Source organism: Schistocerca gregaria, chromosome 2 (genome assembly GCF_023897955.1).
Source record: "Schistocerca gregaria isolate iqSchGreg1 chromosome 2, iqSchGreg1.2, whole genome shotgun sequence".
NCBI classification, from domain to species: domain Eukaryota; kingdom Metazoa; phylum Arthropoda; class Insecta; order Orthoptera; family Acrididae; genus Schistocerca; species Schistocerca gregaria.
Window position 1 is genome coordinate 1,004,625,973 of NC_064921.1, and position 576,716 is coordinate 1,005,202,688.

At 41.4% G+C, this 576,716-nt stretch overlaps 1 protein-coding gene across 1 annotated transcript; it reads left to right on the forward strand.

The window, feature by feature from the left end:
• The first annotated feature begins 63,970 nt into the window (after nucleotides 1-63,970).
• Nucleotides 63,971-313,457, forward strand: LOC126335507 (UTP--glucose-1-phosphate uridylyltransferase-like). The gene is made up of 12 exons (XM_049998861.1): nucleotides 63,971-64,064; nucleotides 65,451-65,581; nucleotides 88,935-89,165; nucleotides 126,929-127,111; nucleotides 183,012-183,217; nucleotides 183,291-183,366; nucleotides 203,252-203,404; nucleotides 255,179-255,317; nucleotides 263,698-263,835; nucleotides 303,034-303,200; nucleotides 303,305-303,409; nucleotides 313,002-313,457. The coding sequence occupies exons 2-12, from the start codon at nucleotides 65,477-65,479 to the stop codon at nucleotides 313,107-313,109; spliced, it is 1,611 nt and encodes a 536-aa protein (XP_049854818.1). The 5' UTR covers nucleotides 63,971-64,064; nucleotides 65,451-65,476; the 3' UTR covers nucleotides 313,110-313,457.
• The last annotated feature ends 263,259 nt before the right edge of the window (nucleotides 313,458-576,716 follow it).

Below are 576,716 nucleotides of genomic sequence, written 5' to 3' on the forward strand. Positions count from 1 at the left end.
GGAGTTTTGGATATTTTCCTCATTCATGTTTCTAATGGTTTTCCTCTGTGTACCAGCTTTGCTCTGATTTGTATTAAAGTTGTCAATTGTGAGTATTTGCTCATCATGATCAGAAAGACCATTTATGACTTTTTCAACTTTGAAGCGATGAGTTCTACTCATATCTACAAAGATATGGTTTATTAGAGTGTTGGAAGTGGCAGTAGTTCTTGTGGGAAAACTGACAGTGGAGACAAATTGTAAGTTTGCACTAAATTTGCAAACTCTGTCTTAGAACATGAGCTTTCTAGGAAATCTGTATTAAAATCTCCAATCACTATAATGTTCTTATTTTTCCTTTTGAGATACAATAGCGCAGAATCTAATTGTTTCATAAATAATTTTAAATTACCAGATGGAGCCCTGTATACTGCTACGATTGCCAGTTTCTTGTTAGCTTCTACTATTTCTGTGACACATGCCTCGAAGTGCTTCTCTACACAATATTTCTCTACGTCTGTTGTATTAAAGGACAGGCTGTTTTTCACATAAATATATGCCCCACCTTTGCACATATGCTTCCTACAAAATGAGGTAGCTACTACATAGTTGGGAATATTGAGCATTTCAATGCCAACAGTGACATGGTGTTCTGTTAGATGGAGAATATGAGCACAATTTGTGCCTGTTTGTTCATCAATATTTACAATAAATTGGTCTAACTTACAGAGCAGGCTTTGAATATTTTGGTAAAAAATTTTGAGCTTATTTTTAATCACATGCTTGGTTGTGGTGCTGCCACTGTTGTGACTGAGTTTTATTTCTTTTGACATACCAGTATTACAGGAACAGTTTACTGTAGGGAAGGGGGAGCTGTTTTGTTGGTAACACCCACTTTTGTTGTAATTAACTGCATTCCTTACATTCTGATTGGAATCTTCCCTCTTCAGCCCCAGTACCATAAAAATCCCCATTTGCAGCTGAGGACTTTCTTGATCTCAGGCATGTCCTATATGGAGCAGCTTGTAATGTAACGGACTACTGAAGAGTGCGATATCACCCTTAAAGTCGCATCTGCCCTTGCAGGGTCAGTGCTCCAATTTCATTTCTATGATTTTTTTTATTTAATATTATTGTATGTAGTATTTAATTTTGCCCAAATCTTTTTTATTATATTATTCTATTATGTGAACTTTATTTGTTTATTTCTGGAGAATATGTTGGCACCAGTGTGAGCCAAAGACATTCGTGTGTGAAAGGTAGAGAGTCGGACATTGGAGTGAGTTAGTTGGACGGTTGTGGGGAGAGCGTGTTTTTTTGTGAGGTGGACTGTTGTTGGGAGTACGGAAGGAAGTCTGTCGTCTTATATAGAGAGTATCTATAAATAGTATGTGATATGAAGATGGAAATTATTGTGAAAAAGTTAAATTAATAAAAATGAAGAATCAATAGTAAAACAAAAAGCGAGTACCAGTTTTCATTAACACACAAAGACCCGGACCTAATATTAACAATGTTAGATGGATGGAATGCACCATGGCGAGAATCAAGACAATGAGACCAAATTCAGCATCTAAAGGTAAGGTATTTTAATTAGTTTTAGTATTCTGTGATGTATCATTCTTTTGTCTAAATATTAAGCTTAACATCGTCTGTTGTAGATACAGACCACCCAAGCTGGCACGGTGTCGTCAATTGATCATCATAATCTCAGGGTTTGAAATAGCATTTAAATGAATTGAAATTTTGTCACTTGATATTTGATTTTCACCCCGGATGAAAGAGGGTACATTACAACTGGGGGCTCTTGTCCAGGATCCATTGCATTATTGGACTGATACTCGTTTTATGTTAACAGGTATGGACTAATAATGTATTAGAAAGAAGAGGAGAATGATCTAAATGAAAGAAAATATAATCTACTGACAAATGGAAGTAACAACCCAACAAGAATAAGAAAAATAAATAATAACGGACGTGAGACCACGCGGAAAAACGAGATAAGTACACCTATTAAGTTATTTGTATTGTTGACATTTTGGACCTTTTGTCAGAGCAAGAGTTTCTTAATTCGATTAAAAATGACCGTGACAGACGAGTTGGAACAAAATCAGCAGGGGGATAAAAAGTCTATCGAAAGTGTTCAAGCAAGTGCTAGTACAGAAATGGCAGGTAAAAAATCGGAAGGAAAGGTTGAAGAATTAGATATGTCTGCTATGTTGCAATTACTGTTAACACAGAATGCTGAACAATTCGATACTTTGAACAAACGGTTTAGTTGTTTGAATAAGCAATGTTCTGAACAATTTACTTTCTTGAATAATGTAATTGCAGAAAACGCAAAAAGTATGGAAAAGAAAGTGTCTGATTCAGAAGAGAAGCTTTTAAAAGAAAATAGCCAATTGGCTAAGGAATTCTTTAATGAATGTTCAACTATCAGATCGGAAATGAAAGAGACGAAAACCAGTTTGGAGGAGCGAACAGACGAAATTGAAGATAGGGTAGACAATGTGGAAGATAAACTCAATAAAGTCGAATTAACAATCAAACGGGAAGTGGAAGAAACCGCAAAGTATTTTGAATCATTTTCGAGTGAGAGAAAAATTAAAGATAGGGAAATGATTACGAGAATTGACTTACATACGAAAAATGTCAATGACAAATTGTCATTGTTCAAAAACAAGGTAACAGAAAAAGTGAAAATTATTGAACATAATATAGATTCTTGTAACAATGTAATTAAAGACAATGAGCATGACGTAGTTTGACTACAGAAACAATTAAATGAAATTCGGGATAATTTAGCTATGAAATCGGTAGCGACTTCATTTAACGGATTTTGGCCAGGTACAAACGTGCGTAATTTTCCGGGAGACAGAAAATTACACCCAGTTTATTTCATTATGAACTGTCGTGACAATTTTTTGTTCGAAATGAGTGACACTGTAAAGATCAAATTTGTTAAAAAATTCTTAGATAGAGAAGCATTGTCGTGGGCTAATCTGATTTAACCTATAGTCAATTCAAAAAAAGTTTTTTGAACAAATTTTTCTCAGCATCTGTTCAGGCCAAAATCAAAAGCGATTTTCTTAATGGGGCTAATTATAAAGAATGTGATGGTACAATGAGGGAATTTTGCGAGAAACAGCTAAGAAAGTTGGCACATTTAGACAGACCTTTTGATGAACTAACGCAAATAGACGCTCTAAAAAGGAGGTTACCAAATAGAGTTCAGTGGGACTTGGTACATGGGCCAGATGATTCAGTTGAACAATTTTTGAATTACGTGGAGAAATTGGATCGTGCATTAGAAAGAAGCAAAAGATTTAATGGGCATCATTATGAACAAAATCATGGAGGGTGGAACCAAAATTCTAATAATGGTAATAATGGTAGGCGAAATAATCATAATGGGAATAATCAGCAGAATCGTCAAGGTAATTTTCAGGGAGATTTCAATAGAGGAGAGAATAGCAACTGGCGTCAACATGAGAATAAGGGAGGTAATTATTATGGTGGGAACAGAAATAGACAATGGGAAAATCCAGATAGAAGACAAGATGGGAATGGGCAAGGCTGGTTAAACTAAGAGCCGTCCCAATGAGGGCCGGTCAGTTTGGGACGAAAAGATATAATGCTAGAAATCAGGCTAAGTGGAATCAGAATAGGTATGGGCAAAATGATTACAGAAAAAGACATAGTAATAACATGACAAGAACACCGGAAATTGATAAGAGACCATTTGATAAACAGTTTTGGCAGCAAGTCAGTGAGAAGGCTATGAGCACAGATAATTCTAGACACATTAGTAATGAAGCTTCAGAGGTTAGTGGGGAGATAATGAATAATTTGTTTAGGCAGGAAGAAAGTGATGTGAGGGGGGATGTAGGTGGGTGTTCCTATGTTAATAATAGTTCTGATACCTTCAGAATAAATGCATTAATGTATTCTGATGAAATTGCAGTAAATCGAGATCTGAGTGATGTAAAAACTTCTGTGGGTGAGAATGTCAATCAAGTACTGAATAATAAGGTTGTAGAATTAGAAGAAGTAGAGTGTGATGTTGATGTGAGAAGTCGTGCTGAAGTAGCTAAGGTTAGGGAAGTTGAGTCAAATGGTGAGATGTTAAATGATGCTGAGGAAGAGGCAGTTGATGATAGTGATGATATGGAATATAGAAGCGAGATAAGAGTATTTGTTGTGATTAAGAATGATGCAGATGTAGTTATGAAGGAGGAGGGTAATAGTGTTAGAGAAAATAATCATTCAGTACAAGAGGATAAGGCTGCAGTCACGTGGGTTAATACATCACTAGTAATCGAGGGGATAGACAGGGATGACATTAATATTGCGAATGAAGAGAAGGTAATTATTAACTTAGGAAACCAGGGACAAGAGTTCATTTGTAGATTGTGGGACAGCCTTAATGAGGCTAATAAACATAATATGTTTTGGATACAATGTTATCCATCTGCGAGAAGGTATATCCTATTTGGTGGGAAAAAAGCAAAAACAGGTATAAAATGTAAAGAATTGCCTATGATTACTGATAATAATAATGTGTCTAATTATGTTTGTGTTGAGAATCCTAGCTGGCTTCTGCACAATGTGCAGACTGAAAATAGTTTAGCTTATGTCAAACAAAATGAAGATCTGAATTTTAAAAGCGTAGAAGATGAATTGATGCATGAAGATGTTGGTGAGCAGGAGAGTGAAATTGTAGGAAGCCCATACATGCAAATTTGTATTAATGATTGGACAGATTATTGTTTGATTGATACTGGAAGCCCGATATCAGGAATCAGTGAAAAATTGAGGGATAGGATAAATAAAAACCATGAATTTGCAGAATTACCAGTAGTTGGGGTTAAAATTAGGGGAGCGACAGGAAGATTCAGTAAAACAATAAAATGTCAAATTCTTTTGTCTTTCAAAGTTGGAGATGTGGTCTTTGATCAGGGTTGTCTTGTCATTCTGGACCTGAGTGAGGACATAATTCTAGGTATGGATTGGATAGTAAAAGTGGATATGGGATTTAATTGGAAAAACAAAACTGTCAAATTTAGGGAACCAACAGATAAAAATAAGTTGTATACAGAGAGCTTCATTGAGAAGAATAGTAATAGTCATAATCAGATCAGGGGGGGGTGGATTATTTAGATGATGGGAGATGCACTGATCCTTTTGATAAACAGACTTCTATTGATGACAAAGATTATCAAAGCATAGTAGAAAATAAGATTGCTGAAGCAGAGAGTTTAACTAGGGAACAACAATCTGATCTCATGGAACTTTTATGGGAATATTCTGATGTATTTAGTGACAGACCAGGCAGAGTGAAAGGGTATGAATGTAAACTTGTACTCAAACCGCATGATCCATTTTTCATTAAACCTTATGGGATTCCATTAAGCAGGAGGAAAGCTGTAGAGAGGGAGTTGGAAAAGATGCAGACTTGGGGGTTATTCAAGGTGTAATAGCGAATATAATAATCCTATCATAGCCATTGCCAAGAAGGATAATAGTGTAAGACTTGTACTAGATTCTAGGTTCCTCAATAAATTATTATGTAGGGAAACTGATCATCCTGAAAACATTGATGAATTACTACACAAGTTTGAACATGTAAAGTTTATGTCTAGCCTTGATCTGACCTATGGATTTCATCAAATACCATTAGCAAGGGAATCTCAGAAATACACAGCATTCTTATATAATGGAAAATGTTATACCTTTAGTGTAGTACCATTTGGGCTGAATGTATCTGTTGCAGAGTTTATCAGAGCTTTAGATTATGTGTTGGGAAAGGAATTGTTACATAAATTAACTATATATGTAGATGATATTTTGGTATCCAGTAAAAGTTGGGAAGAACACATAGGGTTACTTAAGGAAATCTGTGAGGAGTTTAGAAAAGGAGGAATGTCACTGAAGTTATCGAAATGTAAATTTGCAGTGAAATAATTAAAGTTTTTGGGGCACATTATATCTGACAATGGAATTATGCCAGATGATGAGAAAATTGAAGCAATTGCAAAGTTTCCACCACCTAGGAATAAGAAACAGCTAAAGTCATTTCTCGGACTGTGTGGATTCTATAGGAAGTATCGTGCTACTCAGGCTCTTAATGCACCTTGTTTAGGGAATTTGCTTAAAAAGAATACTATATGGGATTGGAATAAAGATTGTCGGATTGCTTTTGAAGAGATTAAACACCAGTTGGTAAATAGTAAAATCTTATGTAGGCCAGATTTTGGGTTGCCTTTCTGTATTATGACTGACAGTAGTAAATATGGTTTAGGGTCACACCTTTTCCAAGTGAGAAGTCAGAATGGGGTGGAAGAACATAGATCTATTGCTTTTGCCAGCAGGACATTGCAGAAACACGAGAGGCAGTACACCATTACAGAAAAGGAACTATTAGCCGTTCATTGGGCTTTCTCCAAATTTAAGAATTATTTATTGGGTCACGAGGTGATAGTCTTTTCAGATCATAAAGCACTATCCTACTTACAAGAATGTAAATTATACCATAGTAGAATCACAAGATGGTCACTTTTTCTTCAGCAGTTTAACTACACCATCAAATATATTAAAGGTGATGAAAATTGCATAGCAGATGCTCTTTCAAGGCATCCTTTGGGAGAATCTATTGGTGACAATGGTGATGAAGGAGGGAATAAATTTAAAATTATGTATTTAAAAGGGATAAATGAGGAGAAAGATGTCATGAAAATCTGCAGTGACATTAGACGGTTTCAGAATCATGATAAAGAGTGGAAACTGGTGAAAAGTTATATTGGAAAGAAGGGAAAAGAAAAAGTAGGGCAGTATTACAAAGTTCATAGGGGAATATTATTTCGGAGGATGAAGGAAGATAGTGAGGTATGGAAGTTACGTTGGCCATATGAATTTGTCAAATTACTTGTAAAATATACCCATGAAAGTTATGGTCATTGTGGGGCAGCAAAATGTATACAAAAGATTCAAGAAAACATTTACTTTTACAATATAGCGAGGACTGTGAGGAAAATCTTGTCTACTTGTGACTTGTGTCAGAGAGTCAAGGTAACCAATCAAATGAGTAGAGGTCAGATGCAAAATATACTTCCGAAACAGCAGCTTGATGTTGTAGCAATTGACTTGTATGGGTGACTGCCAACCACTAGAGGAGGGTTTATGTATGTTTTTGTAGTGGTGGACTTATTTTCCAAATTTATTAAGTTGTACCCATTGAGGAATGCTACTAGCAAAAACATTATTTCATGTTTAACCTGTGACTATTTTAAATGTGTAGGTGTACCCAAGGCAATTCTCAGTGTCAACGGATCACAGTTTACATCCAAAAGTTGGGAAACATTTATATATAGAGAGGAGATCAACCACATACTTATTTAAGCTTATCACCCATCCAGCAACCCAGCCGAAAGATACATGCGTGAAATTGGGAGATTATTTAGGACTTACTGTCATACTGACCACAACACTTGGATACATTACATTAGCAAACTTGAAGATGTGATGAATAGCTTACAGCACAGTTCAACAGGATTCTCTCCACATGAGATACTTTATGATAAAAAGCCACCAAATCTTATTAGTGAATTGATTGAGTTTCCAGCATGTAACAGTTTGTCAAAAGAAGAAAGAGATGAGATTGTAAGGAACAACATGAAAAAGCAAGGGGAAATTAGTAAAAGTAGACATGATAAGAGGGGGAAAATGTGCGAGTTTAATGTGGGAGATTTAGTCCTAGTGAAAACCGTAGAAAAGTCAAAATCATTGTGTGGGGAACTTAAGAAATTCTTTGATATTTATATAGGACCATTTGTGATATCTGAGAACCCACATCCAAATGCCTATAGGTTGATCTATCCTGAATCTAGAAAACGTTTTGGTCTACATAACATCACGGAGTTGAAGCATTATAAAAGTCCAAGCTAAGTTTACAGTGTCACAATTTTGAAAACTTGGGACTCTGTCTTGATCTGTATCTTTGCTGTTTAATCTTGCATTTTGCTTTGTATATATTTATGGTTATTACAATGAATATCTTATGCTCTCGCCTTGCATGATGAGTGCAAACTTAAATGTTTCTTTATATTCATGTGATTTGAAAATATAGATTTTTAATCTTAGTATCATTGTGTTAGTGTAAGTTGATGAGGCCATACTTCATCTGTTTGAATATGGCTATGTTGTGCTCAAAAGAGCTTATTCATTTAGATGTTATGCTTAATATCTTTGTTATTGATATTTATTATACACAGTGTAAAGTGTTTGTAACATTTTGTTCCTTTATGAACCAGACTTTATGAGTAACTGACCAACACACTCTTATGCTAAGTATTTGTGTTGAGGAGAGAAGTTTTCATGTTTCTATTCTTGTTTATGCTTATGGAGTTTTAACTTTTGTATTATCATTTTTATTGCATAACTTTGTCTTGTCCAATAACTATGGACTTTTAACGCAGTATTGGGCCATGTTGCTTCAAGACAGATCACTAGTCTTATCTTGTTTGAAAACATGTGCAATATGCACATAAGTAGATACCTGGATAGGCATTTACTCTTGAACCAGTGAAACAATTATCATTTCTGTGAGAAACTTACCTGAACTATAGTTTGAGAACACTTATATATGCTATACATTGTTTTTCTTGTTGAGGCATAACTCACAAAATATGAGTACTTAAGTATAATAATTTGTACCATTGCCTGTTGTGAGGCTTATCTACTATTACCTCAAGTATATATGGATTTAATAGGATACCATACCCTTTAGAAATGTACATTTTGATTTACTGATACCTAACATAAAAACACAATGATAGGACTGGAGAGAAATAACAGTAGATGAGATTTTTCAGTGGTAAACTTTTATTCGTGAATCCTTTTTATGTAATATTTAAATTTCTTTATGCCTTGCGTTATAGTTTGTTCTATACCACTGAGACATCTCATTCGAAACTTACCTTGCCACTGACAATGTTGTGTCTGTAATACACAAACACTTAGGTAATTCTGTCAAGATTTGATTCTGAGATCTATGAAATAACTGTGAAAGCAGTCTATATATGATAAAACTGTACACTCTAAATGACATTAGAAATCTGGAATTAATCACTTACTGAAGATATACATTGAAGCTGCAGATATCAAAATGCTGACTACTTCACTTACTTATGCACAAAGCTATGAAACTTTGGTTTTGTTGTGTGGTCAGCTCAGTAGGGGTTAATGAAATGGAGAGTAGACGTCATGTCTTATGACATAGGCAACTACACTAACCACAAATTTACACTTGTGAAGTGACTTATATGCTACGATATGGATATGTGGCTGCGAGAAGTTATGACCAGAGTAACCTATCTTTACTACAAACTATGTGAGTTGAAGTATGAGGATGAAAAACTGCAATTAATCTTGAGTGAACCAGCGTTCATACTCTAATAGTGATGGTGATCCTGTTTTGCCACAGTTGTGTATACTATGTGGTTCTCATGGAGACACATAGACACTGTGTGCCTTGGCACTGGTTGGACTTCTGCATACTGTTTAGTCTTGCGTCCTGTGCATATGGCCAAGATTGATTGAAGGCTGAGTATTGGTGGCAGAAGGTGGATGATTCTGCAATATAATTAACTAATCTACATGTTTTATGTGAAAAAGGAACTGGGTATGGAGAGTGGACTACACATTGTACATAGATGTACACTTTACATGATTCCACATTGCCTATGCCATGAGTATAGGGAATTTTCATATATATGTATTTATATTTTCTTTAAATTTTAGGATTAGAAATGTGTTTGCTATTTTATTATCTTATATTGAAAAACTGACCTGACCAAGCAATTGCTAGCTGCTGTTCTGATCAGTTGAGAAAACAACAACACTTTTATGTGGATGGAGCTCTGTATCTCCGCAAATTTATGTTTTACTGACTAACTCTGAAAGAAATTGATCTTGTATAGACACAGAATATGAGATAAGGGTAGGTTGGATGAGTGTCAGCATGGAGTGGATTAGGATTAGAGGATAAAGTACATGCAGGAACTGATAAACACAAAACTTTGTGTAGTATTTACATGTATTCACTTTATTACTATTTAATTTATATTTGTGAGAAAAGTATTTTCCAACTACATTTGACGGGGTTTACAGGTTCCCATTGCAATGCCACCTCTGAATTTGTACATTTGAATTATTTTATACATATGTACAAGTGAAGCACGATACCACTGATGATAGCTGGGTTAACATGATCCCATTGCACTGCCATTTCTAAACTCTCACTTTTTAGCTATTTTACATTACATTATGGAAAACTTATTGATATGAGGACGCTGAGATGCTTATTTAATTGAGATTGTTCAAATGATACTCTTTACATAAAAAAAATATTACCCACATATTTCTCAGTAGATGTCTGAACTAAATTGAAAATAACCTTTTTAGCTGATGTTAAAACCAAGTCGATATAAGACCACATTTATCTCTTTTATGTCTTACTTTTAGTGTCTAATATATTTGTACAGTCATTATATAAATATGTAAGTGAAATCTTCTAATCAAACCCAGTATGGTAGGGAAGCGTCATCCAAGGTGAGATACCAATGTATTTATATGTGACTAATTAAGTGTTGTATGATTTCAGGAAAATTACCATGATATAATTTGACAGATGAGGCGATTAAGAGAACAAATTCAAGAGGAGAAGACCAGCAGAAAGAGAATAGAAGACAGCTATTGAAGATTTAAAAAAAAAAAAAAAAAGGGCGGTGGTTCGTTGCTTTGCATATCTGTCGAGATCACTTGCAAAATAATTTGCATGAAATCTCGAGGGGTGTGTGTAATGTAACGGACTACTGAAGAGTGCGATACCACCCTTATAGTCGCATCTGCCCTTGCAGGGTCAGTGCTCCAATTTCATTTCTATGATTTTTTTTATTTAATATTATTGTATGTAGTATTTAATTTTGCCCAAATCTTTTTTATTATATTATTCTATTATGTGAACTTTATTTGTTTATTTCTGGAGAATATGTTGGCACCAGTGTGAGCCAAAGACATTCGTGTGTGAAAGGTAGAGAGTCGGACATTGGAGTGAGTTAGTTGGACGGTTGTGGGGAGAGCGTGTTTTTTTGTGAGGTGGACTGTTGATGGGAGTACGGAAGGAAGTCTGTCGTCTTATATAGAGAGTATCTATAAATAGTATGTGATATGAAGATGGAAATTATTGTGAAAAAGTTAAATTAATAAAAATGAAGAATCAATAGTAAAACAAAAAGCGAGTACCAGTTTTCATTAGCACACAAAGACCCGGACCTAATATTAACAATGTTAGATGGATGGAATGCACCATGGCGAGAATCAAGACAATGAGACCAAATTCAGCATCTAAAGGTAAGGTATTTTAATTAGTTTTAGTATTCTGTGATGTATCATTCTTTTGTCTAAATATTAAGCTTAACATCGTCTGTTGTAGATACAGACCACCCAAGCTGGCACGGTGTCGTCAATTGATCATCATAATCTCAGGGTTTGAAATAGCATTTAAATGAATTGAAATTTTGTCACTTGATATTTGATTTTCATCCCGGACGAAAGAGGGTACATTACAAGCTGCAGTCACTTCTGTGCTCCTTTTTGCCGTAGAGGGTGGATCTCCTGTTGGTGAGGTTCCTATGCTGTCAGCTTGTACAATTGATCCTGTGGGGGTTGGTGTTGCTGTTTCTGCTATTGATGACCATTCTTCCTCCTTAAATGCTGCTTCTGCTTCGCAAGTTGGTAGTGGACTAACAATTCCATTTGAATTTTAACTGCTGGTGCTGTCTTCCTTTTATATAGAAGACCTGTTTGTGTTGATTCACATACAGGTGCTACTGCATATGAAGTCTTCCCTTCAGCTGTTTCATTAATTTTGAACGAGTATTTTGATGACACTGTCTGTATTTCTTCCAACGGTATAGTTTCGATGGCCACAGATGCTTTTAGTGTGATTGGAGACGTGGTGTTTACAAATAGTTAGAATGTTTCTGCTAATAGTGCTTTAGCGAGTACTTGTTTTCCTAGCTGGTTCCTGTGCATTCCATGTCGAGTAAACTGGTTTCTCTCTTCGGAATTACTGTCCAAAAGCTTCACGTCCTTGAATGCTTTGCATACCTTTTGAAACATTCTGTTTGTGAATTTGATTTCATTATTTACACACGAACCGTTTATTAGGTTATGTCCGTGTGGGATGCTAATGATGATTGTTTTTCTTGGCGTGATTCTTTCAAGTGCATTATGCAATGGTGAGATGGCATTTTTCGACTCATTTTTATTAACGTCATTAGCTGCAGCAATAATTACACAAACATTGTTTGGTTGAGAGTTTAAATCTTTAATTATTTGCATATTCATAAGAATAGTGGCTAAATACACTCCTGGAAATTGAAATATGAACATCGTGAATTCATTGTCCCAGGAAGGGGAAACTTTATTGACACATTCCTGGGGTCAGATACATCGCATGATCACACTGACAGAACCACAGGCACATAGACACAGGCAACAGAGCATGCACAATGTCAGCACTAGTACAGTGTATATCCACCTTTCGCAGCAATGCAGGCTGCTATTCTCCCATGGAGACGATGGTAGAGATGCTGGATGTAGTCCTGTGGAACGGCTTGCCATGCCATTTCCACCTGGCGCCTCAGTTGGACCAGCGTTCGTGCTGGAGGTGCAGACCGCGTGAGACGATGCTTCATCCAGTCCCAAACATGCTCAATGGGGGACAGATCCGGAGATCTTGCTGGCCAGGGTAGTTGACTTACACCTTCTAGAGCACGTTGAGTGGCACGGGATACATGCGGACGTGCATTGTCCTGTTGGAACAGCAAGTTCCCTTGCCGGTCTAGGAATGGTAGAACGATGGGTTCGATGACGGTTTGGATGTACCGTGCACTATTCAGTGTCCCCTCGACGATCACCAGAGGTGTACGGCCAGTGTAGGAGATCACTCCCCACACCATGATGCCGGGTGTTGGCCCTGTGTGCCTCGGTCATATGGAGTCCTGATTGTGGCGCTCACCTGCACGACGCCAAACACGCATACGACCATCATTGGCACCAAGGCAGAAGCGACTCTCATCGCTGAAGACGACACGTCTCCATTCGTCCCTCCATTCACGCCTGTCGCGACACCACTGGAGGCGGGCTGCACGATGTTGGGGCGTGAGTGGAAGATGGCCTAATGGTATGCGGGACCGTAGCCCAGCTTCATGGAGATGGTTGCGAATGGTCCTCGCCGATACCCCAGGAGCAACAGTGTCCCTAATTTGCTGGGAAGTGGCGGTGCGGTTCCCTACGGCACTGTGTAGGATCCTACAGACTTGGCGTGCATCTGTGCGTCGCTGCGGCCCGGTCCCAGGTCGACGTGCACGTACACCTTCCGCTGACCACTGGCGACAACATCGATGTACTGTGGAGACCTCGCACCCCACGTGTTGAGCAATTCGGCGGTACGTCCACCCGGCCTCCCGCATGCCCACTATATGCCCTCGCTCAAAGTCCGTCAACTGCACATACGGTTCACGTCCACGCTGTCGCGGCATGCTACCAGTGTTAAAGACTGCGATGGAGCTCCGTATGCCATGGCAAACTGGCTGACACTGACGGCGGCGGTGCACAAATGCTGCGCAGCTAGCGCCATTCGACGGCCAACACCGCGGTTCCTGGTGTGCCCGCTGTGCCGTGCGTGTAATCATTGCTTGTACAGCCCTCTCGCAGTGTCCGGAGCAAGTATGGTGGGTCTGACACACCGGTGTCAATGTGTTCTTTTTTCCATTTCCAGGAGTGTATCATCCATGGCTGTCTGCAAAGATACAAACTTTTGGTTTTGTTTCGTCTTCTCTCAGTAATTTCATTTGTCGGAGTTTCTCTTATGCAATGGCTTCAAATGAGTTTCTCGTAACTATAGCAGGTTTTGGAGCACTTTGACTTTCATTAACGGTTTCTTTGAGAGTGTTGTAGGTTTCACTTTGTACGTTTTTCACACAAGGATTAAAATCAACATTCAAAGAATTAATTAATGATTCAATGTCATTGATATATTTTTTAGCTATTGAGAGTTCTTCTTTCAGCACATTAGAGATGAGATCTTCAGTACCAGCATTATACTTCTTGATTGCACTTTTTCAACCACTGCACTGAACAAAGCCACATTCACAATTTGGATTTATCAGTTTTCTGTTCTTCATACATGGTAGATGGAATCATTGATGTGAGAAAGAGCACAAATGGATACTGCTGTGAACACTGTATTGGCAGACTATGCACTTTAAACTTGTGGCATCGATAGTTCGTGTTGACCACGAAACTTAATATCTGTGAACTCTAAGTGCTCTGTCAAGCCTCCATCTTAACTTTATTTTAGTCAGTTATTTGCTATACTTTTTTCTGTATGAATGCAGTGTCAAGTGTAAATATCTACAAGCAATGACATATATGGGAATTAAGTTTTCTATATCCTGATTACTGATCCCATTCCCGTAGTGGTGACCCCGCAGTTCATTTGTGTTTCGCATCTTTTGCGCCGGTGTTTATGCAATAGGTTATATGCACTATGCAATGACCATACCAATGGCTTGTTCAAAGATGTGAAAGCACAACTCACTCACAGAGTTTCATCGTTTCTTCGCCAACGGCATATTCATCATTTACGCACAATGATCCGCGTTCTCAACCAACGTCGGGTGCTAATCTCAGTAGTTTTCAATGGTCAACAGCTATGCCATTAGAGTGAACAATGGACTCAGGCTTCACATCACCAGATTATGGCCATCTGACAGTGAAATGTGAACTGAACAATATTTCGAATTGTGTCTCTTCAAATCGAGTGTTTCAAGAACAAAATGATCTCCATTCGAAAACATGTTTAGCCACCCACCAACATGCTACATCAGTTACTGTCAGGCCATGTGCAATGCCATCATTACTACAAATCACGCCGGATCCATTCCTCTTACATGGTGTTCCGATTGTGTCTAATTTACATGCACAGTTCAGTGTTTTGCGTAACATGGACCCCTTACCTCGCCTGAGTGGCCCATCACATGCACTACTGGCATGTTATGCATCAGATAGTTTCCATGCAGGTGGTGTTCTAAACCACTCCCCCTCCCCCTCCTCCCCAACCCTGGCCTCCCCCTCACTTGCGGGGGTCCCCGTTTCTGGTCGCTCAACCACCTGCCACTCTCACAGCACTGCCTGTGTCTGCCGTGCCACTCTCTCTCCCTGTTCCTGAAGCAGGTTGTTTCCATCCAGCTCTTGTCACTCTGGCCCCCCTCGTGTGCCATCCATCCTCCCATTTCCATGGAACCAGCTGTGCCTGCTGTGCCATGTTTTCATGACACACAGTCAACTATGCCAGCTGCCGCTACTACGGATTCACTTGTCTGGTTTAAATCCGGGCCTATCGCGCCAGCCTCTGACATAACCTCAGTTCAGCCGCTACCCCAGGAGACACCAAAGCCGCTGTCGTCACCCCCTCCTGGCCGCCTGCCAAAGCTACCGCGCTTATATGAGGACAACCCGGCATCGTGGTTTGCGCTTGTCGAGCATCTGTTCAAGTTACATTGTGTGTCTGACAACACCTCAAAGTTTCTCTGCCTTGTCACACACCTCCACGAACACTCGGATTTGATTTGTAACCTGCTCCTTTCGCTGCCACCTACACCAAAATACGAGTTTGCAAAGAAGACTATAATGGAACAACTTGCCTGTTCGCCATAAGAGTTAATAATCAAGATTCTCTACTAGGAGGACCTGGGGGAGCACAGCCCTTCACAACTGTGGCGCTGCCTTTGATTTCTCTTGAATGAACATACCATGCCTGACGCCATGCTACGGGCTGTGTGGTCTGCCAAACTACCTACCGATATACAGATCCATCTGTTACCACACTCGTTCGAGTCCATAGGCTGCAGCCTATGCATCGCTGACCAGTTGTATTCCCTGCTGCGACAACATCAGCTGGTTCATTCCACACCGTTTGTCAGCACAGCCGCCCCTGCATACTGACCTTCAGCCAGCAGAGGCAGGGCTTGCTCCGCTGTCACTTCGTCTACTTCTCCTGGCAGTGTCGTCTCACTCTCTCCACAGTCCAAGCACTCCAGCATCGCCAACGCACCTCATGTACCAGTCTATTTACCGGAAGAAATCAACGAGGACAAGCTGCCCTCACTGTCGCAGTCTCCACCTCCTCCTCACCCTGCTCACCCTTTCAGCAGGTACCACAAAGTGTTCAGCAATGACGCCAAAAAGTGCATGTTGCCATGCCAACACCCAAACGCCAATTGCAGGAACTAAGAGATGCTGAGTCCTGCAGGGAACCTAACAGGTGTCCTCTTATATTACACTCCGTTCACTCGTCCGCCCGGCCAAGTGGTCATCTCTATGTGACTGACATTGCATCAGGTCTAGCTTTTCTGGTTGACACTGGTGCTGATTTGTTGATCATACCTACTTTGATGGCTCCACCTGCTTCTTCACACATGACGTTACTTCTACGAGCTGCCAACGTGTGGACGTTACCTTCCTCAGGCTCAGTAAAGGTTACACTGACACCATGTCCTTCTATACATTTTCTGTGCACATTCTACATCGCCGACATCGATGAACTGATCCTCGGTATGGATTTTTTGTTTTATTACGAACTATCTCTGAACTTTTGTACAGGGTTCAGTGCTCCACCATCCTATGAACACTCACATGCCGTGCACCTGCTGCACCTATGTCCAACACTCTTTTTTGACTATAACATACGATATCATATACAAGTGTTCCGCCCTCGCGTACAACATTGTGACCTGCGTTACCGACCTACTGTCAGAATATGACTCAGCAAGACAACTCCGCCAGGACAATGAGGAGCTGAAACAACGCATCACATCCACTTACAGTGATTTCATCGCAGCTTGTACCTCACTTCTGCAACTGCAGTCCACAGTGCCGCCACGTAAACAGGATGGCTCGCCTGAGCCTAGCTCGAACTCTCACCAGTTTAGTCCACAAACTTTACTTCCGTTTGAAGTTCCAACCCCCCCATTACACTCGTCTCATCTAGTGACGTGTGTTTCAAACAGTGCTGCTAATGACAGTTGCGAGCACGTTGCGACCACACCCACCTCTCGGACATCTACCACATGTGTTGATAAGCATTCTCCCTCTCTCACTCATTGGCCACATGACCCAGTGGCCACTGTGGCCCCATGTGCGAAGCCAGCGCTGCTTTCGCCTGCGCCAGTTGTCCAGTGCAAGATTAACAGTGGACAGTCGCCACCCACTCCCGTTCACTCGGTGCTGCGCACGCACCTACCCCCTCGACACAAGCATGTGCTGCGCTCCCGTAAGAGACATGTAACTTTCGTGCTATCTTTCCCCACTCGCGCTAATGGCTATGCCTTGTTGTGCTCTACTCGTCCGAGGACTCAGTGCCACGACATTAACCAATCTCATGGGCATTTCTCAGTTTCTTCCATCACTGATGGAACAACACACAAGATAGTTACCACTACCGGCCCTCCTATTAGGCATAAGGTCCGACGCCTCAACTCTATCAAGTTGCGTGCAGTGTAGTACTAGAGTAATGAACTTTTGGCGGCAGGTGTTCTGCAACCTTCAGACAGCAACTGGTCTTCAACAACCCACCTCGTCCCCAAACACAACGGATCTTTTCGAGTGTGTGGCGATTTCAGACACTTAAACGCTCATACTGTCATGGACAATTACCCAATGCCGAACATCAGTGACTTCACTCATATGTTATCTGGCGCCACAATTTTCAGTTTTATTTACTATAAACGCGCCTACCACTGGAAGACATTCCTAAGATGGCTGTTATCACTCTGCTTGGTTTATTCCAATACCACTTCATTCTGTTCGGCCTAAAGAATGCGGCACAAACATGGCAACGTTTCATTGACTCTGCCTTGCGACAGTTCGAGTTTTGCTTTGCTTATCTGGACGACATTCTCGTTTTCAGCAGCTCAGCGGAGGAACATGAAAATCATCTGTCTACAGTCTTCCAGACCTTGAACTCCAACGGTGTTGAGGTCAACAAAGACAAGTTTCAGTTGCGCCAGGCGTCAGTCTCCTTCCTAGGTTAAACCGTCTCTGCTGCTGGAATACAGCCTCCCAAATCTTGTGTGCAAGCTATCATGTCTCTGACACCCTCGGCTACTTACAAAGAGCTACGCCACTTCCTCAGCACCATCAATTACTATCTCACCATCTGCCTTCCACCACTGCTGTTCAGGCACCCCTGACGGATGCGCAAACAAACTTCTGGAATCAAAACTGTTTCTTGGACTGCTCCAATGCTAGAGGCCTTCAATGCTCTGAAGACTTCTTTAGCTCACACTCTGACACTCACCCATCCTGACCCCTTGGCCGAGTTATTCATCACTACCAATGCCAGCAACATCACGGTGAGAGCAGCGTTGCAACAATGCAAGGGGGACATCATTTTTCCCCTTCATTTCTTCTCTAAGAAACTATCTATGGCTCAGAGAAAATATGCTGCATTCGATAGATAGCTCCTTGCTGTTTACAAGGCAATCAAACATTTCCTCCATTATGTCAAGGGACATTTGCTTTTTGTCCTCAACGATCACAAACCACTGGCAGAAGCGTTCTGCAACCCGCCTGAGGAACCACTCCCTCAACGTTACCGCCACTTTGACCTGGTTCCTCAATTCACAACGGACGTCCGTTATGTCAAGGGTGCAGATAGTATTTCTGCAGATTTCTTCTCGCAGATCAGTGCTGTTTACCACATCATTGATCTTGCTGATCTGGCCTCCCTCCAAGCTTCTGACAAAGATTCTCAGGCTCTCCTATGAGATCCACAAACATCACTTGTTTTCACAAAGGCTAAATTTCCTGGCGTTTCCGATGAGGTGTGGTGTGATTCTTCTCCCGGGACCCTGTGCTCTTTGCTTCCACCCGGGCTGTGCCGACAGGATTTTGACTCCCTGCATAACCTAGCCCACCCGGACATTTGAGTCACCACACATCTCGTGTCAGAACGTTTTGTTTGAAAAAATATCAAACACGACTGTCAAACCTGGGCATGTAGCTGCATCGCTTGACAGCACAGCGAGATCAGCTGCCACACCTCTCTGCCTTTGAGCAAGTTCGACATTTCCGCAGGACGATTCCATCACGTACATATTGATCTGATAGGGCCTCTTCCTCCTTCGGAGGGTCATAGATATATCTTACCATGACCTTGTGTCTTACTGGGTCGAGGATGTCCCTCTTCCTGACATTAATGTCTAGATGGTAGCCAAGGCTTTCATTGGCTCGTGGATCGCTCGATTTGGGTGCCCAACCACTATCACCACCGATCAGGGTCGACAGTTTGAATCCTCCCTTTTCACCATCCTCTGCAATATCTGCGGTATTAAAAAAATGCACACTACCACCTATCACCCACAAAGCAATGGGTTGGTGGAGAGATGGCACTGTACCATCAAGGCGGCCATTCAATGCCATGATTGTGTCTGGTCGGAAGCTCTCCCGTGGGTGTTACTTGGTCCACGCTCGACCTGTAAACCTGACCTACAGGGGACTATATATGAATTTGTTTTCAGTGAGAATCCGGTCCTACCAGGGGAACTTATTCTTCTCCAGTTTAAAGAGGATCTTCCCCCCTCACCAGATTTCATTAGCCAGATGTGCACACATTTTCAACAAATGTGTTTTCACCCAGCCATCAGTCACTCACCGTCCGAGACTTATGTTCCCACCACACTCTCTGACTGCTCCCACGTCATGTTGCATGATGATGCAGTTAGGCAGCCTCTTCATCCTCCTTGTCTTGGCCCCTACAAGATCCTGCGGTGGTGGGGACACGACTTTTGATATTATGATTAAAGACCACACACAGACAGATTTTCTGCATCGCCTAAAACCAGCTTTTGTCGACCCTGATGGTCTCGGGACTCTGAAGATGATCCATCCTTGATCGAGAATGAAGACGTACTACTATAAACCTCACCACAACACTTCTTCCGCCAAAGACTGTTCACCACCATTCTCTGGTTTCCTGACCTCAGCCCATGTTTCACCCTGTGCAGGTTTCGCGCCCTCACCTCCAACGTTAGAGACACTCACACACCTACTACCAGTTTGTCCTGCAGTGTGCTGCCGCACCGAGTGGACGACATTTCTATAGTGACGTTCGATCACCGAGTGCCCATTCTTTTGACAGATACTGAGGTCCTGCCAAAGCACGGTCCCTTACACGTCAACATTGCACACAACCTCACACTCCCGTGCAAGTGTGACTGAGCACCTCTACATGCTTACATTTCTATGGATGGCTTGATCCACTTAAGGGCCACACATGCCTCCACCATGCCATTGACCGCCCCGCCCGCTAACTCCTGGGCTGGCCGCCATCTCATCCAGCCACGGTGGCTGACTGACTTTGAAGTGGACCTGCCACCTGCACAACCCACCTTGCTTGAGATGGAAGTACATGTGGTGCGCCTGCCTACGTGCACGATTTCCATCGACGTTGACACTCGCACACCCTCACCCTTGGACATCTGCAGTACTCCATACTGTGGGGGATGTGGGATGTGTGGCGTTGATAGTTCGTATCAACCACGAAACTTAATATCTGGGCACTGCTGACCTCGACGTTGAGCAGCCGTAAGCCCCAACACACACACACACACACACACACACACACACACACACACACACACACTTAATATCTGTGAACTCTAAGTGCTCTGTCGAGCCTCTATCTTAACTTTATTTTAGTCAGTTCTTTGTTATACTTCATTCTGTACAGACGCCATGTCAAGTGTAAATATATACGAGCTATGACATATATGGGAATTAAGTTTTCTATATCCTTATTACTGATCCCATTCCCATAAACTGAATGTAATACGATTTTCTATGGCATGATTTACTACTGCTTGCATACATGACGCCATCCTGATGTGCAAACAAATATCTATTTTCCTAAATATTGTACTGTCACTGGAATAAATAAAAGAGGATTTGCAACTAAATTTGGTTATTTGTTTTACTCTGCCCCATGTTCCCCTACTTGCATACAATTGGTGGATTCTTTGTGACATCTGTTCTGTAGAAGATTACAACACAGCTATGTCAAATGAACCATTTGATAGCATTCATATCTTAGCAATGTTTCTTGATAATTGCAAAACTTATTTCCATTAAGGGAGTTTTCAGACTTATGATTTTTGTCAACTATCAATCGACGTTTCGTTTATCTTATTATGTTTTTTCCATTAAGTTTGGAAAATCTGTTTTTTTATATTTTCAATTTTTGTGTAAAAATGTCAATTATCCTAGGAAAGCAGTTTTGTTTCCCTGGCAGTTATTGGGAAATAAGTTTTGGCAATGCACAATTTATTAAAAACTGATTATAGAAATTATTTTTATGATTATGAAATTGTTCACTGTTTAGAAAACATGTTTGTATTTCAAATTACATTTTCTTCATAAAACTTACTGCAGTCTCACTGCATTGACATCTATGAAATTCTTTTTACTGTTGAAATGTAAAAACTTTGTTAACTTTATATTTTCTGGAAAGTTAGTTATAGGGGAGACTATGTGGCAAGGATTTGTGGAGAACAGATGTGGGGAATCAAAGCAGGGACTTGTCTGCATTATAACTATTAAAATATGTTAACATAATTTTGAAGATGTTTAAAAATGTTATAGTCAAGAACTGTTCCAATTTTGATCTAAGGGAAATACCCAAAATATTAAAATGTAATAAGTGTTTCATTCAAGGATATTACAAGTTTATTCAGTCTTATTATTTTGAAAGTGAACCCAAACCTCATAACTGACATAACTGCTCCATTAATGCTTTGCCTGTACATTAATCCATTGTTAACAGGAAAGATATTTTGTTCTGAAACTCACCTATTTTGCGGCCTCTGCAGAGAACAGAACTCAATTTTTTTTACAGGACAACAAGCTGAGCCACCATTGATGACATCAAGAATTCCAGGATGAGTATAATTTTTTTGACTTCTGAATGTTACAACAAAGAACACAGACACTGCCTATCTACAACTATTGATCGCAACTTGAATTGCACACATTTCTGTGTCTAATATTTCAGACAGAAAAATCATAAATAACTAATTTTGTGATTAAATAATTGTATTTCTGATTATAAGATAGTAGTGACAAGGTTGATCAGAATTTGATGCTGTTTACTATATGCACGTTACTAAACATGATACTTCTGACAATATGAGCATAGAAGATAAGTTGGTCTTCTGGATATTCTGCATAATTTACATTGCATTAAAGATACATATTTCCAGATTCTGACGTCAGTTCCTCAAAGACGAGCATAGTGCGTCACTCGTAACTGCCCCAGTTTAGCCATGATGGTGTATGATGGGTCAGAACTGTCATCACTGGCTCACCAGAAACACCTGTGTCAGAATGGTAAATGCTCCCTAACAGCTATTGAGCGCCTGTTGATGTCCTACGGTTTCACAATTACTGCACTGCATTATTTAAACAAATGAAACACTGTTGCTGCAAAGTGGAACTGGCCAACGTTAAAATGGGTGTTCTAATGGATTGAATACCTGAACAGCATTCTGTAGACCATTGCCTTCATGTATTATACATAAATGCCATATTACTAAAAGTTGTAGAAACACTGCTTTTGCTCATCACAGGGTGTTGTTCACTATAATACCACCACAAATATGGATATTAGGATTGGATCCTTTTGAGTACAGAACATAGATAGCACTACTGTCTTTCTGCAGTTTGTGCATTCTGGTAATTAGAACACATGATGGTGGTAAAGAAGTTTCTTTTTTATTTCCTGTGGCATCAAGGATATATTACTTAGATTGAACAGCAGTGGCGGTACTGGCAGAATTGAATCAGTGAGGATGGGTCGTGAGTCGTGCTTGGGTAGCTCAGTAAGTAGAGCACTTGCCTACAAAAGGTGAAGGTCCTGAGTTCGAGTATCAGTACAGCATATAGTTTTAATCCTCCAGGAAGATTCATACCCGTGCACACTCCACTGCAGACTGAAATTTCATTCTGAGTCAGTGGTTTTGTTGGTAATATAATATACTTAATGTACAGACAAAATAAATTACATTCATGCCTGATTAGGAACATCATAGATTTAGTCGATAAGGCAATATTATCCATGTGAACAGAATAAATTAGAAAACAAAGCTTGGATGAATTACACATGAAAGAAGAAAAGGTATTATAAAGAGAACAGATATTGTAAGTTTAAAATTGTAATAGATTGGAAAGTTCTTTAAATATTTGCAAGCAGTTGGTTATATGTGTGTGGTGTCAATAGGTCACATCATCCACGTAAAGCATGATCTTTAAACTCTAACTGCTCTGACGAGCCACCATGTTATTGTTCCAGTCAGCCTTTGTAGCTTGTACAGTGTACATGTGTATCTTTCTTTGTGCTGAAATATATGTATGTAAAAACATTTATGGGAACAGTTTGTTGCGTATACAGTTATCTGTATTCCTGTTTTCAATATTGGTGGCCCTGAACTTTCTATGTCTTCCACGACTCCCACACTGGTTGTGTGGAATCAACAGGTTTTACGTTCGATGCCATAGTTGCCTCACCCAATGTTTTATACGAGGATTTGGAGGCTCAGCTACTACTACCAGGCCACTCCAATCCCCTGCCAACAGTTGTTTCACTGCTAACAGACAGTGATTCGCGATATCCAACGAAGTTAATCTCAAACTTTGCAGCTCTACAACGGCTGAGTGTTACGCCATTACCTCAACAATAGACTCAAGTTTTGTGTCACTGCGCTGTGCACGCCAACATGTGATAGGCGAAGTGGACGATATCCAGAATTGTGTAACGATTGATCACTCGTGTAGTGTTCAAAGGGACTCAAATTCGCACACATGCTTTGATACTCTATGCGCCGCAACGTTGGTTACAGTAGTGCCGCGTGCAATGCCGCCATTCATGCAAAATGCATATGCAGTCAACTGCTATCAAGCTATGCCAGTTTTGCCTTCCTCACAATTTAATAATGGACATTTTTATATATCAAGTTCGCCAGGCTCAACCACAAGATCTGTCGCCAGTTTCTCGATCATGTGGGTTCGAGTACACCCGACAGCACTTCACCATCCAGGAGCATTGTACCATGACAATGTGACCGCCAGCAGGTTTCTTGCTGTTGCCAGACCAAGAACCTACATTGTTGACTCCTCCTGTTCTTTCACCGACGAAGTCGCTTCTATGTGCTGTCAACGAATCAACATTACAAACTGTTGGCTCTGCTGAAGTTATGGTGCATCTATCTCCTTCTCTACATTTCCTGTGGACTTTTTACATCACCGATGTTGATGAACCAATTATTGGTATGGAATTCTTGTCCCATTACAAACTCTCCCTGAACATAGTCCCAGGTTGAGTGCTACACCACCCTTCTGACACTCAGATACCGTGCTCAGGCACTTATGCTCGTCGTTCCGTTTCCGTCGTGACATGTAATTTGGTTCGCGAGTGGTCCACCCTCATGGAAAAAATTGTGACCTGCATCACTAATATACTGTCAGAGTATGACGCAACTGAGCTGTTGTAAAATTTGCTGTTTTGAAGAGTGCGTAGTGTAAAGCAGTTGCCCTCCGTTTCTGGCAGTGGCGCCACTGTGGCAATCACAGCTTTGGTGTCTCACTCTGGTAGAAAAGGGGAAAGGGTACCTGTTCACATGTATTTAACGGGCGCTATGAGATCGGCAGTTGGTCAGTCTGAGTCATCAAGTCTGGTTAGTTGGTCAGCCAAGTTAGTCCTGGGTCTGTCTCTTGTTCGCATTGGTGAGGCGGTTAGTGTCTGTCTGTTGTCCGCAGTGCTAGTATGTGTTAGGCCGCCAGTCTGCTTGAGTTGGCTCAGGCAATGAGCATTGGCTGTTGGATCGATCAGTTTGTCAGCACATGTGAGGTTTCCACGTGAATCCAGTGGCCGCACCGTATAGAGAGGCGTAGTGGCTTCGCAGCCGACATGAGAGCAACAGGAGTCAACCCATGACATCAGGCTGGCCGGGCTGAGCTGCAACACTGTGAGACGGGAGAAATGCACACCTTCTGGCAACTGTTGAAGCGACTGGCAGCGGACACTTTGGGAGAGCATTGGGGGGTGCTGCGCTAGGTCTTCGCCAGAAATCGCAGTTTATTAGAAGTTAAGTGATTTCTGATATGTTGTTTCATTTACTTGTTTTCTTGTTCAGCTTGCTCATCTGTCTCGCATCTGCATTTGTTGGGCAGTTAGTGTCTGTCTGTCTGTCGCTCTGCCGTATGTTAATAGCTGCCTCTGTCATGTTTGTCGGCTTTGGTGTTAACGAATTTATAGAATTAAGGTAGGGGCCGAATTCCTGAAATATGTTTTTATCTTGCCTATCATCATGCGAGGCGGTATATGTGTTATGTAGAGGATGTTGTACACTTTATGTAAGTCTGAATTTCATAGGTCTTATTTAAATAGTAATTTTTATGAAGTTGCCACCCTTCCACTGTAAGAGCCTTTTTAAAAACAAATTGCACTTTTGGTTGAAAATAAGTTCTTAGTGTGAGTGTTTGTACCATTTACATCCCTCTTATGGGGTGCATAGTTAATGTGTTTGTGTGAGTTGTTAAATATTTTAGTTTAAAGTAATCTGGCATGTTGCAGATTTGCTTTTCAGAAGTCGTTGTGAGTGAGTGGTCGTGACTACGGCTGTGTTGAAAGGGAGGGGAAGCTTCTCAGCCCGAAGGAAAAAAAGTCTGCCTCTGAATAATTGTAACTTGACATTTCGAGAGTGCTTTTTGCCTTGTAATTTTAAAACCGTTTTGTAAAGGCTTTTAGGAATAAAATTTCCATTGGTTGAAATTTAATTTGTTTCCATCAGTTACTCCTTGGCAACTACTTCCACACTTACATAGTGTGTTAATGTTGAATCGTTAGTAAATAAAGTAAATTCTTTAAGAAAAGATTTTGAAAGTAAATTTTAACAGCTCAGCAGTGGCACAACTCCATTGGCAAAACGACGAGTTGAAACCACGTATTGCTCACGCTTTCGATTAGCTCACCGCAGCTCATACCTTGCTGCTGCAACTGGAATCCACAGTTCCTTCATCTGATCAACCTTCATCAGCAGACACCAGCATGGACACTCATCAGGTTAGTTCAAAAACATTCATTGTGTGTGACAATTTACATTCAGTAATCTCTGCACCTGCCACACGCCTGCTATGTGCAGTGCCATATGTTTCAAACAGTGCTTCTAATGGCAGTTGCGCCTGCAATGCGAACACGTCCACCATGCAGACAGCCACACCATGTGTTGGTAAACATTCCCCCTCTCTCATGCGCCTACCACCTGATTCGGCGGCCATCGCCGTTCCCCATGCGATGCCAATGCCTCTCTAGCCCGTACCAGTTACTCAAGGCGAAGCTAACAACAGACAGTCACTGCGCCTACTGATCCGCTCTGTGCTGCACATGCAGCCAACCTCTCCAAACAAGCGCATGTCGTGCTCACATAATAGGCATGTAACTTTCGTGTTGCCTTTTCCCACAAGCGCTAACGGCTACGCCTCATCGTGCCCCATTCGTCCCAAAATTTCACGTCAGGACATTAGTCAGCCTCATATGCAGTTCTCAGTCTCTTCTGTCACTGATGGAATGAAACACAAGATAATTACCACAGCCAGCCCTCCTATTAGACACAAGGTTAGATGCCTCAACCCCATTAAGTTGCGCAGGCCTGGCAGCAAATCAATGAACTTCTGGATGCAGGAATTCTACAGCCATCAGACAGCAATTGGTCTTCACCAATTCACTTCATCAAGAACATGATGGTTCTTTTTGAATGTATGGTGATTACAGATGCTTAAATGCTCGTACTATCATGAACAATTACCCAGTGCCAAACATAAACGATTTCACCCACATGTTACTGGGCGCCACAATCTTCAGTGTGATTGACTGTAAATGTGCCTATCACCAGATTTCTGTAGCGCCGGAAGACATTCCAAAGACTGCTATCATCACGCCACTCAGTTTGTTCCAATACAACTTCATGCCATTTGGCTTAAAGAATGCGGCACAAATTTGGCAACGTTTCATTGACTCAATTTTATGACAGTTCCAGTTCTGCTTTGCATACCTGGATGACACCCTTATTTTCAGCAAGTCGACTGAGGACTATGAAGATAATTTATCTCAGGTCCTCCAGACCCTGAACTCCAATGGTGTCAAGATCAACAAAGATAAATTCCAATTGCGCCAGTGTTCTGTGACATTTTTGGGTTACACCGTCTCCACAGACAGAATGCAGCCTCCCAAAACCCACGTGCAGGCCATCACGTCTTTGCTAACCCTGGCTACGTACAAAGAACTCCGACATTTCCTGGGTACTATAAATTACTACTGCTAACATCTACCTTCTGCCATGACCGTGCAGGCCCTGCTGATGGACTTGCTGTCCTGCAAACAGACTTAGGGCCTTAAACCTATGATACAGGCCTTCAGGGCTCTAAACACAGCGTTAACCCATGAAGTCATAATCGTCCACACCGATCCATCTACTGAGTTGTTCATCACTACGGATGCCAGCAATATCACAGTCCAGGCAGTATTACAGCAATGCAAAGGAACACAGCTTCACCCCTTCATTTCTTCTCTAAAAAACTGTCTACAGCACAGGAGAAATATTCTGCTTTTGATAGAGAACTTCTGGCTGTCTATGAAGCCGTCAGCACTTTCGCCCTGACATCAAGGTCCGTTCTTTCTTCATCCTTGCTGACCACAAACCACTGGCGGATGCCTTTTACAACCCTTCTGAGGGCCCTCCACCTCGGTGTTTCTGCCACTTTGAGGTGGTCTCTCAACTTGCTATGGACGTACGCTACATCATAGGCATAGAAAATATCCCCGTTGATTTCTTTTTGCGGATCAATACTGTCTCACACAACATCAATTTATCCTACCTCGCCGCTCTCCAGGCCTCTGACAAGGAATCCTCAGACATCGCTTGTGTTTACCAAAGCCAAGTTCCCTGCATTTCGAATGAAGTGTGGCGTGACTCTTCTACCAGCACTCTGTGGCCATTGCTCCCTCCCACATTGCTCCGACAAGCCTTCAATGCATTGCATAACCTCACCTACCCAGGTGTCCACGCCACCACATGGCTCATCACTGAGCATTTTGTTTGGAAAAATGTTAAACAGAACTGTCAAACCTGGGCACTTAGCTGCATTTCCTGCCATTGCAACAAAATCGAATGCCACACCTCTCCCCCCTTTGGCAAATTTGACATTCTGCAAGGACGTTTTTGTCATGTACATATTGACCTTATCAGCCCTCTGCCACTATCAGAGGGCCACAGATATATCCTCTCCACAATCGACCGCATGTCTTGTTGGGTGGAAGCTGTTCCTTTACCAAACATCACAGCAGAAACCATAGCCAAGGGATTTGTCCCATCATGGATTGCTAGGTTCGGTTGCCCACCCACCATCACCACCGACCAGGGTCGACAATTAGAGTCTGCACTTTTCATGATTCCATGTAACCCTTGTGGTATTAAAAAAATTCATACAACAGCCTACCACCCACAAAGCAACAGTTCTGTGGAACAATGTCACCGCACCCTTAAAACAGCACTCAGGTGCCATGACTGCCTCTGGTCTGAGGCGCTTCCTTGGGTGTTACACAGTCTCTGTTCCACCTTTAAACCTGACTTACAGGGAACCATCTCTGAATTTGTTTTCAGCAAGAACCTGGTTCTACCTGCGGAACTTATCCAGCCTCAAGCACATGAGGATTTCCCCAACTCCCCAGACTTTATTAGTAGAATGTGCACCCAGTTTAGACATGCACGGGTACACCCACCTGTCAGTTATTCCCCACCGGACACTTATATGACACTTATATGACACTCAACACATGCTCCCACGTTATGTTCAGGGACAATTCCGTTAGACAGCCCCTGCAACCCCCATACCTCGGCCCCTTTGAAGTACCCTGGAGAGGTGAGATGACGCTCGACATTATGGTTAAAGATCGCCCACAGACCATTTTGCTACACAGGCTCAAGCCTGCTTTCATGGACTCCGAAGCCCCTCTGACATCCCAGTCGGACCATCTGGATGAATTTTCCATTGCCAAGCCTGATAATGAGTTAGCTCATCCCATGGTAGGGTCTTCTGATGATTCATCACTGCAGTTTGCGGGTTTCCCAAGCATATCATCATCAAACCCATGCACAAGTTTTGATGACATTTCATCTACTGGAGAGACCTGTTTCTCAACTTTCAACTCGGCACTGCGATGTACCACCTAATTGCATCAACAAAGTGTCGATTCTTGCTTTCGATGACCATGTGCTCATGTTACTTACAGACACTGCAGACTCGACACTCAATGAGGAACTGTCCCTCCCCGAGAGTGCGATCCATCAACAGTTCATGTGTTCATCTCCTCTGACGGCTTGATCTGCATTAAGGGCAGGCATGTTCACGGGCCGCACCCCTCCCCACATCTCTACTCCCGGGCCGGCCAACGCATTGTCCGCCCCCGCTGGCTGTCTGATTACGATGTGGACATGCTGCCTGTCACCGCGCCTTCGCACGCCACCCTGACTGAGATGGAGCTTCCAGTCACATGCCTGCCACCTCACACTACTCACTTCAATGCCCACACGACCTTCCATCAGGCCTCACAGACTGTACTCCATACTGTGGGGGGTCGCTGTGTAGTGACTCAGTGTAGTGTTGATAGGTCACATCAACCACGTAAAGCATGATCTTTGAACTCTAACTGCTCTGACGAGCCACCATGTTAATGTGCCAGTCAGCCTTTGTACCTTGTATGGTGTCCACGTGTATCTTTCTTCGTGCTGAAATATATGTATGTATAAACATTTATGGGAACAGTTTGTTTCATATACAGTTACCCATATTCCCATTTCCCATATGTGGATATCTTAAGTTTCCATCCAGGAGATTGCATCCTGAGAGACCTCATGTATGCTGGACAGAGTCAGGATTGTTTGTGAACCACTCATCCCGCCATGCTGTTTCTGGTTGGAATCCTCCAGAAGTGTGCTTTTTGCCAAGTCTCCAGGAAGGTTTCCTAGACATAAATCATTGGATTTGAGTAGCATCACAATCCTGGGATAGTATCAGCTCAGGATTTGTGGAGCATTTCTCCCATTCCCTTTTCAGTGCTGTTTGACATCTTATCTTTGGTGGCTTGCTGTCAGACAGAACAGGTAGCCATTCTGTAGGTGTGAATTTTATTTTGCCGGATATACTTCTCATAGCCACATTCAGATGTGTATCAACCATGTCTTTGTGAGCACTGTTCAACCACAGTGAGCAGCAATATTCATCAGCAGAACACACAAGTGAGAGGGCAGTTGTTTTCAGAACTGACACCATAGCTCCCCAACTTGTTCCAGCAAGTTTGTGTAGTATGTTCTTTCAATTAGGTGTTTTCTATATGTTAAGGGGTGATCGTAGGTCATGCAAAGATATTTTGGGAATGGATTATGTAACATCAAGTGACTTCTGAATGCAATTTGTGGTTTATAACCAGCATCCCTCTTACTCAGAAGGAAGGTGGAACACTCAGTTTTGTTTTCATTCACTTTGAGTTGCCATACATTAAAAAATGATCCAGAGTTTGCAAATCCTGAGTGAGAATCATTTATGAAACTGTAAAATCATTAGACTGCAATACCAAGGCTATGTCATCAGCATAGATATATGTGTGTTCTTGCTTTCATTTTTTGTAAGTCGGCAACCTATAAATTGAAAAATAGTGGGACCAATATGGATCTTTGCCGTACTCTGTCATTTAAAATGTAAACTATGCTCCCTTAGGTGAACTTCAGATTTCCTGTTGGACAGCATGTTATTGAATAGCTGTGCAATTCTTTTACACGAAATTGTTCTTAAGAATTTTAGAAGCATGTGTTTCCACCACACTGTGTCATATGCTGATGTTAAGTCAATAAACATGGCCATTGTTTTCTTCTGATCTTTAAAGCCCTTCTCTGCACCAAGATGATTGTTGCACCTGTGGTCTGGTCTAAGGCCAGTCTGTTCTGAAGAAATATGTTTCAAGACAGTTGATGCAATTCTATTGAAGATTACCTTTCCAGTTTGTAGCAGACACTAAGAAGTGTAATAGGTCTATAATCTTTGGGATTGTTACCCGATTTTTATGGTTTCAGGGTGGCAGTTATCTTCAATCTCTTAAAAAGCTTCAGCAGTTTGTTTATTATTAGGAGCAGCTGACCACTGCACTGCACCTTGACCAGGAACTCTTCGTATATGCTGTCAAAACCAGCTGCTTTACCAGGTTTCAAGGTGTCTAAGGCTGAAACAACTTCAGCTGTAGAGATTTTTGTGCACATTCAGAAGTCTGTGCTTGAGGCATTTTAGGCTCATTCATTCCTTTGACTTTCTATTTTTTGTTGTTGCTTGTAGTTCTTGTTAGACAAACAGACCTAGCTGCTATTTTTTTAGGATTTATTTTGGCTGGTAAGGTGTTATTAGTTTTTGTGGTACTACCGAGCTTTCTTAATAGACTCCAAGCTTTTGTAGTCAAGAGTTGGGAGACATGTTTTTGGTTAGATCCCTCTATTTCTTTTGCATAGCTGAGTCTAGAGCCGAGATCAGCTCATCTACTACCCTGGTGTTGAGTTGTTTTAAAATCTTCATACAATTCCTGGCATCTGGAACTCCATCCAGGGATGTAGTTCTCCCTATGGCCCCTTGGAATATGTTTTCTGGTACTGGAATGAATTAGTCTGACAAAGAGGTTATAATGCCTATCTTCAGGTGGAATAAACTGGATAATATAGTTAACTTCTTCAGAGAACGTTTCCTACTAAACTTTTCGAAAGTTCATTTGTGGCTTTGGTACAGATTTCACTATTGGGATTTGGAGTCCAGTATCCACCCTGATAGGTTAGTGTTGGCTTCTAGCAAAATCTATTTCTTTTGCATAGCTGAGTCTAGAGCCGAGATGAGCTCATCTACTACCCTGGTGTTGAGTTGTACTGGAATGAATTAGTCTGACAAAGAGGTCATAATGCCTAACTTCAGGTGGAATAAACTGGATAATATAGTTAACTTCTTCAGAGAACGTTTCCTAGTAAACTTTTCGAAAGTTCATTTGTGGCTTTGGTGCAGATTTCACTATTGGGATTTGGAGTCCAGTATCCACCCTGATAGGTTGGTGTTGGCTTTTAGCAAAATCACTGAACACCTTCCTGCTGCTCTGCAGGGATAATCCTTTGTTTTCAGTAACAAGGAAACAGAGGTTTGGGTTGTAGTCTTGAGCCCATGTCTCTGAGTGGAATGTCCATTTGTTCCCCTCCTTGAATAATAAGAAAATATATGCCATTTCAGCTCATCCCAATACCTTCACAGCATCTTCATTCATGTGTGCTATGGCCGTTGAAGTTTCCAGTTGCTACTACCAGGTGTTTGACATTTTGAGCAGCTTCTTTTACCTGTGGTTGTACTGGGAACTTGTAGATGTTCACAGTCTCTGCAGTGGCAACTTTTGGCCCAATGGTATAGATGTTATTTTCTGATTTTGTTTTAGCATCTGTTACCTCTTGGTTGTCACTCTTGATGCAGATCTGTAGCTTGAGTGATACGTAGTAGCAGCTAATGTATAGCCAGAGATATTACATCGGTTATGTAGCTGATTTTCATCTGCGTAGTGAGTTTCCTACAGTAAAATGACAATCACCTTATTTTCAGTCAATATTTGAATGAGATAATAACTTTTTGCTCTGATTATTCCTTCTGTGTTCAGTTGTAAGAGCTGGAGGGTATTCCTTAAGTCCTTTGTCAAGTATTCTGGGGAGGACTATTTCAGGTCATTACTATGTACCCTCTAATAGCTGCATATCATGAAGTAATTATGAATTGCCAGAGGTCCAGCAGCCTGTATCTGTAGACTATTTACCTGTAACTTAGTTACATTGCCCAGGATACACTACTGAGAGGGAGTCTACTATTATACCGCAGTATAGAAGTAGATCTTCCACACAATCTGCCTAAAGTTTTTAATTATTTGCATGTAAACTATGTGCAAATCCAATGCCATTGCTCTGCAGAATACTGGGTACTTGTCGCAAACAAACTGCATTTCGAAATCAGGAGGATGGAAGTTGGGGGTGTATACGCCCTAGAAGACTAATTGTAATGGAATATTTGGTAGTGGCAGGGAAAAGATACCGCACAGTAGTACTCTACAAAAAGGAATGGGACTGACAGCAAAGCATAATATATCTTGTAGGATACTCTAGTAAAAAGTGTGGTTGGCGGGCACAGTGTAGACAAGCTTTAACACAACATTCCAGCACAGACAACATACATTATGTGATCAAAATTATCCAGACACCTGGCTAAAAATGCTTACAAGTTTGTGGCACCCTCCATCAGTAACGCTGGAATTGAATATGCTGTTGATGTGCCCTTAGCCTTGATGACAGCTTCCACTCTCACAGGCATAAATTCAGTTAGGCACTGGAAGAGTTTCTTGGTGAATGACAGATCGTTCTTTATGGAGTTCTTCACTGAGGAGAGGTATCGATGTTGATCAGTGAGACCTGGCATGAAGTAAGTGTTCCAAACATCCCAAAGGTGTTCTATAGGATTCAGGTAAGGACTCTGTGCAGTCCAGTCCATTACAGGAATGTTATTGTCATGTAACTACTCCACCACAGGCCGTGCATTACGAACAGGTGCTCGACTGTGTTGAAAGATGCAATCGCCATCCCCGAATTGCTCTTCAACAGTGGGAGCAAGAAGGTGCTTAACACATCAATGTAGGCCTGTGCTGTGATAGTGCCACACAAAACAACAAGGGGTGCAAGCCCCCTCCATGAAAAACATGACTGCCATAACACCACAGCCTCTGAATTTTACTGTTGGCACTACACGCACTTGCAGACAATGCTGACTGAGCATTTGCCATCCGCACACCCTGCCATCAGATTGCCACACTGTGTACCACGATTCATCATTCCACACAATGTTTTTCCACTGTTTAATCGTCCAATGCTTGCACTCCTCACACCAGGCAAGATGTCGTTTGGCATTTACCAACGTGATGTTTGGCTTATGAGCAACTGCTACTCTAAGTTTTCTCACCTCCCGCCTAACAGTCATAGTACTTGCAGTGGATCCTGATGCACTTTGGAATTCCTGTGTGATGGTCTGGATAGATGTCTGCCTATTACTCATTACGGCCCTCTCCAACTGTCAGTGGTCACTGTCAGTCAACAGGTGAGGTCAGCGTGTACACTTTTGTACTGTACATGTCCCTACATGTTTCCACTTCACTATCACATCAGAAACAGACATATGCCACAAGTTACACGTTCGAAGCCCGTGAGTTCCATGGAGCACCCCATTCTGCTCTCTCACAATGTCTAATGACTACTGAGGTTGCTGATATGGAGTACCTGGCAGTAGGTGGCAGCATACTGCACCTAATATGAAAAACATATGTTTTGGGGGCATCTGAATACTTTTGATCACATAGTGTAGGTATCACATAGTGTAGGTATTATACACAAGTGTTATATTAAATCCAAGGAAACATATTTTCTCCAGGACCTTGTTAAATAGATAAATCACACTTAAGAATTCTGCATGGAGGCAGATAATATAGAAAGAAACCAATGTGTCAAACAGACTTAAACCATTCCCTGTTAAAGATTTTATTCTGCAATTTGTTCACACAAAAGTTGACTGGTGTAGAATTACAACAGAAAATCATGACCGAGAAATGGTTAAACACTATTTTCTGTTTGGCTCTAGTTTTCATGACTGAAAGCTGTTACAGACTTGCAGCAAACACAGCTAGTTGAAATGCTTATATGTATCCTCGCAACTGTTGGTTTGTGATGTCATCAACCATTGCGCAAGATAGCAGAATAATTCCGATGTACACTTAGGAGCTTGTAGAGGGGAAGAATCAGAACTGTTCATTTTATTTAGCACTGGGCCCCACAATGTATCTAATTTGAACCCTTCTTCTTTTCTGTTGAAATTGTTTTTGTACTTTTGAATTTCTATGGCCTCTCTGTTCATCTTGTTATAGTAATTATTTGATCTTGCTAAAACTATGATGCCAGAAAAATGAATTTAGTGGTCTCCTAGTCCTAGTGTGTGATCTGCTACTGTCAGTTTATCCATCTTGCCCAGGTGTCAGTTGTTCTTGTGTTCCTTGGGGCAGTTGTTAATGTATATTTCTGTGGTTGCTGTGTATACATGGCAGCAATTGCAAGGGGTTTTATATAGTCCTACTGTGGCAAGAGGTTGGCATACATCCTTCGCGGTGTTCAAATATTCACACAACTTTCTCATTGTTTTAAACACCATACCAACAATGTATTTGCTTAGTATCTTGCTGATGCAATCTGTGGTAGTTTTAACAAATGGAAAGAAAAATATCCCTTTAGTTGGTTCTTTTTTATTAAACACTCTAGATCTTTTAGGATATAGCGCCCTGTTTATCTCTCTGTCAGAGTAGGCATTCCTTCTGAAAGTCATTCATAAATCATTGAGCTCGTCTGAGTCCTCTGGAATATTGTGGTTTTAAAGAACTCTTTCAGGTTGGTCTACTAAGATTTTTATCACTACTCTTTTCTGCTTGAGATGGTGATTGGAATTTTTGTGAGTGCATTTTCTGTAGGCTTTATGCCTTAAAGTTCCCTCAAATTTTCTTATTACTTGTACATTAAAATCTGAAATTTAACCATCTTCCACTTTTTCTGTAGCGAGCTTTATATTAGAACTAATATTGTTCAGAAGATTTAGAATAATTTTGTTATGTGGCCACATGGAAAAAATAACTCTCTGAATTTCTAAAGATGATACCATCATTTGTCTCGATTCCTTTTAGTCTCATTCTCTTTGCTGTGGGAATACAGAGTATAGCTCTTAGCATTTAGTGGTGAATGTAGGAGACTATGGTATAGGCATGTTGACAGTGTGACATATACATGTTTGGGTCAGTCGCAGAGGCATGCATGGTTAGTCTAATGGTTAAGGCTACGACTCACAATAAGCGGGAAATCTGGGTTTGAGTCCCAGTCCATCACAAATTTTCAGACATCACCAATAGGTAGTACATCTATACCAAACACAGCTGAAGCCAAGCTATTCACATTCAGTTAATTTATTTGGAAGTAACTTCAGACAGTTATCTACCAACAGCAATGTTTGTTCATTAAGACATGGAAGTAAGTAAAAGATATGTTTAGTCAACAAGAAAAGGCCCAGAAAGCATCTCTATTGGAGACACATGACTTAGAAAGAGATTGTTGCAGTCTGTATGTCATTACCAAACAGGAGTTTCAGGCTCTTAAAGTTTGTGACCAACTAATAGCAGTGTTATGAAGGATTATTAGAGTCTCTCCCTGTGGAGTGCTTGGTACTTAATCAAGCAGCACATTCAATCGACTATTGTACACCCACCTACACACATCCGCTGCTTCCTCTGGCTCATGTCCCATGGCAGGGGAGGGGGGGGGGGGTGTCTCTTTAGAAGCAAAGTGGCACTGGAGTGTGGTGTGGAGTTGGTGGCTGTGGCAGATGATATTGGGAAAAGGTGAGCACAACTTCTGCAATCTGCTAGTGTAACCTGCTACCTTTTATCTCGTGTCGTTCCCCACATGACAAAGTGTGCTAAAGAGTCCATCTCTCTCTCTCTCTCTCTCTCTCTCTCTCTCTCTCTCTCTCTCTCTTTCACTCTCCCTATCTTCAGTAGCAGTATCTATCAGGGTGGATAATTCTGACAGTTCCTGGCCAGTGTGTGATCACAGCTAAATAGGCTTGCCAGCTCTTATTGAGACTGCTACTTCTTTTGATATTTGGGTTTGTGGGTGTCTGGCGGCAGTGAGCTGTCACGGCAGTAGGTTCTGGCCAACGCCACCTACAGGTGATGTTCTGGCCCACCAACCAGTGGCATGTTATGGCGAGATTTGTAAAGACAGCAGAGATGATGACAAGTGAGTCTCCACATTTTTTAGTTTTTCTTTTCAGTAAAGCATATGTCCTCTACTATTCATATCCAGGGCCAGTAGTGACAGTAACAGCATAGGTAGGGGAAATACTTTACACTGCAACTTAATATGTTTTTTAATGTAAAATACTTACCTGCGGAAACGGTCCTACTTGGATTTTCCCAGCATTATTTACAAAGCCTACTACAACTTACGGTGTCCAATATCCTTAAGGCATCCTATTAGTGATGGAACAGGGTGTCTACAACCCAGGACGACTGGTAGATCAGGAAAAAACCCGGGAATTTTTTCATCTGTGAGAAAACTGGGAAAAACGTGGGAATTTTTTTGAATTCTGGGAATTTTTCATTGTTTTTGTTCTCAGTTAAATTTTTGTAATTTTGACTGGTAAGAACCAATACTCTAACAAAGGTTATTACTGCATCCTGCTACTGCAGAATAATACTGCAGCAATAAAACATGAATGAGAGAAAAAACTAAAATAAAACTTAAATTGCAAAGGAATGTGCCATATACAGCAACAAAACACAGTGATCATAGAAGCATCTGTCAACAGGAAAATGTGTCAAAGGCTTTAGGAAGACTATGCAATGCTTCGTTACAACAAATGGCGTCCGATGAGCATGACGACAGAACTGCTGACATTAGATTTGTTTTAGCAGTTACGAGTGGGATCATGCACATGTGCAGTTGAGTAGTATCTTCATCCACTTCTGGCTACAGAAACGTGGTTGTTGGTTGTGTAAGCAACCACAGAAGGGGGGGGAAATGGTCTGCCAGATTGCGCAGCAGCCATGGATCTAGGAGAGGGGGGGGGGGGGTGGGGGGGGGGGATTTGTATTCTTGAGGAAAAAACCTTGTTTCACAAAGCGCCTAGCATCCAGCGCACATTGGTCTATCGATTATTCGCATGACTTTGAAACGTGTCCCTGTCGGTTTTTGAACATTGTTGAACACGTTCTAAGTTGATTTCTGAATGAATCATAAGTTTATTTGTGAATGCATGCATAGTGTATGTGATGTCTCTGTCAGTGGAATCCATGCCACATCTAGAAATAAACTTTCCTGCGGACAAAAGTGGCTATACGAGCTGAGCAGAGTATAGCCGAATGAAAGAAAGACCACCGTTGTCTTATTATGTGGTTGATTGATTATGCGAATGGTGAGCATTGTTATGATTACCAGCGAAATACATAGATTCAAACTACCAGAGTGTGAATAAATCACGAAAAGGAATAACAGGTAAGAAAGATAACATATTATCTTCTCAGTGTAGTGAAGAAAATGAAATTTTGACAGAAAATTTTTGGCCAGATCGCTATACTAGCAAGGTCCAGTTGTACAGTCTCTGGCTAGCAGGCGCTTTAAGGTCTATTCTGGAAGTAGTGAGGAAAACGCGTTGTATGAACACGTAACGATGCCCAACTGGAGAATAATCGCGGGATAACTAAACTGGTGATTCTGGCAGAGTTAGTGAAGTTAACCGGCAAGTAAGCTTTGACATTGGCAGGAATAGATACAGAATTAGTGATGAGAACATTGTTTGTTAGAACGAGGAAGGAGAAGAAACGATGACATCACTTAAGTTATGGAAGAATATGACGATTCCATATTTATATAAAAATTTTGCACTACTACTTTTTGATCTTATGCTAGGGAAACTGGAGCGTATGAGTGAAGTGTAAAACTATTTCCTAACGTAAAGCTTTTTGCTTGTAGTAGCCCTAATAGGCATTTGATATTGGTACTTTGTGAATTATATTCTGCCGTGTTATAAAAATGACCATTTCTGCCAAAACAGTCTTGTTTATTTGGCGTGTGTTACAATTGCTGCAGTATTATAAAGGCCTATTTTGTTTTATCTCACAGACAGTGACAAAATACAGGTAATTAGGTCAAGAAACCAGACCAATCCTATTTGTAATTACAGCTTTTTCAATATTAGACTACAACATTTTGATTTTTCATGTAGCAAAATGTTTGATGAACTTTGATGAGGTAACAGATCCTTTCACAGAAAGGAAAGCATGCCATGTAAAGCTGTAGCACGATTAGAGAGAAAAAAATTCTAGGAGCTAAGGATTGAAGAAATGTGTACTGTCTTGCTCGTCTCTTCTCTTTACTGGTTTTATGTATCCTAAACTTAATTTTATGTCACACAAAGCAGGAAGTTGTTAGCTAATATGGAATAAAGAGTGCAAGTTTTCCGAAGAGTTTTCTTAAAGAAGAAGAAGAAGAAGGGCAGAATGTCAAACTGATGACTGGAAGCAGGTGAGGCACCACAGGACATTTTAATTTCCACTGTCCTGAATATAGTTTGATGGCATCCAATACTAAATATACATGTTTCAATTCCACAGACCGAAATACAGTGACGTGCGATAGAAGAATGCTGTGTGAAGAGGTGTGGCGCTGCACTTTGGCACACTTAAGACCAGATAACATATCTCACAATTCCTCGGACATTTATGTTTTGTGTATCAGTCTTCAGAAAGATGTGCACTACAAGATGAACATATTTCTGAAAATTTGATTTTTTTAAAATATTTGACGTCCTATCTCAAATGCTTGAGGTATGTCGCTGTCTACTATTGCCCTGGTTCAGAAATATCATAGATACGGGTCTGATGCACAGAGCAGTCTGAGTTATAATAGGGAAGTGGGTAGTCTCCATGTGACCCCTGTTTACATTTAGTGATTTTGCTGTTTCCTCTTTGTCTACTGCACTCACGTCAAATGAAAACAAAATTGATTTCTTTGGCAAGGAACTATCATGTGAATTAAAATACATTCACATAATTATGGAAGGCTAAAATACATTTTTAGTTTCAGATTTTATTTTATTTCCATCTTTCTGACTGTCAAGTATTACTTGCCATGCAGAACAATGAAGTTATTTTTATCAGTTTGCTGAAGAAATTTTCTTTTATTAATCTTTTCTGCTGAGGTAGTCAATATATTAGAAGCAAAGGGTTTAATTTCAAACTATTGGTTAGTTTAAACTGTTTGGTGCATTTCAAGTGTACGTTTTCATCTTCTAGCACGTATGGCATTATGCCATAACAAAGAACCAGACATAAGATAACATAGTACTGGTACCCAAGGAAATTCACATCCCAAAACCACATTGACAAGCTTAATATCAGGTTGATGCCTATTTCACTGGGAATCTGGGACTAATTTAAAAATCAGCTCTTTGACGATGAGCCATTTAGAAGAATTTGCAGCCCAGAAGATCACACTTTTATGCTGTTATTAAAAAATTTACTGGCACATTTGTGTGATACATCTTAAAATGTAATACGTGCGTAAAAGACCAACATTATATGTGAAAGCTTAGCTTCTCTTGCAGAGTATTGGCGTTAAAGACCAATATTATATGGAAAGCTTTGTTTTTCTTGTAGCAACATTATATATTTTAAATTAAACCATTAACTTTTCCTGTTCACACATCGCAATCTCGATTTCAATGCTTCGGAAAATAACATTCGGTGTTTGGTGGAATTCAAATTATACTTTTATAATACAACAATATGCAGTGTACATGTTACTGCACATCAAACATCCTTCCAAAAGGTGTTTTTTCCCCTGAGTTTCATTTTCTAAAGCACCGGGAAATTCTACGGCCATGTATAAAACCATAACCATCAAAGGACTGATAATTTATACAGTTCTGAGAGAAAATATACTGTCAATTAACAGGGAAAAAACTATGTTTCCACCTGGGTGAAAGTGTACTTTTAACTGGGAAATCTGGGATTTTTTTCCTTGTCTGCATATATACCCCGTGAAATCATGTTTAATCTACTAGTAAGTCATTTTTATGCTAGTTTTGGTGATTATCAGTACAGGAGGACTGGAGGTAATTGTTAGCAGCATGTAGTCTGCAGAAAGATTATTACTTGGATTTTCCACCAGTATTTACACATAACTGTAATCTCTAAGTGTCATTCTCCTCTAAGGCATCCTGATAGTGATGCCATTGTTTTTAACCAGCTAATACTGCAGGAATAAGTTCCTTGTAGACTTGGTATGTAGCAAGGGGATGTATGTTGCAGGATGCCAATTGTTTAATGTGAGATATTGCTGTATTTGTTAAAATATTGCCCTGTGATAATTGTTTAATGTCAGAGATTGATCAATTTTTTGTTCACATATTACCATGTGGAAATTGTCTAACATTTGAAGTCTCATATTCAGGTATGTCTTAGGACGATGATCTTGAAAGTTCGGAGACAATGAGTCAAAAATGTAACAGTTTATCCTAAAATTTTAATCACCTGTGGGAGGTGATGATACATTGAAGTGCTTACGAAAATGTCATTGTTTTTAACACACTATGACATCACACATTAATAATGCAGGGACAAGCTTCTCATAGATTTGGATCATAGCAATAGTTCATTTGATTAAATAATACACTATGGTAATTGTTAAACTTTTAAAGTCAAACATGTATGTGCATCTTTGATTGATGACTCTTAAAACTGGGAGAAAGTTGGTGACATTGCAATAAATTATTCTCAAATTCTAAATAGCAATGGGAGGCAATCAAATGTTGGAGCATCATTAATTATAGTAATTCAGCCAAACCCCTTCAAATTTCCAAGTCAAACACTGTAACATCAAAGTGTCTTATACAATATATTATTGTAGTATTTCCTCATTTTTAAGTAGTGTAACTCTACAGCTGATCACTCTCTGATAATCATTTCAGTTTGTGAATAGATGAAGATTGATGAGGCTCACACAGCTGGATTGGGAAAGTGGGAGAGTAAACTTAATTTTGGAATCAGAATGCACAAAGTGTATGGATGACCTTGGAGAGGGGGTTTATCTTGACAAATGACAGTTATCAGGTTACTTCCTAACTTATATGCTGACACTGAATATGCCACACTCAACTGCCCCAGAGGCATGGGTGAGGTATTAGGGTACACCATGACCTTTAATTTGGAGGTAGAATCCTCCCTGACCCACTACTGTGATTTGTAGTGTTTTCTCAGCATGGTTGGCTGATTGTGTGTTTTGAACTTCTGTACAAACAATGTCTGAATGAACAGACACCATGCAAGCATATAATTGATTAACCTTGATGGGCAATGAATCCACAACCTCCAGTGCAGATGCACATTAACATTCAACATCAGATGGGAAACTAAAATCAGTGAGCATGGAGGACATGGACAGGAATTGTGAACAGGTGATGCTGGTTGGGAATGTGAATCAACCTGGCAGAATGCTGAGATAGTCCATATGTTTGCAACAAATGATGTGGCCTGACAGTGCAGTGGTTAATGCAGCTGCCTATTATGCAGGAGATCCCAGGTTCGAGTCCTGGTCTGGCACACATTTTCACTCATCACCACAGATTCCACATGAAGTCCCGATGCAGCTGAAATCATTAGTTCTTTCCCTATCCTTTCTCCCCACTCCACTTTCAGTTTACATAACACCATATTAAATTCTGACATCATTTGACTGGGGAAATCTGACAACTGTGTAGACTGTATCTGTATTATCATGTCTTCCCTCTCGGATTCTGGTGTCACAGTGCTGTACTAGTATTCCCAGGTCCGGCATCTTGGATCACCATCTTGAATTTTTTGAATTCCACACCAACAGGACTTGCCCCATCTTAGATTTTTTGAATTTACCACCATGTTAGAACAACTGCCCCACTTCCACAGTGATGTCATAAGAGTGAGAGAAAACCATGTAGCAGAATTGGGCTATTGTGAATTTCCCACAATTGTTTCATTTTCTCACGAACTGGTCTGACGTCAGAATGTGGGGTGGAAGGAGAAAATCTGGCAACACTGCATGATATCATTGATCAATTTATGACAGGAGGAGATGAATATGGCAATAGTACAGACTGTTTGAATGTACACAGCCCCATTGCTAATACACTGTACTGAGCTCCACAATGATACGTAGGCAATGTCCCTCATTGAAATACAACTCACTTCTAAATCTATATGAATATTCTGCAAATTACTGTGTAGTGTATGGTAGAGGGTATTTCCCATTGTAACAGTTATTAGAGTTAATTCACATTCCATTCATGTATGGAGTACTGGAAGAATAAGTGTGCATTTGGCTTTATGCACACTGTAATGAATCTAATTTTGTCTTCAGGATCCTTACAGAAGTGACATGTAGGAGGTTCAAATATGATGTATATCCACAAAGTAAGTTCCATTTGGTTATACAAAACAAACATGTACAGACACAGAAAAAATATTTATTGTACAAAAGTCTACAACTGTTAAACTACTTTTCTACATAGCTTCTGAAATTTTGTAGGCACTTGTTATAACGTGGCACAGGTTTCTGTATGTCTTCTTCATAGAAGGTTGCCACCTGTGTATTCAACCATGTGTTAACATGTTCTTTCAGCTTGTCATCATCGTTGAAGTGTTGTCCATCAAGGACAGATTTTAGGTGTAAGAAGAGACGAACGTCACTAGGAGCGAGGTCCGGGCTGTACACAGGATGATCAAACAGGTCACAGTGAAATTCCCGTAAGAGTTTTTTGGTCACATGTGCCGTGTGAGGTTGGAAAGTATCATGGAAAAAAACAACACCTTTTGACAATAATCCTCATGGTAAGAAATCAATCAGCAAAATGCTTTTTCTGTCCCAAAAATGGTGCACATGACTTTTCCAGGTGTCAAGATTTGCTTATGCTTAACGTTCATTGGGGATGAAGTGTGCCCCCATTCCATTGATTGCTGTTTTGTTTCAGGGGTGTCACACAACACCCAAGTTTCATCCCCTGTGACTATCCGAGAAAGACAGCCATTGCCTTCTTCATTATAGTGTGTCAAAAACTGAAGTGCGCTGCCCATCCATTGTTTTTTGTGTTGTTCAGTAAGAATTTTGGATAGCCAGTGTGAGCAGAGTTTTCAAAATTTCAATTTTTCAGTAACAATTTCTTGAGATTTGCAGAACTTTCATTGCAAGGGCACTAAGTGTAAACTTAGGGTTGTGCTTAATCTTCTATTCAATTGTAAGAACCAGTTCATCAGTAACCAGAGATGGGCATCCACTTCATTCTTCATCGTGCACTTGATCATGTCCTTCATTGAACAATCTCACCCATCTTCTAACCATTGGATCACTCATAGCATTTTGTCCGTAAACCTTACAGATTTGCCAATGAATTTCCTTTGGTTTATGGCTTAACTTTCTTTTTTGCATTTAGAAAACGAATCACAGATCTGATTTCACACAGGGCGGCATTTTCAGTTACGGCTGAAATTATAAAGAAGCACTAAAAAGCACACATTGGCAGCAGCGACCTGAAAATGGTGTACGTGTATTCTCCTTGAGTCAGAGTAAATGCTGCGCATGCTCAGAACTGCAATCGTAGTGCTGCTGCAGATAAAAATAGAAATGGAACTTACTTTGTGGACGGCCCATGTATGTTCCTAGATTCATCTCACAATCACTCTGGTAAAGCCCTGATTTCAGCACAATCCTTGGATGAGACTGAAACATAATCTGAAAATCATTTGACCCCTTTGCTTGTTCATGCTGATTATGATACAGGTGTAGCTGCTACTTTTTTTGGAGCCTTGATATGCTTTCTCTTGGTCCAAAGATCTTGACAATGTTCACAGACTTAAACGAGCAAATGTCAGTGTTATGCGCTCTTCATAGCAACGGTCTGTCAGTGTGTCAGGAGATGATGAGCAGCCAATTAACTAAAGACCTGCTAGAAATGTATGTTTTGAAAATACTCTATCTGCATGGCATCCGTTGTTTTATTTTTTCTGTCACATTGCTGTTTAATAAACATGGTATCAACTTTTCTCTCCTCTCACCAATTGACTGGCCATGACTTTTCTTGGAGTGCCATTTAGTACTTCCATCCTATGGTGATGACCTGCCCTCATGATGATGATGATGATGATGATGTTTGGTTTGTGGGGTGCTCGACTGCACAGTCATCAGCACCTGTACGAAGCCCCAATTTTTACACAGCCCAGTTTTTTGTGCACAGTCCATTCTAACCACTGACACAAAAGATGATGATGATGAAGTGGTGAGAACAAAACAAACCCCCAGTCCCCAGGCAGAGAAAATCCACAATCTGGCCAGGAATCGAACCTGGGACCCTGTGATCCAGAGGCAGCAACACTAGCCACTAGACCACGAGCTGTGGACATCCTCCCCTTGTACCTGACCATTTGTTTGACCATTTGCATTGAGAAATAAAGGGCAAGTGACTTTTGCATTGGAATGCCACCTTTTAAGAAAACCTGGGCTTCTCAATCATATGGAATGAAGAGAATACTAATAGTTTATTACAGATATCATAAGTATTACAACCAGTTTATTGTACCCAAGATTTCTAAACAAATCAAAACTTAGCTTTAATGTTGTGTTAAAATAAAAATAAAAAATAAGGTCTTCTCCTTTTCATTCCTATTTGTAATGTATGGATTTACTATTTAAACATTAAATGAAGTTTTAAATGAACAATTACAGGCAATATAATAAGTTCAGATAAAAAAGAGGGGTAAAGAAATCTTGAAGAAAATGTCCAACAGTAATATGGTTTAAGTTTTGTATTTTTAAATGTATATTTTGCATTGCTCTTTGCTGCTTTTATTAGTCCTTCACTGTCCCCCCTCTCTTTCAGAAAATTCGAGAATACACCACAAATTTCACTTTTATTTGAAGGTCTCTTTTCACTAAGAACATGGACATTGGATTTCTTTCTTCTAACCACTGCTTCTTCAACATAATGAAAATGCTTTCAGCAAATGAGATATGGGTAGGAACTGAAAATATGTTTGATATAAGCCTAAGCAATTGGGAGATCTGAATCATTGTCTTCTGCTTCAACAAATCTGGTCTTCTGCTTCATTTTTATCAAGTCCAGCACATGCATTCCAGGTACCACATAATTCGCTGTATGAATGATTTTCATCCAGGTTGAGATTCAACTTGTTGGTAACTTTTAAAACGTACTACCACTGCAGGCAAACATTTTCCTGTTCTTTAAGCAAAAAATTTGTAGGCAGGTAGAACACTTTGCTTTAGAAAAGTCATATTTTTCAAACAAACAATCAATGCAACATGACAAGGAAGACTGTACACCATTTTCAAAACTCAACCTCTGTGTGTTTGGCATTTCTTCCAAGATTTGGTGAACTTTCTTATCCAAGATTATATTTGTTTCCTGCTTTACAGCTTGCTCTTAAGGTCCCTTATTATTCAGTCTGACTCAACAGAAATAATTGAGCTGTTCCCCAATTTTTGTACAGCAATTTCAAACAGAGGCGAAATATGCTGCAGAAATGTAGATAGCGTTCAGAAAGTGAATGCTCAGTTTCTTCAGCATCGTGTTCCCCATTTGATGTGGTAAACTACCAAATCAATTCAAGCAATTTTTCTTGCCCTTGAAATAAAATTTGACTTGTTGGCAGGCCAGCAGTATACAATTGTTTCAACAGCAGGAAATAGAGAGACTCACCTTATATGGACATGTCATAATATTTCCTTAACCTTTGTCTGCACAAACTGTGGCAATTCCTTCAGTAACTTAACATTTGATGCAGAGGAACTGAATTTACTGTAGATTTGCTAAACTAATGCCCCTACATCATGAAGACCCGTTTTAAAGCCATGTTTTGCAGTATTATTTATGACATGGCAGTTGCAATTAACTCTCAAAATGGATGGATCTTCATTTGTCAGTAAAACAAAAATGGATTGTCATGAGGGAACAGTGCTGAAATGGATGCTCATTCAAAACGTATTCCATTTGGATGTAAGGCCATTGATTTACTGATGTGTTTAGAATCATAATCAGAAGCTGTGAAAAGGTTACAGTACAATGAACACAAGAGAAATACAGTGGAGTTGGTTTATATACAAGCAAAGACAAAGAAAAGAAGAAATGCAAACTCAGGAGGTACAAGAATCATACAGCACTGCATGAGATGAAACTTCATATGTCCAGTGTGGAGTTGTGTGCATGTTACACATTCCAGAGGTTACTGGCTAGTACAAGGCATTACAAGACATCGAAGATAAGAAAATGGCCAACAGGTGGCACTCGTAGTGACCCGTCAATGTGTTAAACATAAATAAAAATGTTGATTCAAAATTAACTTGAATCAAAACATTATGAAAATAATTTTGCAACTCTTAAAAAATATCTTTCACAACTACACATCACATCTTGTAAAAACCGAATTGTTTTTGTCACAGTTCACTGGAGCATTGGCAGTGCTGTACACACTTTCTTGATTCAGATGAAAGCCAATGGATTTAGTAATGTTCCTTACTGCACAGAAAATGTCTTTGTGGGCTTCTTTGAAGTCTTCATAAAAATCTACCAATCTGTCACATATCCTGTGGTTAACATCAGAGTCATCATCATATGCATTTATTCATTGACAAGCATAAAAAGTCTTTTGGTAGCATTATCTGTGGATTCTTTAGTGGATAAATAGTCCTACTCTGGAGCCACAGATTCTCCCGCAGTAATGGCATACCCAGTTGGTGTTTACTGAATGGTGTTACAGGTTTATCCTCTCATAAGCTCTTGTTCTCTTCTGTGATCTCTCTTCCTATTCTCCTGCAATTGTCTCTGCTTTTCAAAATTAAGAGTTCCTTGGTGAACAATTTGTCACCATTTGGATATATTTAGGGCTGCCATTTCTCAATCATTTGCGTTTATTTGACATTTTGTCATATTTGACTTAATGACGTCTTTATATAATTTTGTTTGTTCTCCCTGATTGCATCAGCCATTCTTCAAGTGGGAGAATGTGAGTGGACCACAGTTGCAAATGATTTTGAAAAGAAGGTGGAATTTTCCACTCTGCCTTGGATTATTGATGGAAAGCATATAGAAATTATGCTTCCACCAGTAAGTGTGTCATTTTATTTTAATTCTAAGCATACATACAGTATGTGTGCCTACTTGGCACATAAAATGCCAGTTACAGATTTATTCTGTCTGATTTTGACACAAGAGGTGGAATATGAGATGGAGGTGTTCTTCAGAACACTGAATTTCTTAAGAAGATTACAAAATAACACACAGCACATTCTAAAAGAGGAAAAAGTAGCAAAGAGTACACAAAAACTGCCCTATGTATTTTCTTTGAGGACTAATATGCTGAAACCATTCCAACAAAGTGATATGGACTGCATGAAAAAAAATCTACAACTGCAGGGTACGAAGAGTTCAGTGCTTTATTATTGACAACATTTTTGGGATCTTAGCAGCACACTTTAGGACTTTACACACAGCTGTAAATTTGGAAGTCAGTTGTATTGATAGGGTGGTGAACACAACAGTTGCTTTACACAGTTATGTAATGACCATTATATCTATTTATTGCAATATGTATTCCCTAGATGCAGTTCTGCATGTTAATGCATGGATGTGGAACAAGTCAAAAACATTTAGTTCATTATCACATTAATTTCCATGAGGACAATAAACAAAGATTAATAGTACAAGTTGGAAACACAATCAGTAGGATAAAGTTACACTCACAAGCAGAGTTCCAGATACAATATTCTGATTTTGTCCAAACAATAGGTTACAACTATGCTCCATGTGATTCCTTTGATATTGAGAGTACAGAACATGGTATATTCCATGATGGCTTAACATCAGTGTATTCCAATATGCTACCACTGCAAAGATCTACTGCCGGGAATATTCCACTTGATGCTAAATATGTGGAAGAGCAGTTCATGAAATATTTTGTAAATGAAGGACAAGTTAATTGGCAACAAAAATTTGTGCATTAATGTTGTGAAAAATACACTCCTGGAAATGGAAAAAAGAACACATTGACACCGGTGTGTCAGACCCACCATACTTGCTCCGGACACTGCGAGAGGGCTGTACAAGCAATGATCACACTCACGGCACAGGGGACACACCAGGAACCGCGGTGTTGGCCGTCGAATGGCGCTAGCTGCGCAGCATTTGTGCACCGCCACCGTCAGTGTCAGCCAGTTTGCCATGGCATACGGAGCTCCATCGCAGTCTTTAACACTGGTAGCATGCCGCGACAGCGTGGACATGAAGTGTATGTGCAGTTGACGGACTTTGAGCGAGGGCGTATAGTGGGCATGCGGGAGGCCGGGTGGATGTACCACCGAATTGCTCAACACGTGGGGCGTGAGGTCTCCACAGTACATCGATGTTGTCGCCAGTGGTCGGCGGAAGGTGCACGTGCCCGTCGACCTGGGACCGGACCGCAACAACGCACAGATGCATGCCAAGACCGTAGGATCCTACGCAGTGCCGTAGGGGACCGCACCGCCACTTCCCAGCAAATTAGAGACACTGTTGCTCCTGGGGTATGGGCGAGGACCATTCACAACGGTCTCCATGAAGCTGGGCTACGGTCCCGCACACCGTTAGGCCGTCTTCCGCTCACGCCCCAACATCGTGCAGCCCGCCTCCAGGTGTGTTGCGACAGGCGTGAATGGAGGGACGAATGGAGACGTGTCGTCTTCAGCGATGAGAGTCGCTTCTGCCTTGATGCCAATGATGGTCGTATGCGTGTTTGGCGCCGTGCAGGTGAGCGCCACAATCAGGACTGCATACGACCGAGGCACACGGGGCCAACACCCGGCATCATGGTGTGGGGAGCGATCTTCTACACTGGCCGTACACCTCTGGTGATCGTCGAGGGGTCACTGAATAGTGCACGGTACATCCAAACCGTCATCGAACCCATCGTTCTACCATTCCTAGACCGGCAAGGGAACTTGCTGTTCCAACAGGACAATGCACGTCCGCATGTACCCCGTGCCACCCAACGTGCTCTAGAAGGTGTAAGTCAACTACCCTGGCCAGCAAGATCTCCGGATCTGTTCCCCAGTGAGCATGTTTGGGACTGGATGAAGTGTCGTCTCACGCAGTCTGCACCTCCAGCACGAACGCTGGTCCAACTGAGGCACCAGGTGGAAATGGCATGGCAAGCCGTTCCACAGGACTACATCCAGCATCTCTACGATCGTCTCCATGGGAGAATAGCAGCCTGCATTGCTGCGAAAGGTGGATATACACTGTACTAGTGCCGACATTGTGCATGCTCTGTTTCCTGTGTCTATGTGCCTGTGGTTCTGCCAGTGTGATCATGTGATGTATCTGACCCCAGGAATGTGTCAATAAAGTTTCCCCTTCCTGGGACAATGAATTCACGGTGTTCTTATTTCAATTTCCAGGAGTGTATATAAAAAAAACAGTGTATACTGAAATATTGCATAAGCAAGTAGAGGCAAATATTTTAATTCTAGCAGTGCTACTGTAAATAAATATTACTGACAACCTCTCATATTTTTTCCTTCTTAATTACTATAAGAGTATCTTTGAGTTTCCTGATAATTTAAAAAATAAAACAAATCAAAATACCACAAAACAGGTTTGTGGATCTCGTCAACACCAACCCCTGATTTAAAACTGCTTTTTCTTTTTTTCTTTTCCCTTCTGTTATTAGTTCTTAATGAATTTATCTTCTTCATGACAATATCTTTTGTTGCTGTCTAATCTAACTGCTTGTCCTTTGCAAGAAGTGCATCACAGGCACTATCCCTCTTCATTTTATCATGACAATCCTTGCATTTAAACATCCACAAACACAGATGGGTCAGGTGAAGCCTCATAAATTCCTGTAACACATCACAGTTAACATTCTTTATCTCCGCCATCATTACAGAATGAAAGAAAATGAAAACAAAAGACACTCACAGTGCACAGATTGATTTAGAACTGATGAATGCTTCTACAAGTCTTTATTGTTGGTACACACACTTAGGCAAACACACAGTCAAACACTATTGAAATTTAATGAAGCATCAAGCTGCTTGTACAACACGATGCTTGAGCACATTTATCCTACACATGCTCAAGCATGCTTATGCAGGTTGTGACATTCACCTGCTTTATTATCTCATTGATTGTTCTAGGTGTTGATGTACTGCACTGCCACACTGGCTGAAAAATGGGGGCTGGAAGTTTGATAGTGACTACATAAATGATGTAGCTGACAGTTGCACAGATGCCTTTCACTGTTCACCCCTCCCCTCCCCCCCCCCCCACACACACACACAAATAATACACAGTTATATGGCCAGTGCACTATTGTTTAACTTTCAATAAGCCTAATTAATAGTTTGCAGGCAAACATCAACATACTGCTATAATAGTTTACTGTTGAACATCTACGAGTAAAAACCTAACCACACATTTCATAGTCTTTCAAATAAATTGAACAGACACTATTGTTGCTTTAACACACAGCCTGTTGGTGTAACACTTATTTCACAGTTAAGTTGATGCATTGTTGTTGTTCTAACGAACACAGGTTTTTTGTCTGAAACTCAGCCGTAGACTGATTGTCTCAGGACCAAAACTCGAGCTCTTATATACCAGCACAATAATAGGCACTGAAACTATACATTGTTTGATGTTTAGTTTACAAAAATTGCAATAAAAACTTCACTCATTAATTTAGCTGAAAACATTGAAAAATTGTGTCTTTTTAATAGTTTCTTCTACTACAAGAGTTAGGCCAAATTATTTGCTTAAATGATGAAATTAACAGATATTGTTATGCAAACAATACTTTTTACAAAACTGTTAATTACTTTGGAACTAATTAAGGGCTGGCTTTGCTAACATGTTTTCGAATAGAGCCAAATAGACTCTTTAAGAATACTGTTAGTTTTTCCTCCAAATGTTTATAATTAGTACAGAATTTATATTTGTATATGTCAACAACAGAATTTAAGTTAAGAAACAATCACTTATTTCACCCTATAACGAAAGTATTAACTAGGAATAGTCAAAATAAATTAGGAAATCAATTACATGCATAAAACTAGGCACAAAACTAGATCTGGTGTTATATTCTTTACAAGTGAGTGCCGACCTTTCTCTTTTTATTCTTTTATGAAAATGCAGATTATACCCACGTATGTTAATAGTAATTAGTCAGACATGAAAAAATGAATTTTAATGAATCAGATGGCAAGACAAGAGGTGAAGTAAAAATATCCCAGCTTGCTTTGTCACATCACCCCCTCATTGGATTGACCAGATAGATATTGCAAATAGCTAACTGGTCAATTCAATAACCACAAGTGACCGCAGACAGTGAGTTCAAAATCTATGCTCAAAAAATATTAGATACGAAATCTTATCAAAACTACAGTACATTTATTTTTTTCAAATTTAAACTTATATGAACTGGCCATATGAAAATCCCCACACAAAATATTTACATACAGTTTATTATACATTTGCAGAAAATATCCACAAATTACATTTTTAATAAAAATTAGGCATCTTATTCATAAGTGATGTCCTTTTTGGGTAAACAAAGATTACATTCTAAGATCCATACCATTTTATACAAGCCCTGTCTTGCTTTTAAAAAAATCCTCATGGGTTTGCAAACAGTTAAATTACACTGCGCATTGCAGTTCACTTTTAGGCAGAAAATTTTGCTTGCTCAATGTTTAGTGTTTTTCACAAGCAATTTCACACTTTTAATGAGATTTTACACTTTTTCTCATGATGTTGTCCACGCCTTCAACAGGTCACAGTGACAGTTAACAAGGAAATGCACTGCGATCAGTTCCCTTGGAGGTGGTTCTCCTCCGCCACAGTACATGAGAAAATTAGACAAAATACCATACTTTTTCTTCTAACTTACGTCCAAGAAAAAGTGTTTAACCCAAATGGCAAATGATAGTCATTACATCATTACACAGTTCTCATAACGTCACAATAATTAGCCTTAAAATTGACTATAGTACGAATGGTGTTGACTAGAAAAAATTTTGAAATCAAGTGCACATTACACTATACAGCATTACTCTAAGTCAGAACTCTGTCTGAGACTGGATAAACTTGAAAGACTTTTGTTTCTTTCCCATTTGCAAAATATCGCCTTTGTGTTTAAAATATCTACATTTCCTCTAGTAAAGACTCAAGATGTACAGTAGCATAGACTTACTAATCATTACATTGATAAAAAGAATATAGTCACCATCACATAAATTAATCACTATTCAACTCAAAATTAAGGGGATTAAGAATAAGAATAAGAATCTTTATTAGCTGTTCAGTATTTTCCTATACAATGGGCTTCACCAATAGGTTCAATTACAGTATAAAGATGGTTATATTCTCATAACAATGTATATATAAAGCATATGAATGTAAGTGTTGTACAATAGCATACATTTGGTATTTCATATAGTGTTAATTTCACAATAAAAAAGAAAGCATTATACCAATTTATATTAAGCGGGGAGTATTCATGTTGATGACACTATGTTGTTATCATATACATGTTGATAACACTATGTCATTATCATAAGACTGATACAAATATAGGGCACTCGAAATAGTTCTATGCCTATATGTTAGATATTGTTTTTCCAAATTTAGGTCCCACTACAGGCAGAGGTACCTTTCTCTATGTTAAAACAGCAAGTCTGACATATTACAATCTTTATAGTCATCAACTGAGTAAAATGCTTTACCTTTGAGCCATTGACCCAATGTTGTCTTAAATTTATTTTTAGATACTGTTTTTACAATTTTAGGGAGCAGATTAAACAGTTCAAGGCCTACATATTTATAGCTATTATGTATCTTGGACAATGTTGAGTATGGCAGATCAATTGTGTGGTTTCGTCTTGTACACTACTGGCCATTAAAATTGCTACACCACAAAGATGATGTGCTACAGATGCGAAATTTAACTGACAGGAAGAAGATGCTGTGATATGCAAATAATTAGCTTTTCAGAGCATTCACACAAGGTTGGCGTCGGTGGCGACACTTACAACGTGCTGACATGAGGAAAGTTTCCAAACGATTTCTCATACACAAACAGCAGTTGACTGGCGTTGCCTGGTGAAATGTTGTTGTGATGCCTCATGTAATGAGGAGAAATGTGTACCATCACGTTTCCAACTTTGATAAAGGTCGGATTGTAGCCTATCGTTATTGCGGTTTATCGTATTGCGACATCGCTGCTCGCGTTGGTCGAGATCCAATTACTGTTAGCAGAATATGGAAACAGTGGGCTCAGGAGGGTAATACAGACCGCCGTGCTGGAGCCCAACGGCCTTGTATCACTAACAGTCGAGATGACAGGCCAGGCTGTAACAGATCGTGCAGCCATGTCTCGATCCCTGAGTCAACAGATGGGGATGTAAGCAAGATAACAACCATCTGCATGAACAGTTCAATGACTTTGGCAGCAGCATGGACTATCAGCTCGGAGACCATGGCTGCGTGGTTACCCTTGACGCTGCATCACAGACAGAGCACCTGCGATGGTGTACTCATCGATGAACCTGGGTGCGCGAATGGCAAACCGTCATTTTTTCGGATGAATCCAGGTTGTGTTTACAGCATCATGATGGTCGCTTCCGTGTTTGGCGACATCGCACATTGGAAGCGAGTATTCGTCATAGCCATAATGGCATATCACCTGGTGTGATGGTATGGGGTGCCAGTGGTTACACGTCTCGGTCACCTCTCGTTCGCACTGACGGCACTTTGAATAGTGGACATTACATTTCATATGTGTTACGACCCATGGCTCTGCCCTCCATTCGATCCCTGTGAAGCCCTACATTTCAGAAGGATAATGTATGACCACATTTGCAGGTCTTGTACGGGCCTTTCTGGATACAGAAAATGTCCAACTGCTGCCCTGGCCAGCACATTCTCCAGATCTCTCAGCAATTGAAAACTTCTGGTCAATGGTGGCCGAGCTACTGGCTCATCACAATATGCCAGTCACTACTCTTGATGAATTGTGGTATCGTGTTGAAGCTGCATGGGCAGCTGTACCTATACACGCCATCCAAGGTCTGTTTGACTCAATGCCCTGGCGTATCAAGGCCATTATTACAGCCAGAGGTGGTTGTTCTGGGTACTGATTGTTCAGGATCTATGTACCCAAATTGGGTGAAAATGTAATCACATGTCAGTTCTAGTATAATATATTTGTCCAATGGATACCTTTTTATCATCTCCATTTCTTCTTGGTGTAGCAATTTTAATGGCCAGTAGTGTAGTATGTCTTGACATTCTTATCCTTTGATGTTCCTCTCATAAGTCGGTGAACTAGTTATCAATCAGTGTAAATATATTTTTACGACCTCTACTACGATTATTATTATCATCATCATCTTATGATGCATCATCAGTACATATGTGGTGTCTGTTCTTTTGGACATCTTCGAAAGAACAGACACTGTTTTGATCCAGCAGCCGCTATGAATTAAGATCCGAATGGCCATTGCCCGCGAATGGCCATTGACTGGAATCAATGGGGAAATTTGAAATTTTGTACCAGAATAGATTCGGGTGTGGACCTCCTGGTTATTAAGCAGATGATGATGACTATGATGATGATGATGTTTGGTTTGTGGGGCACTCAACTGCGCCATTATCAGCACCTGTACAAATTCCCAACCTCTGCTCAGTCCAATGTCACCACTTTCAGGAGTGATGATGAAATGATTAGGACAACACAAACACCGTCATGTCTAGGCAGATGAAAATCCCTGATCCCACGGGGAATTGAACTCAGGATCCGTGCTCGGGATGCGAGAATGTGACCGCGAGACTATGAGCTGTGGACACTAGGCACATGCTCTGACCACTAATCCATCCAGACACAGTGATCTTTGCGACTGCATGGACTACCTTAGCACAGCACCTGTCAGACCCAAATTCTTGACTTATCCACACAATACTAGTGTAATGACCCTTGCCCATTATTCTCATTACTTGCGGCATTTTGATGATTCCCGTAAGAATTCGAGCCTGGTGTGCATCAACAATGAAGAGATCATTGGCCACCCTCGTCTTAATTGCACATAAGTGGTGTCTGTTCTTTCAAACATGTTCAAAAGATTAGACACCCTTTTCATCCAGCAGCCACTATTAATTAAGACACAAAGAAATTACAGATGTTATCTGCTAATGGGCCTTGATTTAAATCAGTGAGGAAAATTAAAAATTTGTTCAAGACTGGGATTCGAACCTGTGTCCGCTGCTTACTTGGCAGATGCTCTGACCACGAAGCCATTAGGATACAGTGGTTGCCACACTGCCTGTTCTTTGGACATGTATGCATGTCTGAAGAAACTCTGCATCATTCTTTTTAACAACACAGGCACTGGAATATCGTATTTTAATGGTTGCCTTCCAATGCTGACAACTCACGAGTGTGCAGAACTAGCTGCTATGGTATAAATGTCAAATGGAACTAACATAGATTCGTGAATGTGCAATATAAAGACAGTCATCTTCAAATGTAATACCTAATTGTAGGAAGTAATATGCAATCAAATTAAGGCTGTTGTAATACAATACAGAAAAAGTAAAAGTAAAATTACATTTAAAACATTATGTAAAGATTTGTGATTGTGTCTCATACTGCAATTACTGTTATTAATTGAAATAACATACTCATCTATGTAGATTACCAATCAACAGTAAGATTGGTAGGGGAAGGTGTGGTAAAGTGACTAGGAAGGGAAAAATGGTCATTGCTTGTTTTCTTGCCTTGAAAAGCACTGCTGCCTGGCAAAAAGTGATCAGTCTAGTTCTAATACACATAGCCATTGTTGTTGGTGAGTTTCAGAGAGGAAGCTTGTTTCCGTTACTTTTTTACAACAGACGTTTCTGTTTTTCAGTCGTGTGATGTAAGATGAGTAATTTATTTTTTGTTACCTCACTCGTATGGAGAGTAATGATTCTTTACGATATTATTTTTTAAAAGACGTCTCTTGGCATTCAAATGTAGGGACTTGTTGTTTATTTCAGTTTGATACTTTCTTCTGTGAATCAATAATGCTGATATGACATCCTGTTGAGAAATGTGACCACACTACTAGGGGGAAAAGTTTATCACCAACAAAATACGCATAACACAACAGATAAAACTGATATGTGATTCATTCATCTCACTATGTACAATTTTCAAATCATTTGATTTGATGTACAGGAGAAATGTCACATTTTTAAGAGAAATACAAAAGTTTGCATTAGATTTTACATTTCTAAGTTACAGCTACACATGTACATAAAATAATACATGTAATACAATCCCTGTGTTCAGTCTGTGAAGCTGTCCTCAATGAATTCATCGACAGAATAACAACACTTTTCCACCAGAAGAGTAAAGAGCAATCTTTTCAGTGAACTAATCTCCATTTTAAATATATTACTGCCTTTTATTTTATAGAAAATTTTTAACCCCATATACTCTGGCATTTGGGCATAAAGTTTTAAACGATGTGTTGGGAGTTTGAAGTTATTTCTGTGGCGAGTGTTGTAGTTGTGGTCAAAATGGAAAGTGTCTAGTGTATGTTGATTTTTATATAGGAACACCACCATCTCATATATGTAAATTGAGGGGATAGATAGTATTTTTAAAATTTTTACAGTGGTCAACAGGATTGCCGCTTCCCCTCCCCCCCCCCCCCCCCCCCCGCTCCCCCAACACACGTTTCTAATTACTTTCTTTTGTAATACTGAATCCTTTTATGTACAAAGCTGTCGTCCACCATTCTATGACTTTGTGACAATTTTGAATTAATTAAGTTACATTATTTAAAACCGACCCTGTTCTGTTATGTTTGTCCTAATACAAAAGTCCAACTGTAAATGATCTGCTGCATCCACTCGGTATTCCTTCAGTTATCAGAGTGTGAAGATGCCTAATAAACCTGCCAGAAACCGCTTTGGAATGGCAAATTAGTCACTATGTAAGCCTCCATGAAAATGTATTTAGTTCTAATATATTATAATTTTATTCACTTATATATATTTGGTGTGATATTTTACAATATATAGATTCAAAATATGTAAGAGGTAAGCTTTTATCAATAACCTACGTTCGGTGAAAGTTGAATTGGTCTTCAAGTGGTCGCTTTACCCTGACCACTCCCTTGCTATGCAGTCCAAAGTGTCGCCCTAAAGTGTCTCTTAGGCAAGAAAGTTTGACAACCTCTGCTTGTCAAACTGTGCCTGTGGGTTGCATACAGCCTAAATCAAATATTCATGCAGCCCACAGTTCTAAGTCCTATTTTATAATTATATGCCTTTTGCAACCAAAAGAGAAATTAAAAAACGTCAACTAACGTTAAGAGCTTCTTAAGAGTGTAGTTTTCCTGCTCAGTAACAAACAAAAATACTTTGACAGCATTATTTTGAGATGTAGGGGAGAATAATGCAGTATCGGCTGGCTTACAGTGCCGGCCAGTACTGTGATTTCTCTTTCCGTCTCCTAATTTCAGAAGTGCACAGTAAGCAGAAACAAGCTTTTGCATCAATGAACACTGGAGTTGGATATCTTCTTCCTCTCTTCAGTGCTTTGTCTGCTCTGAGTGCTTGATGATTTTGCTGTAGCTCTTAGCGTACAGAGAATATTTTGATGACTGTGGTACCCGTTTTTAAGGTAAGTGATTAATGTCGTTGCTATATTTTGATTTTCAATTAATGAATGTACAGTATGAATAGATCCTACTGCGTGTTTGTCATGCAGTACCTGGCCCACGTTTGTCTTTCAGTATCATCCAGAAGTAATTTCAATTTTTAAATTATATTTTCTTCCTCGTACTACTTTCTTGTCTGAAATGTTGGGAAATGAGAAAAAGTAAGAGAAAATGGGATAAATATTTGTGAAACTGCGTGTGAGCAAGATTATGTCTAACAAAATGATTGCGAGTGAGACAGCTGAAGCTTTTCAACAATTACAAAAGAAAAAGATGGCAGAAAAAAATAAGGTCTGTATGATAGCTGAAGGATCTGAAACCAAGTGTTCCAAAATAAAATAAACACGCAGAGGGTGACAATGGAAAGCCAATTACAAAGCGGCAAAAAAAAATTGGAATCTACTGGAAATATACTGGAAATAAGGGGTCAACAGAAGAGACTGAAGAGTGCATTATGTGTTTGGAGTCATTTGGAGAAGAGTGGTCGCTATGTACCGTGTGTACAGACTGGGCACAGGTTGTATGTGTGGAGCAGGAAAATATTTTGTATTTTATTTGCGATCTCTGTTAAACAGTGAACTAAACATTGGCGAACTGAGCTTGAATAGTAACAATAGGTCCCCATGACTAAATGTTCCATTATTATTCAACAAATATCAGTTCAGTGCATCATTGACAACCAATAATCTCACAGAAAAAGAGAATGGCCGATGCTCCACAAAACTTTCTACAATTCGTGTAATTGTATCTCTTTTGTTTTTGATGTAATTAAGCACTGAAATAAAAAATAAAATTCATTACACTGTGCTATGCATAGAACACGCCCTGAGGTAAGATGTTAGTATATTAATATACTAATTAACCGTCACAGTTACACAGCAAAGTCAAAAATCCTAAGCCGGCCATTACTGCGCAACTCTTCTCTACCTAATTTTAATTGGCATTGGTAAATTCGACTGCGAGCTACATAAAGTTGCTCAGTTGCTTCACGGGCAGAAGGATAAGCAGTGCGGCTACTGCAGGTTTAGAGGACGTTAGAGGGGCGAATGTTTTATTGTTTGTGTTCCAGTAATTATAACTTACGCGGTACGTGACTCGTAGCGATCAACTGCTATGGTATAAATTTTGACATATAAGTAACACAGACTCGTGAATTTGCGATACGGCGGCAGTCATCCTCAAATGCGGTACTTACTTTTAGCAAGGAATGTGACTTTATACGAGTATTAAGGCAGTTGTAATACGAAAAAATGAGTAGAAGAAAATAAGATTCAGAACGTTTAGTAAACATGTCTGATCGTTTCTCGTGTTGGATAAGGCATTTACATATAAGCACAATTATTTTCACTAATCAGGCAATGCAACACTTCGTCAACCAACCGCGTCGCCATATCTTCGGGGCTACTATGGCTGACGGACATCTGAAGTAGGAGAAATCGACATGAAGTGCGCCAAATGACGCCGACTTTCAACGATCGCTACTTAGGGGCAGGTGGCAAACTTACTGTGTCCTTACTATAGCTAGTCTATTGGTGGCTCACAGAATACTGATTTACATAGGTTGTCAGTCAATAATAAAATCGGTACATAGCCAGCCGTTGTGGCCGAGCGGTTCTAGGTGCTTCAGTCCAGAACCGCGCTGCTGCTACGGTCGCAGGTTCGAATCCTGCCTCAGGCATGGATGTGTGTGATGTCCTTAGGTTAGTTAGGTTTACGTAGTTCGAAGTCTAGGGATCTGATGGCCTCAGATGTTAAGTACCATAGTGCTTAGAGCCATTTTTGAAGATAGGTAGGCCTACATATGCTACCCGAGACCCTACCGCACATGTCAGTACTGGCTCTTCAGCAAACATGTTTGACGACCAATGCCGTAGTTACCGGCAGATCAGCTCGACAGCTGGTGCAAGGCGACATTTGCTCAAGACTTCAGCACCGGATGAAGAAGAATAAGAGATCGGACTCACTGATGATATTACAAGTTTCTACAGCGACCATTTCGTACAAATTTATATATGCAGTCACAGAGTACGAATATTTAGCTAACGCAAACCGAAACAGACATATAACATTGGTATGACGCTGTTGTTTATGTTTTGTGGTAAGAACGAAATTTTAATATCTCACTGTTTTCATACGTTTGTCTATCAGTAGCAGCAATGGTGTTGAATTATTGCTACTACGGATGCAGATCAAATTCTTCAAAGGAGGAAAAAATTACTGTTCGTAGCTAAGCTGTGCAAACGTCTAATTATACACACATCAAAATAAGTTTTGCATCACCCCGGTTCCAAGAACTGCAGAAGATAGACGTTGACTGTGGATATTGTATCACAGACACAGTCCCTTTGACTGTTCAAAGACGTCACTAAACCCGCCCAAAGATGTAAACATCCATGCATGAGCAGCGCCTATTAGACGGAGGGGATCCGATAGCCGATCAGTTCCAGTCATTCCGCCAGGGAGGAGGTACACTGCCCATGGTCTGTAGTTCAAACGTGCCTAGACGGTGAATACAAAATTTCAATCGCATCCGCATTGTTACTTTGGGCTACGAAGAACTTTCAACAAGGGAAGTATCCAGTCGTCTCAGAGTGAACCAAAGCAATATTGTTCGGACATGGAGGAGATACAGAGAGATAGGAGCTGTCGATGACATGCCTCGCTCAGGCCACCCAAGGGCTACTACTGCAGTGGATGGCCGCTACCTACGGATTATGGCTTGGAGAACCTTGACAGCAACGCCACCATTTGAACAATGCTTTTCGTACAGCCGTAGACGCCGTGTTATGACTCAAACTGTATGCAATAGGTTGCATGATGCGCAACTTCAGTCCCGACGTCCATGGCGAGGTCTCTCTTTGCAACCACGACACCATGCAGCACGGGATAGATGGGCCCAACAACATGCCGAATGAACGGCTTAGGACTGACATCACGTTCTCTTCACCGGTGAGTGTCTCATATACCTTCAACCAGACAATCGTCGGAGCTGTGTTTGGAGGCAACCCAGTCAGGCTGAACGCGTTAGAGACACCGTCCAGCGAGTGCAGCAAGGTGGAGGTTCCCTGCTGTTTTGGGGTGGCATTATCAGGGGCTGACGTACTCCGCTGTTGGTCATGGAAGGCGCCGTAAAGGCTTCATATTGGCGAGGCATTCGTATTAATGGACGACAATTCGCGTCCCCATCGTGCACATCTTGTGAATGACTTCCTTCAGGATAACGACATCGCTCAACTAGAATGGCCAGCATGTTCTCCAGACATGAACCCTATCGAACATGTCTGGGACAGAATGAGAAGGGCTGTTTATGGACAACATGACCCACCAACCACTCTGAGGGATCTACGCCGAGCCGCCGTTGAGGAGTAGGACAATCTGGACCAACAGTGCCTTGATGAACTTGTGGTTAGTATGCCGCGACGAATACAGGCACGCGACAATGCAAGAGGACGTGTTACTGGTTATTAGAGGTACCAAAGTGTACAGCAGTCTGGACCACCACATCTGAAGGTCTCTGTATGGTAGTACAACACGCAATGTGTGGTTTTCATAAACAATAAAAAGGGCGGAAATGATGTTTTTGTTGATCACTATTCAAGTTTTCTGTACAGTGTCTCGAACCGAGGTGATGCAAAACTTTTTTTCATGTGTGTAGTTACCTTACTAGAAAGAGGCATATTATTTATTGATCAATATTGAAACACATTGTGCCGAAGGCATATAACCATAGGACTTATTTCTGGGATGTATGGCCACATACTTAAGAGACAAGTGCGTAGTCTGAGAGTGTGGAACAATTCAGTCTGTTGGATGTGTACGAATTTCATACTGTTTTAGTCTGCAGATAAGATTTATATATGACAGTGTGAGTCATTAGGTCTGGATTACACAAATTCTAAACCGCTTTAAGCTAGTCACAATAGGAAATTATAATAGTAGTACCTACAACGTGGATAATGAGTACTACCTGTCTGGTATATCCAATTAATATTTTAGTTTCCCAAAATATGCTTGATGATTAAATGTATGCTACTAGAAACGAAAAACATAATCTTTTGCTTATAAATGTATTTCAAAATTGGCTAAATCGCTAATTTGCTGCATGTCGTAACCCTAAATTCGAAACACTTTCACTGTAGTGCACTAAAAATATTTCGCAATGCACTGCAGCATTACTTATTTAAACAGAGGTTTAGCAATACAGTCAAGGACAATAATAAATCTAGAAACCACAGTGGCTACCCATTCTTTTCCACACGAAAATAGCCAAGTGCTATGACACTTGTCACATAAGTGAAATGCCTTTTCATTGATTTGTTTTGTATTTTTATTTTTTTGTCTCATAACATACCTTTTACAGATCATCTGATCGTATAGTACAGTAGAGATGTCAATTTTGGACGTGTGATGTGCATAGTTAAATAATTTTATAGCATTAATTTTACCAGGGCAAGTTAATGTCGAACACAAAATTAAATACAATATTATACACAACACAACGATAGTAAATCCTTTAACTGTTCAAATGATCATCTATTCATTCATAAGTTTCTCAACTGACTAGTGGCACTTTTCCACCAGGAGACTATGTAATTTTCACTTCAGTGAGCCTATCTCCCCGCTTAGTACATTTCTACACTTGAGTTTATTGTAAACTCACATTTCCATGTACTCAGGTGTCTGTAGGCAAAGTGTTGTATTGGGAGCATGAAATTTCCTCTGTGTCTATTGTTTTACATATGTTTGAAATGGTTTCTTCAGTTAGCTCAGGATAACTGTGCAAAAATATGATAATCTCAAATATGTACAATGCAGAGATAGGTAACATTTTTGGATTCTTGAATAATGGGCGACGGGATGTTTTTGGAGGGGCAGCACACATTTTTCTCACAATTTTTTTTGAAGTAGCAGTATTCGTGACACGTGGCTTGAATTTCCCGAAGAATGAAACCAATTTAATTATGGATTCAAAGTAACTCTGATACATCTCTTGTGTGCTGTTTGTGTCTGTTACACTGAGTAGCATGTTCACTGCAGCAGGTAGTCTGTTTAATTTATTTTTTAAGTAATCTACATGTACTTGCTAGCTTAGATTTTTATCCAATTTTAGTCCCAAGAATTTGATGGACTGAGCTTCGCCGATTACTTGATTTTTATGTACTCCTCTGTTGACACCGATTTTTGATTGTTTGCTTTTAAACTGAGTAAACATGGTCTTTGAAATTTTCAAGCTGCATTCGTTGTAAATATCGAATGCAAATTATTGAGATACCTATGAAACGCCTGTACGATATCTATGGTACTTTAGAGCGAATCTCTCTGTACTAGTGACTAGTTCAAAATCTGCAGGGCTCCTGTGGCACACCAGCCACGTCACTTATGGAATCAGTGTCTGTTGGCGACAAAAATTCTTTTCTGCGCATTCTCCAGGTATTTCTACTCTGTAGTTGCAGTTTATGTTTGACTCAAACAAATCTATTGCCTGAAGGCGGCTACATTCATGAATACGTCCTTGATAAACTCGCGTACAAGCATCATGACTCTACACGCTCTTTGATTCTTGAAGGACTTTCTGTTACGTAAACTTGCACAAACATAAAATGTGCGCATGCTTGAGTGTGTGTAAAAACAACAGGGCGGCTTGTACAAGCATATGTTAGTTGTGCGGTGCTTCTCGTAGCGATAATTTCGAGCAATCTCAAACATATCAATCGCTAACTGCTGAAAGATTTTATTCGCGGTTGTGAAAGTCCACCTTTCTTTTGGAATCTCTCATCAGAGACGTACCATGATAAAGTTAAATTGGACACTGCAAACGATATCTATCTCGTTACAAATAAAGCAATTTATCCTGCAGTAGAAAGAGAAAAAAATGTCGTGTGGGTAGGGCCTCCCGTCGGGTAGACCGTTCGCCGAGTGCAAGTCTTTCGATTTGACGCCACTTCGGCGACTTGCGTGTCGATGATGATGAAATGATGTAAAACCGTAACAAGAAAAGGCAAATTCACGAAGAACAAATTACCGAAGGGAAAATAAAAAAAAAAGGTTTTAGTATGTCTGACCTTTAAGTAAAGCATAGTCTCTAATAAATATGCATGGCAATATTCATGAACTGTTTGCGACTTCAGTATCTTTCAAATGTTTAATGACTTGAAAAAATCTCCTTAATATGCCCCATCTGAAAAATAACTCGAACTGACTTTCCGTCATTTGTATCGAAATCGAACATAATAAATCCATAAGTTGCATCAGCTGTGGCAAGGAGAACGTTACTGTTCATTTGTAATTAAAATAAAACACACCACTTGCGGCTGAGGGAATTATCTCTGCAAGTTTATCATCAATGCAACCAGCATAGTGCGGAAAATTCTATGTCTTTGCAAAAATCATTCGCTGTGTCCTAGTCATGCGAATGCACTGCATCATCACCTGAGTTCGATGTATGGCACATACGAAATGTTGCTTGTGCATGCATGCTTGAGCCATGTGAATGCGATGAATTTATGCATGCTTGTGGAAACGCTTATCACGTGTGCTTGTCAAACATGTAGTTTGATTATCAGAGGAGGGCGTACATAGATATATCTTCCATGCTCATTAAAAATATTTCTGTCGTCTTCTGTTTGCACTGCGTAGTTAATATTGTATATTGTTGTTTCAGAGTTACGTGGAAGACCTTGGTTAAGTAGGTTTAGTCTTCGAAGTTCTAAAGCAACGCTGTTGACACCTAGTCGCTTTGATGGTGTATCGCTATCTGGAGTCAAATTGTTCTAGCTTGTTTCTTTCTACCACATTCACGCGTGTTTTTGTCTGCAGCAGCAATTATACTAGAAACAAGCACAATGCAAGTTGAGATGAGTTCCGCTACGGGAGACCGCTGCGACATATGTCTCACAGCAAACGAAAATCCTCGTTCTGTGATAATGGAAGATCCGAGGCATCCTCAGGTAAGAGATGTAGTTAAAGGTCATGAGGAAGTCGTGAGACCACCATCGCCTTTGACCATCGACGTGATGATAATGGCTGTCTCTCGTCTCATCTTCGGGCATATTTTTAATTTAATTTCCTTATAGCGTTGTTGGTTGTCATATGTTCGTTTGTTACAGTAGATAATTTCTGTAATCTCTGATTTTTATGAAAAACAAGATAGGCCTACTATCCCTAAGTCTGTACGAGAAGAACTGTGATACTTCGTTGGTTTAAGTCTTATTGTTTCATTTGTATTTTAACTGTAGCTGTAGATGTTACACCAGTTGCCTCGTCTGGCATACATCGCGAAAGTTCGGCTACGTCCATGCCCATAAAGGAAATCAGTATATGAATGGAAAGGTAGCTAGTAAAGAGCTTAACTCGGTCATAAATGCGTGAGTGTGTTTAAAAGTGCAGCTACAACATATTAAGCTGGCTTGAAATACAGTAGTAACTCGCACCTCGCTGGAGATGCTTGTTGCAATTCGTAAGGCCTGCAACGTCACGTACGCCACAGGGCCCGTTTACCTTGTTGGTCCCATCTCGTTGGCCTGGGCTCACGCCACACCACCGTATGAGGCATGGAGATAACGTCAGATCTTGTTGGTTTCGCTGGGGCAAGGGTCGAACGTGTATCTCTTGAGCCCCAGGTGACGCAAACGTGACGTTATTTTGACTTCACACGCAGTATCGAAGATGGCAAGCGTTGTCTAGCGACTTTCGTGGTAGTTCGATACACAACGCGTGAGGTTAATATGACGTTCGAAACAGTACTATCACCTCAAAGTGAACAAGAGATACGCATTTTCTTTACCGCAGGGAACGTTAAACGCGGATTTCGTTGTTTATAAATGTATAAGGTCCTGTATTCATGTGTAATGTCTATAGATAAAGCGTTTGCAAGAATTAATTCCGAAACTCACTAAAAATGTACTAATTGTTTTTCCTATTACGCCTTCATCAACGCCGAAAGTGCTCAGACGACTTGCTGATTTCCAAGCAAAAAGCAATTTGAAGCCCTCCAACACAGAATCCAATACCTTTCATATTCAACTGAGTTCATTAAGGTGCCTCGACAACAAAAGTTTATTTTTAGAAACAATCAAATTTTTTTCAGGTGTTGGTGTAATTATAAACATGAGAAGCCATTTTAGCACACGAATTTAAAAAGTAGCTCTTTTAGCTCACGTCCTATGAATACATACTGTTAAGAAACACCAGCACCATGAGAATCTTTCGAAAATGTGCAAGTGTTGGTACAGTCTGTCAACTCACATGCTTTGTGCAACCCTGGTGGCTGGACATACGTCTTAGGTCCAACTTTCACCACTAATGGCCGTTGTCACTTGAACTGCTTCCAAACCAGTGGACTCTGTTGTATTGCCAGGCATAGTCACAGCTGAATCCCCATTTCACTGTCTGTGAGGCCCAACTACCTGCAGTTCTCCAGCATTCCTCTATCTGGCCTGATTCTGCGGAGCCATGGGAGCATATGCACATAGATTTCACTGGCCTGTTTTAGAGATATGTGTGTTTTGTGTCCCACAAGTCACATCTGCTGCTACTGTTGTTATGTTGGAAATTACTAAATCTTTGCCTTTGAAGGTTCCCCACACTCTTTGATTTCAGGTAGAGTGAGGTTTTCACCTCCTATGACTTTGAACAATTTTGAGCCTGTAACAGATTTCAACACCTTCATACCAAGCCTTTTCACCTAGTTCTAACAGTAGTGGAGAAAACTTTAGCCACACCTTTCCAGACCCAGCTCTTAAAAGAAAAATTGTGTCCAGCATTGCACATAACGTCCTCTGTAGTTTTCAATTAACTTAATGGGCACCCTGGTTGAAGGACACACATTAGTGGAGTGGCTTCATGACCACCCACACCTCTCTCTTGGACATGCTGTGCCTGCTGCAGGTGCATTTCATCACCAAAGCTTCTCCCTTACAGGTGGGTGCCCTGGCATTGGTGAGTTAAGACACTACCCATCTTTGATCCATGGATGTTCTCTGTCCACTACAAGTCCATGACATATACTGTACTGTGACCTCTTTCCGTGATTTCTGGGACACCACCAAAATCACCTCCATCCCCACTACCCTGATTAGCTGTTGCCAGCCTCTCCATGTCCACTAGAACCTCCAGTCCCATGTTGCCTTGTTCTACCCCGGCCCATGACAGCAAAGCCCATGAACACTGATCCTTCATCTCACTCTGTGATGACTCTGTTGAATATAGTGATGCCACCTCGTGTCACTATGGAAACCAAGTAGCTGGCATAACATTGCTGTTGATTGCTGTGGTTCCATTAGCCTGAGAGCACTTATCACTCGGACTGCTACCTGCTGAATTCTGCATAGAAGTTGGACCAGGGCCAGTCGGAGCCAGAGTATGCTGATAATCTATTTGTTTGGTTTATGGTTCTAACAATTCATAATGTGTTTGTTATTCATGGAACTCTGATACTGCATGAACTGGACTTAGATTGGAATGATTACTTAAAATAGCTTGCACAGCTTTGAGAAACATTTTGTAGTCTCCATTAGCTCCATGTACTAAATGGTACTAAGTGCTCCTGTACTAAATGGTAGATTTATGGGGGAAAAATACTCCTTTGTCATTTTCTGTGGTCTGTGGCATAAATTATAAAATTCTACTTGTGAAACTAAAATAGAATGGCGCTAAAGCATTCTCCTTCCTTAAAATGAGTTGTATAGTAACAATAAACAACAGAGAGCAACGAGAGGAATATTCGGTACAAGCTGTCAGTTTTAACCAGTGACAAAGTGTTAATGACTACTGTCATGTCATCTTTTGATGCATGTATTCACAATTTTGTTGTTAGTTTGTGAAACGAATGCATGGAAAAAAAAAAAAAAAAAAACTGGCTGTGCTAACAAGTGACTCTGACTTTACCCAATACCTAGGTTAGATTGGAAGGTGATAGTTTGGTTGTAAGTTGGCAAAAGCAACAAACGTGAACCTAAAGAAAACCTGGTTGTGGTGACAGACTGATTTGTGAACAAATCACTACTGATATCATGTTATAGTTGCCATGTTGTTTACCTTGTTTATCTCATGTTCCCTATGTCACTAGTCAAAGCTGATTTTTCATGATGAATGTTCTTCTTTATCCAACAGAGGGACACATAAAGTAATGATACAACAAACTAACTTTGAAGTGGGGTTGAGATTTTGTCTTTGCCCCACTACTGTTCTTAGCCTAACATTCATTTATTATTTGCTCCAAGTAATCTGACATTACACTCCGCACTACAGATGTCAGACAAACAACGGCATATCAACCGGGTGGGCAGGAGGGGCTGTCACTCCCCCACTTTAAACTCTGGGGGAGGGTTACAGTTTCTGCCCCCCACCCCACCCCCCAAACTCACTTGGAGTTTTATTTGATCTATAGGCGGAGGCAGTGAATAAACTATGCTGCTGTCAAGAAATATGGGGGGCAGCATTTTTGTTTTTGCTTTTGACTGAAGCATCTAATAACACCTACCACATTCACCCTCTCCCTTCATTCCATTTTTTCAGTCTGTGACTCCTAATGAAGGACAGCCTCTGTATGCACATGCAAAAAATCTTGCATAGCACTTTTGAACGGTAGCTGAGACTGATTGGACCCTCAGGGCCAGCTATGTCATATAGGTGAACTATAAAGTGGCCAGTGTGCTGAATTTGGGAGAGGAGCACCAAAGTTAAGGCAGAAATCTTGACTGGAAAAACTGGTTTTGCTGTCCCTTCACGATGTTGACAGTTATCTTCTGCACCTGTGTAATAACATACTGTGCAAAACAAGTATTGCCACCACCCTCATTACTTACTGTTCGGTTCATCTTGAATCTAAGTCCGCACACTTTTGTAGATATACACGCAGTACAAAACTCTTTTGATCAGTGTTGTCTCGTGGTCATGCAGGCACAAGCCATATGCGGTCCTATCAGAAATGACAAATTCTGGCTAACAATGCCAAAACAGCAGTCGGTAGGCCTGACCAGGCACACCGCTACAGCAATGTCCGCCACACTCTGCAAACAATCCAACATTTAAGAAAATAAAAACAACATTATAACTCCCCCCTCTTTGCTCCCTTCATTACTGCCATGGCTTTATGCCATGACGACACTGATGTGTATTGTTGTTCTGGTAAAGAATGTGAAACAGTTACAATATAAAGACCCACATGTTTGATTTGCAGTTTCGAGGTGGTACGAGTGAACCTTTGTAGTGAAAGGTATGTAATTATTTTACATCAGTTATTTGTCATAAATCTTCAAGCTGAATATTGATTGTTCTCAGTAGTTCATTGAATATTACATAATGTAATACATGATGTACATAATATTGAATATTACATGCTACCATATGGTGTCGATGAGACAAATCAAAACCCAAAAACTCAATGACTTATTCCAATGTGTCATCCCCATGGGCTGTAAGAGCAGAATCTTTGACACATTTCAGGGAATTCTATGAGCAGGTCCAGACAACAGTGACTGAAATATTGAATGTACTGAGCACAGTTAGAGATGAAAGAAGGTCAGGCCCATGGGGATATGCAAAGCGGCTCAAAAAGTTTGAAACTAATTTTTATATAACAGAAGCAATTTTAGTGTTTGGACTGTGTGAGGAACTGACCAGATCCCTACAGAATCCATATTTTAATGCATCTGGTGTGAAACATTGTGTAGAGGTTCTAAAAGTAGCTCTTGCAAATTTTAGGGCTACGGACGCATTTGACATGCTGTTAAAGAAATCCAAAGATTATTCTAAAAACCTAAATATGAAAGACCCAATTATCTCGTGGCCTACAAAAGTACCAGCAAAATTGCAGAACATGGAAACACTGTTTCTCAAGGAATTGTCTCAAGAAAGAAAATTTAGGAAAGATTTGTTTGAAATTCTTGATCTCCTTCTGAATGAGGATGATTGAACATTCAATCAAGAGGACCTAAAGCGACTATCCCATCATGAAGAGATATTTATTACGTCCTCCCAACACATGCTCCATCTACATGATGTTTGAAAGAATTGCTTGGAGTACATACTGCAGACTTTAACCTGCACATGCTTCATGCATAGCTCGAAATGCTGTGAACAATTACAATTGGTATACAACGCTGTAATGTATCCTCTATTGGAGGAAAGCTTATTGCTGAACCTGTTGGGGTTAAAGAACTCTTTTAGCAAGTTATTCGCCTCACCATTCTGATTCTGACAGTTCCAGTATCGGTAGCATCCTCTGACAGGTCTTTCAGGACCTTCATATGACTTAAAACTTACTCACAGATCAACAATAACTCAGTTGAGACTCAACTGTCTACCCCTCTTCCACGTTCATCAAGACAGGGGTGGGAAAATTAACCTCATGGACATCATGAAAGAATTTGTTTCCCAAACTGTTGAAAGGAAACCTACATTTGGAAATTGTATGTAAATTTTTTTCAGTCTAAATGAAAACAATATAAATGCTCTCTTCTTTTTCAAACAAATTATGTTTTTCTTTTTTTCATTAAGATGTGATGCACAGTGTTTGTAAAACAGTAATAATAACAAAATGTTTCTCTCTGGCCGATCTATATTGCACTCTACAGTAAATATGAACTCCTTTTCGTAAATGGTCTAAAAAAAAAGCAGTACCAATGTCTTGCCAGATAAATGATGTGTTTTTAAAAATTAAAGCAATGAAACTGTTTTCAAGAGCATAACCTATAAAACTGGGCCATATTAGTATCAGTGACTTATTTCTCTTTGTAGAACGACATAGCACTGATGGCCCAACACGCCTTCCCACACAATTGGTATGCTTGCATTTTTAACGGTTGTACTGAAAGACGAAATCAGTAAATGGGTTTGCTTGCCCCCTCTCTAAAGAAGTGATAGGTATCCCATTGCAGAAAAATATGTTAATATTTACATTGGGTAGATTATGGTTTACAATTTGGAGAAACTGATTTTTTATGGTTTACTTCACTAAATTGTTCATGTGTTGCAGTTGATCATAACAAGTGCATTTATTGTTCTAGGTATTCTTTTATAGTATAAAAAAAAGTGACTTAGCACATAAGACTTCATGGCTTTACAAAATTGTTTATTGTCTTCCAGAGACTTTATGCTTGCGGTGTGCCTATTGAAAGCTGAAGGGCCTGTTGAATGCTTCCTTTTGAGAAAGCTGTATATTAGCATGTAATACATGCAGGTTTGATTATAGGTAGTTGTGTATTAGTGTGTAATACATGGCAGGTTTCAATATAGGTAGTACAATGTTTGCGAAAATCACTGTTTTTCTTAAGATCAAACAATGGAAAATCCAGGATGGAATGTAACAATACCAGAGAAGGAAAGTTGCTATTCACCGCATAGCGGAGATGCTGAGTCGTGAGAGGCACAACAAAAAGATCCACACTATTATAGTGTTCATGCTACCATATGGTGTCGATGAGACAAATCAAAACCCAAAGCCATTAAGCCCTTTGTCAGTAGTAGACATACATACACACACGCACAACCACACATTCACACAAACGCAACTTGCACACACCTCTGCAGTCTCAGAGAGCTGAAACCACACTGCGAGCAGCAGCACCAGTGCATGATGGGAGTGGCGACTGGGTGGGGGTAAGGAGGAGGCTGGGGTGGGGAGGGGGAGGGAAAGGGATCGTACGGTGGGAGTGGTGGACAGTGAAGTGTTGCAGTTTAGACGGAGGGCAGGAGAGAATGTGCAGAGGGGGAGGGGGTAATTAGAGGAAAGGAGAGGAATAAAAAGAAATTAAAACACAGGGTGTGGCGGTGAAATGACGGCTGTGTAGTGATGGAATGGGAACAGGGAGGGGGCTGGATGGGTGAGGGCAGTGACTAATGAATGCTGAGGCCAGGAGAGTTACGGGAACGTAGGATGTATTGCAGGGAAAGTTCCCACCTACGCTATTCGAAAAAGCTGGTGTTGGTGGGAAGGATCCATATGGCACAGACTGTGAAGCAGTCATTGAGATGAGGGATATCATGTTTCGCAGCATGTTCAGCAACGGGTGGTCCACTTGGTTTTCGGCCACAGTTCTTCGGTGGCCATTCATGCAGACAGACAGCTTGTTGGTTGTCATGCCTACATAGAATGCAGCACATTGCTTGCAGCTTAGCTTGTAGACCACATGACTGGTTTCACAGGTAGCCCTGCGTTTGATGAGATAGGTGATGTTAGTGACCGGACTGGAGTAGGTGGTGGTAGGAAGATGTATGGGACAGGTCTTGCATCTAGGTCTACTACAGGGGTATGAGCCATGAGGTAAGGGATTGGGAGCAGGGGTTGTGTAAGGATAGATGAGTATATTGTGTAGGTTTAGTGAACAGCAGAATACCTTGGTAGGAGGGGTGGGAAGGATAGTGGGCAGGACATTTCTCATTTCAGGGCACAACGAGAGGTAATCGAAACCCTGGCAGAGACCGTAATTCAGTTGCTCCAGTCCCGGATGTTACTGAGTTGCGAGGGGAATGCTCCTCTGTGGCCGGACTGTGGGACTTTGGGAGGTGGTGGGAGACTGGAAAGATAGACACAGGAGATTTGTTTTTGTACGAGGATGGGCGGATAATTATGGTCAGTGAAAGCTTCAGTGAGACCCTTGGTATATTTTGAGAGGAACTGCTCGTCACTGCAGATGTGACGACCACGGTTGGCTAGCCTGTACAGGAGGGTGTGGAATGGGTGGCAGCTGTCGAAGTGGACGTATTGCTGGTGGTTAGTAGGTTTAATATGGAGGGAGGTTCTGATTGTTGTGTTGGTAGTTCCTACTGCTGTCAACATTTTTTACTTCAATATCCACAGCATGTACTCTGTTTCACAGTTGAAGGATTAATGGAATTGCAGGCTGAAGGTACTTTATGCTGTTTGATGTTCAGAACTGTTTGAAAGCTATTACTTTAAATTTGAGCTCTTTGTCAGACACTATAGTTCAGGGAAACTCTTCATTTCCTGGAAGGTGGACTCATGTGTTTGGACTAGGTATCCACTGCTGTTAACCACACAGAGCCAGGTGTTATAGTTCAGGGACCCCTTCAATCCCTAGAGTCTGAACTAGGGTATTTATTGCGTCTTCTGTTGTGGATATCATGCTTAACATATAATGGGTAGTTGGAGTACATGTCCACTGCAAGAAGCCACATAGGGCCAGACACTAAAGCCTTTCAATCCCTAGAATGTAAATTAATGTACTTGTTGTGGCCTCTGTTATGCTGGATATCATGTTAACCATGTATTGGTATTTGTAGTAGGTGTCCACTGCTAGCAGCCACATAGAGATTAGTAATGGGCCTGCAACGTCCAGATTAATTCTGTCACAGGATTGGCAGGAGGTGGAACAGGGGTTGAAAGATTGGGGTTGTGCTGCCTGCTGCCAAGTGCAAGATGAGATTCTGTGTGCCATTGGCTACCATGTCCCTGTTCAAGCATGGGCAGTAAGATTGTCATCTCACTGGAGCTTTCATCTGTGATATTCCCCAGTGCCCATGATGAAGTAAATTTAGGACACGGGGCCCTAATGTAGCTGGCATAATGACAGGGTGCATGTCTGCCTCAGCATCTATTATGAGGGGATCATTAATGGCTGCTTGACATTGGTAGATAAGGGACTAGGTTTGGGGTCCTGGATTTTTGTTTTTGGAAATGTGTGTTGGGCATCTGTGTAGCTTGGTATGCACAACTTGTCATAGGATTAGATTCCAGCACATCTCTGCAGTGATTCTATCTGTTGCTATGAGAAATCCTTCCAAGGTTTGTCTTCTTTCAGCTGTCTCCTTTCTATTTCTATGTGAAACATCAGATTTCCTACTGGTCAAATGCTAGATGTAGCCTGATGGGAAGCTGCAATACGGCATCCATTTTCACATGTTGCGCTGTTGGCTTACAATTAATTGTAAGATCATAAGAGCTTAGCAAAAGGGTTGGTAGGTTTCAAGGCAGAGTTGTTGTTGTTGTGGTCTTCAGTCCTGAGACTGGTTTGATGCAGCTCTCCATGCTACTCTATCATGTGCAAACCTCTTCATTTCCCAGTACCTACTGCAGCCTACATCCTTCTGAATCTGCTTAGTGTGTTCATCTCTTGGTCTCCCTATACGATTTTTACCCTCCACTCTGCCCTCCAGCACTAAATTGGTGATCTCTTGATGCCTCAGGACATGTCCTACCAACCGATCCCTTCTTCTAGTCAAATTGTGCCACAGACTCCTCTTCTCCCCAATTCTATTCAATACCTCCTCATTACTTATGTGTTCTACCCATCTACTCTTCAGCATTCTTCTGTAGCACCACATTTCAAAAGCTTCTATTCTCTTCTTGTCTGAACTATTTATCGTCCATGTTTCACTTCCGTACATGGCTACACTCCATAAAAATACTTTCAGAAATGACTTCCTGACTCTTAAATCAATACCCGATATTAACAAATTAATCTTCTTCAGAAATGCTTTCCTTGCCATTTCCAGTCTACATTTTATATCCTCTCTACTTCGACCATCATCAGTTATTTTGCTTCCCAAATAGCAAAACTCCTTGCTACTTTAAGTGTCTCATTTCCTAATCTAATTTCCTCCACATCACCTGACTTAATTTGACTACATTCCATTATCCTCGTTTTGTTATTGTTGATGTACATCTTATACCCTCCTTTCAAGGCACTGTCCATTCCGTTCAACTGCTCTTCCAAGTCCTTTGCTGTCTCTGACAGAATTACAATGTCATCGGCGAACCTCAAAGTTTTTATTTCTTCTCCATGGATTTTAATACCTACTCCAAACTTTTCTTTCATTTCCTTTACTGCTTGCTCAATATACAGATTGAATAGCATCGGGGAGAGGCTACAACCTGTCTCACTCCCTTCCCAACCACTGCTTCCCTTTCATGTACCTCGACTCTTATAACTGCCATCTGGTTTCTGTACAAATTGTAAATAGCCTTTCGATCCCTGTATTTTACCCCTGTCACCTTCAGAATTTGAAAGAGAGTATTCCAATCAACATTGTCAAAAGCTTTCTCTAAGTCTACAAATGCTAGAAATGTAGGTTTGCCTTTCCTTAATCTTTCTTCTAAGATAAGTCGTAGGGTCAGTATTGCCTCACGTGTTCCAACATTTCTACAGAATCCAAACTGATCTTCCCCGGGGCTGCCTTCTACCAGTTTTTCCATTTGTCTGTAAAGAATTCGCATTAGTATTTTGCAGCTGTGACTTATTAAACTGATAGTTCAGTAATTTTAACACATGTCAACACCTGCTTTCTTTGGGATTGGAATTATTATATTCTTCTTGAAGTCTGAGGGAATTTTGTCTGCCTCATACATCTTGCTCACCAGATGGTAGAGTTTTGTCAGGATTGGCTTTCCCAAGGCTGTCAGTAGTTCTAATGGAAATTTGTCTACTCCTGGGGCCTTGTTTCGGTCTTTCAGTGCTCTGTCAAACTCTTCATGCAGTATCATATCTCTCATTTCATCTTCATCTACCTCCTCTTCCATATCCATAATATTGTCCTCAAGAACATAACCCCTGTGTAGACCCTCTATATACTCTTTCCACCTTTCTGCTTTCCCTTATTCGCTTAGAACTGGGATTCCATCTGAGGTCTTGATATTCATACAAGTGGTTCTCTTTTCCCCAAAGGTCTCTTTAATTTTCCTGTAGGCAGTATCTATCTTACCCCTAGTGAGATATGCCTCTACATCTTTACATTTGTCCTCTAGCCATCCTTGCTTAGCCATTCTGCACTTCCTGTCGATCTCATTTCTGAGACGTTTGTATTCCTTTTTGCCTGCTTCACTTGCTGCATTTTTGTATTTTCTCCTTTCATCAATTAAATTCAGTATGTCTTCTGTAACCCAAGGATTTCTTCTAGCTCTCATCTTTTTACCTACTTGATCCTCTGCTGCCTTCACTATTTCATTCCTCAAAGCTACCCATTCCTCTTCCACTGTATTTCTTTCCCCCATTCCTGTCAATTGTTCCCTTATGCTCTCTCTAAAACTCTGTACAACCTCTGGTTCTTTCAGTTTATCCATGTCCCATCTCCATAAATTCCCACCTTTTTGCAGTTTCTTCAGTTTTAATCTACAGGTCATAACCAATAGATTGTGGTCAGAGTCCACATCTGCCTCTGGAAATGTCTTACAATTTAAAATGTGGTTCCAGTCACCCATGACTATTAAATTTTCATCTCCATTCACTACCTGAATAATTTATTTTATCTCATCATACATTTCATCAATTTCTTCATCATCTGCAGAGCTAGTTGGCATATAAACTTGTACTACTGTAGTAGGCGTGCTCTTCGTGTCTATCTTGGACACAATAATGCGTTCACTATGCTGTTTGTAGTAGCTTACCCGCATTCCTATTTTCCTATTCATTATTAAAACTACTGCTGCATTACCCCTATTTGATTTTGTATATGTAACCCTGTATTCACCTGACCAAAAGTCTTGTTCCTCCTGCCACCGAACTTCACTAATGCCTGCTATATCTAACTTTAACCTATCCATTTCCCTTTTTAAATTTCCTAACCCACCTGCCCCATTAAGGGATCTAACATCTCACGCTCTGATCCGAAGAACGCCAGTTTTCTTTCTCCTGATTACGATGTCCTCTTGAGTAGTCGCTGCCCGGAGATCCAAATGGGGGACTTTTTTAGCTCCAGAATATTTTACCCAAGAGGATGCCATCATCATTTAATCATACAGTCAAGTTGCATGCCCTCAGGAAAAATTACAGCTGTAGTTTCCCCTTGCTTTCAGCCATTTGCAGTACCAGCACAGCAAGGCCGTTTTGGTTAGTGTTACAGGGCCAGATCAGTCAATCATCCAGACTGTTGCCCCTGCAACTACTGAAAAGGCTGTGCCCCTCTTCAGGAACCACACGTTTGTCTGGCCTCTCAAGAGATCCCCTCCATTGTGGTTGCACCTACGGTACGGCTATCTGTATCGTTGAGGCATGCAAGCCTCCCCGCCAATGGCAAGGTCCATGGTTCATGGGGGGCAAGGCAGAGTAGTACATTGCAATTGGTGGGCTGGGTCCCTTCTTTGTTTATCAAATGCCCGGTGTACTTCACTTGCTATTGGGTAGCCTGGCACTGGTCTAATTTGCAACTTAGCCCTTTGGGTTTAATTTACTAAACAGCATGAAAAATTTTGCAAATGGTGCTGGCTCATAGATCAATTGAGATGTCTAAATACTTTGTGTAAGTTGGTACAGAAATGTTAAGCTGTTCCAGGTAGCTCTAGAAGACTGCAGGGGCAGAACAGATTGCAAAGGCAATCCTTGTATTTGAACAAGCTGAACTGACATTGTTTTGTGCTCCTTCATTTAATGGCACTTGCAGGTGTGTCTATGAGGTCTATCTTGGAGAAGTATTCTCCTCTGAATAGTTTTATGAGCAGATCCATTTGTGGAGACGATATTATGATTTAATGCTGTCCTTTTATTGAACATGATGTTTCAAGCTTTAATGACTATTCCAGTATTACAAAAATTCAAGCATGACATTAGTATTTTAAAATTCCAATTTGAGACAAACTTTACATATTCAATATGTAAATTTTATCCTTTACCAACAGTTTTGACATAATCTAAAACACCTTTTTACTGAGATTTAAATTATCGAAAGGTAATAAATTTTTGAAAATATGTAAATTTTGAAGTTAAATGTTTTGTCAAATTATGTATGGGCATGGTACAGGGTAAGTTTTGACTTGTACATTGCCATTAAGTGTTGATTTGAAATCACCAAATAGCCCTACCAAGTCATTTTGTTTTTTCACTACTACCAAGGATGCGGCTAAAGTGTGCGTTTTAACTATTTCAATAACCCCAGCCTCTTAGATTTGATTGAGCTACTACTTGATGACTGCACATAAGGATACCAGAACAGGCAGTGTTCAGTAGAAATGAGGCACTGCATTTGGTCACAAGAAGATGTGTGCCTGGAAGTCTGTGGCACACCCTGGGTCAGTTTCGAATATACGTGTGATTGCTATCCAGAGATTGTCATATTCCTGACATGGATCATTCTTAGAGATGTCCTGAATTTAATTATTGATGGAGAATCCAAACAAAGCATCCTGGTTGAAAATGTCTCTGGCTGAGTGACTATCAGCACCAAAGAGAGTTATCAGTCATTTGACCATCATGTATGCTCTAGAAATTATGAAATGAGCTTGGGATTACAATGAACTGTCACCATATGCTACCAAATTATTGGGGTGTGGGGGTAACTTTGGGGAACCTAGAAATGTATGTTCTTGGAGGTAATTAAGAGAATTGTTGTCCTTTTTCCATTAGGAAATGTGTGTGTTCCTAAGTGTGAAGTTTATAAATAGAATGAAATTTTCACTCTGCAGTGGAGTGTATGCCAATATTAAACTTCCTGGCAGATTAAAACTGTGTGCTGGATGGAGACTTGATCTTGGGACTTTGCCTTTTGTAGCGGGTGCTCTACCAACTGAGCTACCCAACCATGACTCATGACCTATTTTCACAGCTTCACTTCTGCCAGTACCTTGCCTCCCGCGTTCCATATTTCCCAGAAGCTCTCCTGTGAAACTTGCAAGACTAGCACACTTGGAAGAAAGGATATTGTACAGACATGGCTTAGCTGCACCCTGGGGGATGTTTCGTGAAATTTTCACTGTGGATGGAGTGTGTGCTGATATGAAACATACTGGCAGATTAAAACTGTGTGCCAGACCAAGACTCAAATTGGGATATTTGCCTTTTACATGGATGTGCTGTACCAACTGATCCACCCAGGCATGACTCATGATCCATTGTCACAGCTTCTGGAAACATCCCCCAGGGTGTGGATAGGCTGTCTCTGCAGTATGCTTTCTTCCAGGAGTGCTATGTTTGCATCTTTTGCAGGACAGCTTCTGTGAAGTTTGGAAGGTAGGAGATGAGGTACTGGTGGATGTGGAGCTGTGAGGACAGGTTGTGAGTCATGCTTGGGTAGCTCAGTTGGTAGGGCGTATGCCCACAAAAGGCAAAGGTCCTGAGCTCGAGTCACTTTCTGGCATACAGTTTTAACCTGCCAGGAAGATTCAGGTTTATGCAGGGTGTTTATAAATGAATATCGGGGTTTTAATGCTTTATAATATTTATTACATTAAACTTACAGTTATAAATGATATGTCAAATGAAAGAGCACCTCAAATAGTTTTACCAAGAACCTTATAAATGTTCAATGTAAGCACCATTTGTCAAATGGTACACATCAAGTCTATAGCCCAAGTGCTGGATAGGCCACGAGGGGCCCAATGACAGGACTTGCTTTGCATGGTCTCCATGTTCACCCAACCTAACGCCATGCAATTTTTTCCTTTGGGACTTCATCAAGAATCATGTGTAAGTGCCTCTGCTACTAGCAGACCACCCTGAATAAAGAAACTGGATTGAAGCAGCTGTTGCTACAATCACTGAAGACACACTTATCAACGTTTGGGAAGAACTCGGATATACACTTATGTGTGCCGTGTGACAAATGGTGCTCACTTTGAACATTTATAAGGTTCTTGGTAAAACTGTTTGAGTTGCTCTTTCATTTGACATATCATTTATAACTGTTAAGTTTAATGTAATAAATATTACAAAGTGTTAAAACCTCGATATTCATTTATAAACACCCTGTACATAGCTTGTTAACTAAAGATAGCCCTGGGGAACTATTGCCTCAAGTTTAGGTGCTATTATTTGATAAATATGTGGTACTAGATTTAATTGTAGTGACAGTTTGTGGCAGACTGTTTGGAGATGACTGAGCTTCCCAGGAGTGTGGCATGCCCAGTTATCAGAACTCTCTACAAATGAATGAGTTTGAAGCTGTCTGGCTGTGACACCAGTTCCCATTGCATATGCTGAAGGGGCATGACTGCTGTTCAGTAATTGACACAGCTGATGTTAATGAATTGTGACACTAATCTCAAAACAGGTTTGCAGGTGTTTCTTGTTAGTGGAACACACTGTGGGGTTAGAAGCACTTATGCTTGCAACTGGGCCATGAAACACTCCTGCCTGTGTAATTTCGAAGGAGTGTATGGTTGTTGTAATATCTTCCAAAGGTGGATTGTCTAGTTTGAGCACTGATGCATGTATTTCCAGACTGGGGCCAACCGAACTACCACATCTCAAATTAAAGATGGCAGGCATATGATGTCTTGGTTGCTGGGTTTGTGAGCTGAAATGACGTCTGTGACTTAACCCTTGTAAATCAGTATCTTAGGAGAGATATGATTGACTGCCTGTTTCTGGTATTGCTGGAAATTGAGCTTTGACTAAATGGAATCTTTTGTGAATAATGATTCAAAAATAAAATGCACATTTCCTTGAATTTGTGGGTGACTAGATTGAGAATGGAGCCAACTTCTTGTGTAACAAAAATGTTCTCTGTTGAAGTCCCAGACAGGAAGAGCAACTGCTGGAGAATTTCATCAGTTATATAAAAGGTACCGTAAATGAATTTCCCTATCTTCTTTGGCATCATTTAAGGCCAGAACACTACAAAGATTTACCATCACCTTTATGGGGTGGGTACACTGTTACTGTAGTTGAGCTCTCAGAAGCTAAATTTCTTGATGAAGCAACTCATTTTGCTATTGCTGATGTTGCAACAGCTGCTGACACTGTTTTTGGAACCGCTGCTTCTGCTTTGAAGCTATTTTGGAACTGCTATTTCAAAAGCCTTGTCGCCAATTATAGTGACTGAGATAGAACAGAATACTGGAAGCAATGTGAGAAGCTGATGAGAATACACTGATCAGTCTAGGTCATTAAGCAGTGGACCACTGAAACTGTACAGGCAATGCAGAACAATGAGGAAATGTGCAAGTTTAGATGGCACAACTGATAAACACAATCCAATGAGTAAGTAAGATAGAGGAAACCAGAAACTGTAGCAAAGCCAAAAGCAATAATCAGTAGTGCATTACAATAGCAATGTAAAAACTGTGACTACTCATTGCGTTCTTGGTTGGAATTCTCATGTGGCTTCACACCTGACATAAGTTCAGAACTATGAACTCTGTTTCTGTCCTAGAAAATGAAAGAACACAATACATATAGCTTTTTTTCATGATCTTGTAGAAATGGAAACCATGTGCAAAAATTTGTATAATGGATTCTATCAATTGTAACAATATGAGAGAAGGAAAGTTGCTCCTCACCATATAACGGAGATACTGAGTCGTGATAGGCACAATAAAAAGATTCACAGAATCATAGCTTTCAGCCATTAAGGCCTTTGTCAGCAGTAGACACACACACACACACACACACACACACACACACACACACACACACACACACACACACACAAGTGCAACTTGCACATACTTCTGCAGTCTCAGAGACCTGAAACTACACTGCGAACAGCAGCACCAGTGCATGATGGGGGTGGTGACTGGGGAGGGGGGGGGCGTAAGGAGGAGGCTGTGGCTGGGAGGGGGAGGGTTAGTATGGTGGGAGTGGCGGTCAGTGAAGTGTTGCAGGAGAGAAGGTTTGAAGGGGGGAGAGGGTAAGTAGCAGAAAGGAGAGAAACAAAAATAAAAATAAATTAAAAGACTGGATGTGGCGGTGAAATGGCGGCTGTGTAGTGCTGGAATGGGAACAGGAAGTGGGCTGGATGTGTAAGGACAGTGACTAATGAAGGTTGAGGCGAAGAGGGTTACGGGAACATAGGATGTATTGCAGGGAAAGTTCCCACCTGCACTATTCAAAAAAGCTGGTGTTGGTGGGAAGGATCCATATGGCTGAAAGCTATGATTGTTTGAATCTTTTTATTGTGCCTATCATGACTCAGCATCTCTGCTATATGGTGAGTAGCAACTTTCATTCTCTCGTATTGTTACATTCCATCCTGGATTTTCCATTGTTGGATTCTATCAATTGTAACAAATAAAAAAAAACAGGTCATTAATTTCACCTAATTTTCATCATTTATTGGTGCTTCTGGTGCTCTATCTGTCTTCTAACACCTAACAACTGACTCCCTCCTCCATTTGCCTGTGACTAACATGTTGTACTTCTCCTAAGTCAACACAATTCTTACATACTGATTTCTCTAAGCAGGGCATGAATAATTGTTCATATTTAGGTTAAATATTAAACAGATGTCAGTTTTAAAGAAGCATCTCCACTAGTGCATTATAATCACCTGTGTGAACTAGTAAACCCAGTAATGCAAAACAGTACATTGTTGTACACACAAATTTTGTCTGAAATTACATATAAGGAGACTTAAGTGTACATGTCATTAACAATTTGTTTATTGGTTTGCATGCCTTGCTGTCATAGCTGAAACTACCTGCAAGGGGGTGGGGGGAACTGCACATTTTTGCAACACAGTAAAGCAATTTCTTCTTTGGGAACATTTTTAACAGAATACATTGTCACTGCCTCATGTGTCGCTTATCAATATTTTTCTTAGCAATGTTTCTCCTTTCTCCATTAAATACATATTTATATATTATATGGATTAAAGAATATGCAGCCAATATCCAAATTTTCATTAGAGTATCATGAAAAAATTGGAAGTAAATCAGTCAAGAACTTCCTGAGCTAATGGTAGTGGTGTTTACCTTTTATGTACACACAAATATTTATATGATAAATATATTATATATTACATATATATATATATTGTATATATTAAAAATAGATTGCGTATGATCTGTCTGAATGCTTATTAGAGTACTGTGTAAAAATCTGAAGTAAATCAGTCGAGCACTTTTTGTGTTTTTTGATAGCAATGTTAAACAATGGTGTACCTTTGTACATTAGTATAAATATAACGTAGTGTTCCTGTTATTAACAGCTCAAGGAACTTCACCATGGTGGTAGTTGTTGACACTCACAAAGACAAAATTACAGTTTAATGTTGTCCTTTTATTGATCATGATCTTCAAGTTTTAATGATTGTTCCAGTGTTTCAAAAATTGAGACATGACATTAGTATTTTAAAGTCCTTGGTAAACAATGTTGACATAATCTAAAACACCTTTTCAGTGAGATATAAATTATCAAAAGGAGATAAATTTTAGAAAGTATGTCAATTTTGAAGTTAAGTGTTTTGTCAAATTATCAATCCCTAGAATCTAGAAATAGTAAAGTCAGAATTTTCAGATATGATGCAGTGACCTGTAATGAAGCGCTGTCTGAAGAAAGCTGCACAAAAATATTGATAAGATTTCAAAATGGTGAGGAGATTTAAAATTGCTTCGAACCTTCAGAAATGTAAAATAGGGCACCTCATGGAACGGAAAGGCATGAAAATCCTATGACTTCAGTATCAGTGAGTCACAACTGGAACTGGTGACATCATACAAATAACAGAGGGTAACAATTTATCAAGAAACAGAATGAAATGATCACATAGGTGCCGTCATAAATAAAGAAAGTAGCAGGCTTATGAAGTTTCAAGAATCAGTTTTAAATGAGGAATGTATTGCAGCCTCAATGTATGGCTCTCATGGAGGCCACAGAGTCAAGATTAGACTAATTTCAGTGCACCTAGAGGCATTTAAATAGTCATTCAACAGTCATTGCCATCTGTGAAAGGAATGTTAAGAAGCCACAATAAGTGGTGCAATGGGAAATATCCTCCATTATGCATTTCACAGTAGTTTGCAGAGTATAGACATAAATATAGTTGTTTTCATAATTTTGGTATACAGAAACTATTCTTGGAGTTCCTTAACTAAACACAATTACTTCTTGTAGACTTAAAATACTGGAGAATGCTCTGCTGTATTTACTGAAAAATAAAGGAAATGTGCATAATGACTTCACTATCAATAGGTTTCAAATCACACCATATGACTAACTTAATAATCAAGCAGTATCAATTATTACACACATCAAAAAAAAAAAAAAAAAAAAAAATGCACTTGGCAAATGTGGAAGGTGATCCATCCATGTGCTGGGTAAGCCTGACAGCACTTAACTTCGGTGGTCTGATGGGAACTGTTGTTACCACTGTCACCACAGGGTCATTGGCACATAACATCCTATGACTGCCTCTAACATGTCACATAACTGAACCAAGAGTAAACTCATAAAGAACGTGTAAGATTCTGTGACATTACAGCTTTTGCAAATGAGTGTATGTAGACATATGCCTCTATTTTGGTATTATAAAATGTATGGGCAGTAGGGTACAAGTCAGGTGGCAGATCATTTATTTTTATGTAGATTAAATGCAAATGCACAAAATCATACTTGCTCATCATAAGATAATATGCTTTATGTAAATTTTATAACTGTTCCCTATCCACATTCCATTGACTCCTTCCTCCCCTCTGCCCCCCCTCCCCCCTCTTTTGCATGTTCATCACTTGAACCAATTGTTTTGTCCATATAAGAAAGTAGTCCATGCAAGTACTTACTTGTGTACTGTTTTGGTCTGTACACTTTTTATATTTTTAATCTTTAAGTGCAATGTAATATAAAGTTGACTTGTTCATAGTTTCTTTGTGTATTTCATTATGGTTGTGTTTCTGTATAGATATAAAGTAGTAAAAAGTCATATATATATATATATATATATATATATATATATATATATATATATATATATATATATATATATATATATATATATATATTTGGAAAAACTCTCTTTGTACAGCTAGAAACTCCATCTTTCTACACATACATTCGTTTATATTGTGGTTTTATTCGGTGTATGAAATAGTCAGTGAAGGTTTGAAGGAGACATGCACTTATTCCCCCCCATGAACCATGGACCTTGCCGTTGGTGGGGAGGCTTGCGTGCCTCAGCGATACAGATGGCCGTACCGTAGGTGCAACCACAATGGAGGGGTATCTGTTGAGAGGCCAGACAAACGTGTGGTTCCTGAAGAGGGGCAGCAGCCTTTTCAGTAGTTGCAGGGGCAACAGTCTGGATGATTGACTGATCTGGCCTTGCAACATTAACCAAAACGGCCTTGCTGTGCTGGTACTGCGAATGGCTGAAAGCAAGGGGAAACTACAGCCGTAATTTTTCCTGAGGACATGCAGCTTTACTGTATGATTAAATGATGATGGCATCCTCTTGGGTAAAATATTCCGGAGGTAAAATAGTCCCCCATTCGGATCTCCGGGCGCGGACTACTCAGGAGAAAGAAAACTGGTGTTCTACGGATCGGAGCGTGGAATGTCAGATCCCTTAATCGGGCAGGTAGGTTAGAAAATTTAAAAAGGGAAATGGATAGGTTAAAGTTAGATATAGTGGGAATTAGTGAAGTTCGGTGGCAGGAGGAACAAGACTTCTGGTCAGGTGACTACAGGGTTATAAACACAAAATCAAATAGGGGTAATGCAGGAGTATGTTTAATAATGAATAGGAAAATAGGAATGCGGGTAAGCTACTACAAACAGCATAGTGAACGCATTATTGTGGCCAAGATAGATACGAAGCCCACACCTACTACAGTAGTACAAGTTTATATGCCAACTAGCTCTGCAGATGATGAAGAAATTGAAGAAAAGTACGATGAAATAAAAGAAATTGTTCAGATAGTGAAGGGAGACGAAAATTTAATAGTAATGGGTGACTGGAATTCGAGTGTAGGAAAAGGGAGAGAAGGAAACATAGTAGGTGAATATGGATTGGGGCTAAGAAATGAAAGAGGAAGCCGCCTAGTAGAATTTTGCACGGAGCACAACTTAATCATAGCTAACACTTGGTTTAAGAATCATGAAAGAAGGTTGTATACGTGGAAGAACCCTGGAGATACTAAAAGGTATCAAATAGATTATATAATGGTAAGACAGAGATTTAGGAACCAGGTTTTAAGTTGTAAGACATTTCCAGGGGCAGATGTGGACTCGGACCACAATCTATTGGTTATGACCTGTAGATTAAAACTGAAGAAACTGCAAAAATGTGGGAAATTAAGGAGATGGGACCTGGATAAACTGAAAGAACCAGAGGTTGTACAGAGTTTTAGGGAGAGCATAAGGGGAAAATTGACAGGAATAGGGGAAAGAAATACAGTAGAAGAAGAATGGGTAGCTCTGAGGGATGAAGTAGTGAAGGCAGCAGAGGATAAAGTAGGTAAAAAGACGAGGGCTGCTAGAAATCCTTGGGTAACAGAAGAAATATTGAATTTAATTGATGAAAGGAGAAAATATAAAAATGCAGTAAATGAAGCAGGCAAAAAGGAATACAGACGTCTAAAAAATGAGATCGACAGGAAGTGCAAAATGGCTAACAGGGATTGCTAGAGGACAAATGTAAGGATGTAGAAGCTTATCTCACTAGGGGTAAGATAGATACTGCCTACAGGAAAATTAAAGAGACCTTTGGAGAGAAGAGAACCACGTGTATGAATATCAAGAGCTCAGATGGCAACCCAGTTCTAAGCAAAGAAGGGAAGGCAGAAAGGTGGAAGGAGTATATAGAAGGTTTATACAAGGGTGATGTACCTGAGGACAATATTATGGAAATGGAAGAGGATGTAGATGAAGACGAAATGGGAGATAAGATACTGCATGAAGAGTTTGACAGAGCACTGAAAGACCTGAGTCGAAACAAGGCCCCCGGAGTAGACAACATTCCATTAGAACTACTGACGGCCTTGGGAGAGCCAGTCATGACAAAACTCTACCAGCTGGTGAGCAAGATGTATGAGACAGGCGAAATACCCTCAGACTTCAAGAAGAATATAATAATTCCAATCCCAAAGAAAGCAGGTGCTGACAGATGTGAAAATTACCGAACTATCAGTTTAATAAGTCACAGCTGCAAAATACTAACGCGAATTCTTTACAGACGAATGGAAAAACTGGTAGATGCGGACCTCGAGGAGGATCAGTTTGGATTCCGTCGAAATGTCGGAACACGTGAGGCAATACTGACCTTACGACTTATCTTAGAAGAAAGATTAAGAAAAGGCAAACCTACGTTTCTAGCATTTGTAGACTTAGAGAAAGCTTTTGACAATGTTGACTGGAATACTCTTTTTCAAATTCTAAAGGTGGCAGGGGTAAAATACAGGGAGCGAAAAGCTATTTACAATTTGTACAGAAACCAGATGGCAGTCATAAAAGTCGAGGGGCATGAAAGGGAAGCAGTGGTTGGGAAAGGAGTGAGACAGGGTTGTAGCCTCTCCCCGATGTTATTCAATCTGTATATTGAGCAAGCAGTAAAGGAAACAAAAGAAAAATTTGGAGTAGGTATTAAAATTCATGGAGACAAAGTAAAAACTTTGAGGTTCGCCGATGACATTGTAATTCTGTCAGAGACGGCAAAGGACTTGGAAGAGCAGTTGAACGGAATGGACAGTGTCATGAAAGGAGGATATAAGATGAACATCAACAAAAGCAAAACGAGGATAATGGAATGTAGTCAAATTAAATCGGGTGATGCTGAGGGAATTAGATTAGGAAATGAGACACTTAAAGTAGTAAAGGAGTTTTGCTATTTAGGAAGTAAAATAACTGATGATGGTCGAAGTAGAGAGGATATAAAATGTAGACTGGCAATGGCAAGGAAAGCGTTTCTGAAGAAGAGAAATTTGTTAACATCGAATATAGATTTATGTATCAGGAAGTCGTTTCTGAAAGTATTTGTTTGGAGTGTAGCCATGTATGGAAGTGAAACATGGACGATTACTAGTTTGGACAAGAAGAGAATAGAAGCTTTTGAAATGTGGTGCTACAGAAGAATACTGAAGATAAGGTGGATAGATCACGTAACTGATGAGGAGGTATTGAATAGGATTGGGGAGAAGAGAAGTTTGTGGTACAACTTGACTAGAAGAAGGGATCGGTTGGTAGGACATGTTTTGAGGCATCAAGGGATCACAAACTTAGCGTTGGAGGGCAGCGTGGAGGGTAAAAATCGTAGAGGGAGACCGAGAGATGAGTACACTAAGCAGATTCAAAAGGATGTAGGTTGCAGTAGGTACTGGGAGATGAAGCAGCTTGCACAGGATAGAGTAGCATGGAGAGCTGCATCAAACCAGTCTCAGGACTGAAGACAGCAACAACAACATGCACTTATTGTCTAAGCTTGTCTAAATATTTTGTATCAGTAGGATGGTACATAAAAGTCCTTGTCCTTCAGTACAAATTATGTGTTTCCAAAAGTGCATGTCATTCAGCAAGTAGGAAAAAGATTAAGTAGTGCATACTCTTGCACAAACACCAATAAATCAATATCTATTGTTACCACAATATCTGATCACATGGATCTAATAAACCCAAAGTTTGCAGCTGATAGTATATTAAATATTTTGATAGTATTATTGTTATTTTTTACCACTTGTTGCCATAATTCTATATTTTTCAACAGAAACCATTGCCAAATTTAACACTATTTGAGGAGTTGAAACAATCTAGGAATCAAAAAGTGCTTTCTGATATGAAGAATGCCTTAAGCAGATTGACTCAAACAGCACCTGCCAGCAGAAGACATATAGTTCAGACGGAGCTTGATGGCTTCAGTCAGTTATTTGAACATTTCCTCTTTGAAGAAGCACAACACATAATCTGGGATCATATAAGTGTTCTACCTAAAGATGCTGTGAGTAATTATTGCTATTATAAATATTATTCCCAAAATTAGCAACATAAACTATTTATATTTCATTCTTTTAAATCTCCACATGTAGCTGAATATTGTTAAATAGAATATGAAATATCATTCATTAATAGCGCCGTTCTGGTTTGTTAAACAGTCACTACTGCATAGTATAATTATCATTGGGAAGTAATACTTACAAATGCTGATAAAGTTAGATATCTTCTTGCAATCTCGTAACATAACTGTAGATGACCATTGGCATTTGCAACTTTTGGAACAGGTCGTCATATATGTGGTTGAAACACTCCTTGTCACATTTCTTGTTGTTGTTTATTTTCTTTCATAATATTTACAAACTTGGATCATAACAAAACCCAAACTGAAATGAACTTTTGGCACGCATCTCTTCTATTTATAGGTTAGTGTTAGGTTCAAGATTTTTCTTGAACACTGTAATTCCTTACTTAGAACAATTTCACAATCAGAACCTGAATTTTAACAAAATGGGCCTAGTACATTTTCATAAACAGAAAAATATGGACCATTAAACTATAATAGAGCATTTTGAAATGAATTATATTTTGATATTAGAAAATTATAGTTGATTCGTTCCATGTCAGATCAACACAGATACCAACCTGGCTCTCTTTGATTTTCATAAAATTTGGTGTAGTCATTGTACATGATAATAGAATGAAAAATATGAAATTAAAGAATTTCAGTGCAAGTAAGTAAGTCATAAGTTATCTACAGCCACACAAAGTTCTAAACATGTGCAGAAAATTTGACAAACACTGCTGACAAAAACAACTGTAACTTCTGTTGTAATAAAGACAGAACTGTGAGCCAGGTAATTTTGGAAATGTCTTGAAATTGTTGTAGTTTAGATAACTGTCTTTTATGTAGTTTTTGGTGCTGATTTCAGAAATGATTTTTTTTCTAATGTGTAAGGTTTGTCTAAAAAAAGAGGTAAAACTTTTAGGACAAATCCTAAAAATGCCATTGTTTATATCAGTATCATTTGTGTACAATGTTATTAAACAAATTGCACATAGAGTAAGAAAAGTTGATGAGGATTTATTGCAACACTATTACAAAGCTTTGTAGTAATGTTTCCTTTGTCCTTTCAACTTCTTTTTGTACTTTTCCTGCTGTGGAGTTGAGAATTTTCATTTTTTGTCATCCAACAGTGGTCAGCCATCATGTTCACATCCCAGTATCCATGGAATCTTTGTTCCATTTATTTTATGTCTTGATGGAATGGTTCTCTTTGTTCTTCACTGACAGCTCCAAGATTTTCCAGAAAATAGTCCAGATGAGAATGAAGGAAATGAATGTGAATACTCATGTTTTAGGCCAATAGTTTGTAGTTAGTTAACAAACAAGCAACAATATGTTCTGGCATAACCATAAGCACCGGCATGAAGATGAAGAATGCAAGAGTAGAGAAAGCTGTGAGACGACATCAGCCAATAGCCCACTGACAAGGACCACACCATGACAGGAGTGGCCTCTAGCTGAAGAGAATATAAGCGCCACTCTTGCCAGCCTCAACTTGATAGTAGAAGATGGCACCAGCAGAGACACTAGCAGAGAGGCCTAGAAGAGCAGTGATATTAACAATAGCAGTGACTTATAGGCAGGACCCCACATTGGCGACAAGTTCTATGCCGAACCCAGTGCCTGACAGCCAAGGAATTTTGTGTTTTCTGGCACCTTTATTTTCTCTTACTTTGCAGAGCCATTTATTTGCTTTAACAGTTTCTTGTTGTTCTTGCTAATCAGTGTTTTCAGGTGGGTGTTGCAGAAATTTTCTTTGCTTTTGTCCTTATGTTGATTGCTTGCCTTGTCTCTTTGTTGCATTTGTCTGTTCCAAAATGCTGACCCCCACCCATCCCATTGTCTGCTGAGGTGCCACTGCAACAAGCATTCAGTGCCATACAGCTAATGCAGATGTTCCACTTCCAGATGCAGGAAATCTCCACCCTGCTCTGCACAGTGCTGCAACTACTGGCCAACACTGCATGCCTGACAGAATAAAGCACCACCTACTACAGCTGCTATGCTGCCTTTTTGACAGTTTCATCAACAAGAAGAGAAATGGATAGAGTGGTTGTCCAATTTGAAGCTCATGTAATCACTCACAACATACCAGGAACTGAGAAACTTCCATATCTCGTATCAACAGTAGGGAGTGCAGTGTTCCAGTTAATTCAGAAGTTGTTTCCTAATGCCTGTTTCCTAATGTCACCCCAAGTGAACTTGCTTACAAACAAGTGATACAGCCACTAACTAACTATTATGACCAACAAGTGAATGTGGTAGCAGCTACGCATCAATTCTTTAATTGCAAAAAATGGTGAAAACAAACTTATCGCACATAGGTTACAGATTTGCAGGGTATGACAATGAAATGTAAATTAAATTGTGCTTGCGGTGCTTAATATTCAGTTATTATGTTGCATGATGTGATCATATACAGTGTACCTTATGTCAAACTTAGAGAACTGATTTTGAAACAGTCTGATCCATCATTTCAGCAGGTAGTGCAAATCCTCACTCAGTACGATTTCGGTGCCCTGTTGGCTGATAAATTTGAGCAGCCAACTATTTGTCAAGTTGAGTCCCTTGGTTGTGATCAGCCCATTTCACGGCAGTTTGTACTAACCAAACAGAGTAAACAACACCTCTCCACACCACTTAAGCAGTTCACTAAACAGGTAGCTATGCAGGCAAACAGAATTAAGTCTTGCTCTTAGTGTTATTCACGACACAAATGCCAAGACTGCCCCTCCTGAGAAGCTCAGTGTAGGAAAAGACATGTACAATCCATATGTTTGCAACAGAACAAAAATTTCGTCACAAGGCCCATGTCATTAACACAGTATATTCAACGTCTGCAACAAGCATTCACATAACAGGCACACGAGCAGTTTCTTCAGTGATATGCCAGTCAAACAAACATTTTGTTCATTTACTTCTTAGTGGGAAATGTATGAAATTTCAGTTGGACACAGGTGCCTCTGTCACATTGCTAAATCGTCACGCGTATTATATGTTAGGCTCCCCATACCTGTCTGAAACACGCAACTGATGGCTTATAATGGACAAGACGTTCCTACTCTCAGAAAATATACATTGCCTGCCATGTATCGCTGGCATATGCAAACAGTGACTTGGTGCTACAATCACACGAGTGTGAGAACATGTTAGATTCTGATTCTTTTGATTTGTTTGGCTTTCGCATTCAGGACAATGTGTTGTCAATGTCTGCATTCAATGCAAAAGACAGTGTAGGTAGCTTGCTAAAAGAACTCCCAGAACTCTTTTCTGAAGCTTTAGGAAAGGCTAACAAATTGTTGCATATATTACTCTAAAAGACAATGCTTAGCTGAAAATTTTTCGGGGCCAGAACGGTTCCTAGTGCATGATGGGACAAAGTTGTGGCTGAACTTGAAGAATTGCAAGATAGCAGAGCTATTGTGCCCATACGAGCTAGCCAATTGGCAAGTCCACTGGTTTTACTTCCCAAACCTTTAGATCACTTTTGCCTCTGTGTTGACTTTAAGTCTACAGTCAGCCCACAAACTGTAATTATTATTATTATTCTCATGTCAGAAACACACAGGTACATGTAAAAACATTTTACACAGTTATGATTAAATTGATACTTATCCATTGCCATGTCCAGAAGATCTCATGGACAGAGTAGCTGCTGGACGCTCTTTTTCAAAAATTGATTTGCACGACGAATATCTTCAAAGACTGCTCGATGAAGAATCTCAAAAATTGTGTGTAGTAAATAATCATTCAGGCTTGTTTAAATATCTGTATTTGCCTTTTGGCAGTGCTTCCGCATCCACCATATTTAGAACAGCTGACTGCACAAGTGCCATACTGTTCAAACTATCTGGATGATATTGTTGTAGCAGATCATACACCTCAAGAACATATTGCAAATTTATGTGCTTTATTTCGTGTGCTGTCTGATGCAGTACTAAAGTGTAGACTGGACAAGTGTGATTTTTTAAAACCTGAGTTGCAGTATCTTGGTCATGTCATAAACAGTCAAGGTGTACATTCTCTTCAGTCACATTTATTAACCATATGCGATTTGCCAGTTCCTCACAATGTCACAAAACTGCAGTCCGTCTTAGGCAAAATGAACTGTTATATTGGATTCTTATTGAATGCTGTGTAAATCACAGCTCTATAGCATCACTTGCATCACAAGAATGTCCACTTTGTTTGGACAGATGAGTGCCAAGTAGCTTTTCAAAAACTTAAAGAAGTATTGCTCAGTGATCGATGCTTAGATCACTTTGATTCTGACAAACTAGTTGTATTGTAAGTTGATGCTTCCTTTTATGGAATTGGTGCAGTGCTTTCGCACAGAATTGGTGATAAAGACAGATTTATTGCTTTCACATCAAAAGTGTTGTCCAAAGCTCAGGGTAACTATGCACAAACTGAGAAAGAGGCTTTGGCTACTGTGTATGGTGTCACCAAATTTCACCACTATTTGTACGGCAGCAAATTTTGCTTAGTAATGAATCACAAGCCCTGGCAGTCCTTGTTCATCTGATGAAACTGGTTCTTGTAAGAATTGCACAAAAATTGCAAAGATGGGCTTTGTTGTTGTCTCAATACCAATTTGAGATTGTGTATCGTCCAATGGCTTAAAATGGTAATGTGGACACACTTTCACATCTTCCGATTGGCCCAGATACAGAGTTCGATGTTTCTGCTGCATCTTGTTGTCACATTGATGCTCAGGATTCTGGATTGTTAAATCATTTCTTCTGAAATACAGGAAAATTTCACAGGCCACAAAAGCTGATTCAGATCTGAAAATTTGCAAAAATACATTCGCACATCCTTGCATAGCATAAAGAATTCTGTAGTGCACTGATACTTTGCCTGTTGGCATAGCCTCGCTGTACAGAAAGGTGTGATTCTTGTACAAAATTACAGTGGACAGTCACGTGTGTTGATCTCTAAAGCTTTGCAAAAAGAAGTGTTGCAGTTATTTCATCAAGGACACTGGACGATTGTTCGTACAAAACAATTAGCACATCAGCACTGTACTTGGCAGTGTATGGACACCCAAATAGAACGTGACATCACAGTGTCATGCGTGTGCAGAAAATCAGTCTGCTCCACCACAATAATTCTCTGCTTGACCTAATAACCACGATAATATGTGCACATAGACTTTGCGGGACCTTTTCGGAACATTCGCTGGTTGATTGTGGTTGACTCAGATAGCAAGTTTCCTTTTTCTATGCCAATGAACTCAACAGTGCCTTGTAGTACAATTCAGGTATTGTCCTCTATTTTTTGCCTCAAAGGGCTACCTGAAGTAATAGTGTCAGACAACAGACCTCAGTTCACGTCAAATGAATTTGAAATGTTCTGTGAATGCAATGGCATAAAGCATCTAACTAGTGCACCATTCCATCCACATTCAAATGGCAAAGGGGAACGTTTTGTCAGAACTTTCAAGCAGCAGATGGCCAAACTCTGCTCTGCACACAATAGGGATCAAGCATTGCAATGGTCTTTTACAGGGTTTTTAGTGGCAGCAGACAGTGGGTATGAGGCGAGATCGTCTGTCGACTTGGCACTTGTGTGCATCTTATTTCAGGTCCAGATGGCTTGCAGCATCAACATCAAAATCAACTTCACCTCTGCCATGTGCACGATGATCTTTCAGTGTCTCTTCCCCAAGATTCACGCATCCATAGGAGAGTGCGGCCACAGCAGCCACAAGAGGGTGTCATCATGACACCGTGGAATAACCCCATGGAGATGGAGCCTTTGCCTCCTCTGCCTCCTCTTGTCCTACCGATGGAGCTGGATTCACCCACACCACAGCAGCCACTGCCTTCTTCATCTGGTTCATAGCATCAGGAGGTGGATGCATACCCTTCTGGTCATTTGCCTGGGGCCGTTTCCGCCAGAGCGAAGGCCGGATGGCAGTTTACGGCTGGAAGCTTGATGTCCCCTGCAGCCAAAGTTTCTGGCCCAGCAGTGTGCCCACACTCCTGCCTCCACTGCCATGATTGCACTCCCTACATGACGATGGTCCATCGCTTTGGGGGGAGGAATGTTCCAGTGTAGCCACAAGCACCAGCACTAAGATGAAGAATATGAGAGCAGAGAAGGCTGTGAGATGATGTCAGCCAATAACAAGCTGACAAGGACTGCACAACAACAGGAGCAGCCTCTAGCCAAATAGAATATAAACACTGCTTCTGCCAGCCTCAGCCCGAGAGTAGAAGATGGACACTAGCAGAGGCAGTAGCAGAGAGGCCTAGAAGAGCAATGATATTAACAATTGCAGTGACTTATGAGTGAGTGTGAATAACTTGCATGGACATTGTAATTAGTGAAGGATTTTGATTATTTGCATGTTGCCCATTGCTTGTGACACCATTGTAAACCAAAGTTAAGTATTGTCAATTTACTGTATTGTAATAAAAACCTTGAATGTGATTTGCTTGAATTGTTGTATAGCTATCTGAGAAGGCAGCATCCATTAGGCACTCTATAAGAGATGAGTGGGCAGGACCTCACACAGTATTCTTATAGTTCGAATCTTTTTTATTTCCTATAAAGCAGATTACTACTTGTTTAAAAGACTTCCACACTTTCCTTTCCCAGTTTTCCATTTTCAGCTTGAAGTTTCCATCTTTAGTAAGTTTTCTTATTATCATGTCCAACAAATACCCCTTCTTTAATATTGTCTCAGAGAGGTCAGGCAGACAATTGCTCACAAAGATAGCTAAAACACTCTACTTCTTTAGGCAATGCTTTGATGAACTGATTCATCAGTCCCAACTTGATGTGAAGTGCCAGAAGCAAAACCTTTTTAGGATCCACTAAACTCTCCTTCTCAGCATCCTTAACTCCAGGAACCAAAATTTTTCTTACTGGCGATTCTGTTTTAACATAATGTTGTTTATGTTCATGACTATACCATTCACAGAGGAAGCAGGGGAACTTTGTGTAGCAACTGTGTTCACCTAGTAGCATAGAGATCATTTTCACATCCCCACAAATGGTCCACTTATGCTCAGAGTACTTAAGCTTGTTAAGGACCAATTCAAGGTTCTCATAACATTCTTTAAAATGAGCTGAATGTCCTATTAGTACATATGCATATTGCTTGCCATTGTGCAGGAGAACAGCTTTTAGGCTTCTTTTGGACAAATCAATGAAAAGTCTCCATTAATCAGGTTTGTCTTTGATACTGAATGTCTGCATCAATGCAGGAACACGGTACAAAAAACGAGGTCACCCACTCAAGAGAAAAAAGGCACAAACTCTTTTTCTCTACTCCTGTACCAAGAAAAGGATGTTCCAGGAGACAATCCTTTTTCTTTCAACCTCAGCCCTAAAACCTTGGCCTCGGCTGTATCCTATTGAAAATCTAAGTCTCTTACCAAATCGCTTAGTTCTGACTGTGTGAAGAGTTTTGGATCATTGTGTGTGGGGGAGGCTCATAACTACCATCATTGTCATCATTATCGTTGCCTTGTGACACTTGATCAACATCATTTAAAATTTTTTCAAATGTAGCTGTGAGGAACAGGGTGCTTAGCTGAAGGAATGCTCAGATACAAAATCTCCTTTTAATTTTTCAGACGAAAATCCTGCATACAGGAAGAGCAAAAATAACAGCATTAACTGCAATTTTTCGGTTCTCTCCAAATCATAGGTATTGCAAAATGAAGTGATTTCTTTTTATCTTGTGTCTCAGTTCTTCTATGCACACAGAACATATTTTATGAGGGGCCTATGATTTGTCTTGATCATCCAGTTTTATACCAAAGTAGGCAAATATACATTTTTAACAAAATCAGTTATGTTTGTATGTTGCTTTTTAACAGTGTAAGTCCCACAGATATAGCAGAAACAGTCAGGAGAGTTCACACAACCTCTAGAAGCCATTGTAAACACAAAACTAAATTTCACTTCAACAAAGAAACAATGGAAGTGTGCTCAGCAGAGTGGTCACATCCATACTGACAGTAGCTTGACCTTGCAGTGGAGAGCTGACTTTGGGTGGAGTGGGAGGGAGGAAGATTGGAAGGGATACTGATGCAGACAGCATACTTGGTACCAAATCTGGTAGGAACCAGATTCTACCACATTTTGGAAAAATGGGACTCCTGCCAGATTTTCACATCGTTCTCGCATGATATTTTGATGGTATAAGTCACTGTCTTCTTCAGATGCTACCCAAGAATGACCCTTGGGAGGACTGAGTCCAGTATTTATGCCTGTAAGGTGCTGAGTACTCTCTAGTTGGTCCACGCCGCATCCTGCATCCGCAGTCCGTGCCTGCCAGATGTGGCTCCCATGGTCCTCTCTGATTGCTGTTGTTCCCACTGCCATCTGTGCCCAGCTTGGCAGCTCTCTGGGGTCACGGTCATCATATGTAGTGTCTTTTGCTCTGTATCCTGGCTGTTTCCTTAGTCTCCACTTCAATTTCTTGCTGGGCGCTCCGTAATGGTCCGCACCATGTCGAGTGTTTCGTCCGCTGTCCGCGCCTGTGAGATGTGGCTCCAATGGTTCCCTCTCATTGTTGGTGTTCCGGCACACGTGTGTGCCCAATTTGGCCATCCTCTAGAGTCGTGGTCATCATTTCAGGAGTGCCAGGACACATCTGTAGTGTCTGGTACTCTCCCTTGTGGCTGTTTTCTTGGTCCCCACTCCAGTTTCTTGTGAAGAATTTCATCAGATTCTGCCAGTTTTACTGAACAGCTTTTAACAAAATAAAGGATATCTCATGATGGAAACCTAAATTTAGACTGACCACATTTGCACGTTACCTTATTAGGCTGAAAATGTTATATTTTATAGTTATTATTTAGATTTTACTGAACAGTTACAGTTCGTACGTATCTTAAAAACACCTTAAAAGTAAAACTTATGCGTGTGATTTGTGGGTAAACAAAGGGTGATGGAATTTTTTCACTATTTTTTCTGTATTCAGCACAACAAATGCTATAAGAAGTACTACAAAAATTTGAAACAATTTTTTCATTGCAAACCTATGTTTTATCTGATAGTTGTAGATGGACTGCAGACTGGCATGGGCAGCAAGTCTATTGATGATGCTGGCAATACCATCAAATGGTCCTTTGCAATGTGATGTGACAAAGAAATGCCACTCTGCAGAGACACTGAAATCATCATGATGAAAAGTTATGTCAGCAGAATTCTTGATTCTTCTACCAGTCTGCAGCACATCTGAGAAATAGTGCACATACTTGTGTGTTCTGTGGAAATGGGATCTCATGAAGCTAACCAAGTGATGCTGAAAAAGATGAACACTCACAGTATCATGTTTAAGGCATTCTGGTATTATAACAAAGGAAATGTGATCAATTAGATGGTTTTCTGAATGTCTATAATGAACAACAAATGGATGAATGGTGGCCTGATCATTGTTCCAATGAAACCCTTTCACTTCATCCTGCAGGACAAATGGATCGTTTTCTGAAAAATCATATACTACAATGTATTCATTGTCACCGAGTGTCTCCTTCAGGTGTTGTAGAAATTCAGACTGTTGCGTGGCCATGAAGGAACACAACATAAGCTTTTTTTTTTTTTTTTTTAAATTTGTCTTCAGTGTTTTCTGAGAAGTCTTTCGCATATGATACACATATCTGGAGAGTTTGTCTGCCTGTAGATGTCCACAATTTATATGTTATTTCATCAGTTCCCTTTGCATCAAAAGCTCTTGCAGCTGTGTCATGATAGAATGTGGACATGACATTTTGGACCAGCAAAATTACAAATGCTCTGAGCAAGACAGTGTTTGTAGGTGCAAAGTTGACAGTTTGCATAATGTGTCAACTCTTTTAATTTGGAACCTTACAACATAAGCTTCATGACTTGGTGAATACTGCAAACACACACAGTATGGGTATTGGCTGCACCAGCCAAAATACAGTTCTTGGGTTGCAGCTGGCAGAATGTTGATAACTGTATTTTCAGTGTTATTTTGAACACTAGTCATCTTTAATAATGAATCCTGAAACCATTTTCCTTGACAGAAACAAAATCCTTATTCACAGGCAAACAGCAGCTTATATCATCTCTATTGTAGAATTCTATGACACTGTTCACCATTTGTTCACCTAAGTCATGTTAGGTCTTGGATTGGGAGTTGTAAAGAGACCACATTCTTTGACTAATTATTTTGGTTTTCTCTGTAAGTGGTTTGTGGCTCCAAATTCATTTTCAATCCTTTGAATGCTACAGTGTTTTGGAAGACGTGTCACAGTTGGGATCTTCTCACTGCTTGTGGTGCTGGTACTAAGTTTCTCTTTCAGCATATGTTTTATAATCTGCATTTTGTTCCACACTAGGTATGTGTGTGGGGACAGAGAACCACTGGCTCTACCCCCAGTAATATCGCTACCCTAACTCAGCAAGAACAACTGTATCTTTGCCAGATCAGTTTTCTGTAGTACGTGCTCTATGCTAAACACATTGTGTATACACTGTGAGAATAAAAGTGTTCATAGTAAGTTATGGACTGCGAGTGATTATTTATCATTGTGATTACCATGCCTGCTCCCCACTACCTACACTGGTGACCCCATTACATTCTTTTCATCTGCACTGTGAAATACCAAGTTACACTTGCGCTGGCACACTGCCGATCACCATGGGATACAAATTTCACACTGTGAAGAATGCACTCCACAATGATACTTCATCTTCTGGCATCACTACAGACGATTTATTTGTGTATCTGTTTAGTGTTCTTGCTAATTTCCAGACAATATAATCAGCACAAATGTGGCTCTTGAACAGTTGAGTGTTCCCATTGATTCAACAACTGGTGAACCAGGATATCGTTACCTCTCACCAAACGACAAACACATTAAATCGCAAATCAAGTACAATGTTATCGGAGGAGGTGGTGATTCAAGCCTGCCACTTCCTTAATTAACTGTGCTACATCAATAGTGATCATACACAGTTAGTAATGGCTGCAATATACCAATCAGTGACAGTGTTAATGAATTAAACCTCACTCATTTTCATTCTAATGACTTAGCACGTATCAATATTCCACGTGCAATGTACCAAATTATGGACACCCTCCAGAGTACCACAGTTGTTGACAAACAATCTCCGCCATATATTACCATCTTCCACTACAGAGAACCGATATTTATGGGTTACTGCAGACAAATCCGTTCTACGAGTGACCTTCCTATGCCAGACTATATTTTTCCATGTCCTACGCCTGAACTTTACATTCTGCACAATACCATATGTCACCTGGGTAATGCCACACTTGTTACGGCCATGTTGTGACCCGCATCACATCATCATGACGACGTCACACTGACAACAGCCGCACCATGTTCTGGGGCAGGCCTGCCATGTGATGTCACTCAACAAACCACAGCATATCAATGATGCAAGCCTGACTGTAACAATGACCCATGCAGTGTGGGAACACAGGGAGTGCCTACAAAAGTGGCCACACTGGGTGACCTACACAGATGCGCCATCAGCCACAATTGCCACCAACCAGGACCTGTCCACTGTGCTGTGTTCCTTGGTTTCCCACTACGACTCCATCCTCCACGAGATTGACGCACCAGCCACGACACCCGCACCGTGTCCCATGATAATTGGTCATGACACTCGATTTACTGACACTTTCTGTGACCACCATGCTGTGACACCAGATGCTACCTCTACCAGCACCACCAGATGGTGTTCATGAACCCACACCATGTACTTCACATGGTTACAACAACCTCATACAGGTCCCGGCCCCTTGCCACCAGGCAGATTACTGCCAGCCATCCATCAAGTTACATCTGCCACTGCTACAAGTTGATTCTCTGCAAGCATGTTTCACATTCTGTAAGTGCATGATGTAGTTGGCCAGGGTCACAGATGACCACGACAAGTTTTTGGTGCTTTTGAACCACCTCCACACAAACACCGATCTCATCAGCAACCTCCTTTCCAACCACTGACAGGTACAAGACAGCAAAGACATTCATACTACAGCAACTGTGCTCATCTGAACAACAACTCCTATCCATCGCTCAGACATCGCTGGGCCATGATATGCCGTCAGCGCTCTAGTGCAGGTTACACCTCCGAATCGACACAAACCTCTTACCAGATTGTGCTCTCTGGCCACTATGGCTTCTCAAGCTGCCTGAAAATGTATGGACAGCTTGATACCCATATGGATGCTTGCTGTCATGCAACATCACACCTAGATAAACACTCACATCGGCTCACGTCAACACCTGTCATGTCTACAGCCAGCACGGGCCAACCTGCACACTGGGTGTGCACATGGAGACTGCCATGCAGCACTCACTGTGGCCAACCGATAGTCGCTGATCTTCTCTGACCTCGGCTGAGCTCTTAGATGCCATGCCAACAGCAGCCTCGCAAGACTCAACTGCGACAAAGCAGCAACAATCAGATACTATGACAACCCAGGTGCTGTGTTGGTTGTGGAATGTAAACAACCACCCGCCACATTTTTGCCTGACTGTTGACCCATGCCTAACCATCACAACAACTCAACTGGTGGGGATGCTGCACCTACTCAGCTGCACCACTCCTGCTGGTTCCACCTATGCTTCTGTGCCAATACATACCGCTGTCGTCCACCCTGCAGCTACTCAAACTAGTACAGCAGCCTGACACAGGTGCATATCAGGTCGCTCCTGTGCTTCGAGCTGCCTTGCTATGAAGCAGGACAACACTCATCATATCCAATGTCTACATTCTAATGGGACATGGCTCTTCATCTAGTACAACTGTATTAGAGAGTACTTCCTAGTCCACAGGGGCACCGACTATAGCATGCTGTCACCTCAGCTGGCACCTGGAAAACATACACTATCCGCTATATAACTATGTGCTGTGAACAATTCAGTGATTTCCATGATAGGCACAGCCTCTATCACAGTTCAACTGGACAACCACATCCCTCACCCTTGGACATATTTCATGGCCGACACTGCAGAGCCAGTGTTGGGCGTAGATTTTTTGAGGCATTATAACCTTCTGCTGGACCTGGGTAGGGCCTTACTACTACATTTTGGTGGCCACACACCTATCAGTGGAGTAAACAGTGACCACCTATTGATGGATGAGACTCCGTTGCCTCCTCCTACTACCTCCGAAACAGTACTGGACATCATGCTGAAGTGCTAGGCATTGTTTGAGGAGCTTAAAACCATGACTACTGCATACATTGATCTCTGCCACACCAAAGCCAGTTCATGAGCAGCTAATGAACGCCACTGCTCCGAGCTCATGCCAAAACTGCACATCATGCAGCAACAGCTGTTATCGCACCAGCAACAATGAGAGCCATCCGCTGGAGATGCCGCTAGGCCTTCAGAACCACAGGTCAGTCCAGTGCCTCTTACATCTGGTGACAACATTTCTGCGAGCTGGCTGCACAAAAATAGTGATATTGCTCTCATGAGTGGGTCGAGTCTAAACAGTGATATCACCTCAGTGAGCGGATCATGTGCCTCATGTGCTATTCCACATCAGCCCTATAAAAAGATTAACATTGTATGTAATGGTACTGTACACAGAATCAATACTACCCTGGAGGTCAGTGTATGCAGTAGTCATGATTTTAAGCTCCTCAGTCAATGCCTAGCACTTTAGCGTAACGTCCAGTACTGTTTCAGAGGTAGGAGGAGGAGGCAGCAGAGTCTTGTCTATCAATAGGTGGTCACTGTTTACCGGCCCCAGTGCCTCACCCATCACAACTAAAAGCAGCCAAGGCTGCGATCGAGGAACAGTTACGATAGGGCACTATCAAACCATAAGACAGTGTGTGGGCCTGACCGATTAGTATGAGAATGAAAAAAGATAAAATGTGGCACTTGTGTGGGGACTACAGACATTTGAATGTGGGCACCATCATTGGTAGTTACCCTGTGACCAACATTCAGAAGTTCTCTACATCTACATCTACATCCATACTCCGCAAGCCACCTGACGGTGTGTGGCGAAGGGTACCCTGAGTAACTCTATCGGTTCTCCCTTCTATTCCAATCTTGTATTGTTCATGGAAAAAAGGATTGTCGGTATGCTTCTGTGTGGGCTCTATCTCTCTGATTTTATCCTCTTGGTCTCTTCGCGAGATATACGTAGGAGGGAGCAATATATTGCTTGACTCTTCGGTGAAGGTATGTTCTCGAATCTTTAACAAAAGCCCATACCGAGCTACTGAGCGTCTCTCCTGCAGAGTCTTCCACTGGAGTTTATCTATCATCTCCATAACGTTTTTACAATTACTAAATGATCCTGTAATGAAGCGCGCTGCTCTCCGTTGGATCATCTCTATCTCTTCTATCAACCCTATCTGGTACGGATCCCACACTGCTGAGCAGTATTCAAGTAGTGGGCAAACAAGTGTACTGTAACCTACTTCCTTTGTTTTTGGATTGCATTTCCTTAGGATTCTTCCAATGAATCTCAGTCTGGTATCTGCTTTACCCACGATCAACTTTATATGATCATTCCATTTTAAATCACACCTAATGCGTACTCCCAGATAATTTATGGAATTAACTGCTTCCAGTTGCTGACCTGCTATTTTGTAGCTAAATGATAAGGGATCTATCTTTCTATGTATTCGCAGCACATTACACTTGTCTACATTGAGATTCAATTGCCATTCCTTGCACCATGAGTGAATTCGCTGCAGATCCTCCTGCATTTCAGTACAATTTTCCATTGTTACAACCTCTCAATACACCACAGCATCATCTGCAAAAAGCCTCACTGAACTTCCGATGTCATCCACAAGGTCATTTATGTATATTGTGAATATGACACTCCCCTGCGGCACACCTGAAATCACTCTTACTTCGGAAGACTTCTCTCCATTGAGAATGACATGCTGCATTCTGTTATCTAGGAACTCTTCATTCCAATCACACAATTGGTCTGATAGTCCATATGCTCTTACTTTGTTCATTAAACGACTGTGGGGAACTGTATCTAACGCCTTGCGGAAGTCAAGAAACACGGCATCTATCTGTGAACACGTGTCTATGGCCCTCTGAGTCTCGTGGACGAATAGCGCGAGCTGGGTTTCACACGACCGTCTTTTTCGAAACCCATGCTGATTCCTACAGAGTAGATCTCTAGTCTCCAGAAAAGTCATTATACTCGAACATAATACGTGTTCCAAAATTCTACAACTGATCGATGTTACGAGATATAGTTCTGCACATCTGTTCGACGTCCCTTCTTGAAAACGGGGATGACCTGTGCCCTTTTCCAATCCTTTGGAATGCTACGCTCTTCTAGAGACCTACGGTACACCACTGCAAGAAGGGGGGCAAGTTCCTTCGCATACTCTTTGTAAAATCGAACTGATATCCCATCAGGTCCAGTGGCCTTTCCTCTTTTGAGCGATTTTAATTGTTTCTCTATCCCTCTGTTGTCTATTTTGATATCTACCATTTTGTCATCTGTACGACAATCTAGAGAAGGAACTACAGTGCAGTCTTCCTCTGTGGAACAACTTTGGAAAAAGACATTTAGTATTTCGGCCTTTAGTCTGTCATCCTCTGTTTCAGTACCACTTTGGTCACAGAGTGTATGGACATTTTGTTTTGATCCACCTACTGCTTTGACATAAGACCAAAATTTCTTAGGATTTTCTGCCAAGTCAGTTCATAGAACTTTACTTTCGAATTCATTGAACACCTCTCACATAGCCCTCCTCACACTACATTTCGCTTCACATAATTTTTGTTTATCTGCAAGGCTTTGGCTATGTTTATGTTTGCTGTGAAGTTCCCTTTGATTCCGCAGCAGTTTTCTAACTCGGTTGTTGTACCACGGTGGCTCTTTTCATCTCTTACGATCTTGCTTGGCACATACTCATCTAACGCATATTGTACGATGGTTTCGAACTTTGTTCACTGATCCTCAGCACTATCTGTACTTGAGACAAAACTTTTGTGTTGAGCCGTCAGGTACTCTGTAATCTCCCAGGAACTGGCTGGTGCAACCATCTTTAGCATGATCGACTGCAAAAGAGTTTATTCGCCGATCCCAATGGCCACGAAGGACATTCCAAAGACAGCAATTACACTGTTTGGTCTATTTGACTAACTCTTTATGCTGTTTAGACTGAAGAAAGCCACCCACACTTGGCAACAGTTCTTTGATAGCTTGTTTTTTGCCATGCCCATTTGCTATTGTTACTTGGATAATGTAATTATCTTCTCACAAAGAGCTCAAGATCATGAGAAACACCTTCAAGTGGGCAGGTAAAACACAGTAAGGTAGATGTAGAAATGGTCAGTATTCTAGTTGTAAATTGTCATATCTGTGTTGGAAAAGCATCAGAGCTCCAAGCCTTAATAGAAAGCAGTAAAGTTCAAATAATTATAGAGTTCAAATAATTATAGGTATGGAAATCTGGCTAAAGCCGGAAATAAATTGAGCCAAAATTTTTTCAGACTACCTAACAGTGTTCGGAAAGGATAGATTAAATGCAGTTGGTGGTGGAGTGTTTACTGCTTCTACATCTACATCTACATGACTACTCTGCAATTCACATTTAAGTGCTTGGCAGAGGGTTCATCGAACCACAATCATACTATCTCTCTACTATTCCACTCCCGAACAGCGAGCGGGAAAAACGAACACCTAAACCTTTCTGTTCGAGCTCTGATTTCTCATATTTTGTTTTGATGATTATTCCTACCTATGTAGGTTGGGCCCAACAAAATATTTTCGCATTCGGAAGAGAAAGTTGGTGACTGAAATTTCGTAAAAAGGTCTCGCCGCGACAAAAAACGTCTATGCTGTAATGACTTCCATTCCAACTCGTGTATCATATCTGCCACACTCTCTCCCCTATAACGTGATAATACAAAACGAGCTGCCCTTTTTTGCACCCTTTCGATGTCCTCCGTAAATCCCACCTGGTAAGGATCCCACACCGCGCAGCAATATTCTAACAGAGGACGAACGAGTGTAGTGTAAGCTGTCTCTTTAGTGGACTTGTTGCATCTTCTAAGTGTCCTGCCAATGAAACGCAACTTTTGGCTCGCCTTCCCGAAATATTATCTATGTGGTCCTTCCAACTGAAGTTGTTCGTAATTTTAACACCCAGGTACTTATTTGAATTGACAGCCTCGAGAATTGTACTATTTATCGAGTAATCGAATTCCAACGGATTTCTTTTGGAACTCATGTGGATCACCTCACACTTTTCATTATTTAGCGTCAACTGCCACCTGACACACCATACAGCAATCTTTTCTAAATCGCTTTGCAACTGATACTGGTCTTCGGATGACCTTACTAGACGGTAAATTACAGCATCATCTGCGAACAATCTAAGAGAACTGCTCAGATTGTCACCCAGGTCATTTATATAGATCAGGAACAGCAGAGGTCCCAGGACGCTTCCCTGGGGAACACCTGATATCACTTCAGTTTTACTCGATGATTTGCCGTCTATTACTACGAACTGCGACCTTCCTGACAGGAAATCACGAATCCAGTCGCACAACTGAGACAATACCCCATAGCTCCGCAGCTTGATTAGAAGTCGCTTGTGAGGAACAGTGTCAAAAGCTTTCCGTAAATCTAGAAATACGGAATCAACTTGAGATCCCCTGTCGATAGCGGCCATTACTTCGTGCGAATAAAGAGCTAGCTGCGTTGCACAAGAGCGATGTTTTCTGAAGCCATGCTGATTACGTGTCAATAGATCGTTCCCTTCGAGGTGATTCATAATGTTTGAATACAGTATATGCTCCAAAACCCTACTGCAAACCGACGTCAATGATATTATATGTCTGTAGTTAAATGGATTACTCCTACTAGCCTTCTTGAACACTGGTGCGACCTGCGCAATTTTCCAATCTGTAGGTACAGATCTATCGGTGAGCGAGCGGTTGTATATGAGTGCTAAGTAGGGAGCTATAGTATCAGCGTAATCTGAAAGGAACCTAATCGGTATACAATCTGGCCCTGAAGACTTGCCCGTGTCAAGCGATTTGAGTTGCTTCGCAACCCCTAAGGTATCTACTTCTAAGAAACTCATGCTAGCAGATGTTTGTGTTTCAAATTCTGGAATATTCCATTCGTCTTCCCTGGTGAAGGAATTTCGGAAAACTGCGTCCAATAACTCCCCTTAGCGGCACTGTTGTCGATAACAGTACCATCGGCACTGTGCAGCGAAGGTATTGACTGCGTCTTGCCGCTTCTGTACTTTACATACGACCAGAATTTCTTCGGATTTTCTACCAAATTTCGAGACAATGTTTCGTTGTGGAACCTATTAAAGGCATCTCGCATCGAAGTACGTGCCAAATTTCGCGCGTCTGTAAATTTTAGCCCATCTTCGGGATTTCGCGTTCTTCTGAACTTCGCATCCTTTTTCCGTTGCCTCTGCAACAGCGTTCGGACCTTTTTTGTGTACCACGGGGGATCTGTTCCATCTCTTACCAATTTATGAGGTATGAATATCTCAATTGCTGTTGCTACTATATCTTTGAATTTGAGCCACATCTCGTCTACATTCGCATAGTCAGTTCGGAAGGAATGGAAATTGTCTTTCAGGAAGGCTTCTAGTGACACTTTATCCGCTTTTTTAAATAAAATTATTTTGCGTTTGTTTCTGATGGATTTGGAAGAAATGGTATTGAGCCTAGCTACAACGACCTTGTGATCACTAATCCCTGTATCAGTCATGATGCTCTCTATCAGCTCTGGATTGTTTGTGGCTAAGAGGTCAAGTGTGTTTTCGGAACCATTTACAATTCGCGTGGGTTCGTGGACTAACTGCTCGAAATAATTTTCGGAGAAAGCATTTAGGACAATCTCGGAAGACGTTTTCTGCCTACCACCGGTTTTGAACAAGTATTTTTGCCAACATACCGAGGGTAGGTTGAAGTCCCCATCAACTATAACCGTATGAGTGGGGTATTTATTTGTTACGAGACTCAAACTTTCTCTGAACTGTTCCGCAACTGTATCATCGGAGTCTGGGGGTCGGTAGAAGGAGCCAATTATTAACTTAATTCGGCTGTTAAGTATAACCTCCACCCGTACCAATTCGCACGGAGTATCTACTTCGACTTCACTACAAGATAAACCACTACTGACAGACACAAACACTCCACCACCAATTCTGCCTAATCTATCTTTCCTGAACACCGTCAGAGACTTCGTAAAAATTTCTGCAGAACTTATTTCAGGCTTTAGCCAGCTTTCTGTACCTATAACGATATCAGCTTCTGTGCTTTCTATTAGCGCTTGAAGCTCAGGGACTTTTCCAGCGCAACTACAACAATTTACAACTATAATTCTGACTGTTCCTTGATCCAAGCACATCCTGTAATTGCCATGCACCCTTTGACATTGCAGCCCACCCTGTACTTTCCCGAGGCCTTCTAACCTAAAAAACCGCCCAGTCCATGCCACACAGCCTCCGCTACCCGTGTAGCCGCCAGCTGAGTGTAGTGAACTCCTGACCTATTCAGCGGCACCCGAAACCCCACCACCCTATGGCGCAAGTCAATACGGTCGCAAAACCGCCTGAGCCTCTGATTCAGACCCTCCACCCGGCTCTGCACCATAGGTCCGCAGTCGGTTCTGTCAACGATGCTGCAGATGGTGAGCTCTGCCTTCATCTCGTAAGCAAGACCGGCAGCCTTCACCAAATCAGATAGCCGCTGGAATCCAAAGCGACACACGTCATTAGTGCCGACATGTGCCACCACCTGCAGCTGGCTGCACCCTGTGCTCTTCATGGCATCCGGAAGGACCCTTTCCACATCAGGAATGACTCCTCCCGGAATGCACACGGAGTGCACACTGGATTTCTTCCCCTCCTTAGCCGCCGTATCCCTTAGGGGCCCCATTACGCGCCTAACATTGGAGCTCCCAACTACCAGAAAGCCCACCCTTTGCGATTGCCCGGACCTTGAAGGCTGAGAATGATCCTCTGAAACAGGGCAGGCAGCTGCATCTGGCTCAGCCAGAGACAGTGCCTGAAACCGGTTTGTCAGGCGTACCGGGGAGGCTTTCTGATCAGCCTCCGGGGACGCCTTTCGCTGCCTGCCACGCCTTGGAACGACCTCCGAATCAACCACAGGCGAGGGCTCAGCCCCACTGCGGGCAGCAACCGGGGCAACCACAGCGGCAGGCCGATCTGGGGACAGACGGGACGAGGTTGACATCCCCGTGATACCCAAGAATAAATAAGAATCTACCAAGTAAACACTAAAGCGCGATGCTACAACTGTCAAATACTATAATACGCCCGAAATATATGAATTAAACAATGCAAGTACCCAAAAACACGCAAAGAAATTAATTAAACTATCTAACAAATAAGTAAGCTAGGGTTATACGACTTGCTGCTGCAGCTGCTTATACAATGGCGGCAGGGAGCACAATGGCTGTGACCAACCGACATTGGCTGTTCAAAACAAAAACAGAAGACAGACGACTACGCGAATTTACACTATTCAGGTACTAAGGCGCGATGCTACAACCCTCAAATACTATAACACGCCCGAAAGATATGAATTAAACAGTGCAAGTACCCAAAAACACGCAAAGAAATTAATTATACTATCTAACAAATAAGTAAGCTAGGGTTATACGACTTGCTGCTGCAGCTGCTTATCCAGCGGCGGCAGGGAGCACAACTTTCAGAAATAGTTTACCTTGTAGTGAAATAGAAGTAGATAGTTCTTGCAAAATAGTATGGCTAGAGGTCGTACTTCACAGTTGGACTAAACTATTATTTGAATTCTTCATACATCCATATTTAAAATTGGATGAAGTTGGGACACAGCTGGTATAATTTTTATTGAAAATGAAAATCTTCCAGCGGTACTTGAGATTTTATATTTATTTGGCTACTAGTTTTGACGTTGTCTCAACGCCATCTTCAGGTCCATACACTTTGATGAAATTAATTGTGTGTGGCTCAGTACTAGAAGTCCGTGGTAAGACAAACACGTACTCCACATGATGGCGGGCAGTAACTAGTGGCTCTAGTTACTGCCAGCCATCCATGTGGAGCACGTGTTTGTCTCACAGCCGACTTCTAGTACTGAGCCACACACAACGGATTTCACCAAAGTGTACGGACCTGAAGATGGCGTTGACGCAACATTGAAACTAGTAACCAAATAAATATAAAATCTCAAGTACAGCTGGAGGAGTTTTATATTTAATAAAAATTAATTGAATTATTTTACTGATGTCCCAACTCAGAAGATATAGTTACTGAACAGTTCAAAGAAAACCTGAGTTTCATTTCAAATAGGTACTCCCTCATACAATTACCATCAGTGATGACTTCAATCTACCCTCGATATGCTGAAAAAATTATACATTTAAAGCTGGTGGCTGGCATAAAATGTCATCTAAAATTGTACTGAATGTTTTCTCAGAAAATTATTTTGAACAGTTAGTTCATGAGCCCACTCAAAGCATAAATGGTTGCAAAAGCGTACTTGATCTCTTAGCAACAAATAATCCTGGACAAATAGGGAGTACCATGACAAATGCAGGGATTAGTGACCACAAGGTAGTTGTTGCTAGACCACATTCTGTAACACCTACAACCATAAAAAAGAACTGCAAAGTACATCTATTTAAAAAAGCTGATAAAAATGCTGTTAATGCCTTTTTAAGAGAGAGTCTCCACTCCTTCCAATCCGACCACATAAACGTAGAAAAGATGTGGAATGATTCCAAAGAGTTAGTATCGACAGCAATTGAGAGATATATACCACATAAAGTAATAAGTGATGGTACTGATCCCCCATGGTACACAAAACAGGTCAGATCGCTGTTGCAGAAGCAATGAAAAAGCCATGCCAAATTTAGAAGAACACAAAATACCCAAGATTGCAGAAGTTTGAAATATAGCATATACTTCAATGCAAGATGCTTTTAATAATTTCCACAACAAAATTCTGTCTCGGAATGTGGCAGAAAACCCAAAGAAATTCTGGTCGTACATAAACCACACCAGTGGCAAGATGCATTCAATACCTTCACTGCACAATAACAACAGTGAAGTCACTGACGACATTGCCACTAAAGCATAATTATTAAACACAGTTTTCCGGAACTACTTCTAGAAGCAGATATTCTTGGTGTGGCAGAGCAGCTAAAATCACTTAATAAAGGCAAGTCCTCCAGTCCAGATTGTCTACCAGTCAGGTTCCTTTCAGAATATGCTGATACAGTAGCTCCATATTTAGCAATTATATACAACCGCTTGCTCACAGAAAGTTCCGTACCTAAAGACTTGAAAACTGCTCAGGTCACACCAATACCCAAAAAGGGAAATAGGTGTAATCCGCTGAATTACAGGCTGGTATAACTAACATCAATTTGCAGTAGGGGTTTGGAACATATACTATGTTCAAACATTATGAATTACCTCAGACAAAACGATTTATTGACACATAGTCAGCACGGATTCAGAAAACAGCATTCTTGTGAAACACAACTAGCTCTTTATACTCAGGAAGTTGTGGCGATCATTGACCACGAGTAACTGCCACCTACAAAGGGCAGAGTAAATGGTCTTTGGGAACTCATTGTTCTTTGGTCCGGTTTTGTGGACTTGGGTAGCGATGTGCGTGTTGTGATTTAATGTAGTGTGTTTTTCTTGTGTTTTGTGTAAGGACACGAACTTAATAAAAGTGCCTAGTCATAATTGGTTGGAGTTTTCCATGCGCTGTCAGTTGTTACAGCCAGAAAACCCAAATTGGTGACCCCAAGTCATGAAAATATGTTACATTTGCTCACTGTGTACGACCGGTTTCGTGCCAATAGGCAACCTACCGCAGAATGGACATTTGCCTGCGAAGCGCAACACTTTACCACGTGTGCCACTAATACACTGGGAATGTTCGTATTTCCGGTGTTTGCTTCAGACAGCTAGACAACCTTAACCCCTGCCAGCACACCAATCCGGGCGCTGTACACAATGGCGCGGACACCTTATATGGCATTCTACGCTCGACAGAATGCTCCTCCAGCACGAGATCCCAGAAACCCCTCACCCTAGTTTCTACCGCAAGACATGGACCATGCAGTTGTTCAGTTTTGGGGTACACACGCTTGGCTGCCCCCTCCTCAGAGCGGTCCACCATTTAATGTGTCCGCCTCTGTGCTGGTAGACGGGACACTCGCGTCAACCCAGTTGGGCCACGTATACACCTACCCGTTCTGCCGCCCCACGCACACCTTGGGCGACACACCTGCTGTGGTTCTGCCCTATCACTTGGCGCTAAATTGCAATCTCAAGCCTCTGCTCGAGATTTTGCCTGCATTGGTCATTGATCTTTCATGCCTCCCACGCCATGCTCATCGTGTGGCCGTACAGATTTACTGTCTACAAGGACTGGATATCACATCTTACCTGCAAAGCTAATGAACGTTCATTGCAACACATCGCCCATCACTGAGGCACAGTTCACATCAGTGAACACTGTGCAGAATCTTTGTACGACTAATGCCTTTCCTACACCTCTGTAAACACTGGTCCCTGGTCATTTTCTGAAGCTGCCGCCGTTACAACCGGACAACCCAGTGACATAGTTTACATTGGTGGACAACATGTTGGACATACACGGTATTCCAGATGACAGCACTCATTTTGTGTATTTAGTGAACCACCTGCATGACCACCCTGATCTCATCAGTGACTTTTTGCTGAACCCACCCAAGAGCAACATATATGCACTACTCATCAAATGCCTTTCTCGTCTGCCAGCCGATACAATTCACAAAATTATTTGTGATGAGACTTTACAGAACCCTCTCACAGCTATGATGATGCTTGTGTGTGTATTCCCGAACTCCAACCAAGATCTTACCAAACTTAGCACTCTGGGCATTGTGGTTGGTGACTCTGCTGCAAGAGCTACAATTACATTTGCTCCCGCATACTACAGCATCACTTGAGGATAAACTATGGCTGGCAGACCAGGCATACACCATTATTCAGCACCGCCATCTCCCTCTACACAGCAAAGTGCCTAATACCGCTGAGGGTGACAATCCTGTGAGTATACTTCCCCCATTGGGCGGTAGAGGCCGGGCGCGTGCGTATCGCGGACAGCACACAGATCAGCAGCCATCTACCGGCCAAGATCAGGAATTGCTAATGGGCTTGCACCAGCCTCTCTCCATCCCAACCGGGATAGTGCCTACCCACTCTGCCTTCCCCTCGCCTGTCACTTCAGCTGGCAGAATGAGTACAGCTGACTCACGCATATGCTGGTTCCACTCCACTTACAGGTATGCCACTCGCAACTGCTGCCCGCCCTGCGCATTCCCGAACTCCACACGTGGGCCGTGGTAGGCACCACGGCTCGCGGATGCATGTAAGGGTGCCCACAGACATTGCATTCTCTCAGATCGACCACCTCACAAGAACGTCTGTACACCTTGGATTTAGGTTCATGCCGGTATTTTCTCGTCGGTACCAGAGCAGATGTTAGTGTCATAACTCCCACATTTACCATAAAGGACATGACACAAGCCCAGCTGTTCTTTTGAGCAGCACGTAAATCACCACTTCGTGCTGATAGTATGGCTGAGTTACCTATTGAACTCATACCTGGCAAACAGTTCACTTGGTCCTTCTATGTGGCTGACATAGAAGACCCAGTATTAGACATTGACTTCCTTTTTCATTTTGGACTGTCTCCAGACCTCCAGTTGGGCACATTATTGCACCACACCTCGTCCACTCATTGTTTGTTCAGTTGTCTCCTCAGTACCCCTCCCCTTCAGCTTCCCAACAATTTCAACATGTCTCTCATTGAGTGCTCTTCACTGACAGACAGCCTTGCAACCTCCATTGCCCAGCTTCAATCCGAGTGCTCTGCAGTTGAAAATCCCCGCTCTCGCAATGGTGAAGTGAACCATGCCATATTGTCAGCTATGCAAGCCCTCGCCGAGGCACAATGCCTCGTACAATGCCGGTCAGTGCCACCAACCTCCGACACCAGGGACGCACCCCCCCCACCTCATGGAACTTTGTCACCGCCGACGTGGACAGCTTCCCTGGCATATCAGGTTAGTGACTCTCACATGCTACCGGTTCCATTTTGTGATGGCCCCCGGGCTAGAGTCCAGCCCAGTTGAATGCTATCACAAATGGCACAACCCACAAAATTGTCTCAACAGACGGGCCACCAATGTGTCATAAAGCGCGCCGAGTGCCACCACATAAACTATGCCCTGATAAGGCTACAGTGGAGGAACTTCTGTGGGCAGGTATTGTTCATCCTTTGGACAGTAACTGGTCATTGCCTGTACATTTATTTCCCAAAAAGGACGGCACTGTGCACCTCTGCATTGACTATCGCTGCCTCAATGTGCAGACCGTGTTAGACAATTACCCGATACCTCATACACAAGACTTTGTGCAAGTACTTAGCAGAGAACGCATCTTCAGTGTCTTGGACTGCTGCATTTCATGTTTACAGATACCCATGGAACAGAGTGGCATTCCTAAGACAGCGTTGATCACACCCTTTCAGCCTCTATGAATTTTGATACATGCCTTATGGCCTCAAAAACGCAGCCCAACTTGGAAACGTTTTATAGACTCACTTCTGTTTAACTGTCCATACCTTGACAACATAGCCATTTTTTCTCTTCTGATAGAGAACACAAAGTCCTCTTGGCCATGATACAGGACTTATTGACACGTAACAGAGTCGAGATCAATAACGACAACTCACAACTCCGCTGCATCACTGTCTCCTCGGAAGGTATAAGCCTCCCTCAGGAGTGGATTGACTGCATTCATGATCTGCCTCTCTCAGTGTCGTTTCATGAATTAGGTCAGTTTTTAAGAAATATCAATTTCTACTGGCGTAACGTGCCAATGACGGCAGCAATTCAAGCCCCTTCAACTGATGCATTCGCTGGGAAGCAAACCTTGGGCAACCGCTGAGTACAGTGGTCTGACAATATGGTGAGAGCTTTTGAAGACAAGTCAGTGTTGCACATGGTGTCACTCTTGTCCACTCTTTTCCAGATGCCTTCAACTCCGTTACAGCTGTTGCAAGTGATTTTGCAATTGGTGCAGTCTTCCAATAGCACATCGATGACACGACACAACCACTCCGTCTTTTTTTTTTTTGTTTTTTTTGTTTTTCAAAAAACTATTTTGCAATCAGTGCAGTCCTCCAACAGCACTTCAGTGGCATGATACAACCAATCTGTTTTTTTTTCCCCAAAAATCTATCTACGACTCAATTTAAATGGTCAGCATTTAACAGAGAATTGCTTGCGGTTTATGAAGCTGTAAAATATTTCTGCACAGACATCGAAGGAAGGAACGTAACGATTTTCACAGACCATCACCCCCTTGTGGAGGCTATTCGTAACCCCAATGTTGACCTTCCCGTATGTAGGTTTTGGCAGATGGACTTAATTTGCCAATACACAACAGAGATCTGAGGTTCAGAAAATGTGGTGGCTGACTACCTATAACGTATCACTGCAATTTCATCCCCCATTAATTTCGATGAATTGGCCCACTTACAGGACAATGATACCAAATTGCACAACCTCCCACAGGGCCCAGATACTTCCCTCCAGATCGTTTCCCGCAACCTACTGGGCTCCGTCAAGCCACTGTGGTGCAATACGTCCAAGGGCACCGCCCGGCTTATTGCTCCCCTTGCACTGTGCCTCACGTCCTGGTGCTAAGGCTACTATGTACATTGTTACAGAATGCTCTGTGTGGCTGGGTGTGAAGACGGATTGTCGTACTTAGGCTCGTGCTTGTTTACAGTGCCAGCGCAGCAAAGTTGTCATACACACACAACTTCGTCCAGGTAAATTCGACATCCCGAAATGCTGCTTCCAACATGCGCATCTGGGCCTCGTAGGACCGTTACATGTGTCTGATGGATGGTTTCAGGTATATCCTGTCTGTTACTGATCGCATTACACGTTGGGTGGAGGCGATACCTCTGCAGGACATCACAGCGGATTCCGTAGCATGCGCATTTGTATCCTCCTGGATGGCTCGAGTTGGCTGCCCTACATCCATCACCACCGACCAGGGAAGACGGTTTGAATACCTACCGTTTAACAAACTCCGTGTACTCTGGGGGGGAGGGGGGGGGGGGCGGATAGATTCTGTACTATGGCTTACCACCTGCAGAGCAACGGACTGGTTGAGAGGTGGCACAGGACTCTGAAAGCAGCCCTCATGTGCCACGGCAGTGAGTGGTCCGACCCCCTTCCCTAGGCTATGTTAGGAATACGCATGCCTTACAAGACAGACCTTCAGGCTTCACTTGCAGAGGTCCTGTTTGGCGAGACCCTAGTTCTCCCCACAGAGCTCGTCAATGACAAAGCAATCGTCAACCTGTCTGACCTCCCCGCTCTCGTTGAGCATGTCCAGACAGACATAGCAGCTGCTATCTGCATGCTCCCTCCATGACCACACACCCATCCTCTGGTTTTTCAGCATTCACCACTGGACTCTTGCGAGTTCGTTATGTAACGGGATGACACAGTCAAACCAGCATTACAGCCACCTTACTCTGGTCCACATTGAGTTGTGGCTCACACAGACAATACTATGGACATTCTCATCAGTGGCCATTGGCAGACAGTTTTCCTTCATCAGATGAAAGCAGCCTGAACAGTCGAGGAATCTGTACCACACCCTCGAGTCAAGTGTTCCTCTGTCAGGTGATGACTCTGATCTCACATGGACTGCCCACTCCCCTGTGCCCCACCATGATCTTACGTACACCAAGCCTACACATATGGGCAGCTCAGTTGTTGCATGTGACGATACTCTACTCTCATTTCACTCAGCCACTGCATGTGACAATCCACAACCTCATGCCCAACCACATGTTCTGTGTGAGATTACCCCATCACAAGTGTAGGCACCCAGTGCCCCCACAGAGTGTTCCAGTGTTTCCTCTGAACTACATTAGTTTTCCCCACCACCTGCCCTAGTGCCCTCTATGTCCACTGTCAACGAAATCTGCATCTCAGCCAGCACTTCTGAATGCCCACGCGACAAGCTTTCCTGGCAGCTCCACAAGGGATCCATCTTCGTCCTCCGCATAGGGGACACTTCATGTGAGTCCATTCCCACATCACATATCACAATCCTTTGCACAGTGCCCATCCAAAATGGGATGGATGCAGGTGGTATAGCTGCAATGTTAAGCACCGACGGGATGCTCAAGATTAGCATCCCCCTCTCCATCTGTACTGCAACACCGACATCTTCTGTGCCAGTCCAGTTCATGCATGCAGGTCGACTAGTCTGTCCCTCCCGTTGGATGGCAGACTATAGCAGCGCTATTCGACGCTGCACAGATAGCATGGACTCTTCGCACATGCGTCTATCAACCAGCGAGCACCCTACAATGCCACTACACAGGAAGACGCCCATGTCCTTCCCCCAGTGCTCTGCACTCCCATGGTTGGTTGGTTGGGGGGGGGGGGGGGGGTCGCACTGTGGTGACCATCAACCATGAGTAACTGCCACCTACAAATTGCAGAATAAATGGTCTTTGGGGACTCCTTGTTCTTTGGTTCGGTCTTGTGAACTTGGGTTGCGATGTGCGTTTTGTGATTTTCTGTAGTGTGTTTTTCTTGTGTTTTGTGTAATAACATGAACTTAAGAAAAGTGGCTAATCATAATTGGTTGGAGTTTTCTGTGTGTGATCAGTTGTTACAGCCAGAAAACCCAGGAAGTAATGAGTGCTATCGACAGGGGGTGTCAAAATGATTCCATATTTTTTGATTTTTAGAAGGCTTTCGACAGTGTTCCTCACAGGCATCTTAACCTGTGGTATATTACTTCAGTTGTGTGACTGCATTCATGATTTCCTGTCAGAAAGGTCACAGTTCCTGGTAATAGATGGAAAGTCATCAAGTAAAACAGCTGTAATATCTGGCGTTCCCCAAGAAAGTGTTCCTGATCTATATTAATGACATAGGAGACAAACTGAGTATCCCTATTAGATTGTTTGCAGATGATGCTGTCACTTACTGCCTTGTAAAATCATCAGATGACCAAAACAAATACCAAGATGATTTAGATAAGATATCTGTATGGTGCAAAAAGTGGCAATTGAGCCTGAGTGAAGGAAAGTGTGAAGTTATTCACTTGAGTACTAAAAGAAATCCGCTAAATTTTGATTCATAAATAACACAAATCTTAAGGCTGTAAATTCAACTAAGTACTTGTGGATTAAAATTACAAATAACCTAGATTGGAACGATCACATAGATAATGTTGTGGTAGAGCAAACCAAAGACTGCGTGCGATTCATTGGCAGAACACTGAGATGGTGTAACAGGTATACTAAAGAGAGTGCTTAGACCACGCTTGTCCACCCTTGGACCCTTGGCAGAACACTGAGATGGTGTAACAGGTATACTAAAGAGACTGCTTAGACCACGCTTGTCCACCCTGTTCTGGAGTACTGTTGTGCAGTGTGGGATCCGCATCAGGTGGGCCGTTTGAGAGTGGAGCGGTAGAGAGAAGCTTGAATATTGTTCATTGAATCCTCTGCCAGGCACTTTATTGTGAATAGCAGAGTAATCATGTAGATGTAGACGTAGATGAAGAGCTTATTCTCAGATCCCAATGGCCACGAGGTACATTCCAGAGACGGCAATAATTACACCATTTGGTCTATTTGAACTCCTCTTTATTCCCTTTGGACTAAAGAATGCAGCACAGACTTGGCAACAGTTTATTGACGGCTTGCTTCTTACCATGCCCTTTTGCTATTGTTCTTTGACAATGTAAATATCTTCTCACAAAGAGCTCAATATCGTGAGAAACACCTCCGAGGGGTATTTGACAAACTAGCAGAGCATGTGTTTGTGGTTAACGAGGACAAATGCCAACTCCAGCAAAAATGTGTTACATTCGTAGGCCACCTCATCAATGCTTCAGGCATCTGCCCTACCACGGAAAAGATTGACCAAATCTATAACCTACCACCCCCAATGGACTATCAAGAGTAGCGTCATTTTCTAGGGGTAATTAATTTTTACCAACACCTCCCCCATGCCGCAGAAACACTTCTGCCACTCACAGAGTCACTGTGTGCCAAGAACATGTCAGGCAAATGTTAGCTCACTTGGACTCCTGATATGCAAGCAGCTTTTGAGAATATCAAAATCGACCTAGCTCAGACCAACACCCTGGCACTCCCATCACCGGATGGCCATATGGTTATGACAACTAATGCCAGCAACCAAGCAATTGGGCCAGTACTACAACAGGAAGTCCAATGTGCAACCCATCCACTGAGGTTTTTCTTGAGGAAATTCACTGACTCCCAGAAAATGTGGCCAATCTTTTGACTCCCAGAAAATGTGGTCAATCTTTGTCCGTGGGCTTTTGGTAATATACGAAGCGGTTTGGTACTTCTGAGATGACATTGAGGGCCGGCTGCTTACTATCTACACAGACCACTGCCCACTGGCTGATGCTATTAAAAACCCACCAACCACAACCTCCCATCAATGATTCCACCATCTGAACTTGATTTACAAAACTACTATGAACATCTGCTGTGTACGGGGAGCAGAAAACATGGTGGCTGACTACCTCTCAGGACTCGTTGCCACATCGACACACTTTGACTTGGACCAACTAGCGGAGGCACATGCAAAGACACCGACCTTCAAAACCTGCTATATGGACACACAACAGGCCTCCGGCTCAAGCAGAGGGTAGGAAGTCATTCCAATCCCAGGAGCTAAGGTAAGTCTTTCCGCTCCCGGGATTGGAATGACTCCTTACCCTCTCCCTTAAAACCCACATCCTTTCGTCTTTCCCTCTCCTTCCCTCTTTCCTGATGAAGCAACCGTTGGTTGCGAAAGCTTGAATTTTGTGTGCGTGTTTGTGTTTGTTTGTGTGTCTATCAACATGCCAATGCTTTCGTTTGGTAAGTTACATCATCTTTGTTTTTAGATATGAATAAATATATATGGTTAAAAAAAGAAAAGAAAAAAAAAAGAGCTGTTGGCTGCCAAGCGTAAGGTTATGAGTTCAAACCTTGTGCAGTGGTTAATATTTTCTTTATTTAAAAACAATATTGAAGTGTCTTACTTCATGAATTTTATTCGTTTGAATGTAATTTTTTGAAATTTCTAGTTCTTTGTCTCTTTATTAAAACTTTCGCTGCTACAGAGACGTGCTCCCTGCATTCCACACTGTGCGCGATTTTGTCATCACTGCACTGCTCACCTGTGCAGACTCATGGTGTTCCGACTGCTTTGACACACTTATCATTCGATTTAACAAAAACTATTTGGCCTAAAATTTTGGTTTTTACACATCTTCTTGACCGATACCTTCCCCCATAATTGACTTAATTTTGTTTCAATGTTCAGCGACGTTATTGTGCAGCATTAAATGTAATAAGCCATTGCAAGAAATTTTGAAGAGTTTGCAGAGGTAAAAGTCCATAGCGTATACTTTCCGTATGGTCGATTTTAGTTGCCACAATGTTGAGAATGAAATGTAGACAAGATACCTCAATTTCATATAAAATTTACTGTAGAACAATATCTCATTTAATTTAAGTACCACATAGGTGTCTTATTTAATATTGAGTAATATTCCATCTTTCGCGACTGTAGTAAAAGTTTTATTTACACCAGGTGCGTTTGGCTTTGTTTTAAAGCACTTCAATCAATGAAAGGTATGGCACATACACAATGGTACTCTCTTTGTTGTTTTTGTTCCACAGTTGCAGTTTTACCAGTGGTATTGAAATATATTCCTCTTCTGCAACTGTAATAAGTGTCTTATTTAGACCAGATGCATTTTTTTCTTTTGAAGCATCAACAGTGGATAGTATTTTGTCTCCTCCAAGTCACCTTTCGTAGTTTTGTGCTGCGGTAACACTACATCAACGTTTGTGTCAGCTGATCAGTGTTTTAGCAAATAAATGCTGTTTGTGTGCGCCACACACAAAAATTATATTTGACATAGCTCAGAGCACTTCACTGATAGATGGTATATTAAAGTCCTAACGTTTTTGTAAGTCCACAGTTTTGTTTAATGTATTTTGTCTATTTCCTTTTGACTGATTGAAGTGCTTTAAAATAAAGCCAAACGCACCTGGTGTAAATAAAACTTTTGTTACAGTCACGAAACCTGGAATATTTCTCGATATTACATACGACACCTATGTGGTACTTAAATTAAATGAGATATTGTTATACAGTAAATTTTATATGAAATTTAGGTATCTTGTTCACATTTCATTCTCAACATTGTGGCAACTAAAAGCAACCATATGGAAAGTATACGCATGGACTTTTACCTCTGCAAATTCTTTAAAATTTTGTGCAATGGTTTACTACATTTAATGCTGCATAATAACTGCACTGAAAATCGAAACAAAATTAAGTCATTTATGGGGGAAGGTATCAGTCAAGAAGATGTGTAAAAATAAAATTTTTGGGCCAAATAGTTTTTGTGAAATCGAATGATAAGTGTGTCAAAGCAGTCAGAACACCATGTGTCTGCACAGGCAAGCAGTGCAGTGACAAAATTGCGCACAGTGCGGAATGCGAGGAGCACATCTTTGTAGCAGCGAAAGGGTTAATGCGGCCATGGTGGCTTTACCTCATGAACTGTGCGTTCCCCCCTAAACGTAAGTTTACGAACTATACTATACCATGGTGCAGCTTCTCTTGGCGTGTGCGTCATGTGCAACTGGTAACGCAGCAATCTCCCGCGTCTCGGCAGGCATGCGCGAGCTGCCAATATAAATGAATTGAACTGTACTTTGGTGCAACATATCCTATTGTAGGTAACAACCAGTCGTCCCTCCTCCACAACTTGTCTCATGCTGGCATACGCCTGACACTGAAACTCATAACTGAACATTTCATTTGGACTAAAAGTAAGCGCTCTGTGGACAAGAGCCTGTATCCAGTGCCAACAGACCAAGACAGGACATTACGCCCAACCACCTTTTGAGAAATTTCCTATCCCAAAGGGCCACTTCCAGCATGTCCACATAGACTTGGTGGGACCACGCCCAGATTCAAAAGGATACAAGTACATCTTGTAAGCCATAGACAGGACAACTCAATGGCCACACCTCTAACTGATATCTCAGCCAAAACTATCACCTGAGCTTTCATCACACTATGGATTGCATGCCCCAGCTACCCAGAGTCCCTGAAAATGGACCAGGGTTGGCACTTGTTGAACAGTGGCACTGCACCCTCAAGACAGCACTCATATGCCATGACCAGGAGAAGACGGAGGTTCTCACCTGGGTGCTGTTGGGTATATGAGCTGCCTGCAAAGGTGATCTGGATGCGTTGCTGGCAGAGGTGCTCTATGGGGAACTGATCACTCTCCCAGTAGAGTTCGTATCAGAAACCTCTGACTCCACGGATGTCAGGCTGCCAGACCTAGTAAAATTCATCAGGGATCACATCTGCCATGTCTGCATCCCACTGCCATCCCACCACTACAAAGCAACCATCATTGTGCACAAGGGTCTCTAACCATATACCCAAGTCATGCTCAGGACTGACACTGTCAAACCCGTCCTCCAGCTTGTGTACAGTGGCGCGTACAAGGTGTTGAAACAGGGGCCAAACATTTTTGATATCTTTCTTGCTGACACATCTGGTGTTTACCCTCCACTGACCCCAGCTCCAAGACCCTTAAGTGAATTTACAGTCAGCCTAGAACTGCGGGACTACCTCCCAGAAGACATTTCTGTAACACTGTAAGACTTGCTACTCATGGTTAGGGCCAAATTCGACAGTAGACAGTCGAGCTACAGCATGGACTTGAGATAATTAGAGCACTACATGCCCCTTCCACCTACAATCAACACAGCAGATCTGAAATCCATTCTTTCTTTGGATGGCTACTAGCTTGTGTTGGCCCCGGAGCACTTTATAATGATGACTGACACCCTGGACATCATTACCGGTGGACCAACAGCTTCATCAGACGATGTACCACCAGCCACATAATATGTCAACGGACACACCATCACCCCATTGGTGTCGCTGCTGATGTCACAGGGCAGCCGGTACAGGCACCTGGCAGACTATGATATGTTAGCCTTCACCATTGCCAGCAGGACAACGCACCATGACGTGCACCAGTCACCGTGCTTCACACTTGTGGGGTGGGAGTTGCTTTGTGGGAATGTAGAACAGATTAGTTTTCTGTAGTATATGCTCTGTGCTAAATGCACTTTGTGTACACTATGTGAATAAAAGTATTCATAGTAAGTGATGGGAGTGCAAGTGATTATTTATCAGCATAATTACTGTGCCTGCTCCCTACTACCTACATGTCTTTACTTCAGAATGCCTCAGATAGTTGCTCAAACTTCTTCTGTGCATTTGCATTCTCTCCCAGTGTCTTCTTTTTCACTAGGGACATGCCAAGAGATACCAAACTATCATTTAATCCATCTAAAGCTATTTTTTCAGCTACATGTGTGTCTGACTCATCTGAGGAGCTATATAGGTTTGTGGTTTCCACTTCTTTCAATGTTGTTGGGTCAGCCACAGGCCCCTGTCCGTGAGTTAATATTGTTTTACATTTATCACATATTCTGTAATCTTTCATTATGCCCCACCAATCATATCAACAATCTAAATGTGTTCTTTACGTAGATTTTTCTTGTATCTATTGTGTCCCTCTTCCCAGAATGGAGTACAGCAATACATGATCTTCTCAAACTCCATCTGCAAGGTAGATTTGTGTGATATCAACACACAACATCTTTAGCAACAACTATCTGTGTACATGTAGCAACCATACTGCTATTCAATATTTGATGGCTTCATATTGCCCTGCCTACATTGTCACCTTACTGTGCATTGTTATAACATCATCTTTATAACAATATACATGTTTTTCAGTGCATCCTGTCATATTGTCGGAGTCTGAATATGATTTATTTTGCATTAATGCAACACCTTGCTGTATGTATTGACTTATATCTGCTAATTGCATTTCATCCCAATTTGACTTTTTATTATGTTGTGTAGTGTATCATGAAGAAGCAAATATATATTTTTTTAGTTTTGACACTGGTATATTTTGAGATATCCAAGGTCAAAAGTCAGGCTCACTGACCTCAGTTGTGTATATTCTTTGAATAGGACAAAACTGCATATAATTGAAATGCTTGTTTCAATACCTTTGAGAAATTGCCTGGTTCACTGTTCTATATTTATTAAAACAGAAGTTACAATTGTTTTTGTCAGCAGTGTTTGTTAAATTTTCTACACATTTTTAGAACTTTGAGTGGCCATTACTCTCGTCTCACATGCACTAAAATTCTTCGATTTTGTATCTTTCATTCTATTGTCATGTGCAATGAAAACTGAAGATGGTCAGGTTGAAAATTGCAGTTTTCTGTGTTGATTTGACATGGAACAATTCAGAATATAAAAATTTTGAATACCAATAGCTTTTAAACTAATGAGGTTTCCGACAACATTTGCTTAAAAGAAGCTAATGTGAACTTCCAAACAATGTATGTTCATCGTAAATCATTTTTTGTTATATAGAAATTTTACATTATGTTTTTTATAGGATTCAATTTTTAGTTGTATTTATTTAAGAAAAGTGGTAACTAAGAACTGATTAATAAAGTTAATCTGTAATACTGTAAATAAAACTTTCATAATTTCAGAAATTTGTATATTACACATTGCTTATTTCATAGGTTGCATAATACAAAACTACAGTTTGAAACAGTTAAATAAACCTTGTCTTGCTTTTACGAACTACTTCTGTTTCAAATAAATGACGAGATGACAAACCTTTTGTGGAACATGATATACGTACATGTTATAATTAACAACAAATAAATAAATAAAAATAAATGAAATGGTGAATTCTTTTAGTTATAACCCATAATGAATGTGATTATCACCTCTGTGTGATCAATAGTATCACAGAATATGAGAAAAAGCACTTGTCAGAAAGTGAACATAACACTTGGCATTGAATACATTAATAAAATTTACTCTATGGAACAATAGTTAACAGCTAAAATGTTACTGCCATTGCAATTAAGATACAAGTAATGATATTACATAGAAATAACTATATAAACAAGTAATTTGAAGTCAGCAGGAAGTTACCTGCCATCCCTCAGTAGTTGCTGAAATGGTAGCATGTTTATTCATTTCTCAGGTTTCTTTTTATTTAAAAAAATTGGCTTTTTATAGTCACATTCCTAATAAAGTCTTCATGCTTTGGCTGATGGCCTGCATTTACTCTTCTGACATCAATTTCCAAGAGCGGTTTTTTTGTTTTTGATCATAAATGTCATACTAGTAATTAAAATGCTTCGTATTTGTTCATCCATAGACCATTTTCATGTCTGGGGAGTTTGGTGGCCAGCAGAGATGTTAAAACTCAGAAGAGTATTCCTGGAGCCACTCGGTAGCAATTCTGGACCTGTGAGTTGTTGCATTAATCTGCTGGAATTGCCCATGTTCATCGGAGTGCACACTGCACATGAATGAGTGCAGTTGATCAGACAGGGTGCTTACGTATATGTCACCTGTCATAGTCCTATCTAGGCATATCAGGAGTCCCATACCACTCCAACTGCACACACTCTACACCATTACAAAGCCTCCATGAACTTGAACATTCCCCTGCTGACAGGCAGGGTACATGGATTCATGAGGTTGTCTCCATACCCGTAAATATCCATCCACTCGACGCAGTTTGAAACGAGACTTGTCTGACCAGGCAACATGTTTCCAGTCATCAACAATCCAATGTTGGTGTTGACAGGCCCAGGTAAGGTATAAAGCTTTGTGTCATGCAGTCATCAAGGATACACAACTGGGTTGTTGGCTCTGAAAGCCCATGCCAATGATGTTTTGTTGAATGGTTCGCACACTGACACTTGTTGATGGTCCAGCATTGAAATCTGGAGCAATTTGTGGAAGGGTTGAATTTATGTCACACTGAACTATTCTCTTCAGCTGTCATTGGTGCCATTGTTGCAGGATCTTTTTCCGGTCCCAGTGATTTGATGTTATACCGGATTCCTGATATTCACAGTACGCTTATGAAAAATCCCCACTTCATCGCTACCTTGGAGGTGCTATGTCCCATCAATCACATGCCAGCTATAACACCATGTTCAGAATCACTTAAATTTTGATAAGCTGCCATCTAACAACTGCGCCAGACACTTGTTGTCTTGTATAGGCATTTCCGGCTGCAGTGCTGTATTCTGCCTCTTTACATACCTATGTATTTAAATACACAAGCTTATACCAATTTCTTTGTCACTTCACTGTAAATTGGCCATATTATTAATATAAATTCCCCTTTCTGATAAGTAAACATGAACAGGCACCTATTAAATCATATAAGATGAAGAAGAAGAAATTGTGATACAAATGAGATTAAATTTCCAGTCAATGTGACAAAATTGGCGTCACATGAAATTCAACAAATACTTTTTAATGACTAATAATCTCTTATGTTAGTACTCTTAGTTTAAGAAGACACATGTTGCAGCCTTAATTTACACAAGTTTCAGCAAGAAAGAAAGCAGTATCATAGTGAAATGTTTGTAAACGGTTGATATTTTCTTTCAATTAGAATTTATAAGAAACTGAGGACCAAAATTACAATATTTTTTTTTTTTTTGTTATTTCAGGTTCAAGATTACTCAACATTGCACTTACCATCATCAGAAAAAATACATCAGTTGCTCAGTAAACTGATTGTTGTAAAGCTGAATGGTGGACTTGGGACGTCAATGGGTTGTGAGGGACCAAAATCTGTTATTACAGTCAGAAATGACATGAACTTCCTTGATCTGACAGTGGAACAAATACTAGTATGGTGGAATAAGTGTCAAATTATGATACTGAAATTATGTTTATCTTTTCATTTAAGTGATAGAATTCACAGTCTTGCTCACACTTTATTTTAACAATGTTTCTAATGATCCCAATCCTTCCATCCAGACTGCACTGCATAAATTCCTTAAAACCTTAAGGTCTGAGACATGGGTACTTACAACTGCTTCCATAGAACTCTTACCTGCTCCTGATCCATATAGCATCAACTTCTACCTGCTTCCTAAAATAAACAAAAACAACCATCCTCGCTATTCCATAGCAGCTGGTTTTAAAGCCCCTGCCAAATGTATCTCAATTCTTACTGACAATCACCTCCGACCCTCCACAACAAAAGACACCAACCATTCAGTGGAGTGTCTCAGATCTGTTACCATCTCTCTCCTACATGGAATCCTACGTGTGATCATCAAAGCAACCTCATTGCAGATAAACATTCCACAAAACATGGCCTCACAACCCCAGAACACAATTTCTTTCCATGACCACATTATTGGTGAAAAGCTCTCAGGTTTCCAGCTGGATAGCAGTGTTTAAATACTGCAATGTTTTGATGAGTCTCATACTTATCTTCTGCCAAAGTCTTGAGATATGTGGATACTGTGATGTTTATACTAGTGGAGGAGCCCCCTCTACCTGGCTACAGGCAGCTGTATACTGTCTAGTTGGTGGGTGGGGACAGGGCGAGGCTGCAGTGGTGGAGTAGCGGGTGCTCCATTTGCTCTCTGTGGGCATTCTGGCTGCATCTTGTGAGTTGGACGGTGCTGGTCACACTCTTGTCATATTGCCATTAATGCCAAATTCCATGCCACATTTAGTTGGTGTCCTTTGTCTCTTTTGACAAGATGTTGTGAACCCAAATTACAGTGGACCCCTTACAGCGCTGTCCTAATAACTGGTTGCTCACCAAAGTACCTTGGTCTTCCTAGAGGCTATGCTCTGCTAGCACTGATTTTTCTGTTTGTTCCAGTCACATGCATCTGATCTCCTCCTCACAGTATTTTGAAATACAGTATTGTGTTCGCCCAATGTACTGTTGGCCATATTCATAAGCAATACTGTATATTCCCTATACTTTCATTTTTAGTGAGTCTTTTGCTGAGCCAAGCCACTCTTTTGTCTTTGGTGGTTGTCAGAAGATAGTTTTTGTGTTGGATTTTTCGAGAAGCCTTGCAATTTTGGCTGGGAGTAGTCCCAGGTGCAGAAGGAAAGCAAGTCTCTGGCTTCTTCTTTCTCTTCCTGTTTCCAGCATCTTGTCTCTTATTGAATGCTGTACTAAACTGCACTTCACTGTACCTATTTATGTGGAATCCTTCCCTCAGGCATTTTAGTTTATCCTGGAGGCTTTCTTTACCACATGTGACATGTGCCCTATGTACCAGTGTACTCAGCCTCAGCACTGTTTGCTGTTGTGTTGGATGGTGTTGGATCGTTGCATGCATGTACAGGTCTGTGAGTGTCTTCTTCCTATATAGTGAAAGGCCTAGCATACCAACTGTTTTCTTCCTTATTAGTAGGTCCAGGAAAGGGAGACAGCCATTCTCGTCTATTCCCATAGTGAAAGCAATGTTATGATGGATGCTGTTAAGGTAGTCCAGGAACTCTTCCAGTACCTGTCTACCATGCTCCCATACCACAAAGGTATCGTTGACATAGCAGAAGAAGTGCTTGGCTTTCTGGTGAGCAATTTGAAGAGCCACCTTCTCAAAGTGTGCCATACAACAGTTTGCAGTGGAGATCCATGGCCACATAATTGATCTGTTCATAAGACTAACTGTTGGACTTTAAGTAGGTGTTCATCAGTTCATGTCAAAGCTCACAAGCAGGTTATCACTTTGTAATCACATATCCTAAGTTTTATCGTCCAGGTTCTTAGATGATGACTACAGTGTCCCGCAAGGGGTTCTAGAAGTGTCTCCAGATATTTGGCCAGTCCATAATTGTATGAACTGATGGTGTCAAGTCTAACAAGGAGAGTCCCCTCAGGGGGCACACCATTCTTTGGTGAGTTTGTGCTTGGCTACCAAGGGACCCAGCCTTTGCAGCACCCTTTCCCTTTCCGCACTGCATGCCTATTCTCCTGCTGTTCTTTTTCACCTGCCTTGGGGATTATGTCCGGGATATTTTTGGGAATGTGTTCTGAAGTTTTAGCTTGACATCAGAATAGTCCATCAATTGTTTTTTCTTTCTTTCTCTGTTGTCCATCTACTAGCTTTCTCTGCTTTGGCGTTTGCTGACCCTCTTTGTTTCTCCTTCCTCCCTGTGTGCTCCCAAAAGCCAACCTATGCATTTGATAGTCACAGGTGACTAGATTAGATTAGATTACATGGGTAACATGTAATTCCCAACCCCAGGTCGACAGGTGGGGTTCGCACATACCCCCTGGTACAGGTCAGCCCCAGGGAGGAGTGATTGCCTGCCAATTGGTTCCTCTGCCAGGAGTACAGGAGATGTTACCAGAGGTGTGGACTGTCACCTAGGGTGGGTGAGCCCTTCAGCTGGAAGGAGTGGGCTGGCACTCTTAGGGGATTTTTTTGTCATGAGCCAATTACCACATCAATCTACATCTACTACATGTAAACACAATGTGGGTAAAGATTCAAAGAGTGTACTAGCTGCACTTCGGTTCCTCATGGTATCATGTGCAGAAAAAGGTCAGTCCTTTTTTATGGTTAATCCATTTATTTTTCAGTAAGGTGTTAATGCAATTTCAGACCCTGTGAAATCCTGCTCTCATTTATATAATGGCACTTTGCTTCTGGAGACCAATTGCGATTATCAAGCCCAACAACTACTTACAGCTTCACTCCTGTTCTTGTGTTGAGGCACATCGGAGGCTGGCTGAAGTCTTTGCATGGTGTTAATTATGTTCAGCTGCTTGATGGTCTGACAGAGAGGGGATTCAAACTTACTTCCCTGATCTGGGCACCACTGCAGTCCATTGGGAAATGAAAAAGGTTGATGCAACCTTAGTGCCCATACTCACTTAATTTCTGATGTTTGACACAGTGGTGCTTCCATTATAGATCAAAGTAGGCTCCAACCACACATTCCCAAACTGATTCATTGCTACCAGTGCCAAAGATACAACCACACAAATCGTGCAAAAACATGGCCATATGTTTTACTTGTGTAGGGATGATCACGAGGGCTACTGCATGCCTCCTCCTCCCTGCTGTATCAGTTAAAATGGTGACCTTTCTGCCTCATCCCATGATGTCACATGTATCTAATTGAGTGGGCCTTTCAAAAGATCTGGGTGAAGGAAACAGTACCTTACACTGTCACTTGCAAGTTGTTGGCTAGTTGAAAGCCCTGCACCTTACCACCCAGCACTTACAGTACTGTTCTTGTCATGCCTCACTCCATGAAGACCATAGCCACGAAGATTTGTGACCTCTAATTCTGCACTGCATTAGTAAAATCACCCATTATCACAGTAGCATCCCAGTCCCGTTCTCCTCCAGCTATGTGACAAGCCACAAAATCATCACCTGTGGCTGTGAAATCACCTACTACACAACCAGCAGTCCAGAAAGACAAAAAGAATATTCCTGCAAATACTTTTTACATCCCTCCAGCCAACAAACGTCTGAGTCTTCATCTGTTAACTGTACAGGCTCTAAGAAATCAAACAAGGGCAAACAGTGTTCTCTTTCCCCGACTCAGAGAATTTCTTCAATGGTGTCGCCATGTGACACCCTCACCTGACCAAACTCCATTTCACTGGTGCAACCTGCCTACCATTTTTCTGCCTCTGAATCTGCAGACTCACCTACTGAGATTTCTGATGTCTCTGTAGGTCTCAAGGAACAGGATCTTCCAGCCTCTGCACCCTGTGGCAATGGGTCTTCAAAGGCTTTCACTCAACAGTCACTGAAGTGACTACCCTTTGTTTGTTCCCTCCTCCTCAATTCCTCTTATTACTCTTCTACAATGGAACATTCATGGCATTAGATCCAACAAGGGGGATTTATGGCTGCTCTTGGAATCAAAGCATCCACTTGTTCCTGCTGTCAAGAAACAAAATTGTCTCCTCACAACTGCTTTGACCTCTTGCATTTCCTTCCAGTCGGCTTTGACCTCCCCCCCAAAGACAGCATTCCAGCACATGGGGGAGTCCTGCTGTTCATCCGTGATGATGTTCGTAGCCAAATAAACTCACAGGACACTTGGCTGCAAGCAGTTGCAGTCTGCATTATCCTTCCTTGCTTCACATTTTCTCTTTGCAACATCTACATCCCCCCGTCATTTGGTGTCACCAGGGCAGGCTTCCTCCAGCTTACTGATCAATTCTTTCACCTCTTTTTGCTTCTCAGTGACTTTAATGAACACCATATACTTTGGGGCTCTGCCAGAACCTGTCCGAGATGTGTCCTCTTGGCTGATCTTCTCAAACAACTCAACCTCATTTGTATTAACACTGGAGCAACCATGTTCCTTTAAGACTCCATGCTCACCTGTTCTCATTTGGATCTCTCATTCTGCACTGCCTAGCTTGCCTGTCATTCCAAGTGGTCCATTCTCTATGACATGTACTTGAGCAACCATTTCCCATGGGCTATCCATTTGCTGACTCCTACCCCACTTGCATGTAAACACAATTGGCAGCTTTATAAGGCTGATTCGAGGCTTTATTCCCTCCTGGCGACCTTTGATGAACAACATTTTCTCAGTTATGCTGACCAGGTAGTGTACCTCACAAATGTTATCCTTACTGCCACAGAGCATTCCATACCTTACACTTCATCTTTACCGTACCATGTTCTTGTCTCCTGTTCAAACACTTTCTCTTTCATATATACAATGGCATTTGGGCATATGGCACGTTTCTCAGATGCTGGTATGAAGACACTGTCATACCCATACGTAAACCCAGTATGGACAAATACCTTTCTTCTAGCTACCACTCCATTTCTCTCACCAGCTGTGTTTGCAAGGCAATGGAATGCATGATCCATGGCCAGTTGGTAAGATGACTCAGATCTAACCACTGCACAATGTGGATTTTGAGTGCACTGTTCTGCAGTTGACCATCTTGTTACTTTGTCAACCCATGCCATGAATGGTTTTCTGTGGAAATACTGGACTGTGCCCATAGCTTTTGATTTGGGAAAATAACACTTGCTGGAGGATGGTATCCTCTGTACTCTATACATGTGGATCTTCCAAGGCTGCATGCCCCATTTTCTTCAGTAATTTTTAAAAGACTGTGTTTTCAAGGTATGTTTTGGTTCGGCCCTGTCGGACACCTTCATCCAGACTAATGGGGTGCCTCAAGGTTCTGTTCTGAGTGTCGTCCTCTTTGCTATAGTCATTAACCCTTTTATGGCGTGTCTCCTGCCAGGCACCTCTGCCTCCTTTTCATTGATGACTTTGTGAAGTATTGCAGTTCTCCATGGACTTGTGTCTTTGAGCAGCAGCCTCAGAGATGTCTTAACCATCTTTACCTGTGAAGTATTGGCAATGGTTTTCACTTTTCCACTGACAAAACCATTTTTAGAATTTCTGGTGGCGCAGTTGGTTTCTCCCACCATCTTTACATCTTTGGGCATATTGCTCTTCCATTTACTGAAACTACCAAATTCCTGGGGCTCATGCTTGATAGAAAAAATTCTTGGTCCTCCCACATGTCTTACCTGGACACATACTGTGCTCAGTCTCTCAGTGTCCTATGTGTTCTAAGTAGTATTTCCTGGGAAGAGGATCGGACCATCCTCCTCCATTTGTACTGATCCTATGCCCACTCTAAACTAGACTATAGGTGTTTTGTTTATTCAACTGCACATCTGTCCATCTTATTCTGTCTTAATACAATCCACCATCAAGGAATCCATTTGGCCACTGGCACCTTTTACAGTAGCCTGGTTGAGAGCCTTATGCAGAAGCTGCTGAACTACTGCGAACATACCGGCATTATGATCTCCTCCATATATGCATGTTGTTTGCCTGCCATGCCTAGCCACCCATCCTAGGCCTTCTTTTTCGATGACTCCCTTGATCACCAGTAGGGAATGCGTCGCTCTTCTCTATTAGTCCACAGCTCGTGGTCTTGTGGTTGCGTTCTCACTTCCCGAGCTCAGGGTCCTGGGTTCAATTCCTGGTGGGGTCAGGGATTTTCACATGCCTCGAGATGGCAGGGTATTTGTGTTGTCCTCAACATTTCATCATCATTCATGAAAGTGGCGAGTTTGGACTGAGTAAAGGTTGGGAATTTGTACAGGTGCTGATAACCATGCACTTGAGTGCCCCACGAACCCAACATCATCGTCATCTTCTCTGTTATCTCCCACAATTCGCTTTTGGCTCCTACTCTGGCAGCTTATCTTCACGCTACCTGCCATGTTCCTGTTGGATGTGAACCCTTGACCACCTTGGCTTCCTACAGTGGCCTGCTTTCAAGTTGAACTTCATTCACTTCCTAAATAAACTACTCTGGATTTGATCTATTGCAGTAAGTATCTCGACCTCCGCATACAACTTAGTGACAGCATGTTCATGTACACTGATGGCTCTCAGACCGACTGTGTTATCAGGTGTGCCTTTGTCATTGGCACCAACCAGTTTTGGCTTTGGCTTCCAGAACACTGCTCAATATTGAGAGCAGAACTCTTTGTCCTCTATCAGGCCATCCAGTACATCCAGCGACACAGGCTTTTTAATTGTGTCATGTGCTCTGATTCTCTCAATGCCCTTCAGAAACTGTGTGTGGGCTACACAGTCCATCCCATAGTGCAATGGGTTAAAGAAAGCTTCCAGTTATTCACACTGTGATGTTCATGTGGGTCCCTGGTCACATCATTCTGATGGGAATGGGGCTGCTAATGCTGCTACCAAGACTGCAGTCCTCCTAATTCGCCCTGCTAGTTCTTCTAATCCATCTGATATCTCCATGTTGCTGTCCGTCAGCAGGTGGTGTCACTTTGGCATCACCACTATTCTTCCCTTCATGGAAACAAGCTCTGGGGAATTAAACATCTCTCAGATGCTCCTCATTGTCATCAAGCTTTGATTGCTCACCATTTCCTGACCAAATGCCCTTTTTTAACCACTTGTGTTCTCACGCATGTTTGCCATCTGAATTACCAGATGTTTTAGCAAATGACACATGGGCTGTCGACTGTGTTTTACTTTTCATCCATTGTAGCAATATGGCAAAGGACATTTAATCTTTGGTTCAGGACATCTTCTGTCTCTACAGCATATTTTGTGGACTCTTCTTCACCAGGAAGTCGTTGTACTCAGACCCCTTTTCTTCCATCAGTTGTGATTAACATATAGTCACTTTTAAGTTCTTTTCATTATTGATGGTCTAAGGTCATAAAATGGGTGCTTATTACCTTAGTTGCTTTTGCACAACAGTAGCATTAGACAAGTATCAGTAAATAGCCTGGTTGTTTGGTGCAGTGGATATGATAATAGTGTCACAAGCAGGATGTTGTGGGTTCAAATCTTACCTGGCGCTATATATATTTCTTTTTTATTTTTAAAACTTTATGACAATGACTTGACCATAATTTTTATTTCGTTAATGGATTTAAATGTAATTTTTTATTTGCATTCCTCTGTCATGTGATTTTAATCTAATATAAACTTCTTCATTTTCTCTCATTTCTATTTCTGTCATTCTTTTTCCACTTGAAATATTTGTTCATGCATTTTTAATTAATTTTATGTATTTTGATTTAATTGCATTTGTTTTATCAACCTCTTTTTCATGCTTGTAATTGTGTTTGTTGCATCCATTTCTCATTTTGCTTTAATTTCATTTCACTTTCACACCCTTCTTTCATTTAAATTTTCAGCTGCATTATTTTGTCCATAGTTCAATAGGTATTTAAGTTATCATTTAAATGTTTCCATGACAATTACTGTGCAAGAAAAATTGCACGTCTGGTAATGAAAAATACATTTTTCACATCATTGCACAGTCAACAGAAATAGATTATTTTGTCTTTTGTTTTTTAATTTATAGACTGGAATTTTCAAATTATTGAATATTATAATAGATAAATATAATTAAATTAATATTCACAAAAATTTCGATTGGAAACAGAATGACATAAGGAAAAAATGAAAAAGTTCATATGCTGATTAAAATTATGTTAAAAAGGGATAGAAATAAAAAGTTGCATCTAAAACAATTAAGTGAATAAAAATAATGATGAAACTCATTTCCATACAAATTTAAAAATAAAATAGTTTAATGGACCTGACGAGATTTGAATCCACACATTTGAAACTATTATCCTATCCATTACATCACACAACCACTCTAAGTAATAGGACTTTTTTAATTATGTTAAGCATCATGCAAAATTCCAAAAAAGTTTTTTTTCAGTTAGTCATAAAAAAAGACAAATCAGGGTGAATGGCTGCGAGGTGTGATACGTGGGATGTTAACCTACATAACCGTATATTTGTTTTCGAAAAGTTGATTCCACTGGTGGATGACCTCTCCTTGTGAATCAAAGAGGTACTTCTTCCTTGTGAATTTGTGGAAGTCCATACAGACGTGGTGACAATAGCAGCCTGGTATACAGCCACTTCTTCACTGCCTCTAGTAGATCTGAGTTCTTCAGCATATCTACAGTTTCCCTGGTCATGGTCAAGGTTGGATCCTTCTTGAGCTTGCCATAGACCAGACCCCGTAGCAGCAAGCCAATTTTATGATGGTAATCACTGATGCATGTCAGCATTACTGCATTCCCTTTGTGTGCTGGAAGAACCACAGTGACAAAAATTATCTCTCAGTGATGAGATACACTATGTGATCAAAAGTATCCAGATGCCCCCTAAAACATACATTTTTTATATTAGGTGCATCGTGCTGCCACCTACTGCCAGGTACTCCATATTAGCGACCTCGGTAGTTATTAGACAGCATGAGAGAACAGAATGGGGTGCTCTGTGGAACTCATGGACTTCAAATGTGGTCACATGATTGAATGGCAGTTGTGTCATATGCACATACATGATATTTCCATACTTCTAAACATCCTTAGGTCCACTGCTGTGATAGTGAAGTGGAAACATGAAGGGACATGTGAAGCATAAAAGTGTACAGGCTGACCTCATCTGCTGACTGACAGAGACCGCTGACAGTTGAAGGGAGTAGTAATGTGTAATAGGCAGACATCTATCCAGACAATCACACTGGAATTTCAAATTACATCAGGATCCACTGCAAGTACTATGACAGTTAGGCAGAAGGTGGGAAAACTTGGATTTCGTGGTCTAGTGGCTACTCATAAGCCACACATCATGCCAAACGACACCTCGCTTGGTGTAAGGAGGGTAAACATTGGATCATTAAACAGTGGAAAACATTGTGTGGAGCAACAAATCACGGTACACAATGTGACAATCCAATGGCAGGGTGTAGGTATCATGAAAGCCAGGTGAACGTCATCTGCCAGCATGTGTAGTGCCAACAGTAAAATTTGGAGCCAGTGGTGTTAGGTGTGGTCATGTTTTTCATGGAGGGGGCTTGCACCTCTTGTAGTTTTGTATGGCACTACTACAGCACTAGTCTACATTGATGGTTTAAGCACCTTATTGCTTCCCAATGTTGAAGAGCAATTTGGGGATGGCAACTGCACCTTTCAACACATTCGAACAACTGTTAATAATGCACAGCCCGTGGTGGAGTGATTGCATGACAATAATATCCCTGTAGTCGACTGGCCTGCACAGAGTCCTGACCTGAATCCTGTAGAACACCTGTGGGATGTTTTGGAACATTGGCTTCATGTCATGCCTCACCGACTGACATCAATACCTTTCCTCAGTACTGCACTCCATGAGGAATGGTCTGCCATTCCCAGCACCTGACTGAATGTATGCCTGCGAGAGTGGAAGCTGTCATCAAGGTTAAGGGTGGGCCAACACCATATTGAATTCCAGCATTACCGATGGAGGGTGCCACAAATTTGTAAGTCATTTTCAGCCAGGTGTCCAGATACTTTTGATCACATAGTGTAATCTCCATTTTTGCTGCCATCATGTTCAGTTAGAGATGCAGGGAGATATTGATGATGTTGCAATTTTCCCACTGGGTCTCCTTTGCATCTTCCTTTGGCAGTCATCAGATTGCTTCCTACATGGTGCTAATAATATTGTGTTTTGGTATGGTCCTTGGGATGGCTACAAAGTTCACTTCTTTCATGAGCACTGTAGTGGAGCTGAATCCAGTACTCTACCTGTCAACTTTACAATTGCTTTGGTGCTATTCACCTCCTTGTCGGTCATTTGAACTCTCAGCAGCAGGGTGGGGAGAAGCAATCTGAGGCCTGCAAAAGTAAGAATCTACAGATTATGGTGGAAAACCTGAGCATCATTGATGAGTCCCAACGTCCAAAAGTGAACATGATACCAGTAGAACAGGAGAATATCCAATCACTGAGAGATGATGCTAGATGATGCTGGCACTATGGTTCTTCCAGCAGACAAAGGGAATGCAATGGTGCTGACAGGCATGATTACCTTCATAAAAACTGACTCGCTGCTACAGGGCCCGGCCTACAGGAAGCTCAAGAAGGATTATAACACTAACACTTCTCCCTAATAACTGAACCTTTAGTCTTGTCATGGGAAAGGCACATATAACACTCTAACATGCCATAAAACATGCTAATGTTACCCTCTGAGAGGATTTCAAAGTTTGACCATTTGTACGTGTAATGGACAAAGATATCGGACTATAATTTTAATTTTGATGAAATAAACAGAAAAACCAAACAGACTTTAACCTTGGGAGTTAATGAAAGTGGTAAAATCATAAATGAATGAATAAAAATGAATGGTCGCTAGCCCAATTAAGCACACTAATTTGGAAATATATATTTGAGAAAATTGAATATTAGTTTCCAGAATGAGATTTTCACTCTGCAGTGGAGAGTGTGCTGATATGATGACCAGGAAAACAGTAGCAGTGCTGAAGGACTCAGATCGACCAGAGGCAGTGAGGAAGTGCCTGTATCCAAGGCTGCCATTGACACCAGACCTGTATGGACTTCCACAAATCCACAAGGAAGAAGTGCCTCTCTGCCCTAGACTTGACACCATCAATTCATACAATTATGGGCTGGAAATTCACACAATTATGGACTGATCAAATATCTAATAACACTTCTAAAATGCCTTGTGGGGCACTGCAGTCATCATGTTTAGAACTCAGACAATTTCATGAAAATATTTAAGGATATGCAATTACAAAGAGATTACCTGCCTGTGAGTTTTGAACTCTTTGAACATCCACTGATGAACACCTTATTCAAGTCCGATAGTCAGGGATTGAATGGCCATGGATCCTCATTGGCTTCAGGGATTGCAAATCTCTACACAGTGGTCTTTGATAAGGTGGCTCTTCAAACTGCTCACGAGAAACCCAGCACTTCTTCTACTATGTTGACAATAGTTTTGTGGTATGGGAGCATGGTAGACAGACACTGGAATTTCTGGACCATCTTAACAGCATTCATCATCACATTACTTTCACTATGGAAATAGATGAGAATGAATGTCTCTCTTTCCTGGACATACTAATAACAAAGAAAACAAATGGTAAGCCAGGCCATTCATTTTGTAGAAAGAAGACACACACAGATCTGTACATGTGTGTTAACAAACTGCCATCATCCAGCACAATAGCAGACAGTGCTGAGCACCCTGGTACATAGGGCGCACATCATATGTGATAAAGAAAGCCTCCCAGATGAACTGAAACACCTGAGGGAAGTATTCCACAAAATGGGTACAGTGCAGATAGTAGGGTATTCAGACAGGATGCTGAAAACCAGGAAGAGGAAGGAGAAGAAAGAGATTCGTTTTTTTTATATACCTGGAACTGATGCAACAAAAATTGTGATTATATACAAACTGTCTTCTGTGTAGTGCTGAAGACAAATGTGTATCTTACCTCTATGGAAGACCAACTACAAATGAACATACTGGAAATACAAGGCATTGCCGGCGAATGTGACCAACAGTACATTGGACAGATGCAGTGCTGTGTTTTGAAATGTTACGCGGAGCACATCGTGCATGTGTGATTGGGACAGATAGAAAAATCAGTGATGGCAGGGAATAGTCTCAAGGAAGGCCTCTCCTTTGACTTCCAGAACAGCACCATAAAGGAATCCATAGAAATGTAGGTTCATGACAGTCTTGTCAACAAAGATGAAGGATACAAACTAAATGTGGCATGGAATCTGTCATTAGCAGTAATATGACTAGAGTGTGGCCAGCATTGTCTGCCTTGCAAATCACAGCCGGAATGCCTACACAGAGAAGCACATGTGCATCCTCTACCCCCACTGAATCTTCACACTCCTTGCAGCCCTCTGGCCAATAGTACATGGCCATATGTAGCCAGGTTTAGGAGTACACTCCACTGGTATAAACATCACAGCATCCACCTATCTTGACATTTCATCAGAAGATGATGAGTGTGACTCTCGTTGAAATATCATGGTATTTTAACAATGCAACCCAACTAGATACGGAGAGCTTTTCATCAACAGTGCATGCCAGGAGAGCCTACTTTCAAATAGACAACCTTATTGCCTTTCTAAAACCTAATTTATTGTTCCCCTAGTGAACTTCAGCAATACCAAAAACTACACTCCTGGAAATTGAAATAACAACACCGTGAATTCATTGTCCCAGGAAGGGGAAACCTTATTGAGACATTCCTGGGGTCAGATACATCACATGATCACACTGACAGAACCACAGGCACATAGACACAGGCAACAGAGCATGCACAATGTCGGCACTATTACAGTGTATATCCACCTTTCACAGCAATGCAGGCTGCTATTCTCCCATGGAGACGATCGTAGAGATGCTGGATGTAGTCCTGTGGAACGGCTTGCCATGCCATTTCCACCTGGCGCCTCAGTTGGACCAGCGTTCGTGCTGGACGTGCAGACCGCGTGAGACGACGCTTCATCCAGTCCCAAACATGCTCAATGGGGGACAGATCCGGAGATCTTGCTGGCCAGGGTAGTTGACTTACACCTTCTAGAGCACGTTGGGTGGCACGGGATACATGCGGACGTGCATTGTCCTGTTGGAACAAGAAGTTCCCTTGCCGGTCTAGGAATGGTAGAACGATGGGTTCGATGACGGTTTGGATGTACCGTGCACTATTCAGTGTCCCCTCGACGATCACCAGAGGTGTACGGCCAGTGTAGGAGATCGCTCCCCACACCATGATGCCGGGTGTTGGCCCTGTGTGCCTTGGTCGTATGCAGTCCTGATTGTGGCGCTCACCTGCACGGCGCCAAACACGCATACGACCATCATTGGCACCAAGGCAGAAACGACTCTCATCGCTGAAGACGACACGTCTCCATTCGTCCCTCCATTCACGCCTGTCGCGACACCACTGGAGGCGGGCTGCACGATGTTGAGGCGTGAGCGGAAGACGGCCTAACGGTGTGCGGGACCGTAGCCCAGCTTCATGGAGACGGTTGCGAATGGTCCTTGCCGAGACCCCAGGAGCAACAGTGTCCCTAATTTGCTGGGAAGTGGCGGTGCGGTCCCCTACAGCACTGCATAGGATCCTACGGTCTTGGCGTGCATCCGTGCGTCGCTGCGGTCTGGTCCCAGGTCGACGGGCACGTGCACCTTCCGCCGACCACTGGCGACAACATCGATGTACTGTGGAGACCTCACGCCCCACGTGTTGAGCAATTCGGCGGTACGTCCACCTGGCCTCCTGCATGCCCACTATATGCCCTCGCTCAAAGTCCGTCAACTGCACATACGGTTCACATCCATGCTGTCGCGGCATGCTACCAGTGTTAAAGACTGCGATGGAGCTCCGTATGCCACGGCAAACTGGCTGACACTGACGGCGGTGGTGCACAAATGCTGCGCAGCTAGCGCCATTCGACGGCCAACACCGCGGTTCCTGGTGTGTCCGCTGTGCCGTGCGTGTGATCATTGCTTGTACAGCCCTCTCGCAGTGTCCGGAGCAAGTATGGTGGGTCTGACACACCGGTGTCAATGTGTTCTTTTTTCCATTTCCAGGAGTGTATTTTATCTTTGAATGCTAGACGTATAAACAAATCAGGTGGACTGCTGTGAACACCACGGTCACCTGGTGCTTTGCCCAACTTTTCATGGGCCACACGGAAGAGTTATTCATCAGGACCCAAAAGCTGAGCCCCCTAGTTTGGTAGACCAAATCTCTTTAAGGACCTCCACATTGAAACTAGTATCAGTGGTCTTGTGGCTGTTTCAGACACAATGGATACCAAAGTACAAAAGGCAAATAAAACTAGCATAAAATCACATTTTACCTCATGGTCAGTTTTGTATTGTGAATATCTTTAATACTACACGTGAGACTTGCATTTTCAATTTCTTAGTACTTCATAATTAACTGTGGCCTTTAGTTCCAAAAATCAGAACACAGTTATGTTTACACTGTAAGTGCCTCTCCAGGCCTGTTCAGGTCTGCTTTCAGCAAAGTGCTGTATGCATCATTTTGATGATTTACTGTGTAATGTATTCAAGTATGTATAGTTGCATATAGAAGTTAGTTTTATTTGAATTTTAGTTTTTGTTATTTTACTATATATCCCACCATTTTTCCCTTCCCTTTTTAAATAGACGGTATGATGATGACTTGGTTAAAAGTCAAATCTGTTAATAATAATAATAATAATAATAATAATGTTGAGTGACCTGAGACTGTAATATATAATAATTTTTTTCTCCGAGTTCTCTGAGACTACAGACGTGTGTGCAAGTTGCGTTTGCATGCGTGTGCATGTGCGCGCGCGCTCACGCACGTGTGTGTGTGTGTGTGTGTTTCTCAAGTCAAGCCCTGAAATTATATCATCTCTTCCAGAAGTACTCCATACCCACTATCCTTCAATTGCCCTCCTAATTTCTGTAATGTCCTGGTCAAACTGTACAACATTCTCAAACCATTACCTCTTCCCTATGATTCCTGCCCCTGCAATCATTCCATTCCAAAACATGCCCCTTGCTCTCAGTCACTGCCACCTAACCTCACCCCTCCAATGGTAAACGCTGCTATATCGAAGGCAGGGAAACTTATGAAACCACACAAAATGTGAACCATCTAGCACATGTCCACTGCACATAATTTTGAACAGATATGACAACCAGTGTGCTGGCAGAGCACATGAATTACTATATAAGAAATGTCTAAGGACATGACTGCTACACCACATGTTCTGTCTGGATCCTCCCATCTGATACTAATTTCTCTGAATCCCAGAGGTGGGAACTTCGCCTTCAGCAGCTTGGTAGACTGACTTTAGTAGCATTAACATCCATTCTTTCTTCGCTTTTTTCATTTTTATTATATTTTTTATTTTGTATATTTTCTTATTTCTTTATTGATCTATACTTTTTCATCTTTGTGCCCTTCTACCCTCCTCTTTGCCTTTGGTTTTTTTTTTTATCTCATGTTCCTCCTAGTTCTCAACTGCACCAATCATATCATTTCTCTTCCCCTTATCCATCTTCTCACTGTGTACCCATAATCTTTGGACTGAAGCTAGCTCAGTGCTTGCCATCGTACTACTCTCCGAAGACATCTCCCCTTTCACCTTTGTTACCCCTTGTTCTCAGAACAGGTGAGTTATCTTACCCTGGGGTCTAGTAACCTGCTCTTTCTGCCTAAACTTCCTTACCTGTCTCTCTTCCTTTCCTGAGAAAGAAAGTAATAGTTCCAGAAGCTAGGAGAGTTTCTTGTCCTTTCATGTGTGTCTATTGGCATTACTAATAAGTTTATCTCTTGAAGGTAAGCACTGGCCAGCCTTTGCATATTGTAATTTTATAATGTTGTTGATAAGTAATGTAAAATCTTCATACAAGTCCACAATCATTATAAGTGTAATTAATATATTTTTCCATTTGATTGCTTTTTATTTTCACCTAAGTTATGCAACTTCGCACTTTCAACACAAGCCATCATCAGATATCTGTCAGGTAAGAAAGAAAAAATTGAGAAGTAGTTTTATAAAACAAATTGTGTCCATTTGGTGATGTTACTTCAATATACTTTTCTTATAAAAACTGAACATAATGTCTCAAATATTAGTATGAGGCATAGTCATTGCATATAAATAAAATATCTAAAAATAGTAAAGTGTACTATGCACTAACACGACAATGGAATCACTTGTAACATTTCTTGTTATTTTTCATTTTTTCTTTTTTGAGTCATCTATGTTCTGGCTGGTTTGATGAGGCCCACACAAATTCCTCTCATGTACCAACCTCTTCAGCTCAGAGTAGCACCTGCAACCTGAAACCTCAGTTATTTGTAGTGTGAATTCCAGCCTCCCATTTTCCTCTACAGTTTTTACCGTTTACAGCCGTCTCTAGTGCCAAGGAAGTTATTTACACATGTCTTAACAAATGTCCTATCAGCCTGTCTCTTCTTCTTTCAGTGTTTTCCATGTGTTCCATTCTTTGCCAATTCTGCAGAGAGCCTCATCGTGCCTTGCCTCATCAGTCCACCTAATTTTCAAGGTTTGTCTGTAGAACCACATCTCAAATGATTTTATTTTCTTCTGTTCCAGTTTTCCCACAGTCTGTGTTTCACTGACATACAATGTTGTGCTCCAAATGTAGGTCCATTCTCAGAAATTTCTTCCTCCATCTTGCCTGTGCTAGTCTGCTTTTTATGTCCTCCTTGCTCCATCCATCATGGGCTATTTTGCTTCCCAGGTAGCAGATTTTCTTAGCTTCAACTACTTCATAATCAATAATTTTGATGTTAAGTTTCTCATTATTCTCATTTCTGTTACTTCTCATTACTTTTGTCTTTCTTTGGTTTTCTCTCAATCCTTATTCTGTACTCGTTAGAATGTTTATTCCATTCAAGAGATCTTGTAATTCTTCATCACCTTCACTGAGGATAGCAATGTCATCAGTGACTCTTCATCCTGAATTTAGTCCCATTTTCAAACCTTCCTTTTATGTGTGGCATTGCTTCATTGAAGTGTAGATTGAAGAGTTGAGGAAACAGACTGAATCCCTATCTTACACTCTTTTTAATTTGAGCACTTCCTTCTTAGTCTTCATTTGTTATTGTTATCTCTTGTTTCTTGCACACATTGCATACTAGCCTTTTCCATGTGGTTTGACTTGTGTATGCTTTCAGCGCATATATTGCACACATCTCCCCCTCCCCCCTCTCTGTGTCCACCTCTTCCTCCCCATCTTTCTGTCCACCTCTTCCACCCCATCTTTCATCCACCTTATCCTACCACCTCTATCTGTCCATCCCACTCTCCTCACCCTCGTGCATTTCCACCTCCTTCCCCCTCTCTCTTTGTCTATATCCTCTGCCCCCTCTCTCCGACTATATCTCCCTTCCCTTCCCTCTGCCTATTCACCTTCCACTTTCTCTGTCCATCACTTCCTTCACCCCCTCTGTCTGTGCATCTCCTTGTCTACCTTTCTTTGTCCATCTCATCCTCCCCTGTCTCACTCTATTCATCTCCTACATTCCTTTCTCTGCTCAGTGATGCTCTCTGCATTTGTAGCCCCTACAAGATTCACTGACACTACGTGCACAACAAACTTTAGCTCTCTCTCTCTCTAACACACACACACACACACACACACACACACACACACACACACACACACACGCACACACACACACACATTCACTCTCTCCTCTTCTCTCTCCCTCTCCCCCTCCTCCTCTTCCTCCACCATTCCATCCATAATGGTGACAAAGAGGTATGAAGAATTAAAAAAAGGAGACACTCAGGCTACACAATGAGAATTTCAAACTGAAAACTTGAGTATTTCATTAGGATGTGAAATAGATGCCATGCAATCTTACTTATGATAGCTACAGCATTAACAGTATCATTGTCTGCAAATACCCAGTGTGAATGGGACAGCACCCACTGCGATGTTGGTGGACGACACATGCAGAGTTGAGGCATACTGCACCACACAAACCACACAGATGCAGGTCAGTATAATGAACTACCCACATGAAATGTGCAACATATAAACGGAGAGGTATCAGATGTGACACAGTGCATGAAATTAACACCATACTGGCCCCACCGTCTTTTACTAAATGCCCCCAAACCTGTCTTAATTTTGCAAGGTATGCCCAGCACAGATGAGACAAGTGTCACTCAGACAGAACACAATGTGCGAGAAGAGGGAGTTGATAATGCACCTGCTCATTCATCGCCACCACAAGCAACTATCCCACCACTGCTACTAGAGGTCTTTGACACCAACTGACAATATTTCTGCGGATGTATCTGATGACTTCCCCCCTACCTTAGCTACTATCACATAAATCACTGTGCTCCTTTACTGAGAAATGGTACAGTGACACCCTGCCTTGCAGCCAGCCACAGCATGGCTGGTTATGTGCAACTGCATGAAGAACACATGAACAGTTGGCCCCTTAGTCCCCATCTTTCACTACTGGTCCGCACTGCAAATGGAGGGGGGGGGGGGGGGGGGGGGGGAGGGTGTTGTGTGCCAAATTATATCTTTTGATGTGTCCAACTGCTAAACTAACATATCCATAGATGATACTTCATCAGTAATTAATTAACTTGGGAATGCTTCACAATTGCTAAATATTTTTGGGAACTGGATATACATCCTGATCTACTTCTTCCTCCCATCTCTCTGTCCATCAGAGCCTCCCTCTACTCTGCTCGTTTCCTTCTCCCCTTATCTCTCTGCCCATTTCCTCTTTCCCTCTATGTCCACTTTCCCCCCATCCTCTCTCCATCCATCTCTTCTTCCCCCTTTTTCTATCCTTGAGACATGTTTATTATAATAACAATCAAAAACTTATTTGGGAATTTGTCACATGAAGTAAATGGTTACATCAGCTGGGGTCATTGGTATATGGGGTATGAGAGATATCTCCTGCTGTTGGATCTGTGAAGATAGTAGCTACAGTGATAGTAATTTGCATAGTTTTAATCTGCAGATGGGTAGGATTACAATGTTTCATGTGATACAGATTCTATAGTGGTTATAACATAAGGCGATAAGCCGCACACACACAATTTTCATGTTTTCTGTTAAAAACTGATTGTGATGAAGAAAACAAAACAGCATATAGTTGTGCATACAATTTTTGTTTAAAGTTATATATAAGGAAAAAGAATATATATGCAAGATACAATTTGTCTTATGATTTAAATGCCCTACTATCAAAGTTAAAGCTGTACAGCATTTACTTTCTGACAGTTAATTTTAATAGAAAACCTGCACACTGTTGCTGAAAAAAAAAACATGTAGTCTATGTCTCACTGAATGTTTATTAGGGTAATTAGAGTATATTGTAAAAATTTGAAGAAAAATTGAAGCAGATTGAGCAAGAACTTTTTGATATACTTGCAATTAATGTTTCCTATTTTTGGATGGATACAAACACACACACACACACACACACACACACACACACACACACACACACACATTATATCATAAAAATTGTTACCTCTGTCTGTCAGAATGTTTATTAGAATATCATGCAAAATTTTGAAGTAAATTTTCAAGATTTTTCACTGACATCTTTTCTTCTTTACATGGTATGTATTTATATACCATACACATTAAAAAATATAGTCTCTATCCATCTGAACATTTGTTAGAGTATTGTGTAAAAATATGAAGTACATCAGCCAAGATATTCTTGAGATTTTTGGTGACAAGCTATAGTACTGTAGGTTTTAAATATATAGGGTGAGTTTTTCCACTGTGTACAAATTCTAGCAGTTGATTGATGAGAGGATATGGAACAATAAAAAGGTCTAATGAACTTATTTCTGGAAATGCATACCGTATTTACTCCAATATAAGCTGCACTCGAATCTAAACCGTACCTGAAAAATGAGACTCGAAATCGAGGAAAACAAATTTTCTCAAATCTAAGCCGCACCTGAAATTTGAGACTTGAAATTCAAACTGAGATAAAAGTTTTATGCCGCACCTCCAAATCGAAACAAAGATGTTCCATTGTAATATGAGACATAATTTAGGTCGAATGAATGACGATACAGCTACAGTAGTTTGGTTCGAGTCGTAAGCTTAGCAGTGAAGCTTGACCAGATAGCCATTGCTATGCATCAGGCGCTCCGTCTGTATTTATAAGGGTACCCTATCTTTTTCACATGCTTCGTCTGGTTTGAATTGATTGCTTACTTTTTATTTGATCTGATGACTGCCGTTCTCTTTGTTATAGGTGTTTATGTCACTCGAAGCTGAAAATGCATTATTGTACTGTGTCATGCATTGTTTGTCGCATTTTGATAATGAGTGTGTACGACCTGTCGCCACTCGCGGCATGGCTTGCTTTTGTGTGCGCTACCGCCGCTTCCAGTAAAAAAAAAAGAAGAGAGGAATCGTCTCATTAGCGAAACAATGGCAAGAGACTGCTATTTGTTGTTACTTACACTGCTGCTTTCTTTGATAATAATCAACAAGAACCAAATAATAGACTACGTGTGATAGAAGGAGAGTTTACCGAAAATTTTTCTCTGTTTGAAAATCTTTGCAGACGCCTCTTTAGTACATTTACATTCTGCACAGAAATTAGAGTCATCTTAGATTTAAAAATCTAGTCAGTTGTCATGCTTCATTTCTGACTGTATCACTATTCGGCGTAAGAATAATATGAATGTAAACATGGCATGATATGTATATTCTTCCGCGTTTGCTGTTGTCTCACTCTAGTTTCGTAGTTTATTAGGCAGACAGGATTTAAATGAGATAGCAGCAAACACGAAAGAATACATGGAAAAATGTTTATATTCGTATTATTCATATGGCGAAGAGATACTGCATGTGATTCACAATTCATAGAAGTTCCTATCGGCAACCCTTTCTCGTCACAGGTAGGAAAAAATTCAGAACGTAGAGTTGGCCTTATTGACAAACATCCCAAACAGTCTTGCCAGTCGAATTTTCGTAGTACATTGAAAGGCTGCTACATTCGAAGATGAACAATATGGAATTTGTATTTACTTCATTGGATAATGTATGAAAACGCAGTGGTCGGAACTCGGGGCGGAGAAAAAAATCTCGTCTTCCACCTTTTTTTAAAAAATTTATTTACTGACGCAGAGGTTTCGGCGCCAGTATTTATCTTTGTGCCTGCAAAGTATGCCTCTGTAGCACTACATATATTCAATGGCAGAAGTTAGTTGTGGCGGCACCTACCAACATTTTACAGAACTTCCACTTACTTTGCACTCGACTGTAAGCCGCAGGCAGCTTTTTGGATTTCAAAAACCAGAAAAAGTGCGGCTTAGATTCGAGTAAATATGGTAGTTTCCATCCTAGAAACCATTTATTCAGTCATACATTGTTACAGAGACTGTACCTTCCAGCCACAGTTACAATATGCATCATTTCTTCCTAGAGGGTGGTTCTGTTCCTCATGTGTCATTCTCCAGCTCCCCCTCCTGCCATAGTAATTGGTAATGTTGTGTCCAATTCACTTCACTTGCTGACTCACCTTGGAGTGGATGTGATACAACATTGTGCACAGTGGTTCTGTTTTCGAATTGAGAGCTTGCTCACATAGTGTTTACTTACAGAAAGGCAAATGGCAATGAGCAGCAGGCAGCAAGGTTGTATCAGGAGACCTATCTCACAGCATTCAATGTTTGCAACAGTGTTTTGCCATTTGTCTGAGATTGGATCATTTCAGGAAGCAGGAAATTATGAATGATCTACCTGAAATTTTTGGACAGCAGGCTTGGAGGAAAATGTGATTAACGCCATGGAAGGCAACTACTGTGTCAGTACATGCAGTTGGCCTGCCAGTACAGGGTAAGCCATATGACCATGTGGAACATTCTCCCTGACAGTTATTACTACCCTTATCACTTAAGCATGTGCAGGGCTTACTAGTGACAGACTTTCCACTCAGGAGCAGTTTTGTCACTGGTTTCTTCACCAAGCAACCACAATTCTGGGATTTTTGTCATCCATCCTATTCATAAATGAGGCCACCTTTACACGGAGTGGTATCTTCAACTTTCATAGCAGTCTTCTGTGGCATAGCATGCAAAACCCCCATGGTATGATGATAGCGAATCATCAACATCAGTGCAGCCGGAAGGTGTGGGCTGAGATAATTGCTGTCGATATTTTGAGACCAGTCTTCCTTCCACATTGCCTAACAGGCCAGAACTATTGGTGTTCCCTATGGTTAACGTTGCTTACCCTGCTGGAAGAAGTGCCATTGATTATTCGAAGGGTAGTGTGGCTGCTACATGATGGTGATCCAGCCCATTCCAGGTGTGGAGACAATTCATGCTGCCTTTGACACTGTTCAGATACTCCTGACCAATGTGAACATGTGAGACAGAACATGCTACAGGACATACACACATGCATTAGGCACATGCAAACTATTTTCAACACATATTGTAACTGTGGCTGCATGGTACCAGACTGCAGTCTCTGTAACAATGTATGATTCAATAAATAGTCTCTAGCATGGAAACCATGCAGTTCTGAAGTTCATAAGTTCATTAGACTTTTTTGTTCTGTATCCACTCATTGATCAATCTCTAGATTTTGTACACAGTGGAAAAAATCACCCTGGATAATTATATGTCACAAATATTAAAAAAAAGTAGTCTGTTTCTCTCAGAAGGTTTATTAGAACATTGAGTAAAAATCAGTCAAGAATTTTTCAAAATTTTTGCTTCAGCATTTCCTATGTATATAGTAAATATATATTTATATACCATATATGTTAAAAAGATGTAGCCTATGTCCATCTGAACCTTTATTAGAATATCCTGTAAAAATTTAAAGTAAATTGGTCAAGTACTTAATAGTAGAGATAAAATCTAACTTGACAATAAGAAATAACAAACTGACCCAAGGAACTATTTTAGAACTAATAGATCTCCTGGAACTAGTTTTAAAATATATCTCTTTCAATAGTAACCAAGTAATATACAAATCAATCAAAGTAATACAGATATGGATTTATTCATGAACCTCAGAGCAATAATGGAAGTGATTCTCTCATAACTCCACACATAACAGGTCAAAATAAAAAAGATGCAACATAAGCGATACACATAACTACTGATGTGAGTGGTACAAATCAAACGAACATAGAGTGAGTCAGCACTTTACCATGCATATATAGGCACAAATCACCAGTAGACGGTGTTGTTGAGAATGTGCCATGTGCTCGCTTTCTACTTGTGGCCTCTAGTGGCTGGCCCACACTGGTACAGCTGGCAGTTGTAAGTATACATGCACAGCGGCACTACACTCAGTGTACTCACACTCACATGCACACCTCTCTCTTATGCAAAGATGCTGCCCAGGTGATGGAGAAGCTGGCAGCTTAATGAGAGACACATCCATCAGATTGGGAGTGGTGATAGTGCCACAGCAGGGGCAGGACAATGTGCAGGGTTGGCATGGGAGCATAGAGCAGAAAGCACTTAGAAGTGGGGATGTCCGAGGACAGTGGGCCCATATGGTGCCGCACTGTGGAGGAGGGTGCCATCACTATCTCTTCATCATCAGCAAGCACGTCCTACAGCAGAGGAAATATTGCTGGACCCACTGGCGATGACAGCTGAGGCAGTGATGGCCAGTGGATTGGTGGAGGCGAGCCGACTAGAACAGCAGGCTGGGGCAACAGACCCAAAGCTGGAGACAAACCAGTTCCTGGCGCTGTGAAGCTGTAACCCCATGGTTCCCCATGTGCAGGGGGCAGCCAATGGAATGGGGTGGATCCACAGAAGGGGATGACGGGCTCGAGGTGAAGGTTGCGGGCTGTGGAAGAGGGAGCCAATCAGTGAACCAGTAGCTTCCAGCGGCAAGTGGGGGGCAGAGGTACTTAAAGTGGTGTGTCACTAGCCCATTGGCCATACAGATGTGACAAAGACAGCGTTCCTGGTGGCAGATAACAGTGGCCAGTATCCAGTTGGGCCAGTGGCCAAACCCGTCCACTGACATTGGCGAGACCGGTGCCAAGTGGCCAGACATACCTGACCCACACTGCAGAAGGTGGAGAAGTGTGCACAGCTGTCAGCCATGAAGCAGCTCAGCCAGGCTTTGCTTTCTTGTAGGCATAAAGTGGTAGGTGCGGAGAAGGGCATTGTCCGGCGAAGAATCCACAACAAACTTTTTCATTTGGGACTTGAATGTATGCACTAGCTGTCCCAGCACCCATTTGGTTGGGGGAGGAATGGTGGGTCAGGAACATGAGGAATGCTTGATGGGAACAAAACGACTGAAATGTTTGAGAAATGAACTGTGGCCCATTATCAGAAACAAAGGTTCAAGGAAACACCTCAGAAGAAAAAATCCCTCAAAAGCATATGAATTGTGACCTCAGCTGACATTGACACACACTGATGAATATAAGGAAACGGGGAAAATGCATCCACAACCAAGAGCTAATAGGAATTCAAGTAGGGACCCACACAGTCTATATGAATGTATTCCTTTGGCTGGCATGGATTGGGTCAGGGGCCAGAATACCCTGGGAACTGCCTGTTGTGGGCACACTGCTCACAAGCCACGAGGAAGTGGACAATTTTGCCATCAGTCCCTGCCCAAAAACATGTCTCCTAGGTAACAGTTTAGTGTGTGAAACTCTCTAGTGCCCCTAATGGAGAAGGTGGAGTACCTCGTGGCATTACACAGTGGGAATGACTTTTCTTGGAGAGAAGTCTTCCTGGGCAACAGCAAAACACAGTCAAAAACAGAGATGTGATACTGTAAGGAAAAAGAGTTGTGCACGGGTTCTGAAGCCTGACCTTGTTTCATCTGGGCAGTCCTGTTAAGCTAACTGAACTACCAGGCAGAGAACTGGCTCAGCAACAGTGGCAGCTGCTATGTGCAAGCTTGTAAGTGGGAAGCCTCAACTGTGGCCTGTGTTTCAGTATGAAGATAGAAGCTAAGCAATTCTTCATGCTCAAAGTCAGAATCAGGACCAACAGGAATGTGGAACAAGGCACCCACATTGGAATTTAGACCTAGCTCAAAAATGAATTTCGTAATTGTAGCAAGACAAGAACAGCGCCCGGATATGCTTCCTTGCCAGGCAAGGAAATGTGAGGGTTAAACAAGGAAATTAAGGGTTTACTGTCAGTAACAAGTCAAAACTTGCAGTCATAAAAACAATGACATTTGTGGAGAACACAGACTATGGCAAGAGCCTCTTTTTCCACCTGAGAGTAACTCTGCTTGGACAGAGAGAGAGATTTAGAGGCAAAAGCAACAGGTCAATCAGAGTCATTGGCATACTGCTGCACTGGGACTGCACTGAGGCTGTAGTGTAATGCATCAGGCACCAAAAATATGTGCTGATCCAGAGAGTAGTTTGGATGTCAACATTTGCAATCCGATCTGTGGCAAAAAGGTACTTTCTTGTGTAACAAGACATGCAATGGGTGAACCAATGTGTTGCCCCTGGCAGAAATTTGTGATAGAAGCTATCCTCCCTAGGAAAGCCTGAAGCTCCTTTATTGACGAAGGGCAAGGCATAGACATAAAAGTGGAGATGCGGTCTGGTAAAAGGTGAACCCCTTCCTGTGAGACCTCAAACCCCAAATCAACAATAAAAAGTTGAAATACCTGGGATTTTGTGAGATTACATAGTAAGCCTGCAGACTGTAAGACAGAAAACAAAGTGCACAAATTTTTCAAGTGATCAACCTTGGAGGAGCCCATGCCAACAATATCATACAAAAAATTAATGCAATCCGGGACAGGTATAGTCAATTGAATAGCAGGGGTGTTAGCCACACCAAAAAGGAAGGCACAACTGTTTATGAAGATCAAAAGGATTATTCAGAACCAGAAATTACCAAGAATCATTATACACGGGAACCTGCAGATATGCTTCAGACAAATCGATTTTAGAAAAGTACTGGCCACATGATATTTTTGTCAATAGTTCCTCCTGGTGTGGGAGAGGATACGCATCCACAATCAATTGCGCATTGCCAATAGTACTGAAGTCACCACAGAGGTGAAGTTTTCCTGATGGCTTCCAAGCTATAACTAGCAGAGACCACCATTCACTAGCTGTAAGAGGTTGCATCAATCCCAGAGATTGAAGTCTGTCCAATTCTGCTTTCACTTGATCTTTCGGGGTGACAGGAATAGGACATGCACAACAAAAATTCATAGTCATGAAAAAAAGTCCAAGAACTCCTCACTGAATGTTTTCAATTGAAAATATGGTACCTGATCAGGCAGAAGGTGAACTACATTGGTGATAGAAAATACAAGTGCCTGAAATTCTTCCATCATGAACAAGTTTTTAGTACTGGCATCAGCAGCCACCAAAAATGTAGTGGAATGAGCCACTGACTTTTAAGAGGCAAATGCCATAAATTGTTCCAACAGCACAATGTTATGTGTATTATAGCTAACCAGTTTCCACGTGACCTGTCTCAAAGGCAGCAGGCCTACATGCATATAAGTTTGAGAACTCAGTAATGTCACTGCAGCATCTGTGTCAACCTGCAGACAGAGAACTTGGTGAAAAACACTTAACTTTATAAACAACATGGGAGAAGTCACAATCATTGGATTCATGCAATTTACATCCAAGTCCATATTTATTTATTTATTCTTTGCCCATGGACTGAGGGTATTGGGTGTGTCATACAATAGGCTATTAACATCAAACTTGATTTCATTATATATAAATGAATCAAATAATTAAACATAAATAGTCCATAAGCATACAAAGGTATTACATGTTTCATATTATATATACACATATTAAAAACAAAGATTCCAAGACTTACCAAGTGGGAAAGCACCGTCTTTCCCTCTCCTTCCCTCTTTCCTGAAGAAGCAATTGTTGGTTGCGAAAGCTAGAAATTTTGTGTGTGTGTTTGTGTGTTATTTTATTGTGCCTGTCCACTGGCACTTTCCTGCTTGGTAAGTCTTGAAATCTTTGTTTTTAATTTATTTTTCCCATGTGGTAGTTTCTTTCTATTTTAATTATATATACACACAAATCCAAACAACATACAGAAATGATAATTTTTAAAGGTACATTTCAGTAATGATATAACATATTTAACCACCATCTTAGTATTCACTCAAACTGTATATACATTTCTCTGTGAGATATAGTTTCAAATGATTTTTAAAACATTTTAGGTCTGTTTCTTTTTTTAATGATTTTGGGGAGCTTATTAAAAAAAGCCTGCTTCCTCAGGGGCAGTCATAGACAGTTTTAGATTTCTGTTTATCATGTAGTAATTTTCATTTCCTCTTGTACCGTGTTTATGTACATCTTTATTTAGGAGGTGTTTATCACTTGACCTTACTGCCATTATGCTTTGGTATATGTACAGTGAATATACTGTCATAATATTATAGTGTACAAAGCTTGCCTACAGGTCTCTCTTGGTGGTATTTTTGCAATGCATCTCACTGCCCTTTCCTGAATTGTGAATATTCTTTTTAAGTAGCCAGCTTGTGCGCTTCCCAATATATGAACTGAATAAGGCAAATGTGGGAAGACAAGTCCATAATACATTGATCTGAGGACTTTATCATCCACAGTCTTAGCTGTTTTATGCATGATGAAGATCTGTTTGTTTATCTTTTTACACAGTGCATCTATGTGCTCCCCCCATGCCAAATGTTTGTCTATTATAGTTCCTAGAAAATTTGTGCTGGTTACTTCTTTAATAGTCTTTCCATTTGTATTAACATTTATGTTATAATTTTCACTATGCTTGGTCTGAAATACTACATTCATTGTTTTAGACTGATGATTCATAAACAGGTTGTTTTGTGTTAAATATTTATTTGTATTTTCAACATTCAGGAGTGCTTCCTTCTCAAGCTTCTCCTTTGTGTCAGCTGTGCAAATGCTTGTTGTGTCATCAGTGTACATTATAAGTTTCTGATTTATATAGCTAGGGAAGTCATTTATATAGAGTATAAATAGTTTTGGCCCAAGCACAGCCCTTGCGGCATACCGTGTTTAACTGTTTGCAATTCTGATCTGTAGTTTGTTATATTTCCCCCACTAGTATGTGAGGGAATTGGGTGATAGTTGTAGGTAAACAACTAGTATTCTCTCATATGACAATTTATTAGCACTTCACGTCTACACCGATACAAGTCCATGAGGCTAACTAACTCGTTAGCGGAAAACATCCTCCAAAACTCTCCATCTCAAAGATAGCACACTTACACTCTTTACAAATATCGATATTTACGGCGCTGCACGCCACATAGCCCCCCCCCCCCCCCCCCCCCCGCTCAGTATGGAGTACGTCCCTGTGAATGGGGGGAGGGGGGGTGAGAAGTTAGGAAGGTAACATACAGTTCTTCAGCGTCAGGCGGAAGCGGTCGACTGGTAGGAGACCGGGGGGTGAAATCCGGTACGTCGATGGCAAAATCAGCAAGCGAAGCCGGCGGCCGAAGACGACGTCCTGTCCTGGAGTGGAGGTGTAGCACTTCGTCTGCAGGCAGGCGGAGAATCACCTTGCCAGAAGGCCTAACAAAGGCACGCAAATTGCCACACGCAGCACTTGTGCTTAATTTAAAGCGACGCACCACACGAGTTTCTGCACTTCCTCCCTCAATTTTGTCACACGAGAGTAACACACACGCCTTATCACCATCAACAACAACAGATAATTTATGTATGTCATCAGGATATACATGTGTTGTGAATTCTTGGGTGGCACCTGTACGAGCCAGGGGGGGGGGGCGGCAGGGAGGTGTGGGGAAGCCATGGCAGGGAGAAGCATTTGCGGAGAGGGGTGTGGCAGGTGCACTGGACTGCGCAGGCGACAACCTCGGGTGATCAACTGACGGCCGAGGGAGTGTGCCCGAAGGCAACGAGGAGCCCACATGGATTGAACGGCGTGACCAAGAGCTGTCACACGAAGATGGTGACACAATGGTAGAATCCAAGTGGTTGGCAGCTCGACTGCGAGGGCTGGGAGGAGTGAAGCCTCGAAAAGTTTGGCCACTCGAATTAGATGAGAGCGAAGAAGAAGCAGTGCTCGGCAAAGAAGCCCGCTGTGGAGAATCAGTACCCGAATGTATGGTATGAGAAGATGAGTGGCCACTTGAAGTAGGACTGGAAGAGATAGGGGCCGAATCAGGGGGGTCCACCTGAGGCTCAATGAAAGCTGGTTTCACTCGGTTGAGTGAGACCGTGGTTACAGAGTTTTATGAGGAGGTCCATGTTATTCCTGGAGCGTTTGACAACCTTGTAAGGACCTGTGTAGGGTGACTGAAGTGGGGCTTTGATTGAGTCATCTCTGAGAAACACATACCCACAAGAGTCTAGAGTGCGCGGTATGTACACGCGCGGAGGTGTATGATTAGCCGGAAGTGGCGGCTGAAGTTTGCTGCAGTGCAAGCGCACTCGCTCGAGAAGTGAAGGGAGTTCGGAGGGCCGAGGAAGTGGGGTGGGAGTGACTAATTCTCCAGGCAAAACCACCGGTTGGCCATACACAAACTCGGCTACGGAACCCTTGAGATCTTCCTTGAAAGTCGCACGAAGGCCAAGAAGCACCAAGGGCAGTGCTTCTGTCCATAGTGAGTCATGACAATGCAAGGCAGACTTTAAGGTACGATGCCATCGCTCGACAAGCCCATTGCTTTGGGGGTGGTATGCAGAAGTATGAATTTTGACAATACCACACATTTTACATAAATCGGAGAAAACTGAAGACTCAAATTGCCGTCCCTGGTCAGTAGTGAGGTAAACAGGTGAGCCAAATCTAGAGATGCACGAATCTAAGAATGCTCGGCTTATTGTCTCAGAGGTAATGTTTGGAATAGGCGCGGCCTCAGCCCACCGAGTCATCCTGTCAATGACTGTAAACAAGTAACGGAAACCCTCGGAGGGGGGCAAAGGTCCTACGAGGTCCACATGAACATGATGAAACCGGCCTGGCGGTTGGGCAAAACAGCCAAGGGATGGGGAAGTGTGCCTGGAAACTTTGTTCTGTTGACACAACAAGCATGTCCGGGCCCAAGACTGACAGTTGCGGTGTATGTCTCTCCAAACAAACCGTTCAGATACCAGACGGGTGGAAGCTTTGACACCGGGGTGTGCTAATGTGTGTAATTTGTCAAAGACCTGGCGCTGAAGGGGCTTAGGAATGAACGGCCGCAACGTACCAGTCGATTCATCACACCACACTAATTCAGGTATGCCGGGGAAAGTAGAGCGTACCGGTTTGAGAGAGGAGCTGTGGTCCGAAATCAACTGCATGGTATCAGGGTCCGCCGATTGCAACCGAGGTAGGTCTGTTAAGTCAATTAAGGTTGTGACAGCACCTACACGCGAGAGAAAATCAGCAACTACATTGTCCGCTCCTCGGATGTAGCGAATGTCATTTGTAAATTGCAAGATGTAGTCGATGTGACGAAAGCGTCGTGGGGGCGGATCAGACGAAGGATTTTTTATCGCAGGAACCAACGGCTTGTGATCAGTGAGCACATAGAAATCTCGTCCCTCAACATCAGTTCTGAAGTGTTTTATGGCCTCGTACACTGCAAGTAATTCTCTGTCGAATGCTGAGTATTTCTTCTGTGCAGTGTTTAACTTTTTTGAGGAAAACTGCAGTGGTGTCGTAACGTCATTGTATGTCTGACTCAGTACTGCGCCTACAGCACTGTCACTAGCGTCAGTAGTGATAAACATTGTCGCGTCCACACGTGGGTGAGCAATAGTGACAGCGGAGGCCAACAGCTGTTTGAGTTCGTTAAATGCCTTGTCCATGTCTGGTGTCCATGGGACCTGGCGGGTGCCGGAAGTTTGTGAGCCTGCGAGTGCATCTGTGAGAGGTGCCTGCACCGCAGAAGCAGCTGGAAAATGTTTACGGTAATAATTAACTGTTCCGATGAACCTGTGTAATTCCCTATAGGTCTGGGGGCGTGGCATCTCAAGAACAGGCTTGATCTTGTCCTGCGGTGGTGTCAGACCGTCCGACGACACAACATAACTTAGGAATGTGACGGATGACTGGTGCAATTGAGTCTTTTTATTGTTCAGTTCTATACCAGCGGCTGCTAACGTGTCTGTCACGACTTGAACACGCTCCTTACTCTGTTCCAAAGTATGAGCAAAAACCAATATGTCGTCCATGTATACGAAACAAAAGTCTAAATTGGATAAGGTTTGATTGATGAAACGCTGCCATGTTTGGGGGGCGTTTTTCAACCCAAACGGCATAAATTTGTATTGAAACAACCCGAAGGGAGTGGTTATGGCAGTCTTTTCAATATCCTCCGGGGATCTGATGAAATGCGTGCTTGCAGTCCAAAACAGAGAAGTACTCTGCACCTGCGAGCGCATGATTAAAGTCCGCAATGTGTGGGACCGGGTATTTATCAATGGTGGTGCGGGCATTTAAACGCCTATAGTCCCCGACCATACGCCAAGTACCGTCTTTCTTTTGATCAAACAAGATAGGACTAGCCCAGCAACCGGAAGAAGGTTCAATTATTCCCTTTTGTAATAAATCATCTAATTTTTCTTTTGCAATTTTCATAAATTCCGGCTTGAGGCGGCGTGGGCGTTGCGATATGGGCGGCCCAGCGGTTAGACGTAACCTGTGAACTGTGCCATTAGTGACTACTGCAATACGTGGCGCGGCAAAACAGTCAGATGTCCGTGAAGCGGAGCAGGCGGTGGCAGGCTAGCAAAGCTGTGGAGCTGAGGCGTGCCAATCGCTCGAAGGCTGCGTAGCGAACGCACGCATGTTAACCTGGGCGAGGTTGGTACACTGGTTTTTGGTAGCGGGCCGTGCCGCTACGTGCGCTGTAGGCCCGAGTGGGTGTGGCCTAACAGCAGACGGCTGTATTTCATTGCCACGGGCTTGGGAGGTTAATTGTTCATTCGAAACGCATGGAACATGAGCACACAGGCATACACTGTCATTACAAGGGGGAATGCTGACACAGTTTGCAGAGTTCACAACATTGTCATTAATGTGTGCGGGCACGGGAACACCAGATTGGCACGGACTAACCTTGTCTGTAGCCGACGAGTCGTCCGCTTGTAGTGACTCGAGGAGTTGTTGTGTGGAGGTCAACTCGTGATGTATGTCGCGGGGATGCAACAGCATTTCCCTACATTCAATCCGCAAGTTCGGAGACTCGGCGCGCTCCGCTAGCCACTCGTTTGTCCAAGATAGGTCTGGGCACTTCTTAGCCCAGCGTACATGTTTGGTGTTAGCCGAACTGTCACTCGGCGGAGCGAAAGGAATATGTTTGTTCAGTGGGGGGTAAAACACAGTATTTTTCACAAAATCTAGTGACAACTGATAGTGCCTGAGGAAATCAATTCCGAGAATAGGTTCTTCAACTGTTGACTCTAAAAACGTCCACTTCAGCTTGCATTCGGGCGAAAGTTTCACTGTATACAGTGTAGAACCCGAACACTGTAAGGTAGACAAGTTCACTGCACGAAGTACTGTTTTGTGCGGTTGCACTTTATTGGTCGCTAGGCGAGCCGGTAGCAAAGAGACATCTGCGCAAGTGTCTACCAGAAACCGTACACCCGATTGTAAATCTCGGACATAGACTCGACCACACTTACTGTTGTTGTCCAAAACGGAATGCAACGTTGGATGGTGCACGTTGTTTATGTCGCAGGAGGTGGCACCGCTGCCTACCTGCGGTTGGAGTTTGGGTAAGAGCACGGCGACTGGCATTTGCGTGCTTGCTCCCCGAATCTCGCGTGGAAGAAACAGTAAGATTGAGCGGACCTGTGCTCCTGTGGGTAGTAACTAGGTGACGGAGTATGCGACCCAGAATCTTCCACCGAGGCCGGTGCGCTGTCGTTGGGCGGAGCTGGAGGTGCAGGTAGGGCGGCTAGTTTAACAAACTTGTTATTAGCAGCACCAGACAAGGGCGTGGTGTTGGACAGCTTCATAGTGCGGTCACGTCCAGAATGCAGTGCGTGGAGCTCACGCTGCCTGGTGGAGTAAGCTCTATCGGCGGCACGTAAACGTTCATTTACTGGCCTATCCTCATACGCAGAGATTGCAGTCTGGACAGGCAGAGGCAGCTTTTCTGTCCAGATTTCTGCGAGTGTGTCATCAGGCATAACTTGCTCGTCGACGAGAAGACGGATGCACCGCCACAGCTGGGACGGAGACCTGTCGCCGAGACGCTCTTCGTAAATTAGCTGTCGCACGTTTTCTCTCCTGGTTTTTGAGACGCGCTCCAGTATCGTCTGTTTCGCCATAGCATACTTCTCTGCTAGGGGCGGTGCTTTGACCAGATCGTAAATTAAATCGACGCGGTCGTGAAGGTGGTTCATGAGGCACACGAAGCACTCGTCGTCGTCCAAAGCACAGACATTGAATGTTTGCTCAACCAGGTTGAACCAAAATTCCGGGTGAGCGGGTTTGAAGTCTGGTAGTTTCGGCAGATTCGGCACAGCAGTCACTGTGGAGGTGCACCTATTTCTTCGGATGGGAGTAGAGCACGAAGAGGATAGAGTATCCGAATTATTGGCGTCCTGTAATGCGGGTATCGCAAAGTTCACTTGACGCCGGGGGGGGCGGCTGAGAAGCGACGGACGCACGAACAGTGTGAGAATCGTAGTCACAATGTGCATTCTCATTGACTAGATAGCTCGGAGAGAAGCCGCTAGTACTTACGTACGCCGGTGAATGTCCGTTATGCACTCTGTATTCATTCGGCCGTGAATGGTGGGGGTGGTTGTAAATGTCCGGGTAATTACTGTCCAGCACAGAATTGTTGACTTGATTATGAGCAACACAAGGATCCCACACATGTCCACAAGGATGCACACTCGATGTGATATTGTCTGTTTGGCGAGCATTGAGCACATGTTGACTAACCGGCGCGGAAGGATACACACGTGGCGGGAACTGGCTCGGGATTGAATTTACTGCTGGATTTTCCAAAGTGGCAAGATTCCGCTCGACACCACGAACTGTATTGAATTGTGCGTTCGACACAGGAGTAGGAATGTTCCGAACAACACTCTGTGGAGAACACGTGGAAAAGTCTAGGCTAACAAAGCCAGAGTCCGCGACCGTTGGTGGTTGGCAGAAACTGGCTGCACTCGATGAATTCCACTGCATGTTCGGGCTGAAAGATTCCGAAGGATCTCGCGGCATATCCACTACGACGGCAGGGATGCTGGAGAGATGTTGCTGAGATCCGGGCGGCGGTGAGTGCTGAAAGGCCATTGTCTGAAGCTAAAACACCGGCCCTCGCAATCGCGAAAAGAAAACCGACGCGGTAGGCGCGTAAATAACACTTCGTGCCGTAACTTGAACGCGTATTACACAAAACGGGGTCACCAGTGAGGGAATTGGGTGATAGTTGTAAACAACTAGTATTCTCTCATATGACAATTTATTAGCACTTCACGTCTACACCGATACAAGTCCATGAGGCTAACTAACTCGTTAGCGGAAAACATCCTCCAAAACTCTCCATCTCAAAGATAGCACACTTACACTCTTTACAAATATCGATATTTACGGCGCTGCACGCCACATATGTCTGATTTCTGTGCATTGTTTCCTATTTGTAATGTATGATTTAAGTGTGTCATAGCATTTTCCTCTAATTCCATACTGATATAATTTCGTCATTAATTTTGAGTGGTTTACACAATCAAATGCCTTAGATAGGTCCATAAAAATCCGACAAGTCTTTTGTTGCCTGTCAAGTAAATTAAGAATGTGCTCAATTATATCTGTTGATACTGTTTTTGTTGACTTCCCTTCTCTGAAACCATGTTGTGATGAATGCAGTATACTGTACTTTGTTATAAAACTTACAATTCTATTCTTTATTATCATTTCATAGATTTTAGCAAATGTTGAGATCAATGATATTGACCTGTAATTTCCTAATTCATCCCTGTTCTCTTTCTTAAATGTTGGCTTCACTTTACTTACTTTCAGTGAATCTGGAAATATACCTTCTTCTATTGCAGCATTCAGCATGTGTGTCAATGGTTTTAATATACATTCTCTACATTCCTTTATGAGATGTGATGTGACATCATCCAAGCCAGATGAATGTTTAATTCTAAGTTGTTTTATTAGGTTTGACGCTTCTGTATCTGTTGTAGGTATGAAAACCATAGTATGATTCGTATGTGGGGGATTAACAATTTACGTACTGCATTTGTTTTATTTTGTCTTATTAATTTGTCTGCTACAGTAATATAATATCTGTTAAACGTATTGGCTATTTCTAGAGGGTTTGCGTTGCTTTTCCCACTCATCAGTGGACAGATGTCCTCTGCCCAATTTGTTACTTTTCCTTTCTCTTCATTAATGAAAGACCTTAAACCTTTTGAGTAATTCTTTCCCTTATCTATAGATATCCTGAGCAACCTCCAGTGAACAACATATGGAAACAATGTGGCCTTTCTTTGAGCATTCATTATGTAGCCTATTGCATAGGACATGCTGAATGTTCGTGCTGGACAAAACAGAAAGGACAAGATGGAAGCAGAGAATTCTTACACTGGCACTGTGGTGGTTGCGGCTGCTGGTGCTGGCCCTGGTCTGCTCAGTGCTGGGTATGCATGTTTACTGCTGCCAATGGTGCTACGCCGTACAGGCCATATGTTATCGTAGCAGCCACATTTTGTGACACTACTGCCACATCACCTTACACTTGAATTTGGCCACCTGCTGCCCAAGAAACGTCTAAAGTTTGTGGTATTTATAAGACTTCTGCCAGAGGGTTTTTTTCACAGAGTAAAGCCTTATGGCCCACTTCCTTGTCTGGAGCTAAACAGATCATTGTGCTGTGCACCATAGAGTCTGCATAAAAGTCATTATGGTCATCAGTAATGAACAGACACTTATGGCTAAGGTCATGAAGTTAGGGTGCTCAGATCCTGTATGACTGGCTTGATCTCTTTCGGCATTGGTAGAATTTTACTGACACCATGGTGACATGTTCATTTGTGATTGTAGTTGGCAATAAACTGCACATGTGATCAAAAGTAAGAGCTGACAGTTCCTGTAAAGGGGCAAGCTGACATAATAATTGATACATCTCAAGGTATGTTCACACTGAGGGATTTATCACGGAGATTTGTGCCCGTCACGTGTAGCCGATGCAATGTGGCACAAGTTGCAAATCCCTGTGACTTGTACCTCATGTACCTGCAACATGAGCACTAGAATTCTGAGAAATACTTTGTTCTTGCACATGTGCCTGTATCTGCTCACTCATCAAAAACATGGCTCAGATCCAGGTACGTTTTCTACTGCGCATGCACGGTTCCCGGGCTGGCTGATGCTGCATCATGGAAACAAGTGAGCAGCTGTGTACAAAAAAGTTAGAGTGGTTGTGGTAGGAGGCTAGCAGTCCTTTCAGCAGCAGTTTGTGAAGATGGAGTGGTTGAAAAATAACAACATGAAATTAGCTGAAGAATTTCGTGATAGGCATTTATTGTGGAATCACACTTTCCCTGATTATGAAAACCGGAAAATGAAATGGGATGCATTTCAATCAGCTACATCATTTATGCAGCGTCTCTGATAAAGAATTTGACAGCAAACTGCATAACCTAAGGATGCAATTCCTCCATGGATTCAATATATGTGTTTCGTCAAAGACAAGGATCATGAAAAGATGTGTGCATTTCTAAATTGTATGCCTTTGAGTTGTTGCTCTTCCTGTGAGTATATCCACATTTGAGGTAAATTACAGCTTATTTATTTTACATGATTTTTAACAGAAATATTTACTTACTTAACAATGAAGAATGTAAATGTGTTGTTTACAGTACCACATGAAAAAGAAAGCATTTTTTATGAACTATCTTTGACACTAAGCAAACAAATATTGCCACTCCACTTGTCCTTCAGAAGTGTCAAAATATGCTGCAAATTCATGTCTCATTTATTTAGCACCTGTGGCAGCATTTCTGCTGATTACTGATAGCAATGGAAGTGGTGGGTGTTCTCTGCATCTCCCAAACTCTACAGTCCCTCTTTCTATGTTTTCGAAAACAAAACTGCCTGGTGTTGAATAAATTAGATGAGCTTCTCTATTTCTTTGTAGGAAATTCTGAAGGTAAATGAAGTGCAGATTCACAATAGTTGCTTTATGCAGATCAAGGTAAATAGGTTTCCATAGAACATGGAAAACATACGATATTATGCCAAAATGATTTTCAACAATTTGTCAGGCTCTACTGATCTGTAATTAAATATTCTTTCTCTGCTGCCTTTGTTGTGATTACCTGGAAATAGTTTCATGGTATGTTCTTATAGTGCAAAGGCATCATCAGCAACAGTTACATAGGGGGTGGACACATCTCTTCCAGACAGATGCACCAGTTCTGGTATGTGCAACTCGCTTTGCCTTCTTGAAAGAATTTTTTTGAAGATTGTACAATTAAATACACTTCCATCTGAAATACATCCCAGATTTGCATATAGAAATACTTATATTTACTCTAATCTAAGCTGCTCCTGAAAAATGAGACTTGAAATCAAGGAAAACAATTTTCCCGAATCCAAGCCGCATCTGAAATTTGGGACTCGAAATTCAAGGGAGAGAAAAGTTTTAGGCCGCACCTCCAAATCAAAACAAAGTGGTCCATTGCAATTTTTTTTTTTTTTTTTTTTTTTTTTTTCTCATCAGTCTACTGACTGGTTTGATGCGTCCTGCCACGAATTCCTTTCCTGTGCTAACCTCTTCATCTCAGAGTAGCACTTGCAACCTACGCCCTCAATTATTTGCTTGACGTATTCCAATCTCTGTCTTCCTCTACAGTTTTTGCCCTCTACAGCTCCCTCTAGTAGCATGGAAGTCATTTCCTCATGTCTTAGCAGATGTCCTATCATCCTGTCCCTTCTCCTTATCAGTGTTTTCCACATATTCCTTTCCTCTCCTATTCTGCGTAGAACCTGCTCATTCCTTACCTTATCAGTCCACCTAATTTTCAACATTCGTCTATAGCACCACATCTCAAATGCTTCGATTCTCTTCTGTTCCGGTTTTCCCACAGTCCATGTTTCACTACCATACAATGCTGTACTCCAGACGTACATCCTCAGAAATTTCTTCCTCAAATTAAGGCCGGTATTTGATATTAGTAGACTTCTCTTGGCCAGAAATGCCTTTTTTGCCAATAGCGAGTCTGCTTTTGATGTCCTCCTTGCTCCATCCGTCATTGGTTATTTTACTGCCTAGGTAGCAGAATTCCTTAACTTCACTGACTTGGTGACCATCAATCCTGATGTTAAGTTTCTCACTGTTCTCATTTCTACTACTTCTCATTACCTTTGTCTTTCTCCGATTTACCCTTAAACAATACTGTGTACTCATTAGACTGTTCATTCCGTTCAGCAGATCATTTAATTCTTCTTCACTTCCACTCAGGATAGCAATGTCATCAGCGAATCGTATCATTGATATCCTTTCACCTTGTATTTTAATTCCACTCCTGAACCTTTCTTTTATATCCATCATTGCTTCCTCGATGTACAGACTGAAGAGTAGGGGCGAAAGGCTACAGCCTTGTCTTACTCCCTTCTTAATACGAGCACTTCGTTCTTGATCTTCCACTCTTATTATTCCCTCTTGGTTGTTGTACATATTGCATATGACCCGTCTTTCCCTATAGCTTACCCCTACTTTTTTCCGAATCTTGAACAGCTTGCACCATTTTATATTGTCGAACGCTTTTTCCATGTCGACAAATCCTATGAGCGTGTCTTGATTTTTCTTTATCCTTGCTTCCATTATTAGCCGTAATGTCAGAATTGCCTCTCTCGTGCCTTTACTTTTCCTAAAGCCAAACTGATCGTCACCTAGCGCATTCTCAATTTTCTTTTCCATTCTTCTGTATATTATTCTTGTAAGCAGCTTCGATGCATGAGCCGTCAAGCTGATTGTGCGATAATTCTCGCACTTGTCAGCTCTTGCCGTCTTCGGAATTGTGTGGATGATGCTTTTCCGAAAGTCAGATGGTATGTTGCCAGACTCATATATTCTACACACCAACATGAATAGTCGTTTTGTTGCCACTTCCCCTAATGATTTTAGAAATTCTGATGGAATGTTATCTATCCCTTCTGCCTTATTTGACCGTACGTCCTCCAAAGCTCTTTTAAATTCCGATTCTAATACTGGATCCCCTATCTCTTCTAAATCGACTCCTGTTTCTTCTTCTATCACATCAGACTAATCTTCACCCTCATAGAGGCTTTCAGTGTATTCTTTCCACCTATCTGCTCTCTCCTCTGCATTTAATAGGGAATACCCGTTGCACTCTTAATGTTACCACCGTTGCTTTTAATGTCACCAAAGGTTGTTTTGACTTTCCTGTATGCTGAGTCTGTCCTTCCGACAATCATATCTTTTTCGATGTCTTCATATTTTTCCTGCAGCCATTTCGTCTTAGCTTCCCTGCACTTCCTATTTATTTCATTCCTCAGCGATATGTATTTCTGTATTCCTGATTTTCCCGGAACATGTTTGTACTTCCTCCTTTCATCAATCAACTGAAGTATTTCTTCTGTTACCCATGGTTTCTTCGCAGCTACCTTCTTTGTACCTATGTTTTCCTTCCCAACGTCTGTGATGGCCCTTTTTAGAGACGTCCTTTCCTCTTTGACTGTGTTGCCTTCTGCACTATTCCTTATTGCTGTATCTATAGCTTTAGAGAACTTCAAACTATCTCGTCATTCCTTAGAACTTCCGTATCCCACTTCTTAGCATATTGATTCTTCCTGACTAATATCTTGAACTTCAGCCTACTCTTCATCACTACTGTATTGTGATCTGAGTCTATATCTGCTCCTGGGTACGCCTTACAATCCAGTATCTGATTTCAGAATCTCTGTCTGACCATGATGTAATCTAATTGAAATCTTCCCGTATGTCCCGACCTTTTCCAAGTATACCTTCTCCTCTTGTGATTCTTGAGCAGGGTATTCGCTATTACTACCTGAAACTTGTTACAGAACTCAATTAGTCTTTCTCCTCTTTCATTCCTTGTCCCAAGCCCATATTCTCCTGTAACCATTTCTTCTACTCCTTCCCCTACAACTGCATTCCAGTCGCCCATGACTATTAGATTTTCGTCCCCCTTTACATATTGCATTACCCTTTCAATATCCTCATACACTTTCTCTATCTGCTCATCTTCAGCTTGCGACGTCGGCATGTATACCTGAACTATCGTTGTCGTTGTTGGTCTGCTGTCGATTCTGATTAGAACAACCCGGTCACTGAACTGTTCACAGTAACACACCCTCTGCCCTACCTTCCTATTCATAACTAATCCTACACCTGTTATACCATTTTCTGCTGCTGTTGATGTTACCCGATACTCATCTGACCAGAAATCCTTGTCTTTCTTCCACTTCAACTTCACTGACCCCTACTATATCTAGATTGAGCCTTTGCATTTCCCTTTTCAGATTTTCTAGTTTCCCTACCACGTTCAAGCTTCTGACATTCCACGCCCCGACTCGTAGAACATTATCCTTTCGTTGGTTATTCAATCTGTTTCTCATGGTAACCTCCCCCTTGACAGTCCCCTCCTGGAGATCCGAATGGGGAAGTATTCCGAAATCTTTTGCCAATGGAGAGATCATCATGACAGTTCTTCAACTACAGGCCACATGTCCTGTGGATACACGTTACGTGTCTTTAATGCAGTGGTTTCCACTGCCTTCTGCATCCTCATGTCGTTGATCATTGCTGATTCTTACGCCTTTAGGGGCAATTTCCCACCCCTAGAACAAGAGAGGGCCCTGAACCTCTATCCGCTCCTCCGCCCTCTTTGACAAGGCCGTTGGCAGAGTGAGGCTGACTTCTTATGCCGGAAGTCTACGGCCGCCAATGCTAATTATTTATCAAAATTTAGGCAGTGGTGGGACCGAAAACGTTTTGATTATGAAACAAAGATGCTACCCCTAGACCACAGGTGTAATCTCCAGTGTAAAATGAGATACAGAGTAGGTCGAATAAATGACGATACAGCTATAGTAGTTTGGTTCGAGTTGTAAGCTTAGCAGTTAAGCTTTACCAGCTAGCCATTGCTATGCGTCAGGCGCTCCGTCCGTATTTATAAGGGTACCCTTCCTTTTTCACGTGCTTCGTCAGGTTTGAATCGATTGCTTATTTTTCTTTGCTCTGATAAGTGCTATTCTCTTAGTTATAGATGTTTACGTCACTGTAAGCTTAAAATGCGTTATTGTGATGTGTCATTCATTGATTGTCGCAATCTGATAATGTGTGTTTACGACCTGTTGCCGCACGCGGCATGGCTTGCTTTCGTGCGCGCTACTGCCGCTTACGACAAAAAATAAAAAGAGAGAGGAATTGTCTCATTAGCGAAACAATGGCAAGAGACTGCTATTTGTTGTTACTTACACTGCTGCTTTCTTTGATAATGATCAACATGAACCAAATAATAAACTGCGTATGACAGAAGGTGTTCTGAACGAGAGTTTAGCCAAAATTTTTCGCCGTTCGAAAATCTTTGGACACGCTTCTTTTGTATATTACATTCTGCACAAAAATTAGAGTCATCTTAGATTTAAAAATCTAGTCGATTGCCGTGTTTCGTTTCTGACTGGATCGCTGTTAGGCATAAGAATAATACGAATATAAACATGACATGATATATATATTCTCCTGCGTTTGCTGTTGTCTCACTCTAGTTTCGTAGTTTATTAGGCAGACAGGATTTAAATGAGATAGCAGCAAACACGAAAGAATACGTGGCAAAATGTTTATATTCGTATTATTCTTATGGTGAAGAAAATACTGCAAGTGATTCACAATTCAGAAAAGTTCCTATTAGCAACCATCTCTTCTCACAGGCAGGAAAAAATTAAGAACGTAGAGTTGGCCATGTTGACAAACATCCCAAACAGTCTTGCCAGTCGGATTTTCATAGTACATTCGATGCTGAACAATACGGAATTTGTATGTACTTCGTTGGATAATGTATGAAAATGCAGTGGTCGAAACTCGGGGTGGAGAAAAAAGCTCGTCTTCCACCTTTTTTTAAATTTATTTACTGACTCAGAGGTTTTGGCGCCAGTATTTATCTTTGTGCCAGCAAAGCATGCCTGTGTAGTGCTACATAATACATATATTCGATGGCAGAAGTTAGTTGTGGCAGCAGCTACCAACATTTTTCACAACTGCCACTTAGGGGCTTACTTTGCACTCGATTCTAAGCCGCATGCGTTCTGAATTACAAAAACCGGAAAAAAGTGCTGCTTAGATTCGAGTAAATATGGTAGGGAGTCTGACTCCAGTAATGCCATTAACACAATGCTGAAAGTGTCTTTATACTTCCAATAAGTGCTCAGGATTAACAGCCGGCCTGGGTGGCCGAGCGGTTCTAGGCACTACAGTCTGGTCGCAGGTTCGAATCCTGCCTTGGGCATGGATGTGTGTGATGTACTTAGGTTAGTTACTTTTAAGTAGTTCTAAGTTCTAGGAGACTGATGACCTCAGAAGTTAAGTCCCATAGTGCTCATAGCTGGGATTAACAATTTGCACTTTTTTCCATCGAAAGCCCCTATGTTGTAAAGAAAGTTCCACTGAATCTCAAATTTTCATGCAAGTTCCTCCCATTGTCCTTGAGAACTCGGTACCTAGGGGGGGGGGGGTATCTGAGGAATGTTTTCTCTTTTTTTTTTTTAGTGTACATTGGAAGAGAGATGAAAAGACACATCAACACCACTGGAAGAGGAGCAAAGTACTTTAAATACTAATTCAGAGCCTTCGGTCAATCTGCCACAGAAGAAGGCTAAAGTTAAAAACCAAAATTCAGCAGATGATGCATTATAAGTTTTGAAATGTACTTTATTTTATTTATTTTTTATTTATTGTGTTTTTCTTTTTGCATGGTGGCACCAACTGGTGTCTTTTGCAAACGTCATAGCATTTTTTACAAGTTTAGTACAGTCATATATACATATGTGATTACATATACATGATACAAATGTACCATTGTACCTAATAAGGCACAATATAGTCTGTGGGTTTTAAGGGAGAGGATGGTAAGGAGCCATTCCAATCCTGGGAGCGGAAAGACTTACCTAAAGGGGAAAAAAGGACCGGCACACACACACACACACACACACACACACACACACACACACACACACACACACACACACACACAAGCAGACATTTGTAAAGGCAAAGAGTTTCGGCAGAGATGTCCGTCGAGGCGGAAGTACAGAGGCAAAGATGTTGTTGAAATACAGGTGAGGTATGAGCGGCGGCAACTTGAAATTAGCGGAGGTTGAGGCCTGGCGGATAACGAGAAGAGAGGATATACTGAAGGGCAAGTTCTCATCTCTGGAGTTCTGACAGGTTGGTGTTAGTGGGAAGTATCCAGATAATCCGGACCGTGTAACACTGTGCCAAGATGTGCTGGTAGGTTAGAATTGCTGGAGATCTTGTGGAATTCTCTCATAAGGGCAATACATCTCTGCATAGAACAGGAGGCATTATACCAGTTAACAATGGAAGCCAATAAACTAGAGTAGATCTGATTGCGCCGGATATTATGCACATTGTCGTATTCAGCTGGTTATCAACAAGCCTTGTATGATGACTGTTCGTCCAAACAGGTGCACAGTACTCAGCACTTGAGTACACCAAGCCCAGAGCTGAAGATCGCAGGGTGGTTGCTGAAGATCCCCAGGTAGTTCCGCATAGCTTATGGAGGATGTTGTTTCGAGTCCTCAACTTTTGAGCTAAGTTAAGAAGGTGTTGTTTGAAGCATAGTGTAAGATCCACGATGATACCAAGATATTTTGGGTTCCAATTATGATGAAGAATGCCTCTGAAACTTACTACCAGTTTTATGCTCGCCAACCTGTTATTTAGATAGAGGATAAAACTATTGTAAATTATGCTCAGATTTCTGCATTTTTTCTGAATTTTTTATAAATGTAACCAAATGAAACATCAGTGTAGAAGATTACCCAGAAAAGCTAAATTTCTTAACAGTGATCAATTTTTAAGTGAACTTTTCAGTACATTTACCAAATCTACTCTGAGAGATACAAAAAATGTGATACTATCACTATGAATGATGGGATCAGATATCAACAGTGTTAAAAACAGTCTCTACAATAATTGCATGGCCGCTATTACAACATTTAACCAGTCCCTTCTAGAAGGTTATTTTCCAGACGCATTGAAGTACACAGCAGTTAAGCCACTATTCAAAAAAGGCACCAAAAAATATGATAAACTATTTCCCAATTTATCTTCTTCCATCACTATAAAAAATATTTGAAAAGGTAGTCACCATACAAACTCAAAATTTCATCAAAAAATTTAAAGTAATCTCAAAAAATTGGTATGGATTTCAATAAGGCTAAACCACAGTATCTGCTAATAACCATGTTGTGGATAAAATTAGCTCCTCTCCAGACAACTCACTGCATGCCACACGAATTTTTTGTGATCTTTCAAAAGTTTGTAAAGTGGAAGAGTATGGAAGTAAGGGTGTGGTATTAGAATGGTTTAAGTTCTATTTAACCAACCAAAGACAAAGAGTGCTTATGTCATCATAAGCATAGATGAGGAAAACAAATATTCTTTAATATTTTTTATTTTAATCTGTAGTCACATTTGTGTTAATTATTATAAACACAAATGTAATCACAGACTGAAAAAAGACTATAAAATTAATAGTTATCACTGATATATGTCTGCACTTAGCATTATGTCAAGCTTTAATAAAACATTCTGCAAACTTTCAACAAAATTCACAATGATATTCATTTCACCAGTGTGGATGAAGTAGAGAGCACAATATGTTTCCTTGATTTGCATTATGCAGACAAAATCACAAACATTAGAACATAATCTTCTCAGGCTCTTAATCATGTCAAGTTTTTATATATCCATGAGGTTTCAGTTGAGTCGTCGTAGGCCATTGTCCAAGTTAGAACTGACTGCTGTGTAGTTGTTGGCCAATTGGGGTGCCAAGCTGAGAGGACACTGGGGGCACCCAAGCACAAAATTTGTATAGAGTGTAGGAGGAAAAAGGTTAAGGAAGGTGAGGGGATGGGGTGGGGTATTGTCAAATGATTTTGTGAGACCTCTACTTCTGGCAAAGGGTTTCAGGTACATATTTCTGGCAGTCAGCCACTGCACATGCAGAGCAGAAGCCATACCTGCTGCTGACACATGAGCTAAAACAGTGGCACAAACTTTTCTGATTACTTGGATTTCTTGTTTTGGATGTCCTATCAACATCACTAATGATCAAGGTAGGCAGTTTGAATCAGTTTTGTTCCATGAATTTGCTAACCTCTGTTATTTCAAACACCATCACATTACCAGCTACCATCTGGCCAGTAACAGGATGAGTGAATGGTGACATCATACACTGAAATCTTCATTAATGTGTAGCAATACTTTGTGGATTTCAGCTCTACCTCTAGTGCTTTTGGGCCAATGTTGGGCCCTCAAATCAGACAATGTGGTCTCAGCTGTGCAATTTTTTTTTAATGGCAAAACTCTCTGACTTCCACTGGAGGCTATCAACCAACACCTAAACACCTACACTGGAAGACATGAGTGATCCGGAGACTATGCCATCACCTCAACAGCTTTCACCAGAGTGATATGCTGCATGGGTTTTACAGGAACAGTAGCCAATTCATACAAGTGCTGACAGAATGTTACAATACAAATAGCCCTTTATACCTGGAGCTTGACTCTGTCATGGATGGATGGGGGTGGAGGTTGGGGGAGGGGGGGGGGGGGGGGGCTGTGTGGTGACAGTCAGTCAGAAAACTAAAAATAAAAAGTTTTTCCATTTGTCTTAGTTCAGCTTTGTTCATTTCTTACCATGTGTCAGTAGTGATCAGATTGTTCTTGTGTTGTATGTTCTTGCAGGTGTGCAAAATAGATTGCCTTTACTCACTTTTATCAGCCATTTAATTTTCTTTGGGGGAGGGGGGGGGGGGGGTAGTGTTCCCACATGTTAATAGCCAAACATTTATGGTCATTGAGGATTCATTGGGGAATCTGTCAAGCACTTCAAGTTAAATGTCATATTTCCAAAGATTGTGCTATGAAGAGAGATAATATGCAGTTTCTCAAGCATTATGACTAAAGTTGAACAAACATTGACAGATATGAACATTTTTGAAACTACTGTTTATAGGTGTGAATAGCTTCTTTTTTATTTGCTCTAGCCTATCAATAAAACACTTATCATATCAGGCAAATCAAAGATGTGTCCACTTTAACAATGGTTATTTGCAAATTCTGAGATATGTCTAACAGAAATCTTGGTGGAGCAATGGTTATAACTTTAAAATTAAAGATTAAGGTTAAAATCTACATCCAGATATCCACATTTAGATTTTTCATGCTTTTTGTAAATTGCTTAATGCAAATACCAGGGATGTTTTATTTTTTAAAGAATATAGCCAATTTTCTTCTCCATCCTTATCCAGTTCAACTCCTGCTCCTTCATTAATGACCTGGACACGAAACACTAAACTTCCTTATGTACATTACTTCTGGTAGGAATGAATATCTCTAATATCATGAATAAAATTAAATAGATTTATTGATAAGAAATGAGCTTCTCTGTGAGCATTATTTCTGAGATAGTTGCCCAATCTCTTGGAACATGAAACTTCCTGGCAGATTAAAACTGTGCGCAAGAACGAGACTCGAACTCGAGACCTTTACCTTTCACAGGCAAGTGCTCTACCAACTGAGCTACCAAAGCATGACTCATGACCCATCCCCACAGCTTCAATTCTGCCAGTACCTCATCTCCTACTTTCCAAACTTCACAGAAGTTCTTCTGTGAACCTTTCAGAACTAGCACTCCTGGAAGAAAGGATAATGCAGAGACATGGCTTAGCCACAGCCTGGGTGATGTTTCCAGAATGATATTTCCTCTCTGCAGCGGAATGTGCACTGATATGAAACTTCCTGGCAGATTAAAACTGTGTGCCAAACTGAGACTTGAATGCGGGACCTTTGCCTTTTCCTAGCAAGTGCGCTACCAACTGAGCTACCCAAGCACGACTCACGACCCGTCCCCACAGTTTCAATTCTGTCAGTGCCTCATCTAGATGTCTCATTCTCATTGTCAATTATTGCATTAATGGGCACTTAAGGCATACAGCAGAAAAACAAAATAAAATGTCACACTACAGAAAGAAAATATAAAAGATGCACACTATAAAAAACAGTAAAGGAATGTATTGTTATATACACAATAAAAAACAGAAGTCAGCCAGTCACAGTGGTTGAGATGTCTACTGCAGATGATAATCCATCATTGCCAGGCTCTAGCTTCATCTTACATTGTTGTCAGCTTCACATGTTTAAAAATTGTTAGTAATTGATCTTGTATCAAGTCTTTGGATGTCCCACTGGGTGTTTATGAGCAGGTTGAGAATGGAGGACTCAGTTATGGAGGAATCTGCCAGCCCAAAAGATGTGGTCAAAGCACTGTAGCCTCTTCTGCATCAATATTTCGCCATTGTGTGGCTTTCCAAAACAATGCTACAGGTCTTCTTTTGTTCTTTGTGCCATTTTATCTTCAATGTTATTGTAGCCGTGTCCATAGATCTTTACAAGTGCTTTCCTCTTGAAGGCACAGATTGCTTCTTCAGTTGCTTCCTAAAGTCATCCAGGATTCACCGCTATATAAAAGTAATAGCTGTACTAGTATTGTGTACAGCTGAATATTCTTCTTCTGTGATATTAGATGTGACTTGAATAAACTGTTCAAACTAAAGAACATGTGAGTGGTGCTTATTATTTGTCGGTGTACTTTTTTTGTCACTTCACTTTTATTAGTCAGTATGCGCACCAGGTACTTGAATTCTTAATTTATACAATATAAATGTACATCTACATCTGGACCTATACTCTGCAAACCACCATGAAGTGCATGGCAGAGTGTATGCCCCATTGTACCAGTTATTAGGGTTTCTTTCAATTCCATTCACACATGAAGTGTGGAAAGAATGATTGTCTGAATGCCTCTGTGCATGTAGTAATTATTCTAATCTCATTGTCACGAACCCTTTGTGAGCGATATGTAGGTGGTTTTAGTATATTCCTATAGTCATCATATAAACCTAGTTTTTTTAAACTTTGTTAACAGACTTTTTCAGGATAGTTTACATCTGTCTTCAAGAGTCTTCTAGTTTAATTTCTTCATATCTCTGCAACACTCTCCCACAGATCAAACTAACTGTGACCATTTGTGTTGCCCTTTTCTGTATACATTCAGCATCCTCTGTTAGTTTATTTTGTAAAGGTCCCACATACTTGAGCAATTTTCTAGAACTAGTCACATGAGTCATTTGTAAGCAGTCTCATTTGTAGACTGATTGCACTTTCCCAGTACTCTACCAACAAATGAAGTCTACAACCTGCTTTACCAACCACTGTGTCTATGTGATCATTCCATTTCTATCGCTACAAAGTATTACACCCAGGCATTTGTATGAGTTGGTCAATTCAGTGACTCATTGAAATTACAGTTTGCTGTATGAATAATTGGTGCATTTGTCTCAAGACAGTTTTCAGTCTATGACCACTTCAAGTAATTTCACTGTTTTATTTTTAGTTACCTTGAGATTAAAAATTATATCCTCTCTTTCTGTCTGGTTTATGCACAGCTGATTGGCCTGACACCAAGATTAGATTAGATTAGATTAGATTAATACTTGTTCCATAGATCATGAATACGACACTTCATAATGATGTGGAACGTGTCAGGTTAATGAAAGATGTCTCTACAAGATATTACATTACACAAAATATTGCATGACACTAATGCTTAAGTTAGTTTTTTTCCCTCCCTTAATATTATATCTAAAAATTCAGCCAATGAGTAGGAGTTGTCATCTAGAAATTCTTTTAATTATTTTTAAATGTTGGTTGACTATCTGTCAGGCTTTTGATGCTGTTTGGTAAGTGACCAAGGACTTTTGTGGCAGCATAATTTACCCCCTTCTGTGCCAAAGTCAGATTTAACCCTGCCTGAAACAATACAAATGACTAGTCATTTGTATTGTTTCTCTGTTGTTACCTAGTAAACTCTGTTAATTCTCCCCTATGATTGTCAGTGCCGTATCATAAGCATATAGTATATTGTTACATGATATTTGATATTTAAAAGTCATTAACACAGACAGTGAACAGGAATGTCCAAGAAGAAATTCTTGGGATATTTCTGTTTTTATTGGGAGTATTGCTTTTCTCTGCTTATTTGCATAAACAGGCCGTAACCTGTTACTTAAATAAGATTTGGATAAACTGAGTGAAACATTTTCAGTGCCTTAATATTCTAACTTTTTATGACTGTCATATGGGACTGAGTCAGATGGTTTGCTTACATCAATAAATGTTCCAGACTTAGCATTTCTTTGCACACTTCATAAATATTGTTCACCAAAGCTTCATTTGCTTTCACAGTTGATTGGCAAGACCTGGATCCAAACTGCTGTTCATTTCAAATTTTATTATTCTCAAAATAGCTGTATATCCACTTATGCATACAGTTTTCTATTCTATTTTGGATGTGACTGGTACTATTGAAATGAGTCTGTAGTTATTTGGGAGGCTTTTCTCACCTTTATTCATGATTATGCAATATAACTGTGATCTTAAGATGTTCTGGAAAATTTCTTCATCTAGCACTTTGACAGCGAGAGAAGTGGCATTTTGATTTCCTTTGCTATACACTTTGTGATGAAATACTGAATGTAAAAATAATCTTCTATTTTGGAATTGCTTAGCTTGTTTATTGATATCATTTAAAACAATTGGGATTCTAGTAAATTTTCTCACTGCTTGTCTGTTTTGTGGGAGTGAGTATGGCTTCTGCATCTACAGCAGAATTATTGAATGGAGGTATGATGGTAGCACTATCTATGAGGCTGATCCATAAATTAAGGTTACAATAATTTTTTGAAGTACAAAAAATCAATTTATTGTAACAAAATGTACATGCATTGTAGTACAGATCTTGCATTATTTGTCCACATAATCACCATTCACCCCAATACTTTTTGTCATCTGTGGGAGACGTTTTTCGATTCTTGTGTCATAGATGTCTCCCACCATCTTTTTCAAACAGTTATTCACTTTGGTATTCACCTCGTCATCGTCAGAAAGTGTTTTCCATGAAGGTGTTCCTTCAATGTAGTAAACAGATGATATTCACTAGGTGCGAGGTCAGGACTATGAGAGGGGTGGCTTAAAACATCCCTACCAAAGAAACTCAACAACTCTTGTGTTGCACGAGCAGTGTGTGGACGTGCATTGTCTTGAAGGAGACAGACTCCCATTGTCAGCATTCTGTGATGTTTGTTTTGTATGGCTCTGCAAAGTTTCTTCATGGTCTCACAGTATGTTACAGCATGTATTTGTTTACCTCTTTCAAAAATATCAACAAGCAAAACCACTTTTCTGTCCCAAAACACTGACATCATGATTTTCCTCATTGTTTGCTGAGTTTTGAATTATTTGGCTGATGGAGAATGGTTATGATACCACTGCATTGATTGTCATTTGCTCCCTGGAGTACAACGATAGCCCCAAGTTTCATCTCCTGTCACTATAGAGCTGAGAAAAGACTCACATTCAGTCTCAAAGCAGTCAAGAAATTCACAATTCGCACTGACTATGTTCATTTTGTGTGCTTCGTTAAGCATCCTGGGCACCCACTATGCTCACAACTTGTGATAATTTAATTGATCAATTACAATTTCATGAACAACATTTCATGAAATGTTTGGACAAACTGCATGCAGCTCGATCAGAGAGAAGATGTTCTTCAATTTGCTGCACCACATCATCAGTCACAACAGAGCCTTCTGCTTCTGTCTTCATCGTGAATTTAGGTTCTTCCAAAATTGAAATTCGGTACTCATTTCATCTCATGCTTCCTTGACATTATGTCCTCTCCAAAAACTGAAACAATTTTTTGACGAATTGCAGTGGTGTTCATGTCCTTATCATTTAGGTAGCAAATTATAGCATGCACTTCATACTGAAGAAACTGCAAAAATGTGGGAAATTAAGGAGATGGGACCTGGATAAACTGAAAGAACCAGAGGTTGTACAGAGTTTCAAAGAGAGCATAAGGGAACAATTGACAGGAATAGGGGAAAGAAATACAGTAGAAGAAGAATGGGTAGCTCTGAGGGATGTAGTAGTGAAGGCAGCAGAGGATAAAGTAGGTACAAAGACGAGGGCTGCTAGAAATCCTTGGGTAACAGAAGAAATATTGAATTTAATTGATGAAAGGAGAAAATATAAAAATGCAGTAAATGAAGCAGGCAAAAAGGAATACAAACGTCTCAAAAATGAGATCGACAGGAAGTGCAAAATGGCTAAACAGGGATGGCTAGAGGACAAATGTAAGGATGTAGAAGCTTATCTCACTAGGGGTAAGATAGATACGGCCTACAGGAAAATTAAAGAGACCTTTGGAGAGAAGAGGACCACGTGTATGAATATCAAGAGCTCAGATGGCAGCCCAGTTCTAAGCAAAGAAGGGAAGGCAGAAAGGTGGAAGGAGTATATAGAAGGTTTATACAAGGGCGATGTACTTGAGGACAATATTATGGAAATAGAAGAGGATGTAGATGAAGACGAAATGGGAGATACGATACTGCGTGAAGAGTTTGACAGAGCACTGAAAGACCTGAGTCGAAACAAGGCCCCCGGAGTATACAACATTCCATTAGAACTACTGACGGCCTTGGGAGAGCCAGTCATGACAAAACTCTACCAGCTGGTGAGCAAGATGTATGAGACAGGCGAAATACCCTCAGACTTCAAGAAGAATATAATAATTCCAATCCCAAAGAAAGCAGGTGCTGACAGATGTGAAAATTACCGAACTATCAGTTTAATAAGCCACGGCTGCAAAATACTAACGCGAATTCTTTACAGACGAATGGAAAAACTGGTAGAAGCCAACCTTGGGGAACATCAGTTTGGATTCCGTCGAAATGTTGGAACACGTGAGGCAATACTGACCTTACGACTTATCTTAGAAGAAAGATTAAGAAAAGGCAAACCTACGTTTCTAGCATTTGTAGACTTAGAGAAAGCTTTTGACAATGTTGACTGGAATACTCTTTTTCAAATTCTAAAGGTGGCAGGGGTAAAATACAGGGAGCGAAAGGCTATTTATAATTTGTACAGAAACCAGATGGCAGTAATAAGAGTCGAGGGGCATGAAAGGGAAGCAGTGGTTGGGAAAGGAGTGAGACAGGGTTGTAGCCTCTCCCCGATGTTATTCAATCTGTATATTGAGCAAGCAGTAAAGGAAACAAAAGAAAAATTTGGAGTAGGTATTAAAATTCATGGAGACGAAGTAAAAACTTTGAGGTTCGCCGATGACATTGTAATTCTGTCAGAGACGGCAAAGGACTTGGAAGAGCAGTTGAACGGAATGGACAGTGTCTTGAAAGGAGGATATAAGATGAACATTAACAAAAGCAAAATGAGGATAATGGAATGTAGTCAAATTAAATCGGGTGATGCTGAGGGAATTAGATTAGGAAATGAGACACTTAAAGTAGTAAAGGAGTTTTGCTATTTGGGGAGCAAAATAACTGATGATGGTCGAAGTAGAGAGGATATAAAATGTAGACTGGCAATGGCAAGGAAAGCGTTTCTGAAGAAGAGAAATTTGTTAACATTGAGTATAGATTTAAGTGTCAGGAAGTCTTTTCTGAAAGTATTTGTTTGGAGTGTAGCCATGTATGGAAGTGAAACATGGACGATAACTAGTTTGGACAAGAAGAGAATAGAAGCTTTCGAAATGTGGTGCTACAGAAGAATACTGAAGATAAGGTGGATAGATCACGTAACTAATGAGGAGGTATTGAATAGGATTGGGGAGAAGAGAAGTTTGTGGCACAACTTGACTAGAAGAAGGGATCGGTTGGTAGGACATGTTTTGAGGCATCAAGGGATCACAAATTTAGCATTGGAGGGCAGCGTGGAGGGTAAAAATCGTAGAGGGAGACCGAGAGATGAGTACACTAAGCAGATTCAGAAGGATGTAGGTTGCAGTAGGTACTGGGAGATGAAGCAGCTTGCACAGGATAGAGTAGCATGGAGAGCTGCATCAAACCAGTCTCAGGACTGAAGACAACAACAACAACTTCATACTTGGCAGAAGCTGGAATGAGAATGCTCATTTCTAACAGTTCCCACAACACTAATCAATGAGCTACTGATCGTTGGGAAAGCTCACTCCTTCCCCTGGCTTCCCACTACATGGCAATGGTGCCAACTTCCCCCATCGACATTCCATGCTAAAGCTACATGCCTTGTAACCTTAGTTTCCAGATAACCATCATACAAAAGATTCATTTGGAGTATTGCATTCAGATTGTAACTGTTTTCATTATTGATACTAATTTTATTTTTAATGACATTCCTTGCTATTTTATACTTATTTCTATACTCTGAAATAAACTCATCATTTGCAGTGTACACAGCATTTTTAATTTTGGGTTTGTAGAGTTTTCTCATATTTATGTACTTTTTCTTGTCTCTACCATTCTTATGAGACTTATCTTTCAGAACGAGTAGTAGTATCTGAAGTTTGTTAAGTAGTGGCATATAGCACTCATTGGTATGATGCTGCTTATGTGTAATATTAGTATGATCTCTTTTGATTACAGTGGGGCATGTCTTTTCTACTATGCACTTAACCTCTGACAGGACAGTGGAAAAGTGTTTATAAATGTTTTATTGTTACCCATCACATGGTAGCAATCCATTTTCTTTTTACATTAGAAATTCTATATGTTGCTTGTCTTCGTGCAATATTGCGAACTGAATGTTCTATTTTAAACCATAGCCCCCTGCCCCCTCCCCCCTTTCCACTGTAAGCTAATATTCCTAATTCTATAACATCATATTCTGTGTACATTACTAACTATGTTATCAAGACATGCATTCAGACTAGTTGGTTTTTCATTGAGACAATAATGACAGTTTAGAGAGTGAACCATGTGACTCATATTTTTTTACTTTCGCCTTACATCTATGTTAATGTCACCTAAAATAATAATTTCATGCTATTTATATTTGGACAGTTGCAATATTAAAGTATTAACTTTTGTATAAATACAATCTCATCAGATCTTGGAGCTCAATAAACTGAGATAATTACAATTTTTCATGTGTATTACCATACCGGCTACTTCAAAAGTGCATTCAAGGCACTGTCTGCTAAGGTCTGTGACTGAATAATGTAAACCAAGCTTACTTTTAATGTAGATTGAGGCACCACCATGTGAAATGCTGCTTCTGCAATAGTTAGTAACTAGTATGTACCCTAGATGAACACAAAAGTCTATTTCAGAGTCTTTTACCTTTTGTTCATTGATACATGAAACAGTGCTGTTAATTTTATCAATCTGCTATTGTAATGCACTGATTTTACCTCTAAGAGATTATGCATTTAAATGGCAGGGAAGAATATTGTTATTGATACAGAAAGATGTTTTTATGTCCCTGGGTCTTGCATGTTTATTTATTTTCACTAGATCATTGGAAACACATACAGTGGTTTGCTTTGTGCTGATATGTTCAGTGCAGTGACGGGTTTACATTTTGATAGTGGCTGGATCTTCCTGGGGTAGGCCATAAACATCATCAGGATGCCAGAATGAGATTTTCACTCTGCAGCAGAGTGTGCGCTGATATGAAACTTCCTGGCAGATTAAAACTGTGTGTCGGACCGAGATTCGAACTCGGGACCTTTGCCTTTCACGGGCAAGTGCTCTACCATCTGAGCTACCGAAGCACGACTCACGCCCAGTACTCACAGCTATACTTCTGCCAGTATCTCGTCTCCTACCTTCCAAACTTTACAGAAGTTCTTCTGCGAACCTTGCAGAACTAGCACTCCTGAAAGAAAGGATATAGCGGAGACATGGCTTAGCCATAGCCTGGGGGATGTTTCCAGAATGAGAATTTTCACTCTGCAGCGGAGTGTGCGCTGATATGACTCTTCCTGGCACATTAAACAGTTTTAATCTGCCAGGAAGTTTCATATCAGCGCACACTCCACTGCAGAGTGAAAATCTCATTCTGGAAACATCCCCCAGGTTGTGGCTAAGCCATGTCTCCGCTATATTCTTTCTTTCAGGAGTGCTAGTTCTGCAAGGTTCGCAGAAGAACTTCTGTAAAGTTTGGAAGGTAGGAGACGAGATACTGGCAGAAGTAAAGCTGTGAGTACCGGGCATGAGTCGTGCTTCGGTAGCTCAGATGGTAGAGCACTTGTCCGCGAAAGGCAAAGGTCCCGAGTTCGAGTCTCGGTCGGGCACACAGTTTTAATCTGCCAGGAAGTATCGTCAAGATGGCTGATTTGCTGCAATTGACAGCTCATTTTAAAAACTTTCTTTATTCTTTTTATGTTTTGGACATTATATGCAATTTGTGTGTTTCACTGTGTTGTATCATGTGATTTTTGAAGCCAGACCAATTTTCAGGGTGGATGTGCCATACAACTAGTGATTAGGTCCAGACATAAAAATATTAGCATTTTCTTGAATTCATGGTTTCTGACAGATGTGCTTAATAAGAGAATTGATGATAATTAAAAATCAGTAAATAAATAAGAGAGATTTTTATTTCCCTTGTCGACATAACTGTGAATTACATTTATGTTGTCATCCACTGTGTAGATGATAGCCTACTTCCCTCTTTCCTTAAGTTAATCTTCTTGAAATGGGTTTATTATTTGAAGTATCTATAATTTTATATTCAAATATACATGCTGCATTATACAGTACCACTAATAACAATGTAGTGAATGCCACTCATATTTATTCCTAATTAATTTTACAGTACCTGAATTCAACATATGGCACAAATGTTCCATTGGTGTTAATGAACTCTTTTAACACTGAAAGTGAAACTCAAAAAATGATAGAAAAGTACAAAGGTTTGAATGTGCAAATACATTGCTTTAATCAGAGCTGTTACCCTCGAATAAATGAAAGCTCATTCCTTCCAGTTACAGCAGACTGTGATATCAAAAGTAACAAGGAAGCGTAAGTGATATGATTAAATGTGATCCTTCATGAGATGCTCAGTATAAAATTTCTTATCTGTCCTGTTTTATAGGTGGTACCCCCCTGGTCATGGAGATTTTTATGAAAGTTTCAGCAATTCGGGGCTTCTTAATCAATTCATTGAAGAGGTATGTGCATGTTGTACATAATTTGATTAATCTGATTTCTTTTTGAGTAATGATGATTGTAATGATGCTATTTTATGAGATTCACAACTAGTTTATTTATTTATTTATTTTATTTTATTTATCCATCTGCTGACAATAAATATTGTATGGATGTTGTCAAGGGTACATTAAGCCATTTCAAAGAAATGGGACACAAACAATATGTACGTAAAAAAGTACAAAACAAAATAATACAATGAAGTTAATAATAATACAATGAAATTAATATAGCCTATATACATCCCTGCTTGTTATTTTAAATGCGTAGTCTGTTTTTCATAAGGCTTTAGTTTTGTCCTCCCTAAACGGCAAGTCCTTATATACACAACACTGCTTAAGTATATATTTACATCACACAAGAGCTGTCCTTTAAGTATGTAAATGTAATGAATGGTTAGGTAATGAAGGATTAGGTACAGATAGAGTATTTTCCATTTGCCTTTATAAATATCATCAGAAAAAATTTATTGACCTACATAGTCATTTACAGAATAAAAACATTGTTCTATTAGAAATTTTTTAAATTTGTTATCATCTTCTAACTGCCTGATGTTGACTGGCAGTGCGTTGTACAGTTTCGCACCGATATGGCTCACATGCCTTTGTGTATTCGTTCTTTTTGTTCGCTGAGTATGGAGTATTGCGCTATTACGGGTATTGTAGTTATGAAAGTTGGCATTTGTCTGAAAATCTGCAATGTGGGTCCTGACATACAATACACATTTGTATATGTATAATGATGGTATAGTAAGTATTCTAAACTTTTTGAATACGGGTTTGCAGTGTGTCAGTGGATGACTGTGAGTTATTATTCGGATGGCCCTCTTCTGCAACAAAAAAAATTGTTTTAGGGGCCCTGTTGTGGAACCCCAAAATATTATTCCATATGTGGCAAGAGATTGAAAATAGCCGAAATATGCCATTCTGGCACCCTTTGAGGTACAAACATTTGCAATAATTCTGAGGGCAAAACAGGCTGAATTAAGTTTCTGTGCAAGTTTTATTATGTGGTCATTAAAATTTAAGTTTTCATCCACATGAATCCCCAGCAATTTTGAGGATGTCACTCTGTCTAAGGCTTTGTCATCCCACACCAGATCGAGATTTACATTTTGACATCTTTTCCCAAACAATATATAATTTGTTTTATTTACATTCAATGTCAACCTGTTTGCATTGAACCAAGAGTGGATGTAATTTAGTACTTTATCAGCAGCTGTTGGTAGCAATTGCTTTGGTGCACTTATTATCACACTAGTATCATCTGCAAATATTATTGCTTTGGCTGCATCATCTGAGGTGTGAAAAATCGTATGTGCGGATGGATATGTGTTTGTGTGCGAGTGTATACATATCCTTTTTCCCCCCTAAGGTAAGTCTTTCCGCTCCCGGGATTGGAGTGACTCTTTACCCTCTCCCTTAAAACCCACATCCTTTCATCTTTCCCTCTCCTTCCCTCTTTCCTGATGAAGCAACCGCCAGTTGCGAAAGCTTGAATTTTGTGTGTATGTTTGTGTTTGTTTGTGTGTCTATCGACCTGCCAGCGCTTTTGTTTGGTAAGTCACATCATCTTTGTTTTTAGATATATTTTTCCCACGTGAAATGTTTCCCTCTATATATATAGTTTGGGCCCTAGGATGCTGCCTTGTGGTACTCCTATTTCTACATTTTTTGCCTCTGATACTGAATTTATTTTGTGGTTGGAGTAAGTTGATGTCAGTCATACAACCTGTGTTCTGTTTATTAGGTATGACTCAAACCATTTATTTCCTATCCCATGTATACCCAACGCTTCCAATTTTTCTAAAAGAATGTCCTGGTTCACAGTGTCAAAAGCTTTGGAGAGGTCTAAATTTACTCCTACTACACTATAATTTTTTTCTAGATTTTTGATTATTTGTTCAGTGTAGCACATTACTGCTGTTTCGGTATTTTTACATGCTTGGAAGCCATCCTGATTTCTGTTTAGTAAATTACGGTCATTTAGATATTTGTTGATTCGGTGCTTCATCAGTTTTTCCAATAGTTTTGAAACTACTGGGAGGAGAGATATTGGGCGATAGTTTTTTACCTTATACTTGTCACCGTTTTTAAATAATGGCTTCACTTTTGAAATTTTCAGCCTTACTGGAAAAGCTCCTTCACTGAATGATAAATTGGCTATGTGTGCAAAGGGCTTTGTGATTTGTGGTGCTCTCCTTGTTATGATTGACACAGGCACCTCATCTATGCCAGCTGACATTTTGGGTTTCAAGCTTTGTATCACTTTCAACACTTCTCCCTCATTTGTTGGCTCTACCCTCATTCTACAAACTCTTTTTCGATATTCAGGTTTTTCTCCATTTGTAAATTTTAAGCTTAATGAAGTTGTTGCATTTATGAAATAATTGTTAATATAATTTGGCAAATCTTGTTGATTAATATTGCCATTTTTAAAATTTTTGAGGCTAATGTCCTGGTTTTCACAACTCTTCCCCGTTTCAGTCTTCACAATACCCCATATAGGTTTTGATTTGTTTTTAGACTGTTTTATAAAACTATCATTACTCGTGAATTTTGCTTTAGCAGTTACTTTTCTAGATACCCTCTTGTAATTCCTGACATATTCTATGAATTGTGGGTCTGTGGATGTTTTCATTTTAGAAATTAGTCTCTAGAGTTCCACAGGAAGTTTTGATGCCAGCTGTGATCCAAGAACTTGGCTTTGTATTGCCATGTGACCTGATGTGTCCTTCCTATTGCACAAGATGTAACCTTATAATGTATATAGTGAATGGGCTAACTAAAATGCATTATAAGCTTTAAAGTTTGTTGGCAGTGTGTCCAATGATTGCCACACACCTGTCACATCGCATCAACTGAAGTTAATGTATTTATAGTCCCGACGACCTGTCGTGTTCCATGAGATAATGCAAAAAATCTGTTAATGTACTGCAAAAACTTTACAAATCCATGAACTCATGCAAGGATTTAGTAACACCATCCAACAATTCAGAGTTGGGAAATTTAATATAAGTCTCTAAATGCACAAATAAATTTTGTAATTTCTAGACCTGGCACATGGATATTTTCAAACACTTTCAGAGGTGACTGATAGACCACACATCTGGCCATGAGAGGTCCTACTTGTACAGTGCATATCTCAGATGGTCATAATTAGTATGTCTGCATCTCCTGTATAGCAATCAATCTTTTGTTGTCAAAATCACAAAAATGCTTTTATTGTAGGGGAGAGTGTTGTACCTGGAGAATAGTGTACATAGGAACACATGTTGCTTCCTGGTTGATGTTTCAATCAACTGCCCAGTTTTAGAAACACATGCAGGACTGTACACTAGAAACCACTAGAAGTAGTTTCTGCCATTTTCTAACATTTTCGTTGTGAGACATGATTTGTGTTTTTACCAGAATATGTAATTGCTACAAGCTCTACATATTTAAGTACTGTTTAACATATGAAAGCTTTGTGGAGGATATTGTTAATTCTTCAGTTACAGAATTCTGTGGTAGGTAAAATTCAGTATAGTTTAAAAACTAGTTACATTATGTGTTAACATTTAAGCCATTCTTCATCAGTCATCCTTGAAATGGAAGGTCTTCTATCATGGAACTCATGATGTTTGCAAATGAACAGAATTTATTTAGATCCCTGTCCTGTAAATAGAAAATTGTTTTAGCTGCCAATAACTTCTATTGTAATTCTTTTGTATTTGTAGCCGGTTGTATGTGAAACTACTTTTTAATTTGATTTCACTTATTGTTTATTGGTTTGTAGAGGAGTAATAATGTAACAAATAAACTATTAAGTATGGCATTGACAATATTTTCTTGATTGCAACACTTTTAAACTGGAATAGAATATTTGTTCCTAGTTAAATGACATTTAGAATAGTCTTACTTTTCTTGACTAATTTTTGCAATTGCATGAAAAGACTGCAGCACAAAAGATTGGAAGCTATAATTTCAAAATGGAATAAGAAAATAAATTAAATTACTATTACAGGGCTGGCTAGAGGCAAAAGTCTACACAGTGTGCTAGTGATGCATTCCTAGAGTGGCATTTAGCTTGGGATTTATTTCCATATCACTGTTATGAATCAGACAAAATTAGAGTTACTTCTAATTAACAGTTCAAAACTAATAAGAATTCTGTATCTAAAGCTTGCTATGCTGATCTCTTATCACTTTTTTGGTCATCATTCTTCTGACAAATTTGATGCAATCTGCCATGAATTCCTCTCCTGTGCCAATCTTTTCATCTAGGAGTAGCTCTTGCACCCAATGTCCTCAATTATTTCTTGCCGACATACTGATATCTGTGTTCCACTACAGTTTTTATGCTCTACAGCTGCCTCAAGTACCTTGTGAGTTACTCCTTGATATATAAACACATGTGCCACCATCCTGTATCTTTTCCTTGTCTGTGTTTTCCATAATTACTTTTGCCAATTATGTGGAGAACCTCTTCAGTCCTTATCAGCCCATCACATTTTCAACATCCTTCTGTAGCATCACATCTCATATACTTAGATTCTCTTCTTTTCTGGCTTTGCTACACACCATTACTCACTTACACAAATTTCTGTGCTCCAAACAAACATTCACAAAAATTTATTCCTTACCTTTTTGCTTTTCATGTTTCTTCAGTTTACCATCAATCCATAGTGAATGCTTATTAGGCTATTCATTTCATTGAACAGACTCTGCAATTTTTCTTCCCATTCACTAATGATAACAATGTCATCAGCAAATGTTATCATAGATATTCTTTCACCATGTATTTTAATACCACTCCTGACCCTTTCTTTTATTTCCTTCAGTGCTTCTTCAGTACAGGGGTGAAAGTCTGGCATCACTCTGTCATACAATTTCTAATTCAAGCACTTCATTCTTGATCTTTCAGTCATATTTTTCCTTCTGGTTCTTGTACATATTGTATATTACAAGTCTTTTTCTGTAACTAACACTTTATGTTTGTGAGAATTTGGACTGTCTTTCACCATTTTACTTGTTGAATGCTTTTCTTAGGTTCACAAACCCTGTGAATGTGTCTTGAATTTTCTTAAGTATTGCTTCCATTATCAAATGCAGTGTCAGAACTGCCTTGCAAGAGCCTTTACCTTTCCTAAATCCAAACTGATCATCATTTAATTTATCCTTCATGTTCTTTTCCATTCATCTGTCTATTACTCATGTCAGTAACTTGGATGCATAAGCTGTTAAACAGATTGTGTGACAGTTGTTGCTTTCATCTGTTCTTGCTCTCTTTAGGATTGTATGAATGATATTGTTTGGAAGTCTGATATGTCTCTGTATTAACAGATTCTAAAAACCAATCAAAGAGTCATTTGGTCACAACTTCCTCCAATGAATTTAGAAATTCCAAAAGATTGTAATCTATGCCTTCTGCCTTATTTTAACACAAATCGTCCAAAGCCCAGTTATGTCCTGACTCTAATACTGGATCTGCCAATCTTCTATATTGCCTCCCATTTTGTTCTTCTATCACTGTATTAGACTGCTCCTGCCTTCTCTGTGTTTTTCACTGGAATTACTCTTGCATGTTTAATGTTGACATCTTAAGTTTCAATTTCACCAAAGGTTGTTTTGACTTTTCTATATATGGAATAAGTCCTTTCAATAACTTTTTTTTATGTCCTCGTGTTTTTCCTGCAACTATTTTGCTTTGGCTCCCCTGAACTTTTTGTTTACTTCATCCATAAATGACTTGTATTATTATCTTTCTGTCTTTCCCTGAACATTTTTGAATGTCCTTCTTTCATCAATCAATTGATTTGTTTCTTTTTTTACACATGGTTTATTCACAGTTACCTTCCTTGTATCTATATTTGTCTGTTGAACTTCAGTAATTGCTCTTTTAAGACCTGTACATTCCTCTTCAACTGAACTACTTATTGTGGTATTCATTGTCATAGTGTCTACAACCTTAGAGAAATACAAATGCACCATCCCTTAGTATTTCAGCATCCTGCTTCTTCCCCATTAATTCTTTTGGTTGATTATCTTCAACCTCATTTTACTCTCCATTATTACTAAATTGTTACCTGAGAGTCTGTGCTCACGGGTGTGCCTTACAGTCCAGTATCTGATTTCAGAATCTCTTTCTGACCTTGATGTAATCCAGTTGTTGTTGTTGTTGTTGTTGTTGTTGTTGTTGTTGTGGTCTGCTGTCCAGAGACTGGTTTGATGCAGCTCTCCATGCTACTCTATCCTGTGCAAGCTCCTTCATCTCCCAGTACCTACTGCAACCTACATCCTTCTGAATCTGTTTAGTGTATTCATCTCTTGGTCTCCCTCTACAATTTTTACCCTCCGCACTGCCCCCCAGTACTAAATTGGTGATCCCTTGATGCCTCAGAACATGTCCTACCAACTGATCCCGTATTCTAATCAAGTTGTGTCACAAACTCTTCCCCCCAATTCTATTCAGTACCTCCTCATTAGTTATGTGTTCTACCCATCTAATCTTCAGCATTCTTCTGCAGAACCACATTTCAAAAGCTTCTATTCTCTTCTTGTACAAACTATTTATCATCCACGTTTCACTTCCATACATGGCCGCACTCCATTCAAATACTTTCAGAAGCGACTTCCTGACAGTTAAATCTATACTCGATGTTAACGAATTTCTCTTCTTCAGAAATGCTTTCCTTGCCATCACCAGTCTACATTTTATATCCTCTGTACTTTGACGATCATCAATTATTTTGCTCTCCAAATAGCAGAACTCATTTACTACTTTAAGTGTTTCATTTCCTAATCTAATTCTGGCAGCACCACCTGATTTAATTCAGCTGCATTCCATTATCCTCATTTTGTTTTTGTTGATGTTCATCTTATATCCTCCTTTCAAGACACTGCCCATTCCGTTCAACTGCTCTTCCAGGTCCTTTGCTGTTTCTGACAGAATTACAATGTCATCGGCAAACCTCAAAATTTTTATTTCTTCTCCATGGATTTTAAAACCTACTCCAAATTTCTCTTTTGTTTCCTTTACTGCTTGCTCAGTATACAGATTGAATAACATCGGGGATAGGCTACAACCTTGTCTCACTCCCTTCCCAACAACTGCTTCCCTTTCATGTCCCTTATAGCTGTCATCTGGTTTCTGTACAAACAGTAAATAGCCTTTCACTCCCTGTATTTTACCCCTGACACCTTCAGAATTTGAAATAGACTATTCCAGTCAACACTGTCACAAGCTTTCTCTAAGTCTACAAATGTTAGAAACGTAGGTTTGCCTTTCCTTAATCTATCTTCTAAGATAAGTCATAGGGTTAGTACTGCCTCACGTGTTCCAAGATTTCTATGGAATCCAAACTGATGTTCCCCAAGGTTGGCTTCTACCAGTTTTTCCATTTGTCTGTAAAGAATTCGAGTTAGTATTTTGTAGCCGTGGCTTATTAAACTGATAGTTCGGTAATTTTCACATCTGTCAACACCTGCTTCCTTTGCATTTGGAATTATTATATTCTTCTTGAAGTCTGAGGGTATTTCGCCTGTTTCATACATCTTGCTCACCAGATGGTTGAGTTTTGTCAGGACTGGCTCTCCCAAGGCCGTCAGTTGTTCCAATGGAATGTTGTCTACTCCGGGGGCCTTGTTTCGACTCAGGTCTTGCAGTGCTCTGTCAAACTCTTCACGCAATATCATATCTCCCATTTCATCTTCATCTACATCCTCTTCCATTTCCATAATATTGTCCTGAAGTACATCGCCCTTGTATAGGCCCTCTACATACTCCTTCCACCTTTCTGCTTTCCCTCCTTTGCTTAGAACTGGGTTTCCATTTGAGCTCTTGATGTTCATACAAGTGGTTCTCTTATCTCCAAAGGTCTCTTTAATTTTCCTGTAGGCAGTATATATCTTACCCCTAGTGATATGCGCCTCTACATCCTTACATTTGTCCTCTTAGCCACCGCTGCTTAGCTATTTTGCACTTTGAATTTTTGAGACGTTATTATCTTCCCATATTTCCAGTCTTTTTCCAAGAATACCTTGTCCTCCAGTGATTTTTGCACAATAGATTCACTATTACCAGCTTAAATTTATTGAAGAGTTCAATAGTCTTCCTCCCTCTCATTCCTACTGCCAAGACTTCATTCTTTTTTAACTCTTGTTTTCTACTCCGTCCACTGAGTGAGGTGGCACAGAGGTTAGCACACTTCACTCGCATTTGTAAGGACAATGTGATGAAGCAAGCTGGGATAATTTAATTCCCCCTCTTGTTTTGCCATCTGCCTCCTTAAATTTGTTTTGCTACTTTTAACTAATTATGATTAACATATGTGAATGTAATCTGCATTTCCATAAAAGAGAAAGATTGGCCCTCAGCTTTAAAGTAAATAACACCAGATCTAATTTTGTTCTTATTTTTATGTGTGTAATTGATTTTCTAATTTATTTTGACTATTCCTAGTTAGTATTGTTTGTTATATGGTGAAATCAGTGATTGTTTCATAATTTAAATTCTATTGTTGACCTATAAACAAATATAAAGTCTCTAATAATTTTAGACATTTGGGAGATGAAATACTAATAATCTTAAAGTATATATTTGGCTACATTTGAAAACACGTTAGCAAAACCAGCCCTTCATTAATTACAAAGTAATTAACAGTTTTGTCAAAAGTATTGTTTGCATAACAATGTCTGTTAATTTCACCATTTAAACAAATAATGCGGCCTAAACCTCATAGTAGAAGAAACTGTTAAAAAGAAGCAGTTTTTCAATGTATTCAGTCAATTGAGTGAGTTAAGTTTTAATTGTAATTTCTGTAAATTTTAATTTCTTGTGTAGTTTCAGCACCTTTTATTGTGAGGATATATAAGTGCCCCATTTTTGGTCATGAGACAGTCAGGCCACAGCCGAGTTACAGACGAGTAACCTGTGCTCGTTAGAACAACAACAATGCTTCAAATTAATTATGGAACAAGTGTTAAAAAAATAGGCCATGTGTAAAAACAGTGACAGTGTCTGCTCCATATGTACCTGTTTATTCTTCAAGAACTGTGGACTTTTTGGTTAGGTTTTACTGCTTGTAGATTTACAACAGGAAACTATTGTAGCAGTACGTGGAGTTTCGCGTGAAACCTATTAATGATGCTTATTGGAAGTTAAACAATAGTGCACTGGCCATTTAATGGTGTATTATTGGGGGGGGGGGGGTTGTCAACAGTGAAATAAAAGTACTGTGTAATACAATTGTGCACCTGTCAGCTATATGATTTGCAGTAGTCAGTGTCGGAATCCACAACCCATTTTTTTCAGCCAGTGTAGCAATGCAGCACATCAACTGTCGAAACCCACAGTTGGATGTCCTACTTTAGGTTTTCCAGGATTTCCCTAAACTGCGTCAGGCAAATGCCGGGATGGTTCCTTTGAAAGGGCACAGCTGATTTCCTTCCCCATCCTTCCCTAATCAAAGCTTGTGTTCTCTCTCTAATGACCTTGTTGTCAATGGGACGACAAACACTAATCTCCTTCTCCTGTTCCTTCCACAGTTGCAACATTCAAATTACACATGATTATTAGGTTTTCATGTCCCAGTACATACTGAATTACACATTCAATTACCTCTTATATTTTCTCTGCCTCTTCATCTTCTACTTGTGATTTATATAACTTAGGTTGCTGCAATAAATCCTGTCACTGTACTATTTACCGTAACTGATTCTGTGCCCTACCTGTTCACTGCTTGTACCTGTAACATGAGCTTATTTACCTGTGCTAATCTGCCCTTGGTAGCTTCACCTCTGTCAAATCTGACTGAAAAGTGGTTGTTGAAAGTAGGCTATTTTAAATGATATGGTCCACACCAAGTTTACAGTCCAGAAACTTTAACTGCACTTTCATGTCAAATAATCTACAGTCTACAGCCAGATTGAGTCTCTTTATTTATGGACAGATAAATGGTTAGCCACATACTTCACTCAACTGGTGTCTCATTACATTATTGTTCAAGTGCAGTAACCTAACATGGACATACTGAGTCACAACAAGTAAAATGTGCAAGAAATCATTAACATATTTGCCAGTTACACTGTCATTCCAAGTAGATAATTACATCAAAATGAAAATGATGTTGCACAGTTAGTATAAGCTGGAGGTAAAACAGTTCAGCTTGATCTAATTGTCACAGTAAATGATCATTATTTGACCGAGTTCATACAGTTTACTGCTCAATTAATCATCAAAAACAGTCACTAAATTACAGAATGATCTCCTGAATGTGAAATACTGAAAAAACTTGGCACATTGTACTACTAGTAATTTGTGCTAATTCAATTGCGATATACTTTTGTACACAGATCTTACTTGTTTCATGACCTCCTGCACACTGACTAAAGTGGCTTCCTTAATGTTCCTTTTATAAGTTTGCAGTAACTGAAACTACATTCAAACAATTGAAACACAAGATAGGGATATCAACAATGTAGTGAAAGGTAGATTGCTACTAATGTAAAAAAGACATGTTAAGTTGCAGACAGGCACAAGTAATAGACACTTATACACAGCTTTCAGCCACAGCCTTCATCAGCAAAAGAGAAACAGAGAAACACGTACCATTCGTACACACAAGCAAACACACATTGCGCATGTATGACTGCCAACTTTGGCAGCTTGGGCCAGAATGTGGAATAGAAGCAGCAATGTGGAGAGGGTGGGGGAGGGGAAGGGATAGTAGTATATGGATGGGGGAGTGAGGAATGCTGTCTGGTGGAGTGTGCAGGGGCTAGAATGCCAACAGACACAGCATCAGGAGGGTGTGGATCAGGAGCAGAGGAAAAAAGGAGTGAGGAAAAAGAGGAGCAGGGAAAGATGGGTGGGGGAGTTGGCAAAGGGCAGCAAATAAAGTGGGTGGGAGTTGAGAATGGAGAGGAGATGATACGACAGAGAGGGTGGAAACTGTGGGTTAGAGACCAAGGGGCAATATGTTGCCATAGGTTGAGGCTAGGATATTTCTGGGACCAGAGAATGTATTGTAAGGATAACTCCCATCTGTGCAATTCGGAAAAGCTGGGGCTGGAGGCAAGGATCCAGGTGGCTTGGATAGTGAATTAGCCATTGAAATGAAGAATGTTATGCTCAGCTGCACATTGTGCCACAGGGTGGTCTACTTTGCTCTTGGCCACAGTTTGGTGGTGGATGCTCATCGTGGTGGACAGTGGTTGGTAGTCATACCAATGTGAACAGATGTGCGGTGATTTCAGAGCTGGTAAATGATATGACTGCTTTCACAGTGGCCCAGCCACTGATGGGTGGCTAGGATAGACCTGTGATAGGACTGGAATGGGAAGTGCTTGGTGGATGGATTGGGCAGTTTTGCATGGGGGTCTTCCAGAGACAGGTGATCCTTGTGGCAAGGCGATGGGATTGGTAGTGGCACAGGAATGGACTAGGATGTTGTGGAGGTTGTGTGGGTGATGGAACACTACCTTAGGAGGGGTGGGAAGGATCTTAGGTAGCATGTCTCTCATTTCAGGACATTAACATAGGTAATCAAGACTCTGATGAAGGAATGTGGTTGAGTTGTACCAGTCTGGGGTGGCACTCCTTTGTGGCTGGCTCTTGGGGATGGTGCAAGGATTGGGGGTGTGAGGGGAAATGGCATGGGAGATGTTTGCTTAATAGGCCCAGTGGATAGTGCACGTGTGTCAAGGCCTTGGTGAGACCCTCAGCATACTTAGCAAGGGAGTTCTTGACACTGCATATACACCATCCCCAGATGGCCAGGCTGTGTGGGAGGGACTTTTTTTAGCATGAAAGGGATGACAGCTGTCATAATGCAGGTAATGTTGGTGGTTGGTGGGTTTAAATGTGGGCAGATGGAGCCATCACAGAGGAGATCAGTGACTACCATCACAGAGGAGATCAGTGACTAGGAAGGTAGCACACTGGGTTGAGGAGGACCAGATGAAGCAGATGGGAGAGAAGGTGCTGCTGTTGTGAAGGAACGAAGGTAGGGTGTTTCGGCCCTGAATCCATGTCCTGAAGATATCATCAATAAACCTGAACCAGACTAGGGGGTTTGGTGTTTTGGGAGGCTAGGAAGGTCTCTTCTAGATGGCCCATAAACAGATTAGCATAGGACAGTGCCATGCAGGTGCCTGTGGCTGTGCTGCAGATTTGTTTATATACTTCCTCTTCAACGGAGAAGTAATTGAGGGTTAGGCTAAAGTTATTAGTATGTATGAGGAATGAGGTAGTGGGTTTGGAGCCTGAAGAACAAGGGGGAAAGTAGTGTTCAATAGAGTTAAGACAATAGGTGTGAGGTATACTGGTTTATTGGGAAGTGGCATCAACAGTGATGAGTAGAGAGAGATCCAGGAGGTTAAAGGGTGCAGATGGTGAGGAGTTGGTGAAGGAAGTGGTTGATATCTTTGACATGGGAGACTAGATTAGAGGCAACTGGTTGGAGGTGTTGGTCAATGAGGGCCAAAATTCTTTCATTAGGAGCTTAATAACCAGCTACAATGGTTCATTAAAAATAGCTGGGTTTGTGGATTTTGGAGAGCATGTAAAATGTTGGTGTGTGGGGTATCATAGGGCTGCAGGGAGAAATAGATTCTGGGAGGAGGTTCTGGGAAGAGCCTAAGGCTTTAAGCTGGGATTGTAGGTAGTGTTGGACCTCTAGGAGGTATCACTATGGCAGAGTTTAGGGTGGAGGAGTCAAACAATTGGTGGAGGCCTTCTGTCAGGTAGTCACTGTGCTTCATAACAACAGTGACAAGACATCTGTCAGCTGTTAGGATGGTTAAGTTAGGATTTTTTTTGTGGTTGAGTTTGGATATTCTTTGTTTTGCTGAAAAGTTGGTGTTCTGTGGAAGGGATTTGTGAGAGGATAGTGATGCTAAGTTGGAGGTAAGGAATTCCTGGAGGGTGACCAGAGGGGGGGGGGGGGGGGGGCGAAAATCATGGCTGGATGATGGTATGAACTGGGAGACATAGTTGGAATTAGGTTGGTTTTGGCTGGAGGAATTGGTGGCAAAGAATTTTTCCATTGCAAGGATAAGGAGTAAGAGAGTAGTCTTTGAGAAGTCCAGCATGGTTAAATTTGAGTGTAGAGCTAAAGGTGGGGCTTTCGGGTAGGACTTCAACTTCCATGGAGTTCAAGGTTTTGGTGGACAGGTTAACTACAGCATTATAGGAATGTTTCACTTCTGGATTTGGTGGAGTGTTGGGGTGTGTGGGAAGATGAAAAGGTCGGCTAGGCAGGGTTTAGGGGCTATGAGCAGTGTGCGAGGAGGCCCAATGTAGGTAGGAAATGGATCGGATAATGGTGGACCGAGGTGGCAACAATATGTCAGGAGGTTTGATAACTTATGGAGGTGGTGTCTGGAATGCTCCTGCAAGTGCTGGAGCGCAAGTGATGCAATTTTGGAGATGTGATGTATGGAGCAGGGATTGCACAGTAGTAGTACCTTGCAGAGGGAGCAGAGGAGGGTGGTTCTGGGATGTATGTGCCATGAAGATATGTTTTTGCAGTACCAGGATTGTGAGCGGCAGGGACTGGCAGAATCTGGAAAGGTGAAGTCACTGTGAAATGAGATTGGGATCCAGAGAAAGAAATTTTTATGATTAGGCTGTTTGGGGTGATTCCATGGTTTAGGTAGCATTTGAGAAATAGTATGTGATATTGAGTTTTATCCAGGGAAAGGGATACCTTTCTGAACTGGTGCAGATAGAGCAAAGGCCAACTGTACCATTAAAAGTGTAAAGGAAACGAGAATGAGGTGGAAATTGGCAAAATAGCTATTAATGGTTGTAAGAGAAGGTGGATAAGAGAAAAGACGCGTAAAAAAATATGTAAAGACACATGGAAATGCACACTGATATGCAAAACTATGCAGATACGTAGAAATATGCAAAATAACATAAAACAGGTAAAAATACGCACAGATACGTTAAAAATGTACAGAAACATGGGAGAAAAGGAATGGATGAGGTGTGGAGGCACGTGTGTGTTTTACAGTAAGAGATGAGAGGAGGAGGGGGAACGGATTAGGTCGAGGATCACAAGGTTGTGTTGCACAGGCAGGTGTGTAAAATGAAACGCTAAAGGATTTCAGGATGAGGGATGAAGTGGAATCAACAAGAATAAATATAACTAATAGAGGAAAGAATCTGGAGCATCAGATACTGCATCAACAATCTGACCAGTCACAGAGCCTAGATAGTGTGTGGACGATCTTTCATACAGTGTGGCTCGGAAGTAGATGTGGTTTGGAAGGCAGTGAATGAACCCAGGTAAGAAGAGAAAGTACAGACACTGAGAGGAGTAATGTTATAGGGAACAGTAACAAAGGAAAACATCACACGTTTGCACTACCCCTTCCCCTTCCCTGCCAGTCCAGATTGCTGCTTTCATCCCACATGACAGTTGCGTTCTCTCCTGAGATGCCAGAGTTGGCAGTCAGGTCTGCATGCCTATGTTTGCTTTTGTGTATAATTGGTGTGCGTATATATCTTTCTCTTTTGCTGATGAAGACTGTGGCTGAAGGCTATGTGTAAGTTCTTGTAATTGTGCTTATTTTGCAACTTAACGTGTCTTCTTTACAGTAATTAACTTTTTATCTTTCTCTATGTTGTTGAGATTCCTTCCTGGTTTTTGATTTTGCTGAAAGGTTTTCTTCCATCCTACAACCCGGTGACATTTTCTTTTGTTACTCTTCTCTTTAGCATTACTCTTCTAAGTGTCCATTCATCCTCTTCTTTCCTGTGTTTATTTACCACCTTCCAAACCACCTCCACTTCCAAACCACACTCTATGGATGATCGTCTACACGTAACACAGGCTTCTTTACTGCATGGATTTTTAATGCAGTATCTGATGCCCAGATTCTTTCCTCTGAGGTTCTTATTATATTTATTCCTATTAATTCCACTTCATCTCTAATCCTGAAATACTTTAGCGTTTTATTTTCCACATCTGCCCTCAGTCTAACCCATCGCACACACACACACACATTCCAATACCTCATCTGTTCCTTTATTCCCATGTTTCTGTGCATTCTTACCATATTCATGGGTATTTTTAGAGTGCTTCACACAGTTTCACACATTTTTACGTACCTGTGCTTATTTTTGCATATCGGTCCACATTTCCGTGTGTCTTTATGCATTTTTATATATCTTTTTCTCTTATCCAGCTCCTCTTACAATCATCGACATTGTTTTTCCCATTTCTGCGTCATTCCTGTTTCCTTTACACTATTACTACCACAATCGACCCCTGCTCCATCTTCCTGCATTAGTCCAGGAAAGTATTCCTTTCCCTGACTAAAGCCCAATCACATATCCTATTTCTCAAATGCTAGCTAAACCATGGAATCACCCCAAACAGCCTAACCATAAAAATTTCTTTCTTTGGATCCCAATCAGCTTTCACAGCGATTTCACATATCCAGATTCTGCCAGTCCCTGGTCCTCAAAATCCTGGTACTGCAAAAACACATCTTAATGGCACAGGCATCCCAGAACCACCTCTGCAGCCTCTACAAGATACTACTACTGTGCAATCCCTGCTTAGACATTACATCTCTGGAATTGCATCACTTGCTCTCCAGCACTTGCAAGAGAATGCCAGACACCATCTTCACAGGTTATCCAACCTGCTGACATACTACTGTCGTTTCGGGTCACCACTATCCAACCCATATCCTACACATACTCTTCCTCCTTGTCCACTGCTCATAGCACTTAAACCCTGCCTAGCCAAGCTTTTTCACTTGCCATATTCCCCATAATTCCCTGCCAAGATTCCACCAAATCCAGAACCAAACAATTCCTATATCACTGTTAACCTGTTCACCAAAGCCCTGGGCGCCACATAAGTCTCAGTCCCATTCAAAAGCCTCAACTTTAAGCCTACACCCAAATTTAACCATGCTGGACTTGTCAAAGACTACTCTTCTTCTCTCATTCCTTGCTAAGAAAGAACGTCTTTGCCACCAATCCCTCCAATCAAAACCATAATTGAACCCTGCCTTTCCTAGTTCATACCACCATCCAACCATGATTTTCCCCCTTCCCACCTAACCACTCTCTGGTAACCTTCCAGGAATTCCTTACCTCTAACGTAGCCCAACCATTTTTCCGCAGAACACCAACTTTTCAGCAGAAGAAAGAATAGACAAACACAACCTCAAAACAAATCCTAATTTGATCATCCTGGAAGCTGACAAATGTCTCATTACTGTTGTTATGAATCACAGTGACTAACTGACAGAAGGCCTCCACCAATTGTTTGACTCCTCAACCCATGAACTCTGCTGGAGTGATCCCATCAAGAAGTCCACTACAACCTACAATCCCTGCTTAAAGCTTAGGCCCTGCCCACCCACCGACACCCCATACACCCACCTTCTAAATGCTCCCTAAAGTCCATAAACCCAACAATTCTGGACATGTCATTGTGGCTAGTGACCATGTCCCTACTGAAAGAATTTTGGTCTTCATTGACCAACACCTCCAACCAATTGCCCAAAATCTAGCCTTCCATGTCAAAGATTACAACCACTTCCTTCACCAACTCTTCACCATTATATCCCTTTGCCTCCTGAATCCCTAGTCATCACTGAAGATGCTACCTCCCTATAAACCAGCATCTCTCATGCCCATGGTTTTAGCTCTATTGAACAGTGCAATTCCCCTTGTCCTTCAGGCTCCAAATCTACTACCCCATTCCTCATACATCCTACTAACGTCATCCTGACTCACAACTATTTCTCCTTTGAAGAGGAGGTATATAAACAAATCTGTGGCACAGCCATGGGCACCCACACGGCACCATCCTATGCAAATCTGTTTATGGGCCATCTAGAGGAGACGTTCCTAGCCTCCCAAAACACCAAACCCCATAGTCTGGTTCAGGTTTAATGATGATATCTTCATCATATGGACTCAGGGCCAAGACACAGGATCTTCATTTCTTCACAGCCTCAACACCTCTCCCATCTGCTTCATCTGGTCCTCTTCAACCCTGCGCACCACCTTCCTAGATGTTGACCTACTCCTCTGTTATGGCTCCATTCACACCTCTGTCCACATTAAACTCACCAACCACCAACAGTACCTACATTTTGAAAACTGTCATCCCTTTCACACTGAAAAAGTCCCTCCCACACAGCCTGGCCACCTGGGGATGGTGTATCTGTGTTGACAAGAACTCCCTTGCTCAGTAGGTTGAGTGTCTCACCAAGGCCTCCACAGACAGGCACTATCCCCCATGTCTAGCCTCCTGTGTCATTTCCTCTCACACCCCCAATCTTCGCACCACTCCCCAAGTATTGACCACAAAGAAATGCCCTCTTTGTCACCCAGTATCACCACGGACTGGAACAACTGAACCACATCCTTCTCCGGCTTTGAGTACCTATTATCATGCCCTGAAATGAGGGACATCCTATCAGAGATCTTCTCACCTCTCATAAAGTGGTATTCTGCCACTGCCAATTCCAAACTCTTAACACAAGTATCACATCCCTCGGGAAGATACAGGTACAATTCCTGCCCAGTCCACCCTCCCGGCATTTTCTATTACAATTCTGCCACAGACTTACCCTATCCCATCAAGGACTGGGCCACCTGTGAAAGCAGCCCTGTCATCTATCAGCTCTGCTGCAATCATTGCACAGCTGTTTATATGGGTATGACTTCCAACCACAGTCCACCAGGATGAAGAGACACCTCCAAATTGTGGTCAACACCCATCCAACCTCCACAACATCCTAGTCCATCCCTATGCCACACCCAGTCTCAACCCCTTGCCACAAGGATCATATCCCTGTGGAAGACAAGGTGCAACATCTGCCCAACCCACCCAACCAGTACTTTCTATTGCAATCCTGTCACAAGTTTATTCTACCCTATTGGGGAGCTGGGCCACCTATGATAGTAGCCACGTCATTTACCAGCTCTGCTGCAATCATTGCACAGCTTTTTGACTACCAACCACTGTCTGTCAAGCTGTGGCCAAGAACAAAGTAGGCCAACCTGTGGCACAACAAACATTGGAGCATAAATTGTTGATTTTTATGGCTGCTTCACTACCCAAGCGATATGGATCCTGCCCTCCATCACACCTTTTCTGAACTGCACAGGTGATGAGAGTTGTCCCTGTAACACATACTCCACTCCCATAAAAATCCTAGCCTCAACCTATGGTAACATACTGTCCCCATGCCCTCCACACAATAGTTTCCACCCTCTCTGTCCTATCATCTCCTCTCCATTTTTATCTCCCACATTCTTTATTTGCCACCCTTTGCAAGAATTATTCAGAGCCAAAAGAAGTGCTCGTAAAATGGCACAACAGGCACATGTAAGTAGGAGGAGTTGCAAGCAGATATTGCAAAGGCTTAATTTTAAGCCATATCATGTGATGGTTGTACAGCAATTAACAGAGGATGACAATCAGAAATGTGTAAATTGCACTTGTGGCTTCTGAGTAACATCATCGATGGTTTGTTAGATCCTTTCCATTATATCGTGAGTGATGGAGCAGGGTTTCATCTCTCCAGCCAGGTAAATTCACAGAAAATAAGGTATTGGGCAACAGAGAACCCTAATGTTGTGTTTCAGCAACCGCTCTGTGATGTAAAAAAATCAGCATTTGGTGCAGTGTAACAGGAACATGCACCAATGGACCAATATTTTTTGACACTACCCTCAATGCAATTGCATATATGGAAATTTTTGATACATTTTGTACTCAACTCATTGAATATGAAACACAATACTGCTTCTTCCAGCAAGATGGTGTCCCTGGAATGAGTCTGTGACATCTTCACTGAGGAACAAACTGTCAGCAAACATTTATGGCCACCATATTTGCTGGATCTAATAAAAAGGGGTTTTTCCCTGTGGGACACTTTAAGAGAAAGCTCTATGAAACAAATCCACACACACAATACAGGAACTGAAAGACAACATCAGCTGTGGAGTTGCTGCCATCAATATCCGAACTTTACACTGGCAGTATCTGAATATGCTTAGACGTGCACAACTCTGCATTGACATTGCAGGGGATCACTTTCAACATCTTCTGTAAATGAATTTGTCACTGTATTTTTCATTGTAAATAAATGGTGAGTACATTTCAGCTCTTCATCTCTCTAATTTCACTGCATTTCCTTCATGCTGATATGGGATACTTTTATCTGCATGACCCTGTAGTATAATACAGTATATACTGCAATTCTATTGACTGTTTATTCTCCATTCCACTTTCTCTCAAAAATGTCAGTCTTGGCATTGTTTTTGCTTCTAGTTTCAGTTGATCTTCTTCTTGTATCTCACTTATTAATTTAAGTCTTTTATAGTCTAAATTTTGAAAATCTAAATTCCTGGCTGGTGACAGGATGTGTGTGTAGTCAGTATTGTAACATAAAGATCTATTGATAACTTTATTATTGTAATAATGAAATGTCTGTGAAACAATTACGGTAAAGGATGATAGGGATACTTCAGAAAGTAGTAACCCTGTTGCTCTGTGTACTACCCTCTCTTAATCTAAAATTTTAATGACTTTCTTATTAAGCCTGAACATTTTGTTTCCTTCAACATATCTCCTCTGTAGCTATATGAGGAAATCTGTGGTTCCAAAGACTAGCATTTGTGTCATCATATGTCTGCTGCTGCCTGATGTATAGACGTTTTTAACCTTATTTACCTTTATGAAGATTTGTTGTATGAAATAGGATTATAATTTTTGTCATCAGTGTCATTATATGGTCTACAGTGCATTGTGTATATAATTGTTGTATGTATAATAGTTTAATGTGTAAAGATAGTTTATTTCAGTATTTCCATTGTTTTCAGGGACGCAAGTACTGTTTTATATCAAACATTGACAATTTAGGTGCTGAAGTTGATCTGAAAATTTTAAATCTGATGGACAGTGCGCAAAGTGTGCATGGCGGAGAACTTGAGTTTTTAATGGAAGTTACTGAGAAAACAAAGGCAGATGTTAAGGTAACATCAGACTTGTGTAGTCGTCTTACATAAAATGAAAATATACTTTCTGCAATTTTTCTAAATTGTTTATGTGCCATTGCTGTTGTATATAATTCTCTCCCACACAACTGAAATTTGAGACTAATTAAGCATCATTGTCACATTGTCAATATTTATTAGTGTGTTAATTCCAGTTTTAAAGATGATGTGGTAGAGGACGGAAATCACTTTAGTGAAACGTGGAAGCACAGTGCAATTGAACAACTTGTAATGGTGCACAGATACAAAGACAAAGAGAGGTGAATCAAATATCATGACATCAAAGATACATGATAGTGTTCCATTGGTTGATGGTCACCAAAGGGGTCTCTCCTGGGAAGGGTGGAGCAGAGATGACATGCAGAACAGACAATGCCATCAATAAAAAAATCTCACATCCACTTCAGTGGATGAAGTGGATGTCTTACATGTGAGTGGGGGAGGTTGTTGGTCAGAGTGATATCTGTAATTGGAATCAAATGAAGATGATGATAGAGAGTCAGCCATCAGAGGAAAATTTCATCAAAATAAAATCCTGCTCACTGCTGGGAAGAAGCTTGAAAGAGTTCAAGATGCATGGTGGAGACATCATCTTGAGGTACATAGCGAAGATGAAGGCTATGCTGTTCCTGACCTCAACAAAAATGTTGTCAATGTTGACATCTGTGATGTTGGCAGTGAACACAATGTGAGCTGGGTGTGCAAAGGTGGAGGTGGGAATGACACACAGTACTTCACTACTGTCACACATGTCACTCTAAACACTAGGAGGCCAGGTGGGAATTTTGAGGGGGAATGACTCACTAAAAACACACATATTGTACATATTTATCACTGAAAGATGAAGCTGAGGCCATGGAAGGTGGGCAGGGGTCATGAGACAGGTCTGGAGGGACAGAGATGCAGCCTGAGTAAGGTTGTCAGAGAGCAACCAGGACAGTTTCAGTCAATCAAATGAGCCTGTTTCACATTTGCCATTAAGTATGATGTAAGCAAGGACTCTGTGATTGGCCAAGCATCATATAATCACAAGTCACCAGTTCTTTGTGGACAAAGACACGGGGTAGAGAATGTGGCTGTTGGGGGTGGAGTATGGATGTGTGCACTGTTTGCATGTATGCAATTAGCCAGTGCTGGGAGCTCATGGTCCTGTGTGGGAGTAAGAGGGGCAACAAGTTCGGCACATAGGACAGTGGGTTCATTGTAAAAGATGTCTGTGTGTGATGCCTGGAGAATATTCTTGTAGGTAGCATCTATCCTTAAGGGTCCACAGTAGTGCTTCTGGCCAGGAACTTCCATAGCACATAAGTGCTGTATTAAGAGTGTGGTTTCAACATACCATGGGACCATTGCACTGTGGGTGGTAAGCGGTGGAGTGAAAGTCATCAAAATCGTGCAGCTTGCACAGTTTAGAGAAGAATGAGGACTCAAACTGGCAGCCCTGGTTGGTTGTAATTGAGGTGGGGCAGCTGAAGTGGGCAATCCAAGAGTTAATGAAAGCCTGGGCAATGTTTTTCGATGTAATGTCAGAGAGGGGCACCACTTTCAATCTACCTCATAATTCGGTCGCTGATAGACAGAATATAATGAAAACCATCTGGGGGTACTAGTGTTCCTACAGTGTTAATATGGGAGATAGTGAGTTATCTGAGAGGGGCTGGGTGTGCCGTCCCAACTTACTCCTCTGACACTGGATACATTCACATATCCAAGTGTGACAATTGTTTTTTTATTCCTGACCAAATGAAACATTCCATGATTATCTTTGTGGTAGCTTTGATGCCTGGGCGATCAGTTCATGCAGCTACATGAAGATTGTCTGACAGAGAGGGGCAGGCAAGACTGGGCAGAGCATGCATGTTGGGGTGTCATACACAAGGGGTATGGGGGAAGCCAGGAGTAGGTGACACTTGAGCATTAATGAGCGTTTTGTGTCCTTCAACATTTTGGCCAGCTCAGAATCATCTGTCTGTAAGTGTACTGATTTGTTCATGTCCAGGGGAGTCAAACTAATATTTACACTGAAAAAATAAGCTGTGGTCCTGATTATATACTGTACATCTGTGGAATACTGGCAGATGAGGTCCATGTGTCATAGCCCTCAAGGTGGAAAATTCTTTCTAGGGTTATGGTCGTCATTGAACATGGACCATTTGTGCTGAGAGGGTGAAAGATTCTCTATATATAAAAAAAAAAAAAAAAAAAAAAAAAAAAAAAAAAAAAAAAAAAAAAAAAAATATCCCGCGACTGAAGAGGATTGCTTGTGTCACATATATTCCGCTGCAGTATTGTGCCAATTGATGTGTCAATCATGTCTGCAGTAACCAAGATGTGAGCATAGGGCACCGGGTGACTCATTGTGACAGCATGGGTGAGGGTGGTATTGAGTGACTCAAAATCTGCGATCATACTGCCCATCCAATGCATCTTCCTAGTGCCTGAGGTATCATTAACAATGAGTACATCAGCAAGGGGAGTCTGGGTAGAGGCAGTATGTGGAAAGTGGTGGCCATAGAAATTTATGATACCAAGGAATCTATGTAGTTCATGGGAGTCCGAAGGTAAAGATAGGTTGTCAATTAGCTCGACGTAGGTTAGATGCTGTCAGACAAAACAGTGTAACCCTGGAAGGTGACACTGTCATGGGTCAGTTGTGACATTTCATGACTGATCTCAATATCACTGCAGTGAGACACCACATGGACTGTGATTGATGCTGTTCATGCTCCTTAATGGTAAATGAAAAAAATCAAAAGGTCATCAAGTTAAGCGTATATGAATGCAGACTGAACAAGGAGTCAATAAATCTCTGCCACATTTGGGCTGCATTTTTGAGGCCATAGGGCATGAAACACTATTTGTAAAGTTGAAAGAGGGCGATCAGTCCAGTCTTTGGAATGTCATCAGTGAACATAGGTATTTGGTCGTAAGCCTTGTGGCACTCCAGGACACTAAACACCCATGTACCATTAAGCTATTGGGTGAAACCTTGGATGTCAGGGATTGGGTAGTTATCTAATGACAGTTAAAAGAGTTCAGGATACAGCAATTCCTGCATAGATAAAATGAGCCATTTTTCTTCTGTACAAGGTGTGTGAGGGAAGCCCAATTGTTGTTCGATGGGTGTGTGGTTCAGACATTGAGTGTTTCACTGATGCTTTGCAAGTCGTAACTTTTGGGGGTTAAGGCATTTGGTTAGACTTATGATGTGTTAATTCTGTGGGACATGCCATGAGGAGCACTGCCATTGGAGTGTTGTTGGAACTCATTAGAGCATGAGGGGAGAGCACACTGGGATGAGACACTGGAGAGACAGATGTCACTGATCTTGGTGTCCTGAGACGTTGAGTGAAGACCCAAAATCTCTAAAGAAGTTGATGTTGAGCACTGGTTCGTTGAGATCAGTAATGCAAAATATCTATGGGAAACACAGTTCAGATGTGAGATGAACCTTCAGATCCACAGTGCTGAGGACTTTGATGCAAGCACTGTTCACCAAGCCCAACAATTTGGTAGGGAATTTGCAAGGGAGGGCCAATGCCACAGGTATAATACTAGCCTCTGTGCCAGTGTTGACAAGAAATCGAAGGCCTTGACATGTGGTTTGTAACATAAAGATGACTGCTGGAAGATGAGGTGTCATTCACCAATTGTTGTTTGATGAGGCTTAATGTAGAAGGTGCGTAGGCCAGAGTGCCTAAATTTGTGCACATAAGGGGTTTACTGTGCAGGGTGAGTATATGTCAACGCAAGCTGGGATAATTTTACTCCCCCTCTTGTTTTGCCATGTGCCTCCTTAAATTTGTTTTGTTGCTTTTAACTATTTACCATTAGCATACATGAGTTGTTGTTGTTGTTGTGGTCTTCAGTCCTGAGACTGGTTTGATGCAGCTCTCCATGCTACTCTATCTAATGCAAGCTACTTCATCTCCCAGTACCTACTGCAACCTACATCCTTCCGAATCTACTTAGTGTAGTCATCTCTTGGTCTCCGTCTACGATTTTTACCCTCCACGCTGCCCTCCAGTACTAAATTGGTGATCCCTTGATGCCTCAGAACATGTCCTACCAACCGATCCCTTATTCTGGTCAAGTTGTGCCACAAACTTCTCTTCTCCCCAATCTTATTCAATATTTCCTCATAAGTTATGTGATCTACCCATCTAATCTTCAGCATTCTTCTGTAGCACCACATTTCAAAAGCTTCTATTCTCTTCTTGTCCAAACTATTTATCGTCCATGTTTCACTTCCATACATGGCTACACTCCATACAAATACTTTCAGAAATGACTTCCTGACACTTAAATCTATACTCGATGTTAACAAATTTCTCTTCTTCAGAAACACTTTCCTTGCCATTGCCAGTCTACATTTTACATCGTCTCTACTTCGACCATCATCAGTTATTTTGCTCCCCAAATAGCAAAACTCCTTTACTACTTTAAGTGTCTCATTTCCTAATCTAATTCCCTAAGCATCACCCGACTTAATTTGACTACATTCCATTATTCTCATTTTGCTTTTGTTGATGTTCATTTTATATCCTCCTTTCAAGACACTATCCATTCCGTTCAACTGCTCTTCCAAGTCCTTTGCTGTCTCTGACAGAATTACGATGTCATCAGCGAACCTCAACATTTTTACTTCTTCTCCACGGATTTTAATACCTACTCCGAATTTTTCTTTTGTTTCCTTCACTGCTTGCTCAATATACAGATTGAATAACCTTGGGGGAGAGGCTGCAACCCTGTCTCACTCCCTTCCCAACAACTGCTTCCCTTTCATGTCCCTCGACTCTTATAACTGCCATCTGGCTTCTGTACAAATTGTAAATAGCCTTTCGCTCCCTATATTTTACCCCTGCTACCTTCAGAATTTGAAAGAGAGTATTCCAATCAACATTGTCAAAAGCTTTCTCTAAGTCTACAAATGTTAGAAACGTAGGTTTGCCCTTCCTTAATCTAGCTTCTAAGGTAAGTCGTAGGGACAGTATTGCCTCACATGTTCCAACATTTCTACGGAATCCAAACTGATCTTCCATTCATCTGTAGAGAATTCTCGTTAGTATTTTGCAGCTGTGACTTATTAAACTGATAGTTCGGTAATTTTCACATCTGTCGATACTTGCTTTCTTTGGGATTGGAATTATTATATTCTTCTTGAAGTCTGAGGGTATTTCGCCTGCCTCATACATCTTGCTCACCAAATGGTAGAGTTTTGTCAGGACTGGCTCTCCCAAGGCCGTCAGTAGTTCCAATGGAATGTTGTCTACTCTGGGGGCCTTGTTTTGACTCAAGTCTTTCAGTGTTCTGTCAAACTCTTCACACAGTATCGTATCTCCCATTTCATCTTCATCTACATCCTCTTCCATTTTCATAATATTGTCCTCAAGTACATCGCCCTATCTGTATTTTCATAAAAGAGAAAGGTTGGCCCTCAGTTTCAAAGAACATAACACCAGATTTAATTTTGTGCTTAGTTTTATGTATGTAATTGACTTTCTAATTTATTTTGTCTGTTACTAGTATTAGTATTTTTCATTATAGGGTGAAATCAGTGATTGTTTCATAACTTAAATTCTGTTCTTGCATATAAACAAATATGAATTCTGTAATAATTGTAAACATTTGGAAGATGAAATGCTAGTATTCTTAAAGTATCTATTTGGCTCAACTTGGAAACATGTTAGCAAAACCAGCCCTTAATTAATTTCCAAGTAATTTTCAGTTTTGTCAAAAGTATTGTTTGCATAACAATATTTATTAATCCCCCCCACCCCATGGACCATGGACCTTGCTGTTGGTGGGGAGGCTTGCATGCCTCAGCTATACAGGTAGTTGTACTGTAGGTGCAACCACAATGGAGGGGTCTCTGTTGACAGGCCAGACAAATGTGCGGTTCCTAAAGAGGGGCAGCAGCCTTTTCAGTAGTTTCAGGGGCAACAGTCTGGATGATTGACTGATCTGGCCTTGTAACACTCACCTAAATGGCCTTGCTGTGCTGGTACTGCGAGCGGCTGAAAGCAAGGGGAAACTACAGCCATAATTTTTCCCGAGGGCATGCAGCTTTACTGTATGGTTAAATGATGATGGCATCCTCTTGGGTAAAATATTCCAGAGGTAACCTTGTCCCTCATTTGGATCTCCGGGTGGGGACTACTCAGGAGGACGTTGTTATCAGGAGAAAGAAAACTGGCATTCTACGGGTCGGAGCGTGGAATGTCAGATCCCTTAATCGGGCAGGTAGGTTAGAACATTTAAAAAGGGAAATGATAGGTTAAAGTTGGATATAGATGGAATTAGTGAAGTTCAGTGGCAGGAGGAACAAGACTTCTGGTCAGGTGAATACAGGGTTATAAAAACAAAATCAAATAGTGGTAATGCAGGAGTAGGTTTAATAATGAATAAAAAAGTAGGAATGCAGGTAAGCTACTACAAACAGCATAGTGAACGCATTATTGTGGCCAAGATAGATATAAAGCCCATGCTTACCACCGTAGTGTAGGGAAGCAGCTTACTCACGCCGTATAAAATTCACATCAGCCTTTCCATTGTGTGCCAGCCAGTCCGCTGTAACTTGCTCTGACGTCATAAATGTTGCGCAATACTTTAAAAATTAAGTAAATAACCTGAAACGATGCTAGCATGTCAGGAGTAATACTAAATCTGTATGTATTGAATATCAGTGCAATAACTTTAACCATTTTCGAAATTTGGACATTTTTCTGTAAAAATCATTGGCACAACAGGAAAGAGCTAGAAACTTAAAAATTTATATTTAGATTCCGTTTGCATAATAATTTAGTAGAAACAGTATTCTGGATCTCACAAATTAAAATTTTAGTTGAAATTCATGATTTTCTAGGTTTTGTCTTAAAAATTAAGGAAGCAAGATAGATTAAGTAGGCGAATAAATAAAGCTAGGATGTTTAAATTTAAGTAGAAGGGAGATCCGCTATATTCATAAAGATGTGAGAAGTTTCAACTGAATAACTATAAAACTATAGCAATAGCGTATCTCCAAAGGGCAAGTTCAGAGCTCGTCGTCTGTGTGTAGTGTAATTAAATTAATTCTCTCGCCCAAAATATTTGACTTAGCCACTACAGACTTTTATTACGATTACTTACCTGTGTGCTGATTGCACATTTAAATTGAGAGCTTCATTGGCCATCAGCAAAGGAATCAATGATTTATTCGATAACTTAAAGTGGTGCATTACTAGCCCAGCGGCTAGTCGGGACAGCAGAATTAATCAGGCGTTCCCTTAGCCATCCGCACCGCGGCTTTATATATAAGAACACTGCACGAGAGTAGTTTCTTCTGCAGCCTCTATGATGCATTTGACGCAGCGTCCGCCCCCACGCGGCCGCTCCCATAGGCCAATCCTAACCGTGAGGCCCCACAATAGTTCTTGAGGTCCACACAGGAACAGCAGCTTCTCTGCTTAGCCTGTCTCCCTCCTGGTAGATGTAACCAGAGGTTTGCAGTGCAGTGCAGTGCAGAGAAAGGAAGGCCCCAGTTCTCTCCAGACTCTGATTAGTGCACCATCTGTGCCGGGAGTCGCGTTGCGTCGGTATCATTGCTATAAACAGCCTTGGATGCCGTAATAAGTTACTCAGGATACGCGTAGCCAAGAAATCATTTTCAAGTGAAGTGTTAATTCTGGGATGACTTTAATGATCTATCTTCGGTTTGCGTGTGTCGTATTTTCACGTGCTGCCGCGGGACAGACATTCTACCATTATTTAGCGTGGCGTTTGATGAACATTTTCATCAAATTATGGTGAGCATTCACTTAAACATTTAATTTGAACAGTTATAGTTGCATCAGCGCATTAGTCTCTGAACTGCTCTGGTAGTTGGATTATGTGGATTCTTTTTGGTCTGTGACTTTCAGAATATAGTGAACATTTTAGAGTGTATTGTTTTTGATTATGAATCCCAGACAATCTCCTAATTCCTCAGGGCTATAAGCTGTAGCAATAACTGTATTTCTCAGATGAAGTGGGCACTAGGAATTCTAATTACAGGCTTCACGTTTTGCTAATCACTTTCTGGTTGCCAATATTGTTGTTAGAGAGCCAGTGTTGAGAACGGCAAACAACAGCATTAAATAAATCATAGGAACATTTCATTAACAAACATTTCCACCCGCCGCACCATATATGTTGCTAGTCGGCCAGGAAATGTGTCTTTTCTACATTACAAAATATTTAATATACAATTAAAATACAAATTTCCACCCGCCGCCCCACAGTAGTACAAGTTTATATGCCAACTAGCTCCACAGATGACAAAGTTATTGAAGAAATGTATGATGAGATAAAAGAAATTATTCAGATAGTGAAGTGAGATGAAAATTTAATAGTCATGGATGACTGGAATTCGATAGTATGAAAAGGAAGATAAGGAAACGTAGTAGGTGAATATGGAATAGGGGTCAGGAATGAAAGAGGAAGCTGCCTGGTAGAATTTTGCATAGAGCATAACTTAATCATAGCTAACACTTGGTTTAAGAATCATGAAAGAAGGGTGTATACATATTAGAAGCCTGGAGATACTGGAAGGTTTCATATAGATTATATAATGGTAAGACAGAGATTTGGGAACCACGTTTTAAATTGTAAGACGTTTCCAGGGGTGGATGTGGACTCTGACCACAATCAATTGGTTATGAACTGTAGATTAAAACCAAAGAAACTGCAAAAAGGTGTGAATTTAAGGAGATGGGACCTGGATAAACTGACAGAACCAGAGGTTGTACCGACTTTCAGAGAGAGCATAAGGGAACAATTGACAGGAATGGGGGAAAGAAATACAGTAGAAGAAGAATGGGTAGCTTTGAGGAATGAAATAGTGAAGGCAGCAGAGGATCAAGTAGGTAAAAGAAACGAGGACTAGTAGAAATCCTTGGGTAACAGAAGAAATACTCAATTTAATTGCTGAAAGCAGAAAATATAAAAATGCAGTAAATGAAGCAGGCAAAAAGGAATACAAACGTCTCAAAAATGAGATCAACAGGAAGTGCAAAATGGCTAAGCAAGGAAGGCTAGAGGACAAATGTAAGGATGTAGAGCCTTATCTCACTAGGGGTAAGATAGATTCTGCCTACAGGAAAATTAAAGAGAGCTTCGGGGAAAAGAGAACCACCTGTATGAATATCAGGAGCTCAGATGGAAACCCAGTTCTAAGCAAAGAATGGAAAGCAGAAGGGGTATATAGAGGGTCTATACAAGGGTGATGTACTTGAGAACAATACTATGGAAATGGAAGAGGATGTAGATGAAGATGAAATGGGAGATATGATACTGCTTCCAGAGTTTGACAGAGCACTGAAAGACCTACGAAACAAGGCCCCGGGAGTAGACAACATTCCATTAGAACTACTGATAGCCCTGACAAAACTCTACTATCTGGTGAGCAAGATGTATGAGACAAGCGAAGTACCCTCAGACTTCAAGAAGAATATAATAATTCCAATACCAAAGAAAGATGTGAAAATTACCAAACTATCAGTTTAATAAGTCACGGCTGCAAAATACTAACACAAATTCTTTACAGACGAATGTAAAAACTTGTAGAAGCCAACCTTGGGGAAGATCAGTTTGGATTCCATAGAAATATTGGAACACGTGAGGCAGTACTAACCCTATGACTTATCTTAGAAGATAGATTAAGGAAAGGCAAACGTACGTTTCTAACATTTGTAGACTTAGAGAAAGCTTTTGACAGTGTTGACTGGAATACTCTGTTTCAAATTCTGAAGATGGCAGGGGTAAAATACAGGGAGTGAAAGGCTATTAACAATTTGTACAGAAACCAGATGGCAGTTATAAAGAGTCGAGGGACATGAAAGGGAAGCAGTGGATGGGAAGGGACTGAGACAGGGTTGTAGCCTATCCCCGATGTTATTCAATCTGTATATTGAGCAAGCAGTGAAGGAAACAAAAGATAATTTTGAAGTGGGTATTAAAATCCATGGAGAAGAAATAAAAACTTGGAGGTTCGCGGAGGACATTGTAATTCTGTCAGAGACAGCAAAGGACTTGGAAGAGAAGTTGAACGAAATGGAGAGTGTCTTGAAAGGTGGATATAAGAGGAACATCAACAAAAGCAAAATGAGGATAATGGAATGTAGTCAAATTAAGTCGGGTGATGCTGAGGGAATTAGATTAGGAAATGAGACACTTAAAGTAGTAAAGGAGTTTTGCTATTTGGGGAGCAAAATAACTGATGATGGTCGAAGTAGAGACGATATAAAATGTAGACTGGCAATGGCAAGGAAACCGTTTCTGAAGAAGAGAAATTTGTTAACATCGAGTATAGATTTAAGTGTCAGGAAGTCATTTCTGAAAGTATTTGTATGGATGTCAATAAAATTCTTCTGGGTTAGAGACCGCATTGTCATTTATAAAATTCCAACGTTTCGGCGTCTGTTGCAAGACGCCTTCCTCAGGGTGTGTTGCTAACTGCTGAGTGCGCGCAAGTGTGGGTACATATATACTATGGAAGAGTGTTGTGATTGGATGTGTGGATGAGGAGGAAGGGTACTAGGAGTTCATTTTATTGGCGTTGTGCATTGCGTCTTGTTATTGGCGGAAATAGGCGTTTTCCATTGGAGTTTCCTTTACTGCCTGCCATTGGTGGAAATCGGCGAATAGGAGACTTAGTGGCGACTGCAGCGTAGCGTTGTTTACTAACTGCCTAGTATCGACTAGGCCGCGTCAGCGCTCTGTGTACCATCCTCCGCTGTGGCCTACCGCACGCCTGTTGCATTGCGCGAGCTGTCCTTCCGCAAAGCTGTCACAGCAGGCAGCCAAGATGCTGGAAGTCTGTACCCGTCTTCTCCGTTCATATTAACGGGTCGCTTGGCTATTTCTATAGCCTCTCTAATCTTCCTCCTCAAACTAAACTGCTGTTTCACAAGTACTCGGGCCTCTCAAAATTCGATGTTCATCCTGCACTGCTCATGATGTTCTGACACCGCTGATTTGCTATATTGTTTGAGGCGGATATATCTCTCATGTTCTGTTAGCCTCGTGCTTATTGGTCACCCAGTATCACCTACATACACCAGTCCACATTCACACTCGATTTCACAAACTCCGGCGGCATGAAATTTGTCAATTGTATCTTTTGTCGAGCCCAGAATGTCTTTTATTTTGTTGTTGCTACGAAAAATCGGCTTAATACCTGCCCGACTGAGAATTTTGCCCAGACGTTCAGTAACCCCTTGTACATATGGTAGCACGGCGGTGTTCTGTGCTGTGTTTTGTATTTCCCTGTTGCCCTCCTCCTTCGGCGCCATGGTTTTGCGTATCAGCCTCATGTCGTAGCCATTAGCTCCAAAAATGGTCCTGAGGTTCTGCAGTTCAGCTTGCAGGTTGTATTCATCGCTGATCCTGTAGGCTCTCTTAGTTAAAGTTCGCAGGGCCGAATTCTTATGCATAGGATGGTGGTGGGAGGATGCATGCAGGTACCTGTCCGTGTTGGTGGGCTTCCTGTAAACTCTGTGTCCAAGCTTCCCGTCTGGCTTACGATAAACTTCTACGTCGAGAAAAGGCAATACCCCGTTCTTTTCAATCTCCATGGTAAAATGAATTTTGCTGTGATGCTGGTTAAGATGTTCGTGGAAGTTCTGAAGCTCTTCTTCTCCGTGTGGCCAGATAACATAGGTGTCATCCACGTATCGTAGCCAGCATTCCGGGCGTAATGGCGCGGACAGGAGTGCTGTTTCTTCGAATGCTTCCATAAAAATGTCTGTTGCAGCTGACGAAAGAGGGGAACCCATAGCAACACCATTCGTCTGCTCGTAAAAATCCCCTTTCCACCTAAAATAGGTGGTCGTCAAACAGTGGCGCACTAGCTCGCTGATGTCAGGTGCCATGCGTTCCTCTAAGATGTTCATGGTGTCCGTCACGGGTACATTCGTGAACAAAGATTTCACGTCAAAACTGACCATCAAATCCGTATCAGAGACCCGCTTCTCTTTCAAAAGTGCTATAAAGTGGGTGGAGTCCTTGACGTATGCATCTGTATGTCTCACTAAACGTCTAAGCTTCGGAGCCAATTCTTTCGCTAATTTGTAGGTCGGCGAGTTGATACTACTCACTATCGGTCGTAAAGGGAAGGCTTCTTTGTGGATCTTTGGTACCCCATATATTCTTGGTGCCTGTGGCACCTGTGGAATGAGTCTACGGGTCGTGTCAAAATTCATCCTGGTTTGCTTCAGCAGCGCTTGCGTCGATTTCTCTATCTTGACCGTCGGATCCCCCTTAAGTTTATGGTAAATGGGTTCCTTCAAAAGATCCTCCATCCGCTTATCGTAATCTATTGTGTCCAACACTACGGTGGCATTTCCCTTGTCTGCCTGTATTATCACAATCTGAGAGTTGTTCTTCAGCTCCTTGATGGCCTGACGTTCCTCTTTACTGATGTTTTGCTTCGGAGGCTTTGCGTGAGCCAAGACTCGTACTGTTTCTTGTCGGATCTTCTCTGCTTCTGGTTGTGGTAGATGGCGTACCGAGGCCTCCACTGATTCGATAATGTCTTCTTTCGGTACTAGTTTTGGTGCGATTGCATAGTTCATCCCTTTCGCAAAAACTTTTGTGGCTGCATCGCTCAAGGTGTGGCTGGAGAGGTTCACCACTGTTCGTCGCGTATCCAAATCTGGTCCTTCATCTCTTGTTTTCCGTTGCAATTTGTCGAACTTCGTCACCTGGCGACTGGTGGTACATTTACTTGATCTGGCAGCTTGCTGGAAGGTTAACCTGTCGACCTTGTGCCAGTCATCCTCATCCAGTTTCCCACTCAGAAAGAGGTGCAGTTCACACAGTTTTATGTTGTTCACGTCGAGACTACCACGAATGTGACGGATCCTTTCCCGCAATAAAGCTTTGCTGGCCTGTGCACAGATATTCCTGGCCTTGTACGATTTTATGTGGGACGTCAGCCGTAAAAATGTTGGTACTACATTGGCACCCCTACATCTCTTCAGGAACGCAAGATCATTCAGCAGTTTACCTCTTTTCAGCCTCAGTGATTCAAGCTGCCTGATGTTTGCGTAAATCTCCTGCCCATACAGGTGCGTTAAATGTAACCGTAGGCTTCCGCGGCCATTGCCAATGTGAATAAAATTCTTCTGGGTTAGAGACCGCATTGTCATTTATAAAATTCCAACGTTTCGGCGTCTGTTGCAAGACGCCTTCCTCAGGGTGTGTTGCTAACTGCTGAGTGCGCGCAAGTGTGGGTACATATATACTATGGAAGAGTGTTGTGATTGGATGTGAGGATGAGGAGGAAGGGTACTAGGAGTTCATTTTATTGGCGTTTGCATTGTGTCTTGTTATTGGCGGAAATAGGCGTTTTCCATTGGAGTTTCCTTTACTGCCTGCCATTGGTGGAAAACGGCGAATAGGACAGCCCGCGCAAAGCAACAGGCGTGCGGTAGGCCACAGCGGACGATGGTACACAGAGCGCTGACGCGGCCTAGTCGATACTAGGCAGTCAGTAAACAACGCTAAGCTGCAGTCGCCGCTAAGTCTCCTATTCGCCGATTTCCACCAATGGCAGGCAGTAAAGGAAACTCCAATGGAAAACGCTTATTTCCGCCAATAACAGGATGCAATGCAAACGCCAATAAAATGAACTCCTAGTACCCTTCCTCCTCATCCTCACATCCAATCACAACACTCTTCCATAGTATATATGTACCCACACTTGCGCGCACTCAGCAGTTAGCAACACACCCTGAGGAAGGCGTCTTGCAACAGACGCCGAAACGTTGGAATTTTATAAATGACAATGTGGTTTCTAACCCAGATGAATTTTATTGACATTGACAACGGCCGCGGAAGCCTACGGTTACATTTAACGCACCAGTATGAGCAGGAGATTTACGCAAACATCAGGCAGCTTGAATCAGTGAGGTTGAAAAGAGGTAAACTGCTGAATGATCTTGCGTTCCTGAAGAGATGTAGGGATGCCAATATAGTACCAACATTTTCACGGCTGACGTCCCACATAAAATCGTACAAGGCCAGGAATATCTGTGCACAGGCCAGCAAAGCTTTATTGCGGGAAAGGATCCGTCACATTCGTGGTAGTCTCGACGTGAACAACATAAAACTGTGTGAACTGCACCTCTTTCTGAGTGGGAAACTGGATGAGGATGACTGGCACAAGGTCGACAGGTTAACCTTCCAGCAAGCTGCCAGATCAAGTGAATGTACCACCAGTCGCCAGGTGCCGAAGTTCAACAAATTGCAACGGAAAACAAGAGATGAAGGACCAGTTTTGGATACGCGACGAACAGTGGTGAACAACTCAGGCCACACCTTGAGCGATGCAGCCACAAAAGTTTTGGCGAAAGGGATGAACTATGCAATCGCACCAAAACTAGTACCGAAAGAAGACATTATCGAATCAGTGGAGGCCTCGGTACACCATCTACCACAACCAGTAGCAGAGAAGATCCGACAAGAAACAGTACGAGTCTTGGCTCACGCAAAGCCTCCGAAGCAAAACATCAGTAAAGAGGAACGTCAGGCCATCAAGGAGCTGAAGAACAACTCTCAGATTGTAATAATACAGGCAGACAAGGGAAATGCCACCGTAGTGTTGGACACAGTAGATTACGATAAGCGGATGGAGGATCTTTTGAAGGAACCCATTTACCATAAACTTAAGGGGGATCCGACGGTCAAGATAGTGAAATCGACGCAAGCGCTGCTGAAGCAAACCAGGATGAATTTTGACACGACCCGTAGACTCATTCCACAGGTGCCACAGGCACCAAGAATATATGGGGTACCAAAGATCCACAAAGAAGCCTTCCCTTTACGACCGATAGTGAGTAGTATCAACTCGCCGACCTACAAATTAGCGAAAGAATTGGCTCCGAAGCTTAGACGTTTAGTGAGACATACAGATGCATACGTCAAGGACTCCACCCACTTTATAGCACTTTTGAAAGAGAAGCAGGTCTCTGATACGGATTTGATGGTCAGTTTTGACGTGAAATCTTTGTTCACGAATGTACCCGTGACGGACACCATGAACATCTTAGAGGAACGCATGGCACCTGACATCAGCGAGGTAGTGCGCCACTGTTTGACGACCACCTATTTTAGGTGGAAAGGGGATTTTTACGAGCAGACGGACGGTGTTGCTATGGGTTCCCCTCTTTCGCCAGCTGCAACAGACATTTTTATGGAAGCATTCGAAGAAACAGCACTCCTGTCCGCGCCATTACGCCCGGAATGCTGGCTACGATACGTGGATGACACCTTTGTTATCTGGCCACACGGAGAAGAAGAGCTTCAGAACTTCCACGAACATCTTAACCAGCAGCACAGCAAAATTCATTTTACCATGGAGATTGAAAAGAACGGGGTATTGCCTTTTCTCGACGTAGAAGTTTATCGTAAGCCAGACGGGAAGCTTGGACACAGAGTTTACAGGAAGCCCACCAACACGGACAGGTACCTGCATGCATCCTCCCACCACCATCCTATGCATAAGAATTCGGCCCTGCGAACTTTAACTAAGAGAGCCTACAGGATCAGCGATGAATACAACCTGCAAGCTGAACTGCAGAACCTCAGGACCATTTTTGGAGCTAATGGCTACGACATGAGGCTGATACGCAAAACCATGGCGCCGAAGGAGGAGGGCAACAGGGAAATACAGAACACAGCACAGAACACCGCCGTGCTACCATATGTACAAGGGGTTACTGAACGTCTGGGCAAAATTCTCAGTCGGGCAGGTATTAAGCTGATTTTTCGTAGCAACAACAAAATAAAAGACATTCTGGGCTCGACAAAAGATACAATTGACAAGTTTCATGCCGCCGGAGTTTATGAAATCGAGTGTGAATGTGGACTGGTGTATGTAGGTGATACTGGGTGACCAATAAGCACGAGGCTAACTGAACATGAGAGATATATCCGCCTCAAACAATATAGCAAATCAGCGGTGTCAGAACATCATGAGCAGTGCAGGATGAACATCGAATTTCGAGAGGCCCAAGTACTGGCGAAACAGCCGTTTAGTTTGAGGAGGAAGATTAGAGAGGCTATAGAAATAGCCAAGCGACCCAATAATATGAACAGAGAAGACGGGTACAGACTTCCAGCATCTTGGCTGCTTGCTGTGACAGCTTTGCGGAAGGACAGCTCGCGCAAAGCAACAGGCGTGCGGTAGGCCACAGCGGAGGATGGTACACAGAGCGCTGACGTGGCCTAGTCGATACTAGGCAGTTAGTAAACAACGCTATGCTGCAGACGCCGCTAAGTCTCCTATTCGCCGATTTCCACCAATGGCAGGCAGTAAAGGAAACTCCAATGGAAAACGCCTATTTCCGCCAATAACAAGACGCAATGTAAACGTCAATAAAATGAACTCCTAGTACCCTTCCTCCTCATCCTCACATCCAATCACAACACTCTTCCATAGTATATATGTACCCACACTTGCACGCACTCAGCAGTTAGCAACACACCCTGAGGAAGGCGTCTTGCAACAGACACCGAAACGTTGGAATTTTATAAATGACAATGCGGTCTCTAACCCAGAAGAATTTTATTGACATTGACAACGGCCGCGGAAGCCTACGGTTATATTTGTATGGAGTGTAGACATGTATGGAAGTTAAACATGGACGATAAATAGTTTGGACAAGAAGAGAATAGAAGCTTTCGAAATGTGGTGCTACAGAAGAATGCTGAAGATTAGATGGGTAGATCACATAACTAATGCGGATGAATTGAACAGAATTGAGGAGAAGAGAAATTTGTGGCACAGCTTGACTAGAAGAAGGGATCGGTTGGTAGGACATGTTCTGAGGCATCAAGGGATCACCAATTTAGTATTGGAGGGCAGCGTGGAGGGTAAAAATCGTAGAGGGAGACCTAGAGATGAATACACTAAGCAGATTCAGAAGGATGTAGGTTGCAGTGGGTACTAGGAGATGAAGAAGCTTGCACAGGATAGAGTAGCATGGAGAGCTGCATCGAACCAGTCTCTGGAGTGAAGACCACAACAACGACAACAACAACAACAAATTTATTAATTTCATGATTTAAACAAGTGATTTGGCTTAACTCTTGCAGTAGAAAAAACTGTTAAAAGATGGAATTTTTGATGTATTCAGTTAATTTAAGGAGTTAAGTTTTAATTGTAATTTCTGTAAACTTAACTTCAAGCATTGTGTAGTTTCAGTACCGATTATTGTGATGATATATAAGGGCCCGATTTTTGGTCATGAGACAGTCAGCCTACAGCTGAGTTTCAGACAAGGAACCTGTGTTGGTTAGAATGACAACAATGTATCAACTTAACAGTGAAATAAGTGCTACAGCAATAGGCCATGTGTTAAAGCAATGACCATGTCTGCTCCATATGTACATTTCTGTTCTTCAAGAACTGTGAACTTTGTGGTTATTTTTTTACTGCTCATAGACATTCAACAGGAAACTATTGTAGCAGTATGTGGATGTTTGCCTGCAAACTATTACTGAGGCTAATGGAAAGTTAAGCAATAGTGCATTGGCCATATTAAATATGTATATGGAGGGTTGTGAAAAGTGCAAGTAATGAAAGTAAAAGACTATGAAATGTAACTAGCATCTGATGGCTACATTATTTACCATAGTCAGTTTCCAAATTAAAAACCCCTTTTGCAACCAGCATAGCAATGCAGTACGGCTACTCCAAGGACAACAAAGGAAGAAAATAAAGCAGACAGAATCACTACAAGTAGAAGTTCAAATGGCATCTTCAAATGTATCATGGGGCCAGAAAAGGGGGGGGGGGCACACAGGGTGAGGAGTAAGCCATATCATGCTAAAATAAAGTCGACTGTTGGAAGATGAGGAGTCATTGGCCAATTGTTGTATGATGAGGCATGATGTAGAAGGGGTGCAGGCCGTGTTGCCTAAACTGGTGCTCCTGTGGAGTTTACTGTGAGAGATGTTGTGCTGTTCGGCTGCTTCCTTGGTAGAGTTTGGAAGTACTTGAGTAGCTGGTGCAGGTAGTGCATGAGGATTGACACCATATGGCTGTGTCTCATCCTGGGCAATTGTGTTTGCTTTTGTGTGGCCTGATTGTGGTGGTGGTGGAGGTGGAGCGTGAGGGGGTGGGGGGGGGGGGGGGGGGGCACTGTAGTGCCAACATTTACATCCAAGTGGCCACTTGGGCTAGCAATAATGCATCTGTGTGGCTAGGTGCAATATGTTTGATCCACGAGATGTAACTTATTTTCCAGTGGATGAGACACATTTGACAATAATTTTAATTGCAGATCATATGGGAGTTTGATGAGCCACAATGTCCACAACACAATGTTCAGCATGAATTTGACATACAGTGACATGTAAAGGTGCTGCCAAAGCTGGGATGAAGCTGTCAATCATAAGTTCTCATCATGATGACGCATGACATTGAAAGGGGGTTGTGACACATGTTCAGTAGTAGCACTTTTAGCCACAGAATATTTGTGATGGACAGGCATAGAGAGGACCAAGTCACTGATAAGGTCTGTGTTGTAGTGTAAATGATTAACTAGTATTTGTCCATAATGCCATAAAGGTTGAAGATGTTATCTGCAAAGGCAAACCACATACTGTATATGGATGTAACTGAGGCAAATTAGGAAACCTGCTGGAAAAAAACCATTTGTGTAGGTGTTAATCTAGGAGGTAGACCTGCAGTGATCAGTGAAAGCAGTACAAAATTGACAGTGGTGAAATCTTGATTGAACAGTTGCAGGTGTCCCAGTGAGGCATTACCCGAGGTCATTGTGAGGAGGCTGATGTGATGACCACATGCAGCACATGATGTAGTAATTGCGAAAGCATGATAGGTGGTGCAGTAGGGGTTACCATGGCCATCAAAGGTAGCATTGCATGGATATGTGGAAAATGAACACAATGCAATGTCTTCCAAGGCTCACATGGGGGTTGCAGGGACCCCCAATGTGGGAGGCATGGAGGTGCAGCTTACCATTGTGAGAGGTACTACCCTAGGTGCAGAATTGCAGAATGTGAAAACAGAGAAATTGGAACATATGGAGCTGGGAAGCAGACCATATATATGTAGAAGGCAGATAGTGCACAAATCCCAGGCCACCGAGTGGCAAACGCAAAATATGCAGTATAGTAGCTGTACATTGTAAAGTTAATATCAGGCCCAGAACGTACATTGTCAACAAGTTGTGCAACATGCAAAGTGCTGAAATCAACATTATGATGTGGGAACACTGAAGTCAGTGCAATGTTTTCATGCCATTGTGTGATTGGAGAGGTTAGATTGTCCGTTTGAGTCATGTGCAGTAGGAACTTTCCCTGCTTCAGTTTAACAGTAGGATGTGGAGGACAACATGTTTGAGATTCACAGTCTACCAGTGCAATGTGATGGGGTAGTGCAGAGTTCAACTCATAGTACACTGCAGGATTCATAGTTAATACGGCACACACACAGAAGTAAATAAACACCAGATTAATGGTTCAAAAATGGTTCAAATGGCCCTGAGCACTATGGGACTTAACATCTTAGGTCATCAGTCCCCTAGAACTTAGAACTACTTAAACCTAACTAACCTAAGGACATAACACACATCCATGCCCGAGGCAGGATTTGAACCTGTGACAGTAGCAGTTCCGGACTGCAGCGCCTAGAACCGCATGGCCACCACGGCCGGCAATTAATGTTTCATGGAATGTAGTCAAGTGCAGCACTGTACAAATTCAGATTGGGAAAATATACAATAATCACACGCTTCCAGTACACTGTATCCAGATGTGGCAAGCTGTAAAACTGGCTAAAACAGATGTCCAACAAAAGATAGCCACATTTTCAGTCACTGGCCACTGTGGCTGAGCGGTTCTAGGCGCTTCAGTCTGGAACCGCACGACTGCTCCAGTCGCAGGTTTGAATCCTGCATTGGGCATGGATGTGTGTGATTTCCTTAGGTTAGGTTACGTTTAAGTAGGTCTAACTTTTAGGGGACTGATGACCTCAGACATTAAGTCTCATAGTGCTCAGAGCCATTTGAACCATTTTCACCACATTTTCAGTCCATGAAAAAGTGCAAATCCATGTTGTAGACATAAAAAAGGATGTTTACAAGCATTGTTGTGGTCACCAGGTTGGTAATTCCAGTCCTAATGATGATATGGCAGAGGATTCATTAATTGAACAACACATAATGGTGTGCAAACACAATGACAAATAGAGCAGAGTCAAAGACCATAACATCAAAGTTGAATGGTAGTGTTCTAGTGGTCAATGGTTGCCACATATCTACTTCAATCTGGAAAGCAAGAAGATACCTAGTGAATGTTACCACCTACTAAGCAAGAGAATAAGTAATGTTCTGAGTAAATGTAAGTGTACAGTGTCACTAAAAATGAAAAATGTTTCATAAATATCAATACCTATGCAATAGCTACAAAGCATTGACAGTCAAATTGAAGACCACAGCCACAAAAAACATGACAGTAAAATCAATATCAACAGAGAAAAGAAAATGCTCTTAAAAGTAAAAAGGTCAGTAAAAATGAATGATTAACTCGATTAAATAACTGAACCAGTTGATGAAACACTAAATGTGATAAGTGAACCATTATGCTTAAAAAACGCAGAACCAACTGGTGCAGCATTAAATATGGGTAGTATTGAATCATCACACACAAACAACACAGGAAGAATGTGAACTACATCAGAGCCTGATTAAGCAACAAACTGTAACTCCAGTGAACAATAATACATATTTATAAGCAATCACTTAAAATGTAACCACCTTTTGTGGCTACCAAACAGGGTACTTTTTGTTACTGTTTCTTAATGAACGTATTCCGAGTGTGTGTATTTGGACCTTACAGGTGCTCACTAAAACAAAGGAAAACAAAGGAATGTTGATAAAATTGCTAAACTTGTCACACACAGTGCGGAGGAAATCTATAAAATGACCCTCGTTCACTCACTCTGACCTCACTCACATCAATTCACACAATCAATCTATCTCACATGCTTTAAAGACAACTTAGAAAGGGTGAAAGGTCTGACACCTGGCATTAAAACAGATGTAAATCCATACAGGAGCTAAAAGAAAGACACTGGGAAATGTAACTGGCTTACCACTTACAAAAATCTTGGGTGAGCCAGTCACCCTGTTAACAAACTAAAAACAGCTTCCTAAAACGTTCAGAAACAATTTGGACATATCACAAAACCTTAAAAGCTGCACTTGATCCATTTGAATGTCACTTAAAGTAGAGGGTAGATTTGCTGGCAAATCTGACACTGACTTCTTGTGTGAAGTAAAACACAGTCTAGTAAAGTAGGGTGCAAAGTGATCTATACGCCACAAGCACTGCATGTGGGAGGGCCCTCTTGCTGGAGAAAGAAGCCATGTGTCAGAAGACTATGGCATGTGTGAAGACAAGTGAATAGGGCTTCATCCCATCCTTGTGGTTGAAAGGAGGTACACCACAGTTGCAAAGCAGGCTTTAAGAGATGCAGCTTATTATTTGACACTCCTAGCCACTCATCTCCCAACAAAACATGATTCTGTACCTCAGCAGTGATATGATAGCATTCAGGGGGATGTAACACTGGAACAACTGAGAATTGCAGCACTCCTCCTTGGCTGTTATGTCAGCCCTTTCATTCCCCTGCAATTCCCATGTGACCTGGTACCCTGTAGAAAGACACCACCTTCCTCAGCCATTGCAATTGGAGAAAGGTATCCTGGATATTCTGGATGACTCTCTCTGCTGAGTTCAAGAATTGTAGAGAATAAAGGACACTCAGAGAATTGGAACAGACAAGGACTTTAGTAATTGAAGCACATCTCAACTGTTCTAGTGCTCATAAGATTGCATATAATTCCTTGTCAAAAACAGTAAAGTCTTGAGGCAGTTGGACCTTGATAACACATCCAGGGAAAACAACAGATCAACCAACAGGACCCTCCTTTTTGACTCTTCCATGAAGACACCTGTGGAGTTGTGGTGCTCACTTAAAATGTAACAAAATAATGTATTAAGAACATACAGGTTTGCAGGAGTGCAATCTCTCCTGTCCTGCACCAAATCTAAAAATACCGTAAACTTCTGCAGTAATCAGGGTGGCAGATGGTTAAAACCCTGGGTTTAGGGTTGACTTGCTCCACACCAAGTGATCTTAAATGTCCTTGTTACTTATAGACATTTGGAGAAAAGATGTTCCAGAGGTGGACGAGCAACAGTATGGTATGCAGGTGAATTAGGAGCTGTGAGGAACTTACATGCCTGATGCACAATGAGGAGTTGCCATCAGATTATCAAGTGGTGATTCACCAGCCTCAGCATAGAATTTGGGCATGGGGCCAGTATTATAAGCATCCAAAGCTGGCAGAATACCCTTATGGTTGAGAGCATCAATGATCTTCAAATAACAAGGCCTTCCTGATACACTTTGCACCCATACTCTAGCTGCAAATGCACAAAAGTCATATAAAACAGGAGCAGATGCACACTATCCACTTTCCAGTCACAAGGCACTTTGTGATGTTCAGTGTCTTCAGTATTCTGGCTTTCAGCTCTCTCAGGTGTGACAATTTTGACAATTTGCAATAAAAAATGAGGCCCAGAAGCCTCACTGAGTCTTTAAAATGGAAAATTGTATTCCTCATATGCAGCTCAGATAAATTAAAGATTCAATGAGAATGATTAAAATGAAAACTGAAAACCCATCTGCGGAAAACTGAAAACCCATCTTTGGAACCCACTTCTCCAACCTCTGCACTGCAAGTTGAAACTGATGGGTCACTGTTGCAACACTGGAGGAGGAAGAGAAAACAGCAAAACTGTCCACAAATAAGGAGCATTGTACACGACTCCTAACTGTGGATGTCATACTGTTTATGTCTATAGCAAAGAGGTAACATTTAAAACACGCTACCCTGAGGGATACCATTGCTTAAAACAATCTGATAGCTTGTTACCAACCCAGTACCTAAACAACCACTGAGACAGGAAAGACCACTTGAAAATTTGGAGTTGGCCATGAAAGCCTCACTGGTGCTGTTGTGTGAGAATACTGTGTCTCCAAGTAGCATTGTGCACCTTACTGCTATCAAAGAATATTCTGATACAGTGATGTTTACGTAGGAAGGCCTGTTGAACAGTTGCCTCTAGCTGGACCAGGTTGTCGACAGTGGACTGAAATCTCCAGAATCCACACAGAGTTGCTAAGGAGTTTGCATGGCCTCTGACAACCAGACCAGACAATGGTTAACCATTTGCTCCAAGGTCTTTTCTACACAGCTCATTAAGTTAAAGCCATGAGCTGGAGAAGTGACCTGTCTGCCTTATCAAATTAAATCATTCTAGGAGGATTTCCTTTGACACTGCTGGCAAACACTGAAGCTTGCAGTACTGGTGTTGGTCATGACCAGGTGCTGTATCATGAGTCTCAGGCAGTGCTGATTCCAGCTCCCACATAGAGAAAGGACAGTTGTAAGACTCAGAACTTTTGAATCTGAAGTCCAGCCTGTCCCTCTCTATAGTTGCACAGTAGTGGCAAAACACCATACCCTGGCTGGCATTGGCAGTGGTCAGTGAAAAGTGCTTTGCCATCATCTGAGAAATGTGTGTGGTTGTTTATAGACACCCCACTTTTAGCACTGCAGCTATTGGTAAACAGCTATGTTAACCAGGAATCCACCAGATAGCTTATCACAACAGGACAAGTGGAATGCTTGACAGAGTCCAGGAACACTTACCATTACCTTTTATTTCTCTCCTTGATTATACATTGATCCCTGGCTCTTACAACCTGAAATGATGTGAGGTTCCTGCTGTTGAGTGGTGCTTTAGCCGTTGAAGAGCTACATGCCTGACCTGGATTGCTGAGGAGCACTCAATGGTCCACCAAGGTACAAATGGCCTCCTAAGATGACCTGGACTTTCGGATGGATATGACAGCCGCATGAAGGATCACTCATGTAATGTGGTCCACCCGTTCCTAGATACTGTTGTGGTGTTCAGACACAGCTAGTTGTCTGAACAGCATCCAGTTAGCTCTGCTGACCATCCATATTGGTGGCTTCTATTCAGGGAATGCTCAGCTAGTAGGTGAATGCAAAGTGGCCAGTGGAATAAAAGTCATCTATAATTTCCTACTGGACAGACTCCGTGAGGGCTGGAGAGCAGAAAGAGAGATCGATGCCTGAGAATGACCCAGTAGAAGCACAGAAGTCAGTCGGAGGGCTCATATTGAAGATGCACAGATTGTGAAACCTCATGAGGCTCTCCAAAACCTGACTGTGAAGGCAGGTACAGGTAGAGCCCCACAAGACATGATGGGCTTTGAAGTCTCCAAGTAGGAGAAATGCTTGGGGGAGTTGTTCCATGAGACCTGTGAGAGCCTCTGAGCCTATTGCATCTTGTGAAGGTACACAAATTTCAATTGCAACTGCTTGCAGGTCAGTAGTCAGGATGAGAGCAGAGGAGTGGTGTGTGTTATTGACAAAATCATTGACCCCTCCCTTGGTTCTTCCTCAGTCAAGTCAGCCTTGTGATAGAGCATGTGGCCCTGTAGTGCAAGTGCATCAGATGCTTTAAAACATGTTTCTTGCAAACATGAGCACAGGGGGCATTCCTATGCTAGGAGTTTCAGTTCCTCCATATGTTTCCAAACCCACTAATGTTCCATTGTGTAATGGGAGCCATCTGTCATGGGAGTAGTGCTTTCAACCTGACTGTCTGCTGGGGAAGAGAGCCCATAATGGGTGGAGCCTCAGACAGGGATGAGATGATAGCTCCAGTCCAACATCAAGATCCACCAACTGTCGAGAAGATTCAAGAGAGATATCAGAGAGGATGAGATTGCCATCATCAGACTGTGTATGTCCCATCTCCATCAGTGGGAGATTCTCTGTCTTCTACTTGAATTTTTCTGTCTGAGGAGGCTTCAAAAGCAGTAGATGCAGCACAGGGTGGTGAATAAGACTGGATTTTTGAAGAGACAGGAATTTCCATAATGTCAGAAACACAGTCTTTTCTGAGGTTTTGTTTGTGTGTGTGTGTGTGTGTGTGTGGGGGGGGGGGGGGGGGGAGAGGCAGGCTTCAAAGTAACTGCAGCAGCACAAGTGCATTGACAAATGCCAATACTAGTCCTGACACTAATAACTTTGGTTTGTGTAGTAGCACTGGTTTTCTGAACTGGTTGTTTGAGAACAGATGCAAAGTGGGCAACAAACATGAGCAGCTACATGACCATGTATTTCTTTTTGGCTTCACCCTGTGGGACATACTTTGTCATTTTTATCTGCTGGATCTTCAATTCTTCAAAAAAGACACTGCAGTCCTACTTCATGTTGGGTGATCCCCAGAACAGTTGACACACTTCGGAAGAGAGGAACAACCAACTACATCGTGGGTGGGGTTACCACATTTGCCATAAGTGGCTCCTCCTTGCATCCAGGAGTAGTGTGTCTGAAGTGCTGGTATTTCAAACAGTGCATTGGTTTGGTAAATAAGTCCATATGATTAGGTGAAAGAAACCTGACTTGACATGCTCTGGAAGTTTTGTGCTGTTAAATGTAAGAATAAAAGACTCTGACTTCACAAGATCACCATTCACCATTTTCATAACTTTTGAGCATCCACAATGCCTTTCTGGGACCACTCAGCTCTTAGTACTTCTCAGGGAATGCCAACAAGATCCCTTTTGTTATAGTTCAAGGTGTTGTGCAGTTTGGTTTCAATTGCATATTCCTCAAGGCATTGAGCTCTCTAGAGGTTCTTTGCTTGTTGTGAACCTGATGTTTTGACCAACAGGGTCCCATTTTGCAAGCATCTGACAGATTCTGAAGTTCCTGCAATGCCCACTAAACCTTTTTGTATACAAAATGGTGAAACTTTATGAAAGCTACCCTCTTTCTGTTTAGTTATGATAAACACAATCTGACAACCAGAACGCATTCTGTACTATTAACTGGACGACTGGCTACCTTAGCTCTCTCATTTGTTTGGGTGTTAGTACCTTGCAGCATCCTGCCCTTTCCATGGGAGGAGAAAGAGAAATTTCCAAAGGATCCAATCTGGTCCCAGGAGCAGCTAGGGAAATAGACGTCCACCTAGAAGGAGCCCCTTGTGCCTAGGTGAGCTTTATACAACTGAGGTGCAGCAGATACCCCAGGCGTTGCCCTCTAATGCTTGTTACACCTCAACAGCCACGCATCTCATTGGCGCACAGCACACCTTGAGACTGAAGGTTTTTTTCTAGAGGTTTTTACTATCTTTGCAATTTGGGCAGTCTAGCCAAGATCCTCATTCTCGATAACACACAACTTTCCACTGCCATGCTGTTAGTCACTGAACCATTCCCAAAGCTTACAGTGACAGAGGACTGGTTGTGCTTACCTGTTACCAGCTCAGGAATCCAGGGATAGCGAAGCCTGTGACCAGAGCAAACAAATGCTGTGCCCCTGAGGGCAATTGTATTTTGAGATGAGCATCTCTTCATTGTGGACTGTTGCCAGTGGTCGAAGGCACTGCAGTCATGGACTGTGCGGCTGGTCCCGGTGGAGGTTTGATTCCTCCCTCGGGCATGTGTGTGTGTGTGTGTGTGTGTGTGTGTGTGTGTGTGTGTGTGTGTGTGTTTGTCCTTAGGATAGTTTACATTAAGTAGTGTGTAAGCTTAGGGACTGATGACCTTAGCAGTTAAGTCCCATAAGATTTCACACACATTTGAACATTTGATTGTTTCCACCTGAAAGAAAGCTTGGGTTCTTCTTAACATCAGGATCAAAATGTCACATTAATAAAACCTAGTGCATGATGTGATCACAACAGAAATATACTTAATGACTTATTTATCTGCACCACAAATATGACATAACATTGACCCTACAAGAGGTGAGACAATCCAAGCAATACCAAGGCTGTTGCCCTGGTCGTTACACTACAGAATCATGGTGAGGGTAGAATATTCAGCTGTTGAAGTTACTGTTTGGAAGATGTTAGCCTCGAGTTGTTGGTAACTATTCTAATGGCTCATTTCTGTAGAATAAAGACAGTTTTCAGATTTGTCTTATTATGACTCAAGGAGGTGGCCATAGGCAATAGCAAAATGGATTTTGTGCAAAGTAGACAATTACACTACACTTTCCACAAGACACAATGCTAATTGAAGAGTACTCCAGATATTTGTGTGCAGATAATCCAGTTTTTCTCTAGCAAATAGCAATAAACAACTTGCTGCGTGACAATAGGTGCCATTTCCATTTCTTAAATGACTGCTGCATGACATCAGAGTACTGTTTCCATTATTATCAGCCAGTTTGTTCCACATAAATCAGAAACAAAATCAGTTTTCTGATGTTAATTGACATGTAAGTGCCAATGAAGCAAGCTGAAAGTGTTGACATTAAAACAAAAATTAGAATTAATTGAAAGATTTGAGAAGGGGGAAACTATTTCAAGACTAGGTGCTGATTGTAGTATTGGAATGAAGACTTTTCAGGATATTAGAAAGAATAAGCAGGAAGTATAGGATTTTGTCAGAAAATGCAGTTTTAGTTCTGCACCAACTGGATGAAAAAGCATGAAGAGATCTGCATATGATAAATTAGATGCTGCTCATTTACAATGGTTTAATCAAAAACAAACAGAAGACATCATTGTTTCAGTCACAATGTTTGCTAAAAAGCTAAATTTTTGTATGAAGCTCTAGGATTAGAGGGAAAATTCTATGCTCTGTCTGGATGGGTAAACAGCTTCAGAGAACATCATGGGATTCATGAACTCACTGTGTAAGGAGAGTAGCTTAGTTCAAATATTGTGGCAGCTGATTCCTTCTGGGAAGAGTTCCAAAAATTTAGGGAAGAAGAGAATTTCACACCGGACCAAATCTATAATGCAGACTAAAGTGCTCTCTAGTGGTCTCTCTCTAATGTCTATGCACCAGGGCCCTTGATTTTAAGAGCTAAGTTAATGCTCCTGGATATAAGTCATCTAAAGAATGCCTTACAGTTTTGTGCACTGCTAATGCCTGAAGTGAAACTACTGGTGGTTGAGGAAAAAAGAAAGCATTCAAGGATACCACAACTAAGGATTTCCCTATGCAATATCACAAACATAACGAGCATGGCTGGATACTGAAATTTTCAACCTGGTTCCATAAACATTTTGTACTACAAGTTCAGTGAGTCCTAGAAGAGAAAGGATTGCAACAGAAGGCTGTTCTATTGAAATTATAGATCCCACATGAGATTTCTGATGACTCACTGGAAGTCAAGTCACGAACACCAGTTCGATCAAGGAGGGAAATTCTTTTCGATACAGAAGAAAGTATATTTTTTAAGGTTTCAGTGATAAAGGAATAACAATTGCATAAATGATGAATCTAGCAAAAGGTACGAATTGTTTTGAAGATGTGACTGAAGAAAACTTGAATGAGTGGCTGAACATCGGTGCTTGTGAACCTGGCTTCCAGTACATGAGTGACACCTAAACTATGACCATTACTTCACAACAAAACAAAGAAGAGGACAGTGAATGTTAAAGTGGGGATGAAGACAGTGATCTTGTCATTCTACCCCATTATTATGTGTTGATGCTCTTCTAGAGCACATGGGCCAGAGGGGGTTTCAGTAAAATGACATTATTGCTGGAAGAAAAATTCAAAATGCTGTGCAAAAAAATGTTAACACCTCTCACAAGCAAACCATCATCACAGACTATTTTAAGATATAAGAATAACCTATACACAGAACTTGAATAAATGTTTGAGCAGCAGATACACAATTCTAAACATCTTGATTATGTGTGTTTCTCCATTATTCATGTATTTCTCCTCCACATTACCCCAAATAATTGGGATAATAATGTAAGCAAGCAGAACTTAACTTGTTAGTGAAATTATGAAGATGTAGTAGACTTCCCAGTGTAAATTTATGTCTGTGTGCACACCTAAAATTTTCTGACAGTTACCCTCTCAGTTCATTTATTATCCAGGTCATAAAATGACTTGTTTTCCTGTAATGGATATAATTAGTTTTTGGAATATTTAAGGTTAACTTTTTCATTTCAAATCAGTTTTGTAAATATTCCAAAAGTCTCATTGCAGATGTTGGCAATGTGTGATTTGTATCAGTTACAATATTTTTATCATCAGCAAACAGGATTACATGAGTACCGTTGATTGGAATCTTGCTATCTTTTATATAAATAAGGAATAATAGAGTTCCTAGAACACTGCTGTATGGTACCCCAGTTGGTATTGTCTGTATATCAGATCTGTACACAATAATTTGGTTTTTAATGCTTGCCGAGGTAATTTCTACTAATTGTCTTCTGTTATGAAGATATGACTGAAACCATTTTAACACTCCTCATATAACAGCTGCTTCTAATTTGTCTAGCAAGATATCATATCAGGTTGGACTGTATCGAATGCCTTCGATAAGTCCAAGTTTATGTTTATCATACTGCAGTTTTAGTCTAAGCTTGTTATGAAATTTTCAGCTAATTGGATAATATCTGATTCTTGTACTATTTTGCCGATTCTTTGCAAAAACCTTGCTGGTTTACATACAAGAGACTCAATGTTTCAAGTTAATTTGTAATTCTATGTTTCATGACTGTTTCTATTACTTTTGAAAATACAGATAATAAAGCTATTGGTCTATAGTTTCCCAGTTTATATATATTGCCATTTTTATACAGTGATTTTATTTTTGAAATTTTTAATCTTTGTGGAAACACTCCATCTGATAATAACATGTTTATGATATGTGAGAGTGGCTCTAATACAAAAGTGGCACATTTAATTATGAATGAACCAAGTACCTTCTCACTCCCTGAAGATATTTATTCATCGTGTTCTTATTATTCCAGGAACTTCTAATTTATTTATTTATAACAACATTGCACTAAGACCTTTCTGTCTTAGAACTGAGGTCCTATTATTCCCAAAGCAATTTTGATTCAGATTGACTGGAGTTTTTATGAAGTGGTAATTTATGTAGTTTGCTAGAGAAATATATCTGAGTAACACACTGTGATCATCTTTTAACACTGAGCAAGATGGAGCAGCAGTTAGCACACTAGACTCACATTCAGGAGGATGACAGTTCAAATCTGCATCCGGCTATCGTGATTTAAGTTTTCTGTGATTCCCTAAATCACTTCAGGCAAATGCCGGAATGGTTCCTTTGAAAGGTCATGGCCAATTTCCTTTCCTACCCTTCCCTAATCTGAGCCTGTGCTCCATATCTAATGACCTTGTTGTCGATGGGATATTAAACATCAATTTCCTCCTTCTCCTCATCTTTTAAAACAATGTTATCTTGATTTTTAACGTTTTTGTTTATTTATTTTTTACTTAAGTCCATACTGCTTTTGATTCGTTTGTTGTCCCTATGATAACTTTGTTATTGTGGATTGGATTGTCTCTGATTTTTAATCACATTTCTATAAATTATCTTATGTGAATTAGCATAGTCTGAAGTGTTCATCTTTGTGATCTTTTTAAGTTGGTTGTGATGTTTTAGAGTTTGACTGGAACTCTTATAGCAGGTGATATGCACTGGCTGTGTTTCTTGGCATGAAACTGATTTTTGTGAGAGTTTTTGGAAAACACATCTCCAATAGGGACATGAAAGTGCTAGAAAATGCACTGAATGATTCATCAGTTGTTGATTTTCCAAGTTTATTTTGCTAACATTTGAATAAAAATATTCACTTGTTCTGTGTAGAAGTGCCTTTTATATGTCCCACTTATATTTTATTACCTTGGGTATCTCTCTCTCTCTTCTCAGTGGTCACAGGCCCTGTAGACCATGCGCTGCATCAGCGATCTGCTTCCACCGCCTTCTATCTCTGCAGAAATTCCTAATACTGAAATGTTCGTCTCTATGTCATCTTTCCTCCTTGTACAGGGTTGGCACAATGGTCTTGTTGCCTGGAGAGTACCTTCATATGCCTTCTTGGTGATTCTGTTTTCCATTCGAGACACATGTTCAGCTCATGGCAGTCTCCTACTTTTTAATTTCTGGATGATAGCGGGTTGCTTCCTTAACTGATACATTTCATTGTTCTTTTGAATTCTCCATACACCATTCTTCAACATAGGTCCCCAGATTTTTATCATTACTTTTCCTTCAAAAGCATTCAGCTTTTCTCTTTGATTTTTTGTAAGCGTCCAGCTTTCTGAACCACACAGTACTATGGGGCAGATGATAGTGTTGTATATCTTCATCTTTGTGGTATAGGAGAATTTATATATGTTACTGGTTTGTTGTGATCTGACTGACGTAAGTTTACATTTAGTGCCTCAGTGACCCTGTTTTCCATATTTGTGAAGATATTGTTGAATAGTGAAGATGACACCTCTGCTATTCTAGAGACATCTATAAAGGGTTGTGAAAGCTGTTTAAAAACTCAAAAGCTGTCCTTTTTCCTTTCAGTTGACAGGTTAATGTTAAAAATCCCTATATAATAAAAATTTCATTATTATAAATAGTGTTTAATGCTGCCTCCATTAAAAAAATTTTTAATCACCCAATGGTAAGTTTTGATTTCTATGGCACATGATTCAAAATGTTTTTCAATATTTATGTGGTTGTCTTCTGTTTTTACTTTAATCTGTAATTCTAATATTGTGTAAATGTGTAGTGCACCATTCTTAGAAACATTGTGGCAATATAAGATGATAATTTAAAATTTATACATTTATAAGTCTTCATTCATTAACTTTGCATCAGCATGTGGACAAACATATGCAAGAGGCTTTAGCAAAATTATTATAGTTACTTTTAGATCTGACACTTTGGTCTTGAGGCAATGAATATTCAGACACATTGCCCTGAACATTTGCTAAGTATATTTCCTTTTATCATTACTTGGTAATGTTCTGCTTTTTCTGATAGTTGCCACTTATTTTCAAGATTTCAGCCTAGGGTTTCTGAAATCTTTCCATTTCCTTTGGAGCCATTTAAAGTCCTCATGAAATGAAGTAGATGTACCTTGTCTTATGTTACAAACTCCCATATTTCAGATGCAAAAATTAATACATTACAGCCATTTTTGACATACACTGCATTTGATGGAATTTTGGGCTAGTATCAACTTGTATCTGATTTTCTATCAAGATGGCATACGTCCCATTTTGATACTTGGCTCCTCATATACCAAAGTATCAAGGATTCATCAGTTTGATAATGAAGGATAGTGTTGTGGATTATAATGTAGAAAGAAACAAGGATTTGACTACAGTAAGTTTGTTCAAAGGGATGTATGTTGCAGTAATTATACAGAAATGCAGAGGCTTACTCAAGATAGACTAGTGTGGAAACTTGTATCAAATCAGTCTTTGCACAGAAGACTACAATCACAAAAGGTAAAAGTTACTCATTTAATTGCTTTTGAGCACCTTTTTCAAACCTTCTTTATTGTATGATACACATGGTGTAAATGGTAATTGTTTACAATGTACCATAGTTGTATAGGGAAAGTCGAGATGAGTTAGACTACAGTAACAACCTAAGCTACAGTGCATGCATGGTGCATGAGACTTTCAGTATCTTGTTACTCTCCCTTAGATCTATTGGTTCTAGAGAAAAAATGAATAGGGCCGTGTAGGAAAATTAATACAGTTTAATTTTGTACGGGGATTCATTTTCACTATAGGGAGCAGTCTTTGATTTATTCAAGAGAAACATACAGAAGAGACATTCAAATCTGACACTACCCCCCTTCCCCACAGCCACCACCTGTCAAGATTTTTAGTATGTTGTTCATGCCACTCCCTCCTATCACTGTACCAAATTTTGTGACTACATGAATTGTTTTCCCTATTTGACATTTTTTGGTCTTCTGTGATTGGGCCATTTATTATGTAACTGTCTGAGTCATGGAATCACTAAATACATTGATTTCACCTCACAGTTTCTGAATTTTAAAAATTTAAAATTAATAATTAAGTTGTTTCGGGTGGTCTGGCCTTTTTACTACATAAGTGCTATATTTATAGAGTAGTTGAGATCAAATTGTAATTGTGATTAGCTTGCTTAATGCTTACAAAAGTCTATATTTTCAATTCCCTTGGGGGCACCTCTCTGAATTATAAAATTTTTAGAGTCTCACAGTCTGTTCTAGCAGAGAGCTCTTTCCTCACAGTCACACCTAGATACTCTCCAAAGCACCTGCACCACACTTACTGACAGGAATGTCTCCCCCCCCCTCCCCCCTCCATTGCCAAAATTGCCTACCGGGACTTTCACTCAGAATTCCCATTGGTATACTAGCCAAATGGTTCACACCTTAGATAGCTTCACTATGCTTTAAGAAGAATAGCCCTATGCAGTCATAGTGTCAAGCAGCACACATCTGCTTTCATGTCCAGCTACTAACTTGCTGCAAATAATAATCTGTAGCTGTCATCCTGCTGTCCAATTGTCTATACATTGGCTAGAACTGCAAATTAATAAAATACAACAGATATATAATGTAATAAAAAGGATTCTATTTTAACATCTGTATCTGATTTAGACAACAGAAAATTGTATTGAATAAAATTATGTTGAAAAAATTTTATTCAACAAAGGATACCTCAAATAAACGGAAAGTGGCCCTATGATATCCAAATAAAAAACAGACAGAAAATTCCCTTATTGAATACAGTAAACTTTGACAGCATTACAAGAATGGTAGCAAAATCCCTGAGCTAAATACTCATCAAAGATATGCAACTAAGTCCATTTCTTGACCACAGTACATGAAATATGCATCAGATCAGAATACGAGGTGCATTCAAGTTCCAAGGCCTCCGATTTTTTTTCTAATTAACTACTCACCCGAAATCGATGAAACTGGCATTACTTCTCGACGTAATCGCCCTGGAGACGTACACATTTTTCACAACGCTGACCCCATGATTCCATGGCAGCAGTGAAGGCTTCTTTGGGAGTTTGTTTTGACCACTGGAAAATCGCTGAGGCAATAGCAGCACGGCTGGTGAATGTGCGGCCACGGAGAGTGTCTTTCATTGTTGGAAGAAGCCAAAAGTCACTAGGAGCCAGGTCAGGTGAGTAGGGAGCATGAGGAATCACTGCAAAGTTGTTATCACGAAGAAACTGTTGCATAACGTTAGCTTGATGTGCGGGTGCGTTGTCTTGGTGAAACAGCACACACGCAGCCCTTCCCAGACGTTTTTGTTGCAGTGCAGGAAGAATTTGTTCCTCAAAACATTTTCATAGGATGCACCTGTTGCCATAGTGCCCTTTGGAACGCAATGGGTAAGGATTACGCCCTCGCTGTCCCAGAACATGGGCACCATTATTTTTTCAGCACTGGCGGTTACCCAAAATTTTTTTGGTGTCGGTGAATCTTTGTGCTTCCATTGAGCTGACTGGCGCTTTGTTTCTGGATTGAAAAACGGCATCCACATCTCATCCATTCTCACAACCGATGAAAAGAAAGTCCCATTCATGCTGTCGTCGTGCGTCAACATTGCTTGGCAACATGCCACATGGGCAGCCATGTGGTCATCCGTCAGCATTTGTGGAACCCACCTGGATGACACTTTTCACATTTTCAGGTCGTCATGCAGGATTGTGTGCACAGAATTCACAGAAATGCCAACTCTGGAGGCGATCTGTTCAACAGTCATTCGGCAATCCCCCAAAACAATTCTCTCCACTTTCTCGATCTTGTCATCAGATCGGCTTGTGCGAGCCTAAGGTTGTTTCGGTTTGTTGTCACATGATGTTCTGCCTTCATTAAACTGTCTCACCCACGAACGCACTTTCGACACATCCATAACTCCATCACCACATGTCTCCTTCAACTGTCTATGAATTTCAATTGGTTTCACACCATGCAAATTCAGAAAACGAATGATTGCATGCTGTTCAAGTAAGGAAAACATCGCCATTTTAAGTATTTAAAACAGTTTTCGTTCTTGCCGCTAGCGGTAAAATTCCATCTGCCATACGGTGCTGCCATCTCTGGGACGTATTGACAATGAACGCGGCCTCATTTTAAAACAATGCGCATGTTTCTATCTCTTTCCAGTCCAGAGGAAAAAAATCGGAGGCCTTAGAACTTGAATGCACCTCATAGTTCAGAGTTCATCATGAGATGATGAGTAGAAACTCATACCGTCTGTTCTGAATTCCGCAATGAAATCAGATAAAGTTAGACATCAACACTGGAGCACATTCAGACCTCTCGAAATACCAATCTCTTCCAAAGTTAGAGTACCATAGTGCCCATTCACTGCTAAGAGACTATCACCAACATGACCAAAAAATGCACTATATCACACGCAGCTCTGCCTTCTTCCAGGACAAACATAATAGTGTGTAAAATCACTCCCTTGAGCTCTTCCACCACTGTCTATTTTTCCATTGCTGAGGGCCATCCCGACCAAAAATACATCATTTGTAAGTTCTACAGACATCATTTTTACTCAAAATGATAACTTGCCCCATTGAACTAATGTACTGCAACAATGTTTAAATAAAAGACATTTATAAACATTTGGTCACACTCAAATCATTTACAGTAAATATAAATAATAGTCTCTTGGTATAATAATAATAATAATATAATAATAATAGCTTTATTCAACATTGAATGGTAAACTGCACATGTACAAAGAAACAGTAATGATTAAAGTTATTTGTACAATATGCAAGACACATTCTTCTGAATACGTCATTAATTTACAACAAAATTACAATAAGATGTTTACTGATGTCTATTCACATAATTTCACAAAGCATTTGTTGTTCTTCATATAAGTAAGGTACTCTTCTAATGAGTAGAAAGGGTCTTTTACTAAAAATTTCTTAAGTTGATGTTTCAGTTTAATTGTAGGAAGAGCCATGACTGCACTAGGCAGTGCATTAGCTAGTTTTATACCTGCGTACTGAGGCCCCTTTTCGTAAAGCGCTGTTCTGTGGCTGCCAATGTAAAATCTTTCTTTATTTCTAGTATTGTATTGGTGGAAATCTGAATAAGTGTTTGGGTGCAGTCTTTTCACAAGCAGTATGGCTTTTAGAATGTATGTGTTTATAACAGTTAACACCTCTGTTTTGGGAAACAAGTTGCGACAAGATTCCCTATATTTTGCTCCACAGATTATTCTCACACCCCTTTTTTTGAAGAATGAGTAGCTTATCTAGATTAGCTTTGGTTGTTGCCCTCCAAATTCCAATACCATAGTTCAAGTGAGAGGAAAAAAGAGCATGGTATGCAGTCTTTACGACTACGGTGTCTCTACAGAACTTGTTAATAGTACTGATTGCAAATATATTTTTTGACAACTTAGTTGCTAGGGAGTCAATATGTGTGTCCCATTTCAGGTTGCTTTGGATTGCTATGCCAAGGAATTCTACACTATTCTCTTTCTTTACCAATTCGTTGCCCATGTATAATTTAATTTCAGTATTCAAACTACTTTTGTTAAACTCCATCAAACATGTTTTACTGGTGCTTACATTTAAATGGCTTTCATTAAAAAACTGAACAATTTCTTTTGTCACATTATTGCACTCAGCCTCTAGTTCATTACATGATTCCTTTTTACATACAATGGACGTGTCATTGGCATACAGAACAATTTTGGAATTTATAGTACAGTATGTAATATCATTTACATAGATCAAGAACAGAAGGGGGCCCAACACCGAGCCCTGGGGCACACTGTATTTTATGCAATATATCTCAGATTTGTAGACACCACTTTCCGTTTTAAGTAGAACACATTGTTTTCTATTGCTCATATAACACTTTATTAGGTCATAAGCAGTGCCTCTAATGCCCATTTTCCATAGCTTGTCTAATAGGATGTCAACATTCACACAATCAAAGGCTTTTTCCAGGTCTAGGTATACACCTGCCACATGTTCCTTGCTTTTGATACCCCCTATCACTTCTTCAATTCGTTGAGCAGCTGCAGTGCTAGTTGATTTTCCTTTTAGGAATCCATTTTGATTTTCGAACATCAGGTTGTGTTTGTTAAGAAAGTTTATAATCCTGTTATATATAACTTTCTCAACTATTTTGGAAAAGGCAGGAAGGATTGAGACTGGTCTGTAGTTTTCTATTTCGTTGTTGCACCTTTCTTAAAAATGGGTGTTACCTGTGCTATTTTGAGTCTGTCTGGAAAGGTGCCTGATTCTATTATATTGTTGACTGCTGCAGACAGAGGTACAGAGACATTTTGGCTACAGGCTTTTAAAACATTAGTATTTAGGCCATCATGCCCAGCTGAATTAGAGGGTTTTAGAGAGCTAATTATGCCCATTATTTCTGCACAGCTTGTGGGGGCTAGATATATACTATGGTCACATGTATTACCTTTAAAACTGTAGTGCATGTATTTATGTTTGCCATATATGGCTTCCCCTACGGAAGAAAAATATTCATTAAAAATATTTGCAATTTCCAGTTGGTCTTTTATGAGCATACCATTGTGGATAATAGTAAAGTCCATACAGGATTTGTCATTGCAGGTTCTAAATCTGTTTATGACTGCCACGATGCCAGCAGTTATGTTGTGTGAGTTTTGAAGCTTATTTGCAACATAGTTGCTACTGGTCTGTGAGAGTAAGTCCTTATAGTGTGCTTGATATATTTTGAAGGCTTCCTTTACCTCAGGAATCTCTCTATTATTCAGCATTGCACTGTAGAGTAGTTTTAATTTTTCCCTCGCTTCAGTGACATTACTATTTACCCAAATATTTTTGTTTATATTTTTTGTTTGTTTCATTTTTGTGATTACAACTGGGCATGTGGTATCAAGGCTGTAATGGAAGTCAGCAGCAAAGGTATCATATGAAAAGCTAATATTTTCAAACTATTTTATTTGTGCTAGCATGCAGTTTAGTCTGTTTATGTTGTCATTATACATTATTCTTTTAGTTACAAACTGTTGCTTTGTAGTGACAGTGGGGGCCTCATGGAGCTCCAATTTAAGCTGTACTGCATGGTGATCTGAGATGGCTAGTTTTAAAACCGATGCACTGTGGGATAGGTGGGTCATGTTTGTTATTATGTTGTCAAGACATGTTTTACTACTGCCAATTTCTCTAGTGGGTTCCCGAATGAGTGGGGTCAGGTTAAATTCATCACACAGATGATGTAACTTTTTGGTGCTGACATAATTTGTTAATAAATCTATATTTATATCCCCTGTAACTATAATATTTACATGACCATTTGGCCCAGAAAATGTTGTGTCTATATATACAAGCAAGTCAGAAAGATTTACAAAAAAGGTATATGTATTTGCTGCAGGTGGCCTGTAAACACCGATAACTGTTACGTTATCTCTGCCCCATTTTAGGTTTATTGCAGCAAATTTTGAGACTCCTTCCAAGCAGAAGGCACTCACATCAATAACATTAAAATTACTTTCATTTACAGTGAAAATTGCTACACCTCCCCCAGTCTTGTCTTTTCTACTGAAGGCTGTGCAGGATTTCATACACAATGGTTGCCTAATGCTAATCAGAGATTCATTGTACCAATGTTCAGTTACAACTAATATATCGGGTTTGTCAATCCGTGAAATTACATCTAGATCATTATGCTTATTTCTAAGACTACCAAGATTCTGGTGTATGATTTTAAGGCTTGGTAAATAAATTAGCCAGCATTCTTGCAGTGCACTTACTTTATATGACAACAGATTGTCGCCAAATATTGTTTAAACAAATATTTAGGCCTTCTTGACAGAAGCATCTTTTGGTTCTCTTTACGATAGTAGTAGTAGTAGTAGTAGTTTTATTCATCCGTAGATCTCTTTTTACAAGGATATAGGACATGTCAAAGTATTTACAAGCTTAGATCAATTTACAATAAGCTAATTCGTATACACATATATTTACAGACTTCTAGTTAGAGACAATCATTAGATTTTACTCCTGGTATACAATAATTTATTTACAAATAACTCATTAAATAATGTAATGCCACACTATTCACTCATATTTCACTATCAGTCACTGCACACACTATACACACATTGTTTCATAACACTTCACTCACTACATACACACACACACACACACACACACACACACACACACACACACACACACAGGTGATCCTTGGGCCATTTTCTGTACTGCAAGTTCCCATTTGCTATCCTGAAAAACTGAGTCAGCATCCCTTCATAATGAGTGAGATGTTGAGCTCAGAAAGAGGAAGAGGTGTTAGTATTGTGCTATGCATAGCTTGAGGGGAGAGTGTCTCTAGAAAGGAAAAAAGAAGAAAAATAATAAAGTGAAGGTGTTATGTGGAATATTGGATGTTTTATAATCATCATTATTATTATTGTTTGTTTGTATAACATTTTTTTATCAAACCCCTACTCTGCTTCATCTAAGTAATCCTTCAATGTATAAAATGTATTGCATAACAGGTACTTTTTAGCTGGTGTCTGGCAGCTAATGCAACTGACCACTTCTTAAATTCCCATGATTTTGTATTAACAGTTGTAATCAATAGTTAAATAAATGTCTAGCAAAAATAGTATCATATTCATGAAATAACTATGCTACTATGAAAAGATATGAGTGTTCATACTGCACCAGTTGTTATATTATTGTGGAGAATACAGTGTTCTGACAAGTATGTGCATGATGAAAAGACATAAAAATCTAATAAATCAAGAAATAAAATAGATTCACGTATGTAGCTTTCAGGGATGATGGATATAGTGTGATGATGTCATCTGAAATATCATTTATTCAAATCACATGAAGCATTTAAAAATTGTTAATTCAGAGGTTCATTGTGAAAATGAGTAGTCACTGTAAATTACCAACTTATGTTGTCTTAACGATATTGAAAATATCATTATGTCATTGGATGCGCTTCGTTTTTCTGAGACCACAGACATATTCAGATTTGTTTAATATTTTTCTGTGAATTATTGTCAAATTTCAAAGAGGAGGTAATAAGCCATCTTTCAGCTTGTCTGAGTCCTCCATTGCTGTAGCATTTCTCATTCTGATAAGTGAGCAACCATTGTTCAGCTCTCCTTTCTGGAATTTTCCTCATTTCTGGCCATACTGCTTATCTTCATACCTGGCTGGTTGGTACTGGTCATCTAGCCGGATTGGCTCTGGTGTGCCCTGAACCCTGGGCCCACTAGCATTCAGCCATACAACAAATACACCTTAGCTTGTACCAAATCTAGGCAGTTGATAAGCACATCTATGTACACACGATGTTATGCCCCTGTTGGGCACTGGTTCTCTTGTGTTCACATTGATATCATTGCCCCTCTGACATCCTCAGATACTTGCTACAATGATAGGCTGGGTTACATGCTGACTGAAAGGATGTTTCCATCCTCAACATTTTGGCCAAAGGGTTGCCCTGGCATTCATCCATGCCTGGATTTTGCTACAGAAAGTTAGACTGCTGGCCTCAGTTAACTTTCTGTTTACTTGCAGCACCCTTGTTCATTTTACTTATAGCTATCACCCTGCAGCCAATGACATGGTGGAATGTTTCCACCATACACTAAAATCCATCTTTACCTACTATGACATGTGTCTGCCACCCTGCCGCTGGCCTTGTTAAGTTTGTGAGTGGAGGTGTCTGCTGCCGACCTGCCCCTAGCCCTAACAGGTGACTTCATTGAGCCGCAGCCTCTGTCATCCAAAAACTGTGTCCAAGGTTACATTCAAAACAGCTTCAAGAGTATGTAGCCCAGCTATGATTGATACCTCCACAGTGCCAGTGTAAGACTTGGGCACTGCGACCCGCATCATGCACTCATGTAATGCTATACATCAACACCTGCCAGCCTCAACTCCACCTACAATATTTGCATCCTCACCTCATTTTAGACCAAAACAACAGAACATTTACCATGCCTCTCCATGGCACCCCTTAAGTTGTGTCCTTTGACAGATTAAAGGCATCTTACATGCTAACACTTGACGATGCCTGTATGCCACTGCAGCTGATATCTTTCTGCCCGTCACTGACACTACTGGTGTCACCACCAATGTCGTCACTGGTGACATAACTGACACCACCACCACCCCTGCCAGCACTGCTGAACCACTGGTCAGGGACTGGGACCTGTCTCCCACTCCAGAGCATTTGGAGCCTGACATAGAGCACACAGTGTCCGAGCTCAGCCCAATGCCTCACCACTGCCACATTGTGGAGTCACAGGTGCTTCTCCATCAGCAATCCTGTGGTCTCCACCACAACTCCAAATGCAGTCCCAGAATCCTGGAGCTGATGCCATACCTTACCGTCATGCCAGTATCTCACTAGGACATCTGGTAGGTAGCAGCAACAGCACTAACCAGTGTATGCACACTCCTGTGCACACTACACCACATGTGCCAGCTGCACAGTGCATAGCCATCTGTGTCATACCTGATTAAGTACCCATCACCTGACCCTTGCTCATTGAGAGTGTGCCATATTGCAGCTCCTCATGCTGTCCAGTGCCCCCTTCATGCCTGTCACTGTGCCACAATACACCTACTTTTCCGAGTTGCAACCCCAGCTGCATGCACATCACCAGGCATGCATTCTGCTGTGTGGTCCAGCGCACTGTCTCGCTAGTTACCCACTGCATATTCTAGACCACACCACGTGCAACACACCTCTGCACCCTGCCCGCTTGTGGGCTGCAGAAGCCACCCGCTTCTGTCATCTACCACCATCACTGCCACACCACCTGGCTGCCAGCAGCAGGCAGCTATTCTACCTTACCAAATATCATGCTGTCACATCCCTCTGTCAGCACAAGTGCTGTCAGGTGCTGTGGACGACTGTCACCCCTCTCCACTACTCAACCAAAGCTTCCACACACTGCCACCATCGATGACACTCACTGCTGCAGCATCCACACCCCAGCATTCAACACCTATGAGCTGCATTCAGTATTGTTACCCTAATGTCCTCCTCTTGTGGGATAACTGTATGGTGCCTCTCTAAATGCAAAAATTTTGCAGTCCCACAGTCTACCTAAGCAGACAACTATCCCCTTGCCATTGCACCAAGTCACTCTCCATAGCACCCACTCTGTAGTGGGCACCTACCAACAAGAATGTCTTTCCCTCCACTACTGCAGCCTACGTAATATAGCTTCCTCCCAGAATACTCATTGGGTGAAAGGCAGGCTCTCTTCCATGATTTCTAGTGGTGAACAGTCAATGCATCAGGAATGCAAATGCTCCACTTTTTGTTTGTAAACCATTGCTTCCAATGGGGATCGGAGAGCTGCATGATGACTGTTCGAGGACAGATCTGGTGTGCTGGGCTCATGCGTTACTTAGCTGCAAATAACTTGCAGGTGCTACCACTTTGCATAGAGGAACAGTCAGATACCTGCTGTTCACGGCTCACACATCACATGCTCTTTAGCACTCCTGAATCACTTTGAAGAGCCTGCTTTCCAATTCCTGAGATCATTCTTTCCAAGTGCAGCAACAAACTTAAGCACCCTTTCTGTTGTATTGCTTTGTGGCAGATTTGAGTGTCTACTTGGACCAGCTCATTTAGTTATCACACAATTTTGAATCTTCCTTCAAGTATGATAGCATCCAGTCACCTATATGTCTTTTACTTTATGTATTGTTTCCTATTCCCTCTACAAGAGATGAACTTTTAGTGTTTGTGTTGAATTTTCTACATGAGTGAATCTTAATGAAGGCCCCCACCTATGAATTAAAACATGTTTGTTTCTGTGCTGGAACTGACAAACTAAGAACTTTGGCTATGCAAATCATGTCTTAAATTAATGTACTGATCATTTTTCTCTATATGTTTTTGTACATAATGTATAATAGTTTGCCTGACTTAATAAATAACTTATGTTACCGAAAATTTATCTCCAAAACTTTTCATTGCTTCAATGGAATATGCCTTCTTCTTCTGTTTCCCTTAAGTTCCATCACTCTGTAGCAGTGATGTGCTGTGCAATGAAACACTTATGGCATTGCACCACATTTCTACTCCTTGAAGGTAAGGTTTGTACTAATAATGTTAATGAAATAGACAAATAAGGCAGTTGTGTAGCAGCCCAGTCCATGAAAACCAAAAGAGGTTGAATTGGGAAATAACTTGCAAAGTCACAGACTTCTTTTTATAGTAGCAGGGAGGACTTCTATGAACAGCATACTAAAAATCCTGACCGTGGGAGGTAGTATTGCAGGTATGTGTGCATTTGAGGGTCACTTCTGTACATTTTTCTTGATTAACTTGAAAACCAGAGCTTCTAGTGAAAATGTATCATAGTAAAAAATTATGCCATACTAAATTTTCTACAAAAAAACTTTGCATTCATTTTTTCTCTAGGACCAGTAGTTTTCACACAGAGAACAAGAGAATATTGAAACATTCAGACACTGGTGGTGCTTGTAGGTCAATTTTAGGTAGTTTCCCAACTTGACGGACCGCAAGTGTCATATATCAAATTATTTCTCTCGAGTTCCTCTAGACTACTGTGGTATGTTTTTAAATGATTATTGTTTCCCCCCAAGTACAGGGTGATTGTTAATAAAACTGACAAATTGCAGGGATGGATTCTTGATCACAAATGGAGGGAAAAGGTCCTATGAACATGTGTCCAGAAATGCATTGTTGCCACAATAGATGGTGCTGATGTATGAAAGTTACCACATGGTATGTTCTCCTTGTTTGTTGCAAGCTGTGAGATTGACACAGTGTACTGTAGCAACAGAATGGTCATATATTCATGTCAGCAACAAGACGAGATGGTGCTTGTGTATGGCCGAGCAGATGGAAATGGGCAAGAGGCAGCACAACTATACCAAAACAAGTATCCACACAGATGCCCAACACATCACACGACATTTCAAGCCCTTTGTGGGTGTTTGTGTGATCATGGATCCTTTCAGACTGATGAATGTGCAGGGAGGTGACAGGTGCTGTGTACATAAGATTTGGAAGACCAAGTCTAACAGAACAATGAGACGAATCATAGTGTAATCTCCAGGCAAGTGGCCCACCAACATGGTGGAAGCCAAATTACAATTATGTGTATCTTGCATGACAATCACTACCCCTATCATGTGCAATGGTTTCAAGGATTATCAGCAGCACATTTCCCTCTGTGGAAAGCATTTTGACAATGGTTTTTGCAAATACCACGCCATCATAATTATAGGATTTCCTTCATCAGTCCTTTCTACCAATGAATCAACCTTTAGCAAAACTGGCATCATCAATCTTCACAGTTGTCATCTGTGGGTATTTATTCATTGGCTCTGTCTACAGTGACATGATGTTCATAGGATCTTTTTTCCTCCATTTCCAGTCAGGAATCTGTCCCTGCAGTTTGTTGGTTTTATTAATATTCACCCTCTGTAATAGCTGATATGGTACATAACCACTGCACCAGCACTGTACTATGTTATCAGATGTGGCACAGATCACTGCTTACCTTTCTTTACAGAATGGGCAAACCTCCTATGTCCACATTTTGTTATGGGGCATGGATGTCCAACACCTTGTTATCTACTTTTGACTTCACTGTCCAACAATTTTCCATAGATGCTCACAGTAGTAACATGTGGAGGACCTGCCAGGTTTGCCAATTCTGTGGTCTTCGTATCCAGACACTGGGTAACAACAATATTTTTTTTGGTCAAAATTATGTCAATGGATTTTTCTATTTGTGGCTCCCATCATCCATAAAATGATTCCCCACTCAGTCCTGCTTTGCTTGTACATAGCAAAACTCTCCTTAATAGACACTTCCCAATAGCAAACTCCTCTCAGTACCAGAAATTTTAAAATTTCCTTTCAAGACAACACTAGCCCTCATAGTAAAACTGAAGGGTCTGGTGCATGCATTTCAGCAATTTTTTTTTAATGGTTTGACCGAAAACTGATTAACATATTTCATGTAGCCTGAGTTTTCAGAGAGATATATTTTCAAAGAATCTACTTTAAGGTGGTAACACATGCTTACAATTTGAAAGCTCAGATCAATCATTATTATTTATATTAATATAAATTTAAAATGATGTTAACTTTGTTTTGCATCAAAATATTAAAAATATAATCAAATTTTTGAGAATGTCTCTTTACTGAAATTATTAACATGGCAAATGGCATAGCGAATGTAGAATACAGACTTGTGCTCTTTGAATCCAAATATACAAACAAACAAAACAAAAATAGTCACCATGCCAAGTGGACTGTTCAGTATTTAAGCGTTACTTTGTCTTGTGTAAGAGGGTCAGTACAGTCTTCACTTCCCATTGTGTCTTTTAGTTTTGCAAGTTTAATTGGTTGTGTTCCTTGATAGGCACTTGGGAGCAGTGACGGTAATATCCTCATATTGCCTCAGTGGCCTGAACTTGCGGAAGACAGGCATGCTGGCAGATACACCACATTCTGCACCCACTAGACATCTATCTTTGGTATCAATTTTAAAGGTTTTTAGGAAATAAGGTTTTAGATGACTCTTATCATAGCAGTATGCTAGCTGATTACATGGAATTTCGATGGTGACATCGTTATCACTATTTTCTCATATTCCTGTCATAGAAAAATCCTGTCTTCCCTGTGAGTGTTCTTCTTGATTAGACCAAAAGATCTGTTGCAGGGCATAAAACTGTGACCTGGTCCAGGAAACCAGTGGGTACTGGTTTCCAGTCTGCCAACATTAACATATGTAAATAGAAACTGAACTAGTGCCATATACAGAATTTGGGCTCAACAGTTATCTAAGACTATTTACGGATGTCTAATATCTCTAGTCAGCATTACCCCATTTACACTTTTCTTTCCAGTTGATTCATCGTACATATAAAAATTTGTGTATTATTCTTGGCTTCGTAGACACAGAAATTATACAATCAAAGCTGACGACTGCAAAATGAATTAGTAGATGGTATCTTGGATAGTGGCATGTTATGCTTCTAGTCAGTCCACAGTGTTTCAACAGAAGACTCTTCCTGTGCCTCTTTAGATTTATCTCTCAGTTTACTGTAGAAACATTAAGGTTTTATAGGATGCAACTCTTTTTCAGCTGTAAGTTTCTTCTTTCCTTCCTCAGATGAAGTACTTTTCATTTCATTTGTTATTGTGTCACAGGTCCTGCAGGTGTCCATTCAAGGCTTCCCAAAAACATAATTAAAGTTCTGTTGAAAGCACCTGTAGTAGAAATCATACAAGATGATAAGTTTAGAGCTTTCACCATCTACCTTTAAAATATACTGGTCTTGCTCATATTTCTCCAAATATATGCCATTCATCTTATTTTACATAGGAGACAAATAAAATTTATTACTCTGCTTCCTACAGCAGTGAGACGAATATTTTGAAAAACCTTTAATATGACTGTCTATCTGTGGTATAATGATTTCTGGAATGGCAATGGACCTGGTTTCATGTTTTTCTTTCTTGTCCTGTGGGGGTGAAATGTTTGCTGCTGTGTGCTTTAGACACTTTTTGCTGATCCCGTATATTAGACTGAATCCTGTCTTGTATAGCTTAAATCCTTTGGTCTCACCCTAATCTAAATATAAACAATATAGTATGGAACTCAACTATTTACATAGCAACATGTAAACAGACATAGTCATTTATCATGCAGTTGAACATTTTGTAAGTTAAAGTGTATACTGTTTCTGTCTTCAAGTGAGAGAGCTTAAGTACTGTAGTGCTAAGATGTGATGAAAATGGAAATGGTTAATGCTGAATGTAAAGACTGTGATCATCAGTGTCTATGAAAAGGAATAGCTTAGATTTAGAGATATGGCCTTGAGGTCTGCTTTTAGGAAAACACAGATCAGTGACATTTTATGAAACAAAAAGGATTTTCTGAAATCATGGACTCTGAATGAACTTTCAAGTTAATTTACTTTCCCCATCACACCAGGCTTATAAGTTGACAATTTGAATTTGAATGGTTCTGCTGTGCTCAAAACAATAGACTAACTTTCCAGTTATTGCACCTCTGTCCCATGAGAAAGTACTCACAGCCAGCCAAGGATTTAGGACTTTATGATTTTAAATCGTCTGTTAGGTTGGCTTGAGAAATTCAGGAGTTGACTCGCCACAGTTCTAACTGTGTCTAGTGAATCCAGTTCAGTGGATGAAAACATCATGTCAAATTGGCAAAAAGAGTAACAGGAATGTATGAGGGTTATGAAGAAAGAAACATTTTTAATTTTGATGACACTTGTCCTTTCATCAGAAATCCTTCAGTGCAAAATGGCCTTGAAAAGTGAAAACTGTTCAGGAGGCAAAATTTCAAAATAATGACTCTATCCTAATGTGTGTTAATATGACAGGTGAATTTGAAAAGTCTTTAATTATTGGTAAGGCTCTGAAACCTAGCTGTTTTGAGGGTATTTGCTTGTATAAAGTGAATGTGGATTGCTTCCTTGTAAATTACCTTGGATGATGTCATCAGTAATTACCAAATGGTTATTGGCATTTGATAGAAGAATAGAAAGAAAAAAAGAGGAAAATGATTTTGTTTCTGGTTAATGCCACTTGCCATTGTGATACTGTGCATTGCACACCACTGGATTAGTGGTTTATTCAAACTTTCAAAGCGATTTACAGGCAACTGTGTTGAGATATATTTTGTCTTGAATGGGTAGTGTAGAATCTGGAAATGAGCTCAGAAAATCTATCAGTGTATTGGATGCAATACTGTGGATTTCATCAGCCTTAAAACAATAAAATGCACTACAGTCAGCAATGTTACGAGAAGGCCAGGTTCATTTTTAATGACTGTGCTTCAGCAATTGATGAAGAAAACAATCTCAAGAAATGTCAGTAAGACCTTCAGACTTTAGTAGGGGAATCTGGTTGATCTGAGTGATATTCCATTACTGATGATGCACTATTTACAGAAAGTGCATCAACTAGCATAACAATGGTATGTCATGAAAACCTCGTAACTTCATTCTGTTAAATTTTACATGAGAAATGAGAATAGTTCCTTAAAGGATGATATAAAGTATACACATAAAGGTGCTACATGTGTAACTATACAGTAAAAACCTCGTTATTTACAGATTAGAGAAATCAATGAACTTTTGAATGTTTCTTTGATAATGGGGTTACTGTTTTTGGAAGTTCGAGGTTCTTATAGATGGGTGGAGTTATGAGGTTTTCATTGCCAACTGTCTGTAAGTAAACTGATACAAGAGCTGCATCAAGAAGGGTGTGGTGACAATGCTGAGAATCAACAACAGGCTGAAGATGAAGATGACATAACTGAACTGAACATCACTCCACTTTCAAGTAAGCAGGCAGTCGAAGAGGTAAGAAAATTGAAACAGTACTTTTTAATGAAAAGTGATGAAAGGGGACTCAGCAGCAGTTGAAACACATACTGGGAAAACAGTTATAACTGACTCTCTGGTTAAGAAAAAATACATGATAATTTCAGACCCCTCCCCCAAAATGAATGAGAGATGTTTTAATACCATATTATTCTAGTGCATAGGGATTTGTTACTATAGTACTTACTGAAATAAAGTTAAATTTTCACTAATGTATAGTATTTGATAGTACACTATTTTTCTATCTACAGTACATTGTATGTACTGTATTCTATACTGTATTTTTATCCTTTTCTGAATAATCAACACCTCTTAAAAGCAGAGTATTTTTCCCCATAAATGTCTGTGATTCAGAAATATTACAGTACTTTCTTTACCACGTCACATGTTTGCTGTATCAAGTCTGTACACCCAACTGGCCCATGTAAGGGCTTTGGCATGTGTAAGCATGCGAGTGATGCAAATGTGCCTGTGTGTTTTCTGTGTGGATTTTACTCTAGCTTGAAACAGGGTTACTCCAAAAGCTAGCAAGTTCTCTTTCTTGTTGTGTGTGTGACTATGGAAGATTCAGCACTTTTCCTTTTTGGTGAGTGGTCCTCTTTAATCCATAAGTATATTTATTTTCTACCAGCACTTTCGTATACATAACATCCCTTTCATTTTGTGAATGATTCACAGTGTGGTATTGATAAGTCACGTCAACCACACAAATTGCTGTCTTTGGAACACTAACTGCTCTGACAAGCTGCCATGTTTAATTCAGTCTGCCTTTGCTCTTAAAACAGCTTTACCTCACACATTTGTACTCGTCCACCGTGGTCCATCTGCCGATTTGTTCATCACTATGGACGCCAGCGACATCGTGGTCTGGCCAGTGTTACAACAGAGCAAAGGCGACACAGTTTTACCACTTCATTTCTTCTCCAAAAACTGTCTACAGCACAGAATAAATATTCCGCTTTTGATAGAGAGCTTCTGGCAGTGTACAAATCTGTCAAACATTTCCGCACTGACATTGAGGGACATCCTTTCTTCATTCTTACTTACGTTTCTACCACTTTGACCGGGTCTCTCAATTTACTACAGACGTACACTACATCAAAGGCATGGAGAACATTCCTGCTGATGTCCACTCATGGATCAACGCCATTTCAAGTATCGTCGATTTATCTGACCTCGCCGCTCTACAAGCTTTGGACGAGGACACTCAGGTTCTGCTCATGGACCCACAGTCTTCAGTCGTGTTTACTATGACAAAGTTCCCTAGCATTTTGGACCAAGTGTGGTGCGAGTCTTCTACGGGCATTCTGCGGCCTTTGCTCCCGTCCATGCTGAGCCGACAGGTTTTCGATGCCTTGCATAATCTCGCCCACCCCGGTGTCGGAGCCACCACTCGACTCGTCACCGATCGTTTTGTGTGGACAGATGTGAACTGGGACTGTCAAACATGGGTATGCAGCTGCATTTCCTGTCAATGAAACAAAATAGGACATCACACCTCTCCATCGCTCGACATGTTTGACATCTCTAAGGGACATTTCTGTCATGTAAATATCGACCTTATTGGTCCTCTGCCTCAGTCACAGGGCCACAGATATATACTGTCCACAATAGACCGAATGTCTCGTTGGCTGAAAGCCGTCCCCTTATCTAACATCACAGCAGAAATTGTGGCCAAAGGATTCATTTCTTCTTGGATCATTAGGTTCAGCTGTCCATCCACTATCACAACCGACCAGGGTCGACAGTTCAAATCTGCACTTTTTACAATTCTCTGTAATCTTTGTGGCATTAGAAAGATCCATATGACAGCCTACCACCTGAAAAGCAACGAGTTGGTGGAACAATGGCACCGCACCCTTAAAACTGCATTCAGGTGCCACGACTGTTTCTGGTCCTGGGCACTTTCTTGGGTGTTGCTGGGCCTATGTTCTACATTTAAACCAGATTTACATGGGATGATTTCCGAATTTGTTTTTGGCGAGAACTCAGTTTTCCCTGGGGAACTAATTCTTCCCCAAGATCCAAGGGATTCCCGCTCCTTCCCAGACTTTATCGGAAGGATGTAGGCATACTTTAGAAACACCCAGCTACACCCACCTTTCAGCCATTCGCCACCTGACACTTACGTGCCGACTGCACTCAGCACGTCATGCTCAGGGATGACTCTGTCAGACAACCCCCGTACCTCGGCCCCTTTGAAGTACTCGGGAGGGGTGAGACAACGTTCAACATTGTGATAAAAGATCGCCCATAAACCTTTTCTCTATACAGGCTCAAGCTTGTCTTCATAGGCTCCAACACCCCTCTGCCATTCCAGTCGGACTGCCCGAGCACATGTTCTTTTGATGAATCTGCTAACAAGTCCGTTCAACCTACAGTTGGGTTTTCTCCATCCAACAAGCCACCACCGCAGTTTGCAGGTGCCTCAGGCATGTCATCATCATCCCCATTCACAGGTTTTGAAGACATTTCAGGTACTAGAGACGCGGATGCCCCGTCCTTCATTTTGCATTGCAACGTACCACTTGACCATGTCGACAACATGTCAATTATGATGTTAGATAATCATGTGCTTGTACTGCTCACTGACAGCACAGACCCGACCCTCACTGAGGAACTCAACGTCCAGATATTGCACAGTTTGTCCCTCCCACAAGAGTGCAACCTGTCATGTGTTCGAGCTTTCATTTGTTCAGATGGCTCAGTATTAAATTTGGGAAAGGCACGCTCACACACCACCTACTCTACTATACTGCCACTCCCGAGTTGGCCAACACATCATTCCCCACCTGCTGGTTTTTGGATTACAAGTTCAACTGGAGGCCGCCCACTGCACCTTCGCACGCCGACCCAACGGAGATGGAGCTTCTGGTTGTGCACCTTCCACCTCGCACCACTCACGCCGACGCTGATACCCACATGATTCCCCCTCAGTGCTCATAGGCCGTATTCTGTACTGCGTGATGGATTGGGGGGCTGTGTGTCGTCGATAGGTCACATCGACCACACAAATTACAAGCTTTGGAACATTAAGTTCTGTGATGAGCCGCCATGTTTAATTCAGTCTGCCTTTGTACTTCATGCAGTGTTCATGCGTATCAGTCTTTGTGGTAAAATATATGTGTATATAAAAAACTTGGAACTATTTATTACATATACTATGATCTGTATCTAGAATCCCATAACAGCATCGAAACATGTTATTTGGCAAATGATAGTAGGCAGAGGGGCACATAATTTTGTTGCATTCATAATACACTTAAACCTTGTATCAACTGACATATTGAAGCAAATATGTATTTAATGGAATAATAAACTTTTGTTAAAAGTGTACAAAAACTGAAGACAATGCTATATTCCTTATCTATACATATTTATGTAGTAGTTGATGAGTGAGGTGTAGACCCGATATGATTTAATAGATGTTTTTCAGGGTGGTGCATTAGTCATATATGAAGAGAAGCTTCAGCTGCTTGAGACGGCACAAATACCTAAAGAGCATTTAGAAGACTTTAAATCTAACCCAATTTTTAAATACTTCAACACAAATAATTTATGGATACAGTTAAATGGTAAGTTTCACATTAATTTGTTTCATATTAATTGTTGTTTTATTAGAGTGATACTTCCAAAACAATGCTGCTGTTGTTCACATCTCAACTGCCTTTCTAAACTGAAACAGTTTAAAAAAATTAACAGCTGGTACTATTTCTGTCATGGGATGTTATGATGAAATGTGGCAGTCCTTGTGGGCTTCATCCTTTCTTGTAGATGGGAAGCAAATTCTTTCAAATCCTTATGAAAATACGCTGTTTCCTCAGCTGCACATCTATGCAGATTTCACACAGTTATCTTTTATCAGTTCATGACGTTCTCCATTCACTTAATAATTTAAACACAATAAAACATTGCGGAGTATTTATTGTTTTTTACTTATTTAGTTTATTTGTTCATGAGATATTGTGGTACATAGAATGTACAGTAAGATGTTGGACATAATATAAAACAGTACTGTTTCTATCATTATAAAACATTACTAATTACTTATGGTTTTTACCAAGTCACACACAATACTGTAGCCCTGATCCCTATCAATACTGTTTCCCACTATCATCACATGGTCCTGCTTTGAGAAACTCTTGCACAAGAAATCTATATCGTCTATAGCCTGGCTAAGACATGCTCTTGGCTTGAAAAAGTTTGTGACCTGGTACCTATCACCTAATTTTTCCTACAAAATCTGATCTTGTGATGTGATTGATGAAGATTCAGACGATGAAAATATAACAGGTTCAGGTAATTTAAGGGAAGTCGACTAAGAACTGAAACAGAAGTAGAACTAGTTATTGAAAGTGAATATGCTGGAAGAGTGGGAGCAAGAGGAGAAAAGATAGGAGCAGGGGAAGTTAGATAGGATGAAAATGATAATGCAAAGAGGAGAAATGCGATCATACAGACTGCAATAACAAATAGTCTCAATAATATTTTATTCATAACAATGTAAGCCCTTTGCAAGTATTGTGGTCATTTCTTGATGACGATACTGTTATTGCTATCATTGTTACAGTCACAGACATATGCCACCAAACATAATAGACAGTGTCATGTGACTTCAGTTGGAATGGCATTATTTATTGCTATACTTTTACTTAGCGGTTGTATTGAAGTTCTGAAGTGGAGTGTGTACTGGGAAACAAGATCAAATTGTCATAATAAACTTGTTGCAGTGCCTCTTTCCCGCGACAGTTTCAAATTCATAATGTTCAGCTTACATGTATGTGACAGTGACAATCTAAATAAGTCATGCAGGTACACTAAGGTGAGGCAGTTAACTGACACACTCAGCTGTGCCTGTGTACACAAATGAGACGTCATCTTTTTTTGCACATGTGTCCAGAGTTTTTGTCTTGTCATGAGAAATGCTGGATCAGCTCTTACCTCACTTATTGTCACCACCGTTTAAGCACGTTCTTTGAACAATGAAGACAGACAAAAGTTGGCTTAGGCTAGTCTTGGCAACTAATGTGTTGTGTTGTTATTTGCAAGAACTAAGCTATTATGCCTGAATGCAACATCACCTTTCCTTCCAACTTAAAGGGAGAATATTCTTTGCTTGAAGAGATGAAGGTATGACTTCTACTGTCATGCCACATTTTCGATTGCACATGGTGGAATTAAATTCAGCAATATATATCAGTCAAACAAAGCTGCTGTCTTCTGCTGTTGTTGCAGCAACTTCGAAAATCAATGACTTCTTCATCAAAGAAATAGTAGGTAAGTTTGTTTCACAAATCTTAAGAAATCCTGCTTACATTATATGAAACATAAATTAAAAATGTGAAACATTGCCAGCACTAACATGATTTATTAATAGGCTATAATGAAATAAAATTCTTTGGTATTCAGGATCACATAAATGTGCATGTAGCCAAAGTGTAATTTGTGAAATTCCAGGAGATGAAGGAACTACATTGGGTGCAGCTGATGGAACTTCTGCATACCATACCGTGTGTCATATTCAAAGCTACAGTTTCATGGATTGCTTGACGAATGTCATTTAAAAGTCATGGCGTAAATTTTAGCTTTAAACAAACCAAAGCTGAAGCTATTGTTAATAACGAACTAACATCTTTGTGCAAACAACTTCTTAAAGATGATCTTCACCGTGTGGTTTATCCATTGATACCAGTAATTAAAAATCAACAAACTTTCTTGCAGTATTAGTTAAAAACGTATTTCATTTCAGAATGAGGGGTGCATAACAAATATTGCAGGTTATTTCTATTGAAAATGCATCTTCTAATGTAATATCGTAAAATATAACGTCAGTTGTGTGACCACTGTCCAGAATCGAAATTCGTGTGTTTATCTACTGACAATATGAACAATATGTTTGATGGAGACAACGGAAGTGGCAGAGAAAATGTTTTTGATAAATTACAAGAACGCCTTGATATGAATTATCTTATAGGTGTGGATTGCAAGGTGCATGTCATTCACAACAGTGTGGAAACAGCCATTGGAAAGTTGCTTATTGATATACAGAATATTATTTGTAATATTTAAAAGTAAGGAGATGAACCATTGATTTCAAAAGTAACGAATCAAGCAATATGGTAGTTGCAAGACGGAATGACTATAGTGTAGTCACAATAGGTTCCAACTCTACACCTGTAAAGCTAATATACATAGTGAAACGATTTTCACAGAGTGAGAAGAAAGGAATAGCTATCAAACAACCTCATATGATTCACCTTTACAATGGAAACATGGGTGGAGCTGTGATGTCCGGAATTTAAAAAAAAAAGAGGATTGTAATTTTTTTTTTTGTTGAAAGGAAAGTAAGAAAAAAGGGTGAATAAAGGTGAAGGGAAGTGGTTCTATTTTACTGGAATGAACTTATTGATGGACATCACAAAAATTTATTTTACCTATTTTTTTTTTTTTTTTTTTTTTTTTTTTTTTTTTTTTTTTTACTCATCGAAGAAGACAACACAACACATATAAAAGAAATCATCACACTAATATTATCCACAGAATGATCGTTTCACAAGACACTTTCTAGCTCGACTGACTCTTAAGACTGAACAAGACTCGACTGACTCTACTCTCTCTCTGGACCACAGCCTCTTCACGTCCCTCTGGACCAGAGATTTCAACTGTGGTTAGCACGCCGATTATTTAATTAATCGTACAGCCGCTGTGCGCGCGCTTGGCGCGTCATTTAAATGGGGTTAAACGCACACCGCGAGAGGCGTGGGCTAGCGGTGTCTTACAGGTCTGATCAAAACATAAACCTCTACAGCACATCCATCAGAGGGAAAAAATGTGACTGCAGTTTTATAGCTCATAACATTGATGCAGCTGAACAAAATGCGTGGCAGTTACAGAGACTTGATGGTTGTGAGAAACTGGATCATCTCGGATTACATCAACATTTCGTAATTTTCATTCTGGAAACAAATTCCCAAGAATGCAAGTCTAAAGGGAGGCAGTGAAAAGAGAGCATCAGGACTCAAGATAAGACAAAATAAATCATTGGGTGATTGATCAAGAAGGGATAAACCTGCTGCAGACTCTGCCATAGAAAAACTACGACAAAGTGTGTAAACAGCTCTGTTGATTTTCATGCCATATCTTCCATGACAGGATAGCGATAGTTTAAAATGTGTTTGATCTATTGTTAATTGCAGTTAACTTTGAAATGTCATAAATTTCGCTGTGTTCGCCATAAATAATATAATTATAATACTACGTGGTTACAATTAACCTAACAGTGTTCCGAGTGCAGCAGTGCGGGCTATATACATTGCAGGGCACTGAAACATCGTAAATATGTTCATTAATCGGTGCGCTCGTATGCGGAATATGCTGGAAAAAAATAATACTTTCATTTTCTACCACCAGGTGAAAATATGGCACTGTAAGCAGTCAGAATGTGAATGTTCCCTGTTTTGATGTCGGTATGCTGCTTATTTCTTCGTGACACATGTTGATTTCTTTTGTGAAGTGATTGTTGGTATTAAGGGTTTACAAGGTTGAAGTTTTCCATATGAATCGCAATGCCTATTAAGAAGGAAGACCATGCAATGCCAGTAAACTTGTTTTATCAGAAGGGCAGTAATAGCAGCGCTGCACTTTGGAAATATAGCCGATAGAAGCAGCTACTAAGAGGCTCCATGTCAATAAATGGGCTAGGCGAATTACACTCCTGGAAATTGAAATAAGAACACCGTGAATTCATTGTCCCAGGAAGGGGAAACTTTATTGACACATTCCTGGGGTCAGATACATCACATGATCTCACTGACAGAACCACAGGCACATGGACACAGGCAACAGAGCATGCACAATGTCGGCACTAGTACAGTGTATATCCACCTTTCGCAGCAATGCAGGCTGCTATTCTCCCATGGAGACGATCGTAGAGATGCTGAATGTAGTCCTGTGGAACGGCTTGCCATACCATTTCCACCTGGCGCCTCATTTGGACCAGCGTTCGTGCTGGACGTGCAGACCGCGTGAGACGACGCTTCATCCAGTCCCAAACATGCTCAATGGGGCACAGATTCGGAGATCTTGCGGGCCAGGGTAGTTGACATACACCTTCTAGAGCACGTTGGGTGGCACGGGATACATGCGGATGTGCATTGTCCTGTTGGAACAGCAAGTTCCCTTGCCGGTCTAGGAATGGTAGAACGATGGATTAGATGATGGTTTGGATGTACTGTGCACAATGTACTGTCCCCTCGACGATCACCAGAGGTGTACGGCCAGTGTAGGAGATCGCTCCCCACACCATGATGCCGGGTGTTGGCCCTGTGTGCCTCGGTCGTATGCAGTCCTGATTGTGGCGCTCACCTGTACGGCGCCAAACACGCATACGACCATCATTGGCACCAAGGCAGAAGCGACTCTCATCGCTGAAGACGACACGTCTCCATTCGTCCCTCCATTCACGCCTGTCGCGACACCACTGGAGGCGGGCTGCACGATGTTGCAGCGTGAGCGGAAGACGGCCTAACGGTGTGCGGGTACGTAACCCAGCTTCATGGAGACGGTTGCGAATGGTCCTCGCCGATACCTCAGGAGCAACAGTGTTCCTAATTTGCTGGGAAGTGGCGGTGCGGTCCCCTACGGCACTGCGTAGGATCCTACAGTCTTAGCATGCATCCGTGCGTCGCTGCGGTCCGGTCCCAGGTCGACGGGCACGTGCACCTTCCGCCGACCACTGGCGACAACATCGATGTACTGTGGAGACCACACGCCCCACGTGTTGAGCAATTCGGCGGTACGTCCACCCGGCCTCCCGCATGCCCACTATACGCCCTCGCTCAAAGTCCGTCAGCTGCACATACGGTTCACGTCCACGCTGTCGCGGCATGCTACCAGTGTTAAAGACTGCGATGGAGCTCCGTATGCCACGGCAAACTGGCTGACACTGACGGAGACGGTGTACAAATGCTGCGCAGCTAGCGCCATTCGACAGCCAACACCGCGGTTCCTGGTGTGTCCGCTGTGCCGTGCGTGTGATCATTGCTTGTACAGCCCTCTCGCAGTGTCCGGAGAAAGTATGGTGGGTCTGACACACCGGTGTCAATGTGTTCTTTTTTCCATTTCCAGGAGTGTAGATGGTGGAGCAGGCATAAGGAGGCAGCCCATTCCCTTGGCAGTTGTTAATGAAGTTGCAGCACATGTCTCAAGTTATGCAGCTTGTGCTTCAGCTGTGTCATGGAATTGTCTCTGCCCTGGTTAACAGTTAAAAAAATTTTTGAAGTGCATGTGACACTGCTGTACCTACAAGATTCGCAGAATATGTACCACTTGAAACCCCAGGACAGGCTACAACGCCGTGACTTTGCCCTTCGTTTTTTGTCATGCGTGAACATGGCTGGTGTGGCTGGGGAATTTTCTTGGATGAACAAGGCACATTTTATTCTACACAGTGCCTTCAATGCAGATAACTGTGGGATTCTGATCGGCCACATGTTTTGCAGGAACATCCATTGCACTCAGTTTATGTGACTGTGTCGTGTGGTTTCACTAGCTCTCCTTCATTCTCGGTCCGTTTACGTCGAGGAGATGCCACCTCTTGGGCATATAGTGACGTCTGCATGTTATAAGGACTTCGTTGGAGGAACAGTATTACATCCACACCACTATTTCCTCGCAAGATAGAACAACACCACATGCCGCTTGCCAGGTGAAGGATTTGCTTCAAGAAATCTTTGGTAACTACCACATCATCTGTAGGAAATTTCAAGATGTGTGGCCTTGCAAATCTCCACCTTAATCCATTTGATTTCTGGTTGTAATGATATCTGAAAGATATTATCTATCAGATATATATCCAGACTCTTCGTGATCTGAAGGATAGTGTACGACGACATACCGCTCTGCGACCAACTGCTAGCTGCTGTCAATATCAATGAAGTCCTCCAACAGCCTTGTATCTTAAGATGTTATTTTATTTTGAAGGCTGCCACTTTCACCATTTCACTAGGCCATCTTCAGAGTCCATATGCATCTCTCCAAATAAACGAACATGTCATATACAGCCATAAATCTCTGGATGTCGTGAACTGAGTCATTACACTATTGCTTCATTTGAAGACTTGATAGCAACCTAGGTTGCTATCAAGTTTTCGAATGGAGAGCTAGTGAAATGCTGAAACTGGTAGCCTTCAAAATAAAATAAAATAACATTTTAAGATACACGGCTGCTTGTGAATTTCATTGACATTGACAGTTGCTTAACCAGCCGACGTCTCCTGTCCATGATGGACCAACAGAGAACTGTCCGCCGGCCTTAGTGGCCGAGCGGTTCTGGGCGCTTTAGTCCGGAACCGGGCGACTGCTTCGGTCGCAGGTTCAAATTCTGCTTCGGGCATGGATGTGTGCGATGTCCTTAGGTTAGTTAGGTTTAAGTAGTTCTAAGTTCTAGGGGACTGATGACCTCAGATGCTAAGTCCCATAGTGCTCAGAGCAATTTGAATTTTTGAGAGAAATGTCAACCATATTATGTTACAGATGGAGTATGATGTTGACTCGGGAGACCATATTAAACAGATGATGTAACTTGTGAGCATATCCTACTAAACAGGCCAGAACCATCATTATCATGTTTTTATTGCTCCTTCCCTTTTCCTGCACCCACACCACATTCTCACTGCTTATTGTGCCATAATTTCTCCTGGTGATGGAAAGCAGACCTATTATTTTTTTCAGCCTTCTCCCTGAGCATATCAATTAATGAACATAGCTACGGTGTTTCAGCGTATTGTTGTGTTGCCCTAATCATCATCATCTCATCCTCATCGACACGCAAGTCTCCGAAGTGGCGTCAACTCAAAAGACTTGCACCAGGCGAACGGTCTACCCAATGGGAGGCCTTAACCACACATTATTTAGTGTATTGTGATGTATACAGTCCACACTGCCGTACTCGGAGCATCGTCAATTTAATTATAGCCACCTGGCATATGGTAAACTTAACTACTTATGTGATTGACATCTTACATATATGACACCCGTTTAATCACATAATAATTAGTATTTAAAGATGAAACTGGTTATGTGCCCCTATATTCACACTTTTGTGCAGAATACACCAAACTTTACATTAAATTATTCCATTGTTATCTGTGTTGAGAACTGACTACAGTTCACAAAGAAATTTATCATTACTTGGCTTTCAGATCCGCTTCAAGCGGTAACTGCTGACCACGAAATATAAACACACTCAACTGAGATACTTTGATGTAAGATGTAAACTCACTCACCGGTAACACACCATTAGAGGCAATGGCAGCTCAAGATGGTCAGAGATGAACATAAATCCGCTGATAAATTACTTTTAGTGCAGCATCACAAACAATTTCTGAAAAGTATCTGACACCTAAACCTATATCTGTGATATCACATCAAAGATCTAGACATGTACACTATAACGTCGTAACACGTCTGCAGCAAAATGAACCCTTGCCCTAAATGATATTTTACAAAACAACATCTTTGTTCAGAATGTAAATTATTTATTATGCAATTGGCTTTGAGGACATGCTCATCATCAGGAATTTGACAGAGAATTCAATAAACAAAAATGGTGATTATAATGATAGTCATTGTGTTTGATACCAAAAAAGCAATAAAAGTAAACATACCTCACTCCGGCACTAATTACATCCAGGGTAGCAGTTGTCAGCGTTACTTTTATCAGGGAGGAACTGTAACAACATATAATGAAAAGAGAATAAAGCAAGTTGATAATGTTTGTGATAGTCAGTTGCCTTGCACGTGCTAATAAGAGGTAAAGTCACATTGCAAAATGTAACCATGTAAATAGATGAAACTCGTTAAAATTAAGAAATACAACAGGTGGTGCTAGCTCCAGATAGTACAGACTCTGAATTTTTAAAGTGTTTATAGTAAAAATATATTTCTTTCGTTCAGCTGTGAAACGAAATGTCGAAGAAAAGTGGCTAGAAATGGAAGTCATTGTTAATAAAAAGAAGATGTCAAATGGACTCCCTGTTATACAGCTTGAGACAGCAGTGGGGGCTGCGATTAAATCTTTTGATGGAAGCAAAGGTAAGTGAATATGTACTTTCAGTGAGCAATATAGTATATCATAAGATTATGATTCTGTAGTATTGTTTACGGTTTGATAGCACTATGGCTGCACAGAACTGTGGTGCCGTTAATATCACTGAATGGTGTAAACACGGCTGATGTTACACTACATTCGTGACTAATGTAGGCCTACTGTTATGGAGTGGTATGTTGGAAAAAAAACAACCAGGTCATTTCATAAAACCTCAAGTTTTTATGCCTAATTACTTGGTCACTGAAACTGTATGGCAAAGAGTGATCTTAATTCAATATTGCTTCATCCAAGTAAACGTACGTGTGATTTTTGCTACAATATTTCTTCGGACAGCCGTTAAGCCATCTTAATTCATACTTAACTGGAAGAATGCAGAAAGTTGAAATAAGTGTTTATGTAATGTTAAAACAACAGCTGATTCCTCAAACTGGGGGGCTATCAAGCACGGGGTCCCACAGGGTTCGGTCTTAGGTCCTTTACTGTTCTTGATATACATTAATGACTTACCATTCCACATTGATGAAGATGCAAAGTTAGTTATTTTTGCTGATGATACAAGTATAGTAATAACATCCAAAAACCAAGAACTAAGTGATGTAATTGTAAATGATGTTTTTCACAAAATTATTAAGTGGTTCTCAGCAAACGGACTCTCTTTAAATTTTGATAAAACACAGTATATACAGTTCCGTACAGTAAATGGCACAACTCCAGTAATAAATATGGACTTTGAACAGAAGTCTGTAGCTAAGGTAGAATTTTCAAAATTTTTAGGTGTGGCCATTGATAAGAGGTTAAACTGGAAGCAACACATTGATGGTATACTGAAACGTCTGAGTTCGGCTACGTATGCTACATCTACATCTACATCTACATGACTACTTTGCAATTCACATTTAAGTGCTTGGCAGAGGGTTCATCGAACCACAATCATACTATCTCTCTACTATTCCACTCCCGAACAGCGAGCGGGAAAAACGAAAACCTAAACCTTTCTGTTCGAGCTCTGATTTCTCTTATTTTATTTTGATGATCATTCCTACCTATGTAGGTTGGGCTCAACAAAATATTTTCGCATTCGGAAGAGAAAGTTGGTGACTGAAATTTCGTAAAAAGGTCTCGCCGCGACGAAAAACGTCTATGCTGTAATGACTTCCATCCCAACTCGTGTATCATATCTGCCACACTCTCTCCCCTATTACGTGATAATACAAAACGAGCTGTCCTTTTTTGCACCCTTTCGATGTCCTCCGTCAATCCCACCTGGTAAGGATCCCACAACGCGCAGCAATATTCTAACAGAGGACGAACGAGTGTAATGTAAGCTGTCTCTTTAGTGGACTTGTTGCATCTTCTAAGTGTCCTGCCAATGAAACGCAACCTTTGGCTCGCCTTCCCGACAATATTATCTATGTGGTCCTTCCAACTGAAGTTGTTCGTAATTTTAACACCCAGGTACTTAGTTGAATTGACAGCCTTGAGAATTGTACTATTTATCGAGTAATCGAATTCCAACGGATTTCTTTTGGAACTCATGTGGATCATCTCACACTTTTCGTTATTTAGCGTCAACTGCCACCTGACACACCATACAGCAATCTTTTCTAAATCGCTTTGCAACTGATACTGGTCTTCGGATGACCTTACTAGACGGTAAATTACAGCATCATCTGCGAACAATCTAAGAGAACTGCTCAGATTGTCACCCAGGTCATTTATATAGATCAGGAACAGCAGAGGTCCCAGGACGCTTCCCTGGGGAACACCTGATATCACTTCAATTTTACTCGATGATTTGCCGTCTATTACTACGAACTGCGACCTTCCTGACAGGAAATCACGAATCCAGTCGCACAATTGAGACGATACCCCATAGCTCCGCAGCTTGATTAGAAGTCGCTTGTGAGGAACAGTGTCAAAAGCTTTCCGGAAATCTAGAAATACGGAATCAACTTGAGATCCCCTGTCGATAGCGGCCATTACTTCGTGCGAATAAAGAGCTAGCTGCGTTGCACAAGAGCGATGTTTTCTGAAGCCATGCTGATTACGTGTCAATAGATCGTTCCCTTCGAGGTGATTCATAATGTTTGAATACAGTATATGCTCCAAAACCCTACTGCAGACCGACGTCAATGATATAGGTCTGTAGTTAAATGGATTACTCCTACTACCCTTCTTGAACACTGGTGCGACCTGCGCAATTTTCCAATCTGTAGGTACAGATCTACCGGTGAGCGAGCGGTTGTATATGAGTGCTAAGTAGGGAGCTATAGTATCAGCGTAATCTGAAAGGAACCTAATCGGTATACAATCTGGCCCTGAAGACTTGCCCGTGTCAAGCGATTTGAGTTGCTTCGCAACCCCTAAGGTATCTACTTCTAAGAAACTCATGCTAGCAGATGTTTGTGTTTCAAATTCTGGAATATTCCATTCGTCTTCCCTGGTGAAGGAATTTCGGAAAACTGCGTCCAATAACTCCCCTTAGCGGCACTGTTGTCGATAACAGTACCATCGGCACTGTGCAGCGAAGGTATTGACTGCGTCTTGCCGCTTCTGTACTTTACATACGACCAGAATTTCTTCGGATTTTCTACCAAATTTCGAGACAATGTTTCGTTGTGGAACCTACTAAAGGCATCTCGCATCGAAGTACGTGCCAAATTTCGCGCGTCTGTAAGTTTTAGCCCATCTTCGGGATTTCCCGTTCTTCTGAATTTCGCATGCTTTTTCCGTTGCCTCTGCAACAGCGTTCGGGCCTTTTTTTGTGTACCACGGGGGATCCGTTCCATCTCTTACCAATTTATGAGGTATGAATATCTCAATTGCTGTTGCTACTATATCTTTGAATTTGAGCCACATCTCGTCTACATTCGCATAGTCAGTTCGGAAGGAATGGAAATTGTCTTTTAGGAAGGCTTCTAGTGACACTTTATCCGCCTTTTTAAATAAAATTATTTTGCGTTTGTTTCTGATGGATTTGGAAGAAATGGTATTAAGCCTAGCTACAACGACCTTGTGATCACTAATCCCTGTATCAGTCATGATGCTCTCTATCAGCTCTGGATTGTTTGTGGCTAAGAGGTCAAGTGTGTTTTCGCAACCATTTACAATTCGCAGGGTTCGTGGACTAACTGCTCGAAATAATTTGTGGAGAAAGCATTTAGGACAATCTCGGAAGACATTTTGTGCCTACCACCGGTTTTGAACAAGTATTTTTGCCAACATACCGAGGGTAGGTTGAAGTCCCCACCAACTATAACCGTATGAGTGGGGTATTTATTTGTTACGAGACTCAAACTTTCTCTGAACTGTTCCGCAACTGTATCATCGGAGTCTGGGGGTCGGTAGAAGGAGCCAATTATTAACTTAATTCGGCTGTTAAGTATAACCTCCACCCATACCAATTCGCACGGAGTATCTACTTCGACTTCACTACAAGATAAACCACTACTGACAGACACAAACACTCCACCACCAATTCTGCCTAATCTATCTTTCCTGAACACCGTCTGAGACTTCGTAAAAATTTCTGCAGAACTTATTTCAGGCTTTAGCCAGCTTTCTGTACCTATAACGATATCAGCTTCTGTGCTTTCTATTAGCGCTTGAAGCTCAGGGTCTTTTCCAGCGCAACTACAACAATTTACAACTATAATTCCGACTGTTCCTTGATCCAAGCACGTCCTGTAATTGCCATGCACCCTTTGACATTGCAGCCCACCCCGTAATTTCCCGAGGCCTTCTAACCTAAAAACCCGCCCAGTCCACGCCACACAGCCTCCGCTACCCGTGTAGCCGCCAGCTGAGTGTAGTGAACTCCTGACCTATTCAGCGGAACCTGAAACCCCACCACCCTATGGCGCAAGTCAAGGAATCTGCAGCCAACACGGTCGCAAAACCGTCTGAGCCTCTGATTCAGACCCTCCACCCGGCTCTGCACCAAAGGTCCGCAGTCGGCTCTGTCAACGATTAGTAAATTAGCTTACTATGCCTACTTTCATTCACTGCTTTCGTATGGTATCATATTCTGGGGTAATTCATCGTTGAGTAGAAAAGTATTCATTGCTCAAGAACGTGTAATCAGAATAATTGCTGGAGCCCACCCACGGTCATCTTGCAGACGTCTATTTAAGGATCTAGGGATCCTCACAGTAACCTCACAGTATATATATTCACTTATGAAATTTGTTGTTAATAATCTTACCCAGTTCAAAAGTAATAGCTGTGTGCATAGCTATAACACCAGGAGAAAGGATGATCTTCACTATGCAGGGTTAAATCTGACTTTGGCACAGAAAGGGGTAAATTATGCTGCCACAAAAGTCTTTGGTCACCTACCAGTCAGCATCAAAAGCCTGACAGATAGTCAACCAACATTTAAAAATAAATTAAAAGAATTTCTAGATGACAACTCCTTCAACTCACTGGCTGAATTTTTAGATATAAATTAAGGGAGGGGAAAAAAAACCTAGCTTAAACATTAGTGCCATGCAATATTTTGTGTAATGCAATATCTTGTACAGACATCTTTTATTAACCTGACACGTTCCACATCATTACGAAGTGTCGTATTCATGATATATGGAACAAGTATTAATCTAATCTAATCTCTAATCTTCATGTGTGTTCAGCTGGAGATTGTGGGAGTACGTCACTAACTCACTAAAATGGGTGCGGCGGCACATGTGCACAATTTTTCCCTGCATGAACGCCCTCTGTCGAATTTAGTAACCTATGTAGAATAATGTTCCATCTGTGGCGCGCAAGCACATACGAAACGGTGAAATTGCGTACACGCTCTCTGTCGAACTGCTAGCCTGCAGGGTTAAAATTCAGTTATCGTATCGATAACGTTAACAGTCGGAAAACGTGTCATTAAGCGTAAAATTTTATCTTTCGGAAGATAGAGAAATTAACGGAACCAAGCCTTGTCAAACAGAAAGCCAGAGTCATGGTTAATAAGATTTTCTGCGAAATATACTTTCAAAGATTCTCAATAACCAGATCCCAAAAGCGTTTCGTTGTTGCCAAGACTTTCGTGGCAGAATAACTCAGAAAATGTTCTATAAAAGCCAGCTCCCTACTCGCCGCGGCGAAGGACGATCTTGGCTTGCGGAGGGCTGAACTCTTACTGAACGCCTAGTGACACATCTTACGACAGTCAGTTTTATCATTATAAATGAATTTTAACTTAGTATTTCACATGCGTCTGTGCGCTGTAGACGGGGAAATATTAGACAGAGGGTGCTAAACTCGACGGAAGGTGAAAAATTATGCGAATGCACTACCGTGCCAATTTTCTATATAATGTCAGCAACGTGTCCCAGAACATGCCTCTGCGGTATGGGTCAACGCTGGTACCACACTCATCGGAAACGACAGAAAATACAGAACAGAGCACTTGAACTGCTTTAAACTGATTGCTCTCAAATTCTATGCGTTGGCGCAGCAGTCTTAGAAAGACTAATCGCCAGTCTCGATAACCAGGTTCAGTGGCGACCTACGAATCGGTAGCTGGACCTGTTGAGCGTTTAAATGCACGCACTAAAGGAAGTTGCATGTAACTAATTGATACAAGAGCCCATCCGATAAGAACAAATAACAAGAAATCAGAGCAATAACTAGGCAAAGCACTTCGGATGCCTAAACTACGAATAAACAAGACTAACGTATTCTCGAGAATTTAAGTGATGCATCAATCCACATCAAGAAAACTGAGTGGTTGTCAGACGAAATATCGTGGCGAAATGTTGACACCATCTCGCTGCAAAGTCTAAACCTGACGGAATAGACATATAGTGTTCTCACTGACGTGTTATCGGAGACTCTTGTATTATAAACTGGTTGTAAGCAGACAAACCATCAGAATCACAAACTGCTGTTCTGTCAATCATCTCAAAGTTTAAAATGTTTCAGGTATACATGTGAGGCAGTTTTCATGTGATTGCATGAGTACTGATGATAATGAAGATGATGACAATGGCTGTCACTCAGTCTCCACTCGCATTGGAGACAGTGATTTCCTCTCTTATGTAGATACTCCATTGATCGAAATGGGAAGAATTATTGTGTCTTGTTTGAAGACATGAGCAGTGATAATGATTATGGCTGTCACTTCAAGCCCCCACACACATTGGAGACAGTAATTTCCTCCCTTATGTCGATACTCCATTGGTGAAAATGGAAAGAATTATTGTGTCTTGCTCGACAGACAAGATTTGGTAGAACAACGTTTATTTAACAAGAGAGAATACATATTCTCCGACGTGTGTTTCAATACAATGTAAGGTTCAATCATTTGAGAAAGACAAATATTTCTTGAATAAGGAGTAAAGAGTATTGAAAAGAAATTCTCTGCTTAAACAGTGAAATAACAGTAACACTATTAGGGTGGTCAAATACCTGAACGAAAACAGTTTTTCTTGCAACAACGAATGGACATCGATATTAGTATTGGGGCAATGTTCGTACAACCCCACTCTGCATTGTTGCCAGATGTATCCAAGGTGGTGATGATGACTTCATCCAAGATGACGGCGTTAGACTTGCCAACAGTGCACGACGTCATCCAAGATGCCGGCTGTACCGTCATTCAAGATGGCGGATTTAGGTGGCGAATTTGAATTTTGGCGGGAAGAAGGCCTATTGGGCTACCTCTACAAACCTAACCCCCTCACCTTCCCCAGAAAAATGGCTAGAAGTTCAAATTCCAACAGAATAATGTATCACACGTAAGAAAATCGCGGGTATATAGGTCACTTGGGCTACCTGCACTAACCTATGTCATCTGATCCGCACTACTTCCTATGAACTAGCGCAAAGTTTGAATTTTGGTGGTAAAGAAAGGTCAATTTGTGTATCTCTACTAAATTAAAAAAAATGGCATGAAAGAAAGGACACTTGGACTACCTCTGCTAACCAAAGTCACCCGACTGCTACCTCTTTCTACGAACTGGTGCTAAGTTTGAATTTTGGCAGTGAAGAAAGGTCACTTGGGGTTTCTCTACCAACCTAAGCAAATTGCGGGAGACAAAGTTCACCTCCACTAACTTAAGTACGCGGCCACCACCTCTTTTAGGGATTGGTGGGAAAAGGACTTAGCCTACAGTGGGCTGGTGGAGAGAGGAGTGTACTTTATTTATTTTGGAGCAATTTACTTTATTTTGGAGCAATTTACTTAGGGATGGAGTGCATTTATCATAGTGATACAGAACACACGCTCCAACATGCCCCACAGCATACAGACCTACAAACTACTCCAACATAACTCTATAATGCTCTACACATGCACTTGCTAATTGTAAACTGTCAAAAATAACGCACTGCACAGCCTACAGACATGCAAACCACGTGTAAATAATGAAATGCATTTACGTCCACAGAGCTAAACAACTCTTAAATTGTCAAAATAATAATCCATCTAAAAGACTCTGCAAACATGTATGCTAATCGTCAACTGTCGAAATCTGCACCAGTCTTTATTTAAACACTTAGAGGGAGCACCACCATCCAGTGTGTTCGCCACGAGGTCTGTACTCCAACTTACCTAGTACACAGCGCCACCACCAGAGGGCACCGTCATCCAATATGGCGCCTATGACGTCAGGTGATGACTCAAGTACCGTTATCCAAGACCCATCAAACAGTGTGTTCACCACAAGCTCTGGCTCTAGTACTCAGTACCACCACCAGAGAGTGCTATCGCCCATTCCATGATGGAACTCAAGATGGTGGGGGTAAACGGCGGGAAAACGGTTATGTCTGTGTTGAATGTGAGTTTTTATTGTGCAGGCAGTGTCTCCACCACAAGATCTAGACTCCAACTGACCTAGTACTCAATACTGCTACAAGAGAGTGCTGTCATCCCTCCTGTGACAAAATCCAAGATGGCGGTCTGGGGTGGGAGAAAATGGCAGGAAAACGACTCAGCTTGCGCTGGGCTGCTGGACAGAGTAAGGAAGGAGTGTACTCTATTTATTTTGGAATATTTTATTTAGGAATGGGGTATATTTATCACACTGACACAAAACACTCGCCCTGATGTGGTTGGGGTCATGATACACAGTCTGCAGACACACAAACAACTCCTAATTCACCGAGATAATTTCAGTACACACCTGCAAACTGCTCCTAAAAAATACAGTACACACATGTGCAGACATGAAATCAACTCGTAAACTGTCCAAATAATGCATAGCACAGTCTACAGGCCCACTCACAAAATAATATAATCAACGCATGCTAACCCCCCCCCCCCCCCCCCCCCCCCATCCACTGGACCGCACAGTAGGTTAGCGGCAGCCCCCATGACGTGACGTGGCCATCAGCTGGCGACCCAAGCACAACTGCCCTCAAGCGTGAGGTGGCGACATCCTTTTCATACTTGACACCTGACAAATTCCTTTAGAAATATGTGTTCACCTGGACACCGGTGCAGATGCACCCGGAGCGCACGCAGCCATGAGCTGCCACCAGATGCAGGTGAAAGTTGCCTCTATTTTCGAGTAAACAGTCTCTGTTATATCAACGTCACGGAACTCCAATCTGCACTCATGGCTGTCTCATATGTGAGACACCTCTGGGCAGCACTTGTCTTTACCGCTGATGACAGAATAGCACAGGTTGCTTTCCCCCTAACGGAACATATGAGCTACGTCCAGTCATGTGTATCTGCCCCAGCATCACTGACACTTTGCCCCGAAACGTTTGCGTGGCGACTCGCCATCTAAAAGGTTCTCAATGTTCGTGTTCGTTTTTCCCGGTCGCTGTTCGGGAGTGGAATAGTAGAGAGATAGTATGATTGTGGTTCGATGAACCCTCTGCCAAGCACTTAAATGTGAATTGCAGAGTAGTCATGTAGATGTAGATCTCAATGTTTTTCTTACGTCATTTGGTTTTATAAAAAATAACAGCTAAGTCGACCTCTCAGGAACTCCCATAGTGTTTCAGCTTGTATGCACAGAAGTTCTTGCCCTAACAGTACCTGTTTACGAAAATAACACCGAATGCAGTCTTTGTTGCAGACATGTCATGGTACCCAGTCCATCACGTGCTACCTTTGCTGCTTTCAACATGCACAAACATTCCCTTCGCTATGTAGAGGCTCCTATATCAGAGCATAAAGAATGTGAATGAATCTAGCATTATGATTGGATCTTATCGAATTTACCTGCCGGTTTACTGATACCGACGGTATCGAAGCACCATCAGCCTATTTTCTTTCTACAGATGAGACATTCACTGGCAATAAACTATTTTACATTGATCAACATATTGCAACGACAACTAAACGTCGCAAAGTGCCATACATATCGTCAAACACGGAAAGACTCTTATTTTGTTACACTGTTCCCCCACCGAGGATAGGAGCTTGAATATTAGTCCGCAAAACCAATCACCAACCCAGCAATATATCATCGCCTACCGTGTCACTGTAGTAAACATACAATTCATATCTTCCGCCGTACAAAATCACCCCTTTTACATAATTCGTACATATACTGCAAAGACGGACAGTACCGTATATATATTCCTCTAAGCACTAGGGCATCTACACCAGCACCTCAGCAGAGCAAAGTCGCTCTCAGAACTGTTCTACAAATTCGGGATCGTTTCCCCTTGGCACAAACGCGTTACTGTTTCTTCTCCAAACCTGCTTCCTTGCTTTCTTGCTTTTCCATGCACATATCCAGATTCAGGGATTACAAGAACAATCTTATTTTGGCATGGGTTGCCATAATATTATACCATTTTTTTTCGCGGTACTTCTCGATATCAGGCACTAGACAGCATCCTACCGGTCTCTAGCGAAACATAATTCCCCAAGATATAGACTGGAAATTATTTCTCTACAAATCCCAAACTTTAACAAGGTGTAGTATGCTGTAAACCACTGAGTAACTCGAAACAAATAGAGGTAACTGATATTTCCACTCTCGAATACATATGTCGGTGGTGTAACAGATTCCAAATCATTCATATAAATTGCAAGCCAAGTAAGGTCATTCTGATGTCTAGAGAACAGGCAAACGTATCTTCCACATGCTAGATGCACACAACACAATCGATCTTCTCTCAACTAAATGAAGGCGCGAAATGTGCAGAAGCAGTCAATCGAACAATTTACATGGGAGGGAATAACGCTCCAGCACAAACGCATTTTCATACACAATCTTCTCAAATTTCCACTTGATCACGAAAGCTATCCTACACATACTAAGTATTAATTCGCTATTCGGTCATCTAGAGGGCGGCAAAGTTAACTCAGATACAATCATACATTCCAACAGGCCTCTGCATTCAGATGGCTGGTGCCGTTAATTGGAATTGTAAATCATTCCTACCACAGGCCATGCATACACGGATCATTCTCATACATGTTTTATCATTATACTTGTAATTAAATGTTATGATCACAGTCTCAATTGAATGGCATTTGACAATGAGCGAAGTATCAGAAATACACCCTGCTGTCGGCAGTGGTTCTGGAAATTGAAATATCACTACCTTTCTTATGACTTGACATACTCTTCCCTTTGCTATCACGGTGCTCCAAGTCAAATCCATACCCTCCATACGACTGGACATAGTCATATCCTTTCCAAAAACACATACTGTATAAACCTGCTGCTCAAATGCGAACATATGGCACATCCCTTACTACTAAGTATAATACTTTGTCAATAGCTGATTGCCTACGATACGTAATAATACTGACCGAAAATCAACAATGGGTGGATATGTCTCTAAGGTTTTTCTTGCGAGTGCTACCACTGTGTCTTAGAAAGAGAGACATCATCGACCAGATGTTAAAAAAAAAAAAACCGATCCCAACAACTACTGAATGTTACTGTCACAAGCGATCTTGGTTCTACAGATGCACACAGTTATCCATGTCAAAAGTTATACCTGCTTTACGAATCGATGTAAGACATTACCTCTGAGTGAGGTGTTTTTTTTCCTGACAAATACCGTGACAGTGATCTTAGGAATGTTTATTATCAGATCAACAACCGGCTGGAGTGGCCGAGCAGTTCTAGGCGCTTCAGTCTGGAACCGCTACGGTCGCAGGTTCGAATCCTGCCTCGGGCATGGATGTGTGTGATGTCCTTAGGTTAGTTTGGTTTAAGTCGTTCTAAGTTCTAGGCGACTGATGATCTCAGAAGTTAATTCCCATAGTGCTCAGAGCCATTTGAACCAACAGATCAACACGTAGCCCACGATGCAACCTCGTGATAAGATTACCACATTTTGAAAATGATTCGGCTAAGGAACGTGGTATGTAATTGGTATTTGCGACTCCCTCACACCGCCCCAGCTATCGTATTTGTAGCGCATTCTGTCTCGAGACCATATCAGAGGTTCCATGATATATCCATTGAGTCATTTGAGTCATAGGCGATGACTGACTGAGAAGTGACACAAACTGTAGTAGTAGATGATGTGCCGATTGAGATCATAAGAAAATGTACACTAGCTTCTCAGATATCTAGGGTTACTCTATCTACTAGACTTCATGTCCCTGATTTGGAATCGGGTCGTTCCATTCAAGCACATACCTGCGTTGGATCCTATTGTCAATTCCTTTAATGATTACAACCACTACTTAATCATATTTCTGGCACTCACATATCTCGAAACGAGTCACCTACTTTCGATAAATACGGACTTACCAATGGAGACGTTGTACATGGTGGAGCCAATCTCGAATAATGAGGAGTTGGATAATCGACACTGTTTTGTGCGGTGCAGTTTAGCTCATGCAAGTTATGTGGAAGGAGATTATAGGGTTCCTGTAAGTATAGATAACTTCGGAAGAGCGGATTTTAGCTTGTCGAAAGGGTTGCTGTTGGTTTTTTGATGAAGATGACCTCGATAGGGAGGATTTAGAGGGGTGCCATAAGCAAAACGTCGATGCAGGGCAATTAAGGGGAAAATTACATCATTTGCAGGGAGATGACAGTGTCATGTTGGAGGAATTGTTATTGACATAGCGATTTATTTGGAACAGAGGGTAGGTTACCGGCAACACCGATTACGAAGCATCACATACCAACGGAGGATAATACACCAGTGTTTAGGAAACCATATTGGATAGCACGTCATATGCAATGTCTGCTAGACGAATTTATAGAACAACTACTACGGGATGGAATCATAGAGCATTGCGATAGTATATATACAAGCAATATAGTTCACATACCCAAGAATGCACCGACAGCTTTTCAGCGATTATTAGATGGGACTTTAAGGGGATTAAAACCAAAGACGTGTATGGTTTACCTAGATGACATTATAGTATTTTCGAAGGATATACCAGAACATGTATCGCGTTTAAGAGAAATCTTTAGAAGATTGCGGTCGGCACAGTTAACATTAAGTTTAGAAAAATGTAATTTAGGCCATAAGAAGGGAAAGCAGAAAGGTGGAAGGAGTATATAGAGGGTCTATACAAGGGCGATGTACTTGAGGACAATATTATGGAAATGGAAGAGGATGTAGATGAAGATGAAATGGGAGATACGATACTGCGTGAAGAGTTTGACAGAGCACTGAAAGGCCCGAGTCGAAACAAGGACCCCGGAGTAGACAACATTCTATTGGAACTACTGACAGCCTTGGGAGAGCCAGTCCTGACAAAACTCTACAATCTGGTGAGCAAGATGTATGAAACAGGCGAAATACCCTCACACTTCAAGAAGAATATAATAATTCCAATCCCAAAGAAAGCAGGTGTTGACACATTTGAAAATTACCGAACAATCAGTTTAATAAGTCACAGCTGCAAAATACTAACGCGAATTCTTTACAGACGAATGGAAAAACTAGTAGAAGCCAACCTCGGGGAAGATCAGTTTGGATTCCGTAGAACTGTTGGAACACGTGAGGCAATACTGACACTACGACTTATCTTAGAAGCTAGATTAAGGAAGGGCAAACCTACGTTTCTAGCATTTGTAGACTTAGAGAAAGCTTTTGACAACGTCGACTGGAATACTGTCTTTCAAATTCTGAAGGTGGCAGGGGTAAAATACAGGGAGCGAAAGGCTATTTACAATTTGTACAGAAACCAGATGGCAGTCATAAGAGTCGAGGGGCATGAAAGGGAAGCAGTGGTTGGGAAGGGAGTGAGACAGGGTTGTAGCCTCTCCCCGATGTTATTCAATCTGCATATTGAGCAAGCAGTAAAGGAAACAAAAGAAAAATTCGGAGTAGGTATTAAAATCCATGGAGAAGAAATAAAAACTTTGAGGTTCGCCGATGGCATTGTAATTCTGTCAGAGACAGCAAAGGATTTGGAAGAGCAGTTGAACGAAATGGACAGTGTCTTGAAAGGGGGATATAAGATGAACATCAACAAAAGCAAAACGAGAATAATGGAATGTAGTCGAATTAAGGCGGGTGGTGCTGAGGGAATTAGATTAGGAAATGAGACACTTAAAGTAGTAAAGGAGTTTTGCTATTTGGAAAGCAAAATAACTGATGATGATCTAAGTAGAGAGGATATAAAATGTAGACTGGCAATGGCAAGGAAAGCGTTTCTGAAGAAGAGCAATTTGTTAACATCGAGTATAGATTTAAGTTTCAGGAAGTCATTTCTGAAAGTATTTGTATGGAGTGTAGCCATGTATGGAAGTGAAACATGGACGATAAATAGTTTGGACAAGAAGAGAATAGAAGCTTTCGAAATGTGGTGCTACAGAAGAATGCTGAAGATTAGATGGGTAGATCACATAACTAATGAGGAAGTGTTGAATAGGGTTGGGGAGAAGAGAAGTTTGTGGCACAACTGACCAGAAGAAGGGATCGGTTGGTAGGACATGTTCTGAGGCATCAAGGGATCACCAATTTAGTATTGGAGGGCAGCGTGGAGGGTAAAAATCATAGAAGGAGACCAAGAGATGACTACACTAAGCAGATTCAGAAGGATGTGGGTTGCAGTAGGTACTGGGAGATGAAGAAGCTTGCACAGGATAGAGTAGCATGGAGAGCTGCATCAAACCAGTCTCAGGACTGAAGACAACAACAACAACAACAATTGGTGAACAAGGGGTTCAATCTGATCCTCGGTTAACAGAGGCAGTTCAGAATTTTCTGACACCACGTACAACGAAGCAATTACAATTCTATATTGGGTTTTGTTCAAATTATCGTAAATTTGTAGAAGATTCTACTAAAATAACTGAGCCGTTAACAAAGCTTTTAAAGAAAGGGGTGAAAATTCAATGAAGAGAGGAAGGTGAGAAAGCTTTCGATGAATTAAAGATGAGATTAGCTTCTGGTCCGGCGTTGGTGTTTCTGAATTTTGAAGAAGACTTCATCTCATCATATGACGCTTCAAATAGCGCAGCAGGATGTGATTTGGGGCAAATGGTGAATGGACAGAAGCATCTGGTGGCGTTTGCTTCTAGACAGTTAAATAGGGCAGAGCAGAATTATTCCACAACGGAAAAGGAGATGTTGGCTGTAATATATGCAGTAACGTATTTTCCTTGTTACCTTTATGGTAGAAAGTTTAAGGTCGTGACGGATCATGCAGCGTTGAGATGGTTTCTGGGACTCAAGGATCCTTCTAGTCGGTTAACACGGTGGGCTCTAAAATTAAGTGAATTTGACTTTGAATTAATTCATAAGCCAAGGAAGAAACATGGGAATGCAAATCATTAAGTCGCAATTTAGACACATTGGAAGTAATTGGTAAGTGTGTTATATGTCATGTGACTAGGGCCTCCTGTCGGGTAGACCGTGCGACTGGAGCAAGTCTTTCGATTTGACGCCACTTCGGCGATTTCCGCGTCGATGATGATTAGGACAACACAACACCCAGTCCCTGAGCGGAGAAAATCTCAGACCCATCCAGGAGTCGAAACCGGGCCCTTACGATTGACATTCTGTCGCGCTGACCACTCAGCTACCGGGGGCAGTAAGAGTGTTGAGGAATGGCAAAGGACACAAGCAGAGGACGAGGAGTGCCAGTGTTTTAGACCTCAACCACATTTCATTGTGGAGGGAAATTTGTTGTGTAGAGATACCAGGTGTGGATGACAGGTAATGGTTCCAAAGAGTTTGAGAGAGGAAGTCTTAAAGCAGGTCCATGATCATGTGCTCTCATGGTGGTCGTCGAGCAACGGGAAGACGAGTAGCACAACGATTTTGGTGGCGCACTCGGGGAAGGGATGTGAAACAATACGTGGCAAACTGTGTGCCGTTTGTACAGCGAGCGAATGTGACGTGCACAATAATTCCATTGCAATGGTTACCAGAGGCTTCAAAACCATTTGAGTTTATCATGCTAGATATTTGCGGGCCATATAACAAAACACCGTCAGGGAATCGTTAAGTTTTAACTATAACTGATCACCAGACCAACAGGCAAGTATGACATCACAAGCTTTAGTCAATAACTTTTTATTGAAGTTTGGGGTGCCTGATGCCATAATTACGGATCAGGGAACGAACGTCATGTCCAAATTAATGTCACAGTTGTGTCGTTTATTGAGAATTAAAAAATTATGGACCAGTCCATTGCATCCACAGGCGAATGGGAGAACGGAGCGAGTACAAAGGACAATTTAGCAAATGCTAAGTTAGTATGTGAACGGAAACCACGATAAGTGGAACATTTAGCTTCCATACGTGGTATCGAGTTATAACACTAAAATACATTCGGGATCGTAATGTCACCATTCGAGGTGGTCTATGGAAGAAAGATGCCATCGCCATTTGACGTTCTACGTCCGAAATCGGGGGCTAAAGGGGACACAATGAGTGAATTTGCACGTAGAATATGGGAAGTCTGGAAGAGGGTACAGAAGGCAAATACGGAAGTGTTAGAGAGGCAGGAATGACCGAATAAGCGGTTGGGACCTTTGCCACAGTACAGGGTACGTCAATGGGTATTAATCACGAATCCATATACAGCTAAGGGAAAGACGAAAAAATTGTTGAAGAAGTACCACGAACCATACCGGGTCGTGGAGTTGACTTCGCCTGTGAATGTTAAGGTGCAGGCTATATTCCTCCTGTGCCGAAACAACACTGGGGCCGGACGGAACGGCAGCCTGGAACTTGGAGCTTGCACTGTCTGCCTGAAGAGGACGGTGACAGCGGTATGCAGAGGGTCCAGGAAGGCCCGGTTCCACTCGGCGCGGTGGGTCCCAGCTTCAGTTCGTCCATTTGGAGTCCTGGGTTCGCTTTCCACATGGTGTACTGGGGTACGGGTGAGGCATACTCTGCGGGAGGCGAAGCAGCGCTGTAGCAGCGCCAGAGATAGTGGCGAGTGTTGCCATCCGGCAAGCACTACTAGCGGCAAGTTGCGGCACAGCATCCAGGAGGGCGCGGTCCTGTCCTGGAAGCAGCGACGGCCTGAGGGCCACGGGTGACCACTACACCCACCTTCACCCCATGGTCGGACAGAGCAGGCCAAACGGGGCGGAGGACAGCGAGAACCAGGGGCTATAGCAGTCTCTGGAATCGGGGGGAACAGTGCGGCGCAGGTCGCAACGCATCGGTGGGCGGCAACTGGGAGAGCACAGCTGACTTCCAGCAGGGTGGCCTTGATGACGGCAGCAGTGGCGTCGGCATACCAGAAGTATGCTGAGCCAGCTGGACTCAGGACAGCGTGTGGGTGATGCGCCGACACTACACTTCACCCATCGAGTACTGTAAATTATCAGACTAAACAAATCTTAGCGAATACCACTGTATCACCCTGCGCTGACCCTTGATGCTCTGCCGGCCGGAGTGGCCGTGCGGTTCTGGGCGCTTCAGTCTGGAACCGAGCGACCGCTACAGTCGCAGGTTCGAATCCTGCCTTGGGCATGGATATGTGTGATGTCCTTGGGTTAGTTAGGTTTAATTAGTTTTAAGTTCTAGGCGACTAATGACCTCAGAAGTTAAGTCGCATAGTGCTCACAGCCATTTGAACCTTGACGCTCTTGAACCTGCTCGGCCTCCTGACAAAATACGGCGCGGTGAGTACCAGCTTCAACTTGGTCATCTGGAGTCCTGGGTTTGACTCCCCGACCCCATTTCAAAGTTATTGTTCCTCAAAGGCGAAATAGAATGAGGCAGTGCTCGATGGTGATCGATAGCAACGGCTTGTCTGCTCACGGAATATAATGGGGTGATGAATTTCCGAGACTGGAGCTTCAGTTGGAACTGGCAGGCTAGGCTTAAATACAGCCACATGGTTTGAGGCGCCATGTCATGGATTGCGCGGCCCCTCCCGCCGGAGGTTAAAGTCCTCTCCCAGGCATGGCCGGCAGGTGTGGCCGTGCGGTTCTAGGTGCTTCTGTCTGGAACCGTGCAACTGCTACGGTCGCAGGTTCGAATCCTGCCGCGGGCATGGATGTGTTTGGTGTCCTTAGGTTTAAGTCGTTCTAAGTTCTAGGGAACTGATGACCTCAGATGTTCAGTCCTATAGTGCTCAGAGCCATTTCTCCCAGGCATGGATGTGTGTATTGTTCTTTGCATAGTGGTGGTGGTTAGTGTCGACAACGAGGTCATTAGAGACGGAGTGCAAGCTCGGGTTAGGGAAGGATTGGGAAGGAAATCGGCCGTGCCCTTTCAAAGGAACCATCCCGGCATTTGCCTGAAACGATTTAGGGAAATCACGGAAAACCTAAATCAGGATGGCCGGGGACGGGATTGAACCGTCGTCCTCCCGAATGCGAGTCTTAGGATAGTGACCTAATTATTGATCCTAGATGTCTAATAGATGAAAATGCTGGAACTTGTCATAGGGATGTCTGGTTTAGACATCCTAAGGCTCCAATAATAATTCTTAACATTATAATGATGAAAATACATTTGGATAAAGTAGGACAGAACTATCATAAGAACAATTTTTGCCCTATTGTTAATGTTAAACAGTTAGTTCTACTTGACGCTCCTATAACTTATGGAAATCAAAAGTGAAACAGAGTAGTACCCATTTTCGGCCATTTGTGGCATACTACCACAGAGTACAACGCTGTTGTAGCAACCAATTTTTTTTGCAGCACACACGTTTCCAGTATGAGATTTTCACACTGCAGCGGATTGTGCACTGATATGAAACTTCCTGACAGATTAAAACTGTGTGTCGGAACGAGACTCGGACTCGGAACCTTTGCCTTTGACGGGCATATGCTCTACCATCTGAGCTATCCAAGCACGACTCACGCCCCTTCCTCACAGTTTAACTTCTGCCAGTACCTCCTTTCCTACCTTCCAAACTTCACAGAAGGTCCCGAGATCGAGTCTCGGTCCGGCACACACTTTTTATCTGCCAGAAAGTTTGAGCACGCACGTTGTTGGACATGTGGCTCTGCAGTGGACGACCCTTTCGTGTTCCCATGCTAACCCAACGACATCGTCAATTACAATCACAGTGGGCACAACATCGAGATTGGACTACAGATTAATGGTAACTTCTCGCCTGGTGGGAATGAACAGGTTTCTTGTTACACCAGGTGGTGGCTGTGCCTGGATACGTTATCATCCAGGTGAACGACTGCTTTAGCTTGCACAGAACAGTAGATTTTGGCCGGTGGGTGCAATATAACGTTGTGGAGGGCGTTCACCTTGGCCTCTACTTGGACCTACCGTTGTAATCGAAGACACCACGAAAGCTAAGCACTATACGTACATTACTGCGTCCTCTCATGCTTGATGTGTTTTCCTACATCGATAACATCTTCCAGTAGGGTAACTGTTCTGCCAAAAAGTCATAATCGGTCCACAGTGGCTTGAGTGTGTCAGGGAACTCATATTGATGTCTTGCTCAAGAAATTTGCCTGAGATGACTCGGATGGAACACATTTGGGATGTTATCAGGCACCAGCTTCGCGCCCAAAAACCACCAGCCCGTAATCTACCAGAATTTCGTGACCAGTGCGTAGAGAATTGGTCTCATATACACCAGAAAATCTACCAAGGACTTTTCGAATCCATGCCACACAGAAATGCTGTTTTATGTAGTCTTGATGTTTGTTTCACCACTGTGTACAAACGAGATGTACAGAACAGCTTGCGTTACATCAAAATTAAGATCTACACAGTATGCATGGAAGTGAAAGAATTCTTCTGTTCAGGGTGTTCGGAAATTCCCGTTACAAACTTCGAAGACTTAAAAAGTTCTAGGACTTATAGAGGAAATGAGTACATAATATTTTGAATAGTAACCCACGTCCGGAAACGTACCGTTTCCGTTCTACGACGGTTTCAGTTCAGATATTTTACTCATCCACTTCTGCTTGAGGCACTGAATTGGGTGTAACACAGTCCAATTACAACTTTAAACATAGCTGTGTGCAGCAACCGTGAAAATATTTTTTGTAGTAAAGACAGCCCACTGGTTGCAATAGATTTATAGTCGAATTGACCATGGATTCGACTCCTAAACTAAGGGACTCTTCATCAGAATATATATTACCTAAATAAGGGGGATACAAAGTTAGTCATTAATAAGAAAAATACAAGACAGTAATACTTATTCATATACAGGGTGTTTCAAAAATGACCGGTATATTTGAAACGGCAATAAAAACTAAACGAGCAGCGATAGAAATACACCGTTTGTTGCAATATGCTTGGGACAACAGTACATTTTCAGGCAGACAAACTTTCGAAATTACAGTAGTTACAATTGTCAACAACAGATGGCGCTGCGGTCTGGGAAACTCTATTGTACGATATTTTCCACATATCCACCATGCGTAGCAATAATATGGCGTAGTCTCTGCCTGAAATTACCCGAAACCTTTGACAACGTGTCTGGCGGAATGGCTTCACATGCAGATGAGATGTACTGCTTCAGCTGTTCAATTGTTTCTGGATTCTGGCGGTACACCTGGTCTTTCAAGTGTCCCCACAGAAAGAAGTCACAGGGGTTCATGTCTGGCGAATAGGGAGGCCAATCCACGCCGCCTCCTGTATGTTTCGGATAGCCCAAAGCAATCACACAATCATTGAAATATTCATTCAGGAAATTAAAGACGTCGGCCGTGCGATGTGGCCGGGCACCATCTTGCATAAACCACGAGGTGTTCGCAGTGTCGTCTAAGGCAGTTTGTACCGCCACAAATTCACGAAGAAAGTCCAGATAGCGTGATGCAGTAATCGTTTCGGATCTGAAAAATGGGCCAATGATTCCTTTGGAAGAAATGGCGGCCCAGACCAGTACTTTTTGAGGATGCAGGTTCCCCATATGCGCCAGTTCTGTTTATTGACGAAGCCGTCCAGGTAAAAATAAGCTTCGTCAGTAAACCAAATGCTGCCCACATGCATATCGCCGTCATCAATCCTGTGCATTATATCGTTAGCGAATGTCTCTCGTGCAGCAATGGTAGCGACGCTGAGGGGTTGCCGCGTTTGAATTTCGTATGGATAGAGGTGTAAACTCTGGCGCATGAGACGATGACGTTGGCGTCATTTGGACCGCAGCTGCAACACGGTGAACGGAAACCCGAGGCCGCTGTTGGATCACCTGCTGCACTAGCTGCGCGTTGCCCTCTGTGGTTGCCGTACGCGGTCGCCCTACCTTTCCAGCACGTTCATCCATCACGTTCCCAGTCCGTTGAAATTTTTCAAACAGATCCTTTATTGTATCGCTTTTCGGTCCTTTGGTTACATTAAACCTCCGTTGAAAACTTCGTCTTGTTGCAACAACACTGTGTTCTAGGCGGTGGAATTCCAACACCAGAAAAATCCTCTGTCCTAAGGAATAAACCATGTTGTCCACAGCACACTTGCACGTTGTGAACAGCACACGCTTACAGCAGAAAGACGACGTACAGAATGGCGCACCCACAGACTGCGTTGTCTTCTATATCTTTCACACCACTTGCAGCGCCATCTGTTGTTGAAAAATGTAACTACTGTAATTTCGAAAGTTTGTCCGCCTGAAAATGTACTGTTGTTCCAAGCATATTGCAACAAACGGTGTATTTCTATCGCTGCTCGTTTAGTTTTTGCCGTTTCAAATATACCGGTCATTTTTGAAACACCCTGTATAAAGATGTACTTACATGCGTAAAAAGTTGAACATTACAGCTCTCGTCATACAATTTTAACACCAAAAAGGCCACGTCACATAATAAAACGTCCTATGTAAAAGTTTTACTGTCATTTCTAGTTAAAAAATGAAGATTGCTGCTAAGGGCTGCTTGTGTATACTGAAAGAGGTGGCATCAGGCTGGGTGGCGGGTGCGCCGGCTAATACCACGATGTGGACATGAGGTGTCACGCCATCTAGTCATGAAAATTGGTAACATCTGCTTTATGTGATAGAAAGGTTACAGCAGTTTGTATAGCAGATGTGTCTACATCTTTTAAATATTTTATAGTATGAAGACATATTATAATTTAAAAGCAGTAAGAAATTATGAAAATTTTTTTCAGTAATTCGTTACAGAAAAACGCAGTAAGTGATTAAACTGCAGTACGAGTATGGGGAGGAAAACAACATTTCAGAAAAAAAACACGAGGAAAAATTGACATAGATGAAAAATATCTTTTAAGGATCCTTCAGTAAAGGTTTGAAGATATTGAAAAAATTCTTGTTACGTAATTGTAACTGTTCATTAAGAATAAGGTTATCATTGAGAGAGAAGTGTTTGAATATTTCCATTTCCTTAAGTACATCAAGTCTACGACCTTTTTTCTCTGTGTGCTGAATATTAATTTCATTAATTTCCTTAGGTTTGTGGCCTGTGATCAGCAAATAATCAGCGAAAGAGTAATTATGAATTTTAGTGCCTTTTTTCCCCAATAGATGCTCTTTATATCTGACTGAAATAGATCGCCCTGTTTGTCCTATATAATATGAAGGACATGTGTCGCAAATGAGTTTGTAGACTCCTGAATGTAACAAAGGGGAACGTACTGATTTTAATTATGAAAGAGATTGGTTTTCAGGTTATTATGAGTGGAGAATGTAACATTGCAGTTATATCTGTTTTTAAGGAGGCGCTGGATTTTGTAAGAGATGGGCCCTAAAAATGGAATGGCAAAATATTTCTTTTCTTGCTGTTCGGTATTGGATGAACGGAGAGTAGTAACTCTGTTGCTAGTTTTCTGGTTGAAGATATCATCTAATATAGTGGGTTCGTATCCATTATTAACTAAGATAGTTTTAATCAAATTTATCTCAGCATTGAGGTTTTCAACGGATAAGGGCGTAGAAACAGCTCTGTGTATGGAGGAATGAAAAAAAGGAATTTTTATGAGATGGTGGGTGTGTAGAACTACCTGGTACGATTTGATCTGTGCAAGTTTCTTTTCGGTAAATGTTGAAAGAAATTTAAAGTCGATTAAAGTTAAAGTTAAATCCAGATAATTTAATTGACGATGTTCATTTTCTAGTTCAACTGTAAAACTGATTTTCTCGTGAAGTTCATTGAAGATTTAACTATATTGTCTATGCCGTTAATAGGTCCTTTGTAAAGAATAAAAATGTCATCAACATATCGGGAATATGAAAGGATACCTAAGGTTGCAGCTGAGAAATTTTTAAAAAATTTTTCTTCTAAGGAGTTAATGAAGATGTCTGCAAGGATACCAGCTAGTGTGTTACCCATAGCTAGACCATCAGATTGCTGATACAATTGTCCATTAAATTCGAAATAATTATATTTCACTACAATTTGAATGGGATTCATGAAATCGGTAACTTGCTCATCAGAGATTTCTTTTTTGAAGAAACGTAAATTATTTTCTACTATATTCAGCGTTTCCCTCACAGGTACGTTCGTATAAAGGTTTTTAATGTCAAGTGAAATTTTTTCTGTATCTAGATCACAATGCAAGTCTTTAATCTTTTGAACAAGAATTTCACTGTTAGGGACCGAATAATTGTTCTGAAAAACGTATGAGCTTTTTAATTTATCGTGTAAAAATTTTGCAAGGTCGTGGTAGGCACTGTTCATACTGTATGAAATAGGGCGGTTTGGGTTGTTTTCTTTGTGAATTTTTAATTGTGACCATAATTTAGGGGGCTGGGGATTCATGTTAATCAATTGCTTTTTGTGATAGGGTTTGAGTAGAAAATTTGCATCATTAACGGCAAACCTAATTTCTTTTTGCAAAGACGGAGTCGGATCCTCGTTTAGTTCGGAAATATTGTTTCCCTCGAAAAATTGTGAGGTTTCAGTTACATATTCACTTTTACTGGTAACAATAAGCGAACTACCTTAGTCGGATTTTGTCACTGAGGCATCATTTTCTTTAAGCTTCTTATTAATAGCTGTAACTAATTTCCTCTCATTGCTTACAATTTTTCGAGGAAAACAATATTTCCGAACTAACCGAGTATACTATACGTACAGAACAGTACTAACGCATTACAACAGAAGTTCGATGTGGCGACCACCAACGTTGTTACAGCCATTTTAAGGATGTTCTGGGCACCCTCTCCATTTCTAGCGCTGCAGCCAAAACTTGGGCCAGCATGTCTTCCTTTGTTTCGACAACAGGAGTCTCGTAAATTAAACTTTGCATACGACCCCACAAAAAGTAGTCATAGGAGTTAAATTCGTCAAACGCCGCGGCCACGCGGATGGACCACCTCGACCAATCCATCTTTCACCATATCGTCTGTCGAGATGTCTCCGAACAGCACGTGAGATGTGTACCGGCATGCTGAAACCGCATTTCCCGACGGACATTCAATTACGCTTCCAAGAACGGATCCAATACGTTTTGTAGGAAGATCAAGTATGCCGGACCAGTTAGCTTGAGGGGAAGGAGATATAGCCCAATCACACGACCGTCCAGAACACCTGCTCACACGTTAATACCAAAACGGTGTACGATGGGTTTCGTCTGCTGAGGCATGGGTGTTTCGCGAATTCAAAACACAGTCCCCAGTGAACTTACATTCATCCGCGAACGGAACTCGACGTGGGAACAAGGGAGTGTCGATGCAGAGGTGCAGGAGACTCGTGCAGCTGTCAACGCCTTGTGGAAAACCGGCTACAGCCTTAGCGTGTACTCATTGTAAGAGGTACGGACGTAATTGTCGCTCACGCACCATGTCCCAGACGATACTGTGGCTAACACCCACCGCACGCGCAATTGTTCGTATAGTCGTTGACAGGTTTTGTTCAACGCGAGGGGGAACAGGTTCGATTCCCGGCAGGGGACTGGGTGTTGTTTGTCCTTCATCATCATTTTCATCATCATTGACAAGCAAGTCGCCGAAGTGGCGTCAACTAAAAAGACTTGCAATATGACGGCCGAAGCCCGAAGGGGATATCCCGGCCAATAAATGCCATACGATCATTTAATTTTCGTTTCAATGCGATGACGTACATCTTCTTCAAATTCGCACGTGCGTCATTGCCGTGGAGCAACCACATTCCTGCCTCCTCACGGTGAAGGAATCTGTTTCTCGAAGCTGCTGCGTAACTTAGGCAAAAAATTTGTGTGATGGCGTGCTGCGTTGATGAAAACTTGCAGGATACAGCCCACTAACAGCTTTTCCATTACCTCGAGCTTCACTGTAGACAAGAAGCATGTCTGTGAATTCCGAAAACGTGTACCGAATTATGTTTACTGTATCGGAGACGCACAGAAATTGAAAAGCTCTCGCAAGATGGCAGACGCAGAGTGACATCAGGTGACCGTTTGACGTACCATACGTCATCCTGTCTACCCTAATGCATATCAGACAAACAACTCTGAGACTTTTCTCTTTCCCTTTGCTGAGGTGGACACGTTGCACATCTGAACTGAAACCGCTGTAGAACGGAAACGGTACGTTTCCGGGCACGGGTTCTTATTCAAAATATTGTGTAATCACTCTCCTTTACAGGTTCTAGAAGTTTGTAATGGGAATTTCCGAAACACTCGTATAACAATCTAGATCATATAAGGTGGCTGAAGGCTAGAAGATACCAAAAGTAGTTTGGAACAAGTGAAAACTGCTTTCGTCCATGAAAGAGCTCTACAGCTGTGTGATATTGATTTGTAACATATGAAGAAATTTCTGAAAGTGTACGCTTAGAGTGCAACCATTGTATGGAAGCGTTACGTGGATCATCGGTTATCCGGAGAGTGAGAAACTGGAAGTGTTATGAATGTTGTGGTATCAAAGAATGTTCGAAATTAATTGGACAGATAATGCACAAAATTAAGGAATACTACGAAGGCTTGGTGAGGAAAGGGATCTTGGGAAGATCTTTACCAGAAGAAGCAACAAGTTAGTGGGACATCTGCTAGGACATCTACGAATAGTTATTTTGCCAGTGGACTTCGCAATTGAGAGACAGAAAACTGCGAGGAGACAGAAACTGGAATATGCGAAACAGATTATAGAGAATGTTGTGTGTGCTAGATACGTAGGCATGAAAAGATTAGCACAAGGTAAGAAGAGAAGGAGTACAACACAAAACCAGTCGAATGAACGATGGTTGCCGAACTTGGTTCCTACGTATCCTAGGATGTAGAAAAAAAATTATTGTGCAGGTAAGACACTTCTGACACGCTTAGGAGCGAGATGAGAAAATAAAGGCAGTGAGAAGGAAAAAGACGTAATCAAATACATAGTTACACATTCATCCATCTTCCTATCAAATATAAGATTGTGATAAACAGGTAGCGTGCAACTCCAGATAATCAGCTAGTTAAATAACAAGTTCCTTGTCTGCTACGGTCATCCTAATTAACATCCTTGTTATAGTCATAAAGTCGTTGAATGAGAATCTTATCTTCGAAACATTTATTGAAATTAAAAAAATAATTGTGAAAAAATATAAGTTAAAGGTCTTTTGCTGTCTCGCTTTGCTTTCAAATATGCATATGTTTGAATGCAGATTTTTTAAAGCATGAATGGTAACTTCTGGTTTTCTCGTTGTAACTCCCTTCTGGTCCAGTAACACAGTATCCTCACTAGTGCTAAGCCACCAACGATAAAAATTTTACGTTGATCCGTAGGTACGGAATGAAACCTGCTGCCTCGATTCGTTTTCGTATTCAACGCCATGATTTATGGAAATTGCTGCAATTTGCTTGAAATACGCCACAGTTTAGTAAGGAAAGTCCAATGGTCCATCGACAGCAATGTAAATTTTATTTGTGTTTCGTTCATTCATTGCGGACAACTACCGGTTTATGCCTTCTGTCTCGAATTTACGAGAAAATCGTGTGCAAAGAGGAGTTTCGCAGCGTTTTCAGAATCTCACTTTTTCTCTCACACTCCCTCTTTATTCCTCGTTTAAAGCATACGCATATAAACGGAATAGTTATAACCTCATGTGAAAAAATCCGTTATTGGTGATCCAGCTTGTTACAGCAAAGTTGCTGTTTATAACAGAATTACATTTCAGTACTTTAATTATTCTTTACAGTCTCAGTTACATAAAGAAGTAGTGTTGCGTGGATATGACAATGTAATTTGGAACACATATTATAACGCAAAAGAACAATGAAAAATGTATAGATTCATTTGTAAATGGGCAATTAATGGTTACAAATGGAAGTTAATTTCGTTAAAAATCATACAAATTGTCATTTTTCAGATCGCTGAGCAGATGGTTGTTGTAAGTGCAATGGTCTTCACCTATCAAGGAATTTGCCTCTGAGGAAGCTAAATAGGAACATATCCATGAAAAGAAATTTTCCGTATTGATCTGTGCACACATTGGGGCACCCACTGAGAACAAACGGCGCAATGAAAACCGCTGAGGGGTGTGCATGCGACTGGTCGTTTTGCACACATAGCAGCTTCGTGAACTCCGTCGTGGCCAAAATTCGACGACATTAGACTTCCAATGGCTAAAACAAGCTGAGACTGTTGTCTTCTTCGAGAGCATAACCGTAAAAATCGGTATCAGGGATAGTCCTTCGTGGTCCTTGGTAGTATATTCTGAATGAATCTCAGGTCAGAATATGATACCACAGTCCGTGGACAACTAAAGGATGAATGATAATATCTGTCTGAAGTAGAATTGCCTCCAATCTTCTACTACCCATCGCAGTTCGAACGGTACATGTTACTCATTCAGACAAGATGGTTATCATTGCTATATTCTTCCACTCTTTCTGCTCTAAAAATGAATAATTTTTACATTTGGGCATCAACAACTTAGTTTACACATGTTGTCTCTTTACGAAATTTTGTTAAAATCTTCTAAAGAAACTTTTGGAAATCACAGTGTTGTTGATAATTTTTTATTCTAGAATTTTGTACAATCGTTTTCATGATACTGTAGTTGGATCTTCAGATGAAAAAACTCTACAAAAACATACGACGTGGATCAGAAGTAAATTAATAATACCATATACGTGATGTACCTAAACCAGAGAAAGTGGGAGTGAAATACTAACATAATTAATTTAACATTAGACTATTGAAGCAGTACGGTCTTCCAATGTTCGGCTGGGGCTCGACGTTAGCACTGTCAGTTAAACTGGATAATGATTAGTCGAAAAAAAGATAATTGTTGCTCTTACCATCACGTTATCCGGGTCATTTACCCGGTGCAAACATGTTCATGGGTTGAAACTTCCCGGCAGATTAAAACTGTGTGCCGGACCGAGAATCGAACGCGGGACCATTGCCTTTCGCGGGCAAGTGGTCTACCAACTGAGCTACCTAAGCACGACTCATGCCCCGTCCTCACAGCCTTACTTCTGCCAATACCTTGTCTTCTACCTTCCAAACTTTACAGAAGCTCTCCTGCGAACCATGCAGAACTAGCACTCCTGAAAGAAAGGATGTTGAGGAGACATGGCTTAGCCACAGCATGGGGGCTCTCTGCAATATCCTTTATTTCAGGAATGCTAGTTCTGCATGGTTCGCAGGAGAGCTTCCTCAAAGTTTGGAAGGCAGGAGACGAGGTACTGGCAGTAGTAAAGCTGTGAGGACGGGGCATGAGCCGTGCTTGGGTAGCTCAGTTGGTAGAGCACTTTCTCGCGAGAAGACAATGGTCCCGAGTTCGAGTCTCGGCCCGGCACACAGTTTTAACCTGCCAGGAAGTTCCATATCAGCGCACACTCCGCTGCAGAGTGAAAATCTCGTTCATGTTCATGGGTTGCTGATAGTCTAACGCGCCGCCCCTCACCACCCATACAACTGATGAACTCTGCCGGCCGGGGTGGCCGAGCGGTTCTAGGTACTACAGTCTGGAACCGCGCGACCGCTACGGTCGCAGGTTCGAATACTGCCTCGGGCATGGATATGTGTGATGTCCTTAGGTTAGTTAGGTTTAATTAGTTCTAAGTCCTAGGGGACTGATGATCTTAGAAGTTAAGTTCAATAGTGCTCAGATCCATTTGAACCATCAGATCAACACGTAGCCCACGATGCAACCTCGTGATAAAAATGGAATGACATACCCATATCTCTCATTTAAGATCAGTTCTACTTTATGCTCAGCCAGGCTTGAGCCATTGCTGCTAGCCAATGTGACAGCTCTGTGCGTTAAATTTCTCACCTTGTATACTCCCAAATAAATTAAAAGGTTAATCAAGTATTTATCCTATTACAGTGTTGAAACGTCCCCTTAGAAAAATTATACAAGACTGTGCTTAAACTGACACACAATATTTTTAGCGCGACGCAATCTGACATTCAATAATCCCTACAAAAGAATGGCTCTGACTAACATTAACCTATACCTTTCACAAATCACTTACCTCACTCAAGCTACTGCAATACAGCGAGTGCCACTACTGCCAGCTAAATAAAAGATTCAAACTACGGAAGGCATTAACTACTGATAGGCATATTTAGCAAATGAAAGATTTTAATAGAGAACAAACAATGTATTTACCTTAATGTTGTTATTGTGGTCTTCAGTCCAGAGACTGGTTTGATGCAGCTCTCCATGCTACTCTACCCTGTGCAAGCTTCTTCATCTCCCAATACCTACTGCAACATACATCCTTCTGTATCTGCTTAGTGTATTCATCTCTTGGTCTCCCTCTACGATTTTTACCCTCCACACTGCCCTCCAATACTAAATTGGTGATCCCTTGATGCCTCAGAACATGTCCTACCAACCGATCCCTTCTTCTGGTCAAGTTGTGCCACAAACTTCTCTTCTCCCCAACCCTATTCAATACTTCCTCATTAGTTATGTGATCTACCCATCTAATCTTCAGCGTTCTTCTGTAGCACCACATTTCGAAAGCTTCTATTCTCTTCTTGTCCAAACTATTTATCGTCCACGTTTCACTTCCATACATGGCTACACTCCATACAAATACTTTCAGAAATGACTTCCTGACACTTAAATCTATACTCAATGTTAACAAATTTCTCTTCTTCAGAAACGCTTCACTTGCCATTGCCAGTCTACATTTTATATCCTCTCTACTTCGACCATGGTCAGTTACTTTGCTCCCAAAATAGCAAAACTCCTTTACTACTTTAAGTGTCTCATTTCCTAATCTAATTCCCTCAGCATCACCCAACTTAATTCGACTACATTCCATTATACTCGTTTTGCTTTTGTTGATGTTCATGTTATATCCTCCTTTCAAGACATTATCCATTCCATTCAACTGCTCTTCCAAGTCCTTTACTGTCACCGAGCGAGGCGGCGCAGTGGTTATACAGTGGACTCGCATTCGGGAGGACGACGGTACAATCCCGCGTTCGGCCATCCAGGTTTAGTTTTTCCGTGATTTCGCTAAATCACTCCAGGCAAATGCCGGGATGGTTCCTTTCAAAGGGCACGGCCGACTTTCTTTCCCGTCCTTCCCTAATCCGATGAGACCGATGACCTCGCTGTCTGGTCTCCTTCCCTAAAACAACCAACAACAATTTGCTGTCTCTGACAGAATTACAATGTCATCGGCAAACCTCAAAGTTTTCATTTCTTCTTCATGGATATTAATACCTACTCCGAATTTTTATTTTGTTTCCCTTACCGCTTGCTCGATATACAGATTGAATAACATCGGAGAGAGGCTACAACCCTGTCTCACTCCCTTACCAAACACTGCTTCCCTTTCAAGTCCCTCGACTCTTATAACTACCGTCTGGTTTCTGTACAAATTGTAAATAGCTTTTCGCTCCCTGTATTTTACCCCTGCCACCTTTAGAATTTGAAAGAGAGTATTCCAGTCAACATTGTCAAAAGCTTTCTCTAAGTCTACAAATGCTAGGAACGTAGGTTTGCATTTCCTTAATCTTTCCTCTAAGATAAATCGTAAGGTCAGTATTGCCTCACGTGTTCCAGTATTTCTAAGGAATCCAAACTGATCTTCCCCGAGGTCGGCTTCTACTAGTTTTTCCATTCGTCTGTAAAGAATTCGTGTTAGTATTTTGCAGCTGTGACTTATTAAACTGATAGTTCGGTAATTTTCATATCTGTCAACACCTGCTTTCTTTGGGATTGGAATTATTATATTCTTCTTGAAGTCTGATGGTATTTCGCCTGTCTCATACATCTTGCTCACCAGATGGTAGAGTTTTATCAGGACTGGCTCTCCCAAGGCCATCAATAGTTCTAATGGAATGTTGTCTACTCCCGTAGCCGTGTTACTACTTAGGTCTTTCAGTGCTCTGTCAAACTCTTCGCGCAATGTCGTATCTCCCATTTCATGTTCATCTACATCCTCTTCCATTTCCATAATATTGTCCTCAAGTACATCACCCTTGTATAGACCCTTTATATACTCCTTCCACCTTTCTGCTTTCCCTTCTTTGCTTAGAACTGGGTTTCCATCTGAGCTCTCGATGTTCATACAAGTGGTTCTCTTATCTCCAAAGGTCTCTCTAATTTTCCTGTAGGCAGTATCTATCTTACCCCTAGTGAGATAAGACTCTAGATCCTTACATTTGTCCTCTAGCCCTCCCTGCTTAGCCATTTTGCATTTCCTGTCGATCTCATTTTTGAGACGTTTGTATTCCTTTTTGCCTGCTTCATTTACTGCATTTTTATATTTCTCCTTTCAACAATTAAATTCAATATTTCTTCTGTTAGCCAGGGATTTCTACTAGCCCTCGTCTTTTTACCTACTTGATCCTCTGCTACCTTCACTACTTCATCCCTCAGAGCTACCCATTCTTCTTCTACTGTATTTCTTTCCCCCATTCCTGTCAATTGTTCCCTTATGCTCTCCCTGAAACTCTGTACAACCACTGGTTCTTTCAGTTTGTCCAGGTCCCATCTCCTTAAATTCCCACCTTTTTGCAGTTTCTTCAGTTTTAATCTACAGGTCATAAGCAATAGATTGTGGTCAGAGTCCACATCTGCTCCTGGAAATGTTCCTAAATCTCTGTCTTACCATTATATAATCTATCTGATACCTTTTAGTATCTCCAGGGTTCTTCCATGTAAATAGTCATAATATATATAGCAGTTCATCACATCCAGTCTTACAACTTTCAAAACTCCGCCATTTCTCTCCCCACATCCACCACTGCTGGCGGCTCACCTCCAACTGCGCAACGCTACGCGCCGCTAACAGCCAACTGCCCAACACTACAATGGCAGACAACAATGCAAACCAGCCACAGACTGCACACAGAACAGCCAGTGATCTTCATACAGAGTGCTACGTGGCGTTACCAATAAAAAACCCACACAGCCTACCTACATAGCCCCCATGCTCTCCACAAAAAGTTTACTAATTGTTTTGGGCACTGGCCAATACGTATTTGTTAAAATTTTTCCACAATTACAACAACAAAGAAATCAAATGCACACACTTATTGATACAATGTTGGTCAAAAGCTAAAATTTGCTCACAGTCCATAAAGACAGTCCTGATCGTTCATCACAGTAAAATTGCAGTGTTTTTTTTTCTCTCTCAAAGTATGAGCAGTAAAAGAAAATGCACACGAAAGTAGTAAACTAAAATTTCGTTATTTGCTAACCTTCCTGGCGTTGCTGTTTTAATAGTCACGCCACGAGATGCCCCTGACAAAGGAATGAGAGGGACAATAAGAAAAAGTGCCCTGTGCGCATGTGCAACACCGGTGTAGGAAAACTTCAGCCATTGCATTGTTAATGTAGTAGGCGTGCAATGTTAATAGTTCAGACTGTAGATCTCGTGCCAGCTGGCATGCCTAAAAGCTGCTGTGACTTAAGCGTGGCGCCTCTTAGTAGACATTGGTAAGCCAAAACGTTATGACTACTTGACCAGCAACATGTTGGCCCACCTTTGGAAAGCAGCGGTTCTGTGTGACATGGATTCGAAAAATCATTGATAGGTCCTGAGAAGTATGTGACACCGGATGTCTAGGCAGAAATCAAGCGATTCCCGTAAATTACAGGACGGTAGTGTGTGGACACGGAGGTGCCGTCCGATAACATCTCAGTGGTGCTCCTTTGGCTTGAGAAAAGACGAATCTGGTGGATAAGACATCATCGTGAGTGCAATACCATACTCCTCAAACAACTCTAGCACAGACAGTTATCATACTGGAAGGTGCAATCGCCGTCTGGGAGATATCAAACATAAGAGGATGCAATTGATCAGCAATAATGTTCATGTAATCCACATTTGTCCTGGTGCGTTCGATTACTACCGAGGTGAATTTCTGCCTTAGCATGACACTCCTCGCAACGGCCTGTGTCCATGACGCAGCGCCCGTTGCTAGTAGCCGAGCCCTTTGCCTGGATGACGTAATAGAAAACGTCAGTCATCCCACAAGGTGACACATTTCCATTGATCCACGGTCCAATCTCGATAACGGGGTCCAATCTCGATAACGGGTGGCCACTGTAATCGTAATTGTTGATGTCATTGGGTCAGTTTGGGAACACGTAAGGGACGTCTGCCGTGGAGCTTGATATTGAACACTGTGCGCAAAAACGTGTGCTCTGAAAAAATTCTGCCTGCGGTAGAATCGTACTCTGTCGTCAGACCTATCAGAGATCGCCGCATATCATGCTTTACATAGTCGACAAGCCTCAGACGTTCACGTTCTGTGATGAGGAGTGAATGTCCGCCACATTATCGCCTGCTGATGTTTTCACTGTCCTTCAACTCTTTCTTTAGATTATGATGACAAAAGCAACCTAACTTCTGATAGCTGCCTTGTGTCAAAGTCGCCTGTACCTGTAAACTTCCCCATTTATTGCCGGCCGTTGTGGCCGAGCGGTTCTAGGCGCTTCAGTCCGGAACAGCGCTGCTGCTACGGTCGCAGGTTCGAATCCTGCCTCGGGCATGGATGTGTATGATGAACTTAGGTTAGTTAGGTTTAAGTAGCTCCAAGTCTAGGGGACTGATGACCTCAGATGTTAAGTCCCATAGTGTTTAGAGCCATTTGAACCATTTTGAACCCCATTTGTTGTCCGTATCGTCTTTGGAATGAACAACCATTTGTGTTTGCTTCCCTTATACACTGAGTGACAAAAAAATGAAGCGTCAGGAGGGGAAGAAGAAACGAAATGAAACTTCACTGACTGATATGGTATGTGATGAAATTTCAGTGGTACAATATTGAGTCAACTTTAGTGCATCAGTATGATGTTGCACCCCCTCTGGCTGCAGGCACTGAGTCGGTTGTGAAGGGAGTTGTACAGCAGCTGTATACTCTCCCTGGGGAAGTTGGCTCACAGCTGTTGTAGCTAGTCATTGATATCTTAGATACTGCCACTGGAACGTAGTTGTCTGAGCTGGTCCCACACATGTTCTATCGAGGACAGATCTGGGGATTTTACTGAACGTGGGCGTACTTCAACATCACTCAGATAATTTTTTTTGAAACTTTTTACCATGATTCTATTGGAAAGTCATCGGCTACAGTAATGTTAATTTTTTTGTAATGAAAGAGTCCCAACCACTTAAAGATGTTTATTTATTTACTGGCGACCGGTTTCGACCACTGTTCTGTACATCGCCCATGGAAGTCTGCTGAAGATAGCGAGGAGCAGGCGCCACTCTAGGAGCAATATGCCAGAACAGTGGTCGTAACCGGTCACCATTAAATTGATAAACTTCTTTGTGCAGTTGGGATTATTTTATAATGAAGAATATAATGAGAATGGTTAATAGCGACATATGACGTTTGTGGCCAAGCATTGTCCTACTGAAAAAAGTCAGCACGATTCTGTGCAAGAGAGGTAACACGTAAGGACGGAGTATGCACGTGTCACTGTGCCGCCAGAATTCCATCAGTACCCGCCGTGACCTGAAGTCGTCTCCGATGGCACACCACGACACTGGGACTTATAACTCAGTGCCTCACCACCGTACTTGCCAATGATAGTCATCTGGAGTAGGGCAGGAGCATGATTCCTCGCTGAACACAGCGCAACGCCATTCAATCGCAGTTCACGCTTCCAGTCATGGCACCTCCCCAAATACAACCGATGTTAGCAGCAGTCTACACTTCCTCTCTTTCGCTTACGCCATAGTCCCGCAGCGATTGCAGAGTCGGCGTGGTTACAACGGATAAGGCAGTGTTAGTTTTAGGGATGGCCGGATGCCCTTCCTGCCGCCACCCCATACCCCCCAGGACGGAATCAGTGTATCCCAACTGTCTGCGTCTAGTGTAAATCGTGAAAGAGTGCGGACATGTTTCAAATGTCTGCGACGCGTGTAACTGAGGCGGAACGTGGGGACCAGCCCGGTATTCACCTAGTGGGATGTGGAAAACTGCCTAAAAACCACTTCCAGGCTGGCCGACACACCGGCCCTCGTCGTTAATCCGCCTGGCGGATTCGATCCGGGGCCGGTGTGCGCGTACCCGAGTCCAGGAAGCAGTGCATTATCGCTCTTGGAAAGTCATCGGTTACAATAATGTTAAAATATTTTGTAATGAAACAGTCCAAACCACTTAAAGATGTTTATTTATTTGGCGGGTCTTAGCAGCAGCCTACATATGCGGCCGTAATTCTCTAGACCGGCTATTGCTAGTCTCAACCCAATTGTATGGGGGGATACAAAATGTTGCAGGGAGTCCATTACTTGTTCTCGGATGGCAAACCCAGATGTGAAGGAGTTACAACGTGCCTGGTGGACAATACTGCTTGTCTCCCTTCTGGAGGTCAAACGTGGTCAACCACAAACTTGACGGCTATGTATTCCCTCACATTCGAATGCAGTCCAACATCGGACCACTGTCACATGTGAATGGCGCAAAAATCTGGATATTGGATGACTCAATCAGCCAACCAAATGGAGACTGTTAACTGTCCTGTTCTGATAATGCTGTCTCCCACGAATATGTTGCATCTGCGTGTCCTTCATAGTCGTCACTCAAAATCTGAAGCTGTTCACGTCCCTCATATACCCTAGGCCTGAGTACAACACTGAATATGAATAAGGCTAATGCTCTCTGGCTGTGACAGAGGACAGCAACCGTAATCATTTATATGCCCGGCGATGCTGAGTACGTATAAACAGTTACAATGACATACGAACATATCTTCTCTGTTCTTCACTTTTTTTGTCAGGCTGTGTACTTTCTTTACCTGGCCACGTGCTTACAATCAGGCACCATTCTATCTCGCGGCGGTCACTTGTCATAATGTTTCGCTCATCGTTGTATAGTGCTTCAGCAGACGGTGGATTTTCGAACTCCTTTATTTCTCCTATGCGTACTGTATATTCAGCCATAATCCATGGTTTCGTAATTGATTATATAATCTGTGTTGTGCTCCTGAACAACAATGCTGTTGATAACATCTAGTCGTGTACTAGCATATACGAGGGTTGGAACTTTAATAGTGGCAACTATTTATTTACAGCTCTTGAAACAAAATAGATACGTGTTTCAAAGTTGTACTGACCTTCAAAGTAGTCACCAGCATTGCGTATAACCCGTTGCCAGTGATGTGGAAGTCGTAGGATACTCTTAGCAGTTCCAGTTGTGCTGACAGTTCTAGCGGCGCGGTCTATTGGCCGACGAATTTGCAGCAGTTCTGAAGCGAATGACGTGAAGTGTTTCCTTCAGTTCAGAAATCGAGTTGAACTCACGAGGGCTTAAGTCAGGGGACTGCAGTAGGAGGTATAGCACTTAGCAGCCCCATCAGGCAAACAAATCAGTAACAGCCTGCACTGTACGTGCTTGAGCATTGTCCTGCAAAATGATGGTCAGGTCATGCAGAAAGTTTCATCACTTCTGTCTCTAAGCGGGTCGTAGGTTGTGTGTCAAAAATGAACAGCTATGGGCGTCGGGAGTGAAGCTGCGGATCATGCTGCCTATTGCGCACATTTTGAGTCGTAACACGACATCCTGTGGCTGCACGAAAAGCATTATTCAACATGGTCGCGTTGCTATCAGGGTTCATCCGAGCCATAATCCGTAGGTAGCGGTCATCCACTGCTGTAGTAGCCCTTGGGCGGCCTGAGCGAAGCATGTCATTGACAGTTCCTGTCTCTCTGTATCTCCTCCATGTCCGAACAACATTTCTTTGGTTCACTCCGAGACGCCTGGACACTTCCCTTGTTGAGAGTCCTTCCAGAAACAAAGTAACAATGCGGACGCGATCGAACTGCGGTATTGACCGTCTAGTTGTGGTTGAACTACAGACAACACGAGCCGTGGGGTGGGTGGGTTTAGTGACATCTCTGAAGAGTCAAAGGGACTGTGTCTGTGGTACAATATCCACAGTCATCGTCTGTTTTTATGAATTCTGGGAACCGGGCTGATGCAAAACTTTTTTGATATGTGTATGCTTACAGGCGCATTTAAGCATTATTTGGAAATTTGTGGTAAGGCTTTATGGGACCAAACTGGATCGTGACAAGACGTCTCCGAACGCGCGGCTAAACATTATTGTTGTCTGCATTAAGGTAGAACGAGTCAAGGAGACTAACTGCTGAAAATGCAAATTACCTTGTTAAACGTTCGTGCTTACAGTGCAGCTTCAAGCGAGGCCTCTGCAAATGAATATTTTTATGTAACCCTATGCACACCACTTCTAGAGGCAAAGAGTTCCGTGCCAATCACAATGCATGAGAAACATACTGCCACTCGAAAAAGCTGTCCCCTGTTTAATGCTGCTGTATTGATGAGGTTTGTCAGTCCGTAATGTCGTCACATTTCAAAATGAATATTTTTTGTTGACCTTGCCTCCTACGCTCTATGCGTTCAAACTCGTTCTCTTTCGAGGCATTATACCAAGTTCACCGGGAATGTTGCAAGAGTAAATCACTTTGCTCATAGGCCGCTCATTTGTCGAATTTTTCGCTGTGGTAAGAAATATCACTTGATTTGTAGCCAGGAACAAATTTTCACTCTACAGCGGAATGTGCCCCAGGCTGTGCCAGAGCCATATCTTCGCAATATCCATTCTTCCAGGAGAGCTAGTTCTGCAAGTTACGCAGGAGAGCTTCTGTGAAGTCTGGAAGATAAGAGACGAGGTACTGGTGGAAGCGAAGCTATGAGGAGCGGTCGTGAGTAGTGCTTGGGTAGCTGAGTTCGTAGAGCACTTACCCGCAAAAGGCAGTGGTCCCGAGTTCAAGTCTCGCTCCGGCATACAGTTTTTATCTGCCAGAATGTTTCATAATTTGTAGCTGTTTGGAAAGAAATGTGATCTTCCATTTAACATCTTATAATGTTACACTTGGCATTTTTGTGTTTCGTAGTGTACGATACATGTAAAGTCTGTGAGTGGTTGCATAATTATCTAGAAACATGCGCTTCTCTACAGAGAACAAGGCTTGCCCCAATCTGTAAACATTATAACCAAAAATAAGTTCCGTAGATCTTAAGATGCGGCTGGTGGTACATTAGAGAATTGGTTCAAATGTCTCTGAGCACTATAGGACTCAACATCTTAGGTCATAAGTCCCCTAGAACTTAGAACTACTTAAACCTAACTAACCTAAGGACATCACACACACCCATGTCCGAGGCAGAATTCGAACCTGCGACCGCAGCAGTCCCGCGCTTCCGGACTGCACCGCCAGAACCGCACGGCCACCGCGGCCGGCCATTAGAGAATTAATAGCACATGTAACGAGTGCGGTTCTCTATCCGTGAAAAAGCGGATTTAGCAAAGTTGGATGCGGTGAAGTTATTGTCAGTAAGTTCGTTGTGAAATCACTTAAAGAATATGTAATAACTGTAGCTTGTCATACTGCAAACATCTCTACGAAAAGAGCAAAGTGATTAGGCATGTCTATGAAAAACTTGCTTAAGTAAGAAGCATCGTCAGTAGAAAATCCACGGTGACTCAAAGGAATGGATAAAAACAACGGTCATTGTCTATCAATATTTGGTGCGTGTTTCTCAGGACACCCATCATTGGTCTCCGTTTTATCGACGAGAATCTAAATCTAAATCTCAGGTTTCTAAGATATGCTGCTGCCGCAGTTATGGAAGACATGCCATTGGATATAAAACAATCAGTGTGGTACCAATTTGACGGATATCCCTGCCATTTCGAATGCGTAATGACCGACCGTCTTTAGAGAGCATTTGGAGAGTACTGGGACACTCGTTTAGGAAACGCAAAATGGTCTGCACACGTACCAAACTTAACACGTGTATACTTTTATATGTGCTGAAAATTAAAATAAGAGATTTGTTAGGGAACACCGAGGACTCCCGAAGGCGTAAATGCCCTATAGCACGGACCTGTGCTGACGTTAACTCCACATTGAATTCAACGTGCACTGTTGCTTCTCCAAATAACTTTATAGCGTTTAGCAGTGCTCAAGGTCAACATTATGAGCACTTGCATGACAGCCGTGATAATAGACACACGAACCGTGCCTGCTTACTTTTTCTATAGTAGGACGCGGGACAGTGGTTTGTGCCGACGTGATCTTGATACTGTTTGATCAAGTCCCACAGAGGTTATGTCGTCGAAATTCCCTTAGAAGCTTCTTTCAAATGCCACAGAATGAAGTATATAGTTCCATTAGAAACAGCAATCAGTGTCGTTACTAGGCGATTGTAAACGATAAAAATTACTTGCGAACGTTAGGAAATTTGCCACGTTGCCCACCGTAAACTGGCGGAAACCTCATCTCGATGTATTTATTCATTCTGAACATATTTGAGGTGGCCTGTCTTAGCTGCTTTACCCTGTGTAGATAGCACATGTCAAATATCTTAAAATATTCCTTCGTTAGAAACTGAATGTAATAATTATTTACAACTTCTCTTACCCATACGTGACACATATGAAGATAAAGACATGTGTGTCAGGTTGCTAAAATAAGCCAAAATACAGCAATTTTGCAGTGCTTAAAATTATGTACGCATTCCCCTTTTATTTTTTGTTCACTTTAACGTAAAGTAATACTTTAACTGCCTGAAAGTTTGTTTTACTACTGTTTAGGAGTCAACGTTCCACGCCGTCGCTTTTTACCAGTTAAAAAAACTTCTGATCTGTTGCTGGTGATGAGCAATCTGTATAAATTGAAGAACGGATCACTTTCAATGAATCCTCTTCGAGGAAGTGACACGGTACCCCTTGTTCACCTTTCTGAAGAGTATTATAAGGAGGTATGAAGTATGCCGTCTTCCAAGGAAGAAGTCTTATGAAGTACACTTGTAAGTATACCACTTCCCCTGGATTTCATTATAATCATTGTATCTTTTGTTTGCAGGTGAAGGACTTTCTGGCCAGATTTCAAAATATCCCAGATATTCTGGAATTGGAATTTCTAACAGTATCTGGAAACGTTTATTTTTCTAAGGGAGTATCTTTAAAGGTTAGTAGTTATGCAACTTTCAAGGCCCTACTTTAATTCCATGTTTACAACCAGTCCGCTAAAATTAGACACTACATACATCTGATATGCGATAAATACTTCTAGAAGTACATGATATGTTAAAAAACTACACGCTTGAAAGGCCGGCAGTACTTAGTTTCTAGGCTATAATATTATTTCATGCGCTGTTGTAATAATACTAAATTTTTTAGGCGTTATTGACTAACATAATATCTTACACACGTACGAGAGTTTTGATTACACGTTTAATGTCAGTGGTACCATAGGAAATGATATCATCATGGAATTGTTTATTTGTGCGAGTTTCAAACATTTTTGTGTAACATGAGTTAAGCCAAGTTGTTTATCATTGTAAACTATATGTCTTTATACAGGGTGAGTCACCTAACATTAGAGTTGGATATATATCGTAAACCACATCAAATACTGACGAATCGATTCCACAGACCGAACGTGAGGAGAGGGTCTAGTGTAATTGGTTAATACAAACCATAAAAAAATGCACGGAAGTATGTTTTTAACACAAACATACGTTTTTTTAAATGGAACCCCGTTAGTTTTGTTAGCACATCTGAACATATAAACAAATACGTAATCAGTGCCGTTTGTTGCATTGTAAAATGTTAATTACATCCGGAGATATTGTAACCTAAAGTTGACGCTTGAGTACCACTCCTCCGCTGTTCGATCGTGTGTATCGGAGAGCACCGAATTACATATGGATCCAAAGGGAACGGTGATGGGCCTTAGGTACAGAAGAGACTGGAACAGCACATTACGTCCACATGCTAACACCTTTTTATTGGTCTTTTTCACTGACGCACATGTACATTACCATGAGGGGTGAGGTACAGGTACACGCGTGGTTTCCGTTTTCAATTACGGAGTGGAATAGAGTGCGTCCCGACATGTCAGGCCAATAGATGTTCAATGTGGTGGCCATCATTTGCTGCACACAATTGCAATCTCTGGCGTAATGAATGTCGTACACGCCGCAGTACATCTGGTGTAATGTCGCCGCAGGCTGCCATAATACGTTGTTTCATATCCTCTGGGGTTGTACCTCACAGAAAGAAGTCCAGAGATGTGACATCAGGAGAACGGGCTGGCCAATTTATGCGTCCTCCACGTCCTATGAAACGCCCGTCGAACATCCTGTCAAAGGTCAGCCTAGTGTTAATTGCGGAATGTGCAGGTGCACCACATACGTCGACGCGTTTCCAGTGGGACATTTTCGAGCAACGTTGGAAGATCATTCTCTAGAAACGCGATGTATGTTGCAGCTGTTTGGGCCCCTGTAATGAAGTGAGGACCAATGAGGTGGTCGCCAATGATTCCGCACCATACATTTACAGTCCACGGTCGCTGTCGCTCTACCTGTCTGGGCCAGCGAGGATTGTCCACGGGCTAGTAATGCATGTTCCGTAGATTCACTGCCCCGTGGTTTGTGAAACCCGCTTCATCGGTAAACAGGTAGAACTGCAACGCATTGTCTGTTAATGCCCATTGACAGAATTGCACTCGATGATTAAAGTCATCACCATGTAATTGCTGATGTAGCGACACATGAAGCGGGTGAAAGCGGTGACGATGCAGTAGGCGCATGACACTACTTTGACTGAGTCCACCGGCTCTCGCAACGTCCCGTGTACTCATGTGTGGGTTCACGTCAACAGCAGCTAACACACCAGCTGCACCCGCTTCTCCTGTGACGGGCCTGTTACGGACCCGTCTGAGTGCTACGACCATACCTGTTGCATACAGTTGGCGGTAGATGTTTTGCAATGTGTGGCACGTTGGATGCTCTGTCCGGTTACTGTTCCGCATACACCCTGCAGGCTTCAGCTGCATTTCGTCGACGCTCGCCATAGATGAGTATCGCCTTTTCAGAGTTCGAATACACCATGGTCACAGTTCCTACAACACTACACTATCACAGACGTTTGGTAACACGGTGTACTACAGTTGGTCTGCGTGCGTAGACGAATGCAGAATAACAATACCAGCAAGCGTTACATGCGGACACTGCGACAGCTAGACCAAACCACAACAGTGCGCTACAGCCACACTCGTAAACACGGTCGTCATCGTAAACATGTCCCTGCAGATGCTGCTTGCCGACCATGGCCCGTGTTTGTTACAACACGCAACTGAACGTCGGAGGTTTCGAGCGTCAAGTTTAGGTTACAATGCAACAAACGGCACTGATTACGTATTTGTTTATATGTTCAGATGTGCTAACAAAACTAACGTGATTCCATTTAAAAAACGTAGGTTTGTGTTAAAAAACATGCTTCCGTGCATTTTTGTATGGTTTGTATTAAACACTTACACTAGCCCGTCTCCTCACGTTCGGTCTGTGGAATCGTTTCGTCAGTATTTGATGTGGTTTACGAAATATATCCAGCGGTAACGTTAGGTGACTCACCCTGTATATATCTAATTATTGCTGCTGCATTGCGTTTCAAAGATGGAATGACGCACTGTTAAGGTTGTGGTAATAGTTTGGTTCATCAATGCGCATTGTGATCTCCAATTTTTACCATCGAAGTTTGTCCATCTCCCCTTATATCATACTGTAGGTCTTTTCTTATCAAGAGGAGCAGAGCACATATTCTCTTCATCAATTTCCCTTCGTAGCATCTTGCTATATGCTGAGCCTACGTCCGTTTCGTTTTTGTAGCCGTCATTATTAAACCCTCAACTCGTGTTGTTTCTCTTATCCATTTGCTTGTTTTTCTGTCTCGTCTTCTTGTGTCCGACATGCATGTTTGCGTTTCTTGTCAGGAAACGCTCAAGTTTTGACCATCTTGCGCTTTTAACGTACATTTTCAGTTCTTTTATTTAATACTGGTTGTAGATTTACTGTTGAAGGTGTATTAGAAATTTCATCTTCCAATACTTTTTAAGTGTCTATCCCTTTATTATTTTAAATTGTACTCAGCATACAAACTCTTCAACATTTTCTGCGACCTCGTCATTCATGATAACATCAACTCAAGTGATCAGCCGAGTGGAAGCGCCATCTTGTCGCAACATTTCAATGAGTTTAGTGCCATCATCTTGAGGCGAAGAGGGCAGTTTTCGCCTGAAGATGATGAAAACAAAACTTTGAGACGTTGCAACAGAACGGCACCAGCACTCCGTTGATTACCCAAGAAGATTTTATCATTAATGATGAGATCATACAAAATGCTGACGAAGTTTTACTCTGAGTACAACTGTGACAAGACGATGCGACCACTCGGCTGATCACCCGAGAAGACTTCATTAATGGAATACGCCGAGAAAACCTGTAAACACAGACATTAATATTTGTTATTCCCCTACCGGCGTATTAACTGAGCATGTTTTCGTTTTTCTGCAGTTAATCTTCAGACCTCCAGTCATAAAATTGTGTCCACTTCCTCTATCGATTGCTGAAGTTCCTCTGGATTCGAAAGAAATAAATCAATGGTATCTGCAAACCAAAGGTGGCTCATATAATATCAATTTATGCGCAATCCTTCCTCATCGCAATTTAATGATTTAAACACCTCCTTTAAGGTTCCAGAAAATACTTTTTATCAAGTGGAGTAACCCTGTATAAACTCATTTCTCAGTTCTGAGCGTTTTTCTCTTTTGATCCAATAGATTGGAATCTGTAGCTTTGTTTTATATATTTTTAACAAACTGATGTGATGTAGGTATAGTCTATTTCTTATTTTATGACGACAGAATCAAACGCTTTGTAGTAGTCTATGAACCGCATAAAAAGTGGTCACTAATATCTGTCCCTTCTTTTTATCACTTACAAAGTGACCACGCCTGCTCATTCTCATCGATTTCGTACAGATTTATGGTATACACAGGGTTGGCTAGGAATGTAAATGAGAGAAGTGGGAGCACTAGATGGTCAACCCCTTAGCGAGACTAGCAGTTTTGACATGGGTCGGGCGAGGCGTGGGCCATTTTACATTAGCGTAGTGTCCAGGGGTAGTTGAGGGTACAAAAGAGTAAACTGAAGGTTGTGAGGACGAGCCTGTATGCGGAAATATTCTTTATTTTCAATTTTACGTTAATGACACAACAAATAAACCGAAATAATTGTCATTATATTGTATTTATTAATATTTTCATAAAACACATTAAAAAGACAGACAAAAGAAAATTTGAGATAGCAAATAAATTTCCAGGAGGGGATTCTAATGGTTACATTAGACTTAGCATATAAAATTAAACAGTTTTATAATTTTACAATTGCCGATTTGCACTTGCTGGTATGATAGTCATAGCAAAAACATGGGCAGCAGTAACTTTCTTGGCATCTTACACACTTTATAAACGCCACATTTTTACAATAACATGTTTGTTTTAAAGTTTCTTTTGAAAATCTAAGTTGTTTTGCATTCATAGAAGGTTATCTGCCACTTACAGTTGGCAACAAACCGCTGTTAACAAACCATTTCGCTAAAGACTGGCGAGGATGCTTGGTGACCTACAATGGAATGTGTTTTGTTGCGATCTTCTCGGGCCATGATTACTTTTTCTGTCGCTGAGACAAGAGCAATTTCGCAGCTTTTCGATGAAGCTATTTACCTGAATATAAAAACAGATATTGCAGAGTATCACTAACGGAGTGCATTGGGGGGTTATCCTTCATCATCTTGAAAAATCTCGTTGTATAATTATACATTTAATTGTCCTCCCACGAGTCACTCAACAGAAGAAATTTGTGATTCTTCAACTTCGTCGTTTGCCGAAATATTGTTCCGTTGGACTCTGACTTCTGGCCGCTCACAAGTGACCTGTTTCTCCATAAGAAATTTGTTCGCCTGCACATAAGGCTTCATCACAGCAGTCAAAAAACATTTGTGTTAGGCTGTTTCACAGATTTTGATGAAGTAATTGCGACTGTGCTACATTTTGCCACGTAGTCATCCACCGTTTTTTTAATCCTTGGTCAAAAAGATCCATTACTCTTGTAGGCGTACGAAGTCCTGTACTCTTTAATTACAACCACTTTATGGAAATTTTTTGCAAAGTCCTTTTGGACGCCGTAAGTACAATCCTTTCCTGGAAATATATTTGCAATCACAAGTTTTCCTTTGTCTTTCCTTTTCATGCCTTTTGTGGAAATATTAATTAAAACAATATACTGAGTACTATTTCGGTTTATTTGCAGTGTCAGTAACGTAAAAATTGAAAACAAAAAGTTTCATATAAGGACTCTACCACACGACACTTGAATTACCTTTCTGTAATCTTCTCTTTCTGCTGGGCCTAACGCTGAATGGAAACTATGCTAACATAAATGGCTCATACATCGTTCAACCCGCGCCAAAAATGCAAATTTTCGAAACGCTTGGTCGTCTAAATCTCCCACTTTCATCACTTTCATTCCTGGCCAAGCCCTTCACATACCATAAATTTCGACGCGTAGGCGCGCTACCCTTGTTTAGTGACACACAGTAGATTCAGTTACACCAACTAATGAGGCCGGCTTGTTCTTTTCATTTTTAAGGTTTGATGCTTGCTTTTAGTGGAGAAATAGGAAGAAATCTGTGAAAATTTTTTACACAACTCAAAATCTTATCGACTTGCAGTTTTCCACATCTTCCCTAATCGCTTTCTTGTGAGTTGCACTAATCGTAGCATATTTTCAGCTATCCGATATCGCCCTATTACGAAAACATACTACGATTCGCTGTGCAAGTTTTCCTTTCACCACTTCTTCCCATGATGATTTCTACTGTGTCTCATCAATTACGCAAGTTTTTCCTCTTTCCGTGCGCCGATTTGTTCCCCTACTTCTTCTGGTAGTACTTCCGGAGTGTACTCAGTCTTACAGTGTGTTTGTTTCATTTGGTGTACTATACAGCTTTTAAAGAAATTTTCAAACATGTTTAGTAGGGTCTACCAGTTTGTTGTAACAGAGACAGCCGATGTTCTGAGTAATGTGATATCACTATCCAGTGTACGTCATACCTCGGTTGTTGTAGTCTGTTATCCTTAAAATCTTCTAATTAAACTTCCCGACTTTTTGTTGGAGTGTTTCTGAATAGCTTTGTTTAATTCCTTCTGACTTCTGCTGCTATTTACTTTTAGCTCTTTTCTCTTCTTCATCAGCTGTCTTGTGTCTTCTCAAACTTTCGTATCTTTGTTCCTTTTCGCTCCTGCAACATCTTTTGCTGTTACAATACTTGTTAAATAATCCTTTCCCACATTTAAGTCTACTATTCTACACTTCTTAGAGCCTTACACAGTGGTTTCGTGGGCAAGATCTCAGTTTTGTCAAAGAATAACTGTAGTCCTATTGTTTGAAGACTGACGATCTGGGCACGAACTCCTTCCACATCCAGAGCTGAGATAGCTAAATATATCTTGTTTGTTGTAGAGTGTCACCCTTAAAATCGTCGATGTCATTAGACTGCCTTGTGACAGTGCTGATGTGTATTGTATTTACGCTAACACATACGCATACATGTAAATGAACTGTAGAGAGACTTAATTCCGTTTCTGATCTAATATAAGATTATGCCAGAGGGGCTGCTAATATACTTTACAAGTCACTGCATTAACTAAGCATATTTGTTTTCAGTGACTAGTTTGGAATATCTATTCATTTCACAGAGTATTAGATCACCGAAATAACCCATCCATTATTTAAAAAAGAAGATAAAACCAGCCCGAATAATTAAATATAAATAATTCTTCTGGACTGTACATACAAATATTTTACCCTCATGATTTACTACAAGCCCGAATAATTAAATATAAATAATTCTTCTGGACTGTACATACAAATGTTTTACCCTCATGATTTACTACAAGATCAAAAAAGTCCGGAACCACAACTTTAAGAATACGAATCGCCCATACAGAAGCTGTTCAGACCAAATTCTCTCCCTGAAACTGATAATTACATGTTACAAGAGAGCAGAAATAAACAACTCTTTACTTTATTCGTAGGGCTCAAAAAGGAGATGATAGCGTCGAGATGTACATTTTTAAAAACCCTCAGGCGTACAGTCTTCATGGAAGATTAATTAAAAAACATTGAATTCCCTTTAATCAACACAAATTAGAAGGTAAAGTTCTGGGGAAAAAATTCAAAAGCTTTCGCAATAATAATCAATCTTAGACAACGTGAAATGTTATCCTCACTTCTTTTCAATGTAACCGACTATTACACCATGAACCCACTAAAATCAAAATTGGAACAAACCTCGCAATAAGTACAAACTGTCTGGGATTAACGGATGAAGCTCTCTTAGCTGTGGACGTAGAATAAGTTCGTGCACAGATCAATAGTCTTCATAAAACAGAATTACAAGATCCCTTTAAGAAAACTGATATCTTGCCCCCGTGTATAAATAAAGCCTTCATAGACAACCAGAAAATGTTCATAGTTATTCGTTATAAAGATCATGGAGAAATCTCCAGGCACAACATAAGTGAGGAAGAAACAGGCAAAAATAGGACCAACCAAATGAGAAAAAGTTCAATTTATAACCCAGTCTACATATAATAAGAAAAGTTTGTTAATTGACAATAAAATCGAACACTATAAAACAGTAAGTCTCTCGGAAGCCACATATGCTAGCGAAACAAAGCTCCAACTGAAAGGAGAACTGATTGCCTCTTCGAAACCGAAAGAAGTGTTATCAGAAGTAGCACAAATAAAAAAAATACCACGTCGAAGAAGTCTGGAGAATTGTCCCCAATGAAACTGTCTATCGAGAGATTGACTCAAGCAATAGCATAAAGAGGAAGAAAAGAATCTCTTTATTTCTTTCACAACTTGCGAATGCAAAGAAACGGAATTTAACAACAACTGGAGGTGAGAAGTCTTAGAAAGAAGACAGGAGGACAATACGGATTGAAACATTACGATCGGAAAGACTGAAATAGTGTCGAGCGGATCTCAAGAACCGAACAGTACTGTATATCCTTTGAGATTTTTCCGTTATAGTACAAGAGTTTGCGTGAGGTAATGGTAATGTTTTCATAATATCGCAATCGGCCAGCAAGAAAGTCAGTGTTATTACTAAAGTATGTATATTTATTACAAAGGATTTGATGTGGGGACATCCGCAACCGAGTAACATATCCGTAAAGTGACTTTCCATACTGACTGGCCCGATCGCCGTGCACTAATGACTGTCTCTAATTGAGTGTATGAGTTTCTACGTATTGCCTCATCTCGTAACTCCTTGTACATACTCTGTAACCAACCTTTCCCTCTTGTTAATTTTTTTTTATTACAGCTGAAGCGGATTCTTACTTCACGAATAACTGTATTTGAGTAGTTTTCAGAAATTGACGTATGCCTACAGTTGTGCTACATCAATCGGATCTGACAATGAAGGTTGTTGTTTGAATACATGATCAACACTCAGACTATACTTCCACTTTTTGATCTTTTTTAAGACACAAAAGTGATAAGCTGTGGAACATTTTTGAGACATGAAATTATTATCATCAGTATTGCATATTACACACCGAAGTAGCAAATTCCTGTACAGAGCAGACGTTATTCATTCTTCCTCTTTGGTACTACCCTCGAAAAATATTTGTGAATACCGTCGGCGTTCTCCTTTTGTTGGCTGTTATCTCATACATCTATGAGATGTGAACGTCTGATCTCAGTATCAGTCAAAGTCATGTTTTCCTGACATTTCGTTAGATAATTACATAAAAGGGTTTCCATCCATCACGTCTCAGGTATCCCATACACGTATTTGCTCATGGAATTTTGAAACTTTTTTAAACATTGCTTTATGAAACTAAATACGTTTTATGAGGCATTGATGGCTACAAAACATCGGTACAAACAGAACTGAAGCGAAACTGACGAACGAGTGACCTCAACGTGTTACACAGCTAGCCCATTACATTACACTCTGCATCTTATAGTCCGTATGTTATAGCGTGTCACTGATTAACATTCAATTTTCTTAATTTTTACACAATGTTTACAATCGATAGTCGCTCTTGCTTTGTCCTCAATGATTCCTATTATCTTTCTGTATGGTTGTGATTCTGACAGTTGCAAGCTTTCATTTCTCGTTCTCTCGTTATTCGTGATTACGTCTTTTAATCGTATCTCTCTTCAGGAACCAGTAATTAATTTCGCTTTTCAAATATTATTTTAAAAGTCTTTAAAGAGAAAAGGTATCCCCTATCTCTCTAATCCCCTCTCACCCCTACCCCGCCCCACGATTTCCTGAGGCTAGTGCGTGCAACCAATGTAATTTGATTCTTACGTTCACAGGTCATAGTTCTAACATACTTTTACCAATATCTACCGCTATTTATAACTTTCACAACTGTTTACTATATTGAGACCAACATAAATATGACGTGAAAGAAGTTGCAGTGAATATGAATGTAGAAAGTTACCAAAATGTAATTATTTAAAGGCTTCACCTTGGTATGGCAAACTTCCATAGTACTTTCAACCAGCTCACATCATATACTGTTGGGTATCATAACCATTTATCTCAAATCAGACGTAAACTTGTGTTTTTAGATGTATGCTTGTGCCTGTTGTTATCAGAAATGAATAATTAACATCTTTTATTTGCAGGGTACAGTTATAATTTTTGGTAATGGCAGCAACAAAGTCTGCATTCCACCAAATGCTCTGTTACAAAACAAAATAGTCAAAGGTGCCTTAAATATTTCTGATTTTTAACGAAATTATTTTATAGAGATTTTTGTGAAGTTATTGGCTTCAACATAGCACAAGGTCTTCTGAACTTGTTTACAGCTATATTTTTATTACCAAGGGTTTTATCTGGACAATCTATAATTCTTGTATTCAGCAGTATATATAATTTCCGTGATAGTATATCAGTTTTAGATAAAAATTTTCTCATGTCTATGAAAAAATATTTCGTGAATATTTTTTTCACTAAATGATGTATCAGATATATTATGAACTCGTGTTAAAAGGTGAGTGAAGATATTGACAGCAATTCGCTGTAAAATCAACTGCACATTGTATGCAATGGATTTAAATTAAAAACTGCATCTCTAAATATCTCTTACTTTACATAAATAGCTAGACTTAATATTCGTTTCACTAGTTTCAAAACGTTTACCTTATGGGAATTAGGTTGTGCCTGATTATGAAATCAACAAAATCTTTACCCTTATGCCTACAAGAAACTCATCCCACCTCCGCTCAGACAGCAAAATACCTCGCCAGCTCTCACCGCCATGGATTTGTTCAAACTCAGGTCGCAAGTTGGCTTTGATAAAAAATTTAAGACAATTCACTTCAGGCATTCCTCTTAACATCACAATCTCCAAACTGAAGTCTTTAAATACTCCCGTTAAAATTTGTCGATGATCCACTTTGCCGCGCGGGGTAGCCGTGCGTTCTGAGGCGCCTTGCCACGGTACGCGCGGTTCACCCAGATGGAGGTTAGAGACCTCCCTCGGGCATGGGTGTGGGTGTTGTCCTTAGCGTAAGTTAGTTTCAGTTAGATTAAGTAGTGTGTAAGCCTAGGGACCGATGACGTGAGCAGTTTGGTCCCATAGGAACTTAACTCAAATTTCCAAAAATTGATCCACTTCCACCAAGCCTAAAATTGCTTGGTGGGAACTCAAAAACCCGACTCCCAAAACACATCGACTTTCAACAATGGCAGAATCATCAAATTTGCTTCAAACTCGATTCTCTGTCCTTTCGATGAATGAACTCAACTTTGAGCCCTCTTAGTGACAGAATGGAACACATCTCTGTGTCCTCACATATTTGAAAAATGTCCTCACAGATAAGAGAAAAGGGGTTGCCAGTGCGGAAAACAGACGTTAGACCTACTGGACCCGCAGATATCGCTACACTGGATTTACTGCCACGGCTTTTACTTCCATAACGTCGTCTAAAATCATTTCCTTTACGTCTTACAGCAAAATTAATACCACAATCCAACTCTTCTTACATCTCTTCTATCCATACTCCTCCTGCTGCTTATAATTTGTCATTTCGGGGGTACTGGCCTGTTCTCTGGCAGACTGCAAAGTGGGTCAATGGCGAATTTTTCCACATCTTGCAAAACCGTAAATCAATTATCGTTTCTCGCTTCAAACCTGTACTGGTTTTTTCAAGTAGGAAGCGATGGAAGAACGAACCGCGATACTGCTCAGGAGACATAAACTGGATTCCTGAGGGATCAAAAACAGATGAAGATTTGCGCCGATTATAAGGGGTACAGACTAGACTAGAGAGAGAAATCCCTCTAGAGAATATGGCGCTGTATTTCAGGTGGAAATATGTGCTGTCAGAGAGTGAGCAGCGGAGAATCGTGGTACTTACATTCTTTCAGACAGCCAAGCAGCTCTGAAATCTCTGTAAGCCGCAGCAAAGAGATGAAAGACCGTTGTGGAATGCCATGAAACCTTTGTGAGGTTAGAGGAAAACAACAGGGTAAAATAGTTGTAAGGGACCATTGTTGGATGAGAACCTGTCATAACCGCCGCTAAGGCGTAGCTAAGAACAAAACTACATGCCTGTATTAGAAGACAGCACGCAGACTATTAGACTAAGATATAAAAACAGAAACATGGCAATTTGATGACGTCAAAGTCATGTCTCTGGAGAAGTTCCATGGTCTTGGGTTTGAACAGGAGTCAGATGAAACTGCTGGAAACTTTAAGAAATACTTACATACGGTGGGTATTGATAAAGAAGTCTCTTAAGGGCGCACTACGAAGTAAGGGAGATGAATCCACACAATCTTTCAATTTGAAACGTTGAAGGCCAAAAGGCGCGAACATTTGGGGCATTAATTCCTGAAGGAATTTTGTCTAATAAAAGACTAGTAAAAGACCTCCTATTATTCTGTAAAGGTACTGGTTGGCTTTACTAGAATTACACCGAGAGAAATTGCACAATAAACACAGTTTCAGTGTGGGCACATTGGGCTAAGTTCACAGTTGTTTTGTCTCCCTGTATAACTGAATCAAACAAACAGTCACGCCATATTCCTACTCCCACAGATACTTGTCATTGGGATGTTGTACTTTTCTATGGTAGATTACTACCTGGATATACGGGGTTCATCTCCACATCTTGCAGAAATGAAATCTATTACTATTTCATGCTTTGGGTCTGTACTGGTTTTTCTTTTTGTAATTCTGCCTGTTCAGGCTTCGCATTCTGGAAGTAGACCGTCAGTGTATGTTCTGGACAACAACACGCCAACCGTATTCAAGAAAGGATGACTGTGTATTACAGCTGACCCAGTTGTGAATGTCATAGTCAAGGCTACTGGTGACACATGTGAAGATCATCCCTCAGGGAGGTGGAAGGGATGGGTGGGTGAGAGGAAGGGAGGGTGGGGGAGAGGAAGGGGAAGAGGAGAAGAGGGGGAGAGGTCGGTCAATCATGTTTCATCGACGTCATGATGCTGTCTGTCAATTGCTGTGATTCCCTGGGGCACTACTATATCAGGAAATAAAGTGCAGCCCTCCACCATTTGAACAATTTTGATTTTTATGGTTCAGTTATTTTGAGTGCTCTCATTTGTTGTCTGCGCTACATGTTGTTGAGAGGATGAAGAGGCTCTACTACTTTCGGGCAATATGCTCTCCATTCTAACATGTTCTCTGTAATGTGAAGATAAGGGCGTGGGTATTTGTTATAAAAATTATTTTTAATATTAATCTAGTTACATAAGTTCTGTCATTTGCTGTAGTCAGAAGCAAAGTTAAAAAAAGGCGAGGTAAGATACCTTGATAGTAAGAAATAATGACGTCATGCGTAATCTGCAAAATAGTAGAAAATATTAGTCGAGGGACTCCCTTGCTCTAACACAATCTTCTTTGAATTTTTTATCAAAAAGTTTTTAACTATTACAGTATAGCCCCATATAAGTCAAAGTATCTGAACTGTGTAATAAAGACGTTATTATTAACATATAAATAATGTTATTTTTCCCAGTAGGGAGTATTCGTCCATCTCTAATTGTAAATATGTATGTTCACTACTGGCCATTAAAATCGCTACACCAAGAAGAAATGCAGATAATAAACGGGTATTCATTGGACAAATATATTATACTAGAACTGACATGTGATTACATTTTCACGCAATTTGGGTGCATAGATCCTGAGAAATCAGTACCCAGGACAACCACCTCTGGCTATAATAACGTCCTTGATACGCCTGGGCATTGAGTCAAACATAGCTTGGATGGCGTGTACAGGTACAGCTGCCCATGCAGCATCAACACGATAACACAGTTCATCAAGCGTAGTGACTGGCATATTGTGACGAGCCAGTTGCTCGGCCACCATTGACCAGGCGTTTTCAATTGGTGAGAGATCTGGAGAATGTGCTGGCCAGGGCAGCAGTCGAACATTTTCTGAATCCAGAAAGGCCCGTACAGGACCTGCAACATGCGGTGGTGCATTATCCTGCTGAAATGTAGGGTTTCGCAGGGATCGAATGAAGGGTAGAGCCACAGGTCGTAACACGTCTGAAATGTAACGTCACTGTTCAAAGTGCCGTCAATGCGAACAAAGGTGAGCGAGACGTGTAAGCAATGGCGACCTATACCATCACGCCGGGAGATACGCCAGTATGGCGACGACGAATACACGCTTCCAATGTGCGGTCACCACAATGTCGCCAAACACGGATGCGACCATCATGATGCTGTAAACTGAACCTGGATTCATCAGAAAAAATGACGTTTTGCCATTCTTGCACCCAGGTTCGTCGTTGAGTGCATCATCGCAGGCGCTCCTGTCTGTGATGCAGCGTGAAGGGTAACCGCAGCCATGGTCTCCGAGCTGGTAGTCCATGCTGCTGCAAACGCCGTCGAACTGTTCGTGCAGATGTTTCTTGTCTTGCAAACCTCCCCATTTGTTGACTCAGGGATCGAGACGTAACTGCACGATCCGTAACAGCCATGCGGATAAGATGCCTGTCATCTTGACTGCTAGTTATACGAGGCTGTTGGGATCCAGCACGGCTTACGTATTACCCTCCTGAATCCACCGTTTCCATATTCTACTAACAGTCATTGGATCTCGACCAACGCGAGCAGCAATGTCGCGATACGATAAACCGCAATCGCGATAGGCTACTATCCGACCTTTAACAAAGTCGGAAACGTGATGGTACGCATTTCGACTCCTTACACGAGGCATCAAAACAACGTGTCACCAGGCAACGCCGGTCAACTGCTGTTTGTGTATGAGAAATGGGCTGGAAACTTTCCTCTTGTCAGCACGTTGTAGGTGTCGCCACCGGCGCCAACTTTGTGTGAATGCTCTGAAAAGCTAATCATTTGCATATTGCAGCATCTTCTTCCTGTCGGTTAAATTTCGCGTCTGTAGCACGTCATTTTCGTGGTGTAGCAATTTCAAAGGCCAGTAGTGTAATATCCATGTAAAAATCAGGAACAAAACGAAATTATACTCTAAACGAATAACGTAAATATTCTCCTAACATTCTATGCCCGAATCATCAGTATAAAACAAAATTAAGTTGTATCAAGATTCGCTTCCATCACATACAGGAAGCTAAAGGCATCGGAAATCCAGTAACAACACAACTAAGTGATACGAACATATTAAACGGATCTGACTGATCCATTTCAAAATATGCAGTCGTACCCCACGTCTGAGGTAAGTTGGAATAACTATAACGTATTCTTAAGCAGTTTTTTCGAATTCAGCACACAATTTTAAGTGATGTTTTTGTCATTAGTTACTAGCGAAAAAGTAGCTATCAGCAGAATCAGTTACATAAACAACAAAATTAGAAAGAGAAAACAGAGATGTAGAGAAACTGAAAACTGCATCAACTAGCCCTGATCTCTGCTCCTATTCCACAGATAATTCAAAGAAATATGTGCCTCTGATCGTCTTACCCGTGCAGGTATAATAAGTGGAGTTGTCATGATGTCACAAACTTGAAGTCTTCGTCCGCTATGTCAGTTGTCCCGTCTGGAAGATGAGTTTTGATAGAAAAAGATGCCAGCTTACGACATTTACCGGTGTACTAATCGCTATGATTGTAGTATAAGGAGTACAGGAACAAATTTCATTCGTAATTGGACTCGTTCAAGCGATATTTTCTTTTACATGCACGAAATTTTGGTTGCCCTGATTACTTTCACTGTTGTGGTTTTATTTTTGTCATTCGACTTTAGCGTTTCTATCAGTCCAACTCTAAAAGCGCTCTGGTTGACCGCGGTGAGAAGGAAAAATTGTAAACCGAACACACACACAAAAATAAATTCTCGGCATTTTCGGGAAGAGTACGTGTATTGAACATCAATTTAGTCAGCCCTTATTAAGGAAAATACTGGATTACGAAACCAGCCTTGTCACACAACGTACCTCTCGCTTTCTCAAAAAGTGTAACACAAACAAAAATACATTGACGAGCTTAAATGAATGCATTGTTGGATCAGATATGCGTTTAAAACCAGAAAAAAGTCTGAAAATGCCTTCCTGACTCTCTGCTATTCACGAAAGCACTGTAACATTTACTTCGTAGAACTGCTGCTGCATTCACAGGAAAGAAATTAAGAATAAGAGGCAATTGTAAATAAAAATTTTCTAGTGTTTTGAGACATGCAAACCGCAGGCACCGGCTTCAAAGCATTGTACAATGAAGTCTGTAGCGCCATCCTCCCTTCAATGGCCTTATGGTCATCAAGAACCTAATGAAGCCAAAATGAAGTGACTAGAACGCAATTTATCCTTCTGTATAACATAATTGAATAAATGGAAACATTGTGTCAGGACCGTTGGAAGGTGCTTTGGCGCGTTTTGGTTATGATTTTTGAGAGACAATCTTAGAGAAAACGAGAACCGGTAAAAATGATTTCGAACAATTGCATTTTACCTACATTTGTCATTCGTCGTAGTGAGGAACGGTTGTTGAAAATCAGATAACAAGACACTGTAGAACATTTTCTTTTATAGCAACAGTCATCACGTGAGACACTGTCTGCTCTTTATGAAACAAACTTAGACTTGCACTACAGTATTCAACAACATAATTTTATAAACTGTATTACTGTACTAATTTTATTCTAATATTTTAGTCTTTAGAATTTTAGTGCACTTTTTATAACAATAATGTGGCTAACAAAGACCTGTTGTCGTAAGAAGTAACGGAAATCGTTACTTAGTCTACTAGCAAGAATAGGACTGCAGTAATCGGACAGTAACTCATTTAGTCGTGGTTGTTCGATTTATGGAGCGTTAAGCAACGTTGTATTATTACGACACTTGCCTGGTGATCTAGTTCATATATTCAGTGCGGCTGTCGACAGATGATAGGTACAGAAAGGTAATAATTTGTGGTATGCAATCAAGAACTGTTACACAAAACAATTAGACAATGCCCTTTACTGAAATTTACATTCCTAACGAATATGGACTCACTTACTTAATTAATAGGAATACCTCTTTGCTTTTCTTGTATAATAATCTCTCTACACGTGCAAGACAAAAAGAAATCTCATACAGTATTTTTAAAGAGTCCCAGGTTTCATTGAACTTTTGTCGTGGCGTTTAAAGGTTAACATCTCGGAAAACGGTGAACACATGGCGGGCTACTAACATTTTCATTAAACTGCAGCTTTTTTGTGTTCAAAACACTGTTAAGACTACAAACAATAACTTTGTAGTCATGATCATCACATAATGGGTATTATATAATTTAACTTACATTCCATTCGAAACTGATGCCCATCGGCAACAGCAATATGAGGTGAACCCCAGAGACACACATGAATTTTGTATTCTCTGTGGCATGAAAGTAAACAACCTCCGAGATCATGTTGAGGGTTTCCCTGCTATGCCCGAAAAACATGTGTCATTTCGTGAAAATCTATGGGTTGCAATAAGAGGACGTGACAGCCCAGCGAAGGATCTGTACATTCCTCTAGGAGTTTGTGGTGTTAACTGTAGTGTGAAGTCTTGCATTACTGTGCTGGAGTATGTCATTTGGTACCCTGATCATGAAGGGTACATCAAAGAGCGTTTCCCAGTCTTGTGACAGACATACTGGTGAGCATTCAGCCTCCATTCAACAGTTACCAAATCATTCCCCTTGTCTTATCCAGGAACTCTCCACACCATGATTCTAGGAGTTGGAGACTACTGTATGTCGAAAATCTCTACTTCCTGGGTCCTTTCACCAGGTAGTCTACTGACAAGTTGGTGTCGACCTGATCGCTGGAAACGGAAGCAAAGCTGAAAGGTAAAGAACACAGAAAGCCGCTCGGGACTGAAGATGAATTTAGCTCTACGAACTGCATGTCTATGTTGTCTGTGGTATCGTGCCAGGGGTAAACAAGACATGGCAAATCGAGATCTCAATCCAACATACAGTAATGTGCTCTCGACGGTTCACGGTGACAGCCTGCCTATGGCACCTGCCCAGATTACAGCTGTCATCTACTTGTCAGAGCCAGTCGAACAGTGCTAATATTTTATCGCTGTGTAGTCCTTCTAGAAAGACCCGTGCCTACATTCCTTGCCATGTTGTTGTCCTGACTCCATTTGGTCACCTTTAGCTCTACAGGAATAGCACTACAGCCAACTGCTGTGAGATGTCTCGTTATGATGCTCCCATGTCCAGCAAACCAGTGATCTGACTTCCTTCGAAGTATGAAAGAAGGCGATAAATTGCACGTGTACCTTCTCGGAGCTTGCTGTGTTGTGCGCTCCGCTTAAAAAGTTACAGTAACGATACATACGTGCAATAGCCATCATGTACTTGAAACTTTCTTCATTGGCAGAAATCGCTTTATTTTGTACCAAAAATAATCAACATATCCCACAGGCGTGAGAATTCTGGATTATCAGTTCCGTATCGTTCGATCGAAGCTTCCATTTCCGCTAGCATTGATTTGTTCTCATTGTTCATTCTGGAGTGCAACGGGTAGCGACATATATGAGCATTGTTTCAGAAGCGCATCAGCCTTTTAGTTACTCTTGCGAATAATTTATTTCTTTATTTGTACAATCCCAAACAATACCATTGTTAATATAATAACTCAGTGTTCTGTTTTGCTGAGCTGTGCGCTTAGACGATATTTCTTATTTCAACTACCATAATTGCTTTGGCTTCTTAGTTTTTACGCAAATATCAACTAAATCACTGGACAGATTTCAAGCAAACTTGGTACACATATCACTTACTGCCAGAAAATCATCGCTGTGGTGGTGAGAACCAGCTATCTGTCAGTCATCCAGTATTTGAGAATGAGAGAACTTAGTGACCTGGTACAAATTTTATACAATTTCGAAACGTGACGAAAGTTTTTCCTTGCTGACAACCGCCACAAAATGATGGAAGCAAAAAAAAAAAATTGTAGCTTACTACATTTTCACTGTTTTTGCATGACGTTTTAATTTATTACTTCTTTACTACTAAATGTAATAGCGACACATTTTGCAGTCAGTATTCACTTTCACCACAGAATGCACCTGTAAGATTATATTATTGTACAGCAAATAGTTCAGCTGATATGGCGCCATAAAGTTTAGTCGTGTGCACGCGAAACGTCAGGGCGAAATTCGCTGGAGGCACGGGCGAAATACACTGATAAGCCAAAACATTAGGATCACTGCTCACCGCGACCTGGTGGCGTTTCGGACACGTGGTGCGGTAGTAAAAGTACGAGGGTTGAATGAAAAGTAATGCCTCCATCTTCGTTAATTGGGTTTGGCTGGGAGTATTTTAATAAATTAAACGCAGAAATAATCCTTAGAATGTGATCTTTAACTACCAATATTCACTTTTCCATATAATCACCAGCCAATTGGATAAATTTCTTCCAACGATGAACAAGTTTTCTGAAGCCGTCACGGAAGAAGTCGACACTCTGTTTCCGCAACCACAGTCTCATAGTTCTCTCAAAGTCTTCATCAGAAGCATAATGATGTCCCCGCAGAACGTCTTTCACTGTCGAGAACAGATGGAAGTCTGCTCTTTCATTTCAGGAGTCAGAATCCGGGGTACCCATTGTGCACAGATCTTCTGATAGCCAAGCAATGCAATAACATGACCCACACGTTCTTGTGAAATGCTGATTGTGTTTGTAGTTTCTCTCTGAGTGATACGACGATCGTCGTGAATCAATCCATATATAGTCTGTTTGTGAAACTCGGTGGTTGCTGTCACAGGACGTCCAAATCTTTATTTGTCACGCAGGTCAGATGTTCTCGCCTCAGCATCTTTACTCGCCCAACGACGCACAGTACTCACATCAAGACAATCACCATAAACTGCTTTCATTCTCTGACGAATCTCCTTTGGGGTGACACCTTCTGCTGTCAAGAATTCAATGACTGCAAGCTGCTTAAATCGCATTGACCGACTGTCTGCGCAGGTTTCCATACTTTACACTGTAACAACACAACCGTTCAATGCTAAGGCTTCCCGCCATCTGGAGCTGTAGAGAAGAGGCTACAGAACAAGCCAGTACCTGCCACACACCAATGCTGTCAACTGTTAAAGAGTTACAAAGGTGGAGGCATTAGTTTTCAGTCAATCCTTGTATGTAAGCGGAACAGACACGGACAGGAGACCGAGGTATGGCTGCAAATTGGGAAATCCATTGACGATGATGACTTTTGGTTCTTTTGGTTTGTGGGGCACTCAACTGCGCCGTCATCAGCACCTGTATAGAGTCTCAATGTTTTCACAGTCAAATTTTTTCACATTCCAATCTAGCCACTGCCATGAATGATGATGATGATGATGATAATGATGAAATGATGCGGACAACACAAACACCCAGTCCCCGGGCAGAGAAAATCCCCACCCCAGCTTGGAATCGAACCCGAGACCCCATGATCCAGAGGTAGCAACGCTAGCCACTAGACCACTAGCTGCGGACGGAAAATCCATTGAGATTAGCGACTTTGACAAAGAGTAGATTATTATTACGCAAAGTCTGTGAACGAGTATCTCGAAAACGCCGAGACTAGTCGAATGTTGACATGCTACTGTCGTGAGCATCTACGGAAAGAGGTAGAAATGCAGTGAAATTACCACTAGGCACTAAATGGTTGGATGTCCACGATTCTTCATGGAACGTGGGGTTCAGAGGCTTGGCTCTCTGTAAAGTGGGATAGATGGTGATGCGTGGCATTTCTGACGAAAGAGGAGAATGCTGGTGCACGCACAAGTGTTTTAGAGCACTTCGTTCATCGTACATTGTTGAACTTGGAACTCTGCAGCATACTACTACTACAAGTTCACATTTTGACCCAACGACGTCATCTGTTACGACTGCAGTGAGCACGGGACCATCGGGGTACGACCAACGATCAATGTAAACTTGTCAGATCTTCGGGTGAATCACATTTTTACTATACTAGGTCGATGGTCGTCTTCACAAACGCAGTGATCGAGGTGGACGGTGGCACGAAACGTGCAGCGCGCCAAGGACGCAGGCTGGTGGGAGGCTGTATTTAGCTATGGGAGACATTCTCCTGCGTTTGCACGGGATCTGTGGTAGTAATGGAAGACATACTGACAGCGGCGAAAAACCTGCATCCCTTCATACTTGATGTTTTCCTCGATGGCGATGTCATCTTGCAATACTATAACGCCCGGGTCTCGGAGCGAGGACCATGCTACAGTGGTTCGAGAAACATTACAGTGAACTCGAATTGATGTCTCGGCGACCAGATTCGCCTGAAGCAAATCCTGTTGAACCCATCTGGGTCGCTATTGGGCGCCATCACCGCGTGTGCACTTCAGCGGCCCGGTATTTACGCATGTTATATGACCCGTTCGCTGACATCTAATGCCACATATATCAATCCACAAACCAACCAACAAACTGTCGGCTCCCTGGTACGTGGAATTTGTGATATATTTCGTTTCAGAGGCGACAAACACGCTATTAAGCAGGTGGTCATAATGTTTTGGCTCATTATTGTATGTATGCAAATATGTGTGAAATATGTTAAATAGACGTGAAATACATTTGACACTCGCTTACGTGGACAAGACATGGTAAAGAGCTCCTCCTAAACCGCTGGGGCGATTTCAGTCAAATTTGGTATCCATATTAGTTATAGTCTGGAAAGAAATACTGTGTGGGTAAGACCCAGCAGCCTCCTATTGGCTGTGAGCACTATCGGACTTAACATCGATGGTCATCAGTCCCCTAGAACTTAGAACTACTTAAACTTAACTAACATAAGGACATCACACAACACCCAGACATCACGAGGCAGAAAAAATCTCTGACCCCACTGGGAATCGAACCCGGGAACCCTAGTGCGGGAAGCGAGAACTCTACCACACGACCACGAGCTGCGTACACCTGCTGCTGGGGAGGGCATGATAACACGTAGTGGATAGAACAGGAGGCAGAGCTGGACATATAGCGAGGGGCAAGGAGGGGTCTGGCAGAGATATGAGGGTGGGGGTGGGGGTGGGGGTGGGGGTGGGAAGGAGATGAACAGAGAAGGGAAGGCAAGAGATGAGCAGAGACATAGGAAGGAAGAAATAAGCAGAGGGTGTAGAAGAAGGAGATGAACAGACACAGCGGGGGGAGGAAATTGACAGAGACAGGGGAGGGGAAGATGGACAGAAGGAGTGGAGGAGATGGAGAAAGAGAGGACGAAGAAGAATACGGAGTAATAGAAGAGTTAAGTAAATACGTGTCCGGGTAACACGGGGTACTCAGCTAGTGAACACGAAATGAGACATGAACTGTCAATAAATAAAAATGTTGGCAACCCAGCAGCTACTGAGTAGCTGTTATTTATGTTGTATTGAAAGTTCTGTGTAATCTGGAGAAATTGTCTAATGATAACCAATTTTCAGCTGTAGCTCTGTATCGAGGTCCTGGTTGGTTTTAGCGTGCAGGTACAAGCAAGTCACAATAAGCCGGGAGTACTGGTGCAATAACACGGCGACACGGCTTCGTTACGAAGGTCTGAATCGCACAGTGCCTCGAGGGATGGTGGGTCAGCCCTACCGCGCTGTGTCGGCGGCTGCGTGCCGTGATGGATCGGCAGCGGCCGCAGCCTTCACGAGCACATTAACCCTCTTCTTCTTCTTCCCTTAACAACGCTGTTCCATCACAATCCCATCGGTCACCCTACGCGTCGCCTGTGTGTAGAACGGATGGCTTTCTGCACACAGAAATTCTGACATGTACCACTGTGAGTGAGGCTAAAAAAAAGTAGACAAAACATGATTAAAATTAACTGATATGGTTCAGTAGAGAACAGAAGCGTAAGGAGGGACTTGAGGTGTAGGCTCTATTATAAACACGAATACTCAATATAACATTACGGATATTGAAGAAGTCTGACACATAATGCCAAGACATGTTTAAAAGTGAGCCAGATATATTACACAGGAGTCACATCAATTTATCGAGATGCCCTCAGTCTGGTGAGGAGGTAGACGATTTCTACGAAGAGTTGCAGACACTGATAAAAGACAGCAGTTCCACCACTAGACGATAATAAGGGATTTTATTGCGAAAGTAGGACGGAAACTATCAGGCGACTTTTCAGTGGGGAAGTTTGGCTGTGGAAACAGAAGTGATGCGAGTCATATGCTAGTAGAAACTGATAAGGAGAGCGACTAGTCTCCCACTTATTTTTAACACACTCTTTCAGGAGAAAACAAAAAAGAACGATGTAGTAGGAACCAAACGGAATTAAAATGACATTGGTTGTATTTTATCAAATAGTAAAGCAACGCTACAGGATGTAACGGCCCTAATTCACTTTCCAATTGAAAATCATAGTAGACTTACCAGAAAAAAATGGTTTCTAAACGAGAACATATCAAGGTCAACAAGCAATAAACCATAAGCGTAGATAACAAAAATTTATTTAACAACAGGGCTAAATGAAGCAGAAATCGCAGCGTACTACAAAATGTAGGATTTAGACAGATGTAGGATTAAGATAGATGTAAACAGAGAATATGCTTGCCAAGGATAGCAAAAACAGTAGAAAAGTCCAATACAACAACTCAACTGTTAAAGAGAAGGCGAGAGTATCAAATAGACAATAATAGGAGCATAACAGAATACTCTGAATTAAACAAAAAGAAAAACTATCCGTGAAGGCCTTCGACGGGATGTGAGGAGATAATATAAAAATAGCCAAGAGAAAAATTGAACACAATAAGAACAGCATCCCGCGGCTCGTGGTGTTGCGGTAGCGTTCTCGCTTCCCGCCCACGGGGTCCCGGGTTCGATTGCAGGCGGGGTCAGGGATTTTCTCTGCCTCGAGGTGACTGGGTGTTGTGTGTGTTTCATCATCATTCACTCGCAAGCCGCCGTAGTGGCATTAAAGAACTTGTGGAGCGGTTGCCGAACCGCCCCGCGAAGGGTCTCCCGGCCACCAATGCCATACGCTCACTAATTAATTAATTAATAAGAATAGGAAAATAGAACAAACTTATGTAGTATAAACACAAATTTTCATTTGTTGCGATGACAGAAGACACAGTAACTAATAGGAAAGAAAATTTTGTGCGAGTGTCTAAATATTTAAAAAAAATCGAGAATGAATTTTCACATTGCAGCAGATTGTGCTCTGATTTGAAATTGGCTGGCAGATTAAAACTTTGTGACGGACCGGTACTCGAACCTGGGAGCACGGAACGCAAAGGTCCCAGGTTCGAGTTCTGGTCTGAAACGTAGTTTTAATCTGCTAGGAAGTTCCATTTCCTTAAATATTTGTTTAATTCAAAATATAGTTCAGGGATACACGAAGATAATAATGCAGATGACATTCCGAAGATCATGCCGAAATTGAAATGAACAAACCCGTTTGCGACATGAAAAATGATTCAAATGGCTCTGAGCACTATGTGACTTAACATCTGAGGTCATCAGTCCCCTAGAACTTAGAACTAATTAAACGTAACTAACCTAAGAACATCACACACATCCATGCCCAAGGCAGGATTCGAACCTGCGACCGTTGCGGTCGCGCAGTTCCATACTGAAGTGCCTAGAACCTCTCGGCCACGCGGTATGAAGAGGAAAGGCGTTTAGAGATGGAGTTTTAATAGAAACGGCGAAATTTTATAAGTGTAATACTTATGTCTATAACTTTACAGTAAGTTGGGTTGGGTTGGGTTGTTTTGGGGGAAGAGACCAAACAGCGAGGTCATCGGTCTCATCGGATTAGGGAAGGATGGGGAAGGAAGTCGGCCGCGCCCTTTCAAAGGAACCTTCCCGGCATTTGCCTGGAGCGATTTAGGGAAATCACGGAAAACCTAAATCAGGATGGCCGGACGCGGGATTCAACCGTCGTCCTCCCGAATGCGAGTACAGTGTGCTAACCACTGTTACAGTAAGTCTACAGAGGAAAGCAATTCACGAAAACAGGAACACTGCTGTAATTACTCTGCATCATAAGAAAGAAAAGAGACAAGAGATAAAGAAAACCATAGATGTATTCGTATTCTCTCCGTAACGTGCAAGATATTCGCTATAATGGTCTTTTGTAGTCTACAAAATATTGGGTTTTTAGCAGGCAAAAGGCAAACTGGTTATAAAAGTGGATACACTGGAATGGAATATCACGTTGTGAAACGAAATAATCGAACGGAACCAAGAGTATAAATTATTGCTTTCTCTAAAACGTTACCAGATTTACCTAGATAACTCGCCGTAGTGTAGGGGTAGCATCTTTCGCAAGTAATCAAACCGTCATGGCCGACTACTGCTTAAATTTTGTAACAAAAGCACAGCAATGGTGGCCGATCGCTTCCGGTATAAGAAGTCACCCACGTTCTGACAAGAGCGTTTTTAATGAGAGTGACAGTTTCTTTTGCCCTTGGGGTGGGAAACTGCCACTGAAAGACAGGAGAATCAGCAATGGTCAACGGTTTTCTATCCTGTTCTGCGTAGCCAGAACACAGTTTATGATCATTCACAGTGGCGGTGACGCGGAGACTGGTGGAACAAACTGGTGGCGGTCTAAAACATTGCCCCAACCTTGCCCATGACTGGCACCCACTCTCCTGAGAAAGAACGCAACAGCGACCCAGAAACCGTCGATCAGCCGTCAGTTCTACAGACAGTGCCGCCATATGACCAGGCAGATCACGACGAAGATACACAGCAGAAGCCTTTGATGAGGATTCAAGTATCAAGCTCTCTCCATCCTCGTCAAAGTCCGTGCCATTTCCGGTCCTACGTCCAAAAGGGAAGGGAGGTGTTTAGTATCCGGCAGTGATTCGAATTCTCCATCCATCTCGAGAGTGATTTGGAGGAAGCCTCAGAGATTCTCAGGCTTCGTAGCACGGTCGCATTTCGCTCCCATGGAGGGCGCCGCTGCCGCAGGAATGTCACGTTGGCTCGTCCATTGACGCTATTCTCTGAAGCGTTCTGTATGTGCCATTGATAGCAGACAAACTGACGTCGCCTATGCTTACGTTTTTCAGTCCGGATCGTTCCCTGGATTGTTTATTGCACGTTTACGACGACTTTCGGTACTGTTTGGACTTCGCCGTTTACTCCTTGAAATCCGCCGTCATCGACCACAGGAGCCACATCTACATCTACATCTACATCTACATCTACATTCATACTCCGCAAGCCACCCAACGGTGTGTGGCGGAGGGCACTTTACGTGCCACTGTCATTATCTCCCTTTTCTGTTCCAGTCGCGTATGGTTCGCGGGAAGAACGACTGTCTGAAAGCCTCCGTGCGCGCTCAAATCTCTCTAATTTTACATTCGTGATCTCCACGGGAGGTATAAGTAGGGGGAAGCAATATATTCGATACCTCATCCAGGAACGCACTCTCTCGAAACCTGGCGAGCAAGCTACACCGCGATGCAGAGCGCCTCTCTTGCAGAGTCTGTGGTGGCGGGATCCGGGAGCGACTTAGGGGATGAAAGTGGTTCCTGTGAGCCCCCGCATTGATCACTGTCGCCCCCCTGTTGGTGCCTGACATGAGAAGTTTGCAGTGGTGGTAGGCGGGCTGTGGGGCAAGGAGGTCCCAGGAGTTTTTACTCGAGTCTTGCCCAGTCTTCTGGAGAGAAAGACGAGGAGAGGACAGTAGAGGCGTTGTGTATTGTTGCGGCCGAAGCTGATTTCGATGTCTGGCTTTTAGCTCCTGGTCGGACGCGAGCTTAAACATTTGTCGCCCGCTATCGTCGATGACGACACCTTGGATGCACCCGAGGACCCGGCCAGATGTGCGAGCCCTTAGGCGGGAACCTGTTACAAGGTTATGTGCGTGTGTTTTAGGTTCGCTGACATCCAAACCTTCAGATGTCGGACACTCAGATCGGTACAAAACGTTGTAAGTCGATAGAGTATCAACCTAAACTCCGACTTAGTTCGTACTAAGTTCTTTCGTCCATCAGAACAGGCGTAAACGTTAATTAAAAGTAACGTCAGAGCTACTGAGCACAGGAAAAGCATAACTCTGAGTTACTAAGACGTATAGCTTTCATGGATAAGCTGGTAAAGTGTTAGACCGTCGTACCAAAGGTCTTGGTTCAAATCCCCAGGATGACGACTTTTTTAATGTGTTACGCGCGAAACAGAAGGGACTATTAATACCTCCGCACGTGTGATGCAACTGTTTCTTTCTTCTACTGTTCCGATTGTTTGTGTTTATTCTGTGACACTACAAATGTACTAGCTGTTTCATCACGAGCGGTGTCTGTTCTATCGCACATGTCCGACAAAACACCACACATATTTGTACAAACGTTTGCTACTTTCAACTAACGAAGCGAAAGCAGACTGCCAAAAGAACATCGCTACAAACTCCGAAAAGTCCGTTTACATGTCAGGGGATGGTTCTATCACATAATATTTTCAGGCGTAACGAGTTAAAACAGATTGTCGTCAGTAGGGTCTGAACGCGTGACCTTTGGTACGGCGAACTCGATTCTATCAACGTACCTATTACTCACAGATACTGTTTTCCTGTACTCCGTTGTTCTAGTATTACTTTTAATTACCGTTTCGCATGTTCTACTGGATGGCAGCACACAGCGTGAACTAACTCGGTGTTTCGGTTGATCCTCTATCGACATACAAAATTTGGTTCCTATCCGAGAGTCTGAAATGTGGATGTGTGGGTGCGAGTACAACGCGGCAGAACAAGGTGTGTGCCGGTCTGCAGCCGTGTAGAAATTCGCCCGGACTGTTTGCGAGTCACATTTTTTCGGTTTTCACGCTGCGTGACTTCATCTACATCCACATCTACATGGACGCTCTGCAAATTACACTTAAGTGCCGTCAGAGGGCTCATCGAACCACCTTCACAATAATTCTCTATTATTCCACTCTCGAACAGCACGCGGAAAAAACGAAAACCCGTGTCTTTCCGTGCGAGCTCTGATTTCCCTTATTTTATCACGGTGATCGTTTCTCCATATGTAAGTCGGCCTCAACAAAATATTTTGGCATTCGGAAGAGAAAGTTGGTGATTGGAATTTCGTGAGAAGATCCCGCCGCAACGAGAAACGCCTTTGTTTTAATGATGCCCATCCCAAATCCTGTATCATGTCCGTGACATTCTCTTCCCTATTTCTCGATAATACAAAATTTGCTTCTCTTCTCTGAACTTTCTCGATGTATTCCGTTAATCCTGTCTGATGAGGATCCAACACCTCGCAGCATAACTCAAAAAAGAGGACGGCCAAACGTAGTGTAGGCAGTCTCGTTAGTAGATCTGTTGAATCTTCTAAGTGTTCTACCAATAAAACACAATCATCGGTTCGCCGTACCCACAAAATTTTCTGTGTGTACTTTCCAATGTCAATTGTTCGTAATTGTAATTCCTAGGTATTTAGCTACATTTACTGTCTTTAGATTTGACTGATTTACCGTGTAACCGAAGTTTAACGGATTCCTTTTAGCACTCATGTGGATGACCTCACACTTTTCATTATTTAGGGTCAATTGCCAATTTTCGCACCAGTCAAATATCTTCTCTAAATCGTTTTGCAATTAGTTTCGATCTTCTGATGAATTTTCCAGACGATAAACGACAGCATCATCTGCAAACAACCTAAGATGGCTGCTCATATTGTCTCCCAAATCGTTAATATAGGTAACGAACAACAGAGGGCGTATAACACTACCTTGGGGAACGCCAGAAATCATTTCTGTTTTATTCAATCACTTTTCGACAGTTACTACAACTCTCTGCGATAGGATCAGGTATCCAATCACACAACTGAGACGGTAATCCATAAGCACGCACTTTGATTACAAGCCGCTATGTCATGCGATGTCAAAAATCTTCCGGAAATTTAGAAATACGGAATCAGTTTGAAATCCCTTGTTCATAGCACTCACTACCACGTGTGAGTAAAGAGCTAGTTGCGTTTCACAAGAACGATGTTTCCTAAATCCGAGTTAACATTGTGTCCATAGACCGTTCTTTTCGAGGTAATTCATAATGTTCGAACACAACACATATTCCAAAATCTTGCTGCATATCGACGTTAATGATACGGGCCTGTAATTTAGTGGATGACCCCTATTGCCTTTATTGAATACTGGTGTAATCTGTGCAACTTTGTAGTCATTGGATACGAACTTTTCGTTGAGTGAGCAGTTGTATATGATTCTTAAGCATGGAGTTATTGTATACCCTGAAAGGGACCTAACTGGTATACAATCTGGACCGGAAGAATTGCTTTTATTAAATGAGTGATATTGTTCCACTACTACTAGTATATCTGATTCTAAGTTACATTGGCAGTTTTTCTCGATTGGAATTCTGGAATATTTACTTCGTCTTCTTTGGTAAAGTGCTTTAGCACCACTATCGTCGATAGTATTTCCATTTCTTTCGCGTCGATAGTATCTCCGTTGCTGTCACGCAGAGAAAGCGTTGATTGTGTCCTGCCGCTAGCGTACTTTACACACGACCAGAATCTCTTTGGACTTCCTGCCAGGTTTCGAGACAAAGCTTCGCTGTGGAAATTATTGCAAGCATCTCACACTCACATTGCTCTAACGTGTATTTTATACCAAGGGGGATCAGCTCCTTCATTTGTTAATTTATTTGGTATAAATATTTTAATTGCTGTCGATAATGTTTCTTGAATTCAAACCACATCTGTCTACACTCACATCGTTAATTTGGAAGTAGTGGAGATTCTCCCTCAGGAATTTTTATGTGTGTTGTTGAATGGACACATTTTTCTTTTGAATTTGGTATTCTGTATCGCTACGACAACCCTGTATTCACTTATCCCTGTATCCGCTTTGATGCACGTTCTTAGCTCAGGATTATTTGTCGGTAAGAGGTCCCCTGGTCTTAGGATAGCGTCTTGAATTGCTAATCAAAACGTTCTCGCTTCCGGGCTCGAAATCCGTCACCCCATAAATTTTGATTAATAACCAGCATTGGTGAGGGAAGACTTCTGGCACAAGAAGTCACCCTCATCCTTCCAACGGTCTTGTCAAAGAGGGCGGAGGAGCGGACAGAGGTTCACGGCACCCTCTTGTCCTTGGGGTGGGAACTACCTGTAAAGGCGTAAGAATGATCGACAGAATGATCGGCAGAATGAGGATGCAGAAGGCAATGTAAGCCACTACATTAAAGATACGTAACGTGTATTCCCAGGTCATGTGGCTTGTAACTGAAACAGTGTTACGATGATCTCTCCATTAATACATGATTCCCATCTAGTCTCCCATTCGGATTCGCGGGAGGGGAGTGCCAAGGGTGAGAAAAACATTAAATAACCAACGAAAGGGTAACGTTCTACGAGTCGGGCATGGAATGTCAGAAGCTTGAATGTGGTAGAGAAGGTATCAAATCTGAAAAGGGAAATGCAAAGGCTCAATGTAGATGTAGTAGGGAACAGTGAAGTGAAATGGAAAGAAGACAAGAATTTCTGGTCAGATGGAACTTTCAGTGAAATCAAAAACAAGTGTGTTAACATTAAGAGTGCAAGGGGAATTTCATTGTTAAATGCAGAGGAGAGAGCGGATAGGTGGAAAAGGGGACATTGACGATTTGTCTGATGTGATAGAAGAAGAAACATAATTAGATTTAGAACATCAGGATTGATGGTCATGAAGCAGATGAAGTTAAGAAATTCTAGTACCCTGGCAGCAAAATAACCAATGACGGACGGAGTAAGGAGGATATCAAAAGCAGACTAGCAATGGCAAAAATGGCATCGCTGGCCAAGAGAAGTCTACTAATGTCAAACAAAGGCCTTAATTAATGAAGAAATTTCTGGAATGTATGTTTGGAGCACAGGATTGTAAGGCAGTAAAACATGGACTGTGGGAAAACCGGAACGGAAGACAAACGAAGCATCTGAGATGTGGTGCTACAGACGAATTTTGAAAATTTGGTGGACCGATAAGGTAAGGAATGAGGAGGTACTGCGCATAATCGGAGAGGCGAGGAATATGTTGAAAACATTGCCAAGAAGAAGGGACAGGGTAATAGGACATCTGTTAAGACATAAGGGAATGACTTCCATGATACTAGAGGGACCTGTAGAGGGGAAGAACTGTAGAGGAAGACAGAGATTGATATTCATCCAGCACATACTTAAGAACGTATATTGCATGTGCTACTCTGACATGAAGAGGTTGGCACAGGAGAGGAATTTGTGGCGGGCCGCATCAAACCAATCAGAAAGCTAATTACGCCCCCACCACCCCTAAAAAAAAGGTCAAGTGTGTTTTCACAACCGTTTACTATTCAGATGGACTCATGAACTAATTGTTCGAAATAATTTTCAGGGAATGTATTCAGCACAATTTCAGATGATATTTTATGCGTATTTCCGGGTTTAAACATGTATTTTCGCCAACATATCGAAGATAAATTGAAGTCACAACCAAGTGCAATTGTATGCGTTGGATACACTTTGAAATTAGACCCGAGCTTTCTCTGAATCTTTCGGTAATTGAATCATCTGAGTAGTGAGGTCGGTAAAAGGATCCAATTATTATTTTATTCCGGTCGGCAAGAGTAACATCTACTCGTACTGACTCACAGAAACTATCTTCTTCAATTTCGCTACAAGATAAACTACTTCTAACAGTAACAAACAAGCCACTGCAACTGTATTTAGTCTATCCTTTCTGAACACCGTTAGCCCCTTCACAAAAATTTCGGTTGAACCTATCTCCGGCTTTAGCCAGCTTTTAGCATCCATAACTATTTGAGCATCAGTTATTTCTATTAGCACTTGGAGCTCTGGTACTTTGTCAACACAGGTACGACAATTTACGACTGTTATACCAATGATTCCTGTCGACTGTGCTGCAAATGGTGAACTCTGCTTTCATCAAGCAAGCAAGAAAATGAAATTTGTGATAAGTTCTATGGGACCAAACTTCTGAGTTCATCGGTCCCTAGGCTTACACACTACTTAATCTAACTCACGCTAATCTAACTTACGCTAAGGACAACACACACATCTATGCCCAAGGGAGGACTCGAACCTCTGAAGGGGGTAGCCGCGCGAACCGTGGCAAGGCGCCCAAGACAGAACGGCTACCCCGCGCGGCCCCAAGCAAGACTGGCAGCGTTTGCCAATTCTGATAGCCGCTCAAAACCAGAGGTTATCTGTTACGATCCAAGGCCACACACATTATTGGTACTGACGTGTGCAACCACCTGCAGTTGGCTGCAATCTGTACTCTTCATGGCATTCAGAAGGATCCGTTCTACGGCTGGAATGACTCTATCAGGTATGCACAGGGGGTGAATGCACAGGGAGTGAACATCAGCTTTCTTCCCCTCCTTGGCAGCCATATCCCTAAGAGGCCCATAACACGCCTACCATTGGAGCTCCTAACTACCAATAATCCCAACCTCTGTGACTGCCCGGATCTTGCAGGCTGAGGGGTTTTGCCTGAAGCAAGACAAGCGACTGCATCTGATGTAGAGGCAGTGTCAACCACAGACAGATCCTGGAACCTGTTTGTCAGACTAAGTGGGGAAGCCTTACGTTCGGCCGCCGGGAAGTGACGGGGGGACTAAGAAATGTGATATATATTGGATATCTTAATAAAAGTTTACCGTTTAAATAATTAAGAGGAAAATTTTGAAAGAATTATTAAAAAATAGTTGGAAGGTACACATATCTTGAGTGAACTTTAACTGACACTAAAATAAAAATACCTTCAGTATTCAACACATATATTCAGCATTTAACATTCGTAAATTTACGTACATCCTTTTCTTGTTACCGCGATTGTGCATGGAGACTGGTATGACAATACTGGTTCCGTATCGCCCCTCCTCAGCTCACGCGAATTCTTCTTGTTAGCTTCGATCCTCTTGATGCAGGATCCTCAGCACGTCGCGGAATAATGAACAGAATATGACTGTGCGAATAAACTTTGCTATTTTGATAACACTTTTTAATGTACAATTGGAATATACATTATTTTAACAATATTAACTCGGCGAAAGTCACAATACGATCGCCCGCTATCACTTATTGAGACGGACAGACAAATCTAAAGCAATTAAAAAACTGAAGAGCGTCTCTCTACCTCTTTTGTTTCTATAACAATGTTATCTATCTTATATTCTAGTCAAGCTGTGCCACAAACTCCTCTTCTCCCCAATCCTTTTCAACACCTCCGCATTAGTTATGTGATCTAACCGTCTAATATACACTCCTGGAAATGGAAAAAAGAACACATTGACACCGGTGTGTCAGACCCACCATACTTGCTCCGGACACTGCGAGAGGGCTGTACAAGCAATGATCACACGCACGGCACAGCGGACACACCAGGAACCGCGGTGTTGGCCGTCGAATGGCGCTAGCTGCGCAGCATTTGTGCACCGCCGCCGTCAGTGTCAGCCAGTTTGCCGTGGCATACGGAGCTCCATCGCAGTCTTTAACACTGGTAGCATGCCGCGACAGCGTGGACGTGAACCGTATGTTCAGTTGACGGACTTTGAGCGAGGGCGTATAGTGGGCATGCGGGAGGCCGGGTGGACGTACCGCGGAATTGCTCAACACGTGTGGCGTGAGGTCTCCACAGTACATCGATGTTGTCGCCAGTGGTCGGCGGAAGGTGCACGTGCTCGTCGACCTGGGACCGGACCGCAGCGACGCACGGACGCACGCCAAGACCGTAGGATCCTACGCAGTGCCGTAGGGGACCGCACCCCCACTTCCCAGCAAATTAGGGACACTGTTGCTCCTGGGGTATCGGCGAGGACCATTCGCAACCGTCTCCATGAAGCTGGGATACGGTCCCGCACACCGTTAGGCCGTCTTCCACTCACGCCCCAACATCGTGCAGCCCGCCTCCAGTGGTGTCGCGACAGGCGTGAATGGAGGGACGAATGTAGACGTGTCGTCTTCAGCGATGAGAGTCGCTTCTGCCTTCGTGCCAATGATGGTCGTATGCGTGTTTGGCGCCGTGCAGGTGAGCGCCACAATCAGGACTGCATACGACCGAGGCAGACAGGGCCAACACCCGGCATCATGGTGTGGGGAGCGATCTCCTACACTGGCTGTACACCTCTGGTGATCGTAGAGGGGACACTGAATAGTGCACGGTACATCCAAACCGTCATCGAACCCATCGTTCTACCATTCCTAGACCGGCAAGGGAACTTGCTGTTCCAACAGGACAATGCACGTCCGCATGTATCCCGTGCCACCCAACGTGCTCTAGAAGGTGTAAGTCAACTACCCTGGCCAGCAAGATCTCCGGATCTGTCCCCCATTGAGCATGTTTGGGACTGGATGAAGCGTCGTCTCATGCGGTCTGCACGTCCAGCACGAACGCTGGTCCAACTGAGGCGCCAGGTGGAAATGGCATGGCAAGTTGTTCCACAGGACTACATCCAGCATCTCTACGATCGTCTCCATGGGAGAATAGCAGCCTGCATTGCTGCGAAAGGTGGATATATACTGTACTAGTGCCGACATTGTGCATGCTCTGTTGCCTGTGTCTATGTGCCTGTGGTTCTGTCAGTGTGATCATGTGATGTACCTGACCCCAGGAATGTGTCAATAAAGTTTCCCCTTCCTGGGACAATGAATTCACGGTGTTCTTATTCCAATTTCCAGGAGTATATATATATATATATATATATATATATATATATATATATATATATATATATATATATATATATATATAGAACAAGGGAGAAAGGAAAAGAAAGAAATAATAACCTCGATGTGCACAGTAACTAGGTTTGCCACTGATGAGGACTGATCAGCGGACTTATGGGTCGTGTTGGATGCCCATTGGATGCTGATGGCCAGGCGACAACAGTGAAGCCCATCCACTGCAGCCTCAAGCTGTGTAACCGAAGCCAACGCAGCCTGGAGCTGAGAGCTAAGTGTCGCCTCCTCGGATGGCGTCCGCACACAGATAACACAGTCCCTATCCATACTAAAGACCGTGGAAAACTAAAATACACATTCAAACAAAAGAAAAGCGGCATGCACTCGGGAACTCTACTGTAGACACTGACAGACACGCAAGAAATGTATCTAGTAAATTAGAGAAACGAAGATATTCAAAAACTTAACTACCAAAGCGCACAGATGAGACTAAACAATTCGCTCCTGTTTAGGAACTTGTAACGACCCACAAAAATCAGTTTACTTTCCAACACAAAAGAAACTTGCGGGAACTGTGTCTATTAAATATTAAATCGTGCAGAAACTCAGCAACCAACCTACCAAAGCACATAGAGTGAATTGTATAATTCGCTCCTGGTTAGGCATCCTTAACAGTGACAAAATGGTTGCTTCCCTGTTGCTGCTGTCTCTTGGCCAGCAGCTTCTGACTATCTTCCTATCTTCAAATAAAACACTTGAGTTGTCAACAACTGAGTCCAACATCGTCATCAGATCAGAAGTAACAGTTACGGTAGTAGAGTCTGGAAGCTTCCATAGGGGTCCGCAGTGACGCCTGCATGAGAAAGCGAGCTGGGTACTTCACAGAACCTCAAGCCCACTGTGCGACCGAGTGACATCTGATGGCGCAAGGGGTCGGCGCTACATGTGAACATCTCGCTTTTGCTTCGCTACGAGCATCAAGCATCCGTCCTTGCTTTTGATGAACATCCAAAGCCTGCCACCATGTCCTACTAAGTGCGTACCCATGGTCTCAGTTGTGTACACCTGGTTTCGCCGCTTTTCTGTAATAGCATCCCAATATGGTGATGCATGGGCGAAGACACTCTTCTTTTCAAACTGTGTTTTGTGCCCATTCTCCGGGTAATGTTGAGCCACAGCTGGCTTATCAACTCCCATTGTTTAATGTGTCGCGTGTGCTCAGCGCAAGGCACAGAAAAAGTGCTGGTAGTCTGGATTATACAGGTGCTGTAATTGTGCTGGTAGTCTGGATTATACAGATGCTGTAATTGTGCCACGGTACAGCACGTGTATATGGATTGTGTTCAGTCAGACTCTCATGACAGTTTTGGATGCTATGCAGTTGGTTGGGTCATATTTGACAAAAAAATATATTCAGCTGATGGCACAAATATTCCTTTTTCAAAAAACGTGCGAGTCAACAACGTACTGTCCGCATTGTCCCAGTTTCGCTGCTAGTAACCCTACCAGATGTGGTCTTAACAGGGACACGTTCCTTGTGTATCTTCGGCAATCCATGAAGCCTAGCAGGTCTGGCGACGTAAGGTATTAATTTCTTCACCACTTCATCTTTCAATAACTTCCCTGGCGATGGCTATCGTTGAATCACCACTGAAATTCCGATATGTATCATCCTCTAACAAATATAGCTCCTTCTGGTGGTAGTCTTCAGTGATAAGAACCGCAGTTGCATTCTCTTTATCGATTGGCAGGAGAACTAACTTCTCGTACTCCGGTAATAACCGTAAAAGCTTTCGCAGCCTGACGTGCTCCACTGCGTTGTATGGGATGTGGACTGCTCAATTTCACTAATTATATCCAGTACCGGCAAACTTTGGGGGAAGGGAGAAAAACTAAGACCTCTGCTGACCATTGCAACACAGCCATCGTCTAGCTCTTACGTGGAAAGATTAACGACTGTTCTGAGGGCCTTATTGGATTGCATGTCGACTTCTCCGCGAGTTAAGCGGTCAAACCTGTTACATTGCTTAGACGTTGTCTTGCGCAAACTCGCACACTGTTGTGGTGCCGTGAGTGGGTTTACCAGTTCTGATTAAAATGGTGATAAGTTTGATGACAGCAAAAGGCAGCAGTCAAGTAGGTTTTTGGTATTAAGATTAGGCTCACACCTGGTCTGTCACATTCGCTGCGGTGTCGTCGAGTATCGAGAGTGGCGGAAGAATTGTCGACCACATCAGAGAAAGCGCACAGCAGAGCGGCATCAGGAAGCGCCAGCGAGCTGCTAGGAAGAAGCCGTGCCGGTCGTAGGCCTGAGGCGCCTCTGCTGCGCATCTGCCCTCAAAGAGCCCCACCACAGGCCAGGAGGGCAGTTCTGTTCGACATGGGATCTGCACACTTCCAGGAAGTTCCTGTCGTAGTAACGTTATTGTGGCGCCTGCTCACCGTGCCGCAGCCCGTGTCAACCGTAGCGAGTGAAGAGACTTCCTTCTCCTGTGAACTGTGCCTACACGCCAACGCTGTCCGATTTGAGTCAAGTATCTACGAACTTATGTTTTCTAGAGACTGTAGTACCGCCATTCTGAACTTGTATCAATTCGCCACTCAGTAATCGTGGCTCATGTAGTGTGTTCTGAACGCCAAATCCACGGGTGCAGCCGGCCGCTATGATCGAGCGGCTCTAGGCGCTTCAGTCTGGAACTGTTTGACCGCTGCGGTCGCAGGTTCGAATCCTGCCTCGGGCATGGGTGTGTGTGATGCCCTTAGGTTAGTTAGGTTTAAGTAGTGACCTCAGATGTTAAGTCCCATGGTGCTCAGAGCCATTTGAACCACTTGTGCAGTTTCATAGGTATAGATAAGTTTTGTTACAATTAATAAAGTATTAGTTATTCAGAGTGTTGTAATTGACTGTGTTATTACTAGCCACATCAATGCCCAAGAAGTCGGACTCAAGATCCGCAGTGTTACTATGACACAACTAGTATTCATCAAAGCTTTATCCACTGCAGCACTTCGAAGGTGGTGCTTGACCACTGTATAGCGGTTGGAGCTATTATGAGATGCCCATGTTACCCTCTTTGGAAGGTTCCAGACGTTTCTTTCGTGTCCGTTTAGGCGTAAAACAGCGACAGCTCCGGCAGTCAGTTTTTCTCTCTCTCTCTTTTTTTTGTGATGACAGCGGTGATAGCAGTCAAAAACTGAAGTGTTTTACTTGAAGTGACGCGGCTTGAAAAGTGAGAAGGTTTCATTCAGACATGGCACCAAGAAAGACTCCAAGGAATGGTTCAAATGGCTCTGAGCACTATGGGACTTCTGAGGTTATCAGTCCCCTAGAACTTAGAACTACTTAAACCTAACTAACCTAAGGACGTCACACACATCCATGCCCGAGGCAGGATTCGAACCTGCGACCGTAACTGTCGCTCGGCTACAGACTGTAGCGCCTAGAACCGCACGGCCACTCCAGCCGGCACGGACTAACAATGTTCGGAAAAAGAAAACACTGTGGTGATAACCACCAACTACCTGCCATAGGGGTGGAGGGGGAAAGATTGTGACAAAGATGTGTAACTTAGGAACGTTTGAAACAGTTTCAGCCAAATTTTGTGTACACACCATCCATTATTTGTGTAGTTAACTGTATAAAAATACCTCGGGTGTACCAAGTTGATTGACGGTGGTGGACTGGCACTTTGTGAGGAAGCTGGTGACTACTTTACCGAAGTCGGCTGTCGCCATTATCTTGTTTGTATCCATATTGAAATTCCTGACCATCTGATCAGTTTCAGAACTTTACGTGGAATTGCAGACGCGGAGCACTGAGGGCAGTTGTCGGAAATAGGGGTAAAAGTTGAGCCCTGATTTGCAAATATGATGCAGACCGCACCGATATGGTGAAGATACACATCCGCCATATGTGCCACATAACGAAAGACACAAAGATTGACGACGACTGACAACCACATTGGTCCCTGGAATGGCCCAGCGAAATTTACTTTCTTGTTGTTATCAATATGTGCTTTTTGCCAGGGGTGGCGAGAGTCGGGGCAATGATTGAAACGCTGCACCAGACTGCACAGTAGAAAACACCCTGTGCAGTAGTGGACCACGGCCTATGCCCTGTAATTGGTAATCCGGTGAAGGTGTGTCTTTGTTTGGCTTCTAAAGGAAAACATAGTTCTTCGAACCTGTCGGACTTTACATCTCGGCCTCACAGCAAGCGGTAAAGCTCTTCTGCATATGACTCCTACATGACCGAGCGAGGTGGCGCAGTGGTTAGCACACTGGACTCGCATTCGGGAGGACGACGGTTCAATCCCGTCTCCGGTCATCCTGATTTAGGTTTTCCGTGATTTCCCTAAATCGTTTCCTCATCTACATCTACATCCATACTCCGCAAGCCACCTGACGGTGTGTGGCGGAGGGTAAATGCCGGGATGGTTCCCTTGAAAGGGCGCGGTCAATTTCCTTCCCAATCCTTCCCACCCGAGCTTGCTCTCCGTCTCTAATGACCTCGTTGTCGACGGGACGTTAAACACTAACCACCACCACCACCACCACTACTACATGGTGGTCCAGTAATGGATAGTATACTTATAGTAAATAAGGAATAATGCCCATCACTGCAGCTAATGCGCTGTCTTATCGCGTAGTCCCTAGTGGGGATCAAATAGTGAAAAATAGGTACCAAGTCAAACTGGTACCATAGAGATGCACATGAATCTTCTTGACACAATATATGACAGAGTATGCCTCTTTCTCTATTTGCGAGCAATTCCTTTTGCGCTACATTTAACGTTTTAGATGCAACGAAATGGCTTGTCCTGTACTTTCGTCGAAATTGTAGGACAGCACTGGACCAACAACGCAATACTGCAATGTAAGGCATCAGTGGATAGCATTAAGCGTTTGTCTACGTCGAACGTCGTTAAAGAAGTTTCCAACCTAACATAATTTGTAAGTTACGAATAAACTTTCTTCCACGCATCTGACTGCATGAATTTAACCCATTTTTAAGGTACACTCACACAGACGAAAGTTGGTGGGCGTTCTTCTACGTCTGAAAGACGATGTCTATTCAAATTTCACGCCAGTCGCTTTAAATAAACGCTGCAACGTAGTTTGCTTTAAATACCCCCTGTAACAATCCTTTGAGAGTGGACTTGGTGACTTGATGTTGGTCACGAATGCCTCTAAGGTGACAAAGACGCCATTATCAACACCTCACTAAATTTGAACGAGGTCGTGTAAAAGGGCTACGAGAAGTTGTATCTTCTTTCTGCGATACTGCAGAAAGCCTTGGCGGGAATGAAGCCATTGTAGATGATTACTGGCGGCGGTGATTATGAGAAGTACGGTCGCGAGAAGATCGCCTCCCGGCAGCCACGTGCCACTCCGAGAGGGAAGACCACCGTCGTGTTCGGTGTATGGATCTGGCGCATCCTCTGCATCTGCCGAAGCAATTTGAGCAGCAGTTGGCACCACAGTGACACAACGAATTGTTATAAATCGGTTACTTCAAAGATAGCACCGAGCCAGACTTCCTGTGGCGTGCATTCCACTGACCCAAAAACCACATCAGTGCTGTCAAGTGAGAGCTCAGTGGAGGGCAGCTAGAAGGACTGTTGTGTTTTCTGATGCAAGCCGGTTCTGTATTGGTGCCAGTGATGGCCGTGTGTTGGTTAGGAGGAGGCCAGTTGAATGCCTGCAACCAACCTGTCTGCGTGCTAGACGCACTGGACCTACACCTGGAGTTATGGTCTTAGATGTGATTTAGTATGGCACCAGAAGCACTCTCATGGTTATCTCACGCAGCTTGAGTGCAAAATTGTACGTCAGTTTGATATTTCGACCTGTTGTACTGTCATTCATGAACAGCATACAAAGGGGAGTTTTCCAACAGGATAACGCTCGCCCACATACAGCTCTTGTGATCCAACAGGCTCTACGGAGTGTTGACATGATGTCTTGGCCTGGTCGATCACCATACCTGTCTCCATTCAAGCACATGTGGGACATTATCGGAGGACAACTCCACCTTCATTCACAAACGGCATTAACCGTCCCTGTATTGACTGACCCAGTGCGACAGGCATGGAACTCCATTCCACAGACATCCGGCACTGTACAACACAATGGATGCGATTTGCCTGCTTGCTCCTACATTCTGATTATTAATGTACCAGCATTTCACATTCGCCATGGCTTATCGTACACTTAGGTTAGTCTGTTAAATACGTTATCTAGACAAACGTTTTCACGAATTTTCATCACTCTACATCAACTATTTTTTGTTGTAGGAATGTTTTTTGCCAGTGTATATGGTTAAGTGTGTAAGAAATCTGAGCTACGTTGGAGATGAATTTCTTATAATAATCAACTTTTCCAAAGAACGTCTGTAGTTCATTGAAGTTCTTCGGAGCTGGTAAGCTGTTGATTGTGCCCACATGATCCTGTCTAGGAGTAAGCTCTTCTTCATTTAGTATATATCCCAGGTACTTTACACTTGGCTCAAAGAATCTATGCTTGGAGAGCGGACGATGCAGACCATTGGCTTGAAGCCGCTTAGGTAATGTCTGTAGCTTTTGGTGCTGTTGTCCCACGTGTCCCCAGTAACTAACAAGTCTTCTAAATAATTAACACAACTGGAGATACCATAAGCGAATTGCTCAGAGTATCTCTGAAATAATGCAGGAGCACTTGCGACCTCAAAAGGGAATATGCTATAACAATATATGCCAACGGTGAACAAAGCGCTTCTGTTTGTGAACGTCTACCAACGGTTAGGGCAGGGAATCGCTAAATACTTCTCTAGCTTCACCAGACTACTGGGTAATTGGGTGCTCGATAGCTTGATTGTCATCAGTTGATCGTTTAACTCAACAGTGACTACCACTAAGAAAACGTCGTTTGGTAAGTATAGCTTTCTCTGATGGTGCCACTCCGCGAGCTTTGGCAGTTTTTAGAACACTGCAAAGCTTGGATCACATGTCTGTAAAGCCTTCACACTATTTTCTCCGCTAGGAGCTAGACGTGTAACAACAACACACATTAATGATACCACATACGACGCATCGCACTGCTAAGCCATGTAAGTCAGCAGCAAATACTGCCTGCATTTGCAGATGTTGTTTAACACAGTGATTAAATTTGAGTCTAGATGCAACTGCGTGATTTTGGTGACCATAATGGACAGGCTGCAAACCTCCAACATCTACGAATCTCAAACAATTGGGCTCCGAGAGTGGGCATAGTTTTTGTACTTCTTCACACGATTTACTACTAGGAGACAGTAAACGAGCACTGTGACGTTTAGGGTCAGTTATTTAACTTACCTTGCAGTGAAGAACAAAAGGACATAAAGAGATCGGTACTCTTGTTTCCCTAGCCGAAACAAGCCAATGGCTGAGGCTACAATGCTGCAACTGCGGCTTCTTGTCGGTAATACAGTAGTTGTATCAGCAATTTCTGCTGTTGCTGTCAGAATTGTTGGTACTCAGTATCTGAGTAAGGCTGTCTGTGGTAGGAAGGACGGGGCTAAAGGGAGATTGAGCATCATTCGTATTGTGAACTTTATTTTAACAGAACACACTAAATTAGATTTATTAAGCATCTGTTGGAAAAACACCTCCAGTGGTATTGACTACAAAGAAACAATAATTTACGGTCATAAAACTGTTCCACATTGATTAATAGCAAACAGGTTAAATACAATAATAATAACTTCAGCAGTACAACGAAAGAGATAAAAATTCTTCCTCGACTAAATAGAATTAGGCTCCTCAAATGCGCACCACATAAGAAAATTACTATGCTGCCGGATATCGGAGAAGAGCATGGCATACAAGATAAATAACCAGACAAAATTTATGTCAAATATTGCGTGATCAATGGTCCATATAGTCAGTATGGACCTTCATGAAATTAACAGATCTTAAACCTCCTGCCGGCCGTTGTGGCCGAACGGTTCTAGGCGCTACAGTTTGGAACCGCGCGAGCGCTACAGTCGCAGGTTCGAATCCTATCTCGGGCACGGATGTGTGTGATGTCCTTAGGTTAGTTAGGTTTATGTAGTTCTAAGTTCTAGGGGACTGATGACCTCACATGTTAAGTCCCATAGTGCTCAGAGCCATTTGAACCATTGGTCTTAAATCTCCTACAGCTGGCCAAATCAAAAACCAACAGCGCATACAGGGAGTAAGTTTGGTAATCATTCATTGGCCGAGCCACAGTTGCATAAATACATGTCAGCAAATGAATCTTGTAATTACTCAATAGGCAAATTAGCCACTTAACGCTTTAACAATTTGCATAAGGTAGAAATAAAAAAAATTAAAAGGAGAGCTGCAGTATGCGTGCAATGATTAAGACACAAATAAATACATCGACGTGTTATTCAATCCCGTCTTGGCAAGGTGAAGTGGGCTCGGAAAGATTGAGTGGTGCAGGGCCATCTGCACGACAGTCAAAATTACCGCAACAAGAAAAAAGAAGTAAATAATAGTTTTTCAATGAGTTAACGGAATCAAGTCCACGAAACTTGTAATGCGGTCAAACTCTAAATACAGTTACCAGAGAGGGAGTTCGACTGCCAACCACAAACTGTACCGAAAGGGCGACGGGTAAACGAGTAACTGGCACGCAGAGCGGAGCATCAAACCCTAAGCTGACGCATCCGGCAGGCTAACGAACCCTAGACTAACAGCAGACAGAACATAACATTTCTTGAACAATATTACAGCCAATGTAAGATAGTAGTAACAAACACAAAATAAAATCCTCACTGGGGGAGACTTAACAATTAAGATTTAAAAGCCTATCCCTTTGGGATGGGTTGGGTTGGGTTGTTTGGGGGAAGAGACCAAACAGCGAGGCCATCGGTCTCATCGGATTAGGGAGGAACGGGCGTTAGTGGACGAGCGGTTCTAGGCACTTCAGTCTCGAACCGCGCGACCGCTAAGGTCACAGGTTCGAACCCTGCCCCTTGCATAGATGTGTGTGATGTCCGTGGTTGGTTAGGTTTATATAGTTCTAAGTTCTATGGGACTGATGACCTCACATGTTGAGTTCCATAGTGCTCAGAGCCCTTTGAACCATCTGAACCATCCCGGCATTTGCCTGGAGCGATTTAGGGAAATCACGGAAAACCTAAATCAGGATGGCCAGAAGCGGGATTGAACCGTCGTCCTACCGAACGCGAGTCCAGTGTGCTAACCACTGCGCTACCTCGCTCGGTTCTTTGTTATGAACCCCCAATAAGACAACACATTAAATTGCGCGCTCCAGTAATAGTACAAGCAAGACGTGGAGCATGAAATGAACCCATTTCATATATACAAGCGAACCGCCGCAGATCCGGCGGTTTAGAGCAAATAAGTATTACATAAAGAAACAAATTCAGTAGTTTTATAGCAGTGCAAGCACAACTTCCCCGCCTAGAGACAGAAGCGAACTCAGTAATTAGAAGTCTGAAATGAAACCGGACGTGAACCTCTAACAAACAACTAGAAAACTACCGAAATAAAAAGTCACAGTACTGGTACAGGAAATGGCAGCTACAGCTACTGCTGATTCTCGTCTCACTCGTATCCGATGAAACAAATCGGAAGGTCACCAGACATATCCGTGAAACGATGCAGGAAGAACAGCGTGGAGCCGACGCACAAATTCAACACTGTGGCGGCCGCCGTCCTTCTCTAGGTCAGGCCGGTCGCTGACGCACACAACACGCTCCTCCCTTCGGTATGCCCCTATGAGGTAATGGGCGAGTCGTGGTACCCTGAAAATATTCAGAGTTGGCGGCCACTGCACGGGCCGCTCGGCCAGCCGGGGCCCCGCAGCAAACACGTGGTGGCGAACGTTAGCCGGACGAGAGGGGTAGCCCCAGCGCATGGTCAAGCCGCGTGGCTGGGAATTCCATTGGGACGCTGTGTCAATGAAAGAGACTTGTATGCCGAGAGTGACAAAGATGGCGGACTTTGTGAAACCATCAAGGCACACATTTCACAGTTCATATAGAAATTAATAGTAGCCAGATGAATCATGATGCCTCAAGAAGAAACATGCACATTACTATTATTTGCACGACGATTCTGATGATGTAATCAGATTTTCAATATCTTTAAAAGTTAAAGTTTAGTATCTGACAGTAAATTATACAAGTAACACCCAGCAACGAATTTCCAAAATATAAACGCTTCATCCGATTTTGTCGGTCGCCATGTCCTTAGAAAGCTATTAGTGTAAACCTAAATTGGTATGAGTTACAGGCATGTAACGTAAATAGTACATGAGTTATTGGAGGTCAAAGTGGCCGATTACTATCGATCGCGTCAGGCCACAAGTACTCCACAGTTACACGGAAAAACGGTAGCAGCATGCTTATAAATATATCTATTCACCTATGTCTTTGTTTACATCCGATATATACTATTCATGAAGAAATTGGTTAAATATTTACTGTGTTTTAGAAAGCACAGAGACATTAGGCGCTGGCCGGAGTGAAGGTGCGGTACTAGGCGCTGCAGTGTGGAGCCGAGTGTCCGCTACGGTCGCAGGTTTGAATCCTGCCACGGGCATGGATGTGTGTGATGTCCTTAGGTTAGTTAGGTTTAAATAGTTCTAAGTTCTAGGGACTGATGACCTCAGACGTTACGTGGCATAGTGCTCAGAGCCATTTGAGCCAGACATTAGGCTACTGACCTATCTTTTGCTTCTTTTCTTTTGATATATGTTTATTTAATTGTTTATGTATTTAATAATGTGTGTTATAGCGTGTTTATGGTCCAGCCGTAGGAATATTTATTTAATTTCAAGTAGTTAAATGTAAATCCAGTATTTCGAATGTGCTAAAATATGTTTGTGTGGATACGTTGGCATGGAGACATGGAGGGAGCGCTGTAGCCAATCACAGGGCTCGTTACTAAGAGAGACGTACGGAGGTTGGGGAGTTCTGAGCAGGGCGGCAGTTCGGGACAGTGCGGCGCGAGGGAAAGTCGCAAGGGACACAGGGAAGTGCTGGACGCGACGGCGCGACGATGAGGAGTCGGCGGAAAGACTTGGATGGAGGAGCAGTTTGCGCGTGGTCGCGGAGGACAGAGATATTTCGCAATGCCGACCTGTGCCCTTGTGTGATTTCCGTGGCTTGTACAGTGAAGACGTAGTGTGCGTTTAGAAGTGAATATCTCGCGAGCTATGTTGTTGTTCATAACTAATTACGTGCAGTAAGAATGTAGTGTTTCCCTGTTATTCAACTTATATTTTATTTAATTACTGGACCATCGACACCAGTAAGTGTTTTGCAGAAATATGCCGCATTCTCAAAAGTACTTCTACTTTCGTACTCATCACTTAAAGTCGCTAAGATCTGCAGATTTTATTTAATGGCAATCTTTCACTTATAAATTTATGTGTTACATTCATAATTCGCAATTGCCGATTGATAGAAACATTCGACCATTCGATTCATGTGTGTATTCTTATCGTATACTGTAGACTCAGCAGGATTTGGTCTATAAGGCGGCAACTACGTATCCCAGGCCCTAGACAACGAAACCAGCCAAAACCTTTAATACTGCAATTCTGAGTCAAATGGTGCGTAGTTATTTGAAAACCATCACGCCCCACACGTCCAAAGGTTTGCAGCCGGCTGCAACCGAGGTAATAATGGTTCGCAGTGGTGTAATCTGCCTGTGTGTCTGTGCCTGGTATCGCTGCTACGTTCAGAGCTTGTGACTGTTAACTGCCAACCTTGTACCAGCCGTCAACTGCCGGCACAGTAGCCACCTAGCCGCCAGGTTCCAAATCGGCGCCGCGCGGCATTAGCCGAGCGGTCTAGGGCGCTGCAGTCATGGGCTGTGCGGCTGGTCCCGGCGGAGGTTCGAGTCCTCCCTCGGGCATGTGTGTGTGTTTGTTTGTTCTAAGAATAATTTAGGTTAAGTAATGTGTAAGCTTAGGGAGTGATGATCTTAGCATTTAAGTCCGATAAGATTTAACTTTTTTTTTCTCCAAATCGGCCGCTTCACCCCTAGCGAACTGTTTCACTTTCTCGGTCTCACAGTCACTTTCCTCGCTTCGACCTTTGCACGAACTACGCCCTCCTGACGCTAACATGTTCTTCTACAGACCTTGGCGCGACCTATCACTCGCGGATCGGTTCAATTCCCTCAGCTTTCGTTGCTGCTGGAACTGCCACTGCTTCTCTTGGTGTTTCCGCTGCTGTTGATGATACTGCAACTGATTTTCTTGCTTTAGCAGCCGAAACTGCTGCTGTCAGAAGTTTAGGAACTCAGTATCCACGCTTCACACTGTATAGTTGCACGATGAGAAAGTCCTCGTCGCTATTTTTCTATCCTACTGTGCACAATCAGAACAAAGTTTCTGATGAATACAACTGTGTTGAAGCGGACAGTGGTGGAATATACATTCTAAGAGAAAAAAGAAATGACGGCAGAGTGCATGAAGTAAATGGCTAGCCAGAAACAGAGACTAGCGGAAGTCATCTTAAGCGTGCACAAAACAATCGAGGCAGCGATCTGAATCAAAAAACACACACACAAGCGAGGTAAGACACTCTGATATCAACGGGTTATAACGAAGGCTTCAGAGAATAGCAGCGAACCGAGGGACAAGTGTGTGGCCGCGGTGTTCACTCGTACGCTTGCGTTAGTGGTGGGGCACAGTTGACAAGCGGCAAAGCTCCACGTCGGAGTGAACTACGATCGCGTCACGAAGCTTGGGTATTTTTGAATTTTCCTCAAAAACCGATAATCAGGTTTTCGAGAAATCTGAATCATTACCAGACACTGAAAACGGCATGAGGATGGAAAAAGCAAATGAAACCATCGCATTAAATTGCGTAATTTATACCCACAGCACATGTGAAATGTAATTGAAAACATGTCATTGTTAGTTGTCCATTGGTAAAACATTCTGGATTAGTCCACCATTTGGATCTCTGAGAGGGGACTGCCAAGGTGGAGGTGACTATGGGAGAAACACGAATAACCACCGAAAGGGTAACATTCTACGAACTGGAGTGTGGAATGTTAGAAGACTGAATTTTGTAGCGAAGCAAGAAAAAAAAATAAAAAGGGAAATTCAAAGGTTCAGTCTGTATACGGTTGAATCAGTGAAATTAAATGGATAGTAGATAAGCATTAAAATTGTAGAGCCGCCACAAGTCGCATGTAGCCCTTTCTTTATTTTGCACCTTTCACTCGATCAACGCGAGCGTCTTCAGAATTTGCGTGACGACGGCACTATGAACAGCCCGATATTTGTAAAGAGCGGCACTAGGCCACGTAATTCCGGAAGATGCTCGCGTTGGTCGAACGCAACATGTGTAATAAAGAAATGCTTACATGCGACTTGTGGTGGCTCTAGCATTTTAATTTCTAACGGTCGCTGTTCGCTAGCAGGTAAATTCCTGTGCTCGCTATTTCTGGTCAGAAGAGTATAGGGTAATATCGACATCAGCAAAAAATGTTGGAACGGCAGCAGACCTATGAACAGAAAAGTAGGGCAGATAGAGAGTCACTGTAAACAGTGCAGTGGAAGGATTTCTCAGCAGAATCGACAAAAAATATGTGACGTTAACAATAGTTCGGGTATAGATGCCGATATCAAAAGCTGAACATGTAGAGACAGAGAAAGCTCATGAGGACATTGACGACACTGACGGCAATACAATACGTAAAGGGAGATGAAGATCTAACAAGCACAGAGAATTGGAACGCTGTTGGAGGGAAGGAATAGTAACAGTGTGCGAAAGAATGTGGACTCACAGTATGAATGAGAGAGGAGAAAGACTAATTCAGTTCTCCAGAACAAATCATCTAGGAAAAGGGGAGATGGTATACTTGGAAACGATCTGAAGTCACTGGACGATCCCAGATGGCTTACATCATGGCGACACATAGATTCCAAAATCAGATATCGGATTGTAGGACGTGTCCAGGAGCATATATACATTCAAATCACAGTTTAGTTATGATGGAAAGTAGAATGAAGTTCAAGAGAATCGTTCGTAAGAATCGGTGTGAAAAAAAGTGGTATACTGAACTACTGAGGAATTTGAGGCTTGTGGGAAGACAGCGCAACAACGAAAACCGCAGAAGGCGGAATGTTGAAGAGGAATTAACGTCTCTAAAAATGGCAACCACAAAAGTTAGACAGACAAGTATACGTACAAGAAAGAAAACTTCTACTTACAGAAGATACACTTCAATCGATAGACGAAAGAATGAAGTACAAAAATGTTCAATAAAATACGGGAATAGAGCAACGTAAGTGAGTTAGAAATGAAAAAAATATGAAGTGCACGAAGGATAAGGCGAAATGTTTGCAGGAAAAATCTGAAGAAAGTGAAAAGGAAATGCTTATCTGAAGGACAGGTTCAGTAGGTACGAGGGCGTGCTGAAAAGTAATGCCTAGCAATTTTTTATGCCAAACCTTTTAAGCTTTTTAAATAAAACAAACTTTATTAACATTCTGCATCTTTATTCTTCGTGTGTACATATTTATTTCTGAGCACAGTAACCCTGGTGACGAATACATTCCTCCCAACGAGAGATCAATTTGCTCATGTCGTCACTGTAGAATGTTCGACTCTGCTGACAGAGCCACAACCTCACGTCTGCTTGTACCGCATCGTCACTATCAAAGTGATGTCCTCGAAGCTGTTCTTGGTTCTGGAAACAGATGAAAATCGGATGGGCCCAAGTTGGCACAGTGTGAAGGATAGTCGGTGACAGGGAACCCAAGGCGTCGGATTGTTGCAGCTGTCGCAGAGCTCGTGTGTGGTCTGGCATTCCCATGTTGAATGAATAGATGCTCCACGTGTGGACGAACTCTTCGAATTCGTGCTTCCAGTTTTCAGACGATCTCACAGTACACTGACATAATTAGGTTACACACCGCCATATTACACGCATTCGGACCAAGTAATATGCATGCTGTGTAGTACTTCAAAAGATCTTGAGACTAGGGTATAAAATTTGGAGACATGACTTTTCAGCACACCCTCGTAGAAAAGTGAAAATAGTTGATGAAATTGCTGAACTGTTCAGAGAAGACTTTAGTCTCATTTCAAATACGTACCACATTCATACAATGAAATTATACTTGATGTTGAATTCGATCTACCCTTGAAATGTTGGGGGAAATACAAGTTTAAAGTCGGGGGTAGGCATAAAACTTAGTCCGAAATCTCGCTAAATGCTTTCTCCGAAAAATATTTCGAACAATTAGTTCAAGAACCCACTAGAAGTGTAAATGGTTGTGAAAACATACTCGACCTCTTAGCAACAAATAATCCTAACCAAATAGGGAACATTATCATGGATACAGGGATTAGTGAACATAAGGTCGTTGTAGCGAGAGTGACTTCCGCAACATCCAAAAACACCAAAAGTAAACTCAAAGTGTATCTGTTTAAACATGCAGATTCGCTTGACGCCTTCCTAAGAGACAGCCTCCATTTCTTCCAAACAGACTAGGTAAGCACAGGCCAGGTATGCCTTAAATTCAAAGAAATAGTATCGACAGGAGTTTACAGGTTTATACCAAATCAATTAATAAGAGACGAAACTGAAACCATCCCCCTCTCCCCGTATGGTACACAGAACAGGCCAGAACACAGTTACAGAAGCAACGAAAACAGCATGCCAAATTTAAAAGAACCCAAAAACCCGAAGAGTGGCGAAATTTAAAAAAAGTTCTGAATTTAGCATGGATTTCAATGTGAGATGCTTTCGAAAGTTTCCAGAAAGAAATTCTGTCTCGATATCTGACACAAAACCCAAAAAGGTTCTAGTCACATGTAATGTACACAAGCAGGACGACACAGTCGTTACGTTTCTGCACGATAGCGAAGTTAATATTGCGCATGACAGCCCTACTAAAGCAGAATTGCTAAACACGGTTTTCCGAAATTCCTTTACCAAAGAAGACGAAGTAAATATTCCGGACTACGTATCCAGAACTGCTGCCAACAGCAGCGAAGCAGCTTAAATCACTTAATAAAGGCAACTTCTCCAGTCTGGATAGTGTAACAATTACATTCCTTTCGGAATATGCTGATAAATTGCTCCGTACTTAACAGTCGTCTACAGCAGCTCGCTCGACGAAAGATCTGCACCTAAACACTAGACAGTTGCACAGGTTACACCAATGCTCAAGAGAGGGCACAGGACTAATACGCTGAAGTACAGACCCATATCACTAACGGCAATTTGCAGTACGATTTTGTAACATATAATGTGTTCGAACATTATGAATTACCTCAAATAAAACGATCTACTGACGCGCTGTTACCACGGATTCAAAAACTATCGTTCTTGCAGAACACAACTTAGTCTTTATGCTCGCTAAGTAATGGGTCCTATCGACAGGGGCTCTCCAAAAATGCTTCAAATGGCTCTGAGCACTATGGGACTTAACATCTGAGGTCATCAATCCCCTAGAACTTAGACCTACTTAAACCTAACTAACCTAAGGACATCACACACATCCATGCCCGAGGCAGGATTCGGACCTGCGATCGGAGCAGTCTCGCGGTTCCGGACTGAAGCGCCTAGAACCGCATGGCCACCCGGCCGCCTAGGGGCTCTCCAATCGATTCCATATTTCTAGATTTCCAAATGGTTTTTTATACCGCTCCTCACAAAGGGTTTCTAATCAAATTACGTATCTAAGTAGCATCGTCTCATTTGTGCGACTATATTCGTGATTTCCTCTCAGAAAGAGCACAGTTCGTAGTAACTTACAGAAAGTCATGGAGTAAAATAGAGGTTGTATCTGGGGTTCCCCAAGGAAGTGTTGCAAGTCCTCTGCTGTTCCTAATCTGTGTAAATGATTTAGGAGACTATCTGAGTAGCCATCTTGGATTGTTTGCACATGATACTGTCATTTAATGTCTAGTGAAGTCAATAAAAGATCAAACCAACTGCAAAATAATTTAGACAACATATCTGTTTGTTGCGAAAAGTGGCAACTGACTCTAAATAACGAAATGTGTGATGTCATCCACATGAGTTCTAAAACGAATCAGTTAAATATCGTGTACACTATAAATCAAAGTAATCTAAAAGCTTTCAGTTCAACTAAATACCTAGGTATAACAATTACGAACTAAAATTGGAACGATCACATAGCTAATGTTGTGCGGAAAGCGAGCCAAATCCTGCAATTTAGAAGCAGAACACTTCGAAAATGCAACAGGGCTACTGAAGAGACTGCTTGCTTTGGGCTTGCCGGCTTTCTTATGGAGTACTGCTGTGCGGTATGGGATTTACATCAGTTAGGATCGACGGCAGACGTTGAAAAAGTCCAAAGAAGGAAATAAGGAACACAGGGTTACGGATGGGATACGCGAGTTGGGGTGGCAATTATTAAAACAAAGGCGTTTTTATTTGCGACGACAGCCTTTCACGAAATTCAAATCTCCAACTTTTTTCTCTGAATATGAAAATGTATTTTTGGCACTCAACTACAAAGGAGAGATGATCATTGTAATAAAATAAGCGAAATCGGAACAGAAAGATGTAAGTATTCATTTTTCCCGCTCTCTATCCGAGAGTGGAACGGAAGAGAAATTTTAGTGGTTCGATGAACCCTTGCCAGGCACGTAAATGTGAATTACAGAGTAGCCATGTAGTTGCAGATGTAGAGAGGCACCAACATTAAGACTGCAACAGAAACTCCCTCTACGAGGGAAGGAACTGTGTCATGACATGACAGAAGAAGATATAGAAATCGATATCGAAGATACTGGGAATCAAGTATTTGAGTGGGCGTTTAACAGCTCTGTGGAAGACTTAACATAAAAAAATCAAATTTTCAGATGTGTGTGAAATCCTATGGGACTTAACTGCTAAGGTCATCAGTCCCTAAGCTTACAAACTACTTAACCTAAATTATCCTAAGGACAAACACACACACCCATGCCCGAGGGAGGACTCGAACCTCCGCCGGACCAGCCGCACAGTCCATGACTGCAACGCCTTAGACCGTTAACATCAAGTAATGCGGAAAGAATAGATATCATTCAGTCAGAATTTCCAAAATAACTGGAGGAAGCGTCGAAAAACGCGTTTCAGAATTTCTGAGGCTAGATATACAGGTACGATCATACTATCAAAAAATATTATCGATACAAACCTGAATAAAGCAAGGGCAAGTATATGCGAAAAATATTGTGCAATTAACCTAAAAGTTCATGCATCAAAGTTAATGAAAGGATAATGTAGAGAAGAAAGGAGAAGAAAGTATATGATCCGTTAGACGACGGCTAGTTTGGCCCTAGGAAAAGTAAAGACACCAGAGGGGCAGTTCGGACGTTGCGCTTAGTAATGAAAGCAAGACGTAAAATACCAGAACGTGTTCATAGGATTTTCGATCAAAGAAAACGTGTTCAACGACGTAAAATGGTACAAAACTCTCGAAATTGCCAGAAAAGTAGGTGTAAGCTTTAGGGAAAGATGGGTAATATACAATATGCACAATAACCAAGAAGCAACGATAAGAGTGGAAGATCATGAAGTGTTCGAATTGAAAAGGGTGTAAGAGAGGATGCCGTCTTTAGCCACTACTGTTTCACCTATACAGCGAAAAAGCAATTATGTAAATAATGACAAGTTTTAGGAGTGGGATTAAAAGTCATTGTAAAAGGATATCAGTGATAAGATTCGATTATGACACTGATATTCTTAGTGAAAGCGAGGAAAAAATGGAGGACATATTAAATCGAATGAGAGTAAAGCGAAAAAAGACGAAAGTAATTAGGAGAATCAGAAATGAGATTCGCTATTAGCTTCACATTAAAACTGGGAACCACGAAGTAAAGTAAAAATGAAGGAATTCTGCTACTTCGGAAGCAAAATGACAGGCGAAGTAAGGATATAAAAAAACAGGCTAGCACAGGCAAGGAGGACATTGCTAGCGAAAAGAAGGATACTAGTATCAAACAGCAGCTTTAATCTGAGGAAGAAGTTTCTGAGTTGTACGTTTGTAGCACAACATCGTATGAAAATGAATCATGGTCTGCGGAGAAATCCGGGAAGAAGAGAATCGGAGTGTTTGAAATGGTGAAAACTGGGTGGACTGATTAAAGGAGAAGTGATGAAGTTCTCTGCATATTTGGTGAAGACTGCAACGAATGGAAAACAGAGAAGAAGAAGGGACACAATGATAGGACAGGTGTTACCTCGAGGAATAACCTGAGGGATATGCAGAGGGTACATCCAACATTTAACTGAGGCCGTTGGGTGCAAGAACTACTCGATGTGAAGAGGTTGGCACAGGACACACAACTTTCAAATGATTTTAACATACGAACTGTGGCTATAAAATAGCGTGACTGATGTTGTCACAGAGTAAGTACTCATGCACCAAAGATGAACGACCAATAACAAAGAATTGTGAAGCCTTGTCAGTCGAATACGGCATATCTGGTGTGTAAGAGCTGTTACTTTGTTTTGTCGGAAAAATTATAAATGTAGCAATAGCGCAACGAATTATCCTGAAGTTTCAAATGCAACTTGGAAAAACTGCTACTTACACTTACTGTTTATCACGTACTCGAGTTTCTGAGTGGTGCAATCGTTTTTAAGATGGCCGAGAACACGTTGAAGATGATTGGCACCCAGGAAGTCCTTCAACATTAAATTCGGATGAAAATATCGAAAAAGTAAGTAATCTGATTCGATTTGACCATCGGCTGTTTATTCGACCGATTTCTGAAACTGTAGAAATTGAGAAACAATGCTTAAGACAAATTTTACATGATTAATTTAACATGAGAAAAAAGTGTGCAAAAAAATTGTTGCCGAAAAGTCTCACGATCAAAGAGAAGCTCGTGAAAATCTTTGTACTAACACTTTTAATACCATTGAAAATGATCCTAATTTCTTGAAAAGAGTGATAAAATGTGACGAATCTTGGTTTTTCACCTATGATCCAGAAACTAAGCGCCAATCAATACAATGGAAGAACACAACGACCGACAGCGAAGAAAAAGCTCGAATGAGCAAATCAGTATTCAAAGTGATGATGATTTGTTTTCGATATTCATGGAATTGTGTATCTTCACAGAGTTCCTGAAGATAAAAATATTAATCACCATTACTGTCTTGGAGTTCTCGGTCAACACCGCGAGAAAAAAGGAAAAAATGAACCGAAATTCGCCTGTTAAGAGGTTTTTAGTGAAGTACAGCATCCCAGTGTCAGAATACCCAGCTTATTTGCCTGACGTAGACCATACGACTTTCATCTATTCCCCAAGGTCAAATCGGCTTTAAAGACAACAAGATTTCAGTCCGCTGGAGCAGTGAAAGAAAAAGCTGCAGGTGTTATCAAGGAGCTCACATAACAAAACTTCTAGCACTGTTTGCGTCAGTGAAAAATTCGCATGGAGCGTTGTAGGGATAGAGAAGGGGAGTTTCCTGAGGGAGGAATAACTAGATACGTATGTTTCATCTTTTGTTTTGCTCATATTCTTGAGAAAATCATATGTCGTGGTCGGAAGTGGTCATTATGATTTTGTGTCTTTAAATTTTTCCTTAATCACCTAGAAATAGGTCGTAAAGCTGTGTCTGGAACTTTACGAATGTGCCAAGGAGGAAAAGTAGTAGTCACATTGGTATTATCAATGCTTCTGTTATTAACGTTATTTCGTTTATTTGCGGTGTAAAAAGCGAAAAAAATTAAATCAAATTTTATCATGTCTTCAGGGGAACATATGGACAATATTGCCCTTTATTAAATATATTTACCTTTGTAGGATAACTTTTGTTCCTTTCAGATGAATACCGCACTACAGAGAATCATACAGTTAATGTATCGTGTAACTTCAGTTACACGATAAATCAGTCTAATCCAAAGGCCGTAAATTCAACTAAATACCTAGGTACTACAATTACGAACAACTTAAATTGGAAGGAACACATAGAAAATGTTGTGGGGAAGGCTAACCAAAGACTGCGTGTTATTGGAGGACACTTAGAAAATGTAACAGACCTAATAAGGAGACTGCCTACCCTACGCTTGTCCGTCCTCTTTTAGAATACTGCTACGCGATGTGGGATCCATACCAGATAGGACTGACGGAGTACATCGAAAAAGATCAAAGAAAGGCAGAAAGTTTTGTACTATCGCGAAATATGACAGAGAGTGTCACCGAAATAATACATGATTTGGGCTGGACATCATTTAAAAAAAGGCGTTTTTCGTTGCGACGGAATCTTCTGACGAAATTCCAATCACCAACTTTTTCCTCCGAATGCAAAAATATTTTGTTGACACCGGCCTACATAGGGAGGAACGATCACCACGATAAAGTAAGGGAAATGAGAGCTCGTACGGAAAGATATGGGTGTTAGTTCTTTCCGCGCGCTATAGGTGATTGGAATAATAGAGAATTGTGAAGGTGGTTCGATGAACCCTCTGCCAGGCACTTAAATGTGATCTGCAGAGTATCCATGTAGATGTAGATGTAATGTAAGTGAATCTTCAACAGTTTTCTTAGCCATCGACAGCAATGACATTTTGTTAGCATAAATTAATTTTAAATTTCAACCTAGTCCTCCAGTTAGCTTCAACTGTTTTAGGTGTTTAGTTTTGTTTTCCTTCTCCAGTGCAGAAACAGATGTCCCAGCGTTCGAATTTCTGAAACTTACTGTATAACGGAAAGGCAGAGAAGAGGATAACCATTCGTTCTCTTTAAATAAAAACTGTAATCAATGTCTCACAACGGATTTTATGTGATGCACTGCGCTTTACTGCGTTTACCTCACTTCATTGAGAAAAGGTATTCAGTCTTTATGTAATTTGACTAATTTTGACTAATTTTTGGAACACTCTTTGTATCACTGCCAATGTGGCCTCTTATTATGTTTGTAAGTCACCACAAAAAGTGAGTTTTGTTCGTTGGATTGCAGAGCGCAGCGCGTTTCGCAGGGTAGCTACGCAGACGCTGGCGGTGCGTAACCAGAGGCTCATCCACGGCGTGCCGAGACTGAGGAGCGAGAACTAATTACACCGCCGGAACGGCGACGGGCGCAGAGTATAAATTTGCGAGGAGGACCGGCCGTATAATATCTGCGCCACCCGCACCAGCACTTGGGGGAACCAGTTCCCTAGAATCCGATTTAAAACCAGGAAATTGGAGTGCGGCCCGGAACGTTCTCCCTGGCCTCCTGTAATAAGTCCTCCCTCCTTACGTCTGCCTACGTTCTCGGACCTCGCCGTGTGATTCTCGCCCACCTGAGGTAGCGCGAACTTGCTGCATACATGTTACCAGAAATCTCTTAAGGTAGTTCACTACTTATGCTATTGCTGGGGTCCCTGTGTTGCTGCGTACGTGAAAAAATTTCTGTCTATTCAGTTTTTCGAGGCACTGAATTTACCTAATGCATGACACAGGTAAGAGAAAGCTTCTTTGCATTCCCAATACATGCTCATATGATACCAACGGCAGACTAATTTTAACAGGCACTGTCACATTATTTGCCCATTTCTATACCGCGAATATTCGTAGGCTCTAATTGAGCAAATAATAGGCCAGTAGCAGGCTGCGTCTCTGGTCAGCGCTTTGGTGTAAGCAAGGAGGGGCCACAGTGAATCGTCAACAACCCAGTAATTCCACCAAATGGACGTATAGTAATCATTCTCAATGGAGAGAAGTCTTCCGAAGTAAGAGTGATTTCAGGTGTGCCGCAGGGGAGTGTCGTAGGACCGTTGCTACTCACAATTTGCATAAATGACCTCGTGGATAACATCGGAAGTTCACTGAGGCTTTTTGCGGATGGTGCTGTGGTATATCGAGAGGTTGTAACATTAGAAAATTGTACTGAAATGCAGGAGGATCTGCAACGAATTGACGCATAGTGCAGGGAATGGCAATTGAATCTCAATGTAGACAAGTGTAATGTGTTGCGAATATATAGAAGGGAAGATCCTTTATCATTTACCCACATTATAGCAGGTCAGCAACTGGAAGCGGTTAATTCCGTGAATTATCTGGGAGTAGGCATGAGGAGTGATTTAAAATGGAATGATCATATGAAGTTGATCGTCGGTAAAGCGGATGCCAGACTGAGATTCATTGGAAGAAGCCTAAGGAAATGCAATCCGAAAACAAAGAAAGTAGGACACAGTACACTTGTTCGTCCACTGCTTGAATACTGCTCACCGGTGTGAGATCCGTACCAGATAGGGTTGATAGAAGAGATACAGAAGATCCAACGGTGAGGAATGCGCTTCGTTACAGCATCATTTAGTAATCGCGAAAGCGTTTCGGAGATGATAGATAAACTCCAGTGGAATACTCTGCAGGAGAGACTCTCAGTAGCTCGGTACCGGCTTTTGTTGAAGTTTCGAGAACATACCTTCACCGAGGAGTCAAGCAGTATATTGCTCCCTCCTACGTATATCTCGCGAAGAGACCATGAGGATAAAATCAGAGACATTAGAGCCCACACCGAGGCATACCGACAATCTTTCTTTCCACGAACAATAAGAGACTGGAATACAATGGAGAACCGATAGAGGTACTCAAAGTACCCTCCGCCACACACCGTCAGGTGGCTTGCGGATGTTGGATGTAGATGTAGATTCTGTTGCTTCCACAGCACTGGAAGTTGCTGTGAATTATTTTGTTTTGAGAACAAGCAAGACAAATTTTGCCACAGGAGTTTCTTGTTGGCATGGAAGAGGACAATGAATGGCCGTGGAACATTCTATGGACAACTCCAAGGACATGTCAATACGCAGAACTGCACAAAGACAATTACTCTATACTTTCATTTAGCTGCGTTTATTGTTTGAATTTTTTACATTTGATTTCGAAGCAACTACAGCTTCATATTCAGACACTTAGCAGTGTTATCAGCCTGTTATAGTACTGCAATTCTATTAGAGTATCCTGTAGTGTAATTAAAAAATGTTAAGGTGTCACAAATATTCTTCACGCTGTGAGAGGCGTTTGCTGGCAAGTAGATCCGAGAATCTACATTAACATTCAGGTTGTCTTTTATTAAAGTTCCAGTTTGAAAACGCTGTACAAAAAAGAGAATCATTGCTCAGCATGACGTCTAATTTGACCAACGTATAGTAGGGGCAAACGTCATGGGGAAAGTATTGGCAGTTACATGGCTCTGTAGGCGTCAGAATATGCACAACAAGAGACATTGGGCAGCCAGCTTTTCCTCACTTTGCGTCCGAGATGAACGACGTGACTAGCTCCACAGCGGAGCACACGTTGCTGGCACAGCTGTGCGCCAGCTGCCCTACAAAAATGGTCAAATGGCTCTGAGTACTATGGGACTTAACATCTGAAGTCATCAGTCCCCTAGTCTTACAACTACTTAAACCCAACTGACCTAAGGACATCACCCACATCCATGCCTGAGTCTGGATTCGAACCTGCGGCCGTAGCAGCAGCGCGGTTCCAGACTGAAGCGCCTAGAACCGGTCGGTCACAGCGGCCGACAGCTGCGCTACAGAAGTTCTGGACCTTCGAGGGTATGAAAAAAGGCATTGCTTCGATGTCTACTAGGGATTTGAGCAAATTATTTCAAAATTTGGAAAGACAGATTATTTTTAAGTTCAGAGGGAGGAAAGCAGTTGTTGCGATGTCTGTCGAAGATGTGGCCACAGCACTGCAGCAGGCGTCAAGCACTGGTGTGCAAAGATGCAGTGTACGGGGAATTGCCCGAACGTTGGACATGCCTGCTAGCGAGGTGCATAAAATCCAGCTAAAAACCTTCATCGTTATCCATAAAAATTCACCAAAGTTCAAGAGTTGCTTGCTGTTGACCTGCCAGCAAGACAAGTTTTCGTTCCGCAATTTCCTGTTGGCATGGAAGAGGACAATGAATGGCCATGGAACATTCTATGGGCATCTCCAAGGACATGTCAATACGCAGAACTGCGCAATATAGGCAACGGAAAATCCTCACGCAGATCAACTGCCTCTTCGTTGTGCAAAGGTGTGGTGCGGGTTGCCGGCATAGTTTATCGTAGGGCCGTATTTTTTTTTTTAGATGACTCAGCGGGTGCTGTTACCAGTATTGCCACTGATAAACGCTGTGAGAGTCTTTTGCACACCAACGTCATTCCAAACCTTCAACAGCGTGGATGTGTGTTTAACATCACTTTTATGCAATATGGCGCTCCTCCGTACATCGCACAGCCGGTGAAGCGGCTGCGCATTGCTAAAATGCTAGAGTTACCATTCCTTATGTCCTCACAGCCTTCTAATAGTTACAGATTGGCGTTGTCGTGATCGACGGACGCCGTTCCACGTCTTCTCGACTGGGACACCTCTAAACATTCATGGTGGTGTCTGTTTGCTCTATATCGTGTCTCCCTACCACTTTCACACAACGACGCTCTGAGCGTGTTTTTAGGGAATTAACTAGTTTGAACCTGGGACCTGTTGCTGGTAAGGAGACGCCAGACCACACATGACATGTAGAATTCAGAAGAGTTCAGTGAGACTAGCGATGATATAACCAAATACTAAATGATCTCAGCGTCAGCTCCACTGCACTCCCTGTAAAAGAATCTTAATACTAACTAAATTTAGTGGAAAGGGTTCAAGGCTTTCCTATTTTTAGTTAGCAGGTAAAATAACGTCGAAAAAGCAGTTAAGTTTACCATTGGAAATTTTATTCTACTCACAAAACAACGTTTATAAATTGCACTATTGATAAAAGGAAATGTTTCAATACAGGATGGTAAAAACCAACTGCGTTCAACAAAAATGTGAACGAATATTCCCTGAATGGGTTTCCAAATTCTACAATCGATCGAAGGATGACCTATGCCATATCACATATATAATCTAGGTTAAATTTAAGTTTCACAGAAGAAAAAAGTATCAAAATGGTCTACAGTGACCCTCAATTATCTTTAATTACATATCTAACTTCTCGTAAATTTCAGTGGCTGATGTGGCTTCTCAATAACTATATAAAATAAAAATCATCGCGTTTCAGATCTGTTCTTCAAGTGGCAAATGTGAACACCATAAATTTTAATTAACGATCGACACTAGTATTACGCAAAAAAGGGGTGTAACAGATGAGTCTTCTGCAGTTCTGAGTGAAACCTTATGCGCTCAAAAATGCGGCATCGCGTGCGTTCATTACCTTGTCGGTGTTTAGTCAGCGTCAGGGCGACAGCGGCCGGCGCACCAGCCATCCAGCTCGCCGTCTCAGAACTAACTCTTTCCTAACTTCTCCTTACTACAATTTACCGAAGTTAGTTAAAAAAACTATCTGGCTGTGTTTTCATCTGACCAATCAGGGTCTCAATGTTAACCTTAAGCTCCGCCTACAAAAATTCTGTCTATCCAATGAGGAACGTTATACTTTTCGTGGTGGGGCAATGTTTTTAAAGTTTGCAACGTAACAGAGACGCTAAAAAGTCTCACGCTAAAACCTGCAGCTGGTGTGATCCTTTTAGCGTTATCGTAAGATCTATACTGTTCTTCTGGAGGGCTCTATCTTTTAACATGGGCTGGGGGGTGGTCCTTGACGTACCTGAGACGCGAAAAAGTCTCACGCTAAAACTTGCGGGTGGTAGTGGCCCTTTTTGTGTTATCATAAGATCTATACTGTTTGTCTGGAGGGCTCTAGCTTTTAACATGGGCTGGGGGGTGGTCCTTGACGTACCTGAGACGCTTTACCTCACGCTAAAACGTGCGGGTGATAGACTTAGCGGTAGGCTAGCGACGTGGGTGTCCACTCCGTCCGTTATCGTAGGGCCTTCTAGCTTAACACGGTTCTGCTCTCGGCTTCTGTCCTCGTTTCTCCCCTCGGAACTGCGTTTGCCTCACGGTGGGAAGGTACGACATGCATTTAGGCATTCTTGTGTTAGTCTGTGGTATACCATTTGCTCACTCGTTACTCGTATTACTTTGGCTAATTTAATGTCACGATTTATTCGGAGCTATGTGACATACTACTAGATTTGCTTATTATGTCAGGGTTTTCATGGACGGTGTTGGATTTGCCTGACACCTTACACACCCGTCACCATCGAGCCGAGAGAGAACAGCGCCACACTGCCGAACTTGTGCAGGCTTGAACATTGAGCAGTACGGATGGTGTAATGTGCAGTCGTTTTGCGATCCATGTGCCATTTGTAGGCGACCCCATTTACATTAAGACGCCTACAGCGCCATCTATTGATACATTTTTCGTTTAATTTTACCTTTGTTCCATGACGTTTCCCCCCTGCGTGAATAATATGCTGTTCTAATTCTACATCATTCTGAGCAGTGGTTCTCTTTCTACAGTGTTTTTAAACTGGAACTGTAATTGTCGAAACCCTATATATCAGGCTCTGGTAAGACCTTATTTGCACTACGGATACATCTGCTACGTTCAGCAACACAAAAGAGCGAGGAGGAACTAGATACGTTCCAGTACAAATGGTTCAGTCTGTAAAAACCACACAGCAAATACATCAGCGTCAAGGTCCTGTTGAAAGATTTCCAGTTCTTACATGACAGTTTATTAACAAGGATTCAAGCTTTGAATCAAAACTGACTGTGATTGAGATGGAGGTTTGCGTGTCGTTGAAGGAGATAGTAAGCTCTTACGCAATAAAAAGGATTTACGTAATATTTCTGTTGCAATTAATATATTGGAAAATTTCAAAAAATGGCTCTCTGTACTATGGGACTTGAAAATCTATAGTCATCAGTCCCCTAGAACTTAGAACTACTTAAATCTAACGAACCTAAGGACAGCACACAACTCCCAGCCATCACGAGGCAGAGAAAATCCCTGAGCTCGCCCAGGAACCCGGGCGTGGGAAGCGAGAACGCTACCGCACGACCACGAGATGCCGGCAAATTTTAAGCCGTTGGGATGTTTGTAAGCCCAAGATATACAATCAGAAGTTTCATCTTGATATTTTTTTATGAAAGTTTGGGTGATGTCTGTGAGGAACAAGCCGAGCACTTTCTTCTTTCATCAAGCCGTCAAAATGAGTACAAAACGGTATTGGGATAACTGGAATGCGAAATGATGAGAGACTGTTGTTTGTCACTTTGTCACATGCTTTAAGGAGAAGAGATGAATGAAATGTAAGTCAATGGACACACAATTCCTGTTTGATAAGTAGATGTTTTCATGTTTATTCTTCAATGAAACCTTTTATGATAATGAAAAATTAGTTTTATTTCTAATTACATTTGTTTTTCTTTTTTTTCTATTTTATAACCAAGTCAAATTATGATAAGGCAACGGCCTTGCCACAGTGGATACACCGGTTCCTGTAAGATCACCGTAGTTAAGCGCTGTTGGGAGTGGCTGGCAGTTGGATGGGTGACCATCTGGGCCGCCATGAGCTGTTGCCATTTTTCGCGGTACACTCAGCATCGTGATGGCAACTGAGGAGTTATTCTACCGAATAGTAGCGGCTCCAGTGAAAGAAAACCAGCATACCTACCGGGAGAGCGGTGTGCTGATCACATGCCCCTCCTATCCGCATCCTCATTGAGGATGACACGGCGGTCGGATGGTCCCGATGGGCCACTTGTGGCCTGAAGACGGAGTGCTGTGCAAATTATGATAAAATAGGTGACTGAAAGAAAACTGGTGCGATATATGTAATGAGGGTCCAAAAATCATGGGATCAGCTATTACCTAACAAAAAGTAATTAAAATATATGTTTTCGTTTGCTTTTGTAATTGAGAATTGCGGAGCCTTTAAGTTTTTGTATACTAGTAAGTTGTCCATTTACGTGTTAAGACATACGAACTTCAGCTAGTTCTTAGATATAATGACGCCTAGGTATCTGACGCTTGTCTCAGACAAACTGCATTTACTCATCTTACTGTGAAGGTGACATTTATATATTACGCGAATGCTGCTCCTGTTCGGTGCCTGATACACTGACATAGTCATGGTAGTTTGCATGTTGGGGAATAATTACTCAGCACAACTCTGAAATATGATGAAAGTTTAGCTTCAGACTATAACAGGCGATCACAAAAATTCCGTCCGAGGTCGTTTCTTTATCGTATATGCAACGTCTTGCGACTCATGAACTTGGTAGCACAGAGAACAGGTGCATTCCCGTCTAAACATTCCTTTTGCAGTATTCTTTGACTTCCACATTTGACGACGTTTTAAAAAATAGCATATACGACGTTAGATAATAATGTTGAGACTGAAGGTAATTTCAGTCCATCGGGGATGGCTCCATAGGGGACATAATGTTGTCTTTGTGAAAATATGTAGTATTCTAGTAACTTTAGTGAAAAACGGTGGAATATTTGCTGAGTGGCGTTCAGTACTACCACGAACGCAATGGCCCGTTAAAACACGTTGTTGCGTGAGGTCATCCCTGCGTTTCTCTGCACGGAAAAAGTGTTTTTTCCTCTCTCTAAAAGCAGTCGTCATCACTTCCGTCCGAATAACTGCGTGTTTATTGAGGCGCTGCAGCATGTCAGGCTGAAGATTTCATTTTTGACGCTTCTCTGAATAGTTTAGAGAAATTAACAAGCGTATCAGATTATGGTACAATTTCCGCCCTGCAACTTTCCATGTAAATCATGGAAAGGTATTTCAATTGCCGTTTCCCGCTGCCCGCGCAGTCGCTCATTTTGTACACCTTTTTACTCTTCGTGGCACCGCGCCGTCTGCGCTTGCAGGACCCATTTATCGTCTAAATCAAAGGCACTATGGTGGCTTGCTGATTCCAAAAGCTACACAGTAGTTGAAATTTTGAAACAAATATTATTATTAACACTGAGGTCGTCGGCAACTGAGTATTTGTGACGGTAAGCCACATTGGTTATTCCAAGAGAAACGAATCTGTTGTAAGAGTTACCTTTTTCAAGGTGACCTTAAAGGTCTGCAGTTCTCACATTAATGCTAAGAAGTGATTGTTGTTACAAACCTTTATGCAGAACCCTTAAAACTCTCTTTCCTTGAGGGTCACTCCAAAAGAAATGTATACTATTGTTGTAAAAATACATTTTTCATTCTGCATGTGTGAAAGTCTTACAGTGTGTAGATACATCCTTCCTCTTGTTTTCAAACTTAGTTCAACCTGTTCCCATGAGTGGCGCAGTCACAGCATGTCTTCAAGATGGCTGCTACACTTGACCTTCGTCAGAAGCAACGTGATGTCAGAGAATTCCTGTGCTGTGAAAACCAGACAGTGGGAAACATCCATAAGAGGTTGAAAAAAGTTGTATGGAGATGCTGCTGTCGATCGCAGTACAGTTAGTCGGTGGGCAAGCAGGTTACGTGATGAAAGCGGGCACGGCAATATTGAGGATTGTCCTCGCAGCTGCAGGCCTCGTACTGCACACACTCCAGACAATGTGCAGAGAGTTAACGAAGTGGTGACTGCTGACAGACGCATCACAGTGAACGAATTGGGAAGGAAGTGTTTGCAGAATACTGAGAGTGTTTGCGTTAGAAAAGGTTTGTGCCAGTTGGGTTCCCAGGATGTTAACAGTGGCTCACAAAGAAATAAGAAAAATGATATGCAGCGAACTTTTGGAACAGTACGAAATTGTGGAAATGAATTTCTCGGAAGAATTGGCTCCATGTGACTATCATCTCTTTGGGAAACTGAAAGACTCTCTTCGTGAAACAAGGTTTGAAGATGATGTCTCCCTTGTGCACGCTGCCAAACAGTGGCTCCAACAGGTTGGTCCAGAATTTTACCGTGCGGGTATACAGGCGCTGGTTCCAAGATGGCGTAAGGCAGTTGAGAGGGATGGAAATTTGTGGAGAAATGAAAATATTGTTCCTAAAGGATGTATCTACACAATGTATAGCTTTCAAGCATGTAGAATAAAAGATGGATTAAAAAAAATAGTGTGCATTTCTTTTGGAGTGACCCTCGTACAAAATACGATTGAATTCTCATTAGAAAGACTTTTTTTTATCTACCGTATTTTATTTAGGGATTCAGCGAGACAGAAAAACAAAGAAGAGGAACGCTGTAAATACCTCGCAGCGTGATACAGTAGAGAATTTAGAATAATCACCAAAATATGCCTTCTCACCGTGTCACGATTACATCCAGTATGAAGTAAATGACCAAGCGGATAAAGTTGCAAGCTCCACGAGATTATTTAGTGTTGATGCTACTGTGTGCAGAGAAGTCACAAGTTATCGGAAAAAACTTAGTTATTGCCATCTTCAGGTGAGTGCTTTGTGCAGGAAATTGCTAGTTCACTTTAAACCAAAAATTGGCGCCGAAACGCATGCACAACGACCACTGTTACATGAGAGATCTCTGTCGAGTTTCGCACTCCATGGCGCGCAGGCGCAGCCGTAACGGTGATACTGCATGCAAGCTCCCTGTCGGCATGTAGGCTTGCAGAGTTAAAATTCAGATGTCAAATTAATAAAATTAAACGTTTTTGGACGTGTCATTGGTCATAAAATTTCTCCTTTCTGCAGATATTAAAAAAACATCAGGCTTCAGGCATTATCCAGCTGAAAACGTAACCATGACTGACAAGGTATCCCATCAAACGTGCTTCCATCGATTCCTTAATAACTGAATCACAGACGGAGCTCGTAGAGGCCAAGATTTCCATGGCAGAATAATCTATAGAAAAGAAATGGAGCAACCCATCTGGAATGTTCCTTTTCATTTAATGTGAGAATTACACTACTTAGACCATAAGGAGTGCTTTGGTGAAATACGATAGTAATGTGATTCTTCAATTTCTCCAGGCGTATTTTATGACGAAATAAATCTCGGGTGAACAGCCTGGTATGAGTGTGCATGTTGTTGTTGTTGTGGTCTTCAGTCCTGAGACTGGTTTGATGCAGCTCTCCATGCTACTCTGTCCTGTGCAAGCTTCTTCATCTCCCAGTACCTACTGCAACCTACATCCTTCTGAATCTGCTTAGTGTATTCATCTCTTGGTCTCCCTCTGCGATTTTTACCCTCCACGCTGCCCTCCAATGCTAAATTTGTGATCCATTGATGCCTCAAAACATGTCCTACCAACCAATCCCTTCTTCTGGTCAAGTTAGGCCACAAACTTCTCTTCTCCCCAGTCCTATTCAATACCTCCTCATTAGTTATGTGATGTATCCACCTTATCTTCAGCATTCTTCTGTAACACCACATTTCGAAAGCTTCTATTCTCTTCGTGTCCAAACTAGTTATCGTCCATGTTTCACTTCCATACATGGCTACACTCCATACAAATACTTTCAGAAACGACTTCCTGATACATAAATCTGTACTCAATGTTAACAAATTTCTCTTTTTCAGAAACGCTTTCCTTGCCATTGCCAGTCTACATATTATATCCTCTCTACTTCACCCATCATCAGTTATTTTACTTCCTAAATAGCAAAACTCCTTTACTACTTTAAGTGTCTCATTTCCTAATCTAATTTTCTCAGCATCACCCGATTTAATTTGACTACATTCCATTATCCTCGTTTTGCTTTTGTTGATGTTCATCTTATATCCTCGTTTCAAGACACTGTCCATTCCGTTCAACTGCTCTTCCAGGTCCTTTGCTGTCTCTGACACAATTACAATGTCATCGGCGACGCTCAAAAGTTTTTACTTCTTGTCCATGGATTTTAATACCTACTCCAAATTTTTCTTTTGTTTCCTTTACTGCGTGCTCAATAAACAGATTGAATGACATCGGGGAAAGCCTACAATCCTGTCTCACTCCCTTCCCAACCACTGCTTCCCTTTCATGCCCATCGACTCTTATGACTGCCATCTGGTTGCTGTACAAATTGTAAATAGCCTTTCGCTCCCTGTATTTTACCGCTGCCACCATTAGAATTTGGAGGAGGGTATTCCAGTCAACATTGTCAAAAGCTTTCTCTAATTCTACAAATGCTAGAAACGTAGGTTTCCCTTTCCTTAATCTTTTTTCTAAGGTAAGTCGTAAGGTCAGTATTGCCTTACGTGTTCTAACATTTCTACGGAATCCAAACTGATCATCCCCTAGGTCCGCATCTACCAGTTTTTCCATTCGTCTGTAAAGAATTCGCGTTAGTATTTTGCAGCTGTGACTTATTAAACTGATAGTTCGGTAATTTTCACATCTGTCAGCACCTACTTTCTTTGGGATTGAAATTATTATATTGTTCTTGAAGTCTGAGGGTATTTCGCCTGTCTCATACATCTTGCACACCAGCTGATAGAGTTTTGTCATGACTGGCTCTCCCAAGGCCGTCAGTAGCTCTAACGGAATGTTGTCTACTCCCGGGGCCTTTTTCGACTCAGGTCTTTCAGTGCTCTGTCAAACTCTTCACGCAGTATCTTATCCCCCATTTCGTCTTCAGCTACATCCTCTTCCGTTTCAATAATATTGTCGTCAAGTACATTGCCCTTGTACAAACCCTCTATATACTCCTTCCACCTTTCTGCCTTCCCTTCTTTACTTAGAACTGGGTTTCCATCTGAGCTCTTGATATTCATACAAGTGGTTCTCTTATCTCCAAAGGTCTCTTTAATTTTCCTGTAGGCAGTATCTATCTTACCATTAGTGAGATAAGCTTCTATATCCTTACATTTGTCCTCTAGCCATCCCTGATTAGCCATTTTGCACTTCTTATCGATCTCATTTTTGAGACGTTTGTATTCCTTTCTGCTTGCTTCATTTACTGCATTTTTATATTTTATCCTTTCATCAATTAAATTCAATATTTCTTCTGTTACCCAAGGATTTCTACTAGCCCTCGTCTTTTTACCTACTTTATCCTCTGCTGCCTTCGCTACTTCATCCCTCAGAGCTACCCATTCTTCTACTACTGTGTTTCTTTCCCCCATTCCTGTCAATTGTTCCCTTATGATCTCCTTGAAACTCTGTACAACCTCTTATTTCTTTCAGCATGTCCAGATCCCATGTCCTTAAATTCTCACCTTTTTGCAGTTTCTTCAGTTTTAATCTAGAGGTCATAACCAATAGATTGTGGTCAGAGTCCACATCTGCCCCTGGAAATGTCCTGCAATTTAAAACGTGATTCCTAAATCTCTCTCTTACCGTTATATAATTTATCGATACCTTTTAGTATCTCCAGGATTCTTCCATGTATACAACCTTCTTTTATGATTCTTGAACCAAGTGTTAGCTATGATTAAGTTGAGCTCTGTGCTAAATTCTACCAGGCGGCTACCCCTTTCATTTCTCTCCCCCAATCCATATTCACCTACTACATTTCCTTCTCTCCCTTTTCCTACAACCGAATTCCAGTCACCCATGACTATCAAATTTTCGTCTCCCTTCACTACCTGAAAAATTTCTTTTATCTCATCATACATTTCTTCAATTTCTTCGTCATCTGCAGAGCTAGTTGGCATATAAACTTGTACTACTGCAGTGGTCATGGGCTTCATGTCTATCTTGGCCACTATAATACGTTCACTATGCTGTTTGTAGTAGCTTACCCGCACTCCTATTTTTTTATTCATTATTAAACCTACTCCTGCATTACCCATATTTGATTTTGTATTTATAACCCTGTATTCACCTGACCAAAAGTCTTGTTCCTCCTGCCACAGAACTTCACTAATTCCCACTATATCTAACTTTAACCTATCCATTTCCCTTTTTAAATTTTCTAACCTAGCTGCCCGATTTAGGGATCTGACATTCCACGCTCCGATCCGTAGAACGCCAGTTTTCTTTCTCCTGATAACGACATCCTCCTGAGTAGTCCCCACCCGGAGATCTGAATGGGGGACTATTTTACCTCCGGAATATTTTACCCAAGAGGACGTCATCATCATTTAATCATACAGTAAAGGTGCATGTCCTCGGGAAAAATTATGGTCGTAGTTTCCCCTTGCTTTCAGCGGTTCGCAGTACCAGCACAGCAAGGCCGTTTTGGCTAATGTTGCAAGGCCAGATCAGTCAATCATCCAGACTGTTGCCCCTGCAACTACTGAAAAGGCTGCTGCCCCTCTTCAGGAACCACATGTTTGTCTGGCCTCTCAACAGATACCCCTCCATTGTGGTTGCACCTACGGTACGGCCATCTGTCTCGCTGAGGCACGCAAGCCACCCCACCAACGGCAAGGTCAATTGTTCATGGGGGGAGGTGCATAGGACACCATATTTCGGCAATAGACCATGTTGCCATCATCAGGTGCGCTTATGTACTGACCGGCGGTGGGCCGGCGCCATTTGTATATCGACAATCCCCCTCGCGCTCCTCCCTAAGGCGCTTCCTATGAGTCGGGGTACATTCTGGGAAATATCCTTTTTTCTTCTTAATCCGGGTGATCGCGCATTCCCACGCCTTGCTAAGGATGTAACCGCTGTCACGATTTAGTTGTGGCTCCCTTACTCTGATCTCTATGGCTTCTTTGATGACGCAGTCCCAGTATTTGGAAGTCTGTGTCAGGACTTCCGTTTGGTCATAATCCATGCTGTGGGGTTCTGACGGGCAATGCTCAGCGATTGTCGACTTACTGGGCTGTTACAGTCTAGTGTGCCATTGATGTTCTCGGTATTGGTCCTCAATGGTACGAATGGTCGGCACTATGTAGACACTACCGGATTGGCAAGGTATCTGATAAACCTCTGATTTACGTAGACCAAGGTTGTCCTTGACACTACCAAGCAGGTTCTCGGTTTTGCTTGGAGGACGGAAGATTGTTTTCACTTGGTGTTTACGTGAAATGCGTCCAATTTTTCCGGATAAGGCCCCACAAAAGGGTATAATAGCCACGGCTGCCTCCTCCTGAGGTTCATCCTCAGTTTCCGCCGGTGCTGCAGGGGTGGGGTGTAGAACCTTCTGAATGTGCCCTTCCTTGTAACTGTTCCTCCGATACACGGTCTTCAGATGGTCCAATTCTTGTTGGACTCTTTCCCTGTCGGAGATGGTGTGAGCTCTGTGTACAAGAGTTTTGAGAACTCCATTCTTTTGCGCCGGGTGGTGGCAGCTATACTCAGGGAGGAGGGAAGAATAACGAGAGCGGTGCTGGCCGACCCTCCTGAACGAGAAGACCTAGGGCGCAGCGCCCAGACGGCGGGAGAACGGACGCTGCTCCTGGACCGCGCGCGTGGAGAGGACCGCACCGACTCACAGGAAGCTCCTAAGGGAGGAGCGGGAGGGGATTGTCCTATATATACCTGGCGCTTGCCCACAGCCGGTCAGTATATCAGCGCACCTGATGATGGCAACGTGGTCGATTGCCGAAATATGGTGTCCTATGCACACTCATACCAGGCTGTTCATCCAAGATTTATTTCGTTATGATAGTAATGTTTATGAAAGTAAATTAGAGTGCAGTGAGTGTACATACTGACATCTAACTTCAGATCTTAACTACATTTAACATGGTGTGGGTCTTCGTGCTTTGGGGAGTGCCTGGGAACAGGGCAGAATGCTGGATCTGGGACAGGCACAGCAGTGTCTGACGTATCAAAAAAGTAGCATCTGTCTTCCACATCGGCAGGGAGCCTCAGGTGTTGCTTCTGTGAAAGTTGCCTCTTCTGGTAAGCTCCAGTGGGTTGGAATTATTGTGCATTTATGACTCGCCCCCAGCTCTGTGGCCAGGCGGAGGCCAGGGAGGGAACTTAATCAGTGGGGACCGGTGCTCTCCAATATTCTGGAGAGTGCCTTCAGCAGATAAAAACCTTAAAGTTTCCTAAAGAAACATGGCTTTCAGAAAAATAAGAGCCCAGCGTCGGGTACATATTTTTATTTTCGAGAATCTCCCATGCGGGACTAGGTGCTGGGCATAAAAAAACGCGGTTTTGGTAAGAATGTTTGCAACAACACAAAGATGGATCAGAAACAGTAGCTTTTTTTTGACAGAAGGGCGAATCGGAAAGTCATTGGCATTTTAATTTGATGCGCTTTCTTGGCGAGATTTTTGTGCAAGAAGGAATCACGCCATTGACTGGCTGAGTGTTCTAATTCAGTAACCGGTTTCGTGAGAAGAAAAGACCAGACTGTACAATTCACCTGCAGCATGGAGATTGGTTGTGTAACGGAGATGCAGATGCATCAAAGAGTTCGTTCAGAGATGGGAAGATACGGATCTGGTGTACATCTCAGTAACCGTTCAGGATCCAGCTCTCATATTGGGAAAAGCGCGACCTTCGCCCTTTACCACACAGGGACAACAGTACCTCTCGGCACATCTCACGCTGAATATTTACAGTAAGCATTTTTAGCAGCACCTGCATCATAGGATAACCCTTAGTGCGCATTTGACTCAGATGATTACGGTTGTCTGTTTCAAGTCCAACACTGCTTTAGTAGATGCATGCATTCCTCAATCAAACTGTCAGACCAACAGTCACTGTACTTTTTGGAATAAAAGCTTGTGAGTAATTTCAGAAAATCAGTAGTAGTAGTAGTAGTAGTAGTAGTAGTAGTAGTAGCTTTACTCATCCATAGATCTCTTTTCACAAGGATATAGGACATGTCAAAGTTCATTTGTAAATTGTCTCTGTTAACACCTATCATTAACATCAAAGTTACAGGCAATAGTTCTCTATTCTACACTTTAGGATCCAAAGATAGGACCATAAATTCTTTGTGTCAGTCATTCATTTGTGTACAATAATTTCAGCTTGGGTATTAAAGGTGTGTGCGGCTCTTGAACAACTTCCTCAGTTGGGGTAAATGTTTTAAACACACACAGGATTTTGCATAAATTGTCAGGAGATTTTTTGGATTTTCTTGTAAACACTCCATAATGTATGTATCCGGAAGTCCATAAATTGATATCTTCTTGTAAGTGACTTAGCCTATGTGAAAATATGTAGCACCACGATAGCCCATGGTACTCTACTGTTATGAGTAAATAACACATGTAATTTAATTTTGAGCTTCATGTTCATGGTTTTGTGGATTTTGTTCAACATCTGATTGTCTACCAATGTTGAAAGTTAATGTTATAAAATTTTGGACAGGTTACATATTATGTTGAGAGGATTTGGGTCAGGTTACGATGTGAATACACTCCTGGAAATGGAAAAAGAACACATTGACACCGGTGTGTCAGACCCACCATACTTGCTCCGGACACTGCGAGAGGGCTGTACAAGCAATGATCACACGCACGGCACAGCGGACACACCAGGAACCGCGGTGTTGGCCGTCGAATGGCGCTAGCTGCGCAGCATTTGTGCACCGCCGCCGTCAATGTCAGCCAGTTTGCCGTGGCATACGGAGCTCCATCGCAGTCTTTAACACTGGTAGCATGCCGCGACAGCGTGTACGTGAACCGTATGTGCAGTTGATGGATTTTGAGCGAGGGCGTATAGTGGGCATGCGGGAGGCCGGGTGGACGTACCGCCGAATTGCTCAACACGTGGGGCGTGAGGTCTCCACAGTACATCGATGTTGTCGCCAGTGGTCGGCGGAAGGTGCACGTGCCCGTCGACCTGGGACCGGACCGCAGCGATGCACGGATGCACGCCAAGACCGTAGGATCCTACGCAGTGCCGTAGGGGACCGCACCGCCACTTCCCAGCAAATTAGGGACACTTGCTCCTGGGGTATCGGCGAGGACCATTCGCAACCGTCTCCATGACGCTGGGCTACGGTCCCGCACACCGTTAGGCTGTCTTCCGCTCACGCCCCAACATCGTGCAGCCCGCCTCCAGTGGTGTCGTGACAGGCGTGAATGGAGGGACGAATGGAGACGTGTCGTCTTCAGCGATGAGAGTCGCTTCTGCCTTGGTGCCAATGATGGTCATATGGGTGTTTGGCGCCGTGCAGGTGAGCGCCATAATCAGGACTGCATACGACCGAGGCACACAGGGCCAACACCCGGCATCATGGTGTGGGGAGCGATCTCCTACACTGGCCGTACACCTCTGGTGATCGTCGAGGGGACACTGAATAGTGCACGGTACATCCAAAACGTCATCGAACCCATCGTTCTACCATTCCTAGACCGGCAAGGGAACTTGCTGTTCCAACAGGACAATGCACGTCCGCATGTATCCCGTGCCACCCAACGTGCTCTAGATGGTGTAAGTCAACTACCCTGGCCAGCAAGATCTCCGGATCTGTCCCCCATTGAGCATGTTTGGGACTGGATGAAGCGTCGTCTCACGCGGTCTGCACGTCCAACACGAACGCTGGTCCAACTGAGGCGCCAGGTGGAAATAGCATGGCAAGCCGTTCCACAGGACTACATCCAGCATCTCTACGATCGTCTCCATGGGAGAATAGCAGCCTGCATTGCTGCGAAAGGTGGATATACACTGTACTAGTGCCGACATTGTGCATGCTCTGTTACCTGTGTCTATGTGCCTGTGGTTCTGTCAGTGTGATCATGTGATGTATCTGACCCCAGGAATGTGTCAATAAAGTTTCCCCTTCCTGGGACAATGAATTCACGGTGTTCTTATTTCAATTTCCAGGAGTGTAGATATGTGTTGCAAAGAGGTTCTATTAATTGGGTTTTCAGGTTTAGGTTTGGACATGAAACAAAACACATCTCTAATTAGGCCAATGCAAATAAAAGCAGAACAAAGGAGCAAAGAAAAGTCATGTGTGTTTGTTACTCAGGAGAGGAACAAGTAATTTATCCACTGGAACAGTCAAGGTCAATTGGTAGAGACAACAAATAGTGTAATGCATAGGGCACTGATAGAAAATGAATTCAATAAAGTGAAATGCCATATCCATGAAGATGAAGGCGAAATCACACTGCAACATGTAGAACTAGTGATTACAGTTTGCAATTTGATAAAGTGGAGAGTGAGAGATTTAACAAGCTGGTAACAGAAGTTACTCTATTAGGTTTACATTCGTCTTAGTAATGAAACTCTCTTTGATTTATTATGGTTCAACTGTTCTTGAGATGGTAATGGTTTCCTTTCTCTAATTTCAGATTATATTTTACTTATTTCTTCAACTTACGTTTTCATAGATTCAATAAATTTTATTCAACAATTTGGTCCTCTAATTATAACTGGATTTTTATGTGATACATTGATATATTTAATGTAATAACAAAAACCACTTGGTTCAAGTTTGTGACGTTTTTGTACATAATTTTTCTAGATTAGGCTGACAATAAACTTTCAAAATCAACATATGAAAAGGAACTTTCTCTGTATGTTGCTAATTTTTGAAATTAGCATATTAACTGTTAGCTAGTAATTTAACTTTTAACGCAGAATGAGATTTTCACTCTGCAGTAGATTGTGCGCTGATGTGATACTTCCTGGCAAATTAAAACTGTGGGCCGGACCGAGACTCGAGTTCGAGACCTTTGCCTTTCGCGGGCAAGTGCTCTAGTAGAGTCTCGGTCTGGCACACAGTTTTAACTTATAATGGTTAGTTAAATAAACTATTTGAAATGAGATTATCTAATTTTTCTTTATTATTAAAGTGTAGTAATTGTATATCTCTAATAAATTTTTATTCTTTATGTTTTGTTACTTATGTTGACATAAGCTGTGATAAATGTTTAATCCAACAATACTGTAGAATATTTTCATCTCCAAAATGTAGTAATAGATTAATAAGCTTGTCTTGTTTGCATTTAGTTATTTTTAATGGACATAGTTAGTATTTTTCATCAAATAAATATTAACAGATAACTTAATTTCATTTTCAGTTTTTGAAATATCGCCAATTAATGCTGGAAATCAGATATTAGGTATTTCTTCTTCAAGCTCTAGAATAAATATCTTATAATTACTCATCCTATGTGGATTTTTACATTTTTTACTTTCTGCTGGGTATAACGCCAAAGATCTAGACCACAAAAAATGTCTGACTGTTAATTTTAAAATTAATACAAGTTTTTTATTTTTAGTTTTATTGTAAATCGATGTAAGGTGAACATTTTAGTGGACTATATTTATTAACTGTCAATTGTACTCTAATAATTCGATCTAGAGTCCAACAAGAGTCTCAAGCTTGAAATTCCAATGTTTGTACTACATCTTCTTTTTCCCTTTTTGTGAGCTTTAAATTCCATTGTTGTTCAGAATCAGATGATTCCACCTTACAGTCACAAAAAAGTAAAAAACTTTCTTTCATTTCATTATGTAATTTTAAATTTTCTTTCAGTATTTCTATAATTTTTTTACTTTGATGCATTCAAAAGAAATATGGATCAAACAAGTTAAGACTGTTCACTAAAATTATTATTTGTAACCTATGATGTTTCATTACAAAATCAATTAAATTATCAATTTTTAACTTCTTGTATACAGTTAAGTAAATTCTTTTACAATGGTCATGAAGTTTTGCGACTATGAACTGTTTCAGTTTTGTCCCATCTATAAGAGAAAACATGTTATTGAAAAATACAAAAATTACAGAAATACAAAATTATTAAAATTAATGAACCTGCAAAATAAAAACAATCCAGAATTATTATAAATTAATTTCACATGTGGAAACAGTAAATTTAATTGAATTCAAGGTAAAAGTAAATTTAAATTACTTGTAATTTGGTTCAAACATTTTAATCATAAAATTTCTTATTTTTTTATGTGTTCTAAAATACCATTTCTAAATTTAGTTGAATATTTGTCCTTAGAAGATGGATTTAAGTAAAAACACACACAATCTTTAATTTCTTGACAATTAATATATTTTTGTTTTCTATCTCACTCAGTTTGTTGTCCATAATAATTTTTCAATGTCAGTATCATTTTAGAATTTATTTTCGAACATTCAGCACTCAAATTATTTTAAATGATTACTATAATAACATTTAGAAATATATTTTCCACATACACACAGAATTTGATACTTTTATACAATTTTTGTGACACTTATTAAAAAATTATCTACATTTTGCTCTATAGCCATCCAAGAGCGGAATTAAAATTCAAGAAGAAAGGATATCAATGATAAGATTCATTGATGACCTTGCTGTCCTCAGTGTAAGTGAAAAAGAATGAACACTCCAATGCGTACAGAATATGGTCAGGGAGTAAGAGGAAGGAAGATGAAAGTAATGAAAAGTAAAATGACAATGTGTGAAGCTTAACATCAGGATTTGCACCCATGAAGTAGATGTAATTAAGGGATTCTGCTACTTAGCCTGCAAAATAACACACAACCGATGGAACAAGGATGTACTGAACAGAGTTGGTGAGGAAAGGAATATATTGAAAACACTGACAAGAAGAAGGGACAGGACAGTAGGACATCTGATAAGACATGACAGTGTAACTTCCATGTACTAGAGGGAGCTGTAGAGACTAAAAACTATAGACGAGAGTAAAAACTATAGACGAAGAAAGAAATAGGAATACATCCAGCAAGTTATTGAGGACATAGGTTACAAGTTCTACTATGGATGAAGAGGTTGGCGCATGAGAGAAGTACATGACAGGTCACTTCAAACTAGTCAGAAGACAAACAACTCAAAAAAGCAATCTTTTGCATATTCTTGTAAATTAAAATTATCAATTGATTTCTAAATTTTACACTTTTTACATTGTTCTGTTTTGGCATAGTCTGAAGTTTGTTTGGGTAGTCACTTGTCGCTTCCATTTAATAGATAAAAGTATTTTGCATATATGAAAACGAAATGAAAAATCGTGAATACACTTTAATTGTGTCATCTAAAATACAGATGAACCCAAAAAATGAGATTATAGATCAAATATGTTTTAACAGAAACTTTCTCTAATAAATCAGGCTTATCCAAGCTACAAATAATTCTGAATCAACAGCAATGTTAAATACATGTTGAGGCATCGTAGCTAGGGCGTGATCGCCAATTTTGTCTATTTAAGCTTTCTTGTATGAATGTATGTGGGCTCCAGTGTAAGCAGTCAGGATCTTATACGATCTGCAATGGGCGAGCTGACGTGCATCATGACCATATGGTGTGACTGCAGCGTGTCAAAGTAGTGGAGAGGTGCTTACAGAGTAGTTACATTCTCTGGAACTATAAAAAGTTAATAACTGATCTAGAAACAGCTTGATGTACTTCATGTTAGGTACATAACCTTCTGTTGTGTAAAGGAACAATCTGCCAAAATCTGAAGTCAAAAACTGTCATAATTCGGAAGTTACAATAAAAAGAAAAGTCAGTAAAAAAACGTAACTATCCAACACTTAGAAAACTAAATCAATATGTACACAGGGTTGAAACGTCCCCTTAGAAAAATTATACATGGCTGTGCTTAAACTGACACATATTATTTTTAGGGCAATGCAATCTGACTTTCAAAAATCCCTACAAAAGAATGGCCCTGACTAACATTAACCTATACATTTCACAAATCACTTACCTCACAAAAATCTTGGTTACTCGAACTACTGCAATACAGCGAGCGCCACTACTGCCAGCTAAATAAAAGATTCAAACTACGGAGGGCACTAACTACTGATAGGCATAGTTAGCAAGTGAAAGATTTTAATAGAGAACAAACAATGTATTAACCTTACTAGTGTTCAAAAGTCATAATGTATATAGCAGTTCATGACATCCAGTCTTACAAATTTCAAAACTCCGCCATCTCTCTCTCCCCACATACACCACTGCCGGCGGCTCACTTCCAAATGCGCAACGCTACTCGCTGTTAACATCCAGCTGCCCAAGACTACAATGGCGAGTATTACAACAATGCCAACCAGCCACAGACTGCACACAGCACAGCCAGTGATTTTTCATAAAGAGCGCTATGTGGCGTTACCAATAAAAAAACCTAAACAGCCTACTTACATAGCCCCCATGCTCCCCACAAAAAAATTACAAATTGTTTTGGGCAGTGGCCAATACAGATTTGAAATTTTTTTTCATAATTACAATAACAAAGAAATGAAATGCACACACTTATCGATACAATGTTGGTCAAAAGCTAAAATTTTGTCAAAGGCCATAAAGAAAATCCTGATCGTTCATCACAGTAAAATACCAGTGTTTTTGCTCAATGTCTGAGAAGTAAAAGAAAATGCACACGGAAGTAGTAGATTTCCATGCAGTCTTGAAGAAGTAGTGTTGACCTTCCAACGGAGAGACAGTGCTGACTCTTGATATGCAGACAGGTAAAGGTCCACAACAGAGCAAACCTACAGCAGAGTCAGTCGAAGTTTTGAAGAATATTGGCATGTAGGTCATCACAGAGCAGACCCACTGTAGTCCTGGTAGAGATTACGTTATTGGTGGGCCACCAGAGGTGCTGGCCCACTACAGTCCTTATAGAAATAATGGTATTGGTGAGTCATCAACAGTTCTGACCCACTGCAGTCGTTGTAAAAATAATGGCATTGGTGGGTCTTCAAAGGTGCAGACCCACTGTAGTCCTTGTAGACGGCCAGCAGCCATCTGTTGCAACTGTGCAGGTGCACAATCACCATAGAAGAGTCTTGCAAAGCATATAACAAGTCCATAAACCACCACTTGTCCACTCAAAAAGAATTCGTTTGAAATGTCCTTAGAACCAGCAATGCTGTTATCCAGTCCCTTGCTGAATTATTAACACACGTGCAAACTCTATCAGTCCCTACTTCTCACATATTGTCCATATACTATGACCAACAGAAATGTGTGCAGTGAAATGTAATTTACAAGTTACTCAATTTGATGAACTGGTGTCAATTACAATTTTATAACATGAGAATACAATAACAAAGATACAAAATATATCATTAAAGAACACAATAGTACAGATAACATTTGCAGTAATACAAGCTTTACAAAAGAATCGAAATAACAAACACATCAGTGTTACAAAAATTATGACATAAGTACATACATAAAAGAAGAGAATAACTGTTGAAACATCAACTTCACACATGAGCATTAGAACAAAACAGAATAAATAATGTGTAAACATCTTTACAAAGTAAATAACATGTTATTAATGCAAATTATATTTGAGGATAACAGTATTCCTCATCATAGTGAATGTAGCTTAGTATTAGAAGAGAAAAAATTATATGAAACAGTACACAGATCTAGGAAGAAAATAAATACACAAGGGTACACAAACACATAGTGGGATAACACAAAAGGAAAGGACAGGGTTTGTTTTCAGGGTAACATTTGGTACTGCAGAGTAACCCAAAACTTCGTTCTATAGATCGTCCCTCTTATTTCAACTTTTGCTCCAGTCAAAAAAAAAAATCCTATCCAAGCATGCTTTCTGTATTCTGTTCACATTCTCTTTTTCAAAAATAGTTTTTCTCCACTGTACACTACTTCTCTGGCCAAACCATTTTCTTATAGCTTCTCAATGCTTTTCTTCCAATTCATCATAGTTAGTTTCTTATATAGTCTACCCCTCTTAAGCTAACTTAAACCTACTGAGCTCACATGCTAAACTAAGGGACGACGCAATGCAGCAGCACAAAACAATTAACACAAACAGCAATGACAAAAAAATGCAAATTGCAAAAAAAGGCAGCAATATAGGACTTAGCAAAGGAAATGCAACATTACAACTAATATGAAGCAATGAACAGCAACAAGAAAAATGAATCAGTAGTAAAACTGGCTTAACAGAGTAATACAAAGTGAAATTCAGTAACACTACGCCTGGCAAATAGCAGCAGCAAAGGTAATAACTTATATCTAAACATGACAAAGCTCAAGCAGAATAAATATTACAGTAAAGACAACAATGCAGAAAAGGGAAATGTCTATTCACATATTAATATCTATGTCATTAAAGTGGTGCACCACAAAACTAATTCTACAAAAGATATTACCAAGTAGTTGACAAGAAAATTAAGTATGCAGCAACTGTTATTAATCCCTTCTTATTGTTCTTTCCTTTCCAAGTGCTCCTTTTTCGAAGAACGTGGATCATTAAATGATTATTTAATAGATCTGTTGACAGAAAGTGTTCACACTAGCAAATGCATTTAATTTTATTTTATAAAACCAATGCTGCAACAAAGCTGGAAACCAGATATCAAATGAAATAAGCAACTATGAAAGGCAAAGCATAAAAATATCATCCAATAGTCATGTGACATTTCATAAGTTAGTACAAATTCTCTCAACTCTCATAGAAAGACGCTTGTCATTATCAGGTGTGCAGACGTAAGAAAGTATCTTTCCAAGTAATGAGAGTGTCGTTTTTGCGATACTTTCTACAAAGGAATGTCAATAGCGAGGATAATGGCTCTTTTTCTTTTTACCTAATGGCTTTCTTTTGTCAGGTGGCTGCCGCGCAGCTGGGTGCCCACGACGCATTACGTGCAGGTGGTCACTTAACTGCCTTACCGAAATATTTACTACACCAGTTTCCGCTACAGTGGCAGTCTCATATAAAAAATTTCACAGGTCAAGAATTTGCGTTACACATCTGTAGAAACAAAATCCTATTGATATAACAGTGCCCAAAAAATTTTCGTCAGCCTTCTAATACATTCACGAATTTACATACATTTCATATCTCTTAAAGTACGATTCTTGGTTTACAACAACCTTTTTCACAAACCAGAGTCCCTAACCACTACTCATTATTCCTTACCTTATTCGTTGACACTTCTTCAATATTTCATCGTAACAGACACGTAGCATAATAAAATAACTTATATAGCATCAGCTCATTGATCATAAACATACCGCAACAGCATAATACACATAGTCATCGTAATAATAACATCATAACACCTCAGTCAACTCTCGAAATCGTCGTAGCTTCCTCCAATAATCCCAAAACCTAAAAGAAATTCTCTGCTCATGTCAAAAGTGTCATCTGCCTCAAACGTCCTTTAAAAATCATGATCCCATACCAAACGCGACATTCAAAGCTCTCATAGTATCACAATGGTTCTGAAAAATTAAGAACAGTAAACACAGTACAGACGAACTACAATTTCATAAGTGTGAAGTTATCCAACTGTGTAATTACACAACCATCTGTCATTGATGTAGTAAAATAAATGTTTGTCTCTCTCAGTTAAATGATCAGATAGCTGTGTAATTTATGTGTTAGAGAAATATGGTACCGATGTGTAAAGTTGTATAAGCAAATACCATATTAGCTAGGGCTCCTTGTGCTTGCCAACACATGGTACACAAAGTAAGCGTGTACCCCCTGAGGATTAATGTAATTATATCCTCAGGTGTTGCAGATTACAGCAATGGAATGAAATGTATCACGGAAAACCTTTCTATCATTGTACTTCAAATATCTTTAAAAACAAATGTTGTAATTACAAAATTAGTCACTCAAATACGTGTGCTGTAGCGCTAAACTGTGCGTCGTGTTGTAAGATAATCTCTGTGGAAGTGTCGTAGTTATCGTCCTCCAAAAGCTAGGTTCTGCAGAAGTCAATGTACTCACCTCATGATAAACAAAAGTGAAATGCTATGCGTATAGATATCGTAGTTATTACGTACCTTATCGTGATCAAGTAAGTACTATAATGTAACGTATTGTTGTGCTATGGAAAAGGCTGTCTCATTGTAGCTATACCACAAAGTTACTAGTAAAACATGTTTTACTTTCCAGAATAATTCAGAAAAACTGTGCACATATAAAACAGATGCACCGCAAAAGCAACATTTAAATTGTCACTCATTAGTAGCGTCGTGATATAATAGTGTAGCTGTCACATAAACTAACCACTGTGTCATCTGATATGTCACAGAAAGTACTTTAAATCCAGAATGTATTTTCAAGTAAACCAAAATGTTGCATTAAAATCTCATTAGCAGTACTGGTAAATGTTCTAAGTATGTAAGCCTTATAGTCGTTACGTAATCGTGCAACTAACAAGCAAGAATGTACAAATAACAACAATGTGTCATCTGTCCACTATAACAATGCACTCGTAAATACTGTCTAAATATGTTCCGTAGGTTCTAGACTGGATAGTAAGCTTCAAACATTGTTGCATGTTAACAGTTTCTAAGTGTGACAAAGCATACTAATAACGTGAAGTGAAAAGTTATATGGCAAAGACAAAGTTAAAAAGCAGATTATCTTTCAATAAACGGTTTTACATGTGAAATGTGGTGTAAACCTTTACTCTTCACAGTACTCAGAGTTTCAACTTGAACGCAATTATCATGCGGTATACGTCGGTAAAGAATACTGGAATTTTTTCTCAAGGTTAGCGTCTATGTTATTTTTCGCTGAGCCAGCCGGCGCACGTGGCTGCCTGCGGTGCGAGTTATCGTCTGTCCCTTTGTTGACGCGTGTCGTTATTGGGATTAGGAGACCTAACTTCTACAAATTCACCTTGCCGAGAGGGCCCTGACCTCTTTGAATCCCGCCAGTTCTGCTGCAATTCAGGTCTGTCGTTACGATCATATCGTCTGTCGTCATGTCGGTAGATTCCATAGTTTCTTTCTTGTCGGTCACGTGGTGGAGAATTTCTCCCTGAATCGTAACTGCGCGCTGGACCGTTGCGTCTTAAGTTATTCTGTCTCCCTTGATAATAATTATATTGGTTGCCAAATTGTCTGTTTCTCTGATTATCTCTGTGATAGTCATTACTATGGAAAAGCCATCTTTCTCTGTAACTATTATTCTGCCAGTGGTTGTCATACGGATGGTGTCTGTTTTGGTCACGATTTACGTGGTACGAATAGCCTTGTCGTGTCCAGTTATTATTTCTTTCATCGCGGAATTGTGACAGGTGTGACCTGTAATTGTTGTGCTCCTGTTTTCGCGTTCCGCGATTGTCAGTGTCAATTTCCAGTTCTTTTAACAGTCCCTGAAAAGCTTCAATGTCGTCTTTGCATCGTCCTGCTAAAATAATATGTCGTAAATGTTCAGGTAATTTGATTAAGCAAATGCGGATGAGTTCTGAGGGGTTGTATGGGTTTGAAAGATACTGATTCTTATGTAACATGTCTTCGAAAGATTTGACAAGACTGGAAAATTCAGATTGTTCGAAATGTTTGATCATTATGATGCTATGTTTTACTCGGTCTTGTGTAGCTTGAGACCAGTATGCTGAGAGGAAGGCATGATAAAATTCTTCTTCACTGTGAAATTGTGAATGACCGATCGCATTCTTACAGCTGGTTCATTCTCCAAGTAGCCACACATAAATTCTAATCTATGCTCTAATGACCAGTTGGGAGGAAAACAATGAGAGAATTGATGGAGCCACGCTTGTGGATGAATGTCGTTGCCAGAATTCTGAAATGTTTTGAATTTACATGCAGTAATGAACAGCTTATAGTCAAAATCATCGTGTCGGTGTGTAGCATATAGGTCATTGTTACGTCGTGTCGGCGGTTCCATCTCAAAATTCGGTGCACCTTGCCAATTTCTTTCATGATTTCCGAAATGCTCTTTGTTATTTCACCGTCAAAAAAGTATGTCACTGCACATTCTTCACGAAAGCGCCCTGCAAAGTTAATGAAATCTCAAAATCATTGTTAGCAACACTATTACTGCAAGACGTAACAGACGTAGAGTATGTCAACGTATTATTATTTCAAGCGGCGCAACAATAAGTTTAGTTATGTAGTCTTGTAGCGAGTAGCAGAGCCATTGTCGCGGTGTATTGGTCACGATAGGCCTCGAAACTCAATTGTTGGCAGTATAGGTACCTCAAATATTTGGCGGGCCGGATACCGGGGATGAGCGGTCAGCTAACGGGCGACTGTGTGCCAGCCCTCGCGGGCCGTAGTTTGAGTACCCTAAAGGGCTGGGATACGTAGTTGCCATGTTACAGGCTGAATACTGCTGACTCTAAAATAAGGATACACACATGAATGGAATGGTCGAAGGTTACTGTCACTCGGCAATTGCGAATTATGAATGTAACATATAAATTTATAAATGAAAGATTGCAATTAAATAAATACTGCAGGTACTATCTTAACGGCTTTAAATGATGAGTGCGATACTAGAAGTACTTATGAGAAAGCGATCTATTTCTGCAAAACACTTATCGGTGTCGATGGTCCAGCAATTAAATAAAATATAAGTTGAATAACAGTGAAACAACAGATTCCTACTGCACGTAATTAGTTATGAACGACAACATAGCTTCCGAGATATTCGTTTCTAAACGCACACAACGTCTTCACTGTAGAAGCCACGGAAATCTCACAAATGCACAAGTCGGCACTGCGAAGTATTTCTATCTGTCGTGACTACGCGCAAACCGCTCCGCTGTCTCCAAGTCTCTCCGCGACTCCGTGTCTATCGCGCCATCGCGTCCAGCACTTTCTGTGTCCTGTGCGTCTGTCCCTCGCACCTCCACATTAAACTGTAGGGCCGGTGTCCCCAGTTGGATATCTGTGTTGGGTTATGGACATGTAAGTCACTGAAGAAGCCACCAATTGAAAGACTTGCACCAGTTTAGTGAGCCACACGAAATTATTATTATTATTATTCACGTTTCACTGAACGTAACCTATACTGTAGCATACTGCACTTGTTCTTGCTTACATACTTTATGGCTGACTGAGGGATCATGGGAGCTGTAGAGAGTGAGAATAGATTGGGGGGCCGGGGAGAGAATGGAAGGATTGTGGGTCACGGGGCACTGCATGTGTGAGTACTTTGTCCCTTCTACTTTCGTTGAACCTCTGCATGTTGCCTGCAGTCTGCTTCGCCTTTTGACTCCTTTCTCCTGCTCACTGTCAATAAATTTACTGACGTCGGTTGCAAGGCGTCTTGTCTGCCCAAAGATTCATTTTTATGAGATAAGTTTCTGTGCTTGCACCATAACATTGTGCATTACTGAAACGTGTCTACACCAAGTCACGCGACCAAGTTTCTTCGTGTTACGGATACATCTACGGTTAGATTTGTCGAATAATAACGGATTACTCACAAATAAACAGAAATACTCGTTACTGGGTACCGCTCGGGTCTAACGGCGCCTTGCCACTGTTCGCGCCGCTTCCCCCGTCGGAGGTTCGAGTGCTCCCTCGGGAATAGGTGTGTGTGTTGTCCTTAGCGTAAGTTAGTGTAAGTTTGGTCCCATGGGAATTTGACACTCGTTATTGTTTGATTACATGACTGCCGAACAATCACGAGAAACACTTAGATCCATTAAATATCTGAAAGGAAAGACCACGTAGGAAAGGCAAGTGCCAGAATTTGATTCACTGAAATAATCTGCACAGACTAACTTTATGGAGTAAAGCACCGATGGGAATGACACCCCTTTCCCGCTACGCAACCCCAACAAATTATGCCTCAAAACGTTCATTCTTACGAATACATTCTTTTTATGTTCACCCAAACTTCAGAAGTTTACGGTTATTTATGCGTCGCGAACATTGTTGCTATATTTATAACATTTTACAATATCAATTTTGAAAACTTTCATTGTAAAATTTTGCAACGCCGTTGGCAAGGAAATAATGTTCACGGCCCGAAAATAAATGTACACATCTGAAGATGGGATGTCAGGTATTTTGAAATTTCATCATGGAATAAAAGGCGCCAGTAAAGGCATCTGGTTGTAGCTAATTCATTAGAACTTACCTTCAACAGTTTGTGTGTTATAATGCTTCCACAACGGACAACAATTATTTGCTAATGTTTTAAGAGGAAGAAAACTGTTTGTCCAAATGTTTAAGTGTGTGTAAATTCCTAAGGGGCCAAACTACTGAGGCCATCGGTCCCTAGACTTACACACTACTTAAACTAACTTACGTTAAGAACAATACACACGCCCGTGCCCGAGGGAGAACTCGAACCTCCGGCGGGAGGGACCGCGCAGTCCGTGACACGGCGCCTCTAACCGCACGGCCACTTCGCGCGGCAAACTGTTTGAAATTTAGTGTGTTAGTAACCACAAACACTATTAGCTAACGTACTTAAATATTAGCTCAAAAAATACTTTTGATGTCTGACAGCATAGCCATGGGTTGTTTCTGCACAGAAAATAAATTAAGCCACTATTTCTGTCTTCGTTTTAAAAAGTTTAAAACTCTAAAGCGCTCGAACGATAGCTTACATCGGCCGTATTGTACAGCATCCAAACTAGTAAAATTGTAACAACAAATTGGACAATTGTCAAACTGATGATACTCGCCTTCACACACTCAGAATGTATTGGCCATGCTAAGAATGTTTTAGTAGGCATCGCCATCAGGTGATCATTATAGTGACGTAACAACAATAATACTGAACGGGCGGGAGTCCCTTATGTAAGACATTACTACTACAGCGAGCCGAGCGGTGACGGAAATATCCGAAAATGGGTCCCGGGCGCAGTACAGTGCGAGTACCTTGCTCGCTCTTCCAGAAATTTCTTCCACGCGCCCTACCGAAACGAGTGGCTCACCCCTCCTGTAGACCCACAGTCACGTCCATTTTAATCTTTACATCATTAACCTTCCTCTTGCACACGACATGGACTAAAGTGCGTTGTGTGCTGTACTAAAGAAAAAATACTCATTAATGCAGTTGTTTGGTTGTTATAGTTATAGGTGAATACTACAGTTCGTAACTGTGGGCTATGGATAACATTATTTCAATGGATAATTTTCATCTACCTGAGGGCACTTCTGCTACCACTACCATTTTAGTTCCTTTTCTGTTCCATTATCGAATGGTGCGTGGAATGACCCACCATATAAATTAAAATTTCTCTGATTTTTCCGTTTTTATCAGTTCACAGGATTTAATTAAATAACGGAACGCCCCCTCTTGTACCCATCCTGCGCCCCTCCCCCACCAATGTTATCGGGCAATAACAATATTTACGTCAGACAAACTAAAACAGCAGGACGAACCAAAGTGTGGTATTTAGAATCCCCAGAAAAATGGTTTTATGGTTTGTAGAAAAGATTCACCTAACGTGTGGAAAACGCTGATTGAAACCATCGGAGAATGAAAATAAGACCGTTGGAATGTTTATCGCTCATTGAGGCAATCTCCAATAAGGTCAGTCTGGTTTCAAGCAAGTGTGGAGTTGAACCTGAAATTAGACCCAGCAGTCTGCAGCGTATGTGATTCAAATTATATGCTGCAAGTCACCAAAAATATTAACTAGCGATCCAAGGACCACTCCTGGATCACAGAAGCACTGCAGTTTTAAGAAGACGGCTCTTGCGTGACTCTGTCTACCGATGGACACAAATGATCGTTTCATAGTTTGATATCGTTAATCTCTTGGCACGTCACACATTAATAGTAGTTTAAGCACCAAAATGATTCAAGTGGAGCCATCGTTCCCGTCTCATAGTGACTACCCAGCCCTTGATGGGTGCAGTCGCGGCTTCTCTAGAGAACGTCTTCAGTCAGCCATAGCGAACATTTAGGTCTCTAGCAAATAACGTCGCCGATACAGGAGCTGGACTGAAACTGGCAGTCGGAATTTTTTTTATCCTAACAGTAATGAACGTTGGAAGCCTTAGTTCTGAATTATTTCACTCAGCTTACCGGCCAAGAATTTGATGTTTAACATTCTTATATCCTATCAGTGTTCGTAGAAACTCTCCAATAAAAGGGAAAAGCGATCAGGTTCGTGTCTTTTTCAACTTAGCCAGCACTGCGATGCACGATACCACTTACAAGTCCCCAGAGAGATGGAGAACATAACTGACGTGTCTACGTGATAATTTCTAGATTTATGCGAGTTCAGATTATGGGAAAATATTGCTGCCATATCGAAGCTCTAATTCAGGTCGTATAAAGATTAGGTGTTTCATGATGAACTCTATCGAACTGTCACTGACTCGTCTGCAATCCGCACGAGCAAACGTGATCTATCACTCACCATTCCGTGCAAGTCTTCGTGCTTTAACGTTGCGTTGGCGTTTTTACTGCCACCTACGTCTTGCACGAAGAGAATTAGTTTTGCACGGGATGGTTCTAGAAGTTGTCCGGCAGAGTTGTCACTATCTGCTTCATTGCTGTTAAAATCAGATTTAGCCAACGGCAACAATGTCCTACCAGGTGACCTTCTTAATGGCAACCTACCGTATCGAGACAATGGCAATAGATCGTCGAGACTGTAGGCAGTGGAGTAAAACAACAGGAGTCGTACAGTCAGGGCTCTTGTGATCTGGCTGTGATCAAATTCACTGAAACATCCAGGTGCTGAAGTAACGGTCAGTCGACCACTGCAATATCTAGCAAATACCATAAGTACACCTCTTAGCTAGCTATTCATATCATAAGACGAAAGTAGCGCTATCTGCCCACCAAGTGTAGCTCAGTTGTTTATTAGTGTAGCTTTCTTTGAGGTTGTCAGTGTTCTGCTTCAAAGCGGTCCGACATGTTTTTCTGAACGTATGCGAGTTTCCTCATCTCAGCGCTTATACCCAACAGCTTCAGTTATTTGTCGTGCGTATCTCAATAGCTGTCATCATCTACGATGTTGGTCCTCTAAAATCTTGGAAGCAAGACGACTCATGTGGGACGACGAAAGGACATAAAAAGACAGGCATAAGCGAATGGAGTATTCAGCGGTAAAAGAAGTGTAGGAGTGCCGAAACTAAGTCTTCATTTGACAAAGGAAAATCTGAGCGTAACTTCAGCACATAATTGTATAGATGTAAACTATGGTCAGTAAGAAAACCAGAAAAGAGTAGTAGAACTCGAACGTTTCATATGTGTTGTAGAAGGATGTTGAAAATTAGCTGTAGTCATAAGCTTTGGAGTGAAGAGGCCCTCCACAGCACCGGCGAGGACAAGAATACCAGGAAAACACTTGTTACAAGAAGGAATAGGATAATGGGCTCGTAAAACAGGTAATATTATCGTAATAGTGTATTCCCCGTCGCTACGATGGCCTCATATGGGTTACTATGTCCAAGACCATTATCGATTAATATCAACCCCACCCGAGAGTTTATTCTGTGTATTGGGCCATCATCATTATCTTCATCACATTTGGATTACTTTGTGATGGAGCTTCGTGAAAAGTGAATACCATATTCTTTGTGGCGTTGGTGTGTGTCGGGCACCAAAGATTATTTAATCAATTAAAAATAAGCGGTATCTATGAGAGTAAGTCGTAAAGAACAAACTTTTAACTTACTCCATGAAGCTTCCGGACCATTTCGTCAATAAGACAAATGACTATTAACGCCTGACAAAAATTACTAAATAAATAATAGCCCCAGGCACACAAATCTGTTATGCCTGCTTATAATTGTGTCGCTCGGGAATATCCTGCAGTTGTATTTGTGTGAAAATCTGAAAGTGTTACTATTAAGTCCGACTGTCATGAACTATATCCTTTCAGTGCGAGAGCTGCACCACTCCCAAATTTTTCTACAGCAATGTGACATTGGTATAAAACGGTAACAAACATTTAGAAATTATGAAATTGCTTGACCATTCTATTGAGCACAAAACTCAATTAATGACACGGTGAGGAATAATAGAAGTAGTGAAGACAACACGAACATGAATCAAGCAGTAAGAAATATAAACTGAGAAACATGCGATAAAGGGAGGATTTGACGTCTTATCTGCAAAACAGACTGGGAGTCCCAGATGCAAGACGTCTTCGGTAGTTACAGTACAGTATTTTGTGCAAAATTGATGTGACCTGTCAGAAATAGCAACAGTAAATGCTAGAACTGTTTGACATACTTGGTTATTTTAAGACTTTTCGAGAATTCACATCACTTCCCTGCAAACACTGTACTCCGTGCCGCGCGGGATTAGCCGAGCGGTCTTGGGCGCTGCATCCCTGGACTGTGCGGCTGGTCCCGGCGGAGGTTCGAGTCCTCCCTCGGGCATGGGTGTGTGTGTTTGTCCTTAGGATAATTAAGATTAAGTAGAGTGTAAGCTTAGGGACTGATGACCTTTGCAGTTAAGTCCCATAAAATTTCAAACACATTGAACATTTTGAACTGTACTCCGTATTTGATAGTTACCAAGCGAAGTGGAGGTGAAATTGGCAAGACGTTAATGAGAAACACTTTGCTAAACGAAGAGAGACATGGGATTATTACTGCTAACAAACCTACTGACGTACATAGAAGAAAGGAAGGAATCTGTGTGGAACACATATCTGAGTTAGCTATACCTAGAGGCACGCGAACATGAGGATAATGTAGATGCTGACGATAAACGTGAAGTTCACAGCAAGCGATGCGAATGATGCTGTAAATTAGATTTTAAGGGACGCAAAATGTCCGACACAAATTTTGGAAGCAAGTGATGTTTCGACTAATAGTAAGTTTCTTGTTTCGACTAATAGTACGACTTCACTTATACGCTTGTTCCAGACGAACTTCACGGGTCTGCTAGGTGGAGGAGACATGAGCGACGTGACGAATGAGATCATCAGCGACCTGGTGCCGCAGATCCTCGACAGCCAGAAGGACAATATCCTGGGAGCCATCGTGCCCGTCATTGTTGACGCAGTTAATGAGGCAATTTCCGCCTATACCTTGAACGACATCATCTGCAAAGTGGTGGGAGTCTTCTGCTAAAGACCCATCTGCGGACCACTCAAAAAGCACTGTTATAAATAAAATAATTACGTTTTATTACAATAGTGTCAAATTTATTTCTCATCAAGCCTTAAAACTTTATTGTCATCCGTGCTCATAAGTCATGATGGCCTGGGGCGACTTACCGTGCATCGTTTGATTTATGAGTTCTCCGTCTGGTGCAGCTAGCCAGTGATGGTGATCATCTTAATCACTGCTCTGCTCGTAACTACCGCCGTTGGATAAGCAGCTGCAGCAGCAAGTCGTATAACCCTAGCTTACTTATTTGTTAGATAGTTTAATTAATTTCTTTGCGTGTTTTTGGGTACTTGCATTGTTTAATTCATATATTTCGGGCGTATTATAGTTAGTATTTGACAGTTGTAGCATCGCGCTTTAGTGTTTACTTGGTAGATTCTTATTTAAATTGCGTGTGAGTTTCGTATAGGAGGTGCAATTTCGAGTTTTAGTTACTGTAATCGTAAATTCAGCAGATTGTAGAGCAGTCGTTAGGCATTTGTACAGGTTAGTTGATACATTCTTTGGGTGTTTCGCTTGCGTTATCTAGGCACGGACTCGTGTTTCAGTAACTGTTGTTCAAAATCGATTAGAATGGACAGGGACTGCGATTGCTGTGTTCGGATGAGGGCTGACTTGGCATCCCTTCGCTCACAGCTGCAATCGGCGCTGACTTCGGTCGCGCAGCTTGAGGCTGTTGCCAATGGGCACCACTGTGGGGAGCCGGACTTGTGTATCACGGGGATGTCAACCTCGTCCCGTCTGTCCCCAGACCGGTCTGCCGCTGTGGTTGCCCCGGTTGCTGCCCGCAGTGGGGCTGAGCCTTCGCTTGTGGTTGATTGGGAGGTCGTTCCAAGGCGTGGCAGGCAGCGAAAGGCGTCCCCGGAGGCTGATCAGAAAGCCTCCCCGATGCGTCTGACAAACCGGTTTCAGGCACTGTCTCTGGCTGAGCCAGATGCAGCTCCTGCCCTGTTTCAGAGGATCATTCTCAGCCTTCAAGGTCCGGGCAATCGCAGAAGGTGGGCTTACTGGTAGTTGGGAGCTCCAATGTTAGGCGCGTAATGGGGCCCCTTAGGGATACGGCGACTAAGGAGGGGAAGAAATCCAGTGTGCACTCCGTGTGCATTCCGGGAGGAGTCATTCCTGATGTGGAAAGGGTCCTTCCGAATGCCATGAAGAGCACAGGGTGCAGCCAGCTGCAGGTGGTGGCACATGTCGGCACTAATGACGTGTGTCGCTTTGGATCTGAGGAAATTCTCTCTGGATTCCAGTGGCTATCTGATTTGGTGAAGGCTGCCGGTCTTGCTTACGAGATGAAGGCAGAGCTCACCATCTGCAGCATCGTTGACAGAACCGACTGCGGACCGTTGGTGCAGAGCCGGGTGGAGGGTCTGAATCAGAGGCTCAGACGGTTTTGCGACCGTATTGGCTGCAGATTCCTTCACTTGCGCCATAGGGTGGTGGGGTTTCGGATTCCGCTGAATAGGTCAGGAGTTCACTACACTCAGCTGGTGGCTACACGGGTAGCGGAGGCTGAGTGGCGTGGACTGGGCGGTTTTTTAGGTTAGAAGGCCTCGGGAAAGTGCGGGATGGGCTGCAATATCAAAGGGTGCTTGGCAATTACAGGACGTGCTTGGATCAAGGAACAGTCGAAATTATAGTTGTACATTGTTGTAGTTGCGCTGGAAAAGTCCCTGAGCTTCAAGCGCTAATAGAAAGCACAGAAGCTGATATCGTTATAGGTACAGAAAGCTGGCTAAAGCCTGAAATAAGTTCTGCAGAAATTTTTACAAAGTCTCAGACGGTGTTCAGGAAAGATAGATTAGGCAGAATTGGTGGTGGAGTGTTTTGTGTCTGTCAGTAGTGGTTTATCTTGTAGTGAAGTCGAAGTAGATACAAAGTGCGAATTGGTATGGGTGGAGGTTACACTTAACAGCCGAATTAAGTTAATAATTGGCTCCTTCTACCGACCCCCAGACTCCGATGATACAGTTGTGGAACAGTTCAGAGAAAGTTTGAGTCTCGTAACAAATAAATACCCCACTCATACGGTTATAGTTGGTGGGGACTTCAACCTACCCTCGGTATGTTGGCAAAAATACTTGTTCAAAACCGGTGATAGGCAAAAAACGTCTTCCGAGATTGTCCTAAATGCATTCTCCGAAAATTATTTCGAGCAGTTAGTCCACGAACCCACGCGAATTGTAAATGGTTGCGAAAACACACTTGACCTCTTGGTCACAAACAATCCAGAGCTGATAGAGAGCATCATGACTGATACAGGGATTAGTGATCACAAGGTCATTGTAGCTAGGCTCAATACCATTTCTTCCAAATCCATCAGAAACAAAGGCAAAATAATTTTATTTAAAAAAGCGGATAAAGTGCCACTAGAAGCCTTCCTAAAAGACAATTTCCATTCCTTCCGAACTGACTATGCGAATGTAGACGAGATGTGCCTCAAATTCAAGGTATAGTAGCAACAGCAATTGAGATATTCATACCTCATAAATTGGTAAGAGGTGGAACAGATCCCCCGTGGTACACAAAAAAGGTCCGAACGCTGTTGCAGAGGCAACGGAAAAAGCATGCGAAGTTCAGAAGAACGCGAAATCCCGAAGATGGGCTAAAATTTACAGACGCGCGACATTTGGCACGTACTTCGATGCGAGATGCCTTTAATAGGTTCCACAACGAAACATTGTCTCGAAATTTGGTAGAAAATCCGAAGAAATTCTGATCGTATGTAAAGTACACAAGCGGCAAGACGCAGTCAATACCTTCGCTGCGCAGTGCCGATGGTACTGTTATCGACGACTGTGCCGCTAAAGCGGAGTTATTGAACGCTGTTTTCCGAAATTCCTTCACCAGGGAAGACGAATGGAATATTCCAGAATTTGAAACACGAACATCTGCTAGCATGAGTTTCTTAGAAGTAGATACCTTAGGGGTTGTGAAGCAACTCAAATCGCTTGATACGGGCATGTCTTCAGGTCCAGATTGTATACCGATTAGGTTCCTTTCAGATTACGCTGATACTATAGCTCCCTACTTAGCACTCATATACAACCGCTCGCTCACCGATAGATCTGTACCTACAGATTGGAAAATTGCGCAGGTCGCACCAGTGTTCAAGAAGGGTAGTAGGAGTAATCCATTTAACTACAGACCTATATCATTGACGTCGGTTTGCAGTAGGGTTTTGGAGCATATACTGCATTCAAACATTATGAATCACCTCGAAGGGAACTATCTATTGACACGTAATCAGCATGGCTTCAGAAAACATCGCTCTTGTGCAACGCAGCTAGCTCTTTATTCGCACGAAGTAATGGCTGCTATCGACAGGGGATCTCAAGTTGATTCCGTATTGCCGGCCGCGGTGGTCTCGCGGTTCTAGGCGCGCAGTCCGGAACCGTGGGACTGCTACGGTCGCAGGTTCGAATCCTGCCTCGGGCATGGATGTGTGTGATGTCCTTAGGTTAGTTAGGTTTAAGTAGTTCTAAGTTCTAGGGGACTGATGACCACAGCAGTTGAGTCCCATAGTGCTCAGAGCCATTTGAACCATTTGATTCCGTATTTCTAGATTTCCGGAAAGCTTTTGACACCGTTCCTCACAAGCGACTTCTAATCAAGCTGCGGAGCTATGGGGTATCGTCTCAGTTGTGCGCCTGGATTCGTGATTTCCTGTCAGAAAGGTCGCAGTTCGTAGTAATAGACGGCAAATCATCGAGTAAAACTGAAGTGATATCAGGTGTTCCCCAGGGAAGCGTCCTGGGATCTCTGCTGTTCCTGATCTATATAAATGACCTGGGTGACAATCTGAGCAGTTCTCTTATATTGTTCGCAGATGATGCTGTAATTTACCGTCGAGTAAGGTCATCCGAAGACCAGTATCAGTTGCAAAGCGATCTAGAAAAGATTGCTGTATGGTGTGTCAGGTGGCAGTTGACGCTAAATAACGAAAAGTGTGAGATGATCCACATGAGTTCCAAAAGAAATCCGTTGGAATTCGATTACTCGATAAATAGTACAATTCTCAAGGCTGTCAATTCAACTAAGTACCTGGGTGTTAAAATTACGAACAACTTCAGTTGGAAGGACCACATAGATAATATTGTCGGGAAGGCGAGCGAAAGGTTGCGTTTCATTGGCAGGACACTTAGAAGATGCAACAAGTCCACTAAAGAGACAGCTTACATTACACTCGTTCGTCCTCTGTTAGAACATTGCTGCGCGTTGTGGGATCCTTACCAGGTGGGATTGACGGAGGACATCGAAAGGGTGCAAAAAAGGGCAGCTCGTTTTGTATCATCACGTTATAGGGGAGAGAGTGTGGCAGATATGATACACGAGTTGGGATGGAAGTCATTACAGCATAGACGTTTTTCGTCGCGGCGAGACCTTTTTACGAAATTTCAGTCACCAACTTTCTCTTCCGAATGCGAAAATATTTTGTTGAACCCAACCTACATAGGTAGGAATGATCATCAAAATAAAATAAGAGAAATCAGAGCTCGAACAGAAAGGTTTAGGTGTTCGTTTTTCCCGCTTGCTGTTCGGGAGTGGAATTGTAGAGAGATAGTATGATTGTGGTTCGATGAACCCTCTGCCAAGCACTTAAATGTGAATTGCAGAGTAGTAATGTAGATGTAGATGTAGATGTATTTTCGTGATGTAAAGAAGAATAGAAGATATTAAAAATGTAATTATAATTTTATTATTTTAATTTTTGTGCTCAGTGAATCAAAGACTTTCTGGTGCACGGAATAAACTAGCATTGTTTGTACTACGAAACTATATATGATTGTTAAGTGAGAACTGATATCTATGTAAGACATTTTGTCTGGGCGGATTTTGTTCTCGTATTGGTCGGTAGAGAAAGAAAAGTTTCTTAATCTATGTATGTAATGTGAATGAATAAAGGCTATAAAAAGGAGAGAGAGAGAGATAATCCTTGCGGACAATCACCATATTGTATAAGAAAAGGTAAATACGAGTTATTCAAAACAAATATCTCTAAAGTGTATCGTCTTGTGATTTCAAAAGATTGAAAATTACGCTCTTTAATTTAAACGAGTCCTGAATAACAGCGCAGAACATTTGTCATCATATATTTTCTTCGTTTGACCACGGTTATGACTCGCATGTAACATTTTGTTGCGCGACGAGTTAGGAATATTTTCATTATACGCGCAAAAGTGCACACAGCTTTAATCGAACCTGGAACTTTCGGAAACGATAACTCTTAATCAGCACAATTACGCGAATACCCTCTAAATCGCAACCGTGATCCCAAAAGTGTTTCCTGGACCGATTTTTATAAATGTGTAGACTTGAAAGCGAACAGCATTGCATCATCTCTGGCTCGCAACAATTTAAAGAAAACAAAACAGGGACTGAAGGAGAGGTGACATATCAAGCTAAAACTAAACAAAGGTCGCTACACTACGCATATATTGATTACCAAAAACCTATTGATAGTGTACCCCACTCATGGTTACTACAAATATTGGAAATATACATAGTAGATCGTAAATTGATACAGTTCCTAAACATAGTAATGAAAAATTGGAAAACCACACTTCATATCCTAACAAATTCAAATAATGACTGCCAATACAGATTAAGTGTGGAATATACCAAGGAGACTCATTAAGTCCTTTCTAGTTCTGCCTTGCTCTGAACCCTATCCAACATGCTAAATAATACAAATTATGGATACAATATTACTGGAACATGCCAACACAAAATCACACATTTGCTAAACATGGATGATCTAAAACCACTGGCAGCAACAAATCAACAACTCAACCAATTACTAAGGATAACAGAAGTATTCAGCAATGATATAAATGTGGCTTTTGGAACAGACAAATGTAAGAAAAATAGCATAGTCAGGGGAAAACACACTAAACAAGAAGATTACATATTTGATAACCACAGCGACTGCGTAGAAGCGATGGAAAAAACAGATGCCTATAAATATTTAAGATACAGACAAAAAATAGGATTAGATAATACAAATATTAAAAAAGAACTAAAAGAAAAATATAGACAAAGACTAACAAAAATACTGAAAACAGAATTGATGGTAAGAAACAAGACAAAAGCTATAAGTAGTTATGCTATACCAATACTGACCTACTCATTTGGAGTAGTGAAATGGAGTAACACAGACCTAGAAGCACTCAATACACTCACACGATCACAATGCCACAAATATAGAATACATCACATACATTCAGCAACAGAAAGATTCACATTAAGCAGAAAGGAAGGAGGAAGGAGATTTATCGACATAAAAAACCTACATTATGGACAGGTAGATAATTTAAGAAAATTCTTTATAGAACGAGAAGAAACTAGCAAAATACACAAAGCAATCACTCATATGAATACATCGGCTACACCACTGCAATTTCATAACCACTTCTACAACCCTTTATACCACATAACATCAACAGATACAAAGAAAGTAAATTGGAAAAAGAAAACACTACATATCATCTAACACAGCCACACATTGATCAAGACGCATCCAACACATGGCTAAGAAAAGACAATATACACAGTGGGAAGGAGGGATTCATGATTGCAATACAGGATCAAACAATAAACACCAGATATTACAGCAAGGTTATTATTAAAGATCCCAATACCACAACAGATAAATGCAGACTTTGCAAACAACAAATAGAAACGGTATATCACATCACAAGCGGATGTACAATACTAGCAAATACAGAATACACCAGAAGACACGACAATGTAGCAAAAATAATACATCAACAACTTGCCATACAACATAAACTAATAAAACAACACGTTCCCACATACAAGTATGCACTACAAAATGTACTGGAGAATGATGAATACAAATTATACTGGAACAGAACATTATAACAGATAAAACAACACCACATAACAAACCTGACATCATACTCTGCAATAAAAAGAAGAAATTAACACAACTAATTGAAATATCCATACCCAATACAACAAATGTACAGAAGAAATCAGGAGAAAAAATTGAAAAATACATCCAACTGACTGAGGAAGTCAAGGACATGTGGCATCAGGATAAAGTTGACATTGTACCAATTATACTATCAACTACAGGAGTCATACCACACAACATCCACAAGGACATCAACGCAATGCAGCTACATCCAAACATATACACTCCTGGAAATTGAAATAAGAACACCGTGAATTCATTGTCCCAGGAAGGGGAAACTTCATTGACACATTCCTGGGGTCAGATACATCACATGATCACACTGACAGAACCACAGGCACATAGACACAGGCAACAGAGCATGCACAATGTCGGCACTAGTACAGTGTATATCCACCTTTCGCAGCAATGCAGGCTGCTATTCTCCCATGGAGACGATCGTAGAGATGCTGGATGTAGTCCTGTGGAACGGCTTGCCATGCCATTTCCACCTGACGCCTCAGTTGGACCAGCATTCGTGCTGGACGTGCAGACCGCGTGAGACGACGCTTCATCCAGTCCCAAACATGCTCAATGGGGGACACATCCGGAGATCTTGCTGGCCAGGGTAGTTGACTTACACCTTCTAGAGCACGTTGGGAGGCACGGGATACATGCGGACGTGCATTGTCCTGTTGGAACAGCAAGTTCCCTTGCCGGTCTAGGAATGGTAGAGAGATGGGTTCGATGACGGTTTGGATGTACCGTGCACTATTCAGTGTCCCCTCGACGATCACCAGAGGTGTACGGCCAGTGTAGGAGATTGCTCCCCACACTATGATGCCGGGTGTTGGCCCTGTGTGCCTCGGTCGTATGCAGTCCTGATTGTGACGATCACCTGCACGGCGCCAAACACGCATACGGCCATCATTGGCACCAAGGCAGAAGCGACTCTCATCGCTGAAGACGACACGTCTCCATTCGTCCCTCCATTCACGCCTGTCGCGACACCACTGGAGGCGGGCTGCACGATGTTGGGGCGTGAGCGGAAGACGGCCTAACGGTGTGCGGGACCGTAGCCCAGCTTCATGGAGACGGTTGCGAATAGTCCTCGCCGATACCCCAGGAGCAACAGTGTCCCTAATTTGCTGGGAAGTGGCGGTGCGGTCCCCTACGGCACTGCGTAGGATCCTACGGTCTTGGCGTGCATCCGTGCGTCGCTGCGGTCCGGTCCCAGGTCGACGGGCACGTGCACCTTCCGCCGACCACTGGCGACAACATCGATGTACTGTGGAGACCTCACGCCCCACGTGTTGAGCAATTCGGCGGTACGTCCACCCGGCCTCCCGCATGCCCACTATACGGCCTCGCTCAAAGTCCGTCAACTGCACATACGGTTCACGTCCACGCTGTCGTGGCATGCTACCAGTGTTAAAGACTGCGATGGAGCTCCGTATGCCACGGCAAACTGGCTGACACTGACGGCGGCGGTGCACAAATGCTGCGCAGCTAGCGCGATTCGACGGCCAACACCGCGGTTCCTAGTGTGTCCGCTGTGCCGTGCGTGTGATCATTGCTTGTACAGCCCTCTCGCAGTGTCCGGAGCAAGTATGGTGGGTCTGATACACCGGTGTCAATGTGTTCTTTTTTCCATTTCCAGGAGTGTATATACAACTACAGAAATCTGTAATTATTGATACACTTTCAATTAGTCGAAAGTTCCTAAATGCAATGTAACATATACCGCACAGTTAAAAGGAAGTCACGTTTGATCAAGGTCCGCGTCACTTTCCATTTTTAACCGGACATAACGTTGGAGAAAGGAAAGAAATAATAATAATAGCAGGTACACTGAGTTTTTCTTTGCTAATACGGCAAATAAACTGAAAGACGCCGTGATCTATTGTATCGGAAACAAGAATAAGGAATATTCTGGATACTTTCCTTATTTCGTGAATCTAGAAGAACCCTTCATCACTATAACACAGAATAAGATACTCTCTGTCACGAGAGGAGCGGATGTAAAGTGCAGAACCGGGCAAATAATCTGCACCATATACAAATACCAAGCAAGAGTGATGAAAGTGGAAGATTAAAAGCGATAAGTTTTAAGTGTGGTGCAATTTATATTTACTGTTAGTTAGATTAGCTACGATAGAAATCACTGAAACTTCACGAAGACAGACAGAAATTGTATGAAATCTTAAACCAGAGTTAAGGTCTGCGAATGACATAGCCATTTGTTTGGCTGATTGCAAGAAGAGTAAATCACATCTGTAAACCTTCTTTCTTTTTTTAGAAAAGAAGAAAAAACACTTAGGAATGATCAGAATGTAACCGTATGTACAAATTAATTTCCGATGTGAATGTAAAATGACTCGATCTACATCATTACGATTTATCGCGCAAAATTATCCATGGAACATGCATCTAACTAACTAATTAACTAACCCTAGATAAGTTGTCCCGGTGGGATGACTGACAATTCGCTATTCGGACTGTGTCTTAAAGGAATCGATTGAAATTAAGACTTGAAGATAATATTATGAACAGAGAGGACTATCCTTTAAGTAAAATGTGGAATCCTGTTTTACTGATATTAAAAAACAAAAAACAACGTTCTCGTCTTGTTCGGCAAAGGTACATATGTCGTAGTGAAACATAGTTTTGGAGCTCTACCTCTGTAACTTTATGTTATGGGTCAGCAGTAACAGTTTCCCTGGCAGACACCTTTGGTTGCGAACACTCGGTTCACAGCGCCTGAGGCGGACGTAAAACGCTGAATCGAAGATGGCAGGATCTGTCTATCGACTTCTGTGATCGTTTGGTTCACAACATGTGAGCCGAAAGTAAATCGCTGTATCGAAAATGGCAAGAATGGTTGAAATGGCTCTCAGTACTATGGGACTTAACATCTGAGGTCATCAGTCCCCTAGGCTTAGTACTACTTAAACCTAACTAACCTACGGACATCATATACATCACTGCCCGAGGCAGGATTCGAACCTGTGACCATAGCAGCAACACGGCTCCGGACTGAAGTGCCTAGAACCGCTCGGACACAAAGGCCGGCGAAAATGGCAAGAGCTTTCTATCGACTTCCGTTCGGTTCACAACATATGAGGCGAACGTAAAATGTTGTATCGAACATGACAAGAGTTGCCTATCAACTTCCGTCATTGTTCATTTCACAACGCATGAGGCGAACGTAAATCGGCGTATCGCAGATGGCAAGAGCTGTCTACCGACTTCCGTGATCGTTCGGTTCACAACACATGAGACGAACGTGTCACTCGAAAGAATAACGTTCTCCTTAGAGTGAACTGGAGGTTTTCGTTTTCTGTACTACAGGGTTCATTAACCTTGCAGATACGTTATTTATAAATGTGTAAACTTCTGCATTCTCATGTGTGGGTAAGGGAGACAAAGTGTTCGCAAGAATAATTTCGAAAATTACTGACAGTGTTTTACTAACTGTTTTTCCTAATACGCTTTTATTACATGCAAAAGTGAGACGTCCTGGTGATTTACAAGCAAAAAACCAGTTGAAGCTAGTCGACATTGCCACCAATAATGTATTTAACACCGTTCATAAAGGTGTCATAACAACGTTAGCTGTTTATTAATGCTGAAAATTAGTTTCAGGAGTTGGTCTATATTTAGAAAGGGTGCCTAGGTATTTTTGCCGTCCAATTAAAGCAGCACATGATTGTATCTTCAGCTGATAGATTCACTGCAATTCTGGAAACTATTTCTTTTTTTCTTTCTTAGAATAATCTTTACTTAGATATGTGTTACGGAAAGTACGTGATAAGCTCCACAAATGGTAAATAAATGTGTTGGCTGTGTGAAATATGAAGTCTCTTGAAATAAATGGCTTGCAAAATTTCCTCTTTTAGTTTATACATTATTGACAATAAGCCACACTTAAGTTCTTTTCATATGTGCCAGTTTTTTCTGTCTTTCATACAGACTGGTAGTTGCTTTACCCAGGTGGTCAATGTGTTTTGAATACTTACTCGTATTTGCGTGTCTCGTGCATAATATGCAAATAGTTGACCATGATAACTCATTCCTGAGAGAGAGTTCTCTTACATGTAGGTAACATCGAATGTTACGGAAAATTAATAAGAATGCCACAGAATCTTTTAGAACTGCGAATGTGAATTAAAATTCTTTTGGAAATAGCAGGACGCAAACCAGCTGCATTAGGTGACATAACTCTATACCTCTATCCAATACGCCACGGTGAAATTCGTGTAGCTTGGAGACCATACCCTGTGTCTTAGATCTCCTGCAGACTTTAACCGCCGAAATAACATTACCCGATATGTAATTAACAAACAGTACCAAGAACGACGTGTTTTTCGTAAATCTTTCATACTTGTTGGCTCAAAACGGCGTACTTTTATAACACGCAAGTTATAATACAAAATCAACCACTATCAAAATTATTTAACCACCACTATGACGTTTTCGTCATTTTATTACATGAAACAGTACCAGAAATGACGCATTTTAGAGACTGTCATTATGCTAGAGATTTGAAACACTATATATTCATAGGACATAAGTTATAACATAAACCCCATCAAATACTAGCTTCAACTAACAACAACGATATCGAATAGAGCGTCTCCAAAATTATCGAGAAAGTTTGCAGACAGCTATTTTCGTCTTCGACACAGCGTATGACGTCAAAATGACGTCACGGTCGCCCCAGGCGTTGTGAACTGACTGTTACCCCTTTTGGTTCTCCTGGAGTACATAAAAACAAAAAGGTAAGAATGGAAGGGACAAAACAGTTGGGGCTAATCCATGGGAAGTTACACGACTTGTGCGCTCCCTACCGCCCTAAAGAGGCTTCGTAGACTGAAAGTGATATTAAGCTGCGGAAGCTAGAGCAGTAGCGTGCCTAACACTAAAACTCAGAGTGGTACTGTCACAGACGTTGTGGTATGTTTTACCTCGGAAAGATGGTGAAGCAAGGAAGATATCTGAAGAAGGTCGATGTAGACGAAGAGCGCTTTCTCCAGTAACAGAGCTCAGCTAATATCAGATATTGACATGAATTGAGACAGCAGCACCTCGAAGTGGAGATGTGGATGAGATATGTTTGTATGGAAATAAAGCGTACGAAATACGAAGGGACCAATTGAATTATTGAAAACTGAAATGACAGAGGTGGTACGAAATTAAGAGACACTAGAAATGTATGAAATGTACTGATAAATCGTAGAAAAAGAGGGAACATACTAGTGGGATAGAGAAGGGTTAGCAAAGAGTCATAGCGGAGAAAAGTTGTAGAGGCATATAAAGACTAGAACATCCCTAAAAGATGAAAGGTGTCATTGAGCTAAGTGTTACGTAGACACGAAAACAGTAGCAGAAAATGGCAAGAGACGGAAGACAGAATGAAATTGGTCAATAAACAGACAACTTAACAAAAGTCTTGTTACTGACCTAGAAAATAGCATTTATAATTCCGGCAGAATTCAGATAAAATGCGGTTGTTGTTGCGTACCTCCTGTCCCTCAAGGAATTGCCCACCTATTAAAAAGTGTAGGTGATTCACAAAAACCTTGTCTTGTTAATCGTAAAAAAATTGTGTGGTGGTGTTTTCGTATCATCAACATGGAGAAATACAATGAATATGGATGATACAATACTCTATGGTATTCTGCGGTTTGAATTCACTCTGTTACTTAGCAGTTGCATTGATTTGATTTTGCAAATCATACTGACAATATTATACACATGTACAATGCACTATTCATACTACAACTTCTCCCGGATAATTATTTTGTTCAAATTGCACAAGAATTCTACCTGACTTAGAGTAACAATGCTGACTATAAGTTGTGTTCATATTACTAAAATTACAGACCCTACATCACAGCTTTTATAATTTTTGTCTTCGATAGATTTAACTATTCTTAGCATATTGATCATGAAAAGGAACCACAGAATACCACCCGCACATAACGCTGACGTATGATACCAGAAATATTTTTCTCCGTGATTCGTGCGTAGTTTAATTTTGGCCTCATACATCAGCAATAAAAATCTTGTTCAACAATAAATACCATCAGCGCTTTTCTTAGAAAATGCAGTCTAATTCGATTAATTTTTTCTTTTATAAATAGAGTTCAGTACCATCGGTGCACATTTGTTTCTTACACATCGGAATATTGTTTGCAGTTTCAAGTAATTCAAATTTGCAGCTGTGATAAAAGTTAAGACGGTGGCCAACAAAAGATGGAGGATTTCTTTTTTAATTAAGATATTCCTTTGCTCAATAAATAATTACTCATTTAAGTTGATGCCACCAATAAAAAAATTATTAAATTGTTTTGCAAATTAGTTTAATACAAACCCATGCTATTTTCAACTAGAAGTACAGACGAAGTTCCTATATAATCGCAACTAACAATGGCTGCGCTTCTTGCAGCTATGATAAAACAATTAATACTATATTATAATTAAAAGAGGTAGTGATTTTTCAATTATTAAACATAAATAGTTTTAACGCATTTGGCTCTATTTGTTTTTTACGAGCAAATGAACATAAAAGTACAATAATTTTACAGTAAATATTTTTCATTCAACAGACCTCAAGTCGGTTCGTGTCTTGCGTCAGCGACGTACATCAGAAGAAGACGACAAAAGGGTACAAAACAAAAAAAAAGAATGACATAGATTAACAAAGAATATGAGACAAATATTGTCTCGGTTTTGCATAATTATCATCTTTTTAAGAGATAATTACATAATTGAATGGATATTTTTGAGTTACGTAATTTTCCACACGTTCATATTCCACTCGTAATAAAATATATATATATCGTGGATGTTATAATTGATTATCACCATTGACATCTTATGGTCTTTAGAAGAGTCAATTCAGTGGTTCGTACAGGTGCTTGATGTAGTCTGTCTTTTTCATTACCCCCTAGGGTTCAGTTGATGCTAATTAACTAAGGCTCTTTGATAGTTTGTAAATAAGTATGAGCCTCTACGTTAAATTCTTCATATTTTTCTACTATCTGCTTGAAAGTATAAACTGTATCTGTGTATAATCTTTGCGGTATAAAAAGGAAATAAGCTCCAATTTCTAAATATGCTGTAGAGTAGATACTCACGGCCTGCTGAAATAATCCCGAGGCAGGCCACAAGTCTATACGGATAACAAACAATGAAAAATAAAGGTTTTGTGTCTTGTTTGTTTCAGTGCAGATGGCTTAAAAATACACGAAAAAATAGTATTCGCAATGTTGTTTTCTTACCTGGATATGCTGAAGTAACGTTACGAAACACGGCGTACGTTGCAGAGCAAGTGACTGGGGATGGTTAGTTCTTCTCCACATTCGCTGATTGTCTGAGTGGATAAGCCCCCCTCCGTGGCTCTCTTCCGGACTACCCAACAACTACGCGTCTTCTGTGCTAACCAAGCTTGTTGACAGTCTCGCAGTAAACACTCTTGATGCAGCACCTACACGTATGCTGCCCACTCACCTTCCCACAATAGGCCGAGTCGGAGCCGAAGCCGCACTGTAACTCGGGAAGCTGTTGTTGGGTCGGATTTCACTATTGGCAAGCGACGTTGTTGTCCTTGAAGCGGATGTTTTGCACAATCTTATATCAGTTAGTTAGTTAATTTCATGTTCTATGGATCATTCTCACAATAAATCTCAATTGTGTAGAACGAGTCATTTTACATTTGCATCCCAAATTGATTTGTAAGTATGGCTATTTTTTCTGTTCTTTCAGTACACCAATGGGAGTTAGTAATTCCTACCTATCATATTTTACACGTCACACTAATACTAAATTTTCTACGGAATAGAAAGAGTTGTCAGAAACTTTTTCAGTTTGTTTTTGAATTTTGATTTGCTGTCCGTCACACATTTTAGATCACTCGGTAAGTTACCCAAGTTATATTTGCATCATTGTGCACCCCTGTTTGAGTGGAGTAGTAAATGTCATTTTTTTGTGGTATTGTAATTATAAGTTCATCATTGTTCCTTTTGAGCTGTAATGGATTGTTTACGACAAACTTCATAAGGGAATAAATATACTGTGAAGCAGTAATCATAATGCCTATCTCCTTAAAAAGGGGTCTACAATGTGACTGTGGGTGAGCACTTCATACAATTCTTACAGCACTTTCTTGACCAATGAAGACTTCCTTTCTTGAAGACGAGTTACCTCAGAACACTATTCCATATGCCATTACTGAATGAAAATATGTCAACTTACCGTTACCGACTTCTCTCTCTCAAGATTTGCAAAGATTCGAAGTGCAAATGAGCTGAAATAAGTTGTTTTAGGAGTTCCAAAATATGCTTTTTCCAGTTTAAATTCTCATGAGTGCGGGCACCTAAGAATTTCGAAGTTACCACACTATTTATAATTTCCGCACTATGTGGAACACTTAGCATTGTCCTAAAACCCCTAGATGTGCAGAACGGAATATGTTGTGCCTTTTTAAATTTTAGGTTGAGATCATTCGTAGAAAGCCAGTCAATGGTAATCTTAAGAACATTGTTTACCATAATGTCCTGGACTACACTGGTTGAGTTACAGAGGACAATTTTCAGCATTCTTTTGGTTAGAAATGACATCAGCCATTCGTTGACTGTACTCTCAATCCCAGGAAAGTTCAGTTTTTGTAGGAGAATGCTGTGATTCACTCCGTCAAACTCGCTACAAAGGTCGCAGAATTTATCAACTCGTACTATTTCATTATTTAATGCTCGTAAAAATTGTTGAGTGAACATGTATATGGTTTTTTGGCCGGAGCAACTCTCTTGAAATGCGAACTGTGGTTTTATTAGGATATTATTGTTGTTGAAGTGGTATACTATTCTAGAACACATCATCATCTCAAAAATTTTAGAAAAAGATGTCAGCAGCGAAACAGCTCGGTTGTTATTGAAATCTCTACTGTCACTTTTCTTAGGGATGGCATGTCTCACTGGAAAAAATGCCTTTAGTTAGTGATGCATTACATGTTTCACATAAGACTGGGCCTATTACGTGGGAATAAAACTTTGGTACTCAATGGGAAACACCATAAAAACCACATGAGTTTTTATTTTTGATACAGTATACAATTTTCTTAATCTCAGAAGGAGTAGTTGGTGATATATGACTGAACTTTATGACTTGCTTTTTTTAACATACTGCTGTGATTTTTCACTTGAACTCTTTGTCTCTATACTTCCTACTATATATAACAAATGATTATTAAATGTATTTGCTACCTATGAATAATCATTTATAGCCTCCCACACAATTCAAAAGTGTTCTGTGGCTGGTTGTCCTGTCTCTCGTTTCATTGCATTCCATATAGTCTTAAATCTGTTACTGGAATTACTGATTTCTTTCATTGTGTCACGTTCTTTGATTTTAGTAACTTTCTATACTAATTTTGAGTAGTTTTCGTAGTGTGCACCTACTGCAGGATCTTAACTTGTTTCTGGCAATGTACGTCCCACTTTTCCTTTCACAAGATATCTTAAACCCTTTACGACTCGATGGTTTTTTTATATCCTTTCTGATTAGCTTTCGTGGAAACTTATTTTCAAATAATGATATGATTTTGTCATAGAACAGATCAAATTTTATGACAGAATTTGGATCATTATAAGTTTCACCCACGTCGTCTCTTGTAAACTATTCCTAAAAACATTTGTCCTGGACTCATTAATTATTCTAATTCCCAATGTAAGGCACTATCTTATCCATCCCAACTAACTGTGCATCATGATCAGAGAGAGCACGTGTTACTGGGTAAGCAGTTATTTCTTGCTTTGGGCTTATCAGTTAGGGTTCTACTGTCTTTATTTTCTTTGTCGTTAAATTAATTACCGTGATCAAATTGTACTATCCGAATAAGGTTTCAAAATCATTTTTCCTATCAGAATCCATCAGAAAATCTGTATGATTGAAGGCAATAAAGACTACAGACTGGTTGCTCTGTCTGACACATAGCTTAGTAATGAATCCAGATCCCTCACAAACAGTTCAAAATTGCCCAGTGGGGATCCACATATCGGTACAATTAAAAGTGATCTACGTGCTGATCATTGCAAAGTCTACTTGTCTCAGCGTTTTTGAACTTTTGTTCGGTCTTAACGTATGTAACAACTCCTTCATTCCCCATTTTAGTACTGCAGGAGTATATTACTAGCGTATAATCTTTTATATGTAACTTACCTAATCCTTTGGTTTGTGGTGATGAGGCAGTCGCAGGCTGTCTATCTTTCCAGAGCCCTATAAATTTTCCAAACAAACAAGGTGCTCTTGTACCTTATTACACAATCCCTTAATATTTTGATGAAATAAGCTAACCTTATTTTTTCTGTCCATTCTTAATCATTTTGTGGAGCTCTTCCGTATTTTGGCTTCTTTCAAAATCCCGTGTCTGAATCCCGATGTACTCTCTGACACCATTATACGCAAGGTCCTTGCTTTGTGTGATGGTGGGGCCCCCGTACATTTTCTGCAAGAGGCTCAGCCAACCTATGTCTCTCCGTCCTATTCAGATGTAGGTCGTGGCTAGCATATCCTCATCTTCCAGTTGTAGAGAAAGCACTTCACTGTTATGAGATTTCGTTTCAGTCAGCAACAGCCTGCTCAACTGCACACACGGATTACAGCACTGCCAACCCAGGGTTGGTCATGGCACTGTGGGTCCGCAAAAACTCGCATTAATGTGTATAGTTGTTACTCCTATTTCACTCAGGTATCAGGAATGCTGTAATTTCTGTCCTTAGCCAGTCTGTTGCCTCTACGCCTACTACAATAACCTGATGCTCTTTGGCAAAATGCTTTATCTCTGTTACCCGGTTAACCTAAGCACCTGTCTACACAATACTTGTGGCCTGTTACTCTGTTCCTAATTTATCCTGTATCATCGTGTCACCGAAAGCATGTACGTCGTATAATGTTTATTTCAAAAGAAAAAAAATTCACTTCCAATATTGTATGTAGCAACCAAATAAACGGAATAGTATCAGGAAACAATAGAACCAAAGGAAAAAAATCTTCCATAAGAGGAGGGAAGAATGTTGCTTATTGAATGGTGCTATCAGGAATGTCAACAATAACTGAGCGCTCTGTCTTAGCAGATCGTTATGTACCTGTACAATCTCACGCTATACTCAGCTATATAGAGATCTCTCTATCTCTCTATTTTGTGTTCAACCCTGAGATTAGATTTCAGTTGTGTTCTGTCTGTTTTCCTCTTCATTTCCGCGTATATAGTTCACCCCACCTGATTCATTATGTGCTGCATGTATGACATCCTTGGTCGTCCCCGTCGATTTATTCCCTAACTAGTTCCTTCTGTTATTCTTCCAGTTATGTTATTGTGTCTGAAAATGTGTCCTACGGGTTTGTTTCTTCTTCTTAGGATGTGCCTCCAAATATAACTGGTTTCCTGCACTCTTCTCAGCGCCTGTTCGTTGGTAACTGTCTCTCTAGTTGATCATCATCCTTTTGTGGCGCCAAACCTCCAAGGCTTCTATCTGTCTCTTCTCTTGTTTTCCTATTGTCCAAGTGTCACACACGTATAAGGCCGCACCCCAAACAAACGTTTCCATGTAATGTTTGCTTTTTGTTCTGATGAAAATTCTTAATCACAAACACTTCGTTCTTACTAAAGTTGTGTGTCACCTGAAAGTCTTTGTATTTTAGAACTGCTTTCTTCAGCGCTTTGAACATCTCTTGCCAGGAAACATTATCAAATTCCTTTTCCAGGACTACAAAGGCAATATAAGTTGGTTTATTCTTCTGCGTTTGCTTTTCGATAAGAAGCCTCAGTGGCAGAATCGTTCTCTTGTTCCTACTCCCTTCTTGAATGCAAAGTGATCTTCACTCAGCATTTCTTCCAAGTTTTCTTAAATTCTCGTCATATTTCACAATTTCGGTATACCGGCGGGTGCAGTATTTGGATTAAAATTTATAAATAGGCATGCAAAAATGAAATATGCTATTTGAATTGCTATTTGCTGTTTCTGTTATCTACGGTAGATATATTTTCATCACATCTTAGGCGCACAACAAACACAGATACAAATTCTGAGATGTTGACAAACAAGCTATGCTGGGTCATTGGAAGTACGTCAGTAATATTCTTCTGAAAGGCATCACATATACGCTAAAACCGCCAGCGTTTCGGCTGCAACTGGAAAAGCATTCGTCTACTCACCCTGATGACATATCTGCGGTAGCTGCCGAAACGTTGGTAGTTTTATTACGTACTGGCGATCCGCCCAATCCTCACACGTATCTACGACAGGACGACTTGTATAGTGTAGCGATAATAAATTATGTACATCAACCTTGCTTGTGAATAAGTCTGTCTATTAGGGAAAACTGTATCAAAATCCCTACTGCAGTTCCTGAGGTTAGCATTCACACACAGACAGAAAAACGCATGAGGGGACCTTTAATTTACAAATTTTTTTAAGAAGAAGATACGAATAGATGTAAAAATCTTGTAATCAGTTCTGTAGCTCAGTGGTCTGGTGGAAATTTATCAATCGGACGTCACTTTGGCGATTAGCATTTCTCTAATCTACCCCAACTATCCAACAGACTAAAGGGGAGCTACAGGTTAACTTGGAATCCCAACTGCGTATCGTTTTTGGGGAATTTCCAAACCAATGAGAGGTCAATGCTAGGTTATAAAGTAGACTGAAAAAGCAGTGGTCCGTTCGCGATTCGATCCCACCACTTGTTTGTTCCTAAGCAGTACTTTACCGTTAGGATATCAGGACCAATAGAGAGTCTGGTTTAGTTTTGGTGCTTTCTCGAGTTACGGTGAATGATTGCTACAGTTTTTTTTTTTTTTTTTGTACATTTAGCCTCCTAGCAGCTGAACAGCTTGTAGGTTCTACAACTGCCACGAGATTTTGTAAGGTGTCAGGCAAATCCAACACCTTACATGAAAACCCTGACATGATAAGCAAATCCAGTAGTATGTCACATAGCTCCGAATAAATCGTGACATTAAATTAACCAAATAACACGAGTAACGAGTGAGCAAATGGAATACCACAGACTAACACAAGAATGCCTAAATGCATGTCGTACCTTCCCACCGTGAGGCAGACGCAGTTCCGAGGGGAGAAACGAAGACAGAAGCCGAGAGCAGAACCGTGTTAAGCTAGAAAAGGGAGGGGCTGGGCACCCACGCCGCGAGCCTACCTGTACAACTATACAACCCGCACGTTTTAGCATGAGACTTTTTAGCGTCTCTGTTACGTTGCAAACTTTAAGAACATTGCCCCACCACGAAAAGTATAACGTTTCTCATTGGATAGACAGAATTTTTATAGGCGAAGCTTAAGGTTAACATTGAGACCCTGATTGGTCAGATGAGAACACAGCCAGATAGTATTTTTAAACTAACTTCGGTAAATTGTAGTAAGGAGAAGTTATAGAGTTGGTTCCGAGACGGCGAGCTGGATGGCTGCTGCGCCGGCCGCTGCCGCCCTGACGCTGCTTAAACACGGACAAGGTAATGAACGCACGCGATGCCGCATTTTTGAGCGCATAAGGCTTCACTCAGAACTGCAGAAGTCTTTTTGCGTAATACTAGTGTCGATCGTTAATTAAAACTCATGGTGTTCACATTTGCCACTTGAAGAACAGATCTGAAACGCGATGATTTTTCTTTTATATAGTTATTGAGAAGCCACATCAGCCACTGTAATTTACGACAAGTTAGATAAGTTATTAAAGATAATTGAGTGTCACTGTAGACCATTTTGATAGTTTTCTCTTTTATGAAACTTAAATTAAACCTAGATTATAGATGTGATATGGCATAGGTCATCCTTCGATCGATTGTAGAACTTGGAAACCCATTCAGGGAATATTCGTTCACATTTTTGTTGAACGCTGTTGGTTTTTACCATCCTGTATTAAAACATTTCCTTTTATCAATAGTGCAATTTATAAACGATGTTTTGTGATTAGAATAAATTTCCAATGGTAAACTTAACTGCTTTTTCGACGTTATTTTACCGCTAACTAAAAATAGGAAAGCCTTGAACCCTTTCCACTATATTTACTTAGAATTAAGATTCTTTTACAGGGAGTGCAGTGGAGCTGACGCTGAGATCATTTAGTATTTGGTTATATCATCGCTAGTCTCACTGAACTCTTCTGAATTCTACATGTCATGTGTGGTCTGGCGTCTCCTTACCAGCAACAGGTCCCAGGTTCAAACTAGTTCCCTAAAAAACACGCTCAGAGAGTCGTTGCGCGAAAGTGGTTGGGAGACACGATATAGTACAATCAGACACCACCATGAATGTTTAGAGTTTGAGTTAAATACGGAACAGACAATTACACATATGTTACAGTCATCATTATATAGAGGCAAACGGTCCAGTCACATTAATTCGACCACCACTTATGTTCGATGTCAACGTGCAGTAACCACTCACAAATGGCAGTTCGAGAATATATAAAAATCTAGTTATGGAAAACAGTGCAGTCGCTGTCGTAATGCGGAAACGGAGCGATATATCTGGAATCCACAAGCGCATGAGCATTGGCTTTCGTTTCGAAGGCGGAAGCATTTCCGAAAAGTTTCAGATTGTAAACTGTTCGCGTGCCGCCGTGGTTAAGAATGTGCAAAATGGCTCAACCCGCAACTGGCGCCGAGACAACTGCGATCCAACGCGGGTCATACAGGACAGTCTTCAACGACGGTTCACTGTATGTTCTTGCGTATGAGCCTCCGTAGAAGCCACCTGGTTCGTGCACCCATGCTGACTGCTGTTCGTCTACATCTATATCTACATCTTCATGGATATTCTGCAAATCACACTTAAGTGCCTAACAGAGGGTTCATTAAACCACCTTCACAACAATTCTCTATTTTTCCAATCTCGTACAGCGCGCGCAAAAAACGAACACCTATATTTTTCCCTGGGAGTTCTGATTTTCCTTATTTTTTTTTATGATGATCGTTTTTCCCTATGTAGGTGAGCGTCGACAAAATATTTTCGTATTCAGAAGAGAAATTTGTTGATTGAAATTTCGTAAGAAGATTCCGCAGCAACGGAAAACACGTTTGTTTAATGGTGTCCATCACAAATCCTGGACCATGTTCCACTGTCTCCCCTATTTCGCGATAATACAAAAGGTCCTGCTCTTCGTTGAACTTTCTCCAAGCACTCCGTTAATCCTATCTGCTGAGGATCCCAGGGCGCGCAGCAGTACTCCAAAAGAGGTCGGTCAGTCGTAGTGTAGGCATTCTCTTTGGTGGACATTTTACATTTTCTATGTGTTCTGCCAGTAAAACGCAGTCTTCGGTTTGCCTTCTCCAGAACATTTTCTACATGTTCTTTCCAATTTAAATTGTTCGTAATTGTAATTCCAAGGTATTTAGTTGAATTTACGGCCTTTAAATTAGACTGATTCATCCTGTTACTGAAGTTTAACGGGTTCCTTTTAGCACCCGTGTTGATGATCTCACACTTTTCGTTATTTAGCGTCAACTGCCAATTTTCGCACCATTTAGATATCTTTTCTAAATCGTTTTGCGATTTATTTTGATCTTCGGATCAGTTTACTAGACGATAAATGACAGCATCATACGCAAACAACCTTAGACTGCTGCTCAGATCGCCTCCTAAATCGTTTATACAGATAAGGAACACCAGAGCGAGTATAACACAACCTTGGGGAACGCCAGAAATCACTTCTGTTTTACTTGATCATTTACTGTCAGTTACTACGAACTGTGACCTGTCTGAGAGGAATTCGAGAATGCAGTCGCATAAGAGATGATATATCATAAACACACAATTTCGCTACAATCAGCTTATCTGACAGCATCACCGGCGACGAAGGCTGGAGGGTCTCCTGGGTGGCGACAGTTGGTCCTTTCAGATCAATCACGGTTGAAGCTCCTACTGACGGAAGGCCGTTGGCGTCTACGGCGTGAAACGCCTGTAAGCAAACACAAAAATCCTCGGCCGAAGAGCATTCCCTGGGTGATCTGGAACGCACAATGGATCAAAAAAAGTGTACATCCATCCTTGGGGACCATGTACACCCCTACATGCAGTTTGTTTTTCCTCCACATGATGGTATCTGCCAGCAGGACTATGCAACATGTTACACAAATCACAATGTATCACAATGGTGTAGAATTTTGCACAGAGCACAACTTAATCATAGGTAATACTTGGTTCAAGAATCATAAAAGAAGGCTGTATACATGGAAGAAGACTGGAGATACTAAAAGGTATCAGATAGATTATATAATGGTAAGACAGAGATTTAGGAACCATGTTTTAAATTGTAAGACATTTCCAGGGGCAGATGTGGACTCTGTCCACAATCTATTGGTTATGACCTGTAGATTAAAACTGAAGAAACCGCAAAAAGGTGGAAATTTAAGGAGATGGGACTTGGATAAACTAAAAGAACCGGAGATTGTACAGAGTTTCAGGGAGAGCATAAGGGAGCAATTGACAGGAATGGGGGAAAGAAATACAGTAGAAGAAGAATGGGTAGCTTTGAGGGATGACGTAGTGAAGGCAGCAGAGGATCAAGTAGGTAAAAAGACAAGGGCTAGTAGAAATCCTTGGGTAACAGAAGAAATATTGAATTTAATTGATGAAAGGAGAAAATATAAAAATGCAGTAAATGAAGCAGGCAAAAAGGAATACAGACGTCTCAAAAATGAGATCGACAGGAAGTGCAGAATGGCTAAGCAAAGATGGTTAGAGGACAAATGTAAGGATGTAGACACTTATCTCACTAGGGGTATGATAGATACTGCCTACAGGAAAATTAAAGGGACCTTTGGAGATAAGAGAACCACTTGTATGAACATCAAGAGCTCAGATGGAAACCCAGTTCTAAGCAAAGAAGAGAAAGCAGAAAGGTGGAAGGAGTATATAGAGGGTCTATACAAGGGCGATGTACTTGAGGACAATATTATGGAATTGGAAGAGGATGTAGATAAAGATGAAATGGGAGATACGATACTGCGTGCAGAGTTTGACAGAGCACTGAAAGACCTGAGTCGAAAAAGGCCCCGGGAGTAGACAACATTCCGTTAGAGCTACTGACGGCCTTGGGAGAGGCAGTCATGACAAAAGTCTATCAGCTGGTGTGCAAGATGTATGAGACAGGAGAAATACCCTCAGACTTCAAGAAGAATAGTCGAGAGGCATGAAAGGGAAGCAGTAGTTGGGAAGGGAATGAGACAGGGTTGTAGCCTATCCCCAATGTTATTCAATCTGTATATTGAGCAAGCTGTAAAGGAAACAACAGAAAAATTCGGAGTAGGTATAAAAATCCATGGAGAAGAAATAAAAACTTTGAGGGTCGCCGATGACATTGTAATTCTGTCAGAGACAGCAAAGGACTTGGAAGAGCAGTTGAACGGAATGGATAGTATCTTGAAAGAAGCATATAAGATGAACGTCAACAAAAGCAAATCGAGGATATGGAATTTAGTCTAATTAAATCGGGTGATGTTGAGGGAATTAGATTAGGAAATGAGACACTTAAAGTAGTAAAGGAGTTTTGCTATTTAGGGAGTAAAATAACTGATGATGGTCGAAGTAGAGAGGACATAAAATGTAGACTGGCAATGGCAAGAAAAGCGTTTCTGAAGAAGAGAAATTTGTTAACATTGAGTATAGATTTAAGTGTCAGGAAGTCATTTCTGAAAGTATTTGTATGGAGTGTAGCCATGTATGGAAGTGAAACATGGATGATAAATAGTTTGGAGAAGAAGAAAATAGAAGCTTTCGAAATGTGGTGCTACAAAAAGAATGCTGAAGATTAGATGGGTAGATCACGTAACTAATGAGGAGGTGCTGGTACCTGCAATTATCCTAACCACTTTCATATCCGTAACCTCAACCTTATGAATAAGGTAACCTTAATCAACCCAGCTTTCGCTCCCATACAACAAAGTTGGTCGAAAGATTGAACGGTGCACAGATAACTTAGTCTTGGTACTGACTTCCTTCTTGCAGAAGAGAGTAGATCGTAGCTGAGCGCTAACTGCATTAGCTTTGCTACACCTCACTTCCAGTTCTTTCACTATGTTTCCATCCTGTGAGAATATGCATCCTAAGTACTTGAAACCGTCCACCTGGTGTAACTTTGTTCCTCCTATTTGTCACTCAATCCGTTTATATTTCTTTCCCACTGACATTACTTTCGTTTTGGAGATGCTAATCTTCATACCATAGTCCTTACATTTCTGATCTAGCTCTGAAATATTACTTTGCAAACTTTCAATGTAATCTGCCATCACAGCTAAGTCATCCGCATATGCGAGACTGCTTATTTTGTGTTCACATATCTTAATCTCACTCAGCTAGTCTATTGTTTTCAACATACGATCCATAAATAATATGAACAACAGTGGAGACAGGTTGTAGCCTTGTCTTACACCTGAAACTACTCTGAACCATGAACTCAATTTACCGTCAACTCTAACTGCTGCCTGAATATCTATGTAAAGACCTTTAATTGCTTGCAAAGTTTGCCTCCTGTTCCATAATCACGTAGAACAGATAATAACTTCATCCTAAGAACCCGATCATATACCTTTTCTAGATCTATAAAACATAGATACAATTCCCTATTCCACTCGTAACACTTCTCCATTATTTGCCGTAAGCTAAAGATCTGGTCCTGACAACCTCTAAGAGGCCTAAACCCACACTGATTTTCATCCAATTGGTCCTCAACTAATATTCGCACTTGCCTTTCAACAATGCCTGAGAAGATTTTACCCACAACGCTGATTAAACAGATACCTCTGTAGTTGTTACAATCTTTTCTCTTTCCATGTTTGAAGATTGGTGTGATTACTGCTTTTGTCCAGTCTGATGGAACCTGTCCTGACTCCCAGACCATTTCAATTATCCTGTGTAGCCATTTAAGACCTGAAATTCCACTGTATTTGATGAGTTCCGACTTAATTTCATCCACCCCAGCTGCTTTATTGCACTGCAATCGACTGACCATTTTCTCCAGTTCCTCAAATGTGATCCTATTTCCATCATCATTCCTATCCCATTCTACCTCGAAATCTGAAACATTGCTGATCGTATTTTCACCTTCATTCAGCAACTCTTCAAAATATTCCCTCCATCTGCCCAAGGCATCCACAGGATTCACCAGCAGTTTTCCTGAGCTGTCCAAAATACTTGTCATTTCCTTCTTACCTCCCTTTCGAAGACTGCTAATCACACTCCAGAATGGTTTTCCAGCAGCTTGACCCATAGTCTCCAACCTGTTTCCAAAGTCTTCCCAAGATTTCTTCTTGGATGCTGCAATTATTTGTTTGGCTTTGTTTCTGTCATCAACATAACTTTCTCTGTCTACCTGAGTTCTAGTATGTAGCCATTTTTGATACACCTTCTTTTTCCTTTTACAGGCTGCCTTGACTGTGTCATTCCACCAAGCTGTTTGCTTCATCCTACTTTTACACACTACTGTTCCAAGACATTCTTTAGCCACTTCTAGTACTGAGTCCCTGTACCTTGTCCATTCTTTTTCCAGTGACTGCAATTGACTGCATTCAAGTAACTGGTACCTTTCTGAGATCACTGTTATGTACCTGTGTCTGATTTCCTTATCCTGAAGTTTCTCCACTCTTATCCTCCTACACATGGACCTGACTTCCTGCAGTTTCGGTCTCACAATACCAATTTCACTGCAGATTAAATAGTGATCAGTGTCATCAAAGAATCCCCTGAATACACGTGTGTCCCTCACAGCCTTCCTGATTTCCTGATCTGTTATTATATAGTCAATGACAGATCTGGTTCCCCTGCCTTCCCAAGTATACTGGTGAATGTTCTTATCTTTAAAAAAGGAGTTTGTGGTTACTAAGCCCATAGTGGCACAGAAATCCAAGAGTTGTTTCCGGTTCCTGTTGGCCTCCATATCCTCTCCAAATTTACTCATAATCTTTTCATACCCTTCTGTTCGATTTCCAATCCTGGCATTAAAATCACCCATGAGCAGAACACTGTCCTTGTCCTTTACTCTAACAACTACATCACTGAGTGCGTCATAAAAACTATCCATCTTATCTTGATCTGTCAATTCACAATGCGAATATACTGACACAATCCTAATTTTCTTGCTAGACACTGTCAAATCTATCCACATCAGACGTTCGTTTACATACCTTATTGCAACTACGATGGGTTCCATTTCTATCCTGATGAAAAGCCTTACACCCCATTGTGCTATTCCTGCTTTGACTCCTGACAGGTAGACCTTGTATTCTCCCACTTCCTCTTCTTTCTCACCCCTTACCCGAAAGTCACTAACAGCTAAAACGTCCAACCCCATCTTACTTGCTGCCTCTGCCAGCTCTACCTTCTTCCCAGAGTAACCCCCATTAATGTTAATAGCTCCCCATCTCGTTACCACTCGTTTGCCGAGTCGTGTCTTAGGAGTCCCTGGTTTGTCAATTAGAGGTGAGACTCCATCACCTCCAAAGGTCCGAGGCATTTTACTCTGATTGTTGCCAGCATCAAATTTATAGTACCAGGGAAGCAGGTTGCTAGCCTTACTTTCCCCGGGTCCCATTGAGTTTTACCTCTAACAGTTGAGGGAGTAACCGGTGGATTTGGTAGTCTTTGCCGTCTGAGCACAAAGGTGGCCACGACTTGGAATATGTCCGAGATGCCCAGCCTTATTCCAAAGTAACTAGTATCCCGACTGTCAGGACCACTTACTTGGTCACTCATACGTTGCCCGTGGTTCATGAACTAGAACGTGATACCAGGAACCCACACCATGAACCACAAGTGTCTCATTTCCTAATCTAATTCCCGCAGCATCACTCAAGTTAACTCGACTATATTCCATTTTCCTCGTTTTGTTTTTGTTGATGTTCATCTTATATCCTCCTTTCAAGAACTGTCCATCCCGTTCAACTACTCTTCCAAGTCCTTTGCTGTCTCTGACAGAATTACAATGTCATCGGCAAACCTCAAAGTTTTTATTTCTTCTTCATAGATTTTAATACCTACACCGAATTTTTCTTTTGTTTCCTTTACAGCTTGCTCAATATACAGATTGAATAACATTGGGGATAGGCTAGAACCCTGTCTCATTCCCTTCCCAACCACTGCTTCCCTTTCAAGCCTCTCGACCCTTATAACTACAATCTGATTTATGTACAAATTGTAAATCGCCTTTCGCTCCCTGTATTTTACCCCTGCCACCTTCAAAATTAGAAAGACAGTATTCCAGTCAGCATTGTCAAAAGCTTTCTCCAAGTCTACAAACGCTAGAAACGTAGGTTTGCCTTTCCTTAATCTTTCTTCTAAGGTAAGTCGTAAGGTCAGTATTGCGTCAAGTGTTCCAGTATTTCTAAGGAATCCAAACTGATCTTCCCAGAGGTCGGATTCTACCAGTTTTTCCATTCGTCTGTAAAGAATTCGCGTAAGTATTTTGCAGCAGTGACTTATTAAACTGATAGTTTGGTAATTATCACATCTGTCAACACCTACTTTCTTTGGGATTGGAATTATTATATTCTTCTTGAGGTCTGAGGGTACTTCACCATACTTCTTGCTCACCAGGTGGTAGAGTTTTGTCAGAACTGGCTCTCCCAAGGCTGTCAGTAGTTCTAATGGAATGTTGTCTACTCCCAGATCCTTGTTTCGACTCAAGGGTATTAAAAACTATAAACAGTAAAACTGACTAAGAAGACTTTAGAAAAATGACTTTTAAACAGTTGCCACTAACTATGAGCCGCCAGGTATGAAGTATACACCAAAAGTACAGAATTTTAAAAACAATCAACTGCAGTTGGCAAATTTAACCAAGCAACTTCTTTTAACTAAATGACCTTTCAACAGTTGTCATTAATTATGAACACAATGTCACTCAGTAGACAGCAAAGGTACAGAATTTTGAAAACAATTAACACTCACTGAATAGTTAACTACAGATATGATTTGATCCATTATGTATGGTTCTGAATTTTTTGATGCTAATAATATTCAACACATTGAAAAGATCCAACCATACAATTTCACAATAAAATTAAGGAACAACTAAAGAACACACATTTCCTACTGAGAGAAACTGAAGAGAAATACCTAACATGCATGAATCCAAAAGCACCACACCTAAGAGCACAGCCAAAAATACACAAGGATGGATATCCGATACGTCCTGTGGTCAACTCTATAAATAGCCCAGCATACAAACTATCACAAAAACTGAATAACATACTGGTGAAAAATTATACGTATGAAGCAACATATTCCATAAAAAACAACATGATACTAGCTAAGGAACTAAAAACCAGAAAGCTCCCCCAAGATGCTCAGTTTATATCACTTGACATCACCAATCTTTCCTCAAACATACACATACAAGAAGCTGTAACAGTAATACAAAAGGATCTTACGAAACAAGAAGCTTTCATACATAGGAATAGTTGAATTTATGGAACTCCTTCAGCTAACCCTAAGTTGCAAGTACTTCACTTTTAATGCCAACATATATAAACAACCAGATGGCCTAGCAATGGGATCATGTATATCTGGTACCATAGCTGACATATACATAAATCACTTACAACAAAAATTATTTAACAGCCAAGTACCTTGCCTAAAGAAAATTGAATTTTATAGGAGATATGTAGATGACACACTTCTGTTAGTGAAAGGGGATATGAAAGACATCACAGACATTAAAATTACTTCAATAATCTACACGAGAAAAACAAATTTACAGTGGAACATGAGCAAAATAAAGGCATCAACTTTCTGTACCAAAATGTTGCAAGACACAACAATACATGCACATTCAAAAATCATAGGAAAAATGCAATTTCTGACACCACAATCTCTGCAACCTCATGTTACCCAAATATCCATAAACAGGGAGCATACAGGTCAATGCTACATCGGGAAACTAAAATACCATTGAACCAAGAAAACACGCTACAAGAAATAAACACAGTGAAAAAGCTTGCAGTTGCCAATGGGTACAATGCTTTTGTGGTTGACACAATCCTAGACAAAGTGAAGAAAGACCCAGGTACAAACTGCATCACAGAAGAAAAAGAGAAAAACAGATGTGTATCTAGTATCCCATACATTGGCAATGTATCACAGAAGATTGCAAATACACTCCTGGAAATTGAAATAAGAACACCGTGAATTCATTGTCCCAGGAAGAGGAAACTTTATTGACATATTCCTGGGGTCAGATACATCACATGATCACACTGACAGAACCACAGGCACATAGACACAGGCAACAGGGCATGCACAATGTCGGCACTAGTGCAGTGTATATCCACCTTTCGCAGCAATGCAGGCTGCTATTCTCCCATGGAGACGATCGTAGAGATGCTGGATACAGTCCTGTGGAACGGCTTGCCATGCCATTTCCACCTGGCGCCTCAGTTGGACCAGCGTTCGTGCTGGACGTGCAGACCGCGTGAGACGACGCTTCATCCAGTCCCAAACATGCTCAATGGGGGACAGATCCGGAGATCTTGCTGGCCAGGGTAGTTAACTTACACCTTCTAGAGCACGTTGGGTGGCACGGGATACATGCGGACGTGCATTGTCCTGTTGGAACAGCAAGTTCCCTTGCCTGTCTAGGAATGGTAGAACGATGGGTTCGATGACGGTTTGGATGTACCGTGCACTATTCAGTGTCCCGTCGACGATCACTCACCAGAGGTGTACGGCCAGTGTAGGAGATCGCTCCCCACACCATGATGCCGGGTGTTGGCCCTGTGTGCCTCGGTCGTATGCAGCCCTGATTGTGGCGCTCACCTGCACGGCGCCAAACACGCATACGACCATCATTGGTACCAAGGCAAAAGCGACTCTCATCGCTGAAGACGACACGTCTCCATTCGTCCCTCCATTCACGCCTGTCGCGACACCACTGGAGGCGGGCTGCACGATGTTGGGGCGTGAGCGGAAGACGGCCTAACGGTGTGCGGGACCGTAGCCCAGCTTCATGGAGACGGTTGCGAATGGTCCTCGCCGATACCCCAGGAGCAACAGTGTCCCTAATTTGCTGGGAAGTGGCGGTGCGGTCCCCTACGGCACTGCGTAGGATTCTACGGTCTTGGCGTGCATCCGTGCGTAGCTGCGGTCCGGTCCCAGGTCGACGGGCACGTGCACCTTCCGCCGACCACTGGCAACAACATCGATGTACTGTGGAGACCTCACGCCCCAAGTGTTGAGCAATTCGGCGGTATGTCCACCCGGCCTCCCGCATGCCCACTATACGCCCTCGCTCAAAGTCCGTCAGCTGCACATACGGTTCACGTCCACGCTGTCGCGGCATGCTACCAGTGTTAAAAGACTGCGATGGAGCTCCGTATGCCACGGCAAACTGGCTGACACTGTGCAGCTAGCGCCATTCGACGGCCAACACCGCGGTTCCTTGTGTGTCCGCTGTGCCGTGCGTGTGATCATTGCTTGTACAGCCCTCTCGCAGTGTCAGGAGCAAGTATGGTGGGTCTGACACACCGGTGTCAATGTGTTCTTTTTTTCCATTTCCAGGAGTGTATTTTCAAAAGTCACAAAATAAATATTGGGTTTTCGACATCTAATAAACTACAACAAAAACTAATACACAATATAAAGTGTAAGCATGATACATACTCAGACTCTGGAATACAGGTCACATGCCAGGAATGCTCCATGTTGGATCCGGGACAAACAGGCCGAACTTTGAACACCAGGTACACAGAGCACATAAAAGCCTACACACACAACAAACACACTACATTAGTCATAGCAAGACATGTACATAATACAGGACACCCATTTGGAAAAATAAAGCAAAATGCCGAACTACTCCACCGACTAAACAAAGGACATAAAATGGACTTGGAGATATAATCACATTACAGAAAATGCGAAGATAAAATATTAAACGAAAAACTTGAAAGTGAATCAATGAATTTCTTCAGATGTTTCTATAGTATACTTAAATAAAAATAGTAAGACACAGAAATGAGCACAATTGTAAAATAGACATAAGTAAATTATGATCCAAATTGTTAAGGTAAATAACGTTTGCACAAAAGCATATCACACTCTGTGGAAGAACTACAATGTCATCTCTGTTAAATACTTGCAAGAACATCTGTGTAACTGTTTTGTTTATGTAAAATGTTTTCGATGTTTAAAAGTGTACAACAAGTTGTGTGTGATGTTAAGTGTATGAGACTCTGCACAAACGGACCATAGAAACTGTAAGTACAAATTCTTCAAAATTTCGCCACTAACTTCACAACAAACTAAAAATCGCGTGTTTTCAGATATATTGCAGTAAAGTCAACGAAATGAAGCAGAATCTCACACATCGCCAACATCACATAGGAATGACATAACAAACACAAAAAAGGCACTTGAAAATGGAAATCATCTTTCGAAAAGCGTCGTGCGAAAAATAAAATAAAGAAAATCGTGACTGGTAGCAAATGAGTTATTTATAAACAAACGTATAGTTAACTACGGTTAACCAAAATTCCCTAATCAGATTTGAAGAAAATGATGTTTAAAAAGCTGCTATTCATTATGAACACACTGTCATTCAGTAGACAGCAAAGTACAGAATTTTAGAAACAATTAACAGTTATTGAACAGGCACCGAGAGTTAACCATAATTCACTGATAAAATGAGCAAATAATTTTTAAACGGCTGTTATTAATTATGAAAGCACTGTCTGTCAGTAGACAGCAAACTACAGAATTAAAAGAAAATTGACGCTCGTCGAATAGGCAGTTACAGTTAGCCAGACTTCACTGGTCAGATTATAAGCAAATGAGTTTTAAATACCGGCTATCAATTATGAGTGGTGGAAGGGGAAGACCGAGAGGTGAGGGCATTCACGGAAGTTACTGAACTTGGTCAGAATGGCCGCAGTCTATACACTATTTAAGCCTGGAAGAGAACGAACCGCTTTCACTAGCATCGAACCGGCCAAATAACCTCCAAATTGCTGGTGTATTTCCCAAAATATCATGCCCACACGCGGATACAGCTTCGCAGTACAGGCAATAACCATCAGTCAAAACCATACTCGGAGGTTTCATAGTAGCCGATTCTTTCTCTCTTTTACCATCTAGAATTCCAAACCTCTCGCGCCCCCGGCTGATTCGCTCTGTACGCCATATATCCACTCACTAAAACCTTCCTGCTTCGCGGCTTTTGTCCCCACCGATGACGCCACCGGCGCACCTCCAAAGTTATCTGGATAAAGTGCGTCAACGAGGGGCGAAATCAGTTCATTACACACGCGAATTGAATAAAATTTGAAACACTTGCATGAATTACACATTAAAAAAGACAATTTTTCTAAACAGAGTAAATAATCCAAGTTTAAGACTGAATAGCAAGGAAACTTTTTTAAATATTTGCTGGCAGTGGGTTGTAGGTACACATTTGAAGTTTCCATCCAGGAGACAGCATCCTACCTCAAGTACAATACTGGCCATTAAAATTGGTACACTAAGACGAAATGCAGATGATAAACGGGTATTCACTGGACAAATATATTATACTAGAACTGACATGTGATAACATTTTCACGTAATTTGGGTGCATAGATCCTGAGAAATCAGTACCCGGAACAACCACCTCTGGCCGTAATAACGGCCTTGATGCGCCTGGGCATTGAGTCGAACAGAGCTTGGATGGCGTGTACAGGTACAGCTGCCCATGCAGCTTCAACACGATACCACAGTTTATCAAGAGTAGTGACTGGCGTATTGTGACGAGCCATTTGCTCGGCCACCATTCACCAGACGTTTTCAATTGGTGAGAGATCTGGAGAATGTGCTGGCCAGGGCAGCAATCGAACATTTTCTGTAACCAAAAAGGGCCCATACAGGACCTGCAACATGCGGTTGTGCATTATCATGCTGAAATGTAGGGTTTCGCAGGAATAGAATGAAGGGTACATCTGAAATGTAACGTCCATTGTTTGTCGCTGGTGTCCACACTCACACTTGGCACTTTCAGCGATTCCCCACTTGTGCTTCAAGTCTTGGCAGCTTTCGTGCTTGGTGTATATGCTATTTATGGTGATTCACAACATCCTAGGTCGGTGGAATCAGGGATGTGCTCGCGTAGGATCGGCAGTGAGACCTTCAGAGTCAGGACTAGCTACGAATTACTTATCCCGCCATGCTCTTTACGGCTGGAATCTTTCAGAAGTGAGCCTTTTGCTAAGTCTCAAGAAGGGTTTCCTAGACTTCAGCCGTTGCCTTTGAGTGGCAACTCGGGATTTCGGGAACATTTCTCCCATTCCCATTCGAGCGCAGCTTGGCGTCGCGTGTTCGGTTGTTCGATATCACTGTGAGTGTGGGTTTTATTCTACCAGATATATTTTTCATGGCCACATTCAGCTGTGTATCAACGGTGTCTGTATGAACACTATTGAACCACACTGCTCGTCAAATTTACCAAAAGGGTACACAGGCGAGAGGGCATTTTTTTCCAGATCTTACGTCTTAGCTCCCCAGATAGTTCTAGAGAGTTTGTGTAATATGTTGTTTCTGGTTCTCATTTTTGAGGCTCTTTCAGTTGGCTGTTTATGTCTAATAGGGAGCGATCGAAGATCACGCCGAGATATTTTCGGAATGGATTATATGAGAGCAGCTGATTCCAGAATGCAATTTGCCGTTTATAGACAGTGTCTGTTACTGAGATGGAAACTGGAATAGTAGACTAGCCTCTAAGTGGTGTAATCTGGGCAAAGCAACTAAGTTACTGCTGAACAGTCCATAGCTACACCCTGCTGGACATCTGGCGATTCATAATCACCTCTGGATATTACAGCTGTGAGAAGATACGTAGCAATGAACTAAATACTTCTCAACATAACAACTTGACAAAGGACTTAGGGAACACCCATCGGCTCTTCCAACTAAACACAGAGGGAATAAGCAGAGCAAAACGAGATTATCTCACTCAGATTGTAAGGTGTCAGGCAAATCCAACACCTTCCATGAAAACCCTGACATGATAAGCAAATCCAGTAGTATGTCACATAGCTCCGAATAAATGGTGATGTTAAATTAACCAAAGTAATACGAGTAACGAGAGAGCAAATGGAATACCACAGACTAACACAAGAATGCTTAAATGCATGTCGTACCTTCCCACCGTGAGGCAGACGCAGTTCCGAGGGGAGAAACGAGGACAGACGCCGAGAGCAGAACCGTGTTAAGCTAGAAGGCCCTACGATAAGGGAAGGTCTGGCCTCCTACGGCGCCAGCTAACCAGTAGGGCCACACAACCCGCACGTTCTAGCGTGAGACTTTTTCGTGTCTCAGGTACGTCAAGGACCACCCCCCCCCCCCCCAGCCCATGTTAAAAGCTGGAGCCCTCCAGAAGAACAGTATAGATCTTACGATAACGCTAAAAGGACCACACCAGCTGCAGGTTTTAGCGTGAGACTTTTTAGCGTCTCTGTTACGTTGCAAACTTTAAAAACATTGCCCCACCACGAAAAGTATAACGTTCCTCATTGGATAGACAGAATTTTTGTAGGCGGAGCTTAAGGTTAACATTGAGACCCTGATTGGTCAGATGAAAACACAGACAGATAGTTTTTTAAACTAACTTCGGTAAATTGTAGTAAGGAGAAGTTAGAGTAGAGTTAGTTCCGAGACGGCGAGCTGGATGGCTGGTGCGCCGGCCGCTGTCGCCCTGAGGCTGCCTAAACACCGACAAGGTAATGAACGCACGCGATGCCGCATTTTTGAGCGCATAAGGCTTCACTCAGAACTGCAGAAGACTCATCTGTTACACCCCTTTTTTGCGTAACACTAGTGTCGATAGTTAATTAAAACTCATGGTGTTCACATTTGCCACTTGAAGAACAGATCTGAAGCGCGATGATTTTACTTTTATGTAGTTATTGAGAAGCCACATCAGCCACTGTAATTTACGACAAGTTAGATAAGTTAGTAAAGATAATTGAGGGTCACTGTAGACCATTTTGATACTTTTCTCTTTTGTGAAACTTAATTTAAACCTAGATTATAGATGTGATATGGCATAGGTCATCCTTCGATCGATTGTAGAACTTGGAAACCCATTCAGGGAATATTCGTTCACATTTTTGTTGAACGCAGTTGGTTTTTACCGTCCAGTATTAAAACATTTCCTTTTATCAATAGTGCAATTTATAAACGATGTTTTGTGAGTAGAATAAAACTATCAATGGTAAACTTAACTGCTTTATCTTCGTTATTTTACCAGCTAACTAAAAATAGGAAAGCCTTGAACCCTTTCCACTAAATTTAGTTAGTATTAAGATTCTTTTACAGGGAGTGCAGTGGAGCTGACGCTGAGATCATTTAGTATTTGGTTATATCATCGCTAGTCTCACTGAACTCTTCTGAATTCTACATGTCATGTGTGGTCTGGCGTCTCCTTACCAGTAAAAGTTCCCAGGTTCAAACTAGTTAATTCCCTAAAAAAACACGCTCAGAGCGTCGTTGCGCGAAAGTGGTAGGGAGACACGATATAGAACAAACAGACACCACCATGAATGTTTAGAAGATATTGACGGAAAATAAGATGGATGTCATTTTACTACAGGAAACTCACTGCTCAGATGAAATCCAGCTTCTCTCAAGTTGTAATATCTCTGTCTGTATGTCAGCTGCTGCTACACATCACCCAAACTATGGATCTCTAACATACATAAAAAATAACATTCAAGAGGTTACAGCCACCCAAATAAAAACAGGAAATATCTATGCCATGAGTCTGAAAGTAGCCGACTCATAGATTGTGAACATCAGAACAGTGGGTAAAGAAGATCCTCAAAATATCCAACATTCGGGGGTAGTGTGGGGCGGCGAAGAAGTTGTCGAATGAGTTGTTTGAATGTTGATTTCACGTAACAGACTATTGCCGATGCAACATATGTGGGACGGCGAAGAAGTCGTTGTTTAATGTTGAATGAAAGTTGAACATTGCCACCTTAAATCACGCGAGCCTGGCAACTAATTTGGTGGCCAGTCAGAAAGCGAAGGGAAACTTACTGACCTTAGTTCCCAGTCTGCACGGCCACATTCCTGTACAGCCCAGCTAAACGAAAAATATCCATAGTTCTTCACGGGATTAGGGCTGCTTCAATAAAATTTAAAGTTCCAAACAAGATTTTATTATCTTAAAGGCTCACACAAATTACTCGAAACTTCTGAAAATGCTAAAGACATTAAATATTGTTAATTCAGCCAATCGTTTAATAGTTCAGAGGCGACTTCTACAGCAAGTTCCTCCCGAATAGTTCATTACTCTAACTAACGGTGCTCTATTAATAGTTCGCAATAATGTTAAAAAAAAAAGATTAATGCTCGCCTTAAAAGTGGAGTTAGTCACCACTTGCCACGCGGAATTATACTTCACACGGACGGCACAATAACAGTTTGTTACCGCAGTCTAAACGATCCAGGACGGTGTACAGTCCTCGCGATTTTCAATGTCCGTTTACATTGCTAAGTACGTGCATGTCACAGCCCGCTATGACGTCACCCGAGGCGAGGCGCGATCGGACGTTTAGCTCGCGTGGACTAGGCGTTGGTCTAATGCGGAGTGAGCTTACTACTGCCTCTGCCGCTCTTTTTATATAGCTCCGGCGCGTACCGCCAAGAGAGCATCTGTTCTTTCCGTTCCTATGCAGATGCCTGCAGCCTCCAAATGATCGCTATCTCAGGCACATAATCTTAAATATCACATTTAATAATAGCTTTACAAACTTCTCAATTTTTGTATACATACATCTGAGCAGTACAGAAGCACGTAGAAAATCTCAGCCCGCTAAAATTAAAACTTTACTCTCTAGAATTTTTACAATGGAACTAACGGTAGATTGTTACCTCTGAACCATAGCTTTATCAAGACTTGTATCAGCTGTTAATTATGCTACAAGACTAAAACTTGGTGTAGCTTTGTTAATTGTCCTATCTGATCATTGGTCTTAAAGAATTTGTTTTATCATTAAAATTTAAAGTACTTAATCTATAATGCTTATGTACATTTTACTCACAAAAGTAGTTTTTACTAAATTACTAAAAAAACTAGAAGAGGTAACTGATTGTGGTATTTCCATTATTATTATTAGGGTGAACTGAAGCATCCTACCAATTTTCAATATTGTAGCTCTATTACTTCGCGCCTCTGATTTTTCCGAAAAACGCGGATTCTGGAGTCAATTTTAGTTTTATGGTTTTGGAAACCAGCACCACTCATTAATGACTTCTTACTGCACCTTCTCACCAAATTTTGGCTTCCTAGCGTCATTATTTAGCGCCTCCTATTTTTCTTTCAAAACGTGAATTTTACGTAAACTACTAATTTTATAACATCAAGATTTGTTACCTGAAACATTATTACATAGAACTATACTTTAACAAAGTTTTACACACAAATCTTAATTTTTACTTTTATGTTAAATGTGGTGCAATACTATATGCAGGCGCGTTACGATGACGTGACGCTACTAGCAGTGAACTAGGGTAAGTCCCGTGCACTCGCTCGCCTCTGTATCTTATACATGATACAGCGCTTGCTTTGCTTCATCACCCCCTTTTTAATTTTCGTGAAAATCTATTTTTGAACAAAATTAAATTTCTAAAAGTACAAACAAGCGATGGATTACTTTAGTATACCTCTTTCAACTTAAGTTGCTTCTTCTTAGGAAATTCCTTATTACTACATACACAAAATAACCATACTCATATACACATAGAAAACCTAGTACAGAAGACATTCACAAATTATTTACATACATTTACATGGAAATTTTTCAATGGTTACAAAATAGTTATTTTTTTTTTCTTTAAAATCAGTCTCTTCCTGAAAAAGAAAATACACACGACTTTTATCACTGCAACGCACTTACATTTTTCTTTTACTATAATACTCGGCACTGTGGTGGGTGTCCTATTGTAACACTCATCTAATTTCACTGATTGACAAAATTGTGGGAGGAAATTGTATTCACTGTGGTTTGCGTCTCTACTTCCAATCTCCCTACCGCTTGTTGTCAGTCATTCATGCAGCCTGCATGTCCCTGAGAAACAGACAATACAGTCTAAGTTTCTGTTTTCAACTTATATCTAAGGTAGGACAAAGTACATTTTATAGTTTATATTCTGGCACTATTTTACTAATTGTGAAGTTGTCAGAAAGACATTTAGCACTAAGTCGTATCTGATACAATAGCTCCTACTTTCTTCTTTCATAAATAATCTTTTAGGTTCCTAAATAGTGAAAATTCTTTTAGCAAATTAATATATTAAGATCTTGCTTCAACTTAGAAAATTGAGTAACCTTTTAGTTTTAATGTACTCTGGCTTAATTATCGTATGGATTAGTTCATCAAAGAAGTCATTTGGTGACCAGCACTTTGCTTTATTGTATGAATTACTAAAGAAATTAGTTATTTTCAGTATACCGATTCCAAATTTCTGCATTTTCCAATATTTGTGTGTTTCTGTTGTCTGTTTAACTATTTATTTGCCTCAAGCAAGATTTAGCGTTTTTCACCATTTCACGAGACGTGAGGGAATTATTCTTTAATCCTACATCATTTACTTCAATTTACTTACTTCACTTCTTCACCTTATTCATTTTCTCCCTTTTCTTCCAGATTCAAAATACTTCATTTCTCCACTTCTTTCTCCCTTTTCCTTTTGTCAGCCTACTGACGTCCTGTTTCTATATATTTGGTGCGATCCTCACACCACTTCCACACATCTCCATTTATTTAATTCTAAAACGCCATTGCTTGCCTCTATGAGCATTACCTTCTTACGCTGTTTTCCTTCAGACAACCTTATTTCTAGCAACACACTACCTTCTGCATAATCTCATGGATTATTCATATTCATACCGTACTTCGTATACTGCAAAGTGTCTCTCTTAGTTGTAGTTTCTAACCCTTTACAATTACATGAAATATTTTAATTTATTTATTTTAGCCATGTTTGCCTCTTATTGGTACTCAGACTTTTGTTTTGCCATTCACTAGGTAGATCCTTACTAAGAATACTTAAAACCTAATAGCATATATACAACATGAAGACATATGTGATTCTTACCTGTTATGATAGACCAGAAGAAGGGAATGAAACTTGAAAAGGAAATAAAGTTTCACCCAGCTGGGACTGCACGGTACGCCAAACCGTGTATCCGCCAAAGAGTGGCAGACTCCCTACAGTAATTAATTACTGTTAATTTTAAATTCCTTTAGATCCACAATATTTCTTAGACCTAGTTCTCTCTTACTCTTTGGATATTCCAAACGATAGGCATTTGCATGAGGTTTACTTACTATTCTAAATGGTCCATGATATACATGCATAAACTTTTTAGTTTCTGCAGAAATTTTCTTTGATTTTTCTTTTGTTTTGACCAGCACTAGCTCACCAATTTTAAAACTAGTGGGGGAAGCCCTTGCATCATGCCTCTTTTTCCTATCTAAAGCTCTTTTGCGTATATTTGCCCTGGCCTGTGCTCTCTTCTCATTCTCACTGAAAACCAAATTTTCCTGCAAGTATCCTTTATTCTTTATTACTCTAATGGGCAGTTCCCAAGTTTCATTACTACCGCCTATATGACTTCCTATAAAAGACTCTCTTATCACTTTAGAGTCAGGTAAAGTTAAAATTAAGTTGTTCTGATCAAAATTGATCTTTCCCTGGTACTTTGATAAGAAATCAGTACCAATCAACATATCAACACTTAAGCCTAGCACAATCAAACAAGGATGATCTATTACTACGTCATTTATACCAATGGGTATCAAAGCTTCGTGTTGAACTGGTCTAGAGACTTTTCCAGTAGCACCTATAATCTTTAAGCCACTTACTTTCATAACTGTTAACTTCTCTTTATTGGGTATGGTGTCAAAAAATATTTGTGATAAAGCACTTGCTTCACTGCCACTGTCAAGCAGACAACGCACAGTGACTCCTGATATGTTTACTTTGATAACAGGGTGAGTTATTTTACATTGAACAGGTTGCTCACACACCTTGTCTAATAAATCTCGTTCTATGTTCTTCCAGCTAAAGTAATTCTGATCAGTTGCAATTACATTTACATTTACATCCTGGGGCTCATCATGCTCTATAATCTTAGCTGCTTTCTCTAATCTGTCCACTAACTTTAAATCGAAGCATCTGACGACTTTTTCTACTTTTGTTTGCTGCATATCAGCCAAACTATCCTCTACCTCTGAGCAACTGCGTCCCTGCGCAATATTGCTGTTCATAAGAATGTCGTCACCTTCAACCATTTGTGGCACGTTTACACAGCTACTAGATTCTTTCACCTCGTTACTATTTCTACCCCCTTCATTCATCATTTCCTCCTCTCTAAAGTTTTGCAGTACTGATTCTACTTCTGCTACTTCTACTTCAGCTTTTAGATTGCCATTTTCATCGAAGATGTAAGCTTTTACTTCATCATTATTCCCATCAGACTCAAACCCATTATCTATTTCTTCCCCATTATCTACCTTGAGTTCCTGTTCTTCCTTGACCCATTTTTCTAGTGTATCCAAAATACTATCCACTATTTTGTGAGAGTGGCTTAACACATCACTGGTATTATCTGTATTTATTTCGTCATCCATGTTGTCTGTCTGTGTATGTTGGCTGATTGTCTGTGTTTCCGTTACTGGCTGTGTTACTGTTACCGCTTGGTGAGCGCCAGTTTCCTCATAGACGGGATTTAGTTTCCCACACGCGGCCTGTTGTGTTCATCTGTGACACCACTAGATATAGTAGCATCATGACTCCCTTCTTGTCTTAATGGCATAGTATTTACTTCTCCACTTTCGTCATAGTAGTTGTTACGAAAGCGTGTTGAGTATCTACCCCCTCTTCCTCTGCCACGGCTTTGGTTTCGATAGTTTGTTCTGGTGTGCCTAACTTCCATATTTCTAACGTTCACGTTTCCATTATTTTGTACGTGATTGTTAGAAGATTTGTTATTCTGCTGCACCTGCTCCTCAGCAGCAGCTACTCTTTCCACTGTTTCCAGATATTCAATAAATTTGTCTATATTATCTCTAAGGGCGGAAATGATCCTCTTCTGCCAGTACCACGGCAGCTTACCTTCTAAACCCATAATGATCATATCTGGCTTCATCTTTTCTGTCAAATGTGACAGTCTTGAAACCCACTTCCTAGCGAAATCCTTTACTGATTCACGCCCTGGGAAAAACTTCTTACCACTCCAGAATTCCCTTAACACATCATTTTGTTTGTTATGTGACCAGTATTCGTTGAGAAATGCAGACTTAAATTCAGATAAAGTTTTACATTTGATCATTACATCCGCTGACCATCGCAAAGCATCACCTGACAAATGACTTCTTATAAATGAAATTTTTTCTCTTTCTGACCAAGTGTTGGGGAGAACATCCTCAAAGTCATTCCAAAATTCAAGAGGGTGAATGTACTTATCAGGATCAAAGCGCAAAAACTGTCGACACCCTATAAAAGCGGCGTCAACTGAAGTCACATGCTGTACAGTAGAATGACTAGAATTAACAGAGGTTACTCTATTTTCTAGGTTAGCAATGTTAGTATTTAATTCCTCTACTTGTGACTCTACTGCTTCTATCCTGGCAGAACATCTTTGTTCCACTGCACCACGAATTTCGGTACAGGTTTCTTTTACTTTCTCAATGTTTTTCTGACAAGTATCTACTTTAATTTGTACCTCTTTAACTTTGTCAGAGCAAAGTTTGGACTCGTTGCTCAATCTTTCGGACAACCTCACTTCCAAAAGTTCATCTGCCTCTTGATAATTTTTTTGAATTTGATCTATTTCACATTTGAAAGTACTATGCATTTTAGTTAACTGTTGCCCTACTTTTACTTGAATGTCATGATGAATAGCATCTATCTTATAATTCAAACTATTCCATTTTGATTGCAGTTCTTCTTTTAGTTCTTTATTACTATCCTCAATTTTAGCCTCAATTTTATTTTTCAACCCTTTATTACTAACCTCAATTTTATTCTCCAACTCTTTATTACTATTTTCAATTTTAGCCTCAATTTTATTTTGGTTTGATTCGAGTTTGGCAAACAGTATTTGCATCCAATCCGGAGCTTCTACCTTGATACTTTGTATCTCTTGACTTGACTGAGCTGGAGATATATTGAGCTCAGTTTCACTACCTGACAAAGTTAGCAACTCTACTGGCTCCCTTTTGACTTCTATTTCACTTATTGATTGCATCCCTGCACTCTCATTTAAATTAAAGTCATAATTTACTGGTGACAAATTACGTTCTAGTTCAATATTTGAGGGATTAATGGAACCATCCTCATTAAACTCAATTCCTGATCGTGAGGATTCTTGGTCAGAGACCGGTTCCCTTCTGAAATGTACACTACTTTCCATATCTTTTAGTTTGTTAGCAGCAGTTAATAAATATTTTAAAAGTCTTTGACTTAACTTAAATGCTTGATTTCGACGAATGATGTCGTCGCGGTGTACCAGCAATCGTGATGCGACGCGTCGCGACGTATTGAAGGCAGCAGCAGCAGCTGTAGCGTCGAGTACCGCCACAGGAATCGCCTACTGCAATAGCTCCAGGGGGGGCAGCAAGGCACCGTTGACCGCTCGGCGCAGCCGGCAGCTGTCTCGCAGATCAGCGCAGCTCCGCGATGACGCACCGTCTTCCTTTAGTCTCAGCGCCGTCGGCAGCCGCGATCCAGCATCGTCGCCTTCCTCACCATCGTCACTAACCAACGTACAGCGGTAGACACTTATTGTTTATACACTACACCCGCCTTTACTGGTAACACTGTTCCCACACTAGTTCAATTCAGTGTCCTGTTATTGCCTACCGAGTTCGTTAATTTATACCAATCGCTTTCACACATCGAGCACTTTTATTTGCTTTTAATTCAGTTTTCCCGGCCGATAAGCACCATATGTGGGGCGGCGAAGAAGTTGTCGAATGAGTTGTTTGAATGTTGATTTCACGTAACAGACTATTGCCGATGCAACATATGTGGGACGGCGAAGAAGTCGTTGTTTAATGTTGAATGAAAGTTGAACATTGCCACCTTAAATCACGCGAGCCTGGCAACTAATTTGGTGGCCAGTCAGAAAGCGAAGGGAAACTTACTGACCTTAGTTCCCAGTCTGCACGGCCACATTCCTGTACAGCCCAGCTAAACGAAAAATATCCATAGTTCTTCACGGGATTAGGGCTGCTTCAATAAAATTTAAAGTTCCAAACAAGATTTTATTATCTTAAAGGCTCACACAAATTACTCGAAACTTCTGAAAATGCTAAAGACATTAAATATTGTTAATTCAGCCAATCGTTTAATAGTTCAGAGGCGACTTCTACAGCAAGTTCCTCCCGAATAGTTCATTACTCTAACTAACGGTGCTCTATTAATAGTTCGCAATAATGTTAAAAAAAAAGATTAATGCTCGCCTTAAAACTGGAGTTAGTCACCACTTGCCACGCGGAATTATACTTCACACGGACGGCACAATAACAGTTTGTTACCGAAGTCTAAACGATCCAGGACGGTGTACAGTCCTCGCGATTTTCAATGTCCGTTTACATTGCTAAGTACGCGCATGTCACAGCCCGCTATGACGTCACCCGAGGCGAGGCGCGATCGGACGTTTAGCTCGCGTGGACTAGGCGTTGGTCTAATGCGGAGTGAGCTTACTACTGCCTCTGCCGCTCTTTTTATATAGCTCCGGCGCGTACCGCCAAGAGAGCATCTGTTCTTTCCGTTCCTATGCAGATGCCTGCAGCCTCCAAATGATCGCTATCTCAGGCACATAATCTTAAATATCACATTTAATAATAGCTTTACAAACTTCTCAATTTTTGTATACATACATCTGAGCAGTACAGAAGCACGTAGAAAATCTCAGCCCGCTAAAATTAAAACTTTACTCTCTAGAATTTTTACAATGGAACTAACGGTAGATTGTTACCTCTGAACCATAGCTTTATCAAGACTTGTATCAGCTGTTAATTATGCTACAAGACTAAAACTTGGTGTAGCTTTGTTAATTGTCCTATCTGATCATTGGTCTTAAAGAATTTGTTTTATCATTAAAATTTAAAGTACTTAATCTATAATGCTTATGTACATTTTACTCACAAAAGTAGTTTTTACTAAATTACTAAAAAAACTAGAAGAGGTAACTGATTGTGGTATTTCCATTATTATTATTAGGGTGAACTGAAGCATCCTACCAATTTTCAATATTGTAGCTCTATTACTTCGCGCCTCTGATTTTTCCGAAAAACGCGGATTCTGGAGTCAATTTTAGTTTTATGGTTTTGGAAACCAGCACCACTCATTAATGACTTCTTACTGCACCTTCTCACCAAATTTTGGCTTCCTAGCGTCATTATTTAGCGCCTCCTATTTTTCTTTCAAAACGTGAATTTTACGTAAACTACTAATTTTATAACATCAAGATTTGTTACCTGAAACATTATTACATAGAACTATACTTTAACAAAGTTTTACACACAAATCTTAATTTTTACTTTTATGTTAAATGTGGTGCAATACTATATGCAGGCGCGTTACGATGACGTGACGCTACTAGCAGTGAACTAGGGTAAGTCCCGTGCACTCGCTCGCCTCTGTATCTTATACATGATACAGCGCTTGCTTTGCTTCAGTAGTAACTGAAGACTTCAACAGCCATAACACACAATGGGGCTACAGAACGACGAAGGAAGGTGGTGTGAAAGTATCGGAATGGGTTGAAACGGAATGTCTTTTCTTTTTATTCGACGAGAAGAACAAAAGGACATTCCACGCAGCTAGCTGTGCTCAAAACTACAACACAGACCTCTGTTTTATTAACAATTGACAACGAAGGATTAGTACAACGGAAAACTACTCAAAGTTCCTAATTTCGCATTTTTTGTTCGCTGGGCGACTAGTTTCGGGTCTGAGTCCATTTCAGCAAAAGCCTCCATGTTGTGTGGCCGCATCAGCTATATCTATACACAAAGTTCCAACGTGAATTTGGTATAGACTTCACTATTGGGATTTGTAGGCTAATGTTGATCAAAATAAGTCGGCGTTGGCTTCTAGGAAAAGCACTGACCACCTTCCTGCTTCTCTGGAAGAGTGGTCCTTTGTTCGAACTTCCAGCATGCTGGAATAACTATCGGTCAGCCTGTTCTATTAATCAGGACAACAAAAAACCAGTCGAAGTTGCAAATTACACTTTTTTTATTCACTCGATAACTAGTTTGGCACCGGGACCCATTTTCATATCAACTTAACATAATCAAAAATGGTATTCGCAAAAATGCAAAAACCATGTTAAAATGTGGAAACGAACAGTTACAGCGCATACAGATATCTTGCATATTTTTGTGAAATCGTGTGGCTTTGTTGCAAATAAGAACTTTGTAGTCCTACACTTAAGCTAAAATTTACCTCTAAATTTACCATCTACATTCACCAGATTTCATTTACCTTACACTACTGGCCTTTAAAATTGCTACACCACGAAGATGAGGTGGTACAGACGCGAAATTTAACCGACAGGAAGAAGATGCTCTGATATGAAAATGATTAGCTTTTCATAGCATTCATACAAGGTTGGCGCCGGTAGCGACACCTGCAACGTGCTGGCATGAGGAAAGTTTCCAACCGAATTCTCGTACACAAAGAGCAGTTGATCGGCGTTACCTGGTGAAACGTTTGTTTTGATGCCTCGTGTAAGGAGGAGAAATGCGTACCATCACGTTTCCGACTTCGATAAAGGTCGGATTGTAGCCTATCGCGATTGCAGTTTATCGTATCGTGACATTGCTGCTCGCGTTGGTCGAGATCCAATGACTGTTAGCAGAATATGGAATCGGTGGGTTCAGGAGGGTAATACGGAATGCCGTGCTGTAACAGATCAAGCAGCCACGTCTCGATACCCGAGTAAACAGATGGGGACGTTTGCAAGACAACAACCATGTGCACGAACAGTTCGATGACGTTTGCAGCAGCATGGACTATCAGCTCGGAGACCATGGCTGCGGTTACCCTTGACGCTGCACCACATACAGGAGCGCCTGCGATGGTGTACTCAACGACGAACCTGGGTGCACGAATGGCAAAACGTCATTTTTTCAGATGAATCCAGGTTCTGTTTACAGCATCGTGATGGTCGCATCCGTGTTTGCGCAATCGCAGTGAGCACACATTGGAAGCGTGTATTCGTCATCGCCACACTGGCGTATCACCCGGCGTGATGGTATGAGGTGCCATTGGTCACACGTCTCGGCCACCTCTTATCGCATTGACGGCACTTTGAACAGTGGGCGTTACATTTCAGATGTGTTACGACCCGTGGCTGTACCCTTCAATCGATCCCTGCGAAACCCTACATTTCAGCAGGATATTGCACGACCGCAATTTGCAGGTCCTGTACGGGCCTTTCTGGATACAGAAAATGTTCGACTGCTGCCCTGGCCAGCACATTCTCCAGATCTCCCACCAATTGAAAACGTCTGGTGAATGGTGGCTCAGAAAATGGCTCATCACAATACGCCAGTCACTACTGTTGATGAACTGTGGTATCGTGTTGAAGCTGCATGGGCAGCTGTAACTGTACTCACCATCCAAGCTCTGTTTGACTCAATACCCAGGTGTATCAAGGCCGTTACTACGGCCAGAGGTGGTTGTTCTGGGTACTGATTTCTCAGGATCTATGCACCTAAATTGCGTGAAAATGTAATAACATGTCAGTTCTAGTATAATATATTTGTCCAATGAATACCCGATTATAATCTGCATTTCTTCTTGGTGTAGCAATTTTAATGGCTAGTAGTGTATGTAGAAGATATTATCTTGTGAAATTTGATTAACGTTTTTGAAATTGTATATACTATACAATTTTTTAAAGCGAAATAGGGAGCGAAATATTACATTTCATTCAAATGTAGGGTGACGGACTATAGTTGGATAAGAAGCTTCTGTAGATATGTGGTTCTGAGAACGAGATCTGTTGAAGACTAGACCTCCGGTGTGTGCTGCCGTACTGACATCTCTACGTGAAGCTGCGTAAGGGGGGGAGGCATCCGCAGGCAATAGCTGCGCGGGGGCAGAAGCCTCGTTATCTCACTGTCTTGAGTCATGTCTCCGGAAGTTGGAATGAGGCTTGCGGGAGCAGGGTAAAGCGAGGGCGAGAGGCAGTACTTTCGGCTCCGAAGGTTGCCATTCCCAACTTGGACACTTCCTGAGGCGATAATCGGAACCGGAAGAGAGAGTCGTTGAGCACAAGTGAAACGCTCGCAGCTTAACCTGGGAGAGGATGTAGCCAGCTAGGCTCTGGTACGGTGGAAGGGGGTATCTTTAAGTTCGTATTATCGGGGTGAGGGGGGGGGGGGGGCAACAACGTGGAGTAACTTCATGTTCTGCATTGTAGATTAATCGCGTCTCGCTCTAGTGACGGCTGTTCCCCTTGACAATATGAAAACTCGAGTGTCAATTAACACTACAATCCAGTGCCTCACGTATTTTTAAGCTGCCTGATTTCATGGGATTAAAACGTATACGTATACATGAATTTTGTCAGTAATTAGCTTTTGTGAAAATGTAATGTATGTCGAAAAAATAAGTAAGAAATAATTATGTTAAATCATTATGGCAAACACTCTGGCAACGAGAGCGAAATTTAAATTGGACCAAACACAAAGAATATATTTCATGCAACAATAACATAATTGGTGCGAGCGCGCACAATCGTAGAAGAGAGGGCAGAGTTGAGTAGCAAAGCATCCGTAGTGTGGTTCAGTGTCTGTATTGGTACTCAAATGATGAATGGAGATTGTGGTGGAAATGGTGTATATAATATGAAGCCAGGCAAAATACAAGTGAGAAAGGAGGGGTGTGGGCACAGTAAATGGTTGCGAGAAGCTTTTTTAATGAAACGAAATGGTCGTATGTCATTGTTGGCCGGTAGGCCCCATTCGGGGGAGTTCGGCCGCCGTATTGCAAGTCCTTTTTTAGGTGACGCCACTTCGGCGACTTGCGAGTCATTCATGATGAAAATGATGGACATACAACACCCAGTCCCATGACGGGAATGGAACCCTGGCCCTCTGGGTGGTAGGCGGTAACGCTAATGCTACGCTAAGGAGGCAGACAGCTTTTGAAACTAATGAAGGACACTGCGTGGCACATAATGGTTCAAGCTGGTCGCTGATCAAGAAAAGCTTATTACCAATAATGAATTTCATAATAAGCATTACATCACACGACAAGCAACTCATTGCAAAGACCCAACCAGTATTTTTATAGCTGCGTCATAGGCACGTCGGCGTAATAGTAACTTTTTTTCGAAAATTCGAATGTGTTTAGTCAAAGTAGAAACTTTTGGATAGGAAGTTATTGTCCCAAGCATTAGCCGGGCCGTATCCTCTTCACCTTATCTTTTGAGAAAGTCATGAGTGAAAGAAATAGTTAACAGAAAACAGACTCAGTTAAATTTACTGTTGATTTTCAGTCAAGTAATTATTTTAAAAGAAAGCAGTAGTTACTCTTCAAACTAAAAGTGATTTAAATGCGATGCATACTTCAGTCACTAAAGTATGTTGACTCTGTTGTACTCAAAGTAATTGTGTGATTTTATGTTGTCTTCTGCAAAACATATTATGTGCGTGCGTCTACGTGACATTAGTATTGATAAACAGTTCTTGTCATGAATGAAAGTTGTTATGGCACCGTTTGATAAGTAATCAATAAAGAACAGCAATTAAATTTGTTCACCATTATGGAAACATCGAAACAGGCAGCATTCCCGTGAGTTACATTATGCAGTACAGTTTCTGCCAAGTATTGTTAATCGTTGCATATTATTTGTTTTCATAATTATAATTAACATCGTACGTGTCTCGAAAACCCTATTATACACCGGAGAGTCTAAGTACCAATTGTGGCTATCCAAATTATAGTCTTATCATTCTTACCCAGTATTTGAGTGATTTCGAAGTCAAACGTATGCTTGGTTTGGAGCTAGCAACTGTTTTTATTCCACAATCTAAATTCATTCAAACAATTTTTGGTTTACAAATGTACGGTTAACTACAATGAATATTTATGTTGTTAACATTTTTTTACATTTCGGTCACTGTTATAAATAAACTCTAGTGCGATAAAAAAACCGGCTTGTAACTGTGTTGTATCAGTAAACACTGATCTTCGGACTAGATGCCTTTTTTCCATTTATTACGGAATATTAGGTAGACGTGTCACAAAAACCTTATTATACACCGGAGAGTGTAGGTACGTTATAGAAACAAATGTGACGGTCCTCCTGTCGTTGAGACGGTCCTTGGATGGCAGACATTTCATCGGCCTATTGGCCCACTGGGGAATCTAGGCGCACCAGGTACAAGTCATCGCCCTAGGGCCTAGGGAAATGCCACCCAAGTAAGGGGCCTGGGCAAATCTCTTTTGTAAGTGCCACCTAAGAATAGCAAATCAAGCCATGAATTAACTGAAATGTAACTACGTACTCAATGTCATGGGGCGATATCGCCTATAGCTGCTATTTTCGAAAGTCATGAAAACCACCGAATAACAGTTTCACGAAATAAACAGTTTGTGACTTTCAATAAAACGTCCTATACTAGTTCTGCATTCAGACATGTAGGAAATCGTCCCATCAATTCACCTAAACACTTTTCTGAATTCAGAATTCGAATCACAGCCACACTCATTGAAATGCACATCAGTATTTCTTTGTACTCATGTTTATACAGCAGTGAGAGTTACTATTCTCTAACTTTAATTGATTACAATCATGTCTACTAGAAATCAGTTCGAGCTTGACACATACACCAATACTAGATCAAGTACAACAGAGATCTCCTTTATTTTGCAAGTTATAAGCTCTGGGAATGTGCCAAAGGAATTGTTATTTGCGTCGTCTAGCAACGATAATAGTAGTGATTGTGCGTTGTAAAAACTTTGGGCAGGGAGTTGTTGCGCGGAGAGAGAGAGAGAGAGAGAGAGAGAGAGAGAGAGAGAGAGAGAGACGGGCTCCTCATCATGTACGAGCACCGGCCAGATGTCTAGTAGCAGGAGTACGGAAAGTAGACGGGCGGAAGAGGCTGTATGAATTACAATTGTCTGTTCCTGTAATTAGCTGTGGCTTCACAAGATGCTGCCGTCTTCAACAACAGCAGCAGTTCCAGCAACACAGCTCCGTTGTCGGCTCCGAGTTTCGTCATATGCACAGCACTGATGTAAGACTGTTTATTGGTAGAAAGTATTAACGGCTAACCCAGGAGCACAACTGAATGTGATTTGATTGATGAAGTTTATTTAGACAATAATCAGTTAAATTCAGGGCTATTGTGTCGTCATTTCCCCCTGACATTGTCACCAAGCAGGTTCCTTGTTCCCTTTTTTCCTTATATGCTAACTGAGTGTCATAAGAAAAAAACTGAATTGTTACAGCTAGTTTATTAGTGAATAATTTCACTTTTAAGAATTTTAGCCTCATCCATTAACTGTTGTGCAACAGAGGATTCAGTATATGACTAAAGTAAAGCAATTTCATTTTTCAAGTTTGAGAATCAATCACTGGAAAAATCCAAATCTAAATCCAAAGAAATGCACAAATTAAGAGTGCAGAAGTTTTATTTGTTTTACATATAGCTTGGAGCACATGGCTGTTTCGTTTGGTATGTATTCTAGTATTTAATTCTGTTCAAGTCAGTAAAAAAGGCTCAGTTGTTCAGACAATAATATGAAATCCAATCTGCAAAATAAGTAACTGCAAAGTAAAAAGTGCTTGCTTTTTTTTCTAAATTTCTTTGATGACGTTATGTTGAGCTCACTGAAAGTCATTGTTCACGTAACAAAGTTCAGTACTAACATACACTTTAAGTGCATATTTTCAAATTATTATGCGATTGCCTTTTTCAAAATTTAATGCCAAATATAATGTAAGAGTGACTTCTCCGTTTTCTTTATCATTACATACTCACCTAAAATTAGTGATAAAAAAAGTGACAACCTTCAGTTGCCACGTCAGTGTTTAATAATACATGTCTTTTCTTTCCCGTTCATTAGTGTAACTTTTGGATTCATGACCATGGTACCCTTTTTCTGTCCAGCATTGGTCGTGAGGGAATGCACAAAATAACTTTATTTTTTTCCAAATTATAGCCCTGTTCGATTTAATTCCTTTTTATTTTTTAGTATACTTTTTCCATCATAAGGGTCGGTTGTACACTTTCCTCCTACTTATCGGTATTAATTCTTCGGGAGAGATAGCCTTATCCAATTAGTAAAAATCCATTAGGCATACATGTGATACACGGTCATATTTTGTAATGGAAGCAGGATAGGACGATTAGTAAGGGGGAGATTACACGTGGCGACGCAGGTGACACGACAATATCAGTTTGACATTGTTCTGGGCACGAATTTGCATTGTGCAGTTTTGTAGCGAAATCCGTTAATGACTATTCTCATGGGGGCCTTATCATCAGTGATTAATACAGTTGAGACATGAGCTGTCGAAGTATGTAAGCGACCATGATTGTATTGTTGTGTAGTAATAGAACTGAATAGGCCACTTCAAAAAAGTCATACAGCCGGTGAAAGACGACTTTATTATTCAAATTGCTCACTTGACGCGGTTCGGATTTATTTCGAACATCCCTCCCAGATATCCAAGTGGACAGAGGTCACAGGCTACGATAGTTACTAGGTGTATATGTATCTAACATAACATGAGAATGACTAATGTTGCGGTTTATTTTCAACACCAATATAACTGTAGAGCTATAAGGCGGTGGAAGCATTTGCAGGACGGCGAGCAGGTTATAGAACAGCTGGATGAATTTTAGTAGCCGAGGCGACGAATTCTTCACTGATTCACTCATCGGAGAGAGAAATGTACCTATCTGTGTAGAGCAGTGGTTGCCAAATTTTTTTCGTTCTCTGCGCGTTTCACACATCAGATCCTTTTTGCAGCTAAGTCGAAACATTGGTCAATTTAACGTGCTAGAAGTGCTTTCTTTGATGTTGTTAGGCTAGTTATAAAACATAATAACAAATAAGAAATCTATTTGAAATACAGGACCAACTAACTGAATAGATTTAATAAAATTAATGGTATTAAAGGCAAGATGAACTTTTTGTTTAATTCACAACTTCATAGATCTCAACATAGAAATGGATGAAGTTAACATTATTTCCTGTCACTAATTATATTTTATACGACATTTCGCGGAAATATTGTACTGAAATGCAATTAATGTACATCGAACTTTACAACTGAGAAGCAGATATTGATCTTTTACCATCATTCCAAAAACCATTAACTCCATACCTTCAAATTTTATACTCAGTGTATCGTCACGGAAGAATTCAATTAAATTTTCTTCTATAGACGTAAATTAAGATGGAGATTTGACTTTAAATAGCTGAATCCAAGCGAATTATTCCTTACTGTCTGCTGGAATGCAATTTTCGAGCCATTTGATGAGCTGTGACTTCTGAATATCGATACCAGATTTTTATTCCAAGTTCACAGTCATACCATGGTCTTCATATCCAGGGTGAGTCAGCTGCCTCTTTCATGCAACCTACAATTCTGAACTGGCCGTCAGAAAGCGCACTCTATATTTTCATATTGTGTCAATCGCCACGTGTGAACTTCTAATCCTACAGAAAAGAAATCATTTCATAGGAAATTAAATGCAGAAATTTTTTTCTGGGAGACGTTCTCACTGGAGGCCACAGTTTATTTATTTTTTATTTATACGTCAAGTTCCTTAGGACCAAATTGTTGAGCAAATCTCCAAGGTCATGGAAAGTGTCAGTACATGAAATTACAACATAAAAGTAATAACAGTTAAAAATAAATGTTTATAAACCTGAAAAAATCAGTCCTTAAGTTAAAGTAAAAGCAATCAACAATACAACAAGAATCAGCTTAATTTTTCAGGGAGCTACTACTGCTTGCCTAACACCGTTCGGCATCATCACTGCCCTATTCCACGCAGGCTTACCTGCGGTTAGGCGAGCAGTGGTAGTTTGATCTGGTGACTTCAGTTTTATATTTTATGGAAAGAACGACCATGAAAGCAGTTTTTTTATTATTTTTATTGGTTGTGACGATGACGTTATCAGATGGTCTGCCTCATATGCCATGATGTCCATATGGTTTTATAAATGTTAATCCACGTTTCAGGTATGTGGTTCTGTAATAATTGTAATTTATATAGTTAACTCATGTAAGCCCTCCCTCAAATCTGTTGTGTTATACCTTCACAGATTTGATGATGGCACTGTCAGAGTGCTGAAACCGGTCATCCAATAAACGATTGAAGCGATCGTGGCTTTTCAATTATTTTAAAAAAAGAGTGATCGCTCCATGACACACTATGTGTTCAGTGTAAGCTAATATTGTTAATAAGAAATGACAGTAAGGAATATATATATTGAGAGGCCATTGTCAGAATACCCAGACTCTTGAACAGGGGTCTACAAGAGGTTCGCGAACTTACACCACTTATTGCCCTAACTACCCGTTTCTGAGCCAAAACTATGCTTTTAGAATGGGAAGCGTTACCCCAAAATATAATTCCACATGACATAAGCGAATAAAAATAAGCAAAGTAGACTAATTTTCGTGTCGAAAGATCACTCACTTCAGATACCATTTGAATAGTAACAATGGCAGGATTAAGTCTTTGAACAAGATCCTGAACGTGGGTTTACTATTTATCTGAACATGTAGAAATTGTAACTGTTCAGTTTCACTAATCATATTCCCATTATGTGAAATTAAAACGTCAGGTTTTGTTGAAGTGTGTGTTAGAAACTGTAAAAACTCTTGCAGTGATTTAGCATTAGTTTATTTTCTACAAGCCATGAACTTACGTCATGAACTGCACTATTTGAAACAGAGCAAATATTTCACACATCTTCTTTTACTACCAAGTTAGTGTCATCAGCAAACATAAATATTTTAGAGTTACCTGTAATACCAGAGATCATATCATTTATATAAATAAGGAACAGGAGTGTTCCAACACTGATCCCTGGGGCACCCCCCCATTAGGCTGAACCCCACTAAGACCCCGCATCACACCCAGTCTCAAAATTGTGAATAATTACCTTTTGCTGTCTGTTGCTGAAGTAAGAGGTGAACCAATTGAGACCTACTCCCCATATTCTGTAATGGTCTAATTGCTGGAGCAATATTTTGTAATCAGCACAATCAGACTCCTTAGTTAAACCGTAAAAGGTGCCTAGCGTCCCAAACCTTTCGTTTAACCTATCCAGTACGTCACAGAGAGACAAGAGAATATAGCATTTTCAGTTGTTAAATCACTTCTAAAACCGAACTGTTTATTTGATAGCAAATTTTGTTAATTAAAATGATCCATTATCCTTACCAACAGTCTTTTTACACCTTTAGCAAACACTAATGACATAGAAATAGGCCTAAAATTGTCTACATTACCCCTTTCTCCCTTTTTATGAAGCGGCTTTTCTAGTGAATGCTTTAATCATTCAGGAAACTGACCATTCTTAAAGGAGAAATTACAAATATGTCTACATACACAGCTAACATATGCCACACAGTATTTAATATTGTGCTAGGCACTACAACATTTCCATGAGAGTCATTAGTCTTTAGTGATTTGATTATTGACTCAGTCTCCCACTTGTCTGTGTCACAGGAGTATTTCAGACATCAATCTCAGAAAGTCAAGAAAGTTATGTGATTCTGTGTAAAAATTAAATTTTTATTTAATTCACCAGCAATGCTCAGAAAATTATTATTAAATACTGTACATATATCTGATTCATCAGTAACAATTATTTTTACTGTAAACTGACTTTATATTGTCTACCTTGTGCTGCTGTTCAGACACTTCCTTCACAACTGACCATATGGCTTTAATTTATCCTATGAATGAGCTATTCTATTTGCATACCACATTCTCTTTGCCTTCCTAATAACATTTTAAGCACCTTACAATACTGTTTGTAACGGGTTTCTGTAGCTTGATTAAGACTACTTCTAACATTTTGATATAATTCTCGCTTCGTTCTACATGATATCCTTATCTGACTAGTCAGCCACCTGGGCTGCCTATACTGCTACTAACAAGTTTAGAACGTTCTAATGGGAAGCTACTCTCAAAGGGCATTAGAAACGTGTTAAGGAAAGTATTATATTTACCATCTATGCTCTCAGCACTGTATGCTCCTGCCACTCTTGTTCCTTGACAATGTATAAAAAAACTCTCTATTGATGTTGGATTAACTTCCCTAAATAGTTTGTAATTAAATATGACATTGGTTTGAGTACAAAGCCTATTATTGTTAAAATTTGTGCATCATGGTCTGAAAGGCCATTCACCCTTTAACTAACAGAGTGCCCATCTAGTAATGAAGAATGAATAAAAATATTGTCTATGGCTGTGCTACTGTTCCCCTGCACTTTAGTTGGAAGAAACATTATCTGAATCAGATCACACGTATTTATGAGATCTACAAACTTCCTTTTTCTTGCACCATCATATACTGAATTTATATTGCAGTCACCACATGTAACAGATTTCTGGTACTTCCTACAAAGTGAATCGAGAACGCTCTCTAACTTGAACAGAAATCCTCTAAAGTCAGAATTACTGGACCTATAAACAAGAACAATCAGAAGTTAAGTTTCACTAAATTCAACAGCCCCTGCGCAAAATTCAAATATCTGTTTAGGGCAGTGCCATGATACGCCTGTAGACTGAAACGGAATACTTTTTTTTTTACATACATAGCCACTCTCGCTCCCCACAAGGATTTCATTGAGTAACAGCCAGCTAATCTGTATTCTGGTAAAGGAAGCCTCCGAATTGTAAAATTATTTAAGTGGTGCTCTGATATACCAATAATTTCAGAGTCAACATCTATAAGAAGTTCACTAACATTATCTCTAATATCTCTTATATTTTGATGAAATATGTTAATTCCTTCTCTACGTGGAAACATTACAGTACATCCTACGTAGGTGAGCCCTTAGCTAGAGGGACTTCCTTTTAGCAGGTATATCTATCAGCTGACTTCAGTCTAAAATGGGTGCAGCTCTAACACCAACTACTACAGGAAATTTTCCATGAGTGATCCCACCACCACCACTATCACCACCATCCACTAAACTCTCACCTATAAACTTTGCCAGCCTTCCCTTCCCATACCTGTTAACGTACAGGCCATGCCTAGTGAAACACAATCTATAGTTGTCCCAACTGGAACCACCGAGATATGACCCATGCCCTCTGTCATCAGCACCCTTCCCAGCTCCATGTTAATGGGCCTAATAGCCACATTAAGAGGAGGCCAATCACGACGCTGAAACAGCTCATGAAATGCACATTAGTGGCACCAGTTTGAGTAGCTACCTTTACCAGGTCATCAACTATGTAGTATTCCCCGTCCATATCAAGACTGTTCCCTGCTACACCGACTGTTACTATCTGATCATCCTTTGTGAAATTCCTATATAACTCTCCTATGCTGTCAGTCACTTGAGCCAACCCTGCACTAGGTGCTGGTGACCTGGTACTCATACTCACTCCCAACACTTCCTGCAACTGCTGCCCACACCTCTACTGTGTGAACTACCTAGCAGCAGAACCTTCTTTCTGTTAGGCTTTGCAACTGACATAGGTCTCCCAACTTTTGAGGACTGCTGCATGTTCCCTACATCTACAGCTACACGAGGCTCCACTCAACACTGACAGTTGGTCAAATCTATTGCATATACGCAAAATATAACTGTCTGCACACCTCTTCTTCCTTGCTGCATTCTTGCCGACTGCCAGTTCCCATTCCCCACCACCTTCACCATCCTCAACCTATCTAGTTCCTCCTTTGTGCGTTGTAACTACACTTAAGGGCACGGACCTTACACTCCTGCTCGTCTATCAACTTATTTATGCTACAGGTTCTGCATTCCCAGGAGAGCATCTTGCTAGAATGCCCACTGGTTTCCCCACTGCATTCCTCCCAATGAAAATACTTTGAACAAATTCCACACCATAACCCACTACTCACAAACCTATTGCAGAGCCCACACTTCTCACTCATGGTAAAACTTCACAGTTACTGAAAAAAAAATATATATCTACATCACCAAAGTTCACTTACACCAGTAGAACTATTTATAGAGCTAATAATAGCGGTATCGAATTTCTCTGTCCACTAAGAAAGCAACTGCTTGTATTAATACCACAGCTAATACCATTGCCAACAAAACATAACAAAATTAATCAAAAATGGTTCAAATGGCTCTGAGCCTTATGGGACTTAATATCTGTGGTCATCAGTCCCCTAGAAGTTAGAACTACTTAAACCTAACAAACCTAAAGACATCACACACATCCATGCCCGAGGCAGGATTCGACCCTGCGACCGTAGCGGTCTCGCGGTTCCGGACTGAGCGCCTAACAAAATTGTTAACTAAAACCAAAATTCAAAAGGCCACTGGAACACTCAACGAAGTTAAAACACTGAATGTAAATTTTACTAAAATATTTCATACTACTGAGGCGTGAGGCTTAGACGAACGACGTAAACACACTCACAAATAACAGACCACTCGAGTCAATAACACAGGATTAATGAAATTACACCAATAAATTACTTTTATAGCAAATAGTTCTTAATAGTATCAGATAATACGAATATTACATACCACCTTATTTCTGCAGAAATTCAGTGCTGTTCAAATGGTTCAAATGGCTCTGAGCTCTATGGGACTTAACTTCTGATGTCATCGTTCCCCTAGAACTTAGAATTACTTAAATCTAACTAACCTAAGGACATCACACACATCCATGCCCGAGGCAGGATTCGAACCTGCGACCGTAGCGATCACGCGGCTCCAGACTAAAGCGCCTCGAACCTCACGGCCACAGCGGCCGGCTAACACAAATAAACTTTAAATTAATAATACACAAGTGATCTGGAAAAAAATCACGCACACCAAGTGTAAGGAATAAATAAGAACAAAAACCCACTGTGATGGCACAGTGGTGCTGAAACATGTTTGGGTACTGAGAAAAACGGTGTTTTGCATAACTGGCAGACCTCACACCCAGCAATTTTAACTTAAGTAAGTGAAAGCTAAAACTTTATAAAATATTGACGAACTCTTCAACAGCAGTCCAGCACATGTGACGTCACACCAAAGATGCTATTGAGAGTTTTATAGTTATTCAAGAAAAACTTACAAAAGAGACCTTCACTTGCACCTCCACTACCATCCTCAACACCTACAAATGCTTAATCTTTCCCATCCTCTGTTATGCCAGTCCCGCCTGGATATCCACCTCCCCCCCCCCCCCCCCCCCCCTCAAATTCTATAAGTCCCTCCAGATCCTCGGGCGCAATGCACTCCACCTCGTCTCGCGGTTCTAGGCGCGCAGTCAGGAGCTGTGCGACTGCTACAGTCGCAGGTTCGAATCCTGCCTCGGGCATGGATGTGTGTGATGTCCTTAGGTTAGTTAGGTTTACGTAGTTCTAAGTTCTAGGGGACTGATGACCACAGCAGTTGAGTCCCATAGTGCTCAGAGCCATTTGAACCATTTTTTGAACTCCACCTCGTCATCCGTATACACCTCCCATCCCCCATGCAGATCCTCTACGACATGGATTCCCAAAGTGCTCGATATCGACCCCTTGGGGTCGATAACGGCTTCCTAGGGGTCGACATAAACGAAAACTGATTTTGGGGGTCGACGAGGTCTAAAAATCGATCCCTTCTAAATTGACACAAGTTCTTATTTAAAACTTTCAAGATAGGTAGGTATTGTATTGTTTATGTTGTTTTACGTGTACTAAGAATAATTAATATTTTTGTAGGAAATAGCATTGTTGTAGTAATGTAAAGTCTCAAGTTCGTACAAGATGAAAAACTCTGCAAGTCTGCGTGGACAAGTTTGTACAAGATAATGAGTTCGAGTGTACGTCTTTCAGGCGCGTTTTGACTTGCTCTCTATTTGACGCTTAGCACCTAGGTATTTTGTATCAATAGGAAAAAACGAAAGATAGGCCACCTTATGCATAATAGTCTGCTAACTTAAAGCGTTGCTAATTCTCACTCTGTCTTCTTCTATTGACATAAGTCAGAATGAAAAATAACGCTCTGTAGCAGCTGTTTTAAGTTAGCGGACCATTATGAATAAGGGGGTTGATCTTAAAAGTAGGTAATTTGGCCAATGGGGTCTGAGGTAAAAGTACATTTTGGAAAAGGGGTCACTTGTCCAAAATAGTATGGCGATACCTGCTCCACACCTACAAATGCTTAATCTTTCCCATCCTCTGTTATGCCAGTCCCACCTGGATATCCCCCCCACCCCCCCACCCCTCAAATTCTATAAGTCCCTCCTGATCCTCAAGTGCCATGCATTCCACCTCACATTCCGCATACACCTCCCATCCCCCATGCAGATCCTCTACGTCTACGACCTGATTCCTTTACCCCATCTGCTCCTTTTCCTCGAACATATCTGCGCCCTGTTCACCTCCTACCGACTTTATCCCCCTCATCCCCTGGTTGCTCCCCTCCTCTCCAACCCCCATCACTCTGCCACGCCTTCACTGTTATGTCCCTCCTACCGTTCACCTCTACACCCTTCATCTCTTTTTACTAAGCTGGTTTCCATCAACTCCCCCTCCCGGGTGATGCCCTCCATACCTCCATTTATCCCTTGTATCAACTCTGATCCTCACCTCCCCCTCCCTCCCTCTGTCCTTTTCCCAGGCTCCCTCTGACCATCTTACAGCCTGCTTTTTCACCACCTACCCTCTTTCTGACTCCTTTCTCTCCCCCCGAGTCCTTTTGCTTTCCCCTGCACTGCCTTCTCCACTCCATCTCATGTCCACCTTGTCCCCCTTTTTCTGTGCACTCTCCCTCTATCGGCTCGCCCCTTTTCTCTCGTCTCCCCCCTTTTTCACCATCAGTCCGGGTCCTCACCCCGCACCCCTCTGCTGCCGTGTCGCCTCTATAGTGCTGTTTAAAGTGGATGTTCAGTGTTGTGCGTACCCTGTCAGTGTTGTGAATGGCCACCATACTGTCGCTAGTTGTGTTTGTTATCTCGTGCGAACAGAAACCAGACTGTCGCCGTGTTTTTTAAATTGTGCCTTTCTACTTACTGTGTGTCATCCTCCGCATCGTCAACGCCGTGTTTTTATATTTTAAATTCGACAACGTTCCACCATTTTACAGTTTTTTTATAGTGTCATCGTTTTATCACCTGTTTTTATGTAGGCTGTAGAGCGGCCTGTTACGCTGCTGCCAGCCCGACCCTTCCTCTAACTCCTCAGTCATCCGTCACTGGTCACGATTTCTGTTATGTTGATCACGGCTCTCACTTCTACCACTGTACAAAAAATTCCGAATACACAAACTATTCGATCATGTTGGTCTCTACTGCTTGGGCTACTACGCCACCAGCATAGTCGGCTATTTCGTTAACATTAGTAATTTCAACCTACCCGCGAGGGTAACGAAGAAAAACGACTTTTATAATCGTTACGACAATACTACGTACGTTGACAGATCGTTCCAAACTCAACCATTACACGAAGAGTAGCCTCGCAGTGAAGTAGGCCGACGAATACAACAATGTCATTGTTTATTTTATGCCGTTAAAATTCACAAAATGCTTTGGTAAATGTAAATGTCGTGTGACTAAGGCCTCCAGTCGGGTAGACCGTTCGCCGGGTGCAAGTCTTTCGAGTTGACGCCACTTCGGCGACTTGCGCATCGGAGAGGATGAAATGATGATGATTAGGACAACACAACACCCAGTCCCTGAGCAGAGAAAATCTCCGACGCAGCCGGGAATCGAACCCGGGCCCTTCGGATTGACATTCTGTCGCGCTGACCACTCAGCTACCGGGGGCGGACAAGGGCTAGGTACATTTTACACAAACGTCAGTTTTACAATTAGTAGGTACTCGCCAGCCAATGAAGACCAGAAAATGTCGAATAGGGGAAATAATTGGTGCACTCATAAATTTTTGTATAGTGGTAGGAGGGAGTGCCATGAACGACATACTAGAAATCCTGACCAGTGTGGGCTAAGTGTGGGAGAGGGGTTGCGTTTGAAGGTAACTCTTGTACGTTTTTCTTGAACAGGTCGGAAACTACGTCATCTATCGAAAACGTACGCGGTGCAAATTTTAGCCACGTTAACAAAAAGGTTTTGTCCATTTTTTTCTGTAGGAGCAACATTTTTTAATTAGCGAACGAGAGAATATGAAAATCTCGCGCGTGGTTTGTATGCCAGGTACAGAATTTCGGGTTGCGTAAGCCGACATCGGTAGCGGCGATTAAACCTCTCTATATGTTTGTAAGTGCTAACGTTTGTTCTCATAGTTGAAATCTTGTTTAACAGTGTTTTGATATGCAAGAATAGATTTGACATCTCTATCTTGCTGAGTTGTATTGCACCAGTACTGAAGAGAAAATTACCAATGGAATTTTATTCGTCGACTCTGTACAAATGAGTGTTGCAGAAGGTATCTAACATTGGAATATTTTCGCAGCGTACCTATAGCACATTAAAATCACCATCTAGCAGATCTGGACGTAACATAATGTTATTAAGGAGAAGACATAATGTTGTATGATAATCAGTTATCTACACTTAAAAATCTGTTATGTTGTACAGTGCGAGGGGCGTTGAATAAGCAATGCACCACATGTTTTTTTCGTGACAGCAGGTTGCTTTCATTCAGGATTCCAATACACCATATTATTCCCCACTCTTTCGCCTACAAAACTCTATTTTTCAGCATAATCTCCGTTCAATTCTATGGCCTTACGCCATCCTACAGGGGGGGGGGGGGGGCTGTCTGGTACGCCTCTGGTGGTAGGCCTCTGAGCCAGTGTGTTTTTTGCGTCAATAACCTTCGCATCATCTACAAACGGCTTCCCGTGGAATCGATCCTTCACTGGGCGAAACAGATGGAAGTCTGGAGGTGCGAGATCTGGGCTGTAGGGTGGATGATGAAGACCAGCCAAATGAAGTCTTGTGTGCAACTCTCGGGTGTGCAGACTTTTGTGAGGTCTTAGGTTGTCACGGAGAAGAAGTTCGTTTGCACTTTTGCGACGACGAACACGCTGAAGTATTTTCTTCGTTTTCCTGTGGGTAACACAATACAGTTCGGAATTGAACCTTTCACAATGAGGGAACAGAATAACCCCTTCACAGCACAGAAGGCATTCGCCATGACTTTACCGACTGTAGATGCGGCTTTGAACTTTTTTTCCGGTTCGAAGTGATGAATCCATGTTTCATCACCAGTGACGATGTTCGACAAGATTGTCACGACCAAGCTCATAACGCGCAAGTAATTCCACACAGGCGGTCCACGTTGCCCTTTACGGTCTTCTGCAAGGCGACAAGGAACCCAGCGAGTTCACGCTTTTGAGTGCCCCAACTGGTCGACTAGCTTATCATCCTGTTGTGTAGCGAGGTATTTGACTGTAATCCTTCGAACACCTTGAAGAAAGGTTCGAAAGTTCCAACATCGCAGAAGTTACAGCTGCGTGCGGCCGACAGGCACGCACGAGACAAGTTTGCTCGGCCTCGTTGCGATGATAACAAGCGCCCCATCCAACGACTTAGCGTGCTTTTGTTCACTTCCATGTTTCTGTAGACATTCTGCAAGCGCCTCTAAATATCCGCAATGCTCTGGATTTCCATCAAAAGAAACTAAATGACAGCTCCCTGCTTGCAACGCACCTCCTTCACAGACGCCATTTTCAAAGTTATGTATAGCGCTGCCATCTATCGGAATTTCAAGAAACTATAAGGGCTGAAGCGCTGTCCCGCAACAAATTCCGCAATTTGTTAACTGAAATCGGCCGAGAAAAAAAGTGTTGCATTTCTTATAGACCACCCCTCTTATATGTCTACAAGTCTTAAAAGATATTAAACGAGTAACTTTTTCTCCCCCTGAGCATAGGTGGACCTATAAACGCAACTGTAATGAATAATTGTACGTTGCTGTTCCTCATCGACAGCAAATACATTCCAAATTCAGTCAGGACATACCTGGGCAAGGCACGACATTGCGAAAATGCAAATGCAAAGTGAAGTAGATCAACGCGTCCGATAAAGAATCCTTTTATAAGTATTCCTGTACCGAATGGGTACAGATATTTCAGGATCAGAGTGTGGTTTACTACAAATGCGGTCTGTCACGATGTCCTAGACGCAAAGAACAGCTCACAGAAAGCTATCTAAAATGTGCGCTGCTTAGGGTAACACCTGTAAAACCCGTATACGTGATCAATTAATGTAGAAGTTCAGTCGCACGCAGGTCTTTCAGATCTTCGTACATTTTAGAGTGCTTTTTTTATTGAAGTAAGCAGGAATAAGAAAACACATACGAAAAACTGAAAATAACCTTTTAAAAACACATAAAGTTTTAGGTTTTTCCTGATACGTATTTATTAAAGCGATCATTGATTGTTCAGCACCCGATACATGCGACTGACACTAGATGTGTGCCAGGTGTCAGGTATGTGTCAGAAACACACTAATAATGACAGCCGAGAGTGTGTGAGAAATAATTCTTAATTTATAGAAACTGAAATAGCTGTTATAATTTGTAGTGGCTTCGGCCACTGGAAATCTATGAAAATCTACAGAAAGCTAGAAAAAGACAGATAGAGAGATAAATAGGGAGGGAGAGAGGCAGCTGAGAAACAAAAATGTGTCCCCCTTCCTCTGTGTGGAAAATTTAATTCTGATTAGCTCACTGAAATTCTACGTGGGACAGACAAATCCAGTTTCCATGTAAATTAGCTGACGCTGCCTAAAGCCTATTTTTCTGGGAAACGAAGGCATTACAGCGTGCTTTCGTACCAAATTTTTGTACGATTCACTCGAAATAAGATCAACGTGAACGTTTCCACGAGCCATAAGTGAACAAATTATCGAGAAAAGCAAATATAAGTCCCCCATTTCTGTTTGTGTCAATAAATCCCTATTATACGAGATGCTAATCCTGTAAAGTTTATTCTTAATGCTGGAACTCTTCGCAGAAATTCAGTTTTGGTGCACAATACGCCGGTGAAAACGTTGCTTTATCCTGACTTGAATATGGAAAAAGCGTTCATGATAAAATGTTATCATTGCTTTAAAACTTTCGCATACACACTACTGGCCATTAAAGTTGCTACACCACGAAGATGTGCTACAGACTCGAAATTTAACCGACAAGAAGAAGGTGCTGTGATATGCAAATGATTAGCTTTTACAGAGCATTCACAAAAGGTTGCCACCGGTGGCGACATCTACAACGTACTGACATAAGGAAAGTTTCCAAACAACAGTTGACCGACGTTGCGTGGTGAAACGTTGTTGTGATGCCTCGTGTAAGGAGGAGAAATGTGTACCATCACGTTTCCGACTTTGATAAAGGTCAGATTGTAGAGTATCGCGATTGCGGTTTATCGTATCGCGACATTGCTGCTCGCGTTGGTCGAGATCCAATGACTGTCAGCAGAATATGGAATCGGTGGGTTCAGGAGGCTAATACGGAACGCCGTGCTGGATCCCAACGGCCTCGTATCACTAGCAGTCGAAATGACAGGCATCTTATCCGCATGGCTGTAACGGATCGTGCAGCCACGTCTCGATCCCTGAGTCAACAGATGGGGAAGTTTGCAAGATAACAACCGTCTGCACGAACAGTTCGACGACGTTTGCAGCAGCATGGACTATCAGCTCGGAGACCATGGCTGCGGATACCCTTGACGCTACATCACAGACAGGAGCGCCGACGATGGTGTACTCAACGACGAACCTGGGTGCACGAATGGCAAAACGTCATTTCTTCGGATGAATCCAGGTTCTGTTTACAGCAAGATGATGGTCGCATCCGTGTTTGGCGACATCGCGATGATCACACATTGGAAGCGTGTATTCGTCATCGCCATACTGGCATATCACCCGGCGTGATGGTATGGGGTGCCATTGGTTACACGTCCCGATCATCTCTTGTTCGTATTGACGGCACTTTAAACAGTGGACGTTACATTTCAGATGTGTTACGACCCGTGGCTCTACCCTTCGTTCGATCCCTGCAAAACCCTACATTTCAGCACGATAATGGACGACCGCATGTTGCAGGTCCTGTACGGGCCTTTCTGGATACAGAAAATGTTCGACTGCTGCCGTGACCAGAACATTCTCCAGATCTCTCACCAATTGAAAACTTCTGTCAATGGTGGCCGAGCAACTGGCTCGTCACAATAAGCCAGTCACTACTCTTGATGAACTGTGATATCGTGTTGAAGCTGCATTGGCAGCTGTACCTGTACACTCTGACTGTACACTCTGTTTGACTGTACATTCTGTTTGACTCAATGCCCAGGCACATCAAGGCCGTTATTACGGCCAGAGGTGGTTGTTCTGGGTACTGATTTGTCAGGATCTATGCACGCAAATTGCGTGAAAATGTCAAATGTCAGTTCTAGTATAATATGTTTGTCCAGTGAATACCCGTTTATCATTTGCAGTATGGCAAATGGCCAGTAGTGTAGTATCTAATTTTAAGAGAAAAAAAGATGGCAGCTGTTCCCTAGTAATTTGTGAGCACAACTTCAGACATAGCTTCTACATTTTGACGTTATTTTATCACTTTTTAAGAAAGAAATATGTGTCTAATGATCCCTGCTTATACCCGTTTAATTATGTTAAATCTCTGGAAATTCGGTGTCAGAGTATGTCATTACTCGTATATTCTCATTACAGGACTGATTTAGTCGTATGTGACATAAAACTAATGAAACATATGCGTTGTGTTCGTCGATACTGTCTGCACTGAAGAGTCAAAGAAACTGGCGCACCTGACTTATATCGTGTAGGGCCACCTAGAGCACGCACACCTGAGGCAACACAGTGTGGCATGGACTCGACTAATGTCTGAATGGATGCAGGTGTTCAGACAGGACGCGTACGTACGTGTCACGTCGGAGTCGTATCTAGACGTATCAGGAGTTCCTTATCACTTCAGCTGCACTCGTCCCACATCGCTATAGAGCCTCCACCGATTTGAATAGTCCCCTGCTGACACGCAGGGTCCATGGATTCACGAGATTGTCTCCGTATCCGTACACGTGCATCCACTCGATACAATTTGAAATGAGACTCTTCGGACAAAGCAACATATTTCCAGTCATCAACAATCCAATGTCGCCGCTGACGGGCTAAGGTGAAGCGTAAAACTTCGTGTCGTGCAGTCATCAAGGGTACACGACTGGGCCCTCGGCTCCGAAAGCCGATATCCACGATGTTGAGTTGAGTGTTCTGATGCTGACATTTGTTGATGGCCCAGCATTGAAATCTGTAGCAGTTTGCGGAAGGTTTGCACTTCTGTCACGTTGAACGGTCCTCTTCATTCGTTGTTGGTCCCGTTCCTGCAGGATCTTTTTTCCGACCGAAGCGATGTCGGAGACTTTTATGTTTCACCGTATTCCTGATATTAACGCGGTCTTCAGTCCTGATGCATGCTGTGCAAGCTTCTTCATCACCCAGTACCTACTGCAACCTACATCCTTCTGAATCTGCTTAGTGTATTCATCTCTTGGTCTCCCTCTACGATTTTTACCCTCCACGCTGTCCTCCAATACTAAACTGGTTATCCCTTGATCCCTCAGAACATGTCCTACCAACCGATCCATTCTTCTAGTCAAGTTGTGCCACAAACTCCTCTTCTCCCCAATTCTACTCAATACCTCCTTATTAGTTACGTGAGCTACCCATCTAATCTGCAGCGGTCTTCTGTAGCACCACGTTTCGAAAGCTTCTATTCTCTTCTTGTCTAAACTATTTAGCGTCCATGTCCATGTCCATCCATGGCTACACTTCATACAAATACTTTCAGAAACGACTTCCTGACGCTTAAATCTATACAGGATGTTAAAAAATTTTTCTTCTTCAGAAACGCTTTCCTTGCCATTGCCAGTCTACATTTTATATCCTCTTGTTGTAACCGCAGAAAAGCCAAGTCTAAATGCAGTTGTTCTCAGACGATACACCAGAAATCATACGGGGAGATAGAGTTAACAGGGGACGCCAGGCGTGTCAGAGGGGTCACATAAGATAACGACGCAGCCAGATAGCCGAGGCGGCGGTCCAAGCGGCCAGGCAGCTGCGCGTGATAAGCAGACTCAGCTATTAAGATAAACAGGGCGCTCTGGGCAGGTCCCTTAATAAACAATAACTTGCAGTATCAACACTCTTGGCTAGAGGGAGAAGTCTGGGAGCGGAGAGAGAAAGAAAGAGGGCCCTAGGTGGGGACCGCACTACGTCATGAGGAGCCAATGAAGGGCTCAGGACGCAGTGCGTGACCATATAGGGAGAGGCCCCTCTACCCCTCCACCCAGCTTCTGACGAAAAGTACTGAAGTTAATACTAAAACAATCCCTAATAAGGAAAAGTTGCACTCGACGCTACGTCGTGCCAAGCGATGGCGGGGTCGAAGGGGAAGAGCTAACAAAACTCGGAGGCACGCCGCTCCGGGGATCTCTCTCTCTCGGGTTTAGGCAGCGACGGTAGTCAGCGTGAGTAGCAGCCGACTTGGGCTGAGGGCGGGCTGCAGGCAGACAGTTGAAGATAGTCGCCGATGAGCGTTTAGGCAGCGACCGCGGGACTCTGACGTAGGGTGCTAGTGTGGGCAGCAAAGTGCTGGAAAGTTCTATCAGGCAGCCAGAACGGTGGAAGTCAGTCACCGTCTCTGTAATGGGCTTGGCTATTCTGTAGGTACAATCACTACGCAGTTAGGGTGATCTGTATTCTTTATGAATAAATTAGAACCTTTATAACGTCCATACGAGTTTACTTCTACCAACATCCTAGCCTTTTACCTTCACACCAGGGAATTTAACATCTTAGCCAGATCAAAAGTCTCCCTCTCAATTAGGTCAACCGGCTAATTCCCGTTTACGAACCGTGTCGCTCAATCCCTCGCAAAACCCACGCTTGGGACGCGACACTCTCTACTTGCACCATCACCGGTTATTCTGCTCCCCAAATAGTAAAACTCCTTTACTACTTTAAGTGTCTCATTTCCTAATCTAATGCCCTCAGCATCACCCGAATTAATTCGACTACATTCCATTATCCTAGTATTGCTTCTGTTGGTGTTCATCTTATATCCTCCTTTCAAGTCATTGTCCATTCCGTTTAACTGCTCTTCCAAGTCCTTTTCTGTCTCTGATATAATTACAATGTCATCGGCGAACCTCAAAGTTATTATTTCTTCTCCATGGATTTTAATACCTACTCCGAATTTTTCTTTTGTTTCCTTTAGTGTCTGCTCAATATACAGATTGAATACCATCGGGGAGAGGCTACAACCCTGTCTCACTCCCTTCCCAACTACTGCTTCTCTTTCATGTCTCTTACAACTGCCATCTGGTTTCTGTACAAATTGTAAGTAGCCTTTCGCTCCCTGTATTTGACCCCTGCCACTTTCAGACTTTGAAAGAGAATATTCCAATCAACAATGTCAAAGGCTTTCTCTAAGTCTACAAATGCTAGAAACTTAGGTTTCCTTTCCTTACTCTATCTTCTAAGATACGTCGTAGGGCCAGTATTGCCTCACGTGTTCCAATATTTCTACGGAATCCAAACTGATCTTCCCCGAGATCGGCTTCTACCAGTTTTTCCATTCGTCTGTAAAGAATTCGTGTTAGTATTTGGCAGCCGTGGCTTATTAAACTGATAGTTCGCTAATTTTCACATCTGTCAACACCTGCTTTCTTTGGGATTGGAATTATTATATTCTTCTTGAAGTCTGAGGGTATTTCGCCTGTCTCATACATCTTGCTTACCAGATGGTAGAGTTCTGTCAGGACTGGCTCTCACAAGGCTGTCAGTAGTTCTAATGGAATGTTGTCTACTCCCGGGGCCTTGTTTCGACTCAGGTCTTTCAGTGCTCTGTCAAACTCTTCACGCACTATCATATCTCCCACTTCATCTTCATCTTCATCTACATCCTGTTCCATTTCCATAATATTGTCCTCAAGTACATCGCCCTTGTATAGACCCTCTATATACTCCTTCCACCTTTCCGCTTTCCCTTCTTTGCTTAGAACTGGGTTTCCATCTGAGCTCTTGATATTCATACAAGTGGTTCTCATTTCTCCGAAGGTCTATTCAATTTTCCTGTAGGCAGTATCTATCTAACCCAGAATGATATGCGCCTCCACATCCTTACATTTGTCCCCTAGCCATCCCTGCTTAGCCATTTCGCACTTCCTGCCGATATTAACGGTACACGTGTGAAATGGTAGTACAGTAAAATGCCCACTTCATTGCTGTCTCGGTGATGCTGTGTCTCATCACTCTTGCGCAAACTATAACACCACCTTCAAACTCATTTAAAGCTCGATAACATTGCATTTTAGCAGCAGTAACCGATCTAAGAACTGCTCTAGACACTTGATGTGTTATATAGGCGTTGGCGACCACAGCGTCGTAATCTGCCTCTTTACGTATATCTGTATTTGACTACGCATGCCTATGCCAGTTTCTTTGGCGAATCAGTGTATATTGCCATTACAGGATTAATTTAGTCGTATGGAACATAAAACTAACGAAACAAATGCGTAGTTTTCGTGGAAACTATCTAATAACTATTGTAATTTATGTAGTACCATTATAATTTTTTGAGAGTTTGTGCAGTCTTGTCGTCGAGAGAAAAGACAGGGCTCATGCAGGACATGCCAAGTGGTGTTTGCACCATCCTGCCACGAATTTGTTATTTCCTACGGCGATGGAAGGAGTACATTGGCACAGCATCTGCGTTTCTAACCACTATAAATAACCATCAATTCTAGCAGAGGTATTCGCGGTCGGGCAGCGCCTATTATGATGAAATGACTGCAGAGGGTGCCGGAGGGCTATGGGCTGAACAGGCTTCTGGACGTCAGCGTTGCTGGTCGCAGATGTCATGGATGGTTTCTTGGCCGACAGTTGACCACCGCGGCGCGCGGCGAGTCAACCACACCACGCACAGTAGGAGAGTGAGCACCGCACAGCAACGCTACGAGTCTCAGGAAAATGTCTAACTTTAGAATATTGTTTTCATGAGCTACCACTGCCCTGCACCCCCACCACGACTCATCGCTGCATCCTCTTGCAGAAATGGATATTCGCCCGAGGACATTGCAGTTGATGACAAAAAGGGATCCTAAATGCGTACACTCTATCCATGGATGAAGAAGATGATTCGACTGCTGCAGGTTCATAGCTTCGTTAGCTTGTGGTGAAGTGAATGCAGTCTTTTTTGAGTTCTTGTTTTACAGTATCATAGAGAGTTATTTGGTCTTTCGCCAAAAGTGTAATTGTATCAGGAAGTTCAGTATGTAATGGGTAGTCATAAACAGAGTTTTGCAGGTGTGCAAATAAGAATTTTAGTTTAGCAACATATGTTATGACTAACAAGGGGTATGGATCGTTGTCTAGGAGTGTATAAGATGTTAATAACGTGTAAGGAGTCAGAGGTAAACTTGAATATTGTCAAGGCATATTCATTGCTTTCATTTTGTTAAATAATAATTTTGAGCAGCCTCTCTGGCAGAGTAGTTAAGTTACAGTAAGAACAGTATTGATAATATTATGTATAATCTCCTTGTCCGTTGCGTTTGTGCAACTGACAAAGGGTAATCACGATGTGGTCAATACCATAGGGCGAGGATTTTTCAATATCCCAGGGGCTTCCATGTGGGAGGTATTCAAAATTGTGAGGCTACCATATGGGAGGTATTGAAAATTGTAATGGACGAAGTAGACAGGATGCGAGCGGACAGTATAAAGTTGTCTAAAAGACATACAACCACTGCCACCGTCATACCTTAGCAAAAGGCAAAAGATCTTACTGAAAACCCAAGGACATTCTGGTCTTACATAAAATTGGAAAGCGGATCGAAAGCTTCCATCCAGTCACTGATAAGTCTGACCTGGCAACGCAAGACAGCAAAACGAAAGATGAAATTTTAAATTTAGCATTTGAGAAATCTTTCACGAAGGAGGATCCTACAAACATACCGCCGCTTGAGTTTCGTACAGATTCCCGAATGGAGGACATAGTGATAGACATCCCTGGGGCTGTGAAGCAGCTGAATGGGTTGAAAATAAATAAATCTCCAGGTCCTGATGGGATTGCAAGTCGGTTTTACAGAGAATACTCTACTGGATTGGCTCCTTACTTAGCTTGCATTTATCGCGAATCTCTTGCCCAATGTAAAGTCCCGAGCGACTGGGAAAAAGCGCAGGAGACACCTGTACATAAGAAGGGTAGAAGGACGGATCCCGAAAATTACAGACGAATATCCTTAACATCGGTTTGTTGCAGGATTTTGGAACATATTCTCAGTTCGAATATATTGAATTTCCTTGAGACAGAGAGGTTGCTGTCTATGCATCAGCACGGCTTTAGAAAGCATCGCTCCTGCGAAACGCAACTCGCCCTTTTTTCACATGATATCTTGCGAACCATGAATGAAGGGTATCAGACAGATGCAATATTCCTTGACTTCCGGAAAGCGTTTGACTCGGTGCCCCACTGGAGACTCCTAACTAAAGTACGAGGATATGGGATTGGTTCCCAAATATGTGAGTGGCTCGAAGACTTCTTAAGTAATAGAACCCAATACGTTGTCCTCGATGGTGAGTGTTCATCGGAGGTGAGGGTATCATCTGGAGTGCCCCGGGGAAGTGTGGTAGGTCCGCTGTTGTTTTCTATCTACATAAATGATTTTTGGATAGGCTGGGTTGCACTGTGCGGCTGTTTGCTGATGATGCTGTGGTGTACGGGAAGGTGTCGTCGTTGAGCGACTGTAGGAGGAAACAAGATGATTTGGACAGGATTTGTGGTTCGTGTATAGTATGGCAGCTAACTCTACATATAGGTAAATGTAAATTAATGCAGATGAATAGGAAAAAGAATCCCGTAATGTTTGAATACACCATTAGTAGTGTAGCGCTTGACACAGTCACGTCGATTAAATATTTGGGCGTAACATTGCAGAGCGATATGAAGTGGGACAAGCATGTAATGGCAGTTGTGGGGAAGGAGGATAATCGTCTTCGGTTCATTGGCAGAATTTTGGGAAGATGTGGTTCATCTGTAAAGGAGACCGCTTATAAAACACTAATACGACCCATTCTTGAGTACTGCTCGAGCGTTTGGGATCCCTATCAGGACGGATTGAGGGAGGACATAGAAGCAATTCAGAGGCGGGCTGCTAGATTTGTTACTGGTAGGTTTTATCATCACGCGAATGTTACGGAAATGCTTCGGGAAGTCGGGTGGGAGTCTCTGGAGGAAAGGAGGCTTTCTTTTCGTGAATCGCTGCTGAGCAAATTTAGAGAACCAGCATTTGAGGCTGACTGCAGTACAATTTTACTGCCGCCAACTTATATTTCGCGGAGGGACCACAAAGATAAGATAAGAGAGATTAGGGCTCGTACAGAGGCATATAGGCAGTCATTTTTCCCTCGTTCTGTTTGGGAGTGGAACAGGGATAGAAGATGCTAGTTGTGGTACGAGATACCCTCCGCCACGCACCGTATGGTGGATTGCGGAGTATGTATGTAGATGTAGACGACGAAAAAGCTTACCGAAACTCTCCGGAGTATGAGGAGGATTTGAAGAGGAGATGTGGAGAAACAAGGTGACATGTCGTGGCGTTCCGCCTGCACCGCCGTCAACCCGCCTGGCGCAACAACGTCGCTGCTTTCCTGGACGTAATGCTAGTGCCTTGCACCAGAAACCAGTTTTGCTGCAGCTCCACCAGGAGTCGCGGACCGGGGTGACCTATTTGCATCAGAGACCCACGTGACGCAAAATAGTTACTTTTGAATTCAATAAACTTTACCAATAGCAGTACACTTTAAGATATTTTATTTTATTTCGAAAGCAGCCAGTTTCGGCAATTCATTTTGCAATCTTCAGGACCATGCGTAATAAAAGAGCAACAAGTGGTAATATAATGTGTACAAATCAAGTTTACAAGAAGTGAAAGGTATTCATAATATCGCTTAAGCTTAAAAATCATGAAAGTATTGGCATTAAATCAAATCTATGTGTACATCCAGCACAGCTGACTAAAACATATGTATTTATTTGTTAGTAGCATTAAACCAAACCTCTGTGTGTATCCAGCACAGTAGACTAAGCCATGAGTACATATTTGTTAGTCATAAAACAGATTTACTAGGGAACATGTAACTTCATTAAAAACATCAGCACTAGACAGCACACAATCAAGAGCTGCGTAGAAACAAAGCTCGTTATTTATTGAATTGGAAAGTACGTACCAGCCGATATCCCCTGGCCATATGGACCAACACAGATTCAAAATAGTTCCTGCCGCGCTGTAGTATTCAGGCCCGGTCACTGCAGCGCAGAGTTCATGTCGAACCAGAGCTGCAGACGGACGTATTCTCCACTACGACTGCGATGCTCCCTGCGACCAGCTGCTCCCTCGATGGACTTCGCCTGGCCTCTGTAGCTCTGTCGTCGGTCCAGTCTTTCGGGATGGATCTTGTAACCTGGCTCACAGACTTTGGTAGAACCCTGACTATAATCTGTTTTTCCACTGCCCACTGTGCACGTACTAAAAGTAAACTCTTGATGTACTTGATTTCCGTGTGCAGCAATAGAACTTTGTAAATAATAATTTGTGGAAAACTCGATCAAGTTCGAGACTTTGAGTTCTTGAACAAAGGCTTTCAGCCTCTCAGACATTTTTGAGTGTTAATTGTGTTTGGTTCGTCGGAGCAGTCAAGCATACTATTTTTTTCAATAAACTATTTGTGGAAAATTAGTAACTTTAGTTCCACCTATGGCGGATTTTTTCCAAGGAATGCAAAGAGGAAAACAAGGAAAAGAGAGGAGGAGGGAGGAGGAAGAAAGAGAAATTTGAAAGGGAGGTGAACGGTCCAAAGGCTAGCTTATCTGTTTTCACAGTACGTCGAACTACCACTGATATAGTTAAATCTTTTGATCCTGGGAGGAATAGGACGATCTCATGAAAGGGCAAATTGAAAAACTGTGAACGGAATACTGACGTGATGCAGATTCCGAGAAAATTCCTTGATGGGCGGAGTCCTAAGTTGTTGCCATTAAGGAGAGTAATATTCAAGTACCATCTCAGATAACGTGTTGAATTGTGGAGACTGAAGTAGCTGTTATGTCAGATGAAGCGACTGAGTGCTGTGTGGGAGTGAATAAGTCTGTGGATAGTTACATGGGTGAATCAAGCGCAACAGCACCTACCGCACTGGATGATAATGGGTGTCATTTAAAGGTCGTGGAGCCTGGGTCAGACGTAGACGGATGTATCTGTACCACTGTTTTTTGTGTCGTGCAGACTAGAACTGCGGACGATGATGATGTTATAGGCGCTACAGGGAATGCACAAGAAGTATTGATTTTGATAGTTGTGTTGCAGATGTTATGGAAGAAACGGTACAGACGTTTGTGTTACTAAAGAACGGAGACTGGCTACCGCCTGCGGCAGCGTCGCCCTAAGATTTTGTATGGTACAGTAGCGTGAGCACTACGTCACAGCCTTGCAGTGTAAGGTGCTGATGTTTGCTTTGAACTGTATACAACAAGGCCGCAGTCAGATATGCACGACAGGTGTAAAGTAGATGAATATGAGGCAAATCTGAGAGTAAATTTCTTGGTAAAAACCTTCTATAGACAAGACTGTATAAATACTTATTTGTTTCGACAAACGGTTTCCACAGACTTTACTGTAATCTTCTCGTATATAAAACAGCGCATGCACATGGAATACATCTCGTATCATGATTTTTGACGTAATATTTGAGAAAAAGTTTTTGTTTGAAATTACAACAAATGGAAACTACATTTACATACCTTAAAAATGTTTTTAACAAAACGTGTTCACTCTGAGTTGGAACATCATGCCAAGTTGTGATATTAGTGGATAAAATGTAGCACATTATAGTAAAATTTGTCAGAAATTAACAATTTATGCGCGCATGGCGATGTCCATATATGCAGTGCTCATAATTGATTGTTAAGTCTTAAAAATCACAATATGCAGGATGAGACAAAAGTCTATATACACCCTTATAAAAGTCTAACGGTGTGAGGAATCATAATGGAGTCGGCTATAGGGTGTCTGCAGCTGGGGGTGCAATTTACAGGAGCTTTGGCGACAGCGGTGGCCATCTTGACATACGCCATATTGGATCTCGGTTACATGTCTCAGATGTTGAAGTGGGTCATGTGACACATAATTTTGAACTGCCTTTTTCTCAGGAATACACATGTGGAATCTGTTTTAAGATATCTTTATTTGTGTAGTAATTAGGATCTGTTAATGTTTAGCACACTTGCCAGAGTCGGTATTACAGTGTATGACGTCCATTGCGCTGGACACACAAGCAGAGTCTTTTTTGCCAATCTTGCTGCACAGTTCGCAGGATCTATTGGTCAACAGAGGTACACACATCTTCAATACGCCGACAAAGGTGGGCTACATTGTTGGTGTTTATCACATACACAAATGATTTCAAATGTCCCCACAGATAAAACTGAAAAGATGTAAAATTAGGGGACCATGGTGGCCATTAGATAGGGCCCCTCCAACCTAACCAGTGACCTTCAAAATGTTCATCCAAAAACTGTCTGACTTACGTAGCATAGTGCACCATCTTGTTGGAAGAAGGTTAGGAAGTCACCCTGGAGATTCGACACCGTTGGCAGCACATAATCATGGAGTACGTTAAGATAGCTCTCCCCATTCAAGGTCCATCAATAAACACTGTACCCGCGATTCTTGTATCACAAATCTCACACCAAACCATCACTCTTTCACCACCAGCACCTTCACAGGTAGCTACCCACTAGTGGGATTGCATCTGATCCGTAACGATGATTTTGTTTGTTTACTCCACCTTGCTCATAAAAATTAGCTTCGTCACTGAAAAATACCTGTCGTATGAAGTATGGATTCTTGTTTCGCTGATCCAGAGCCAATTCTGCAGACTGCATCCACCGATCCAGGTCGTCCTCCGAGAGATGACGTTGCAGGTGTAACTTGTATGGGTGCCATTGGCGTGCTTGCAATACGTGCAGGACTGAACGCTGACTGACACTTATATTGCTAATACTGGCGCCCACTTCCTGCAAACGTTGCCTCCATTTCTGCAGCAGTTTCCTCGTTGTAGCGGTTCTTGGACGACCACTGCTTGGTCTGTCCACCACAGAACGTGTAGCACGAAATTTGTTCAATAACTTGGATACTGTCATATCTAAAATGTCATTTCTCTGAAGATGCCGAATACTGAAATCAGTAGCAATCACTCTGGTACTTCGTTCACTATTCATTAACACGATTTCACTAAGCTCTTGCTATGTAAGTGCAACTGTGCATCACTTGCAACAATAAACAGAACTGACTACGTCCTTGCAACTTCTAACTCTTACACAAATAAGGACATCTCACAACAGATTTCACATGTGTATTCCTGAGAAAGAGGCACATGACTCTCTTCCCATCTGAAAGACGTAACTAAAATCCAAGATGGCGGATTTTAAGATGGCAACCGCTGTCGTTATAGCTCCTTTAAGTTGTGCCCCCACCTACAGACACCCCATACCAGACGCCATTAATCCTCACATCGCTTGACTTTTATAGGAGTGTATCCAGACTTTTGTCTCACCTTGTGCAGTAAAATACACATTAGCACATCTGTTTACATGAACTTGACACACTCCATATATTAATGATTCACTTTAGATGGGATGTGACTGTATCAAGTCAAACGGTTTACCAAGTAAAACAGATTTCTCTTTCTCATTTCTCAACACGAGAAAATTCAAGTAAATTTCTCTTAGAACATCATGTCAAAAGTGACTTTCAGCGACACTTGTTACTACTTGAAGGAACGAAATTCCAGCTAGGGGAAACTCTCGCCAGTGGAGTACTTTCACAAGAATTGTCTGCCTTACGGGGCAAATCGATTAAATTGCGGACTGTAATCTGTCTGTCCCTATCATGAATAACTGTAAAGCTCCTACTGCCCACGATCTATTAATGTTGTGGCTACTGGATTCGAGTATGGCAACTTTGCAAACAGGACACGCAGCGTTACTAAATAAACCTGGCAATGTACCTAATACAAACAAGTCTCTTTCACGCTTTATGTTAAAGTTCCTCAATTATAAAATGGTAGATGCCATTTTGAAATAATAACAAAACAAATTATTGTTATCTCGATTTATTGTCGCTTTAGCACGTTACTTAGTCGCTAACAATGCCTAAGCTCATCCAGTTTACAAACTGTGCTGTGAGGACGGTGCGTGAGTCATGCTTGGCTATCTCAGATGGTAGAGCGTTTGTCCGCGAAAGGGAAAGGTCCCGAGTTCGAGTCTCGGTCCGGCACACAGTTTTAATTTGCCAGGAAGTTTCATATCAGCGCACACTCCACTGCAGAGTGAAAATCTCATTCTCATCCATACTTGTATCAACAGTTAAGCTCCTCTCATATTCATGCTGAAGTAATCATTGCAGTATTACATTTACACTTTAATTTAACAGATAATCACTGATTACAGATGTTGTTCTCAGTAATGTAGTGACATATTGGGGTGAAGAAAAAAGGCCGCACTTGGATGTCGGTTGTCGTCGTTTATAAGGAGGACATCATTAAACTGCGTGCAGGTGTCTACTAAATGCACAGTGCACAACCGTAACTTGTCCTGGATGAAATTTTCACTTTGCAGACGATGGGTGCTGATATGGCACTTCCTGGCAGATTAAAACAGTGTGTCGGTCCGAGACTCGAACTCGGGATCTGTGTCGCTCGCGGGAAACTGCTCTGCCGGCTGTGCTTCCAAAGAGCGACTCACTACGGCTTCTCGCACCTTTACTTCCGCCAGTACCTCGTCTTCTATCTCCCAAATTTTACAGAATCTCTTGCGGAACTTGCCAGGCAAATACTCCAGAAAATTAGGGTACTGTGGCGACACAGCTTAGCCACAGCTTGGGGGGTGGGGGTGGGGGGGATTTTCCAGAGTGAAATTTTCATTCTGCAGTGGAACGAGTGTTGAAGTGAAACTTCCTGGCACACAGTTTTAATCTGAAAACGCACCCTAGTCTGTATCTAACTGCGTCTCTTCTATATCCTTCCTTCCAGGAATATTAGACTTGCAAGTTTCGCAGGAGAGCTTCTGTGAAGTTTGGAAGTTAGGAGACGAGCTGTTAGCAGAAATAAACGGGTCATCAGTCGCGCTTGGGTAGCTCAGCTAGTAGAGACTCGCCGCGAAAGTCAAAGTTCGAAAATTCGCTTCTCGGTTTGGCACTTTGTTTTAATATGCCAGGAAGTTCCATAAAAGTTGCTGTCAGATTCATGTAGGACGTCTTTCCGACTGAGTACTCAAACGATGAGCACGTCCAGATGCTTTTGCCGCCAGATGCATCCGATAATCAAACTACTGCAGCCGCTCGTCCGCACGCTGCACGCTGTTCACGAAGCCGCCACTCCCATAGGAATGCTTGTTGAAGTGTTGCACGATGAAGAACCGCATCCATGTCATTACATGTTAATTTAACATCAGCGGCCAGAAGACCGCATTCGACGAGTACAGTTTTGTGAATGGCTTTTGCGCCAAGCGGAAGATAACGAACATTTTGTGAATAACATGATATTATCTGACGAATCTACCTCCACTCGTGATAGTATTTTCAACCTCTAGAGCAGCCGTTATTGATTGTAACGCAACTCACATGTCACTCGTGAACGTGGCTTTCAGGCACGCTTTGGTATAAACCTGTGGGCTGGAATAGTGGGAGGAGTACTTATGAGCCCTCACTATTGCCGGAAAAGTTGAATACCCCCTGTATCTTACGTTTCTTTGAAATATTTTGCCTGACTCATTAGAGAACGTTCTACTCGACGTTCGGCGACATTATGACTTCAGCATGATGATGCACCGCCACATTTTGGAACGAATGTACTTAACTGTTTAACTGAAACGTGGAGCTCCAATGTTCTGTCCTCCACGTTCCCCATGCCTTCATCCACTAGATTTTATTTTGTGGTTACACTAAAAGGAACACGTTTATAGTACTTTACCCTTAATTACTCGCGTGCATACCACTTCGGCAGTGGTGGCTGCAGATGTGTTGCGTAGTAGGGTCCAGCAAAGTATGATCCGGCAAGTGGCAAAGTGTCTGCAAACGCAGTGTGGTCGGTTTGACATCTTCTCTGAAGTGAACGTTCCATGTACATGTACGTACAGGCTCTGTGAAGATAAGCCGGAACTTTAAACATACCGTAGCAGCACCACCGTTTAGGATAGGGAAAGTTAGTTTTGTGCGATATTGGAGCACGCGTTACAGCCAGGTGCAGGCCGGATTGCAGTAAGTTACGCATACCAGCAGTTGCAAAGACAAATAGAGCACAGCAGTTTCCATGGCGCAAGTCACAGGCAGAAGAGGGCCACTGGCCAACCTAAGTATTATGCATACGTGACGCGAGGCAGCACACTTCACAAAATGGAGTCACACAGCCAAGTATAAATAGGTGCCGGTTTATAACGAGAGTCATTAAAGGGTGACAGCTCTCCTGGACAGTGGGGCATGTCACACACCTGGCTACACACAGCAACAGATGGGTCGACAGCGTCTCAGTCCACGGTGGGTCTCTGAGGCCGACTCGGGTCCACAGCCAGCCAGTGGCGGGCCACTCTTCGGCTCGCTACTGCGGGCAGTCGTCTCGGCTCCCGACACATGCCGGAGACCTGCGGGAGGAGGGCCACAGATTCGGATGCTGGACCGTGGGCAGTCGTTGCTGCCGCGTTCTCAGCTACGCCAGCGAGAAAGAAGCACCAGCGGGGCCAGCCTACGGCTCCCAGTGGAGCAGCACGGAGTCAATGGAGATGGTGGCCACTGAGTCGGCTGCTGGTGCAGCCATCCTGACATCATCGGATCTCAGCGGGCCGGCCAAGATGGCACGACACAGTGTTGCATTGCACAGGCCGCTGGGGTGCTTCCTCAGCATTGCGGGGCCCTGTGATGCAGACCGAGGTGAACGGAGCGCATTGTAGTGGAAGAAAATAAATCATTTGAAAAGTTCGGGTGAGTTTTAACATGGCACCTCCTGGCACCCACCCACTACGTTTGATGTCATCCCGCTACATTTGGTCATCCTGACACGTTCGGTGGTGGAAGATGCCACAGCAGTACAAACGGAATTATTGTGCCTAGCGTAATGTAAAATCTAATGTAGCCTACCTATTGTGCTTTCTGCACATTATTAAATATAGATGATGTTACTGTGTCCACTATTATTTTCGACTGGCTGTGTGTCATGGACATAACAAAGTGGTCGTCAATGACTGTAGGAGGTCCATGTTGTGTCTTAATGTTTAAATAAAGGTAACAGTGAAACGTCCCCTTAGAAAAATTATACATAACTGTGCTTAAACTGACACACAATATTTTTATCGCAACGCAATCTGACTTTCAGTAATCCCTACAAGAGAATGGCCCTGACTAACATTAACCTATACGTTTCACATACCACTTACCTCACCAAAAATCTTCGTTACTCGAACTACTGCAATACAGCGAGCGCCACTACTGCCTACTAAATAAAAGTTTCAAACTACTGAAGGCACGAACTACTGATAGGCATAGTTAGCAAATGAAACATTTTGATAGAGAACAAACAATGTGTTTACCTCAATAGTGCTCAAAAGTCATAATGTATATTGCAGTCCATGACACCCAGTCTTACAGATTTCAAAACTCCGCCATCTCTCTCCCCACATCCACCACTGCTGGCGGCTCACCTCCAACTGCGCAACGCTACGCGCTGTTAACATCCAGCTGCCCAACACTACAATGGCGAGTATTACAACAATGCCAACCAGCCACTGACTGCGCACAGCACAGCCAGTGATTTTTCATACAGAGCGCTACGTGGCGTTACCAATATAAAAAACCTAAACAGCCTACTTACATAGCCCCCATGCTCCCCACAAAAAAATTTTACAAATTGTTTTCGGCAGTGGCCAATACAGATCTGAAATTTTTTTTTCATAATTACAATAACAAAGATATCAAATGCACACACTTATTGATACAATGTTGCTCAAAAGCTAAAATTTTCTCACAGTCCCATAAAGACAGTCCTGATCATTCATCACAGTAAAATTGCAGTGTTGATTCTTTTTTCTCAAAGTCTGAGCAGTAAAAGAGAATGCACACGGAAGTAGTGGATTTCCATGCAGTCTTGAAGAAGTAGTGTCGTCCTTCCAACGGAAAGACAGTGCTGACTCTTGACATGCAGACAGGTAATGGTCCACAACAGAGCAAACCCACAGCAGAGTCGGTCGAAGTTGAAGGATATTGGTAGGTAGGTCATCACAGAGCAGACCAACTGTAGTCCTGGTAGAGATTACGGTATTGGTGGGCCACCAGAGGTGCCGACCCACTGGAGTCCTTGTGGAAATAATGGTATTGGTGGATCATCAAAGATGCAGACCCACCAAGATACCACACTAAAGAGGTGTGAATTTGAAACAATCGTATGCTTTAACTAAAAGAAAAGGAATGAAAAAGGGGTTTGGTGCGAACACAACTCGAATATCGGCGCACATGCGTTCATCATGGTATTGCTTCATCCCTCTTCTTCTATTTTGTTTCTTTTTTTTTATTAAAATAATTTTTACTGTAAATGAATAATAAATGAATTAATAATGCATCTCCTGTAGTCCATTCCTTAGGATCATTATTTGAGGTCATATGGCTGCATTCAGATAACCAAGAATAATATGAATTACACTTGTTGCTGTTTTAATACAACTAAAATTGGCACATTTCTTAAAGAGTCTGTGTAGTGAAGTTCCTCACTCAATTATTATGGAAGCGAAAGAACCCATTCTTGTTGAGGTAAGTAACACTAAACCCATTTTCTCCTTCTTGTGATAACACAACAAATAAAAATCTCCGAAACTATTCTTGGTATTTCACATGTTTAGCTATACAACGCAACCATCCAACATGTAAGTTATACAACCTAACAGTATTGGCTCTTCTTTTCCCACCACTTAGTAAAGAAACTGACTGTAGAGCCTGTTATTCTGTTTATCTTCGCAGTAGCGTATAATTTCCTGTCGGGTTTTATAATATCTTCGACCATTATCGGTGTCTCTGATGTCCGATTAACGACGGATCATTTTTTCCTGGTTCACTGCCATATGTGGTTGCGATCACTGCATATGAAAGTGTGTGCTAATGTGGTGGCGAGGTGACTCTTTTCGTAGTAAGGATTCGGCTTGAGGTATATGTTGCACAGATTTCCAACTATGGGAACTACCTCACTGACTGCGTCAAACCATAGTGCAGTCACGTTAGAGCTTAGCTTGGGATTGTTAATATTGTTTCATATGAATTTCCAGTTTCTGTGAGGGTACTTCTCTTCGAGATGATTGACAATTCGTAACTTGGCGATAAGCCTGTAAATCTGACTGGTATTAACCTTTCTTGGGCTGCTTGGTAGGTGACTGATTTCCGTGAAATGTCGCCGAATGTATTCCACTGCCGTGATGAGGTCGTCGATTTTAGTTGGTGGACCCTTGTCCTTGCGATCTAAGACATCAAATAAATTTTTTGTAACGCTTGACCGGCTGTCTTGCAATATTCTAGCTGTGTTCTTGCATGGGGGGCTTAATTAAATAAAATGGTGATAATTTTAATTTTAGTCGCTGTTTGTCCGGTTACGCAGTCTCGTAACCGGTTGGCCCTGAATAATATTAGTACGCAATCTGACTGCATAGAATAACAACAAAGAATGAAAGGAAATTTCCGTTAACACAATTAATTAATTAGTCCCCAGCAACTATAAAAGCTACTAAACAACAAAGCACAAGTGTAACTGTTCTGTGTGTGGAAGTGTGAATCAACGTACACATCTGTCACGGTTCTTCCTCAATAAGACAAGATATTTTAAACACCATTTACACTGAAGTAATTAAAAAAACCAGAAATACTATAATTGCATATAGAAACCAGAATTACAGTCTAATACAAGAACACAAGCCACATGATTTGTTGACTGAACCTGTGACAAAGAGGCATTATTATTTAAGACATCTGAAATAAAAAAAATTCTTTACCTTTACATATATTGACGAAAAATACACTCTGACCATTACAACATCCCCAATCCAACAACATCGGCTGTCTAGCCCATCAGAACAACTGCACACGACATGCTCACAACTAGTACTGCAACCTCCGCAACCTCAGAACTACAACTGACCACAGTAACTTCTCAACAAGCACTGCTAGTGGAGGCGGTTGAATAATACTCTTTGGCGCAATCTCTGGCGCTGTGACTCAGTGTAGCCACCTTTCATATGCCCCTCCTCCACAGGCTAGAATTTGATGGTATTTTGCCAGCATCGGTGGTCAAAATACCACCAAATTCGTCCAAAAAAATACAAACAAAAATTAAAATGTAATATTAATAAGTAAATATCACATAACTAAATAAATTTTGGCTTTGCACTGACCCTTCAATAACCTAATATATAAAATACAGTAAGGAATACAAATGCTTTCATACATGTGATTTTACATGAAGTTTACACAAATATAATTCAATCAATGGCACCAGCAATGACGAATAGGTGTAGGTAAGAGTCTCATAACATTTCATACACAGTAAATATACAAAAAAATCAGTTTATACAAATATTCACATAAAATCCTTTCAATAGTTCAATAAACAAGTAGGATTCGTCAGAGTAGTTGACAATTCCAATAGTAGCACCCACAATGGTCAACAGGTGCAAATACCAGTCTCATAACATTTCATCAGCAGTATTTAAACAGCTCCATCAGTGGCACCCAGCAATGTTGAGCAGGTGGAGACAGCAACAAGTGACATCATCTCCGTAGATGCAGTTCCATCAGTGGCACCCAGCAATGTTGAGAGGTGCAGACACCAACAAGTGACATCATTTCAGTAGAAGCAGTCCCATCAGTGACACCCAGTAATGTTGAACAGGTGCAGGTAACAGTCCATAATATTTACTATCACTAATCAGACAGTTCATCAGAGTTTATCAGCAGAAATTAAACATTTCCAAGTGGCACCCATCAATTTTGAACAGGTGCAAGCACGAACAACAGTTTGAATGCACACACAATTGCTTTTACATAATTATTATCAATGCTCTTACACTAAACATTCAAATTATAGCAAGCACACAAATGATATCAGATAATTGTCATATTAAGTGTTGCAATACACAAATGTCAGTAAACCCATAATATTTATGGGTGTCAGTGCAAGCCACAATAAACAAGTAAAATAATATTTAGGAGGTAGGTCGGTACCAATTATTTGGGATTAGGAAAGGAAAACACACAAAACACGCTCACTCATCTTTCATCCACATTTAAGTACTACTTTGTTGTTGAATGGTGTTAACTGTGTAAATGCAATTCTGTCAAAATTTGATGCCCAATATGTGTATCAAGTAGTAGTGGTACAGTGTATAACAGTCAATAATAGTTAGTCAACGTCATAGTCATCATGTCAAGACCAATGTTTGCCAAGCCAACTTTTTCTGAACAACTGTGTGTGCCATGATATGCAAATACTTCCTTTCTAAAAAAAAAGTATATACTGCTTATTGATTTAACAAAGTGTGTGTGTGTAGACAATCTTCTAGTGTTCTAGTCTGCCATCTTCATCCTTCTTGTTCCATATAAACCAACAGAAAATTTTGCTCCCCACTTACTTTACCTCTTATCCACCAAAACTCCAATAATCATCAGCTTCACATAATCTTAATACTTCAACAATACCTCTTCAATACGTCGATGCATATAAACCTTATCACCAATATCATTTACCTTACATCTTGTCCATCAAAACTCCAATAATCATCAACTTCACATAATCTCAATACCTCAATAATACCTCATCAATACGTCGATATATATATATAAACCTTATCACCAATATCATTTGACTTCCATAACAACTCTTCCTCTAGTCAGTCTCCTCAAACAAGTACAGATAAAATCCTAGTGCAAACTTCAGTTCGTCATCCCATACAATACGAAGACACAATGTCCATACACAACCTCTGTGTTATCCATCTGACCCAAATCTTCTACTCATTATGAATTATAAAATACATTTTGGTTACCTTGTCCATCATTAAATAAAAGAAATGCATACATGACCTCTAACAGCCTTTAGTTTGAATAACTTTCAGTAAGTAAGGACAAGTACGGAGTGTGAATGATTGTAATATTTCACAGTGTGTACACCACTTCAAGGATCAGGGCAAAACAGAAGCAAACATGTGGAGTATTTCTTGTATCAAGTGTCACTTGCTATTTCAATTGCTCACGAAGAATGCAGTGTAATAACTGTCAATGGTCTAAACCTAGTGTTGGTATTTCATGTCGTTAGCTTCCTTTCTATTAGCATAAATTTATACAGCTTCCATGAAACCTCCAGCTCATGTGACTTCAATGAAGTTCCTTGTACCAATGTCGTTCGCAGAATTTTAGCAGTTCATTGTCTTATCTTAAAATATAAAGCACTGAGCGTAAGCAAAACATGCAATATCGAGTAAATATACCAGTAGAGAACAGAATTTTAACAAGTGGACGTAGCACAATCCCTATAACGAGGCTCTGCCAAGCGAACAATCTACAATTAATACCATAGTGTGACCTAAACTCCATGTTCGTACACAGTATAGAAGCATTTCTATATAGAAAATTAGAGAGTAGTTATGACAACAAACAGAAATGTGTAAATAAGCAATTAATACGCAATGCAGCAAATATATATCTCACATAATAAACAGGTCATTAGCATCAAATCAGCATAATCAAATAAATGTTTATATGTAATCTTAATAAGTAAGCAGATAAATCACAAAGTATAACTTACATACATAAGTATAACAGTACAATTAATCAAGTGACAATTATAATTTAAATAAATAAGAACAGCAGGCACATAATAATAAAAATGTGACATCAGTGAAAAAGCATAGCAGCCAAGCGATGTATAATATACACAAGTAACAACCCTGTTCATTAATAAAACATTGTCAAAATCAGAAAGTGTACGCAAGCAAGTCGTTTCACAAGTAAATTCATAGAACATAAAATTTAGCACTAAGTATAAATCACGTAATCGCGAGCAGCACATTACGTATAAAGTACATACCTAAGTAGAAATATATTACCTGAAAAAATAAACTCAATTAATAGTTACCTTTTTAGTTTATTACTTTCTTCTTCGAAATTACATTCTTCCTGAAATTTTCTCGATAGCAAGTCCTCTTAACGTCAGACAGACACAGAATTTACCTGAAGTTCTTAAATATTTTATACAACCGTATCCTGAAAAATACTGAACATTAATAACATAATTCGTCAAGTCACTATAGCTTTATACTGAATTTAATCGGAGAAATTAGACTGTGTATTTGTTTACGGCTGTCAGTGCATTCGCACTGAGCGCTCGATCAGCTGTAGGTACGCGTGAAGTAGGAAGTAATTGTCTGCGGTCAACGACTGCCTTGTTGGGCGCGCAGACTTGACTGTTGCTTTGAGTATGTGCCGCCGCCAGAACACGGCGTGGTATCCTTGTATTCTCTGTGTGTTTACGTATAACTGTTGGTTTATGAAAAGTATGTCATTCCACAAAAATTTTAACGTTCGATATATGATGTATTCCCTTAGAGCACCGTGATTTAAGAGTTTCTACTTCGACAGTGTTATCATGAATAATTTTGCGAACTCTATATGGACCGTTATGAAGCAGAAAAAATTTGCGACACAAGCCCTTTCCTTTGTGAGGCAAACGATGAGACTTAATTAACACCTTTTGACCAACTGACAAGGTTTTTAAACGACCAGGACGTTTAGCTGATTTCTCTCTTCTAGGAGCCGCAGATCAAATATTTTGTAGAGCCAGTTTGACTACTTCAGAATGCCGCAGTTTCCGTGAAGGCGGAAAAGGAACGATTTCTGAAATGCGATTTGTCGGTGCTTTATTTGTTAATATCAATATAGGCGGTAAAGAAATTGAATCATTAGGGACTTAATTCAGAATGTTTTGAAAAATATGAAGATACTGATCCCACGTTCTATGATTCTGATGACAATAAAGTCGACACAATTTATTGATTTCCTTCATCCATCTCTCTGAAGTGTTCGATTGAGGGTAAAAAAGTGAAAAGAAAATTGGTTTAATCTTACGACGCCGTAGAGTAAGAACCCATATTTTAGTGCGAGACTCTGATCCATTATCTGATATAATCTTATCAACATGTCCAACTTCTTTAAGAAAATGTTTAATGAAAGCATTAGATACTGAACGAGCTGTTGCTTTGCGTAAAGGTGTAAAACACTCATATTTTGATGTCAATTCCATTGCTACCAAAATGTACGCAAAACCATTAGTAGAACGAACCACTGGACCGAACAAATCGACTGCAGCCTTGTCCTTTAATTTCGCTGGAATGATAGGAAACAACAGTGCTCTGTGAGAAATAGTTGGCGGTTTAGCCTTTTGACATAATTTGCATTTGGCAAGAACAGATCGAATACGTTTTCCCATATTACTGAAGTAGCAATTTTCTCGTAATTTATAAAAGCATTTTCTAGGACCAAAGTGTGCATAACTGAAATGTGTATACCAAATCAATTTAGTATCCCACTCATCAGGAATGCAAACTAACCAAACAGAGTTGTCGACCGATTTTCGTTTAAAAAGAATATCATTGCGAACTAAATAATACTGTCTAGTCGCTACACTTTCCTTTCTCCTCCACTTCTCCTTAATGTCCTTCCAGATTGGATCCTTGTTTTGCTCCTTAGCGAAGTCCTGGAGCGAAGACGTAATAAAATTTTCAAACGCAACACCTTGAATATACATCAAACAATAATTGTTTTCTTTGCAGTCCTCCTCAGCACTTTGTTTCAAACCCATAGGTGCACGTGATAAAGCATCAGCAATAATATTTGAAGAACTCTGTATGTAAACAATACTAAAATCAAATTCCTGTAGATACAGCGCCCATCGTGACAATCTTCCATGTGTTAATTTTGCTGATATAAGAAATTCCAGAGCTCGATGATCGGTGTAAACCTTAGTATGTCTGCCATACAAAAAGATGCGAAATTTTGTGAAAGCGAAACAACAGCCAAGATTTCAAGTTTCGTAATCGAATAATTCTTTTCTGATTTAGAGAGAACACGACTTCCAAATGCAATAGTTTTCTGTGCTACAACGCCGTTTTCTTCTATCTCTTGAAGTAAACGTGCACCTAGGCCTTTGTATGATGAGTCCGTCGACAAACAAACATCTTTAGATAAATCCGGATGTGAAAGAAGTTGAGCAGCAACTAAAGCACCACGAAGTTGTTCAAATTCTGATTAAGCTTCGTCATCCCAACACCAATTAGAATTCTTTCCAGAAAGTTCACATAAACGAGGTGTGGCCAAATTGTCCAGTCTAACAAAGCGTCTAAGAATATTACTGACACCAAGGATACTACGAACATCACGTTTTGTAGTAGGAACAGTATAATTACGAATAGCGTCTAGTTTCTCTGGATCAGGAAGAATACCTTCTGTAGAAATAATATGACCAAGAAATTTCACCTCAGAACGACCAAATTCAGATTTTTCCAAGTTAACTGTAATGCCAACTCTTGCAAAAATACGTAATAATGAATCCAAAATTTTGTTATGCTCACTCCAAAAGCGTTTAGCAATAAGAATATCGTCAACATATTAAGTAATATTGTCACGAAGATAAACAGGTAAAATTTCGTTTAAACTACGAATGAATGCTGCTGAAGATACAGTAAGTCCAAATGGTAATTTCCGAAATTGATAAGTTACCAAAGGCTAAAAAGGCAGTGTATTTTCTACACTGAGGGTGGAGTTCTATTTGCCAAAAACTTGCGCGCATATCAATCGTGGATAAAACTTTAATTCCATGGAAATGTTGAAGAAGTTCATCTAAATTTTGTGGACGGTCAGTTTCAGGAATGATGATAATATATATCTGTCTGGAATCCAGAACTACACGAATTGACCCATCCTTTTTAAGAACGACATGTAATGGGCTGGTATAAGGACTGACTGCTGGCTCAATAAAGCCTTGATCTAACATGTATTGAAGCTCACTCTTAACCTTATCTCTGTAAGCCAAACGAATAGCGTACGTTTTTCCTCGAAATGGTGTGTGTTCTTTTACTTTAAATAAATATTGTAAGCCTTGTATAGTTCCTGTGTGATGACTAAATACTGTAGCATGTGAAGTCAAAATTTGATGCAATTCTTCTCTTGCAACGTTATCTGGCACTTCAGCTTTGTTAACATTTTCATTAATTAATTCTTCGCTATTAATTACATCATCCATCCCGTCTCTGTATCTATTGTCGTTGTCATGAATGAACACATTGTCGTCATAATACTCAGCGAAAACATCAGAAGTAAGAAACCTCAAACATTTTGTGTCTGATTCAGATTTCGTTAAACACTCGAAAAATTTCAAACATTTCGGCATTCCGGCAACAGTCAAGTTCACACTTCCTTCCTTAAAGTTTAAAATTGCCTTATGTGTGTTAAGAAACTCCATACCTAATATAATTTGTGTACTGAGTAATGGAACAATAATAAAATTAGTAGAAAATTCATATCCTTGACAAATGAAATTTAAGTTGGTCTGTTGTTTGACTTCCACACTTTTTCCAGAAATAGCTCCTCGAATTGTAGTTTTAGAAATAGGTAACACAGGACAAGCAACAATTCTTACACATATACAAAAACTGATTCACTAATAACATTCAGTGGGCTCCCAGAATCTAAAACCGCAATGAACTAATTCTTACACACACATACTTCAACAACAGGATGTAAAAATGCGTCTACATTATTTTCCTTTTCGTCTAGCAAAATGTCTCTCATGTCTTCCAGGCGTACGTAGTGTAAAGTCGTAGTGTTGTTGCTTTCTGAACCGTCTATATTGCTGCCAGAAGCCGAAGCTACAAGCAATTGTCGATTGTTTGCGTCACGTCTTTGATTATCCGCGTCATTTCGCAGATCAATTTCTACGATTTGCACTTGTCTCTCTGAATTTCTGTCACGTGGAGGATGCCATTTAGGTCCTTCCTGTCTGTTAGACGTAAATCTTGGTTGTGTCTGTTATTAAAATTTATATTTTCCTGTCTATCTGCATGACTGCTTCTTGTGCAATTTCGACTGTCACTTCTGAAATTACTGTTAGATCTACTATCCTGGTTATTTCTGTAGTAAGAATTTCTATTATTGTATGAATAATTTCTGTCTTGATGATACCGATTACTGTTTCCGTATGATTGATCATTCCGGTAGGAATTTCCGTTATTATAATTGTCTTTGTAATTTCTGTTAGAACGTCTGTTATTGGCATAATGCTGGTATCTATTATCCTGTCTGCTTCGTCTGTCATTCTCAAAATTACCCATATAAGGTCCGTTCCGATCATTATCCCTCCTCTCTGAAAATATATTGTGATTACCGTTACTGAAAAAATTACAAGAAGTCCCGTCATCGTTGTCACACTCAAGTTCTTATAGCAAAGTCTTAAAAGTCTCGATGTCATCTTTACATCTTCCGGCTAAAGCAATTTGTCTTATCGATTGTGGCAGCTTAGTTAAGCAAATGCGAATTAATTCAGTCGGGCTATAAGGGCTGGAAAAGAACTGATTCTTTCGAATCATATCTACAAAGTATTCTGCCGGCGTGCGGAACTCCGACTGTTTAAAATCACGCTGCATAATAAGACTATGTTTGACTGTGTCTTGCGTGTTTTCGGACCAATATGCTGATGGAAATCCATGATAAAAATCATTTAAATTATTACAATCTCTAATAAGTGAGCGGATCCGCGTCGCCGGTTCGTTTTCTAAATATCCACTCATAAACTCCAGTTTGTGATTTAGTGGCCAATTTGGTGAAGTGCGTACATTAACTGATCTAACCATGAACATGGATGTAAGTCATTCTTAGAATTGCGAAAGATCTTAAATTTCCGAACAGTTAAGAAGTGTTTATAGTCAAAGTTTTCGCCTCGTGGCGACAAAGACCTACAGCGTCTGTCCCCGTCCCAATGTCGATTATTGTCAAGTTCGCACGCCTGGTGTTTTCTTGTTGCTTCTCGTAAATGAAATAAATTATTTTCTTCAAAGCCCTCTGCTATCTGTGATTCTAAATTTTCCTCTACGGTCCTTTCCTACGATTTCGCTTTCAATTTGTTTGACTTGCTTTCGTAACGCCTCAAATTCCCTTTTAACGCGTTCATTAAATTTTCCCTGATTTTCAACATGTTTATTTATGTTCTGGTACTCTTCGGTTTCTGCAAATGGCAATGGAGCTGTATCACCTCAATCTCTGTCCCCATTTAAACTAAAATTTGTCAATTTATCTGAAATCTCCTCAACTCTTTCCGATAAGTCACTTATTTGTTCTTTCTGTTTATTTATGTCTTCCGTAAGTGTCGCGACTCGGGTTTCAGTATTGACACATTTAGTAGTTAACTGTTCATACTGTTGTGTTAGGTTATTTATTCTGTCATTTGGTACGGATTCCTCATTTTTTTTCAAATATTTCTTTCTTATCGTGTGCACGTTGTAAATTTAACTCTGAAAATTTTTGTACTATCACGCTATCTCTTTCTTCCTGTTCTCTATCCTGTTCCTTTTGTCTAATTTCTATTGCAATTAATCTATTATTGTGGGAATTCAAAATCGGTTGTACTTCTTCTCTAATTCCCTTCTGTAATTCATCTTTCATGTTTTTGAAACATGTCCGTATTCGTGAGTCTAACCGTGTTGCCAGTGTTCCCATCTCTGTTTTTACTTCAGATCCTAACTGTGATCCCAATGAGTCTAACCGTGTTTCCATTGTTCCCATCTCAGTTTTAATTGTTCCTATTTGTAAGTCTAACCGTGATCCCAAATTTAATATTGCACTCATCAACCGCTCCATATTAACTTGTTCGAAATTCTTGTCGCCCCTAACATTTCCCCTAAAACTAACTTCCTTCGTCAGAGCAGTAAAGCTACCTGTGGTCGATGCTATTCCAGAATCTTCTGTCATTAATCTCGTATTCTGAAAACTTTTTGATTGTGAAAAATTTTGAACTGGTTCCGGACTATTTTCCCGACTTATTAAATAGTTTTCTACTTGATTATTCGTCATGCTGTTCTCCTGTATTGGCGAGTTCGCCATGTTAACAATTTCGTCATTCTCACTATCCATCATTTTTGCCTTTTTCATCGATCGCGTAATCATTTACAAAACATACAAAACTCGTCACTATACGAAATTTACACACAATATGACACTTTTTCACCAACAATACTATTCACACAAAATGCTTTCCGACAAACACGATTAACGAACAGTTGAAATCTTCATAATTGCACAAAATTGTCAAACCTCTATACAAGACATCAAAAATTAAATTCTGCAAAAATACGATTAGAAGAATGACAAGACAACTACAAATGTTCAATTACCAAATTTACACATGCAATATAGACTACAATTACTAAACTACAAATTACTACAACAATACTACTGTCTGCTATTTTTACTATCAAAAGAATTCCAAGGGACGATCCTGGTAGGGTCGCCATGTGCATGGGGGCTTAATAAAATAAAGTGCTAATAATTTTAATTTTAGTCATTGTTTGTCCGGTTACGCAGTCTCGTAACCGGTTGGCCCTGAATAATATTAGTACACAATCTGACTGCATAGAATAACAACAAAGAATGAGAGGAAATTTCCGTTAACACAATTAATTAATTAAGTCCCCAGCAACTATAAAAGCTACGAAACAACAAAGCACAAATGTAACTGTTCTGTGTGTGGAAGTGTGAATCAATGTACACATCTGTCACGGTTCTTCCTCAGTAAGACAAGATATTTTAAACACCATTTACACTGAAGTAATTAAAGAAAACCAGAAATACTATAATTGCATATAGAAACCAGAATTACAGTCTAATACAAGAACACAAGCCACATGATTTGTTGACTGAACCTGTGACCAAGAGGCATTATTATTTAAGACATTTGAAATAAAAAATTTTCTGTACCTTTATATACACTGACGAAAAATACACTCTGATCATTACAACATCCCCAATCCAACAACATCTGGTGTCTTGCCCAAGAGAACAACTGCACATGACATGCTCACAACTAGTACTGCAACTACGGCTACCTGAGAACTACAACTGACCACAGCAACTTCTCAACAAGCACTGCCAGTGGAGGCGATTGAATAATACTCTTTGGCGCAATCTCTGGCACTGTGACTCAGTGTAGCCACCTTTCACTCTTACTGAAGATTTCTATGGAATATGATTCTGTACCTTTGATTCCAAGTCCGTACGCCTGTGTGTCCTCCTAACTTGAAAGACTCTAAAGATATTCCCTTTAAAGATGTACCAACAATCGAGATCTATTTCTTTTTTGCTGTTATAGCTGTAATGGCAAGAATCGCAGCCACGTAGTAATACTCTTCTAAATACGTACGTATGGAGAAAGATGACTGACTGGACTGGGTTAGAATTCCGCTCTCGATGATGTTTGATGGTACGCCTTAGCGCAGTAAGTTTCGTTTTCCATTCAATTTGATCATATCCTCCGGAATCTGGGTCAACATTATACCTAGACGTTTAATCTCTTTCGTGCGCTGTGACCAGATTTGGTCCATGTATTCGAACTTGGGAACTTAGGAGCATTATTTTAGATTTGTTGGAACTGAGTTTTGTTCCGGTTGCATCTATATACTTTTTTGTTACTTGTCTAATTTTTTTAACCTCTTCCCTGGAATTGAACATCGCATATCCTCTGCCTAAGCTTCCCATATATTAAGTATCTTACGACCTTATAGTGAACTATGGAATTTACCGAATAAAGGTTCTGTTGCTATGGCGACACGAACTGAAAGGGGACATCGCTGCCGTACTCCTTGTTCAGTCGACACCGAAGCTCTCAGTTGCACATTAATCTTTAGCGTCGGTCCTATGTTAGCTATACACTTTTTAATCAGCTTTTTGACTGGTTCACTAAAACACATTTACTCCATAGATTTAATAAAAATGTTTGGTTAACCCGGTCAAAGGCTTTATTACAGTCTAGAAAAGCTATTGGTAATCTCGTTTCCAACAATCAAGTTAAATGTAGAGTAATGCTCAAAACTACCCGAATAACTGAACTGTGTTTCGCCTGATTTGAATGCAACTCACATACCATAACTGTCGTACAGGTCCTCTGGTGTCTTTTCGGAACCTTCGTTTGACTATACAAAAAGGTTACGTCAAGAGGCCAAAGGAGATATCATTCCAGATGCAATTTAATGTCACGATAATGTAAATATCGGGAAACACTTATTAAATTGACATAACAATTACACATGTAAACACAAATTATTACAGAAATGACGAGACGAAATAGTTTTTACCTACCCGGATTAGAAACGAGTATCTATCGTCGTAGCCACTAAAAACTGTTTTTTTTTTACCAGTAGCGCGATGTGCACATGTCTGAAATGGGAAAAAAAACATGACTTAAAGTTCTGTGCTGACGGAGTCTATCCCTGGGTTTATCATTGTCGTTGACTACACACGAAGAGACGTTGAGAGTCGAATTCTTTACTTCAGTAACTAACAATGGCATGTTTGAATCTGGAATGACACGACGAAAAGATCTATGTCTGACTGGGAGTGGAAACCGGTACCAACCATTATTGTTGAAAATGCATGGGGAGGTGTTAAGGGTCGTAACCATTTGTCACGTGAAGTTTTGTGTGCCCATGCTACAAGCTGAAATGACACCATGGATTTTGTGGCAGATCAGGATTTGAACCAAGACACATGACTCATGGAGAACTTGAGAAGTTCGGAATACTGGATTATCAATAAAACGATGGAATTGCATCGTCTCAAAGGCATCAAACCCAGCGAAAGGAGAGATGTGAGTTCGAATCTCAGTCCAACATCAATATTTTCGATATCTCAGCTTGAGATAGAATAAGAAATAAGTGCCCATTGACCTTAATGACGACTCGCTCATTATTATTATTAATAATAATAATGATAATAAACTGACGAAAGAAAGCAAACTCATGGCATAGTTTCTATTTGGTGTAACTACTGCTTCTGTCATGCCCCAACACACACCTAGTCTTCTGAAGTCGATACTGAAGGGATTTTATGTTTATGTGGATCTGAAACCAAGATGTGACCCTATGTTGTTCACTTGCGGATACCAGAACTGGAGAGAGTTTTTCCCTGCTTGTCAGAAATGGTTACATCATTTGTGGGTCGAACCTGGACCTTAGGCAGACGTAGCAAGCATCATTCCAACAGGCCAACAACCTACATGGAAGATTACGTCCTGATTGTGTCGTAGAGAATGAAGCTCCACACAGAAAGAGCATTCTGATTATCTAGAGGTTGACTACTGATTGCTCGATACATTGATTTCCTTGTTCGTCCGCATCGAATTCACTAGCTATCTACTCAATGTGTCTTTATAACCTGATTGTTTAAACACTGAAACCAAACTACATAACAGTCACCTGCACGAAATGGCAACAGTGTAAGATGCCGAAATCCCTGCTCTAAGTGTGGCTTTTCACTGTTGATTGGTTATGTACTTATGGTCTACTTACAAATATGGTGCACCGTAAACACAAAGGCCAGATTTTGATCACACTCTCATCTTTACGTTTAAAACCGCATTTCGTATGATTACGTAGGTAAGGGCATAGTGACATTTTTTCATGCACCATATTATGTGAAGCATATTAATGAATGTAATCCATCAGGGCAAAATTTACCTAAAAAACTGGACAGATGCCGTCGGGACTCGAATTCTGAGGACTCCGTTCAGACTTACGTTTATACATAATCGTAATAATAATAATAATAATAATAATAATAATAATAATAATAATAATTTCATGTGTCTCAGTGGCATAATGCAAGTCCTTTTACTAGACGCAACTTCGGCTACTTGCGTGTCGCTAACCTACGCCAACTATTGAGCCTGCCACTGGGGATCTACTGTTTAAAGTGGACTCCTTACATAGTTGAAAGATGAAGGTTAGGTTAAAACGAAGTCTCAAAAAATAGGTGTGCTGACCGAGAAACGACCCCCAGACTTACCAGCTTCCAGGCACGGGCCTTACCATTAGACCACCAGGACCAACGTGACTCTACCTTCTTCATCTATAACATGTGAGTTTGTGAGTTTCAGAATATGTGACTGATATCGCCGTATCTTTTGATTGCATTGAACTGTACCCCTAAATTTTGTACACCCCAAAGAGACCTTAGACATTTGTATTAAAAATAAATTTCAAATCAATAGCTGTGCCCGGTACTGAGAAAAAGAGATCTTGGCATACGGAAAGACAGATGTGCAACAAATGTCAAAAAAGTCGATTTAAGGAAATGACGGAAAAGTTACATAATCATCTCGATGATCAGACGGGCATTTGAACCGATGCGTAGTAATTTGATAAACAGAAAATAGCGGTTGGCATTAAGAAAAAAATAAAACGATAGTAAAGCAAATACCGGTGTGAGTCCTCAAAATACATCTTTATGCATCTAGTGGCGGAACTGTATGTTTTGTGCTAATAACTACATCCCAGAGGTATGTCTATCGCAGTTGGCATCTTTTTCAACAAATGAGGCTCCTCGTACTCGCAATATACGAAAAGCAACGTAGGAAACTGCAATTAGTGTTGCTACTGTACGAGAAAGCCCGCTCACTCTGTCCTGATTTCACAAAGGAAACCTATTCAGGAGTTTGGCTGGAGAGCAATCCCAATTGTACGTATTCTTCTGCGATAAATCTTAAACGACGAAATAAGATTTCCCTAATGGTTTTCGATCTGGAAGCTTACATATCGGTGAGAGATGACGTAAAAGGCAGACAAAACGTTGACGGTTCTTGTGAGATGAGAAATGAGAGCTAACACAGCATTTCCTTTCACTATGCGGCAACGTTACCAGTTTTCTATACGTTTTTGTTTCTCATTTTTTATTACTGTTTCTTTTTAATTGAAGAAAAAAAGATAGGTTTTGTTTGCTCCATAGCCAAAATGATTACGGCATTTCTTCTATCTCTTGTATACGGAAACGAGCAATAAACTGAGAACAAATGCATCGCCTGGAAATCATATATCGCGAATGCTCGCTTCGCACTTGTTTTTTTTTCTGAGTAGCACAATCAGCGATAGGCAAGCGCATCATAACATTTTTATCTGTTTCTTTTTTTATATATAATTGTATGATTAAATGGTGGCGGCGTCCTCTTGGGTAAAATATTCCGGAGGTAAAATAGTTCCCCATTCGGATCTCCGGGCGGGGACTACTCAGGGGGACGTCGTTATCAGGAGGAAGAAAACTGGTGTTCTACGGATCGGAGCGTGGAATGTCAGATCCCTTAATCGGGCAGGTAGGTTAGAAAATTTGAAAAGGGAAATGGATAGGTTAAAGTTCGATATAGTGGGAATTAGTGAAGTTCGGTGGCAGGATGAACAAGACTTTTGGTCAGGCGAATACAGGGTTATAAATACAAAATGAAATAGGGGTAATGCGGCAGCAGGTTTAATAATGAATAGGAAAATAGGAATGCGGGTAAGCTACTACAAACAGCATAGTGAACGCATTATTGTGGCCAAGATAGATACGAAGCCCACACCTACTACAGTAGTACAAGTTTATATGCTAACTAGCTCTGCAGATGACGAAGAAATTGAAGAAATGTATGATGAAATAAAAGCAATTATTCAGGTAGTGAAGGGAGACGAAAATTTAATAGCCACGGGTGTCTGGAATTCGAGTGTAGGAAAAGGGAGAGAAGGAAACGTAGTAGATGAATATGGATTGGGGCTAAGAAATGAAAGAGGAAGCCGCCTGGTAGAATTTTGCACAGAGCACAACTTAATCATAGCTAACCCTTGGTTTAAGAATCATGAAAGAAGGTTGTATACGTGGAAGAACCCTGGAGATACTAAAAGGTATCAGATAGATTATATAATGGTAAGACAGAGATTTAGGAATCAGGTTTTAAATTGTAAGACATTTCCAGGGGCAGATTTGGACTCCGACCACAATCTATTGGTTATGACCTGTAGATTAAAACTGAAGAAACTGCAAAAAGGTGAAAATTTAAGGAGATGGGACCTGGATAAACTGACTAAACCAGAGGTTGTACAGAGTTTCAGGGAGAGCATAAGGGAAAAATTGACAGGAACGGGAGAAAGAAATACAGTAGAAGAAGAATGGATAGCTTTGAGGGATGAAGTGGTGAAGGCAGCAGAGGATCAAGTAGGTAAAAAGACGAGGGCTGGTAGAAATCCTTGGGTAACAGAAGAAATATTGAATTTAATTGATGAAAGGAGAAAATATAAAAATGCAGTAAACGAAGCAGGCAAAAAGGAATACAGACGTCTCAAAAATGAGATCGACAGGAAATGCAAAATGGCTAAGCAGGGATGGCTAAAGGACAAATGTAAGGATGTAGAGGCTTGTCTCACTAGGGGTAAGATAGATAATGCCTACAGGAAAATTAAAGAAACCTTTGGAGATAAGAGAACCACTTGTATGAATATCAAGAGCTCAGATGGAAACCCAGTTCTAAGCAAAGAAGGGAAGGCAGAAAGGTGGAAGGAGTATATAGAGGGTTTATACAAGAGCGATGTCCTTGAGGACAATATTATTGAAAGGGAAGAGGATGTAGATGAATACGAAATGGGAGATAAGATACTGCGTGAAGAGTTTGACAGAGCACTGAAAGACCTGAGTCGAAAAAGGCCCCGGGAGTAGACAACATTCCGTTAGAACTACTGATGGCCTTGGCAGAGCCAGTCATGACAAAAGTCTACCAGCTGGTGAGCAAGATGTATGAAACAGGCGAAATACCCTCAGACTTCAAGAAGAATAGAATAATTTCAATCCCAAGGAAAGCAGGTGCTGACAGATGTGAAAATTACCGAACTATCAGTTTAATAAGTCACAGCTGCAAAACACTGACGCGAATTCTTTACAGACGAATGGAAAAACTGGTAGATACAGACCTCGGGGAGGATCAGTTTGGATTCCGTAGAAATGTTAGAACACGTAAGGCAATACTGACCTTACGACTTATATTAGAAGAAAGATTAAGGAAAGGGAAACCTACGTTTCTAGCATTTGTAGAATTAGAGAAAGCTTTTGACAATGTTGACTGGAATACCCTCTTTCAAATTCTAAAGGTGGCAGCGGTAAAATACAGGGAGCGAAAGGCTATTTACAATTTGTACAGAACCCAGATGGCAGTTATAAGAGTCGAGGGGCATGAAAGGGGGGCAGTGGTTGGGAAGGGAGTGAGACAGGGTTGTAGCCTATCCCCGATATTATTCAATCTGTATATTGAGCAAGCAGTAAAGAAAAATTCGGAGTAGCTATTAAAGTCCATGGAGAAGAAGTAAAAGCTTTGAGGTTCGCCGATGACATTGTAATTCTGTCGAGACAGCAAAGGACTTGGAAGAGCAGTTGAATGGAATGGATGGTGTCTTGAAAGGAGGATATAAGATGAACATCAATAAAAGCAAAATAAGGATAATGGAATGTAGTCAAATTAAGTAGGGTAATGCTGAGGGAATTAGATTAGGAAATGAGACACTTAAAGTAGTAAAGGAGTTTTGCTATTTGGGGAGCAAAATAACTGATGATGGTCGAAGTAGAGAGGATATAAAATGTAGACTGGCAATGGCAAGGAAAGCGTTTCTGAAGAAGAGAAATTTGTTAACATCGAGTATTGATTTAAGTATGAGGAAGTCATTTCTGAAAGTATTTGTATGGAGTGTAGCCATGTATGGAAGTGAAACATGGACGATAAATAGTTTGGACAAGAAGAGAATAGAAGCTTTCGAAATGTGGTGCTACAGAAGAATGCTGAAGATCAGATGGGTAGATCACGTAACTAATGAGGAAATGTTGAATAGGATTGGGGAGAAGAGAAGTTTGTGGCACAACTTGACCAGAAGAAGGGATCGGTTGGTAGGACATGTTCTGAGGCATCAAGGGATCACCAATTTAGTATTGGAGGGCAGCGTGGAGGGTAAAAATTGTAGAGGGAGACCAAGAGATAAATACACTAAGCAGATTCAGAAGGATGTAGGTTGCAGTTGGTACTGGGAGATGAAGAAGCTTGCACAGGATAGAGTAGCATGGAGAGCTGCATCAGGACTGAAGAGCACAACAACAACAACAATTTCCGGCCTGGTGTGGCCGAGCGGTTCTCGGCGCTTCAGTCTAGAATCACGCTGCTGCTACGGTCGCAGGTTCGAATCCTGACTTGGGCATGGATGTGAGTGATGTCCTTTGGTTAGTTAGATTTGAGTAGTTCTAAGTCTAGGGCACTGATGACCTGAGATGTTAAGTCCCATGGTGCTTTGAGACATGTATATAACAAGAAACAAAAAGAAGCGAGACATACACCAAAAATTATGTGGATAATGTGAGCTAAAAAGGGCCATCTTACCCGCCTTATTGAAGAGGGCAGCTAGTAAGAGGCGGTCGTCATTGCAATGGGCGTCATCAGTCATCAAGCGCCGGTGTGTCCGTGGCCGGTGCACATAGTCGGATACTGATTCTTTTACCGTACGGGAATCGTGGAAACATAACGTCTGCAAGTCAGTTTCTTCTCACACCCGGCACGCCCCATCTGGACGGTGGGTACACGAATGTTAGCAAAAAGGTTCCGGTATTGCTTTCTGTTCGTTAAGGCCAGGAGCTCGTCGATCATGTATTGCCACGAGTCCAGGAATTTCTTTTTGCCGTCGCAGTACATGTAGTGTACCACTATTTATTGTACGCAATTGACCGTATTCATCCGGGTCACCGGGAAATAGAGGGCGTCAGGATGAAAGAGGTCCAGGGGCACAATCGAAACATAGTGGTGGCGTAGTAGGAGAGCCAGTATCTGGCGGATCAGTTTCCAGCAATCGCGTGCCGGGCCACAGTTCAGTCTGTGTACGTCCGTGTCTACCGACGCGCAACGGGGGCACATGGAGTCGTCAGTTAGATGAATGGCATGTAGGCTTCGTCCGGTCGGAAATTTGTATTCAGTGACAACATACCACATCGACAGTACTAAACTTGACAGGAAGGGCGCATGGTTGGTTAGCCAAACCCGTGTCCAGCCGATCGTGGGGTGGCATCGTGCAGTGTCGTTAGCCGGATTCCAGCGTTGGAGAACAGCGAAATAAATCTTTGCTGTCGCTTTCGTGTCTCCGGTATAACTCCCAACATACAGCTGTGCTCCACGAAAAAACGTCCTAATATGTGATAGCGAGGGCGATAAATGTCAAACAACTACCGCTGGGCACAGGTTGTGTGGGGCCACCTCTGCTGTCAGGATGCCAGGAAGACTGTCTGTTGGTGAAAGCCAGAGTCGCCGCATTGGACGAAGGGACAACGCCAACGCTTTGTGTTTGACTGAGTCCATCACCTCCTTTGTGGAAAGGTGAAGTAAGAGTAACAAAATGGGCCTTAAAAACTGCACCAGCATTCACCATGTGTCCAAACACTGCCTGCATCCTGGAAGCCATCGTGTCTGTCATCTATAATACGTGGACGTAATGGTTAAGTTGAGAAACCACGTACACATTGACATGCTGAGCGCATTGAAGAATGTCCAACGATATGAATTTGTTGAGACGAGCCTCTATGGTCTATAATCAAGTGGGTGACAGCCTCCTCATGATTTGGGCACTGGAATCAAGACACTCTCAGTGAATTCAGATGGTACTTGAAAATCGCGGTCCAGGAGTTCTGTGTGCATCCTGACCCACTTTGGGCCTGTAAGACCAAATCCCTTTTGTAAAATTCAATAAGGATTCCGTCAGAGCCTGGCGGTTTCTTGGGAGCACCGCACAACATAGCCTCACGTAGTTCTTCCAAAGTCACCTCTGACAAGAGCGTAGCATCAACTTGTGGGTTCCGAAAGACTGGTAGGTCAGACAGGACTTCGTTGACTCCTACATCCATGTTGTACTCTCGCACGTAGAGAAGTGTATGTGACTGTGTGAACACTCTAACGATGTCCATTTGCGTTTCAGATCGTCGTCCATCCACCGTCTGGACCTCTGAAATGAGCTGCTCTTGCACCTCTCCTATGGTGGAGGCAAATTCTTTCTCCACTAACATCATCAGTCCTCTCTGGGGGACACCACCTTGCCAAAGTACTGCCAGTGTGGGTGGAGAGGCTTCCATATCTGTGTGAAGCTGGGGGTATACTGAAGGTAGAGGACCTACTGCTGGAAAGGCCTTAGCTGATGGATCAGACTAAGAGTGTCCCACAATGTCCTATCTTCCCTATCCACTCCTAGTCCTTACCCAAGTCCCTTTCCCTACCCAAGGTGTGATGTGCTCCATGCCACAGCGTGCGTGGCACATGGGAAGGCGTGTTACAAATGGAACCTCAGAGATACCAGGTGACCTGCCTGGGTGAGTACCCTTACACTGCATGGGGTATTCGTGGTGTGGACCGTGTAGATCCCAAAATCTCGTGGGACCAAGATTGACAAGACTAAAGAAAATAAATTAAAACAAACTGAGGTGCAAACTGAGACCTCAAACACCCAAACGTTGGGGTCAGGACCGATGGAAGGGATTACCACTGCTTCATCAGGGTCTAGACCTGACCCAAAAGTGAGAACTCTGAGAAGTTGGACTAGATCAAGCTTAAAGCCTTGTCTGGGGCTCAGAGGAGGAAACTCCTCAGGGAACAGAGACAAAAGGAAGGGAAAGAATGGCTTCCCAAAGACAACTGGAGGAAATTAAAAGGGCCTGAGCCTAAGACCCAGAAGAAAAACTGTGTCAGGTTGAAGGGGATACGCAGGCCTCCACAACATCGAAGACAGGCAGCAAGAGGATGAGGGAGGAATCTAAGACTCTCTCCTACCTGGATAAGCGAGCCCAGAAAAAGCTGAAATAGGGAAACAGACCTATAGATTTGCAGTCTCGGTTTTTAAGATGGCAGTTATCCAGGAAGGTTACCCACTGGTAGCCATCACCTCGCAACAGGAGGAACTTGTACAGATGGCTCTCTCTTTGAAAAGACTGGGGAGGGGGGGAGGGACACTCTGGCGCAGGACCCAACTTCAGGAGGGTCTATCTTTATCGTGGTGCCCTCATTTCTGTCTGTGAGGGGGCGCACTTGGTGGAATAGCTTAATGACAATGTGCCCATGACATCCCTATGGGAGGATACAAAGCTGATGGTTAAGACAGCAGCGGAGCTTCTTAAGACCGAAAAGGTATCAATATGGGTACCAAAGATCCTTAAGGATGTCTCCGCTAACACTCTGTTCGAAAAAATAGGGTCCAGAACGCTAAAGTCTCGACAGAGGACTGGAGAGTCAACCAGAAGGTTGTACTGGAAGGACGAATCCTGGTGGTGGAGGTCAGGGAGAAGTCCCTGAAGGCCATGCAAGAGCAAGACCTGAAATTGTTTTTAGGGTTCTTGCAGGTCACCGTCAGGATTATCAAAGACCTCAAAGGCAATGATGGCAGCAAGACAGAGACTGGAGGTGGTGCAGATTAATCTGCAGCACAGTAAAGGGGGCCTCTGCTGCCTGAGCCGCTACCTGGGGAAGCACGAAGTGGACATGGCCCTAATACAAGAACCCTACTTACATAAAGGGGGTGTACTGGGCCTCGGTAGCACTGGAAGTAAGCTGATTTATAATAGAAATGTAAGAAGCTCCAGAACATGAATCTACGTAAGAAATGGAATTTATTTCATGCCAATGGTGGATTTCTGCACCAGGGACCTGCAGCAGTGTGAAAAAAGTATCACGAGGGAAATTGTTCAGGCCTCAGCATACCTTCCTTAGGAAGACAGCTCTCCTCCTCCTCATGAGGTGAGGAGACTGATAGAAGCTTGCCATCGGCAAGGTGACCTACTTTTTTGTTGGATGTGACACCAACAAGGACACCAATAGTAGAGGTGAGTACCTTGTTGAATTACTCTTAGCTAACAACTTGGAGGTCCTGAATATGGGCAATGAACCTACATTCAGGAATGCAGAAGGGAAGAAGTAATTGAAATAACCTTCAGTTCCATGATGGGCGGCTGTGTCAAACAATGGCATGTGATGTTAGAGCCATCTTCATCAGAACACCTGTACATTATGTGGTGTCACCGCCAGACACCACACTTGCTAGGTGGTAGCCTTTAAATCGGCCGCGATCCGTTAGTATACGTCGGACCCGCGTGTCGCCACTATCGGTGATTGCAGACCGAGCGCCGCCACACGGCAGGAGTAGAGAGACTTCCTAGCACTCGCCCCAGTTGTACAGCCGACTTTGCTAGCGATGGTTCACTGACTTCTACGCTCTCATTTGCCGAGACGATAGCTAGCATAGCCTTCAGCTACGTTATTTGCTACGACCTAGCAAGGCGCCATTATCAGTTTCTATTGATATTGTGAATCATGTACTGTCAAGACCGACGTTCATCATTAATGGATTAAAGTTAAGTATTCCACCAGCTACGTCCGTTGTTTCTAAATTCTAATTTCCTTGTCCTGTTCCAGACCTCACGCCAGCCTGCGTGAGCTAAATCGCGAGCCTTTCGGCCACCTCTAGTAACACGGTGTTGGCTCTCCTGCCAACCACAACACATTACATTCAAGGTTGAAATAGGAATCAGACAGACCATGACCTATAGGAATCCCAGGAAAACAGACTGGGAGAAGTGTAGGAGGGACTTTGACTTAAGCTTATCGGAAATTAAAACGTTGGTAAGGAATCCAGTAGAGTTTGCGGAAGTAGCAGAGGCTGTTACCTCTGCCTTAGTGACCACATTTCAGGACTACTGTTCAGTCACCAAGAAGTGAACAAATAGGAGTGGGCCTTGGTTGAATAATAACTTGTAAACGCATAGACAAAAGGCATGAAATCTGTTTAATCTTACGAGAAGTAAAGGACAATGGGAAAAATACCGTGAGGCCCTTGTTAACTACAACCTTGCAATTAGACAAGCAAAGGAGGCATCCTCGAAGGCATTCTGCGAGGAAGTGGAGAGCACGGCTGCTCAAACCAGATTTCACAGAATCCTCACTAGAGTACCAACCAATCCAGGAGGTATTATGAGAAAGGAGGATGGGGAATATACAAAGACAGCACATGAGACGCTGGAACTGCTCCTCAAAACTCACTTTCCTCAATATCCTCCGCTGGACAACACAGACTGGAATGAGATCCCAGAGAGACAATGGTTCTCAGGCACCTGAAAAGAGGATTGGGGATCGACCAAGGAGTGTGTGGGCTTCAATAAAATCCAGTGGTCGATGGGAACCACCTGGCCCAGATGGCATCTTTCCAGCTCTCCTGCAACAGGCAGGAGAGAATCTCATGAGTCCTAGGCGGGCTATTCAGGGTTAGCCATCAGCAGGAATCATTTCCAATGCTTGGAGCGCAGTGAAGGTTGGCTTCATTCCAAAACCAGGGAGAACTGATCGTATCACAGCCAAGGACATGAGACCAACCAGTCTGCCATCTTTCATTCGCAAAACATTGCAAAGACTCGTTAACGTATATGTTGGGGAGAGGAGGCTAATTAGGGCCCCTCTACATTCAAACCAACACGCATTTCAACCAGGTAAATCATGTGAGACAACTCATTGGGACTGTGGAGAAAGCACTTCACTTCCAAGAAATAGCCCTCTGCATCTTCCTGGATATTGAGGGGCCTTTTTGTAACACGACCTTCGATTCCATGGTAAGGGCAGCAGAGGTGCACGACCTAGGGACCACTATATGCAGGTGGACAAGGGCCATACATAGTGGAAGAAAGGTAGAGGCTACCACGATGAATGAAGAAATGGTAATTAACACCACTAGAGGTTGCCCACAAGGAGCAGTTCTGTCCCCTTTATTGTGGAATTTAGTGGTGAACGAACTCATTGAGGAACAAAATTTCAGACATTGCTTTTGGCAAGGATACGCAGATGGCCTTGGTATAGTAATACTTGGCAAATTTTATTGACACAATTAGAAATATTGGACACTGTGAAAGATTGGTGCATTAAACAGGATCTAAGGGTTAATCCTAGAAAGACTGTTGTGGTGCCATTCACGAAGAGGCATATTCAGCACTCAAGTTGGATTCTAAAGCTCTTCGATGAAATTCTACCTGCGAAGGGGATAGTGAAATATCTACGGGTAACCTTAGATGAGAAACTATCATGAACCTCTCACGTTAAGAGCATTTGCTCCAAGGCGAAAGGTACTCTAGTGAGTATCAAAAGGGCTTGTGGTAAGCCCCAGAGGTATGCACTGGATATACACCACAGTGGTTAGACCTAGGATTTCCAATGGGGCCGTATTGTGGTGGAAGAAGGTAGAACAGCGGGATGCAGCTAAGGAGCTTACTAAGGTGCAGAGACTGGCCTGCCTAGCCAGACAGGGAAGCTAAGATAAAATGGTTGCATGACAAATGTGAAGACTTTTTCTTCACATTTGTGAAGAAATTATTGCCGGAAGAACGGATTCAGCATATAGGAAAGTCAAAACAATCCTCGGTGAAACTAAAAGTAAGGGCGTTAACATTAAGAGTGCAGTGGGAATGCCACTTAAATGCATATGAGAGAGCGGAAAGAGTACGTTGAAGGCCTCTACGAGGTGGAAGACATGTCTGATGACATTATAGAAGAAGAAACTGTAGTCGACAGGAAAGGATAGGCAGTCGAATCTGATCGGCTGAGGGTGTCTGCACGAAACGGCGTTGCAGGCATTCGGTACGCACGTGTCCTACCTGTCCACATCCGGATCATGTCCTCGACTGACCGTCATAAATAATCATCGCCGGGCAACCAGTGGCCTTGAGATACGAATGTATATGGCGGTGCAATTCAATAGGGACAGGGTAAGTTTCAAGGTCTTCCATGTTTCGGCCGTATGGTTGAGGTCTGTTCAAATGGCTCTGAGCACTATGGGACTTAAAATCTGTGGTCATCAGTCCCCTAGAACTTAGAACTACTTAAACCTAATTAACCTAAGGACATCACACACATCCATGCCCGAGGCAGGATTCGAACCTGCGACCGTAGCGGTCACGCGGTTCCAGACTGAAGCGCCTAGAGCCGCACGGCCACACCGGCCGGCGGTTCAGTTCTGTGCCATAGGGTCGAAGAGCAAGGGTGACCAAATCCGCTGGAACTTTAAATGGTAGTTCCACCACGCGCACATTTTGTATTCCCTGTCCAGCTCGTTCAAGTGTTACCACACCCACGTTTCCGTCAGAGACGCAGAACCTATAACCTTCCGTCGAGCGTCAATGAAGATATACAACGCTGGAGACTATAGATAAATGAATATCTAGCAGCTCTTTCGGGTCAACATGTAATCCGTCGCGTAAAAATCTCTGTGCTTCGTGGGCCTTGGTTCTAGAGTACGTAGCGTCAAACTGCATCCTGATCGTGGTTTTCCGATACGAAGGAGCTATCGGATGCCAGGAACGTAACTGTAACACTCCACAATGGCGCGGTGGCGCGGTAAACAACAACACACCCGGAAAACGCGACACGGAGCGGCCAGAACTAACCTCACCGCTCCACTGCCAAATACAGCCGGCAGGGTAGCTCAGCGTGTTCGATCAGAGACCTGGCTGGTTTCTGTAATAATAATAATAACAATAAAAACTGAGTGAAAGGATCAACAACGAAGTTCAGTAGACGTCGTCTGACATCCGCTAAGAACAAATACAACGACCAGCAGCGAACAAAATGCACAAAACAAGACCGACTGCACTGAGCTAGCGGACAGCCCTGGACCAGGTTCGCTCACTCTTGTATAGTTCACTAACAGAGCTCACTAGTAATTTTAAATATAAGATTAGTTATTGATTACGTGTGGAATGAGCCTCCTGGAATCAAATAATAAATTTGACAGTCCAGTGTTGCACCTTAAGTTAGATTCTTTTAGATTATTTATCGGAAATGACAACGAAATATCAAGTGACTTCAGCAGGATGATTGTAAACCACACCAGGAAGTAACTCGGGGTCAAGTAATTACCAAAGGTGTTCTAGAATGTTGCCAATTCTCTGTAGTCTAACGGCAGGAGGAATACGCTGCACAGCCGATATGCTAAGCTGGTTAGCAGTTAAGAAACTCGCCTTTCGAAGACACGACTACGCCGGCTGCTACCGCGTTTACTGGAAGCCGAAGTTCTGAAGCATAAGCCAATGGTTTCGATCCAAAGCAGGGGTTTCCCAACTACGGACTGCAGGCCAACACCACCCCACGAAATGCACCGTAACGGGTCAGACACGACGGTATCCAGCATACCGTAACTTTTTGTTACAGTCGAATCTTGCTTATAAGAGCTCCTCCCATAACGAATGATTCGCACAATGAGTAGAATACGATGGAAGAAGTTGACTCACTTAGAACGATGTTTCTCGTAAAGAGTCTGTTTATTTTCAGTCATCGATAACAATTTGGAAAACCACCTCCTGGCCTTGATCAGTCTCTTTGGCCAGTATAAACAAAACTACGTCACGCATTCTCCCTTAAACTACCGCTCTGGTAAGTAGAAGCTCAAGCAATGGTGTGTTGAGGCGGCTGTACTGATCTCAATGCGCTTCGCGCCGTTGTTGTTTTCACCCTTACCACTGCTTGGTCTTCCACGGCAATTTTGTAAATTCTCTGCAGCGACACTACAAGATCTTTTATTTGACAGTGCATGGTAACCCTTTTCCTTGCAATATTTGTTTACCAATTCCAGCTCTGATTTGGGGTCGTTAACGAACATGATCTAAGGAGAAGATAAGCTGAAGTTGTGAATAAGTTTCGTAGGGAGGGCATTGGAGGAGGGTAGTCAGTGCATGTGTGTTAGCTCTTCTGCTGCAGTGTTGTAGAGGGTTGTACCCCTGCCTCATACGCGAGGAGACCCATGTTCAATTCCCAGCCATGCCACAAATTTTAATTCATTTTATCAGCTTCTATCCCTAACACAAATTCATTAAAGATGCCCACAAAGCAGTAGCTATGCTCGCTGTATCTTTAAATAACAATAATGCTGTGTCACTTTCCCTAATCTTTAGGCAACTTCCTTCTAAAATAGGGTTTACTGTACTATAAGTAACACAGCTCTATCTGTCATCTTCTGGCATTTAAAAATTTTTTGTTATAAAACGTGTTCCATTGTGAATTACTACCTTATACTTTGTTGTCGTTATGGTAGATAAAATATGTCACATCACGCACAGGTCTTTAGACAATAAAATCATTTACAGTGAAAAACACCTTATGTACATGGGCCTGTTCACATGTTTGCGTACGCAGCACCCATAGAGGCTTGTTAATCCTGAAAACGCATGCTATAAAGAAAAATAGACATTTATACATCTATTTATGTTTGTGTGACATGTTACATACTTATACGTCGTGGACCCATCTTAGACGAAATATACGGGGAGAATACTGTGTACATAGTTTTACTGTCGGCAAACCTCTGTATAATGTGCTGTATTTTACTAACCATAATTACAACCTGGCATGAAGTGGTAACAGTGGAACACTTTTTTATAATGAAATTTTTTGAAGATCGGAAGTGAGAGTCTCAACTGTCAAAACTGCTTGTCAACTATAAAGACTACTTTATGCGATCTTGGCTACTGAATGTTCTTTCTCAAAATTTATTTTTAAAGTAATCAGAGTGCCACTTCCTAAGTCTACAGGAAATGGAATCTCTGATTGCTGACTGAATGTTTCTCAGGTACTGAAATGTATGCATCATTTTTGTTCACTTGAAACTGAAACATTTTTTGTTGAAAGAGTTTAATATGAGTGTACAAATCAGGCAGTAGCGGTTTTCTCCTTGTAATTACGGTCGTTTTTATCTTTACTTAAATCTGTATCAAATGATAACTTCCATAACCACTCATAGTTTTGTAACACAGCCAGAGAGAGAACAATACCGGTACATTTCATTCAATAAAATTCCGGTAGTTATTCGGAGCTCAAAACATTGCGTCAGAGCTTTTCCACGCTTAAGCCAGAATATTGCTGTATATTATGGTAACTAATTTTCTTCGATTTCTTTAATAAACCAGCAGAATTGACTGTGATTGTGAGCATGTGATTGTACACAGTTAACAGCTGACACGACTCGCTTTAAAACTTGTGATGTATCTAAGCATCTTCCGCACTGTTTATGAATGATGCAGTGTACAATTAAAGGTTTTGATCGACCGTCATTTTCTACTGTCCTTGACACGAAGCAAAGACACCTTTACTTTTTCGACACCTATTTTTTCCACCATCACTTGTGATACACCTTAAGTTTTTCCACTGAAGACTGTTTTTCTGAACACCATTTTGTATTCCTGTAAAAATTTCTTTTCTGAGACCTTGCTACGAATGCTATGAACGTCAAAAAGCTGTTCATACACATCATCATTTTTGTTTATGCCTCGAAAAGAATTAACATCTGTGCAGTATCTGAAATCTGTTGACTCATCCAAATTCAAAGAGAACCACTATAAGTGTCGAGACTTCTCAGACAATTGACTTAATATATTTCGGCACCATCATCTACTCTTCGAGCCACGGTGTTTGCTGACACACTGGTATTTTTAAATAAATCAGCTTTTTTTGCACACATTTCGTCAACTCCTACAATCATACAAACCTTCATTGAATCACCGTCAGTTGATGGTTTTCCATTCGTTGCTGCTGAGTGAACCACGCGGAAACTAACACGAGTTGCTGGTTCTTGTTCAGCATTTACTTTCTTACGCAAAAGGGATGTAACTGTAAATCAAAATAATGCCAGTTAATAGTATTAACAGCAAGGTTTCTAAACAAAGAATTGAACTAGATTTATCTATAAGGCAATTTTAATTACATTAATACTCGCTGTTGAACACACTGTATCTGCACTAAGAAACTGTAGTTAGAAAACACACCAGACGCACTATATTTTGCTTTTCATATCGCAGATGTCACCGCTACCCAAAACATGGTGCTGTAATACTGAACTCAACTTCTTTGTTCTCCGGAAGACTTCACTACCATACATTTCATTGTCGGAGTGAAATCCACTCCCGCACTCCGCGCCATAGATATGCCAACACCGTCCAGTCCTGAAAAGAAAATTTGCGCGTATGCAGCACTTGAGTATATTGGTATGATGAACTACAATCTATCCAGCTTTTCTTGAGTGATGCCAGTTGTGACCGCAGGGAGCGAAGAAATAAGCACTATTGCCGCCGCGTGGCGAGAAATACTGCGGTGGTGAGATAGCCGCAGTGCTGATACCGTATGCAGTCGCGCTACATTCTGAGCACTTGCTGTAATGTTAATGACGCACGGAAGTAACGAGGTTTCGTGAAAGCGCGTTACAACGACCTTCACGAGAGGTACTGATTTTTAGTAATGTGTATGAAATGAAATTAAAGCCAGAGCTCAAGGTCAAACAATAAGTAGTTCACTGCGTAATGACTACTGCATTGATACTATCAGCTCGTAAGGACTCGCAGCAGAGGTAAGCGTTACGAAAACTTCTTGATGTACAGTACTAGGATATCATGCCTTAAGAAAACTTACACTATAGTTAGGTCTTGGACTTTTGGACTTTCAGTGGGAGAGCCAGTGTACCTCGTAGGCTTAAATCTTTGGAGACCGCTGAACTAAAGTATACTTACGAACAATATTCATATTCATCGACTGTAACTCAAGCACCATAAACAAAGAGCAGGGGGAATTATATAGGCCGCCTCCCTCGTCAGTAGCTGTCATAATTATCTTTTCCGTCGAACTTAGAAACTCATTGGCCAGACGCGATTCACTTCGGTTGACTTTCTACCATCACCCGTGGTTATTCTGTAAAGATCGTAAGGAGATGTGACTTCCGCTTCTTCTTATCATTATGAACTTGTAATTTTTCTTAAGAATATTTTCACTGGCATGACAAAAGGTTTCAAATCAAGGAAGCGAAGTGAGTAACAACGAAAATGCAGGATACATGGCACCTGTTACCGATATATGATTTTTTTAAAATTGTATGTAAATATTTGTAATTTAAATGCTTTCTTTTAATAAGTAAGGAATTTGCTTCACTGTATGTGTACATTTAGGTACAAGTCTGTTGACGTTTCATTGTATTTATCTGGGTTTTTACTGTGAAACCTATACGCTCTGGGAAAAAGCCAAAGGAATTGTTATTTGCATCGCCTATCAACGATAATAGCAGTGCCTGTGGCTGTAAAATCCTTGGGTAGTGAGTTGTTGCGCAGAGCGCGCGGAGAGAGCGGGAGACGAGTTCCAGCTCTTGTAGTGTGCGGAAGTGTGGTGTTAACGGTCTCACAGTAGAGAGTACCATATCGGCGGCATCATTTACACGAGCCGGCCAGGTGACTAGTAGCAGGAGTAAGGACAGTGGACGGGCGGAAGAGGCTGTAGTAATTACGATTGCCCGTTCCTGTAATCAGCCATGGCTCCACAAGGTGCTACCGTCTTCGACAACAGCAGCAGTTCCAGCAACATAGTTTCGTCGTCGGTTCCGAGTTACGTCGTATGCACAGCACTGAAGTAAGACTGTTCATTGGTAGAATGTATTAACGGCTAGCCCAGAAGCACAACTGAATGTGATTTGATTGATAAGATTTATTTAAATAATAATCAGTTAAACTCAGGGTGATTGTGTCCTCATTGCCCCCAGACATTGTTACCAAGCAGGATCCTTGTTCCTTTTTTCCCTAATATGCTAACTAAGTGTCATAAGAAACAAATGAAATATTTACAGCCAGTTTATTAATGAATGATTCCTCTTTTAAGAATTTTAGCCTCAGTCTACTTTCAATTAACTGTTGAACAACAGAGGCTTCAGTTCATGAATAAAGTAAAGCAATTTCATTTTTCAAGTTTGAGAATCAATCACTGGAAAAAATCCAAATATAAAGAAATGCACAAATTAAGAGTGCGGAAGTTTTATTTATTTTATATATAGCTTGGAGCACATGGCTGTTTGGTTTGGTACGTATTCTAGTATTTAATTCTGTTCAAGTGAGTAAAAAAAAGCTCAGTTGTTCAGACAATAATATGAAATCTAATTTGCAAAGTAAGTAATGGCAAAGTAAAAAGTGCTTGCTTTTCTTCTAAATTTCTTTGATGGCGTTATGCTGAGATCACTGAAAGCCATTGTTCATGTAACGAAGATCAGTACTAACATACGGTTTAATTGCATATTTTCAAATCATTACTCGATTGCCTTTTTCAAAATTTAATGCCAAACATAACATAAGAGTGACTTCTCAGTTTTCTTTATCATTACATACTCACTTAAAATTAGAGTAAAAAAACAAAAAAAAACAAAACAACGTGGCAACCTTTAGTTGCCACGTCAGTGTTAAATAATACATTCTTTTCTATCCCATCATCTTGTACAGGATTTGGGATGCAATTTGCACTAGTGGGCTGGCGACTGTTAATTACTTCATTTTCGTTCATTAGTGTAACTTTTGGATTCATGATCAGTGGTACCCCGTTCTGCGCAGTGTTGTTCGTGAGTGAAAGCACAAAATAACTTTCATTTTCCAAATTATAGCCCTGTTCGGTTTAATTACTTTTATGTTTAGTAGGCTTTCCATCAGAAGGGTCGGTTGTACACTTTTCTCCTACTTATCGGTATCACTTCTTCGGAAAAGATACCCTTATACAATTAGAAAAAAAATCCATTAGGAATACACGTGATCCACGGTCATATTTTATATCGCAAGCAGGATAGGCCGATTGGTAAGAGGGAGGTTAGAAGTGGACTCATACACTCGCGAAGAAATGGGCCCGGCGAGTGTGTGTGTGGAGCAAACCTGATTAAAAGATTGACATGATTGTCTCTATTGTGTGAAGTACTGTTGTGTTGGCTGAAGAGCCAACACCGTGTTACTATTGGAGGCCGAAATGCACGCGTTTAGCTCACGCAGACTGGCGTGGGTAGGGAAGAACTATACTGACGTGAGGTCTGGAACATGACAAAGCATTAGAATACAGAAAGCGGACGTAGCTAGTTGATACTTAACTTTAATCCATTTATGATGAACGTCGCTCTTGACGGTACATAATTCACAATATTATCTGTTCTGGATACATAGTAACTGAATATGGCGCCTTGCTTGGTCGTAGTGAATGACGTAGCTAAAGGCTAAGCTAAACTGTCGTCTCGGCTAATGAGAACGGATGTAGACAGTGAACCATCGCTAGCAAAGTCGGCTGTACAAATGGGGGGGAGTGCTAGGGAGTCTCTCTAGACCTGCCGTGTGGCGGCGCTCGGTCTGCAATCACTTATAGTGGCGACACGCGGGTCCGACGTATACTAACGGACCGCGGCCGATTTAAAGGCTACCACCTAGCAAGTGTGGTGTCTGGCGGTGACCCAAGTACGTCTTCACTAAGCGATACTGTTATTATCTCTGCAGCAATCAATATAACTCATAGTATCATGTACTTTTATTAATTAGGTATAATCGCTGATACTGCTTTGTAAGCGAAAGCGAAATGCTTCTCATGAATGACCCTGTCAACACGTCAGACTGAGGGAAACCAAAACATCAGTAAGAGAGCTATCAGTTTAGGGTGAAGTTTCTACGCACAGCTTCGCAACTAGCGATGCTTCCCTTTCCATTATTTCCGGATTTTTCATATTCGCGAAGCCTCAAGGATATCAGAAACCCTTATATGAGAATTAATTTAATGTAATTGTTAAAACAGACTATTGCGTAAAAGGTACTATACTTGTGTTTGAATGTGACTATGTCGGTGACCCTAATTTTAATTTTATTTCATCTTCTGATGACATGCAGAATGGGTCCTAACTGCTTTGGAAGTAGTGCTGCCTGCCATGTGAAAGCTTGAAGACAGTATTGTTTCGGCTGACAATCAGAACTGGTTGCATTCAGGTGCCAAACTCTTCATCGCTGTACGGGATGTTAGCTACTTATTGCTTACTGCTGTAATTTGTTGCTTCCTGCTTTCTCATCCGTGTCCATTTTCGCTACCAATTGCGATATGTGCGATATGCAAATCGTGAATTTGAGAGCCAAGGGAGACGCAAGCAGATGCTATTGATTGTGACAGTACTGTATAAAACTCTCCCTGTTATGGTGCCTATGGCAGCCCTCTCAGCTTTGCACCCCAAGCGGCTTGTGTCACTTCGGTCTGAAACGGTCCCTGTAAATTCCATAGAAAATTTGCGTAACGAATCTTATCGTCAGGAAAACAAGCGAAATGATGGTACTGCACATGTTGGTGCTACGACGAATGCTGCCTTGCCACTTAAAATTGATACACTTGTATCTGTTTAGTTACCAGCAAATAATTTTTTGTATTTATACAGTGATCTCCAGCAATATAAAAATTTACGTGAATGTATAAACACCTGAGGATGGGCATAAGCACCTGAGGATGGGCATAAGCCCGAAACCGATCATGTGACAAATAAATAATCTTCTATTGTAACTGGTATCGGAAATTTTTCTACATCCTATAAAGGAACAGTCACAGAGTTCAACAGCATCCACTGTGGATAAAATTCCCTTTATTTGACAAATAATCAGTTCAGTGCCACCTATCTTTCAACGTTCAAAATTTTACAGAAAGTTGACATGTCCTGTATGAACGTTCCCAAGAGTGTAATACATTTTTGTAGACACATTTCCGTCTACACTTCACAAGGTAGCGCCTCTTTACAGAAGCTCAAAACAACTGCGGAAGCCGATTTATTCGCTGTTCCTCAGCGTTTTATCGTACTAGAAAATACCTAATGTATTCTAACTATTGGAATGGCTCATTCTAAAACTTTTACCCAGGTATTTTCACCTTTGACAGTTTTATATTTTCATTAATGAAACGGAAAAGAAGAGAGTCGATTCATTTGAGGTGAAGTTTTACACAAAAGTGATGAAAATTGTCTGATAAGAAATGAGGAGCTTAGCTATAGCAACGACGACGAAAGGAATATGTGGAAAATATTAACTAAAACAGGGTGACAGAACAAGTGTTAATATAGTAGGAGAAAACATCCACGGCGCTAGAGGCAGCCTTAGAGGCCGAAAACCGTAGCAGAAGTCAGATATTCAAATACATGCATCATATAACTGAAAATGTTTAGTACAAATGGTGGGGTTGGCGCAGGAGAGGAAGTCTTGACTAGGTGCATCAAATCATTCAGAAGACTGGTGGAAAGAAATCCCTTCATTAGAGAATTATGAATATGTTGTTGCTGTTGTGGTCTTCAGTCTCAAGGCTACTTGGTTCTGTTCTCTACCCTGACCTGACAAGCCCATCATCTATATATAACTGCTCCAATCTGCTGCCACTTAAACATCCATATTATTTTCATACAGTGGTCGTTCTGAATTGTTCTTCCCTCTCCTTCTTCTCCCCCCCCCCCCCCCTCCCTCCCGCCTCTCCGCTTCCCACCATCCATTACCAAAGGAAGTGTCCTATCAAACGATCCCTACTTTTAGTCAAACTGTGAATTAAATAACTTTCCTTCCCAGATCGATCATTACCTTCTTGTCTGGTATATCCCTCTATTCATCAATATTCTTCTGAAACACCGCATTTAAAAAGCATCTGTTTTCTTCTCGTCTGAACCACGTTTAGTTCCGTTAGAGGCTACACTACAGACAAATACTTTCCAAAAAGACGTTCCAATATGTAAATTTATATTGGATGTAAGTTAGTTTCTCATTTTCAGAAATGTTTTTCCTTATTGTCGCACCTTGTTTTTTTTATGCTCTCTGGTTCAGCATCTTCACATATTTTCCTCCCTAAATAACAAAACTCGTCTACTACTTTTCTTCTTCCTAATCTAATTCCCTCACTATCTCCTGGGTTAATATGACTACATTTCATTAACCTTGTTTTACTTTTGTTGATATTTATATTACCTCTTTTCACGCCTACCATTCAGCTTTTCCTCTGTCTTTTCCGTTACTGACCGATTTACAATGTCATCGACAAAACTCAAAGTTTTTATTTTTTTCTCTTGACTACCAATATTACGTTCCTTTCTTTACAAATTTATCCCTTGTTTTGCTTAACTAGTTGCTCAATTCACAGGTAGAATAACGTCGGGAGTAGACTACAGGATTCTCTCGCTGCCTTCTCAAAAACTGACACCCTTCATGTTCTTCAACCACAATCAAGTTTTTCTATAAGTTGTAAATAACCTTTGGCTCCCTGAATTTTATCTCTGCTGCCTTCAGAATATTAGTGTGTCCTCCAGGCAACGTCATCAAATGTTTTCTTAAAATCGAAAAATATTAGAAACGTAAGTTTATCTTTGCACAATCTACGTTCTAAGGTAGGGTCAGTATTGCCCCATGTGTTTCTACATTTCTCCGAAATCCAAGCTCATCGTCCCTGAGCCAGGCTTCCTCTGCTTATTTTCTGTGATATATTTGTAACTAATTTGTGTCAGTATTTTGGAACCATGACTTATTAGGCAGATAGTTCGCTAATGGACATAGTCTGTCAGCAACTGCCACTTTTGACATTGAAATTGTTACGTTCTTCTTGACATCTGGCAGTATTTTTCCTGTACCATATATTTTGCATATCCAGAGAAATAGTTTTGTCGTGGTATTTTCTCCAGAGAATCTCAATAGTTTTGAGGTAACGTCGTCTAATCCACATGCCTTGTTTCGATTTATGGAATTCAGTGCTCCGCCAGTTCAGTTCAATACCTCATCTGTTATCTAAGGACTTTGTTTACCTGTCGCTGAAGCTACTGTCAAAATTAAGTCTTGCAGCAATAATTCTTAACGAAAGGGATTTAATTCCAACAGGAATTTACATTCAGATAAACGAACAATAGACAGTGTAAATAATGTAAAAATAAGAGTGTAAATAGTTTATTTATTGCCTGTGTAGCGTGTGGGTTGTTGGGGTGTCGATGCAGTTAACATATAGTTTAGAAGCTTTTACCCTGTCAGAGATTGTGAGTTATAATGACGCAAAAACTGGCTGCTGTTAAACTGCGACAAATAAATGAGCTTTTCAATTTGCAGCACACATAAGGCAGAAAGAATTACAATAGCTACTGAAAAATTGGGCCATCCAAATAATTCCTCGTGATCTTAATTAATTGTGTGTCGGCTGCAGTCGGTGAATCTGAAAACTATTCATGATTACGATCCCTAGTTCCAGAAATGTAAATAAAATTCTTTGGCCTGTTCATTTGGTTAACCATGTAGTTACCTGCTCCATATCTTTCAAAAGCAAGTGAGAAACGCACGACATACAGGTTAGCTGTCACTAGTTAGAGACATGATATCCCAGAATATATTTGGCAAAAACGTTACCTTCAACTTACTTCATAAGTGGAAGAAAATTATCCATCTACATTAACCTCAAATTTTTTTGCCGTTTTGATTAAACATGCTGGATGGTTCATTTAAGGAACGACAAAGTAGAAAAAATTATGTTTCTGAGTGCAAAAAGCTCGTTTCAAATTGAAACTACAACCACACTTGTCGTTTACATTGGCAAACTATCAGTCTTTTCTATCATTAGGGCAAACACAGAGCTCCATATGACAGTTGTTTCCTAGCGCAGCGGTGAAGTGGGATAAGATTTTTACTTCTTCTGTCGCAAACTTACAGTCAGGCAGATCGACAATCAGTAAATAAATCTGTAGAAAACGTCTCCTTCTTACGTTTGTTTGCTTCCTCGATTCAGTACCCAGTATATGTAAAAATGAAAAACTGCAGATTTACACACTTGTTGTTACTGATTTTTCCGCTGAGCTGTTTTATGTTTTTTTAATGCAGAAACAAATGTAGTGATTTAATTGTGGCACTGAATAGTTTGTTAACTGGTTTGCGTTATTTGTCTCCGTGCACTGTTACATTTCCATACTTTCAGGGTAGTTCTGTAAAGCTACTTCAGTATGATCATGGACTGTTCATAGTCACAGATGGTTTTTAAGCCAAAAAGGATAATATCTTGCCGATTCGTGTGGATTTGGAGACGGTTGTTTTATGGGTACCTGATTCCATTATAGAAGACTTCTGTTGTTATAATGATAAGCTGCAATTCATTTGTAATGGTATACTTTATAGCGTTTTTCCATTAGTTTATTGAACAAGCAGATAAACTTATGGAACAAATTAATCATCAGCAACGTATTCTCCCACATTATTTAACATTATTGTAACTTGCACTGTACACATTCACTTGTTTCATCTTCTTTGCTGACCTTTGAGTACGAAAGATTTCCTTGCACCGTTTGCTTTTCCGACACGAAGTTATGTTTGTTTGCAGCTTATGAAATACTTTGTGGATGTTATTGTTTTGTAATCAGTGTTTTGTTATATTTTCATTTCCGTTATTATATGTTAGAGGTTTTGACAATAAAAGCATTGTTAAGGAAAACTGCTTTATGTGAATAACATTAAAGACAATAATTTTTGCTCGTAAAGTTAATTGTACCACGTGATGAGTAAAATGCGAGTCACTTATGCTGAATGAGTTTCAAGTCTGCTGAATACGTTAGACATAAAAAACAAAAATAAGTACCTCAGCAACTGAAGGGCCTCCCAAATAATTCCCCTGCTCTTTGTTTATGATGTCTGAGTTATAGCCGGTGAGTCTGGACATTATTTGTGAGTATGCTTTCGATCAAAATCATAGTTACAGAAATGTAAATAAAACTCATTGGGCTATGCTTCATATATTTCGGCTACCAGTACTTACGGTAGCAGCTAGCTTCGCAGCATCTTTGAAAGGAGAGCTTCCCAAGGAGAGCTTCCCAACTGCTAGCCAGCTCAGCCCATTGGTTATCGCTAATCTCATGCAGAACTGGCAACATTTAGAATTCGTTTGGCAACTAGGTGACCATAGATTTACTTCCTTGTGTGGTTCAGAGGTGTCTTGATAAATTCAGTTCATATTTCCTCATCATTTCCGATGAGTAATCTCACTTAAGGTGTAACATTGGGGTGTCATTTGTTATTTGATTCCAAGAAGGTTATTCCACACAGAATCTATAGCTAATTCCACTATTTAGCGATATCAATTGTCTATGCATTTAAAATACTTAAGACGAGAGTGTGATTGATATCTGGCCTTTGCGTTTACAGTGCACCCTATTTATAAATAGACCTTTAGCACACAATCAAAAGTGAGAAGGCACATTTACAACAGGGATTTTGGCATCCTACAATGTTGCCAGTTTGTGCAGGTCGCTGTTATGTGATTTCATTTCCGTGATTAAAAAATCATGTCATAAACACATTGGGTAGATAGCTAATGGATTCTATATGGACAAACAAGAGGTTAGGCAAAGGTCCCGAGTTCGAGTCTCGGTCGGGCACACAGTTTTAATCTGCCAGGAAGTTTCATATCAGCGCACACTCCGCTGCAGAGTGAAAATCTCATTCTAGGTTGGTGTTGTTTAACGTCCCGTCGACAACGAGGCCATTAGAGACGGAGTGCAATCTCGGGTTAGGGAAGGATGGGGAAGGAAATCGGCCGTGCCCTTTCAAAGGAACCATCCCGGCATTTGCCTGAAACGATTTAACGATTTTGGGAAATCACGGAAAACCTAAATCAGGATGGCTGGAGACGGGATTGAACCGTCGTGCTTCCGAATGCGAGTCCAATGTGCTAACCACTGCGCCACCTCGCTCGGTGACAAACAAGAAATAAATGTATCGAACAAGCTGTAGTGAACCTCCAGATAGCCGGCCAGGGTGGCCGAGCGGTTCTAGGCGCTTCAGTCTGGAACCACGCGACCGCTAAGGTCGCAGGTTCGAATCCTGCATCGAGAATGGATGTGTGTGATGTCCTTAGGCTAGTTAGGATTAAGTAGTTGTAAGTTCTCTGGGACTGATGACCTCAGCAGTAAAGTCCCATAGTGCTCAGAGCCATTTGAACCAACGTCCAGATAATCAGAATTCTCTTCTCGTTTGGAGATTCGATCCCTACGACAAACTCAGAACCCAATCTTCTAAGTAGGATGGTGGCCTGTTGGAATGATTTTAGCTACGTCTGCTTAAGGTCCAAGTTCGATCCACACATCATGCAACCATTTCTGTCAATCACGAAAAAGCTCTCTCCACCTCTCGTACCTACAAGTTGAACAATGTGGGGTTACATCTTCGTTTGAGATCCACATTAAACATAATGTTCCCTGGGTATCTACTTAGAAGAGTAGGTGTGAATAGCGGCATGACAGAGGCGCTAGTTACACCAGGTAGAAACGATGTCACGAGTTTGTTTTCTTACGTCCGTTTATTATTATTATTATTATTATTATTATTATTATCATTATTATTATTAATGAGCGAGTCGTCATGCAAGGTCAACTGGCACTTATTTCTTATTTTATCTGAAGCTGAATATCGAAGATACTGATGCTGGACTGAGAGTCGCACTCACATCTCTCCGTTCGCTGGGTTTGACGCCTTTGAGACGATTCAGTTCCGTCGTTTTATTGTTAGCCCTAGTTTCCGAACTCCCCAAGATCTCATGAATCACTTGTCTCAGCTCGATTCTTGACCTGGCGCGAAACGTTCCGTGGTGTCATTTCAGCTTGTAGCACGTGCACACCAAACTGCAGGTGAAAAATAGCTATGAATTTTAACACCTCTCCAAGCGTTTTCAACAACAGCGATTGGTACCAGTTTCGACTTCCAGTCAGACATAACACTTTTCGTCTACCAACTCAGGTTGAAACATGCCATTTTTAGTTACTGCTGAAGAATTCGATAGTCAAAGTCTCTTCGCGTGTAGTCAATGACCATGATAAGTCCAGGGTTCGACTCCCAGTCAGTACAGAACTTTAAGTTATGTTTTATCCAGTTCATACATGTGCACATCTGTCTACTTGTGAAATGAACCGATTTTTAATATCTATTCGTGACGAGAAGTCAACGGCGATAGGTACTGGTTTCGAACTCGGGTATGCGAAAACTTTTTGGTCTCATCATTTCAGTTTGTCAGTACACTATTGGTGATAAATTAGGACTTATAACATTTCGTTGAGCTTACCTAACAGTTCGATAAGGCGCTGGTTTCTAATTTCCGTCCAACACAAAACTTTATAGCTCGTCATTTCAAGTTTAAATCTGCACACTTTGTTACTTGTGGTCTAAATGATATTTAGGATCTTTCGTAATAAGTTAAATCGACTAATTGTTACTGGCGGATCCCAGACAAGTGCAAAAGTTTTTTTTAATGTAATTGGAAGTTAAAACTTGCTTTTCGAAATGTCATTTGTGTTTACAAGCATAATGGTTGTGTCACATCTAATAACGTGTTTTCCTGATATTTACTTTATCCTGATATGAAACTGCATCTGGAATGATAGCCATACAGAGCAGTTCTCTCTTGTGGCCTCTTCAAGTAATCATTTTGTTTAGTCAAGCAACTGTAGCGAAAAGAGAGCAGAGGGTGTTTAAGATAGTTACGTTACGTTGCGGGCGCTGATAACCTCGTTTTTGTGCGCCCTAAAACACTAATCATCATCATCGTTACGTGAGTTGCATACAACTCATGCGAAACGCAATTCAGTTCCTAGGGATATTTTTGGACATGATACTACGATATCTCTGTACTCGTCTAAAACATGTATCATTGGCCCCCCTGTAGACGCCCTGACTTGATATGGTCATATTATTTTACGGAGTATTTGTTTTATTCTGTTGTCGATAACGCGCGTTAGAATTTTAAAGTCGGCGTGGAAGAACGTAAGAGGAAGGAAATTTTTCATTGGTATGAGAACTGTAATTTTTTCCGTAAATTGTGGGGGAAGACGCTATTTACCAAGAGTTCATTGTACATTTTGGTAAGTTCCTCTCCTATTATATCCCAAAACTGTTCATAAAATGCAATGGGCATTCCATCTAATCCAGCAGTTTTCCTCTTGGGAGCGTCGATAATGATACGCTTGACGACCTCTTTTGTTATCCTAGCGATTAGTTCTTCGTTATCACTTGAGTCAAGACACAGAGTATTAATGTTCAAACAGTAATCTGCCGTCGTCTCTTCTACATACGGTGCTGAGTCTGTACTGTTGATGGTGCGAATGGAGCGGTCTACTGCCTGTCGAATCTCCGGTACAGTTCTGAAGCGAATGCGACTAAGTGGATCCTTCATCTTCGGAATCAAATCAAAGTCACAAGGACTTAAGTCCGGGGAGTATGGTGGACGGTACAGTACTTCCCAGTCTCATCGACGGAACAGAGCAGCCGCATTTTGCGTTGCATGCGCCCTCGCATTGTCGTGGAAAATGATGGGTTGTTTGCGAAGAAAGTGTCGCCGCTTCTTTCGCAAAGTATTTTGGGTCGCCGCGAAAGTCGGGTGTGCGTCAGAGCCCTAGTATGGTGAAAGTTATGGTGGTTCTCGTGTACTACTGTGATGGTGTTATCCTACCGCTTTACGTTCCTCCACGGCAGACCGTCAATGCATAGTATTACTGTTCGTTTTTGGAGCATCAAAAAGTAATACAAGGCGAACAGCAGGCAGCCTAACTGAATTAGGCGACGTTGAGGGATTTAGATCAGGAAATGTGCCACTAAAAGTAAACTATAAATTTTGCTATATTTGTAGCAAAATAACTGACGATGGCCAATATACAAAATACAGAATGGCAATAGAAGAAAAGCTTTTCTGAACATGAGAAATTCGTTAACATACAATATAAATTTAAGTGTTAGGGAGCGTTCCTTCACGGCATTTGTCTGAAGTGTAGCTTTGTAGGGAAGTGAACGAGAACGGTATGAACTGGTATGGAGAGGTACATCGAACCAGTTGCACCGCTGTGTACCACAACATAACAATTGCACTGCTCCAGAAATTTGAATCCATATTTTACAATGCAGCTTTATTACCGCCGATATTTCATTCCAATTTTTTTATTGCGCCAAAAATGTTAAAAAATATTGTGTATGTGAAGTGCGACATAGAATGTAACGATCTGAATTTTTAGACTGCGGTGATATTTGGATGGGGCGCGATTTCTTTATTGCAGCAGTTAAAACACCAATGTTCACCTATCAAGTAAACCTTTGCCGGAGATTTGTGTGTGCAGGGAGGCTGCTAGCGTAACTGTGGAGCTCTTCCGAGTACTCCAGACTGAAGCTTTACAATCTGTCGCCTCAGTGGTCTTTACGCGCAACCTGCCTCTGGAAGAGTCGTGCTGTTTAATCATCAGTAGCTAGCGGACACATCTGTGCTGCCCACCAGGCACCAACCGCAGTCTGTCCCATTACGGAAGTCCATTTACCTAAAATCCAGACGATAACAACGAAATTCGAATAGCTTTGAAACTTTAAAACTTGAATGAATACCGATTAGGGAGTTTATGGCCACTTATAATGTCCCGAACATGCCGGAGAGAAAACAAAGCAGCGTAAGGCAGAAGGGGAAGAAAGTATGAAAGTTTAGATATAGTATCGACTGCTGCCATAAAATAGAATATTTCCAACGAATGGTGCAAGAATGCTGAATGACGGTGTCAGTGAGTGGAGAGGCTCAATGGGGCAAATACCCTGCGCACCGAAACAGGATTCCGATCAAACAGTTTAATATAGAGTTGTATTACCGGAGGACACGCAACAATTATGTGCGTCACCACAAGTTGGGATACTTGACTCTACGGTAGATCAAGCGGAGAAAAATTTCAGTGATAAGGTTGAGAAGCTGCAGGCAGATCTTGGAGGCAGCGTAAGAAATTGTATGAGTAGGCAAGATGCTCTAATGGCTGAGACGACAGAAGAGCAACTTATCTGTTCGAATAGGTAAAGCGGAGAGAGAAGTAGATAAAATAAAGGAATAAGTAGAATTTGGCATTAAAGTTGAAAATAGTGAAATTGAACGTTCTTTATTTAAATGTGTGAATCTGTACTTAAATTTATGAATGGCTGAGAAGATGAAACCTCTACATTATTTGTTTCTGAAACAGCTGAGTAAAACTGAACGTACTGAGCCTCATTTCCCTTTACTTTTTCTTATCATGTCAACGCTGACACACTATATTATAGTTCAACACAGTCTGACTGCTCAAAAAAAATTACAACCTAACTTCAAATAATTAATACAAAACAATGGCCCTGACTAAAAAGAAATCAACGATAACGTATACATTTCATTAAGCATTTACCTCACAAAAATCCTGATTACATGAGCGTCAATACTGGCAGCTAAATGAAAGATTCTAACAACTAAAGCCACTAAATACTAATAGGCATGTGGTTAACAAAGGAAAGATTTTGTTGCAAACCAATCGTTAGCCTACGCTAACACTTCAGACCTCTATCCTCCATCAATGCTGAACTTCTGACATTTAACATCCATCACTGCTGACTGTTCACCTCCAACTGCTCAACAGTACTTCCATTACTTATGGTGACTAACTTACAAATGTCCAACACTACTGGCGATTAACTACCAACAACGAGTCCAATCAACCACAGAGCCTCTTACAAAGAAAGCGCAGTCAGCGATCCAATGCAAAGCGCTACGTAGCACTGCCAACACAGAAACAGCTCAAACTAAAAAGCAAATCAATGAAATAAAAATCGAATTTAATTCTTTAGCTGCTCATCAAACCTCTACAGTGATCAGTGTTCCGTGGATGAATTTGGGATCGGTCAAATGTTTTGGAGCCGACGAGAAGTATCACCCAGTAAATTTTCTAGCAGCATGCAGGGATGGTTTTATAAGGTGAACATCCGACGAGGTGAAGATAAAATTCGTGAAAAGTCATTTGGAAGGTGAGCCACAGTCATGGGCGAATGCACAAAATGGTGCGTTCACTACCTACGAAATATTTGAAAGTCGTTTCCTGAACGAGTTCTGAAGTGAAGCGAAGCAAACGCGACTCCAAAATGAATTTCTGAATGGGCCAACATTTAAATACGGGAACAGGTCGATGCGAGAATTTTGTAAATGTGAACTTGTGAGATTAATGCATGTGAAACGTCCACTGGAAGTGCTTACTGAAATTACGATGTTGTAAAGGCGGTTACCGGAATATTTGCAATGGGATCTAGTGCAGTGTCCTAGCAACTCAATAGACGAATTTTTGGACTTTGTATAAAAATTAGAATGGGCGTTGAAATTTAAACAACAAAGTAAGCAGACAAATAGTTTTCAGAGTCTAAATCATAACTATAGTCCGAGTAGCTACTATGAAAGACATCTGGGAACTTATCAACGGAACGCAAACAATTTTGATAAGGAAAACGGTAACAAGAACATATGCAATGATAAATTTCAAAAGGGTAATAGGAACGTATACTTTCGTGACAGGGACCAACGCGAAGAACTTAGATCTGATAGACCGGCGCCTGGCGAAATAAAAAAGCGTAATGGTAGATCGGGAATCTAGGTTTCGCCGCATTTTAGGTCCGGAGATGGCAAAATAAACCGGCGATGAATAGGACGCGAGTAAATGGAAATGTGACATATGTCAATAAATCGGAATAAAGGCGCCAGAATATTGAAATGGAATTAGTAAGATGGTTCAGATGGCTTGCCTTCAATGTACTCTTTTTTTTAAAAAAAATTGTGATTATAGCTGTATCCCTCGATATTTAATTTGTAAATGGTCGCTGATCACGCAACCATGTTTAAGACTTTACCTTTTCTAGTTTTAAGTACTTCTGATTGCTATTACATTGATTCATAAATAAACAGCTTTAAGTTCACTTTCATATAATATGAAAATCAGTTCTTAAGTCTAGAGAAATCAGTTTAAATAAGTTTCGGCAGTCTCTTTGTCCACCAGAGTTGCGGCTAATGTACTTAGCTCTCCTAATTTTTGTCTTTCAAGTTAATCCACTACTAGCAACAGTTGCTAATTTACTCGTATAATCCAACAAAAATCGTGTTAAGTAATTTCTTTCAGGTATTTCCAGCAAATCACGACACAAATATCTTATTTTCTTCAGTTCTTCAAACACATTTATTGTACTCTGCAACACACATATTATAGCCACGTAAAGAAAAATTTTGCCGTCTGCAGTGTGGAAACTTTCGCGGCAAGTCTAGGACACAATACAAAACATAATTCCAACATTCATCATTTTATTTTCTCCACATGACTTCACTCGTCTTCAGTGTCATCGCAGGGGTTGGGTTGCTGTATCGGGCTTCCTCCCGCGACTGTCATGTCCACACTATTATACTGTAACCCGAGGTTGCTATCTGTCGCGCAGAAGGTAACGTATGTTGGTATGGGATACATGTCAGGCACTTGAATATGTACATGTGACTCTACATTTAATTCAATATATTGTGATTTGTCAGAGTAATGACTGTATTATAGTGGACAGAGGCTGTAATCAGTAAACCACACTGTTACAAGCATCGAGAAGTCGTACTCTCAGTTTTTTTTGACATGTGAAAGTAGCTATCTTACATTTTTCTGCCGCATATCTGTGGCTTTTCTCTGCCTGATGTCAAGCTGTGAACCAGTAACTGGCATTGTGGCTCCGAGCACTAAGGGACTTAACATCTGAGGTCATCAGTCCCCTAGAATGTAGAACTACTTAAACATAACGAACCTAAGGACATCACACACATCCATGCCCGAGGCAGGATTCGAACCTGCGACCGTCGCAGTCACGCGGTACCTGGCTGAAGCGCCTAGAGTCGCTCGGTCACAGCGGCCGGTGAAATTAGTAAGAGAAGAGAATGAAATCGGTCAATTTTCAAATCAGATCGCACGTAATAGGCGTAACCCTAAGATAATAAAAGATAACGATAAAGACGATGACGACAATTTAGGGCTAAATGATTTGTTTTGTGAGTGTGAGACAAAAAAGTGTGTGAATGTTAATACAATGGAAGATTCTATGTGCCAAAACGTGGCTGAGGTGGAGCTAAATTTGGTGGAGTTAGATGGTATACAAATTCTAAAGAGGTACTAACCAGCGGTAACGATTATAGTGATGAAGGTGATGACGTTTCAGGTGATATTGTGATGGCGAATCTTGTTAAGGCGTAGCATTAGTCTCGTCAGCTGTTGACGAAATTGTGTGTGTATCGGCGGATATTGGTGAATTATTTTTGAAGGAACGTGGTAATGAGGTTTTAAGAGCTGCAGTTACGAAAGTTGAAGTTGCTGGTATTGATACTTCAGAGGAAGAAATCTAATCTTATCTTTCTACTAATGGAGGTGAACCCGAAATTCTGGATGGATCTGTGGATCTTGAATGTTTGTTTGAGAATGAATGTGAATCTGAATTTGATGTGCGATCTGAAATTAATGTGGCGCAGGAGAGGAAAAGGTATTGTGTTCAGGTTTAAATAAAAAAGCAGCGGGATTTAATGGTACTGTTCACTATGAAATTGCACTACGCTGTAGCTATAATTTATGTGATGTAATGGCGTAGGATGGTGATACTATGAACGGTTCTTATATTGGTGATCTGTAGACAGAGGTAAATGAGGTTATATGTAGCGAGTTGTTGAAAGTGCTGTTTGTGAAGTTGTTCGTAATGACGTGGAAGTAAAATGTAAGGCCTTATTTCATAATAATGATGTTGTAGCTACTAATGTCGACTATATTAAGGGAGAATACAGTGAGTTTGAGTCTAATATAGAAAGTGATATTTAAAGAGAATGGTATCTTAAGGAATAATGTGATTTTACTATAACTGATTGGCGATGGTGCGGTAGAATATTATTATCGTTATTGCCTCATTTGTGGACTTGAGGGAAGTTAAGATAGCGAGAGGTCTAGAAGGGAGAAAAAAATGTAATTGGGGCGAAAGAAGCATTTAATGACTTATTGTGGGATGAGTACGAAATTGAGGGGTGTATCGAACTGGATATGTGCACTCTAGAGATCGAAGAGGAGTAGACAGTAGGTTAAGAAATAAGTGTATCTGTGTTTAGATTATAAGATTATGTTGAGGGTAATTTGCAATGTTTTATTTCAGGATTTATTGTAGCTTGTTTGTTGTTTCGCTGTCAAAGAATTATTTTGGCACAAGGTCCGTGCAATTATAAACCGATAGTTTAGACGCACATGTGGGTGCGAGGAGGTCGGAGAACTCAACTATTTGGTGAACGGTATCAAGTCAAAAATCAGTGCACAGTATGTATATAAATTCAATTTTTGGGTGTATATAAGGGATTTATTTATGTGTATGTATGTGTTAGACTTAAGTTTTTGGATGGTTTTATGATTGTTGTAGTTTCCAAATTATAGGTTATGGTCACATCAATTTTGGTGCATGATCAGAGAAATTTGAAAAATGAAAATTAATAATGCTTACCTAGGGATATAGATGTAGGTTTATCTAAAATATGAGAATATTCTGGGGGAATAATTCATTGTTATATGGAGTATCGATTTGTGTACGCAGCTTCACTGGACGGAATGAAACGAGGGGTGAGATTTTTTTCATATTTGTTGTTAGTTTTGAGTCTGAGAGAGTTATTTAAATTAATGGGGCTTGAATAATATGTCAGAATCACTGAAGAATTTACGAATATCTTGCAAACCCTGTAAATCAATTGTTTACTGTGCAGTTTAGATCTGTTTGCATCGATACCACTGGGTTAAGAGATCCTTGGTGGTTTCGGAAAGTGTTTGTTTTCTGGTACCTACACCAGATTCGAATTTCAACAGACTTGTTCCCGAAAAACGTTGGCGATGGAATGCAGAGCCATACGGAATTTCGGCGCGGTACTCGGATCCGAATCTTTGGAGCTCCGCTGGAGACTTCGTTGTGACAAAAAAAGGTTCTGTGATAGTGGGCGCATTGGCACTGATACTTCTGCGGCATTTCAATCGACAGTCGATTTTGATAATTGTATGGTTTTATTTGGTATTTACGTAATATGCCGCAATTCATAATTTATGTTAGATCTGCGTTTCTTTAAATTTCAAGCATGATGCAGTAACACCACTACAAATAATTACACTATTGATCTGGCGCTTAGGATATTTATGTTATTGTATTATGAATTTGTGTCTTCTAAATGTGGATGCTACTTCGTAACATATATGACACGACAACATGTTATGAAGTGGAGCTGTGTGAGTTAACAAGCACTACGCTCCCATTTAAATATATGGCCGAAAGAGTCAACGTAGAGGCATTGTGAAACGAACCCTGTCGTCCAGGACCGTGTGCCACAAAGAGCGTGGGTTCACCACGACATGGGGAAACTCACAGGCGTCTATTGCCTATTGAGGCACAGTAGTGTTCGAGTGAGACAGACGAGAACCTAATTCATACAGAAACTCAGTAGAAGGCGTTTGTGGCCAGGGAGACATAGCACTGTTAAATATGGCGGACCTAAGATCGGCCATAAAGGGGAACATTTAGGGAAACTATTTAATTCCGTAGTAATTCAGGGAATGAAGCCACAGTAATTTTAATCTGCCTTACTCCATAAATTTTCATTGTGATCCCAATAAAACTTGAATACTGATCATATCTTTAATAGTTTACGATTTACTGCTAAAGTCAAATTAACAAGTTTTGTAACAAAGAACTGAATGCTAAAATCTGACCGCTTTGGTCGATCTTAACGATCGACATTTCATATACAAGCGCATGACTAAACGGACAAACGTTTGAATATCAACTCTGTAATTTTGTTTAAAATATATAGTAAATTTAAATTGTCAGTGTTTTCAGTTAAGCGTCAGTTCATCATTTCTTCCACACAGAACACATTGAACGATGGCACCATGACACCTTATCGAATCATTAGGTAACCCAAAATTTGTTGTAAAGTTTAGTGCATAATGGTTACTTTTGTTTTTCATTTATTTATCAAAAAGTACATCGGTGTAAGGCTAATGGCACTGGCTTTCAAAGCTAAGAAGGAAATTGTGTTGGTTTCATGTAGTAGAATTTAACGTTTATTATGTAATGGATATTATTGTTACTTTATTTAGAACGTGAAAGTGATCAATCAAGCTTTGATTATTTAAATATGTGAGAACGTAAAATAATGCAGAGTAAGCTGTAGCCAATCCGATGGGTGGCTTCAGGAAAGGGAACTGCCCTAGTCAGTGAAGCGAGGATATTCGGCGGTCAGCCGTGGTTGCCGAGCGGTTCTAGGCGCTACAGTCTGGAACCGGTCGTAGGTTCGAATCCTGCCTCGGGCATGGATGTGTGTGGTGTCCTTAGGTTAGTTAGGTTTAAGTAGTTCTAAGTTCTAGGGGACTGATGACCTCAGAAGTTAAGTCTCATAGTGCTCAGAGCCAGTTGAGGATATTCGGCGCGCGGGAAACGCGGCCGGGGACGGGCAAAGGGCAGTTCGGCTGGAGACAACAAAGTGAACAGTTAGGATGTAGACGCGAAACCGGACAGTCCGTCTTTAGGCAGCTAGGAAGTGAAACGACTTAGAAAATTTCGCGTTGTGTGGTCTCTCTGCGGTGAGCAGCCGCTCGCCTGGTGTGAACTCCTAACTTTTCGCGTAGATAACTTGTATTTCGCGATGAGATTGTGGATGATCGAACTGTGTCAAATGGATATGCGCTTGAGTGTAACAGTATCTCTAAATAAGACCACTTTCGCTATTAGTTTGCTTCCTAAGTTAACATCATTCTAACCGAATTGCAACTGAGTGGCCTACATCATTTATGGGTCGTTAATTTAGTTCTCGATATTAATATTACTGTTATTATATGTTATATTAACTTTGTATTTCGTTAACATGCCACTAGCCAGACAACTTGACCAAAGGGTCACAAGTGTCTAATTTAGTGCGTGTAATGCGACACGTGCAGTTCAACCCCTGTACGAGTTTGAGCCAAGACGTTTCGACGATGGGGCACCGCATGTGAGACATAACATCTTTGGGATGTTAGCTTGCATTCTGGCACATTTGCCTACGCCAGTAATTACCATGGCCACTGTAGGAACTGTATGGGAGGATGAGGAAGAAATCTGGAAGCACTTCGTTTCTGTACATGTGTAGTCATTATTTCCGGGCGCCGCGAACCGGGACGCCGCAAAGTGTCTACACCCGAAACTGTGGACTGAAGAGTTTCGTGAAGCATTCCTGAGATCCTGGCCACACGTTTTAAAAATTAATTTCTTACGTACTCATTTCAGAGAGAACGCCGCAACAAAAATGCCAGCAATTGCAACGCAATTCCAAACATATGATAAATTTACACGAGCCTTTCTCGAAGAATATTGGTCAACAGGATCACAAACACAGATAAAGACGAGGATAGTGATGACAGAAAATTACGTAGAGTTGGACGGATCCCGCTCAGTTTTTCAAAGATGTTGTAGGCAGGAACCATTTTATAGACACGCCGCATGGGACAGAGGAACTCTACGCCTTTTCTTGAAAAAGCTTTTACATCAAACTGAGAAAGAGATTAGGCTTGCTATGAAAAACGTGTTCGATATGTGCTTATCCCATCATCTACTGCTTGGACTGCAGTAAGACAAGAGTGGAGAGGCGATAGAACCGGTATCCTTGATTCAGACGAAGTTTCCGCCGAGAACACAAATAAATAATCAGAAATGGAGGGAAAGGAACGGCACCGCAATTGTATGGAGTTGACGGGGATAGGAGTAACGATAACTGACGCTGGGGACTTACCTATCGGACACATGACCGAAAATCGAGTTGGAGACGTGATGACCGAGCAAATAATGAAAGACGAGATTATGGATAAGAGGGGAGAGAGGGGATCCTTGAAGTAAGTGGACTAGATCAAAGAAACAACAGGAGAAGTGAGGAACAACAAAACACACAGATAAGATGACCAGCAGTCGAAGCTGAGGCACTATAGATAGTAACACTCAGTCTGCAAATAGCACTATTCGTGCGTTATGAGGAGTTAAACGAAACGGTACCTGAGAGGATAAGGTATTTAATAAAAAAAAGCAGCGGACGTCGCCTACTCGATTTTAAGAATGACGCTGGGGGCAAAAGAGGTGAAACGTATTCTCGGCTGAGGCAGTCAAGTCTCGGTGCTCGATAAAGAATTTTATGAATAGTGTGACAAGAAGGAGCCAGTGGCCATTGTTTAAAATGAAGTGCATGAGCATGCGAGTTGCAGTGCCCGGCAAATGTGCGGAAATTAACAAACAGATACGTGATGATGTCGATGTGTCAGTTGCATATGTTTAGTGCATACGTTTGGTAGAAAAAAAAGGGCAATGAAGGCTGTACTTGGACACGACTTCCTAAAACGATTTAGCATTGTACTGCATTTGTAAGAGAAATTTGCACTAGTAAAATTAAATGACGAGAAAGGCAAGGCAAAATTCGTAGACGATACAGAACCCACAGAAGAAGGTAGTTATTTATTAGGTTTGATTTCCACGAAAGGAGTTGGGGAAAAGACAGACGAAAATGAGGAGGAACAAGGAGAAGCATGTGCAGATGCAGTTAGATGTAGGTCAATGGGAGCATGTGAGAATATTAAGTTAGAGAAATTATCGGAAATTTTGCCTAAAGATTTAATTGCAGAATGAGATTTTCACTTTGCATCGGAGTGTGCGCTGATATGAAACTTCCTGGCAGATTAAAACTGTGTGCAGGACCGAGAATCGAACTCGCGACCTTTGCCTTTCGCCGGTAAGTGCTCTACCAACTGAGCTACCCAAGCACGACTCACGCCCCCTCCTCACAGCTTTACGTTTGCCAGTATCTCGTCTCCTACCTTCTAAACTTTACAGAAGCTCTCCTGCAAACCATGCAGAACTAGCACTCCTGAAAGAAAGGATACTGCGGAGACATGGCTTACCCACAGTCCGGAGCATGTTTCCAGAACGAGATTTTCACTCTGCAGCGGAGTGTGCGCTGGTGTGAAACCTCGTGGCAGATTAAAACTGTGTGCCGGACTGAGACTCAAACTCGGGATCTTTGCCTTTCGCGGGCAAGTACTCCCAGATTTAGCTGTGGAAATAAATGATGTAACGGAATGTATAGCTTCGGTTTTGATAGTAGAAAATCAGAATTCAACGAAAGACTGACTCATACTTCGTTTGGAGCTGTCCTGGACAGAGTAAACGGATTGGACGAGGGTATCGAAGACAATGACGAATGGGAAGATGTACGGACTAGTGAAGCCGAAAACGAACAGGCAAGTAATTGTACTGTAACTTAGTAGAAATGGATATTCTGGTCTTTGACAGAGGAGGCTATGTCGACGCACTGTAGAACATAACGGAAGAGTAAGAGAACCCGAGTGTAGTTGAAGAGACTTCAAATGCAGGGAGTATTCTATGTGCTCAAGGTCAGAGCAGAGAAGGATTATTACAAAAAGAACAGCGGAATGATATCCAAAGACAATTGCGGAGAGGATCCATGGGGTGACCTACTTGAGTTAACAGAAACCAACAAAAAAATATGAGTTGAAAAGCTTAGTGTCACATTAAAGAAAATTTCATGTAATGAGTGTGAAGGAAGAAAATTGTGACTGATGCACCTATTATAAAGGAAAGAGGGCTTTAGTGTGGGAGGTAAAGGTTCAACAAGGGCAAGGAAAAGCTCAAAGAGGAATCGGTATTTAAACAACAAATTTATCTACATATTTTGTGAGCCTTGCCGAGTATGAAGAGTTGTACACTGTTACGTCATGGAACTGTGAACTCTGCGAGATAGTTAAGTCGATCGAAAACCACCACATTTTGCACGTTCAAGCATTTAGGGAATGAAAAGTACTGAAGAATAGAGATGCGATATCTAATCACATAGAGCAAGAAGTTTTGGAACCTAAAGGTTCATTGGCAGAAGTGAAGGAATACCGTTCAAAAATGGTTCAAATGACTCCGAGCACAATGAGACTTAACTTCAGAGGTCATTAGTCCCCTAGAACTTAGAACTACTTAAACCTACCTAACCTAAGGACATCACACACATCCATGCCCGAGGCAGGATACGAACCTGCGACCTTAGCGGTCGCGCGGTTTCGCCTAGAACCGCTCGGCCACTCCATGAATGCTATACCGTTGGGGTTTAGCAGACGAGAAGAAACACTGCACTGCTAGGGTTTAGCAGACATGAAGAAACGATGCACAGCTAGGGGTTAGCAGACGTGAAGGAATGCTGCACAGCTAGCAGATGTGAAGGAACGCTGCATGGTTAGGGTTTAGCAGATGTGAAGGCATGCTGTCGTGTTTGAATGATGAGTTACAGTGATGATACGTTGATTTAGATGAGAATTTTTGTGGGTGGATGAATGTGTGGTTTGATCATCTTATGGATCTCCATGAGCTGTTGACCGGACACAGAGCTCAATTATTAATAGTAACCATGTCAAAGGTAAAAGCAAATGGAAGAATAAAAGAGATTACGACATATGGTGAAGGAAGGAGTACTTAAAATTTGGTATCTACTGCAAAATAGAGAGGCAGACCACAAATAATGCTTAAATGTGGGTTAAGGTAACATATAACAATGAAATAAAGTAAGATGAAGTGAAATGACACAGAGAAAATTTGATATGTGCCAAGATCCACATTGTTATTGTGTTTCTCTGTTGGAGATGTGTGATCTACAATTTTAAGTGAGCATACAGTATGAGTAGCTAATGATCTGATACGATGGTGAATGAAAGGGGTAAATTTGGAGAAAAAAGTAATGAATTGAAATACCATGAAAGAGGAAGATAATGCTGTTAATGTAGTGTGGACAGCTGCATAGCTATGATTTAGCAGCCGTGAAGGTACACTGAGTAACTGAGAAAAGGCTAATGAGTATTGGCAGACTTCTCTGGTGTACCTTGTAGTAAATAAAATTGCGAGGTAACTGTGTGACTAACCAATAACTACTGTAACATCACGTGAGCTCGCAACCAAAAGGATTTTCTGTAGTATTTTAAAGATGATCTAAGAGATAAGGAATCGCAATAAAAAAAGAGACTCGTAAATAGTACTTACAGTTTTACAAATAGACTTCAAATTAAAGTTTCAGTAAACTCATTGAAAGTAATAGTGACATAACTTGACGTAAAGTTAAATAAGGTATTTGAGTAAATTCACGGAAGGTAATAGTGATATACTGATGTAAAGTCGTGGTAAAACTGTAAACAGAGTGTATTTGTATTTATTTGAACTGTATTGTAGTTGACTGTATTGTAAATTTGTTCATTACAGCCACATGAGAGTAGGAGTTATGAGAGAAATGCAGACGGGAGATTTAATGAGAGAATGGATAGATGTTAAACCACTGCCGAACAGCCACCATCGAACCAGCAATGTTGGACTGCTGAGGCTTATGATTTAGGTCACTGCGTACAGCTGGGAACCGTTTTCTATCCCGGTCGACGCGCCGGCGGATTACCTGTCGACAAGAGAGGGAGAGGCTCTCCACGCAAGCCACCACTCAAAGACACTGCCACAACCATTCACCACCTGCACCATGGGGTGTCCTGCAGCCTCGCCACTACCCAAGTGAACGAGTCCCAACAGTGCTACTTGTATATGCAATGTTCGTGATGTCAAGGGGAAACTTGACGTAGTGTGCTGTGAATTACCCAGACAGTAGGACAGTGTATTTCCGTGGTTACGGAAAAATACGACAGTGACTTCATACTGGACATTCCTTTTGAGCTACCTCAACTGGTCGCTGAGCCCCACAGGCAACATGGATACGATGTCCTGTAGCGTAAGGCATCCAGTGGCGACTGTGTTTACGACACGAAGGTACTGAAATCCCTGGGCTAGCAAGACAGAGTCGATAAGGTTATATTTGTTGAAAGGGGCCAAAATAAGTTACTGTCAGTTGCACTCAACTTATAAACTTTACTTCTTAAAACACACAATCACACAAGCAAGAATCAAAACTCTCAAGGTTTTAACGAAAGACCTCCTTTCTTTTAATTTAGATCAGCTGAAGGCCGCATCTAAAATCCAAGGCACAAGGCCTAAGCAAGGAATTGAGGTACAGGAGTTCCTCTAGAAATTTTTTTTTTGAATTTTTAATTTAAGAGAGATTAAAACCTGGCTTAAGGCCACACACCATGCAGAAAACAATTCTGCTGCGCAAGGTCTAAAGGGAAGAGCTTCTAAATTCCAACCAAAATAGGCTAAGGACTTTATCCTAAAATGCTTCACATAAAACTCGGCTGAAGGCCACATACGAAACCCAAACAATCTCACGGCTTAAAGCGCAGACAAAGGAATTTCCAATTTTTAATTTAAGCTGGAAAACTTGGCTGAAAGCCACATACAAACTAGAAAATACATCTTACGGCTTAAGGCCTAGACAAAAATTTTCAACTTTTGATATGAAAAGGCTGAAAACTCGGCTAAAGGCCACATAACTTGAAAGAAATTTACGGGTTAGGGCCTAGGCCCAAGTAAATTTGAATTTGAATTTTGAAAGGCTGAAGCTCAGCTGAAGGTCACAAACCAAACAAGAAACAATTCTTTTATGGCTTAAGGCCTAAGAAGGAAAGCCTTGCAATTTTAATAATCTAAAACTCGGCTGGAGGCCACACAGAGTACGTAAGACTAAAAAGGAAATCACTATGTAAAACACAAGGAGCGGCGTTCAGACGGTTCCAAGGATCGGCCTGAGAAAGGTAACACTAACGCACGTTTAGGTGAGACAGGCAGACAGGCCGACAACCTCTTAATCGGAAGGCAACCCAACCAAAAGCCAGCCGACGAACCAACCAACAAGATCAGTTCTGCTCCACCCAACCAACAAAGCGACAAGATATCAATTGCACGACGTTCTGGATACTGGTGCCCAATCCAGCCAAGTCAGAAAAAACGGCCAAAACTACCAACAGCACCTCAGCTGTCGAACTACACGCCTCATCAACGCGATGAGGAAAATACACTGCCAAAGAACCACGTCAACGACAAGGGCAGGTCACCGGAACATCAATGGCCACAAGGAAGAAGATAACGTTGGTATATTTCATTAATGAAGGAATGAATTAAATTAAGTTAAACACCACACAGGAAGATGGCTGCAATGCTAGACGACTTCAATGCACACATGTTGTTTCTCATGGGAATCTCCCAGAAAGTGACAACCAGGATCAAACGAAGAGATGTGATAGCAGCTGAGGCTAGACAGTAGGTTAAGTGAGCGCTCAACTTCAGTGTCCAGGCTCGGTGGGCGACGCACTTCGTCACCCTCGCAAGAAGCGCCTCACAACTCCAACCGCGCGTGCACGCCGCCGCCGGCTCCGGCCTGACTACGCGCCACGGAGACTTCCTCGCTGCTCTCCCCAACCGACAGACTGCCTAGGCCTGCGGTCGGCGAGAACTCGCTGTCCGAGCCTCACCAGCGCTCCACCCCCGACTTCACTGCTGCACTCCTGGTCCGCCTCCAAATGGCATTCAGGCACACGACGACCCAGAAATACTATTGGCCGATCCAGAGAATATATGACAGTGCGCTTATCGATGAGCCTCCCTGCTTGAAGTTGTGGAAAGGGGCAAAAATAAGGGGATGTCAGTTACACTCGAACATACAACTTTATTATTTGATCAAACATTACAAGAGCCCAAAAAAAGTTTTTTTTTAAAAGGCACAGCTTTAAGCTTTGGGACTGGCTGAAAGCCACTTTAATTTAAAAACAGCTGAAGGCCAGTAACTTAAAATGGAAGCATAATCAGAAATTTAAAAGGCAAAGATCTTACAACAGTTTTTATTGAGGCTGATGGCCCAAAGAATCTGAGATTTTCAGAGCTAACGATTTGAATTCAAAATCGGATGAAAGCCTAACACTAAAGGCTAAACAACATTAAAATTTAAAAACAAAAGCAAAGGTCTTACGTAAAACAGCTCTTATTGAGGCAAAACTCAACCAAAACATAAATATAAAATTTAAAACCCCACACTCTCTGACACCGCGTTGAGACCATCCAGTGGCCCCGGCCAAACTACGTTCTGCGGAGAATTCCTCGCTGCTCCAAGATAACCAACCGGCTGCCCACGCCCGGAAACAGTGAGAGGACCAAGTGTACGTCGGCCGATGAGGCGACCAACTGAACAACCAACCAACGGTCGTCCCGCTCCAATCTCCCTCCGTCGGACAGTTCATGTGTGTCGCCAGCGGTCGGCAAGCACTTGCTGTCGGCGCCTCACCGGCGCTCCGTCCCCGACTTCACTGCTGCTGCGTCCCGACTGCACTGCTGGTCCGTCCGCAACTGACTGCCAGACACTTTTCTTTTTTGGTGGTGGTGCTGAAGTCTGATCAACTTCGTCGATTTTTACTTCTGTAGGGAATGGAAGGGGTAAAAATTTTCTCTTTATTTATTTATTTATTCTTCTTTCAGCTTTAGTTTGGGCACACAGAAGGGTCCTTTAACTCACTGCTTTTGGTGTGTGTCTGAAAACATGAGTGTAGAAGTGCTAAACGACTATATGTCCTTAAATTATGGAGAATTACGTAGGGATATCATTTACGGAGACTCAAATACTATCGCCTTCGGTACTTTACATTTGTGGTTGCGTAAGGGTTCTACCGTACCTACTGTGGTGAGTTGTGGTGTACTGTCACGTACCATGTCCAACTTCCGAAATAAGGTTCGAGCCTTCTCCTTGACCTCGATGAATATCATGATTCCGGATCCACCATTGGGCTCCAGTGATCCATCGTAGGCATCTGCTTTGTACAACCTGTAACTTCTTGTAGTTAGTGGCACACGTAGTACCCCAAGAGGTCGATCCATACAAAATAGATGGTTCGACTGTGGCGTGGTACAACTGGAGTTTCGTGCGTTGGCTGAGGTACGAGCTCTTCAGAAATGGGAGGAGAGCTCCCAGCATTTTGAGGCCAGACGTCTTCTTCTCCATAATGTGATGACTATACAGCAGTTTGGCGTCCAGATGCACTCCCAGGTATTTTACAGTTGTTGCCCAGGGGAGTGGCTGGTCTGATATCCGTATGCGTTCATTGACGATGGGTCTCCGACGTGTGAAGACAATAACTTTGGTTTTCTCTGCATTGACCGTTATTTTGTTCATGTGGGTCCAGTGATCCACCAAATCTAGTTGGCGCTGCATCCGTGTGACGAGGTCGTCCATTCTGGTGGCTGCAGTCAGGAGCGCTGTATCGTCGGCATAGAAACTGGCAGTAACATGTGGCACCGTCGGGAGGTCGTTAATATATAAATTAAATAGCAGTGGAGATATGACCGATCATTGTGGAAGTCCTTCAAGGACAGGCCGTGTTGTTGAATTCTTGTCATCAATGCGAACATATTATCTGCGATCCTGAAGAAAATTGTCGAGAAGTTTTAAATAGGAGTCTGGTAGGGGAGCGGTACGTCGGAGCTTGACGATCAGGTTGCATCGCCATTCTTTATCGTAAGCCTTCTCTATTCGAGAAAGACTCCAATAGTATGTCGTTTCTTGTTGAAATTGTCTTGGATAAATTCCGTGATTCGCAGTAGTTGTAACTCAGCCGATGGCTTCGCCTGGAAGCCAAACTGCTCCGATCGGATGATGTTGTGTGCCACAAGGATGTCCAGCATGCGATTCAGTAGGACACGTTCCAGTGCCTTTCCCAGAGTCGGCGGTAAACTTATGGGTCTGTAGCTGTCAGGGAGTGAGAGATCCTTGCCCGGTTTTGGTATTGGCACTCTTCTGACAATCTTTCATGCCTCTGGGAAGTATCCAGTCCTGAGGCAGCTGTTCACTATCCTTGTGAGAAGCACAACAGGCTTTCTCGGTAGGTGTTTCAATTCCGTATTGCTGATTCTATCTGTTCCAGGTGAGGTGTGTTTGCTATACTTGATAATCCTCCGAATTTCCTCCGGCGTTGTCAGCCGGGGCATAGTGTTAGTCGGGGCATCCCGAATACCTTCCCAGACTGCCTCTGGGTCCTCCTCTGCACGGTGGAGTGCATCATCTCCATCCTCCGTGGGGGGCGTAGTCACCTGTTGTTGGTATGTATCCGCATTCAGCTCCGCCTGCGCCAGTGAGTCGTACAAGAGGCCATGGGGTCCTCGAATTGCCGTTTTGGAGGGCTGTTGCTGTCTGAGACTTTTAACTATTCGCCATTCATCTTTGGTGCGTAATAGAAAGTTGTCCATTTTGAGTTCCCACGTGTGTTGCTTCCAGTCCTGAACCTTCCACCGGAGTTCTCGGTTTAGTCCGTCAGTCTCCCGTCTATCGTTCGGATGGCAGTAACGGACCCATCGTTTCCGAAATCGACTGCGCCTTGTCTTAAGTTCCTGCGGTGACTTCTGGTTGTAGGTGCTCCGTGAGTGCTCCTTGTTTCGCACTGTTAATCTTCTTCGTGAGTACTGCGGCTGCCACATCAATCGCTTCTCTGGTAGTAACAACCTGGGTTGGTCGCACATTGTTATTGAGGTACGTTTGGAACTGCTGCCAGTCATAAGTTCTTGTCGTCGGCAGTGGGAGTTGCAAAGTAGCCGTCTCTATGAGTCCTAACACCGGTCTGCGGTCCGACGAAAGACCAGCCAGCGTCCGCAGATGGAGATTCGGGTTGACGTTCTTGATTATGTCTATGTCTAGAACGTCAGGGTCTTGTGTCTGGACGTAAGGTATCCTCGTCGGTTCCCGTGGTCCATGGACGGAAACATGTAAATTCTCAGCCAGTGCAAACAACATATGTCCTTTTGGGTTAGTCTTACGGGAATTCCAGGCAACATGTTTACTATTGAGTTCCCCTCCAAGGAGGATCTTGTCGTAACCCTCTCTAATGGTGTAAAGATCTTCTGGATGGAGAGGCTTCTTTGGGCTAAGGTAAGCCGCAATACAGGTAATGTTTCCGAGCGACGTGTGGATTGTTACTGCAGTGGCCTCTAAAGTCTGGAGTTGGGGTAAACGTTCTTGATGGTGACGAATAGATTTTTTGATCAGAACTGTGGACCCTCCACCCCGTTGGTCCCGTCCGTCCGTCCGGTAGATGTGCATGTTCCTCAAGCGGAGGTCGGTTGACTCGCGGAGATGTGTTTCGGAGACAAATGCTACGGCTATTTTGTGGCGATGCAAGAAGTCCGTGAATTCTATTTTCTTCAGTTTCAGGCCGTTGGCATTCCAAATACAGAAGTTAAGATTCCTCGTGTGACGCCGTCCATCCATTTAGGGTGTTTGAAAAGCTGTCAGTACGCTTTCTTCAAGCGAGACGATAGACGTCAGCTTCTGCTGGAGGGCGGTGAGTGGTTGAAGAATATCTGTTAACGGGGTGTAAAGGTGGTCGACCAGGCAGATGACGTCTCCGCTGGTGTTGGCGTCGGTGGATGGGCGTGCAGTGCTTCGGAGTAAGAGCGCTGTTGTCTTGTCTGTCGCAGAGTCACTCTGGGTGCCGGTTGTGGTCGAGAGGCGACTGGTTCCACAGGGAGAGATGCCGCTTGTTGTTGGGTGGCCGGAATCGCTGCCTTGGCCTAGTTCTTCACAATTATAGCCTATTGTGGGGTCGACTTCTTTGGTGTCCTTCTAGTATATTTCCGTAGGGGTTCTTGAAATTTGGGGCAGCCACGGAAGGTCGCTGGGTGTTCTTGTTCATAATTGGCGCACTTTGGGGGCACCGTCCTAGGACAGGTACAATTCGATGATCTATGGGATCCACCGCAGCGGACGCAGCGTGCTGGCATACTGCAGTAGTTCGCTGTATGCTCGAAACGTTGACAGTGTCGGCACTGGACTGGTCCTTCTTTACTATTATAGGTTTGTATTATCACTCGTGTGTAGAGCAGGTATTTGACATTATGTATCTTGTCACTGTGTCTTCCGGATGGGAGGGTGACTCGGTACACAGGTTGCGGTATCAATTGTTTCGTCTTCTCGTCGCGTTCCTTAAATTGGTAGACTTGTAGCACTTTGAAGCCTTTTTCCTTGAGGGCATAGTAAAGTTGTTGTTCGGTAACTTCCGCCGGAAGTCGTTTGAGAACTATTTTCAGTTCCCTGTCGTCTGGTGCTTGATGCGTAAAATAGGAGAAGCTGTGGTTCGTGAAGAATTTTATTGCACGTCTTTGGTCTTCGGAGGACTCAAAGTGGTATTTGATGCGGTCCTTTTGGTATATAGCTTTAAGGTAGCCCTCTAGAAGTCCGTTGAGCGTTTCATTGAGGCGAACGTAATCCTTTGTGTAATAAATTGTGACTGGGGGCACTTTGCGAAGCACATTCTTGTCTCTGTCCACGGCTCCTGCGGCATTAGAAGTTTGTGCCTGTGGCTTGTCGGTGGTTGATGGAGGCGCAGCTTGAGGTGTCAGTGGGACAAATCGGTTCGTTGTGGGGATGGTCTTCGTTCGTCTCTTAGCCGGGTTGGCTAAGTCCTTGGCTAATGCGTTGCTTCTGTGCCGTTTGTCGTGTACGAGCGTAAAGTCACCCTCTGCGTGTGGGGAGTCGTTGTCGTTTTCTGCTGGAAAGGCCGCTGCCATCTCCGCGTCGTCGACCGTTTGTTGGGAGTGCTGTGATTCGACATCTGAGTCCACAGTTGGAGATGCCAGACAGGTGTCGTTATCCTGCTCTTGCGTTTCCCGTGAATAGCGGATTAGGCGTCGTATGTCCTTCAGCGTTTCTCTGTCCTCCTCCCGACATTCATCGAGTCTTCTGGCGTGGTCCTGGCGGTCGTCTTCATTGCTGCGTCCGTCGTGATGTGACGTACGGCCGACGTCCGAATACGGTTTCGTCGTGTGGTGTGCAGTCTTGTGCGGTCGAATACCGCCTGTCGATCGTCGTTCTATCCTGTCAGGAACCGGTGCCGGAGCCTGGGTCGTCAACCTGGGATCCGTCCTGTGTGGGGGTCAAGGCCCAACCAACCGACCAGCGCCGACTCCGGCGCGTCCGAGGCGGCTGCCCCGGCCTCGCGCCCTTCGCCCTCGCTCGTCGGCATAGCGAACTCGGCTGTGGGCCAGACACACGACGACCCGGAAATACTATCGGTAGCTCCACAGTTGGTAAGACAGTGCACTTACCGATACGCGCTGCTGCCGCCGCTCACAGGAAAGTAAGGCAGGAAGTTAGCGACGCCAGCAACAGAATAAGATAACGAGGCGGCGGTACCGTAATACAAGATGAGAAACAATCAATGACATGAACACGAGCCATGCACGGCTCAATCGATACGCGGTGCTGCTGCTGCCACTCACGGGCAAGTAAGGCAGGAAGTTAGTGACGCCAGTAAATGGAATAAGAAAACGAGGTGGCAGTACCGCAATGAAAGATGACAAACAATAAGTCGCATGAACACGAGCCGTGCACCGCTCAGGTATGAAGAGGAGAAACGCTGTTTCAGCAAGGACCAGGAAACGCACAATTGTGGACAAAGCGTAGAAAACTGTATTTCTATGGGATACGCCTCACATAAGGTAAAAGAATAGAGTGAGAGCCCACAGTTTGAGACCTATTTGTAAGCATGGGTTGCTGAGAAATGCCTGGATTGGATAATGTAAATAAACTGGAAGTTAGAGAAAATCGCCTGTGTTGCCGTGGTCCCACTTCACTTACCACAGAGAAAGAGCGAGATGTCTTTTTGAGCACTCAATGGTGCGAAGCACGCTACTGGTCAACTACCTGAGGAAAAACTTAGGGAAGGGGACTAGTATTTAACAAATATTTTTACTGGTCGGCATTAGAACATCTTAAGTCCAGCCAGCTCGATTAGTGTAAAGAGCACAAAATGGAAAAATTCAATTCTTCCTTTTAATAATCAGTCGTTACAAATTCATTCCATTTTCGACATTCAACACTTCCACTTAATCTCTGGGAGTCTTCACCATCAGACTTCTTCTCAGCTGGGCTGCCAGACTGCCAGGGCCCATCTGCAGGCAAAAAAGTGAGGGACTTAGCGTAACCGCAGACGAGGCTCGTTGGTGCACCGCCAATCACAGATTTTAATTTTTTTATTTTACAAATTTAGCTCCATGGGACCAAACTGAGGAGCAAACCTCCAAGGTCATGGAACGTGTCAGTACACGAAATTGCAACATGCAACATATCTTATTCAAACATTTTCTTGGTATTTCCTTACTGATGTTCCTTTTCTATAGTTTTTCTTTCGTAGAGTACGGTAATATTTTTTCAGAGATACCTTACTCTCATACTTACTTAGAGTATAAAAAGTCTTCCATAGTGGAATTTTTTCCAGAAACCGACCGAGAACATCAACTCGACAGCCTTTAAGAGAGCCTCCCTACCATCAAACTCTTGGCCCTATTGTAAATGGGAGCTCTAAACAGTAAGCATCCAAGGCTGCCGGGTTAGCACCACGGCCGATTCACATAAACTTTTTCAATGGAGGAAGAAAACAGATAGAAAAAGCTGCATTTCCCTAGATAAAAGTTTACTCGGCCTTACACTCAGATCATTAAGACATTTATTTACTTTTTGAATTCACTGAAAAATGGAGTACCTAATAGGTTTCTCCGGGTATTTATCTGTAATCTTTTCTATTTTCTTCTTCTGGGCGTAAACGAACTCACTGTGTTCTCTTGCTTCACGTGTGCGTGTTCTTACCCAACAGCATGGGGTAAGAGCAGGCAAAATTATTTATTAGGAAAACTCTAATGACAATTGGATGACAATGAAACTTTTACACAATGTTACCAAGATGTAAAACTAGGGGTTCATGAGGAACTGACGTAATATTGCTGTAAGTTTTGTTTAAATGCCACGAACTCTATAAAGATATTAAATATAAGTAGAAACTGTCGGTATTTTAACTGGTTATGTGAGGTTAGTGATGCTTTGTGTCTTATTGTTTGTAGCATAGAATAATTACTGAGTGTATACAAGGAACTTCTAACCTTGACTTATAAGATCGTTGTTGTGTTCATTCGAGTGTTACAAATATTCATGTGAAAACTGTATGCTGCCAGTAGCTTACGGGACTTATTTATAAGTGATGTTATTACTGTCTGCAGCTTTTGACTTCATGGTTAAGCTAAAACACACACAAATTTTTGACATCTAGCTGCAACGTATAAAAATCAGCCTCCTCACCCTTCTGAAGATAAGGGTACAAAACTCCGAAATACGTCTGATTTTAATGAAAGGAAGGTGACTGCCACAGATACTGGTTTTTATTATTTTGCTACATAAACAGTAGCAGATTTTCAAAACCACAGTCCAAAAATGACGAAATGAAGGGCAATCTTATTTGTTTACCGTATGTCCTGTTAATGTGAGTACTGTTCACTGATGGAACTAAATTGAAGCCAGAGTCGTCTGACGGGATATCAAACTTTATAGCGAACAGATGATGAGATCGTCCTGGCTTTCGGGTGTTTGATGTATTGTGTGTTACACATCTTGTAACTGTGTCAAAGTAATTGCATGTCCAACGAGAAGCCTTAGCAAATCGTCACAAGTAACGCCAGAGTCGTCAAAGAGACTCAGCAGCCACAACATATTCTGGTATGGCCAGGACACCACGCTCCGCCCACGAAACTTCTGCTTGGGGGTCGTTGACACTTAACTGAAAGATGATTTAGAAGCATATCAAACATTACTTCAGGTCTTGGAATTAGACAATGACAAAAGTTTAACGAAAAGCAACAATAACAAAAAAGACAAACTATGACATGCAAAATGCGTTTGTACCGCGTGAAAACAAAAACTATGAGAACTCGCCCAACAAACACAACCGCAAAAACAATTACAGACAGGGTAATCGACATCATACCAATGATGCACAATTGTCGCAGCTGAATAGTGATTACTGTGATAGAAGTAATTTCTGGAGCTTTATCTATGAACATGCCAACAGAGTAAAATCACAGGAACTCTACGACTTGACAATGTACGGGGAGGAGATGTGGGGAAGCTGCATTTTAAGAGGGTTAATTTATTAAGCTCTCTAGCCTTTCTATTACGCTGCGGTGAAGAGAAGATGATTCCACGCTTTGCTGCCATGATCATGACAATCAATATAGTCATATCAGTACTCTCACTCAGGTGGTAATCGCACAAATTTCGTGGGAACAGTTCAGGTACATGGAATCTGCAAAATACACGGCACTACAACAGATAAGCAAATAGCAAACAACACAGTCAAAACCAACACAACTACAGTAATCAATATCATAATTTAGATTGGCAGAATTCCGGAAGGTAAACTCAGCATGACAGACACAAACAGGTGAAGCTAAATCACAAAATCTATGAGATAATCAACGCCAAAGACACAATACAGGTCAAACTCATTTACACATTCTAAGAGATTCTCAATGAACTACTACACGATTCTACCCCTTTATCTCCTTTACACGTACTTAAAAATCAACAACCACCAGATCGTATCAGTGAGTTAATACCACATCAGGCTTCAAAAAACTTAAGTCATAAGGAAGTAGTAGATACACAGCAAAAAGACTGCAGAAAGAAGAAAGAAATCTCAGCAGGGGCCTTACACTCTTACAGGATTTGTAGAATTGCACATGACAGAGTTGTAGAAACTGAAACTATTCAGAACACAAGAGCAAGGGACGTCATTACATTTCTCATATCGGACCATATATAGAAAAATTCTATTTACTAAAGTGGTACCCAGATGATAGAACTATATGTCACCTATTTCTAAAATATTTCTTCCATTGCAGAGCGCAGCAACAGCTAGCAATAAACAATGCTTTTGCACCACATGCCAGGGCGACGCCCGTCGCGCGGTACACAACTTTTGACAAGAATGGGGCTACTAACATCGAGCAACAAACTTCAATTATCGCTCAACAAATCGAGCGATTTGCTGCCACGACGTGTACACTAAACAAACTGCTACGAACTTCGAATAAGAATAAATATTTTCTAATGAAATGCATATTGACACTAATTTTTTAAACCAGTCTGAGAGGATACACAGGTTATCAGCAATGTGTTGTTTATTTGAGAAAATTTCAGGAGATATTGTCAGGTAGTGATGCTGTGTTTACTGAGCTGTAATATTTACGATTGTAACTATGAAGTGTTATGTGGAAATAATTGGATGAAAAAAGAGCAGGTAACTTATTTGAAATGTATATTAAGAGAAACACAGCGAATATGATTGATGTTGTAATAAGATAATGGGATTTATGTTGGTGAGGTACATGAGATGATAGTTGAGATTTATGATGCATGCTGTAATAGAATGATGCAATGATTACTATGATTAATGTAGAGAAAAAGTGAGTGAGTAATGGTTAGGGCACAGCGACCCTGTTTCTTGTTATAGCCAATTTTTATGCCATGTGGATATATTTCGGGCTTATAAGCGTAAATGGTAAGTTTTTCAAAAGATGTGGCTGAATTACAGTAGTGAATGAAGATAATGTGACTCAAGACTTCATAGTTATTTCCTTGATGTGAAGTTGATAATTATCTGATGCAAACTATTTAACCTTTTTACGAAACTTATACTTTCATTTTCTCATTGGAACAACACAACATGTAACAGTTATGAGACTTCCTGGCAGATGAAAACTGTGTGCCCGACCGAGACTCGAACTCGGGACCTTTGCTTTTCGCGGGCAAGTGCTCTACCATCTGAGCTACCGAAGCACGAATCACGCCCGGTACTCACAGCTTCACTTCTGCCTGTATCTCGTCTCCTACCTTCCAAACTTTACAGAAGCTCTCCTGCGAATGTTACAGTTCTGCAAGTCGTGCTTCGGTAGCTCAGATGGCAGAGCACTTGCCGGCGAAAGGCAAAGGTCCCGAGTTCGAGTCTCGGTCGGGCACACAGTTTTAATCTGCCAGGAAGTCTCATATCAGCGCACACTCCGCTGCAGAGTGAAAATCTCACTCTGGAAACATCCCCCAGGCTGTGGCTAAGCCATGTCTCCGCTATATCCTTTCTTTCAGGAGTGCTAGTTCTGCAAGGTTCGCAGGAGAGCTTCTGTAAAGTTTGGAAGGTAGGAGACGAGATACTGGCAGAAGTAAAGCTGTGAGTATCGGGCCTGAGTCGTGCTTCGGTAGCTCAGATGGTAGAGCACTTGTCCGCGAAAGGCAAAGGTCCCGAGTTCGAGTCTCAGTCGGGCACACAGTTTTAATCTGCCAGGAAGTCTCATATCAGCGCACACTCCGCTGCAGAGTGAAAATCTCATTCTGGATGTAGCAGTTATACTTTCAAATAATTCGATAAACGTATATTTTTGTCTCCATTTGTGCATAGAAAATATTTTTCAAAGATGTGGCTCCTCACTGACTGCTCTTCTGTGCTGCTACACACTCTTTTAGTATATGGTACCTCACTGAACAATTTGTGATTTGTCTTTGTGGTAGTGTATATTTTCTTGTTTATACTGATGAATGACATCGTTTTTTGGTTCTAATGGCTCTGAGCACTATGGGACTTAACATCTGAGATCATCAGTCCCCTAAAACTTAGAACTACTTAAACCTAACTTACCTAAGGACATCACACACATCCATGCCCGAGGCAGGATTCGAACCTGGGACCGTAGCAGTAACCCGGTTCTGGACTGAAATCATCGTTTTTTTCTGATTTTTATATAGCCTACATGCAATCAATTTAACTTTTACTGAATTCTGCGCAACTAACCTGCCTTTTCTTTGTCTAAAAGATAAACTTTACGTAAGTATGAAACGATGTCATAATGGTTAAGGTGTTTGGGAAATTTTAAATTCTTGGGAAGAGAAGATGAAATTCATAACTCGTGAGGTGTGATATGGAGAGACAATATGCAGGAAGTGTAAGGAATATTAACTGTGCTGGCGTAAGCTGTCGCCAGCACACCAGTCGGCAAAGACGTAACGCGAAGATCGATAGAAGGCTCTGGATCAAGCGCACTTAAGACAAGAGAGATTAGAGACACACCAACTGGCAATACACCACCAACGCCCAACGCCCTCTCGACCTCATCTATTTAGTCCACTCCCACTGACCGGAAGGCCTCACTAAGTGACTGTCGCTGACTCAACTCACTACTCCAGGTTGGCATCTGTCATTCATTCACAGAGCAGCAAAGTTCAGCGCAGGGTACGCCAGTACACAGCGTCCAGATTGTGACTATAGCAAGATTACTGATATTGTCTACAGGTGACGATTACTGATGATCTTGAACTACAACACATGGGCTCTATTCAAGATAAGTAAATACTTCAAGTACATGTAAATAAAGAACTGTATTAATCCAAATGTGATTTTTTTTTTGTAGAAAGAGGATGCCAGCCACCCATAACAACATCCTCTCCCTTGCTCCCTTGGTACAAGACTCAACATTAATGATGATTTTTTTACACTGCAGCTTTCCTCTTTTTGCCATAGCATAGAAAAAGTTTCTTTTATATACATATTTTTGTACTAATGTGTGTGACATTGGAGACTGTTGTCTTGTATTTACGTATGATGTGACACAACTACATTTATTGCTTTAGCTTAAGGAATTTTCAGTTTGTACTTGCCTTTTACACTTGTCATGTATTGAGTTTCTTTACAATGCACATTCTCTGTATAAATTGTTAGTATAGAATGCAGTGCCATTACTATTATAATTATGTTAAGTGTAGTACTGTAGGACGCTAAGTCATGAAAGAAGTGTCAGAATTCATGAAACATGTTTAAGGAGGAAGCAAAGCGAAAAAGGTAAGAAAGGAAGTTGTACAACTTATATATGAGCTCATGAGCAAAAAAATGGTTACAAAGATGAATGTGAGATGAAATGATTAGGTAGGGCAAATATGGGAAATGATTAGGTAGAGCAAACATGAGAAATGGCTAGGTAGGGCAAAGTTGACAAATGGTTAGCTAGGGCAGTGGAGCTAAATAATATGAACTTCTGAGAATGTGTGAAACGTATGACAGAAAGAAGCACTGAGTACAGTAAACATTGGTATTTGTTAAAAGTTTGATGAAATTATAGTCAAAAGGATTAAATGGTGCATTAACTAAAGGCTGCAATATAGCTAGATATCATCCTAATTATTGATCATATTAGGCGCAATGAAAAACTGACGTTTGAGTGACTGTATAAAATATTCTTTGATGTGAATCTTGGTTACTATCTAATCCACGTTTTTCCTAATTATGTGTTTGTGTTCTCCCTATCAGAGTGTGTCTTCACTATCCTTATGTATCTTTTTCTACTTTACTCCTTATAGTTTTATGTATTTTTACAGATTTTATGCATACCTATTCTTCCAGTAGATTAAAAATTTTCTGTATGTCTTATCATGCCTATTACTGTATATTGTTTTATATGATTTACTTTTCTGATGTTTCTATATTTCATTATTGTAAAACCATGATGCTATATTTTCTTAGTTTGTTATAGACATAGATATCTGTTGTCACCATTATACTGCATGTGCATCCCACATATACAACTATGTAAAATCTTATTACACCTGCCTTAATATAGGTAACTATATATTGTAAATGTAAAGAATTGTAACTGATTGATCATTCATCACAAATGACTGAGACGTGTCACAGTTGAAGAAACATGTCTACTCATTATACGCCGAAATATTCTGTCAAATGTTGGCATACTTTACCGATACAAGCTGCAACCGATTTTTATAAGGAACTCTTCGATACTACAAGATGGCTTTGGAGTTATCCATGGATCTAGAGTCTGCGTTAAGCAGTTTACTGTTTGTGCATTGTGGAGTTGTCAGCTGAGTCCTGTGCTTAGTCTCACTGCCTGCTTCCACATAACTTTGCACAACAGTGAAATTATTGCAATTAGCTAAAGAAAGTTTGGTCTTTTGTGACAAGGACACTCTTCTACCTACTTTGATTGTGCAAATTACTACTGCCATATGTCACTGTGCTTCCGAAATGTAGGCCTTGTGTGATAAAGAATCTCTAACCTACTTCCTGTGTGCCGCAAAAACAGTATATATCACCAATACTACTTCATTACAGAATGTGACATATAAACTTTCAAAATAGCCCCATGCAGAACGTTCTAATAGACATAATAGCCTACTAGTGATGAATTCTATTGATTAATCGTTCACATGTTCTTGATTTTGTAAATATTTTTTATTTATATTACTCATATTATTGTCAAGCTATTTTGGTCTTTGTATTTGCAACAGGTTTTGTATATTCCTACACATAATGTTTAGAATTGTGTCCTCATCCCATTCCTATTTGAAATGCCCCTCATACGAAATCCTGCTAGGGGAAGGTGGAGGATTTGTAAGGTGGTCATGTTATTTTGGTTTTTGTTACTTATGTGCACGTCAGAGAGAGACAGCAAGTTACTTTAGTGTTAAACAGTCTTTGGCTTTGTCGTGGCATAGTCTTTGCCTCTGCGCAGTCTGGTACATTCTTAGTTGAAGTGCAATAGATGATGTACATATTTAGCAGAGCTGTGTAGACTTGTGATTGTATTTGTTAGATGAAGAAAGACTGATTGTAAAGAACAGCAAGGATGATTATGATGTGTATATTGGAAGGCGAAGAGGATTTAAATTTTGAAAAATGGTATTATTTTCGAAGAGAAGTTTGAGATAAGATTGCAGCACTGTGGAGGTAGGCATGAATACTGTTAGCTAGTTAACTTGCTCTGAGCTGAGAGGGCGACCAATCCACTTCCCTGAGTCATGCAGTAACCTGTTAATTGATTAAGTTATTTGATATTTATATAAATTTTCTGTTAAAACTGTACCCTTTTAAAATCATTGTTCACGTTGTTGAGCATAGTATCGTTCATACCAATGTTATGCGCGAGGGCCATGCGAAGTTCTACTCTGTCTTTTTAAATACATTGATAGTTTCCCTCCCCAAACCACTATTTATCATTACCATATGCATCAGTTTGAACATGTATTTACAAACATAAATCTCGCTTAGTCGCTGCCTCCTTGCTGTTTGCTGTGGTGCTATCGAGAAATCTGCAACAATGTTGTCAAGATGCGAGGCAAGTGGAAATTTTGGTGAGTGCATTCAGATCAGTTACAGCTCAGTTCAGATTAGGTTCTATTTCGTCAAAGGTTAGCATACGAGTTTAAGTTGGATAACAGGTTGTGGCTACATTGTTTTGGTAGTACATTGACTTTTACAGAGTTGTAGGTGAAACTGAGTCAAATTTCGTACAGAACCAAATATAGTGGGGAGGTTACAAATGTACTGTACACTAACGGAAACTGACTGCTCCACATACAGATGAAGGAATGACGTCTATTCTAATGGAACTGTCTGAGGTAAAAGCACGTAATTGTTGCTGTGGATAAACATCAGTGCCCCTCTATGCGAACAACCGGTAAAATACACAATACTTCTTATCAGGACGGGGATATGATAGATTATTCGAAATGGTAACGCAGTTTTTACCGCAAATCTTTAATTGTCATAACTGATTGAACACTTTTTAGCGGTAGTTTCTATATGACGAAAAACGCGATGTAATTTATACACGATCTGTTCTCTGCATCTGTTTATCAGTATCTCTTTTCTTATATCAGATGACTATCACCTTTTCATAACTGTAATACAAAATCTGATACATTCAGCTTCTTAGCTGTACCTGTCAATAGCTCTAAATGTCCCGAAAGCTCTTTCTTCTTTTGGAACTAACAACCAGCAACCTGTATCTAATCCAAAACCATAAACTAGATCCATACAAGAAGAAATAAAGCTTTTCTATGTTATCATCGGCATATTCCATCGGTTTTGCCCTGTCCAACAAGGAACTTGTGTCCAGTTCACTGACTGCTACGCTCTTCTAGTTTTCTTCATATCTATAAGTTTCAGTTTATTTCTTTTTTCCTGTTTGCTCTATGCTAATTTTAGCCGCTTGTTTCTTGAATAACTTCAGTTACTTGGGAAGTGTAATAATGGATTATATGTATTGCCCAAAAAAACTAGTAAATGAATTGAATTGGCAAAAGTAGGATTCAAAAGTGAACAGAAATTACTTTGTGGACCACTAAACAAAGATCTGAGGAAAAGACTCGCCAAATGGTACACCTGGAGCGTTGCACTATATGATTCGGAGACTTAGACATTGAGGAAGGAGAATGAAAGAAGACTAGAGGCACTAGAGTTGTGAAGATGGAGAAGAATGGAAAAAGTGAAATGGGAAGACCGGGTAAGGAATGAAGAAGTATTAAAAAGAGTTGGAGAAGAAAGAAACATGCTGAAAGTCATCTGAAAGAGAAAATGGAACTGGATTGTTTAAGGACGGACTGTTTATTGAAATAGGAATAGATGGCATGGTGGAGGGGAGAAGGGGAAGAGTAAAAAGAAGATATCAAATGCTGCACTGTATCAAAGGAGACAAATATTCAGAAATGAAAAGACTGTCTATGGACTGACAAAAGTGGAAGAGGCTTAACCCATGACGAGACCTGCCGTAAGGCAGAATACTATAATATTACTACTAATTCTTGCTCTTAACAATACCAGTCACGTTTTTCTCTAGATTTGTTTCTTTTGGTACTGATACCGTGCCTTTCTGTTACCATATCTCCACTCTCCTTTGACAGCAACGCTATCTTATGAGAAATTTTAATAGGATTTCTGCTACTGTAATATCTATTACATTCAATATTATAGCTATAATTAATACTGTCTGTAACTCAGGTACTACGCACATTTCAGTCTTTACGGTATATAGAAGTTCTAAGGATGTCTGGTCAGATACAAGGAGTGACTAAATATTGTCAGGTAAAATAAATGTATATATAAAAACAAGTAAATGAATAAAATAATGATCACGTCCATGAAAATAGTGATGAATCTACGAAATTTCTATGTTTTTTGTTGTTGTCGTCTTCAGTTTAAAGACTGGTTTGATGCAGCTTTCCATACTCCTCTATCCTGTGCAAGCCGCATCATCTCCGGGTAACTACTGCAACCTACATCCCTCAGAATCTGCTTCGTGTATTCATCTCTTGGTCTCCCTCTACGCTTTTTACCCCACACGCTTCCCTCTAGTACCAAACGGGTGATCCCTTGATGTCTCAGAATGTGTCGTACCGGCCGATCCCTTCTTTTGGTCAGGTTGTACCACAAATTTCTCTTCTCCCCAATTCTATTAAGTACCTCCACATTACTTACGTGATTTACCCACGTAATGTTCAGCATTCTTCTGTAGCACTGCATTCAAAAAGCTTTTATTCTCTACTTGTGTAAACTATTTATCGTCCACGTTTCACTTCAATACATGGCTACATTCTATATAAATACTTCCAGAAAAAACTTCGAGACACTTAAATTTATACTCTTCTTCAGAAACGCTTTTCTTGCCGTTGCCAGTCTACATTTTGTATCCTCCCTACTTCGACCATCATTAGTTATTTTTCTTCCCAACTAGCAAATCTCATTGACTACTTTGAATGTCTCATTTCCTAATCTAATTCCCTCAGCACCACCTGATTTAATTCGACTTCATTGCATTATCCTCGTTTTGATTTTGTTGGTGTTCATTCTACATCGTCTATTAATTTCAACTACACTTCCAAGTCCGTTGCTCTCTCTGAAAGAATTACAGTGTCATCGGCAAACCTCAAGGTTTTTATTTCTTCTTTCTGGACTTGAATTCCTACTCCGAATTTTTCTTTTGTTTCCTTTACTGCTTGCTCAATATACAGATTAAATCTCACACGGGATAGGCCACAACACCGTCTTACTCTCTCCCCAACCACTGCTTCTCTTTCATGCCCCTCGACTCTTATAGCTGCCACCTGGTTTCTGTACAAATTGTAAATAGCCTTTCACTCACAGTATTTTACCCCTGCGACCTTTAAAATTTGAAAGACAGTATTCTAATCAACATTGTCAAACGCCTTGTCTAAGCCTACAAATGCTATAGAGGCAGGTTTGTCTTTCCTTAACCTCTCTTCATGAAAAGTCCTAGAATCAGTATTGCCTCTCGTGTTCCTACATTTCTCCGAAATCCAAACTGATCTTCCTCGAGGTCGGCTTCCACGAGTTTTTGCATTCTTCTGTAAATGAGTTGTGTTAGTATTTTGTAGCCGTGACTTATTAAACTGATAGTTCAGTAATTTTCACACCTGTCAGAACAGGATTATTAAATACTTCTTGAAATCTGGAGGTATATCGACTGTCTCGTACATCTTTTTCACCAAATGGAAGTGTTTCGTCAAGGCTGCTCTCCCAAGGCTCTCTAACGCAATTGGGTCTACTCCTGGGGCCTTTTTTATTCTTAGGTCTTTCAGTGCTCTGTCAAATTCTTCACGCAGTATCACATCTCCCTCCTCATCTTCCTCTACGTTCTCTTCCATTTCCATAATACTTCCCTCAAGTGCATCTCCCTTGTATAGACCCTCTATATACTCCTTCCACCTTTCTGCTATCTCTTCTTTGCTTAACACTGGTTTTCCATCTGAGCTCTTGATTCTCATTAAGGTGGTACCCTTTTCTCCAAAGGTCTCTTTAATTTTACGGTAGGAGGTATCTGTCTTACCTTAGTGATATATGCTTCTACATCCTTACATTTGTCCTCTAGCCATCCCTGCTTAGCCATTTTGCAATTCGTCTCAGTCTCATTTTTTTAGAAGTTTGTATTCCCTTTCGCCTGCTTCGTTTATTGCATTTTTATATTTACTCCTTTCATCGATTACATTCAATATCGCTTATTACTCAACGGTTTCTCCTAGCCCTCGTCTTTTTACCTACTTGATCCTCTGCTGCCTTCACTAATTCATCTCTCAATGCTACCCATTCTTCTTCTATATTCCTTTCACCTATTCTTCTCAATCGTCCCCTAATGCTCCCCCTGAAGTCACCGGCAACCTTTGGTTCTTTTAGTTTATCCAGTTCCCATCTCCTTAAATTTGTGCCTTTTTGCAGTTTCTTCAGTTTTAATTTACCGTTCATAAACAATTAATTCTGATCGGAGTCCACATTTGCCACTGGAAATGTCTTACGATTTAAAATCTGGTCCCTAAATGTCTGTCTAACCGTTATGTAATCAATCTGAAACCTTCCGGAGTCTCCAGGTCTCTTCCAAGTATACATCCTTCTCTCATGATTCTCAAGCCAAATGTTAGCTATGATTAAATTATGCTCTGTGCAAAATTCTACAACGCGGCTTCCTCTTTCATTCCTTCCCCCAGTCCATATTCACCTTTTCCTTCTCTTCCTTTTCCCACTATCGAATTCCAGTCCCCCATGACTATTAAATTTTCGGCTCCTTTGTAAGCTAATTTCTCCTGCATATAAAGAATGATTTCAGCTATATAAAATTCTGCTTATTCTGTTACTCCTTCCTTTTATTATATTTCAGTTTTCTTACAGGGGAAATATTCCTAGATTTGTGGCTCCGTATTTGACGAAGAGAACTACACAAATATTGAAAATTGTTTACTGCAGCAACGTTGTGATGCGGTAACAGTACTTCAAAGTAAAGCCGGTCATTCGCTGTGACCTTTGGCAAATATTAGCAGCAATACTCTCGTTTGGTTTTAATTATTTTCAGTATTTGCTTGGATAATTCCATTCTATTAGCCGAGGGCCACATGAAATATTTTATATATATTTTAAACTTATTTCTCACAAATTGCTCCAACTATACTTAATAAAAAATGAATATTAGCTGACAGAACACTTGCGGAATTATAAAACGCAGAGCAGTTCGCAATAAACCGCAAATGGAAGAACACTTCTCTTATAAAAATTATGTATTTATTATTCCGATGTTAATATTCCGATGATTTGATACTACTGACAGATTACAGACTATGAGAAACGAAATTAGTAGCAAACTGTGATTGCAGGTTGCTGTGAAACAAATTTCAAAGGTCAGAGTAGTGAAACTTCTGCTGTAATATGAGTGCGTAATATCTTTTGTTGTTTTGATAATTATAGACTTCAGGATGTTTCTTGGTTAGAGTGACGTATTTTAATAATTACTTTCTCTAACTTACAGAATTTCTTTGCGAATGTCTGTTTTTTTTTTTTCATTCAGGGCTGCTTCGTATTTCTCCTACTTTTGTTTCTGTGTTTTGAGGCTACTGCCAATGAGATCACTCTTATATCTGTATTAATCAAAGGACCATCTAGTCGGAACGTTTATTGCAGAGCCATTAAGAAGGCTTTTTGAAAGAACTTCATCGCGTCTGGTCACTGAGCTTTTCAAATTTTAATAGATTTAAGAAAAAAGGAGAAAGGTGTAACAGTAGCCGCATAGGAACGTCCTCTAGGAATGCCCTCAACTGATTCTTCTGATAGTACGTTACAGTGATTAAATCAGCGCATCGCAAAATACCTGTCGCCGAGCGTAGTTACAGAAATAGAAAGAAAATTGTATAAATACAGCTATTTTTCGTTTTTTTTTTTTGCTTCTTACCTAGGCTATCCGGTGAAATATCAGGACATGGAATGCTGGAAGTCCGATTGTGGTAGAGAAGCAAGAATATCTGGAAAGGGAAATGCTAGGGCTCAGTCTAGATATAGTGCGGATCAGTTAACTGAAACTGAAAGAAGATAAAAATTTCTTCTCAGGCAAGTGTAGAATCATATCAACAGCAGCAGAAAACCATTGTAACGTGAATAGTATTCGTCACGATTCGGAAGGTAAGGGAGAGGGTGTGTTACTGTAAACAGTAGCATGATGGGATTATTGTCATCACAACTGACTGCGAACCAACACCATCCAAAATAGTTCAGCGATACATGCCGACGTCGAAAATAGAAGATAAAGTGACACAGGAAGTATATGAGAACGTTTGGCGGTTAATACAGTTTTTAAAGGGAGATAAAAGTAATAATTAATGGGGACTGGAAACCTGTAGGAGGTTAGGGAGGAGCAGGATGAGCTACGGAATAAGGTGGGATCGGTAGCAGCAATAACAGAAAAGAAAGACTAATTAAGTTCCGCATTAAATTCCAGTTAATTGAAATCCAGAAGAGGAGGAGGTATACTTCGAAACGACCAGCACACAAGGGAAATTCCAACTGTATCACATCGCGGTGAGAGAGATTAAAAAAATCAGCCTAATGTAAGATGTAGTCAGAAGCTGATATGGGTACAGATCATAATTTAGTAACGATGGAGGTAGGCTGAAGTTTTAGAGAATTATTCGGATGGGTTATTGTTGAAAATAGAGGGGTAGTGAAATACTGAAGAATAGTGAGACGCGCTTGAACTGCAGTCTGTAAATACTACTGTAATGAAAACCACAACAGTTCACTTGAAGAGCAACGGACATCTCTAAAAAGCGCAATCCTATAAGTTGGACAGACAGACATACTTAGGAGGAGGGTAACCACGAAGAACCTTAGGGTAACAGAAGAAACGTTTCGCTTTATAGACGGAAGACGAAAATACAAAAATGTTCTGTGGAAGAAAGGAATGCAGCTATATAAGTCACATACAGATTAAACCAGTAGGAAGTACAGGGAAACCAAAGCGAAATCCCCACAAGAAAAATGTGAAAAAATCGAAAAAGAAATTGTCGTCGGAAGGAATAATTCAGCACATAGAAAAATGGTTCAAATGGCTGTGAGCACTATGCGACTTAACTTCTGAGGTCATCAGTCGCCAGAACTTAGAACTAATTAAACCTAACTAACCTATGGACATCACACACATCCATGCCCGAGGCAGGATTCGAACCTGCGACCGTAGCGGTCGCTCGGTTCCAGGCTGTAGCGCCTAGTACCGCACGGCCACTCCGGCCGGCTCAGCACATAGAAAAGTCAAAACAAAGTTCGGCAAAATTAAAAGCAAGGACGTCAACTTTAAAATCGCAATGAAAGGTCCGCTATTAAACGCAGAGGAGGGAGAGAGAGGATAGGCAGGAGTATTTGTCTTATAACATGATAGGAGAAGAAATTGGAGTTGATATAGATGAATTAGAGATTCAGCATTAGAGTCAGAATATAAAAGAGCTTTGTTAGACTTGCTATAAGAAAAGACATAAGAATAGATAAAATTCCAGCGAAATTTCTAAAACCACTAGGCGGAAAAGGCAATCAAACGACTGTTCAAGTTAGTGTGTGGAACCTATGAGTTTGGAGACATATCATCAGATTTTCGACAAAATATCATCCACACAATCCTGTAGATTACAACGTCACAAGAGCAGGTAAGTGTGACAACTACCGCGTAATCAGTTTACAGACACACACACACACACACACACACACACACACACACACATATATATATATATATATATATATATATATATATATATATATATTGGTACTCACCACATGGAGATATAGAGGAGACGTCGACGCGCAGACAGATACAACGAAAGGATTGCTGGATTGCTATACTATTTAGCTTTCGGCCAGAGACAATGGTCATGTGTCTGTGTGAGTTATGCTTGTGTGAATGTGAAGAAGAGTTACGTTTTAGTAGCATAGGTTATGTTCTTGTTGCATATCACAAATGCCGATTTCATCCTCCATGACTTCCAATTTTAATACCCTAAATCTCATTGAGCTATGGTGCTACTAACCACAGCTACTCGAAGCTCCAAGGAAGCCAGGGATCTTTGTTGATGGATAACTTGTGGTTGGTACTTAATTTCGGTTTCAACTAAAGAACAAATTTCAGAATAACAATATAAAATTTTAATTCTGACCTTTGTCCTCTTAAAAAAAATTCATCTGGCTTTTAGAAATGGCAGAAACTTCTACTTAAAATTCTAAATTATTTACACCCGTTAAGCTAATGAATTGAACAAATATAAAAGCAAACAAATTCAGAATCTTAAAACTTTATTTAAATTAGTTGCTAGCTGCATCAACAAATGGAAGGGTCAGCTCTTAAAAAACGACTGGATGAAGTTGCCTTGTAAACACATTCGTGAGAAAGGTTAACAACACCAACTGAAATACAGTAATACTAGAATGTTTAAGTGAATTGCTTAGTTGGCCGAGGCTCCGCATGGACCCACAGTGAGGTTGCCGTGAAGTTGGACGCCAACACCACTGCCAGGGAAGGCAAACTGACAGCCGGTCAGACCAGAAAGAGTGCTTGCGAAATATATTAAAAAAACTAAAGTTAGAATAGACAATGACAGATCAAAGACAGACAAAGGAATACTAGTACAGGAGCCAATGAGGGCGTGAGAGTAAGACGGGCAGGCTCAAGTGACAATGTCTAATCCAACAAAAGGCCTTTTAAAGCTTATCAGTGCTCACAATGAAACTGACTTATCAAAAGTTCTGCCCTTCACATCAAAGAAACTCGAAAACTAAAACTGGGAGAAGAGCACACTAACCTACTAAATTAAATTACCACCGAGAGGAACCTTTAAAACAAGCAGTAAAACTCTAATTAGACTCCGCTCCGCGGAAACAACACTTCGAAGTCTTAGGCTTCGTTAAGTTCCGTATAAGACTCTCTTTTTCAGAACCATCCTTAACGGACCTCCGGTAGATATAACACGCTGCAATCCACAAATCTTCCCAGGTTAACAGCAGAATACGAATCACACGTAACTTCATGCTTCCAGTTACGCGATGAGAAGACGCAGCCGCCACCGTTTCGCACGCAAACGCGCCGACTAATCAGCGCCGTCCACCCGGCGCACAGCCAAACGGCAAGAACGGCGAGGACGGCGAGGCCCAAGTACAGCGGATAGATACGAGGGCTTGCTTTCAACACATGTTGCCTGGTTGAACGTCCTTGGACACACGCCAAGCCGGAAAACCAAAGGCGGAACAGTCAGAGATACAAGACCAGGCGAGTGTCGATATCAGCGACGCACGTGGTGCATAACAAGCGCCAGTCGCCACGGCTCACTCAATGTTTTATCGGAAAGTTTCAATGCAACGTTAACAAGCTTTATATTACTACACTCATTTTTTCAAGAACTTAGGAATTACGCTACAAAGTATGCTGTTCCATTTAAAAATATCATACTTGGTTTGGTATCTCGGTAGATGCAAGACTAAAAGAGTGTTAATTATGTTAAAAAAATAATTATATGTCGCTGCGCATATTATCATTTGCCGTAAAAGGGGTTTTGCACCTTACTTACAGTATAGGGAGTGGAGGCAATGCCTTACAAATTTTGTTATCTTAGTCATTCGTGACATTTTGAACAGTTTCGTTCTACAATTACTGTTTCTGTCATTAAAATAAACTTCTTCCTGGAGCTAAGAATGATACATGTTTAGCAAATTTGAATTTCAGATAAACTTTAATCATGGTGATATAATGTTGCTCAAACATATATATTTCTCTTCCTTGAAGGTAGATCTCCAGCTCCCTCTGGCTACCCTTTCAACTATTTGCTTACCTTGTGTCACAGCGATTCGCCTTCACAGAGCTGTAGTCTGTAGCATTCCTTGCTGGCCGCTGCGGCCGAGCAGTTCTAGATACTTTAGTCCGCAACCGCGTGACCCGTACGGTCGCAGGTTCGACTCCTGCCTCGGGCATGGATGTGTGTGATGTCTTTAGGTTTGTTAGGTTTAAGTAGTTCTAAGTCTAGGGAACTGATGACCTGAGAAGTTCAGTCCCATAGTTCTTAGACCCATTTGAACCATTTTTTGTAGCATTGCTACTGTCACATCTTTCTTATTCGATGAAATAAATACTTTGCCAAACAAGTGGACCACTGGTCTAAATCTTTTAGTTTTAGGTTTCATCGCCAGCTGGTTTGTCATCGATTAAGGTACCCGGGATTCTCTTCGCATCGCAGAGTGCGCGTGTAATCTGCAACTTCCCCTGTTGTTCTCACATTTGCGGGCGTAGCAGTATTTTGAAAACGAAAGTTGCCATTCACCATATAGCGAAGATGCTGAGTCGCAGACGGGCACAACAAAAAGAATGTGACAATTAAGCTTTCCGCCAACAAGGCCTTCGTCAAAAATAGACGACAGACACGCATTCACGCCAACGCAACTCACACACACATCACTGCGGTGTCTGGCAACTGAAGCCACACTGGCAATTTCATGAACTTTTCTTTTGTAACAGAAGATTGTAGCAGCTAGTTCTTAATGAGCAAGTCAATGCAAACTTCAACATGCTGTGCAGTACATCGCGAGGCTCACAGCTCACGAACAACAGATCTACTCTGCCTGCGTCACAAACAAGATGGCTTCCAGTGGCCAGGCCGGTAAATGATCTTTTGGATAAGGTGGATAGCAATGTGGAGCTGTTCGCTGATGATGCTGTGGTGTACGGGAAAGTGTCATCGTTGAGTGACTGTAGGAGGATACTAGATGACTTGGACAGTACTTGTAATTGGTGTAAATAATGGCAGCTAACTCTAAATATAGATAAATGTAAATCATGAAGATGAATAGGAAAAAGAATCCCGTATTGTTTGAATACTCCATTAGTAGTGTAGCGCTTGACACAGTCACGTCGATTAAATATTTGGGCGTAACATTGCAGAGCGATATGAAGTGGGACAAGCATGTAATGCCAGTTGTGGGGAAGGCGGATAGTCGTCTTCGGTTCATTGGTAGAATTTTGGGAAGATGTGGTTAATCTGTAAAGGAGATCGCTTATAAAACACTAATACGACCTATTCTTGAGTACTGCTCGAGCGTTTGGGATCCCTATCAGGTCGGATTGGCGGAGGGCACAGAAGCAATTCAGAGGCGGGCTGCTACATTTGTTTCTGGTAGGTTTGACCATCACGCGAGTTTTACGGAAATGATTCAGGAACTGGGTGGGAGTCTCTAGAGGATAGGAGGCATTCTTTTCGTGAATCGCTACTGAGGAAATTTAGAGAATCAGCATTTGAGGCTGCCTGCAGTACAATTTTACTGCCGCCAACTTACATTTCGCGGAAAGACCACAAAGATACGATAACAGAGATTAGGGCTCGCACAGAGGCATATAGGCAGTCATTTTTCCCTCGTTATTTTTGGGAGTGGAGCAGGCAGAGAATATGCTATTTGTGGTACGAAGTACCCTCCACCACGCACAGTATGGTAGATTGCGGAGTAGGTATGTAGATGTAGATGTAGAAACCATTGGCTTAGAGAGTCGCTGGTGTGAAAAGCTGAGGTGACGTCAGCGCGACATCCGCGAATAATGTGGGAGATCACGTTCATCAGGCGAGTTCGCGATAAGGTCGGCACGGGTTTCAGTGATGTGATCGCAACAAATTGTGTACATACATGTTTTAATCATTCAAACAATACTGAAGGGTGAACGCTCAAAAATACTGAAGTCTGAAAATAATAAACGCCTTAATGTCCACCCTCCGCCCTCATGACGGCTTGAACGTTGCGGGTGACATTTTCAGTGACAGGTCTGAATGTATGTGGAGGAATGGCAGCATTATCATCCTAAAGGGCCGAAACCAGAGTAGACAGTGATGGGGGACGGTGGGGTCTGGGGGGAAGTCGACGGTCTGAATCATCCCACAGGCATTCCACTGGGTTTGGGCCTGGGTTGTAGCAGGCTAGTCAGTGTTAGGAATTCTATGGTCTACAAACCAACGGCTTACAGAGCTCCCTTATGACGGGCTCTACTGTCGTGCTGATACAACATCATCGTCCGCGAAATGTTTCTCTTCTGTACACCGAACGCAATGCTGTGAAATGTTTACATATCCTTTCACGTTTAGTGTTTCCCTAAACGCAGTAAGGGGACGGCACAGTAACCATGAAAACACACACATACCGTAACATCATGTCGTCCTTACTTCACATGATGGTAAGTAACTTTCTCCTGGTATTAGCCAAACAAAAATCCTTCTATCGCATTATCACAAAATGTATCACGATTCATCATTCAAAAGCACTTGTTTCAAGTCGTCCACTGACGAGTGGCATCGCTGTTTATACCACCCCAAGCGTCGCTTAGAACGGACTAAGAAAACGCTTGGCTTATGAGGAGCTACTCGACCATTGCACCCATTCTTTATAACTATGCACGCCTGGGATGTAGATAAGTTTTTCTTCTCGGGGGAAGGGGGAAGGGCTTCAGCTCTGTTCAAGTACAAGATTTTTTTGTTCAGATCAGTACCGATATCGCAAAATATTAGCAGCTGAACAGTCACAAACTATTTCAGTGTTAAGAACTGGAACACAGGTTTGCATCTGTTGAAAATTCTGATACAATGATGATAACTAGAAGTGGTGGTGCGAGGTTGAGAGGTGTGCAACCACATTGAGGTAACACTCTTATTAATCACACAAAATCATAACTGAGAAATCAAAATCAAGGGACCCCCAGTTAACCATACAACACAATACATAGCTTACAGTGACCTCAAACACAACCAATAAAAGGAAATACAGAACTGAATTATTTATACGGAAATTTTTTAAACTGAATTCTAACACTAATCAGTTGCCAATGGACCATAAAAAACCCCTAAAAGTCTCACATGTATGCGCCATTTACATTTGCCCTCTTAAAACAACATAACGTGCATTATTGTTTCAGATCCAGTTACGACCTTCCAAATCAAATATCATCCTCAAACAGTCGTCACGAAAGGTTTTGAGAAATATGGTATTGTCAAAATAGGGCCACTCAAAATGCTCAACGCTCAAAACATAGCGGGCCAAAAATAAAGTATGAGCTCCATTTCATACAAGCCAAGATGAGCGGGCACCAATCCAGGATGATATGCTGGCAACTGGAGAACATGCTGGCAACTCTAGTCGAGTGATGTCGTTATCCTGAAGGAAGTCATTCACAAGATGTGCCGATGGGGGCGCAAATTGTGGTCCATGAAGACGAATGCCTGGCCAATGCGCTGCTGATATGGTTGCACTATCGGTCGGAGGATTGCACTCACATATCGTACAGCCGTTGAGGCGTCTTCCATGACCAGCAGCGGCGTTCGTCTCCCCCACATAACGCCACCCCAAAACAACAGGGAACCTCGACCTTGCCGCACTCGCTAGGCTTTCAACCTGACCGGGTTGCCTCCAGACACTTCTCCCACGATTGTCTGGTTGAAGGCAACACTCATCGGGGAAGAGAACGTGATACCAATCCTGAGCGGTCCATGCGGAATGTTGTTGGGCCCGTCTATTCCGCGCTGCATGGTGTCGTGGTTCAAAGATGGACTTCGCCATGGGCGTCGGGAGCGAAGTTGCGCATCAGGTAGCGTATTGCGCACAGTTTGAGTCGTAACACCACGTCCTGTGGCTGCACGAAAAGCATTATTCAACACGGTGGCGTTGCTGTCAGGGTTTCTCCGAGCCATAATCCGTAGGTAGCGGTCACCCACTGCAGTAGTAGCTCTTGGGCGGCCTGAGCGTGGCATGTCATCGAAAGTTCCTCTATCTCTGTATCTCCGAGAAACATCGCTTTGGTTCACTCTGAGAGGCCAGGACACTTCCCTTCTCGAGAGCCCTTCCTGCCACAAAGTAACAATGCGGACGCGATCAAACCGCGGTATTGACAGTCTACGCATGGTTGAACTACGGACAACACGAGCCGTGTACCTTCTTCCTGGTTGAATGACTGGAACTGATCAACTGTCGGACACCCTCCGTCTAATAGGCGCTGCTCATGCATGGTTGTTTATACATCTTTGGGCGGATTTAGTGACATCTCTAAACAGTCAAAGGGACTTTGCCTTTACGGGCAAAAGTTCCCGAGTTCGAGTCTCGGTCCGGCACACAGTTTTGATCTGCCAGGAAGTTTCATATCAGCGCACACTCCGCTGCAGAGTGGAAATCTCATTCTGGAAGCTTCTTTCTGTTTGGTGCCTCATAAGTTCCCATCCAAGATTGGTTAGGAAACTAGTTATCCTCAGTAATTTATCTTCTTTTTTTCTTCAAGTTTAGTAGAATGTAAAACATTACCACAGGTCACCATCTAGTATTTAGGGCTTAGGGCTACATCATTTTTCGAGACAGCTGGTCAACCAAATCCGTGCCAATCTTTGTCATGTTGTAAAATGCTATGATCTCAGACTTTTCTGCGTCCTCCGTGTTACTGTCGATAACATCCTCATACTGCAACGTAGAAATTATAGGGACAGTTTTATTCTTCTTGGTATAGTACTAAACAATGGAAATGTCCTTATGTAAGCCGAAAATGAAAGAATTTTAAGTTCTTTGTTCAGGAAGTAACTGCGTTTGTTTCGGTGAGATGCCCCCATTTTTGTGAGACCTTTGCCTCCGAGACTTTAAGTAGGACTTAAACACTAAAAACTGTCCATATATTCTACAATACGATACTCGCTCGGGGAGACGTATTTCTGAATATTACCTACTACCAATTAAAATTATGGAGACTACCTTATCAGTTGCCTTTCTCAAGTTTCTGTCCCTTACGTCGTCAGAAGTCAAGCATCGTAAGAATAAGTGGAATCTTTGTTCACTCACTCCTTACTAACATGATTTAGGCTATTGACTTTGAATCTGTTCCGCATTTGATGGTTGTCGTTCCATAAGATACAGTAAACCCAACAATGCTCTGATTTCTCTTTTATCTGTCTTTCGGGAATCGTGGTCCCTGGCAAAATGTGTGGACCTTAAAGGCATCTATGTAAAAATGTATTCCACTGATTATTAGTCAATTGACATTATCATCAAAGAGTCCGTTCCCGGTAGCTGAGTGGTCAGCGCGACGGACTGTCAGTCCTAAGGGCCCGGGTTCGATTCCCGGCTGGGTCGGAGATTTTCTCTGCTCAGGGACTGGGTGCTGTGTTGTCCTAATCATCATCATTTCATCCCCATCGACGCGCAAGTCGCCGGAGTGAGCCGCCAGCAGTGGTGGACGTGGGGAGAGAGATGGCGGAGTTTGAAATTTGTAAGAATGGATGTCATGAAAGACTTGCAACAGGCGAACGGCCTACCCGGGAGGCCCTCGTCACACGACGCCATGAAAGAAAAGGCGAAACCAGTTTCGGAATTTGCTTTAGCGATTCCGTTTTGTGGCGCAGGCAGAGGTGTGAATAAATTGTGTGACCGAGCGAGTATATATGTTGGTCGCAGTCTTCAGTTTCATCCCTTTTTCTGGCGTTGCCTTTACCCAAGAACTACCTTTCATTTGTGTGATGCCTTACAATATAACCTTCTTTATTTTCTGGCATCTCTTGCTCAGACGCTGAATGGTGGTCACTGAGAACTACATTGTCTTCTTCGCCTACAGAATCGTCGGAGAGGATGAGATCCTGCTCATTGGAGAAGTGGGAGATGGTCTGGGAGAGGGGGGATGGGAAGATGAGGGGGAATGAGCAGATGGACAAAGGGTGAGTAGCAGATGGATGAAGAGAGGGACAGAAGGAGATGGACTGACAGACGGATAGGGATTTGGAGAAGTGGATAGAGAGAGGGGCTGGCAGAGATGGAATGAGAGGGGGTGAAGGGGGGATGGTCAGAGGGGGGTGGGGTGAAGCAGCAGATGGAGTAATAGAATGCCAGGTACTCAGTATAAATGCAATGTGAAGCAAACTGTACAGCATTTATGTAAAATCAATACGCAGCTATCAGCAATACATAATACATATTAGCTAAACACTGAAAAATAAAAAAGTTACCTATCGAAACGGGAATGGAAATAATAAAACGTGTGACAGTGCCAGTTGTCAAACAGAGCACACCGACTGGTGAAATACTGTTGCGCTTTGCATAAAAAAAACCGGTTTTTGTGACAACTAGCGCTTGGTGCATTTAAATATACCCAGCTTCAACGAAGTTTCGCAGTCAGCACCGCATTGTGTACGGGGCCTGACAGCAGATTCAGAAGAATTGTGGGTGCCTGTGATTCACGAGAAAGTTAGTGAAATATATATTTCTTTCAGTAGAGCGTAGTTCCAAGAACATCGCTAAAGAAACGGAAATCCAGAAATTCAGTGTGCTGGAATCGCAGCCAGCATCGGCTCGGCGGGGCAGCCAGCCAGCCAGCCAGAGCCACTTCCGCGCAAAATTGCGGCCGGCACAATGCGGCTCCGGACAAAGGATCGAAAACAGGCGGCAGCCCGAAACGGTGAGCCTGGAGCCGGAGGCTGGAGCCCGGCCGCTAGAGGCTGTGGCCGTCACGCAGCCAGCATTGTGTGTGACCCGCACGACCTCCAGCGTCGAGGATGCGAAACACAAGCCGGCGGTGCGGCTTTCAGGATAGGCGGCTTGTGGTCCGATATCGATGGCGCATCCCGGCTGCTACTGCTCATGGCACTGTCTGCACTTGCCCCATTATGTTTAAGCGCTCAGCATACGGTACAACAACAAAGAAGGAAACCAACGGAGAAAAATCGCCACCCTCTAATACGCCATATCTAGTGGGAGTGCCCCGACTGCTGAGCCATTCAATGTACGATCTTTTTCTAGTCTCCCGCCCGCTGCATGATGGATTCTAGATTTTCTCTTGATAATTGACCTTATCATATTGTTGACTGCACAATAAAACGGCAGTGTGGAATTATGATCAAAAGTGACTAACTTGGGAAGTTCTTTGTAATTGGAAAAGGAGTCCATCAGTGTGAGAAGGCGTGTGATATGGCGCGCGCCGCTATGCTGTAATCGTGTTCAGAGCGTGCACTGTAATCGATTATACAGGGTGTTACAAAAAGGTACGGCCAGACTTTGAGGAAACATTCCTCACACACAAATGAATGAAATATGTTATGTGGACACGTGTCCGGAAACGCTTACTTTCCATGTTAGAGCTCATTTTACTGCTTTTCTTCAAATCAATCATGGAATGGAAATACACAGCAACAGAACGTATCAGCGTGACTTCAAACACTTTGTTACAGGAAATGTTCAAAATGTCCTCCGTTAGCGAGGATACGAGCATCCACCCTCGGTCGCATGGAATCTCTGATGCGCTGATGGAGCCCTGGAGAATGGCGTACTGTATCACAGCCGTCCACAATACGAGCGCGAAGAGTCTCTACATTTGGTACCGGGGTTTGATTAGAGAAGAGCTTTCAAATGCCCCCATAAATGAAAGTCAAGAGGGTTGAGATCAGGAGAGCGTGGAGGCCATGGAATTGGTCCGCCTCTACCAATCCATCGGTCACCGAATCTGTTGTTGAGAAGCGTACGAACACTTCGACTGACATGTGCATGAACCACATGTTGTGTCGTACTTGTAAAGGCACATGTTCTAGAAGCACAGGTAGAGTATCCCGTATGAAATCATGATAAAGTGCTCCATTGAACGTAGGTGGAAGAACATGGGGCCCAATCAAGACATCAAAACAATGCCTGCACAAACGTTCACAAAAAATCTGTGTTGATGACGTGATTGCACAATTGCGTGCAGCCTACACATGTTGACTGTGAAAATTTACAATTTGATCACGTTGGAATGAAGCCTCATCCGTAAAGAGAACATTTGCACTGAAATGAGGATTGACACAATGTTGGATGAACCATTCGAAGAAGTGTACCCGTGGAGGCCAATCAGCTGCTGATAGTGCCTGCACACGCTATACATGGTACGGAAACTACTGGTTCTCCCGTATCACTCTCCATACAGTGACGTGGTCAACGTTATCTTGTACAGCAGCAGCTTCTCTGACGCTGACATTAGGGTTATCGTCAACTGCACGAAGAATTGCCTCGTCCATTGCAGGTGTCCTCGTCGTTCTAGGTCTTCCCCAGTCGCGAGTCATAGGCTGGAATGTTCCGTGCTCCCTAAGACACCAATCAATTGCTTCGAATGTCTTCCTGTCGGGACACCTTCGTTCTGGAAATCTGTCTCGGTACAAACGTACCGCTCCGCGGCTATTGGCCCGTGCTAATCCATACATCAAATGGGCATCTGCCAACGCCGCATTTGTAAACATTGCACTGACTGCAAAACCACGTTCGAGATGAACACTAACCTGTTGATGCTACGTACTGATGTGCTTGATGCTAGTACTGTAGAGCAATGAGTCGTATGTCAACACAAGCACCGAAGTCAACATTACCTTCCTTCAATTGGGCCAACAGGCGGTGAATCGAGGAAGTACAGTACATACTGACGAAACTAAAATGAGCTCTAACGTGGAAATTAAGCGTTTCCGGACACATGTCCACATGACATCTTTCCTTTATTTGTGTGTCATGAATATTTCCTGAAAGTTTGGCCGTACCTTTTTGTAACACCCTGTAATTCGCTGTCCTGGTGCGGGTGGCGCTCCGGTGGCGATTTGCTATGACGTCGCTGGCGTGTGTTTGCTGTGGCCGGCGGAAAGCGAGAGGGTAGTGAGTTTTCCGGGTATTGCACAGAACGTGAAGTTCGCTCTGTCTGACCTGCGAATGACTAGCGCTAAGGTTGTTGTGCCTCGCAATATGAGCAGCTTGGTCTGGGGCGGAGGCGACTCGCCTCTGTGCTGGCCATGCGGTGGTGATTAATTGGAGTCGGCGTACTTGTTCTTCCTGCCTGTCTGATGTGGAGGTCCGGTGGCGTCCTATGATACTCTGGCCCGGAGACAACTAGTTGCTAAATTTTGGAGTCATCTGACAGGTTAGGCTGTGGGATCGGTTGGCTCTTCAGATTTTCCCCTGGAAGCTCCAGCAGCGGCTTCTGAACATTTCTGATGTGGGACGGTGCTGTTGGAACCTTTTGCTGTGTGTGTGTCTCGTTACGATATTTGTTGGTACTAATTTATTTGCTCAACTGGAGCCCTGCTCGGAGTTCCGTTCATGTATTGTACATTTGACTGTCGATGTGTTAGGTAAAGTCCGCCTAAGAATGGCGGTTTTGTACAGTATATACATACTGAATTACTGCTGCTTGGTATGATTGTCTTCTGTGACCTGAACAACACGATCTCATCAATTTGGTTGTGTAATAGCATTTAGTGGTATGTTCTGTATTTTTTTACTGTGTTATTATTAACTTGGTGGAATAGTGTCGTTGGTGTCGTTAAGGCACTTCTAACACTGTGGTTTGACCATTCATGTGCGCTTGGCTTTTATTGTTTCGTTTTCAGAAGCGAGAATTGTTTGAGATTTGTGAGTGTTGGCTTCTGGCACTGAGTTAACGGCGCTGTGGTTATCATGTGCTGTGGGGATGTTATACTGTATTTTTGAATTTTATCTTGAGTTGATATTATCTGCCGTGTGTTACAGAACATAACCAAGGTGCGTAAGTGATGGGCAGTTTTGGGAGGCAGGTCGGGGAGCTCTCAGCGGTTTATTTCGGGGACCGTTTCTAGTGGGAAGGCTACGAAGTGCCGAGAGCTCGCTCGTCTGTGATTGCGTTGGGAGTTGCCCTCGCCCGTTGGTTGTATCAAATTATTATTTTGTTATTATATTTATTGGTTGTGTGTTGCGCTTCTCTCATTTTGTGGTACCAAACGCCATTGTCTTTTTCAAAGTTTTTTTTATATAAATCATTTTTAACTGTAATGCCAAGTTAACTTAGTATTGGATTTTGTCTTTTAGGTAAACTCTAAAAGCTCTATTGTAAAAGGTTCTTGATTTTATGGTGGCAAGACGCCGTTATTGTTTTCAGAACTAACTCTTTAACCATTTGTTAAGTTTTGTAAGTTATATGAATTTGTTGTTATTTACAAGAATTTAGTATTGGCAGTTTAATAAATTGTGTACAGAGTCTGCTGTTTGGATATTACTGGGTAGAACTCCTTAGATAGTTGTCCTATAAGAATATACATTTCAGGCGCGGGTCCAAGGACGGAGGGTGATTTAATGGGGGTGGGGGGATAATGACACCTCACACCCTCAATCCTTTGAGTACCAGTGGTTTCTGCTTGAAACCACCATCTTTTTTCTCGTAATTTTTTTTCAAGTGCAATTGCATCGATCGATGTTATTGCTTGATAGAGACATCTAGCGGTACAAAAAATCGTTCAAATGGCGCTGAGCACTATGCGACTTAACTTCTGAGGTCATCAGTGGCCTAGAACTTAGAACTAATTAAACCTAACTAACATAAGGACATCACACACTTCCATGCCCGAGGCAGCATTCGAACCTGAGACAATAGCGGTCGCTCGGCTCCAGACTGTAGCGCCTAGAACCGCACGGCCACTCCGGCCGGCCTAGCGGTACACTGAGGTACTTCTACAAATGTAGTGCATTATGACAGTCATTCATAACGATCAAGGTAACAGTTGCCGTGGAGTTTGTGCTGCGTGACTGTTGCAGACAGTGACTTGTGCGTTCTTTTTTTTATAGTAATCATGCTGAGGTGGTCGTTGACAGTGAAACTATGTATATATAACGCTACTTAAAGTAAATTTGAGCTTGTACTACTGTTGTTATAAATGGTTTAGAAGTTAAACGCCGGTCGCTGTGGCCGAGGGGTTTTAGTGCTTCAGTCCTGCCTCGGGCGTGGATGTGTGCGATGTCCTCAGGTCAGTTAGGTTTAAGTAGTTCTAAGTCTAGGAGACTGATGATCTCAGATGTTAAGTCCCATAGTGCTCAGAGCTATTTGAACCATTTAGAAATTAAACGACTGGACTAGGAGGAACTAACTTTTGGTAAAAATTTATTAAACTTTGCGCCCATTTTTGCCTATTATTTAGGACTACAGTTTGGTTTGATGTCCCAATGGTTCCAAAGCGAAACCACGACTTTAAAACAATTGGTTGTTAATTTTTGCAGCTTTCTTTATTATTCGTTGTTTGCAATGCTGACAAAGGTTAAATTTGTGCAAAAGTTTGGAACTATAGTCCAAAGTGAAACCACAACTTTAAAATAATTTTTTGTTTACTTTTTGCCACTATGTTTTGCTTTCGTTCCTTTTTTAAATTGTTGGCGCTCGCTGCGTTAAAAACGTTTTACTAAATTCTGATATACTTTTATGTATCAGTTTCCAAATTTCAAAGATAACTTTCTGAGAATGAAAACGAAGAGTTCCAAGAGCAGCAAGGAATTCTAGAAATTATAAGCCACATTTTATACGCAATTCTTTGCAGTTGCTTGTCTGAGGGCCTCCCCACATCGACGGACATGCAGGCCGGCTGGTAACGCTTCAAGCAGCTGGGGGCCCACCTTTACCATCTGATGCTCCTTGTTGTCTACAACAAAACCGACACGGTTTGGGAGCCCTCCAGTGGAACCAGCAAACCGCTGGTGAACCGCTTTTATTTCCTAATCCGTGCAGGAAAACGGGCTGTCCAAAGCTGCGATTGCACTCAAATGTCTCCGACAGATGTTCGCCACTCTTGTCCGAAGTGCATGTCGACTGGACGAATTGCTAGGTTCAGGCGAAATAAAAGGGCAATCGGCAATAATAACCTTAATAGGTCAGCCATCGAAGAAGCATCGGTATTCATTATTCTACCACGAAGCTAATAACATGTTATTGAATCTGTCTTTACGTGTGCGAAAGCACTCAGCAAAACCTCAGACACTTGTCAGTGATGGAACGATTTTTATGTGCTTTTATCTTGTAGTGATAGTTTCTCTTAGTTATGTGCATTATAATGCTCACTTGATAACGTCCAATGAATGTGCCCGCTGTGAAAGTTGTGGTGGTTTACATGTATCTTGTATGATTAGCAGTTATGGTAGCATAATTCAGCAGATGTATAAAAATACTTTCTTTGTGACTGTAATCTGTCTTCTACCACGGCAGGCAATAAATGCTGGATCTTCAGATAGAAAATTCTCGACGAAATGTTTTTGCAGACTATCAACAAGCAAATATGACTAATTTTTTCCATTGGCATACAGCTTTCACAGCTACAGCATCCCATGTGGGCTACATTTTTCCATATCCGATCGGTCGCAAAATGGATATCTCACTGAAAATAACATTTAGCTACACCTTCGTGCTACTTCTCTACGCAATCTCAGGCCGGACTTAGCCATTTGTCGCATAGTGGTCCCATCTATCCAGTTCCTCGTCATAGAAGGCAGCCGCCAGAGCTTTCTGCCAATTTTGTACGCTGGTCTGCAGCTCGTTGTCGGTGCCAAATTGCAGTCCTCGTAGGCAGTGTTCCAAGTGAGTAAAGAGATGAAAATGGAAGGAGCCAACTCCGGGCTCTGGGGTGGGTGATCACACACGTCCCATTGAAAACGCTGCAATGCCTGATGACAACATTATTCTTTGCTTGATCTGAATTGCCCTTGGTAGATGATTTTGTCGGATATCCTGATCCACTCGCTGACCAGGATCATCGGTTGGCAATCGCTTTCTTTCCTCACTGCTCTCGCTATGATCGTGTCTACGTCCTACTTCGAAGTCACTGCACCATTGCCACACTTCGCTGTCGCTCATGACAGTTACGTTATGTGGGCTGTTTCGAAATCAAGCAGAGCCCTTCAGCAAGAGGAAATCGAGTGACAGCACGAGCCGCTGATGATTTGAGGAGAAATTAATATTCAGAGTGTTAAAAAAAGTGTCGAATACTTTGAGAGGTGGTAATTCGCATCGAAGTAAGTCCAATAAAATGGATCCAGAATTGTATACTTTCTGAGATAATTCCAATAAACATGGGTCCAGAAAAGCTGCGATAAACGTGTGTTTACAGGTGGTATTCAACATGTCGTCCATTCATTACAATGCACCCCTCTGCCCTACGGCCTAAGGAATGATGCACACTTTGAAGTATATGCAGATATTGTTGCAGCTGCTGGCACATATTGAAGACGCGACCCTGTAGTTTCCGCACATCGTTGATTGGCGTGACGTAGACCAGTTCCTTAAATTCCCATTACCAAAAGTCTAGGGGATTGAGGTCTGGGAAAACGAGCAGATAAGGTGTGGGAGCACCCAGTGTGCTATTGCGCAGTCGTGAATGAACCGTATTTGTATTTATTGCTGCAGTATCACAGCTTCCAGCAAGGTACGTAATACATTAGTGAGAAAGTCCAGATAAGCGCCCTAACTGACCTTTGTGGTAGCACATATGGCCCGCCCATACATTCATTGAGAGTCGGTGTTGACGCCCCCTTTCCTTAACTGCATGCTGATTCACATATACCCATACATGCTGGTTATGGAAATTCACAACACCATCTCTTGTGAACCCTGTCTTATCTGTAAATAAAATCTCGGACGTGATCTGTGCCACACTTCTGCAACGGCCATTGATAGAATCACCGTCTGCCATGATAGTCCTGTGAGCTTAGGGACTGAAAGGGCTGTATAAGATATGAGTACAGCAATTGTTCATAAAGTATCATCCCCCACCCTCCCCCTATACACACACACAAAAGAGTGAGGCACGCTTTCTGTTGCTGCTAATCGTCGCACACTGGTCCCAGAGATTTCCTCCACACGATTCTTCACGTCAGGCGTGCAGACTGCTGTAACTTCCATTGGCAGTCTTTGAGATGCAAGGGTACCTGTGTTCCTTAGATTCTAGAAAAGTCTGCCGACCAGTATATCAGAGGGCACTCTGTGCTGTGAATATTTTTCAGCGTAGGGGGCAAGGGCTCGCAGGATACATCCGTTTGCTAAACTATAGCAGAATATGATATCCATCATTTCACTTGTCGAGTAGTAGGCTCCCATCGCTAACAAGTGGTGGAAGAGAGAAAATGTAAATATACTACACCATTTGTACGTACAATCAGCGCAATAACAGTAAACACATAAGTGAATCCGCGTTTGGATGAACGTAAAACACCATGATATGTACACAGGATTGATAATACTGTACATCAAGGCACACAAACAGACGAACACTAACGTAACTGGCTGCAGACCACGTAAAGGTACGTACAGTACTGTGAGTAAGACATCACAATACCCTGCCGATGCATTTGACGGAGCGCCAATGCAACGACTTTGATAATATCTGCAAACAAGCGTCGAGCAGCCCTTCCTGTAAACACATTTTTATCTCGGAAAGTATGCATCTCCGGAACCATGTTTATCGGACTTATTTTTCTTGTTTCGGTGAGTAATACCACGCGCAAAAATGGTCTATCTACAGACAGAGGCGGCCGTCAGCTGCACAGTACAACTATAATAATCTTCGAATGTTGTAAGTACACTGCTTCCATTGTTGTAATAAATCTGACCTTCTTATGGGGATCTATTTTAGCTGCAGGTCAGTCAACAGAAAGATGAGTCATTTGATATGCAATGGGCGAATGGTCTTCGTCAGTTAGTCGTGTATAAAAAAGTGTTAGTGCCGAAATCTAATGCGGAAACAACTAACTTTATTTGCTTTCTTTCCTAATAAAAGGCAGCGTACTGCAGAAAATGTGGATGAGCATGAATCTGTTGAAAGAAATACTTGTGAATGAGATGGTGAACTACTTACTGAATCTTCACTTACTCTTCCCCTGTCTTCGAACGAAAAATGTAATATTTCTGACTTACCCTTAAATCATCATCCTAAACAAAGTGTTGAACGCGAGATTAAGTACCAGCAAAAACAGTAGTGTAGATACAACTGGGCTCGGGATTTTTGCAAATCTTGTGAGAAGCATTTAAAAATTGATATCAGCGCTCTATAAAAAATAAGGGCAGTGGTTATTTCTGTACCTTTCGCTTAATTTAGAAAAGGCACTGGAATCACTAGAAAACTATAAAAGCACGACACGTCAGAAAAATTGCAAAAGCCGTTGCACTTGAAAACTGTAAATTACAGAGACTGAACACTCCAGCCCACCGCAGATAATAAAACTAAATGAAACTTAAAAGACTTAAATCACCAAGCAGTGTCTCCTTTAATTTGAAGTGTGTATTTCCCTAGTAAGGAAGAAAACCCCCACAAAACAAAATATAAATCTCTAATTCATAAGACAGTACTAAAAAAGACATTAATCTTCAAAAGTGGGTTAAATTTCAGATTGAAATGCCCATATGTGTAATCAAATATACTGATCCAGAACTATTAAACTGCGCAGGTGAGGCTCTAGACGATCAAGGTGAAACAGGTCTCCCTGATAAATTCTTATCCTCGACGGATCGTCCAGTTTTTATAACCAAAGTGCTAGTTCGTTATGTTGCACTGTCTCCATCATTTGAAATAAAGGAAAGGTTTTTATGTTGAAATGAAGAGTACTACAGCTCAATCTACATTTACAGCAATGGACAGCGAACTAAAGTATTGAAAACTCTCTTAACGCAAATGAGTAACATGCTCTTTCGATGGTGTTTCTAATTGTAGTGATTCTGTCATTGGGGTCCACACTCGGTTATCAGAGAAAAGGGGGCATGGCCTGCCATACATTGACTGCGGAGCATATGTTTTGTCAACTGTGTGAATCAACGCCCTATAAAAAAAACACATTACAGTGTGTTAAGGGCATTTACAAATTTATTAATGCTACTGCTAACCCAGAAAACCTATTTCATTAAATACAGTGTGCTTTAGATCGCTCTCTTTTAAAAATACCCGGAGCTGCTGAAATCCGCTGATTGAGTACCTATCTCACAGTTCGTGCTACATTCCTACGCTTTACGTCCATTATGATAGCTTGTCAAAACATGAGAAAGGACGGTGTGGATTGAAAGGTGGCTGCACTGAGTCACAGCGCCAGAGATAGCGCCAAAGAGTATTATTCAGCCGCCTCCACAGGCAGTTGCCGCTGAGAAGTTGGAGAGAGTAGTGGTAGTTCTGAGGTAGGCGTGATCTGTGCTTGTTGAGACGTCGATAGAGTACTAGTTGTTCTATTGGGCAAGACACCATATGTTATTCAATTGGGGATGTTGTAATGATCAGACTGTATTTTTCGTCAATATATATGAAGGTAAAGAAATTTTTTTATTTCAGACCTAAATAACAATGCCTCTTGGTCACAGGTTCAGTCAACAAAGCATCTGGCTTGTGTTCATGTATTAGAGGGTAATTCTTGTTTCTATATGCAATTATAGTATTTCTAGTTTTTTTTATTACTTCAGTGTAAATCGTGTTTAAAATATCTTGTCTTATTGAGGTAGAACCGTGCCAGATGTGTACGTTGAATCACACTTCCACACACAGAACAGTTATACTTTTGCTTTCTCGTTTCGTAGCTTTTATAGTTGATCCCCCCATGAACCATGGACCTTGCCGTTGGTGATGAGGCTTGGGTGCCTCAGCGATACAGATAACCGTACCGTAGGTGCAAACACAACGGAGGGGTATCTGTTGAGAGGCCAGACAAACGTGTGGTTCCTGAAGAGGGGCAGCAGCCTTTTCAGTAGTTGCAACAGTCTGGATGATTGACTGATCTGGCCTTGTAACATTAACCAAAACGGCCTTGCTGTGCTGGTACTGCGAACGGCTGAAAGCAAGGGGAAACTACAGCCGTAATCTTCCCGAGGGCATGCAGCTTTACTGTATGATTAAATGATGATGTCGTCCTCTTGGGCAAAATATTCCAGAGGTAAAATAGTCCCCCATTCGGATCTCCGGGCGGGGACTACTCAGGAGGATGTCGTTATCAGGAGAAAGAAAACTGGCGTTCTACGGATCGGAGCGTGGAATGTCAGATCCCTTAATCGGGCAGGTAGGTTAGAAAATTTAAAAAGGGAAATGGATAGGTTAAAGTTAGATATAGTGGGAATTAGTGAAGTTCGGTGGCAGGAGGAACAAGACTTTTGGTCAGGTGAATACAGGGTTATAAATACAAAATCAAATAGGGGTAATGCAGGAGTAGGTTTAATAATGAATAAAAAAATAGGAGTGCGAGTAAGCTACTACAAACAGCATAGTGAACGCATTATTGTGGCCAAGATAGACACAAAGCCCACGCCTACTACAGTAGTACAAGTTTGTATGTCAACTAGCTCTGCAGATGATGAAGAAATTGAGGAAATGTATGATGAGATAAAAGAAATTATTCAGGTAGTGAAGGGAGACGAAAATTTAATAGTCATGGGTGACTGGAATTCGTCAGTAGGAAAAGGGAGAGAAGGAAACATAGTAGGTGATTGGGGGGAAGAAATGAAAGAGGAAGCCGCCTGGTAGAATTTTGCACAGAGCATGACTTAATCATAGCTAATACTTGGTTCAAGAATCATAAAAGAAGGTTGTATACATGGAAGAATCCTGGAGATACTAAAAGGTATCAGATAGACTATATAATGGTAAGACAGAGATTTAGGAATCAGGTTTTAAATTGTAAGACATTTCCAGGGGCAGATGTGGACTCTGACCACAATCTATTGGTTTTGAACTGTAGATTAAAACTGAAGAAACTACAAAAAGGTGCTAATGTAAGGACATGGGACCTGGATAAACTGAAATAACCAGAGGTTGTAGAGAGTTTCAGGGAGAGAATAAGGGAACAATTGACAGGAATGGAGGAAAGAAATACGGTAGAAGAAGAATGGGTAGCTCTGAGGGATGAAGTAGTGAAGGCAGCAGAAGATAAAGTAGGTAAAAAGACGAGGGCTAATAGAAATCCGTCGGTAACAGAAGAAATATTGAATTTAATTGATGAAAGGAGAAAATATAAAAATGCAGTAAATGAATCAGGCAAAAAGGAATACAAACGTCTCAAAAATGAGATCGACAGGAAGTGCAAAATGGCTAAGCAGGGATGGCTAGAGGACAAATGTAAGGATGTAGAGGCTTATCTCATTAGGGGTAAGATAGATACTGCCTACAGGAAAATTAAAGAGACCTTTGGAGAAAAGAGCAAGATTTATGAGACAGGCGAAGTACCCTCAGACTTCAAGAAGAATATAATAATTCCAATCCCAAAGAAAGCAGGTGTTGACAGATCTGAAAATTACCGAACTATCAGTTTAATAAGTCACAGTTGCAAAATACTAACACGAATTCTTTACAGACGAATGGAAAAACTGGTAGAAGCGGTCCTTGCGGAAGATCAGTTTGGATTCCGCAGAAATGTTGGAACACGTGAGGCAATACTAACCTTACGACTTATCTTAGAAGAAAGATTAAGAAAAGGCAAACCTTCGTTTCTAGCATTTGTAGACTTAGAGAAAGCTTTTGACAATGTTGACTGGAATACTCTCTTTCAAATTCTAAAGGTGGCAGGTGTAAAATACAGGGAGCGTAAGGCTATTCACAATTTGTACAGAAACCAGATGGCAGTTATAAGAGTCAAGGGACATGAAAGGGAAGCAGTGGTTGAGAAGGGAGTGAGACAGGGTTGTAGCCTCTCCCCGATGTTATTCAATCTGTATATTGAGCAAGCAGTAAAGGAAACAAAAGAACTTTTTGGAGTAGGTATTAAAATTCACGGAGAAGAAATAAAAACTTTGAGGTTCGCCGATGACATTGTAATTCTGTCAGAGACAGCAAAGGACTTGGAAGAACAGTTGAACGGAATGGACAGTGTCTTAAAAGGAGGATATAAGATGAACATCAACAAAAGCAAAACGAGGATAATGGAATGTAGTCAAATTAAATCGGGTGATGCTGAGGGAATTAGATTAGGAAATGAGACACTTAAAGTAGTAAAGGAGTTTTGCTATTTAGGAAGTAAAATAACTGATGATGGTCGAAGTAGAGAGGATAATAATTGTAGACTAGCAATGGCAAGGAAAGCGTTTCTGGAGAAATTTGTTAACATCGAGTATAGATTCAATGGTCAGGAAGTCGTTTCTGAAAGTATTTGTATGGAGTGTAGCCATGTATGGAAGTGAAACATGGACAATAACTAGTTTGGACAAGAAGAGAATAGAAGCTTTCGAAATGTGGAGCTACAGAAGAATGCTGAAGATTAGATGGGTAGATCACATATCTAATGAGGAGGTACTGAATAGAATTGGGGAGAAGAGAAGTTTGTGGCACAACTTGACAAAAAGAAGGGACCGGTTGGTAGGACATGTCCTGAGGCATCAAGGGATCACACATTTAGCATTGGAGGCCAGCATGGAGGGTAAAAATCGTAGAGGGAGACCAAGAGATGAATACACTAAGCAGATTCAGAAGGATGTAGGTTGCAGCAAGTACTGGGAGATGAAGAAGCTTGCACAGGATATAGTAGCATGGAGAGCTGCATCAAACCAGTCTCAGGACTGAAGACCACAACAACAACAACAACAACATAGGTGCTGGGGACTTAATTAATTTGTTAACGGAAATTTCCTTTCTTCTTTGTTGTTATTCTGTGCAGTCAGATTGTTTACTATTATTATTCAGGGCCAATCGGTTACGAGGTTGCGTACCCGGACAAACAGCGACTAAAATTAAAATAATTTGCATTCTATTTAATTAAGGCTCCATGCAGGATTTAAGAAATCTGGGGGGAGGGATCTTGTTAGAAATGATCAGTTACAATATCATTGTGAGTTT

Excerpts from the sequence above, each read along its gene's own strand:
- LOC126335507 (XM_049998861.1), top strand. The coding sequence starts at position 65,477 with ATGCAAGTTGAGATGAGTTCCGCTACGGGAGACCGCTGCGACATATGT. Across the intron at positions 255,318-263,697 it reads TTTATGGATACAGTTAAATG|CTGTGAAACGAAATGTCGAA; the intron begins GTAAGTTTCACA and ends TCTTTCGTTCAG. Across the intron at positions 303,410-313,001 it reads CTAAGGGAGTATCTTTAAAG|GGTACAGTTATAATTTTTGG; the intron begins GTTAGTAGTTAT and ends TTTTATTTGCAG.